This window comes from Dreissena polymorpha, chromosome 1 (assembly GCF_020536995.1).
Source record: "Dreissena polymorpha isolate Duluth1 chromosome 1, UMN_Dpol_1.0, whole genome shotgun sequence".
Classification (NCBI taxonomy): domain Eukaryota; kingdom Metazoa; phylum Mollusca; class Bivalvia; order Myida; family Dreissenidae; genus Dreissena; species Dreissena polymorpha.
The window spans coordinates 157,322,269-157,898,984 of NC_068355.1; the positions used below are offsets into that span (position 1 = coordinate 157,322,269).

At 36.6% G+C, this 576,716-nt stretch overlaps 24 protein-coding genes, 3 long non-coding RNA genes and 1 pseudogene across 47 annotated transcripts in view; 10 read left to right on the plus strand and 18 right to left on the minus strand.

The window, feature by feature from the left end:
- Positions 1-3,288: 3,288 nt before the first annotated feature.
- On the minus strand, positions 3,289-117,684 carry LOC127857646 (mRNA-decapping enzyme 1B-like). Of its 2 annotated transcripts, none has more exons than XM_052394229.1 (11): positions 117,545-117,684; positions 107,211-107,251; positions 47,633-47,760; positions 43,687-43,750; positions 33,515-33,674; positions 21,355-21,478; positions 16,713-16,845; positions 15,553-16,333; positions 11,503-11,605; positions 8,315-8,418; positions 3,289-7,624 (listed from the first exon to the last, which is right to left on the minus strand). In XM_052394229.1, exons 1-11 carry the CDS (start codon positions 117,662-117,664, stop codon positions 7,547-7,549), a joined length of 1,836 nt encoding a protein of 611 aa, XP_052250189.1. In that variant the 5' UTR covers positions 117,665-117,684; the 3' UTR covers positions 3,289-7,546. The 2 variants fall into 2 exon arrangements, with proteins under 2 accessions (XP_052250189.1, XP_052250184.1); XM_052394224.1 differs by having other exon boundaries at positions 8,315-8,424.
- Positions 117,685-117,884: 200 nt separating this feature from the next.
- On the plus strand, positions 117,885-293,627 carry LOC127857582 (muscle calcium channel subunit alpha-1-like). The gene is made up of 44 exons (XM_052394059.1): positions 117,885-118,164; positions 165,275-165,623; positions 176,938-177,043; positions 194,578-194,717; positions 196,715-196,824; positions 202,819-202,971; positions 204,123-204,313; positions 205,890-205,993; positions 207,747-207,862; positions 210,397-210,453; positions 211,084-211,174; positions 216,371-216,531; positions 216,907-217,132; positions 217,722-217,926; positions 218,762-218,882; positions 219,351-219,505; positions 221,074-221,183; positions 223,578-223,669; positions 227,654-227,840; positions 228,779-228,908; positions 231,950-232,009; positions 232,748-232,854; positions 238,492-238,579; positions 239,910-240,070; positions 242,167-242,313; positions 244,770-244,971; positions 247,004-247,162; positions 247,419-247,529; positions 248,034-248,117; positions 257,063-257,185; positions 258,944-259,101; positions 266,719-266,881; positions 269,417-269,544; positions 269,806-269,902; positions 270,932-271,133; positions 271,393-271,523; positions 272,185-272,295; positions 272,693-273,072; positions 274,957-275,115; positions 279,181-279,355; positions 280,465-280,573; positions 282,718-282,911; positions 285,453-285,728; positions 290,599-293,627. Exons 1-44 carry the CDS (start codon positions 118,146-118,148, stop codon positions 290,641-290,643), a joined length of 6,393 nt encoding a protein of 2,130 aa, XP_052250019.1. The 5' UTR covers positions 117,885-118,145; the 3' UTR covers positions 290,644-293,627.
- A 10,166-nt stretch (positions 293,628-303,793) lies between these two features.
- On the minus strand, positions 303,794-304,873 carry LOC127860555 (caveolin-1-like). Its single transcript, XM_052398716.1, has 2 exons — positions 304,811-304,873; positions 303,794-304,117 (listed from the first exon to the last, which is right to left on the minus strand). Exons 1-2 carry the CDS (start codon positions 304,871-304,873, stop codon positions 303,794-303,796), a joined length of 387 nt encoding a protein of 128 aa, XP_052254676.1.
- Positions 304,874-313,272: 8,399 nt separating this feature from the next.
- LOC127857906 (caveolin-3-like) lies at positions 313,273-316,222 on the minus strand. Its single transcript, XM_052394646.1, has 2 exons — positions 315,870-316,222; positions 313,273-314,541 (listed from the first exon to the last, which is right to left on the minus strand). Exons 1-2 carry the CDS (start codon positions 315,924-315,926, stop codon positions 314,218-314,220), a joined length of 381 nt encoding a protein of 126 aa, XP_052250606.1. The 5' UTR covers positions 315,927-316,222; the 3' UTR covers positions 313,273-314,217.
- Positions 316,223-318,742: 2,520 nt separating this feature from the next.
- On the minus strand, positions 318,743-320,583 carry LOC127857876 (caveolin-3-like). Its single transcript, XM_052394595.1, has 2 exons — positions 320,429-320,583; positions 318,743-319,251 (listed from the first exon to the last, which is right to left on the minus strand). The coding sequence occupies exons 1-2, from the start codon at positions 320,486-320,488 to the stop codon at positions 318,928-318,930; spliced, it is 384 nt and encodes a 127-aa protein (XP_052250555.1). The 5' UTR covers positions 320,489-320,583; the 3' UTR covers positions 318,743-318,927.
- Positions 320,584-323,440: 2,857 nt separating this feature from the next.
- LOC127857884 (caveolin-3-like) lies at positions 323,441-324,257 on the minus strand. Its single transcript, XM_052394605.1, has 2 exons — positions 324,171-324,257; positions 323,441-323,865 (listed from the first exon to the last, which is right to left on the minus strand). The coding sequence occupies exons 1-2, from the start codon at positions 324,228-324,230 to the stop codon at positions 323,542-323,544; spliced, it is 384 nt and encodes a 127-aa protein (XP_052250565.1). The 5' UTR covers positions 324,231-324,257; the 3' UTR covers positions 323,441-323,541.
- Positions 324,258-326,973: 2,716 nt separating this feature from the next.
- On the minus strand, positions 326,974-328,530 carry LOC127857865 (caveolin-1-like). Its single transcript, XM_052394569.1, has 2 exons — positions 328,471-328,530; positions 326,974-327,428 (listed from the first exon to the last, which is right to left on the minus strand). Exons 1-2 carry the CDS (start codon positions 328,528-328,530, stop codon positions 327,105-327,107), a joined length of 384 nt encoding a protein of 127 aa, XP_052250529.1. The 3' UTR covers positions 326,974-327,104.
- Positions 328,531-333,378: 4,848 nt separating this feature from the next.
- LOC127857856 (caveolin-3-like) lies at positions 333,379-335,747 on the minus strand. Its single transcript, XM_052394557.1, has 2 exons — positions 335,401-335,747; positions 333,379-335,251 (listed from the first exon to the last, which is right to left on the minus strand). The coding sequence occupies exons 1-2, from the start codon at positions 335,458-335,460 to the stop codon at positions 334,928-334,930; spliced, it is 384 nt and encodes a 127-aa protein (XP_052250517.1). The 5' UTR covers positions 335,461-335,747; the 3' UTR covers positions 333,379-334,927.
- A 3,872-nt stretch (positions 335,748-339,619) lies between these two features.
- On the minus strand, positions 339,620-347,010 carry LOC127857891 (caveolin-3-like). Of its 3 annotated transcripts, none has more exons than XM_052394632.1 (2): positions 346,824-347,007; positions 339,620-340,191 (listed from the first exon to the last, which is right to left on the minus strand). In XM_052394632.1, the coding sequence occupies exons 1-2, from the start codon at positions 346,878-346,880 to the stop codon at positions 339,868-339,870; spliced, it is 381 nt and encodes a 126-aa protein (XP_052250592.1). In that variant the 5' UTR covers positions 346,881-347,007; the 3' UTR covers positions 339,620-339,867. The 3 variants fall into 3 exon arrangements, with proteins under 3 accessions (XP_052250592.1, XP_052250578.1, XP_052250585.1); XM_052394618.1 differs by lacking the exon at positions 346,824-347,007 and adding an exon at positions 340,574-340,722 and having other exon boundaries at positions 339,620-340,197; XM_052394625.1 differs by lacking the exon at positions 339,620-340,191 and adding an exon at positions 345,863-346,486 and having other exon boundaries at positions 346,824-347,010.
- LOC127857917 (caveolin-3-like) lies at positions 344,270-345,532 on the minus strand. The gene is made up of 2 exons (XM_052394672.1): positions 345,220-345,532; positions 344,270-344,856 (listed from the first exon to the last, which is right to left on the minus strand). The coding sequence occupies exons 1-2, from the start codon at positions 345,268-345,270 to the stop codon at positions 344,533-344,535; spliced, it is 375 nt and encodes a 124-aa protein (XP_052250632.1). The 5' UTR covers positions 345,271-345,532; the 3' UTR covers positions 344,270-344,532.
- Positions 347,011-349,580: 2,570 nt separating the features above from the next.
- On the minus strand, positions 349,581-350,373 carry LOC127857913 (caveolin-1-like). Its single transcript, XM_052394658.1, has 2 exons — positions 350,263-350,373; positions 349,581-349,904 (listed from the first exon to the last, which is right to left on the minus strand). Exons 1-2 carry the CDS (start codon positions 350,317-350,319, stop codon positions 349,581-349,583), a joined length of 381 nt encoding a protein of 126 aa, XP_052250618.1. The 5' UTR covers positions 350,320-350,373.
- Positions 350,374-353,642: 3,269 nt separating this feature from the next.
- On the plus strand, positions 353,643-355,266 carry LOC127857921 (caveolin-1-like). Its single transcript, XM_052394685.1, has 2 exons — positions 353,643-353,800; positions 354,611-355,266. The coding sequence occupies exons 1-2, from the start codon at positions 353,750-353,752 to the stop codon at positions 354,932-354,934; spliced, it is 375 nt and encodes a 124-aa protein (XP_052250645.1). The 5' UTR covers positions 353,643-353,749; the 3' UTR covers positions 354,935-355,266.
- A 969-nt stretch (positions 355,267-356,235) lies between these two features.
- On the plus strand, positions 356,236-357,597 carry LOC127857851 (caveolin-3-like). Its single transcript, XM_052394545.1, has 2 exons — positions 356,236-356,610; positions 356,891-357,597. Exons 1-2 carry the CDS (start codon positions 356,548-356,550, stop codon positions 357,212-357,214), a joined length of 387 nt encoding a protein of 128 aa, XP_052250505.1. The 5' UTR covers positions 356,236-356,547; the 3' UTR covers positions 357,215-357,597.
- A 7,892-nt stretch (positions 357,598-365,489) lies between these two features.
- On the minus strand, positions 365,490-366,622 carry LOC127857870 (caveolin-1-like). The gene is made up of 2 exons (XM_052394583.1): positions 366,505-366,622; positions 365,490-365,910 (listed from the first exon to the last, which is right to left on the minus strand). The coding sequence occupies exons 1-2, from the start codon at positions 366,562-366,564 to the stop codon at positions 365,587-365,589; spliced, it is 384 nt and encodes a 127-aa protein (XP_052250543.1). The 5' UTR covers positions 366,565-366,622; the 3' UTR covers positions 365,490-365,586.
- A 2,353-nt stretch (positions 366,623-368,975) lies between these two features.
- Positions 368,976-370,156, plus strand: LOC127857928 (caveolin-1-like). The gene is made up of 2 exons (XM_052394697.1): positions 368,976-369,389; positions 369,640-370,156. Exons 1-2 carry the CDS (start codon positions 369,330-369,332, stop codon positions 369,961-369,963), a joined length of 384 nt encoding a protein of 127 aa, XP_052250657.1. The 5' UTR covers positions 368,976-369,329; the 3' UTR covers positions 369,964-370,156.
- A 2,366-nt stretch (positions 370,157-372,522) lies between these two features.
- On the plus strand, positions 372,523-374,044 carry LOC127857790 (caveolin-3-like). Its single transcript, XM_052394459.1, has 2 exons — positions 372,523-373,292; positions 373,683-374,044. The coding sequence occupies exons 1-2, from the start codon at positions 373,125-373,127 to the stop codon at positions 374,019-374,021; spliced, it is 507 nt and encodes a 168-aa protein (XP_052250419.1). The 5' UTR covers positions 372,523-373,124; the 3' UTR covers positions 374,022-374,044.
- Positions 374,045-375,426: 1,382 nt separating this feature from the next.
- LOC127857842 (caveolin-1-like) lies at positions 375,427-379,566 on the minus strand. Its single transcript, XM_052394532.1, is given in 3 exon segments — positions 375,427-376,074; positions 376,076-376,252; positions 379,314-379,566. Coding segments are annotated over 3 exon segments (393 nt in total). The 5' UTR covers positions 379,374-379,566; the 3' UTR covers positions 375,427-375,918.
- Positions 379,567-379,985: 419 nt separating this feature from the next.
- On the minus strand, positions 379,986-381,398 carry LOC127857825 (caveolin-1-like). Its single transcript, XM_052394511.1, is given in 3 exon segments — positions 379,986-380,431; positions 380,433-380,699; positions 381,239-381,398. Coding segments are annotated over 3 exon segments (393 nt in total). The 5' UTR covers positions 381,299-381,398; the 3' UTR covers positions 379,986-380,365.
- A 573-nt stretch (positions 381,399-381,971) lies between these two features.
- Positions 381,972-382,749, minus strand: LOC127857836 (caveolin-1-like). The gene is made up of 2 exons (XM_052394522.1): positions 382,595-382,749; positions 381,972-382,461 (listed from the first exon to the last, which is right to left on the minus strand). Exons 1-2 carry the CDS (start codon positions 382,652-382,654, stop codon positions 382,129-382,131), a joined length of 393 nt encoding a protein of 130 aa, XP_052250482.1. The 5' UTR covers positions 382,655-382,749; the 3' UTR covers positions 381,972-382,128.
- A 4,596-nt stretch (positions 382,750-387,345) lies between these two features.
- Positions 387,346-388,442, plus strand: LOC127857818 (caveolin-1-like; annotated as a pseudogene).
- Positions 388,443-391,649: 3,207 nt separating this feature from the next.
- Positions 391,650-448,944, minus strand: LOC127857669 (ankyrin repeat, SAM and basic leucine zipper domain-containing protein 1-like). Of its 9 annotated transcripts, none has more exons than XR_008038561.1 (13): positions 448,774-448,944; positions 439,826-440,018; positions 438,778-438,900; positions 436,022-436,136; positions 434,414-434,525; positions 433,191-433,325; positions 432,508-432,614; positions 419,410-419,551; positions 417,897-418,012; positions 416,303-416,423; positions 414,236-414,340; positions 412,388-412,784; positions 408,919-412,002 (listed from the first exon to the last, which is right to left on the minus strand). XR_008038561.1 is itself a non-coding variant. In XM_052394261.1 (12 exons), exons 1-12 carry the CDS (start codon positions 448,903-448,905, stop codon positions 391,893-391,895), a joined length of 1,734 nt encoding a protein of 577 aa, XP_052250221.1. In that variant the 5' UTR covers positions 448,906-448,944; the 3' UTR covers positions 391,650-391,892. The 9 variants fall into 9 exon arrangements, 1 of the variants encoding a protein (XP_052250221.1); XR_008038559.1 differs by having other exon boundaries at positions 408,919-412,040; XR_008038557.1 differs by having other exon boundaries at positions 408,919-412,078.
- Positions 396,629-400,894, minus strand: LOC127857808 (caveolin-1-like). Of its 2 annotated transcripts, none has more exons than XM_052394486.1 (2): positions 400,829-400,894; positions 396,629-397,159 (listed from the first exon to the last, which is right to left on the minus strand). In XM_052394486.1, the coding sequence occupies exons 1-2, from the start codon at positions 400,877-400,879 to the stop codon at positions 396,824-396,826; spliced, it is 387 nt and encodes a 128-aa protein (XP_052250446.1). In that variant the 5' UTR covers positions 400,880-400,894; the 3' UTR covers positions 396,629-396,823. The 2 variants fall into 2 exon arrangements, with proteins under 2 accessions (XP_052250446.1, XP_052250439.1); XM_052394479.1 differs by lacking the exon at positions 400,829-400,894 and adding an exon at positions 397,534-397,665.
- Positions 421,581-429,219, plus strand: LOC127857951 (uncharacterized). Its single transcript, XR_008038694.1, has 2 exons — positions 421,581-421,813; positions 428,480-429,219. It is a non-coding gene; the product is annotated as an uncharacterized LOC127857951 (long non-coding RNA).
- Positions 448,945-449,061: 117 nt separating the features above from the next.
- Positions 449,062-458,398, plus strand: LOC127857798 (probable NADH dehydrogenase [ubiquinone] 1 alpha subcomplex subunit 12). Its single transcript, XM_052394471.1, has 4 exons — positions 449,062-449,198; positions 453,913-453,995; positions 454,185-454,257; positions 457,798-458,398. The coding sequence occupies exons 1-4, from the start codon at positions 449,110-449,112 to the stop codon at positions 457,964-457,966; spliced, it is 414 nt and encodes a 137-aa protein (XP_052250431.1). The 5' UTR covers positions 449,062-449,109; the 3' UTR covers positions 457,967-458,398.
- Positions 458,399-471,585: 13,187 nt separating this feature from the next.
- Positions 471,586-538,536, minus strand: LOC127857622 (orphan steroid hormone receptor 2-like). 7 transcript variants are annotated; one of them, XR_008038531.1, is made up of 16 exons: positions 538,385-538,530; positions 518,074-518,225; positions 508,000-508,106; positions 505,073-505,207; positions 503,865-503,900; positions 503,329-503,467; positions 501,666-501,845; positions 495,716-495,903; positions 492,253-492,361; positions 491,432-491,595; positions 490,098-490,161; positions 481,820-481,976; positions 479,900-480,039; positions 478,511-478,648; positions 473,126-473,887; positions 471,586-472,976 (listed from the first exon to the last, which is right to left on the minus strand). XR_008038531.1 is itself a non-coding variant. In XM_052394181.1 (16 exons), the coding sequence occupies exons 3-16, from the start codon at positions 518,201-518,203 to the stop codon at positions 473,466-473,468; spliced, it is 2,109 nt and encodes a 702-aa protein (XP_052250141.1). In that variant the 5' UTR covers positions 518,204-518,225; positions 537,919-537,961; positions 538,385-538,484; the 3' UTR covers positions 471,586-473,465. The 7 variants fall into 7 exon arrangements, 6 of the variants coding, with proteins under 6 accessions (XP_052250141.1, XP_052250122.1, XP_052250163.1 ...); XM_052394181.1 differs by adding an exon at positions 537,919-537,961 and having other exon boundaries at positions 471,586-473,887; positions 538,385-538,484; XM_052394162.1 differs by having other exon boundaries at positions 471,586-473,887.
- On the minus strand, positions 509,003-509,397 carry LOC127857949 (uncharacterized). Its single transcript, XR_008038692.1, has 2 exons — positions 509,344-509,397; positions 509,003-509,186 (listed from the first exon to the last, which is right to left on the minus strand). It is a non-coding gene; the product is annotated as an uncharacterized LOC127857949 (long non-coding RNA).
- The window catches only part of LOC127857686 (EGF domain-specific O-linked N-acetylglucosamine transferase-like), an 88,096-nt gene continuing 49,844 nt past the window's right edge, over positions 538,465-576,716 (plus strand). Inside the window, exons 1-8 of one of the 3 annotated variants that reach the window (XM_052394320.1) lie at positions 538,510-538,621; positions 569,843-569,963; positions 571,430-571,613; positions 571,981-572,078; positions 572,682-572,790; positions 575,291-575,388; positions 575,891-575,995; positions 576,571-576,677. In XM_052394320.1, the coding sequence (XP_052250280.1) occupies positions 571,431-571,613; positions 571,981-572,078; positions 572,682-572,790; positions 575,291-575,388; positions 575,891-575,995; positions 576,571-576,677 (700 nt within the window). In that variant the 5' untranslated portion in view covers positions 538,510-538,621; positions 569,843-569,963; position 571,430. Of the gene's footprint in view, positions 538,622-552,743; positions 552,876-569,842; positions 569,964-571,429; positions 571,614-571,980; positions 572,079-572,681; positions 572,791-575,290; positions 575,389-575,890; positions 575,996-576,570; positions 576,678-576,716 lie in introns of those variants that run through there. The other 2 variants (XM_052394315.1, XM_052394307.1) reach the window with 2 other exon arrangements.
- LOC127857939 (uncharacterized) lies at positions 563,315-564,784 on the plus strand. Its single transcript, XR_008038690.1, has 3 exons — positions 563,315-563,718; positions 563,864-563,914; positions 564,495-564,784. It is a non-coding gene; the product is annotated as an uncharacterized LOC127857939 (long non-coding RNA).

Consider the following 576,716-nt stretch of genomic DNA (forward strand, 5'->3'; position numbering starts at 1 on the left):
CTTACTTAAGGCCCATGTGTTGAATTACCATTGCGTTGACTTTAACTAAAGGCCCATGTATTGAGTTAAACTGAAGGCTCGTGTGTTGACTTAAAATGAAAGCCTGTGTGTTGATTTTAACTGAAGATCCACATGTGACTTATAAACTAAAGGCCTACCTGTTGACTTTAACTGAAGTGCCATGCATTGACTTTAACTGAAGGCCCATGTATTGACTTCAACTGAAGGCCCATGTATTGACTTAAACTGAAAGCCCATGTAATTACTTGAACTGAAGGCCCACATGTTTACTTAACTGAAAACCCATGTGTTGACTTTAACTGAAGGCCCACCTGTTGACTTTAACTGAAGACCCACGTGTTTACTTAAACTTTAGGCCTACGTGTTGACTTAACCCTTTCCCACTCAGCGGCAAAGTGAAAATGGCTATGTGCAAACAGCATTAAACCAGAACAGCCTGCGAGTAAACAGCTTGCGAGTAACTCGCAGTCTGTTCAGGTATTATGCTGTTTGCTGCTCAGTATCTAAGGGTTAGAATTGAAGGCTTTAAAACTTGAAAGTGGTAAGAAAGGTCTTCAATTAAATATAACTTTCTAAAAGACGACAAACATGTTAAAATACGTATCTAAGTGGGAAAAGGTTAAAGGCTCACTTTGACTTTAACTGAACGCCAATGTGTTGACTTTAACTAGAGGCCCATGTGTCGACTTTAACTTAAGGCCCATATAATGTTCTAAACTGAAGGCCCACATATTGACTTAAACTGAAGGCCCATGTGTTGACTTATACTAAAGGCCCACATGTTGACTTTACCTGAAGGCCCACGTGTTCACTTAAACTTAACGCCCATGTGTTGACTTAAAGGCCCACATGTTGACTTTAACTAGAGGCCTATGTGTTGATTTTAACTGAAGGTCCATGTGTTCATTAAAACTTAAGGCCCATGTGTTTACTTAAGGGCCCACATGTTGACTTAAACTTCAGGCCCATGTGTTGACTTTAACTTCAGGCCCATGTATTGACTTTAAAGCGGGTATATACGATTTTGTCAAATATTTATGAATTTATATAAACTGTGTAAAAAACTTATTATATATATATTTCAATATAAATTAAAATAAAAGTTAAGAAGAACATGTGTCGAAAAATGCGAAATAAGCCAGATATTTAATTCTGAAATTGAAAACGGCTGTACAGCCGAATTCGCCAGCATGTATACCATACATGTACGATGTGCATCTAAACTTAGTTTAACGGTTTATTTGAATTCCTGCAACGATATCTATTCATACGACACACGAACACTATCTCCGATCCTACTGCAAAGACGAATGCTTCGGTTATTGTAGGAAAATATGTACGTCACTATCGGCTCGGGGCGCTAATTTGCCATTGCTGCATTTTATGAAATTCGGCTTTAATGTATAATTTTTCTTGCCTATTTTGTGTTATTGTAACATATTTTATCAATATATTACAATTTAACACATGTAAAAAAATCGTATATACCCGCTTTAACTAGAGGCCCATGTGTTGACTTCACCTGAAGGCCCATATATTGCTCCTAAACTGAAGGCCCACATGTTGACTTAAACTGAAGGCCCATTTATTGACTTAAACTCAAGGCCCATGCATTTACTTAAACTGAAAGCCTGTGTGTTGACCCAAACTGAAGGCCCATCTACTGACTTAAACTGAAGGCCCATGTATTGACTTAAAATGATGACCCAGGCGTTGACTCCAACTTGAATGCCCAAGTGTTGGCTATAAAAGAAAGCCTGTGTGTTGCCTAACTGTGTTGACTTTTACTAAAGACCCAACTATTGACAATAAAGTTGACTTAAAGGCCCACATGTTGACTTTAACTAGAGGCGTATGTGTTGATTTTTTACTGAAGGTCCATGTGTTCATTAAAACTTAAGGCCCATGTGCTTACTTAAGGGCCCACATGTTGACTTTAACTTCAGGCCCATGTGTTGACTTTAACTTCAGGCCCATGTATTCACTTTAACTAAAGGCCCATGTGTTGACTTCAACTGAAGGCCCATATATTGACCTAAACTGAAGGCCCACATGTTGACTTAAACTGAAGGCCCATTTATTGACTTAAACTAAAGGCCCATGCATTTACTTAAACTGAAAGCCTGTGTGTTGACCCAAACTGAAGGCCCATGTCATGAATTAAACTGAAGACCCATCTACTGACTTCAACTGAAGGCCCATGTATTGACTTAAAATGATGGCCCAGGTGTTGACTTTAACTTGAAGGCCCAAGTGTTGACTATAAAAGAAAGCCTGTGTGTTGCCTAACTGTGTTGACTTTAACTGAAGGCCCAATTATTGACTTTTATAGAAGGCCTATGTATTCATTGACTTACTTAAAGGTCCATGTATTAACTTAAAATTAAGGCCCATGCATTTACTTAAAATATAGGCCCATATGTTGAATATTATTGAAGTCCCTGTATTGACTTTTCCTGAAGGCCCATGTGTTGACTTTTACTGAAGGCCAATGTGTTGAATTTTACTGAAGGTCAATATATTGAATCTTATCAAGGCCTGTGTTTTATCTTTAACTTAAGGCCTATGTATTGACTTTAACTGAAGGCCAATGTATAGACTTAAAATGAAGGCCCATTCGTTGACTTTTACTGACGGCCCTTGTGTTGAATTTACATCAAGGCTCTATTGTTGACTTTAATTGAAGGCCAATGTATCAATTTAAACTGAAGGCCCCTGTATTGACCTTAACCTAAGACAAATGTGTTGACTTAAAACAAAGGCCAATGTTTTGACTTCAAATAAAGGCCTTTGTACTGACTTAAAATGAAGGCCCATTTGTAGACTTTTACTGAAGGCCCATTTTTTTTACTTCAATCTAATGATTTAAAATGAAGGTCCATGTGTTGACTTTTACTGAAGGCCCCATTAACTGAATGCCAATCTAATGACTTAAAATGAAGGCATATGTGTTAACTTTTACCAAAGGTCCATCTATTGACTTAAAATGAAGGCCCATGTGTTGACTTTTACTTAAAGCCAATGTTTTGACTTAAACTGAAGGCCCACATGTTGACTTTAATTGAAGGTCCATCTATTGACTCAAAATGAAAACACATGCATTAACTTTTACCACAGGCCCATCTTTTGACTTAAAATGAAGGCCCAAATGTTCACTTTTACCGCAGGCCCATCTGTTGACTTAAAATGAAGGCCTATGTGTTGACTTTTACCGCAGGCTCATCTATTGACTTAATATAAAGGCCCACATATTAACTTTTACCAAAGGCCAATTTATTGACTTAAAATGAATGCCCATGTTTTGACTTTTACCGAAGCCCCATGTATTGACTTAAACAGAAGTCCCATGTTTTGACTTTCACTGAAGGCATTTGTACTCTAACTGAAGACTTAACATACTCTTTATATACCCCCATGGCTTTATTTGAAGGGTCGGTTATACATGTATTTGTGTATACCTCTTACAAAAGCCTTTATTAAATTGCTCTTACTAAAGGCCATGGTGCTGGATCTGAACTTTTTACATATGAAGTTCAAAGTTTACTGTCATTTATGTAACAATTATACTAGCAGCATTATAAATAATACAAGAAATGAAAAACATGCAAAAGGTTCTAAAGCGCATTTTGTATGATATGTCACATATGATTTATGCACCAACAAAATTACAATTCTGACCAACCATGCATTCTGATAAAGTTAATCCTTATAACACTAGACAAACTAAGGATCAGACATTGGCAATACTCACACTAAACTCACAGAATTTAAAATCCTTCCATGAAAGATCCCAATGTAATCTCACACTGATGAATATGAGATCACATAAAAAATACAAGACTAAATAATAAAACACAGCTACAAGATTATGCAAAATTTCATAAATAAAATATAAAAGGGAAGTAACTTTTAAAATGCATGTAAATCAATAATTTAAGAGAAAGCCACTTCCCTTGACTTTTCTGCAAACAGTAATTTCTGTTCATTTAACAATTATTATGTGAGTTTAATAAAAACAATATAAACATAGCAAAAACATAGCACTGTCTATTTCAAAACAATAAATCTTTCACGAGTTTAACATATTTAATTAAGACAAGCATAATACTAAAACATTTGAGGGAATCATGAATAGAACAATGACTTTTTACAGTAAAACATCAATATAATTAAACTCAAACACAAATATTCATCGTAGAAATGTTTCCGAAGAAACATATGGCCCGGCTCTATGTTACTGGACGCAACTGTGACAAGTGTCGTGTAACAAATATGTATACTTTGAACCCAGCATGTATGCACCAGTGCTTTTAAACTGATACTGCACCTAAAGCCTATTTCACAATTGTGACCTTGAGGTTCAAATGAGGAACATGTCTTCTTAAAAGGATGACTTTTTTTGCAAATGCACTATACAGAAATATAAATGACAGTCACATGAGTATCTACTATCACTATGACCATATAATTACAATCAAGAAACTTAAAGCATCCAAAGTGACCTTGACCTTCAAGCAAGCGCCATGGTTTCTGCACACAACAAGTCCTCTTTTAACTATTAACAAGCAACATGGTTTTGCACACAACATGTTGTCTTGATAAGCTGATTATTTGTGACAATTTAATTTGAAACCCCATAATTTTGGCCAAAGTTATGAGAAGGGCACGAAATGTCCTACACAAAATACTAACACATACACAGCAACAGTGTTTACACTATATGCCCAATAGCCAATGCATCATTATCATGGCATGGACATAATAAGACACAATATTTACGGTCAACAAAACTAAAACCACGACAAATACCAGTGTTAATCTTACCAATATAACTATGACATTGACACATAAAATTACATCAACTGTACAAAAATTTAACCAGAGATATTTGCAAAACATGTATGCCCCCTAGCTTGTAGCACAGTTGTCCGTGTGACCTTGACCTTAGATGTCTTGATTTCAAACTCATTAGGGGTTATCCTTCTTCAAGACCAACCAGCTCACCAATTTATTTGATCATTTAAATTCCTTATATATTGTGGGGCACCAATTGCATTTTACAAGACCCATTGACCTTGACATTTGACCTGGAATCTGGTTCTTCCCTTTTTAAAAGTAACCAATTTTCGTATCATCCGGTCAAAGCATTTTAAAGAAATCTTGCAGACACAAATTTACTGTGACAAGATCTTATGACATTACCCTTTGACCTGTTTACCTCTTCCTTTTCTCCCCAGTAACCATCATGCCAATGTCCATGTATCTACAGAAGATCTTTGTATGTCAAAGTGTTCTCTAGAGTAGACATTACTTACAAACAAAAGGTCTACGGACAACCAGACCTGACGAAAGACCAACTGACTGACCATTGCACGTTCACAATCTTAACAATTCCTATAAAGTACTGAAGCAAACCTACATCACTTGCGACAGCAGTATATATAATTTATAAGCACAATTACTTGGCATATCTACCTACTGTGTAAACATCTGGTAACAAATGCTCTGCGTTGCAATAGAGCTGTAACGATTCACTCATCATTCGATTCGATTTCGATACCAAATGGTCCGATTTGATTATTTTCGATTCTATTCAAATTAAACTATTTGCAGCTTATTTTGCAAATTATTTCATGTTTGGTTTGTCTAGGGCATGAATTAATATTTTTGGTATTTGTTATTAACTTATTAAGTTATTATGTTGTACATTTAAAGTGTTTCATTTTTGAAATACAATTAAAAAGGGAACATTGTTTTATAAGTTACACATTTATTGAACAAAACTTCCTGTTGAGTTATTCTTAAATTACATAGAATGCACAATGTATCACATGTGTTTAACAGAAAAACACAACACAAACAAACATGTAAGTATATATTGAAACAACTTCCAGTTGACTTCTTAACAGAATGCGCACAGTTAAGTAAACAAACAAACTGACTGATTTCAACTTACGTCAACAAAACACGTTTTGCAAGTTGCCTTTGCATCACAACCATCGCGAAACCCAAGATGTTCTCATACCATAACTTTTGATTTTAATTTTGACGGTGCGTCTTTCAGCGTGGTTTAAGAAGCCATTTTATGGGTGATGTAATGCTCAGCATGTTATTCATTCATTCATTGGATGCCATATTGGCTACTGACCAATCACAAGACGTATTACAAATAACAAGACAGTTTAGACGACGGATTTGGAAAGTAAGGTTTTAAAATACAGATCAATCGGAATTGCATTGAATCGAATCGATATTGGCCGTATTGGTATCGAAATAGAATCGGCGGCGTTGAACAGGTTTTTCGATGCATCGAACCAAATCGTTACAGCTCTACGTTGCAACATAATTGTTTGCATTCATTTTGATCTGTTCTCTGATTAACATGGTGTTCACTGATATGAAATAGACGGCCCTTTCTACATGCATTGCCATACTTATTGTTTTGCATTATGCAAGAAATACTTTATAACCATAAAAAAAAAAACATGGGTACCCAAGTTATTTATTGTTTTAAAAATACATTTTGTAGCATCTGTATTTAATAACTATGCATTAAAATGCATAAACATTTTGTTATGCATAATCCAATGGCTTGAAAACTCTACAGCAAGATATTGACAAAGGAAATGAATAAACATGGCATGCAAACTGTGTACAATATGATATAGATCAGAATGAAGAATTGCACATAAATTAAGCATTGTGTTCATAGCAAATAATTTAAACACAATAGCAAAAATATGATTGGAAACTGACTTTGAACGACATTGTTCCAATGTCGATGCAATTGTTCATGGCACATAACTCTTTATGCATCTTCTGTCAGTAAACTCCATGGTATATAGACCAGTGAAATGTGAAAAAAATGGGTCTAATGCAATATGATGTGAGTATAGCTCCAGCCCAGCCTACACAATCTCACATTCTGGCCAGGTCTTACGCTGTCCACAATAAAGTCCGCACAAATTCATGGTCTCATTAGTGGACAGGGTAGCTCCTTACCAGACTTCATGGACATGCAGACAGGTCTGGAGCTACTCTGGCCCCATATGGCATTAAACCCTTTTTTGCATAATGCAGTTCCTATGGCAGTTATTGATTCACCAAACCTAACCATATACTGTTGATGTCTTTGTGTTATGATAAATGCATTGATTTCCCTCAATGAACATGCCATGTACAGAACTATGTCATTACAGCATCACTAGCTGATACACGTGACAGACCCCAAAATAAAGGGGAGAATACTGTTGGAAGATTGTCACAGAGATACAATAAAATCAAAGGAAGTTTACATTTTAAATAAAACCCAAAACTAGAAAATGTATGTTAACATCATCGATGCCCATTACTTTATTTATTCTTTATGCTGGACAAAATCATGCATTGAACATGTCAGATGATTTAATTCTTAACATTACAAAAGACAAGGCCAACACTTCGTGCAACACCATCTCTTCCCTAAGTTGTTGGTAGGAGCACACAAATAAACACAATAATCCGAAAACTGACGTATAGTAAGGTGCTAAGTTTTCCCGCCCGACAGTTCTCTCAAACTCTTCAAGTACGCTTCGTGTATAGTGGTGATAAAACTACTGTCATTCTGAAACAAGCAAAAGTAAAGTTATGTTCTCTGTGATTAGATCATTATGATCTGTGAAAAACGTTTGAAACACTTATGCCATTTATACAAAGAAGCAACACAAATGAATTAATACCAAATTATACTAAGAAGAAGTCAAACACTTTATTTAAACTGGACTGGGTAAAAATTTCAATTGGCATTGATACCAACAACCAACTTTTCGGTGCACCATAATCCTAATTGATAGGACTATTTATTTTGTATTTGATAAGAATAAAGAAAATTGTAATATTGAAAATCTCAGCAGTATAAAGGGCATACAAGCCCTGTCATGCAAAAATGGGTCTTATGCCATATGCATGAATGGTAGCTCCAGACCAGTGTGGACTGAAGCCAACCTGATTCCTAATGAGACCCTGAAACCTTTTCTGACATACAAACACATAATGTAGGTCCTGCAAATATTGCACGCTTGCATAATCTGGAGCTACGCTGGCCACCTATGGCATAAGACCCATTTTCGCATGATGCCAATCATTTGTAAGTTTTATGTTGAGTCAGCGTCTGGCATGTTCACAAGTTTCGCCATGATTAACCTAGATATCTTGTGTTTGAACTTGCATGTTCCAGTTTTAAACTTGACCCTGATAGTCGAGACTTTTGAACTAAAAACAAGCAAGCCCCATAAATGTACCAACTAAAACTTGCCTTTAATAAATACAAAAGAGCTTGTTGTAGTTGTTCCTTGGTGAGAGCTGCCACTGGAAGGATATCAGAGTCCTTGCTTCTGTACTGTGAGTCGACACTGGCACCTGAAACTTGAAGTGGTAACACAAGGGTGAGATCAGCCTTAAGCCTTAAAATGAGCCCTGCTCTAGGAATATGTAGCTTAAAGCACTTGCATACATTGTCATCCAATATTAGCCTTTTCAAACTGGAACAACACTTCAGAATAAACTGGATTTTTGCTAACCTAACACAAGACTTCCTCATACATGCCATAAATTTTCAGACCGATTCCGGGACATTGTGCTAAATTTTACGGGACATTTGCCGATTTTCCGGGACATGTATACAAATAGCGATATATGAAGTCATACATGTATTTTTGGTACGCATTTTTCTCGCGATATCCAATTAGTTAAATTACTGATGTAACTTACCTGGAATAAACACATTTAAGATCAATGCACAAAAAAAACGTTATTTAAACAAGAAGAATAAATTATAATTAACATCGTAAATTGCTTAAACAATTGACAAATTAAACATTTCTACATCCGTTACTAGATACAAGCCACGTGTTTTGCGTGTTTGAAAAGAGCACATGTATATACAGTCCAACCCCTCTTAAGCAGCCAGTCAAGGGAAACAGCCATATTGGCTGCTTAAGCGGGGTGGCCTCTTATGAGGGGGTTGGGTCATAGGGAGTCTGGAGTTGATGAGTGCATGGTCAACTGTTCAATTTTTGTATAAACAAAATGGTAAATATGTGTACATGTACTAAACAATGTATAGACTTAAAATAATTTTATTTCTTCCTTTCTGAAATCAGCTATAAGACAACATTTTCATTCAAAAAATATTCTATTCATCTTTCTAATCATCATCAATATCATCATCATCAGAATCAAGTCAATGAAAAGGAATCATTCTCAGGATTCATTGTTTACACAATGCGCGTTGTATGGCCCCAATGCACTTAAGATGGGAACAGTTGTGAATCAGTTATGCGTAAATAACTCCCGTGTCACTATAAATCGATAATTTAATCGGTTTATTGGAGTCTTATGGCTTTGAATACCTACCGCACGAATTGATCCCGACAGTGATCTCCTTCACGATAAAATCGTGGCCAGTGACTTAAGAGACTTATAATAGCAACCGGGTGTAATCCTCCTGGTAATCGTGCGTTTCATGCATAATATTATAAAAACATTTTTTCGCCGCGTAAAGGGTTTTATCAAAATTAATATTGAAATCATTGTAAATATAAAACAAATATAAATGTTTTGTTTTATTCCCAAATGAGAATAATAATTTGTAATCCGAAACACACTCCCGATTGTTTAATGTTTACGAGAAGTTTACAAATTCGAGCATCGTGTATTTCCTTTGTCCCGACAAAAGCGCGCGAAAATTATGCACCAATGTACAATGTCAAGCCATACCCATTGTTCGAAAGCATGCGTGTATTAATTTTTGGATAAAAACTTTGTAGCACAGAGAACATGTAGATCAGTTGATTTCGGTTAAAAGTTTTGTTGTTCTTTTTAACTTTTAATTAGCCGATAATTGTCATAAATGTGTGCTTGAAATAGTATGAGCTACAAATAATAAATTTTAAATTAAGAATCTCCTTTCCAGTAATAATAGGTGATATTCGCACGTGCGGAAACAAAAAGATCAAACGGTCGCATATTGCTTTAAACCCGATAACCCGATAATCCGCCGCTAATAAATTGCAATTTGCAAACTGGCTGTCAAAATGTTTATCACACATCATGCTTCATTACTACAGAGCCTAAACCGCAGACTTGAAGTACGTATCGATTTTTTCGCCGTTGCGTCTGTGTAATTTTTCCAATGAACATGACTGACTTACTTGCGCGTGACCACTCATATGGGGGGAATTTAACATTTGGGATGCAAAATTGCTGGCCACTGGCCGGAGAAACGGGGTTACCGCTTAAGAGGGGTTCATTATATAGTGTTTATCGACGGTCGCGGCACAGACTGGCCGCCTACACGGGGTGACCGGCGATGAGGGGTGACCGGAAGTAGGGGTTGGACTGTAAACATGAGATAGTTCAGTGCTTATTTAATTTTCAGTCACTGTATACACTTAAAACGTGGACTGCGTGTAACACGGTGATGAATTCAGACGTTGTCATGGGTGGCGCGCGCGGTGTTAGCTATGACGTCAAACTATTACAACTTACATTGTATGCGCTGAGCGTAAAGGCGTGTTGTTTGTCGCAATATGAGTGTGAATGAATCTGACGCGAACATCCGGGTGAAACTGGATTCATTCATGAATGTGCATCGCGTAATCCGTTAAAACTACACAGCCATCAAATTTGAGCAAGCCAATTCACAACGATTTAACCCCTTTTGTTTGACTGTGATTACGAGACAATGGACAAGATTATAGGACCCCCCGTTAATTGATCGATTTTGACACGTAGCGTTTTTGCCTTATCGGACAGGCATTGCTTTGGAGATGACGCAGTATCAGTGGCAAGGACAGATTTGCATGCTAAGATAAGGGACATACAGGTTTTACTGAAATCCGGGAAATTTGACAAATTTCCGGGACTGCGGGACAGGGTATGCATTTCCGGGACTGTCCTGGACGATCCGGGACGTATGGCATGTATGACTTCCTTGTTAAGAAAAAAAACACCATAAAAGCGGAAAGTGTCGTCTCTGATAAGCCTTTGCAGAAAGCACAGGCTAACATTGGATGACACTTTGCGAATATGCATTAAGGCCCATTTTCCTAGAGCTTGGCTTAAATTATTCTTGTTTTAAAGCATTTTTGTCCAAGTATGAACTCGAGCTTGTCCAAGTATGTACTAAAGCTTGTCCAAGTATGAACTAGAGCTTGTCCAAGTATTACTAGAGCTTGTCAAAGTATGAACTAGATGAATTGACAATAAGATGGAGATTTGACATTCATGTAAATTTCACATTGACTTGATTTTAAGATGGTAAAACGATTCACATAAAACCACATTGTTTAGAAAGTAGCCTCTGAAAAACTGGTGCAAGATGAGGATTAATCCCAACCCGAGTAATTCAGTAGTGTAGCCTCTGAGAGACTGGTTCAAGAGTAGGATGAATCCCAACCACAATTATATTAGTAGATGGTAGCCTGAGAGAAACTGGCTCACCTTGTCTGACTGTGACTGGAGAAGCCTTCTGTGTGGAGGAAAGGAAAGCCATCGGGGAGAGGAGCTCTGTAGTCAGTGAGGCAGCTGCCAGGGAAAGTGGGTACTGGAAACAGAAATAATGCACTTTCAATATAGGACTCATATATATAATATTCTTGTAAATTTCATAGATACATGAACTGTCTGGAAAATAACGCTTTATATGCAATAACAAATAAAATAAAAATGCAACAGCAGGTTTTGGGATATCAATGACTGGTCAAACAGAACATTTTTTGAATCCGAATACAGCACTATTAGAAAATACACATAGACATTTTTGCTTTTCAGTTTATTTAGATTTTTTGCCATATTTAACAGTATTTTTGTCAGTAATTATGGTCAGTTAAACTACACACACTTTTTCGGATCAGCTGGTTTACAAACTAACTGAAAACTGCCCTACTTAAACCAAAGGGAGAACACACAAGGTCACAGAAATAACAGAAACAAGGGACAAAATTGTCACAAAACCAGGTTTTCATTGTGAAAAAAAATCTGATAAAGGGAGAAAACTCAAACTGAACTTTTGAAATGAACAAACAAAATTAACCCCCTTTGTAAGTTTGTTTTTTTTAAAAAATCTATTTTTAGTCGTGGCGACCTTGACATTGGAGATATTGATGTGATTCTTTCGTGCGACACACCGTCCAATGATGGTGAACAAATGTGGCAAATGATTTTAAAATCTCACAATGAATGACATAGTTATGGCCAGGACAAGCTCATTTATGGCCATTTTTGACCTTTGAACTCAAAGAGTGACCTTGACCTTGGAGATATCGACGTAATTATTTCGCGCGACACACCGTCCAATGATGGTGAACAAATGTGCCAAATGATTTTAAATCTGACAATGAACGACATAGTTATGGCCCGGACAAGCTTGTTCCGCCCGCCCGCCAGCCAGCCCGCCCGCATTCGCCAATCTAATAACCAGTTTTTTCCTTCAGAAAACCTGGTTAATAAAATGACAAATCCCCACATAAGGGGAGCAAAGCTGGCCTCATATGACATAAGATCCATTTTGCACATGATGAGGGTTATTTAAGAATCATGAGCTACATGTCTTTTTACTAGCCCCTAAATGTGTGAAGTTATGCAAGTTATGCAAGAGCACAATTTATTTCTGCATAAAATAACCCATCATATAAATAATTAAACAAGAGGGCCATGATGGCCCTGAATCGCTCACCTGACTAACCAAATACAATCCCAACCCAGATTTCATCAAGATAAACATTCTCACCAAATTTCATAAAGATTGGATGAAAACTGTGACCTCTATTGTCTATACAAGGTTTTTCTATTATTTGACCTAGTGACCTAGTTTTTGACCTAGTGACCTAGTTTTTGACCCCAGATGTCCCAAATTTCATGAAGATTGGATGCAAACTGTGACCTCTACTGTCTACACAAACAAATTGTTGACGGTTTTTCTATTATTTGACCTAGTGACCTAGTTTTTGACCTCAGATGACCCGAATACAATCCCAACCCAGATTTCATCAAGATAAACATTCTGACCAAATTTCATAAAGATTGGATGAAAACTGCGACCTCTATTGTCTACACAAGGTTTTTCTATTATTTGACCAAGTTTTTGACCTAGTGACCTAGTTTTTGACCCCAAATGACCCAAATATAATCCCAACCCAGCTTTTATCAAGATAAACATTCTGACCAAATTTCATAAAGATTGGATGAAAACTGTGACCTCTACTGTCTACAAAAGGTTTTTCTAATTTTTGACCTAGTTTTTGACCTAGTGACCTAGTTTTTGACCCCAGATGACCCAAATACAATCCCAACCCAGATTTTATCAAGATAAACATTCTGACCAAATTTCATAAAGATTGGATGAAAACTGTGACCTCTACTGTCTACACAAGGTTTTTCTATTATTTGACCTAGTTTTTGACCTAGTGACCTAGTTTTTGACCCCAGATAACCCAAATACAATCCAAACCCAGATTTTATCAAGATAAACATTCTGACCAAATTTCATAAAGATTGGATGAAAACTGTGACCTCTATTGTCTATACAAGGTTTTTCTATTATTTGACCTAGTGACCTAGTTTTTGACCTAGTGACCTAGTTTTTGACCCCGAATGTCCCAAATACAATCCCAACCCAGATTTTATCAAGATAAACATTCTGACCAAATTTCATCAAGATTGGATGAAAACTGTGACCTCTACTGTCTACACAAATAAAATTGTTGACGGACGCACACACACACGCACACACACACAACGGACGCCGGACATCACACGGTCACATAAGCTCACCATGTCACTTCGTGACAGGTGAGCTAAAAATTACTGGACAATTACTACAACATTACAACAAAATAAGTTTAAATAATTTCCAAATACAGTATGATTGGTTACTGAATGGCAGGTCACAAGAGAGGATTACCATATGGGAATGAAATGCTTAATCTCCGGGTCTACCAGAGAAAAACATAAAACATAAAACTATTTTAATTAAAACAAGATGTGTTTGTGAAACACTATGTCCCCGTATATGACGTTTGACCTTGAAGAATGACCTTGACCCTTCACCACTCAAAATGTGCAGCTCCATAAGATACACATGCATGTCAAATATAAAATTGCTAGCTTCAATATTGCAGAAAAGACATTACATGAGCAATTTTGACCAATATATTTGACCTTGAAGGATGACCTTGACCTTTCACCACTAAAAATGTGCAGCACCATGAGATACACATGCATGCCAAATATCAAGTTGCTATCTTCAATATTGCAAAAGTACTCATCAAATGAGCGATTTTGTCCACATATATTTGACCTCTGACCTTGAAGGATGACCTTGACCTTTCACCACTCAAAATGTGCAGCTCCATGAGATACACATGCATGCCAAATATCAAGTTGCTATCTTGAATATTGAAATATTGCAAAAGTGTACATTAAATGAGTGATTTTGACCCATATATTTGACCTTTGACCTTGAAGGATGACCTTGACCTTTCACCACTCAAAATGTGCAGCTCCATGAGATATATATGCATGCCAAATATCAAGTTGCTATCTTCAATATTGCAAAAGTTATTGCAAATGTTAAAGTTGGCGTAAACCAACAGACCAACAAACAGTGCCCCAGATAAGCTGCGTATGCGCGTCTTTCACCCTATTAAAATGTTTTAAAAACGCAAAGAAATACAATATCATGCGTATTGAAAACGCAACCAATTTGACTTTTACGCACATTCCTAAAATTCAATGCGTACGATACAATAGCTTCAATAAAAAATTCTTTGCTCATTTTCGGTATATCCTCTTTGCAATTATTATCTTACTGCGACGTCGCTTTAATTCAGCAAGCGTCTGGATGAAGGAGCAGAAAAACAATCAAAGTTATTCAAACTCTCTGCGGACTAGATTTCATTGTTAATTACAGCATCTGACCAAATTATTTACGACAAACATGCGTTTTCAATCTGATTTAATATGCCGCTCTTTGTGCATGTATTTTGTAAAGCGTCTGTTCTTTCAGTTTCTACAACGATGCGAAATAAAAATGTCGAAGAGGTCGAAAGACGTCCGCGATTGTTGCGCCAAAATATCAATCCATCGCAAACTTATTGAACCAAGAAAGCAAGAGCCATTAAGTGACAAATAATTCGTGTTATTGATTTTTTAAGTTTGATGTTTATATTATGCACAGTTTCAAGAACTAAAGATGTTATGAAACATCAGTTTATGACAGTTATTAAAACAGTTTAAAGTTGTATTGACCTGGAAGATTGGCCTTTATTCAACGGGGAAAGCAGCAAAGATTTTAAGGTACGAATTCTTATGACTCATTTCACCCTATTTCAAGACTGAAATCACCCTATTTTTTTAAATCAATGGGTGAAAACCCTATTTCCCAAATAATTATCTGGGGCACTGCCAACAAACCAACAGACAAGGCAAAAACAATATGTCCCCCACTACTATAGTGGGGGACATAACAATTGTGACGATAAAGAGACTCACATTTTCCTGTGACACAGAAGTGCTGTATGTGGTTGTTGTAAGAAATGCTGCCAATGTTGATGATGCTAGCGATGATGACGATGAATTCAGAAGTTCCCCTGGGGTCAGAAGAGGAGCAGATTTCAAAACCGGCGAGGGATCCACTGTATCCCTGTAGGACATATCAGCGTCCCCGCGGGGGTTCATATTAGGTCTTACAGCACTGGAAGATACCCCACGCACCGGATGAGTGACCAAGGATGATGACAGTGCCTTGGAGGTGGTGGTGGATGGCTGGGAAGTGTTGGCAAGACTAGAGAACACAGGCAAGAGATTGCTGGACAGGATGTGAGGCGCAACGTCAGGCACCCCCGGATTTGAGGTCACATCAGGGGGAGAGGATCTAGACTTTGACATCTCACTTCTAATCTGCTGCCCTTGAACACTGGTGGGTGATTTCTTGGAAGGGTTGGGTGGGGCCTGGGGTGAGGTTCCCCTGTAGGCCGGGTGGTTCGGCGGGGGCTGACTGAGGTCAGGCAAGCTGGGCACCAGGCTGTCACGGGGAGCGTAATCACCAGAGGGGCCGAGCAGGGCCAGGCCCGGTTTCCCCGTGGGACCAACACGCCCCACCCCCTGTTGTTGGCGCTCTATTTCCTCCACCATGGACCCCGTGGACATGATATGTTTGAGTAGGGGAGGCAGGCTATCAGTGTCATCCCCCGCTGTGTTGTCCGCTCCAACCAACGTGCTGGTGGTTGAAGTCATGGAGATAGAGCGGTGCATGCGTTGATCCGAGAAAAACCTTAAACAGAAATACAATAACAGAACATGCATACCGGCACAAAGCATTTAAATAGATGAGCCATGCTCTGAGAAAACGCATGCACGTAAAGTATTGCCCCAGATAAGCCTGTGCAGTCCACAAGTCTAATCAGGGACAAAACTTTCCACTTTTAAGTCATTTCTCATTTAAAGGTAATCTTTTCTTAGCAAAAGTCAAGTTAAGGTGGAAATAGTTATCCTTGATCATACTGTGCAGACAGCACAAGCTCATCTGGGTTGACACTTAACACACATGCATTTAAGAATGTTTTATCAGAGCAATGCTCAAATACATTTTAACCTCTTATACAGTACACACTGCAAGGGACGTATTTTGCAAGAGGGTGCTGGGTACCAACCCTTCACTGTGTTTCTGTGGCTGACCGGTGCCCGGCTGTTTTTGTGAGCTGGTTCCCTGTTGGAGACTGGCTGTGCGGAAAAGTGCATCCAGACTGATCACCCCGGTACCTGGCGTCACTGGATCACAATCCTCTACAACACAGCAATCACAAATATTTTTCATATGCATTTTTTTCTTGAATCTTACAATGATGGCAAAATAATAGAAATACTGTTAGCAGCTTACAAGCTAACAAACAAAAATCATAGGCAGTATGCAGAAAAGAACTCTTAAAAATGAATAAAAGACTTTTGCTGTTTTCTCTGTTGGATCAGTGAAGTCTCCTGAGAAAATATGGGTTAAAGCAGGAGCTTAAAACATTGTCCCAGATTAGCCTGTGAAGTCTGCACAAGCTTATCAGGGACGACACTTTCCACTTTTATGGAATTTTTCATTTAAAGGAAATCTCTTCTAAATGAAAATCCACTGTTGGCAGAAAGTGTCATTTTTGATAAGCTAGTGAAGACTGCACTTACTAATCATTGATGACACTTTACACACAGTAAGCCCATTTTTTCACAGAACACGTCTCATTTATCCCACTTTTACAGCGAAATCGGTTGATTAAAGCCCAGTTGATTAAATTTCATCTATAATCAACGGCAAGGCTATAATCAATGGCACGAAATGACGTCATCAACTGCCGAACCGGGACTACTTTTTCCCACGCACCTCGTCACCTGTATTTGCCAAGTGCATCAATAATAAAAACAATCTCAAATGTGTGTCAATCTTAATGACTTTAAAACAAGGAAAGTAGCAAAAAACGAGTTTTTTGGCATTTATTGTCATTAAAACCTAGTATTAGGTAAATTTAACACTATGCAAATAGGTTCTGTTGTTGTTGCTCCCCTTTGAAGAAGTCAGTTCGAGTTGCTCCCCTTTGACCGTAGAAAACAATCGTCTGGACCAAGAAATCCTGTGTTCATTTACAAGCTGTACTCGGATATGCGTCCATCTGATTTTTCTTCAAAGCATCTTTTCTACCTGGCAATACGCACAAATGACACTGCATCCCGGTGATTCTTGCGTCAACAATTGGGTGTCAACAAGTTAGGTCAGATGCTGAAGGCCATGGCAAAAGACGCCGGCTTTCTCAAGCACAAGAGAATAACGAACCACTCAGTTCGCAAATTACTGGTCCAAAAACTTCGAAATGCAAACATTCCAGCCACTGAAACCATGGCCATAACAGGGCACAAAAATGTCCAGTCCATAACCAATTATTCCAACATATCTGTTGAACAGCAGCAACAGTGATCATTCTTGCTCAGTCCAGTAAATGTAACAATCCAACAGATTCCTCTTGTTCACCTTCATGCACCGAAACTATAGCCGAAATGCAGCCTAGACAACCACTGTCTATCGTCGAACAAGTTGATCTTGATGTTCGCCCCACCCAGTCACTTCACCAGCAAATGTCTTTCTCTAGTTCGAACAACTTTGCCTCACAATTCTTTGGTGCCACTTTCAACATTCAAAATGTTAATGTATATAATTAGCTTAAATCCAAGTAATCTTTGTTATTTCGTCACGAATAACCACATATTATAACAAAGAAGCAAATATTGTGCACCTCGTGATCGACTCGATAGTTGGATATCGAAAGTGAATTGTGTGTGGTGTTAGGCTACGTTGTAAACAAATGTAGTTCCTTGTATATAACAACTTAATGTCATATTGATATCATAAAACTTAAAGATTTGCAATTCAATATGATTAAAATTGTAATTAATAACGCTCGACACTTTGTTACAGAACGATATTCTGATTAAAAAAAAATGATTATTTGATCAGCGGTTATTTTTGGAACGCGGAGTAATACACTGACCTTGGTTACACTACAGTCATTATCAAAGTACGACAAACACTCATGAAAACTTATTTTGTTTAAATAAAAAAAGTTTACTGAATAAAAAGTGGGATAAATAGAATAATAGGTTAGTGTTGATTATAGATCAGGTATATCATGCTCGGCACGAAAACGAAAAAGCACTCGCCAAGGCTCGTGCTTTTTGTTTTCTAAGCCTCGCATGATAAACCTGATCTATAATCAACACTAACCTATTATTCTCTATTTACATAACATGTGTGTCTTTTCTAGAGCAAGGTCATACTGATTCTGATCTTAAATTGATACTTCAAAGAGTCACTTCAACGTTTCACTAATTTTACAGAACATGAATTAAGTTGCTTTCACACATATTCTATAAAACTCACACCCATAAAGTGGTTTTAAAAACAGGAAAGTTGACAAAACGTTTCATATAACGCCATTTTTAAGAGTTAATAAACAAGAGCTGTCAGAGGACAGCGCGCTCAACTATTCGAGTGCTTGACAGTATAACGTAAGCCATCATGGAAATTGTTCATATTCAATAAGGTAAAGGTAATATAGTCATATTCTAAGTGGAAGAGGACCATAATTGAAACATACTGATCGCTTATGTTTTAAAGAAGTTGTACTTTATAGACGATTCTGAGTTCAGGTATATTTTCCACAATCTATTGAACATTTGTGAAGACATAAAGCAAAGTAATAAGATTTTATTTCAGTTTGATAGCAATAGCTTGGTTGGGATGGTTAGAAGGTCCTTCAAAAATAAAATAAATATATTTTTGTTTTTTAACCATGTTTCAAAGAAAAAAATCTTTTTGGGTTGGGGGGGGGGGGGGGTGGGGGTGGAGAGGAGGGTATAATGTGAGGGTGTGGTCATTTATTAGATGATCTTTCAAAAATAAAAAAAAAGGGAATTTTTTTTTTATTAAATTTTTTTTTGGGGGGGGGGGCGGGATTCTGGGTTGGGGGGTGGGGTATGGTTTGGGTGGAGTCCATTGTGGTATGTCAGGTAAGTGTTGTTTTGTCAAAGTAAGAATAAAATCTGATCATAAATAAAGAAGTTATGGCAATTTAATTAAAATTTATTAATTTGACCTTGAGAGTCAAGATCATTCAAAGGTCAAGGTCAAAGTCAACTTGCCAGGTACAGTACCCTCATGATAGTAAGACAATATTTGAAGTTTCAAAGCAATAGCCTTGATACTTTGGAAGTAAAGTGGATCTAAACACATAATTTAACAAAATATTCAAAGTAACTAAGACAAAAAAAGGCCATAATTCTTAAAAAATGCTTGATACAGTTGTCTGCTCTTGCTTATAGATTGGGGTCATGTTGGTAAAGAAGTATGCAAAATATGAAAGCAATATGTCAAGGGACATTGAAAATATTTGAGGTGGTACGCAAACTTTAACATAGATTTATCAAGAATATGCATATTCTAAATGGAAAAGGGGCCATAATTCTTACAAAATGCTTGATACAGTTGTCTGCTCTTGTTTATAGGTTAGGGTCATGTTGGTAAAGAAGTATGCAAAATATAAAAGCAATATGTCAAGGGACTTTGAAAATATTTGAGGTGGTACGCAAACTTTAACATAGATTTATCAATAATATGCATATTCTAAGTGAAAAAAGGGCCATAATTCTTATAAAATGCTTGATACAGTTATCTGCTCTTGTTTATAGGTTGGGGTCATGTTGGTAAAGATGTATGCAAAATATAAAAGCAATGAAGTATGCAAAATATAAAAGCAATATGTCAAGGGACATAGAAAATATTTGAGGTAGTATGCAAACTTTAACATTCCAACGCTCACACCGACTCTGGGGTGAGTAGGATAGCTCCACTATATATATATATATATAATATATATATAGTCGAGCTAAAAATTGTTTTTCATAACAGACCATGCACTTGAGAATTTGTTTCAGCTGAAGGAAGAAGCATAAATGTCCATGTAAGTAAGGTTCTGGGAGAACTGGGCTTAATGCATGTGGGTTGTCCTCCCAAATCAGCTTGTGCAGTCCTTACAGGCGTATCAGGTATGGCACCTTCTGCGTAGACTAAATTTTCGTTTAGAAGAGACTCTTCAAGTGAAAATTTCCATAAAAGCCAAAAGGGGTGACCATGATTTGCCTGGTCTGCACAGGCTAATCTGAAACAACTCTTTACCCATATTCATTTAGCCCAGTTTTCGCAGGATGCAACCTCATATAAAATAATGACAGACTTATGCAATTCCCCTGAGGGCCTATATTAACAAACAAATTCTTAGAAATATTATTTAAGTATACTCTTCTTAGAACAGCTCTCTAAATAGTAGCAATTTAATATTACCTGGTATAATCCATAACAAGTTAATGCATTCTTGTTTTTTTAAACTATTATGTCATGACATAAGCAATGTTTTACCCAATTCAAGTATTACTTCTCAAGTTGAACAATATTCTTACTTCTTATGTCTTAGACATTTTTCAAGTATATGGCCATGAACTGCCTAATTGATATGAACAGGGCCAATTGCATAAGCCTACAGTGTCATCCCAGATTAGCCTGCGCAGTTCTCCAAGACTAATCAGGGATTAAACTTTCTGCTTATATTGTATTTTTTGCGTAAAAGAATTATCTTCTCATGAAAAAACAAGTTTAGGTGGAAAGTGTCGTTCCTTATTAACCTGTGAGGACTTATCAGGGTCAACACTTTACATATTTGCATTAAACCTTATTTTCCCAGAGCAAGACTCATATCCCTGACTCACCAGCCTCGTTTTGTTCACTGTCAGGCATCTTCAATGGTCGCGGTCTGATCAGGCCACTAGAGGTCTTGGTGGCAGATGCATTCGGGTTGTCAATCATGGGCTTGGGCTCACTCTTCTTACTACCCTGGAACAAGCGTATGAAAAACATGTAACACAGTAGGATCAAACATGGGCGTGGGCTCACTCATCTTACTACCCTGGAACAAGCATATTTAAAACATGTAACACAGTATGGTCAATCATGGGATTGGGCTCACTTTTCTTTCTACCCTGGAACAAGTGTATGGAAAACATATTACACAGAAGGGTCAATCATGGGATTGGGCTCACTTTTCTTTCTACCCTGGAACAAGCGTATGGAAAACATGTAACACAGAAGGGTCAATCATGGGATTGGGCTCACTTTTCTTTCTACCCTGGAACAAGCGTATGGAAAACATATTACACAGAAGGGTCAATCATGGGATTGGGCTCACTTTTCTTTCTACCCTGGAACAAGTGTATGGAAAACATATTACACAGTAGGGTCAATCATGGGATTTGGCTCACTTTTCTTTCTACCCTGGAACAAGTGTATGGAAAACATGTAACCACAGTAGGGTCAATCATGGGATTTGGCTCACTTTTCTTTCTACCCTAGAACAAGTGTACGGAAAACATGTAACACAGTAGGGTCAATCATGGGCTCAGGCTTGCTCTTCTCACTGCTAAGAACAAGCATATAAAACAAGTAGACATGATCGAGTTGGGAATATTAAAATCATGTCATCATTTTAAAGTGAGAGTTATTGAGAACATGTAAACTGGGAAGCCTATGACGACCTGACTTGAAGCATCTCAATACTATTACACACTAAATCAAATTCTCCATAAAAAATTTGGTTGAGATAATTCAGGTCATAAAATATTCAAAAGGCATGATGGTTTTAAACCAATAAAAGCTTTCATCCCATGACACATGGACTGCACAACTAATGAATTAAGTAACTAAGTTCCTGAGATGTTATTCTGAACGCTATACATCAAATATTAAAACTTGTATAAACTGATGAAAAATCTATTTCTAAGTAAAAAAGAAACAAATTGGTAATTTTAGAGGGTTTCCATTCTTTAGTTTCGCACTTAAGTCTGACAGTTTAATAATTGCTACCAAATGTTTTACACCCAGAGACTGCACATTTTAAACAGCAAAACAACAGTTCATATAAATCATGCTTGAGTTGTAACAAAAAACTAACAGGTTCTAAATTATTACAAAATTCTTCAATATTTTGGCAAACTCAAGTAACCTCACATACCATTGCAGCAATTGCAGTGAAATTGGCGCATATGAATTTATAATCCTTTACATCTATTTAATATCATTGCCAGCCAATTGTTAACACTAAATACATGCCATAGGACTGAGGTATCAATGTCATTCTCATCAGAACAAGAATAACATAACTGTGATTTGTTTTTCATTACTTTGAATCCCTTTAACGCTGACTGGACTTGAGACATGCCATCAGTTCATCTACAGAAATATCTTTGGCGCTTAAATACAATATAAATCTATAAAATTGGCAAAAAGATGCCAAATAAAATGAAACACTAATTCCCAGATGCAATAGAAATTATTTGTGTAATTAAGAAGAGATGCACAATTTTAAAGCCATTCACAATTACAAATTGTTAACCAAGTACAACTGAAGTCCATTGACATATCCTGCCAAGACAGTTGACTATATTCCAGGTAAGAATTCACATACATTTTGAATATTTTTGATAAATTGCAATAACCATTTTATTTCTTATGTCATTGTCCTCTTCTGTATGTATCATAAATTATTGAGTTTCACAGAAGTACATTTCCAGATATATGTGTCTTGTTCTGACAAAACTGGGCATAATGCATGTACGTAAAGTGCCGTCCCAGATTAGCCTGTGCAGTCTGCACAGGCTTATCAGGGACGACACTATCCGCTTTAACTTGATTTTCGGTAAGAAGGGACTTCCCTCAAACTAAACATACCATAAAAGCGGAAAGTGTCGTCCCTGATAAGCCTGTGCGGACTGCACAGGCTAATCTGGGACGTCACTTTACGCACAAGCATTAAGCCCAGTTTTCTCAGAACAAGACACATATGATCACCATAAAAATGTCTTAACATTATTTGTGAAAAACTGGCTATCATTCATTGGGGTATGCTAGTGCAATTTAGGTAAGAATTATGAGATTGTCTAAACTATTATATGGTTTGTGAAAAGGTGAGCTAATATAATAGCTTAACCCTTTGCATGCTGGGAAATTTGTTGTCTGCTAAAATGTCGTCTGCTGAATTTCTAAAATTAACATTTACTTTCATTTTTTCAAAGAATAATATCAGAATAGCAAACAGTTTGGATCCTGATGAGACGCCACGATTTGTGGCGTCTCATCTGGATCCAAACTGTTTGCAAAGGCCTTCAAAATTCGGTTACGCACTGAGAGAGTTAATTTCACCAGGCAAAAGCATGTGTATTTTTAGGCTAAACAATACTAGTGAAATTGAGCAACTTTTTTTTCAAAGTTGCATGCTCAAATTGTTTTTGAACATTAATGCATGAGCGTAAAGTGTCATCACAGCTGTGCAGTCTGCACAGGCTAATGCCAGCTTTTTTGATATCTTGGTTTAAAAGAAGTCTCTTCTAAATGAAAATCCGAACTTAGAGGAAAGTGTTGTTCGTGATAAGCCTGTGAACACTGCACTTGCTTATCTTGGATAACACTTTACATACAGGAATTACTGGTAATTTAAGTGCCATTTTCCAAGAGCTAAAGACCATCATTAGCATTGCAGGATTGAGTATCTATCCATCAGGAACATAAAATTAAATTGTCTTGCACAATGTTAAAAATATCATTTTTACATGTTAAAAGGGCATTAATAAGCACATATTCAGGGTTAAGAGTAAATTGTATCTAGGTGAATATTGTTATAGAAAATATAAATGAGTGCTGCTTTAACGTTACATAACACAGGTATACAAAAAGACTGACTCAATTGTTTGGTGGTTAACCCTTAATTTTGTTACCATTTAATTAATAATACTTAAAACACTCTAAGGGACTGCAATATTGTTCAGATTCATTTTCTGTGAGTTGTCAACATTGAACCAGAGGGCCATGGATCCTAAGGTGCTTACCAGAGACCCTAGCAACTAGAATATTCTGACAAGGTATAGATCAAAATAATGAAAGCACTTTATCAAACATCAATGTTAAATTGCAATGCACATTTTTATTTTTGAACTCCTGATATCTTTAGAAGAAATGTTCTTACTGTGGTTCATAAGATTAGGCGAAGAAAATGTTTTTTTTAATTTAACCTGGTGATTGTTTTTTTAAACTCACAAGACCCAGTTACAAACGCAGCCCAGTTTTGATTAAAACAAATGCTCTGACCAAGTTTCATGTAGATTGGCCAATCAATGTCGTAATTAGTTAGTGCGTTAACAAATGTTTCACTATAGCCATATACAAAAAACTGCCCCCCCCCCCCCATGTGAAATTCAGCTGAGATATCATTTGCACAAATAACCTGAACAAGTTTCGTGATGATTGGATTTCAAATATGATTTCTAGAGTGTTAACAAGAAATTACTAACTAGCCATATAAGGAAAACTGTCACACACCCTGGGGGCAATGGTTCTCAACGGACTTGAACCACTTCTTAACTCGGTCCAGATATCACTAAAAAATATGTTCTGTTTTAATATAGCAATAATAGGAAAACTGCCCCACCCCTAGCTTCCATGGTTTTGAACAGACCAGGACCATTTTTACCAAATAGCCAAAATAGCATTTAAACATGCAAATTCGTTGAATTGATATCCCCCACCAATATGCTTCTGGACAATCGTACCAAGTTTCAATGAAATCCGCCAAAGCACTTCGAAGATATGGCTCTGGATGGACGGACAGACGGACGGACGGAAAGACAGACTGGCAGTTCAACAGCTATATGCCACCTTATCGGGGGCATAAAAATATATTCTGACCAACTTTCAGGGAAATAGGACTAAAAATGCAACTTCTATAGTGATACTATACTATACTATAGTTTTACATAATAGGAAAACTGCCCTGCACTTGGGCCACCATGTTTTCCTTGGAACTGACACCATTTTCGAACACAGACAAAATATGAGAAAACAAGAAACTGTCGGAAACGAGTGATGCTCCCCAAAGTGTTTTTTTTGTCACAATATTGCACCATATATTCAGATAAAAGGAAACGTCTTGAGGGCACAGTAGTTGGGGGGACAAAAATTAAAATCACGACTGGTATATTACATTACTTGAAAAAAAGTTGTTAAGTTTTCACATTTTCAGTATATTCGGTAATACATTTTACTGGGTATGTCTACTAGGTAACTACCAGTTAACTATAAATAACGCCAGTAGATTGATCATCATCGTCACGTGGTAAACCCAGGAATGCAAATTTTGCATGCGTAAATTTTTGTAATTTTTGATTGACCCTACTGTGTAACATGTTTTTGTAATAATTGTAAAAAAATAAGGTATTTTAGAACTTTTCTTTTTTTGTCATTGGTGGTTGACAGTCCCTTAAACTCTTTCAGTGCTGGAACCGAATTTTGAAGGCTTTTGCAAACAGTTTGGATCCAGATGAGACGCCACAGAACATGGCGTCTCATCAGGATCCAAACTGTTTGCTTTTCTGATAGTATTCTTTGAAAAAATTCGAAGAAAATGCTAATTTTAGAACTTCAGCAGACAACATTTTAGCAGACGACAAATTACCCAGCATGCAAAGGGATAACAACAACAAAATCAGCTTCTAAATCCAACAACATTTATTACAAAACATGTGCAGACGACAAATTTCCCAGCATGCAAAAGGTTAATAGAAATCACAAGGCTTCATTTTTTTATTGAGATAATGCAAGCATGACATGCATTGGCCATGCTGGTTTTAAAGCAACTAAGTTTGAATCTCACTCATTTATCAAATGTCACCTAACTAAGAATGTTGAAGTAAGATCCTCTACACTTTTTGATTCAATTACAAAGTTCTAAAGTAGATACTAGATATGGCATACTAAATGCTATACATCAAAATCACAAAACTTGTTTAAACTTTGAGGGAAAAATTACTATAAAGGTAAAAAAAAAATTGGTAATTTTAGAGAACTTTCTATTCTTTAGTATAACAGTTAAATCTGTCAGTTTTATAATTGCTAGGAAATGTTTTACATCCAGAGAACTCACATTTTAAACTGCAAAACCCGAGTTCATATAAATCATGCTCTGAATATAACCCTTTCAGTGCGGGAACCGAATTTTGAAGGCCTTTGCAAACAGTTTGGATCCTGATGAGACGCCACAGAACGTGGCGTCTCATCAGGATCCAAACTGTTTGCTATTCTGATAGTATTCTTTGAAAAAAATCGAAGAAAATGCTAATTTTAGAAATTCAGCAGACGACATTTAAGCAGAAGACAAATTACCCAGCATGCAAAGGGATAACAACAACAAAATCAGCTTCTAAATCCAACAACATTTATTACAAAACATGTGCTCCTTCAATGTCTTGGAAAACTCCAGTAGCCTAACTTACCATGGTAGCAATTGTAGTTAAATTGGCTCTTACAATGTTCAAATCCTTTATATCTATTTAATATCATTGCCAGCCGATTGTTAACACTAAGTACATGCCATAGGACTTATGTATCAATGTCATTCTCTTCAGAGCAAGAAGGATTTATCTGTTATCTGTTTTATACTACTTTGAAATCTTTTTACGCTGACTGTATTCAAGCAGTGCCATCAGTGCATCAACAGAAATATCTTTGGCACTTAAAATTAAAGGCTCATTCCAAGATGCAAACAAAATAATGTTTGTAATTAAGAAGAGCCGCAAAATTCTCCAAACACTTAACATTACAAATTGTTTATTAAGTACATAAGTGGTGCATTGACGTATCCTACATTTGACTCAATTCCAGGTACTAAGCTGGGAACATAGTTCTTGCATCTTCTAATGTCTTTTTGTGTACATGTAAATGATAATGTTAGATATCATTACAACAAAATGTGTGCAAAATACACCAAGTATGTCTCTCTTAATGTGTTCTTGAAAAAAAAACATCACTTAGTCCAGCATGAAAATGATGCTAACTGTTATTGGCACAGATTTAATTGCCGGATCCTTGTTTTTTATTTATGTTATAAATGCTACACTATACATAGTGATCACATCAAAAAATGCATTTCATAATGACATATCAAACTGATTTACAGATTATTTTTTAAGCAATCATACACTGTGCTGTAGGTGGGGTCCACCTTGAATCAAAGGCCCAGTATTGGAGGTAGTATCTCATGTCAGAATCAGGGACTCCTTTTTAACATATACCATTTGACCTGTGCCATTCGAAAATGGGTCTACGTTGTATGCAGACAGCATAGTTCAATACCAGCCTGCGCATCCAGCCAGTTTGGTGAGGACAGGCTGTCAAGTGACCTTTTTTCAAAAAGTAGGAAAAAATAGGAACTACTTTTGCAAGAAAAGTAGGAAAAAAGTAGGAAAAAGTAGGAACTTTTCCCTCAAAAGTAGGAACACAAAATACTTATTTTTTAGACACAGGTCCAGGAAACATAGCTTGAATCAGAGCAGGAGTGCAATCACATGTTCTGTATGGATACCCACTTGAAGCTACCTTAAGGGCCCAGAAGATTTCAGCCTTTTGTACCTGTTCCTTGTGTGATGGATGTACTTGCATACAGATAGATTTATCCCCACAACCCTGCGAGCTGCTTGGCTTTTGGGCACTTCCAAACAAACGCTTTTGTGAATTATCATGCATGTATTTCATGTTTTCCTTGTGTTTTTATCCATCTGCATGACTTATAAGTTGATTAGCACCAGAATTACTACAAGATGGACTTCATTCAGACAGTACAATATCTTGCAAACTCATTGCCGGTATCTCTCTTGCACCATGATCCCAGTGTTTTTCCACTGTTGTCCAACTTCTCCATCCATGAAGGGTTAAACTTTGTTTTCCCACTAGGAATTTTAGCACTTATAGTGTATCTATGATAATTAAGTTTCAAGCAAAGCTACCCTGATAAAGAAGTACACATGTAATTAGATGCTGTTCATTTTGGTGTATCATCAAATAAGTGGTTAGAGGTCTTCTGTGTATCGATATAAAAATGGTAATTATATTATGCATGTTATATCCTTAAGCAGAAGACCAAATTTATTTAGTGATACACCAACTTGTTGTACAAGATTAATACAAGTATATAAAGCAGTGTAAATGCTCTGCTACAGCTACATTGTGAAACCTTTAAATTGACAATAGGGTGCAGTTATAATGACTTAAGTTACATTCAAAATGACTGGTCATTGCAGAGCAGATTATGCAACTGGAGATAGGACCTTATCACCTGACATCTTTTATGACAGCATTGATTGGGCAATGAAACAGTTGCACTACATTGTTTATTCCAGTTTCAAATAATGGCTTTTACATTATTGATGACTTTGCGGGAGTGTAATAATGCCGTTTAATAATTTTAATACTTCGCTTTAACACCTTGAAGTTACCACACTAGCAATGGCATCATTAGACAAGAATTGTGTTTGTCCGAAACACAATGCCCACTATTGCGCAGCTTTGAAATAAAATTTCAATATATCATTTGGCAGGTTTAGAAATTATCTCCCTTTTAAAGCTTATTACTTCCCTTGGATTGTATTTTTTAACTTTTGACCTTGAAGGATGACCTTCACCTTTCACCACTCAAAATGTGCATCTTCATGAGATACACATGCATGCCAAATATCAAGTTGCTATCTTCAATATTGCAAAAGTTATGGCCCATATTAAAGTTTTCGGACGGACACACACACACAGACAGACAGACAAACGGACTGACAGTACAACTGCAATATGCCACCCTACCGGGAGCATAAAAATGTATCAGGGCATTTAGGCTCTGTGCATTTATCTTTAATTACTAAACATGATGTACCTATGATATCAATAGAACATCATATCCGTTGTCATGTAATACAGAATTTATTACATTATATTTGTAAATGATGAAAACTCGGCAAAGCATCAGTTTTATCTTTTTTCCAATAACTTGTGTAATAAATTCCATATTACATAACCACTCATACAATACATGTTTCTCTATATCTCTACATTCCAAACAGCAATATCATGTAAACATGCATAAGGTTTGGTCAAATTGTTGTCAATGGAAACAAAATAAAACTGGAATAAACAATGAGTTCCCTCAGCTCTTGCATCACTGGGAACTGTGTAAGGTAGTGAAGTCTGCAGTGTACAAATGCTAAGGAAGTAAACAAGGCACTATTGTTACTTCAAAAAAAAACTTGTCAATAATTTTAAAAGTTACATAAGAAATAAATATTTATGCTCCTAGAGAGGTGCTAGCAGACAGTCAGCATGGGTTGTCAGGTCTCATCTAGATGAATGCACATTAACAGGGATACAGTCATGCCATAGATTCATTCATCCTGCAAGTTTACTAAATTAACTCTTTAAAAAAAAATAATTCTCCATTGAAAATGAAAAAGTAGGAATAGTAGGAAGATTTGGTAAAAAAATAGGAAAAAGTAGGATCCTGATGAAAAAGTAGGAAATAGTAGGAAAAAGTAGGAAAAAGTATGACCGCTTGACAGCCTGTGAGGAGCTACACTGTTTGCTGTAAAGTCATGCAAGGTTTAACTGTCTCATTAGTTGAAAGGGTAGCTCCTGACAAGACTCAAGTGTTATTAATCACCTTTTTGAGAATGGGGCCCGGTCCCTTTGTATTTTAAAAAATCACTTCCATTTGACTAAAATTGGGAAATAAGTTTTGTTGTTGATTTGCGCAAATCCTTTAAAGGGATCTTTTCACGCTTTGGTAAATTGACAAAATTGAAAAAAGTTGTTTCAGATTCGCACATTTTCGTTTTAGTTATGATATTTGTGAGGAAACAGTAATACTGAACATTTACCATGGTCTAATATAGCCATTATATGCATCTTTTGACGATTTTAAAACCTAAAAATTATAAAGCGTTGCAACGCGAAACGATGGAATAATTTGGAGAGTTTTGTTTTTGTCGTTAAATTTTGTGAAACTACGAAGATTGCTTATATAAGGTATAAAATACGTCAAGTATGTGTTCTCGGCGGAATAGCTCAGTAGGCTAAAGCGTTTTTACTTCAGGACTCTGGCAGGACTCCAGGGGTCACTGGTTCGAAACCTGCTCCGGGCAATGTTCTTTTCCTTTTTTTAATTTTATTCTTGATTTTTTACTGGAGCTTCTACGATCCAATGTTTACATTTATCAATATAAAGCATTTAATGAATAAGTTAAAAAAAGCCAAAATCTGTGAAAAGGCCCCTTTAAAATTGAGACTAAAAGTGCTTCCAATATTATGCTTACTAAGGTTCAACTTATAGAGCTGGAGTGGAGATGAACTTAATGTTAATTTCTAAAAAAAAAGAAAACCTTTAATTGGGAATTTTTTCGGTCCCATTTGGGTAAAAATTATAGTTTTTTTCATTGGGAATTGGGCCTTACACCGGCCCAGAATTTGAACGAAAAAAACCCAATGGACTGCAGATGCACAGGCTGGACTGGAGATACGCTGGATGCATACAACAAGACCCATTTTTGTATGGCGCTGCTTCTGCCATTTAATACCTTGTATCTGCTAACCAAGTGCACACTTTTATATGTGATTGAATATTATATCGCAATAACCATTTCATGTTATATGTCATTTTGCTCTCCTTTATGTATAATAAATTATGGAATTATACAGATATGGATATTTCCAGATACAAGTTCAGGATAAAAATATCTTAATATCATTTGTGAATCTTTCCAAGAACTGACAATCATACGCTGCTGTGGGCTTTAACAATGAACCATTCTTCAGTAGTGATTTCGAAAAGTGGTATTACAAAAGCCTATTTGCGTTGAAAATAGGCTAATAAAAACGAGAGCTTTGTCACAGAAGCGACGTATACCCCCACCTGCCGCATTGACACAGACTATTTTGCATGCTGTCTTCACAAAACAAGAAAATCTAATTTATGGCCATTTTTAAGAATTATTATGCCATTATTATTTAAGGCCATTTTGACCTTTGCACTCTTGAAATATTTCGCAAGACATGCCGTCCAATGACTGTTAACAAAATTATTGTACAGAGTCAATTTAAAATCTCACAATGAATGACATAGTTATGGCCCGGACAAGCTCATTTATGGCCATTTTTCACTTTTGAACTCCAAGTGCGACCTTTACCTTGGAGATATCGATGTAATTCTTTCGCGCGACACACCGTCCAATGATGGTGAACAAATGTTTCAAATGATTTTAAATCTCACATTGAATGACATAGTTATGGCCCGGACAAGCTCATTTATGGCCTTTTTTACCTTTGAACTCAAAGTGTGACCTTGACCTTGGAGATATTGACGTAATTCTTTCGTGCGACACACCGGTCAATGATGGTGAACAAATGTGCCAAATAATTTTAAAATCTCACAATGAACAACATAGTTTTGGCCCAGACAAGCTCATTTATGGCCATTTTTTTCCTTTGAACTTAAAGAGTGTCTACAGTCTACAGCCTTGAAATAAGAAATTACACAATGTGAAAAGCGTACTGCCTTGAAATACTAAGTTACACAGTATGAAGTGTACTGCCTTGAAATATGAAGTTACACAATAAGAAGTGTACTGCCTTAATATGAAGTTACACAATATGAAAAGCCTACTGCCTTGAAACATGAAGTTACACAATATGAAGTGTAATGCTTTGAAATATGAAGTTACACAATGTGAAAAGCATACTGCCTTGAAGTATGAAGTTACACAATATGAAGTGTACTGTCTTGATATATGAAGTTACACACTGGATAAAGTGTACTGCCTTGACATATAAAGTTACACACTGTAAAAAGTGAACTACCTTGACATATGAAGTTATATCTTGTGTAAAGTGTACTGCTTTGAAATATGAAGTTGCACACTGTGTCAAGTGTACTGTCTTGACATATGAAGTTACACATTGTGTTAAGTGTACTGCCTTGACATATGAAGTTACACACTGGATAAAGTGTACTGCCTTGACATATGAAGTTACAGACTGTGTTAAGTGTACTGCCTTGACATATGAAGTTACACACTGTATAAAGTGTACTGTCTTGACATATGAAGTTACACACCATGTCAAGTGTACTGCTTTGAAATACGAAGTTACACACTGTGTCAAGTGTACTGTCTTGACATATGAAGTTACACATTGTGTTAAGTGTACTGCCTTGACATATGAAGTTACACACTGTGTAAAGTGTACTGCCTTGACATATGAAGTTACAGACTGTGTTAAGTGTACTGCCTTGACATGTGAAGTTAAACACTGTGTAAAGTGTACTGTCTTGACATATGAAGTTACAGACTGTGTTAAGTGTACTGCCTTGACATATGAAGTTACACACTGTATAAAGTGTACTGTCTTGACATATGAAGTTACACACCATGTCAAGTGTACTGCTTTGAAATACGAAGTTACACACTGTGTCAAGTGTACTGTCTTGACATATGAAGTTACACACTGTGTAAAGTGTACTGCATTGAAACATGAAGTTACATACTGTGAAATGTGATCTGTCTTGATATATAAACGTACACACTGTGTTAAGTGTACTGCCTTGAAATATGAAGTTGCACACTGTGTAAAGTGAACTACCTTGACATATGAAGTTACACACTGAGTATTAAGTGTACTACCTTGACATATGAAGTTACACACTGCGTAAAGTGTACCACCTTGACATATGAAGTTACACACTGCGTAAAGTGTACTGTCTTGACATATGAAGTTAACCACTGTGTCAAGTGTACTGTCTTGACATATGAAGTTATACACTGTGTAAAGTGTACTTCCTTGACACATAATGTTGCACACTGTGTCAAGTGTACTGTCTTGACATATGAATTTACACACTGTGTCAAGTGTTCTACCTTGACTTATGAATTTACACACTGTGTTAAGTGTACTGCCTTGACATATGAAGTTACACGCGATGTTAAGTGTACTTCCTTGACATATGAAGTTACACACCGTGTCATACTCCTGCTGGGCCTTGGACAGCATCTGCATTATGTCCACCTGGGATGTGGCACCTGGGGCAGACAACTTCTTGCTGACCTCCGCTGATGCACCAACCACTGCAGGGGACGTCTGTTTTCTACGCATCTCGTCATGTATTGCTTGCACGTAACTGAATACCAATGAATATTGTCACATATTGCTAGCACATAATATAAGAGTGAATATGGTCATGAAGATCGCACATTTACCTATAAACAAGGGAATATAATTGCTGCCTAGTCAGGATTTTGGCTTTAAAGAGACACACACAAAAATCCATATAAGCAGGGAGTGTCTTCTACACAGACTAACCTGGGATGACACAATAAGCAAAGGCATTAAGTTCTGTGTTCCAAGAGTGAAGCTTATTTACATGAAAAATTGACTAAGAATAATAATAAGGCACATTTTCCATAGATGTTATTTCAATACTATTCATATTGCAATGGTATCTGTTTTGATGATGTGCCTGTTCATTAATCTGTTTCTAAAATGCATGGACAAAATATGAGATCCAGTTGTGGTTGTGTGTTTTTTTTTCAATACAAAATGTAAATTATTCAACCTTCTGTATTAATATTTTGAGACTGTGTGGATTCTACATATTTCAAGAATGCCCTTGTATGGGGATCAAAATATTGTAAATAAGCCCCGCTCTGGTAAAACAGTGCCTTATGCATGTGAATAATGGTGTCCTAGATTTGCAAGTGCAGTCTGCACAGGCTTATCAGGGATGACCACATCTTAACTGGATTTTTGCAAAACCATTTGCTATAGCTCATAACAATATTTGTCATGAGAAGCACTCATTAATTACAAAATTAAACACTGTAAAGACAAACTCAGATTTAATGTTGCATTAAAAAGATATGCCATATTAGGGACATGCAAGCCAGTAATATCAAACGGAGAAAAAATATTTTAATACACTGCTACATCCTCTTCAAACTTTCACAGAACAAAAACACAATATATCAAAAGTTGTTAGCCAAAATAAATAAAAAAGCATACAAAATGTGAACACCATTTCTTGGACATTACATGCTAAATAAACCCATAAAAAAGATTGGTCACAATAGGTGACACTAGGTCACAAACTTAACCCATACACTGATCTTAAACAAAACATGTTCCATATGTGATGTACTCAACTAAGAACATTATGAAGGTCATCTCTGCACTGACAGCAAGTCTGGCCTGCTAACTCAGTAAGTAGAGCACTGGACTATGACTATCAGTATCAGTGTCATCTCTGCACTGACAGCAAGTCTGGCCTGCTAACTTGGTGAGGAGAGCACTGGACTATGACTATCAGTATCAGTGTTATCTCTGCACTGACAGCATGTCTGGCCTGCTAACTCAGTAAGTAGAGCACTGGACTATGACTATCAGTATCAGTGTCATCTCTGCACTAACAGCAAGTCTGGCCTGCTAACTTGGTGAGGAGAGCACTGGACTATAACTATCAGTATCAGTGTCATCTCTGCACTGACAGCATGTCTGGCCTGCTAACTCAGTAAGTAGAGCACTGGACTATAACTATCAGTATCAGTGTCATCTCTGCAATGACAGCAAGTCTGGCCTGCTAACTCAGTAAGTAGAGCACTGGACTATGACTATCAGTATCAGTGTTATCTCTGCACTGACAGCAAGTCTGGCCTGCTAACTCAGTAAGGAGAGCACTGGACTGTGACTATCAGTATCAGTGTTATCTCTGCACTGACAGCAAGTCTGGCCTGCTAACTCAGTAAGTAGAGCACTGGACTATGACTATCAGTATCAGTGTCATCTCTGCACTAACAGCAAGTCTGGTCTGCTAACTTGGTGAGGAGAGCACTGGACTATAACTATCAGTATCAGTGTCATCTCTGCACTGACAGCATGTCTGGCCTGCTAACTCAGTAAGTAGAGCACTGGACTATAACTATCAGTATCAGTGTCATCTCTGCACTGACAGCAAGTCTGGCCTGCTAACTCAGTAAGTAGAGCACTGGACTATGACTATCAGTATCAGTGTTATCTCTGCACTGACAGCAAGTCTGGCCTGCTAACTCAGTAAGGAGAGCACTGGACTGTGACTATCAGTATCAGTGTTATCTCTGCACTGACAGCAAGTCTGGCCTGCTAACTCAGTAAGTAGAGCACTGGACTATGACTATCAGTATCAGTGTCATCTCTGCACTAACAGCAAGTCTGGCCTGCTAACTTGGTGAGGAGAGCACTGGACTATAACTATCAGTATCAGTGTCATCTCTGCACTGACAGCATGTCTGGCCTGCTAACTCAGTAAGTAGAGCACTGGACTATAACTATCAGTATCAGTGTCATCTCTGCACTGACAGCAAGTCTGGCCTGCTAACTCAGTAAGTAGAGCACTGGACTATGACTATCAGTATCAGTGTCATCTCTGCACTGACAGCAAGTCTGGCCTGCTTACTTGGTGAGGAGAGCACTGGACTATGACTATCAGTATCAGTGTCATCTCTGCACTGAAAGCAAGTCTAGCCTGCTAACTCAGTAAGTAGAGCACTGGACTATGACTATCAGTATCAGTGTCATCTCTGCACTGACAGCAAGTCTGGCCTGCTAACTCAGTAAGTAGAGCACTGGACTATGACTATCAGTATCAGTGTCATCTCGGCACTGACAGCAAGTCTGGCCTGCTAACTCAGTAAGTAGAGCACTGGACTATGACTATCAGTATCAGTGTCATCTCTGCACTGACAGCAAGTCTGGCCTGCTAACTCAGTAAGTAGAGCACTGGACTATGACTATCAGTATCAGTGTCATCTCTGCACTGAAAGCCAGTCTGGCCTGCTAACTCAGTAAGTAGAGCACTGGACTATGACTATCAGTATCAGTGTCATCTCTGCACTGACAGCAAGTCTGGCCTGCTAACTTGGTGAGGAGAGCACTGGACTATGACTATCAGTATCAGTGCCATCTCTGCACTGAAAGCAAGTCTGGCCTGCTAACTCAGTAAGTAGAGCACTGGACTATGACTATCAGTATCAGTGTCATCTCTGCACTGACAGCATGTCTGGCCTGCTAACTCAGTAAGTAGAGCACTGGACTATAACTATCAGTATCAGTGTCATCTCTGCACTGACAGCAAGTCTGGCCTGCTAACTCAGTAAGTAGAGCACTGGACTATGACTATCAGTATTAGTGTCATCTCTGCACTGACAGCATGTCTGGCCTGCTAACTCAGTAAGTAGAGCACTGGACTATAACTATCAGTATCAGTGTCATCTCTGCACTGACAGCAAGTCTGGCCTGCTAACTCAGTAAGTAGAGCACTGGACTATGACTATCAGTATAAGTGTCATCTCTGCACTGACAGCAAGTCTGGCCTGCTAACTCAGTAAGTAGAGCACTGGACTATGACTATCAGTATCAGTGTCATCTCTGCACTGACAGCAAGTCTGGCCTGCTAACTCAGTAAGTAGAGCACTGGACTATGACTATCAGTATCAGTGTCATCTCTGCACTGACAGCAAGTCTGGCCTGCTAACTCAGTAAGTAGAGCACTGGACTATGACTATCAGTATCAGTGTCATCTCTGCACTGACAGCAAGTCTGGCCTGCTAACTCAGTAAGTAGAGCACTGGACTATGACTATCAGTATCAGTGTCATCTCTGCACTGACAGCATGTCTGGCCTGCTAACTTGGTGAGGAGAGCATTGACCTATACATCCCATGATCATGGACTCAATTTCCAGCCCAGCCACATAACATTTGTGGGAACAGGTCATGAAATTTGTCCAAGACTTACCTACCCCCACATGTCTGATTCAAGACGTGCAGTAACTGGTCAGTAACTGGCAAAAGTATGTGCATTTAGAACTGGTAAACCCTTTACCATGTAAGAGGGTCATGGGTTCAATAATCACATTGATTTGACTGAAATAGCGTTATAAATCAAAATAAACACAGAAACAAAGCATTCACTGCAAAGTACAAAACAGCTTCAATAAGACATAAATACTTAACATCGAACAAAATGTTTGTCAGAATCTTGCAATTAGCAATAAGCAACTCACAAATTCTGGAGTATCTTTTACTGTTTTCCTCCACAAACATACCACATCAACCCCCTAATCCGTTACTGCACCAATATTTCTTGCACTACCCACAATAATGTAATTTCTTGCATACTTACCACAGTATTAATTTGGAGTTGAAACAAAGGACCCAAAGGCCCTGGGTTGCTCTCCTGAGACCAGAAGACAATTGTTGTGATGTTTCATAAACCATTTGAGAATGCGGCTGAGATATCATCAAAACAAATGTTACAAGCTAGTTTCATAAAGACTAGATTAAACTTGTCACTTCTAGAGTATTAACTGAATTCAGAATAGCTATATGATAATAAGAGTTCTGCTGTTGGAGACATATGCCCCACCCCAAACAGCGCTTTGAACTACTGACACTAATGTCAATGAGGTCATCTACTCTCCAAGGCCAATGCACATGTGAAGTCTCAATCAAGCCAAGCAGTAAATTGGTTGACGAGTTATTGTTTGAAAACAATTTTCACACTTATTATGGGCATCTATTCTCCAAGACTAAGGAATGTAAAGTATCAAGCCAAAATGTCATTTTGTTGACAAGTTATTAATCCGAAAGGATTTTCACACTTATTGTGACAGTAAACTTGACCTTTGACCTAGTGACCCCAATTTTGATAGGGGTCATCTACTGTCCAAGGCCACTGCACAAGTGAAGTATCAAGCCAAAATGTCAAGTCGTTGCAAGTAATTGATCTGAAACGATTTTCACACTTATTGTGACAGTGACCTTGACCTTTGATATAGTGACACCAATTTCAATAGGGGTCATCTACTGGCCAAAGCCAATGCACATGGGAAGTATCAAGCCAATGTTTGAATTAGTTGACTAGTTATTGATGGGAAACAATTTTCACGCTTATTGGGACAGTGATCTTGACCTTTGACCTAATGACCCCAATTTATGTAGCGGTCATCTATTGGCAAAGGCCAATGCACCTGAGAAGCATCGAGCCAATCAGTCAATTTGTTGACAAGTTATTGATCAGCAACTAACTGGTCTACCGACAGACCGACCGAACAACACACAGACAGACCAACAGACAGAAGGACAAACCAACCAACATCCAGCAAAACAATATAACCCCTCTTCTTCAAAGGGGGGCATAAACAATGTACCAGCTCACTGGCTGCCTTGTGTAACAATTGACTGGAATGATTTTCAAACTTGGCCGAGATGTACTAGAAACAATTTCTGGGCCATTTAAGGTAAAATGCCATGTCATTTAACTGAAATTATTTTGACTGGAACAATTTTTATCTGGTCTGAAATCAGTAGAACAAATGTTCTGAGAAAGATTCATGAAGACGGGACTAAAAATGTGACCTTAAGAATTTCCAATAAGTTTCACTATAGCCATTGAAGACAAACTTTCCCAAAAAGTGGCTGACATGTTTCATAATTGCCCTTTATAACTCAAACCAAATATCATTAAAACAAAATATTCTGGGAAAATTTCATAATGACTGGATAATGTGACATCTCAAGAGTGCCAACAAAGTTTCACTGTGGGCATATAATGAAAACTGACTGTATACTTGCAACACTATATTTTAATGGACAAACATGCATTAAACCCTGTTTTCCAAGAACAAGACTCACATCTTTTTGGTCTTAAAATTATGTGAATACCTGAAGGCAATTTCTTTTCAGACAATATGCAAAGTACAATTTATGCTAGTCCCATATAACAAATATCAAACTTATTATTAATGACATCATGAATACATCATCAGGAGAAGTTTCAACATTCCAGACCAAATTTACCTGAACAACTGATAGAAACAATGTGTGAATTGGCATAAATAACAGCATGATAACATCTTATAAGATGTATCAGACACTGGGAGATGTATGCTTAAAGTGACTGCATGCATGAGGTTTTCAAATCATCGGTCTGGAAAACCATAAACAATGTGCAGCCAGTACCTAGCGAACCAGTACCTTGCGGACTGCACAGGCTAATCTAGGATGACATTTTACGCACATGAATTTAGCCCCGTTTTCTCAGAACGCATCTCATACATGCATAAAGCCCAGAGGTTAGACTTTTTCCTTTTACACAGACTAATTTTTTCCTTTTACACAGACTAATCCAGAGGTTAGTTTTCGCTTGGACATACCATACTTTGACATATCCTGGACTTTTCCTAAGCAAATCTAAGAGGTTTACAATTATAAAGTGCACCTACTTACGCCAGGAACTGACAACTGCCATACTCAGAGTGCACCTACTTATGCCAGGAACAGACAACTGTTTAGAGTGCACCTACTTATGCCAGGAACTGACAACTGCCATTCTCAGAACGCACCTACTTATGTCAGGAACTGACAACTGTTCAGAGTGCACCTACTTATGTCAGGAACTGACAACTGTCATTCTCAGAGTGCATCTACTTATGCCAGGATCTGACAACTGTTCAGAGTGCACCTACTTATGCCAGGAACTGACAACTGCTCAGAGTGCATCTACTTATGCCAGGAACTGATAACTGTCATGCTCAGAGTGCATCTACTTATGCCAGGAACTGACAACTGTTCAGAGTGCACCTACTTATGTCAGGAACTGAAAACTGTCATGCTCAGAGTGCATCTACTTATGCCAGGAACCGACAACTGTTCAAAGTGCACCTACTTATACCAGAAACTGACAACTGCCATACTCAGAGTGCACCTACTTATGCCAGGAACTGACAACTGCCAAGCTCAGAGTGCACCTACTTATGCCAGGAACTGACAATTGCCAAGTTCAGAGTGCACCTACTTATGTCAGGAACTGACAACTGTTCAGAGTGCACCTACTTATGTCAGGAACTGACAACTGTCATGCTCAGAGTGCATCTACTTATGCCAGGAACTGACAACTGTTCAGTGTGCACCTACTTATACCAGAAACTGACAACTGCTCAGAGTGCACCTACTTATGCCAGGAACTGACAACTGTTCAAAGTGCACCTACTTATGCCAGGAACTGACAACTGCCATACTCAAGAGTGCAGCTACTTATGCCAAGAACTGACAACTGTTCAGAGTGCACCTTCTTATGCCAGAAACTGACAACTGCCATACTCAGAGTGCACCTACTTATGTCAGCAACTGACAACTGTTCAGAGTGCAACTACTTATGTCAGGAACTGACAACTGTCATGCTCAGAGTGCCCCAACTTATGCCAGGAACTGACAATTGCCATACTCAGAGTGCACCTACTTATGCCAGGAACTGACAACTGTTCAGAGTGCACCTACTTATGCCAAAAACTGACAACTGCCATACTCAGAGTGCACCTACTTATGCCAGAAACTGTCAACTGTTCAGAGTGCACCTACTTATGCCAGAAACTGACAACTGCCATACTCAGAGTGCACATACTAATGCCAGGAACTGACAACTGCCATACTCAGGGTGCACCTTCTTATGCAAGGAACTGACAACTGCTCAGAATGCACCTACTTATGCCAGAAACTGACAACTGCCATACTCAGAGTGCACCTACTTATGTCAGGAACTGACAACTGTTCAGAGTGCACCTACTTATTTCAGGAACTGACAACTGTCATGCTCATAGTGCATCTACTTATGCCAGGAACTGACAACTGTTCAGAGTGCACCTACTTATGCCAGGAACTGACAACTGCCATACTCAGAGTGCACCTACTTATGCCAGAAACTGACAACTGTCATACTCAGAGTGCACTTACTAATGCCAGGAACTGACAACTGCCATACTCAGAGTGCACCTACTTATGCCAGGAACTGACATCTGCCATACTCAGAGTGTACCTACTTATGCCAGGAACTGACAACTGTTCAGAGTGCACCTTCTTATGCCAGGAACTGACAACTGCTAAGAGTGCACCTACCCATGCTAGGAACTGACAACTGTCATGCTCAGAGTGCATCTACTTATGCCAGGAACTGACAACTGTTCAGAGTGCACCTACTTATGTCAGGAACTGACAACTGTCATGCTCAGAGTGCATCTTCTTATGCCAGGAACTGACAACTGTTCAGAGTGCACCTACTTATACGAGAAACTGACAACTGCCATACTCAGAGTGCACATACTTATGCCAGGAACTGACAACTGCCAAGTTCAGAGTGCACCTACTTATGCCAGGAACTGACAACTGCCGAGTTTAGAGTGCACCTACTTATGCCAGGAACTGACAACTGTTCAGAGTGCACCTACTTTTATCAGGAACTGACAACTGTCATGCTCAGAGTGCATCTACTTATGCCAGGAACTGACAACTGTTCAGAGTGCACCTACTTATACCAGAAACTGACAACTGCTAAGAGTGCACCTACTTATGTCAGGAACTGACAACTGTTCAGAGTGCACCTACTTATGCCAGGAACTGACAACTGCCATACTCAGAGTGCATCTACTTATGCCAGGAACTGACAACTGTTCAGAGTGCACCTACTTATGCCAGAAACTGACAACTGCCATACTCAGAGTGCACCTACTTATGTCAGGAACTGACAACTGTTCAGAGTGCACCTACTTCTGCCAGGAACTGACAACTGTCATGCTCATAGTGCATCTACTTATGCCAGGAACTGACAACTGTTCAGAGTGCACCTACTTATGCCAGGAACTGACAACTGCCATTCTCAGAGTGCACCTACTTATGCCAGGAACTGACAACTGTTCAGAGTGCACCTTCTTATGCCAGAAACTGACAACTGCCATACTCAGAGTGTACCTACTTATGTCAGGAACTGCCAACTGTTCAGAGTGCACCTACTTATGCCAGGAACTGACAACTGCCATTCTCAGAGTGCACCTACTTATGCCAGGAACTGACAACTGTTCAGAGTGCACCTACTTATGCCAGAAACTGACAACTGCCATACTCAGAGTGCACCTACTTATGCCAGGAACTGACAACTGCCATACTCAGGGTGCACCTACTTATGCCAGGAACTGACAACTGTCATACTCAGAGTGCACCTACTTATGCAAGGAACTGACAAGTGCAAAGAGGGCACCTACTTATGCCAGAAACTGACAACTGCCATACTCAGAGTGCACCTACTTTTGCCAGGAACTGACAACTACCATACTCAGAGTGCACCTACTTATGCCAGGAACTGACAACTGCCAAGTTCAGAGTGCATCTACTTATGCCAGGAACTGACAGCTGTCATGCTCAGAGTGCACCTACTTATGCCAGGAACTGACAACTGCCATACTCAGAGTGCACCTACTTATGCCAGAAATTGACAACTGTGATACTCAGAGAGCACCTACTTATGCCAGGAACTGACAACTGCCATACTCAGAGTGCACCTACTTATGCCAGGTACTGACAACTGCCATACTCAGAGTGTACCTACTTATGCCAGGAACTGACAACTGTTCAGAGTGCACCTACTTATGCCAGAAACTGACAACTGCCAAGCTCAGAATGCACCTACTTATGTCAGGAACTGACAACTGCCATACTCAGAACACAGTGAGTAGTAATAAAAAAGACACAGAACCTATTCCTTAAACCTGAACCTCTTAGGTATGCACTTAGAAAGTTAAGTTTAATTAAAGACCTTTCTTACTTGATTCAAATTTTAAAGTCTTCATTTACAACCCTTTGATACTGATGAGCAGCAAACAGCATAAAACATGAACAGACTGCCATTTATTCGCAGGCTGTTCTAGATTTATGCTGTTTGCACATAGCAATTTCCACTTTGCTTCTAAGTGGGAAAGGGAAACCCAATCCCCATACAAAGTTATGAAGTTCAGATTGGCTCCATTTTAGAACCCCACAACCAAAGAGCAGCACTCATGAGTTGACCAACAGAGCTAGCATTAATCATAGCGGACTGAAGCCTTTCCCACTTGGAAGCAAAAAGAAAATGGCTATATGCAACCAGCATAAAACCAGAACAGCCTGTGATTAACTGTTTGCTGCTCCTAAATATCTTAGGCTTCGAAATGAAGTTATTAAACTAGACTCTATTACGAAAAAGGTATTAAATTGAATTTGATTTTGTACGCGAATACAAAATCAAAATGCGTATATTGGAGGGAAAGGGTTCAACTGAACCAGGTTTGTGACGTACCTATTGAGTTTCTGTCCCAGCCTCTTACATTCCTCCTTGTCATAAAACCACACTCCATAGATACCTGCAAGCACAGAAACCAAGTCTTGAAAACATGAATATCGATACCGTGATTTTACTGTTAACTAACTATCTAGCCAAGTTGAACAGTACATAAAAAAATTCCTTGGAAACTATGTGGGCCTCCCCTCTGGGAAAATGGATTTAAAGGCATGTGCGTAAAGTGTCCGTCCCAGATAAGCTTTTCTAGTCTGTAATCTGGGACAACACATTCTGCCATATTGAATTTTTGTTAATAACGGTCTTCATTCAAATGACAATTCCATACATGCGCAAGGTAAGCCTGTACAATCTGCTCCTACCAATCTGGGTAGACACTTTACAAACATGGGCAAGGTAAGCCTGTACAATCTGCTCCTACCAATCTGGGTAGACACTTTACAAACATGGGCAAGGTAAGCCTGTACAATCTGCTCCTACCAATTTGGGTAGACACTTTACAAACATGGGCAAGGTAAGCCTGTACAATCTGCTCCTACCAATCTGGGTAAACACTTTACAAACATGGGCAAGGTAAGCCTGTACAATCTGCTCCTACCAATCTGGGTAAACACTTTACAAACATGGGCAAGGTAAGCCTGTACAATCTGCCCCTACCAATCTGGGTAAACACTTTACAAACATGGGCAAGGTAAGCCTGTACAATCTGCTCCTACCAATCTGGGTAGACACATTACAAACATGGGCAAGGTAAGCCTGTACAATCTGCTCCTACCAATCTGGGTAGACACTTTACAAACATGGGCAAGGTAAGCCTGTACAATCTGCTCCTACCAATCTGGGTAAACACTTTACAAACATGGGCAAGGTAAGCCTGTACAATCTGCTCCTACCAATCTGGGTAAACACTTTACAAACATGCATGAAGCCTAATTTGTCCAGAGCTTGGCTCATATTGACCTGGATATTATGCAAGTACTTAATCCATAGCAAAGTTCATTATATTGAAATTTATTGTTGGAAACTATTTATGAACTATTTATGAACCATTATGCATAGTGCTAAATCGTTGCAGCCTTTTTTTAGCACTTCCACAAAGTGACAATAGCAGCTATAAAATGTGTTGAACAATGACTGAAGGATTCTACAATAGATTACTGTGGGTAATAATGGCACATTTAAAAAAAGTGATGATGATTTTCAAACCAGTATTCTCTGCCTTACAATACCACATGTTTTCAAGGGTCTGCGCGCCTTTGGTTTCCAAACATTGCAAATCTATAGAAGTATACAATAAACTTAATTACCAAAATTACCAATTTGCAGACAATTAAAAATAATATTTTGTTTGTGTCAGATAATTTAGATACAAAAAAAAATCCAAAAATACTGGTGTCAAAAAAATTAGAGACACAAAATAAGGTGACCGAAAAATGTGAAGACTTAAAAATATTGCGTTGAGGACCAGATAATATGATGCAATATTCATAGAATCAACAACTTATAGAACATGCTTGTAAAATACCACGCCAAAGCTTTGCTACCTTTACCTAAAATAATATAGAACAAAAAAGTTAAAAACATACTGCTTTCTTCATACGATATCATTTCAAATGCTGATGGGTGAAACCATTGTGAATTACAGGTAAACATGGTTATTTTCCAAATCACGCAACAGGTATGGTCCATTGCCCTCAGGCATTCATCTGCCATGTTTTATGACCTTAATCCGATTCCTATTGTAAAACCTATGATCGAAGTGTCACTAGATAGACCAAAACAGGGCAAAAATATACCAAAATGCAAAATAGAGCTCTTATATATACTGTCTAAAATTAGGAGACATTAATTTGTATGGACGAAAACCCATATGTCCCAATATTAAGTAACGAAAAATAATTACTTTCGCTAAAAAAAGATTGTTGAAATTTTTTGAAGTGTCTTTAAACTTAGAGTAATAATGGCAAATCTAGTTTATTCCAGATTTTAGTGCCTTTTTTGTGAGTTCTATCTTACCATAAGCATTCAAGAAGAACAGAATGAGTTCTATCCTACCAAAAGCATTCCAAAAGAACAGAAAGAGTTCCATCTTACCATAAGCATTACAAAATAACAGGAAGAGTTATATCATACCAAAAGCATAACAGAAGAACAGAAAGAGTTCTATCTTACACACAGGAAGAGTTCTATCTTACCATAAGCATAACAGAAGAACAGAAAAAGTTCTATCTTACACACAGGCAGATTTCTATCTTACCAGAAGCATAACAGAAGAACAGAAAGAGTTCTATCTTACACACAGGAAGAGTTCTATCTTACCAGAAGCATAACAGACGAACAGAAAGAGTTCTATCTTACACACAGGAAGAGTTCTATCTTACCATAAGCATAGCAGAAGAACAGAAAGAAATCTATCTTACACACAGGAAGAGTTCTATCTTACCAGAAGCATAACAGAAGAACAGAAAGAGTTCTATCTTACACACAGGAAGAGTTCTATCTTACCAGAAGCATAACAGAAGAACAGAAAGAGTTCCAGCTTACACACAGGAAGAGTTCTATCTTACCAGAAGCATAACAGAAGAACAGAAAGAGTTCTATCTTACACACAGGAAGAGTTCTATCTTACCAGAAGCATAACAGAAGAACAGAAAGAGTTCCAGCTTACACACAGGAAGAGTTCTATCTTACCAGAAGCATAACAGAGGAACAGAAAGAGTACAATGCAACCATGAGCATTACACAATAACAGGAAGTGTTCTATCTTATCATATGATTTTCAGAAGAACAGAAAGAGTTATATCTAACCATGCATTCTAGAAGAGCAGAAAGAGTTCTATCTTACCATAAGCATTCCAGATGAACACAAAAGGGTCTATCTTACCATTAGCATTCCAGCGCAACAGGAATGGGTTCTATCTTTTCAGAAGAGCACAAAGTGTTCCCTTTAGCAGCCCTTTTGAGGAAATAGTTGGTCTATATTACTTTTAGCATTCTTGTAAAAAAATATGGTGTCTTTCTTACTTTAAGCATACCAGTTGAGCAAGAAGGGGGGTCTATCTTACCTTTAGCATACCATTAGAACAGGACGGTTGTCTATCATACTTTTAGCATTCCGGTACAGCAGGAAGGGGGTCTATCTTATTTTTAGCATTCCAGTAGAGTAGAATGGGTTTCTACCTTACTTATAGCATTTCAGTAGAGCAGGAAGGGGGTCTTGAATACTTTAAGCATTCCGGTAGAGCAGTAATTGGGTCTATCTTACCTTTAGCATTCCAGTAGAGCAAGAAGGGGTCTATTTTACTTTAAGCATTCCAGTAGAGCAGGAAGGGGGTCTAGCTTACTTTTAGCATTCTGGTAGAGCAGGAAGGGGGTCTAGCTTGATTTAGTATTCCAGTAGAGCAGGAAGGGAGTATATCTTACTTTTAGCATTCCAGTAGAGCAAGAATTGGGTCTATCTTACTTTTAGCATTCCAATAGAGCAGGAAGGGAGTTTTTATATATCTTACTTTTAGCATTCCAGTAGAGCAGAATGGGTTTTATCTTACTTATAGCATTCCAGTAGAGCAGGAAGGGGGTCTATATTACTTTTAGCTTTCCGGTAGAGCAGGAAATGGGTCTATCTTTCCTTTAGCATTCCGGTAAAGCAGGAAGGGGGTTTATCTTACTTTTAGCATCCAGTAGAGCAGGAATGGGGTATATATATCTTTTAGCATTCCGATAGAGCAGGAAGGGTGTTTATTTTTCTTTTAGCATTCTGGTACAGCAGGAATGGGGTCTTTCTTACTTTTAGCGTTCCGATAGAGCAGGAATTGGGTCTATCTTACCTTAGCATTCTGGTAGAGCAAGAAGGGTGTTTATCTTACTTTAAGCATTCCGGTAGAGCAAGAAGGGGGTCTTTCTTACTTATTGCATTCCAGTAGATCAGGAAGGGGGTCTATCTTACTTTTAGCATTCCGGTAGAGCAGGAAAGGAGGCTGCTGTTGAAACTCCAGGTCCTTTGTTATGGGCTCTATCAGGTTGTTAAGACCGAGTCGGTTGAGAATCATGAAGCCTTTCAAAGGGGCTGCAGTCCTGAAACCATTACAAAGAAAAAATGGGAATCTGTAGGGTAGAGAAAGCCTTCACACTAATTCTTTTTGCCACAGGCTCTCTGAGCTTTTGAGCAGGACTTTGTTAATGGCCTGACTTACATTTCAACAGCCCCTAGATAACTATACGCATGATTGTTTCTTTTCGTGAAAAGCACCAAATAAGTCATGAATCCAATGAAAACCATGGTTGCATATCACTTTGACATTTGTTTCTGAGGACTAATTAAGATTTATTAACTTTATTTACCAATGACTACACATGCATTTGTACAAGTCTGTCAATAACAAAATTTACCAATTACCATTTTAACAAGGGTTTACTATTGCCAACTAAGTAAAATACACCGCCCCCTCTGGCAGCTATATTTTAAATGGAAACATGAACATTTTCCAACTCAGCCAAGCTATGACTTTAACACATGCTTTATACAAGTGTCATAAAGATTGGACCATAAAGGTGGCTTCTAGAGATTTAACAAGGTTTTAACACAGCCATATGATGTAATTTTGATATATTATTTTTAATAAGGCTTCTGAAATTTTAATCGAATTTGGACTTCTTTTAACCTTCCTATCATTTTCAATTGCAAGCGACAACAAGCATATTCGTTGAATTTATATCCCCTGCAAATATACCTCTGGACACAAAAGTGTTATATTTGACACTCAAAAAAGCCTTTTTTCAAGATACAAAGGGCCATAACTCTTTTATTGACAGATGGTGTATAATGCCATTTGGCGTGCATCATCCTCTTATCCATATATATACTCATACTAAGTTTCAATGAAATCTGCCAAAGCACTTCCAAGATATGGCTTCGGATGGATGGAAAGATGGACGGACAAGAAGACGGACGGACAACGCCAAAACAATATTCCTCGGCCTATGGCAGGGGATAACAAAAGTGCAATCAATAAACCATTCTTAACAGCTGAAAGGATCTCCTCCAGTGTGTACTTTTCTACAATGACTGTTTCGCCCTGTTATGTTTTTTAAGACCACAACATTAATATTCTAAATGTGTTTCTCTCATTATGTTTTCAATGCAGATGAGCAGTGCTGCCACCTTACAATCTGTTTTCAATGTTTGTTGCATACAGAGCTAGGCAGTGACATTGTAGAGCTGTAAGAGCTGGAGCAAAGTTACAGGTATTTCATACATTTTTTTCTCCTATGGGTCGCGGCAAAACAAAATAATGACGTCAACACCATGTTTTGTAATTGGCAGCAGTTGGTGCGCTGGCACCTTATGTCGATTGCATTACGCAAATCAGCTCTGAATTGTTCATTACAACAATAATTGTGTATAAGATCAAATAGGTAAAAAATGAGATAACAAAACAATTTTATGAAGCAACAATTATGCAACAAAAACATGGATAAAATATTGTTCTGCTTTATACCCAATGGAGATTACTATGAACTGACATTGCTGATTTTAAATGCCCCATGTGTGGGGTAAAACGATCTGAGGTGGCAGAGAATTGAAAGGAAACATTTGAACTGAAGACACATGAGCAACATCTAGCAAAAATGGGTCTTATGTCATATGAGACCTGTGTAGGTCCAGACCAGCCTGCACATTAGTGCAGTGCAGGCAAGAGGTATCATGTTTGATATACAAGAACAACTGGTTTGGTAGTCTCATAACTGATACCATAGCTCCTGACCAGATGGCGCTTATGGCCAGGCTGGTCTGGAGGTACCCTGGTCACATATGACATTATGGCCAGGCTGGTTTGGAGCTACCCTGGTCGCATATGGCATTATGACCAGGCTGGTCTGGAGCTACCCTTGTCACATATGGCATTATGGCCAGGCTGGTTTGGAGCTAAACTGGTCACATATGGCATTATGGCCAGGCTGGTCTGGAGTTACCCTGGTCACATATGGCATTATGGCCAGGCTGGTCTGGAGCTAACCTGGTCACATATGGCATTATGGCCAGGCTGGTCTGGAGCTAACCTGGTCACATATGGCATTATGGCAAGGCTGGTTTGGAGCTACCCTGGTCACATATGACATTATGGCCAGGCTGGTCTGGAGCTATCCTGGTCACATATGGCATTATGGCCAGGCTGGTTTGGAGCTACCCTGGTCAAACATGGCATTATACACAGGCTGGTCTGGAGCTACCCTGGTCACATATGGCATTATGGCCAGGCTGGTCTGGAGCTACCCTGGTCACATATGGCATTATGGCCAGGCTGGTCTGGAGTTACCCTGGTCACATATGGCATTATGGCCAGGCTGGTCTGGAGCTACCCTGGTCACATATGGCATTATGGGCAGGCTGGTCTGGAGATACCCTGGTCAAATATGGCATTATGACCAGGCTGGTTTTGAGCTACCCTGGTCACATATGACATTATGGACAGGCTGGTCTGGAGCTACCCTGGTCACATATGGCATTATGGCCAGGCTGGTCTGGAGATACCCTGGTCACGTCACATATGGCGCTTATGGCCAGGCTGGTCTGGAGATACCCTGGTCAAATATGGCCTTATGGCCAGGCTGGTCTGGAGCTACCCTGGTCACATATGGCATTATGGCCAAGCTCGTCTGGAGTTACCCTGGTCACATATGGCATTATGGCCAGGCTGGTCTGGAGATACCCTGGTCACATATGGCATTATGGCCAGGCTAGTTTGGAGCTACCCTGGTCACATATGACATTATGGCCAGGCTGGTCTGGAGATACCCTGGTCAAATATGGCATTATGACCAGGCTGGATTGGAGCTACCCTGGTCACATATGGCGTTAAGGCCAGGCTGGTCTGGAGTTACCCTGGTCAAATATGGCATTATGGACTGGCTGGTCTGGAGCTACCCTGGTCACATATGACATTATGGACAGGCTGGTCTGGAGCTACCCTGGTCACATATGACATTATGGCCAGGCTGGTCTGGAGATACCCTGGTCAAATATGGCATTATGACCAGGCTGGTATGGAGCTACCCTGTTCACATATGGCATTATGGCCAGGCTGGTCTGGAGTTTCCCTCGTCAAATATGGCATTATGGACAGGCTGGTCTGGAGCTACCCTGGTCACATATGACATTATGGACAGGCTGGTCTGGAGCTACCCTGGTCACATATGACATAATGGCCAGGCTGGTCTGGAGATACCCTGGTCAAATATGGCCTTATGACCAGGCTGGTTTGGAGCTACCCTGGTCACATATGGCATTATGGCCAGGCTGGTCTGGAGTTACCCTGGTCAAATATGGCATTATGGACAGGCTGGTCTAGAGCTACCCTGGTCACATATGACATTAAGGACAGGCTGGTCTGGAGATACCCTGGTCACATATGACATTATGGACAGGCTAGTCTGGAGCTACCCTGGTCACATGACATTATGGACAGACTGGTCTGGAGATACCCTGGTCAAATATGACATTATTGACAGGCTGGTCTGGAGCTACCCTGGTCACATATGGCATTATGGACAGGCTGGTCTGGAGATACCCTGGTCACATATGGCATTATGGCCAGGCTGGTTTCGAGCTACTCTGGTCACATATGGCATTATGGCCAGGCTGGTCTGGAGCTACCCTGGTCACATATGGCATTATGGCCAGGCTGGTTTGGAGCTACCCTGGTCACAAAAGGCATTAAGAGTCCCTTTAATCACAATAAGGCTCATTTGCATAAGTAATCAATGTTTTTGAAAATTATCTATACTTTTTTCAATTGGTATGTTTTACAAATGTGATTGTATAAATTTATCTAAAGACATATCTCAACACAAACAAAAGCAACCATAAATTTGCTAATCTAAACAGAATTTTTGTAGAGTTTTAAATTGTACTTTATTGGATCGTTAAGCTGAACTTTTGACTAAAGGTACATTTGTCTATGTTTGCATGCTAGTCTAAACAGATTTTTTGTAGTTTTGAATTGTACTTTATTGGATCGTTTAGCTGAACTTATGACTAAAGGTACATTTGTCTATGTTTGCATGTTCATACAACATCTGCAGGTGGAACCCAAATCAGCAATGACGTCAACAGACAGTAACTCTACAAAAGATAAGATTTATACATGATAGTAGCACAGAATTACATTGCACCTAGAAAAGTCTGTTTGCATTTCTTTATGACAAAATACACACTAAAACAGCTGCAAAACCAATTTGCTAATTGCAATGTTACGATGCAGATGGAATCTAGTTCTCCCAAAAGGACAGAGGAAATGCTGGTAATGTCACTGTACTGATTGAACAATCTATTAGTGGAAAGATTAACATTTAAAGGTACCTGTTCAAGGATTTTAATAAAATAAGCTAAATTTAATAAAAAGTCATAGTATCAATTTGCTTGTTTCTTAGTCAGATGTATCACATTACTTGTTTCTTAGTCAAGAGTATCACTTTGCTTGTTTCTTAGTCAGAAGTATGACTTTGCTTGTTTCTAAGTTAGAGTATCCCTTTGGGTGTTTCTTAGTCAGGGGTATCACTTTGCTTGTTTCTTAGTCAAGAGTATTACATTGCTTGTTTCTTAGTCAGGAGTATCACTTTGCTTGTTTCTTAGTGAGGAGTATCACTTTGCTTGTTTCTTAGTCAGGAGTATCACTTTGCTTGTTTCTTAGTCAGGAGTATCACTTTGCTTGTTTCTTAGTCAGGAGTATCACTTTGCTTGTTTCTTAGTCAGGAGTATCACTTTGCTTGTTTCTTAGTCAGGAGTATCAATTTGCTTGTTTCTTAGCCAGGTGTATCACATTGCTTGTTTCTTGGTCAAGAGTATCACTCTGCTTGTTTCTTAGTCAGTATTATGACTTTGCTTGTTGCTAAGTTAGGAGTATCCCTTTGCTTGTTTCTAAGTCAGGGGTATCACTTTGCTTGTTTCTTAGTCAAGAGTATTACATTGCTTGTTTCTAAGTCAGTAGTATCACTGTGCTTGTTTCTTAGTCAGGAGTATCACTTTGCTTGTTTCTTAGTCAGGAGTATCACTTTGCTTGTTTCTTAGTCAGGAGTATCACTTTGATTGTTTCTTAGTCAGGAGTATCAAGTTGCTTGTTTCTTAGTCAGATGTATCACATTACTTGTTTCTTAGTCAAGAGTATGACTTTGCTTGTTTCTTAGTCAGAAGTATGACTTTGCTTGTTTCTAAGTTAGGAGTATCCCTTTGCGTGTTTCTTAGTCAGGGGTATCACTTTGCTTGTTTCTTAGTCAAGAGTATTACATTGCTTGTTTCTTAGTCAGGAGTATCACTTTGCTTGTTTCTTAGTCAGGAGTATCACTTTGCTTGTTTCTTAGTCAGGAGTATCACTTTGCTTGTTTCTTAGTCAGGAGTATCACTTTGCCTGTTTCTTAGTCAGGAGTATCACTTTGCTTGTTACTTAGTCAGGAGTATCAATTTGCTTGTTTCTTAGTCAGATGTATCACATAACTTGTTTCTTAGTCAGGAGTATCACTTTGCTTGTTACTTAGTCAGGAGTATCAATTTGCTTGTTTCTTAGTCAGATGTATCACATAACTTGTTTCTTAGTCAAGAGTATCACTTTGCTTGTTTCTTAGTCAGAAGTATGACTTTGCTTGTTTCTTAGTTAGGAGTATCCCTTTGGGTGTTTCTTAGTCAGGGGTATCACTTTGCTTGTTTCTTAGTCAAGAGTATTACATTGCTTGTTTCTTAGTCAGGAGTATTACTTTGCTTGTTTCTTAGTCAAGAGTATCACTTTGCTTGTTTCTTAGTCAGGAGTATCACTTTGCTTGTTTCTTAGTCAGGAGTATCACTTTGCTTGTTTCTTAGTCAGGAGTATCACTTTGCTTGTTTCTTAGTCAGGAGTATCACTTTGCTTGTTTCTTAGTCAGGAGTATCACTTTGCTTGTTTCTTAGTCAGGAGTACCAATTTGCTTGTTTCTTAGCCAGGTGTATCACATTGCTTGTTCCTTGGTCAAGAGTATCACTCTGCTTGTTTCTTAGTCAGTATTATGACTTTGCTTGTTGCTAAGTTAGGAGTATCCCTTTGCTTGTTTCTAAGTCAGGGGTATCACTTTGCTTGTTTCTTAGTCAAGAGTATTACATTGCTTGTTTCTAAGTCAGTAGTATCACTGTGCTTGTTTCTATGTCAGGAGTATTACTTTGCTTGTTTCTTAGTCAGGAGTATCACTTTGCTTGTTTCTTAGTCTGTAGCATTACTTTGCTTGTTTCTTAGTCAGGAGTATCACTTTGCTTATTTGTTAGTCAAGAGTATCAATCTGCTTGTTTCTTAGTCAGGAGTATTACTTTCCGTGATTCTTAGTCAGGAACATCACTTAGCTTGTTTCTTAGTCAAGAGTATTACTTTGCTTGTTTCTTAGTCAGGAGTATCACTTTGCTTGTTTCTTAGTCAGGAGTATCACTTTGCTTGTTTCTTAGTCAGGAGTATCACTTTGCTTGTTTCTTAGTCAGGAGTATCACTTTGCTTGTTTCTTAGTCAGGAGTATCACTTTGCTTGTTTCTTAGTCAGGAGTATCACTTTGCTTGTTTCTTAGTCAAGAGTATCACTTTGCTTGTTTCTTAGTCAGAAGTATGACTTTGCTTGTTTCTAAGTTAGGAGTATCCCTTTGCTTGTTTCTTGTTCAGGGGTATCACTTTGCTTGTTTCTTAGTCAGGAGTATCAATTTGCTTGTTTCTTAGCCTGGTGTATCACATTGCTTGTTTCTTAGTCAAGAGTATCACTCTGCTTGTTTCTTAGTCAGTAGTATGACTTTGCTTGTTGCTAAGTGAGGAGTATCCCTTTGCTTGTTTCTTAGTCAGGGATATCACTTTGCTTGTTTCTTAGTCAAGAGTATTACATTGCTTGTTTCTTAGTCAGGAGTATTACTTTGCTTGTTTCTTAGTCAGGAGTATCACTTTGCTTGTTTCTTAGTCAGGAGTATCATTTTGCTTGTTTCTTAGTCAGGAGTATCACTTTGCTTGTTTCTTAGTCAGGAGTATCACTTTGCTTGTCTCTTTGTCTGGAGTATTACTTTGCTTGTTTCTTAGTCAGGAATATCAATTTGCTTATTGGGTATTATTTATGTGTTTGCTTCTTTCTTAGTCAGGAGGGCCAATTTGCTTGTTTCTTAGTCAGGAGTTTTGCTTTGCCTTCTAAAATAATGCTTACATTATTTCTTGAATCTATGACAATTTTTGAAAAATTGTCAGCATGATAAAATGTGAACTAGTCACATTGATCGTATATAGGCAATTATTATAGATGGCTAACAAGAACCAGTTCACTAAAAGGCATATTTAAAATTATGTTTTGTTACAGACTAAAAAGTGAAAAAAAAGGATTACAAATAACAAGGAATAAATGATATGCAGTCTGTAGGTTTGCAAGACCAATATTTACAGGTACAACATGCTAGCAAGCTTTTCCAAGAAACTCTATGACAAAAAGTGATAATTATTGATAATTCATCAATTTTCAAATGAAGTACATAATTAAATAAAAGGAGCAATATTTCAGTGAAAAACGTGCAATATTTAAATGAAAATTGCCTGTTAATTTGATGGTGATCTGTTTATTTACGAAAACGATGCCAGCAATCCCTTCAATTGAGACAGGTATAAATGCCAGTTCAATGGAGATTTAGCACCTTACAAAAGTTCATGATAAAAAATGTAAGCATTACCAGAATCTTGAATGGAAAAAAGTATAAACAAGCTAAACTGTGGCATTCCAATCAGATGTGTCAGCTGCAATGATCTAGAAATTGCTTTTCCTTGGCAACAAAAACAATGAGATTTTTGGGAGATTATAGATGGTTAAGTGCAGTTACAGATCAGCTGTTTTCCCAACATTTCTTTGAAGATGAATCTCAAATTCAGTATAGTGTATCCTTTACCACCAGCAGTTTGATGTTGTTTGATAATAGGCTGCGTATCTGCGCAACGCATTAAACAAATGTGTAAAAAATCAGTGCATCAGCATGTGCAGGACTGCAGATTAAGTATCTGAGTTTCTAGGGAGGGATAATTCAATATAACATTTTGTACTTTAATTTAAATTACCTAAGTTTCCACAAGTGAAAGAAATAAGGTTTTACAGACTTCGTGAAAACTGCGAGTCAGATGGACAAAAACTACACATTTTTAGTTGGTCGGATATGTATTTACAAAGAATCAGTCCCACCTTCCAGTGACCTTTGGCAGAGAAAATCATATATGCAACTCAATGAACAATGTAATAAAGTAAATATGAATGGCTTTACTTATTTTTGGACTTGAAACTTCAAAATAAAAAAATCAAGTCATTGAGCACAAATCTTATTTTAAATCTTCAATACATCTCATGCTTGGTCTGCATATACAGTAACAAACCTACACACACAATTTCAGTGCAATTACTGTATCTAAACACAAGTTATTGACCGAAAGCCATTTTCCTTTTTTTAGACCCTTCAACTTACTGGCCCCAAATTAAATCCGTAGCTAGGTGTGTGTGTGACCAATACCAGACATGTTCCAAGTTTAATCTCAGCCTAGTTCTCATTGTAAGCTTGCTACATCCTAATTGTGTTCATCGTGACTGGTCTATCCAATCTTGAGTTATTGACCAAAAACCATATGTTTACCATTTTACTACTTTTAGTTACAGTTTCCTTTACCAACTGGCCTAAAATACAAATCCAAGCTAAATCTTCATGAAAGCTTGTAACATACATACATCTAAAAACAAATCTCCATCCAATCTAAAGTTATTGAGTAGAAACTGTCTATCTATTTTTTAGCAAACAGTGACCTTGACCTTAACCTAGAACTCCCAACATACAATCCCAAGCTAGATCTCCATGCAAGCTTCCTATATCCAAATTTTTATCAACATTGGTGGAGGCAAACTATTATGTTCTTGACTAGAAGGCCCATGTTTGCGGTCTCTCTAATTTTAGTAATAGTGACATTGAATTTAACCGATCTAGTTCAAAATGCCATCAAAACGCTATGTCTTTATGGTAGCTATATACACAAATAACTTCAGTGCTATAACTCCATCCAAACTTAAGTCATTGAGTGTTTTTCTATTTTTGGTAATAGTGACCTTGACCAGACATGCCCCAAATACAGTCCTATGATTAGTCTCCATGCAGCTATATAAGCGTGCTATATCTTAAGATTGTCATTAAAAATTTAGGTTATCAACCAGAATCCACCTATTTTAAACTTTGTTAAAAACGTAGTCAATAATTGGAGTTCACACTTTAAGTTTTCTGTTATTTTTCCCTTGCATACATATTAAGTTGAATCCCTTATCTAACTGTCCCTGCTTAAAAATCATATACAAGTCAGATATTCGGGAGACATCTGGGGCACTCGACCTGCTTGCATGTTAGGTGTCTGAATACAACCACAGATTGTCTTTTAAGTCCTTTCAACACATCTTGGGTTGTTTACTTTGCAAGGGGGTTTATTTTTGCCTTTTATTTCCTTTCCATGTATTACCTCACATGCTCTAAACCACACTTTAGGGTGCAAAAATGCCAATGGACTGGGACAGCAAGAAAGATGTGATCGCACATACAGAAGCTAATTAATTCATTAAAATATTATTACTATTGGCATGGTTGATCTTGCTAGATAGCTATAGCAACACTAATTTTCTGCAACACTAATACCCACAGCCATGCATGAGAGTCTGCTGCTTGTACTCATGCCAGCACATTTCCACGCTGGTGTTGGCAAATAATTTACACCTCTTTGAAGAGGTAATTAGAAAGATGTATGTTTATTTTTATAAGGTTTACCTTTGTTGTACAGGTACATTATCAAGAACACTTAGTCTGAGGCACTGTATTTTGCTAAGGTAACACCAAGGACACCACAATGGGGCAGCAAGGGTGGCAGTCTACAAGTTTGGGAATTATTGAACTTACCAAAATATACTGCCCATTAGCTTAAATTTGATTATAGTGTGCCTATCTTGTTAATTAAATTGGTCACCAATCTGCACTATCAATGAATTTATGATCCAACACTCAGGTCCATAATCCACAACAAAAAGCCCAATTTGTCTCAATTACAACTATGATAATGATTAGCCACACTGATTAGCGCATGTGTGTCTTTACTGATTAGGGAAGGAGGCATTATAAATGCTATAAACAAAAATTGTATAATGTCTTTGATTGCAAGGTTAAACAAGATATGTGTTTGTCAAAAACACTATGTCCCCTACTGCGCCGCTTTGAAGCTATATATTGGACCTTTGACCTTGAAGGATGACCTTGACCTTTCACCACTCAAAATGTGCAGCTCCATGAGATACACATGCATGCCAAATATGAAGTTGCTATCTTCAATATAGCAAAAGTTATGGCAAAATGTTAAAGTTGGAGCAAACAAACACACAAACCAACCAACCAACAGACAGGGCAAAAACAATATGTCCCCCACTATAGTGGTGGGGGAACCCCCACTGTAGTGGTGGGGGACATAAAAAGAAATTACCAAGCTGGTTTTTGGACTTTAAAGACTATAATAAGTAATACTCAAATCTTATATTACTTCAAAATAACTTCATGGCAAAATATTTATGACCCATTATGTTCTGGTCTTTCAAAATGAATATAACATTGTGGACATCATTTTCAATTCGAATTATGCATATACAAAATTTCAACTAGAATGACTGTGATGTGTAAATTTTGAATACATTGTTAAATGAAATATTTTTTGTACAATCCCATTAAACTTTTTACTGGGAAACCCATAATAATATAAGGCTATCTAATAGCATTGCTTACAATATCGCGCTATATTTAGACTAACAAAACTGACATTCCATATTAGATGTTACGATTCAAGTACAAGTAAGTCAGCTGTGTGTGTGTCAACATATTTCTCAGTATTGTGAACAAGGCTGTCAAATAATCTTTGTATTACATTGAGGATACTAGGGCTGTCACGATACGCCGTGAGCGTACCGCGGTATATCGTGGTACAGCAACACTGTATCGCGGTACGTACCGCGATATTTTACAGAATATGTATCTGTAAAGAAAACAGTTTACAAACTTTATTAAACACAATAATCAGAAAACACGGGTATCATAGTATGACTAGAAACTGTAAAAGAAACTGTAATAAACTTGATAGAAGTAGTCATTGTTATTGTTATTGTTATTCGCGTCTTTTTCTAAAATGTACGCCATGTTGTTTACAATAGCTGTGACTACGACCTGTGTAAATCGAACGCTTCAAGGGCATGTTTAAAATGCGGAGTCAGCAGGCCCAGTATTGAAAATCCGTAGCGTTCTGATTCTTCCTCGACTTATTCATAATCTTAAGATAACATGATTTGGAAGTGCCATGCTTTGAACGATCGATATTCTAAAGAAAGAAAATAAGAAATAGAGTAAACATCTTTTGGATAATTATGAACTTATTTGCAAAGGAAATCTAACCCAAATTCAAAAAAAGGTACGGACCCATACATTGCCGTATTTTAAACGTGAAAGTTAAACATCTACCAGTGGAAGCGCTTGCTTGACCTGGATATTAACGGATTATTTATTTAGCCCTTTTGAATCGCTTCTACAGTTTTCAAAACGATATCTATATCAAAATAATTATGTAATGTATTTATATATGTGCTAATATAATAATATTTAAAAAAAACGGTGCGGCAACGCCGTACCGCGGTGCGATTTTTTTCACGACATGCACCGCGATATACCAGTATACCGGTGAATCGTGACAGCCCTAGAGGATACTATGCTGTTTGTTGACTAAGTTTAAACTTATTTATTTTAGCTGGATTGCATAGAAAACCAAAGGCTTATTTGAAACGCTCTTGAATCCTTTTCCTGAGACTAAAACCAGTACTTGGTGTTTATGGGGGAGATCTAAAGAACGCTCACATGGTGGGAATAGAAGCCGTGACCTCGAGTTTGATAGGCAGACACCATATCCATTAAGCCACATGGACCTCTAAAGCTCTGACTATTTGCATTTATAATGTTCAATATTGATTAAGACATTAATTCCGTAAAAGAGCACAAGACCTTATGTAATTACATGACATTATGAGAAGTAAGCTGTAATAAGTGTGTTCCTCAAGAAATAAGCCCATGAACAATATTTGGAAAGATATTTTAAGCATTTCTCAAATGTGGTGTTAACGTTTTTGCTGATCCATAATAAGCAGAATTTCAACAGCATGTATCGATTTTTTTCATTAAAGATATTTTGGGAGCACACTGAGAAATGTTTGGTTAAACACAGACTATCCAATAAAGACCTCATGTCCAAAACAACAACAAAATAGACAGTCACATGGTACAAATGGTTTAAGTCGATTGGATGGAATAAACAGGTATTAAATATCATTGTAAATGTATGCTGTAGTGGGTAGTATATTTCTTGGAATTATTTTAACTGATCTGTGATCCTGTAAACAAACATTACAAATGGTGATTTTGTTTTCACTTCTATCAATCAAGCCAAATCAAAATGGATATTCAAAAAAACACAGTATGTAAATATTGGGTGATTTTTTTTCAGACAAAAAGTGGGCAAAATTTAACCTTTGTGTCTGCCGTCAGTTGTAAAATCAAACATTTTTATGATCAATAGATTTTATTGTTGCAACATCTTGCAGACCATATGTGACAGCTGTCATCTATTTCATCTAATCTATGAAAAAACAGCCTTAGCACAGCAAATAGACTGTGAAACCATGTCAACAGCTTCCATGTTTGTCACACAGTTAATATGTGCAATTAGCATATTTCAACTAAAAAATGTGTAGCCCTTTTGGTAAATGCTAAATACAGAATAAACTATTAACAAGTAAGCAATAAAGTCAGAAACCATATTTTCCCAACTGTTTTGGAACCATTAGACATAACAATTAGAGATATTCTTCAAACTTCACAAGAGGATTTTTTAATGTCAATATTATTTGAAATAAAATCAGACACCATATTGACCAACCTGGCTAAAACAAGACAAAATACTAAAAGTCTTAGAAATAAAAAATAACAATACTGTACTTTACTTTGTATTACAAGCGGTTTAATGCCCCTAAATTTCAATTTAACAAGAGATGTGTTTCTCAGAAACACAATGCTCCCTGCATGCAAAATATCAAGTTGCTATCTTCAATATTCAAAAATCAATAGGGGTCATGTGCCAGTCATGATCAATGTTCCTATGAAGTTTCATGATCCTAGGTGTAAGCAATCTTGAGTTATCATCCGGAAACCATTTTACTGTTTCGAGTCACTGTGACCTTTGACCTAGTGACCTGAAAATCAATAGGGGTCATCTGCCAGTCATGATCAATGTACCTATGAAGTTTCATGATCCTAGGCGTAAGCATTCTTGAGTTATAATCCGGAAACCATTTTACTGCTTCGAGTCACTGTGACTTTGACCTTTGACTTAGTGACCTGAAAATCAATAGGGGTCATTTGCCAGTCATGATCAATGTACCTATGAAGTTTCATGATCCTAGGCCAAAGCATTCTTAAGTTATCATCTGGAAACCATTTTACTATTTTAAGTCACTGTGACCTTGACCTTTGACCTAGTGACCTGAAAATCAATAGGGGTCATCTGCCAGTCATGATCAATGTACCTATGAAGTTTCATGATCATAGACCTAAGCGTTCTTGAGTTATCATCCGGAAACCATCTGGTGTACGGACTGACAGACCGACCGACTGACCGACCGACATGTGCAAAACAATGTAACCCCTCTTCTTCGAAGGGGGGCATAAAAAGTCATGACCAAAATTTAACAAAGGTTAAAGTTTTAGGAACGAAAAATACAATGGTATTTGACCTTTGACCTTGAAGGATGACCTTGACCTTGACTTTTCACCACTCAAAATGTGCAGCTCCATGAGATACACATGCATGCCAAATATGAAGTTGCTATCTTCAATATTGCAAAAGTTATAAAAGTTTAACCAAGGTTAAAGTTTTGTGACACACACATACAAAGACTGACTGACACAATGACAGACAGACCAAAAACAATATACCCCCGATCTTTCGATCCGGGGGCATAAAAACATTGGTGCACTTTATCAATCCAACCATATTCTCACTGCTAATTGGCAAGAAATTCATTCTGCTATCTTAAATATACATAATAGAAGCCATGCTTGTGATACATGGTTGTGCGTTATACACTATACACGGTAAAGTATGCTATTCTTTAAACTTTACTCTTTCACAAATAAGACATTTAACATTGACATGTCTTGTTGGTTTCTAATATATAAGAAACAGCAGTCTATAGCATATTTTGAGAAATCACAAGCACTTGTATGTGACTACCATAACATTAAATAAAATTCTAAGGCTAAGACTAGGTCGGTACAAAATATTTGGGAAAAGTGATATTGCAACTATTTGTTGTTGATCAGTGTTGTGTCTAGCGGTAACACACTGGCTTAAAATCCTTGTATCACATGTGTGATTCCACAGCACACCTAGCATATACATCATCCTCTGAATGAGACATCAAAACTGTGGTGCAGTGTACATGGTGTTTCGCACTGGGAACCCAAAATCCTAAAGTCCCATCTTGTACAGAATGCCTAAAGTATCTTGACATCCCTCCAGAACACAAGTAACCAGTTTCCTGATGACAATGGCATATTTACATCCCTCCAATTAACACCAGTAACCAGTCTCCTGATAGCAATGGCATCTTGACATCCCTCCATAACACAAGTAACCAGTCTCCTGATGGCAATGACATCTTGACATCCCTCCATAACACAAGTAACCAGTCTCCTGATGGCAATGGCATGTTGACATCCCTCCATAACACAAGTAACCAGTCTCCTGATGGCAATGGATTCTTGACATCCCTCCGTTACACAAGTAACCAGTCTCCTGATGGCAATGGCATCTTGACATCCCTCCGTAACACAAGTAACATGTCTCCTGATGGCAATGGCATCTTAACATCCCTCCGTAACACAAGTAACCAGTCTCCTAATGGCAATGGAGTCTTGACATCCCTCCATAACACAAGTAACCAGTCTGCTGATGGCAATGGCATCTTGACATCCTTCTATAACACAGGAAACCCGCCTCCTGATGGCAATGGAGTCTTGAAACCCCTCTGTAACACAAGTAACCAGTTTCCTGATGGCAATGGCATCTTGACATCGCTCCATAACACAAGTAACCTGTCTCCTAATGGCAATGGCATCTTGACAACCCTCCATAACACAAGTAACCAGTCTCCTGATGGCAATGGCATCTTGACATCCTTCTATAACACAGGTAACCCGTCTCCTGATGGCAATGGAGTCTTGACACCCCTCTGTAACAGAAGTAACCAGATTCCTGATGGCAATGGCATCTTGACATCACTACATTACACAAGTAACCTGTCTCCTGATGGCAATGGCATCTTGACATCCCTCTGTAACACAAGTAACCAGTCTCCTGATGGCAATGGCATCTTGACATCCCTCCGTAACACAAGTAACCAGTCTCCTGATGGCAATGGAATATTGACTTTCCTCCATAACACAATTAACCAGTATCCTGATGGCAATGGCATCTTGACATCCCTCTGTAACCCAAGTAAACAGTCTCCTGATGGCAATGGCATCTTGGCATCCCTCCATAACACAAGTAACCAGTCTCCTGATGGCAATGGCATCTTCACTTCCCTCCATAACACAAGTAACCAGTCTCCTGATGGCAATGGCATCTTGACATCTTTCTTTCACACAGGTAACCCGTCTCCTGATAGCAATGGAGTCTTGACACCCCTCTGTAACACAAGTAACCAGTTTCCTGATGGCAATGGAGGCTTGACATCCCTCCAGAACACAAGTAACCAGTTTCCTGATGGCAATGGCATCTTGACATACCTCCATAACACAAGTTACCTGTCTCCTGATGGCAATGGCATCTTGGCATCCCTCCACAACTCAAGTTACCAGTCTCCTTATGGAAATGGCATCTTGACATCCCTCCGTAACACAAGTTACCTGTCTACTGATGGCAATGGCATCTTGATATCCCTCCATAACACAAGTAACCAGTCTCCTGATGGCTATGGCATCTTGACATCCCTCTATAACACAAGTAACAAGTCTCCTGATGACAATGGCATCTTGACATCCCTCTGTAACACAAGTAACCTGTCTCCTGATGGCAATGGCATCTTGACATCACTCCACAACACAAGTAACCAGTGTCCTGATGACAATGGCATCTTGACATCCCTCCGTAACACAAGTAACCAGTCTCTTGATGGCAATGGCATCTTGACATCCCTCCATAACACAAGTAACCAGTCTCCTGATGGCAATGGCCATATGGTAAGGATCGCAGTGCACTGATAGCAAAAAATACCACACACATTTTGCAGCAGCTATAAATGTCATAGTAGCTTTGACATAATGGTCATGTTATAAATTTTTAAGTTACCTGCGTCAAAGCAATCATCTTCATATGCTCTTAATTAGCAATTGTATGATCTTTCAGCGAACATCTGACAGAACCTTAACAATTAATGGGATATGTTTGTTACCAACTAGCTAATAAATGTTTCTACACATAGCCAAAGATTGGTTAATATTGGTTAATAGTTTTTTTGGCTTATCAAATTATTGAGAACTTATCAAATTTGCCCAATAAGTATGAATAGCAAGATGTAAGGCTATTTTATCATGTCAATTTTGTGGTTTGACTTCCAGGTATTTGGAAATAGAGTTGTTAGGTACTGAAATAAAGAGTTTTAAGTTTTAATATCCGTTTAAGTGATATCTTTATGTTAAGTATTTTCCGTATTAATTTGAGTTTTATCAATAGTTATTCAAAACTTAATACACTTCAAGCTTTAATATATCTTCCAAAAAAGTAAATTGACATTTAAGTTCCTAATTTCACTGTTATAGGCAATATTCCCAAAATGGCAGAGAAAATGCACAGAGATGCAATAACTGTGGTGATATATGAAACTTCTTTTCTCTTAATTGTAAATAGAAAGTCAACTCCATTAAACTATTAAAATGTGGTACATTGTCAAATAACAGGTCAGCAGGCAAGAAGGGTGAACAGACTTAAGAAAAGGTAATCTGTATTTATATAGAGTTCTTCCTATTGATAGGTATGACTAAAGACACTTGGATATCTACTTTATCTGAATTCCTGAAGGTTTTATCAAAACGCCTTTGTACTGATCTGCTATTAGCATGTTTTCAGCTCTTCATATATCTAACATTGTTATGATTGTGTATATGATATCCTGTACTTATGAGAGCATTTCTTATCAAATAGAGAGGACGTTGCCTGAACTGACAGACTGACATCCCCTATCAGTAAATCAATGCTCCATTACCTGCCTTCAGCAAAACATTGGCAATAATATTCCACACACATACTTCTTCCCTTACGGACATCTGATATAACAAAAGGACACAAAAGTATTATTGTGTACTTATAAAACGATCTGAGCCTGGTATATTTAATCCTCTAAAATGGCTTTCCAAGAAGTTTGTTATATACTGCATAAGTAACCATCGTATTGTTTGCTGTTTATTAACTCTTTCAGTGCTGGAACCGAATTTTGAAGGCATTTGCAAACAGTTTGGATCCAGATGAGACGCCACAGAACGTGGCATCTCATCTGGATCCAAACTGTTTGCTTTTCTGATAGTATTCTTAGGTAAAAATTCGAAGAAAATTATAATTTTATAAATTCAGCAGACAGCATTTTAGCAGACGACTAATTTCCCAATATGCAAAGTAACAGAGACCACAGCCACATATTCAAACTGTCTAGTAGGTAAAGTTTTCAAACCATACTGCTGTGTATTTTAACCCTTTGTATGCTGGGAAATTTGTCGTCTGCTAAAATGTCGTCTGCTGAATTTGTAAAATTAGCATTTTCTTCGATTTTTCTCAAGGAATACTATCAGAATAGAAAACAGTTTGGACCCAAACTGTTTGTAAAGGCCTTCAAAATTTGGTTCCAGCACTGAAAGAGTTAAATCATTATTACTGACAGATACACTGTAACTCCAATATAAAGCGCCCCGTTATAACGCTGAATCCAATATAACGCAGAGGGTGCTTGGATCCCATTTTTTCTCCAACCTTCCATTTCTGATACAAATCCGTGATATGCAACTTCGTGTATTTTCAGAAAATTCAAAGATGGCGGCGTTCATAGATTGCATGCTTGATTCAAAAAGTCCGCTAAAACGATTATAATCGATTAGCGGTTAGTATAATCGATTAGCGGTTAGACACTAGGTTGCTTATTGGTGATAATATGTTGTTCAATGTGAATAAAGGTGTGAAAAACTTTCGTGGCAGGGTTTATTGTTCCTTAATAGGGGTTGAATGCCTTAAGCTCATTAAGGTAAGTGCACGTGGATTAATTATAAAATTAAAGTTAATTGAGACATTCTTACTTTGATATTATTGCAGTTTGTCTACATTAAAAGACCGGCCGTGAAATATACTGCGGACAGTAAGTATAAAACAGGGTAAGTTTTCTGACGTTTCATAAAATCTTTAGCATTGATACATCATGGAATCAAGAAAACGAAAGGCGTACAGTATTGCGGAGAAGTTGAATGTTGTTGATCGGTTACGTAGCGGAGAAGCGCAGGTCTCAGTCTCCAGAGACCTCAACATCGCAGAATCAACCCTACGAGGATGGTTGAAGGACGAGGCGAAACTGCGGTCCAGTCTAGCAGGCATGGACTGTGAAAGCTCAAAGCGGAAACGCCAGCGTACCGCTAAAGATACCCAGCTGGAAAAAGCCGTGATTGACTGGTTCAACCAGGAGCGGAGCGAGGGCACCACTCTATCGGGGCCAATCGTTCAAGGTCAAGCTAAGGCTTTCCACCAGATGATCCACGGGGATGGAGCTGGGGGTTTCGAGGGTAGCAACGGTTGGCTACGGAACTTCAAAAGCCGGCACGACATCCATGAAGTCCGTATCCGAGGGGAGCAGCGATCTGCCGACGAAACGGCAGCAGCCGAGTACCCGCCGATTCTAAAGAAAATTATCGATGAAGGCCAGTACACTCCGAAGCAGATATACAACGCCGACGAGACGGGTCTATACTTCAAGATGCTGCCGGATCGAACACTAGCAAAGCGAAGTGATGAACAGAAAATGCTTGGATTCAAGCAGGCCAAGAACAGTCTGACTATATTACTGTGCACCAACAGTACAGGCACGCATAAGCTCCCGCCTCTGGTCATTGGCAAGTTCGCTAAGCCCAGATGTTTTCACCATCTCAACATGGAGACGCTACCAGTGGTGTACGCCAACAGCGCTAACGCATGGATGACGTCAGCGATCTTCGAGGATTGGTTTCACCGGCACTTCGTTACAGCCGTCTGCCGTCACCTGCGCCAACAGCGGCTCCCTACAAAGGCGCTACTACTCCTGGACAACTGTGGGGCCCACCCCAAGACATTGGCATCTAAGGATAAGAAGATCGTCATATCCTTCGTGCTGAAAAACACGACGTTAAAGATACAGCCGATGGATATGGGAATCATTGCGAATTCCAAACGCATGTACCGTAGCCATCTCGTGAAGTCGATCACCGCAAGGGGCGACCTCAGTCTCCCAGAATTTCTGAAGAGGCTAACGATCAAGGAGGCCATATACATGTTTGCCAGCGCCTGGGAAGAGGTGTCCAGACAGAGCATTCATGGCTGCTGGCGCAGGGCCTTAGGAGAGGCGATCGTCACCTCCGATGACGCCGACGACAGTGATGAGGAGTTTGAGGGTTTTAGCGCGGCTGACGTAAGCAGAGCGGAGAAAAACATGGCGGACTGCAACGCGTTCTCGAACGTCGATGTCCTTGACACTCGGGTGGCGTTTGGGGTCTCTGACACTGACATTGAAGAGTGGCTGAACGTCGACGAAGACCTTCCAACCACAGCCCATTTGACTGACAACGAGATCGTGGCAAACGCGACAAGTCAGTGTACGGAGGCAGAGGAGAGCGCCGACGAAGACGAGGATCAGGAAATGGAACCGGTACCTGCCTTGTCGTCAGTCGTGCAAGGCCTCGAGCTAGGTCTACGATGGCTCGAGACTAGCTCAAACGGAACGGCAGCGCAGACTTGTCATCTGCGGAACATAATAGCCATGGCACGAGCAGCAGCCCGAGACTCGTGCAAACAGAGAAAATTGACTGACTTCTTCCACAGCCACAGTGATTAAATGACACTAAATGTACTTGCTGCTGTGATGTTTTGCATCTCTTATTGTATTGTATTTTATGCGTATTAAAATGTATCCGTGTTATCGTTTATTATATGCAGTATTCTGAACATTCATGACTAATAAACAAGTCCTCTTAGTTACTTGTGTTGAATATCTTACAATTCCCATAAAAATTTGTTTTAACATCGCACGATTTTCAGAAAATCATGTATACATGTAGCATTTGAGAAAGTCTAATTTTAAATTCGCTGTCCATTGGTCAGAACCGTACCTACTGAATGCTCTATCCCATAATGCACTGTACTCTTTACACTTCTGAAATAACGCATAGGCATATGCTTGGTTAACGGATTTATTTAAGCACATGTATCGTCATAACATGTCAGGATTACTTATGGTAATTATTTTGGATTATCGTATATGCACACTATAAAAGCGGTATGTATACAGTTATCGATACAATTCGGTTCATATGCATGTATTGGAGAATGACAACACAGCATGGCAATACCATACCTGTACCAATAATGAGCTCAAAACGTATAACGCGGATCCGTTATAACGCTGTTGCGTGGCTTGGACCCCGTCATCCGCGTTATATTGGAGTTACAGTGTATTACATTATTCTTGTTGGTTATATGGAGGATATTTGTTGGATATGGTAGAATATTAATTTTTATTCATGAGTGATCAAAAAGATATATAATTTTTCTATCATCACTACTGAATTAAAATCAATAAAAAACCAAATCCAACAAATTTTTCTTTTTTCTTTCATGCTTACTAATGATTTTTTTGCTAAAATAATGACGTTGTAATGTCATTAAAACAAGCAAATTCGTTGAATTTATATACCCCGCCAAATAAATTTTGTTTATGGATGGGTGTAGACATTGACCTCAATGTGTGACCTTGACCTTAGCCCCTAGGATTATGGGTGTTGAATGTGAAGCACCCCCAGATGATTGAGAACAACTATGGCAAGTTTGATGGCATAGTAATGGAATGACTAAATAATGAATAATTCATCAAATTTGTGACCTTTGACCTCAATGTGTGACCTTTACCTTAGCCCTTAGGATTTTATTGGTGTTGAATGTGAAGCACCCCCAGATGATTGAGAACAACTATAGCAAGTTTCATGGCTCAGGCTCATGTGTTATTTGAGATAAAGCTCAAAGCTAATATTAACAAACAAGAGGCCCATGTGGGCCTGAATCACTCTGTTGGCTGGAATCAATAGGGCTCAAGCCCTTGATAGTATGAACAATCTGAGTAAGTTTTAAACAAACAGACCCAAAATGGGAAATTCATCGCATAAACAAGAAGAAACGTAAAATTTAAACTTCAAATGGCTCCTTTTCAACAATAAGTTGGACACATTTTCTTCACTCTCAATGGGGTTCTGGCCCTTGATGATATAAAATATCCATTGAAGTTTCAAAAGGATAGAACTTTATATGCAGGTTTTTTTCAGCACTGTCTGCGCCTCTGGAAAATGGAGGCACTCCCAAAGCAAACGGAACCGATCCCAAACCGAAATTATAAAAACAATTCCCAATTTCCAAAAAAAAAAAATGAAGTGTCTTATAACTTGTGTGAATAACCAGTGTTTGTTTTGGTAAAAAATATCTGCTATAAGGTTTTGACTGCAAAGTTCTCAGAGTGTAACTGTAACTCAAAAACAAAACTGCATTACTTGAATAAACCTTGAACATGCCCAATATTGCATCTGTTAATTAATATAAAGAAGACAAAATAACAACTAAAAACAAATTTATTTGTTAAACCACTGAATTATTTAAGCATGATGAATTCACAATTTTTTCCCAACTGAGCCGTTTCATCGAAGCAAAAATTCCCAAAATGGCCAATTTTGGCGATAAAAATTCCCAATTTGGTCAGACTCCTTTTCCCAAAATAGGCAGAAAAAACCCTGATATGTAAACAAACAAGAAATGTGTTTGTCGGAAAGATTATGTACCCTTCTGCGCCGCTTTGATTTATTTTTTTTTACCTTTGACCTTGAAGGATGACCTTGACCTTTCACCACTCAAAATGTGCAGCTCCATGAGATACACATGCATGCCAAATATGAAGTTGCTATCTTCAATATTGCACAAGTTATGGCAAAATGTTAAAGACTTTCATTTTTTTTCTCAAATTCAAGGAGATAATTCTGGACTTAAAACTTCAATATTGCTCATTTTCAATAGGGTTTGACTCATCATTCAGATAAAGACACTGTGCAAGTCGGGAAATGATTGAATGAAAACTGTGGACTTTATTGCGTAAACAAGCCTTATTTCACAATTTTCTCAAATTCAAGGGGAGATAATTCTGGAATTTTTACTCTGATGTAACCCATTTTCAATAGGGTTCGAGTCCTCATTAATATCAACGCACTGAACAAGTTTGAAAAGAATCGGATGAAAAATGTGGACTTCATCGGATAAACAAGAGAAAGTCTAGCACACACACACAGACAGACAGACAGACACCATGCCATCCCATAAGCTCTTCTGGCCTATGGCCAGTAGAGCTTAAAATACGTTTGTCAGAAACACTTATGTCCCCTTCTGCGCCGCTTTGATTTATTTTATTTTATCATTTGGCAGTTCAGATAATCATCTCCCTTTAATGCTTATTACTTCCCTTGGATTCGTTTTTTTATACCTTTGACCTTGAAGGATGACCTTGACCTTTCACCACTCAAAATGTGCAGCTCCATGAGATACACATGCATGCCAAATATGAAGTTGCTATCTTCAATATTGCAAAAGTTATGGCAAAATGTTAAAGTTTGGGCAAACCAACCAACCAACCAACAGACAGGGCAAGAACAATATGTCCCCCACTATGTAAGGATGGTTGGACACAATATAATGACAAATGCACCCAATATAATGACAGATTGACTTAATATAAGGATGGTTTTACATATAATTGACAAAAGCACCCAATATAATGACAGATTGACTTAATATATGGATGGTTTGACACAATATATTAACAAATGCACCCAATATAATTACATATTTGGCTCAATGTAAGGGTGGCTTGACATAATATATTGACAAATGCACCGCATATATTGATGTATTGACAAAATATACGGTCACATCGACATGATATATGGGTTTGTTGACTCAATATAAGGGTGGCTTGACATAATATATTGACACAAGCACCCAATATAATGACATATTGACTTAATATATTGACAAAGTGACTAAATATATTTCTATTTCGACACAACCATGTTCATTTTGTACGTATAAGACAGGCAAGGCTTTCCATATGATTCTGCACCCTGTTATTGTATTATTGACATGTAATGTATTTTCATAGATTGTAACAAAACTCTTACTCTGCAGAGAAATCATTAGATAAAATGTTCTCAGCAACTTGTGACCTAGTTTTGTCCCCCAAATGACCCAGTTTCAAACAAGATCAACATATCATTTGCACAAATTTTATGAGTAAGTTTCATGAAGATTGGGAAATATATGAGGTGAATACAGTGTTCACACGACAAATGTTGCTAACAGAAAACAAGAATATCAGTGAAACTGATGGATGCTCCCCGATGATGCGCTAAATTGTCAATGTTTGTGTTAATAAACACCTAAAAAATCTATTATTAGCCTCGATGACCTTGACCTTGACCCCAGTGACCTCAAACCTCATCAAAAGGTAGACGTCCATGCAAGGTACTTACATGCCAAATATGAAAGCGATTGGTAAAGTATTGAAAGGGCTATGAGAAACAGTAGCAAAAGTGTGACGGAAGGAAGTCTATTATTAGCCTCGGTGACCTTGACCCCAGTGACCTCAAACCTCATCAAAAGGTAGAGGTCCATGCAAGGTACCTATATGCTAAGTATGAAAGCGATTGGTAAAGTATTAAAGGCGCTATGAGAAACGGTTGCAAAAGTGTGACGGAAGGAAGTCTATTATTAGCATCAGTGACCTTGACCTTGACCCCAGTGACCTCAAACCTCCTCAAATGGTAGAGGTCCATGCAAGGTACCTACATGCCAAATATGAAAGCGATTGGTTAAGTATTGAATGCGCTATGAGAAACGGTAGCAAAAGTGTGACGGAAGTAAGGAAGTAAGTAAGTAAGTAAGGAAGGACAAACTGGCAACTATATGCTTCGCCGAAATTTATTTTGGGAAGCATAAAAATGTCACAAAAGCCCACCATATACTCACGTGAGCTAAACATGGACCAATTTTAAAGAAATAACTACTTTGCAAAAATCCTGTTGTCCTAAAATTCCCAGTTCATGGATTGACTTTAAGATGTTTGGAAATAGAGCTTCTATGTGTAAAAGCAAAGCATTTTGAAGATGTTAATATCTATTTTACTAATATGTTTATGACTAACATTTTCTGTTTTATATAAGTTTTATCAATAAATGTTACAAATACAAGAATATCAGTGAAACAGATGGATGCTCCCCGATGATGCGCTTAGTCAATCTATGTGATAATAACCACCTGAAAAATTCTATTATTAGCCTTGATGACCTTGACCTTGACCCCAGTGACCTCAAACCTCATCAAAAGGTAGAGGTCCATGTAAGGTACCTACATGGCAAATATGAAAGAGATCGGTAAAGTATTAAAGGTGCTATGAGAAACTGTTACAAAAGTGTGACGGAAAAAAATATATTATTAGCCTCGTTGACCTTGAACTTGACCCCAGTGACCTCAAACCTCATTAAAAGGTAAAGGTCCATGCAAGGTACCTACATGGCAAATATGAAAGAGATCGGTAAAGAATTGAAGGTGCTATGAGAAACTGTAGCAAAAGTGTGACGGAAAAATCTATTATTAACCTCGGTGACCTTGACCCCAGTGACCTCAAACCTCATCAAAAGGTAGAGGTCCATGCAAGGTACCTTTAAGGCAAATATGAAAGAGATCGGTAAAGAATTGAAGGTACTATGAGAAACTGTAACAAAAGTGTGACAGAAAAAATCTATTATTAGCCTCGGTGACATTGACCTTGACTCCAATGACCTCAAACCTCATCAAAAGGTAGAGGTCCATGCAAGGTACCTACATGCCAAATATGTAAGGGATCAGTAAAGAATTGAAGGTGCTATGAGAAACTAACAAAGGTGTGACGGAAAAATCTATTATTAGCCTCGGTGACCTTGACCCCAGCGACCTTAAACCTCATCAAAAGGTAGAGGTCCATGCAAGGTACCTACATGCCATATACGAAAGAGATCGGTAAAGTATTGAAGGTGCTATGAGAAACTGTAACAAAAGTGTGACGGAAGGAAGGAAGGAACTACAAACTGGCAACTATAAATTATGCTCCACTGAAAATATTTCCAGGAGCATAAAAACAATAGAAAAAGTGGATTTTCCATACTTTGAGTAAATTGACACTAAAATTGCAATGTGAGGGGTTTAGGTCATATTTGCAAAATGGTCAAAAAAGGCCCTGAAATTCCACTCAATGTTTAATTGTCCACATCATTTTCCACATTCAGAAAATTGTATCTATCAAATAAAAAGAACTTCATACATAATATTTTTATTAACATAAATTAATAATGTATGAACAGAAAGTACTCTGGAATTGGAAAACACAACAGCCAGCATTGCAAATCCAGTACAAATCCACATATCAACATTCATGGATTGAAATTTATTTAAAACAGGCCAGTATTGATGAATATAGAGTGTGCCAGTCCCAGTCCAAACATAACAAAGGCCGCTATTTTCAAATCAATCCAGATTCCTTACCATGTTTGTCAAACCTATGTAGCACCAGTGTCATTAGCCAATAGTTATCCATTAACTGCCTGAAACTCCATTTTCAAAGCTTTAGAATCAAATTCACTTCTGATAAGATCTCCACTGTGACTAGTTTGAAATACTATTCATTGGAAGATAACTGTAACAAAACACAATAAATTGTGCTGCTGACTTGAAAAATTCTCCAATATATTGTTCGGCATTTGTTATCATCAGAACAAATAAAATGTCCCAGAATGCATGATATATGGAGAAAAGAATGCTCTGATACCTTGTTTCATTATAACTCAAGCCACCAGCTGGACCCCAGTGATGGATTTGTATAATTCTGTTTTCAACAGGATTTAATTATTGGATTATTAATGGATATTTGCTGCAATTTTCCGCTGCCATCAAAATTGGAGCACTAGTATCCCTCTCAAGGCTGAAAAGTGGGAAGTGAGAGGAAGAAATTGGTGAACACAATAGCACCCAGCTCACTGTTCCGTCTTTTCTGCCACTTACAGGAAAGCTGAGAATACGGCAATTTATTCCCCAAGGAGTTAGTTTCACCATTTATCGGCTAGAATGTTCATCACTATATGATTCTATGTTGTATCTTGAATGTACCAAAACAACAGAGAACCAACAGTGGAGATTACGCCAGACGGCATTACTATGTTTTACTAGCTTGAAAATGTTTTGCTAAGTGATTAGGAATATGCAGAAACAATACAGAAATGTATGTACCTATACCTACATTAAAATGACTATTAAGTGTTTTTTATCTATAGGAAATCTGCATTGTTTTATATACCCTTGTAGATTTATTTGGATATAAGCAGTATCAATATACAAGTGGATTACCGTTTCATTGTGCTATGGATTAATCTGATTTCCAGGAAAGCAGTAAGACAAAAGTGAAATATATTAGGATTATCTGACAGCCATTACATAGTAAATTAAGACATTATATATGTGAGTGTGCGTTGGTTTACTTAGTGGAATATCGGCTTGAAACCCTCAATATGAGGTAAGTGAAAAAGAACCACACTTAATTTGTCGTCAATTGTGCTATGCAAAGGGAAAGTGGGGCTTAATGCTTGGGCATAAAATATCATCCCAGATTAGCCTGTGTGGACTGCACCAGGGACCAAACCTTCCCATTTTATGGAATTATTCATTTAAAGAAAGTCCCTTCCAAACAAAAACTTAGTTTTTTCTAAAAGCTTCATCCAAGATTTGCTTGTGCGGACTGCACTTTTTGCACATGCATCAAGCCCCGTTTTCAAAGAGCTGAGCTCCATTATTGGCTCAATTATTAACCAATAACATTATATCTGTACATGTTTTAACAAGTCTCCATTGCTCTTCAAGGAAAACTTTCTAGAAATCATAGAATTCTTTAAATCTATAGCGGAGTCATATATAGATCTTTTCTCAAGGGGAAATATCATTCTATTGTGAAGATTTAAAAGAAAAATGCCATAAAAGTGGAGAATGTAATCCATTTTTAGCCTGTGCACACTGCACAGGCTAATCTGGGACAATACTTTTCGTCCATGCATTATGCCCAGTTTTTCCCAAGCAAGGCTAAAATGTTTACTCAACCCGGAACAGATCAACTTTCTGTACATTACAAAGTCCCATCTAAAGCAATGCAAATTCCAACACTTAAACATTAATTTTGCAAAACAATATCAGAATTGCATTATATGGCATTTTCCATCCAACATGATCAAGTTTGAGTCCATGGGGAAACAAACAAGGGGAAATATCATTCAATTGTTCAGATGGTACATTGTCTGTCAATATTTATCATTTGATATGCCAGCCATGCATTCCAATATAGGACTTATGTATATTTAATCCACATCCTTTGGTTGCTAACTGGTATTTTGTTATTAACTTATCATCTTTATTATAAGGTAAAGTCCATGAAGACATGCACAGTTGGGAAAACTTAAATTATACAAATTATTATCAGCCAATCTCTACAAACTTGGCTCAATGTATGTTTGTTTACTATTTCCAAGATAAGCCTGTGCAGAGTACACAGGATTGACGGCACAGGCTGATCTTGGACAATTCTTTCACATATTCATTGAGCTACGTTTTTCTAAGAGCGTGGGACATTTTCAATATAAAAACCAACCGATATAAATACTCTCATCTTTATGTGGCCCTGCTCTGAAAATGAGCATTAACATAGCAATTTTCCACCACCATTAAAGAAGTAACTATTTAGTAAACAGTATTTTGTTCATGTAACAAATTTCTATCCAAAGCCATGACTGTTACAATAACCTCTGAATAATTAACAAGTGTGCCAGATTCCTGCAATATGATAACAATGTACTGAGGCCAATGCTTGGAAATCTATTATCATGGAACTCAATTCATACTTAACTTGGAACACTGACTAAACGTTTTCATAAAGAGGAACATATAACATAACTCAATTAGTCATTGTTTTATGGTTGCAAGTCATACTGTACTTTTATGGTTACAAGTCATACTGAACAATGTGTTTATCAAATACATATACATTTAATTGGGGCTCAATTTAAGGGTTCAAAAATTTTACTGGGGTTGTGTCACAAATTTACTAGAAATGTGTCACAGACACTGATGCCCAAAAGACATGTTTTGACGCAGCCAAATCCACAATTTAATCTTCAGTAGACAAAAAGACTCAGGTAAAACTGATTGCAGCCACTATTCCTTTCTTAGTGGTAATCTACACTTAAATGATGGTTGAAGGTCATTCAACCGTAACAGTTTTAGAAAACTTTAACCTGTAATTAAAGAGGAGAAAAAACACAAACAAAGGGCCATAATTCCGCTAAAAGATGTCACAGCCCACATTAATTACTTTGCGATCTTCTACAATTGTTGAATTATGTGAATTCGGAATAAGACATCATACTTGTAATGGACATCATGTTTATGATTTTTTTTTTAATGTTCATTTCATATTCTGTATGAAATTTTTTTAAAGATTGTTTAATGCGGACTGCACAAGCTCATCTGGGCCAACACTTTACATATATGAATTAACTCCCGTTTTCCAGGAGAGCTGCTCTTATTATCTATCAATAATATTTGTCAAGATAACTCATGTGACTTAATGTACTGTTATATAAGCAGTATAGTACAATTATTATAAAGAACATGCTGATCATTCGTTTGGTTTGGTAAAATTGTAGTAAACAAAGAACATCCAAGTTGGAAAATTTTTGAAGTAAATGGAGGAAATGGAAGAAACTATAATATTTAGATAAATTGGAAGATGATGCCATAGTTCTGTCTTTTAAATAGATTGAACTCAACATATAATGTAAATAATGGGGAGATTATTGTCCTCAGCTATTTATTGACAGACATGATTTCCAGAAATATAATTCCAAAATCTAAAGAGCTTTGGCCCAAGTCTGTGAAGATATGAATATGAGACCTATAAACCAGCTGGTTATCAAAGGTTAATTCTAAATTTCAAAGTCAAAAACCTATTCACCTATCGAACCTATGGTACAAGTTCAGTCCATTTGCAATTGGCAGCAAATCCAGTCTGAATCTGTAACATTGAGTCATTTCCTGCTCGCTGAAGACAAATATAGTATCCTAAATATATCAAAATATTCTTGGAAATAAAACAATTCAAGAAAGCAGAATATCTTAAATGTCCCTACAATATCCCTACAATCTTGAGAACATGCTCAAGTTATCAACCTTCTACGTAACCCGAATTTTAATGTACAAAAAGATGCCCAAACAAGAGATGTGTTTGTCAGAAACACAATGCCCCCTATTGCGCCGCTTTGAAGCCATATATTTGACCTTTGACCTTGAAGGATGACCTTGACCTTGAACTTTCACCACTCAAAATGTGCAGCTGCATGAAATACACATGCATGCCACATATCAAGTTGCTGTCTTCAATAATGCAAAAGTTATTGCAAAACTTTAACCAAGGTTTAAGTTTTGGGACACACACAATGAATGAATGAATGACAGACAGACAGACAGGCCAAAACAATATACCCCTGATCTTTCGATCCAGGGGCATAAAAATAAATATAGCATGAACCCCCAATATCAATGTACAAAAGGTACCCATAATATCACCTATAGAATATACCACAAATATCAACTTAGGAGGTTTCAACAATATCAATGTAGGAAGTTCCAACAATATCAATGTAGGTGGTTCCAACAATATCAATGTAGGAGGTTCCAACAATATCAATGTAGGAGGTTCCGACAATATCAATGTAGGAGGTTCAAACAATATCAATGTAGGAGGTTAACAATATCAATGTAGGAGGTTCAAACAATTTCAATGAAGGAGGTTCCAACAATGTCAATGTAGGAGGTTCCAACAATATCAATGTAGGAGGTTCAAACAATATCAATTTAGGAGAGTCCAACAATATCAATTTAGCAGATTCCAACAATATCTATGTAGGAGGTTCCAACAATATCAATGTAGGAGGTTCCAACAATATCAATGTAGGAGATTCCAAAAGTATAAATGTAATAGGTTCCAACAATATTAATGTAGAAGATTCCAACGATATCAATTTTGGATGTTCAAAAAGTGTAAATGTAAAAGGCTCCAACAATATTTATGTAAAAGATTCAAACAATATCACTTTAGGAGATTCCAACAAAATCAATCTTAAAGATTCCAGTAATATTTAAGAAGGAGATTCCATCAATATTAATGTAGGAGATTCCAAAAATATTAATGAACAAGATTCAAACATAATCAATGCAGGAGATTCCAACAATATTTATATAAGAGGTTGAAACAACATCAATGCAGGAGAATCAAACAATATCAATGTAGGAGATTCTAACAATGTTAATGTAGAAGAATCAAACAATATTACGGTAATGTAAGAGATTCCAACAATATTGTTGAAGGAGACTCCAATAATATTAATGTAGGAGATTTCAACAATATAAATGTAGGAGACTCCAACAATATTAATGTAGGAGACTCAATCAATATAAATGTAGGAGACTTCAACAATATTAATGTAGGAGACTCAATCAATAAAAATGTAGGAGACTCAATCAATATAAATGTAGGAGACTCCAACAATATTAATGTAGGAGACTCCAACAATATTAATGTAGGAGACTTCAACAAAATTAATGTAGGAGACTCCAACAATATTAATGTAGGAGACTTCAACAATAACAATGTTGGAGACTTCAACAATATTAATGTAGGAGACTCAATCAATATAAATGTAGGAGACTCCAACAATATTAATGTAGGAGACTCCAACAATATTAATGTAGGAGACTCCAACAATATAAATGTAGGAGACTCCAACAATATAAATGTAGGAGATTCCAACAATATTAATGTAGGAGACTCAATCAATATTAATGTAGGAGACTTCAACAATAATAATGTTGGAGACTTCAACAATATTAATGTAGAAGACTCAATCAATATAAATGTAGGAGACTCCAACAATATTAATGTAGAAGACTCCAACAATATTAATGTAGGAGACTCCAACAATATTAATGTAGGAGACTTCAACAATATTAATGTAGGAGACTTCAACAATAATAATGTTGGAGACTTCAACAATATTAATGTAGGAGACTTCAACAAAATTAATGTAGGAGACTCCAACAAAATTAATGTAGGAGTCTCCAACAATATCAATGTTGGAGACCCCAACAATATAAATGTAGGATAGATAGATAGATAGACTTTTTTTTTCCTCCATTCATGAAGAGCATAACATATAATACAGATTATGAATAGTTACATACAATCGATTATATACACATACAAGAGATCAAAGTGAAGCAACTCAATACATTATTTACAAAGATAAGTAACATAATAGAGTATATATATATATATATATATATATATATATATATATATATATATATATATATATATATATATATATATATATATATATATATATATATAATTATTTGGTCAATGACATAATTAAGTCAATGATAATGATTTTAGTTCATTAATTCAATAATACACACGCATGCACGCGCACGCACCCGCACACACATACAGGCACCATACAACACATACAACCATAACAAGAGAAAACAGATAAGGACAACATATAAACATAACAATTTAAATATACACTAATGATATAAGAATACCTAGAATAATGCCGCATGATTAAACACCAATGCGCACGTTTATAGACCGAGTTTTAGTTTAAATACTATGATACTATGTATTCGCCTAGAATATGTCTTAACGCGAAAACGAAAATAAAGACAAAATTAGCGAACATATGTGAATAGCAAATATATGGAATTTTGACACACGACCAACTAAACACAAATCACAAGTGTTGCCTTCCATAGAAGACTGTTATAGTGAAACGTTTACAGTCAAAGAAGTTCCTCACGGGAATATCATATGTGTCATACACTACATATATACAATCAAATACGCATACAGATATTTGCTATATTTGCAATATAGTAAAAAGATCACATTTAAAAAGAAGAACAACATAAAACATGTAGAAGATTAAAAATATAAATGTAGGGGACTCCAGCATCATGATGTATGAGGTTGCAAGTTCCAACAAAATCAATGTCAGAGATTCTGTGTACATAATCCAGTCAAGGGTTATGGTCAAAGTGGCTGCTGTAGACAGGTGGCTGCTATTATCAGCTGACCACTTTTTAGATGGCTGGTCAACTGATTTGTCTCATTCAAGAAACAAACACCGAAATGCTATTCTGTGCAAACAAACTTCACACAAACATTATTTTTACTAAATGTACAAGGTATCCACAATATCAATACACAAGGGACCCAAAATATCACGTCTGGCATGTACCAACAATGTAAATATATACAGTACCAACAATATAAAAATGGAATGTGCACACAATATTAAGGCATATAAACCTAGTGGCTACCCACAAAAGTGAATGTATAACAATTTGGAGGGTACCTACTATATCAATGTTTATGAATGTGTTGGATAATTACAATACTTATGTCTGCACAGTCTGCACAGGCTAATCAGGGACGACACTTTCCACCTTAACTGGATTTTCGTGTAAAAGAGACTTCATTTAAACGAAAAATGTCATAAAACAAAGTGTTGTCCCTGATAAGCCTGTGCGGACTGCACAGGCTAATCTGGGACGACACTTTACGCACATGCATTATGCCCAGTTTTCTCAGAACACAACTCAAATCTTTTGAATATTTCATCCACATAATGCACACAAAGAAACTGTCTGGGAATCCATTTCAATGTACTGTTACATATTATTTACTCTGCACAGCTACCAACAACAAGAAAGACCTTAAATTTTATGGTAAATTATAACAAGGGCTGTTTGTAAAACATGCATGCCCCCGATATGGGCTGTCAGTTGTAGTGGCAGCCATTGTGTGAATACGTTTTTTGTCCCTGTGACCTTGACCTTTGACTTAGTGACCTGAAAATCAATAGGGCTCATCTGCCAGTCATGATCAATGTACCTATGAAGTTTCATGATCCTAGGTGTAAGCGTTCTTGATTTATCATCCGGAAACCATTTTTCTGTGTCGAGTCACCGTGACCTTGACCTTTGACCTAGTGACCTGAAAATCAAAAGGGGTCATCTGCAAGTCATGATCAATGTACCTATGAAGTTTCATGATCCTAGGCGTAAGCGTTCTTGAGTTATCATCGGGAAACCATTCGGTGGACGGACCGATGGACGGACCGACATGTGCAAAACAATATACCCCCTCTTCTTCGAAGGGGGGCATAAATAATGCTAAAAGGTCGGAGTGTGAGTTTTGTAAGGCATTATAACATTATCGAATGGTAAACAAAACATGCAGATTTGGGTTCTTTTGAGTGTGTCAAATCAGAGAAATAAGTAACATTTCTAAACATACCAAATGGTTAGAAAAAAACTATTTTGATTACTATGTATAAAATTTAACACATTCAATTTCAATTATCAACCTAAACAAATCCTGCTAGGACCAACTCTGAACCCATTTTGCCAGATGCATTTCTGTGTCTCTGGCAAGAGTAATGACTTTATTCCATTAAGTAAACATATCCAAATGAACTATTTGAGCTGGTCCACAGATGTTCTTAATAAACTGGTACACTTCAGAGTCTTTGGGTGGAAATTGAATTATTTATGAGAAGTCTCGTCTTTTAAGAAAATAAATTTTAAAGGTGATTGCCTCAAGAAAAAGATCCTTTCTCATTGAAAATATCGTACATTTTCTAATTAACGGCATAAGCTTATAGAAGATCCTCGGTCTCATTCTTTAAATACTACTGTCAAAAACTTCTATATGTCCAATTATTTCTTGTTTTTAAAAATCAATCTCAATGATTATACATGCATTATACAGATTAAATAATAAATGCCATTACTTTGAATCACATATAACAAAAACCAAAAATATAAGGTGCCAAGATATATTAGAGAGTATAAGATCAACACAAAAGCACCGCATAACAGGTGCCACGCTCGGCTGCGGATGCAGTTTTGAATAGATGAAAGCTTGTCAAAAAAAAATTTTTTTTAGGTCACAGTGACCTTGACCTTTGACCTAGTGACCCAAAAATGGGTGTGGCATCTAGAACTCATCAAGGTGCAGCTACATATGAAGTTTCAAAGTTGTAGGTTGAAGCACTTTGATTTTAGAACCAATGCTCAAAACCTTGACAAAATGTTAAGGTTTTAGCACGACGCGGACGACGACGGACACGACACGATGAGCTGGCTATGACAAAAAACAACTGTTATTGAAATTGGTGGGATATTAGCTGTACAACCAAGATATTTTCAGACTGTTCACAGTGCTTGTGCAAGTATATTTACTTTTAATACTCCAAAGACTCAAGTCTCATTAATGAAATTTTCTTGAAACCCTGGATGAAAATCTAGTATAAGATGAGAACAATGTACAGGTGCTGATTGCTCTAATCTTACAGGCACTAGGTGTTAAGGAAGGTGTGCAGATTTACAAGCAATGTGATAATCTAATGAATCATAAACACTGTTACAGCCAGGAGCGACATGAACGATTTCACAGACTGACTATAATCTTCTATAAGAATGAGTCATTAAAACAGAGCATTCACTTATTTATTTGACAAGCAATTTAATTTGTGGGATATTTCATGATGATGATTTTATGATCATTTCTTTTTTGAAACACCATAGTGTATGCTTTAAAATAACAATCTTGCCAGGAGTTACCACTTTATTATTTCATCACTGGCTGCCATGTATTAACAAAAGAGAGACTATATAGCTTTATATTTTGGTAAAATACCTAGAACATAGTGCATCAAATTATAACCACCTTGCTTATTGAGCAAAATCACTGTAGCAAACACATTCCACAATTTTTGTGATCAAATTTGTAAACAAGAGATGTGTTTGTCAGAAACACAATGCCCCCTTCTGCGCCGCTTTGATTAAAAACAATAAATATATCATTTGGCAGGTTCAGATAATTATCTCCTTTTGAAGCTTATTACTTCCCTTTGATTTGTTTTTTTTTACCATTGACCTTGCAGGATGACCTTGACCTTTCACCATTCAATATGTGCAGCTCCATAAGATACACATGCATACCAAATATCAAGTTGCTATCTGAAGTGACATAGAAGTTATGAGCAAATTTTTTAGAAACCTAAACGCAAAACCTAAACGCAAAGTGTGACGGAAAGACAGACAGACAGACAGTCCGATCACTATTTGCCCTCCTTCGGGGGTATACAAAAATAAATTAGAAAATTGGGCAAACAACTATTGACAAGATTGACAGCTGCATCATGGTGAGCAAGAAAGGGTATAAAAGCATCTGCTTTAGTTTCAGGCCAGCCTGTGCACTCACACAGGCTGGTCAGGGGCTTCATAAACAGGAAAGATTTCGTGGTCTCATTACCTCACTTTAATTGTATTCAGATGCAGAGGCTTAACAGGAGCTGCACTGATATGTCCTAAGGCCCAGTTTCGCACGACGCTGCAATGTTGTTTTCAAAGAACAGCTAATACTGCCACAATAAATAGATTTTTCTCAAACCATAAAATGTGCAACTGGGTATTTATCTAAAGCCACACATCTGTCAACCAACATCAATAGTGAATAGAACTCGGTTTATTTGAAATTTCAAATATTTACACAATCCTTTGCAACATTGAAATTCCATGTCACATATGGATTTCCCCTTACTTCCGATCAATGCTACAGCTTGTGATATGCAGCTACGTGATGACTTCTCAAAAGTCTTTGAAAATCTCCACATTTCTTTTAATAGGACGGGTTTTTTTATGTTTTAATTACACTATTGGACACGGAATGAGCAGCAATACAGGCTGGCAGCTGTTGCTGAAAGATTTTATCACCACCTTGTATAATGCAGCCCCATGCACAATAATCATTACTTTAAATCAAATTCAACCATTATGTTAAGCAGAGAATATACTTACATCTTGTATATACTAGTATTATTTTAATTTAGTTGTTATTTTATAGATGTAACCAATGTTAATTACTTTAGTTACAAAATATTCAATAATAAATTCAGTATACTTTTCTTATGCTAAAAGTAAAACACATTTTTTTTTAACAACTAAACACGAATTGAGAAGCATTGCATGTTATTTAAACAAATATGCTTTTGTCTTGCTCTTCAAAACTATGAGCCAGCAAATGTAAATGTTGTGAAGAAACAATAAACAGGTCCTCTTTCTCCTTATGTTCATTCCCCCCCCCCCCGGCACCTCTTGTATATTCAAGCGGACATTGTCAAGGTCTGACAGTTATGAGCCCAGATTTATATAACCCTGTAAATGTGTTAGTCCTCACTATGCAATGGCCTTCATAATTGGATAAATATATCAACATATAAGCATAGTAATTTCCTGGTATTGCCTGCAATTCTCCAAAACAAACCTATCAACAGCTTTGCTATCACAAATCAATCGAATAATAAGACAGTAGCTGTGAGATGAAATCATATTTATCCCTTAATTATCTTTGCGTCAAAACATAGATATAAATCTGGTCCGAGCACTGACAATGGCTATACGATATTGATGGACCACAAATCTAGTAGCTGAAAGAAATCATGAAACTGATGACAATTCAAATGGTGTAACCTTTAGAAAATATTTCAGATTAATTTGATAGTCTACATCAAGCCTTTCTCAGGATTGTGTTAATGCACATAGGCAGAGACCTGTAGTAAGCAAGGAGTTTTTAATTTTTTATAAGTGTATGAGTTGTGTTCTGAGAAAACTGGGCATAATGCATGTGCGTAAAGTGTCGTCCCAGATTAGCCTGTGCAGTCCGCACAAGCTAATCAGGGACGACTCTTTCCGCCTAAGTTGGATTTTTGCTAAGAAGAGACTAATCATGTAAAGTAAAAATGTCATAAAAGCGGAAAGTGTCACGAGGCTAATCTGGGACGACACTTTACACACATGCATTATGCCCAGTTTTTCAGAACACGACTCGTTTAATTATGTAAATCTCTATATTACTTCAAAGCAAAAGTAATGCTATGTGCTAGGTGACTATTGATAATATTGTGTTGAAGTGTGTGGTTCTCTGCACATACATTTGAATCCAACTGGATCCATGTATTAAAAGAAAATTTGCATTTTTATCCTTTATGAATATCAATACATTAACTGCAATTAATACAAGAATGAGAAACGTGAAAAGTGAATTGTGTTTTTATTTCAGGGATAAACGATCCATATGCCCATTACAGCAGAAATTAAGTTTTTAAGTTTTTTAGTCAGAAGCATGTTCCGTGTACACTATTTAAGACAAAACAACATTATATTCACTACCGGACCTCTTTTATAAACAGTTTTGGGCTAATTGCATGTACATAAAGTATTTCACAGATTAGCCTGTGCAGTCTGCACCAGCTTATCTTGGACAACACTTTTCTCCCATGCAGTAAGGTCTGGTTTGATTGCTAGGCCTTCTCAGAATCATCTATTAATAAACTGACTTGGAGAACTTGCTGGATTGAGCAGAAAATGTTCACGCGACTATATTGATAAATAATATCTATTTATAAGTTTCTTACCACAGAAAGAAAGAATTGAGATTGGTGTTAGTTATGTAATATACATGGCCACCATCTAATATCCATCCAGCCAAATGTTTCCATCTCAGAGGAATTAAGGACTGAATGCCAAGGCTATTTCCATTACAGAATCATGTTCAGGAAAGTATTACACTTGTGTTAAATGGCTCAAATGGATTATCCACCACGTTTTCCTACAGTCCCATTCCGATTGCATACCACTTTATGTGCATTTTGAGCAATAAGCATAATTATGCGGTTATTGACAAAGAGATGTACAATAATGCAGATTTAAGTAGCCCTTATACTGTTACCTCAGTGAAGACCACTTATGATGCCTGCTTGATCAGACAACCCAGCCTAGATGGTGTGTGTCGTCCCTTTTAAGCCTGTGTGGCATACATGCCATAATTTTTCAGACCAATTCCGGGACATTGAGTTAAATTGTCCGGGACTTTTGCCGATTTTCCGGGACATGTATAAAATGTAGCGATATTTATAGACTTATGCATTTTTGGTACGTTTTTTTTTTGTTTCGCATCGTTAATTGCAAAAGTTCGAAAGCCTATCCGAAATACACTTGATCTATTAACGTCAAATTAAACATTACTACTTCCGTTACTAGATACAAGCCACGTGTTTTCAGTGTAAGCGTTCTAAACATAGATGGTAACGTCACTGCGTGATTGTTATTAAGACTGGTGTGTAACTCGTAGTTGTTGATACGCCTTTATTCATTTATAACATTTATATAATAAAAAATACAACAATACAGTACCGTTAGATCGTCAACTCAAATCAATTCACAATACATACAACCAATCACAATAAAACAGAGTCTGCTTTTAATTTTTTACTCAGCGATGTTGGACTTCAGATGTGTGAACAACTATCCTTTGCCCTTACGCAGCGGGAAATAATGACGTAGTAGATTAAAGTCAATTAACAACCACATCAAACAATGCCGCCTTTTCGGTTTGACCGCGAACGCGAGACAATCGATATGATAACAGGACCCCTGTTAATTGATCGATTTTGACACGTAGCGTAGTCTGCCTATTCGGATAGGCATTGTCATGGAGACGCTGCAGATATACACAGATTCGAGGTGCAGTTAAGCCTAAGATAAGGTACATGTATATATGGATTTTGTAAATTCCGGGACATTTGACAGATTTCCGGGACAGCGGGACAAGTTCTTCATTTCCGGGACTGTCCCGGACAATCCGGGACGTATGGCATGTATGCTGTGTGGACTGCAAGGGCTATACTGGGACAACTCTATGCGTACATGCATTTATCATGGATACATTTTGGAATTTGTCATTTAAAGGAGGTCTTTTCTTAGTGAAAACCTTGTCTAGGGTGAAAGTGTCATCCCTGGTAAGTCTTCACACACTGCACAGGCTAATCTGGAATGAAACTTTACGCACATGCTTAAAGCCCCGTTTTCCCAGAACACCTCTCATATTCCAGTCAGGAATCAGCAGACTGCTTAGTAAACCCATGAACAGAAAACAAAATGTGAATGAACTGTATAATTACCCATTAATTGTGGACCATAAAGATAGGCAGATCATAATGTTTGATTCTTTTCAGTGGTTTGTTTATACTATCTCAGCCTGAAAGTGATTTATAACCTTGTTACCCTCCATTCTACCTTTCAGGCCACTGTTCTGTCTTCCCTCTTGTAAGGCATACCCATTGTTACCATACACCACACAGACATCTACATAACAATCAAGTGAACAAGCTAGAAGCCAATGGATTTTAACTGTTCTCTGGGAAAATAGGGCTTAATGCATGCATGTAAAGTGTCAAACCATATTAGCCTGTGCAATTGGCAAAGGCTTATCAGGAACGATACTTTCCGCTTTAATGAAATTGTTCATATTAAGAAATTTTCTTATATACAAAATCCAGTCTTGCCAAAAAATGTTCTATCTGATTAGCCTGTACAGACTGCACAGGCTAATATGAGATGACACTTTATGCATATGCATTAAATCCCATTTACCCAGAGCTAGGCTCATTCCAAATGTGGCATTAACCCTTTGCATGCTGGGAAATTTGTTGTCTGCTAAAATGTCATCTGCAGAATTTCTAAAATTAGCATTTTCTTCATTTTTTTTCAAAGAATACTATCAGAATATTTGCAAAGGCCTTCAAAATTCGGTTCCAGCACGGAAAGAGTTAAAGCTGAAAAAGTGGTACATGATTTTAGTTGATTGTTTGCATTACATACAATCTAGCATCTTATATCTGAATGTGTACCATTTATAAAAAACATAATGTATTACATACATCATAGATTGCAGCGTATCACTGTATCTCTTGAAAAGTATAAAACAACATGTGGGCATGTCATTGATCACTTTGATATAAATGCCGTATTCTTAAAGCTAAACTGCTTTGTCTTACAAACATAATGCATGTACTTCCAGTTTTAAATTCCAGTTAGTTCTATCAGAGGATTATTATGGACCCAAAGTGCTCACCTGATTTCAAGGTGCACCAATTTTCAAACTGACATGTTCCATATTCAAATATGACCTTCATATTCAAATATGACCTTGATAATGTCAAGATAAACATAATGACCAAGTTTAATTAAGATTAGTAATAAAAACTGATTAATGAGTGATAAATAGGTTTGTCCAAGACCTGACATAGTGATCTATTTTTTAGATGCACTTGACCCACATTTTAACTTGGACTAGATATTAAATAAACAATCTGACAAGTTCCATCAAGATTGAACTAGAGCTTTGTCACAGATGTGACGTATACCCCCACCTGCCGCATAGACACAGACTAATTTGCATGCTGTCTTCACAAAACAAGAGAATCTCATTTTTGGGGATTTTGAAGAATTATTATGCCATTATTATTTATGGCCATTTTGACCTTTGCACTCTTGAATTCTTTCGCATGACATGCCGTCCAATGAATGTGAACAAAATTAATGTACAGAGTCATTTTAAAATCTCACAATGAATGACATAGTTATAGCCCGGACAAGCTAATTTATGGCAATTTTTCACTTTTGAACTCCAAGTGTTACCCTGACCTTGGAGATATTGACAAAATTGTTTCGCATGACACATTGTCCAATGATTGTAAACAAATGTACCAAGTAATTTTAAAATCTCACAATGAATGACATAGTTATGGCCCCGACAAGATCATTTATGGCCATTTTTGACCTTTGAACTCACAGTGTGACTTTGACCTTGGTGATATCGATGTAATTCTTTCGCACGACACACCCTCCAATGATGGTGAACAAATCTGCCAAATGATTTTAAATCACACAATGAATGACATAGTTATGGCCCGGACAAGCTCATTTATGGCCATTTTTGACCTTTGAACCCAAAGTGTGACCTTGACCATGGGGATATCGCATAATTCTTTCGCGCAACACACCGTCCAATGATGGTGAACAAATGTGCCAAATGATTTTAAAGTCTCGCAAATAACGACCTAATGATTGCCTGGACAAGCTCATTTATGGCCATTTTTTATCTTTGAACTCAAAGTGTGACCTTGACCTTGGAGGTATTAACGTAATTCTTTCGCGCGACACACCGTCCAATGATGGTGAACAAATGTGCCAAATGTTTTTAAAATCTCACAATGAACGACATAGTTATTGCCCGTACAAGCCAATTTATGGCCATTTTTGATCTTTGAACTCAAAGTGTGACCTTGACCTAGGAGATATCGACGTAATTCTTTCCCGCCACGCACTGACCAATGATGGTTGACATATTTGCCAAATGATTTTAAAATCTCACAATAAATGATAAAGTTATGGCCCGGACAAGAATTTGACCTTTGAACTCCAAGTGTGACCTTGACCTTGGAGATATTGATGTAGTTTTTTCACACAATACACCGTCCCATGATGGTGAACAAATGTACCAAGTTATTTTAAAATCTAACGATAAATGACATAGGTCCCGACAAACTTTCGGTTTAAAACACACTAAGTGACACCGTGACCTAGTTTTTGACCCGGCATGACCTGTATTCAAACTTGACCTATACATCATCTAGATACAACTTGTGACCAAGTTTTGTGAAGATCGGCTGAAATTTCGGGACAGACCGACAGACCGACCGACCGACAGACAAAGTGACTCCTATATAGCCCCTTTACCAATGGTAATGGGGGTATCATTGTGACCTCATGAGTCATAAATAAGATTCTAGAGTGGTAACAAGTTTTGACCTTTTGACCTGATTTTGAGACGCACATGACACAGATTCTGTCTCTGCCTAGATATTGTCAAAATAATTCTGACCAGGTTTCATGGTCTAGGGTTTTCTCCGAGTTAAAAATGAGGCCTCAATAAAGTAGAGTTTTAAGTTGGCATTAGCACGATGCACGCTACTGTACATAAACTGGCCACAATAGCTCACCATGAGTCATAAATGCTGAGGTCGGCTAAAACGTGTCAAGACAATAAGGTGACAAAAACCCTTATTGTGCTCTATAAGCAATAGCAACCAATGACAAATGTCTCAAAGCAGTCTTGTCTCCATATGACAGTCTATTATCAACAGAACAAACAGTCAAATTTTGACTTTGTAAATAACATAAATTGCAGAAAACCTCATTCTAAATATTCATGAAAATTTTAGTAGGCACATCCAGCCCTCATTCCTCAGTCCACCACTTCCAAACAATAACATCATATATTATTCATCATGACCACTTCAGATTGATGTAAAGTTGTCAGTCCACAGGGAGCAAACAAATGCCCCACTCAACCAATTATTCATTCAATTAACACACTCTTCCAAGCAGGCCCTGCATTAGTGTTTACCACTGGAGCAGAGCACTTATGTCCAAAAACTAGTATACAGTCGAAACCCCGATGACTCGATCTCGCTGCCGGGATCAACAAGAAAAGTTTGTGCCATCCGGAATTCTAGCCAACCGATTGTTAGCACATGTATACTTATGTTTACTAACATGAATCTGAAATAGATTAACATCTCCAGTTAAAGAGTATTCATTCTGCCTAATCTCCATACTACTTTCTGCTTTTAAATTAGTAAGGACCAAGTTCATACTTTATATTTGTATTCATCAGTATTTTAAAACGGTCACACATACAATCAAACAAATATCATATAATAAATGTATATTGCATCCGAACTCTTTTATGTAGCACATTTACAGGTATATGTAAGAAACAGCACTAAGAAACAAATCATGCATAAGCACTACATACATATTGTTGAAATATTCAACAGAACTACGTGTACATGTATGTATTTATTAGCTTGTTTGTTTTTATCCCCACGCTTTTTGAAAAAAAGGTGGGGATATTGTGGTGATCTCCGCCGTCCGTCCGTCTGTCCGTCCGTCTGTCCGTCCGTCTGTCCGTCCGTCCTGGCCACTATCTCCTCCTACACTAAAAGCACTAGAACCTTGAAATTTACACACATGGTAGCTATGAGCATATGTGCGACCCTGCACTATTTGGAATTTTGATCTGACCCCTGGGTCAAAAGTTATAGGGGTTGGGGTGGGGCCGCGTCAGAAATTATCACTCATTTTTTTAGGTTATTTTACATTTACTTCTTTATTTCTACACCGATTCACTTCAAATTGATACTGGACCTCACCTATGACAATACGGTCAATCTCAACCATGCATGGCCCCATTCCCAACCCTGGGGCGCCCCGCCCACATAGGCCACACCCACCAAAAATTTCCATTTACTATAATTTTTTCATTTCTACACGGATTCACTTCAAATTGATACTGAACTTTTGTTATGACATTAGGGTCAATCTCAACTATGCATGGCCCCAATCCCAACCCTGGGGCGCCCGCCCACATAGGCCACACCCACCAAAAAATTCCATTTACTATAATTTTTTCATTTCTACACGGATTCACTTCAAATTGATACTGAACTTCTCTTATGACATTAGGGTCAATCTCAACTATGCATGGCCCCATAACCAACCCTGGGGCCCCGCCCACATAGACCACACCCACCCAAAATTGCCTTTACTATAATTTCTTCATTTCTACACCGATTCACTTCAAATTGATATTGAACTTCTCTTATGACAATACAGTCAATCTCAACTATGCATGGCCCCATTACCAACCCTGGGGCGCCCCGCCCACATAGACCACACCCACCCAAAATTGCCTTTTACTATAATTTCTTCATTTCTACACCGATTCACTTCAAATTGATACTGAACCTCTCTTATGACAATACGGTCAATCTCAACTATGCATGGCCCCATTACGAACCCTGGGGCGCCCTGCCCACATATGTCACACCCACCCAAAATTGCCTTTTACTATAACTTCTTCATTTCTACACCAATTCACTTCTAATTGATGATGAACTTCTCTTATGACAATACGGTCAATCTCAGCTATGCATGGCCCCATTACCAACCCTGGGGCACACCTAGGTCAAACATTCGGCGTGGGGATACGCGTCGGCCTCTGCCGCGCCATTTCTAGTTTAAGAACTACATGATGTCAGTATGTGTTTTTGTTCATGGGTTGTTGTTTAGATACAAACTTTTCTATTCCAGCAACATGTTTTGATGCAGCCGTTCTAGCCGTAATAGTACTGCATCTAAAAAACATTGCACGCACAGTGTCATCTTTTACTCAAATCAATTAATGATTGAGGGGATGACAAGTTTCAAATCATGGCGTGTCTTTAATCCTAATTGTTATCCCCACGCTTTTTGAAAAAAAGGTGGGGATATTGTGGTTATCTCCGCCGTCCGTCCGTCCGTCTGTCTGTCCGTCCGTCCTGGCCACTATCTCCTCCTACACTAAAAGCACTAGAACCTTGAAACTTACACACATGGTAGCTATGAGCATATGTGCGACCCTGCACTATTTGGAATTTTGATCTGACCCCTGGGTCAAAAGTTATAGCGGTTGGGGTGGGGCCGCGTCAGAAATTATCACTCATTTTTTTAGGTTATTTTACATTTACTTCTTTATTTCTACACCGATTCACTTCAAATTGATACTGGACCTCTCTTATGACAATATGGTCAATCTCAACCATTCATGGCCCCATTTCCAACCCTGGGGCGCCCCGCCCACATAGGCCACACCCACCAAAAATTTCCATTTACTATAATTTTTTCATTTCTACACGGATTCACTTCAAATTGATACTGAACTTTTGTTATGACATTAGGGTCAATCTCAACTATGCATGGCCCCAATCCCAACCCTGGGGTGCCCGCCCACATAGGCCACACCCACCAAAAAATTCCATTTACTTTATTTTTTTCATTTCTACACGGATTCACTTCAAATTGATACTGAACTTCTCTTATGACATTAGGGTCAATCTCAACTATGCATGGCCCCATAACCAACCCTGGGGCCCCGCCCACATAGACCACACCCACCCAAAATTGCCTTTACTATAATTTCTTCATTTCTACACCGATTCACTTCAAATTGATATTGAACTTCTCTTATGACAATACAGTCAATCTCAACTATGCATGGCCCCATTACCAACCCTGGGGCGCCCCGCCCACATAGACCACACCCACCCAAAATTGCCTTTTACTATAATTTCTTCATTTCTACACCGATTCACTTCAAATTGATACTGAACCTCTCTTATGACAATACGGTCAATCTCAACTATGCATGGCCCCATTACCAACCTTGGGGCCCCGCCCACATAGACTACACCCGCCCAAAATTGCCTTTTACTATAATTTCTTCATTTCTACACCGATTCACTTCAAATTGATACTGAACTTCTCTTATGACAATACGGTCAATCTCAACTATGCATGGCACAATTACCAACCCTGGGGCGCCCTGCCCACATATGTCACACCCACCCAAAATTGCCTTTTACTATAACTTCTTCATTTCTACACCAATTCACTTCTAATTGATGATGAACTTCTCTTATGACAATACGGTCAATCTCAGCTATGCATGGCCCCATTACCAACCCTGGGGCACACCTAGGTCAAACATTCGGCGTGGGGATACGCGTCGGCCTCTGCCGCGCCATTTCTAGTTTAATAGCTTCATGCAACCCAAAGTGTGCAAACTGCACAGGCTAATTTGGCACTACACTTTATCCAAATGCATTTTGCCAGAACAAAATTTATTTAACACCATTGTTGTCAAATAAGGTGGTCAAAGAGTAGTTTGACCAATTTTCAACCAATTTTAATTACAGTTAAGGGATATAGGGATAGGGGTAAACATTGCTGGCCAGAACTGTCTTAAAATGCACCAGTGTTGCCAGTCACATGTAAATCTGCCAATCAATCATAAAATAATAGTTCATGCATTTAAGCTTGCCCTTTTATGTACATGCATTCATGAAATATCTGGCAGTGCAGAAGACGTTAGTCTAGAATCCAGAAATCCACATTTTAATTTTAGTTGATTCAGCCAGAATACAATATTTAAGTAGCTTTATAACATGCATTAAATATTAGCCCATTTACAGTCTGGTATTAACAGCCTAATAATTAACTTCCTCAAAAATGTTATAGCACAATTTGTCAGCATTTAGCTTTTTATTGAGTTATTCGACACAAATGTATCAACAAAGTGCATGCCTTTCCAGAAAATAAAACAACTTTGCATGAACTTTTATGCAGGCTAATCTTTATAAAGGTAAAAATAGTGTGATTTATGTGAAATCCAATACAACTTGGTAAAATAGAATACAACTTGCTTGACTTCCAACTTTTAGAAGTGACACTTATGAATGAATTCTGTTGGTAAGATATAGTTAAAACATAATTTTTAACTGTTTTGTATGAAAACTATTATTTACAACTAACTCAATTTTTAACTTAAATGAACGCTTCTTTTTTAAAATATACGTAAACATTGCTGAATGAACACATTTCAAGTATGAGTGATATTTCTAAGCAGTGCATAATAAAAATAATTTACTTATTTTTACTTGTAACCCCCTGTAGACCTTCACCATTTAAAAGTAGGGGGTACAAGCGCCCTAAAATGAAATGGGTGCCATCAAAATCATTAAACAAACATTGACAGAGCTGCAATTTCTATTTTTTTTAAATTCATTAAAATCTATAAGCATTATGCACTCCAATTAAGAGAGGAAAATACCAGAACAACAAAACATCCACTTGATGGAGGAAAAAAATCACAAAAAATAGGAAGATGATGACTCAAAAAAATAATACCAGCACAAACAACAAGCATGTTTTCCAGGAAGAAAACATTATTCCAACAATTCTGCGAGGATTACAAATCATTACAGATGAGTGGCACACTGCCATGTGGTTAGATTTTCACAGATGTATGCTGTCTTACGCCAAATGCTTGTTAATTACAGCAACTTGATTCACCTTTAAATGTCCTGATGTCATAACGTAGTACAAACATTTGTGTCCAAAGCGGGCTGGGACAACACTTTACGTGCATTCATTAAGCCCCATTTTCACAGAGCTCAGCTCATATGTATTGGTTTAACAGCAATCATTAAATTGTGAACTAGTTAAAAAACATTCACAAACCATGGACAAAAACTGATGATATAATGCTTTTATAAGGTAGTGCGATAGTTTTACTAGATTGTAGCAATATTTAAGTTAAGTACAAAGTCAAACCTCTTTCAAAGTTGTTATACAAGAGAATAAAACTCTGTTGGGACTTTATCTTACACTTCTGGCATGAAAGAGTTCTGCATGAAGTCTTGATACCAGATAATATAGATTCTCATTATTAACCTAAGAACCTGATATTTTTATGTATGAAGTCCATGTAAATTTCACATTGCAAATATGAGCTTATTTCTCCCTATTAACCAAATTATATGTGAAATGCAATATGTAGATAGATCCAATACATAATTGCCAGACTGTAAACCAAGAAAAATCTGCTGATTTATGCCTCACTTAAACATTATATAATTACATAATTTATATTAGTAAATATATCTGTTTTTGGTAAATGATAAAGTAAAATCAAGTGTTTTTTCACAAAATCATTCAAACAAACTTAAATTGCATAATGAAACTTGAACAATACAAGCTTGATATTGTACCAAAGACTAGTCAATAGTTTGGTTTGAGTTTTGTTTTTTTTTATTGTAGTTGTACTGGGTATGATTTTTGAAGAAAGTTTAAAAGCAATTACCAATTTCATTTAAACCTTTACCCTCAAAATATGACCTTGACCTTAGGTTAAGAATGTACAACTTTTTTTTTCACAAACACTCAATATGACCAGCACTTCTGCCAAGATATCTTAGAATTAAAGAGATGCAACAGGTAAACCATTTAGCACCCCCTTAAGAAATGGCTGCAAGTCATAATGCAGGGATGCACTAATAACAGAGCTCAAATATATATTTCGAAACATAGCCCTGAACTCTGACCTCAACCTTTGACCTGGAGACCTGGAGACATGGTTCTAGTGAGCAATATGCCTTCTCACTATGCTTATCATGTCTGCTTACTCGTGACAATCAATCAATGCTGTATAAAGAAACACTGCTAATAAAGTGCTTAGGATCATTTTCTTATGACTGAATTGTCACCTTGACCTTGAACATCAGGACCAGGTTCATTTAATGACACAAAGTCTGCCAAGTCACTAGACAAAGTTATGCTTAAGAAATATTCTGTGCCACTTTAAAAGCCTGCATACAATTTGCACTTTAAATGAGATTGATACCATTATTTAACCATAATCATGAAGTATTTGATGCCAATCCCTTTTATAACCCAATCAGCCTGCACCTGACTATAACAGCCTATGTGTATCATTAAAGACCATCAAAGCAGTCTCCCTGACACTGCACCAGCTGTAAGCTTACAACTATATACCTCATTTATGTTATAATGTCAGCTCAATTAACAAACATGTGGATGATAAAGGCCTGATGTTCCAGTCTGTCTGAGGAGTTCACTGCACTCGAAACTTGCTTTGAAGAAAAAAAACAGGCTTAAATGCATGTGCGTAAAGTGTCATCCCATATAAGCCTGTGCAGTCCACACAGGCTCATCACATACGACACTTTCTGCTTTTAAGTTATTTTTTTATTAAAGGAAGTCTCCTTTAAGCAAAAATCCAGTTAAGGTAGAAGTGTAGTCCCCGGCTAATCTGGGAAAACACTTTCTACACATGCATTAAGCCCCATTTTTCCATAGCAAGGCTCATATATTTGTGATAATGTCAGCTCAATCAACACATATGTGGACATAAAGGCCTGGTTTTCCTGTTTGGGAGAGTTAACTGTACTCTCTGAAGTAAATGTGGATTTACTACAAGAATTAGCATCTACAGTGTGTGTATTTTGTTATTTGCAGTGACTTCAATCACTTTCCACCACTTTCCACGCCACTTTCCGCCACGAATGGATTTTCATTTCAAAGAGACTTTATGAAAATAGAGCCACTTTTTATCCAAACACAGGATAATTTATAATAAAACACAAGTTTTACAAAACACATATATATATATATATAGGAAGTCCTGATTTCTGTCATGCCCTATTTTCTGTATCCCCCTTTGTGTGTCAGAATTACAACATCATCCAATGACTCTAAATAAGCAAACATACTTGTCAGAAATCTACTGATACAATAATCCTGATTGGGGCAAATCAGTCAAAGGCAGACAATTTAGGCAGACAATTTGACAAGGACTTGAAATGTCAGGATGTTGTGCCAGTACTAAACCTCTGTATAATGATGATACAATCAGAAATCCCTGTCCTCCTCAGATGTTATCATTGATTTCATAGTGCAACCTTTAACGGCAAATACACATGCATCACATATGAGGCAAACCAAAATTGTTAAAATTCAAAAATTGCAGGTAATATTCCGACAGTACTGAGTTTTGCTATTCAAATTACATAAATTCAAACTTTGGACACCTTTTCATTTTGAAATCTGAAAGCCCTGACAGTATGGTTGCTCCCAAGATGCGTAATTTACAAATTGAAATTTATTGTGTCACGCGCTATTTTTAGACACATAATTCACCCAAACAAACTCTTCTACAATAAGGTAAAATTAGTACAAATAACTTGAAAAACATCATGAAAATGAAGCTACAAACTACTTTATCCAAGTTTACCCAATGTCAGACTTTTTATGGATTCACCCTACTCTTAATGTTCTGGTCAATATGACACATGAAAAACAGGAATAAATGATATTTTAATTCCATTCGTAGAGAAAAATATAGTAATTCCTGCAATTGAAATTAAATGATTTCTTTTGGAGTTTCACGTTATTTGGTCATTAGACATAACCCTATCAATTTCACTCTGACATTACACTTAGTACAACCATTCAAAGATTCTGAATTATCAGACTCATTAACCCATTTGTGCCTAGTGGACTCTCCCATCCTTCTAAATTGATCAATTTATTTCCAAAATTAGGGATGTCTGGTATATTTATTTCTATATTTAGAATATTTCTTACAGAAATTCCTTTAAGCAAACAGCGCAGACCCTGATGAGACGCCGCGTCTCATCTGGGTCTACGCTGTTTGCCAAAGCCTTTTTTGTAGACGCTAGGCATAAATGCGTTAAGAATAAATACAGACCATGGAGAATGGGTTTAACTTTCAATTCTATCTAAAAGAATATAGATGGTCTTTGGGAAAACTGGGCTTAATTCATGTGTGTAAAGTATCAATCCAGATTAGACTGCGCAGTTCAGTTTTTGGAGAGCGCAGATTGTATATAAATCTTGCCCAAACCCTGATGTGGAATATAAGGAGCCAATTACAGCAAGCTTTCTGTTTCCTAAATGTGACAGATGACAAGTTTTGGTCACTGAAAGAACAACAATGTTCTGGAGAGAAATACCTCCTTCTTTATGGTGAATGTGACATGTGACTCAATTTATGCATTATGGTATAAAAACTTACACCTCAGAAATATGTATGGACTCTTTATTATCTCTTTAATTTAACAACAAGGCAAAACAATTATACAGTAATAATAACCTTTCATGTAAGTATTTGTGTACTTATTAAATTGACATTTATAAAATGTATAATTATACGAAAATGGCGAAACCTGTATAAGTGATCACTATGGTGGTATAACCCGTCACCACTTAGATACGTATTTTTACGCATTTGTAGTCCCTTAGAAAGTTATATTTAATTTTAAACCTTTTTTACTAGATTCAGGTTTTAAAGGCTTAATTTCCAACCCTAATTTACTGATGAGCAGCAAACATTATAAAAGTTACTCACAGACTGTTCTGGTTTTATGCTGCTTGCAAAAGCTAAGTTCACTTTGCTTGTTATGGTGGAAAGGGATAATTGCAATCCAAATATTCTAGTATAATTTCGTCTTGTTTTCATTTTCCTTTATGAAGGGGTAAAACAACATGTATACCCGGTAATCATGCCATGGAATCAAAAGTAACAAGAGAAACAAGAACTCAAATCTGTTACAAATGTAATATCCCCACCCACTGTATCTCTTTGTCAGATATGATTGAGTGCAAATAACTCAAAAATATGTGTTTTGCACATGAAAACTTCATAGTGTTCATATAATTTAAGATTCAGTAATATCATGTGTAAGGGCAAATACTATATAATCAATTAATTAACACGAAAGTAGTCTGCTTCAATGACATTCAGCCGTGTTGTAAGAAAATGGGTCTTATGCCATAAGCATGCAGCATAGCTCCAGACTTAACACACTGTCTATCATCACCACCGGAAATAGATAACCAGCGAAGCGAAAGTGAACATCACGCAAGAGGTAGTGCTCGTGAAAAGAATAATTTTTACCATTTTTATCGTGAACCTTCTCAAAAAACTGTTTGACAAATTAATAGTGGACATATCAAACTTCTATCGTAAGTAGTTGGAGTTCTTTATAAAGACATTCGAGTGTTGAAATAGATCAATCATCAGCCACCTGGTACCGAAAATTAAGTTCATTGGGACATCTTTTTTCCTTTTGTACGAGGAAAATAAAATAATTTTGCCGAATTTTTCAATGGTGTGCACAATTCATAGAATTATAGAAACTATCGGTTTTGCAAGCTTCTGCCCACAAATGAAGTTAGTATGCAAATGTTTGGCTAAAATATAAACTTCGTTGTGTACGGCGAATAGAACCCGACGTGTACGGCGAATAGAACCCGACGTGTACAGCGTATAGCAAAATAAAATTTAATTGTGTACGGCAAAAAAAATTTGAGTTTGTAAGGGAAAATAAATGAAAATTTCGCAAATACGTGACCATCTTGGTATAAAACAAATAAATACAATTATATTCTTTATGATGAGACTTTGTTGTGTATTCTTTATGATGAGACCGTTTATGGCTAAAGAATACGTCTGATGCATTGTTGATATTTAAACAAATGTTTTGTATTACGGGCACCTGCTACATACAGAATAACAGGTTACTGCCTGATCTTTTTGCTTTTTATCAGGCAAGGCCGAGCCTGATATACTACCATATATTACAACAAGAGTGCCAAACTGTCCCAAGATACGCCCGTTCGAAGGTTTTGGACACTATGCTCAATGCTTGAAATGCACTAAGTGACCTCGAGACCTAGTAATTGACCCGGCATGACCCATATATGAACTTGACCTAGATATTACGAACAAGTGGATTCCAATCAGGATTTGATATACAACTCGTGTAATAATTGCAACTCGACTGACTTTCTGTTCACAGCGTTGTAGCGTTCAACCGCAAATGCACATGGCGTCGTCATTGTTTTAATTTCAGCATATGTGCTGTGTTTGCGTATTAATTCGGGGGGCAAAAACAAAGTTTAAAATTAAGATTTATACATCATTAAAAAGGGCAAAAGTCCGACTTTAAGAATATATATATGTACATTGAAAAAATATTTTCTTAAAATCATTTTAATTTGCGACAACTTTGGCCAATACGCTGCAACTATTCGCCGTACATGACTTTAACTATTCACCGTACACGACTTTTGCCATAAACAACTATTCGCCGTACACTACAGTTATTTTAATTTAACAGATTTCCAAGAACAATAAGCAAACCAAGACAAGAAATAGCGTTAATATGGTATATATTGCCTATAAGAATAGGAAATCAACTCCATACCCGATAGCAAACCATGTAATCATGAAAGAAAAGCTGTTTTTTCGAGAAGTTCCAATTTCAAACCGGTACCAAGCAGTCATAAATTTGTGTAAATAACGCTTCGTCAATACGAATTGCAAGATATATACACATTTTTAAACATATTAATCTTTCTGTAAGAGGCCAAACACCCACTGGTTATCCAGGAGCGAGTTATTATTAGATATTTTAGGTAAATACTGACTGCTCTCCATGGTTGGTTTGTTTACTTTCGCTTCGCTGGTAATCTATTTCCTGTGGTGATGATAGACAGTGTAACAGCACAATCTACACTGGCAACATATGGCATATGGCACATTTTGCATGATGTGGCTTATTTATGTTACTGAAATGCCCATGGAAAAGTCCAAAGGCACACAACAAAAAGCAAAATACCCTATTTTGTCATGTATAGCACGCAGTTTTTTACCTCCTTATTTCAAATTTAAAAAACTTTGTGCGCGCTATACATTAAAACAACGCTATACTGGCTGCTTAATTGCAAAAAATTCATTTTGTAATAATAAATATTCATAATAGCAACCATTTCTTTACTCCAGAAAACTAGACCCTATAAGCGTACAGACTGAAGGGGCTGTTGTTGAAACAACAAAAAGTCAGTTACAGCAGATATGAACGGGGTAGCAACAGTTTTTTACAAAAATTAAAATGTTTGAATAAAATATGCAAACATTTATTTGTCTGCATTGGCAGCTTACATTGGGCTGGTAAAAGGTAGGTATCAACAAGGTCTATATCACGGGTAACAGTAGGTGTGAACAAGGACTTCTAAGTTTTAACCAGTTTGGTCCAGGAGAAGTGTGACAAAAAAGACCCCACTTGTCCAACATAATAGATGAACAGTTTTACGTCAATACTGACATATATCTCAACAACTGTAGCCCTGTCTCCCATGCGCCACGAAGTTTTTATTCAGCATTCAAATTTAAAGCCCATGCTTTCCCCGGAGAAGACATGTACATGAATTCTTTTTTTCACATGATTTACACAAAATGCCACAGTGGACTGTTAATCTATAAAATTACAAAATTGTCAGAAAAATATAGTGCTTAGCAACCCATGCTCCTTATCATAATGATGCTTCCTCTTTTGAGTGCATAATTAAGCTTTCCAATGACCCGCATTATTTGATGGTGAAATAGTAAAATGGCAGCCATTTTTGGTCCAATTGTTTTCTTCATTTTGCAATCTAAAAAACAAGGTGCACATAATACATGGGGGCACGCTTTACATGAAAAAATACATTAACTTAATAAAAAAGGTTCATTCAAAATGTGAACCATTTAAGAACTGACCAGACAATACAACACATCTATACAATCATGACTAAAATACAACAGAAGCTTCCATGATTTACCCACAGCATTCGTTGGAAATAACAGACTGGCTTTTTTTTTTTTCCTTTGAAGATTACCATTCTCCACCCATTCTATAACCAGAAATATGCATGTCTGTACATCAGACAGGTCATAAAGCAAGGTAACACAAAAACTTGAACAACATTTTAGGAAAACTGGGCTTAAAGCTCGTTTTCAAGAAAGAGGAATAGTTGATAGAGCATGGTTTCTGAGTTCAATATTTCCACATTATGGTCTACATTGTGTGCAAACCATGCTAGCTGGATGTATATTTGTAGAGCATGAGATTTTGTTTTGTTCAAATATGGCCTGTTACAGAGTGAGATTATTCATTTTTCATTGACTTCAAGGTAATGAAAAATGCCAAATATTTTTTGGCAGTTTACAGACCTTATTTTCCACATCAGCAATTAAATTATTTTGAGGTCAATCAGTTATGCAAAACCCTAGACAGGGAGGTTCTCAAAAACCAGAAAAATTGAATGCATTAGGCTATCAAATTCAAACTATCGATTGTATAACTCATTCAGTGTCAGTCATAAGTTAGTTGCCTCGTTAATATAGGCTTAGCACCTTGTGAGTTTTGCAGTTTTTATATACATGTATATAGGCCGTTACACCAAGGTGGTACGTAACAATGTGACAGGCTATAACACCAAGGTGGTACGTAACAATGTGACAGGCTGTAACACCAAGGTGGTACGTAACAATGTGACAGGCTGTAACACCAAGGTGGTACGTAACAATGTGACACCATGTGGGATTCGCAGAGTCAAAAAGAAAAATGTTTCTGTATTATTTACTTTGCTAAGCAGAAAGGAAACATCATGGCATGGTCTACCATACATCACTGAAAAAACAAATAAATAGACTAATTAAAATAATGGGATAATCAAGACAGTTTTATGCAGGATGGACCTGGGTTCCATTATAAATGCATAAAGATAATGGTCTTGGTCAGGTTGTGAGGACCTTCACTATGAGAGGAACATTTCACACTAATGTCTCATTATGAGCAATTAGTTAGGTACTAAATCACCCATCTTCCTTCCATTGTAATAACGTTTTCAAAAACAGATCCAGGCAGGCAGAAAGCATAATCTGCATTAGGGCTGTAACGAATACACAGGGTGACGAGTACGATACAAGTACGATACGTATCACGAATTCAGGGTGGCGAATACGAATATTTATTCGCCAATATGAATTTCAATGAACAAAAGTAATACTGACAATTTGACACGACATTAAATAGTATGAAACAATGAGTATTTGTCAATTTGATTAATTCAGTATCATTGCATACTGAAAATATGAAATTTAAGACTTTGAAATAACAAAACACTGACTAGAACTAGTGAAACTTTGAACACAGTTTTGAAAACATGACTAGTACCAATAAAATCCTTGAGTAGAACAATTATGCAACTTCAGGCTCCATGTTTGTTGATAAGTTGCACAATGATTGTCATAAAGATAAACAAAAAAGAAATTCCATCTGCTAATCCTTTGTGTGTATGTTTGAGCATCAAATCACTCGTATTTACCTAAATAAACATTAAACAACCATCGAAAGATTTTTTAATTCAATGTTGTAAATATTCAACCAGTGCCTGCCATTTTTGTTGATTATCTCACTGTGTAACATAGTGGGTGGGGTAAACATGGTGGAAAACACTGGAATAAGGAGAACATTTAAATATAGGGGTTTAAGATGATAAAACTTTTAAACTCGAAACCACGTTGTTTGTATTCGTCAAATATTCGGTTCGGGAGGTGTTGAATAACGAATACGATTCGTCCACAGCCGTATTCAAGTAATTCGAATATTCGAATGAATCGTAACAGCCCTAATGTGCATACTTTGATTATCAGATATTGAAGGCAAACTCAGTAAGCTTAATATAACCAATGTCAACATATTTGCACAAAGACACAAAGATTTGACTTTTTTTTTTGTCTTTTCTTTTTAACACTTTAATCAGAATGAGGAGTTCATTGAGAGATTATATAGTGAACAGACTTTTTTACACAATAATACGATGACTTATTTCAGACAGCCGTTACTAAAACCTTAAAGTCACATTTATACCTGGGTTCCATGTTCCCTACTCAGAGCTTCAACAAATAAACATCATATCGAATGCTGCCAATATTTTGACCAACTTTTTGAGGAATTCTTACTGATGATAATTAATGTAAATACCTGAGGAACTTTTTTGTTTAAGATTAGCTTGCTGATAAGAGAACAAATTGACATGACTGTAAGCAAAACACTTCCAATAAATGACTCACGCATTTAGCATGATAAGTGCCAATCAAGTTATGAATTAGCCACACTCTAGATTAATAGGTATTAATGATCTTTATTATAGGATATATATAAGTGTTTTCTACCTAACTGATCACTGTATGAGGAACAGTAACCCCCATATCCTTTGAACTCCATATGGTAAAATACTTGACAGTATGCAGTAGTCCATTCATCTATAAGAGATGTGTGCATGAAAAGAAAGTGAACAAATACTCATAACCATGTAAACAGCTAAAGAACAAAAGGTATTACCAGTATTGATGTTATTTTTCAATGTCAGTTAAAGTCTTATGGTTTTCCACACTTAATATGTTGTTTTGAACATGGACCATGACTATAAGAAACCTGGTTTATTGTTAAACAAATGATAGAATGAGTTCTGGCAGACAATAAGTCTTTCTTGCTTATTTCATATCATATGCATGGTTTAAACCAATACAATATTGTTCTAAACAAAATCAAATACTCAATAATCTCATTATATAGTCTTATGCATAATTCAATACATAAGCTGGAATTGATTTTAATGCCACTGGATAATGTACACACATATTTTCAGGAAATATGCATACGAAACAAGAACAGTGAACGTGCCTTGAAATAACTAATGATTTTTTTCTGAATATCAAATTTTTCCCATTAACATATACATAAATTAATATATTTTCAGCACACAGATTATAATAGTGTAAACAATTGGCAAATTTATCAATTGTAATTAGCAAAATCAAACAGCAAAATAATATTTACAGAAAGTGCATGATAATTTAAACCAAAACACAGTACAATTGCCATCTGCAAAAGTAATGAAAGAACTGAAATGTTTGGAATGGGGAAGTGCCCAATCGTTAAGGCCAATACTAATACAATTGTTTGGTGCAGGCACCAGTCCCAATTAATACCCGATTTGTTTGAGACTGAGGTATGCAACATTGTATGAAAATGAGGTTTACTTCACTTGTTAAGGACTGGGGTAAACCTCATACCTTGAGGTTGAGTTGAACATAATTTGTTTGAGACGAAGGAATAACACGCATGTTTGAGACCCTTGCATACCGCATTTGTTTGAGACTGAGTATATCTCATTTGCCTTCGACTAAGGTATACCTCAAGTGTCTGAGACTAAGGCAAAGCCAAGACTATAAACTTAACATTTTGACCTCAATTGCATACATAAAAAAATCGTTCTAGCAATACTCCTGGTATAGAGAACAAATGTGATTTCTCTGAAAATCTTTCTTTCCACCACAAAACGTGTGGCTTAAGGGCTTGTATTCTCCTTTGATTAATCAGTATTATTGCCAATACTGCTCAACAAGATATTTTATGATTATGTACCCCCAAGTAATATTCAGCATCATTTTGACAAAAATTAAATATTTCCTTTTAAACTGACTGACTCAGATTTCATACAAAATTATGGTCTCTAAACACTTAAAGCAGGATTGTGTATAAGAAGATAATGTTTGGTTGCCGGAAACATAGAATTTTCTGGTCCAAGTTCAAGGTATTTATAAGACATTACTCTATTTTCTGGCACAACATAAATACTTTTCTCTCATTGAGAAACTAGGTACAGTAAAGTTCTTCTTGGTTCATTTAACGGCTAACTTACATACACAATAGACATTTGCATGCATTCTTTAAGAAATTTTGGAAGAACTTGACCTATGGTAAATCACTCACAGTAATGACTAGCCTATGATTAATGCACCATTGTGGGTAGAAAAGTTTCACACATTGTGCTCACGTTTAAAATGAGTCGTGTTCTGAGAAAACTGGGCATAATGCATGTGCGTAACTTGTCGTCCTAGATTAGCCTGTGCAGTCTGCACAACACTGTGCAGTCCGCACAACACTTTCCGCTTTTATGACATTTTTCGTTTAAATGAAGTCTCTTCTTAGCAATAATCCAATTTGGGCGGTAAGTGTCGTCCCTGATTAGCCTGTGCGGACTGAACAGGCTAATCTGGGATGACACTTTACGCACATTCATTATGCCCAGTTTTCTAAGTACACGACTCAATTGTTAATGCATGTCCATAAAATGTCGTCCCAGATTAGCCTGTTCAGTCTGCATGTGTATTTCTGCGCAGGCTGATCTGGGACGACACTTAAGTCTTTACTCACATGCAATAACCGCCATGTTCCCAGAGCATGGCTTATTATACATTTATATTTTGGCACAGACAACTTCTAGTGCAGAAGTTTTGTGCACATAATAAACTGTAATGTTAGTAAGGAAAACATCAGAAAGACTGACATTATGATTTGCATTAAAAACTCAGAAAGTTTGAATCCTATCTTAAATTGTTAACTGTCAATCTGATTTATAAAACCTAGAAATTGTTTTTGCGCAAGTAACAAAAGGAAACCAACTGAGGCTTTCACAGGTATCTGTACTAAACCAAAAGATATCAATAAATCCCATTGAAGTTACTAATATAACTTGATCATTGATATCAAAAACAATGAATATACACTTATTTAGTTTCAACCCTTTTTAAGACTATCTTTGTAATATTATATTGCAAATGATCCCTTTCCATATTTTTCATAAACATACATATTGAACTTACCTCTCATAGATGAACAATGAACCCTCAATAGAGGTCTTCTCCTGAAAAAAAGAAATCAGTTAAAGAATGATAACTCTGCAAATACCTCACACTAATAGCATAATGACTTTCTTCCCTTAGATGATTGTCTTACATGATTTGTAGACTGCTGTAATTATCAAATATGTATAATGGAAAACTGCTCCAGACGACAAGTTAGTTAATACAAACTTGGAAGGATCCGTCTAAGCAGCCAAATGATTTTCCAGTTTTCCAAGCTTTCACTGTGTCATAACTGCATTCCAATTGTATAATTATTATAATTGTATAAATGTTTAACCAGTCAATCAACTATAGTTCAATCAGAACTAATCAGTCTCTATATACTTGTGTGTTACAGAATACTGGCACTCAAATAACAAATAATCAATATGTACATGTATCCTTATTCTGAATATGAAGCAATGCTAAATATGTTGTTTACATTTAGAATTATCAGAGAATCAATGTCACTGCTTATTTTGATTCACGGCCCTTTCAGATATATGGTACAAACAAATTAATAACACATTCATTGTCAACCACTGTCCAATTTTTTTTGGTAAAAATCAATTAAACTCTACAAATTCAAATATTGTTAGATTCCCTTTGAACATGCGTTAATGATAAATCGATTAAAGAGCATAGAGCACTGTTCATATTAAGTAATAATCGAGAATCAACGACGGAATTTTAAGTTACATCATCATGTAACTCCTTTCAGAAAAGTTTGCAAAAAAGTGAAAGCGAATTTTTTGAGAATAAAAACGCGTCTTTCTTTAAATTTTACAGAGTACACTTCATTCCAGATCGCACTATAACTTGTCAGGTTTTTCATGCATGTAGACCTATATGTATGCAGTTTGGCAATCTCAAAACACATTATTTACCTACTTATTGCATTATGTGTTTTGACCATTGGTAAAACAAAATGCATTATTCATTTTAAGTTTTTTTAAATGCGTATAATTAAACGTGTTAGCCGAAAATCATTTCCAGATTTCATTATTCACGGAAAGTAAAGAATATTCCAGCAACAAAGAAACATTTCTCATGTATTTTGTGTACAGATGAAAATCATGTACATTGTAAAAATTAGACTTCATGTACAACATGACATCATTCTTCCTCTGGGAAAGCGTGGACTTTAATATTTGATTGCTGAATAAAAACTTCGTAGCACAGAGATCGCTAATATTTTTACTTTTGGTAAAAAATCGTATAGGAAACTTTTTCTCTAACTAACAAGATGTGTTTGTGAAACACTATGTCCCCCTATATGACGTTTGACCTTGAAAGATGACCTTGACCCTTCACCACTCAAAATGTGCAGCTCCATGAGATACACATGCATTTCAAATATAAAATTGCTAGCTTCAATATTGCAGAAGTGACATTACATGAGCTATTTTGACCCATATATTTGACCATGAAGGATGACCTTGACCTTTCACCACTCAAAATGTGCAGCTCCATGAGATACACATGCATGCCAAATATCAAGTTGCTATCTTCAATATTGCAAAAGTACTCATAAAATGAGCGATTTTGTCCACATAATTTTGACCTCTGACCTTGAAGGATGACCTTGACCTTGACCTTTCACCACTCAATATGTGCAGCTCCATGAGATACACATGCATGCCAAATATCAAGTTGCTATCTTGAATATTGAAATACTGCAAAAGTGTACATTAAATGAGCGATTTTGACCCATATATTTGACCTCTGACCTTGAAGGATGACCTTGACCTTTCACCACTCAAAATGTGCAGCTCCATGAGATACATATGCATGCCAAATATCAAGTTGCTATCTTCAATATTGCAAAAGTTATTGCAAATGTTAAAGTTGGCGCAAACCAACCAACAGACCAACAGACAGGGCAAAAACAATATGTCCCCCACTACTATAGTGGGGGACATAAAAAAAGTAGTTATTTACGCTGTATCTAAAGAGCTACATTCGTTGAGATAGGTCAGTAATGATCTGTGAAATGTACAGGTATTGTATACAGCTTCACGTGGGGTTGGCTGGTGTGTATTTGGCTGCCTGAGCACTGATTGGCTGATGCTCTTACCAAGAAATTCTCATTTGATTGACAGCTGAAAAAATCAATATTGGCCACTCGCTGAAAAATTCATTGAAAACAGTTACTGTAGCTCTAAGGCGGAGTTAACGGACTGAATAACCCGATTTATTGTTGACATGTGTATGGGTTGTGTATTAGAAAATAGCCCATATGCAGATTATCGGACGTCTAAGAGACTTCCACCATTTGTATAATGGATGTACGACTGCCGTCTTGGGGTGTAATTTACGCCCTGATGTCCACTAATGGAAGCCCTGTGATTTACTCCATAGACCCGCACGTCTAATCGAGCATTCTAATTTACCGTATTTTACCATGCATAGCGCGCATTTTTTTACCTTCAAATTTCAAAATAAAAATTCAGTGCGCGTAATACATTGACACAACGCTTTCCTGGTTGCTAAATTGCAAAAAATCCATTTCATAATGGTAAATCTTCACAATTGCCGCCATTTTTTTTGTGAAGAAAACTACACCCTATAATGTTATAGACTGAAGGGGCCGTTGTCGAAACAACAAATAGCGGGAAAGGTTAAGAATGAACAGGGTAGTAACAGTTTTGACAAAAATTAAAAGAGGAAATAAATGTCTTTGTTGGTGTTTTCACACTTCTTCATTGATTGTTCATTAAAAAAAATCGAGGTATATCGATCCCCGTGCGTCGCGGTAGTGTTTGTTAAAGTTTTTGTTGTCATGAAAACTTGTTGATTTACAACGCAAAACGTCTTATTTGAACTGAGGCTAATTATTTCATTCATATTTCTCAACTTCGCTTTTGCTTTATTTTGATAATTTAATCCAAAGTTTAATGTTAGCAATTCCGAAAATTTGCACTCTATTTGAATTAACAGTTTGACGTCATCAAAGGAAAGCCGCTTCCTGTCTGCAGCAATAAAGCGACAAGTTTCTCGACGACAAAATTGGCTTCCTTTGTCTAGCAATCAACATGCCGAACCAATCGTGTTTTTGTTTCTCAATGGCAATCGTTCAATTAAATAATAGCACGTGCAAAGCTCCGCCTTCGAACCTTTTGCAGAGAACGGAGGTGGAGTTCAACGGTTAATTGAGCAAGTGTTTTACGTAGGTTGAGTTCCGATTTGCCGAAATTACTCGGCCCTAGGCATTGAAACGACGAATACGTTTATCAATGATTTTCCGATCTCTGCATTAATATGCTACTGTGCGGGTATACTACGTAGGTTACAAACCAACAATAGAGATATAGACTAGTTTTATTTTCTTTCAATATAGACAAACAAATGATATTTGTCAAATGGCTTTACGCCGATAACACCAACTGTATGGAATTGAGCGTTCGGGTGTATTGTTTGTCTCACTATAAATACTATAAATACTTATTAACTAGACGCAGTGAAGGCGCGAAATACTGGGTCAAACTGGAATTAATGGGGAGCATCTCTTAATGGGGAAATATTAAAGGCGATGAAAAATAAAATGGGATCCACGGACGATTTGTGTAAAATTGGACATTGCAATGTTGCGGGTCTGCAGAAGAAGATGTCGTTCGATGTTGTGAGCGGCAGGTAATGAAAATGTTACACTGTTAAAATATGAGGAATAGGTAATAGTGGTTCGAATTTAATGCGCAGGGGTCTTGAAAAAACACGTGCAGTGGGCGGCAATAAGGACATATCAGTGTTCTCGAGAGAATAATCTTAAAAATTGTCGAAAATATAGTGCTATGCAACCAACCCTCCTGATCGTATAAACGCTCCCTACTTTAAAACAAAAAAATAAGCCCCCGAAAAACTCAGATTAAATGATTGCGCAATATAAGAATGGCGGCCATTTTCGGCCAAATTTTCAGGTTTTGGTCTTGAATTCTTTTTTTTCCTCCATTTTGGCTTTAAAAAATCACATGCGCGTTATACATGGTAGCGCGCTATACATGGTAAAATACGGTACTTTATTCAGTTGTGTCTGGATTTTCTGTTAAATCATCATACAATACAACTAGAAATGGCGCGGCAGAGGCCAACGCGTATCCCCACGCCGCATGTTTGACCCAGGGGCGCCCCAGGGTTGGTAATGGGACCATGCATAGTTGAGATTGATCGTATTGTCATAAGAGAGGTTCAGTATCAATTTGAAGTGAATCGGTGTAGAAATGAAGAAGTTATAGTACAGTACACTCCACGCGTTTTCCCCAATTTCCCTCCATACTCCGCGGGGATTGACCTGCAGGGAGATTAAGAAAATCCCGCTTTACGCGGCGTTTGCATGATTTTGAACGCGGCGGCCCTCGGCGTTGGCAACGCGGGGGAAACTCCGCATTTTACGTGATAACGATCAATTAAATTTTGTTTGACTTCCTGATTTTCAAATAAAATTACATTTATTACAAGTACATACATGTACATGTATTATAATATTTACAATTAAAAAAAAACAACCAAGATAGATCAATCCCGACGTGGTTGTAGAAGTAGTTGTTGTTGTATAGAAAACTCGTTGATTTACAACACACAAAACGTCGTCTTTTAACAAATTACCACCAATTAATATAAACACAGTTTGCAACATTGTTTTTATTTTGATAATTTAATCCAAAGTTTTCATGTTAGCAGGTGATTTTCTATACTGAACATGTAAACAAATGACCAAGGACCCTAAAAATCTCGCAAATCTGTGTGATTTGACAGTTTTACGTAATCAAAGAAAAGCCGCTTCCTGTCTAAAAGCATAACTTACTCAAGTAAACACGTTCAACGAATGCATAAGGAATGGTTTTAATTGTCGGAACAAAGTCAATTCTCTGCTGGCTAATGCATTTATTTTCTCTTTGTAGGTAGGTAATTCCATTGATTGCTAAAAAGGTGGTAACTATTGAGTTGATAGTTGCATTTAATATTCACAGTTGTATTCTTGTTGCGTCGACATTCAAAACAATGTTTACCAGTAATTATGGACCAAATCGGCAGAGTGACATTCACACATGTTAATCCCTTTTGTCAAAACACCGCAGACAGCAGTCTACACAATAGGTCAGTAGACAAGCTTTGCGTGTGTTCATAATGTCAAACACTTAAAATCCAGTTCCGCCCAGATGTCTTCTTTAATCAGTTTACAGTACAATTACTGTTAAAATAATTACTCTACTAAAATACCGTAACGATAAAGATTCGGCGTGTTCGATTTGAAATTATATTAGAGGAAATATCAACTTATTCGCGATATAATTTCGTTAAAAAATACCAAAGAAACTTTTAACCGAAATCAACAAAATTCAATGTTCTCTGCGCTACAAAGTTTGTATCAAAAAATCAATACACGCACGCTTTGCAGGAGTATACATTGTACCTTGACCTTGTACATTGCAGCATAATTTTTGCGCGCTTTTGTTGGGAAATATACATGATGACTGTATATTGGAAGCATTTGTAAACGTCGTGTTAACAATTAAAAATCGTAGTGTGTTTCGGATTACTAATTATTATTCTCATTTGGAAATTTTACGGAACATTTATTCTTGTGTTATATGTGTTATGATTTAAATATTAATTTGTCAAATGTATTATATTCATTCATATTGTAGACGTACCTGTGAATTAAAAAACATAATTTTTATATGTATTAATTTTCTATACAATCATCTTTTTTATACATGTACTACAGTATTTAAACAATTTATTATAACAATGTTTTTATTTTTTGGCATGCCCAGTAGCACACTGCTAACGCGGCGTTGCGCGGCGGTCACTGATAAGAACGGAAAGTGTCTGCATTTACCGACTAGCCTAAAGTAATACACGCCGCGGGAATTAGCGAACGCGGCGTAACGCCGAGCGTTTTATCGAGTTCACCTCGCTCTTCCAACGCCGCGTGAACACTCGCTAGCAGAAAAAACCCCGCGGAGGGAGGGCGTTTTTTGGGGAAAATGCGTGGAGTGTACTGTAAAAGGCAATTTTGGGTGGGCGTGGCCTATGTGGGCAGGGCGCCCCAGGGTTGGTAATGGGGCCATGCATAGTTGAGATTGACTGTATTGTCATAAGAGAGGTTCAGTATCAATTTAAAGTGAATCGGCGTAGAAATAAGGAAATTATAGTAAAAGGCAATTTTGGGTGGGCGTGGCCTATGTGGGCGGGGCTTTACATCTTAAAATAAATGTTTTTATGATATTATGCATCAAATGCACAATTTCCATAAGGATTACCTCCCATGACCATCATCAGTATTCTGATAAACTGGCCATTATCAGGGCCATAACACCCTTTTTGGGGAAGGGGCCTCAGCCTTTTTTTAGGGGAAAAAAAGCACGTTTTTTTTCTAAATTGGGGAAAATAAGGAATTTGTATTTCATTTGGATAATGGAGTTGATACATGAAATAAATTATATTGGGTAGCCACAAACATTTTTTTTTTTTTTTCGTATTTACTTGGTCATAAAGCGTCTGTATGAAACATGTTTGTCGTAAAATTAAAGCAAGCTGAAAAAAAAGAGCAAATAAAACGCATGAAAATAGACGCCGTAAACGCACTAAAAGGAATCACTTACCCGGTATTGCTTAGTTGATACAATAATATTCCAAAAATATCCACATGACTGAAAATATTTTAAGTCGTAATAGACTTTTAATGTAATCTATTTATAGCTTTTGAATTCGGCTTGTTTCGTAATTCGCTGATTGGTCACGAATGACAAAATTACGTCATGCTTCGCGAGGTAAGCACAACTTATTCGATCAATACACATACCACTCTAGGAGAATAATACAGGAGGCAATGAAAGGCATATTCAACCAATACGCATACCCCCCCCCCCCCAGGAGACTTTTTACGGCTCTGGGTTTTTCCAGCCTAATAGAAGGCTCAACAAGTAAACAATTTTTACTTTTATTTTTGGTGGGGGATTTTTCCAGTATTGGGGAAAATTTGGGGTCAAATTAATTTGGGGGGAAAAAAGTGGATACTTCGGTTGGGGAAGCGGCCGATATTCGGCTTCTTCAAAGAAAGGTTTTTTGGCCCTGATGATTTTATGAGTAGAGTGGAAGTGGAAGAGTAAACTGTAGGGACCAAAAAATGAAGTAGGTATAACATAGCCCGCAAAGTGCCACAACAATTATTGACTGGTAGCAACAAAGGTTATTCGTGCATGAATGATTCACATCTGTTTTAGTGCCTTGGCAACCATGTGCAGGGGTTCTGAAATATTTAATGAGTCTACTTGTCCACGGACAAGTTGGACCCACAAATTCACCTGTCCGTACCAAAGAATTACTTGTCCGTACTTTTAAGATAAATAAAGGAAAACATCATTACTAATTAAGCAAATAATACAAACATACACTTTTGTTAAGTTCTATTTAAATTTATACATAAATTGTGGTTAACTAGAAAATACAAGCAAGATATGTAAACAATAAGAACACGTTTAAGTCACACATGATACCATCTCGGATATTTAATAATCTCAACATGACTAGAAAATTCACTTGAAATAAAATAATCTCCGCTAAATAAAAGTATATAATTATCCGCTTATAAAGGAAACTCCTTTCAAAGTTTACATTTACACACACCGGTAACATTTTCAATCCAAGGAAATTCAATTAGCCAAGACTCAACAAATTCTCGTTTCCGCTTGGCGTCGTATGCTTTATCATATTCATACTTGGCTTTTCTCTTCTTTTCCGAAGCCGAACTGATTTTATCATTGGTCTGATTAGCGTCATGGCTTGACGTTAAAGTGGTTTTATTTAAAAAAAATCAAATGCAGGTCCGTAAAACATGATTGCGGCCATTTGCAATTTACAAAAAATGTTATCTAATGCGTGATTTGCTGTTGCTGTACACGTGCGCTGGTTTCTCTACTATAAATGTTACCTTATGCATGATTGGCTTTTGCTATATACGCGTGGACTTGTTTACAACATTAAATAATTATTATCGGAAAATAACCTACCTCCAGTTAAAAAAGTGTGCTAGTTCGTTTTTTATTTTCAGAAAATATTGAAGTTTCGTTCTCAAAACAAAATTTACCACGGAAATTGTACTTGTCCCCGGACAAGCCAGCTTTCAAAAGCTGCTTGCCCGGAAGGGGAAATTGACAACTCGGACAACTCGGACAGCATATTTCAGAAACCCTGATGTGTTGAGAAACTTTAACAGTTAAATCGTAAAATAAAAATATGAAGACAATTATTTTCTTGAAATGTTTTAATTAATGTTATGTTAAATTTACAAGTATAATAAGTTGCAGTACATTGTACCTAGTCTTATACTATTCGTTTACTAGTCACTGTGCACCTGTTACCAGTTTCAGTGCAAGATAACACTGTTTAATGAAAACAGCCAGGGTTCGCCAAAACTGTCGGTCTGTCGGTCCTGACCGGCAAATTTTACTCAGGACTAACAATAAATTCAAGTAATCGGTCAGACGGAAGACAAAAATAGCCGATCACAATATTTTAATTCGTAAAAAACGCGCTCGGAAGTAACGTAAATATCAAAAATTTCAGCCCATTTTCATTACAGTCAAGTTACAACACCGGTTTAGGGAGCATAAATAATACCTTATTAAAGTAACATATAGGTTTGGATCACATTAAAATACGATAAATCATTTTGAAAGTCCATATTATTAAACATTAATTATAATAATAATAAATCACAAATAATCCAAGCTCGGCTGAACAAAAAGAGATTTTATCAGATTTTCTTCGAATAGATAGTAGACCGATATGAAATGAACCATTTTAGTTTGGGAAGTGACTCCTGCATTTAACATCCTCTTTAACCAATCGTATACGAGGATTGTCACAGCAACAAGTTTTCGCGAGATGACTCCACTTCAAAGAAAACAAGTGACAGAATTCTGGTGATTTAGATAACGGACTCAGATGATGATATTGACAACACAAATGACGACATTAAATTTGATAAACAAAGCGAAAAAGAAAACGAAAATAAGCTCCAATGCTACTCGCAAGAGTCTGACACTTGTGAAATGTAGAGCGAAATAGACTCTTTCAAGTAGAATTGGGGCATATTTTCGTTTTCATTTCAAAGAAAGCTGCACACGGCTCCTTTTCCGTTCCCCTGCTTCCCCTTTGGATTAATTGTGGTTGATTACTTTTTATAACAAGTGTTACAAATAATATCGACTTTCGAGATGTTTTATTGTATGTTAATGTGATCCATACCAATACACATCTAAAAGGTACTCTCTTGTGTTGTGTTTTGCTGTTATAGTTTAGTCGGACAGTGGGACTGACAGAAACTGATTCGGAGTGATAAAAATTTCAAGTCTGTCAGTCCAAATGACTGACAGATTTTTCAAGTTTTGGCGAACCCTGAACAGCCAACAAATTACCTGTACTTATTATCACTTGTGCATTCATGCAATTCTGACTTATAAAAAAAAATGAAATTGGTACTTTATTTTTATCATTTTGTCCATATATTAGACGCATTGGAATATAACACACTGACAACTTCTTCGTGGTAAAAAGTTGTGTCTTTTACTCTGAAAATAAGGCATCTTTGTTATGTGGTACAGTTTATTTTTTAAACATTCATTATAACATCATAGAACTGAAATGGAAGATATAAAAAGGTAAACATATTAATATTAATTAAATACACCATTAACAATTGTGTGTTTGTTAATGTTGTAAATATTTTCCCCTAAACTTAAATCCCCACCCAAAATCAGTTTTGTGCACTACTTTTTGCTCTTTTTTTTGCATAACTGCATCTTAAAATACTTAACTGCGCCATGCTCCTATGCGCTCCTGAGAAAAAACATTATATAGGTCAATCATGGAAGTAGTGAATGCTACTTCAGTGTGTATGAAACTTAGGTAAATAAATAAATTTGATATGGATTTCAAGGGGAATTAAATAATTCTTTACAGGTAACTTGTTTCTTGTTGCATTGCTTGCATTCGTTCAAAAATTATTTTACTAGTTTTCTGTATACACTGGTATTAGGTAACTGGAGGATATATTAATTGTGATACATTTCTGCATTGTGTTTGCCAATTATGTCAAGTTCAAGAAAATGCTAAAAAACACCACCACATTATTCTGTATTGCAAACAACAAAACAGAGTTATTGGCTTTCCCTTACAGTATGGCAATATTGCATCAAATGCCTGTGTAATATGTTCATTTCATTTTCAATAAAAACACAAAATAATAGTGGAATAATGGTGATTTTACACACTGACATTGATAGAAAACAACATATTAAGTTACATACCCATTCATTCGACTTAGCATTAAACGAATAAAGCGCAACTTGTGACGCAGTATCCAGTATTTCAGTAATATATGGATCTCTCTGCTGCAGAGCAGCAAGATTCATTCGTCCCTCCGCCATGTTTAAAAGAAACAATAGTCACGCGGTAAATCATGAAATGTTTACAAGACATAAACACTCGTTTTAAATAAAATATAATCCACAAAATTGTGTCATTTTAGGTAAAAACTAACATTATGATAAAGAAACCTACGTCATATTTATTTGCCATAAGACATTTACTATATTTACTGCATCGATATGGATGACTGACAAGTGAATCACTCAAGCGTGAAAGCAGCCTAAGCAGTGAATTATCGATTCAATAGTGGTAGTAATTATCAGGCCAAAATACACGAACAAAGTCTTTTATTGATTTATTTTTCTGTTTTGTGTGTTTGATGTTTTGTGTTTGTAATAAAGAAGTTATGGTATGTAAACACTTGTGTTTAAAAAGTGATGCTGGATGCTGATAGAAAGTCAGATGCTGCATAAGTCTAAGAATGTGGAATTTATGTGTACTCGATTTTTAGTGAAAAATTGAGTAATTTCCAGGAAAATAATGGCAACTGCTATTCACGGTAAGATGTTGTTTATGTATGTTACAGAGCATACATCAGTTCAGAATTGTAAGAAGTCTGATAAATCATGTAAAAAGCATAATTGAATTTTAATTGGGAAAGTATCGAATTACAGATTCATATTTTTATTACACGAGATACGTCTTTCATTATGATTATATTGTTATGTATACAAATCAAGAAAATGTCCATTTTCTTAAGCTTCCTAATTGCAAGCCAGTGTTTTTTTATGGCAATTTCGGGGCCGATATTCGGCGCCATTCCCCTCCTAAAATAGCATATATTTTCCCCCATTTTTTTAAAAAAAATCCCCTCCAAAAGTAAAAAAAAATAATTTTTTTTTTTTTTTGAACTGCCTCATGATAGATATATCTCAAATTCATTTTATAAACAACTAACAATATATATTACTATAATTAATATGATTTTTTATTATTATAAAGAGTTATATTAAATTAGGTTTTCCCAAATCAGTGGACTTCATGAATTAATTTTTTTTCCAAAATGGCCAAGAAAAGGTCTGATCTATCTATATTGTGTCAATATTTGTTGATAAAAGCATTCCAATTTGGCCCATTTTATTGATAAAAAATGCTCACATTTGCCATTTCATTGATTAAAAAAATCCCAATTAGACTCTAATTGGCTTGGAAAACTGATACTGTGCATGACGGCTGAACTGACTGAAACTAATGTTGAACAAATCATTGATATATATTTAAGAAAAAGAACAGAGACATTCAGCTGTGAATATTACATTCATACATACATGTGTATTCATATAATTTTTATCATTGCATATAAAAGAATGACTTCTTAATTTTCCCCTTTTCCTAAAAAACGACGCGTTTTTCCCCTTTGGACGGGCCCCGCCACCATTCCCCAATAGGTGAAAAAAACCACTGCAAGCTGCAATATATACCATGTAATAAACTAATATTAATGAATAAATTAAACAGACATGTAATCATAATAATATTATTTAATAATAATAATAACATTGATTATAAAATATTAATAATATGCATCTTTGGTTTGTGTTGTTAACAGGAGTCAGTCGACTCAGTGTAAAAATTAATGAATGGTAACCATTTTTATCAAAATATTTTGTAAAATAACAATTTTATAATAAATTATTTAATATTGATCAGTGTATAGGAACAACATGTTTGAACTATTTTTACTACAACTCACAAGACAAACCCATATTTCTATCATGTTGCTGTAGTAACTATTACATGCGATTGTTTGTCACATAACCCTGGCGTGAAACTATACTCTGGGTCCTCACATTATGCTTCCTCAGGTGTGGAAGGACCTCATAACTTCAAAGTACATTTTTAAATCTTTCCCCCATAAGAAGCAAGGTGAAATTGGCTTTTGCAACCAGCATAAAACCAAAACAGCCTGCGAGTAACTCGCAGTCTGTTCAGGTGTTATGCTGTTTGCTACTCATCAGTATCTTGACTTAGGGTTGGAAATGAAGCCTTTCAAACTTTAATATATAAAGAAAGGACTTAAATGTAATTTGATTTTCTAAAGGACTTCAAATGCGTCAAAATACATGTCTAAGTGGTAAAGGGATAATCATACTTGAAGTCATGAGAACCTAGTTCAACCTACCCCGAACAAGAGAGTCAGACTGGGTGTTGTTTAACTCTAAAAATGAAGCTCTGTCTTTAAAGACAAAATAATTTTTATACGCCCGTATAAAATACGGGACGTATTATGTGAAACCCCTTGGCGGGCGGGCGGGCGGCGGGCGGAAGGCATTACTTTGTCCGGACTCTAATTCAAATTGTATTCATCCGATCTTCACCAAACTTGGTCAGCAGTTGCATCTAGTTGATATCTAGGCCAAGTTCGAATATGGGTCATGCCGGGTCAAAAACTAGGTCATAGGGTCAATAAGTGCATTTTCAAAGGGGCCACTTTGTCCGGACTCTATTTCAAATTGTATTCATCCGATCTTCACCAAACTTGGTCAGCAGTTGCATCTAGTTGATATATAGGCCAAGTTCGAATATGGGTCATGCCGGGTCAAAAACTAGGTCATAGGGTCAATTAGTGCATTTTCAACGGCGCCACTTTGTCCGGACTCTAATTCAAATTGTATTCATCCGATCTTCACCAAACTTGGTCAGTAGTTGCATCTAGTTGATATCTAGGTCAAGTCCGAATATGGGTCATGATTATCAATTTAATACACCTCATTTACATTTATCATCCGCTGAACACTTATCGAACTTGATAGCAATAAAAACCGCTATAAGCATCTTATAAAGGTGAATTACAGACAGCCTTGGTATTCATGCTGATATAAAATGTAAAAGCAAACAGTATTTAAACATTCAAACCAAATATTTATTTCAGTTTTTAGGGAACTAATTTCAAGATAAGTAATATCAGTACAGGAAATACTGCCATTCTATACCTATGTAGGTCTAAACAATTATGATTTAAATATTGTGTTTTAGAGAACAAATGAGACTAAGTGTACACTTATTGATATCAATGCATATATATGAATATATCAGTTATATAAGTTGTTGTTGTTTTTTTTGCTTATTTCCAAAACAAATACATCAATCATCAGTGTATCATCTCCAATCGCACACGAATCGGGCGTATATTGCTCCGTCATGCGGCGCTCTTGTTAAACTTTTGTGAGCAATTTTATGTACTGGTTAATGCAATATTTGGCTAAATTCATGTAAAAAGATGCTCACAATGCTTAGAACTTCATTTAGATTTATTCTTTTGGTTACATTAAAGACATTCAAGGCTATTATTTTCTGAAGGCCAGTGTGAGTAATGTAGAGGATACAAACAGGACCCCAATACGGGAGGCCCTAGCTGTAAAGAACAACTCTCAATCAACTTTACTGCTTTCTGAACTCCTCTTCTGAACTCTTTTTTGTTATCCGGCGTCAATGGCGGAGGAATATAGAATTTGTGTTGTCCATCATTCCGTCCGTCTGTCATTCCATCCATCGATCCGTCTGTCACAAACTTTTCAGCGCTATATCTGAGAAACTATTTAAGATTTGGAATGATTTCCCTTGATTGAAAGTCTGTTTATTTTTTGCGGAGAGAAAAAGTGATTTAAACTGTGAATTGCGAATTATAGACGGATGATTTAAGTTGTGAAATATATGAAAGGATATATCGTACTGATTTCTTCAATCTGGAGGTGAAAGACTTATTTTGAGAAACTTAATTCTCGATAACTTATTTACCTGTGGTATAGATGATCTATTTTTAGTAACACTACCTCTACTTTACTTTTTATCGTTTACCTGGTCAATCAGGTCCTGTGTAAAACCTCCGTTTTTCTCGTTTTTCGTCACGCTTGGATTGAGCGCAACTTAGTCAAGCTCGCTATGGGTGTTTGTATTGAAATTTGGTGTGCCAAAATAGGTTGTTTCACGCATCCTATTAAATGTAAAACAACACTACAAGTGTTGATTGTTAGTGGTTCCAGTGTATCTCTGTGCATTCGTGTGACGTTATTTTTGCTTCTAGCCGTGCATGGCGTTGAGTCGAACCCTGGACCTGGTTCTAGGGGTGGTAACCCACGCGGGGCTGGAGGACGTAGTTCAAGAGTCAAAGGTCAGGGAAGAGGCCCAGATACTTATATAAATGAATTAGACCTATTTTCCCTACCGTCCCAAGCGTCCGAGAGGCCCCAAACGAGAAGAACTTTACGATTAGTCTCCAACCAGCCAACTATGAATTCTTGGCTAACAAATTCTCAGAACGAGCGAGATCTCTCAGCCGGACATATTTTCGATAATCCATCTAATAATCCATCCATTGCTAGTAGTATTGACTCGTTTTCCGATTCTATGGAGCCCGTTGATACTCATAATACAACTGTTACACCTAGTGAACATGAAAATCCTACAATGACCATATTGATTGATATAAAAAGGAATTGTAAAGAACTTAACAGAAAATTTGATAAGTTGGAGAAATCTGTTGATGATTTAAAAAAGGAAAACAAAAAACTACAAGAACAAAACCGCAAGCTTACGGAAACAGTAAATTTGATTGCTACAAATGTGTCGGAGCTTGAATTAACATCAAAACAGTCTTCATATAAATTGGATCAGCTCGAGGGTCAATCAAGACGTCAAAATCTGAACTTTGTTAATATTAAGGAATCAAGAAATGAAACATGGGAAGAATCGGAGGCAAAAGTACGAGACTATATAAAAAGTGAGCTAAAACTAGATGAATCTGCAATAAGTATTGAACGCGCCCACCGTCTTCCAGGGAAAAATTATCCACGTCCCGTATTCGTTAAATTCTCCTTCTTTAAGGATAAGGAACGCGTTATCAAACAATATCGAGAGCAAAGGAAATCAGATCGGGAGAACAAAACCAGTGATGCTCCTTCCAATGAGGCATCTACGACGGATACCGGAAGTAGAAAACGTGTTCGTGTGAGTGAGGACTTTCCCGAGCGGGTTCGGAAGGCTAGATCTTCCCTTATTCCACTCTTAAAAGAATCACTTGAAGCTGGAAAGAATGCCTATCTGCGTTTTGATAAACTTATCTTAAATGGAAACAGCTACATGTATGTGTACGACAAAAATAAAAAAACGTCCAGTCCCATCATTTAAATAGGTTGCCGGCCGACGCTCTTGTGATAACATTATTGTAAGCAATGACTTATATTCAAATGAAAATAACACTGACTTAACTGCGAACAATTTTGATTTTCAGCGTAATTCATTGACGAGTTTGAATGACAACATGATAATAATTAATGATAACAAAAATGATTCAACTAATTGTCTTCATAACAACATTTCTTCTGTGAAATCTTATCTTAACATTTGTGCGTGGAACATTGGGGGTCTTTTAAAATACCAAGATGATGTAGAATTTCTTAATTATATCTCAACATTTGATATTTTTGGATTTATCGAGACGTGGTCTGTCAAAGATAATACGTTTAATATTTATGGTTATACTCAATTCTGTTATTCTCGACCGAAAAGACAGTGTGCTTACAGAAGTTTAAGTAAAAGATATTCTTATTGGGCTTATTGAACGTATTTGTCATGATGTTAGTGAATGTGTTGTCTTATTGTTTAAAGGCTCATTAATTGTTTACAAATTTAGATGACATTATTTTTGTTTTTGCCTATGTTTCACCTGAATACTCAACTTTTTATGATGTAAACGATAACAATGGTATTGATATTCTAAGTACCAAAATAAATAATATTATTGCTGATTTTCCTAATACCGAATTATTCTTGGCTGGCGATCTAAACTCGAGGATCAAAGACTTTAACGATTTTATTCCAGAAGATGATCTGTCATTTATATTTGGAAATGATATTGATTAGCCATCTGATAACTTTGCAATTCGAAGAAATTCTAAAGATGAACCGTATAATAGTTTTGGTTTATCACTTATAGAATTATGTTGTACATTTGATATCCATATTTTAAATGATCGTCTCTTTGGTGATAAAGACGGTAGATTTTACATGTTTTGCTAATAATGGTGCAAGTGTCCTTGATTATATGATTGCGTCATCAAGTTTATTTAGATATATTTCTGACTTTAAAATCAGTGATAAAGATAACTCTGATCATTTTCCACTTATTTTCCAATTATGTTTTGAATCAACACAAACAAATTATTCAACAAGCAATATGTGTCATTCCAATGGGCGTTTATGGCAGAAGTTTATTTGGAAAGATGATTTGAAAGACGATTTTTATAATAAATTTTGTATTAATTTCCAGTTTTTTAAAGAAAAAATAAGAAATAGTAACGATCGTCTTGTAAGTTCGTATATCTCCGATTTTATAAATGTTTTTCAAACTGCTGGGGAAAATATGAAGTCAAATTCTAAATATTTTACTTCTTCACAGCCTGAATGGTGGGATCATGAATGTAATATTGCTAAAATTGAAAAGTCACCAGCTTTACGATATTTTAGAATTACAAATGATAGACACGATCTTATGACATATAAGGCTAAAAAAAGTATTTTTAAATCTATATGTTTAAATAAAAAAGACATATTATCTGAGAAAAAACGAAATGACTTAGTTAGTTCCCGGAAAAATTCTAAAATGCTTTGGAAAACTTAAAAAGGAAACCGTAAACATCAAGAAAATAGTATAGACCTAATGCAATGGCATCATTATTTCAAAAACTTATTTATAAATAAGAAAGCAATTCCCAAGAGCAAGATGACATCAGTTTTGAAAATATTCAATACGATTGTAGTAGTTTAAACACACCCATTTGTAACCAAGAAATCATTGATAGCATACGTCACCTGAAATCAAATCGTTCAGGGCGACCTGACAGAATTTGTATTGAAATGTATAAATTTACTATTAATGATATATTGCCTTTTTTAAATCCACTTTTTAATGAAATTTTTGACTCTGGTATTTTTCCTAATAATTGGAGCGAGAGTATAATTACTCCACTACGCAAAAAAAGGATTTATTAACGACCCTTATAATTACCGTGGTATCTCACTTATAGACACTATATGTAAAATATTTTGCCATATACTAAGTAATAGATTTACCATATGGTGTGATACTTTTGGTGTTATAGATGAGTCACAGGCAGGGTTTAGAAAACAATATACAACATCAGATAACATTTTTACATTAATGGCGCTCTGTCAAAAATATTTATCCAAGAAAAAAGGTCGTTTTTATTGTATTTTTGTAGATTTTGCAAAAGCATTCGATAGCATACAACATCAAAAATTGTGGAATGCTTTTGCAAGAAAATATGTTAATGGAAAAATTTTTGGTTATTCTTCAATCAATGTATAGCAAGTTAAAATCATGTGTTAAGGTTAATAACAGATTGACGGAATTTTTCTCGTGTTATATTGGAACGAGGCAGGGCTGTGTTTTCATAGGGATTTGTCCCTTTGCCCCTCAGGTTGTTACTAATATTGAAACTTTCTAATTTTATCAATAATGATTATAAAAGCTTATTGCATATTTCCAATTTTCTCAATAATGCTTATAAAGCTTATTGCATAACTTTACAGTTTCACAGCTGATTGTGGATCCATGTACAAAGACATTTGTAATAAGCAGTTACTTGAACTAAGAAACCTGTTATAATGCATTCTTACTGATATAAGATTACTGGTTGTTATTAACAAGTTTGTCTCGTAGCCTTTGTCATTGTATTGGTACAACATTCCATGCAAATCAACAAACATTTTCATGATGCAATATGTATTACTTATTTATCAAGGTTTCTTTATAATAGTGTTGTTTATTGTGGATTTGATTTGACAACAAATGTTTTCTGTATTGGTTTTCTATAACCACCTGGTAACGCCAATTATGCAACAAATTCCTAGGTTACACCAAACTAGTATAAAAAGGAAATGCAGACCTTCATCTGTACTGCATTCCTTCTTTGTAAATAAATGGTGTTTTTCTATTTTGCGTTGCAGGTAAGAAACTGATTTTACTACATTATATTTGATTCAATTTGTTTTACTTCAAGTTTCAAATACTTAACTGTTTTATGGTAATATAATTATTTATTCAGAATTTTTGTCAGTTTCAATGATAAGTCAGTTATGAATTTAAATGCAATAGAATTAAGTCTGTTAATTTATATCAGTTTAATAATTATGTTTGTTACAGTTTAAGTCAATTCATATTTACTTTCAAAGCGAGTGGCTCTATAGACTTAAGTTCCCTATGTAATCGTGTATTAGTGATTTTAAGTAATTTGTGTATTGTATTTGTATATTTGACTGCATTCCTTCTTTGTAAATAAATGGTGTTTTTCTATTTGGCGTTGCAGTCCGGCTTCCTCCTAAACCTCTCACAGAAAAAGTTAAACTACATCAAGGAGTCGTTACATCAAAATTATTCGAGTTCAATATTCAATTTTCAAAAGACAATTCAATGAACAAATCGTATTCCAAATAACTGAATAATATATAAACAAAACGCTTATAAACAAAACACTTCTTAACAACTTATCTTGACAACAAACTTACATCAAAAGTTGTCAAAACTGGTGGGAATACTACAAGATCCCTGAATTCTTCATGCTGAGGAGGCCGACTGCTCCAGGACCCTACTTGCTGAGATCGACCCCAATCCAGGACAGTTCAGGGGAGACCACCCCAAACCAGGACCGGTCAGAGGAAACGAACCAGACCCAGGACCCATCACAGGAAACAACCCCAACCCAGGACCAATCAGAGGATACCACCCCCACCGTTGACCCGTCAGAGGAGTCTACCACCACCCAGGGCTCAACCAGCCTCAGAAGACAGTGCCCACTGCAGAAGTCAACCCAAGCTTCTCCTGACATCAGACGTGCAGGACCCATGGAATTCGCAGGTAGGCCCTTTTCTGTTGATAGTGTTGGTAGATTTGACCCCAAGAAGGATGACGCAAGGGCTTGGTTAGAAAGATATATTTACATTGGTGGTATTTCAAAAACTTCCCCAAGCCAATTGGCACAATGTTTTGGGTTATTTTTAACATTGGGGTCTGCATTTGATTGGTTCATTAGTCTCCCTGAGGACATTAAAGAAGATTTTGAATTGTTAAAAACTCAGTTTTTAAGGAGATTTTCTCAAAAAGTTGATTTAATACATACAACTTCTGAAATTTTTCAAATGAAACAGAGCCAAAATCAAAAAGTTAAGGATTTTGTTTATGAAGTTGAGAACAAGGCACTTAAGGCAGGTATTGCCCAAGACACTATTTTTAGTGCAATTCATTGTGGGTTACTCCCGCATATTAGGGCTGATTTAATAAGAAATCCTCCAAGCAATTTAGATGAGCTTTTAAAAACCTCTGAGCAGTCTGAAAGTGCACATGAGTTAAACCCCCCTCAGGCAAATTTATCAGCTACTTTAATTACTGGTATTGTGCGGAATGCACTAGGCAATGTTAATTTACTGGACCTACACAACAAAGTTGAAAATTTAATGTTCACACAAAATTCTGTAAATGCTGTTGAAGCAACACCTTCTAATATACAAAATTATGTTGAACAAAGGTCTAATACTAGGAGTACTTTTAAAAGCATCAATTCAAAATGTACAGCTTGCGGTGATAGCAAACTTCATCAAATTTCAAAATGTTGGGCAAAATCTAAAACTTGCTATTTCTGTAACAAACAAGGTCACATTCAAAAGGCATGTTTTCATTGGTTGAAAGCTAATAACAGATGACAATTTCCACCTGCCAGTGGTTACAGAGGGAACCATCTGGAAAGGTCCAAATCTGACAAATATTCTGTGCAACAAAATAAGCATTCAATCGATAAAACTAATGCTAAAACTTCAATAAAACAATCAAACATTGAAAACAAAAAGTCTAGTCTGAAAAGTAATTCCAATCAAGGCAAAAATAATAAATCAGTTCCATCAATTTCAAATGTTTCAACAGAAACAAACCTACTAAACAACTTCATCCAAATAACAATAGGTACTAGACAGCTTAAAGCATTAGTTGACTCAGGTGTGAATTTGTCATGCATTAGCAAATCCCTCTTGAAAAAAATCAAACCGGATATCAAACACCTCAATGCAAGTGACCATTTATGGGTTGTAGGTGTCAGTGGCAAAATGATCAAAGTTAAGGGCACAATTATATTAGACATTAAAATAGGAGAAGATTCATTTTCACATAAATTCTATGTCTTTGACCACATTCATCAGGCTTTCATACTTGGAATGGATTTTCTAACAAAAAATAAGTGTGTTCTGGACTTTGAGAGTTTACAGTTCAGAGCAAATCAAACCAAAAGATCAATAAACATGATTTCCACTCCTAAGGTTGGGTTAGCAAGGCTACAGAATAGTTTGACCATAGAGGCATGCTCTCAGGTGTGTGTGCCAATTAAATGTTCAAAGTTTAAAACTGGTCAGGTTGTTTTGGTCGAAGCTGTTAATTCCCTAATGTCAAAAAGCATTGCTTTAGGTAGGGTTGTTGTAAAGCCGACTAATGGCAAGAGTTCATGTTTGCTAATGAATCCCTTACCTTGTGATGTGCATCTTAAAGCAAATACTGTGATTGGAAAACTCATTCCTGTCCATGAGGACTCAATTAGAAAATTAAATGATGATGATGATGACGATGATGATGATGATCTGTGCGAACCTGGTGTTCATGTCTTGACAGAAGTTGAGGTGAATACCATTCTCAATGACTTGGGTATTGATGTTGATGGCCAATTTCTTACTATTGAACAGAAACAAAAATTGAAACGGTTTATTGCTTCAAACAGGGATATGTTTGCTAAAGATACATCAGAACTAGGGTGTACTGATTTACATCATCATAGGATTGAAACTGGTGATGCTGTTCCACAGCGTCAACCTCCTTATAGAGCGTCCCCTCAGGCTAAGGCAGAAATAGAGTCACAAGTCAAGGATATGTTAGACAATGACATTATTGAACCATCAGATTCCATGTGGGCAGCCCCAGTCATTTTGTGCAGAAAGAGAGATAACACTTTCAGATTTGCAATTGATTATAGGCGTCTCAATGCTGTAACTCAACCAATCAATTTCCCTTTGCCGAGGTTCGAAGATGTTGTTGATTCTGTTTCTGAGCAAAATTCTAAAATTTTCACTGTGTTGGACTTGAAGAGTGGTTTTCACCAAATTCCATTAGACCCTGAGACAAAGCATAAAACAACATTTGTTACACATGAAGGTAGTTATAGTTTCAAACGCCTTCCATATGGTCTTCGAAATGCACCTGTAGCTTTTCAAATGGTAATGGCTCAGGTCTTAAGAGGTATCAATTTCAAATTTGCACTTGTTTATGTTGATGATATCATGATCCACTCTTCTAACTTTGACCAACATTTAGAACATTTAGAGCTAGTTTTCAATAGACTAAGGCAAGCTAATTTAAAATTACAACCCAAAAAGTGCAATTTTGCAGCAAGCCGCGTTGAATATCTTGGACATTTATTCACAAGCACCGGCATTGAGGTCAATCCAAAGAAAATAGAATGTGTTAAAACTTTTCCAAGACCAAAAACCCAACGTAATGTCCGTGAATTTCTTGGTTTATGTAACTACTACAGAAAATTCATAGCAGGCTTTGCAGCAATAGCTAGTCCTCTTAATGAACTCCTTAAGAAAGAAATTCCTTTTAAGTGGACTGACAAATGTGAACTAGCTTTTCAAACATTAAAGGAAAAACTAATTTCAACTCCAATTTTAGTGTTCCCTGACATGTCAAAACCTTTCATTCTCTCTACTGACGCATCTGACTCAGCCATAGGCTTTGTGTTAGGTCAGTTAGATGATGAAAAGAAAGAAAGAGTGATTTCTTATGGAGGTCGCTCACTTAGGGGTAACGAACTAAAATGGAGCATTTATGAAAAAGAATGTTTAGCACTTATTGAGGCCATAAGTCAATTTCATCCATACTTAGCAAATTCTAAATTTACTGTTTATACTGACAATATGGGAATGAAATTTATTCAAAATCTCAAAGACTTGACTGGCAGGAAAGGTCGATGGTCTCTTAAGCTGCAAAGTTATGACTTTGACATCATTCACAAACCAGGGCTTAAAAATGCCAATGCTGATGCATTAAGCAGACGATCATATGACATTGATCCAACCAGTGTTTCTGTTAATGCAGTTGACTTGAGCAGCAAAAAGCATGAATCTATACAAGTAGAGTTCAGCTATTCTGCTCAAAATTCTGTATTGCATGAGGTGCCCTTGCTGGCGGCGTTGGACATTGTTGATGATGTTGATGATCTGCAGTCTGTTGATTTGCATGATTTTTCATCAGATCTTTCAAAAGAACAATGGGCTTGTTCTGAGTTAAAGGAAATTTTAGATTACCTTGTTCACAAGAAACTGCCAGATGAAACCAAAAATCATCGCTCAATTGTTATAAAGTCTGAGCAGTACTTTCTAAAGGACAATGTCTTGTATCACATCTGTGACCCCAAACACAAGAAAAAGAAACGGGACTCCGAACCTTTTTCACAGGTAGCTGTTCCTAAACACTTAAGGGAAGATGTCATGAAATCCTATCATGAAAAACATGCTCATTTGGGTTTTGATAAAACCTATTTTGCAATTAGAAGCAAGTATTACTGGCCAGGTATGTATGTAGACATTGAAAACCATGTTAATACTTGCATTGTTTGTCAAAAGTCTAAGAGGAATTATGCTAACCATAAAGCCCCTCTCTGTCCTCTGCCAGTTGCATCTCATAGTTTTTCCAGAATTCATGTTGACATTCTTGGACCCCTTCCTGTCACAAAAGACAATCACAAGTACATTTTAGTTGTGGTAGACTCTTTCTCTGGTTGGTGTGAGGCATTTCCACTTCGAACACAGGAAGCGTCAGAAGTAGCGAAACTTTTATTTGAAGAAATTTTCTGTCGGTATGGCGCTCCAGACATTCTAGTCAGTGACCGTGGCTCAAACTTTCTCTCTAAACTTGTAGCAGCAGTTTGTGAGAAGTTTCAAGTGACTAGACATCACACATCCTCATTTCACCCTCAAACAAATAGTGTAGTTGAGCGTGTAAATGGTAGCCTTGGTCAAGCACTTAGATCTCTATGCAATGATAACCAAGATAATTGGTCAGACTTCATTCCTACAATAATGATGGCTTTCAGGAATTCAGTCTCATCTTCCACTGGCTACACACCCTACCAAGTCCTTTTTGGTAGACAGATGAGACTGCCTATAGACACTTCTCTTGTGCCAAAAGAAAATTTGCCTGTTAATGTTAAGCAACATGTTCAACGTTTAAATGAGCACCTCAAATTAACAGATGCAATTGTAAAAGCCAATCGCCTTGGACAACAAGTAAAGCAAAAACTCTACCATGACAAAACATCTAAGGAACCAAACTTTAATATAGGTGACAAAGTCTTAATGACTAAAGAAAATGTTAAGATTGGCCTATCAAAGAAACTCACACCTAAATTCCAAGGTCCATATGAGATCATTGACATAGGTCCAAATTATACATACCAATTAAAATCAATTGCAGATGGAAAAATAAGCAAATCATTAATAAATGCTAACAGACTAAAGAAATATTTTGATGGAGAATCAATAACAAAAGATGATACTTCAAATGAGGAGCCTGAGCCAGATCTTGCAAATAATGACGAAAATGTCTTGCAACAAGAGCCAGATAAAATACTGCAGTATCGATATCAAAATGGCAAAAAGTACTACAAAGTCAGATACACAGGCATTGATGGAAGTTATAACATATGGGTGTATGAACATATGGTGCCTCAAAATCTTAAAACCGAGTATCATAACATGTACACCAATAGAAATCGAAAACGAAAAAAATTGCAAGTTTATAAAAGACAGTAAACTGTCTGTATACTAATGTTAACTTATGAAAATCTGTACAAATATAAATGTGTGTATACCATTAAAAATATGTACACTATTGGGATATTTTCCAAAATTAAAACATTCAGTTCTTCCAAAAACTATTTAAAGCTTAAGTGTAGGTTTACTACCCTAAATGATTAAATGTCTTTCACACAGATTACTTTTAAAAGTAATGAGTCTCACTCATGAAAAAGTGCTAATCGGAATTCCATTAATCTGTCTTGAGGATTTTTATTCAAACTTGGGTACTTTGTCTACAGTCAGGACACTTCCTGTATCTTATGCTTATAGCTTGGAGATTCCTGTTTGTCTTTGGAACAAAAGTCTGCATTGAAATAGGCATTATGTTTAATATAATATAGCCTTGGCAATCTGTTATATTTGTTAGGCATATGGGTTGCATATATAACTGATTTCGAACCATTAAAGAGCAGCCCAATTTTAGACGACTTTTTTTGTAATTCTAAGAAGCCAGGCAAAGTCCTTCAAATGGTCAAATCTAGTATACATGTATATCAACGTTGGGCCTACCAATTGATGGACAGAAGACAATGACTGTCATGTGTATATATGTGTCCATAATTGTGTTTGTTACAAATTTAATTTGTTTATATTTTCATATTGTTTGTATGCTTAATATGTTGTATAATTTTGAGTTTCATTACTTCATATGTATGATGACCTCTTTTGATTTATTACTTCTATTCCCTTACAATGCAGGAGCATTGTTTTGCGGGAGGGGGGAAGTTTTCATAGGGATTTGTCCCTTTGCCCCTCAGGTTGTTACTAATATTGAAACTTTCTAATTTTATCAATAATGATTATAAAAGCTTATTGCATATTTCCAATTTTCTCAATAATGCTTATAAAGCTTATTGCATAACTTTACAGTTTCACAGCTGATTGTGGATCCATGTACAAAGACATTTGTAATAAGCAGTTACTTGAACTAAGAAACCTGTTATAATGCATTCTTACTGATATAAGATTACTGGTTGTTATTAACAAGTTTGTCTCGTAGCCTTTGTCATTGTATTGGTACAACATTCCATGCAAATCAACAAACATTTTCATGATGCAATATGTATTACTTATTTATCAAGGTTTCTTTATAATAGTGTTGTTTATTGTGGATTTGATTTGACAACAAATGTTTTCTGTATTGGTTTTCTATAACCACCTGGTAACGCCAATTATGCAACAAATTCCTAGGTTACACCAAACTAGTATAAAAAGGAAATGCAGACCTTCATCTGTACTGCATTCCTTCTTTGTAAATAAATGGTGTTTTTCTATTTTGCGTTGCAGGTAAGAAACTGATTTTACTACATTATATTTGATTCAATTTGTTTTACTTCAAGTTTCAAATACTTAACTGTTTTATGGTAATATAATTATTTATTCAGAATTTTTGTCAGTTTCAATGATAAGTCAGTTATGAATTTAAATGCAATAGAATTAAGTCTGTTAATTTATATCAGTTTAATAATTATGTTTGTTACAGTTTAAGTCAATTCATATTTACTTTCAAAGCGAGTGGCTCTATAGACTTAAGTTCCCTATGTAATCGTGTATTAGTGATTTTAAGTAATTTGTGTATTGTATTTGTATATTTGACTGCATTCCTTCTTTGTAAATAAATGGTGTTTTTCTATTTGGCGTTGCAGTCCGGCTTCCTCCTAAACCTCTCACAGAAAAAGTTAAACTACATCAAGGAGTCGTTACATCAAAATTATTCGAGTTCAATATTCAATTTTCAAAAGACAATTCAATGAACAAATCGTATTCCAAATAACTGAATAATATATAAACAAAACGCTTATAAACAAAACACTTCTTAACAACTTATCTTGACAACAAACTTACAACAAAAGTTGTCAAAGTATGGCTAGTCCCATAATTTTTTCCACGTTCATAAATGACTTAGTTACATACATGCACTCGAAATGTGATCATGATGGTATATATGTTTCTGATGATATAAATGAGTTAATTGCTTTAATGTTTGCTGACGATGTTTCCAGTTTCTCTGATACCGTCATACATCTGCAAAGGCAAACTAATTATATTGAACAATTCTGTAAATCAGTTGATATGAAAATTAATCTTGATAAAACAAAAATTATTGTAATTAGAAATGGCGGTGTTGTTAAACAAACTGAAAAATGGACATATTGTGGAGAAAATATTGATATTGTCTCATTTTATAAATATCTTGGTGTTTATTTTACGCCAAAACATCTTTGGTTAAAAACACAAAAAATGCTAGCATTGCAAAGTATAAAATCAATTGCTTGTATATTTCGATATCAACATAAATTTTGTCATTTAAGTTCTGTAGATATTTTTTAAGTTTTTGATGCCATGATTAAACCTATACTTTGTTACGGATCCGAAATATGGGGCTATTCATATGTAGATAAAATTGACAAAGTACAAATAAGATTTTGTAAAAACAATTTTGTAATTTACCACAAGACACACCTGGCCCCGTGTTCACAAACATTTTTTGCAATTGAAAATCGATTTTGCTTGTCATTGAAAATGGATTTCCATTGTAGTTGATAGGCAAACATGAAAATCGATGTCAGTTAAAATCGATTTTCGATTGCAAAATCGTTTTGTGAACACGGGGCCTGATATCTTAGCTTTAGGAGAATGTGGTAGACTTCCTTTATGTATAACATATATCCCAAATTGCATCAAGTTCTGGTTGAAAATCACCCGTATGGAAAATTCTAGATATCCTAAACAGTGTTATAAAATGTTAAAAGAGTTAGATGATGTAGGTAGAAGGACATGGGCTAGTTATATCAGAGAATTACTATTTAGTTATGGATTTGGTTATGTTTGGCTTGCTCAAGGAGTTGGGCATGAAGACAATTTTATACATCTGTTCAAAACACGAATAAAAGATTGTTATCTTCAAGTATGGAAATCAAAAATTGATAATTCTCCTAAAGCATTGCATTATAGATTTTTTAAACCGATTTGTACTGTGAACCATATCTAAATATTAATTTGTCTGTTGTTTTAAGGAGAACATTGTCAAGTTTTTGTTGCTCAGCTTAGATCTCATGATTGAGGTCGCCACTTATCGATAGATAGACATTTAAGATTCTATCCATTATGTGTAAAAAATAATATAAGCGTAGTTGAAGATGAATATCATTTCTTTTTTTAATGTAATGAATACGAAACATTTAGGCAAACATTCTTCAAATCTGACTGGTTAAGAAACCGATCTCATCAAGTTTTTTTTACTATATTATGCTTACAAGATGAACATAATATTATAAATATCGCTAAGTTTTTGTATAACTCGCTTGTAAGGCCAGAGTTTTTTTATCTTCTGTTTAACGGGAGCGCCGTATCCAATTTTCCGAAAAGTGAAATAAAAATAAAATGAAAAAAAAATAAAATATTTTTATTTTTTCCTCCGCATCCAACACGATTCTGGTAATTTTGTTGTTAATAAGACATACCGCCATCAGCTATTGTAAAAGCCTTTAGAATACTTCATCACAACAGCATGGTTTGTTAATGAGTTATTATAAAGGATCAAGTATAAATAATTATCTGTAGGCATTAAATGAATGGAAAGCAAAAAGAATCCTCTGCAATCGTGATGATTCAATTTGGCAAGGAACACTTTGGCAGGCTTGCTTGTGTTGTGTTCTCCACCTAAGATATACAACACAACATCAATCCAATTATCTTGTGGGACATTATTGTCAGCCTGGGATTGTATGAGTCTTGCTTTGGAAAACTTAAGGCTTTATGCATGTGAGTAAAGTGCTGTCCCAGATTAGCTGGTGCAGTCTGCACAGGCTAATCTGGGACGACACTTTCCGCTTTTATGACTTCGTTTATTAGAGGTCCTTTCTAAATGCAAATAAAGTATGGATAAAAAGTGCCATATTAGCTAAGCCTGTGTGGAATGCACAGGCTAATCTGAGAACTGCACAGGCTAATCTGAGACAACACTTTGGGCTTATGAATTGCCGGGAGGAGAATCATATTGTCAGCTGGTATATTGAGACACATAATATGTACACTGACATGTAAATTGCACGTTATGGCATCTTTCAGGCCTGCACTCACATTTTTAATGGCATGTTGTCTGCAAAGCCATTTGGCTGGAATTGTAATACCATAAATCAGTAGAAAGGAAAGAGTGGATACTACAACAAATCTGCAAGATTACTCCCACCATTTCAGCAGCAAATGTTCTGCAGAGAGCAATGATCATTTTTTGTCTGTTGTTCAATTTGTATGACTTGAGCTTTGTCTGTCTTACTTACTTTATAGAACAGTGCTCCAGCTAGGATTTGATTAGGGCAGGGGGGGCTTTTTGTCAAAAGGGCACTTTTGACGCGCAGTATTTTGTCAAAAGGGCACTTTCGAGCGCGCGGGCATTTCTGGAATGCTTATGCGTTATTAATAATTGTTAAAATATATTATTCCTCTTATTATGAAACCATTATTAAACCATTCAAACATAATGTCTACAATGAATGATAATTTAAATACAATGTAATAAGAGATTTTTTTATTATCGTATGTAAAAAAAAAAATAAAAAAAAAAAAAAAAATTTTAAGGGCAGAGGGGGCCTGGGGGAGGGGGCATGGCGAAGTTTGGGAGGGCAGGGCGGGGCGCCCTTCAATTTAGGCCTAGCTGGAGCACTGCCTTAGAGTTTTACTGTGAGGGACTTGTTCACAGTAAGGCACAATGACTTTAAAAAAAAATTGTTTCAGATTCAAAATCGTATTTGTGTCCATGTTATTAAATCAAGCTGAATGAAAAGCTCTCAGGACTGAAACAATAAAAAAAACATATGCACATTTATTTATAATAGGAACGCAAGAGGTCATAAAAACTTTAACTGGTTTACCTTTAACTATAACAGGTTTTTGACCGGTTCACTGAAAAATCTTAAAAAGTACAAATGTTAACGTATAGTTTAAAAAAATAATATTGCTTGTACATGTTCTCTCAAAAGAAAACAACGTAATTTTAGATCGCTTAAAAAAACATAGGCACATTTATTTATAATAGGAACGCAAGAGGTCATAAAAACTTTAACTGGTTTAATACCTTTAACTATAACAGGTTTTTGACCAGTTCACTGAAAAATCTTTAAAAGTACAAATGTTAACGTATAGTGTAAAAAAATAATATTGCATGTACATGTTCTCTCAAAAGAAAACAACGTAAGTTTAGATCGCTTAAGTTGATTACCATATTTTCCCATGTATAGGGTGCCCCTATGTATAATGCACAGGCTGTTTTTAAAATGAAAAATTGGAGAAAAAAATATTTCAAGCCATTAAAACTGCCAAATATGACCAAAAATGGCCGCCATTTTTCTATTGCACAATCCAATAACCCGGGTCATTGGAAAGCTTAATTAAGCATTCAAAAGAGGAAGCATCATCATGATAAGGAGGATGGATTGCTTAGCACTATGCTTTTCTGACAATTCTGTAATTTTCTAGCAACAGATTAACAGTCCACATGCATTTCGTGTAAAGCATGCCAAAATAAGAATTTATGAGCATGCACATCATTTCATTTTTCCTCGGGGGAGGGGGGGGGGGGGGGTAACACTATGAAGTCCCTGTTCACACCTACCATTACCCGCGAAAAGACCCCTTTGACACCTACCTTTACCAGCCCAACATAAGCTGCTTATGTGGAAGTGCACAAACACAGACAAAAAAATGTTTGCATATTTTATTTAAACATTTTAATTTTGGTAAAAAACTGTCGCTACCCCTTTCATACCTGCTGTTACCGAGGTTTTTGTTGTTTCAACAACGATACCTTCAGTCTGTAAGATTATGGGGTGTAGTTTCCTGGAGTAAAAAAAATGGCGGCTATTATGAATATTCAAGATAACGAAATGAATTTTTGCAATTTAGCAGCCAGGATTGCATTTTATCAATGTATAACCCGCACAAACTTTTTTTTTGAAATTTGGAGGTAAAAAACTATTTATAAAAATCCCGAGTAAAACAAAACAATACTGCCAATAATCAAAACGTATTCCCCATTTGTAACCACTAAGTTACTGATTTATTACTTTATTACTGTGTTTGTTGACTTGCTATTTCTTGCTTTATTACTGTGTTTGTTGACTTGCTATTTCTTGCTTTATTACTGTGTTTGTTGACTTGCTATTTCTTGCTTTATTACTGTGTTTGTTGACTTGCTATTTCTTGCTTTATTACTGTGTTTGTTGACTTGCTATTTCTTGCTTTATTACTGTGTTTGTTGACTTGCTATTTCTTGCTTTATTACTGTGTTTGTTGACTTGCTATTTCTTGCCGTTGGTGTGGCATGTTGTTTTACGGTAAATAGAGGCCAGCGTAAGTTGGAAGAATGCCGTGCGCAAAAATTAAAATAGTGTGATTTATCCCATGAAAAAAACATATTTAAAAAAAAATCATGTTAAGATTTTCAAAAACATGCAACCAGTTTATTGATCGTTTAGGTAGGTTAAGCTGTAAACATCTTGCATCCCTAATTTATAATCGGCAATCAACTCTGAAAACAGTATGATTAATTTAGCAAAAACGTGCAAAACGGACATGCTTAAACTACCATCAAAAGTCAAAACTTTCGAATGTGGTGTTGTGGTACACAAGTTCAAGTTGTCTTTTGCTTCTAGAGGTCTAGACGCTTAAAGGGACTGTCAACCACGACTACAAGGAAAAAAAAAGTTGTAAAATACCGTGTTTTTTTTTCAATTACTAGTTTATATTCATTAAAATATCACGACTGGTATATTACATTACTTGAAAAACGTTGTTAACTTTTCATATTTTCAGTATATTTGGTAATAAATTTTACTGGGTATGTCTACCAGGTAACTACCAGTTAACTATAAATAACGACAGTAGATTGATCATCATCGTCACTTGGTAAACCCAGGAATGCAAATTGTGCATGCTAGTGAATTGTATATATATTATATATAAAATGATCAATGAGTTATTTATTGTGTATATATCGTTATGTCACCTATTTTCGCGATGTACTTTCGATTTCACATCGCAAAATTTTATTACCGAATATACTAAAAATATGAACTTTTTCACGTAATGTAAAATACCAGTCATGATATTTTTATCAATGTTAACTAATAATTTTAAACAAAATGCGGTATTTTAGAAGTTTTTTTTTCCTCATTCGTGGTTGACAGTCCCTTTAAAACTTACATTAGGCAGATGTATCTTTTTATTATTCAAAACTATTCTACATGGTATGTGTAACAGTTTTCATGAAATTATATTTTCCAAAATGGCCAAAGTCCGTACAAGAGTCCCTTCAAATGTATTATTTATAATGAGGAGTTGGTCACTGCAGATTTGGACCAATGTTTGTCTTTGTTTGACAGTGTAACTCAAGAGTTCAGCTGTTTTTTCTTTATAGAATTCACACCAGAAAGAGAAACAAATCAGTTTGTGTTGATGAAATTTGTTTTATATCTTTGCCAATATACTGTCAGACGAAGTGCTGTGCAAATGTGGTCCCTATTGCTAGCATATAAAACTATTTAATCAAGGACTTCATGGCATAGAATGAATTGACTGTGAACATTTTATGAGCAACTTGAATGGCTTATGTGATTATATGTGTCTGGTGTAAAATGCAATACCCTTTACTATCCCCAAGGCTCTCTTAACATTGGCTTTATATTTTGTGCAATGAGGACTTGCTTATCAATGGTAAATTTATAGTTACTAAGACTAATATTGAGCAAACACGTTTGTTATGTTAGAACTGTTATACTCGCGAGTCAAATGTTCGATTCTTAAAAATGATGCACTGCAGAAAAATGGTCGGGTCAAAATCAAGTAATTTTCAATTTGCTTGCGTCAAAACACAGTATTCTGCGTCTATTGAAATCACTTACGACATTTTGATTTTCTGTTCTTTCTTCATATCTGCACTATTGTCATTGTATTCCAAAATCAAAGTTATAGAAAATTTATTAACAATCAAACTTTATAGAAAATTTATAAACAATTAAAGATTCTCTGATATTCCAAGTTTCAAAGCCTCAATCCACCCCCATTTTTTTGTCACCATGTATTTAAGAATTTGACACTAAGTAACATAAATATTGATCAAGCAAGCCTTATCTGGGATATAATTTTGTATAAATGCATCATAAACGCATTTATGATAGTAAATAAAGAAAGTATAAGCACACAAGTGTTGTTTTCTCCCCCTCTGAAAAAACAGAAAAATTCCAATTTCATGAAATCAGTCATTTTACAAAATAATTTTTCAAAAAATGAAGAAAATTTTGAACATTTTTTCTGATTCTCTGTTGTTTTTTTATATATCCGTGCATGAAAAAATATAATTATTTTAGTTAACCAGGCAAAATATTGAGTTCCAGATTCACCTCTAAGGGTACCCATGTTTACCACAAGTCAGACAGTATGCCATACCCATGTTGCCTTTGAGAATTGTTTACAGTATGTTGCATAAACTCATAAAACATATCTCATTTCATATACAACTGCCCTTAACTGCTCACAAATATGAATAGCATGTACATGAAGAACATTATTTGTCAAGGAAAGCATTTTGGCCAGAAATAGTTAAGATTGCGCACCTAAGGAATGATATTCAAAATTGCCAGGTTTTCTAATACATTATACATTGTAGCTTTTTTGTGCAATCATATAATTGCATATGTGCAAATGACAGAATGAATTTTGAGTTCAATCAACTAACAGTATGTTTACATCTTACCTATACAGATCAGAAATGAATTACTTGCCAAAATAATGGATTTCAATATGCATTGTCCATAATGTGAAAGATGGAACATTTCGACTGGGGAAATAAAGAAACTTGTACATACTTTTTAATTTTGGTAAAATATCATTGAATATGTTTCATTAGAAAACATAAACAATTTTAATTCTCATGGTTCAATAAGTGGGCACACATGATCAAACTAATTCATCCATAAACAATGTTAATAATATTTGTGCTTGTATCAATTGTGCCATCAGCAGTTATGATCATGTCTGAAGATGATATCTGTTTGATGTAGTTGCATGCAACATGCATTTAATCTACACTTGGGATGGTGGTGGTATTGACTTTTTTACTGTTTCCTGATGTCATCTCTGATTATCAGCCTGCTGGGCCTATCAGCAGTGAGAGAGGCTCAATTTGTCTGCTTTGTTACAGGGGTGGTATGAAGGAGGAGTTGCAATGTTAATGTTTGGTGGTCATTGTTTATTTATGACTAATGTGTGGTTTGTGGAGGATGGAAGGTGTTGTACATGCAAAGAATACATAAAGTTGTCAACATTGGGAAAGTCTTGAATGAATTATGACAATATTTTTATATGTTTATTATAATTAGTTTCTTGTGTCTTCCCACGCGTACATCTTTAAAGCATGATTGTTTATTCAATAAGATTTTTTTCAAAATTAAGGTATTTGCTATAAGGATTTAATAAAAAAATTAGCATTCAAAGAAAGTCAAATTTCTTAAACCTTGTTTATAATCAAATTATAATCTTTAAGTAAACAAATATCAATGACTGTAATATAATTTTACATGTATGCAAATCGGATAAGTAATATTTTAAGTTCATTGTGTTTAAATTTTGGACACATACGTGTTATTGAGAAAATAGTGATTTCATATAGTAAGCGGCAGTGTTACTATGGATTTATGTGACCTGTGTCAAGTGAAAATGGGTCTTATGGCCATACGGATGTTAAGTGAAAATGGGTCTTATGGCCATATGGGTGTCAAGTGAAAATGGGTCTTATGGCCATATGGGTGTCAAGTGAAAATGGGTCTTATAGCCATATGGGTGTCAAGTGAAAATGGGTCTTACGCCATATGGGTGTCAAGTGAAAATGGGTCTTACGCCATACGGGTGTCAAGTGAAAATGGGTCTTACGCCATATGGGTGTCAAGTGAAAATGGGTCTTATGGCCATATGGGTGTCAAGTGAAAATGGGTCTCATGCCATATGGGTGTCAAGTGAAAATGGGTCTTATGCCATATGCGGACAGTGTATTTCCATGCCAGTCTGTGTATCTCCATACCTGTTTGTTCATCTGGTCTACTGAGCTGAGTCCTCCACTGTATACCAGTTTGTTCATCTGGTCTACTGAGCTGAGTCCTCTACACTGTGTACCAGTTTGGTTATCTGGTCTACTGAGCTGAGTCCTCTACACTGTGTACCAGTTTGGTTATCTGGTCTACTGAGCTGAGTTCTCCATTGTAAAGTTAAGAAGTAAAGAAAAGGTTTGTGGTCTCCTTAGTGGACATGGTAGCTCATGCCCAGATGGTGCAGTTATGCAGGCTAGTTTGAAGCAACACTTTCAGCATTTGGCATGAGACTGATTTTTAGCATAGGTGCTTGCACCTATGCTTATGGTATATACCACATTTCAAAAAGCCACATACATCGGTTGTTCATTATGAAGCCTTACCTGATCAAAAATCAGACGAAATATCTATTTAATTTAGCATATGGTAATTCTTACAATTTTTTGGGGGGAAACGTTTTTCTAACGTTTTCTTCCAAGAATATTGCTGATACCGTTTTTAGTGAATTTTTCTAAGACCGTTTTATGTCAAAAAATCTTCTTATAACCTAAAACAAATTTCGTTCGTAAAACAATTCTGTTCTTGTTGATAGTGACCTCACACCTAATTTATATGGGATCCCAATTTCTATTTCCTTCGTTTACTGTTCTGTGAGAGGTCAAATGTTTACATAACTGAATTAATAAGGCCCTGGTTAAAGTATATGTAACATTTCATCGGTTAATTATAAATAGAAATTAAAACATATTCTCAGCAGGAAGTGGGGCATAAAGCACTTTTATTCTTTGAAAATGTGTAAAAAATGGCAGAGTACGATGAATGTTTTCTGATTTATGACATGGATTCTGACGTGCCTTTCTATGGATTTGATGAAGTTAAAAGTAATAGAGATGTGTTAATTGAAGTTAAAATGATTTACTTTGAGCCAGAAATTTACGTTACGAGTAGAGTTAACGGTTTAAATGTGGCATCGGATTTAATGGATTCGCGCGAATTCTGGACGAGTGCTGTGTCTGTAAAATATTAAATGGAAAGCTGTAAATGTATCAAGTCGGAAAAGAAAACGGATGGTTGCATAATGGTATGCGTGAAATAATGTAATTCTACGTATTTATTTTCATAGTTATGTCATTTTGTAACCATTCACATTCGTCACTATTTGGAATTCCCGTTTCTAAAAATAGAGCATTTTGTTAACAAGGGGGGCGACTCGTGATGTCAGCAATCGTTAAGGCTACAATATACTAAATAATCGAGTCATGAAGGGCTGTACTTTCTAAACAAATCATCATATTTTCCTCGAAGGCATGTTATACACTTTGTTCTGGTTTTATCGTTTGGAGATATTGATAGGGTAAGCATAGGTGTTCACTACTTAATCCCTGAAATAGGATAAAGTTGGAGATTAAAGTAAAAAATGGCACTGCAAAAGGTTACAATCCACTAGAAAACGGCCGAAAAAGGCGCAAAAACAGTCGATTTTGATTTGAGTCGAATTTGTTTTTGGTTTGAACATGACAAATCTTTTTTATTGCTTAAATCGATTCAGCTAAGAATGCCCGTCAAGAAAAGGTATGGTTATGGGGGTCTCTATGTGCAAAATGTTGTATTTATTTTCGCTCAAAGTTGTCGCTTTAACATCGAAACATATAAGAAAACTATTTAGTATATTTTGACCTAAACATTTACTTCAGCAGCAACTTCCCTGTATCTTGCAACTATGCTTTCAGCGCCATCGGCGCTCTCGTTGCATAATGCAGCTCATAATGTGTTTCATAGATACATGTACATGTATATGTGAACAATAAAAGGACAGGAATGTTCCAATGAGCACAAGTGTCTTAGGGATTGTGATACCGCCACTAAATAGCTCATGCCTGTTGAGATATGTAAACCATCTGGAGAAGAGCATTCCTGAGCAGCCATTTTCTGGATAATAGTAAATCAGTAACCTTTTTATTGATCCTCCATTATGCCTGGTAAGTTTTACAGATTATTATCTGCAACATTTATATTGCTGGCTGATCTGGTTTTGCAAGGATAAGAAGGTTTTGTAATGCTCAACATTTGTGGAATTTCACTTATGAAAGTGACTAAGTGTATTTTTTGTACAGGGACTTAACTCACATTTTGGCAAAATGACAATTAAAAAAGAAAAGTAATTATAAAAGGAATGTATGCATTATACATGTATTCCAAAAAGCAAAAAATCACCTCTGATTGAGAAAAAAACATAATATTTTCCTTTCATTGAAAATCATGAAATGAAATCCAAAAAATATTGAAGCACTAGTTTAAAGTTGGTTTGGTGGTCCCTTTTCTGACTGCATGTGAGTCCTACAGGAGGGGGGAAATTAAGTTCAGAAATAATAGCCATTTCCTGTTGCACCCTGTCCCAAAATTATGTTTTAATTTCAAGTGTAAAATGAGACCAGAATATTACCTTTCAATAAAACTATGAATGCTGGTAATTGAAATATTGATTATGAACGATTTTCTCAATTTTCAGTCTCTCTTGAAGAATAAATAAGTTAAGGTTGTTTGATTTGACAAAAATAAATATGAATTATATTATTTATGACTACATTAGCAAATACAGATCTATTAAACAGGGGTGTCAATTTTTCGAATTATTCGGAAATCAGGATTTGAGCTGCCAGGGCTATTTTGAGATCAATGTGAATCGGATGAGGTTTTGGTACCTGTAGGACAAGTTTGTTCGAGTGCACGATCATTTGAAAATGAATATTGTTAAAGCTTCCTCAGCATTCCCGAAATTTTTTATTTTTACCAATTTTTCCTGGTATTTTATTCATTGATTTCTGATGATACGGATGGTCTGGTTATTAATACTTCGCATTGTATTCAACAGAAAATGCAACTAGATAGGCTAAACAAGTACAAAAAATAGGGGGTGGGACTCTGGCCCTTTATCTCCGTTGGTGATCTGCAGCCTCAGACCCCTGGCCTAAATTTCAGGATTTCAAAATTGGGACAATTGACACCCCTGATTTAAGCGAGTCCCTGCAATTTCGATGTAAATGCAATAACATTATGACTGAGAAATAATTTTAAAAAAAATATTTTTTTTGTTTATATCAGTAAACTTTGTTAAGACAATTAGTAAGAACACTGTTACTGGCCCATTTACTTGTATTTGTTCTAAAACAAAAGTTGTGTCTACATGTTACTTAACAGGGCTCGACACTAAGGCACGTCTGAACGACATTCACTGCCTGTACCTATGTCTGGGCTAGCCAATGTCCCAGGAATATGGCCGACCGGTTGTGTGTATTTTTGGTGGGATTATGTGTTCTATATCAATAAACTGCATTTTAAATAAGCTTTTCAAAGATGTAAAAATCTTAATACAGTAAGATCAGATGACAATTAAATCCCAGAGTGAAGTCGGAGACAACAAACGCTCTTTAATGGATCATATCTCGAAATAGATTTGGAAGGTATTTTTATCGAGAAAACACGTCAGTACCTATTTTTAAATGGAATTCTGCTAGATACGGTTTTTGATTGGTTTCCTCGAAGTGACGTGTTTTTTTTTATAAAAATATGTTTTAGACTAATACAGGAATCGCCCAGGATCGTCCGGGATCGATGAAGGTATCAAACTTGACATTAACACTAAGTTACATTAAAATTATTAGTTATTTATTAATTTTAAATAGCTTGATTTTGTTTGATCTATTAGAAGTGTTTTGACAATCTTTTTTACGCAATTCAATTAGCAAAACTGATATTAAAGGTCGATCTTGGCTTTTAGTATAAAACTTAAAGGGAGTTAACCCTGTACAATTTTACGACTACCGTAACACGTTATTTTGGGACATTTAAGATTTACTTACGATTTGTTGTTATTAGAATAAGAATAATTGAATCATAATTGCGCATCTCCACGCACAAGAAAATACAAGTTGAATGATAAATATAAATGTTTTGATAATACTTGGGTCAGGGCACATGAAAGATTGGTCAGGGCTAGTAGGTTTTGCATTTACTAGCCCAAATGGGCTAGTTGAAAAAAAAGTTAGTATCGAGGCCTGATGTAGTATGTGTTGTACATGTAAGAATGAATCTGCAAAGACTACATGTATAAAATGGGGATTTCCCAACAGAGTGCATGTCTTGTGTACACTACGCGACCCGTGACTTTTGCCGCGATTCTCGCATCAAGCGACAAGAAAATTTGGGTGATGTCTCGGCGACCGTCGCGCGATGTATCTCGCTGTTACGCAATCAGCGCGAATCACCGTAAATCACCGCGAACCGCCGTGGTTCACCTTTTTAAGAGATTTACATTAAGGGTTACACTACATTACATGTACATGTAACATATATGTATACACTTACATTATACATTGCAATAATAAAGCTTTTGTTGTTGTTGTATGCAATGGGCGTATTAGCTATAATACCCCCGTTCCGACATGAACGTGATGAAGTAATGTAGGAAGCTTTAACGGCTCCAAATTAATATAACAGCGCAGAAGAATGATCATGCAATAATTATCTAACATAACATGTAAACATTATTTAACTAATTGCATTAGCAGAATGTTTATTAAAACTTACAATCAATTATATTCCAGGCCCGAATACACTACCACTGTTCAAATTTCATATTGTTGCAATATTCATGTAGCGTAGCACTGTGTAAATTGAAAGTTGCATAGTGTTTCGTCATTGGGCGGTTATAAATACATTGTTTCTCTACATCGTATTTGATTTCGACGAAACTAATAATTTGGTAATTTACGAGAAATATGATATAAAATTTCCATTTAAACTTTGATCTTACCGTGTGTGTTTATTGATGTTATTAATTATGTTAATACTTATTTTTGCATTTCATTAAGAATTATAACGTGTAGCCCTTTTGTTAACAGTGTTTAGCAAAATATTCGCGCCTTAAGACACGGAAAATTGTTTAAGTAACACTTTCATTTAAAGGTTAAATGTAACCGGTAGATTACATCTAATTATTTGGACTAAAATATGCTATACTTATTTATTTTCTGTTTCAGGCTCCAATGCGGATAACTCGTGTTACTCGCGTTACTTTCCGAGCGTTGTACATACATTCACAATGCTTGATAAGCCGGAAATCGGAAATACATTACTGTTCTATTTTTAAGTACATGTTATTATGACATCGTGGTATATAATTTGTTGTTATGACATCATTGCCTATATATTTAAGCCGTAAAACATTGTGTTTGTTTTGCTGAAAAAAAAAACACAAGTATATCAACGTAGCACTTAGCGTTCGCAGAGTTCAATAAATTTATGATGATGTATAATGTACATGCATTTCTCTGGGTTTTCACGCCAAAAACAAAAAACCCTCAACATTTGATTATTTAGTGTGTACTGTCCAGCGGGTGATAGTGTTTGTTCAAGTGTCTAATTGGCACTCTTTGTACGTGTTCATACTGTGAAAAGATGTAACAATCACAGAAACAACAGGATGGCGCTGCCAATTAAGTGCGATAATGGATCAAAGGGCATTGACAAAAAATAACAGTTTGGATATATTTTTCGGCATTTACTCAGATGGTCTCTCACAACAAAAAAACTATACAAGTCAAGGTATTATGTTTTACTTCTATCAGTAACGATACAGATACGGCGTGTTTGATTTGAATTGACTTTAAAAGAAATATCAAATTGTTGGCGATATAACTGTTTTAAAAATACCAAAGAAACATTTAACCGAAATCAACAGAATTCAATGTTCTCTGCGCTACGCAGTTTGTATAAAAAATCAATACTTGCACACTCGTATACCTTGACCTTGTACATTGCCGCATAATTTTCGCGCTCTTTTGTCGGGAAATATACATGATGACTATATTGAAAGCATTTGTAAATGTCGTGTTAACATTAAAACATAGGAGGTGTGTTTCGGATTATAAATTTTTATTCTCATTTGGGAATTAAACGGAACATTTATACTTATGGTATATTTGTTTTGAATTGTATATTAATTTGTTACATTGTCCTTTACGTGTGAAAAAAATATTATGCATTAATAGCACAATTTCCAGGAGGAAAACGTTTTTTACATGAAGGCGTATGACGCAATAAAACGTTTTTTTGAAAGATCGTATTGTATCAATCTAAATTTAAATACGCTCGTCCAATGAAAGCTGTGTCCCACATAATGCGCTGTACTCTTTACACTTCTGAAAAATGGTGAAGTCATATGGTTGTTTTAATGAAATTCTCAAACATATTTACCGACATAAATGTTCAAGATTATTTTTTTGATGTTGGATTATCGGATAATTGTGAACATTAGAAGCGTTATGTACATGTATAAAGTTATCGATACGATTCGGTTTCTATGCATGAATGGCGAGTCATCGTTGTCACTGCGATCACAGCGAATTGCGACGAATCGCAGCGAATCACCACAACATTGATGCGATTTAGCGCGAAGATTATCTTGCTCTCGCGCAACGTCGGAGTGACGAGTCACGTGAAATCGCGGTGATTTTCCACCCAAAAAGCAAAATGCCCGGCTTGACTTCGCAAATTAGGCAAAAATCACGTGTCGCGTAGTGTACATGAAGAAGTTTTCTGCTTTCAGCATACTATTTGTAAATGAATTGATTTTTTCTTCTGGTTCTACTTTTATTCTAGTTTTTGCTGTGAAACAAAAGTAAGATGATTGTTACATAATATATAATTGCTTTAAAACATAATATATAATTGCTTTAAAACATAATTCCAATGTTACATAATATATAATTGCTTTAAAACATAATTTCAATGTTTTCTGTTCTCTGGCTATGCATTTAAGCCACATAAAACCAAATTAACAAACATACATGTATAATGGCTCTGTTATTTTACAGACAAAATGGCTATTCACATCAGCTCGGGTTGATCTGTTTTGTATGGAGTCCTTTTAACGCATTGCATGCTGGGAAATTTGTCGTCTGCTAAAATGTCGTCTGCTGAATTTTTTAAATTAGCATTTTCTTCGATTTTTTTCAAAGAGTACCATCAGTATAGCAAACAGTTTGGTTCTGATGAGACGCCATGTTCTGTGGCGTCTCATCTGGATCCAAACTGTTTGCAAAGGCCTTCAAAATTCGGTTCCAGCACTGAAAGAGTTAAGAGATGCAAGATTGATTTGCCACAGTTAATGAGAACCTAAATATAATTGTGTGTGACAGGCAAGCAATGCCACGATATGGAGCCTGTGGTTAATGCTGGTCATGCCAGTTTGCTAAAATCAATATTTTATGTTATCCAATATTTCTTAGAGTTAGATGCAGTTTTCCTTCCCCCCTAAGCATTTGCTGATATGTCTATACCGTCACTGAATGCATGCTCTTCAAGCAATGAAATTGTTTTTAATTAAAAAAAGAAAAATATCTTTCAGATGACATTTAAGATGATCACGAAGCTTCCTATAAATAGACAATTTATATTCTAATAAAATAATATCATACTTCGTCTAAAAATGTATAAGATTTCCCTTTATTTTTAATGTGCATATATTTTTATCATTGGGGTTACAAATTGAAGACTTGATAAGAATAATTAAGATTTGCATGCATATGAGCCTTGCGATGGGAATATTGGGCCTTATGCATGCAAGTAAAGTGTTGTTCCTGATTAGCCTGTGCAGTCTGCAAAGGCTTATAAGGGACAACACTCTCGGTTTTTATGGAATTTTGTTTAAATGAAGTCTCTTCATTACAAAAATCCAGTTTCGGTAAAAAGTTTGGTCCCAGAGTAGCCTATTAGACTGCACTGGCAGTCCCATTAAAGCCCCATTTTCCCAGCTCAAGGCTTATATTTGAGTCGTGTTCTGAAATAACTGGGCATAATGCATGTGCGTAAAGTGTCGTCCCAAATCAGTCTGTGCAGTACACACAGGCTAATCAGGGACAACATTTTCCGCCTAAATTGGATTTTTGCTAAGAAGATACTTCATTTAAACGAAAAATATCATAAAGGGGAAAGTGTTGTCCCTGATTAGCCTGTGCAAACTGCACAGGCTAATCTGGGATAACAATTTACGCACAAGCATTATGCCTAGTTTTCTTAGAACACAGGTATTTATTCATAGATTGTGTCATAGATAGTTTCTGAATAAAGAATGTAAGGCTTTTATGTCTCAGACTGACACAGTCTGTCAAAGATAACCGGTCATGTGCAGTTCATTTACCTTGATCTGGGTCTGTTGATTGTTTATGGTACTTTTATCATTGTTTCTTTTTCTGTTGATTGTTTATGGTACATTTATTATCATCATTTCAAGCTTAATGTTCAAGCCATCAAATTGCTGATATTGATTTATCAAGCTTTGCACAGATTTTCTATGGCTTTTATAATTGATTTGAGATATTCTGCCATTGGTGAAGTCCTTTAGTCTGAAGTGATGATTGTTTCTGAAATACCTGACCAAGTCTCAGGGCAATTTAACAGTTGGCCAAGCCTTTGCTAGGTGCTAATCTAACAAATATTTTTTAGAAATTCATTACTTACCCAAAGTGTGTCTGGTATTTTAGGGATACAGAATTATTTTTTTAAAGAGATTTGACTGGCATAATGCCTTGCCATTTTCATTATATTGTAATATATTGCAAAAACGTCATCTTTTTATAAACTTTTATACACCTGCTTTGAACCAATTAAGGTAGTATAAACAAGTTATAAGACATCCCTGTATGAAGTGTACTTTGTGACCTTTCATACCTGAGCTCCATGCTTTCATCTCCCCACCCACCTTGCTGTTCATAGGTACCCTCCTTCTGTTCTGGCCCAATTGCCTCCAATTAGCAGATCCATTAACAGCTAATTATACCCCCATTACCATTGGTAATTGGGGTTATATATAGGAGTCACTTTGTCGGTCTGTCTGTCTGTCCCGAAATTTCATCAGATCTTCACCAAACGTGGTCACAAGTTGTATCTAGATGATGTCTATGTCAAGTTTGAATATGGGTCATGCTGGATCAAAAACTAGGTCATGGGGTCACTTAGTGTGTTTTATACAGAAAGTTTGTCCGGACCATAACTATGTTATTTATTGTTAGATTTTAAAATCACTTGGTACATTTGTTCGCCATCATGGGATGGTGTGTTGCGCGAAAGAATTACGTTGATATCTCCAAGGTCAAGGTTACACTTGGAGTTCAAAGGTCAAATGCTTGTCCGGGCAATAACTTTGTCATTCATTGTGAAATTTTCAAATCATTTGGCACATTTGTTCACCATCATTGGACGGTGTGTTGCGAGAAAGAATTACGTCGATATCTCCAAGGTCAAGGTCACACTTTGAGTTCAATGGTCAAAAATGGCCATAAATGACCTGATCTTGGGTATAACTATGTCGTTCATTGTGAGATGTTTAAATCATTTGGCACATATGTTCACCATTTTTGGAGGGTGTGTCGTGCGAAAGAATTACGTCAATATCTCAAAGGTCAAGGTCACACTTTCAGTTCAAAAGTCAAAAATAGCCATGATAAATGAGCTTGTCCTGGCCATTAATACGTTGTTCATTGTGTGACTTTAAAATCATTCAACACATTTTGTTCACCATCATTGGACGGTGTGTGGCGCGAAAGAATTACATCTATATCTCCAAGGTCAAGGTCACACTTTGAGTTTAAATGTCAAGAATGGCCATAAATTAGCTTGTCTGGGTCATAACTATGTCGTTCATTGTGAGATTGTAAAATTATTTGGCATTTTTGTTCACCATCATTGGACGGTGTGTTGCGCGAAAGAATTACGTCAATATCTCCAAGGTCAAGGTCACACTTTGAGTTTAAATGTCAAAACTGGCAATAAATGAGCTTGTCCCGGCCATAACTATTTCGTTAATTGTGAGATGTTAAAATCATTTGGCACATTTGTTCACCATCATTGGTCGGTGTGTTGCGTGAAAGAATTACGTCGATATCTCCAAGGTCAAGGTCACACTTTGAGTTTGAAGGTAAAAATGGCCATAAATGAGCTTGTCCAGGCCATAACTCTGTCGTTAATTGTGAGATTTTAAAATCATTTGGCACATTTGTTCACCATCATTAGAAGGCGTGTCACACGAAAGAATTACATTGATATCTCCAAGGTCAAGGTCACACTTTGAGTTCAAAGGTAAAAAATGGCCATAAATGATCTTGCCCGGGCCATAACTATGTCATTCATTGTGAGATTTTAAAATGACTCTGTACATTAATTTTGTTCACAGTCATTGGATGGCGTTTCATGCGAGGAATTCAAGAGTTCAAAGGTCAAAATGGCCATAAATGATAATGGAATAATAATTCTTAAAAATGGCCATAAATTAGCTTCTCTTGTTTTGTGAAGGCAGCATGCAAAATAGTCTGTGTCAATGCAGCATGTGGGGGTATACGTCACGTCTGTGACAAAGCTCTAGTTGATTCATTGTGTCTTGTTCTGAGAAAACTGGGCTTAATTCATGTGCATAAAGTGTCGTCCCAGATTAGCCTGTGCAGTCCGCACGGGCTAATCAGGGACGACACTTTCCGCCTAAACTTGATTTTCGGTGAGGAGGGACTTTTTTTAAATTAAAAATACCATAAAAGCGGAAAGTGTCGTCCCTGATTAGCCTGTGCAGACTGCACAGGCTAATCTGGGACGACACTTTACGCACATGCATTAAGCCCAGTTTTCTCAGAACAAGGCTCCATTATACACTTTACCTGTCTGCTGTGACCTAAAGCCTATGCCTGGCTATTCCTGTATATTTCATGTAGTGGTGACGTAAAATGTGCCACATCATGCAAAAAAGGTTTTGTGCTATTAGCAGCAATCATAGCTACAGAGCATGTTTGTTTTCTGAAAAAAGCAAGTTACTTGTCTGCAATGGTATTGAGGAAATATGTGAGTCCATTATTCATTTTTACATGGCAATAACATGATCAATATTTAAAAAAAAGTGGCATATTTCATCAATAACAAAAATTTGCTTGAAAGGTTCCAATCCAGTAATTCATGAAGGTTAAATGATTTCATGCTTATAGTTTGTGTTTGTTAATGAAAGTAGTGGAGTTGTCTGGAGTTAATTGTGTGCTCTATTGAAGCTTATGTTTGTTTCTTAATCATGTTAATGTCTACTTAGTTGAAATCCCAATTTCTCATAAATCTACAAGTACAAATATGATATGCAATAAATGTCAATGCACTAGACTATCATATGAATAACTATAAATCTTTTTCATAAAAAAAACAAAACTTATGCATAATATTTATTTAAAATATCGCAAGAGAACAGCTAGAACTGTCTATTGCATATTTTCTGGGATCGGTCGATTTCATGGTACAGATGTTTTCATCTTTCTTTGTTATCTATTTATGATATATAAGCCTCTGACACACTTTTGTAAGCATTTCTTGTCTTTTTTCGCGCCTTATTTCAACAATAAGTACATCAATGAGTCTGGTAAATATTATTGATTTAGAAGCACAGAGAATAAGTTGCTATTGTGTGTATAATTATACAACATTTCAATGTATTATGTCTAGAAAATGAAAGCATAAAGGGACAAAAAATAGATTTTGTACCATGTTGTCGTAATGGTCAATTTACAGCAGTCTATTTATTGAATCAAATTACTGTGTTTTTTATGTGTGTAAGCTTTTTTGGCAGATCAGTTTCAAATATATCGTAGGCAAGTTTACGTATGAGAAAGCACAGGATGGTTTGACTCTTCGTCTTTCTATAGGCAAGTATTCTATTTTATTGTACACCGTGCACTACTTAGTTCTATTTCCTCAATAAATGTGTAGATTTAACTATTTAGCAATCTAAGTTAAATCAATAATATAATTGTGAAAAAAGAAGAGTTTAATGCACAGAGATAATTGTATTACAGTTACTTTTATTCACTCTCTTGCAATCCCAAAAATATATAGTTGGTTGTGACCAGGAAACTAGGCAAGGAATCCAAAATGGATAAAGATCCACTATTGTTATTTCCTGAAACAATAGCTGAATTCTTCCTCAGAAATAAAGGTGGGATGGCTTACAATAGTATGACAGATTCCTTGGAATTGGTATCTGGAGGACATTTACATATTCCATGTGTAAGCAGTTAAAAACAAACAGGCTAATCAGAAACAACACTTAAAGCTTTTATGGAAGTTTTCGTTTAACTCTTTCAGTGCGGGAACCGAATTTTGAAGGCCTTTGCAAACAGTTTGGATCCAGATGAGACGCCACAGAACGTGGTGTCTCATCTGGACCCAAACTGTTTGCTATTCTGATAGTATTCTTTGAAAAAAAAACAAAGAAAATGCTAATTTTAGAAATTCAGCAGATGACATTTTAGCAGACGACAAATTTCCCAGCATGCAAAGGGTTAAAGGAAGTCAGTTTTAACAAAAATCCAGTGTAGGCGTAAAGTGTAACTTGTCCTTGATTAGCCTTTGCAGTCCATCCATGAAACCCAGTTTTGTCAGTGCCTGGTTCATATTAAAATTATGTTGATGATGATTGAGTTGCATAACTTCAGGTAGTTATCTACAGTTACTTTGACAGTTATAGCTGCTGGTGTTGAGTGCTTCACCAATTACTGTAATCACCCACAAACAATCACCTGGAATCCAAAAGCTCACTGTAGATAGTTCAGCCTATTAAACTATAAAGGTATACCATTTATTTGTATAATTCTTTGAAAAGATCACAGTCATGATGAGTTTAGATTCTACATGTTTGTTTACCAATTTGAGCTCTCTCATTCTGGTGAACATGGGTTTTATACCATATGCAGCCAGCATAGCTGTAGATCAGCTTGTACATTCACACAGTATGGTCAGGGGCTACCTTGTGCCATATAAAGTCTGGCAAGGATTTGTGGTCTGGCATACGTTGACATTATGACTCCCCATCAAAGTATAGGGATGAAGAGACATATCTGGAGCTACTCTGTTCTGTCAGTCTTCAATCAGATTGTTAGTTGATTGAGTCTGGCGGACCTTCCTGGCTGGTATAGAGTCCTGGTCTTGCCAGTGATCCAATGTTATATAACTAAAATTCAGCAAAATATTGCACCATAGATATGATTCGAGATCATGTTGGCATATTCATACATGCCATACGTCACGGATTGTCCGGGACAGTCCCGGAAATGAAGAACTTGTCCCGCTGTCCCGGAAATCTGTCAAATGTCCCGGAATGTACAAAATCCATATATACATGTACCTTATCTTAGGCTTAACTGCACCTCGAATCTGTGTATATCTGCAGCGTCTCCATGACAATGCCTACCCGAATAGGCAGACTACGCTACGTGTCAAAATCGATCAATTAACAGGGGTCCTGTTATCATATCGATTGTCTCACGTTCGCGGTCAAACCGAAAAGGCGGCATTGTTTAATGTGGTTGTTAATTGACTTTAATCTACTACGTCATTATTTCCCGCTGCGTAAGGGCAAAGGATAGTTGTTCACACATCTGAAGTCCAACATCGCTGAGTAAAATATTAAAAGCGGTTTATGTTCGCACGTTTAACCGACAAAGAAGCTGAGTAAAAAAGTAAGCATATACAAACGTCATCCTTTTTATTATATTAATGTTATAGATGAATAAAGGCGCATCAACAACTACGCGTTACACACCGGTCTTGATAACAATAACGCAGTGACGTCACCATCTATGTTTAGAAGGCTTACACTGAAAACACGTGTCTTGTATCTAGTAACGGAAGTAGTAATGTTTAATTTGACGTTCATAGATCAAGTGTATTTCGAATCGGCTTTCGAACTTTTGCAATTAACGGTGCGAAACAAAAAACGTACCAAAAATGCATATGTCTATATATATCGCTACATTTTATACATGTCCCGGAAAATCGGCAAAAGTCCCGGACAATTTAACTCAATGTCCCGAAATTGGACTAAACAATTATGGCATGCATGCATATTGAATACAATCTTACAAGCAGTATTTTTTTTAGTAAAACAGATCATTATAAGAATGACGATCTCTTGCCATATTCATAACAAAATGAATATATTTGCATGAAGTCAGCATTGCCAAATATAATTTATTATGTACAAGATCTTGTTTTGGTGGAGATAAATATATTCCAGTATATTATTATGGGACTTTAAAGTTTTGACATTAAGACAAACATGTAAATGGAATTCACACACTTGAATATCTACAAAGATATCTAGAAAATTGAATTAATGCACGTAAATTATTTACATGCCTGCATGATTCTTTCATATAAGTACCACCTTTTTTGTTTGTCTTGACAAATACAATTTGTCAATAATTGGGCTGGGAATTGCAATAGTGTGTAAAATGTTCAGCAGAAGTTTTGCTAAATATTTTATAGATATTGTTACCTTATTTTATAGTAATTATAATTTCATGGGTCACATCAAAATGCCAGAGTGTTAATGCCTACAGTTTAAGATAGTAAGATAAACGTTTCAAACAATTATTGTGTAAGTTTACTGGGTAATTAGCACACCTTCTTTAGAATCACATATAGTTCAGAACTTTAAGTAACAAAATTGCATACAATTTTATGACAAGTAAAGTGAAGGTACACATGTTGATTTGTGGCCTCTACTATCCAAAGACATTCTAGTCCAGTCAATTACTTAATTATGATCTTGAATTACTTTACTCTTGCCATGCTCAAAACACCTTGTCCTTTACTGTAGCTTCTGTTGCCATGACAACAAAACCCTTTACCCCTTAGATACTTATTTTGACGCATGTGTAGTCCCTTAGAAAGTTAATTTTAATCAAAAGCCTTTCTTACTAGATTTATTTTAAAGGCTTATTTCCAATCCTTTGATACTGATGAGCTGCAAACAGCATAAAACCTGAACAGCCTGCGAGTTACTGTTTGCCATTTTCACTTTGCTTCTGAGGGGGAAAGGGTTAAATAATAGAGTAGATGACAGGACTATATTAGTCAGCAATTTGTACGTTGTTAAGCAGCATTTCGTGTCAACAGACAATGTTTCCTTGAGAGGTCATTAAGAAAGAAATTGGTGTGAAAAAGACCTACGATCTTTTCCAATACATGTTTCTGTGCTGTCCAGTGGATTTGCGTCCTCAAAATATGTTTATTGATTTTAACGGTGAAAATCTCTGTCACAAGCCAGCATCAGAATTCTGTTCCATCATTTCCATCTTACAATGTCACTGTCAGATTTTGGTGTAAGCCTTTTTCTCAAAGTGGTAAAAGCATTTATTATCTGTGATAGTCGGGAATTAGTCTTATTGGAAAAATAACAGATCCTGGCAAACAGTAACTTCCAAGATGAAAGTTGTGTGTTTAGCAAGATAAATGTTAATGTTCATGGGTATTAATTGTATTTGTTTTGCGTGGAAAGGAATTAAATACAGTTAAAGTGGATATCAGTGCTTCATTTGTGTATTCAAAAGTGTTCAATGCCATATTGTGAGGTATATACATCGTATATTAATGGAGTTACTTACTTGGGAAAGGGATGAAAGGAATGTGGGGAACGCAAGCTGGAATCTGCCAAATTTTTAAAGTCAGAATATTAGTCAAACATGACGCAATGTTGCATGGTTTGAATTGTATAAACTGTTGTATGTGGTCTGGAATATAAGGATGGAAATCGTGATACTTGTGTGCCGTGTGTAGTACCAAGCTCCTGCCAACATGGAAATGAGTGTGTTCAAAGGTAGGGTCGGCAGATTGGAATTTTTTTTTGGATGCGTTTTTGTCTAATTATTTCCAGAAATTGTGGAACATCTTCATAACTTTTCACCTAATTTTTGGTTATAAAGTATGAGATAATGTGGGTGTCAGAATGATTGAACATTATGGTTAATTGAAGTTTTGAATTTGCCACTTATTTTGTTTACAAACCCAAATCAATCAGAATTGTTCTTGTCAGTCAAAGGATCTGAAAACTTCTTGTGTACATTAAGTTTTTTATTGATGATAATCTAGACCATACTAGTCAGATGGGAAAAATCTTAATTCGTCCCCTTTAATATTGTTGTTTGATACTGACTGTACCAATAAACATCTTGCATTTTAATATTGTTGTTTGATACTGACTGTACTAATAAACATCTTGCGCAATTGCATTTTGTTTCTAATCTCGTAGACTGGCCCTCTCCTTATGACTTACATTTCTGGCAATATTATACTCCAAAAGATGCCTATGATATTAATTTTATTATACATGCAAAAGGAATCAACGAAAAAAATCCTCAAATCTGTTATTCATAAATTATCCTCATTCAGCATGGAGGGATTTAGCCAAACTTATTGCAATAATATAAATTTTAGCTATTTACCCACCAGGTCGCTGGGAGTTGCAACTCCTCAAGGCTTCTTTTCATTTTAACTCGCCACCTGGAAGCCAGGCATCACTTTCATTGGTAATATGAGGCACATACATTGTTTTCTGGCATAAATAAACACAAACAAATATATATCATCAGTATGTCTCTTGTTTGCAAATAAAAGCATCTTACATTAAGGGTATCACGTTTACAGATTTTTCTAAATGTTTAAACAAAATGAAATAAATGAAAGGTTACCGTTTAAACGGTATTCCTATGTCCGTTTAAAAAGCATCAGTACCATCGCATTTCCAAACTGGAAAATAGTAATTATTTCCGGAAGTAATATTCAGTGCATATCTCATTCGCACAATGATGTCATATTAAAACCATAACATATTATAATCCAGACCATCCGTATCATCACATGTGTATTCATCATTCTATAAAAACAATTTAAAGAACGTCGAAAATAATGTAAAATCGATGAAAAATACTCTATCCGAAAACGACACTCCGAAAAAAATGTACGCATTTTGCACATGAAATACAATGTGCATATCGTTTGACCTCAGAAAATGAAAAACCAGTTAACTAGCAAAATCGTAATCAATACATAATTTGGTTAAAATATTGCTTTTCAACATGCTACCGCAGTGTTTTACTTTGCTAATCAATCACTTAAAATATTTCAAGATGGCGGCATAATTGCACTGTTTCGTTGCCAAGTTGTAAGATTTTCGGAAAGTAGCTAAGATTTTCCAGTAGTTTCCATTCAATTTTGTCTGTGCTATCAGCTAACCAATCAGAAATAAAATACTGCCGAATTTGGTAGCCCGGATTTACCCCAAGTACTTGGATTTTACAGTTCATCATTGATATACTTCGTTCGGCTAGTCGGCTATGTTATTTGCACCCTAATATTTATTACATTGATATTGACTGTCGTTTCAACGTTTCCTGTCTTGGTAAGCGTTTTTTAGCAAAACACAAAACGCGACCGTTTAAACGTGATACCCTTATCTTACATGATTATGATGTGCTTTTAGAATAAATATATTGATCCAATTTTCAAAGACGTCATTGTTTCCAGAAAACATCTATGTTTTTGCAATGGAAAGAAACAGAGAAATTCTGAATTTGAAAATGTGCAAAAAGAATTTATAATTTGAAATATGCTAGTTAAAAGAACATCTTTTAAAAAGGTATGGCATAAACTTTGAATTGGGGCAACATATTTTAAAAGAGGGAGCATGAAAATGGTTCACCCTGCCATTCTGCTTATGCTAAATCCCTAATTATGTATGAACGAAACAACTTAACACATAACAAATCTGTGATCAAGTTTCTTAAAGTTTGTAAAAGTACATATAGTCCTAAGTGCATATGATTTAATGCAGCGCATCAATATATTATAGCATGGTTATAAAATGGCGATGATGTAAGATAATAAAATGTTTCTGATAAACAATAAGTGTTTTTAACCCATATTTTTGGCATTTATGTCCCTAGGGTTCACAAATGGCTTTTCTCTGGATGTGCTTCATGGTGAACATAAACCATCTTCTTTCTCTTCTATAAACCATAGACCGTAAAAATGTTAAATGGTGGCAGTTTATATCGCTGTGTCCATCACATAGAATTGCATATATTGTTTTGGAATAAAATAACATTTTAAATGCTGCTACAACACACTGTATTACTTTTTAGCTCACCTGAGCACAACGTGCTCATGGTGAGCTTTTGTGATCGCCTTTTGTCCGTCGTGCGTCGTCAACATTTTGCCTTGTGAACACTCTAGAGGCCACATTTATTGTCCAATCGTCATGAAATTTGGTCAGAACATTTGTCCCATTGATACCTCGACTAAGTTCGAAACTGGGTCAGGCTAGGTCAAAAACTAGGTCATTAGGTCAAAAAAAAGAAAAACCTTGTGAGAACTGTAAAAGTCACATTTGATCACAGGAGGGAATCCCGTATTTTTTTTTGTATATATGCTATAATAGAAACAAGAGGTGCAACTTCGTTTGCCGAAAAACTACACCATCTTTACTGTAAACCATGTAACTCGAACAATTTTTAACGATTCAACTACACAACGGTTGTTTTCGAAAACTTATAAAATAATTTATCAGAAAATATTAACATCAGTACCATTGATCCAGCAGTATTTCGATACCAGCCCTCAGAAGTTGACACTCTTTCAAAATCGTGTTTGGTCGGACAAAAATGTGTCCACATAAAGATTTTCCATGTCCATCACTTTAAAGAACTAAAACTCAATAACCAAGTCATTAAATGGTAGATAAACAGCACCTGTATGCACATTAAACATTTTTCAATCGGTTACAATACCCAGTGTTATCGAAAAAGTTACATATATAATGGTTAACACCATTTTATCGCGTCTTTCGATCCGCGAGTACAAAATAAACAAAAAAAATCTATTTTGACTCTGGGATACCCTTTAATGACGTCAAAGATTTTGTAAACACAAAATACGATTGGTCGGTATATAATCTTAATATTTTATATTCATTAAGGTATTTGCTGTATTTGTTCATTTTTAACGATGCTTAGATTCTTAAGACTTGGCTTGTACATGTTCTTAATTCTCTGTCATTGTTCTTCATTTTTCTAGTTCTTATAAGAAAAGTTAGTTATTTTCGTTAAAGCTGCTTTGGTTTTCACTTATAGATTAATTCTTTGAGTGTATTCAGGCGTATCTGACTGGACACCTTTAGTTAATTGAATTACAACCAGTCAGTGGTGTTATCCTTACCGGAAATAAGCGTTCTTTAATTAGATTCGATAAATATTTCCGTATTACATAATACTCACAAAGTTACATAACTTGTAACCGTCCCATGACCGGTTCACTTGCGTAAGCGAACAAGACCGCACTACCACAGCTGTTTATAGTGAAACATTGTGAATACTTTTAGTCACATTTTTAGTTCAATCTGAATGACACTTGCTGATCTTCACAAATGGTGACAATCTTTATGAGCATAATATTTTTTGCTCATGGTGAACTTTTGTGATCACCTTTTGTCAATTGTCTGTCTTCCGTTGTGCGTCATGAATATTTGCCTTGTTAACACTGTAGAGGCCACATTTATTGTTGGATCTTCATGAAACTTTGTCAGAAGATTTGTCCCAATATTATCTTTGGACGAGTTCAAAAATGGTTCCAGTCTGTTGAAAAACATGGCTGCCAGGGGGCCATTTGTTGTTCATTCTTCATGAAACTTGGTTAGAACATTTGTTCTATTGTTATCTTGAGCTCCAAGAACAGGTCATTTCTTTTTATCTCAAGTGAGCGACTTTGGGCCTTTCAGGCCCTCTTGTTTAAATAAATGGGCTGTGCTCTGTAAAAAGGGGGTCTAATTATGCATGTGCTTAAAGTGTTATCCCAGATTAGCCTGTGCAGTCCGCACAGGCTAATCAGGGATGACACTTTCCGCCTAAACTTGATTTTTGCGAAGAAGAGATTTTATTAAAACGAAAAATATCATAAAAGCGGAAAGTGTCGTCTCTGATTAGCCTGTGTAGACTGCACAGGCTAATCTGGAAGGGCTCTTTACACACATGCATTTAACCCATTTTTCTTAGAGCATGGTCCATATTTTGTTGTCCCACTAGTAGCACCTGGTGTGTTTATTTGTATGTCAGTTTTGAGAAGTTTGTATACCAGTTATTTACATCTTGTTGTCCAAAATCTGTCCATGGAGTTTTCCTCCTGTCTGACTCCTATTCAATCTGACATTCCTGCCAATGCCGCCAGTGTTGCTTCGGTCTAGCCTCTGCTGCCCATTATAAATTCACACAAGGATTTGTGGTCTGGAGCTTATATAATGCCGGCCCCATATGGCATAAGACCTATTTTGTAATAATACAGCTCATTTGAAATCAACTATATTGTTGATTTTCATGGGCCTTTGTAGAGGATCATTGTGCTGTAAAAAGTATAATGAATTTTACTCACTAATAGTGGACAAATCTGTTTGAACTTTTTCCTAATAATCTTTGATAAGGTGAACAACTCACTAAACAAAGTCCATCGTTAATTATTGCGCACCATAAAAGCCTTACATATACTTAGTTGTCACCAAGACATAAACTTAGTTGGAGTCTGTTGTCAATGTCTCAAAGGTCCATTAAATGATGTATATGCACGAGACGTCTGCTACCGACTGCACAGGGGAACTGGACTATTGATTTCCAGTCCAGTCACAAACATTGACAACAATAGGTGAAAGGAGATTAACTTAAGTAGCATGTTGACAAAAGCAGGCTCCATATTGATCTGTACCTTTTTCTTTGAAGGTCTAGACCACTGTCTCCTTGTATTAAATGTTTAATAAATTGGAAATTATACAAGACCAGCAGACTTTAAAGGGCCTTTTCACAGATTTTGGCATGTTTTGAAGTTTGTCATAAAATGCTTTATATTGATAAATGTAAACATTAGATATAAAAAGCTCCAGTAAAAATTCAATAATAAAATTAAAACAAGAAAAAAAAGGTAACCCTCAGCAGGGCTCGAACCACTGACCCCTGGAGTCTTGGAGTAAAAGTAGTACCCACTTAGACCACTCGGCCATTCTTCCTGCTACAATGACTAATGTATTTTATACTTTATATAAGCAATCCTCATAGTTTCACAGAATATAACGACAAAAACAGAACTCTCCAAATTATTAATTCCTTTCACGTTGCAACGCTTTATAATTTTCGGGTTTTTAAATCGTCACAAGATGCATATAATGGTTATTTTAGAGCATGGTAAATGTTCAGTATTACTGTTTCCTCACAAATATCATAACTGAAATGAAAATTTGCGAATCAGAAACAACTTATTTCAATTTTGTCGATTTACCCAAACGTGAAAAGGCCCTTTTAATTGTCATGTACTTAAAGAATACAAAAATAAACAAACAGGAGGTCATTAAAGTGATATTATACGCATTTTTCACTGTTATATTGAGCTGAAAAGAATAAACAGGTCAAAAGAGTTAGTTAAAATATGGTAACTGACCAATTATCTGCAACTCATCTTGCTACCAGTTGTTTATAAAAAATATATATTATATTCATTATTTTACATGACTGTCCCAGTCCTCTAAGCCGAGCAGAACTGTCTTTTTATTAGGATCGGAGATAGTGTTCGTGTGTCGTATGAACAGATATCGTTGCAGGAAATTAAAATGATCCGTAAAACAAAATTGTGTCTTTGTGTTGTATGAACGAATCTGCACTAAAACTAAATTAAGATTCACATCGTACATTGAATCATTTCTATCCTCAGTTGTCAAAACGAAAGTACAGTTGATATTCAAATGCATTATTTTTATGCCCCCCTTCGAAGAAGAGGGGGTATATTGCTTTGCATATGTCGGTCTGTCGGTATGTCGGTCTGTCGGTTGGTCGGTCCACCAGGTGGTTACCGGATGATAACTCAAGAACGCTTGGGCCTAGGATCATGAAACTTCATAGGTACATTGATCATGACTCGCAGATGACCCCTATTGATTTTGAGGTCACTAGGTCAAAAGTCAAGGTCACTGTGACTGGAAATAGTAAAATGGTTTTTGAATGATAACTCAAGAATGCATACACGGCCAACAGGGCACACTCTGAACAATATTACTGAAGCAACTGGTCTGTAATCCTAAATCAATAATTATAATTCCAATGAAACATCATTCTTTGAGTAAAATACAGTGGATCAGTAAAAATATTATCAGAATCAGAATATGAGATTTTTTGTATATTTTGTATATTAAATATTGTGTTAATGTTTAATTTTGTTGATTAATATAAATATAAGCAGGACAGGGGAGGTAATTGTTACAGCATTTGCCTCCCTTGTAATATATTTAAATTTTACCAAATGTAAGGCTAACTTCATTTTTGTAATGCATACTACTACTACTACTACTACTACTACTGCTGCTGCTGCTACTGCAGCTGCTGCTGCTGCTGCTGCTGCTGCTTCTTCTACTACTACTACTACTACTACTACTACTACTACTACTACTACTACTACTACTACTACTACTACTACTACTACTACTACTACTCTACTACTACTACTACTACTACTACCACTACTACTACTACTACTATTACTACTACTACTACTACTACTTCTACTACTACTACTTCTACTACTACTACTACTAATACTACTACTACTACTACTACTACTACTACTACTACTACTACTACTACTACTTCTCCTCCTCCTCCTCCTCCTCCTCCTCCTCCTCCTCCTCCTCCTCCTCCTCCTCCTCCTCCTCCTCCTCCTCCTCCTCCTCCACCACCACCACCACCACCACCACCACCACCACCACCACCACAAATGTATTCACACAATGGCTGCTACTACAACTTATAGCCCATATAGGGGGGCATGCATGTTTTACAAACAGCCCTTGTTCTCTTTAAATTCCTGTATATTGTTTTAGTATGTTGATGCTGCCTTAACAAATATAAGTGTGTATGAAGTGAAAACACCAAAAATAAACAACGGTTGCGATAGACACCTATAAACATAGCATATACTGTTAGATATGCATAATATCACTTTAAAGTATGATTCAACTTTCTATATTCAGTTTCTTGCATTTCTCGCTTACCCAGTACCATCACAAAATTATCATCATCATCAGAATATATTCATAATTGTCTCCAGAATGGTCAGCAACACCATCATCAGTTTTCAGTTTTGTCATTATTAGAATGTTTGTGGCATCATTTTTGTGCAATTGTTCTAATCACAAATTAAGGTTCATATTAAATATTTATCTTATCATTCATTGGCTTGGTAATTACAAAAATTGGTTTCTCGCTTTTCTCATGTACATGCATGCAAATGATATATGTTGAATTAATTCCATGGGCTAATTTTCAGTCAATCTAAATTTGTGTCCATTCTAAAAGTAGAAAGAACTAGAGAACATATCTGCACATATGATGGTTAGCCCCTAGAGAACATATCTGAACATATGATGGTTAGCCCCTAGAGAACATATCTGAACATATGATGGTTAGCCCCATTTGGTTCTTATCCCTTTCCTGCTCAAAGCAAAGTTAATATGGCTAGATGCAACCAGCATAGATCCAGAACAGCAAGAAACTTACAGGCTGTTCAGGTTTTATGCTGTTTGCTGCTTATCAGTTAAAATGCATGTGTAAGTGGTAAATGGTCATTTTACTCAGTCATTATATTACAACTGATCAAATTTTCTGCTTATTTTAGGGGCAATAACTGTGTTAATATTTAAACTCATCTGATTATCTCCCTACATTTCAGGGGACAGTAATGAGCAGGTTCTCACGCCGGTCAAACCTCCCAGCACCAACAACACACTTGTACGGCCGGCAGACCCAGGGGGGCAGAAGACCGGACCGAACAGTCCCCCTAGACAGTCCCCAGTGCCAAACCAGCCCCTCTCTGTCAGAAGCCAGCCAGATGCCAAACCCCTTAGTCCTGGCTGGAGCGCCGCGATAGCAGCCGCGCAGGCTCAAGGTGCAGCCAGTATGACGCGGAAAAGGAACAATCGTAAACAGCAAAATCAAAATGTGCGCCCGAAAAGGGCGTTGTTCTGTCTTAGCCTTCAAAATCCCTTACGGAAGTTGTGCATACGGGTAGTAGAATGGAAGTATCCTTTGGTATTTGAATGAAGTTGTGTTATGAGAAGTGGTTATACAAATCGAAGTGGTAATAGAAATCATGGATACATGTGCAATAGCATTATATAAGCAATTTCATGCAAAAAGGGCGGGGTCCTACGCCATGAAAGGCCAGTATGGCCCCAGATCATTCTTGCAGTCTGATGAGGAGCTCTGCTGTCTGCTGTGAAGTCACACAAACTCTTTTGGTGGCCTTGGAGGACAGTGTATCTCCTCACCAGACTGTGGTTTGGCGGGCTTGTCTGGAGCTACATTGGTGCATACGACATAAGACCTATTATTGCATGACACTGCTCATAAGGTTGGGATGAATACATTTACAAGTTTGAATTAGCATCATGTTAGGTGAAATTGTTCCTTTTCATGTTGCAGTTGATTTCACATTTTTCATGGAAAATGGACTCATTTAGTTTTAAGTGTCATTTTATGCTTAGGATGTAAAGGTATTTACTTAGCCCTAAATTAAAATTAAGTTTGTTTGCCCTTTACCGACCGACCCACTTTTTACCCCCCAACCCAAAAAAATTTATTGCGATTTCTGAAAACGTATTTTTGTTATTTTCGTTTTTTTCGCCGATCATAAAAGAGCCAACTGCAATATTTATTCGTGCGGGTATTTATATCCCTGTCCATTCTTATCGCCCCTGACAAATCTAGGTCGCTCCGATGGTTGGAATTTCATATATCCCAGAATAGACAGTAATGCAAGCGTCTATAACCAGCATCGCGATCGGCGGTGTTCCGTGAAAATGGCCGAACCACATATAAGTATAATTAACTTTCAACGCGATCATGAGTGTAAAGAAAACGAATTATTTAGAACCTGCCATTTGTAAACGTTGTAGCCACATGGTATATAAACAGCATAATAGCCGTATGACATCTGTAAAACTCGCTTTGTGCGTGCTTTCTCATTTTCCATATTTAATAAACTTTTCAAACTAGAAATTAAAGAGCCACATCAGTGCACATACTATGTTTGATAATTCATTCGTTTGTTGGATATTGTTTGCTGTTTTAAACACATATTAGGTCATATCGCGGAGATTTAGTTAACCTTACCATGTGTTCATGGGCGAACTCACGTATTCAAGTGCTCTTACGACTATGAGCACATACCTACACATGTACTTTCAGGAATCATCATGAAATTATTGCCGTACTTAACGAACAAACATGCCTAAGCTTATTGAATTAGAGAAAAAAAATAATCAAAAGAGTAAAATTATATGTTCATGCACATGGGCATGTGAAATCACGTCTGACACATAGCATCATTAACTTAGGAAAGGAAACAAAGACATATAAAGTTTGGTATTATATGCATGTGAAATTAAAGAGCATGGTGTAATTAAAGAGCATGTAAAGTTTTGAATTTATGTGCTGAAACGTAATGTTATAACCCACAAACGTTTTACTGTAACAGAATGTTTTTTTTTAAGATAAGTGGTACAGAAAATACACGTTGAATTTTTGTATAAAGATATTTCTTGTTACATTTGATCGAGAATGTAACCCGCCTCCCAGTTTCGCTGAATGGATCAAGTTCCCCACGGGTACTACTTCCCCGTACCCCCAATTTCTTTTCCTACCCTACATTTTTCGTACCCAATTTTTTTGGTACCCAATTTTTTTTGTACCCAAATTTTTGCTCGTTCTCAAATTTTTTTCGTACCCAATTTTTTCCTACCTAATTTTTTTATTGTGACCAAATATTTTTTTTTTGGCATAATTTTTGTACCCAAAATTTTCGTACCCAATTTTTTTTTCCTACCTAATTTTTTTTCGTGACCAAATCTTTTTTTTTTGCATAATTTTTGTACCCAAAATTTTCGTACCCATTTTTTTTCGTACCCAAAATTTTCGTACCCACATACACAATTGTGGTGATGTAGATAAACTAAAAAAAAAATGCTTTTATATCAATCCTCTTCAAAAGCATCGTCACACCAGTACTGTCAGTACTTTGATTATGTCCCCCACCACTATAGTGGGGGACATATTGTTTTTGCCCTGTCTTGGTTTGTTGGTTTGTTGGTTTGTGTCAAACTTTAACATTTGCCATAACTTTTGCAATATTGAAGATAACAACTCGATATTTGGCATGCATGTGCATATCATGGAGCTGCACATTTTGAGTGATGAAAGGTGAAGGTGAAGGTCATCCTTCAAGGTCAAATGTGAAATATATGGGTCAAAAACGCTCATTTAATGTTCACTTTTGCAATATTGAAGATAGCAACTTGATATTTGGCATGCATGTGTATCTCATGGAGCGGCACATTTTGAGTGGTGAAAGGTCAAGGTCATCCTTCAAGGTCAGAGGTGAAATATATGGGTCAAAATTGCTCATTTAATGTACACTTTTGAAAAATATTGAAGATAGCAACTTGATATTTGGCATGCATGTGTATCTAATGGAGCTGCACATTTTGAGTGGTAAAAGGTCAAGGTCAATGTCATCCTTCAAGGTCAAAGGTTAAATATATAAGTGGGACATAGTGTTTCACAAACACATCTTGTTTTTTAATGTTGGTGGTTTTTAGAGAGAAGAGGTGTTTCTTGCAAGATGGACAATAACAAATAGATCATAGCTGAAAATATGCACAACTAATCCTTTGTTTATAGTGTACATGTGTGCATTCCCTATACGCAGAATTACATGTACAGTGTATACCCATAATATGATAGGTTGAGTGGTATAAAGCTTGTCTACTGCAATCATGTAAATAATGAACTAGCCAAAAGCATCTGTACTCCAGTTTCCATTTGACAATTAAAACCAAATTGATGTAGTGGTGAATTTCCCCATGGTATTGGTCAAGAGATATCAGACATAATAGAAAGCACTTTAGAAACTTCGTTAATGTTAATGGTAAATGCATTGATGTAAGCCTTATATTCAAAGATGCCTATAATTCTGAGATATCCCATGACCCCAACACACTTCACCCTTTACCTCTCAGAAACGCATTTTCACCCATTTGTAGTCTCTAAAAAATTAAATTAAAAACCTTTCTTACTACATTCAACTTTTAAAGACTTCATATCTAACCCAAAGATACTAATTAGCTGCAAACAGCACAAAATCTGAACAGACTGCAACTCACAGGCTGTTCTGGTTTAATGCTATTTGCAAAAGTAATTTTCACTTAACTTTTGAGAGGGAAAGGGTTAAGTATCCCATTTATCAACAACAATATTGGGCATATTGCAAGAAAAGCTGTCAAAAGAAAATATTTTTGTGTAGGGGTCATGAGCATACAAACTCTGTTTCAAGTCTGTACTTTATAGAAACAGTTTTTAAGTAATACTCATTCATCACTCAGAAATAAAGCAAAAGCAAGTTTTTATGTGTGTTTTTTTGTGGGACATGTATTATTAGCTCCACTGGCCAGAGGTCAGCGGGGCTTATGTCATGGTCCTGTGTCCGTCGTGGGTGCGTGCGTCTGTCCGTGCGTTAACATTTTCTTTAAACATCTTCTGCTAAAGTACTGGTCCAATTCTGATGAAATTTCTCAGGAATGTTCCTTGGGTGAACCTCTTTCAAATTTGTTCAAATTATGCCCCTGGGGTCAAATTTGACCCCGCCCCCGGGTTCACACAATTGAAAATTTGCTTATATAAGGCTTATTTTGTGAAAACTTTCAAATCTTCTCGTCCATAACCATTAGGCCTAGGGTTATCAAATTGGGTATGTAGAGACATCTAATAGTCCTCTACCAAATTTCTTCAAATTATGCTCCTGGGGTCAAATTTGACCCTGCCCCGGGGGTCACAAAATTGAACATAATTATGCTTATATAAAGCCAATTTTGTGCAAACTTTAGAAATCTTCTTGTCCATAACCATAGGGCCTAGGGCTACCAAATTCGGTATGTAGTGACATCTAATTGTTCTCTACTTAGTTTGTTCAAATTATGCCCCTGGGTCAAATTTGACCCTGCCCCGGGGGGTCACAAAAATGAACATATGCTTAATATATCCGCGGCCCGCAAAATCTCTCCGCATTTTTCACTGGTAGATTCTGCCTAAGCATTTAACAAGCGATATAACTGGCTGTCGTTTCCCAATCTTCCAATTAAAATCGGTTTCATAAAATGTGTTTTGTATTTCATATGCAAATGGCGCCGTTGTGAAGCGAAAATTAAGATTATTGAATTGACAAATATCAATCGAATTAACGACTGACATCATATAGTTTGATAGGAATAATGAAATGTGTTTGTCAACGAAAAAGACTACGTTTTAGATACAAGAAACACATGTTTTGTTTAGAAATGTTCACAGTGAATTTGTGTCACGGAAACCAGTGTTTCTGTAATTTGCAAATTGAGAGTTCAGTCTACTCGCGAAGTAAAACAATTAAGAAGAGGATCTTTCGAACTTGGAAATAGACAAACATGATTTGATTTATATGATAGTGGATCTTTGTATAATCAGATTCATATGCATATTCTGCTTTATTATGTTTGTCACGCTGTTCAGTTAAATTGAAATAGCATTGAACTAAAGATGTGAAATGCAAGATATTGAAAGGTAAACAAATTATATATGTTAATTTAACTCAGTTTAATACATCATTAACACAAGAAGAACATTCAAGTGTGTTTGTTTATATTTAGTCCATTAACCTTGTTTGTATATAACATTTTATAAAAAAATTGTATTGTTTTGTTTGTTTTCACCAAATGGTTAGTATTATTCTTTTATGTTAACATTCTCAAAATTCTTGTTTTATTATAGGCCCTATTTATCAAAAAAAAAATTGAATGACATCATTTTATGATTTATGAACAGATTGCAAAAAATATTTGTTCAAGATAAAATTAACAACAAATTGTTACATTGAAATTAAGTGATTTTAATATTCAGTAGCAAAAAAGTAAGGAGAATTCAACTTAAAAAAGATGTATCTATGAAAAGGATATTCTACCAATGCCGTGAACAATCCCCTTGTTTATTACATGACTGCCACTAAGTCTATTACTAGCAACCTATCAGAGAATAGGTCAGATACCTTATTTCAATATATGGCAATCCTAGTATTTTTTAGAGCTGCAACGATTCGATCCGATGCATCGAAAATCTGTTTGAAATGCGTCGATTCGATTACGATACCAAACCTACCAATTTCGATTCGTTTCTTTAACATATAGACATATATATACATAGATACGTAAAGCTCGCTGTATTCTTACTATTTGATACGGAAAGGTGTAGGTTTTATCTTTACCTGTAATTACAACGCGCACGAAGGCTGCTTATTACTTTAGTCATCCAATCAATAAGCGCGTTATGGTCTACTTTCGGAAAAAGCATCAAAATGGCTGAACAAGTTGTGGCCGACAAATTGAAATTATCAGATGCGCCTAAGAAGCTTAAATAAAAAAAGTGGCAGTATTTTGGGTTTCGGGATGGTAGCCCTCCCGATAAATCAAAGTGTTAACTGTGCTTCACGGATGCAAACATAACGTTGATTTAGCAAGACTAAGAGGTAGAACAAGTGCAACTACTCATGTCGCCAGCCAGAAAAGTAGTTCTGTTTCTGTTGGGAATTTGTTAAGTTTTTTAGAGAATGTGCTTTGTCCTACAGGTAACAGGTGATGCTGTCACTGCACAATGGTAGACATGCTTGTAGCGGTTTTGGATATAAGTATAATAGTGATAGTACCATCACTCCACTGATTCCAGATGTTCTTATGATTATTTATTTAATTTTATATTATTGTGTATTCAACACAAGCTTCTAGTCAGAAGTTTTTTAGCTCATCTATTTTTTGAAAAAAAATTATGAGCTATTGTCATCACCTTGGCGTCGGCGTCGGCGTTGACGTTGGCGTCGGCGTCCGGTTAAGTTTTGCGTTTAGGTCCACTTTTCTCAGAAAGTATCAATGCTATTGCATTCAAACTTGGTACACTTACTTACTATCATGAGGGGACTGGGCAGGCAAAGTTAGATAACTCTGGCGTGCATTTTGACAGAATTATGTGCCCTTTTTATACTTAAAAAATTGAAAATTTTGGTTAAGTTTTGCGTTTAGTTCCACTTTTCTCAGTAAGTATCAATGCTATTGCATTCAAACTTGGTACACTTACTTACTATCATGAGGGGACTGGGCAGGCAAAGTTAGATAACTCTGGCATGCATTTTGACAGAATTATGTGCCCTTTTTATACTTAGAAAATTGACAATTTTGGATAAGTTTTGTGTTTAGGGTCCATTTTATTCCTTAAGCATCAAAGCTATTGCTTTCATACTTGCAACACTTACTAACTATCATAAGGGGACTGTGCAGGCAAAGTAATGTAACTCTGACTGGCATTTTGACAGAATTATGTGCCCTTTTTATACTTAGAAAATTGAAAATTTGATTAAGTTTTGTGTTTAGGTCCACTTTATTCCTACAGTATCCAAGCTATTGCTTTCATACTCGCAAGATTTATGAACTATCATAAGGGGACGGTGCAGGCAAAGTTATGTAACTCTGACTGGCATTTGGACGGAATTATGGGCCCTTTATACTTAGAAAATTGAAAATTTGGTTAAGATTTATGTTTTGGTCCACTTTACCCCTAAAGTATCATAGATATTGCTTTCATACTTGGAACACTCACAAACTATCATAAGGGTACAGTAAAAGGACAAGTTGCATAACTCTGGTTGTCATTGTTACGGAATTATGGCCCTTTTTTGACTTAGTAACTTTTAATATATGGTTAAATTTTGTGTTTCGATCCACTCGAAGAATCAAGGCTATTGCTTTCAAACTTCAAATACTTACATGCTATCATGAGGTTACTGTACCTGGCAACTTGAATTTTACTTTGACCTTTGAATGACCTTGACTCTCAAGGTCAAATTATTAAATTTTGCTAAAATTGCCATAACTTCTTTATTTATGATTAGATTTAATTGATACTTTGATGAAACTACTCTTACCTGACATACCACAATAGACTTCACCCAAACCATCCCCCGTGCCCTCCCCCCCCCTCCCCCCCCTCCCCACTCCCCCCCCTAATTTTTTTTTTTTTTTTTTTTTTTTAAATCATCTCACAAATGACCACCACACCCTCACACTATACCCCCACCCCCCCCACCCCACCCCCCCCCCCCCCAATTTTTTTTTTGATTTTTTTTTTTTTTTTTTAAGATCATCTCACAAATTATCACCACACCCTCACACTATACCCCCCCCCATTTTTTTTTAAAACGGTTATGTTTGAAATACCCCCCCCCCCCCCCCCCCCCCCGATTTTTTTTTTTTTTTTTTTTTTCGCTTTTTTGGAAGATAATGTAATAAATGTCCACAACCCCACACTATACACCCCTCTTCACTCCACTCCTCCCTCCTTTGTGATTGAAAATGAGAGTCCCTTCACCTTTAAAAAGAAAATAGATGAGCGGTCTGCACCCGCAAGGCGGTGCTCTTGTTATATTAAAATTGAGTCCTAATTTGCTATTCTTTTTTATGTGTTTTATTGAAATATTGACATAGTTTGAAAGACAATTGGCAGTTTCTTGCAAAATATTTCTTACAAATGTTAATTTAACACACTTATAACAGTTTTTAAAACACTGTTGAACCAACCAAACTATATCAAACAAACACACAATTTGACAAATGCCCAAGATATCTAGGTATGCAGCACTTTTGAACAGAAATGTTTATTTTGTGGCAGAAGAGTGAATATATGTGAAACTAGGTTTGAAGATGAATCGAATCGAAAAAATTGGTATTGGAGTGTCTGAAATCGAAATCGAATCGAATCGAGCTGTTGGTGAATGGTTGCAGCTCTAGTATTTTTCAAAAACAAACATGACAGGTAACCAATGTCAGATGGAAAAAGTAAAGGAAAGTTAGGTCAAGCTAATTGTTTGTCATGATATCTCTTTAAACCTCATGCCATATGCAAGTAGTGTTGCCATTGCAACATCTTGATGAATTATAATTAATTTTTTTGTCTCATAAACATTTACTTTGTTTAACAAACAACCTCTACAAAGTTATCATTCCTACTGCCTTTTGGCACTTCATAAACCTGAAAAACTCGTAACTTAATGATTCCTCAAGCAAATATCTTCTTTGTACAATAAACAATTTCTTCACCACCTTAACAATTCTGCTACACTCACTAATGCCTCAAGTATGAAGTACAGTTCAGGTGATCTACATCATTAGGTATTTTGCATATGTCATGAACTATATAAGTAACAGAAACTTTGAAACCTACAAACACTTTTTGGAATTTTGGAAAAAGATTCATGATTGAATGAAGGAACTTTCATTAATCTTGTAGAACATGCGTAGATTTGATCTTCAGCATCTAAAAATATGTGAAATAGAAAGAATGACAATATCTTTTGGAGAGATAAATGTACCTACGTTATAAGCAAAGGACCTGTGCGACGATTCCCAGACTTTTTAGTCTGTTTAGTTAACACCGTAGTAACGTTTTCCATATATAAAAAATGCTCACCCTTCCAACTTTAAGCGCCCAGTGGGACGAGGGATAGAAAGAGAAAGTCACATGCTTGAGTACATTTCAACCCATGCGCATTGCACGCTTTTTTCGCATAAAAAAAACATTGGAGCGATACAGGGCCACCATGGCCCTCTTGTTTTTATTTCACAGTATAACTGATTCACGAATTTAACATACAAACTCTTTTTCAAGTCTGTATTTTATAGAAACAGTTTGTAAGTAATACAAATTCATCACTCAGAAATAAAGCAAAAGCAAGTTTTTATGTTATTTTTTGTGGGACATGTATTATTTTTATTTCACAGTATAACTGATCCACGAATTTAACATAAAAACATTAGAAAATGACCAATGCAAATTCTTGTTTTTCCAAATAAAAAATCCAAGAATTTATGTGTCCATGAAAAAGTTATGTTTTGAAAACTCACGCAAGTTCTTGTTGACAAATATTCATGATTTTACAGTATGGTTATCTCCGCCGTCTGTCTGTTTGTCCATCTGTCCCTCTGTCTGTCCGAAAACTTAAACATTGGTCATAACTTTTGCATATTGACGATAGCAACTTGATATTTGGCATGCATGTGTATCTCATGGCGCTGCACATTTTGAGTGGTGAAAGGTCAAGGTCATCCTTCATGGTCAAATACATGTATATGGCTTCAAAGCGGCCCAGAAGGGGGCATTGTGTTTCTGACAAACAAATCTCTTGTTTTTTCTTAAATTTTATTTTTGCTTATATTGGAACCTTTTCATTCTAATGTTAAAATAATTTATCAAATTAAAGCATTTAATGACATACTTCAAAACATACCAAATCTGTGAAAATGTCCCTTTAAAACATTTGATAATGATGTAACTGCTTTAACTCCTTTTGTCCCAATTGATCACTTTCTTATTGTTTAAGCTCTTTTAATGCCAACAATATTATTATTTCTCATACTGTGATACCTTATGTAATGCAGTAACATTTCTGTGATTAAAAATTCATAAATCACTGGTTCCAGATATAAACATACCAGCTATTAATATTCTTGGCAAAGCCAGCATGCAACTATATTAGGCCAGCTTGTTTTGGTATCATACAAGATGTTTCTGGGAAAACTGCAGAGGTTGATGCATGTTTGCAAAGTGTCATCCCAGATTAGCCTGTCCAGTCGACACAGGCCTATCAGGGACAACACTTCTGAGCCTGTCCATGCCACACAGGCCTATCAGGGACAACACTTCTGAGCCTGTCCATGCCATACAGGCCTATCAGGGACAACACTTCTGAGCCTGTCCATGCCATACAGGTCTATCAGGGACAACACTTCTGAGCCTGTCCATGCCACACAGGTCTATCAGGGACAACACTTCTGCCACACAGGCCTATCAGGGACAACACTTCTGAGCCTGTCCATGCCACACAGGCCTATCAGGGACAACACTTCTGCTAGCCTGTCCATGCCACACAGGCCTATCAGGGACAACACTTCTGCTAGCCTGTCCATGCCACACAGGCCTATCAGGGACAACACTTCTGCTAGCCTGTCCAGTCGACACAGGCCTATCAGGGACAACACTTCTGCTAGCCTGTCCAGTCGACACAGGCCTATCAGGGACAACACTTCTGCCACACAGGCCTATCAGGGACAACACTTCTGCCACACAGGCCTATCAGGGACAACACTTCTGCCACACAGGCCTATCAGGGACAACACTTCTGCCACACAGGCCTATCAGGGACAACACTTCTGAGCCTGTCCATGCCACACAGGCCTATCAGGGACAACACTTCTGAACCTGTCCATGCCACACAGGCCTATCAGGGACAACACTTCTGCTAGCCTGTCCATGCCACACAGGCCTATCAGGGACAACACTTCTGCTAGCCTGTCCAGTCGACACAAGCCTATCAGGGACAACACTTCTGCTAGCCTGTCCATGCCACACAGGCCTATCAGGGACAACACTTCTGAGCCTGTCCATGCCACACAGGCCTATCAGGGACAACACTTCTGCTAGCCTGTCCATGCCACACAGGCCTATCAGGGACAACACTTCTGAGCCTGTCCATGCCACACAGGCCTATCAGGGACAACACTTCTGCTAGCCTGTCCATGCCACACAGGCCTATCAGGGACAACACTTCTGAGCCTGTCCAGTCGACACAGGCCTATCAGGGACAACACTTCTGCCACACAGGCCTATCAGGGACAACACTTCTGCTAGCCTGTCCATGCCACACAGGCCTATCAGGGACAACACTTCTGCTAGCCTGTCCATGCCACACAGGCCTATCAGGGACAACACTTCTAGCCTGTCCATGCCACACAGGCCTATCAGGGACAACACTTCTGCCTGTCCATGCCACACAGGCCTATCAGGGACAACACTTCTGCCACACAGGTCTATCAGGGACAACACTTCTGCCACACAGGTCTATCAGGGACAACACTTCTGCCACACAGGCCTATCAGGGACAACACTTCTGCCACACAGGCCTATCAGGGACAACACTTCTGCTAGCCTGTCCATGCCACAGGTCTATCAGGGACAACACTTCTGCCACACAGGCCTATCAGGGACAACACTTCTGCCACACAGGTCTATCAGGGACAACACTTCTGCTAAAACTGGATTTTTGTTTAGAAGAGACCTCCTTTTAAAGAAAATTTACATGAAAGCCAAAAGTGTCTTCTCTGAATCTGGTATTACACTTTATGCACATGCATGAAGCCCAGTTTTCCCAGAACTATAAAAGGAGAGCCTGTTTTGTTAAACAGTTTATAAGATTCCTTAACCATTGCTCAGGCCATTCGAGTTCCTTATTTTGTTGACAATATTTGCCAACTGCTTTGCACTGGCGTTGTATGTTCCCTACCCAAACCAAGACACAAATGATGTGAACAAGGCTCTGGTAAGTAACACACAATTCTATATTTAGCTCTCCTGAGCACAATGTGCTCATGGTGAGCTTTTGTGATCGCCTTTTGTCCGGTTTCCGTCGTGCGTCGTGCGCCGTCAACATTTGTCTTGTTAACTCTCCAGAGGCCGCATTTATTGTCCAATCTTCATGAAATTTGGTCAAAAGAATGGTCTCAATGATATCTTGGATCATTTCGAAAATGGTTACCTTTGGTTGGAAAACATTGCTGCCAAGGCGCGGGGCATTTTTCCTTATATGGCTATAGTAAAACCTTGTTAACATGTTAACACTCTAGAGGCCACATTTATTGTCCAATCTTCATGAAACTTGGTAAGAAGATTCATCCCACTAATATGTTGGCCGAGTTCGAAAATGATGCCAGTTGGTTGAAAAACATGGCCGCCAGGGGACGGGGTATTTTTTCCTAATATGGCTATAGTAAAACCTTGTTAACACTCTAGAGGCCACATTTATTGTCATATCTTCATGAAATTTGGTCAGAAGATTGGTCTCAATGATATCTTGGATGAGTTCGAAAATGGTTACGTTTGCTTGAAAAACATGGCTGCCAAGGGGCGGGGCATTTTTTCTTATATGGACTTATGAATCTTCATGAAACTTTGTCAGAATATTTGTTTAAATGATATATTTGATGTGTATGAAAATGGTTCTGGTCTGTTGAAAAACGTGGCTGCCAGGGTGTGTGTGTTCACTAGTCATGAAAGTTGGTAAGAACATTTTTTTCTAATGACATCTTGGGCTGCACATAACAGGTCAGTTCCTTTGAATCTCAGGTGAGCAACTTTGGACCTTTCAGGCCCTCTTGTCTAAATTTATTTTTAAAATTGCTGAATATTTTTTCAGTTCAGGAGTTCTTTAATCCTATGCTGGGCTTGTAGTAAGCTACAGTCCCATATGGGTCACTGGGCTTGTAGTAAGCTACAGTCCCATATGGGTCACTGGGCTTGTAGTAAGCTACAGTCCCATATGGGTCACATGGCTTGTAGTAAGCTACAGTCCCATATGGGTCACATGGCTTGTAGTAAGCTACAGTCCCATATGGGTCACATAAACTGTTTCGACATTTTGAAATTTCTTATCCAGGAACATAATAGAACAATATTTTTAACTAAATGCCAAAATGATGAAAAGTGAATTAATAATCATATTATTTAAATATATATTTAAAGAATAGTGTACATTTACAATAATTAATATAAGGAACAAAAAATATTTTGAATCCAAAAACAAAATCCATAATTTAGCTCTAAAGGTTTTTTATATGTGCATGTTTGTGTTATCCCCTGCCACAATAATGGTAGGGGGAATGTGGGAATGCCATTTGTCTGTCCAATGGTTCATCAATCAATCAGCCTGTCTGTAAAACTTTTTTTTTCTATGCATATCTCGTATACCCTTTGACAGATTCTCATTGAACATGGCTAAATGTAAGTCATTGTGACAGTGTGCAGAAGGCAACAGTAAGTCATGCCAATGCAAGGTCATACTTCAAGGTTGAAAGTTTGACATCCATTTTTGTGTCCTTGTCCATATTTGCGTTAATTTTTTTTAAAGATATTCATGAAATGTGATAAACATAGTCAGGTAATTGAGGTGATGTGCTGAAGGCATCAGTCACTCAAGGTCAAGGTCATTCTTCAAGGTTAAAATTGTGAGCTCCATTTTCGAGTCTGCTCCATAAGCCTTATACCCTTTGATGGGTTTTAATAAAATATACTTAAATGTTTAGGTCATTGAGATGATTCAAAGAAGGCCTAAATCAGTCGCACTTGCTTAAGTTCAAGGGTTTATTAAAGGTAAATCATTTTTAATTGTGATTGTTTTTTGTACCTGCTACATATGACCTATACCCACTGAAGGATTATCATGAAAACTGAATCATGCCATGCAGAAGTTGTCTATATAAGTGAATAAATCACGCTGGTTCAAAGAAATTGTCAATGTAACTTTCATTTAAGAAATAAAAAAGGAATTTTGTAAATCTCCACTCTCACCAAGTTAGTAAAAAGATTATTTTATGTACGCATGTAATTTGACATGATTTTTTATTACAGCAAAGTAGACACTGTTGTATTATTTGTTATGGTATAATGCTATGGATACTCTTCCACACTGTGCATGTACACTATGTGTTCTGTAGACATATATTAACCCCAGATTGTGTTTTTCAGGCTTTAGTTTCCAATTATCATTTCATTCATTTGCTGTTAACAGTTTAGTTTCCATGGCAACAAATATATTCTACTTCCACATGGTTGCTTTATGTATCAGCAATAAAACTAAAGCACACTTATTTGCATAACTAATGACAAACAGGGAATAAATCCCCCTAATTCGTTTTCAGTATGGTCAAATAGCATCTTGCTTAAGATTCCTTATTGATTTGTTTGCCTCTTATTTCCTTATAATGTGTTTGCCTTAACCCATTTATGCCTAGCGTCTAGAAAAAAGGCCATGGCAAACAGCGTAGACCCAGATGAGACGCCGCATAATGCGGCGTCTCATCTGGGTCTGCGCTGTTTGCTGAAAGAAATTTCTGTAAGAAATATTCTAAATATAGAAATTAGTATGCTAGACATCCCTAATTTTGGAAATAAATTGATCCAATTTTGAAGGATGGGAGAGTCCACTGGGCATAAATGGGTTAATTTTCTCAACAGTTATAATAAAGAGCTAATCTGTGCTCCAGATAAGCATAATGTGTTATTGAAAACGATTTACATTTTCTTGAAAATGCTTTGATTATGAAAATGCATCTTCAAAATACTGATTAATTTCTCCGAAAACAAACGGCAAACTCATAACTGTTCTGTTCTATTTGGTAATTGGAGTAATTTTCCCTTTTCAAACTAGCTTAAGCATGGCTTCAAACTTTTAACGATATAATACAAGAAAGAAACCCAACATGCCTGGTTCCTGAATCTTTTTGAATCTTATCAGATGTTTGCATTTTTTTAATGGTTATGTATAAACTAGATTTTACATAAATATTTATAAAGAAATGAAGCTAAATTCTGGAAGTGAAAAACAATGTATACAAGAAAATTGGAAGGAAAAAAACTAATGCACTTAAACAATTATCAGTTTATCTGCAGCCCTTTTGTTTTTGTTTCCAGTTCAAAGAAATATATTGTAATAGTGAAAAACTATCATATGTGAAACAGTAGATGACAAATGGGTAGGTATTATATAACATACAAGTATACATGATGTGAAGTCTATGGTCCATTCTGTAAACAAAGTTCTAAAAAATTGTGTTAGAATAATGTTGGTTGCATACATGCACATTAATATGAATATTATAACAGGTTTTTTGTATTTGTTCTATTGTATTCATTTTTGTTTCAATGATTAAGAAATAATCATTTCATTGAATGCTATGATTTTATCAAGATTTTTTTATATTATCTAGATTTGTGACTTTGTCTGGATTTGTTTAATATCACCTTTCATCTGTCTTGATGTGGGTTTACAAATAAACAAAGCATCCTTTTTGTGGACATTTTCCATCAGTTTTTCCTTAAAAATAATGATAAAGCTTTAGCAGATTTTAAGATTTGTACTTAAAAGTCCATGAAGACAGGGGAAAATATTAAAAATATGGGAAAATATGTTTGTTTTTTGTCTCAGAGCACAGAATATATTTCTAGTGCCTTGAAGAACATCACACCTTAGACTATGTGCAGTAGAAAGCATTTAAAAAATGACCTTACTATTGTTTTATTGCTACTTGAATTACTCCCAAACCATTTCGTATTCGCATTACTGCGATTGTTGCCCTGTTCCATTCAGGTTTTGTTACTCAGTTCCATGAAATTAGCGACTAAGCTAATCAGGGACAACACTATCTGCTTTTATGGTATTTTTCGTTTAAAGAAAGTTTGTTCAAAACAAAAAAAACAAGATTAAGATCAAGAATATCGACATAGTGTTGAACCTGATTAGCCTGCGCAAACTCCATAGGCTAAATTTTATTATTGGACGACACTTTATGCATGTGCATTAAGCCCAGTGTTTCCAGAACAAAGATCATTGGATGAGTGAGTCATATCTACCTGTCTGAATAAATGTTGATTAATCATAGGTTAAAGCACATTTTCATTGGGATTGAACACATTTTGAACTGAGGAAAATCATTGTAATTTATCACCAGTCATTGGGATTTATATGCATTTTCTAGTGCATCTTCAACCCCATATGGGTCATCCCTGTAGTGACTACACCTATGCCAAAAGTCTGGGGAGTAACAGGTGACCTGAATGGAGAGAAAGCTGCCCTCAGAATGAGTGAACTTGTGTCATAAATCAATGGAGATTATCTAGAATATCTATCAGATAATTGTGCTGGGCAGTGAGAAAACTGTAATTGATATACATCTGTCATGATGTGGAGGATATATATAGAGACAGGAGGCCTTTTCTGGTGAAAAATATTAATACTTTCATTGTTAAATGCATTTCTTATTTGTTGATAGTATTTATCAAGCTGTACATTTTGATGATAGGATGAGCATTGTTATCTGTTTAAAAGGTCGACTTACGCTCGATTGGTCATTGTCGGCTTGGGTACTACTTACATGTACCCCGGGTACTCTTAAGTATACTAACATGTACCCCGGGTACGGTAAATATACTTTATCGTACCCGGTTGATATTAGACTGTACCCGAGTTGTATTCCCGCCCAAAATCCGATGTCTTAAAACGCGCTACTGATTACCATAAAACGATATTGTTTTTCTTCTTTTTTAAAAAAAGCATCAACATGCTTTTTGCGTATGACTTTCAATAATATAGAGGCCATTTTACAGAAAATTGACATGAATGTGAATTTAATTAATTGAAAAAAATTAGCCGACAACAACCGATTTAGCGTTAAATTTCCCGGGTATGTTTTAGTTTATTTACATCTAAGTATACTAAAAGAGTACCCGGGGAACATTTAAGTAGTCCCCGAGCCGACAATGACAAATCGAGCTCGAGTTACTTTTGGAAAGAAGGATCATATATTCTATGTACGCTGGTTTCTAGGAAAACATTGTTTGTAAAGACAAAGTATCTCAGTTATTACACTTTCCTCCGTGACATTTAGAAGAGACTTCTTTTTAATGAAAAAAAATCATATAATCTTATAATAGTCATCTCTGATTAGGTTAATATGGGGCGATACATTAAACGCATGAACATGAATTAAGAGAGGTTTTCCAACAGCATGATTAATACATGTATGAATGTTGTTAATTTCTAGTAAATATAATATAAAATGATGATAAAAGCCAATTTTAACTTTATAATCAATATTCAACAAATGCTGATTGATTTAACATTAAACCCAAGTATTTCAAGTTTCTAATTGATGTGACTAACTGGTTTGTTTAGTCTTTACACATTTCTATAAATTATGCAATTGCAATACTTAAAGATCTGTGTAAGTCAGTCGGACCTGAGTCTGGTATGGTGTACGAACTGGTCCCAAACTGTTCTAAACCGTCCGGGACGGTTTATAAAGCGTCCCGGACAGTTTGTAAACCATCCCGGATGGTTTACAAACCGTCCGGGATGGTTTAGAAAAGTTTTGGAACGTTCGTGCGCATAAACTGTCTGAGACGGTTTAAATTGTCCGATACAGTATTATTGCTGGACAGTAGGTTTTTTATGTCCCCCACTATAGTAGTGGGGGACATATTGTTTTTGCCCTGTCTGTTGGTTGGTTGGTTGGTTGGTCTGTTGGTTGGTTGGTCTGTTGGTTGGTTGGTCTGTTTGCGCCAACATTAACATTTTGCATTAACTTTTGCTATATTGAATATAGAAACTTGATATTTGGCATGCATGTGTATCTCATGAAGCTGCACATTTTGAGAGGTGAAAGGTCAGGGTCATCCTTCAAGGTCAGAGGTCAAATATATTTGGCCAAAATCGCTCATTTTATGAATACTTTTGCAAAATTTAAGATAGCAACTTGATATTTGGCATGCATGTGTATCTCATGGAGCTGCACATTTTGAGTAGTGAAAGGTCAAGGTCAAGGTCATCCTTCAAGGTGAGAGGTCAAATATATGTGGCCCAAATCACTTATTTTATGAATACTTTTGCAATATTGAAGATAGCAACTTGATATTTGGCATGCATGTGTATCTCATGGAGCTGCACATTTTGAGTCGTGAAAGGTTAAGGTCATCCTTCAAGGTCAGAGGTCAAATATATGTGGCCCAAATCGCTTATTTTATGAATACCTTTGCAATATTGAAGATAGCAACTTGATATTTGGTATGCATGTGTATCTCATGGAGCTGCACATTTTGAGTGGTGAAAGGTCAAGGTCATCATTCAAGGTCAAATATATGTGGCCCAAATCGCTTATTTTATGAATACTTTTGCAATATTGAAGATAGCAACTTGATATTTGGCATGCATGTGTATCTCATGGAGCTGCACATTTTGAGTGGTGAAAGGTCAAGGTCAAGGTCATCCTTCAAGGTCAAACATCATATAGGGGGACATTGTGTTTCACAAACACATCTTGTTTTTCAAAAGGATAATACTTTTTCAAGTAAGCAATTGACAAAAATACCGCAAGTAAAGCCGGAGATTGAAAATGTTCTGAATTAGTTAAAGAAATACTGTTTGTTTTTTTTATAATTGATTTTAAGCTAATCTATTTTTTGAAAAAAAATTATGAGCTATTGTCATCACCTTGGCGTCGGCGTTATGGCGTCGGCGTCCGGTTAAGTTTTGCGTTTAGGTCCACTTTTCTCAGAAAGTATCAATGCTATTGCATTCAAACTTGGTACACTTACTTACTATCATGAGGGGACTGGGCAGGCAAAGTTAGATAACTCTGGCGTGCATTTAGACAGAATTATGTGCCCTTTTTATACTTAGAAAATTGAAATTTTTGGATAAGTTTTGCGTTTAGGTCCACTTTTCTCAGAAAGTATCAATGCTATTGCATTCAAACTTGGTACACTTACTTACTATCATGAGGGGACTGGGCAGGCAAAGTTAGATAACTCTGGCGTGCATTTTGACAGAATTATGTGCCCTTTTTATACTTAGAAAATTGAAAATTTTGGTTAAGTTTTGTGTTTAGGTCCATCTTATTCCTTAAGTATCAAAGCTATTGCTTTCATACTTGCAACACTTACTAACTATCATAAGGGGACTGTGCAGGCAAAGCAATTTAACTCTGACTGGCATTTTGACAGAATTATGTGCCCTTTTTATACTTAGAAAATTGAAAAATTTGGTTAAGTTTTGTGTTTAGGTCCACTTTATTCCTACAGTATCAAAGCTATTGCTTTCATACTTGCAACACTTATTAACTATCATAAGGGGACCGTGCAGGCAAAGTTATGTAACTCTGACTTGCATTTGGACGGAATTATGGGCCCTTTATACTTAGAAAATTGAAAATTTGTATCATAGATATTGCTTTCATACTTGGAACACTCACAAACTATCATAAGGGTACAGTAAAAGGACAAGTTGCATAACTCTGGTTGTCATTGTTACGGAATTATGGCCTTTTTTTACTTAGTAACTTTGAATATATGGTTAAATTTTGTGTTTCGATCCACTTTACTTCTTAAGTATCAAGGCTATTGCTTTCAAACTTCAAATACTTTCATGCTATCATGAGGTTACTGTACCTGGCAAGTTGAATTTTACCTTGACCTTTGAATGACCTTGACTCTGAAGGTCAAATTATTAAATTTTGCTAAAATTGCCATAACTTCTTTATTTATGATTAGATTTGATTGATACTTTGACAAAACTACTCTTACCTGACATACCACAATAGACTCCACCCCAAACCATCCCCCGTGCCCTCCCCCCCTCCCCCCCTCCCCCCCCGTGCCCTCCCCCCCCTCCCCCACCCTATTTTTTTTTTTTAAGATCATCTCACAAATGACCACCACACCCTCACACTATACCCCCACCCACCCCCCCACCCCCCCATCCCCCCATTTTTGTTTTTTTGAATTTTTTTTTGAATTTTTTTTTAAGATCATCTCACAAATTACCACCACAACCCTCACACTATACCCCCCCCCCATTTTTTTTTTTTTTTAAACGGTCCCCCCCCCCCCCCCCCCCCCCCCCCCCCCCCCCCCCCCGATTTATTTATTTTTTAATTTTTTTTTCGCTTGTTTGGAAGATAATGTAATAAATGTCCACAACCCCACACTATACACCCCTCTTCACTCCACCCCTCCCTCCTTTGTGATTGAAAATGAGAGTCCCTTCACCTTTAAAAAGAAAATAGATGAGCAGTCTGCACCCGCAAGGCGGTGCTCTTGTTTAATTTTGTTATAAAAATATACTGGACCTTACAGAAATTAAATTTCATCATTCTTTTTTGTTTATGTGTTTTGAAATTCTAGCAATGGTAAGAAAGCAATTTATGATTTTTCTTCTGTACTTGTTATTTACTCTTTAAATTGGTTTGAAATAATTTGTTCTTTTAAATGGTATATCAACGAAGTGTTGTAATCCTTAATTATGTCAGATTCTGATTGGTTGATTGACTCCTCGTCAAAAGCTAAGCTGTACTATAATTTATGCCAGGAAACTGTCTGCGCTGTTTGCTTAAAGGAATTTCTGTAAGAAATATTCTAAATATAGAAATAAATATACTAGACATCCCTCATTTTGGAAATAAATTGATCCAATTTGAAAGGATGGGAGAGTCCACTCGGCATAAATGGTTTAATGTGTTCTAATGCTCAGGGCATAGTTCCAATCGGATGTAAAATATTCTCAATAAAACCATCAAAATGACATCTCATAATTTTTACCAATCAAATGCTGGTATAAGCTGGTATACCCCTTACCAAATATGGACACTTAGTGGAACACCATCACCATATTTGGAGACTGCCATAGAACACCATGGGTACACCATAAAACCATATGAAACACATTGTTTCCCTATCAAAATCACAAAAAATGGCTAAGTTTTAGATGTGACATTACAATAAAGATATATGATCTCCCTTTCAACTTATCAAACCAGGATTCTTAACACAAAGAGGTGTGGTCAAGACCCTGTCAACATTCCAAGTCTTGAAAAACAGTAATATCAACGTGCTGCTTGTCTGCAACAATTGTCTGCTAGTCTGCAACACCATCTGTTACTTCACTTAAGATGAATGCACTTCTGTTACTGAAAAATAAAAAAAACAACATTTGTAGCAATATTGGTGAAGAGCAACAAAGATTTTGTAGGTGTAAAGAGTTTGTTCTAAATTACTTGAGCAGTCATAGATATGTTACGCACCCAATGTGTTTTGTGCAAGAGGAAATATTTACATATATATTGCCTGCAATTTATCTGTTAAAATAATCTTGCATCTGAAGGTCTATTAGAACAATACTTGATACTTGCCTCTATTGTGTCGCTGAGCACTTTTAATTAAAGGGACCGTTTCACAGATTTTGGCAATTGTATTGAAGTCTGTCATTAAATGCTTGAATGTGATAAATGTTAACATTTGAGCTAACTAGCTCCAGTGAAAAACTATATACAAAAATAAAGAAAGAAAGTAATCCTCAACTGGGCTCGAACCACAGACCCTTTGAGTAAAAGTCTAACTCTTAAACCACTCGGCCATCTGTGCTCTCAAATCGTGTGGTGTTTTTTATACTAACATAAGTATATTATCCTAGTTGTGTCACAAAATATAATGAAAACAACACAACTCTGCACTTTTTTCAATAGTTTTGCGTTTAAAACACTTTATAATTTTCAGGGTTTTAAATTGTCAAAATATGCATATAATGGATATTTTTGAGCATCGTAAATGTTCAGTATTACTGTTTCCTCACAAATAGCGTAACTAAAAAAAATCTGCCAATTTTATATAATTGTTTTCAATTTTGTCAATTTACTAAATGTGAAAAAGTCCCTTTTACACACAATCATCACCTGACCTCATGTTGACCTACTTACCCCCATTACAGGTAATGGGGGCTATATAGGAGTCACTTTGTTGGTCTGTCTGTCTGTCTGTCTGTCTGTCTGTCGGTATGTCTGTCCCAAAAATGTGATCTGATCTGCACCAAAATTGGTCAGAAGATGTATCTAGATGATGTCTAGGTCAAGTTTTAATATGGGTCATTCCGTGTCAAAAACTAGGTCACGGGGTCACTTAGTGCGTTTTAAACAGAAAGTTTGTCTGGACCATAACTTTTAAAATGACTTGGTACATATGTTCATCATCATGGGACGGTGTGTCGCATGAAAGAAGTACGTCAATATCTCAAAGGTCAAAGTCACACTTTGATTTCAAATGTAAAATGCAGGCCATTATAAAATTAGTTGTTTATTGTGAGATTTTTAAATCATTTGGCACATTTGTTCACCATTATTGGACGGTGTGTCGTGCGAAAGAATTATGGTGATATCTCCAAGGTCAAGGTCACACGTTGAGTTCAAAGGTAAAAAATGGCCATAAATGACCTTGTCCTGGCCATAACTATGTTGTTAATGGTGAGATTTTAAAATCATTTGGCAAATTTGTTCACCATCATTGGACGGTGTGTCATGCGAAAGAATTACGTCGATAACTCAAAGGTCAAGGTCACACTTTGAGTTCAAAGGTCAAAAATGGCAATAAATAAGCTTGTCCGGGCCATAACTATATCGTTTATTGTGAGATTTTAAAATCTTTTGGCACATTTGTTCACCATCATTTGACGGTGTGTCACGCGAAAGAATTACGTCTATATTTCCAAGGTCAAGGTCACACTTTGAGTTCAAAGGTCAAAAATGGCCATAGATGAGCCTGTCCGGGCCATAACTATGTCTTCATTGTGAGATTTTAAAATCATTTGTTCACCATCATTGGACGGTGTGTCACACGAAAAAATTATGTTGATATCTCCAAGGTCAAGGTCACACTTTGAGTTTAAAGGTCAAAAATTGCCATACAAAATTTTGTCCGGGCCATAACTATGTCATTCATTGTGAGATTTTAAAATGACTCTGTACATTTATTTTGTTCACAGTCATTGAATGGCGTGACATGCGAAAGAATTCAAGAGTTCGCGGGTCAAAATGGCCATAAATGATAATGGCACAATAATTCTGAAAAATGGCCATAAATTTGCTTGTCTTGTTTTGTGAAGACAGCATGAAAAATAGTCTATGTCAATACAGCATGAGGGGGTATACGTCACGTCTGTGACAAAGCTCTAGTTCAGAAAGTCTTAATTCTTAGTTATCACAAAATGTGTTTGGTATAACATCAATGTCTCTTTCTACGAAGAATTGATATTTGCTTGGATGATATATGAACACTATTAACACAAACACAACATCTGACCTTAATTTGACCTTGACATTGGTCTACTTTTGTACTAAGACTAATTCAGGAATCCAAATTCTTGGTTAACCCAAATTGACAGTGTGATTCAGATCAATACTTTAAAGCTTGTATACTTCCAATCAGCAAGTTCACATCATCTGACCTCATTTAAAGCTTGTATACTTCCAATCAGCAATCTCACATCATCTCACCTCATTTAAAGCTTGTATACTTCCAATCAGCAATCTCACATCATCTCACCTCATTTAAAGCTTGTATACTTCCAATCAGCAATCTCACATCATCTCACCTCATTTAAAGCTTGTATACTTCCAATCAGCAATCTCACATCATCTCACCTCATTTAAAGCTTGTATACTTCCAATCAGCAATCTCACATCATCTGACCTCATTTTGACTTTTAAATTGACCCTATTTGGACCAGGAGTTACTGAAATGAATTCTGGCAAGGATTATACCTGGGGCATCAGCATTTGTTGAACGCAGCATCTTGTTATTAAATGTAGATAAAAAATTTGTTTTTAACTTTTTTATAAAGTTATATCATTATTTATACTTTTGAAATTTACCTAATTGTTGCTATGTCCTGTTAAATAAAGCATGTATCATACGATTAACATGTGTTCGGCACTGTAATGTATCAGTGCTACCGAAAGTGGATTTGGCTACTTTTGCAAAAGCAAAAAGGTGATAATTTGTTTTCTCAGATTTAGAACCTAGGTACACTGATTATCACTGCAATCTCAGATAATTAGGGGTGAATGTCTTACACAGCATTCCTAGTCCATATGGACTCCACTTTTTCTGAGATAATCTCCCAGTACACTGAAGCCAACAACTTTGCAATAAATTATAACAATTTCCTGGTATTTATTTGTGTATCTGGTGTGATAATCAAAATTGAGCCGTAGGGTTGATGTAAAACGTTTTCTATAATTTTGATGTGTACATATGTGCGTGCGGTGCTATTTTCCATGTGGTATTTCAGTTTGTTCAATTTTATGGTTTTGAGTATGCATGGTATTGTGCATAATTATGTTTAGATCTGCAATCTGCAAAATGCATTACAACTACTTCCATTTTGGTTTGTTACACTATGGGCCATTATAACAGCTAGCAAATTACAAATAATGTACATATCTTTATCATTTTGTTTATGAAAAGGCTTGACAATTCATCTTTTAGCGTTGTGCCCCATATTTTGCAATATATCATATTTGCCCTTGTTATTGTTTAAGAGAGGCAAACATTAAATCTATTTCAAATACCATTTGTAAAATTTTGGGGATACAAAAAATGGTACTTTGACAAAAAAATTGGCAGTGTGATATATATTTCACCATTTAATAGCAGCCTTTTTGCATATTGGACTGCTGCATTAATAGGACAAAAGTCATGCTTGCATGAAAACAGTGCACTACCAGTTTTCTTGAAAAAATGCAGGTTGGCTAAGATACTTAAAATGTCTGTGCCAGCCAGGTGTGGGAGTATGTTATCAATCAGAGGGAAAAATGGTAATGGATTCTAAAAGAATTCTTGAGAAAAATTGATAGTGCTTGTGTTTTACTTGTTGTTTTTTTGCAAAGAAAGATAATTATATAAAAAATTATCAACTCCTCCACATACAAGGATAAAAAGTTAACCCATTTATGCCTAGCGTCCTGAAAAAAGGACTTTGCAAACAGCGTAGACCCAGATGAGACGCCGCATGAGGCGGCGTCTCATCTGGGTCTACAGGGCCCTCATTTGGCCGTTTTTACCGCCGAATATCGGCGGCTTCCCCCATGAAAAAGTATACTTTTTTCCCCTTTTTCAGCTAAAATTCCCCCTCCAATTTTTTTTTTTTTTTTTTTTTTTTTTTTTTCTACCTATGTTGCCAGCTGGTATGGTGCTACTAACCTTTGATTAAATTTTATTTTTTTATTTATGTAAAGCACATTAAAATATAGCAATTTTAGGTGTTGAATGGTTGGTGAAAAGATCTTATAAAATTCCCCTTTTCGCCCAAAATGACGCGAAATTCCCCCTTATGAGGGCTGTGGGTGGCTTACCCTAGCAGCAAGAGAGGGCCCTGGTCTACGCTGTTTTCTTATAGGAATTTCTGTAAGAAATATTCTAAATATAGAAAAAAGTATACTAGACATCCCTAATTTTGGCAATAAATTGATCCAATTTAGAAGGATGGGAGAGTCCACTAGGCATAAATGGTTTAAGAATTTACCTGTGAGATGAAAACATATGGTTTTTTAGTTGAGGATAAAGATTCTTCAAGATTTGAGCCTTGCTCTTAGATAACGAGGATAATAATGAATGTGATTAAAGTAACTTTCCAGATTAACCTCGAAAGTCTTATCAGGTTAATCAGGGACAACACTTACATTTCTGCCTATTACATTTTTTATTTCATGGATGTATCATCTTAAACGAAATCCAGTATAGGCGGAATGAGTTGTCTGTTATTGGTCTGAGCAGTAGGCATAAGCTTATCTAGGACAATACTCCCACATTTAGCCTTGGCATTAACTTATCTAGGACAATACTCCCACATTCAGCCTTGGCATAAACTTATCTAGGACAATACTCCCACATTCAGCCTTGGCATAAGCTTATCTAGGACAATACTCCCACATTCAGCCTTGGCATAAGCTTATCTAGGACAATACTCCCACATTCAGCCTTGGCATAAGCTTATCTAGGACAATACTCCCACATTCAGCCTTGGCATAAACTTATCTAGGACAATACTCCCACATTCAGCCTTGGCATAAGCTTATCTAGGGCATAAGCTTATCTAGGACAATACTCCCACATTCAGCCTTGGCATAAGCTTATCTAGGACAATACTCCCACATTCAGCCTTGGCATAAACTTATCTAGGACAATACTCCCACATTCAGCCTTGTTTTCCATTTGGTTCTTGTGACCACACTTCCAGGTCTGTGGATATCTTGCACTTTCTTAGGATCTCCAGGGATAACCCAAACACAACATTTAGTGAATGTTATCTCAGGGCAGCCCCATCAACAGCCAGTATGCTTATAAAAGTGCATGTTCACTTTTACTCCATATACCTTGCTTTATGTTATTCCATCATGTTTACCTGTTTGAAGGTCTGCCATGAATCTTGTTGTTTGGATCTAAAATACAGTGTTTATACAGAATCTGTTTATAGAGAACAGATTTAGTGTTTCTATGTAGTTTTCACAGTATGCGGGTGTTTCATGGTATATGGTTAAATTCACAGCCATCCTTTTGTCATGGGAAATATCAGAAATGTTTGATTCCAGATAATCGATGGTGTTTGTTTCCTGTCTGAGTTGCTATCTAGGTAATCTTCTAGATTTTCATCATTTGAATATTGTTTCTCATTCAAAAATACAACTCAGAGTTCATGGCATATTCATTGCTGATTAATTCCTCGCAAAACATTCAAGATTTGGACTTCTGTTGTGAGGATAGTTATTTGTTGGCTATTACCTTATACATCAACAGGCATACAATGATAAGTTTTTTAATATCCGCTATTGAGACCTTTGGGGCAAGGCTTCTCTTGAAAAACCCGCATAAATGTTCATCTCATGAAAATAAATTCCTATAATAATACAACAAAAAACAAACAGAGATGCAGAAAATAATTTTATAGATTTTAGAAATGTATAACTTGTCCTCAATATTTAAGTCTTCCTGTTCACAAAATTCTTCTTTAATGTTTTACGATTATAATTTGTGTGTATATGTTAAATTTGGAGAAAAAGCATTATAACCAACAAGTGTCATTTATGTTTTGTATTACTCTTGCAAATTTATTCATCTTGTGTGGTTTATTAAGCAAGAACAAACATGCAATGTTGATCTATTGATATGAGGTCTTCACCATAATCGCATGAATTATAAATACATTATAAAGACATTTAGATGATGATAGTGGCTAGAAAGTTCCTTGGAAATTAATAAATAAGTCTTTTACTAAATAACCTAGTTGCATGGGAACTCATTTCTATGGGATTACCATGGTAACAGAAATCAATTTTGTGTATGTATGGTATCTGCAGGTGGCATTGTGCTTTCACACATAAGATATAGGCTAGTGGTAAGGGTGACAGAGATGTGTGACTATTTTTGGCCCCCTTTGGAAATGTTTTTAATGTAACAATCTGCCCAGCACAATTGTTAGTGACCAATGAGGTGTGGGCTGCTGTTATTAAATATCCCTTATTATACCCTTCATGATGTATTATGGTTATTAAATAGGAATAACACCAACAACAAATCATTTCCAAAAACCCTTTACCCCTTAGATATGTATTTTTACGCATTTGTAGTCACTTAAAAAGTTAAATTTAATGAAAGACCTTTCTTACTAGATTCAAGTTTTAAAGGCTTCATTTCCAACCCTTGGATACTGATGAACAGCAAGCAGCATTAAACCTGAACTGACTGCAAGTTACGCACATGCTGTTCAGGTTTTATGCTGATTGCACATAGCCATTTTCACTTTGCTTCTGAGTGGAAAAGGGTTAAGGTGGACATTTTTTGTCCTGATTAGCCTGTGTGGACTGCACTGGCTAATCAGAGAGGGAGAGGACACTTTACACACATACATCAAGCCCCATTGTATGTAAGCAAGGCTCCTATTATCCACATTAGACCTGACTACTAGAAAATCATTGGTCATTTAGTTTAGTTGGATTTAAAAAAGGTCAGTTAACCCTTTGCATGCTGGGAAATTTGTCGTCTGCTAAAATGTCGTCTGCAGAATTTCTAAAATTAGCATTTTCTTCGATTTTTTTCAAAGAATACTATCAGAATAGCAAACAGTTTGGATCCTGATGAGACGCCACGTCATCTGGATCCAAACTGTTTGCAAAGGCCTTTAAAATTCAGCTCCAGCGCTTTAAGGGTTAATTGCTGAAAAAAGACAAATTTTTACTAGTTTTGTAGTATTTAATTAGTTGTTTGCCCCCTAAATACATTTTCCCATTTCACTTGATTTTGTATTAATCATGAAATCCATTCTAAGAAAATGAGAGTAATTTACACCTGAGGATTTCACATTGTTTACCTTACATGTGAAAAAGGTGCTTGTAACAAATCTTGATAAAAAACAAACAAACTCAGCAGTCAATCGTCTCTAGTTCTTAAGCATTTTATGTGTTTTCCCCCTAAAATAAACTTGCTCATTTAGCTAAATGGGCTAATAATTATGCAATCCATTATATGAAAAAACGCAGTAATTGACCGCGGAGCTGAATATCTTCACTTATTATATAATGCTTACTTATGATGCAAGTGAACGTATCAGATCTTGATGAAATTCATCAGCAATTAAGAAACTTAATGTTTAAATTGATTTCTAATATTAGTTAATAGGTATTATTTACCATGGTAACAATACCAACATAAATTCCAAAGGAAGCTTAATTGGAGACAAAGCATTAGACCTCCAGGATTCTTTGCTTTCCCTGTTCTCGGTTCTAATACCATTATTTTGATTGAATTATCTGGTCAAGGACACTCATTCAAATGAGTTGTCCTTTGAGAAAACGTAACATGGTAATGATGGCATGGCAAAACATGGTAATGATGGCATGGCGGTAATGATGATCCTTTTTTGATGATCCATAAATAGTATAAGTGGACAATGGTAATTCTGGACAATCTACGATACTGGTAATTCCAATAATGGTGATAATGCTGATTGTTTTTGTGTGGTGGTGTTGATGCTGATGGTGTTCTGGAAAAACGGGGCTTAATGCATATGCATAAACTGCTTACCCAAATTTAGCCTGTGCAGTAAGCACAGGATAATCAGGGATGACACTTTCCACCTACACTGGACATTTCTGCCTAGACTTTTTTGCTAAGAAGAGACTGCCTTTAAACGAAAAATTCCATTAAAGCAGAAAGTGCTGTCCCTGATTAGCCTGTGTGGATTGCACAGGCTAATCTGGGACAACACTTTAAGCCAATGCATTAAGCCCACCTTCCCTAGAACGTGATTCTTATGATTGTTATAATGCTGATTACTGTAGTGTTTTGTTGTTGCTAGAGGTGGTGGGGGTGTTGATGCTGTTGATATTCTCTATTTCAGAAGAACATAGAGTACATCTTTCTGGTGATATTCTCTATTTCAGGAGAACATAGACTACATCTTTCTGGTGATATTCTCTATTTCAGGAGAACATAGAGTACATCTTTCTGGTGATATTTGGGGTGGAGGCGGTTATGAAGATTATAGCCTATGGTTTTCTACTACATTCTGGTGCTTACCTAAGAAATGGCTGGAACATTCTAGATTTTATCATTGTAGTTATAGGGTAAGTAAAAATCACAATATGTTGTATATTTTAATGTTTATCCAAATTTTTTGTATGAGCAGGACAATGTTATTTAACAATGTTTCAATGCTAATTAAAGTCTTGCTCCACTAAAATACACAGACTGAGGTACAATTTGTTTCAATGTCAAGACACAGCATATTTATCTAATTCGTACCGATACATATAACAAAGAAGTGCGTTTTGTTGTCTGATCAATGATTATTATTGATATTAAATGAAAATGTCATTGAAAACGGTTTAAGTTTAACAATATCAATTTGAACTTGTGTTGTCCTTTGTATAATTTTAATTGAACCACATGATGCAAAATGGCTTGTCTGCCATATGCGGCTAGAGTAGGTCCAGCCCAGCCTGTTACTTGGTGTCAAACACGGAAGTGATTTCAATCTTTAATGGTAGAGTTTTCCTTCAAGATATCTGCTTTTCTACAATGCGAAATTACTTGGCCTATGGCAGAGAATTTCATAATACTCTTGTAATTACTGCTTCAGAGAATTTGGACAAAATTAGGAAATAACTTCATAAATTGAGTTGTTTATGTTCAGACAGACACATACAAAGTCTATTTTGGGAGTCATTGGGTATGCATTCTAAGTAGCTTTAGTCCAGCAGGTGTAACTTCTCATTCTGGTCAGGAGCTACGCTGTTCCCTATAAAATCTTGCAAGGTTTCATGGTCTCATTAGCGCAAAGGGTAGGTCTTGGTAAGAATACACAGATGCGCAAATTGGGCTGGAACTTCTCTGGCTGCATATGGCATAAGAGCCATTGGGCTGGAACTTCTCTGGCTGCATATGGCATAAGAGCCATTGGGCTGGAACTTCTCTGGCTGCATATGGCATAAGAGCCATTAGGCTGGAACTTCTCTGGCTGCATATGGCATAAGAGCCATTGGGTTGGAACTTCTCTGGCTGCATATGGCATAAGAGCCATTAGGCTGGAACTTCTCTGGCTGCATATGGCATAAGAGCCATTGGGCTGGAACTTCTCTGGCTGCATATGGCATAAGAGCCATTGGGCTGGAACTTCTCTGGCTGCATATGGCATAAGAGCCATTGGGCTGGAACTTCTCTGGCTGCATATGGCATAAGAGCCATTGGGCTGGAACTTCTCTGGCTGCATATGGCATAAGAGCCATTGGGCTGGAACTTCTCTGGCTGCATATGGCATAAGAGCCACTGGGCTGGAACTTCTCTGGCTGCATATGGCATAAGAGCCATTGGGCTGGAACTTCTCTTGCTGCATATGGCATAAGAGCCATGTTTGCCTGATGAGGTTCCTATATATAAGAACTGAAAAAGCTAGCAGGAATTACTATGCAAGGGAGTGATTGGCACATAATATTGTTCTGATCATTGTGATATCTCTCTTCATACAGAAAAGAAATTAGATGCCAGCATTCAATTTCAGAATTTCACCACAGGCAGTTAATATAACAGTTACTGGAAATAAGGAAATTAGCCTGCCTTCTCTCACAACAGTTACAGTTATAGAGGATTTAAAAGCCATTTTAACTAGATTTTAAAGCAGAATTTGTTTTCTTGTACATTCTAACCTCGCTGTGGGATAATAAGGCTTAATGCAAGAGTATAAAGTGTTTTCCCAAATAAGCCTGTGCAGTCTGCTAAGAATAATCAAGGAAAAACTTTGCACCTAGATTGGATTTTTGTTAGAAGCGACTCTTTTTGAACCCAAAAGTTCATAAAGGCGGGAACAGTTGTCCCTAAATTTACCTGTACAGATTTCACAGGCTAATTTGGGACTTCAGACTTTATTTAGGCACCATTTTCCCAGACTGCGGCTCATGTATATAACCATTTAGCAGTCAGGAAAGAGTTATAGCATGTTGACATTATATTTATGTTCTTTTATAAATGAGTTTTATCACAATTTAGAACTATATCAATGAAGGAATTATGAAACATAATGTGTGTTGGTCACTACATTGACACTTTTTCTTCTTTCTCGTTTCAGAATAATTAGTTTAGTATTATCATTAAGCATAGAAGACGATGTATTCGATATCAAGGCTCTGCGAGCATTTAGGGTGTTACGACCCCTTCGTCTTGTATCCAGAGCCCCAAGTAAGTAAATGAGTCTTGTAATGGGAAAACTGGGGTTAACGCATGCGTGTTATGTTAGTTAACCCTTTCCCACTTAGATACATATTTTGACGCATTTGTAGTCGCGTAGAAAGTTTTATTTAATTAAAAACCTTTTTATGCTCCCGGTAGGGTGGCATATAGAAGTTGAACTGTCCGTCAGTCTGTCCGTCTGTCTGTTCATCCGTCCGAAAACTTTAACATCGGCCATAACTTTTGCAATATTGAAGATAGCAACTTGATATTTGGCATGCATATGTATCTCATGAAGCTGCACATTTTGAGTGGTGAAAGGTCAAGGTCATCCTTCAAGGTCAAAATTCAAAAAATACAATCCAAGGGAAGTAATAGGCTTCAAAAGGGAGATAATTTATAAACCTGCCAAATGATATTGACATTTTATTTCAAAGCGATGCAATAGGGGGCATTGTGTTTCCCAGGTCGGACCTCAAAGAGACCTCGTGAAGAGGTCGGTAGGACCTGTAAATAAACTCTGATATACACACGGGCATTGTGTTTCTGACAAACACATCTCTTGTTTTACTAAATTCAAGTTTTAAAGGTTTCAGTTCCAACCATTTGATACTGATGAGCAGCAAGCAGCATAAAACCTGAACAGACTGTGAGTTACTCGCAGGCTGTTCTGGTTTTATGCTGTTTGCACATAGCCATTTTCACTTAGTTTCTAAGTGGGAAAGGGTGAAGTGTGGTCACATATTAGCCGTACGCTAAGGTTTATCAGGGACAACACTTTCTGCCTTCACTGAATTTTCATTAATAAGATACCTCTTTTAAACAAAAAATTCCATAAAAGTTGATAGTGTCATCCCAAATTACCAAATTAGCCTGTGCAGACTACACAGGCTAATCTCGGATTACTCTTAACGCATGCATTAAACCTAGTTTTCTCAGAAAGCTGTGCAAATATTTGGAGTGGTGTTGGTGCTACGTACAGTTTGTATGGGACAGTTCCTCTGTAATAGCTTTATACTATCACACCTACTGTGAAGCCAATGTTATTAATTGGTTACTTATAATTGGTTTTCTTTTCAAAACCACCCTATCAAATGTTCAAGGAATCTTTTAGTCTAAACTCATATATCAGACATTACAAAAAAATCAATAAATTTAAGATCCAACGAAATTTCTCAACTTAATGAATATACAAATTTTAATCTCATCTAAAAGAAATGAAACCGTTATAAGTTATAGTAAAATGACAATGTTATACTGAGAGAGGAACAATAACTGGGTCAAACTGAGAGTTGATTGATTTTTTTACCACTAGTTATTGGCTGTTATGTCTGAAAAATTAATTTGCTGGTAATTACATGTTTATGAATAGGTTTTTATTTCAAATATTAATATACATCTTTAAATTTGGGAAGTTTATAATGTATTTTCTTATGCAATAGCATAGAATTTATGTTGAATGCATTACTTGGTTGTCTGAATTTTTTCTAGAAAGGATGCAATTTTGCAGAGAATGCATTAGCATCATTTGACAGCAATAAACATATCAGACCCACATGCCTAAAAGCTTACTATCTGAGTACGCCCATTTAAAATGCAATACATTCAAAGTGATACTCTTTAAAAGCCAGACCAACATTTTTTCACAAAAAACAAATGTGGCTCCTGCAGTATATTTGTGTCTTGTTCTGAGAAATCTGGGCTTAATTCATGTGCGTAAAGTGTCATCCCAGATTAGCCTGTGCAGTCCGCACAGGCTAATCAGGGACGACACTTTCCGCCTAAACTTGATTTTCGGTAAGGAGGGACTTTCTTTAAACTAAAAATACCATAAAAGCGGAAAGTGTCATCTCTGATTAGACTGTGCGGACTGCACAGGCTAATCTGGGACGACACTTTACGCAAATGAATTAAGCCCAGTTTTCTCAGAACACGACACAATTGATTGAGCCCCACTCTGTGATAACAGTGCTATAAATGCATGTGTGTTACATGTTGTCCCAAAGCAGCACATTGAGTGAGCACAGACTGATTAAGGACTTCAGTTTCTACCCAGAATGGAGTTTCTTTTACAAGTGACTTACTTTAAACAAACAATGAAATGAAAGAGGAAATTAGAGCCATGCCTGATTAGCCTGTGCTGACTGACTTTACAGGATAATTTTGGACATTTTAACACACACAAATACTTCCCAAATACCACCAAGTATGACTCAATTATCAATCTTTCTGTTGAACTGCATGTTTCCATTGCAATAATAGGAAATAATTGAAAACAGACCTAGCAGATTTCCCATGTTTCGCTTGCATCCTATGTTTCATATTTTTTGCCCACCTTAGCACAACGTGTTCATGATGAGATGTTTTGAACTCCTTTTGTCAGTGATCGGCTGTATAACATAGTACACCCTATTGAAATACGTTTGCTTGTTTAAAGTGTACATTTCCTACATGTTGGAAAAGATCAATATTCAGAAATTAATGGGGTATTGATAAAGACTGATTTCCTTAATAATTTATAAGTAGTTCTTTATCAACTCAATTAATGAAAGTTGATAGTTACAAATGTTCTGTATAAATACTTCAAGATTTTGTATTAGAGAGAGTCGAGTTTGGTTAGCCGTCACGACTGGACGGAGGTGCTCGGCTCATAGATGTTTTACAATGCGAACTATACGATCACTATAATAAAGAATGTTTTTACCATGAATTGGGTTGTTATTCTATCGACTATGTGATAGCTGTGCATCATCTGATGCGCATTTTCAGTGGTTTCTCAATTCTCTTTGGTATAGGACTCGTTCTTATTGATTTTGGGATGAAAAATCACTTAAATATCTATATTGGGAAATGTTAGAGAAAGCTGACTAACATTTAGGTTAAAGCTGCATGATTTTAAACCAGTTTTAATTAGGTAGAGCCCTATAACTGGTCTTTGTTATATCAGGTATAACACAAAAATGGTCATCAACATTTACCTTGTGAACACTCTATAGGTTACATTTATTGCATCTCATGAAACTCAGTCAGAACATTTGGCCCAATAATATCTGGGCTGACTTTGAACTTGGTCACATGTGGTTACAAACCAGGTCACATGTATTGAACATAAGTAAATTATGTATTAATTCATGTTTACTGAGATGGGTCTTCAACTATTTCAGCAGACAACTTCTAGAACTGACCCAGACAATTACAAATAATTGAACAATGCTCTGTGAAAAGGGGGTTTAATGCATGTGCATAAAGTGACGTCCCAGATTAACCTCTGCAGTCTGCACACGCTTATCAGGGACGACATTTTCCACCTAAACTGTATTTTCATCAATAACAGTCTTCCTTTAAATGAAAATAACACTAAAAGCGGAAGGCGTCGTCCCTGTTCTTGGACGACACTTAAAGCTCATTCATTAAGCCCCCTTTTGACAAAGAGCGGCTGAATTACTGTTAAAGGTTATTCACCTTTTGTTAAAAGCTTGAGTGGACTCTAAACTAAAATGTGTCTATGTAGACATACAATTTAGATCTTTAGAAATAGAAATGACAAATCCAAGGGGAAATGTTCCATGTTTAAAGTTACTTGATTAATAGCCCTTCTCAATAGTGCCTTTGAGATCCCAAGAGCTTTGGCTTATGATTGGATATTAAGCAGAAAACTGACTGGCAATAGAATCATTTTTCAAGTTTTAATCGCATGAGTTACCGTGTCAGATGTGGGATTATTGATGTGAATGCAACTGGCAAAAATTAATTTGCAACAGTGTCAAGCTCAATTTCAGTGCCCTAATACATATGCTGGCCATAAGGGGTAGTTTTTTGACATGTGTAAGCACATATATTAGAATACTGTGCCTTAGAATTTCTGTCTCATTTGATTGATATTTGTACCATATTTTTGGCGAAAAGGCAGCTTGACTGTGAGATCTGTGAGACATGGCCTGCACCTTAACAAACATCATGTTTGCTATATTTTGCTTTGACTTGCTTATAAGATGGCGTAAAATAACTTCTGTAAAGGAGCTTTCTCCAGATCTCTCCAAAGATATTTAACCTTTAGCATGCTGGGAAATTTGTCGTCTGCTAAAATGTTGTCTGCTGAATTTCTAAAATGAGCATTTTCTTCGATTTTTTTCAAAGAATACTATCAGAATAGCAAACAGTTTGGATCCTGATAAGACACCAAGTTCTGTGGCGTCTCATCTGGATCCAAACTGTTTGCAAAGGCCTTCAAAATTCGTATCCAGCACTGAAAGAGTTAATAACTGGTTCTTTTAAAGAATGGACCTGAGAGCTCTATAAGCCTAAAATTAGATTAAATACATTTTCAATAATTACATGTAAGTTTGCAAGTACAAGTTAAAGTAAAATAATTAGTTTATCAAAAATCACAGTTTTTAATAGATTTGTGGTTAAATTATTGATAATTCAGATGTCCATGTTTTTTTATACCCCCACAAACGAAGTTTAGGGGGGTATATAGGAGTGAGCTTGTCTGTCGGTCTGTCGGTCGGTCCGTATAAAGTGTCCGCTCTCTAATTCAAGTAGTTTTCATCCGATCTTCACCAAACTTGGTCAGAATTTGTATCTAGATGATCTTAAGGCCAAGTTCCAACATGGGCCATGCCGGGTCAAAAACTAGGTCACGTGGTCACTTAGTGCGTTTTAAACATTCAGCATTTTGTCCGCTCTCTAATTCAAGTAGTTTTCATCGGATCTTCACCAAACTTGGTCAGAAGTTGTATCTACATGATGTCTAGGCCAAGTTTGAACATGGGCCTTGCCGGGTCAAAAACTAGGTCACCGGGTCACTTAGTACGTTTTACACATTGAGCATGGTGTCCGCTCTCTATTTCAAGTAATTTAAATCCAATCTTCACCACACTTGGTCAGAAGTTGTAACTAGATGATGTGTAGGTCAAGTTCGAACATGGGCCATGCCGGGTCAAAAACTAGGTCACGGGGTCACTTAGTGTGTTTTAAACCTCACCATGTTGTCTGCTCTCTAATTCAAGTAGTTTTTTATCCAATCTTCACCAAAATTGGTCAGAAGTTGTATCTTGATAATGTCTAGGGCAAGTTTGAATATGGGTCATGCCGAGTCAAAAACAAGGTGAAGGGGTCACTTAGGGCGTTTTAAACATCACAATGTTGTCCGCTCTCTAATTTAAGTAGTTTTCATCCAATCTTCACCAAACTTGGTCATAAGTTGTATCTAGATGATGTCTAGTTCAAGTTTGAATATGGGTCATGCGGGGTCAAAAACTAGGTCACGGGGTCTCTTAGTGTGTTTTAAACCTCACCATGTTGTCCGCTCTCTAATTCAAGTAATTTTCATCCAATCTTCACCAAACTTGGTCAGAAGTTGTATCTAGATGATGTCTAGTTCAAGTGTGAATATGGGTCATGCCGGGTCAAAAACTAGGTCACAGGGTATCTTAGTGCATTTTAAACCTCACCATGTTGTCTGCTCTCTAATTCAAGTAGTTTTCATCCAATCCTCACCAAACTTGGTCACAAGTTTTATCTAAATGATCTCTAGGACAAGTTTTAACATAGGCCATTCCGGGCCTAAAACTAGGTCATGGGGTCACTTATTGCGTTTTTTAACATTCAGCATGGTGTCAGCTCTCTAATTCAAGTAGTTTACATCCGATCTTCACCAAACTTGGTCAGAAGTTTTATGAAGATGATCTTACGGCCAAGTTAGAACATGGACCTTTCTGGGTCAAAAACTAGGTCAAGGGGTCACTTAGTGCGTTTTAAAAATTGAGCATGGTGTCCGCTGTTTTTTTGTGAAGACGACATGCAGAATATTATGTGTCAATGCGGCATGTGGGGGTATTCGTCACGTCTGTGACAAAGCTCTAGTTCTCTCAAATCTAGTCGGTGTGCGGCTTGAATTATAAGTAATTCAGAAATCACCATTTTGTTTTCTCTCATCACTGTTGTTTTTGTCCCTCATCTTGGTTTTACCTCAATCACAGTAATATTCGTCTATTTCAGGTTTGCAGGTGGTCCTCAACTCTATCGTGCGGGCAATGGTGCCTTTATTCCACATTGGTCTCCTTGTCATCTTTGTGATCATCATCTACGCCATTATTGGTCTGGAGCTCTTCTCAGGAAAACTGCATGAAACGTGCTTCATCAATGGAACAAGTAAGAGCAGTCACTGAACTGGGAAAATGGGCCTTAAGTGTCTTGTCAGATTATTCTGTGCAGTATGCATACGGTACTCAGGGACAACACCTTCTGCTTTCATGTACGTTTTTGTTGAAAGGAAGTGTCTTCTAAACAAAAATCCAGTGTTGGTGTAAGTGTTGTCCCTGAAGTGTTGGTGTAAGTGTTGGTGTAAGTGTTGTCCCTGAAGTGTTGGTGTAAGTGTTGTCCCTGATCAGCCTATGGGGACTGCACAGGTTAATCTGGGATGACAATTTCCATAAATGCATTAAGTCCAGTTTTCCCTGAACAAAAATAGGACTGTAAAGCACCGATGCAACACTCTTTCAAAAAGTAAAACTTTGCTTCGTTTGTTTCTTCTAGACAAAATAATGATAGTTTGGTATAAATGAATCATCATTTGCCCAAACGCTTTGAAGCATTATTAAAATGATTTCTTATAAACAAAATACTTTTCTGTGATACTAAGAACTGATATCATTTGAACATGCAGTAAATTAATTATGGTGTTCAGGGGCTTTAAATGTTTAGAATGCTATACATGTATGACTTTCTTTTTAATGAGTGTCTTCCAACTTCGCAATTGAAATGAATTAGTCATGTTGTTAATTTGGTGGTAGGTTGTTGTCATTCCTGAGTTTTATATCAATATTTATTAATTTTTACTTGTGCTCTCTTTAACATGTTAGTACAAAACATACTAATAACAAAAAAGGAAATAAAATAAGCTTACACATTTATAATTATTAAAAGACATGTTTGCTTCAATACTATAAGGTTTAATATGCTTTTAAAGTTTTGAAAGACTGGGTCCTGGATATAATGAGGTCTCTTGATAATAGATATGAGCCTTGCTTTGAGACATTGGGGCTTAATGCATGCTTATAACGTATTAATCTAGATTAGCCTGTTCAGTTTGCACAGGCTATTCGGAGACAATACTTTCAGCTGTAATGGTCTTTTTGTGTGGGCTTAAATGAGGTCTCTTCTTAGCAAAAATTATGTTAAGCTGAAAGTGTCGTCGCTGATTAGCCTGTGCAGACTGCACCGGCTTATCTGGGACGACACTAAACACACATGCATTAAACCCCGTTTTCTCAGAGTATAATATTTAATATATGTCTTTATAGCGGAGTATGCCAGTGAAGATCAAAATCCGTGTGGGAAGGGATACAAGTGCGACGCCACCGCGGGCCACGTGTGTGCAACAGGGTGGGATGGGCCCAACGACGGGATCACTAACTTTGACAACATCGGCCTTGCCATGCTCACCGTGTTCCAGTGCATCACCATGGAGGGATGGACTGACGTGCTTTATGATGTAAGCCAAGGGGGATTACCTTTCACCAGGCAGAGTGCTTTTGTATGTTTTTTAAGGGTATTCCGTGAGGGCTGTTTATTTACCAAATGAAAGATGTGCAAAGCAACAAGACTTTCTACTTTTGTCTGTCTTTTAATGCCCCCTCCCCCCCCAGAATTTTTTTTTCTTCATGTTGAGAAGCATGTAGTGGTTGGCCAAATGATCTTCCTTTTCTCAGAACCTTAGTACTAGGTTAACCCTAAACAACATGTGTTTTATTACATAAATTATGCTTCCTACAAAGATCTAATACATGAATGGATGTTATATTCTAACACTATCCACACTTAAATCACTTAGTCTCATTTTGACCTTGACATTGGCATACTTTTATACTAATATAGATGATCCCAATTCAGATTTAACACTGAGCACTCACTAACACTTTCAACACACACAAATCAACTGAACTCATTTCCACCTTGACATTGACCTTCGTTTGGACTTAACCCTTTGCATGCTGGGAAATTTGTCGTCTGCTAAAATGTCGTCTGTTGAATTTCTAAAATTAGCATTTTCTCCGATTTTTATTCAAAGAATACTATCAGAATAGCAAACAGTTTGGATCCAGATGAGACGCCACGTTCTGTGGCGTCTCATCTGGATCCAAACTGTTTGCAAAGGCCTTCAAAATTCGGTTCCCGCACTGAAAGAGTTAAACTTATTCAGAAGTTCCAAATTCTGGTTTAACCTCAAATGTTGCATTTACTTTAACACCAATAATGCCTTTTACAAAACTTGTATACTTCCATGGATGATACCTATGAACATTCTCAAGAAACTAACAACAACTCTTGACCTTGACATTGATGTACTTTTAGACATTGACAAATTTAGAATGTAAAAATTATTGGTTAAATCAAATGTACTACTTTCTAAAAAGCTCTGATACTTCAATTCAACTCTCAGCACACTCACATAATCTGACCTAATTTTGATATGGTCATTGACCTAATTTTGGACTATGACTTATTTTAATGGACAGATAAATCCATACTTACCATGCTTCCACAGGTGGGCAATAGCTATTATTGAAGGCAACATGTTGTTGTATATATGTTTATTAGTTAGTTATTGTATTCAAAAGGCTATATATGGAGTAGCATGACGTTTTCTTGAAATGCTGGTTTATTTTCAATTATTCATTTTTGAAACAGATCTTTAATTTGTTAGGCAAATATCCTGTTTAAAGTTTTTATCCTTTATTATGGAAATTAATTCAAGCCAGTCTTCATATTCATTTTCAGTCCACTGGCCTGAAGCATTTTGCAATCACTACAAGAAAGTGTAATTTCTTTCAGCCAAACTAAACTATATATTTCTAATGTTCTTTAAGCCAGAGATAAATTTAATTAGCCCCTTGCTTTCAGGCTATTAGTACAAACAATTTGTAACATGCCTTTAAACCACAGATCCATGATCAACCACACACAGTGGTCCAAAAAAACTAATTCACTGCGTACCATATGCCCACTGTTTTGACACGTGCAAATCAGAAGCACAAGATGTAACCTGCCAAATAACCCCCTTGTTTCAGATCAATGATGCAATGGGGAATGAGTGGCCCTGGACGTACTTTGCCAGCCTGATCATCATTGGCTCCTTCTTCGTTCTCAACCTCGTTCTTGGTGTCCTCAGTGGGTAAGTTGGCTGTTTCCAGTACCATACAAGTGCCATTTCTCTGTGATCCATGTTCTGTAGAAATCCATTGGTTTGTGTTAATTGTATCATTAAATTTGCCAGTTACATGCATAGGGACATGCTCTGTGTTTTTTACACAACTTGTTTGCCAGTTTAGTCTGACCCTTTGCTCTGTGTACTTTGTACCACTCATTGGTCAGTACCATGCAAGTGCGCTTGCTCTTTGCTCCCTTTACCTTATACAGTAAATACAGTGTGTTCTTTGTACCACTTTTCTGTATTAATAGTACACACTCATGAAATGTTCATGAACATTGAATGAACCTTTCATGCACAACAAATAGCTGCTTTATTCATGAACTTGTGTTCATGATTGGTTCCTTAACCATAACAAGTCTAAATCATAGATTTTATATTATTTGAAGATGATAACCACTATAAGGCAATGATACTCATAATGGCAATGGTGATCATGTATTAGAAGATGATAACCACTATAAGGCAATGATACTCATAATGGCAATGGTGATCATGTATTAGAAGATGATAACCACTAATTATAAGGCAATGATACTGAGAATCGCAATGGTGATCATGTATTAGAAGATGATAACCATTATATGACAATGAGAATGATTATGGCAAGGGTGATCATTATGATCATGATGATGATAACCACTATAAGACAATGATACTGATAATGACAATTGTGATCATGATGGGCAGACAATTATGGTATTCATGATGAATGATGCAAATAGTGATGATGATGAGAATAAGGATGAGGATGGGAATAATTTTATAAAAACAAGTAAAAAACTTTACTGTATACCTGGTAGTATCGAAAATGTTTGTCAGAAAAATTGCCTTTTTGCCAAAATAACTTATATAATTAATATGCAATTAATCTTATCTTTTTCAATATGGTGAAGGAGTGGTTTATCTGTTACAGCATGATCAACATGTGCATGATTTGTTTTGGAAAACATGATGTTATGTTTGTCTGTCAGACATCTGTACACCATTAAGAAGATTTCAAGCTTATTGTTGTCTGCATATGAGAGATTTGGCAGGGAATAGCACAAGTTCAAGATTTAGAAATGATCTTGCATAGGTCAGGCATTAAATTGCTGTAATCTAATATAGGATAGCTACACAGATAAAACAGTTGTGCAAGTAATGATGGATTTGTGTTTCTACAGTTCTGAAATGCAATTATCATCAATTAATGTTGCAGCCACAAGCAGATTGCATATCATGGCAGACATCAGACATTTTCAAAGAAACCAATCACAATTTTTCCAGAGCACAAAGTAAATGGGAAAACTGTTAGATGAATTTCCCTGTGGCAGGCAATGGCTCCCAAACAAGATTTATGTTTGTCTCAGTCATCTGTTCAAATGGAGCTTTTATTAAAGGGACAGTATTACTGTTTGGGGTTAGGAAAATGTTATCTAAAAGTGGAAGCATATACATGTGTAAAATGCTTTTGAACTCTTCCAATACTGTTAAGTTGTTTGAAAGGCTTTTGATCATACATGTTTTCTTCAACCTCTCTTATTTTATGAAATTCTTTTTTTAAAGAAGACAATATAATCATCAATATGTAAACAACACAGCAGCAAGCTGAAATCTGCCTGTGCTGCTGGGAAGTCTTAGAAAACATTGATTAAAATGCTAACCAGTTTGTTCATTGAAATGCTAACCAGTTTGTTCATTGAAATGCTAACCAGTTTGTTCATAATTATTTCAGAGAGTTTTCTAAGGAGAGAGAGAAGGCAAAGGCCCGGGGCGACTTCCAGAAGTTACGAGAGAAACAACAACTTGAGGAGGACTTGAGGGGATATTTAGACTGGATTACACAAGCTGGTAAGTCAACACTACCCCTACTGGTCCCTTGTTGGGGCTGCTGGTGAGTCATCACTGCCCCTACTGGCCCCTAGTTGGAGCTGCTGGTGAGTCAACACTACCCCTACTGGCCCCTAGTTGGAGCTGCTGGTGAGTCAACACTGCCCCTACTGACCCCTAGTTGGGGCTGCTGGTGAGTCAACACTACCCCTACTGGCCCCTAGTTGGGTCTGCTGGTGAGTGAACACTGCCCCCTAGTTGGGACTGCTGGTGAGTCATCACTACCCCTACTGGCCCCTTGTTGGGGCTGCTTAGAGTCCAGCTGGTGAGTCATCACTACCCCTACTGGCCCCTTGTTGGGGCTGTTTGTGAGTCATCACTACCCCTACTGGCCCCTTGTTGGGGCTGCTTAGAGCCAGCTGGTGAGTTATTACTACCTCTACTGGCCCCTAGTTAAAGCTGCTGGTGAGTTATCACTACCTCTACTGGCCCCTTGTGGGGGCTGCTGGTGAGTCATCACTACCCCTACTGGCCCCTAGTTGGAGCTGCTGGTGAGTCAACACTGCCCCTACTGACCCCTAGTTGGGGCTGCTGGTGAGTCAACACTACCCCTACTGGCCCCTAGTTGGGTCTGCTGGTGTGTGAACACTGCCCCTACTGGCCCCTAGTTGGGACTGCTGGTGAGTCATCACTACCCCTACTGGCCCCTTGTTGGGGCTGCTTAGAGTCCAGCTGGTGAGTCATCACTACCCCTACTGGCCCCTTGTTGGGGCTGTTTGTGAGTCATCACTACCCCTACTGGCCCCTTGTTGGGGCTGCTTAGAGCCAGCTGGTGAGTTATTACTACCTCTACTGGCCCCTAGTTAAAGCTGCTGGTGAGTTATCACTACCTCTACTGGCCCCTTGTGGGGGCTGCTGGTGAGTCATCACTACCCCTACTGGCCCCTTGTTGGGGCTGCTTGTGAGTCATCACTACATCTACTGGCCCCTTGTTGGGGCTGCTTAGAGCCAGCTGGTGAGTTATCACTACCTTTACTGGCTCCTTGTTGGGGCTGCTGGTGAATCCACTACCCCCTACTGGCCCCAAGTTGGGGCTGCTTAGAGCTCTTAATTGAAGGCTCATTATCAGGCTTCTTATGCTACCACTTATTAGACTATAAATGCTCCCAGTTTTGAGGTTCTTTTAACCCCCACTCATTCAAAAACAACACCAACCAATCAAAAGTTCAGGATTGGCCAGTCATCCCAGTGCACCTACACAAAGGCCTTTAGGCTCCAGATCTGAGAGGAGACCACACTTCAATGGAAGCTCTTCTGAGGTTCCTGCAGTGCACGGCTGCCTTTGCGCTGAGAGCTTGCAAGTCCATCTATGCCCAAATATGAAGCTTCAACTTAAACCTTATGAGTACATTGAATCATTGAGTACACAATTATGTTTATCACAAAAATATGGGACTATGTTCAACTGCTATAAAGCTTTTCTGTTGCTATGAAATCCAATCTGCATAGTTTCAAAGTATTTAGAAAGCACCTATGGGTTTTGTTTAGATTCTTATGAAATTATCTCCATTTCAGAAAGGGGCATCAATTTGTCTGGAAATGTTATTTTGATACTCCTATACATTTGTATATTTTGATATGCTTCATCAACATGGGAATTCTGCCATGTTCACAAAATTCAAAAGCAGTATGCAGGGTGAGTTTCACTGTCAAGCTTTACATAGACATTTATGTCTCCAACAAAATGAATGCAAGGTCATGTAGTGATCTTGAGATTTGATTACCTACCTATTCTGAGGAGGCCCTCTATTGTCAGATGCCTCCTATTGTCCTGTTCATGTATTTATGTTTATATCTCGTGTTTCTCAAACGAAGTCTAAAACAAAAACATTATTCATATGATTTAATTGTTTCAGATAAATTATATAAAATTTTAATTATTCTTTCAAACAAAAAAAATATTGATGTGATGCAATTGTTTAATTGCAAATAAATTTCTTTCTTTTTTTTAAACAAAAACAATTATTTTGTTTTTTAAGATAACTTACATAGGTTGTGTTACATTATGTAAGTTCTTTCTTGAAACAAGAAAAACAGCTTTTACTTTTCGATAAGAAGTGTCACACTATTAGACATTATTATTATGTATCTGTTTTTTATGCCCCCGAAGGAGGGCATAAGTGATCGGACTGACCCTCAGTCTGTCTGTCTGTCCGTCTGTCTGTCCGTCACACTTTGCGTTTAGGTTTCGAAAAATGCTCATAACTTCTATGTCGATTCAGATAGCAACTTGATATGCATGTGTATCTCATGGAGCTGCACATTTTGAGTGGTGTAAGGTCATGGTCATCCTTCAAGGTCAAAAGTCAAAAACCAAATCCAAGGGAAGTAACAAGCTTTAAAGGGAGATAATTATCTGTACCTGCCAAATGATAATTATTTTTTTAATAAATCAAAGCGGCGCAGTTGGGGGCATTGTGTTTCTGACAAACACATCTCTTGTTAGAGTGACTTATTGAATTTTGTGATAAATCATTGTTTTATTTGATTTTCAGAAATGATGGATCCTGAAAATGAAGAGGAAGGGGAAGAAAGTGAGAAACAGCGGCATGGTGAGTGACTGGACTCAGCATATGGGACTCAGTCTAGGAGAACTGGGCTTAATGCATGGGCAAAAAATGTTGTCCCAGATTAACCTGTCTAATCCACAAAGGCCAATCAGGGATGACATTTTCCGCCTAAACTTGATTTTCACTAAGTTCAAACAAAAAAATCCCAAAATTAGTGTGCAGTCCACACAGACGAACTTAACCAAAATGCATTTAGGCCAGTTTTCCCAGAAGGAGGCTTACATAATCTACAGATAACTTTGCACTATAAAACAAGTTCTGGTCAAGTTTCATAGTTATTTCATATGATATAATTATTTTCTATTGAATTTTGAAGTTACATGTTTCATGCTTAAATCAAGTATTTTTTTGTTTCCATAGTTTTTCATACAAATCTCTTTAGTTATCTTTTACTTTTTGTGTTTTTTACCTCCAAATAAAGTATAATATTATAAATAATTTAACCATTGAAGAGACCATTATTAAGCTTCAAATTAAAAACTCGCTAAAAATTGTTCAGTTCCTTGGAATTAATGTTGCAGAATATATTTTCAGGGTCATGAATCAACAAAGTTTTTGTAATATCTTCTTTTGTTGTTACACATAAATCATTGCACACTTTGTTTCTTACAGTCAAAATTCCAAATGAAACTGACTCGTCAGATAAAACTGAGGATGGTATCGATGTTGATGAAGTTCAGCAGACATGGTGGCACAGAAAAAGGTTACACATCAAAAGTGTTTTTTTTTTCAACTTGCCTACCTTTTCATACTTGCATATTCTCTACAAAAACTCAATGGAACATTTTTGTAAGATAAAAGCATTGTCTTTGTGAAGTTAATTTGTTACATCACAGCTTGATTTCATAATCTCAATATCACATAGTGTATACAATTTTATAAGTTCAAGTTATCTGAAATTTGGCATATGCACAAACAGTCCTTTTTTTATGCCCTCAGATTGATAGTTGGGGGGTATATTGTTTTTGGCGTGTCTGTCTGTCATTCTGTCCCAAAACTTTAAGGTTACAGTAAATTTTTATGCCCCCCTTCGAAGAAGAGGGGGTATATTGCTTTGCTCATGTCGGTCTGTCGGTCGGTCTGTCGGTCCGTCCACCAGGTGGTTGTCAGATGATAACTCAAGAACGCTTGGGCCTAGGATCATGAAACTTCATAGGTACATTGATCATGACTCGCAGATGACCCCTATTGATTTTGAGGTCACTAGGTCAAAGATCAAGGTCACGGTGACCCGAAATAGTAAAATGGTTTTTGGATGATAACTCAAGAATGCATACGCCGCCAACAGGGCCAACTCTGAACAATATAACTGAAGCAACTGGTCTGTAATCCTAAATCTATAATTATCAGTCCAATGAAACATCATCCTTAGAGTAAAATAAAGTGGATCAGTAAAAATATTATCAGAATATGATTTTTTTTGTATATTTTGTATATTAAATATTGTGTTAATGTTTAATTTTGTTGATAAATATAAATATAAGCAGGACAGGGGAGGTAATACACTATTATATCTTTCTTATATACAGGGGAAACAAATGCAATAAGTTAAAATTTCATGTTTAATGAATAGAGGATATCACCCCCCCCAATTTTTTTTTTAAACATCATGTAATAAATTACCACACCCCACATTAAACCCCCCTCTCACCCCCCCCCCACCCTCCTACCCCCCCCCCCACCCCCCTACCCACACACCCCCCATTTTTTTTTGTTAAACATCTAATAAATAACCCCACCCCACATTATACCACCCTCTCACTCCCCCCTACCCCCCACACCCCCCCCCCATTTTTTAAACATCTAATAAATTACCACACCCCACTATTATACCCCCCTCTCACTCCCCCCTACCCCCCCCCCCCCCAATTTTTTTTTAAACATCTAATAATTACCCCACCCCACATTATTACCCCTCTCACCCCCACCCCACCCCCCACCCCCCCATTTTTTGTTTAAACATCTTTTAAATTACCACACCCCACATTATAACCCCCTCTCACCCCCCACCCCCCCTACACCCCCCTACCCCCCCACCCACCCAACTCAATTTTTTTTTGTAAACATCTAATAAATTACCCCACCCCACATTATTACCCCCTCTCACCCCCCTACCCCACCCCCACCCCCCCCCAATTTTTTTTTTTAAACATCTTATAAATTACCACACCCTACATTATTCCCCCCTCTCACCCCCCCTACCCCCCACCCCCCTACCCCCCCACCCCCACCCCCCCAATATTTTTTTTAAACATCTTATAAATTACCACACCCCACATTATAACCCCCCTCTCACACCCTCTACCCCCCCTTCTACACACCCCCACCCCCCAATTTTTTTTTAACATCTTATAAATTATACCCCACCCCACATTATAACCCCCTCTCATCCCCCACCCCCCCTACCCTCCCCCACCCCCCACCCACCCCAATTTTTTTTTTAAACATCTTATAAATTACCATACCCCACATTATAACCCCCTCTCACCCCCCTACCCCCCATCCCCCTACCCCCCCCCCACCCCGCACCCCCCCAAAAAAATATTTATTTTTAAACATCTTATAAATTACCACACCCCACATTATACCCCCCTCTCACCCCCCTACCCCCCCCACCCCCCCCTACTCCCCCCACCCCCCACCCCCCAATTTTTTTTTTTTAAACATCTTATAAATTACCACAACCCCACATTATACCCCCCTCTCACTCCCCCCTAACCCCCACCCCCCCCCCCCCATTTTATTTAAACATCTAATAAATTACCACAAACCACATTTTACCCCCCTCTCACTCCCCTACCCCCCTACCCCCCCACCCCCCCCGCCCAATTTTTTTTTAACATCTTATAAATTACCACACCCCACATTATACCCCCCTCTCAGCCACCCCCCACCCCCACCCAAAATTTTTTTTTTTTTTTTTTAAACTGATAAATTACCCCACCCCACATTATACCCCCCTCTCACTCCCCCCTTGATCATGATTGGCAGATGACCCCTATTGATTTTCAGGTCACAGGTCACTAGGTCAAAGGTCAAGGTCACAGTGACTCGAAATAGTACAATGGTTTTCCGGATGATAACTTACATTAGGTCAAAGGTCAAGGTCACAGTGACAAAAAACGTATTCACACAATGGCTGCCACTACAACTGACAGCCCATATGGGGGGCATGCATGTTTTACAAACAGCCCTTGTTCCAATAACTTTTGAAATATTGAACATCGCAACTTGATATTTGGCATGCATGTGCATCTCATGGAGCTGCACATTTTGAGTGGTGAAAGGTCAAGGTCATCCTTCAAGGTCAAAAATTTAAAACTTTAATGTATTTAAGTTTTATAATAATTTTTGAAATATTGAACATAGCAACTTGATATTTGGCATGCATGTGTATCTCATGGAGCTGCAGATTTTGAGTGGTGAAAGGTCAAGGTCATCCTTCAAGGTCAAAGGTTGAACATTTAAAACTTTAACTTAGTAAAGTTTTGCAATAACTTTTGAAATATTGAACATAGCAACTTGATATTTGGCATGCATGTGTATTTCATGGAGCTGCACATTTTGAGTGGTGAAAGGTCAAGGTCAAGGTCATCCTTCAATGTCAAAGGTAAAAAAAAAAAGTGGTGCATTAGGGGGCATTGTGTTTCTGACAAACACATCTCTTGTTTAAACTTGTAAAAATGTGTTCTAAATTTCAAAATAACTATGCAATATGTTTTCCATTGCAAACTAGCGTTCAGATATTTAATAAAAGTTCACACATTCTTATGTAGAAATGTGCTCAGGTGTTTTCAGATTAAAATACTTGGCCTTATAGGAAACGTTTTGTCATCATTTCAATACTTCACGAAAAGCAGAGATTAAAATAAGAATGAGATACATATTTGAAAAAATAACAACAGCCTTTCAACAGTACTGAGAATTAAATGAAACTTGGCTGTTTTATAATTTTATAAAAACTAATAAAGAAAAATTATCAGGACCTGTTTCCGACTTCAACGTTATCTGGAACTTTTAAGTGATTTTATGATATCAATGTTCAGCTATATCAGTTTAAATATGAGGCTGGCTGGGTACACATGGCTAAATGCTTGTGCAGGAAGTGATATGAGGCTGGCTGAGTACACATGGCTAAATGCTTGGGCAGGAAGTGTCCACCCAGATTAGCCTGTGAAGTCTGGGAAAGAGGCTGCAGACCTCATTAAGAAATAAAGTTATGTTTCCAATCTACTTCTTTTAAACATAATTTCCATAAAAGTGTTGTCCCTTATTAGCTTACTACGTACTACACAGGCTAATCTGGGACTACACTTTACAGACATGCATTTAGCCCTGCTATCCCAAAGAGTGGCACATATTCCCAAGTATAATTTGTATAAAATGAAATTTAATCCTTTACCACTTGGATACATATTTTCACAAATTTGTAGTCCCTCTGAAAAATATATTTAATTAAAGACCTTTCTTACTAGATTCAAAATTTTAAGGCTTCATTTCCAAACCTTAGATACTGATGAGCAGCAAACAGCATAAAACCTGAACAGACTGGGAGTTACTGGCAGGCTGTTCTGGTTTTATGCTGTTTGCATATAGCCATTTTCACTTTGCTTATGAGTGGGAAAGGGTTAATGTGAGGACCTAAGGCCTTGCTTGCTGTAAACTCTGCTCATTATGAAAATCTCCTATATACCATGTTATATTAACTTTTTGTAAACATTTTAAAACTTTTGGACATTGTGGGGTTTAATATGTTGACAGTAAATATTAAATGTCTGTTCTAAATTCCCTTTGTGCTCTTGATTTTTTGGGCACACTTTGCCAGTTTGACTTGTTTTGTGAAAAGGCATGCTTTATTTATAGGTTGTTAAATGCTTATCTTCCTATTAGTTATTAAATTGAAGTAGCTTTAAAAAAGTCATTTTTCTAACCTGTAATATGGAGAACATTTCACCCCTGTCACCAGAAATGTGCTATTATGTATCTATTTTTATCTATTCTTCAAAGAAAGTAGATTCATATCAAAAGGTGTTGTCAAATGTGTATAATCATCTTTTCGATGAAATTATGATGTGTTAATACAAAGCAACGTACAAACATAGAACGCATTTTGGTCATAAGCTATGCTGTCTACATATGGCATAAGACCCATTATCGCACAATTCAGCTAAAATGATGTTAAGCATATTTTCCCATGATTGTCTTGAGATGTTTACTTTGACAGAAATTACCATGACATTAAATTAGGGTGCAATTGCATGTGTTTGATATAGTTAGATTTTATATGTTAAAGTGGAGAGTTCCTATGAGTGCTTGATTTTCCCTGTATGTACTTTTCTTTGGAACACAATTTGAATTTTTCTGGGGTTTAATAATTACTACAACTGATTTGTTTTATAGACAGAAAATATGCTGTAAACATTGCAAACATTTATGTTCAAATATGAATGTAGCTTTTCAATGTTATATAACATTTAATGAGACTGTTAAGATGCTGTTTATGATTATTATTTAAAAAACTTTTCTAGAAAGTAACAGTTATGGCAAAATGTGTTCTCAGGGATAAATGTAAGTGTTCTTTTATACGGATTTCTTGGGGTGCAATGTAACCGATATTTCATAAGCTTTCTGAAGATTTGTTTGGGGTATGATTAAGAGGTTACTTGTATTAAATTTTCTTAAGAGTTTTTCATAAAGTTTTCTAAGAGTTGTTTTCATAAGGTTTTCCATTGAAAGAGTGTAAAAGTTACTTCATAATGTTTTGTACATCCAAGATGTTTTCATAAAGTGTTCTGAGAGACATTTCGTTTAGGTTTTCCCATAGTACAGAGTAACAGTTACTTCATAATGTTTTCGCTCACCACAGATTTTTTACTTTCAGCCTTATGTTTCCTTTCAGTCGAAGGTTCCAGAAGCTGAACCGTCGATGTCGAAGAGCGTGCAGGTTGTTTGTGAAGAGCAAACCATTCTACTGGACTGTGATAGTCATGGTGTTCCTGAACACATGTGTGCTAACCTCTGAGCATTATCTGCAGCCCCAATGGCTCGATCAATTTCAAGGTGATTTTTACGTGCTATTTCTAAAATGTTAATTTTGAAATCACAAATGGAGCTAAATTCAGAGTAACTGGCCTTACTGAGTCTTTCTCTGGGAGAACTGAGCTTAATGTATGTGCATAAAATGTCGTACCAGGTTAATCAGGGATGACAATTTCCGCTATTATGGTCTCTTTTACACGAAAATCTAGTATAGGTGTAATGTGTCGTAAAATATGAATACATAAATATTAGATTAATCAACAACTCTTATATATATTTTAAATATTAGAATAATAATACTTATATGCAATAAATATATTTCAGCGGAAGTTCTTGGTGTTGACAAATTAAGCCAAAATTCATTTTTTTGATGGACTACTATTTTACTCTTTTCAGAGATTGCCAACATTTTCTTTGTGTCTCTGTTCACGATGGAAATGCTCGTCAAGATGTACAGTCTTGGGCTTCAAGGCTACTTTGTGTCGCTGTTTAACCGCTTCGACAGCTTTGTAGTGCTGTGCAGCATAGCAGAGGTGATATTTATCATGACTGGGGTCTTACCACCGCTTGGTGTCAGCGTGCTGCGATGCGCACGCCTCCTGCGTGTGTTCAAGGCAACCAGGTTAGGGTGATAGTTTATGTGGAAGGGTTTTAAAAAGTAGCCACAAATATTGGAAATGGTTGTACTCCTGAAGTGCAAATTTGTTATGTTTGTACTTGTACAGGAAGAAACTTTACCTGAAAAATGGTTTATATTTTAAGATACTTAGTTTTTAACATTTTAAAAAGACCCAAATGAGAGTTTAGCTAATTGGCAGAGTTTTATTGTCTTGTATTCATTTTCTCTTTTGGAAGTACATTTGCAGTATAAATCTTTCTGTGCTTGGTTTATTGTTGACAAAAGATCATGCAAAATCAATTTCTTAGGTATTACTTTTTTTTTTAAAGAGCACAAAAAGCTTTTACATGGTAACATACTTTGTCATGTTCAATCGTAAGTATGTACTAAAATCATTATTATTAGTTGCACATCACTTTTCGTTTAAGTCGTGGGATAACCAATCCATAAACTGAACAAAATTCGTAAGAAAAATCCGCTTTTTTATCAAAAATCATAAATCCTCAAATAGACATGTCAGCAAAGGCCATTTTTGAGAAACCACACAATTTCATGTCGAAAAATATAAATGATAGTTAATTTTTATTTCTAGATACTGGTCGTCTCTCCGTAACCTGGTGGCCTCGCTCCTCAACAGTTTGCGCTCTATTGCCAGCTTGCTACTGCTGCTCTTCCTGTTCATTGTCATCTTTGCCCTGCTTGGAATGCAGTTGTTTGGAGGGAAGTTCAACTTCAAGACTGACAAACCGCGCAGTAACTTCGACACGTTCTATCAGTCACTCCTGACTGTCTTTCAGGTGAGAGACTTTTTAGTACCATGGCTAAAACGCAACCTTGTGGTAGGTAAACTTATTTTGTATTGCATATATGGAGGAAATACATATATATATATATTTCAAGTCAAGCAAACCAGCGGACACATGTTTACAATTGTGCAAATTGATTCTTTGCGATTGCCATAGTGAGCAGCTTCACTGAATGAATAGCAGATATTTCGTATTTTAAATAAATTTACTTTTAAAACTCTGCACAAAGTATGTTAAAATCTAACAGGATCTACCAAGAATGTTTTATAGTCTTTTAGTTAAAATAATATTGAACTGAAGCACTTAAAGGTCACGGTTGCATAATTGATTGCATGTCTACCTTTGCAAGTCTACCTAGAAATAGTATCAGAGGTCTTTAACCCTTTAACACTTAATATGTAATTTGATGTGTTTGAAGTCGTTAAGAAAGTTAATTAAATTAATGACCTTTCTAACTAGATTCAAGTTTTTTAGGCTTCATTTCCAACCCTTAGAAACTGATGAGCAGCACACAGCATAAAACCTGAATAGACTGCGAGTTACTTGCAGGCTGTTCTGGTTTTATGCTGTTTGCACATAGCCATTTTAACTTTGCTTCATGTAGGAAAGGGTTAATTGGATTCCATTTTGGAGCATTGTGATTAACTCTTCCTAAAACATCAATAATACCATTTGTCAGAAGCAATAGTTTAAATATTAAGCGTTTTTTAAAATTGTTTTTTGCAGTTAATGTCTAAGTTAAATACTCTTTTAGCTCACAAATGCCTGTTTTCCTTTAATAAGAATATTATAAAAGTGTATACAAGTTTGTACATGCTGTTCTCAGATCCTGACCGGTGAGGACTGGAATGCTGCCATGTACGACGGGATCAAGGCATACGGGGGCGTGTCTGAGTTAGGATCCCTCGTGTGCATGTACTTTGTGATATTATTCATCTGTGGTAACTGTATCCTTCCTGTGAAATGTACATTGGGGCTATCAGATTGTGAATTTTAATATGTTTCTCATGAATTATGATGCGTGGAGTGCTTTTGTAAACCTTGGCTTAAATGTTAAGGTCATTAAGAGGATGTGTAGAAGGCATGAGTCACTCATGCTGGGGCAAGATAACATAACAATGTCAAAGTTTGAGCCTCCATTTGATTTTCCATTCAATAGAAGGTCTTTCATGAAACTTGGCTACAATATTTTTGTCATTGAGACGATGCGCATGCAGAAGGCATGAGTAGGTCATATATACTCAACATCAAGGTTATACTTCAAGAGGTAATGTTTATATCTTAGAGAATCCTATTACACTTACAATCGGCGTTTGAAATCAAATAACACTAAAAGAAAGTGTTTCACATAAAGATTTCCACAATATACCAGGATATTTGCCAGTTTTTCTCTCTTCCTTGACATTTGCACTCAGATATCCTTCTGAATGTGTTCTTGGCCATCGCTGTGGACAATCTTGCAGACGCTCAAAGTTTAACAGAAATAGAGGAAGAGAAGGAGGAAGAACGACAAAGGACCCGATCTATACGACGCTCAAAGAGTAAATCTCCCGAGAAAACGGATATTAAGGTTTGATTATACAAAGTCTTATATTATTACTATTAATTAAGTGTTTCAATGAACTTTTTTATGCCCCGGGTAGGGTGGCATATAGCAGTTGAACTGTCTGTCAGTCAGTATGTCAGTATGTGTGTATGTCAGTTAGTCCGTCCGTCAGAAAAAAACTTTAACATCGGCCATAACTTTTTCACTATTGAAGATAGCAACTTGATATTTGGCCTGCATGTGTATCTCATGGAGCTGAACATTTTGAGTGGTGAAAGGTGAAGGTCAAGGTCATTTTTCAAGGTCAAATGTCAAATATATGGCGTCTGTCCGTCCGAAAACTTTAACATTGGCCATAACTTTTTCAATATTGAAGATAGCAACTTGATATTTGGCATGCATGTGTATCTCATGAAGCTGCACATTTTGAGTGGTGGAAATTCAAGGTCAAGGTCATCCTTCAAGGTCAAAGGTCAAAAATAAATAAATAAATAAAAGCGGCGTTATCATGCAGCTGCGCATTTTGAGTGGTGGAAGTTCAAGGTCAAGGTCATCCTTCAAGGTCAAGGTCATCCTACAAGGTCAAAGGTCAAAAAATAATATTTTTAAAGCGGCGTTCTCATGAAGCTGCACATTTTGAGTGGTGGATGTTCAAGGCCAAGGTCATCCTTCAAGGTCAAAGGTCAAACTTTTTCTTTTTTTTCAAAGCGGCGCAATAGGGAGCATTGTGTTTCTGACGAACACATCTCTTGTTTAAAGATGGAGTATATCGGTTGTTAAATGGACATGTTCACAGATTTTTTTATTATTTTTATTTTTATTAATTTTATGTCCCCAGATCGAATGATGGGGGGCACATTGTTTTTGGCCTTTCTGTCTGTCATTATGTCCCAAAACTTTAACCTTGGTTAAAGTTTTGCGATAACTTTTGCAATATTGAAGATAGCAACTTGATATTTGGCATGGATGTGTATCTCATGAAGCTTCACATTTTGAGTGGTGAAAGGTGAAGGTCATCCTTCAAGGTCAAAATTTAAAAAATACAATCCAAAGGAAGTAATAAGCTTTAAAAGAGAGATAATTTCTAAACCTTCCAAATGATATATTGAAATATTATTTCAAAGCGGCGCAATAGGGGGCATTGTGTTTCTGACAAACTCATCTCTTGTTAAATATTAAATTATGATAATTATTAAGTGTAATTTTCACAATAGTTTAAATAATTGCAATAATTACAAAGAAAAAGATAGTTAAAAAAATGTTCATGCTGAAGGGATCAAACCAAGGACCTATAGAAGCAAAAGCAAACTTGCTACTATTACACCACACAGTCTTTCACCATGGCCCATGTAGTTAAAACCTTTGTCAGTATGACACGAATATGCTTAGGTATTGATGAAAATCATTACAAATGCATTTTAATGTTTAATTTCTAGCAAATTTTTATTTTAATGATTTATTTGACTATCTTGGCTTTACTTAAGCTTGATTGAGTATTGATATTTTTCAAATTCATAGACATATTAAACTGAAGAGCCTCGACACCCATCACTTTGCTTCCTTTATACCATGTTGATCTGTATCCTCTACAGGGTGAGGAGGATGAGGGGGTAGGGATGAACGGGGACGAGGGCAGGGCCATGGACGGAGATTATGACGATGAGACACTGAGCCGTCGCCCTAGCAACCGCAGCTCCAGAAGGTCAGTAGGCTGCTCTAAGGTCGTATTATCAAAGCTCTTTTGGTGTATTAAAGTAAACCTCGCATTCAATTTTTGTTGTGATCATTTATGTTTTGTGCCTGCAGCATTCAAGAACAGAAACATATGTGATTCTTTTCCAGAATTACCCATATAAAACAAGATTATCCATTGTTAACTATCTTGCCATAAATGTAGTTGTACATGTATTTATTATACCCCCATAAACGAAGTTTAGGGGATATATAGGAGTGAGCTTGTCTTTCTGTCGCTCCGTATTAATTGTCCGCTCTAATATTCAAGTTGTTTTCATCCTTTCTTCACCAAACTTGGTCAGAAGTTATATCTAGATGATGTCTAGGCAAGTTCGAATATGGATGCCAGGTCAAAAACTAGGTTATGGGGCCACTTAGTGCATTTTAAACATTGAGCATGGTGTCCACTCTCTATTTCAAGTAGTTTTCTTTTGATCTTCACCAAACTTGGTCAGAAGTTGTATCTAGATGATGTCTAGGCCAAGTGCGAACATGGGTCATGGCAGGTCAAAAACTAGGTCACGGGGTCACTTAGTGCGTTTTAAACATTGAGCATGGTGTCCGCTCTCTAATTCAAGTAGTTTTCATCCATTCTTCACCAAACTTGGTCAGAAGTTGTATCTAGATGATGTCTAGGTCAAATTTGAATATGGGTTATGTCGGGTCAAAAACTAGGTCATTGGGTTGCTTAGTGCGTTTAAAACATTCAGCATGGTGTCCGCTCTCTAATTCAAGTAGTTTGTATCAAATATCTTCACCAAACTTGGTCAGAAGTTGTATCTAGATGATCTCTACGCCGAGTTTAAACATGGGCCATGGTGGGCCAAAAACTAGGTCACAGGGTCACTTTGTGCTTTTTTTAACATTCATCATGGTGTCCGCTCTCTAATTCAAGTAGTTTTCATCCGATCTTCACCAAAGTTGGTCAGAAGTTTTATCTAGATGATCTTAAGGCCAAGTTCGAACATGGGCCATGCCAGATCAAAAACTAGGTAAAGGGGTCACTTAATACTTTATACACATACAGCATGGTGTCCACTCTCTAATTCAAGTAGTTTTCATCCGATCTTCACCACGCTTGGTCAGAAGTTGTATCTAGATGATGTGTAGGTCAAGTTTGAACATGGGCCATGCCAGGTCAGCAACTAGGTCACCGGGTCACTTAGTGCGTTTTAAACATTGAGCATGGTGTCCGCTGTTTTTTTGTGAAGACAACATGCAAAATATTCTGCGTCAATGTGGCATGTGGGGGTATTCATCACGTCTGTGACAAAGCTCTATTTTTTTTTTGAGAAAAAATTTATGTTATGCTTTGTGCTGTAGTTGTTATTTTGAACATTCAAAATATGTGTTAGAAATTTAATGGTTTTAAAATGTAACACCGAATTATGTACAGATCTTTCTGTCAACAAAGCGTCAACCTTTTCATATTTCAGAACATTTCCTGTATGTTGTACATGAGCATGGAATAAAGCATGTGATTTTTATGCTCCCCCAAAATTTATTTGGGGGGAGCATATAGTCGTCGCTTTGTCTGTCTGTCCATGTGTCCGTTCGTGTGTCCGTCCGTGCACAATTTTTGTCCGAGGTATTTCTCAGCAACTATTGACCGGAATTCAATGAAACTTTATGGGAAGCTTCACTACCAAGAGGAGATGTGCATATTATCAGCGGGTTCTGGTCGGATGATTTTTCACAGAGTTTTGGCCCTTTGATATTTTCCATTAACTGTACATATAGTGCAATTCTTGTCCGGGCTATTTCTCAGCAACTAATGACAGGCATTCAATGAAACTTTATGGGAAGCTTCACTACCAAGAGGAGATGTGCATATTATCAGCGGGTTCTGGTTGGATGATTTTTCACAGAGTTATAGCCCTTTGAAATTTTCCATTAACTGTACATATATTGCAATTCTTGTCCAGGCTATTTCTAAGCAACTAATGACCGGAATTCAATGAAACTTTATGGGAAGCTTCACTACCAAGAGGAGATGTGCATATTATCAGCGGGTTCTGGTCGGATGATTTTTCACGGAGTTATGGCCCTTTGAAATTTTCCATTAACTGTACATATTGTGCAATTCTTGTCCGGGCTATTTCTCGGCAACTGATGACCGGAATTCAATGAAACTTTATGGGAAGCTTCACTGCCAAGAGGAGATGTGCATATTATCAGCGGGTTCTGGTCGGATGATTTTTCACAGAGTTATGGCCCTTTGAAATTTTCTATAATTTTTTTTTGTCCCCCCAACTACTCTGCCCTCAAGATGTTTCCTTTTATCTGAATATATAGTGCAATATTGTGACAAAAAAAACTTTGGGGAGCATCACCCGTCTCCTACGGTTTCTTGTTATTTCAGCCATCGTTCGCACTCTGACCATCGATTGCATGTAGATGATTCATATGAGGATGAAGGGATGTACCGACATAGCCAGCATATACCAATAGAAGGTAAACTCTAGAATCTACATGACGAATGATATAACCTGCTTTATGCAATAATCGGTCTTATGCTAGAAAAAATCTTATAGGACATGAGGTACAATAACTTTTTTAATTTACCGGACCTCACAAGATTTTACTAGACCTTGTTCTTCTTTAACCAAACAATAGAAATACCTTTTGCAGATTTTTTTTTTTAATCATATTGACGTTCACAATTTTTAACAAATTTAATTCAATAACATAACTCCTATAATTAAACCTGTTCCATTAAAATATATGGCAATACTTTCAATTAAAAGTGAGGCCACAACAAATTGATTAAATGTTCAACGGATTTGCCGCACCTAAAAATCTTAAAACGAAATAAAAATATTTTTTATTTCTATTTTGTGCCTGCAGCAACAAATTTGTTGCCCACCTATTTATAAAATGATTTTGTTTAATTAAGCCTACGTATTTTACGACATAGACTGTTATAACACTTTGCGTTATTACATTGGTTTATGGTATCAAAAATGGCAGCTTTCGTCTGTCTTGTCATGTCGGCCAAAGACACAATTGGGAATGTTAATTTTCCACCGTGGCAATAAGTTATTGCATCACAGATGATTTAAGTAATTTTATATTTCAACAACATCTACATCAGGATGTGAAATGTCACCGGTATGCATACAATTAGTAAAAATCTGCAATAAACTTGTTGGTATTGATTTAAGTAAAAATATAAAAAATTACTATTAACTTCAAATGAGTGTCGCTTTTGAACTGGACAAAAAAATGTTGAGTATAATATAAATTGTATGAGCCACCTATCTACAAGTTCAAACTGTTGATGGCTATAAGTCTAAGGTGTAAATTATGCCCCAAAAACATGAATTTAACATAAGTAAGAAAGTGAAGAAACTTTCTGGACATAAACAACTTTACTTGGATTTGACTGACTTTTTTATTTAAAAAAAACTTTAACTACCCATTTTTTATTTTTCTTACGTGAGGAAGTTATGATTTATTTACTTTACAAAACTTAAACTTTTCATTTCTAACAGTGATAAACTTACAAAAGCAATGCATCGAGTATTGTATAATACAGTAACTTATGATATTTAGAGCTAATACACAATTGAGATAATTTATATCAGGGTTTTTTTTGGCCCTAAATTACAGCTTATTTCAGGCTGTGTCAAAATTGACAAATGAAAAAAAAAGCTGTTTCCAAATATTAAAAAGTAACTCTTTTTTTCAAAAGTCTTGCCAAAATTTTCAACAAAATAAGTCAAACTTTTAAAATAAACTCAATTGCTTTATTGATTTAATCATACAGCAGTTTAATGCCCTAACACTTTTTAGCTCACCTTAGCACAACGTGCTCATGGTGAGCTTTTGTGATCGCTTTTGTCCAACATCCGTTGTGCATTGTGCGGCGTCAACATTTGCCTTGTTAACTCTCTAGAGGCCACATTTATTGTCCAATCTTCATGAAATTTGGTCAGAAGATTGGTTTTAATGATATCTTGGATGAGTTCGAAAATGGTTACGTTTGCTTGAAAAACATGACTGCCAAGGGGCGGGGCATTTTTCCTTATATGGCTATATATGGCTATAGTACAATCTTGTTAACACTCTAGTGGCCACATTTATTGTCCAATCTTATTGACACTTGGTCAGTAGATTCAACCCAATAATATCTTGGATGAGTTCGAAAATGATGCCTGTTGGTTTGAAAAACATGGCCGCCAGGGGGCGGGGCATATTTCCTTATATGGCTATAGTAAAACCTTGTTAACACCCTTGAGGCCACATTTATTGTCCAATCTTGATGAAATATGGTCAGAAGATTTGTCTTGATGATATCTATGATAAGTTCGAAAATGGTTACGTTTGCATGAAAAACATGGCCGCCAAGGGACGGGGCATTTTTCCTTATTTGGCTATATAAGGCTATAGTAAAATCTTGTTAACACTCTAGAGGCCACATTTATAGTCTGATCTTCATGAAACTTTGTCAGAAGATTCATCCTAATAATATCTTGGATGAGTTTAAAAATGATGCTGGTTGGTTGAAAAACATGGCAACCACGGGTGCAGGGCTATTTTCCTTATTTGGCTATAGTAAAACCTTGTTAACACTCTAGAGGTCACATTTATTTTCCGATCATCATGAAACTTGGTCAGAAGATTTGTCCCAATGAAATCTTCGATGAGTTCGAAAATGGTTTGGGTTGCTTTAAAAATATGGCCACAAGGGGCGGGGCATATTTCCTTAAATGGCTATATATGGTTATAGTAAAACCTTGTTAACACATTTAGTGTCCAATCTTCATGAAATTTGGTCAGAAGATTGGTCTCAATGATATCTTGTATGAGTTTGAAAATAATTATGTTTGCTTGAAAAAAATGGCTTCCAAGGGGCGGGGCATTTTTCCTTATATGGCTATTGTAAAATCTTGTTAACACTCTAGAGGCCACATTTACTGTCCGATCTTCATGAAACTTGGTCAGAAGATTCATCCCGATAATATCTTGGACGAGTTCAAAAATGATGCTGGTTGGTTGAAAAACATGGCTGCCAGGGGATGGGGCATTTTTCCTTATATGGCTATAGTAAAACTTTGTTGAACACTCTAGAAGCCACATTTATTTTCCGATCTTTGTGAAACTTGGTCAGAAGATTTGTCCCAATAATATCTTGTTATCTCAGGTGAGCGACTTTGGGCCTTTCAGGCCCTCTTGTTAATATAATTTTTAGAAAGCAGTTAAACATGCACTTATTAACAATTGATAAACTGTTATTTATAATCATAATAATAATGATTAAATTTTCCCAATTTCATGGTTTATCGCACTTTATCCCCATTAAAAAAGGCACAGGCTGTAAAGCATGACGCAAAGGATAATAACTGCTTATGCTTGATATTTATTGTATTATTTACTGTTTCATGTTATTAAACCATCATTGACAGAGAACTGAGCTTCTTATATAACTTTGATAATGAAAACTACAGTGAATCATGTAAAATTTAAGCAATCACTACCTGGTGTCTGTAAGCAGAACAGCTATTGGAGATTTTTATGTCCCCCACCACTATAGTGGTGGACATATTGTTTTTGCCCTGTCTGAAGGTTTGTGTGTTTGTTTGTGTGTTTGTTTGCGTCAAACTTTAACATTTGCCAGAATTTTTGCAATATTGATGATAGCAGCTTGATATTTGGCATGCATGTGTATCTCATGGAACTGCACATTTTGAGTGGTGAAAGGTCAAGGTCATCCTTCAAGGTCAAAGGTCAAATATATCGCTTCAAAGAGGCGCAGTAGGGGACATAGGTTTTCTGACAAACACATCTCTTGTTTTTATTTATTTTTACAAACATTTGATACCCAAATATTACTACTAAATGATCTTGTACTGTAATTGTGCAGATACCATGCATTCATTTGGCAAAATATATCAATTTACATAGACAATATATGAATTTTTTATATTTCGCTTATCGCTCGCCTGTGATTTAACAAAAAATAGAATAACAATAAAAAAAAAAATTATTTCGCTTGCTCGCTCCATTTTTTAAGCAAAAATCCGTAGAACAAATCTTCAATTTGTTGTGGCCTGGAGCACTTTGCGAAACAAGGTGAAATATTTGACTGGTTCTTAGAATAGTACTTGGAGTATGTTACGTCACTAGGAAAGATAACAAGTTGGACTTTTTGGTGAAATCCATTTTACTTTATTGTTTAACAATCTATAAGTAAAATAAACACAAACCAGTTTACTTTCTCATAGTTTCGTTTTCATTTTCAACCAAGATGTACATATTGTTTGTTTTTTGTCAGTCACGAGGACAGACAGTTTCTGGAATAATGCCAGACGAGATCTAATTTCATCAGAAATGCAAGATGTTCAAGGTCCGACATCTTCAGCATGGAATGGTTTATATGGTATTTCATCAATTTTTGCAGGATGATTTGACAATATATGATATTCTCCCTGACAGAGGATGATTATGCAACAGAGGAAGATGATGAAGATGAGGAGGAGGGTGATATGGAGGGTGAGGAGGAGGAGGACAATGAGACTGTCAACACGGCGCGACCTCGACGTATGTCCGAGATACGCATGTCCAACAAGGTGAAGCCGATACCACCTGCCAGCTCTCTCTTCATTCTGTCTCAAACCAACAAGTGAGTGTCATCTAAGATGTTGGACAAACGGTTATACATTTGTAGTTTTTTACAATGTTCAATCAAGTACTTGAATTTTTTTTACATATTTATCTAGGTTTTCTCACCTGAGCACAATCTGGGCATTTTTCCTTATATGGCTACGGTTAACACTCTTAAAATCACATTTATAGTCTAATCTTCATGAAACTTGGTTTAAACATTTGTTCTAATGATGTCTTGGATGAGATCAAAAATGGTTCTGGTCTGTTGAAAAACATAACCACCAGGGGGCGGGGCATTTTTCCTTACCGGTATATGGCTATAGAAAAACCTTGTTAACGCTCTAGAGGCCACATTTATTGTCCAATCATCATGAAACTTGGTCAAAAGATTTTTCCCAATGCTATCTTGAACATGTTCCAAAATGGTTTCAGTTGCTTGAAAAACATGGCTGCCAGGGGTGGGGCATTTTTCCAAATCATAAATGTGGCTATAGTAAATCCTTGTTAACACTCTAGAGGTCACATTTATTGTCAGATCATCATGAAACTGTGTCAGAAGATTTTTCCAATGATATCTTTGATGATTTCTAAAATGGTTCAGAACATTTGGTCTAGTGATATCTTGGATGAGTTCGAAATTGGTTCCAGACTGTTTAAAAACATGGCCGCCAGGTTGCAGGGAATCGATTCAATGGCTTTAGTAAAACCTTGTTATCTGACCACTAGCCTTTGATGCCGTCTTGTTATACTAACATTTGGAGTCTCAAGTGAGTGTAATTTTAGATTTTTGACAAATGGTTATAGTTTGCAACAATAATCAATGAAGTACTATAAAATGTGTGTATTTTTTTCTAAGTTTTTATGTCAAAGTGAGATGGGGAGGTTGAAACTTGGTTCTCTGTAACCCACAAAGTACAAAGGAATTTTACTAATGTAGCGAGTGGACCATTGTAGGTTCCGAGTGATCTGTCACAAGGTGTGCAACCACTCTTACTTCGGGAACATCGTACTTGCATGTATCCTCATCAGCAGTGGTATGTTGGCAGCGGAGGACCCCCTGAACAGCAAGTCTGATAGGAATGAGGTATATTTGGAGCCCGCACCACATAAATACGAGCCGCGTTCTGAGAAAACTGGGCTTAATGCATGTGCGTAAAGTGTTGTCCCAGATTAGCCTGTGCATTCCGCACAGGCTAATCAGGGACTACACTTTCCGCTTTTTAGCTCACCTGAGCACAACGTGCCCATGGTGAGCTTTTGTGATCGCTTTTTTTCCGTCGTGCGTTGTCCGTTGTGCGGCGTCAACATTTGCCTTGATAACTCTCTAGAGGCCACATTTATTGTCTAATCTTCATGAAATTTGGTCAGCAGATTGGTTTCAATGATATCTTGGATGATTTCGAAAATGGTTACGTTTGCTTGAAAAACATGGCTGCCAAGGGGCGGGGCATTTTTCCTTATATGGCTTTATATGGCTATAGTAAAATCTTGTTTACACTCTAGAGGCCACATTTATTGTCTGTTCTTCATAAAACTTGGTCAGAAGATTCATCCCAATAATATCTTGGACGAGTTTGAAAATGATGCCGGTTGGTTAAAAAACATGGCTGCCAGGGGGCGGGGCATTTTTCCTTATATGGCTATAGTAAAACCTTATTAACACTCTAGAGGCCACATTTATTTTCCGATCTTCATGAAACTTGCTCAGAAGATTTGTGCCACTGATATCTTGGATGAGTTAAAAAATGGTAACCTTTGCTTGAAAAACATGGCTACCAAGGGCCGGGGCATTTTTCCTTATATGGCTATATATATGGCTATAGTAAAATCTTGTTAACACTCTAGAGGCCACATTTATTGTCCTATCTTCATGAAACTTGGTCAGAAGATTCATCCCAATAATATCTTGGACGAGTTCAAAAATGATGCCGGTTGGTTGAAAAACATGGCTGCCAGGGGGCGGGGCATTTTTCCTTATATGGCTATAGTAAAACCTTGTTAACACTCTAGAGGCCACATTTATCTTCCGATCTTCATGAAACTTGCTCAGAAGATTTGTCCCACTGATAATTTGGATGAGTTTAAAAACGGTAAACTTTGCTTGAAAAACATGGCTGCCAAGGGGCGGGGCATTTTTCCTTATATGGCTATATATGGCTATAGTAAAATCCTGTTAACACTCTAGAGGCCACATTTATTGTCTTATCTTCATGAAACTTGGTCAGAAGATTCATCCCAATAATATCTTGGACAAGTTTGAAAATGATGCTGGTTGGTTGAAAAACATGGCTGCCAAGGGGCGGGGCATTTTTCCTTATATGGCTATATATGGCTATAGTAAAATCTTGTTAACACTCTAGAGGCCACATTTATTGTCCAATCTTAATGAAACTTGGTCAGAAGATTCATCCCAATAATATCTTGGATGAGTTTGTAAATGATGCCGGTTGGTTGAAAAACATGGCCGCCAGGGGGTGGGGCATTTTCCTTATATGGCTATAGTAAAACCTTGTTAACACTCTAGAGGTCACTTTTATTTTCTGATCTTTGTGAAACTTGGTCAGAAGATTTGTCCCAATAATATCTTGTTATCTCAGGTGAGCGACTTTGGGCCTTTGAGGCCCTCTTGTATGGTATTTTTCGTTAAAGGAAGTTCCTTCTTACCGAAAAATTTGTTTAGGTGGAAAGTGTCTTCCCTGATTAGCCTGTGCGGACTGCACAGGCTAATCTGGGACAACACTTGACGTACATGCATTAAGCCAATTTTTCTCAGAACACGACTAATTTGAGCCTCGGTCTCGGAAAACTGGGCTTAATGCATGTGCGATAAGTGTGTTTGTAGATTAGCCTCTGCAATCTGCACAGGTTATCAGCTGCGACACTTTCCACTTTTATAGAATTTTTGTTGAAAAGAAAGTGTTGTCCCTGATTGGATTGTGGGGACTGCATTAAGCCCAGTTTTGCCAGAATGCAAACTTGGTTAAAGTTTTGCGATAACTTTTGCAATATTGAAGATAGCAACTTGATATTTGGCATGCATGTGTATCTCATGAAGCTGCACACTTTGAGTGGTGATAGGTCAAGGTCATCCTTCAAGGTCAAAAGTCAAAAGATACAATCCAAGGGAAGTAATAAGCTGTAAAAATGAGATAATTTCTAAACCTGCCAAATGATATATTGAAATTTTATTTCAAAGCGGCACAATAGGGGGCATTGTGTTTCTGACAAACACCTCTCTTGTTATCTCAGCTGTTTTCGGAGAAAACCCAAGGTATTGTCATAGCCAGCTCGTCGTGTCATGTCCGCCGTCCGCATCATGCTAAAACCTTGACATTTTGTCAAGGTTTTGAACATTGGCTCTAAAACCAAAGTGCATCAACCTTCAACTTTGAAACTTCATATGTAGCTGCACCTTGATGAGTTCTACATGCAGCACCCATTTATGTGTCACTAGGTCAAATGTCAAGGTCACTGTGACCTCTAAAAAAATAATAATATGACAAGCTTTCATCTATTCAAAACTGCACCTGCAGCCGAGCGTGGCACCCGTTATGCGGTGCTCTTGTTATTGTTTATTTTTGATAAATAAATCAATATTAACAATAAAATAGAAGGACAGTATTCTTAAGTATTGCAAACGTTGCATTAAAAGCTTATGAAGTCAAGATGTTTTAAGGTAATGAGAAAAATACCAGTGTTATAACATGAAGGACATATTTATTAGAATTTTTTTATTTTATTGTGTATAGTTTTTTCATATTACATAGAACTGATAGCATTTTCTCCATCAAATCAAATCAGTTAAATGTTTAATCAATTAAAGAAGTCTTAATATCTGTAAGATAACATGTGAAAGTCGATCCATAAGTTCAGAATATGTGATAAAAAAACTTTCTTTTTCACCTGCATGAGGAGATATCATGTTGTGTGTACAATCCATCTTCATACCTCAAAGGTCAAGGTCAAATGTAGTGGTCAAAAGTGAAACGTTTGCCATAAATCTGCTCTCTATAAGTCGAGTGTTTGTCCTACCAACACTTGTCTTGATCATGTGCTGGTAGTGTATTAACATATGCTTTAAACATACTTTGTAATAACTTACTAAAATGCTTTTATTTTCCTCAGATTCTGAACTACTTTGACATCTTCTTTACCAGCGTGTTTACAGTGGAAATCATTGTCAAAGTAAGTGTATCCTTTATTGGAGTACTTTCTTTTTTTTGCCTTTTGTGCTTGAAGCCAGGGCTGACTGGCTCTGTTATTTGCCTTTTGTGCTTGAAGCCAGGGCTGGCTGGCTCTGTTATTTGCCTTTTGTGCTTGAAGCCAGGGCTGGCTGGCTCTGTTATTTGCCTTTTGTGCTTGAAGCCAGGGCTGGCTGGCTCTGTTATTTGCCTTTTGTGCTTGAAGCCAGGGCTGGCTGGCTCTGTTATTTGCCTTTTGTGCTTGAAGCCAGGGCTGGCTGGCTCTGTTATTTGCCTTTTGTGCTTGAAGCCAGGGCTGGCTGGCTCTGTTATTTGCCTTTTGTGCTTGAAGCCAGGGCTGGCTGGCTCTGTTATTTGAGCGTTAGACTAATAGTCAGATTCTCTGTTCTGCCAAATAACATAATTGTGCTGTTATTGGTCATGTAATTGTTTCTACAGTCATTAAATGCTTTCTATGAAATAAATACTGTTATCATTGTGAAAACAAGCATGCCTTACACTTGAAATACCTGCCATTGTCCATAACCAAAATAAATTTGATGTGTATAAATATTGTAGGGTTTATTCAATCTAAGTGAAGAGCTGTACTGAAAGTTCTTGAAACAAAAGTTAATTTCAAACATTGTTCAACGACTTAATGTCAAGTTTAAGAATATAGAATTGCAGGTTACTGTCAGATTTTGTTTAGACATAACAAGTCATTGATTTGCTTATATTTCAGATTTTAACTTATGGATTGGTGCTTCATAAAGGCTCGTTCTGTCGCAGTTTCTTCAATATACTTGATCTGCTGGTAGTCGGCGTATCTCTCGTATCATTTGTTTTAGAGTAAGTCACTTTAAGCTTATATCTTGCATTATTTTACCTAATTCATCCGAAAATGGGTCTTATGTCAAATTCGGCCAGCTTCCCTGTCCCCTAATGAGACCACAAAACCTTTCATGACTCTATAGCAGACATAGTAGCTCCTGACTAGACTGTGCAGGCTGGTATCTATAGCAGACATAGTAGCTCCTGACTAGACTGTGCAGGCTGGTCTCTATAGCGGACATAGTAGCTCCTGACTAGACTGCGCAGGCTGGTATCTATAGCGGACATAGTAGCTCCTGACTAGACTGCGCAGGCTGGTATCTATAGCAGACATAGTAGCTCCTGACTAGACTGTGCAGGCTGGTCTCTATAGCGGACATAGTAGCTCCTGACTAGACTGTGCAGACTGGTCTCTATAGCAGACATAGTAGCTCCTGACTAGACTGCGCAGGCTGGTCTCTATAGCGGACATAGTAGCTCCTGACTAGACTGTGCAGGCTGGTCTCTATAGCGGACATAGTAGCTCCTGACTAGACTGTGCAGACTGGTCTCTATAGCGGACATAGTAGCTCCTGACTAGACTGTGCAGACTGGTATCTATAGCGGACATAGTAGCTCCTGACTAGACTGTGCAGGCTGGTCTCTATAGCGGACATAGTAGCTCCTGACTAGACTGTGCAGGCTGGTCTCTATAGCGGACATAGTAGCTCCTGACTAGACTGTGCAGACTGGTATCTATAGCAGACATAGTAGCTCCTGACTAGACTGTGCAGACTGGTCTCTATAGCAGACATAGTAGCTCCTGACTAGACTGCGCAGGCTGGTATCTATAGCGGACATAGTAGCTCCTGATTAGACTGCACAGGCTGGTCTCTATAGCGGACATAGTAGCTCCTGACTAGACTGCGCAGGCTGGTCTGGAGCTTCTCTGGCTGCATATGGCATTAGACCCATTTACACATGCTATGGCTGATTTTGTCTAGAGTAAGTCAGTTCCTGTCATTTACCTTGTTGTCATAATAAACTTTTGTTAAACAATTGTATAAATGCTTTTTATGTCCCCCACTATAGTAAAGGGGGACATATTGTTTTTGCCCTGTCTGTTGGTTGGTTGGTCTGTTGGACTGTTGGTTGGTCTGTTTGCGCCAACTTTAACATTTTGCAATAACTTTTGCTATATTGAAGATAGCAACTTCATATTTGGCATGCATGTGTATCTCATGAAGCTGCACATTTTGAGTGGTGAAAGGTCAAGGTCAAGGTCATCCTTCAAGGTCAGAGGTCAAATATAGGTGGCCAAAATCGCTCATTTTATGAATACTTTTGCAATATTGAAGATAGCAACTTGATATTTGGCATGCATGTGTATCTCATGGAGCTGCACATTTTGAGTGGTGAAAGGTCAAGGTCAAGGTCATCCTTCAAGGTCAGAGGTCAAATATATGTGGCCCAAATCGCTTATTTTATGAATACTTTTTCAATATTGAAGATCGCAACTTGATATTTGGCATGCATGTGTATCTCATGGAGCTGAACATTTTGAGTGGTAAAAGGTCAAGGTCAAGGTCATCCTCCAAGGTCAGAGGTCAAATATATGTGGCCCAAATCGCTTATTTTATGAATACTTTTGCAATATTGAAGATAGCAACTTGATATTTGGCATGCATGTGTATCTCATGGAGTTGCACATTTTGAGTGGTGAAAGGTCAAGGTCAAGGTTATTCTTCAAGGTCAAGTATATGGGTCAAAATTGCGCATGTAATGTCACTTCTGCAATATTGAAGCTAGCAATTTTATATTTGAAATGCGTGTGTATCTCAAGGAGCTGCACATTTTGAGTGGTGAAGGGTCAAGGTCAAGGTCATCCTACAAGGTCAAACATCATATAGGGGGACATTGTGTTTCTCAAACACATCTTGTTTATTTTAGTATTGTTAATTTTTATGCCCCTGAAGGAGGGCATATAGTGATCAGACTGTCCGTCCGTCCGTCTGTCCGTCACACTTTGCGTTTAGGTTTCGGAAAATGCTCATAATATCTATGCGGCTTCAGAGAGCAATTTCATATTTGGCATGCATGTGTATATGGACAAGGCTTTTCCATACGCACACAAATTTTGACCCCTGTGACCTTGACCTTGAACTAAGGGTCCGCGTTTAAGTTTCAAAATCTGGGTTTAGGTTTCGAAAAAATCTCATAACTTCTACCAAGCGTTTATAGGGGGCATATGTCATCCTATGGTGACAGCTCTTGTTTTCTTCTTATATACAGTTCTCAGCCCTGGAGTTTGAGTTTTTTCTTCTAATGGAGCCTGTTTATGATTGATTCGTAGAGTCTTGCAGAGAAAGTGACACTCTTTTACTTGTATGGGAACATGCCTACTTGCAAATGGAATAAATAAATGTGGGTAGTTCTTAATAAGATTAGAAAAAATTAACTTCACTCTGCCATTAATCCTCATAAATTGCACCAGTCCAATAACTGTTTTGATCACTTAAATCTTTTTTTAACAAACTTTAAAACTTAAATTGTCGATTGCAATATGCCATAAACATAGCAAACTTGCCATCCATTCTGGTTGTAATTTTATTTCATTGTCATTTTTTGTCACACTTTCAGCTGGCACATTTGTTCAAAGCAAATCAAAATTGTAAAGTTCCTTTCAAATGTGTCTGAACTGTAGACCCATTTTAAGGTGTCAGTCTGGTATTTTGTTTCTGTGCTTAATATATACTCTTTTCCCATCATGGCCTTTGTTTGCAATAAAAGAATTTATAGATCATACAAGATTTACAAGTTTTGTCAACCTGATAAAGCTAAATAATGTTCGCAACATGATTAGTGTAATTGGACATGGGTAAGTCATATGAGGTAAATTATAGCATGTTTTTAATAATGTCTTATGCAACTGGTGGATATTTTAAATATAGTAAAAAAACTTTTTTTATGATAAATGAGTTAATTAATTATTATGATGATAAAATATTAAACTGTTGAACATTTTAGGATTTCAGATTTCAAATGAGGTCAAATATTACCAAAGTCTTAAGTCTTAAAACTGCCATATGCGACTGCTAGCCTTTCCTCAACTATCCTCAACTGCTGTATATTTATGCCCCCCTTCGAAGAAGAGGGGGAATATTGCTTTGCTCATGTCGGTCGGTCGGTCGGTCTGTCTGTCGGTCCGTCCACCAGGTGGTTGTCAGACGATAACTCAAGAACGCTTGGGCCTAGGATCATGAAACTTCATAGGTACATTGATCATGACTCGCAGATGACCCCTATTGATTTTGAGGTCACTAGGTCAAAGGTCAAGGTCACGGTGACCTGAAATAGTAAAATGGTTTTTTAATGATAACTCAAGAACGCATACGCCTAGGATCATGAAACTTCATGGGTAGATTGATCATGACTTGCAGATGACCCCTATTGATTTTGAGGTCACTAGGTCAAAGGTCAAGGTCACGGTGACCCGAAATAGTAAAATGGTTTCTGGATGATAACTCAAGAACGCATACGCTTCGGATCATGAAACTTCATGGGTAGATTGATCATGACTCGCAGATGACCCCTATTGATTTTGAGGTCACTAGGTCAAAGGTCAAGGTCACGGTGATCCAAAATAGTAAAATGGTTTTCGGATGACAACTCAAGAACGCATACGCCTAGGATCATGAAACTTCATAGGAAGATTGATCATGACTTGCAGATGACCCCTATTGATTTTGAGGTCACAAGGTCAAAGGTCAAGGTCACAGTGACACGAAATAGTAAAATGATTTTGGGATGATAACTCAAGAACGCTTTTGCCTAGGATCATGACACTTCATAGGTACATTGACCCGCAGATGACCCCTATTGATTTTCAGGTCACTAGGTCAAAGGTCAAGGTCACAGTGACAAAAATCGTATTCACACAATGGCTGCCCATAAGGGGGGCATGCATGTTTTACAAACAGCCCTTGTTTAAATTATGACTTCGACAAAAGCCAAAGAATGTTTCATATCAGGAAAATGTGCATTTTCAGAGCTTTTATAGCAGCATTGGCCTTTGCACAAACGATATATACTCAGTCTGCAGTCTGGCCTAATGGAACTGTGTCCCAGACTGTGTCTTGTGGCATAATACAACACCTGTTGCCAACCTGTCAGAGGTTTTACATGATAACCATACAGGAATCATACTCAAATGTACCTGTACAAACCGTCACTCACGTCTCCCTGTTTTACATGATAACCATACAGGAACCATACTCAAATGTACTTGTACATACCGTCACTCACGTCTCCCTGTTTTACATGATAACCATACAGGAACCATACTCAAATGTACCTGTATCTACTGTCACTCATGTCTCCCTGTGCATATTGTAATTGCAGTAGTTTTACCAAGGATGTATATGAATTGTTAGGCACATTGTTGGAGTATACTGTGGAATCACTTAAATTCGCTGTGTACAAAAAGCATTAAGGTGTTTGCATGCATACAGTATATTCTGTTAATGTTTACACAACGTATAGCATGGACACATTCATGTAGAAGAAATATAATTTACATGTGAGATATTTGGAGGTAAGGCATATAGAACTTTTTTATGTGATATATTCCAGTATAATGTACTCTCGACTTGTTGTTTAATAGAACTATAATATTAATTTGCTATTAAGGTAATATTAATTTTATTTTGTATTTCTATCAAAAGTGTACAAACTTTCCTATAAACACAAAATCTTTCATTCTGAATTGCCTCTTGCTTTTTATGTCCCCCACTATAGTAGTGGGGGACATATTGTTTTTGCCCTGTCTGTTGGTCTGTTGGTCTGTTGGTCTGTTTGCTCCAACTTTAACATTTTGCAATAACTTTTGCTATATTGAAGATAGCAACTTCATATTTGGCATGCATGTGTATCTCATGGAGCTGCACATTTTGAGTGGTGAAAGGTCAAGGTCAAGGTCATCCTTCAAGGTCAGAGGTCAAATATATGTGGCCCAAATCGCTTATTTTATAAATACTTTTGCAATATTGAAGATATCAACTTGATATTTGGCATGCATGTGTATCTCATGGAGCTGCACATTTTGAGTGGTGAAAGGTCAAGGTCATCCTTCAAGGTCAGAGGTCAAATATATGTGGCCCAAATCGCTTATTTTATAAATACTTTTGCAATATTGATGATAGCAACTTGATATTTGGCATGCATGTGCATCTCATGGAGCTGCACATTTTGAGTGGTATTAGGTCAAGGTCAACGTCATCCTTCAAGGTCAGAGGTCAAATATATGTGGCCCAAATCGCTTATTTTATGAATACTTTTGCAATATTGAAGATAGCAACTTGATATTTGGCATGCATGTGTATCTCATAGAGCTGCACATTTTGAGTGGTGAAAGGTCAAGGTCAAGGTCATCCTTCACAAGGTCAAGGTCATCCTTCACAAGGTCAAGGTCATCCTTCAAGGTCAAACATCATATAGGGGGACATTGTGTTTCACAAACACATCTTGTTATGCAATTCAATTTGAATGATTATGTTGCCCTCTTAAAGATGAAATGTTATGTATAAAAGATGGGAATTGTGCTAAAGCTTGGTTATCAAAATCAAAAGCACACTTACAATTTAGTTTGTTGTAACCGCATTAGAATGTGTTTTTCAGCAATGAAGCTATCTCTGTAGTGAAGATTCTCAGAGTGCTACGTGTGTTGCGACCTCTAAGGGCAATCAACAGGGCCAAAGGACTCAAGGTATTTGTGTTGTTAGGGCCCTCAACAGGGCCAATGGTCTCAAATGCCTTTATGTTGTGACCTCTAAGGGCAATAAACAGTGCTAAGGGGCTCAATGTATTTTTGTTGAGACCTCTAAGGGTCATAAACACAGCCTTGGGGCTCAATGTATATGTGTTGCGACATATGAGGGTAATCAAAAGGGCCAAGGGACTCAAGGTACATGTGTTGCGTTGTCTAAGGGCTATCAAAAGGGCCAAGGGGCTCATGGTATGTGTGATTTGAACTGTAAGGGAAATCAACATTGCAAAGAGTCTCAAGGCATGTGTAATGTTACCTCTAAAGCCCATTATCAGCGCCATCTGACTCAAGGTATATGTGACACAACCTCTAAGGGCTTACAATGGGGCCTTGGGGCTCAAGGTATGTGTGTTGCGACCTATAAGGGCCATCAATAAGGCCTTGGGGCTCAATATATGTATGTTATGACCTCTAAGGGCCATAAACAGGGCCAAGAGACTAAGAGACTTAAATATGTTGCAACCTCTTCGGTAATCAATTGGGTCAAGGGATTTAAAAAGGCTATGGGGCTCCAGGTAGGGTGGATAGGTAGTCTTGTATAAAGGAAAATTGACATCTGCTTAGCAACCACGAGGCCAAAGGCATCATCACCTTCTTTAGCACTCAAAACACCAAATACTGGTTTTCCTAGGAAAAAAAGGCTCACGATTGTTGCTAAAAGCCCAAAGCTTTCTATGCAATCAAGCTGAAATAAATAGATTAACATAGCTTGCAGTCTGAACTATTGGAATTATGATGCCCATATTGCCTAAAATTATAGTAATGCTTACACATAATAGCTGCTTATATCATGATAAACTTTTATTATCTTACTATAATCTACGACAAAACAGTGATCATTTATTGCCCATGCCTGCTAGTAACACATTAAAACATATTCAAAATTGTGTCAAGATCTCGCTGACATTGTTCAGATCTGTAATGGCCTAAGAAATATTACTATATTGTTAATATATTTTTGTCTGAACCGACAAAATCGGCACAAAGTGTCCACACTTTGCTTTAACAGCACGTGGTGCAGTGTGTTATAGTGACAATCTGGACAAAAATGGGGCTTAATGCATGTGTGTAAAGTGTTCACCAGATTAACTTGTGCAGTCCACACATGCTAATCAGGAACCACAATTCTGCCTACACTTGATTTTTGTTTTGAAGAGACATCCTTTTAAACGTAAATTTCCATTATAGCATAAAGTTTCGTCCGAGATTTTCCTCTTTGGATGACACTTAAGGAACAAATGTTACAATGTGCCCCTCTTTTGGTTCACAGCATGTGGTTCAGTGCGTGATTGTGGCCATCAAGACGATCCAGAACATCATGATCATCATGTTGCTGCTGCAGTTCATGTTCGCGGTCATCGGCGTCCAGCTGTTCAAGGGGACATTCTGGCACTGCTCGGACCGCTCAAAGTTAACCAAGGAGGACTGCAGGCGAGTCAAACTGGCAACAATATATGAGCCTCACTCTGTGAAAATGGGACTTAATGCATGTGCGTTTTGGCCCCTTTAAGACTGTGCAGTCTGTGACAATGGGACTTAATGCATGTGCGTTTTGGCCCCTTTAAGACTGTGCAGTCTGCACAAGCTAATCAGGAACAACACTTCACCTTCTCTTGATTTTTGTTTAGAAGAGACATCTTTTTAAACGGAAAATTCCTTAATAGTGTAATGTTATCCCAGATTAGCTTGTTTAGTTGCACAGGCTAATCTAGGTGGACACTTGACGCACATCATTTAATACCAGTTTTTGGAGAGGGTGGCTCATAGGTTATTAGAGGATTGAGCATGGAACTGTTGTATCCCATAGAGTCCAGCAGATACAATAGTTTCTTGCTTACCATTTGGGCATGTTTTAGCTCACCTGTTTCTTGGTTACCATTTGGACATGTTTTAGCTCACCTGTTTCTTGCTTACCATTTGGACATGTTTTAGCTCACCTGTTTCTTGCTTACCATTTGGACATGTTTTAGCTCACCTGTTTCTTGCTTATCATTTGGACATGTTTTAGCTCACCTGTTTCTTGGTTACCATTTGGACATGTTTTAGCTCACCTGTTTCTTGGTTACCATTTGGACATGTTTTAGCTCACCTGTTTCTTGCTTACCATTTGGACATGTTTTAGCTCACCTGTTTCTTGCTCACCATTTGGACATGTTTTAGCTCACCTGTTTCTTGCTTACCATTTGGACATGTTTTAGCTCACCAGTTTCTTGCTTACCATTTGGACATGTTTTAACTCACCTGTTTCTTGCTTACCATTTGGAAATGTTTTAGCTCACCTGTTTCTTGCTTACCATTTGGACATGTTTTAGCTCACCTGTTTCTTGCTTACCATTTGGAAATGTTTTAGCTCACCTGTTTCTTGCTTACCATTTGGACATGTTTTAGCTCACCTGTTCACAACATGCTAATGGGATACTTTTTTTGATCACCTTTTGTCATTGATTTTGTTGTGCGTCATCGATCATCAATATCAACCTTAGGACCACTGTATAGGCCTCATTATATGCTAAACCTTAATGAAACTTGCTTAATTAAAACAGTTGTCCAAATACAATTTATGCTTCCTTTAACACTTAGTCATATAATATCAAAGTCTAAGTAACAAGGTCAAATAAAGGAAAATCTTCTGAACACTCTACACATTTTGTGCCCAATCATCATGAAACTTGCTTAGTTCATTCGATCTAATGATAATACGGCCTTGTAAAAAAAAAATCCAGTTTTCGGAAAAACATTTGCCCTCTTATTCTATTATGGCCAAAGTGAAGCTTTTCCAAAACTCTAGAAGTCTCATTTCATGTGTCATGTAACACCCTCAGATATTTACTATATCAATATCCCAGTCAAGTTTCTGCAAAATGGTTGTGTTCCATTAAAAGGCATGGTCGCCAGGGGGTGGGGCAATTTTTCTGTATATGGCTAGAGTGACAACATGTGAACACTCCAGAAGTCACTTTTTTACCAGTCTTCATGAAACTAAAAACACTTTAATTAATAATATCTTAGACAATTTATAAAATAGTTCTCTAAACATTAAAAGATCCTCGGAAAAGTCCTGTTCCTTTGATGCCTGGTGAGTGACAGAGGACCATAGGCTCTCTTGTTTGTGGGTTTTACAGTTAAAACAAGAAGCTATGAAGTCACCTGACCATTGAAATTATTTGCATTATCCATACAATTGCATCCTTGTAAAAGTGTGTGTATCCAACTTTTCATTTAAACAATGAAATTATCCTAATAAAATCTATGACACATTACTGTGTGTCATGAGTCTGTCTGACTTAAGGAGTTTCAGAGCAAAATTTCCAAATCGAAAATAGTTCATAACTGAGAAAGCAGTGAGGGAGGTTATTATTTCATTTTTGACAAAGCTCTAGATTTTTTTGCAGGGAAAAACCTTACCAACTTCATTTATGTCAATATACAAGAACAGGGTTGTTGTGTTTTAGAGTACCTGATATAAAAAATAGCAATACAATATCACTAGAACATCATTTGAATAATGGCATCCATTGTTTCTCCAGGGGCTATTTTGTGAGTTATCCAGATGGCGAGTTCATCAATCCGGAGCAGAACGAGCGCATATGGGAGAACAACAAGCTCAACTTTGACGACGTGTCGCAGGCAATGATGACTTTGTTCACAGTCTCCACGTTTGAGGGATGGCCTCTGTGAGTCGACTTCAATTTTTAATTCTCCGCCTCCAAGGGGTAACAGGGATAAATTGCATGTCCTTCAGTAGTTACACATTATACCTCCATTACCATTGGTAATGGGGGCTATATAGGAGTCACTTTGTCGGTAGGTCGGTCGTCTGTCTGTCCCGAAAATCTCATCCAATCTTCATCAAAATTGGTCAGCAGTTGTATCTAGATGGTGTCTAGATCAAGTGTGAATATAGGTCATTCCATGTCAAAAACTAGGTCAATGGGTCACTCAGTGCCTTTTAAACTGAAAGTTTGTGGTCTGGACCATAATTATGTCATTTATGTTTAGATTTAAAAATGACTTGGTATTTTTGTTCATGGGACGGTGTATCATGCGAAAGAAGTATGTCGATATCTCCAAGGTCAAGGTCGCACTTGGAGTTACCCATAAATAAACTTGTTCGGGATATAACTTTGTCATTTATTGTGGGACTTTAAAATCATTTTGCACACTTGTTCACCATCATTGGACAGTGTGTCATGCGAAAGAATTTCGTCGATATCTCCAAGGTCAAGGTCACACTTTGAGTGCAAAGGTAAAAAAATGGCCATAAATCAGCTTTTCCGGGCCATAACTATGTGGTTCATAGTGAGATTTTAAAATCATTTGGCATATTTGTTCACCATCATTGGACAGTGAGTCATGCGAAAGAATTACGTCGATATCTTCAAGGTCAAGGTCACACTTTGAGTTCAAAGGTAAAAAAATGGCCATAAATGAGCTTGTTATGTTGTTCATTTTGAGATTTTAAAATCATTTGGCACATTTGTTCACCATCATTGGACGGTGTGTCATGCCAAAGAATTAAGTTGATATTTGCAAGGTCAAGGTCACACTTTAAGTTCAATGGTCAAAAATGGCCATTTATGATCTTGTCCGGCCATAACTATGTCGTTCATTGTGAGATTTTCAGATCATTTGGCACATTTGTTCACCAACATTGAAAGGTGTGTCATGCGAAAGAATTACGTCGATATCTCCAAGGTCAAGGTCACACTTTGAGTTCAAAGGTAAAAAATGGCCATTAACGAGCTTGTCCGGGCCATAAATATGTCATTCATTGTGAGATTTTAAAATTACTCTGTATATTTGCTCACCATCATTGAAGGGTGTGTCATGGGAAAGAATTACGTCGATATCTTCACGGTCACAATTGCAGTTTAAAAGTCAAAAATGGCCATAAATGAGCTTGTCCGGGCCATAACTATGGCATTCATTGTGAGATTTTAAAATGACTTTGTACATTATTTTTGTTCACAGTCATTGGATGGGGTGTCATGGGAAAGAATTCAAGAGTTCCAAGGTCAAAATGGCCATAATAATTCTTTAAAATCCCCATAAATTAATTTCTCTTGTTTTGTGAAGACAGCATGCAAAATATTTTGATTTTCCGGAAACATTCCATAAATATTGATAGAGACGATATGCTGAAAGCATGCATCAAATATGCCAGCTCAAGTTAAAATATTTAAGCCTTCATTTTGTGTCCCCTCCATAAGGTCTAAGAGTATCATGTCATTATTAATAATAAAATTAGCAGGGTTCTGTGAAAACTGGCATAACCAGGACGGCATTTTCTGCTTTTATGGGATTTTTAATGCAAAAGGAAGCATCTTCAAACCAAAATTCCATTCTAGGTGTAAAGTGTGATCCATGATTAGCCTGTGCAGACTGCATATAGGTGTAAAGTGTGATCCATGATTAGCCTGTGCAGCCTGCATATAGGTGTAAAGTGTGATCCATGATTAGCCTGTGCAGACTGCATATAGGTGTAAAGTGTGATCCATGATTAGCCTGTGCAGACTGCATATAGGTGTAAAGTGTGATCCATGATTAGCCTGTGCAGCCTGCATATAGGTGTAAAGTGTGATCCATGATTAGCCTGTGCAGCCTGCATATAGATGTAAAGTGTGATCCATGATTAGCCTGTGCAGCCTGCATATAGATGTAAAGTGTGATCCATGATTAGCCTGTGCAGCCTGCATATAGGTGTAAAGTGTGATCCATGATTAGCCTGTGCAGCCTGCATATAGGTGTAAAGTGTGATCCATGATTAGCCTGTGCAGACTGCATATAGATGTAAAGTGTGATCCATGATTAGCCTGTGCAGACTGCATATAGATGTAAAGTGTGATCCATGATTAGCCTGTGCAGACTGCATATAGGTGTAAAGTGTGATCCATGATTAGCCTGTGCAGACTGCATATAGGTGTAAAGTGTGATCCATGATTAGCCTGTGCAGACTGCATATAGATGTAAAGGGTAATCCATGATTAGCCTGTGCAGACTGCATATAGGTGTAAAGTGTGATCCATGATTAGCCTGTGCAGCCTGCATAGGCTAATCTGGGATGACACTTAATGCAAGTACATGTATGTATTAAGCCGAGATTAAAATGATGCCAACTCTTCCATTACAGACTGCTGTACACCTCCATAGATTCAAACAGCGAAGGTCAGGGTCCCATCTATAACTACAGGCCTGGAGTGGCCATCTTTTACTTCATCTTCATCATTGTCATTGCCTTCTTCATGGTTAACATCTTTGTCGGTTTCGTCATCGTCACGTTTCAGAATGAAGGGGAACAGGAATTCAAGAACTGTGAACTTGATAAAAATCAGGTAAGTGAGAAAACTGGCAAGCGTGTAAGTGGAAAAACTGGCTATGGTCTAAATAGTACTACTTTTCTGGTTGGTGTCTTAGTGGAAGTACTTTTCCAAAATCTACTATGCTTTGTTGATGATACAAATGTAGTGATAACTAAATTTCTTAACATAACAAACTTTCTGAAGTTTGTTTCTAATTTATTCATAAGATGTAATTAACTTCTTTCAAATCAGCATATCTTTCTGTATTGGAAAAACTGGCTATGGTCTTAATAGTACTACTTTTCTAGTTAGTGTCTTAGTGGAAGTACTTTTCCAAAATCTACTATGCTTTGTTGATGATACAAATGTAGTGATAACTAAATTTCTTAACATAACAAACTTTCTGAAGTTTGTTTCTAATTTATTCATAAGTTTCTGAAGTTTGTTTCTAATTTATTCATAAGATGTAATAAACTTCTTTCAAATCAGCATATCTTGCTGTATTAAGTTGAAACTGGTATAATTGTATAAAGTAATGTTTCTGTTCTAAAAAATATCTATGTTATGAAAATAATTTTATATTCTATAGGACATTATTATGAAGTCCTGGGAAAGAGAAAAGCACTGACATAAAGATTATTCCAATTCAACATTTTTTCTTAATAGGAATTATAGCCATGTATATACAATCATAAATTTGTTTGTTACCTCTCAACACAATTTATTGGTAGGGCTGTCATGATACGCTATGAGCGTATTGTGAGATACGCCATGAGCGTATCGTGAGATATGCCATGAGCGTATCATGATGTATTGTGATACGGCAACACCATATCACGATACATATCGCGATATTTTGCAGAATATATATCTGTGAAGAAAACAGCAGAATAACAGGTTTTACAATTTTATTAAACTCAATAATCTGACAACACATGTCTGTAGTGTTCTGACTTTCCCTCAACTTATTCAGCTTCTCAAGATAACATGATTCGGAAGTGCCATGCTTTGAACAAGCGATATACTGAAGAAAGAAAAAAAACAAAAAAAAAAACATGTTTCTGATAATTATGAACTAATTGGCATAGGAAATCGGTCCCAACTACCAAAAAGGTACGGAACCATACAGGCTTGTATAGCTACGTATTTTAAACATGAAAGTTAAACATCTACACATGGAAGCGCTTGTTTGACCTGGATATAAACAGATTATTTATTTAACCCCTTTTTCATCGCTTCTGCAGTTTTCAAAACGATAATTACATCAAAATATGTTATGTATTTATCATCTGTGTTAATAAAAGAATAATTAGATAACAAAAACGGTGCAGCAACGCTGTACCGCTGTGCGATTTTTTTAACAACATACACCGCGATATACCGATTTACCGGATTGTGATAGCCCTAGTGATCGGTAAATTAAAATGTCCAAAAAGGCAATTCATTTCTATAATTTTTTCTTTAATTGTTATTTTTATTATTATTATTATTATTATTATTATTATTATTATTATAGCATAATAAGAAATGTTATGTATTATTATTATTATTATATATAATGAGAATTTCTGTGATAAAGCTCAACTTGATTGCGTAAACTATAGCAAATATAATTATGTATTCATTGATTTTTTTTTTAAGCAATCACTGACACTCTTAAATTTAGTAACAAACTTGTGAAATCTATAGTGGAAAACAACTACTGTTAGCAACAATATATGTACAAATAGACTTTAAACTGGCAGATAAGCACTTTAAATAATCACTGGATAAAAACGTATAAAAACTCGAGATGGAACCAGATTCATTGCTTCGTAATAGCAACAATAAGAAATAGCAGATTTTGAAAATAAACACTATTTCTAATTAATTTTAATTATGTAGGACAAAGTCAGAACCCCAAAAACACTTTGAAATAACGAGGAATATGGTTAAACAATGTTTGAAAATTATGGTAATTGAAGTTCTTTGAATTACACTTTGTAAATGTCAGCACGCTATTTTATTTTATCACATATCACTTTTATAAAATGTTCTCTACAATTTTCTGGATTTCTATTTTCAGAGAAAATGTATAGAGTTTGCATTAAAAGCCAAACCCACACCTCGCTATATACCAAAGTCAAGATGGCAGTACAAACTATGGTGGTTTGTAACCTCCAAGGCATTTGAATACGCGATATTTGCACTCATCCTGGTCAACACTATAGCACTTGCATTAAAGGTACTTGATTTGACTCATTAGTCTCAAACTAATGTCAATTCTAAGCTTAAAGTCAAATAACAGTGATTTTACATTTTTAAGAATGTATATTGCCTAGGTATTTTTTTTAAATACACAAAGCAAGATTAATTGTTGATCTTCAGGAAATACAAAAAATATTTAAAAACCTAGAACTGTATTGAAGTAAATGCTTAAATGTGTTCACTTCTTTTCCTTCACAGGTTAGTCTATTATTACATATTTGTTTTGTTGACAGTATCATGGGCAGTCAGCTGAATACTCGGACGCCCTCGACTACATGAACATGTTCTTCACAGGCGTATTCACTGTTGAGTTCGTTCTCAAACTGACAGCATTTAGATTCAAGGTAAGAAATGTTTACTGTTGAGTTCGTTCGGAAACTTACAGCTTTAAGACTCTAGGTAAGAAATGTTCATAGTAGAGTTTTTCTTGAAACAGCATTTAGATTCAAGGTTAGAAATGTTCAGAGTTGAGCTTGTATTGAAACTGACAGCATTTAGTTTCAATGTAAGAAATGTTGCGGTTGAGTTTGTCCTGAAACTGACAGCATTTAGATTCAAGGTAAATGAACAATATTTTAAGTTCAAATGTCCACCTTTGAGAGTCTTTCGAAACTGACAGAATTTAATTTAATTTAGATTTAAGGAGGGTAACATTCACAGTAAGTTTGTGTTGAAACTTACAGCATTAACAATCAAGATAAGGGGTTAAGCTTGCTTTGAAATAAATAACATGGACATTCATTGGAAGAAATATCCCCAAAACAACCTTAAAAATTGATTGAAAGATATTGTAATGTTTTGTATGTTTATTTGTCTGAAATACATATTTACTTTTCTGTTATTTTCAGTACTACATCATAGATCCTTGGAATATATTTGACTTCATCATAGTGCTTGGCAGTTTTATAGATATCATCTACACAGAGGTCAATGTAAGTAAATGCATTATACATATTATTGCTCCAACATTTTTTTTTCAATCAACCACATTTGTTTTTTTTATATATTTTAAGTTATTTATTTTAGATCTTGGTACCTGCTATTTTCCCTTGCATTTTCCATTTCAACATTGTTTGAGGAACTCTATTTTACATATTGGTGTTTATACACATATTTGATTGAAAGCAAAAATCAACTGTTTGTAAAGATAAACATTGATATCTTACTGTGTAAAAGCATATAGTTTACTGTAGTTCTGATAATTTAATGTTTAGAAAGATAATTATAATGTGGTGCAGCTCTCACAACAGTTTTTATTGGAGTCAAATTGTGGCGCATGTCAAAATTTTTATTCTAACAGTTGATTTAGGCTTGATTTACTTTTGTTATCTGATATCTGTTTTGATGTTACAAATTACATTCTTTATCATTTAAGAAATCTTAGTTCAAACAGTGATATATAATGTAAGGTGTTCACTGCACAGTCTACAAATGTCAGTTTTCACCACTGGCTTTGCTTCTGGGCCGATGCTTGGGTGTTTTTTCTCAATTCCATTTGATAAATGCTTGCCTATTTGCTTTCATAAATGTTTTTAGTTCTGAATGAATGGTTGCCATGGATTTTACATCCTTTAATGTGACAAACAATATATTGTCTTAATCGGGATAAGTGCGACAAGTTGAAGAGCTGGTGTATGCATTTACGATATAAATTATTTACAGAGGAATAAGATAGTACATACAAGCTGTTGTGTCTTTTGATCCACCTTAGTTTTCAGTACATGTTTTTCTGCTAGGTGTTTAAAACATTGTTTGTAAGAACTTCCGAGCATGAATGCATACCGTCAACATAAGCTGTTACGGACATGGCTCCTTAACACTCATCTGCTTTGAGGAAATCTCAAATACATTTATGAAACTCATCATGAAATTCCTTTTTGTCTCTTTGGGTTAAAATGTATGTAATTTTAAGTCAGCATTTCCTTAGGCATCTTGATGAATACCAATTTAGACCATGTTTCTCCTTTTGTGATGAGATGATGTGAAATTTCAATGATGGCACTACCACAGGAAATAGATTACCGTTATAGAGTAACTACCACAGGAAATAGATTACCGTTAAAGAGTAACTATTTAAAAGAGCCACATCATGCTAAAATGTGTGTCATTTGATTATAAAAGTTAAAATCATTGTTGACAAAAGAGATTATCCTTCATATAAATTAAAATTGAGGGTAAGCATTCTTCCAGAATGGAATTTTTTATTTAAAGACCATTTTATTAAGAGACCACTTTTGATTACTCCCTTGAGTGGTCTCTTTATACAAGATTGACTGTACTACCTATTAATTTGGCAAACGATATAAGGCCATTTTGACCATTTTCTATTCTGCACAAATTTTTTATGCCCCCGAAGGAGGGCATATAATGATCACACTGTCCGTCTGTCAGTCCGTCCGTCTGTCAATCACACTTTGCGTTTAGGTTTCTAAAAATGCTCATAACTTCCATGTCTCTTCAGATGTAACATTTATATTTGGTATGCATGTGTATATGGACAAGGCCTTTCTATAGGCACACAAATTTTGACCCTTTTGACCTTGACCTTGAACTTAGGGTTCGCGTTTAGGTTTCGAAAAATGCGTTTAAGTTTTGAAAAATGCTCATAATTTCTATCAAAGCGTTTATTGGGGGCATATGTCATCCTTTGGAGACAGTTCTTGTTTTTAGCTCACCTGAGCTGTGCTCATGGTGAGCTTTTGTGATCGCCTTTTGTCCGTCGTGTGTCGTGCGTCGTGCACCTCAATGTTTGCCTTGTGAATACTACAGAGGCCACATTTATTGTCCGATGAAACTTGGTCAGAACATTTGTCCCATTGATACCTCCACTGAGTTCGAAACTGGGTCATGCTGGGTCAAAAACAAGGTCACTAGGTCAAAAAAAAAGAAAAACCTTGTGAACACTGTAGTCACATTTGATGCCCAATCTTCATGTAACTTTGTCAAAATGTTTGTCTAAATGATATGTTGGTTGAGTTCAAAAATGGTTCCGGTCCGTTGAAAAACATGGCCGCCAGGGGGAGGGGCAGTATTTCTTATATGGCTATAGAAAAACCTTGTGAACAATCTAGAAGTCACAATTTTTGTCCAATCATCATGAAACTTGAAAAAACATGGCCACCAGGGGGGGCAGGGCAGTTTTCTCTAAATGTATAAAGGGAAAACATGTGGACACTCTAGAAGTCACATTTTTGGTCCAATGTTCATGAAATTTGGTCAGAACATGTGTTTTCTGGATATGACGGTTAAGTTTGAAAATGGTTTGGATCGCTAAAAAAGCATGGCCGCCGGGGGAGGGGGTCATTTTCCTTATATTATATAGTCGAAACAGCTTGTGAACACTATAGTTTAGCATGTCCAGGGAAGTAACTGCAAAATGGCTTTTGAAAAATTATGTTGAATTGACAGAGTTGTCTCCCTTTTTAAAATATATTTTTTAAGCACAAGAAGATTAAGTGGAATTAATTATAAATGATAGTTTTACATTCTGGAAGATAGCAAACTTTTGAATATGCTTTTTATTGTTTGATGATACTGTACAATATGGCATTCTTTTGTCAAACGATTAAAGCGAGACTATACGATTTTTATATGTGTTAAACTGATAAATACATGTTCCAATAACACTAAATAGGCAAGACATTGACGACGAATTTCATAAAATGCAGCAAAGACAAATTAGCGCCCTGAGCCGATGTGATGAAGATATTTCGTACATATTTTCCTACAATTACTTAAGAATTCGTCTTTTTATTAGGATCGGAGTTAGTGTTTGTGTGTCTTATGAATAGACATCACTACAGGAATTTAAAAACAACCATTAAACTAAATTAAGATTCACATCGTTCATGCATGATAAACATTCTGGCGAATTGGACTGTACGACATTTTTGATTTCAGAATTAAATATCTGGCTCATTTCGCATTTTTCGACACATGTTTTTCTTAACTTTTATTTTAAATTATATTGAAATGTATGACCTTGTTAACACTCTAGAGGTCACATTTATTTTCCGATCATCATGAAACTTGGTCTGAAGATTTGTCCCAATGATATCTTAGATGAGTTTGAAAATGGTTTTTGTTGCTTTAAAAAAATGGCCACCAGGGGCGGGGCATTTTTCTTTAGATGGCTATATATGGCTTTAGTAAAACCTTGTGAACACTCTAGTTTTCCTGATCTTGATGAAACTTGGTCAGAAGATTTGTCCCTATAATATCTTGTTATCTCAGGTGAGCGACTTTGGGCCTTTCAGGCCCTCTTGGTATATTAGTTGGTTTATTTTGCATTCACTTAAAACACAGTTCCCCACACATTGTATATTTCTGTTTTGCAAATGTCCACAAATCAATGGCATCCTTTGCATCAATATCTATGCCAGGCCCAATCATTTGAGCACCTGGAACATGATGACAGTTATTTTATGTTCTTTATATTTGAGTCGCGTTCTGAGAAAACTGGGCTTAATGCTTGTGCGTAGTGTCGTCCCAGATTAGCCTGTGCAGTCTGCACAGCTTAATCAGGGACGACACGTTCCGCTTTAATGGTATTTTTAGTTTCAAGGAAGTTCCTCCTTACCGAAAATCAAGTATAGGCGGAGAGTGTCCTCCCTGATTAGCCTGTGCGGACTGCACAGGCTAATCTGGGATGACACTTTATACGCACATGCATTATGCCCAGTTTTATCAGAACAAGACATATTTTTACTAACAATTGCTGTGCATTTTATTATGGCAAATCCAGAGATCCCAGGTTTGTTGTTTTGTCTGCATGAGCAATGTACTTTGCATGGCGAATATTTCCCTCCTCCTTCCCTTCAATATTCTTCAAAGCATGTGATTTATTTCAGCTGTCCATGTCCTCCAGTTATCTCCTTGATATTGGTATACATCAGCTATCTACTTTCATATTATCCAATACCTCTCTTTACAGCTGGATCAGTTATTTCCCTTGATATTAACATAGATTAGTTATCTACACATGTACCTTGTTATTTATGTACATCAGTTATCTACCTTAATGTTTATGTTAATAAATTATAAATTATCAATGGGAATCAGTTGTCTCCATTAATATTTATAGGCATCTGTTATCTTTCTTGACATACATGTACTTAGCACAAAAGCAAACATATGTTTTAAAACTCTACTTTGAATATAACAATTTAAAGAATCAATGTTGTTCTTCTTAATTAAATGTATCTGGATAATGATTACTGATAATATATTTCATAATGGTAAAGGAAATAAAAATAACTTACTTCATTTGTTAAATTTTGAGTCCCATATTAGTTGGCATAGAAAGTACAAAAAAGGGTTATTTACAGCTCCATTATTTTTGCTATATTATTGTTGCCATTTTGTAATCATGTGGTAAACCTAATTGTTCTTAAATGATATGTTTTAGTTAGCATATAATTTGCTGGCCAACTTGTATTGCTGGTAAACTACTATGTTATAATTATGTTCATGTTAATTTGTTTATACGCTGAATATAATGCTTTTATAAGCTAATGGATGATTTGCTACATTTCATCAGTTATGGATGATTTGCTACATTTCATTAGTTATGGATGATTTGCTACATTTCATTAGTGTTTTTGTTTTAATCATATTACACAGGGATTGATCATCAAAGCAAGCAAAAACTTCAATGTATTCAAAACTCAAAATCTGTGTTTATTAAAAGACTAATATAACCAGGTTTTAAACAATTATTCGGATAGAACTATTACTCAGTCCAGTTTAAAAAGATTTTTTCAAAATCCACTTCGTTTCAATTGAAATGAGTCCAGCTCTGGGAAAACAGGTTGTAATGCATGTGCATAAAGTGTCGTCCCAGATTATAGGCAGTGAAGTACGCACAGGCTAATGAGGCACTTCACTTTGCTGCTTAACTGTATGTTTTCCAGAAGGGACTTCCTTTTTACGAAAAATAGCATAAAAGCAAGTGAACTGCACCGGCCAAACTGCGACGACAATTTACGCACATGCATACAGCTCCATTTTCTGTGAGCATGGCTCATATGGTAATCACAATAATCAGCGTTAAAACCAGCTACTTCAAGGAAAAAGTTCACACTTATAGAACCATACTGCATATCTTATTGTTAAAATTAAATACTGTTAACTTAAGTTAAAAATGGGTAGTTGTTATGAAATAGATGTAATATCAGTCCTTTTTCCCTTTGTTGCTTTGGTTATGTGTGCCTCATTTTCGATGGTTCAGTAATTATTCATGTTGTCCTTGAAAAGTAGCCAATAAATAATGTGACAATCTTGTGTACGTTGGTCCATCTGTACGTTCAGTTACATGTCCCTTTTAGATATTCCCAACTAATAATGTTGTTAAAACTTTGTATAGTGAGGGAGTTGAGCGCGAACGTTGTTAAAACTTTGTATAGTGAGGGAGTTGAGCGCGAACGTTGTTAAAACTTTGTAGAGTGAGGGATTTGAGTGGGAACGTTGTTAAAACTTTGTATAGTGAGGGAGTTGAGCGGGTACGTTGTTAAAACTTTGTATAGTGAGGGAGTTGAGCGGGAACGTTATTAAAACTTTGTATAGTGAGGGAGTTGAACGGGAACGTTGTTAAAACTTTGTAGAGTGAGGGCGTTGGGCGGGAACGTTGTTAAAGCTTTGTATAGTGAGTGAGTTGAGCCCGAACATTGTTAAAACTTTGTATAGTGAGGGAGTTGAGCGCAAACGTTGTTAAAACTTTGTATAGTGAGGGAGTTGAGCGGGAATGTTGTTAAAACTTTGTATAGTGAGGGAGCTGAGCGCGAAAGTTGCTTATACTTTGTATAGTGAGGGAGTTGAGCGGGAACATTGTTAAAACTATGTATAGTGAGGGAGATGAGCGGGAACGTTGTTTAAACTTTGTATAGTGAGGGAGTTGAGTGGGAATGTTGTTAAAGCTTTGTATAGTGAGTGAGTTGAGCGGGAACATTGTTAATACTTTGTATATTGAGGGAGTTGAGCACAAACATTGTTAAAACTTTGTATAGTGAGGGGGTTGATCGTGAATGTTGTTAAAACTTTGTATAGTGAGGGGGTCGAGCGCGAACATATGAGCCGCCCTCTGGGATAACGGGGCTTAACAAAGTTTTTGTCCAAGATTAGCCTGTGCAGTCCACATAGGCTAATAAGGAATGACACTTTCTGCATATGCTTTATTTTTTTTTAGTAGAGACTTCCATTGAACATTTTTATGCCCCCGGTAGGGTGGCATATAGCAGTTGAACTGTCCGTCAGTCGGTCTGTCTGTCCGTCTGTCAAAAACCTTTAACAATGGCCATAACTTATGCAATATTGAAGATAGCAACTTGATATTTGGCATGCACGTGTATCTCATGAAGCTGCATATTTTGAGTGGTGAAAGGTCAAGGTCATCCTTCAAGGTCAAGAGTCATAAAATACAATCTAAGGGAAGTAATAAGCTTTATAAGGGAGATAATTTTTAAACCATGCCAAATGATATATTGAAATTGTATTTCAAAGTGGCGCAATACGGGCATTGTGTTTCTGACAAACACATCTCTTGTTTTTATATAAGCAGAAATTGTCATCCCTGATTAGCCTATTCAGACTGGCCAGGCTAATCTGGGTCAACTCTCAACTATCCCGGAGCGTGATTCATATTGTATCTGCCACTTTAATTTAAAAAATATTGATTCTGAGGAAACTACAGCATTTAAAAATGGTTTAAAAGGCATTTTATTAAATAATTTCCATTTTTATTATTTAATTGAGGTACATTTCAGTTGTTGTTTATAGTTATACAAAGTCAAATTGTTTTTAGCAATATTTTGATGCTTAGATTTTCATCTTTAAAACCCCATAGATATTGAGTTTTGAATAATTGTGTTTAAAATGAAACATTTCTGCTTAATCTTGAAACACAATTCTGAATGAAAAGTCATTATTTATGTATAGAAAATAAATTACTGGTAATTACTGGTTATGGTACTTTTTTATGCCCCCCTTCGAAGAAGATGGGGTATATTGCTTTGCACATGTCAGTCTGTCGGTCGGTCCGTCCACCAGGTGGATTCCGGATGATAACTCAAGAATGCTTGGACCTAGGATCATGAAACTTCAAAGGTACATTGATCATGACTCGCAGATGACCCCTATTGATTTTGAGGTCACTAGGTCAAAGGTCAAGGTCACAGTGACCCGAAATAGTAAAATGGTTTCCGGATGATAACTCAAGAACACTTAGGCCTAGGATCATGAAACTTGATAGGTAGATTGATCATGACTCGCAGATGACCCCTATTGTTTTTCAGGTCACTAGGTCAAAGGTCAAGGTCACAGTGACCCGAAATAGTAAAATGGTTTCCGGATGATAACTCAAGAACGCTTATGCCTAGGATCATGAAACTTCGTAGGTAGATTGATAATGGCTGGCAGATGACCCCTATTGATTTTCAGGTCACTAGGTCAAAGGTCAAGGTGACCCGAAAAAGTAAAATGGTTTCCAGATGAGAACTGAAGAACGCTTATTCGTAGGATCATGAAACTTAATAGGTAGATTGATCATGACTCGCAGATGACCCCTATTGATTTTGAGGTCACTAGGTCAAAGGTCAAGGTCACGGTGACCCGAAATAGTAAAATGGTTTCCGGATGATAACTCAAGAACGCTTATTGCTAGGATCATGAAACTTCTTCAAAGGTACATTGATCATGACTGGCAGATGACCCCTATTGATTTTCAGGTCACTAGGTCAAAGGTCAAGGTCACAGTGACAAAAAACATATTCACACAATGGCTGTCACTACAACGGAGAGCCCATATGGGGGGCATGCATGTTTTACAAACAGCCCTTGTTTTTCTATTATTAAATGCAAATGTTTAAAGTGAATCACAAATAATGTGGTCTAAAAACTAACAGCAATGAGTTTCATGAAGTGAGCACCAAGAACCGTTAAATTGAATGGAAAATTTGTCTGTTTTGTGGTCGTTTGAGTCTTGGATGAACAATAAATTATTTGCGTTCAAACAAGCTTAATCCAAGCTTCTATCAATATAGTCAATTCTGTAATGTCAGCCCATCCATTCACAACATGTTCTCACAAGTCCTACCCAAATGGTGGATTTACATTCAGTTCTTAACTTTTTGTCAGCCCATCCATTCACAACATGTTCTCACAAGTCCTACCCAAATGGTGGATTTACATTCAGTTCTTAACTTTTTCAGTGCTGGAACCGAATTTTGAAGGCCTTTGCAAACAGTTTGGATCCAGATGAGATGACACAGAACGTGGCGTCTCATCAGGATCCAAACTGTTTTTGCTATTCTGATAGTATTCTTTGAAAAAAAACGAAGAAAATGCTAATTTAAGAAATTCAGCTGGCAACATTTTAGCAGACGACAAATTTTCCAGCATGTAAAGGGTTAACACATTCTTTTTAATTGAGCCTTGCTGGAGGAAAACTCTGTTTAATGCATTTGCGTTAAGCATTGTCCCAGATTATCATGTGCAGTATGCACAGGCTGATTAGAGACAACACTTTGCGCTTTATTTGAATTTTGTATTCAAAGGAACAAAAATGTGCCTTCATAGTGAAAATTCAGATTGGGCTGAAACTGTCATCCCTAATCTTGGGTGACACTTCATGATCATGCATTAAGCCCTGTTTTCCTAAAGGGAGACTAAGTATACACAATAAGATCTGCATTTTTTGCTCATTACTTCAAAACCAAGTCCCAACTTTTACCTTGAATTATACTGAAAAAATCTACTTTATTGTTACTATTTCCCACCCACCCCCTAATTTTCCACTTAAAAAATGACGCCTAAAACACAACCTTTTACTTCAATCCTTTTTTGGATCATGCCAATACCCAGGCTGTTTGGTGTTTGGTTTCAGACGGGATCTCTAATCATCAGCATCAACTTCTTCCGCCTGTTCCGAGTGATGAGGCTCATCAAGTTGTTGAGTCAGGGTGAGGAGATTGGGACGCTGCTCTGGACCTTCATCAAGTCTTTCCAGGTACGGTTGCCATGGCCCTTGTCTGAGCCTATCTCTGGGGAGGGATTAATGCTGGCCCGTAAAGTATTGTCCCAGATTACCTGTGAAGTTCTCACTGCTCAGGATAATCATGGATGAAGCTTTCCGCTCTTAATATAATTTTTCTGTTTAAAAAAGGGGTCTCTTCTAAACAAAAAATACTATCAAGGCAGAAAGTGTGGTCTTTGATTAGCCTGTGCAAACAAGGCCCATACTTGTTCTGATTCATATTGAACGTTTTGAGTTAATATTTGGTACCAAATGTTATTCTGGATTTCAGGCCAAAGACTTTATAAACATCTATTAAATTTGGTGAGTGTTCTAGTATTAACTTTAATCAACATTTCTTACCAAACATTGACAACCTAATACGTACAGAATGTTTAGCTAATTGCAGGGAACGTTGATCCTAGGGGCCAATATCACTTAGCTGTGTATCAAATACTAGGTCGCCGTGGTGTAATGGATATGGTGTCAGCCTAGCGACCAGGAGGTCACGGGTTCGATCCCCACCGTGGGAGCATTCTTTAGATCTCCCCGAAAGACACCAAGTACTGGTTCTAACCCCAGGAAAGGGACTCGAGAGCGTTTATATATGCCTTAGGCTTTCGATGCAATCTAGCTGAAATAAATAGGTTTAAACTAAATACTGCAACAAAATGTATTCGCTAATTCAAGATGTCTATCCTTGGTCTTGAAAACACGTTAAACTTTGTATACAAAAATATTTTATGTTTGTTTAACCCTTTCAGTGCGAAAACTGAATTTTAAAGGCCTTTGCAAACAGTTTGGATCCAGATGAGACGCCACAAAACGTGGCGTCTCATCAGGATCCAAACTGTTTGCTATTCTGATGGTATTCTTTGGAAAAAAAATTAGAAAAAGCTAATTTTAGAAATTCAGCAGACGACATTTTAGCAGACGACAAATTTCCCAGCATGCAAAGGGTTAAAGTGTGTGCTGTTCCATTATGTCACAGCAGACAAATGTATTGTTTTTGCAAAAGGCTATCAGTACTAAGTTTTGGTTGCTGCCTTACTTTATAGGTAGGGGAAAAAGGGATTCAGGCTCTTCAATGTGGCATATCCCTGTTTTGGTTGCTGCCTTACTTTATAGGTAGGGGAAAAAGGGATTCAGGCTCTTCAATGTGGCATATCCCTGTTTTGGTTGCTGCCTTACTTTATAGGTAGGGGAAAAAGGGATTCAGGCTCTTCAATGTGGCATATCCCTGTTTTGGTTGCTGCCTTACTTTATAGGTAGGGGAAAAAGGGATTCAGGCTCTTCAATGTGGCATATCCCTGTTTTGGTTGCTGCCTTACTTTATAGGTAGGGGAAAAAGGGATTCAGGCTCTTCAATGTGGCATATCCCTGTTTTGGTTGCTGCCTTACTTTATAGGTAGGGGAAAAAGGGATTCAGGCTCTTCAATGTGGCATATCCCTGTTTTGGTTGCTGCCTTACTTTATAGGTAGGGGAAAAAGGGATTCAGGCTCTTCAATGTGGCATATCCCTGTTTTGGTTGCTGCCTTACTTTATAGGTAGGGGAAAAAGGGATTCAGGCTATTCAATGTGGCATATCCCTGTTTTGGTTGCTGCCTTTATAGGTAGGGGAAAAAGGGATTCAGGCTATTCAATGTGGTATATCCCTGTTTTGGTTGCTGCCTTTCTTTATAGGTAGGGGAAAAAGGGATTCAGGCTATTCAATGTGTATTTCTTCTAAAAGTGATGTTTTTTTATTGCAGGCTCTTCCATACGTAGGTCTGCTGATAGTGATGCTGTTTTTCATCTATGCAGTCATTGGCATGCAGGTGTTTGGTCGAATCGCCATTGACGACTCAACACAAATTCATAGGAACAATAATTTTCAGACTTTTCCACAAGCCTTGCTGGTTTTGTTCCGGTAAGTTTGGACTACCATGTATTATTTAAGAACCTCTTGTAGATTATTAGTAGACATTACAGAACAATCAGTTTTGGAAAACTTTTGTTTTTAAGTTTAATATCATGTATAATGTGACTAAAGTGTAAATGTTTTTAAATATGACAGTTATTTCATGTGTACTTATTGATAGACTTTTCAATGAATTGTATTGATCATAATCAACTTGCACTTATTATCCCCTGCCAAAGGCAGAGGGATATACTTTGGCAGGGGATATAAAATTGGCGTTGTCAGTCTGTCCATCTGTCACAAAAATATTTTTTTATGGGGAATATCATTTCAACAAAGTGGCTTGTTTTTATTTTATTGTTTGCAATGATTGATATCATTTCAAGTGGAAAAAGCTTCATTGGATATTCTCATTCAAAATTTCAATAGTACCAATTTGTATGAAAGCAAATATACTATGTCAGTAATTGTATGTAATCTCTTAAGTTCACTTTTTCCAGACCAAATATATATTAAGTCTTTCAAAACTTCATATATTGCATACTGAATATGAAACTTCCATACTTGTTTTCCAATCTAAATATGAATTATTGACCACATAGAAATCTGTCTTTAATGGGTTTGGAGATTTATCTTATGTTGGGTCTTTTTGCTTAGATATATTACAGCTCTGTTGTATTGCGGTTCGCAGGATCCACTGATAGTGAACACAATATATCCTGATCACGATATAACTTATCAGGTCCTTTATTCATATAAATATAGTCATAAGCATAGTTTGGCAATCATAAAACATGTTATTGACCTACCTAATTGCATTATTACGATCCTGGTAAGGTGGCATATAGCAGGCTATCTATCTGTCTATCCTTCTCTCCGTCTGGCATTCTGTTTTGCGGATGTTTTGTGCCCAACACTTTAGGATATTGGGCTGATTTTTGGTATGTGAGTCCACCTCAATTACCTACAGATCAAGTGTAAAATTCATTCTGGTCCATTGATTTTGACAAAGGTACATCCTTTAGCTGATGTAAAGGAAAATAATAAGCCTTATAAGGAGATAATTTTTATGCCCCTGGTAGGGTGGCATATAGCAGTTGAACTGTATGTCTTTAATGGCCATAACTTTTTCAATATAGAAGATAGCAACTTGATATTTGGCATGCATGTGCATGTCATGGAGCTGCACATTTTGAGTGGTGAAAGGTGAAGGTCAAGGTCATCCTTCAAGGTCAAATGTCTTATATATGGCGTCTGTCCGTCCGTCCAAAAACTTTAACATTGGCCATAACTTTTTTACAATTGAAGATATCAACTTGATATTTGGCATGCATGTGTATCTCATGGAGCTGAACATTTTGAGTGGCGAAAGGTGAAGGTCAAGGTCATCCTTCAAGGTAAAATGTAAAAATATGGCGTCTGTCTGTCCGAAAACTTTAACATTGGCCATAACTTTTTCAATGTTGAAGATAGCAACTTGATATTTGGCATGCATGTGTATCTTATGAAGCTGCACATTTTGAGTGGTGGAAGTTCAATGTCAAGGTCATCCTTCAAGGTCAAAGGTAAAAAAAAAAAAATTCAAAGTGGCGTTCTCATGAAGCTGCATATTGTGAGTGGTGGAAGTTCAAGGTCATGGTCATCCTTCAAGGTCAAAGGTCAAAAAATAAATATAACAAAAATGTTTAAAAGCGGCGTTCTCATGAAGCTGCACATTTTGAGTGGTGGACGTTCAAGGTCAAGGTCATCCTTCAAGGTCAAAGGTAAAAAAAATATATAATTTTTTTTAATTATTTCAAAGCGGCGCAATAGGGTGCATTGTGTTTCTGACAAGCACATCTCTTGTTTTCCATAATAATAGATTTACGCAGGTTTTTTACATAAGGCTTGCAGATATTAAACTCATTTTTTGCATTTGAGTCTACCTATTGAGCTTCAGACAAAGTGTAAAATTCATTCAGATCCAGTAATTTTGGGGGAAGTTATTGGCCTTGTACTTAGGAATTTTGATTATTATCACTGTTTTCTGGAGTGTTTTTGTTACACAAGTCTCTCAGATATTGAGCTGAATTTTGGGTGAGTCTACCTACATATTAATGGTGATATTCTTTTTGGTCCGTGTATTTTTGGCGAAGTCATGGGCCTTGGACTTAGAATATGTTTCTATAATAACTGTTTTCTGGAGGTTTTTTACACAACGCTTTCAGAGCTCATTTTTGGTTAAAGTACATTTATTGCATACACCCTTGATGTTTGGACAATTTGTATCTGGCTGCCTGAGCGCTGATTGGCTGATACGATTACCGAGAAAAATTTGATTGACAGCTGACATGATAGTGAAAGAATATTCATTAAAAAAAATAGTCAAAGTGGATATGGGCAATATTGTTGATCTTTGAAGTTGGGCAAGTAGGGTTGTTGTTCTTGCACTACACAAGCATGAATGTAATGTACAATGAAGGCTCACAAATCTTGACAAAACTAAATTTATTATACCCCCACAAACGAAGTTTAGGGAGGTATATAGGAGTGAACTTGTCTGTCGGTTGGTCGGTCAGTTGGTCGGTCGGTCTGTTGGTCGGTCTGTCGGTCTGTATTGAGTGTCCGCTCTCTAATTCAAGTAGTTTTCATCCGATCTTCACCAAACTTGGCCATAAGTTGTATCTACATGATGTCTAGGCCAAGTTTGAACATGGGCCTTGCCAGGTCAAAAACTAGGTCATGGGGTCACTTAGTGCGTTTTAAACATTCAGCTTGTGTCCGCTCTCTAATTCAAGTAGTTTTCATCCGATCTTCACCAAACTTGGTCAGAAGTTGTATCTAGATGATCTTTAAAGGCCAAGTTCAAACATGGGCCTTGCCGGGTCAAAAACTAGGTCACGGGGTCACTTAGTGCGTTTTAACATTCAGCATGGTGTCCTCTCTCTTATTAGCTCATCTATTTTTTTTTTTTCATCACCTTGGCGTCGGCGTCCGGTTAAGTTTTGCGTTTAGGTCCACTTTTCTCAGAAAGTATCAATGCTTTTGCATTCAAACTTGGTACACTTACTTACTATCATGAGGGGACTGGGCAGGCAAAGTTAGATAACTCTAGCGTGCATTTTGACAGAATTATGTGCCCTTTTTATACTTAAAAAATTGAAAATTTTGGTTAAGTTTTGCGTTTAGTTCCACTTTTCTCAGTAAGTATCAATGCTATTGCATTCAAACTTGGTACACTTACTTACTATCATGAGGGGACTGGGCAGGCAAAGTTAGATAACTCTGGCATGCATTTTGACAGAATTATGTGCCCTTTTTATACTTAGAAAATTGACAATTTTGGTTAAGTTTTGTGTTTAGGTCCATTTTATTCCTTAAGCATCAAAGCTATTGCTTTCATACTTGAAACACTTACTAACTATCATAAGGGGACTGTGCAGGCAAAGTAATGTAACTCTGACTGGCATTTTGACAGAATTATGTGCCCTTTTTATACTTAGAAAATTGAAAATTTGATTAAGTTTTGTGTTTAGGTCCACTTTATTCCTACAGTATCAAAGCTATTGCTTTCATACTTGCAAGATTTATGAACTATCATAAGGGGACCGTGCAGGCAAAGTTATGTAACTCTGACTGGCATTTGGACGGAATTATGGGCCCTTTATACTTAGAAAATTGAAAATTTGGTTAAGATTTATGTTTTGGTCCACTTTACCCCTAAAGTATCATAGATATTGCTTTCATACTTGGAACACTCACAAACTATCATAAGGGTACAGTAAAAGGACAAGTTGCATAACTCTGGTTGTCATTGTTACGGAATTATGGCCCTTTTTGACTTAGTAACTTTTAATATATGGTTAAATTTTGTGTTTCGATCCACTTTACTTCTTAAGTATCAAGGCTATTGCTTTCAAACTTCAAATACTTACATGCTATCATGAGGTTACTGTACCTGGCAACTTGAATTTTACTTTGACCTTTGAATGACCTTGACTCTCAAGGTCAAATTATTAAATTTTGCTAAAATTGCCATAACTTCTTTATTTATGATTAGATTTGATTGATACTTTGATAAAACTACTCTTACCTGACATACCACAATAGACTCCACCCAAACCATCCCCCGTGCCCTCCCCCCCCCTCCCCCCCCCCTCCCCCCCTCCCCCCTCCCCCCCCCCCCTATTTTTTTTTTTTTTTTTTTTTTTTAAGATCATCTCACAAATGACCACCACACCCTCACACTATACCCCCCACCCCCCCACCCCACCCCACCCCCCCCCCCATTTTTTTTTTTTTTTTTTTTTTTTTTTTTTAAGATCATCTCACAAATTACCACCACACCCTCACACTATACCCCCCCCCCCTCCCATTTTTTTTTTTTAAACTGTTATGTTTCAAATACCGTCCAACCATCGCACCCAAACCCCCCCCCCCCCATCGCCCCCCCAACCCCCCCTCCCCAATTTTTTTTTTTTTTTTTTTTTTTTTTTTTTGTTTCGCTTTTTTGGAAGATAATGTAATAAATGTCCACAACCCCACACTATACACCCCTCTTCACTCCACTCCTCCCTCCTTTGTGATTGAAAATGAGAGTCCCTTCACCTTTAAAAAGAAAATAGATGAGCGGTCTGCACCCGCAAGGCGGTGCTCTTGTTATTATTTTATTTTTGAAATACTGTCCAACCATCGCACCCAAGAATCTCCTCCCCCCCCCCCCCCCCCCCACCCCCGATTTTTTTTTTTTTGGGGGGGCATTTTATTTTCACATTTTTGGAAGATAATGTAATAAATGTCCACACCCCCACACTATACACCCCTCTTCACTCCACCCCTCCCTCCTTTGTGATTGACATTTAGAGTCCCTTCACCTTTAAAAAGAAAATAGATGAGCGGTCTGCACCCGCAAGGCGGTGCTCTTGTTCAAGTAGTTTTCAGCCGATCTTCACCAAACTTGGTCAGAAGTTTTATCTAGATGACCTGAAGGCCAAGTTCGAACATGGGCCATGCCAGATCAAAAACTAGGTCACAGGGTCACTTAGTACGTTTTAAACATTGAGCATGGTGTCTGCTCTCTATTTCAAGTAGTTTAAATCTGATCTTCACCACACTTGGTCAGAAGTTGTAACTAGATGATGTGTAGGTCAAGTTCGAACATGGGCCATGCCGGGTCAAAAACTAGGTCACGGGGTCACTTAGTGTGTTTTAAACCTCACCATGTTGTCAGCTCTCTTATTCAAGTAGTTTTTATCCAATCTTCACCAAAATTGGCCAGAAATTGTATCTTGATAATGTCTATGGCAAGTTTGAATATGGGTCATTCTGGGTCAAAAACAAGGTCACGGGGTCACTAAGTGCGTTTTAAACATCACAATGCTGTCCGCTCTCTAATTCAAGTAGCTTTCATCCAATCTTCACCAAACTTGGTCAGAAGTTGTATCTAGATGATGTCTAGGTCAAGTTTGTATATGGGTCATGCCGGGTCAAAAACTAGGTCACGGGGTATCTTAGTGCGTTTTAAACCTCACCATGTAGTCCGCTCTCTAATTCCAGTAGTTTTCATCCAATCCTCACCAAACTTGGTCACAAGTTTTATCTAAATGATCTCTAGGACAGGTTTGAACATGGGCCATTCCGGGCCCAAAACTAGGTCACGGGATCACTTAGTGCGTTTTTTAACATTCAGCATGGTGTCTGCTCTCTAATTCAAGTAGTTTACATCCGATCTTCACCAAACTTGGTCAGAAGTTTTATGGAGATGATCTTAAGGCCAAGTTAGATCATGGGCCTTTCTGGGTCAAAAACTAGGTCAAGGGGTCACTAAGTGCATTTTAAAAATTGAGCATGGTGTCCGCTGTTTTTTGTGAAGACCACATGCAGAATATTATGTGTCAATGCGGCATGTGGGGGTATTCGTCACGTCTGTGACAAAGCTCTAGTTTATGAATGTTGGATTACAGTCCAACCCCTACTTCCGGTCACCCCTCATCGCCGGTCGCCCTGTGAAGGCGGCCGGTCTGTGCCTCTACCGTCGATAAACACTATATGATGCATCCCTCTTTAGCGCTAACCCTGTTTCTCTGGCCAGCGGCCAGCAATTTTGCATTCCAAATGTTAAATTTCCCCCATATGAGTGGTCACGCGCAAGTAAGTCAGTTTTGTACATTGGCAAAATTACACTGATGCAACGGCGAAAAAATCGATATGTACTTCCAGTCTGCAGTTTAGGTTCTGTAGTACTGAAGCGTGATGTGTGATAAACATTTTGACAGCCAGTTTGCAAATTGCAATTAATTAGCGCCAGATTATCGGGTTATCGGGTTAAAAGCAATATGCAACAATTTGATCGTTTTGTGTCCGCACGTGCGAATATCACCTATTATTACTGGAAAAGATATTCTTAATTTATAATTTATTATTTGTAGCTCTTGAATCATACTATTTCAAGCACACATTTATGACAATAATCGGCTAATTAAAAGTTAAAAAGAACAACAAAACTTTTAGCTGAAATCAACTGATCTACATGTTCTCTGTGCTACAAAGTTTTTATCCAAAAATCAATACACGCACACTTTCCATGGGTATGGCATGACATTGTACATTGGTGCATAATTTTCGTGCGCTTTTGTCGGGACAAAGGAAATACATGAGGACTTTTTTGATGCTAGAATTTGTAAATGTCTTGTTAACATAAAACAATCGGGAGTGTGTTTCGGATAACAAATTATTATTTTCATTTGGGAATTAAACAAAACATTTATATTTGTTTTATATTTACAATGATTTCAATATTAATTTTGACAAAACCCTTTATGTTTTTATAATATTATGCATGAAAAGCACGATTACCAGGAGGATTACACCTGGTTGCTATTATCAGTCTCTTAAGTAACTGGCCACGATTTTATCGTGGAGGAGATCACTGTCGGGACCAATTCGTGCGGTAGGTATTACAAAGCCATAAAACTGCAATAAACCAATTAAATTATCGATTGTTAGTGACACGGGAGTTATTCACGCATAACTTATTCACAATTGTTCCCATCTTAAGTGCAATGGGGCCATACAACTTGCATTGTGTAAACAACGAATCATGAGAATGATTCTTTTTCATTGACTTGATTCTGATGATGATATTGATGATGATTAAAAAGATGAATAGAATATTCTTTTGAATGAAAATGTTGTTTTATAGCTGATATTAGAAAGGAAGAAATAAAATTATTTTCAGTCTATACATTGTTTAGTACATGTACACATATTTACCATTATGTTTATACAAAAATTGAACAGTTGGCCATGCACTCATCAACTCCAGACTCCCTATGACCCAACCCCCTCTTAAGAGGCCACCCCGCTTAAGCAGCCAATTTGGCCGTTTCCCTTGACTGGCTGCTTAAGAGGGGTTGGACTGTAATCAGAAAATTAAAGAATCTGAAATAAATTGAGGTCTATGGCCGACTTGCAATTTATATGACATTGGGAAAAAAGATCATGATATAGTGGATCTGCATTGTAATAACCTTTATGCTATTTATGCTATTCATCAGTTACCACTTTGTTCTCATCATATTTCACACACTTATTTATTCTCATACACGATGACAGCCTGTCCTGCAGTGCCCACATTTGCCATTGCAGATCTGCCACTGGTGAAGCCTGGCAGGAAATCATGCTGTCATGTAGAGCTGACCCCACCGTCAAGTGTGATCCACTGTCAGAAAACAGAAATACAACAGAAACCTGCGGGAACAACTTTGCCTTCCCATACTTCATTTCCTTCTATGTTCTCTGCTCATTTTTGGTGAGTTCAAACAAATTTTCATTGGAGCCGCGTTCTGAGAAAAATGGGCATAATGCTTGTGCGTAAAGTGACACTTTCCGCTTTAATGGTATTTTTAGTTTCAAGGAAGTCCCTCCTTACCGAAAATCAAGTTTCGGCGGAAAGTGTCGTCTGGGACGAAACTCAGCACATGCATTAAGCCCAGTTGTCTCAGAACAAGCCTCATTCCATAGGAGCCTTGCCCCAGTTGTCTCAGAACAAGCCTCATTCCATAGGAGCCTTGCCCCAGTTGTCTCAGAACAAGCCTCACTCCATAGGAGCATTGCCCCAGTTGTCTCAGAACAAGCCTCATTCCATAGGAGCCTTGCCCCAGTTGTCTCAGAACAAGCCTCACTCCATAGGAGCATTACCCCAGTTGTCTCAGAACAAGCCTCATTCCATAGGAGCCTTGCCCCAGTTGTCTCAGAACAAGCCTCATTCCATAGGAGCCTTGCCCCATTTGTCTCAAAACAAGCCTCATTCCATAGGAGCCTTGCCCCAGTTGTCTCAGAACAAGCCTCATTCCATAGGAGCCTTGCCCCAGTTGTCTCAGAACAAGCCTCATTCCATAGAAGCCTTGCCCCAGTTGTCTCAGAACAAGCCGCATTCCATAGGAGCCTTGCCCCAGTTGTCTCAGAACAAGCCTCATTCCATAGGAGCCTTGCCCCAGTTGTCTCAGAACAAGCCTCATTCCATAGGAGTCTTGCTCAGTGAAAGCCGGATGTATGCATGTGCGTAAAGAGTCAATGGGTATGCATGTGAGTAAAGAGTCAATGGGTATGCATGTGCGTAGAGTCAATTTGTATGCATGTGTGTAAAGAGTCAATGGGTATGCATGTGCGTAAAGAGTCAATGGGTATGCATGTGCGTAGAGTCAATGGGTATGCATGTGTGTAAAGAGTCAATGGGTAAATTGTGCATGCTGGCATGTGTGTAAAGAGTCAATGGGTATGCATGTGTGTAAAGTGTCAATGGGTATTCATGTGTGTAAAGAGTCAATGGGTATGCATGTGTGTAAAGTGTCAATGGGTATGCATGTGTGTAAAGTGTCAATGGGTATGCATGTGTGTAAAGTGTCAATAGGTAAATTGTGCAGGCTGGCATGTGTGTAAAGTGTCAATGGGTATGCATGTGTGTAAAGTGTCAATGGGTATGCATGTGTGTAAAGAGTCAATTGGTAAATTGTGCAGGCTGGCATGTGTGTAAAGTGTCAATGGGTATGCATGTGTGTAAAGTGTCAATGGGTATGCATGTGTGTAAATAGTCAATGGGTATGCATGTGTGTAAAGAGTCAATGGGTATGCATGTGTGTAAAGAGTCGATGGGTATGCATGTGCGTAAAGAGTCAATGGGTATGCATGTGCGTAAAGAGTCAATGGGTATGCATGTGCGTAAAGAGTCAATGGGTATGCATGTGTGTAAAGAGTCAATGGGTATGCATGTGTGTAAAGAGTCAATGGGTATGCATGTGCGTAAAGAGTCAATGGGTATGCATGTGCGTAAAGAGTCAATGGGTATGCATGTGTGTAAAGAGTCAATGGGTATGCATGTGCGTAAAGAGTCAATTAGTATGCATGTGTGTAAAGTGTCAATGGGTATGCATGTGCGTAAAGAGTCAATGGGTATGCATGTGTGTAAAGAGTCAATGGGTATGCATGTGCGTAGAGTCAATGGGTATGCATGTGTGTAAAGAGTCAATGGGTATGCATGTGCGTAAAGAGTCAATGGGTATGCATGTGTGTAAAGAGTCAATGGGTATGCATGTGTGTAAAGAGTCAATGGGTATGCATGTGCGTAAAGAGTCAATGGGTATGCATGTGTGTAAAGAGTCAATGGGTATGCATGTGTGTAAAGAGTCAATGGGTATGCATGTGTGTAAAGAGTCAATGGGTATGCATGTGTGTAAAGTGTCAATGGGTAAATTGTGCAGGCTGCACAGGCTTATTAAGGAGGACACTTTCCACTTTTATAAAAAAAAATGTTAAAAGAATCTTTTTACTGAAAATCCAATTTAGGTGAAAAGTGTTGACCCTGACTGCACAAGCTAATCTGGGACAAAAATTTTAGGTTAGTGTATTTTTTGTGACAAAATACCATGGATTTATGTCATATTTTTACTGTGTAAATTAGCGGAAACTATTTTTTCATAATATTTTAAGAAGTGTTCATGTTTATGAAGGATTTTACTCCCATTCATGTAATAGAGAATGACACGGACACTCCACTGATAATTGAGACCCATCATGCAAAAATGGATCTAATGACATGCTGCAAGAGTACCTTCAGACCAACCTGTTCAGTCGGCACAGTCTTGTCAGGAGTTATGCTGTGTGCTGTAAAGTCACACAAGGTTTCCTGGTCTCATAAGCTGATTGGGTAGCTTCTTACCAGACTGCGTGATTTGGCAAATAATGAACAACAAATGACTGAATGAACGTTCTGAATGTTTCAGATCACAATGTGATGAATTGTACCAATTTTAATGACAATTCATGAGCTAGTTTTGTTTGCTTCCAGATCATTAACTTGTTTGTGGCAGTCATCATGGACAACTTTGACTATCTCACTCGTGACTGGTCCATTCTTGGTCCACATCATTTAGATGAGTTTGTGCGGCTTTGGGGAGAATATGACCCAGAAGCAACGTAAGTGTATTTTGGACCAAGATTTGAATAATTTTTTGTTAGTTATTTTGTGAGAAAACTTACTTTTTTTGCTAAAGGTATTTACTTTCTCTTTTTGAACGATGATTGCATTTTAGCATAATATTGCTTTTTAGATTTACAAAAAAAGTACCACCTCAGTAGTTATTGGAATTCATTTATTAAAATTTCATAATAATGTATACTAGAGATATAATTTGGTTTATTTCCATTTGCTGGTAATTTGAACTTATTTGATTTCAGGGGCAGAATAAAACATTTAGATGTTGTCACATTACTTAGAAAAATATCACCACCCCTAGGGTTTGGAAAGTTGTGCCCACATCGAATAGCATGCAAGGTTAGTAACAGGGCTTCTGTATAACATGACAATTACGCAGTTTACCAAAATTGTAATTATGCCATGAACGGCCAGCATGATTCCAGACCAGCCTTTGTAGTAAGACCGGGAACTAGACTGTCTGCTGTTAACCCTTTAACAATTAGATACATATTTTTATGCATTTGTAGTCCCTTACAAAGTTAAATTTTATGAAAGACTTTTTTTACTAGATAAAAGTTTTATAGGCTTCATTTACAACCCTTAAATACCAATGAGCAGCAAACAGCATAAAACATGAACAGAATGCGAGTTACACGCAGGCTGTTCTGGTTTTATGCCCTTTGCACGTAGCAATTTTCACTTTGTTTCTGAGAAGAAAAGTTTTAAGATATGCCAAGATTTCATGGTTTTATTAGCTGACATTATGATTGCTATTCAGAGTATATGGATGCAGACGCACATCTTGTCATATTTTTCTAACACTAAAGCCCATTTTCACATGATGCCACTCATGTGTTTAATGAGCTGATAATGCTGTTGTATTTTATATCAAATTTATTGAGGCTTATGTTTCAAAGTATGTGTTTCTCTTTTGAAAAATATAAATATAATGTTTAGCTATCAAAAAGGTCTGTTGTTATGTTTAAACATCAAAAAGGCAATTTTTATGCCCCCAGATCGAAAGATCGGGGTATATTGTTTTTGGCCTGTCTGTCATCCTTCAAGGTCAAAGGTAAAAAAAAAATCAAAAACTTTAACCAAAACTTTAACCTTCTTCATAACTTTTGCAATATTGAACATAGCAACTTGATATTTGGCATGCATGTGTATCTAATGGAGCTGAAAATTTAGAGTGGTGAAAGGTCAAGGTCATCCTTCAAGGTCAAAGGTCAAAAAAATAGTTCAAAGCGGCACATTAGGGGGCATTTTTTACTGACAAACACATCTCTTGTTTTAAAATTATTCACTTACATACTAGCTTCAAATTATTTAATGTTTCAAATACTAGAATTGTAATATAAATAATTGTATTATATATTTTTGCAGCGTTTAGTGAGTATGAATATGCCATTAAATAGTGATGGAACTGTGATGTTTAATGCTACGTTATTCGCACTGGTGCGAACTTCACTAAAAATCAAAGTAGAGGGTAATATAGACCAGGCGAATGCAGAACTAAGGGAGGTTATCCTGAAAATATGGAAGAGAACAAGTTCAAAGATGTTGGACACAGTTGTTCCCCCTGCTGGTGAGACACCGGATGCTGAATGCAATTCTTAAAATTAATTATTATTTGAAATAAGCAACAAAGTTTAGCTTGTTTTCTTAATATGTTTATAATAACAGTTATGCATTGTTAAGATATATGGGTTATAACTGGAATAAATAATGTGTTAAGGAAATATTTGCATTTAATGTAAATACTTACTAAATATCATTTTTAGAGAAAAATTGTTAAACAATTAAGTTAACAAGCATGTGCCATATAGTATTTTTACTTTCTTAAGGTGACGATGATGTGACGGTGGGGAAATTCTATGCAACATTTCTCATCCAAGACTACTTTAGGCGGTTTAAGAAACGGAAAGAACAGATGCAAAAGATTCAGAAAGGCCAGGAGCACACTAATGCACTCCAGGTAGATATTGCGGAAAAAGCTGTGCTGTTTGAATGTTATTTGTTTAGATGAGCCTTGTTTTGGGAAAACTGGACTTCATGCATGTGGGTAACACAAAAACATTTGTCATGTTCTGAGAAAACTGGGCATAATGCTTGTTCGTAAAGTGTTGTCCCAGATAAGCATGTGCAGTCCGCACAGGCTAATCAGGGACGACACTTTCTGCTTTTATGGTATTTTTTGTTTAAAGGAAGTCTCTTCTTACCAAAAATTGTGTGAAGGGGGAAGGTGTCGTCCCTGATTAGCCTGTGTGGACTGCACAGGCTGTGTGGACTGCACAGGCTAATCTGGGACGACACTTTATGCACAATTATTATGCCCAGTTTTCGCAGTTGCATCATCTTTTCACTTTTTTGGGGGGGGGGGTGAAGGGCAAACCTAGTTGATGTTGATTGTTAACCAGTACCAAGTGCACACAATGTTTTGCAGTACCTGACAAAAAGTGTGAGTCATAACCAATACCAACTCAAGGTATGTGGCTGGGTCTTGTTCTCACTAATTATTCATGATTATTGTGGAATGGACCAACTGAGCTAGCTAGCACTGTGCAAAGATTTGTTAACTATAGTACCAGAATTTAAACACTTCTTGTAGTATACAATCTGGGTGTTTTGTTGTTCAGGCTGGATTGCGTGCAGTACATGACCTGGGTCCAGAAATACGTCGGGCAATCTCCGGGAACCTGGGAGAGGAAGAATTCCCTGACAAGGATGTAGAAGAACCTATGCATAGAGTGAGTACAAACATATGCATACAGTGAATATTTAGTTTACAAAAGGAAAAAAGTTATGGAAATCTTTTGAGGGGGGCATAATGTGTCATTTACTGACACAATACATGGAGCAAGTAGATTTTTTTTATTCATCTCATGAAATCCCTTTATTGCAACAATACCAAACAGAATATACATAGATTTGGTAGATAATGTATATTCACATTTTATTATGGTCATCTCTGTCTTAGCCTTTCTTAGATGGTATAGAATATTATGATATTATCCTCAATTTATTTATTCTTAAGAATGATCCTTGATTTGAAATTCATCATTTGTTTCCAGTTCATGCTCATCACTGAATATTGATATCATGTCAGTTCCTTTAGTACGGTTACATGGTATTTGTTTTCCCCAGAGAAACCACAGTCTGTTTGGCAGCGTGATGAACGCGCTGACGGGCACAGTCAAGACTGGGCTCCCATTTGCCACCAGGACCCAGTCTCTGTTCATAAGCAATGCCAAGGTGCCACCCAAAACCTCGCCCTCAAACTCCTTCCACAGCCAACACAATAAAATGTCACCAAGGAACTCAGTGAACGGGAAACTGTCATCGTCGGATACAAATAATCACATAAGTGGAAGTAGACTTAATGTGGAGTTGAATAATGCTATAAATAGATCACAGTTGCCATTAGCAAAGCAGCTGGGAGCAGATGATGCACAGATAACCAATCAATATTTGTCGTCTGTGCCGCTACGGGTCTCGTCTTCAAGACATTCAAGTCAAACATCAAGGTTGTAGACAAAAGTAGAATTGGTATTGTCTGTGATTTTCAGTTTGTGTGTTTAGTTTGCTTTTTCCTGTTTTCAACTGTATTTCTGTCATAAACCAAGTCACACTTTTCCTGGATTTGCTGGTTTACCAGTACTAAGTGCACATGTAAATGAAAGTAACTGACAACTGTCTGACTTCAATCAGAGTTAAAGGGAGAATGACCGTAGAAAAGATTTCATGACCACTTCACCAAAGAAGTTATGTTGCCAGGCCGGGCATTGAATCCACCATGCTCGGATTTGTAGTCCCGTGCCCAACTGAGCTAGCTGGCCCAACTCTAATTTTCTGTGATTTTGATTGCAATATGTGTACATAATTTATAATCTCTACCAGATCTTTTTTCATGCTCCCCCAAAATTTATTTTGGGGGGCGCATAAAGTTGCCGCTTCGTCTGTCCGTGCATGTGTGCGTCTGTCTGTCCGTCCGTGCACAATTTTTTTCCGGGCTATTTCTCAGCAAATAATGACTGGAATTAAATGAAACTTTATGGGAAGCTTCACTACCAAGAGGAGATGTGCATATTTTCAGCCGGTTCTGGTCGGATGATTTTTCACAGAGTTATGGCCCTTTAAAATTTTCTATAAAAAAAATCTTGTCCTCCCAACTACTGTGCCCTCAAGACGTTTCCTTTTATCTGAATATATAGTGCAATATTGTGACAAAAAAAAACACTTTGGGGAGCATCACCTGTCTCCGACGGTTTCTTTTTTAAAAATATTGTTTAGATGGTAAAATTCAGTGCCAGTTTCAAGATACTATGTTCATTTAAAATAGATAAGTTAAACAAGTCAAAGTTATATTAATTGTGTAGAAATAATGTAATGGTAAAAGGCAGACATGAGCAAACCTGAGGTCAATTGTTTTTCTGCTATTCCCTAATTGATTAATGTTGGTGATGGTAAATTCTATATTATCTTTTATTATCTCTATATCCTCAAGTGTTGGTTACAGTGAAAACTTGTTTCATTAACATTTATCGCAGGTATTGGTAATAATTCAAGATCAATATATGTAATTAGGTTTCAGTGACAGCTCATTCCATATCAGTACCTCTAATTTTGGTTGCAGTGATCAGTATCTCTAATTTTGGTTGCAGTGATCAGTATTTCTAATGTTGGTTGCAGTGATCAGTATCTCTAATTTTGGTTGCAGTGATCAGTATTTCTAATGTTGGTTGCAGTGATCGGTATCTCTAATGCTGGTTGCAGTGATCAGTATCTTTAATGTGGGTTGCACACTGATTGTTTTGTATCTGTTTCTCTAATATAGGTTATTTAGTTCAGTATATTTCATGTAGGTTTTAGTGATCAGTATTTATGTGGGTTGCAGTGATCAGTTTCTTTAATGTGGGTTCTATTTTTTATTGTTTTTAATGTGGGTTGCTCAGTGGTGGATAGTTTTCTATCAGCACCATAATTATACCGGTAGGTCATTTTTATCAGTATCCCTAATATAGCTTGCTGTAACCAGTATCTCAAATGTGGGTAAAATTGATCTATATATATGTGGGTTGCACTAATCATTATCTAAAATGTGGTTTGCACATTGATTGTTTGTTTGTGTATCATTTTCTCTAATGTAGGCTATTTATTTCAGTACCTCTCATGTTGTTTGCAGTATCTATAAGTATCAATAATGGGGTTTGTGCAGTGGTAGTTCATTTTTTTATCAATATCTAATATTGGTCATGTGTATCAGTGTCTCTTATGTGGGTTGTAGTGATCAGTATCGATGTGGGTTGTATGGATCATGAACTATAATGTGGGTTGCACTTTAATAGTGAGTTTTGTAAAATTATCTCTGATGTAGGTAATATAACCCATGTGTCTATTGGGGGTTACAGTGAGGGGTCATTCCATGACGTTGAGGAGGGAAGTGAGGCAGGCTCTATCTCTGAGGTCTCAGAAGACAAGTGGGCGCACATGAACTCTGTGGGTTACCCACCACACTATGCCAACAACGTGCAACAGATACAGAAACAGCCAATCTATGTGTATAGAGAGTATGTGTCATAGGCATACAGCCAATCTATGTGTATAGAGAGTATGTGTCATAGGCATAATAAACCAATTTATGCATATAAAGAGTATGTGTCATAGGCATAATAAACCAATCTATGTGTATAGAGAGTATGTGTCATAGGCATAATAAACCAATCTATGTGTATAGAGAGTATGTGTCATAATCATACAGCCAATCTATGTGTATAGAGAGTATGTGTCATAGGCATACAGCCAATCTATGTGTATAGAGAGTATGTGTCATAGGCATAATAAACCAATCTATGTGTTTAGAGAGAATGAGTCATAGGCATACAGCCAATCTATGTGTATAGAGAGTATGTGTCATAGGCATACAGCCAATCTATGTGTATAGAAAGAATGTGTCATAGGCATAATACACCAATCTATGTGTATAGAGAGTATGTGTCATAGGCATACAGCCAATCTATGTGTATAGAGAGTATGTGTCATAGGCATACAGCCAATCTATGTGTATAGAGAGTATGTGTCATAGGCATACAGCCAATCTATGTGTATAGAGAGTATGTGTCATAGGCATAATAAACCAATCTATGTGTATAGAGAGTATGTGTCATAGGCATAATGAACCAATCTATGTGTATAGAGAGTATGTGTCATAGGCATAATAAACCAATCTATGTGTATAGAGAGTATGTGTCAAAGGCATACAGCCAATCTATGTGTATAGAGAGAATGTGTCATATGCATAATACACCAATCTATGTGTATAGAGATTATATGTCATAGGCATAATACACCAATCTATGTGTATAGAGAGTATGTGCCATAGGCATAATACACCAATCTATGTGTATAGAGAGTATGTGCCATAGGCATAATACACCTATCTATGTGTATAGAGAGTATGTGTCATAGGCATAATACACCAATCTATGTGTATAGAGTGTATGTGTCATAGGCATAATACACCAATCTACGTGTATAGAGAGTATGTGTCATAGGCATACAGCCAATCTATGTGTATAGAGAGTATGTGTCATAGGCATAATACACCAATCTATGTGTATAGAGAGTATGTGTCATAGGCATAATACACCAATCTATGTGTATAGAGAGTATGTATCATAGGCATAATGAACCAATCTATGAGTATAGAGAGTATGTGTCATAGGCATACAGCCAATCTATGTGTATAGAGAGTATGTGTCATAGGCATACAGCCAATCTATGTGTATAGAGAGTATGTGTCATAGGCATACAGCCAATCTATGTGTATAAAGAGTATGTGTCATAGGCATACAGCCAATCTATGTGTATAGAGAGTATGTGTCATAGGCATACAGCCAATCTATGTGTATAGAGAGTATGTGTCATAGGCATACAGCCAATCTATGTGTATAGAGAGTATGTGTCATAGGCATAATAAACCAATCTATGTGTATAGAGAGTATGTGTCATAGGCATGCAGCCAATCTATGTGTATAGAGAGTATGTGGCATAGGCATAATAAACCAATCTATGTGTATAGAGAGTATGTGTCATAGGCATGCAGCCAATCTATGTGTATAGAGAGTATGTGGCATAGGCATAATAAACCAATCTATGTGTATAGAGAGTATGTTTCATAGGCATAATACACCAATCTATGTGTATAGAGAGTATGTGTCATAGGCATACAGCCAATCTATGTGTATAGAGAGTATGTGTCAAAGGCATACAGCTAATCTATGTGTATAAAGAGTATGTGTCATAGGCAAAATAAACCAATCTATGTGTATAGAGAGTATGTGTCATAGGCATAATAAACCAATATATGTGTATAGAGAGTATGTGTCATAGGCATAATTAACCAATCTTTGTGTATATAGATTGTGTCATATGCATACAATCAATCTATGTGTATAGAGAGTATGTGTCATAGGCATCCAATCTGTGTGTATAGAGAGTATATGTCATAGGCATAATAAACCAATCTATGTGTATAGAGAGTATGTGTCATAGGCATAATAAACCAATCTATGTGTATAGAGAGTATGTGTCATAGGCATAATAAACCAATCTATGTGTATAGAGAGTATGTGTCATAGGCATAATACACCAATCTATGTGTATAGAGAGTATGTGTCATAGGCATACAGCCAATCTATGTGTATAGAGAGTATGTGTCATAGGCATAATACACCAATCTATGTGTATAGAGAGTATGTGTCATAGGCATACAGCCAATCTATGTGTATAGAGAGTATGTGTCATAGGCATCCAATCTGTGTGTATAGAGAGTATATGTCATAGGCATAATACACCAATCTATGTGTATAGAGAGTATGTGTCATAGGCATAATAAACCAATCTATGTGTATAGAGAGTATGTGTCATAGGCATACAGCCAATCTATGTGTATAGAGAGTATGTGGCATAGGCATAATAAACCAATCTATGTGTATAAAGAGTATGTTTCATAGGCATAATACACCAATCTATGTGTATAGAGAGTATGTGTCATAGGCATACAGCCAATCTATGTGTTTATAGAGTATGTGTCATAGGCATACAGCCAATCTATGTGTATAGAGAGTATGTGTCATAGGCATAATAAACCAATCTATGTGTATAGAGAGTATGTGTCATAGGCATAATAAATCAATCTATGTGAATAGAGAGTATGTGTCATAGGCATAATAAACCAATCTATGTGTATAGAGAGTATGTGTCAAATGCATACAGCCAATCTATGTGTATAGAGAGTATGTGTCATAGGCATAATAAACCAATCTATGTGTATAGAGAGTATGTGTCATAGGCATACAGCCAATCTATGTGTATAGAGAGTATGTGTCATAGGCATAATACACCAATCTATGTGTATAGAGAGTATGTGTCATAGGCATAATACACCAATCTATGTGTATAGAGAGTATGTGTCATAGGCATACAGCCAATCTATGTGTATAGAGAGTATGTGTCATAGGCATACATCCAATCTATGTGTATAGAGAGTATGTGTCATAGGCATAATACACCAATCTATGTGTATAGAGAGTATGTGTCATAGGCATACAGCCAATCTATGTGTATAGAGAGTATGTGTCATAGGCATACATCCAATCTATGTGTATAGAGAGTATGTGTCATAGGCATAATACACCAATCTATGTGTATAGAGAGTATGTGTCATAGGCATACAGCCAATCTATGTGTATAGAGAGTATGTGTCATAGGCATACATCCAATCTATGTGTATAGAGAGTATGTGTCATAGGCATAATACACCAATCTATGTGTATAGAGAGTATGTGTCATAGGCATACAGCCAATCTATGTGTATAGAGAGTATGTGTCATAGGCATAATACACCAATCTATGTGTATAGAGAGTATGTGTCATAGGCATAATAAACCAATCTATGTGTATAGAGAGTATGTGTCATAGGCATAATACACCAATCTATGTGTATAGAGATTATGTGTCATAGGCATAATACACCAATCTATGTGTATAGAGAGTATGTGCCAAAGGCATAATACACCAATCTATGTGTATAGAGAGTATGTGCCATAGGCATAATACACCAATCTATGTGTATAGAGAGTATGAGTCATAGGCATAATACACCTATCTATGTGTATAGAGAGTATGAGTCATAGGCATAATAAACCAATCTATGTGTATAGAGAGTATGAGTCATAGGCATAATAAACCAATCTATGTGTATAGAGAGAATGTTTCATAGGCATAATAAACCAATCTGTGTGCATAGAGAGAATGTGGCATAGGCATAATAAACTAGTATGAATTTCATAGCATACATACAAAAGTTAGATTTGATAAAATACTTGTTATAATTTTCATGCTGTAATGGACAAGTGTTGGCCATTTTATTATTGTTTTCCATCAATTCGATAAGTGCAAAAATAATATTATAAAATTGGTTATTAAATTCATTGGTTAGCCTTGTTTGAAAGTATCTTCAATACAACTCTCAGGTGTAGGGGATAAAGAAACTGCACCAATATTTGGTATGAACAATTATAATAATAAATTAAAAAAAGAATGCTTCATCACAAAACTGTTGCCCATTTCAGTCTACCACCGGAGGACAGTGATTTTGAGCGAGACCACGCACCACCCACTCCGCCCCCAAGAAAGTTGTCGAGAAAAGGTCTTGCAAACCGGCTTGGCTGCATTGGGAAACAGGGCAGTGATGAAAACCCACTGATGAGAAAGGTTGGGGAGCCTCTGAAGTTGACCCAGTCACAAGTAAGTGACACCACATTTGCTTGATATATATGTCCAGTTTGCACAGGCTAATCAGGGATGACACTTTTGGCTTTTATAATATTTTTCGTTTCAAGAAACTCTTTTCTTAGCAAAAATCAAAATCAACTGCACAGGCTAATCTGGAACGACACTTTACTCACATGCATTCAAACCCCTTTTCAGATAGCGCAGCTCAAATGTGTTTTTGAAATCAATCAATTTAATAGTTTTATAGTCCCCTACTGGTGAAACCGGAGGGGACTTATGGTTTGCACTCCTTCTGTCTGTCAGTCTGTCTGTCAGTCCGTCACACTTTTCTGGATCCTGCGATAACTTTAAACGTTCTTAATATTTTTTTATGAAACTTGAAACATGGATAGATGGCAATATGGAGATTATGCATGTCATTTCATTTTGTTCCTAAGTAAAAAATTCTGGTTGCTATGGCAACAAATTAAAAAAAATATTATTTTTTTTTACCGACAATGGTGGAGTTTCACCGGTAGGGGACCATATTGCTTGGCAATCTCTTGTTTAAATATAATTATTTTTACTTTGTGTTTTAATTAAAGAAGGTTAATATTAGTTTAAAATGTTACAATTGTAAATTTAAGTCTTAATATTGTTACATTGTTAAGATTATTGCTAGAAATATAATTTAGAACTAAATGGTTTATAATTAAGCCCCTTTTAGGGGAAACCAAGCTAAAATGCATATATGTGAATTGTCATCCCTGATAAGCCTGTGCAGTCCAAATAGGCTAATTATATAGGTACAACACTTTCTTTCTGGACTTGATTTTTGTTTAGAAGACTTCAAGTGGCTGCCATTAAACAAAAATTTCCATATAATCTGGAAAGTGTCGTCCCTTATTATAGCTTGTGCACAGGGTAATCTGGGACAACACTTTACATGCATGCATGCAAGCCCGGTTTTTGCAGAACTCAGCTCATTTGAAGTAATTCATGTGAAGCGTGCATCTCGTTGCCACTATTATTCAGTGAAAAGCTTTAAGGAAAGGACAATGTCTGAAGCATAAAAACGCTGTATCTACTTATCAATTGTCAAAAACCTAACCATGCCAATTCTTGTATGCTGGTATTTTCAGGCTATGGCAGTTGCAGGTTTTACCGGGGATGGACAACCAAGATCTGCACAGATTCCTCGGGCACCAGTTGCTACGCCCAACAGAGCACGGGCTTCCTACATTCAACCAGGTTAGCACCTGCCCGTCACCTTGGCCCTGATTGGCAAAGTTTCTTAACCCATTTATACCTAGCGTCTAGAAAAAAGGCCTTGGCAAACGACGTAGACCCAGATGAGAAGCCGCATGATGTGGCGTCTCATCTGGGTCTACGCTGTTTGCTTAAAGGAATTTCTGTAAGAAATATTCTAAATAAAGAAATAAATATACTAGACATCCCTAATTTTGGAAATAAATTGATCCAATTTAGAAGGATGGGAGAGTCCACTAGGCATAAATGGGTTAACAACATATTAACTGTTATACTTTAAAGAAAGACAAATTATGAAATATCATTTTCCTATTCATGTACTTTGTATAAAAAGTTTTATATTTAAACCTGCTTTTCGCCCAAGGCATACTAGTATCTATATTGTAATATGAGGTATCAAGGTGAAATTTTATAGGTATTAAGCATGTATTAATAAACCAGTTCTTAAAAAAAAAACGCTGTCTAAAAAGTGTAAATTCTCTTTGACAAAGGGACATTGGTGGTATTTTAGAAACACTAGTGAAAGTTCTTGTTTAAATGTAGTAAAATAAAAAAATCACTTCATAAAGAGTATGTTAGCTTACCATGATTAAACAAAGATGTTTTACTGCAGTTCATTACTTGAAAGCTGCTTGTGGTATTGGCAGAATTTTGACAAGAAAATGTTAAGTTTGAAATAGTCATGCTTTCATCTATATTATTATGTTCATGACTGATAATCACAAGTTTGGTCACACATTATATGGTATTATTTAGGAGTTTTTGTTTTGTTAGAATGCTTTAATTGTTCAATATGTAAAATTTATTAAATATCTGTTTGTCTAAGGCTATGCTTACTAACATTCAGTGCACATGCCATTTCTCTTTCTGTTTAACAGTACTTTTTCCAAAGATATTTTTCCGTCTGTTTTGTCTTTTAGTTGCATGTACCTTATTCTTGACCAGCATTTCATGACAATTGATGACTTTTTACTGAATTTTTAGAATTATTGGGAAATTGTTCACACATTTTTATGCCTCCACAGTGTGTGTGTGTTTTTTTTTTTTGGGGGGGGGGGGGGCTTTAAGCATTGCAGCTGTTCTTCTGTACCTATGTCTTAATGGCCAGAAGTTTGAATCTTGCTCCTTGATGTGTAGGTGATCTTTGAGGTTTTTCTGTTGTTCAGAATTATTGCCAGGTGCCTGAAGATTCTGTTTTTAATTTTGAACTCCTCAGAACATTTTTTTTAGTGATCAATGCAATAATAATGAGTTGATAAATGATTTTGTTCCATTCAAAAACATGGCCGCCAGGGTGCTGTGCAGTTTTTAATTGTATGACTTAAGTTAACCTTGCAAAAACTCTAGAAGTCACATTTTTAGTAGCATCATCATGAAAATTGTTAAGAACATTATTTTGTTTCAATCAGATCTTGACTGAGTTTTAAAATGATTCTTGATCATTGGAAAAAGCCTCCAGGGGTGGGAGGGACAGCCATTTTCCATGTATGGCTATACAATGTATTTGTGAACACTCTTTAAGTAGTATTTTTTGCCCATCATGAAACTTTGCCCAGAACATTTGTTCTTATGTTATCTCAGAAAACTTGAAAATTTGTTACAGCCTGTTAAAATATATGGGGATGGCGATGGGGTTGGTTTGCCTTATAAGGCTACGGTAAACATTTTTAAGTCACTGTTTTGCCTATTCAGTATGAAATTTCCTCGCAAATGTGTTCCAATAATAATCTTGGCCAAGTTTGTAAATGATTCCAATCCATGAAAAAACATGGCAAGTAAGTTGGAATAGGGGAATTTTTCTTTATTTTTCTATAGTGAAACTGAAACCTTGTGAATGAAACTGTTAAGATCAGTTTTATTCTTTGGTGTCTCAAGTGAGCACCATAAGGACCCTCTTGTTTAAACTTATGTTGTAATTGTGAAACCATTCAAAATATTTTGAATGTTGTGTTTGTCCACCCTATATATTTGGACAAAATATATTATCAAGGAGACTTGGTCATCTTGTTTGAACTTATGTTGTTATTGTGAAACCATTCAAAATATACTGTTTGTCCACCCTATATATTTGCTATTTTTTCTGTTTGTCCTCAAATATGCTTACTAACAGCATGCCTTGCTTTCAGTGCACCAATGCCTTCGTTTCAAACGTTCGCATTCCATTGTTGAAGGTGAAGGTCGTGCCAAGCCTGACCCCATGAGGGTCGCACGCTACAGTGATGCCATGTTGCCCCGGGAGGGCGGCCCCCTTCAGTTGCCTAGCAATGTGATGTCATCCAACCCTAGCGACAACGTCAGCGCTGAGAGCCTTGTTGAACAGGTGGGGAAACTTCCTGGCAGACTATAACAGGAATTTTATTACACATTTTTACCTTTTAAAAGTTTGCATAACACGCTACTTTCATGGTGGCAGAATAATTGATTTGCCTTTGTCTGACCAGACAATCCTGTGGATGTATCATATGGATGTTGGTGTAAAAACATGTGACAGCATAAGTGTTTGAACTCGTATCAATCAATTTGTGAATTTGTGCATATAGGTAAATGTGTAGTCTTTTGCATAATCCTCGTTTATACAGTTTTGTTTATTAAGCATACACAAACTTTTTGATGATATGATGATATTGATGTCCTTATTGTTTATCTCATGCTCATCAGAAGTCAAGATCATTGTTTGCAGAGAACATGAGGAAATACAATGAGAAGATTTCTGATTTCCTATGTATATTAAAGATATGTGCATTTCTGTCATTTCTCTCATTGTTCTTAAAATGTTTGCCATCAGAACTCTAAATCAGTCAAAACATTTTTAGCTCACCTGAGCACAACGTGCTCATGGTGAGCTTTTGTGGTCGCATTTTGTCCGTCGTCCGTTGTCCGTCGTCCGTTTTGCGACGTCAACATTTGCTTTGTTTACTCTCTAGAGGCCACATTTATTGTCCAATCTTCATGAAATTTGGTCAGAAGATCAGATTCAATGATATCTTGGATGAGTTCGAAAATGGTTACGTTTGCTTGAAAAACATGGCTGCCAGGGGGCGGGGCATTTTTCCTTATATGGCTATTTATGGCTATAGAAAAATCTTGTTAACACTCTAGAGGCCACAGTTATTGTCTGATCTTCATAAAACTTAGTCAGAAGATTCATCCCAATAATATCTTGGACGAGTACGAAAATGATGCCGGTTGGTTGAAAAACATGGGCTCCAGGGGGCGGGGCATTTTTCCTTATATGGCTATAGTAAAACCTTGTTAACACTCTAGAGGCAACATTTATTTTCTGATCTTCATGAAACTTGCTCAGAAGATTTGTCCCACTGATATCTTTGATGAGTTCAAAAATGGTAACCTTTGCTTGAAAAACATGGCTGCCAAGGGGCGGGGCATTTTTTCTTATATGGCTATATATTGCTATAGTAAAATCTTGTTAACACTCTAGAGGCCACATTTATTGTCCAATCTTAATGAAACTTGGTTAGAAGATTCATCCCAATAATATCTTGGACGAGTTCGAAAAGATGCCAGTTGGTTGAAAAAATGGCCGCCAGGGGCGGGGCATTTTTCCTTATATGGCTATAGTAAAACCTTGTTAACACTCTAGAGGCCACATTTATTGTCCAATCTTGATGAAATATGGGCAGAAAATTGTCTTAATGATATCTTGGATGAGTTCGAAAATGGTTATGTTTGCTTGAAAAACATGGCCGCCAGGGGGGGGCGGGGCATTTTTCCTTATATGGCTATATAAGGTTATAGTAAAATCTTGTTAACACACTAGAGGCCACATTTATAGTCCGATCTTCATGAAACTCGGTCAGAAGATTCATCCCAATAATATATTGGACGAGTTCAAAAATGATGCCGGTTGGTTGAAAAACATGGCCACAACAGGGGCGGGGCTATTTTCCTTATATGGCTATAGTAAAACCTTGTTAACACTCTAGAGGTCACATTTATTTTCCAATCATCATGAAACTTGGTCAGAAGATTTGTCCCAATGATATCTTGGATGAGTTCGAACATTATTTTCCAATCATCATGAAACTTGGTCAGAAGATTTGTCCCAATGATATCTTGGATGAGTTCGAACATGGTTTTGGTTGCTTTAAAAACATGGCCACCAGGGGCAGGGCATTTTTCCTTATATGGCTATATATGGCTAAATTAAAACATTGTTAACACTCAAGAGGCCACATTTATTTCCAATCGTCATGAAATTTGGTCAGAAGATTGGTCTCAATAATATCTTGGATGAGTTCAAAAATGATGCCGGTTGGTTGAAAAACATGGCTGCCAGGGGGCGGGGAATTTTTCCTTATATGGCTATAGTAAAACCTTGTTAACACTCTAGAGGCCACATTTATTTTCCGATCTTCGTGTCCCAGTGATATCTTGTTATCTCAGGTGAGCGACTTTGGACCTTTCAGGCCCTCTTGTTTAAATAAACACCTCAAAAAGCAAAAGTTTATTTCTTTATTTAATATTCCTCAAAGCCTCCAATTCTCTTTTGATTTCTGCTATTCAGCAAAACTTTCCGTACATGCTTTCTTTTACCTTTTGTTCATTTCTTCCATGCATCAAAATTGCATTATGAATATTTTAGCCTTTTTTGGAAAAACTGGGCTTAATGCATGTGCATAAAGTGTCACCAGAGGCTAATCAGGGAGAACACTTTCTGCTTAATGAAATTTTTCCTTTAAAGAAAATCTGCTTAGGATGGATAGTATTGTGCCTGATGAGACTGTGTGGACTGCACCAGCTTACTAGTATCTGGGACAACACTTAATTTGCATGCATTAAGCCCAATTTTCCGAGAATGGCTCATTTCCTCATTCAATCCGTCCCCTTGTTCTCTCCTCAGGTGATTATCAGTGAGGGTCTGGGTCGCTACGTGGATGTGGGCGCCCTCAAGCGGGAGCTCCAGGAGGCTGGGGACATGACCTCGGAGGAGATGGAGGTTGCGGCGCGGCACATCATACTGGAGCAGCGGCGCAAGAACAGCGGCCTGCAGCCACCCATGTTTGACCACATGGGGGGGTATCATGCCCACGAAATGAAGGACTATAATCAATACTCTGCTCAAGTTGAACTTCGCCATAGAAACGAGGATGAGGAAGAAAGTGAAAATACACAAATGGTATATGTGACGTCTTTATAGCATCTGTGCCCTAAGAGAGCCTGGTGTTCTAGTAATCTTACCTACCCCTGGTTGAGCATTGACGTTTTTTCCTTGCATGTTTTTTCCCGTCTGAATTTTCAACTCCAGCTTGAATATGAATGCGCATTGCACTGGATTGTGTATCGCGCTCAGTTTAGCTTGTGCCTGGAAAATAAATGTGAGTTCATTTATAGTGAGTGAATTTTTTGGATATGATTTGAATTTTGTATACATTATAACAAAAGTAATTCTTAGAAAAACGTGTGTTATTATGGATTGCGTGCATTGGACAAAATTAAAGACATACACCGTACAGGACAGTATTCAAGTGAGCATTGTTTAGTTTTTCAACCTGATGATACCATCAAGAACTAAACTTTCCAAACATGTATCAGCATTACAACTTCTTTCTGATGGACATTGTGAAATTCTTTGGTAGGGACTTTTCAAAGGGGCTTGCCAAATTGAGTAGCAGACAATGCTGTTAAGTCTTTCATGTATGGCAGTTATCACCACTTATGTAAGTTATGAAGTGAGGCATAACTGCATGATGTCACTAGAGTGCATTTTGAAGTTGATTGTGGGATAGTAGTTGCTCTGCATAAAAGTTGTTCATGTATTTACAAACTAGCAAAGATTTTTATTTAACGCAAATGAAGAAAAGTTTTGATGATTGATGGTTGTTATAGAATTTATTTTACATATTTTTGCCTTATTTCAATCATGTTAATTGTGATATGAGTGAGAAAACAAGATTTTGTGTTATCGTAAAACTGCCAAATGTGTTAATGGTGATAAAGTTCCTAGTTAAGGCTTGACAACAAAAAGAGTCACATTTATAAAGCATTAAATGTTTTGATCTCAGTATAGGTACTCTAAAATTCTAACTTAGTTTTGTAGTTTTCTAATAATCCAGAATTCACTAGTCAAGTTTTTGATGCATACATTTGCATGATGTTTTGTTTTACTTGGTATGTACATACATTTATAACATTGTAATCATGATTATTTTACTGAAGTTTGGCCTTTTGATTTAATTATTTGTTCAATATTGATTTATGTTTTGTTGTGGTGAACTGCATATACTCCAATTGCTTTTTTTGTTTCATGTAATCATTTGTGGGATATGATGACATGTATATAATTATTACTAACGTGTTTATATTTTGTCGCCATTATAACCTTGTTATAGTCAACAACTTACCACCTAGACATCCTGCTAAAACTAACAACTTAATTGGACCTTACTTTTGGAAACAGGGCTGAATGCATGGATGTATGAAGTGTCATCCCAGATAAGCCTGTGCAGTCCACCTAGGTAAACTAGGGACAAGACTTTCCACTTTATTAGTATTTTTTGTTTCAAGGAAGTCTCTTCTTTGCAAAACTCCAATTTTGTCGTAGAGTGTTGTCCCTGAATCTGTTACGACACTTAACGCACATGCATTAACCCTTTCAGTGCGGGAACCGAATTTTAAAGGCCTTTGCAAACAGTTTGAATCCAGATGAGACGCCACAGAACGTGGCGTCTCATCAGGATCCAAACTGTTTGCTATTCTGATAGTATTCTTTGAAAAAAATAGAAGAAAATGCTAATTTTAGAAATTCTGCAGACGACATTTTAGCAAAAGACAAATTACCCAGCATGCAAAGGGTTAAGACCGGGTTCCCCTGAGCAAGACTCTATTGAAATATGAAAACATGTCTTATCTTTGAGATAGTATTTTTGTCAGCAGTCAAATTAGAAGTAACTGCTTATTTAGTATTACTATTTTCATATAGCACTATTTTAGTGTTTAAAAAATGTTGTTTTATGAAATTAAAGCTTAAAATGAAACAAGGTTAGGTGCATAACCATGACAACCCCCAGCTGGTCTGGACTTACTCATGTATATAGCTACCATTTTGTACATTTAATTGTTGTTGTTTTAATCTCCTGTATTTACTAGACTGTGTTACTCTTAATCTATCGGTGATACATATTTTTCCATCTTTTCCATTGATCACTTTAATCTTTTGTATGCCCCCAGATGGAATGATCTTTTTTTGTGTGTTTTTGGCCTCAGTCTGTCTGTCTGTCTGTCTGTCTGTCATTATGTCCCAAAACTTTAACCTTGGTCATAACTTTTGCAATATTTATTAAGATAGCAACTTGATATTTGGCATGAATGTGTATCTCATGGAACCGCACATTTTGAGTGGTGAAAAGTCAAGGTCATCCTTCAAGGTCAAATATATGGAGGGGGCATTGTGTTTTCACACAGCTCTTGTTCATTTCATTATGCACGTACATGCATTACTGTAAGTGATTGGATATGTAGCCTAAATTGGATTGCCATTTATTGTAATATACAAAATATATACAGAACATGTGAGTAATTCCTTTTGTATGGATTTGAGCCTGGTATTCAGATTTTTGCTTAACCTTAATTTTTGATACAATTAAGGGAAAAAGAATCAATTAAAAACTAAATTGTTTGTTTTTCATAGCATAAGACCTTGACAACTTATGTACTTAACCATGGTTTTTCTGTTTTGGGAAGACGGGTAATATTGTATTTCAATATATTGTTATTAGCCGGATTTTTTTCGAAAAAATCTCGGCTTATAGATTGATGTTGTCGGGCGGGCGGCGTGCTCGAAAATGTTAAAGTTCTTATTTCATGGTATAACTTTGGTATGCTTGGACCTAGAGTCTTCAAACTTGACATGAAGGTTGGCCAGGATTAACAGATGACCACTGGTCATTTCAAGGTCATTCATTTGAAGGTCAAGGTCACTGTGACCTTCAATAGTAAAAATGTTAAAGTTGTTATAACTTTGGTATGCTTGGACCTAGAGTCTTGAAACTTGACATGAAGGTTGGCCATAACTAGTTAGTAACCACTGGTCATTTCAAGGTCATTCATTTGAAGGTCAAGGTCACTGTGACCTTGAATGTAAAAATGTTAAAGTTCTTATTTCATGGTATAACTTTGGTATGCTTGGACCTAGAGTCTTCAAACTTGACATGAAGGTTGGCCAGGATTAACAGATGACCACTGGTCATTTCAAGGTCATTCATTTGAAGGTGAAGGTCACTGTGACCTTCAATATAAAAATGTTAAAGTTGTTATAACTTTGGTATGCTTGGACCTAGAGTCTTGAAACTTGACATGAAGGTTGGCCAGAACTAGTAAGTAACCACTGGACATTTCAAGGTCATTCATTTGAAGGTCAAGGTCACTGTGACCTTGAATGTAAAAATGTTAAAGTTGTTATAACTTTGGTATGCTTGGACCTAGAGTCTTGAAACTTGACATGAAGGTTGGCCAGAACTAGTAAGTAACCACTGGACATTTCAAGGTCATTCATTTGAAGGTCAAGGTCACTGTGACCTTGAATGTAAAAATGTTAAAGTTCTTATTTCATGTTATAACTTTGGTATGCTTGTACCTAGAGTCTTCAAACTTGAAATAAAGATTGGCCAGTACTAGAAGATGACCACTGGTCATTTCAATGTCATTCATTTGAAGGTCAAGGTCACTGTGACCTTAAATGTTAAAATGTTAAAATTGTTATAACTTTGGTATGCTTGGACATAGAGTCTTCAAACTTGACATGAAGGTTTGCAAGCACACTTAGATGACCACTGGTCATTTCAAGGTCATTCATTCTAAGGTCAAGGTCACTGTGACCTTGAATGTAAAAATGTTAAAGTTCTTATAACTTTGGTAGGTAAAAATGTTAAAGTTCTTATTCCATGTTATAACTTTGGTATGCTTGTACCTAGAGTCTTCAAACTTGACATGAAGGTTGGCCAGTACTAGAAGATCACCACTGCTCATTTCAATGTCATTCATTTGAAGGTCAAGGTCACTGTGACCTTCAATGTTAAAATGTTAAAATTGTTATAACTTTGGTATGCTTGGACCTAGAATCTCAAACTTGACGTAAAGGTTTGCAAGCACACTTAGATGACCACTGGTCATTTCAAGGTCATTCATTTGAAGGTCGAGGTCACTGTGACCTTGGATGTAAATATGTTAAAGTTGTTAATACTTTGGTATGCTTAGACCTAGAGTCTTCAAACTTGATATGAAGGTTGGCCAGAACTAGTAGATGACCACTGGTCATTTTAAGGTCAAGGTCACCGTGACCTTGAATGTAAAAATGTTAAAAAATAAAAAAATTGAGATCAAACTTTCCTAATTGTCAATTCAAGTTCATATTTGTGACCTTAAATGTTATTGTTGTTCATGTATATGCATGCATTCAAAACATAACACAAGGTTTGCTCATGCCTTGAAAAGTACTTACATTTCATTTTGACCTTTGAACAATATTTCAGTAATTTAAGTATTGCATTGACAAAAACACGAAAGGTACTTTCCTGTCATTTAAATCAAAAATCCGGCTTCAATGCGGTCATCTCCGACCGCGGAACTCTTGTATTATATTTTTGTTTGCCCTACTACAAAGCAAAGAGGGGTTAACTGTATTGACAATGGACGGATGTCTATCTGTCCATCCTTTGTATTGACAATGGACGGATGTCTATCTGTCCATCCTTTGTATTGACAATGGACGGATGTCTATCTGTCCATCCTTTGGTCCGTACACACAAATTTGTGCGCAGACTTCCTCCTTATCTATTCAACTTCTGTCATTCAAACCTACAAGCTGTTTCTTATGATTTAAAGTTGCGCATCTGTTTTTTTATGTCCAGTGTAAAAAAACATACAAAAGTTATACCCCTTTTTCAACAAGACATTCATATAAACATCATGCTAGATATAACATGCGGCTTATACTTTGTCTACATCGTATATTGTAACAAATTCTCCTAGTTGTGACTGGTTTGTTGTAGGATCAGGAAAGTTCATATCCCTCGTTCCACCGTGAAAATGTCTGAGGAAAAACAGCGCAGTTCCTTGCAGCCATTCCACATAGACTGGTTCACCTCTCAGTGATGCTGTCCTTAACTTGGGGTGTAAAAATTGGGAACTAGTCAAGTATTATATTCACAGGAAGAGAGTGTGGTCACTGTTCTATGTAGATCATGCAGTGTTACCGAAAGATGGGTGTTAGGGTAGTTTTTGTCTTTGTAGCAGTGTGAAGAACAATGAGCAAAGAATTTATGTATTACAACTCAGAATTAGAAAACAAACTTTCCTTGATAAATGGGTTATACTGTAAGTTTTTCAGGAAAGGTACACAATGGTCAAGTACAATGTACGTTAAACTGTATAGTGACATGATTAGTTGGTTTTCATTATTGTAGCAAACATATGTGTGAGTGGAACATCAGAAGAGTTTCATATGTTCTCATTATGAATCATCCATGCTGTTGTTGTCTATTTTACATCCAGAGCCAAATTCAGTTTGTACATGTTTGTTTTTGTGCTGCTTTAAGCAGGTTGGATTGTTCAGCCCATATTTCTCCATTCATGTTTGTTTAGCAGTCATGTTTGTTTAGCAGTCATGTTTTAAGTTGCATTTTGTTAAATATATTGAAACTTTAGATAGCTTAAGTTATTGTGTATTTGTGCAATTTTAATTATTTGAAGAAATAAATGTTATAATATACATGTGTATGTCATTATTTTTCTCATTAAAAACTTTCTTGATATTCCCATAAGCACTGCAAAATATTTTTATTTTGTGAAAATGCGGGGTTTATTCCTTATATAAGATAACTTCGAAGCATCTTAAATTAACTTGTTAATTAATCTTCATATTAATCTTTTTTATTATTTTTTGAAAGACATTATTGGAACAAATTTGATTAGTGTTTGGTCAAACATGAAACACAACACCTTTTTGTTTTTGATTTGCTTTCATATTGATTCTTTAAGTGAATGTTTCTTCTTTAAGTTAATTTAATTTACTTGTAATAATGTGAACATTGGAAAAATGCCTAAGAAAGGCAACTCTGTAAATGATATAATGTGAATTAATAAGTTTTCCCCTTGTATTGATGAAGAAAAGCCAATGAATCTTGACCTCTATATAGAATTTTAAATAACATTGACTTTGCTGCCAACAATTGTTAAAAATATTGTTTTGCATTGAAGTTGCTTTGTAGTTTAACATTGTAATGATTGTAAGAGAACTTTTACAGATTAATTGTGTATTTTTTTAGTTTTTTATCTGTTTGTAAATTTAACAAGTGTCCAGTTAATATGGTTAATTTATATTTATTTTACTGTGTTTTTTTATGATAGATCTAGTTTTAGAATTAATTGATAAATTTACCTTTGCAATTTGTGTTAGTTGTATTGCAATCGAACATTGTTTTGGTTGGTATTTCTGCTATTGGCGGTCATGTAGCTCTTGGCTTTCATAACTGTAGAAAATTTGGTGAAAAGTTTGAAAATCGAAGATCCAATTTCATTTATTTGAAAACTAACAAACATTATATTGATTCAGTACACAACTATGCAAAGTTTGTGAATGATAAATGCACATAAAGCATTCTATTATTCTGCTCTTCTTATGAACACATTTTGCAGTAACTTACAGTCTATTCAACATATAAGACATCTTAGGAAAACCGAGCTTAATGCATTTGTTAAAAGTATTGTCCCAGATAAGCATGCAGGAACTGTACATGAATAAAGCCCAGTTTTCCCAGAGCTCAGATAATATATTTTAAGTATTCAAACTCAATTTTGTCATTTTCTCTTTCCTAAAACAAACCTCAGATTTATGTAGCTTTCCATTTTGAAATTTGTTTTACAATGATATAAATATGTAGATTTTTCTGAATTTGTTGATTATGTTTCTACATGCACTGAGTTATATGTCAGTAATTGGTTGTCCTTTGACAAGTATTTATTGCCCATGAAATGGTTGTGTTTGGCCGTGTAGCTCAACATTTTCCCATTTGCTGATACAAATGGTTGTGCATACTTACAACAACATATACACTGTTTATGGTCTTAGAGTATTTATACATTTTTGCTTATTTATGTACTAGGCTATGTATTGATACTAACATTGTTTTCCTATTTCCTATAACAACTCATGCGTGTGTCTTTTATTTTGTGGTGAATTGTCTACAGTGAAATGATCCAGTGATCTAGAAATAAGTGACCAATAACATTTCTTGTTACTGTGTAACAGGACTCCTTGATAGTTAACTAATAACATCATAAATGCTTGCATAAACATTCTTCGTGGCATTCAAAACTGTCTGAAATAATTTTTATCAATAAACATTTCTATGTACTCTTTATAATCCCTTGTTGAAAACATACCCTAGAGAGAGAAAATATGTTGACACCACTTTTTAAAAATGATTTATTTTTTTCTGTTGGAATTGATAAATTTTACAACACTTTAAATGAGTTTTATTTAATTATTATACTTTCATTTCTATATTAAAGTGTATTTGAGCTGAGTCGTGCAAATACAGGTCTTATGCCATGTTTGCAAACTGTAGCTCTAGACCAGTCATTGTATTTGTGCAGTCTGGCCAGGGGCTACCCAGAAGTCCATTAAAAAATCATGCAAGCTTTCGTTGTCTCATAAGCGGACTGGAAATTAGCCCCTGACTCAACTGACTGAAAGTGCAGGCTGATGTGGGGATGTGCTTGCTACCTATGGTATAAGACCAATTTATAATTATAATTTTTCTATTTTTTAAGCTGTTTGTTTTGCTTTTGTGCCCTTGTTGTCCATACTTGTGAGTGTAAATAGTGGATTGACATCATTTAGCTTCAGCATCATGGTTAGAATGTTTGTGTTTTTGTGATTATGCCATGATACACTCTATTGAAGAATAGAGAAACAATTTTATTATATTAAACATGAAAACGTCTATGTATACTGTCTATTTCAATAGATTTTAAGGAATGTTAAACTTATGTGCAATAAAACATATTCCCCAGTCAACATGACATTTTTATTTGTACCTTTGACCACCTGAGATTAGAAGATGGTGGCTGACCAAGGAGCAAACAGATTCACATGTGATAGTCACAACAAGTGAACTATGATGAATTGTTTGGTCTAGATTGCTAAAGACATTTCCTAGTGAAGTTTATTTGAAAAGCATGATTTGAACATGGACAAAAACCATGATTATTAAGTGTGGAAAGTTTTTCCATTTCTAGGTTCGTCTTAAAACCTATGTATCATTATAAATTGAAAGGTAGAGTTCTATAAAATAACAATATAAAGTACATTAAAACATTCAAACATGGTTTGTGCAATGCACTTTTAGAGTTCTAAAACATTCTTGTTGATATTTTTTTGTACTTTGTTTATTTGAGTATATATGGATGTTTGTCTTTGAGGGAATGAGCAATATATTTTAGAATCACACTTTTCGAAAGTATCTAGTGGAATATGGGTCAACATTCATTGCTTGTAATTTGTTGAAAGAACAATCAGAGAATACATTAAAATGTTGTTTGGCAACTGTATATGGTTAATTACTACCTATGTTGATAGTTATATAAGAGATTTAAATTTCTATCAATTCTACCATAATATTTAACAGCCATTTATCATCAGCAGTCATTAAATTATTAAAATCCGGGACATTTTAGAAAATTATTGCGTTAGCTGTTGTTCAGTATGTGAGTGTTTAGTTGCCTTCAAATGCAAATGAGGCTATGGCATATCAACTTTAAACCACAACTCAAAAAAGTAAGCAGTTAACAGGTACAACAAAGCTGTAAATCCTTTATCGAAGACTTTCTGGTGTAACTGTGTAGGTTGAATTCACAGAAAAGTCCATAAAGTAAACAATACTGTCATTACAAATAAACCACTGAACGTAATGCTTACCTTACCCAAATGTCATAGGGCAGTTAGCATAAGAGGACCTTAATGACCTTCGCCAAAACATGTGCTATCATAAAAGCATGAGCTATACACAGTACCGGATTAGCATCCTGGAAGAAATGACACTTGGGACCCATGCATCTGGCCCCTATTCAGCCTAGTGCTTACTAAAGCGCTACTGCCCAGTCGATTTCACTCGTTTAAAGAAGCAAAACTATACGTTTTTGCAAATAACAAATGATTGCCACTTGGTTAGAAATTGTCAAGCCCTTATTCAGAGCATAGCAGAAAACAATTGGATTTGTCATATCATTAGATCAGGCTAAGTAAGTACAGAAAATGCTTTCGTAACGGTGACATGGGGACCCTTAAAGGGGCTTTTTTCACAGATTTTGGCATTTTTTTAAATTTGTCATTAAATGCTTTATATTTATAAATGTAAACATTGGATCTAAAGAGCTCCAGTAAAAAATCATGAATATTTTTTTTAAGTAACCCTCAGCAGGGCTCGAACCACTGACTCTGGAGTAAAAACTCTACCAAGTAGACCGCTCGGCCATCCTGCCAAGTATGTATTACAGACGTATTTTATACGTTATATAAGCAATCTTCGAAGTTTCACAAAATATAACGACAACAAAAGAACTCCCCAAATTTTTCATTCGTTTCGCGTTGGAACGCTTTATAATTTTCAGGTTTTTAAATCGTCGAAAGATGCATATAATGACTATATTAGAGCATGGTAAATGTTCAGTATTACTGTTTCCTCACAAATATCATAACTAAAACGAAAATTTGCGAATCTGAAACAACTTTTTTCAATTTTGTCAATTTACAAAAACGTGAAAAGATCCCTTTAAGGGAAAGGATTATGCTTGATTGATAAATGTAAACATTGGATTTATAAATAAAAAGCTCCAGTACAAAAACAAGAATAAAATTAAACAAAGAAAAAAGTAACTCAACTGGGCTTGAACCACTTACCACTGGAGTAAAAGTCTAACTCTTAGATCTCTCGGACCTCTGTGCTCATACCATCAGTGATGTATTTTATACTTTATATGAGAAATCCTTGTAGTGTCAAAAAATATAACGATAACAACAGAGCTCAAAATTATTTATTCGTTTCGCGTTGCAACGCTTTATAATGTTCAGGTTTTTAAAACGTCAAAAGATGCCTATAATGGATATTTTAAAGCATGGTAAATGTTCAGTATTACTTTTTCCTCACAAATATCATTACTGCAATGAAAATTTGCGAATCGTAACCATTTTATTTTGTAAATTTACCAAAACGTGAAATGGTCCTTTTAATTAACGGGAAACAGTGAATTTTAATTACCGGTACTCAACACTGGTTTTCAAAAATAAATTCTGGATCTGGATAGGTGACTTGAAGGCCCTGTCAGAGTCGGAGCAACGATAGAGCGGGTAGTTTAGTGCCACTGTAGGACAGTTGACATGACACTGTCTGTTGCTTCCACGTGCACTACACTTTCTTCAAGCTTGCTCAAATCGATTATAATCTTTGGACGAAAACGAGAGTTTTGCACTTAGTTATCACAAACACTTGGAGTTATTTATGGTATATGTTTCAACAATACTTTCGGTCTTATATTCTAAGAAAATCTTAGGTGGACCCTACTAAGGCAAGATAGGTTGTTTACCGCAGGATTTGGTGAGAGTTTTCAAATAACGTCTAAGGAAGCCAAGAGTGGAGTTTGAATTCTCAATGTAAGAGCTCAATTTAAGTCTTCAGATAATCCAACGCTGAGATAAAGATTTTCTGGTAATTGTTGGAGGATTCGATATTAAAGTTGGTTACATTTTGATAATTTGTTGTTTATGGTCAGGATGAAGCTTTTTGGCGTTGAAGCGCAATCCCCATGTGTTGGTCCAGACTTGGTTTAAGTCTTGCTGTAGAATATCATGGTCTTGGCGACTTTTGATAGTGCGCTACAGGAGGCAATCCTGAGCAAATTGGTGGACATAGGGCTTTATTAAGTATGGTTGATCATCGATTTGGCAGAGGAATGGCAGAGGCATAGAACTGTGCCCTGATGTATAACGGAGTAGCCGGTTCGGATTTTTCTCTCTGCACAACAACTTCCATTCTCCTGTCTGTAGGAAGTCATCGAGCCAGTGGTTGATGATTAAAGTCATGCCATTCTGCTCTAACTCATATGGAATCTTTTTTATGTGGGACAGTATCGAAAGCCTTACTGAAGTCAATGATAACCATGACTATATGAGCCGCGTTTTGAGAAAACATGGCTTAATGCATGTGCGTAAAGTGTCATCCCAGATTAGCCTAATCAGAACAACACACATGTGTGTCCCAGAGTCGTAGTTTGTGACAAAATCGTGAACAGTAGTCAGCAGCTGTGTTTCACAGAAGTATCCAGTTCTGAAACCATGGTTTTAATTAGTAATGATCCTATTATTCTCCAGAAGGGTAATGATGTGTTTGCATATAATGCGCTCTAGTAGCTTACATATCACGCAGGTTAAGGACACGTGCCTGTAATTTTCAGCTAGGAGGATGTTGCCTTTCTTTTAAACGGGGGAAGTCGAATAGTCTTTCCAATCACGAGGAAGTTGATCATAAAATAAATGTTGGTTTATAAAGCAGATGCTAACTGGATGGCACATGTCTTAAGTGCAAAGTGATGGATCATGTTTTGTCCTTGAGCTATAGTAGCCTACTGCAGGGCTGATGTTTTGGAGGACTGTCTCAACGCCCGATGTGGAGATGATGAGTGTCGGTAATGGTATTGGACATAACTTTGTAGTGCAAGGAAGTTGAGTGTCTCCTATGTCATTTGTGAACGCGGATTCGAGCTGGTCAATCAAACAGCGCTTTGATATTACTGTCACTCACCAGTCAACTAATCCTTTTTAGTGGGACCTCAATAATTCCGTCTTGTCTACGAACTTTCACGTATCTTCCGAAGGGTTGGTGTTGTCCTCATCGAGATCTCTCATTATGGTGCAACTGATGTGCTTAAGCTCGGCATTCTTGGATGTTTTCTTTCATTCTCTCTGATTTTTTTTTTTTAATGAGTTTCATTTATTAATTTTGTTGAACCTGATTGTTGATTGAATTTACAATGACAGACGTGAAAGTGTCTCACAGTGACAGGATGATTGAGTCTTGGCTTTTACCTTCATCAATGACTGTAGCTGAGAGATACTGCACATCGTGGTTGATGTTGTCCCAGTTTTCTTTAGAGTAAATGAAAATCTTTATAGTCGTCAGCTTGATAGTCTATGAAACGATGTCTATGTCAGTAACTACCATGGTGAAGTCCCTAATACTAGGGACTGACTATACTGTCAGGGTATTTTAATACACGGTCAAGTATGTTGTTGTTTCTAGTAGGTTGGGCATGTGTTTGGGTGAGACGATGTTCAATGGAGAGGTCTCTAAGAGCTTGTTTGACATCTCTATTGCGTTTTTGACGATGCTGCGAGGCGGCTCGTCTAAGTTATCATACCATGAACAATTCTTCACAATGGCGACCTATGTAAAAGACCGAGCCAGTCCGATTGAGATAGCGCTCGATTTTTCTACCGTACCCGGGAAATGCTAAATCAGTTGTTGTCGGCTATTTCTTTTATTAATTATAATTATGCAAACGATTTGACCCATTTGGCGCTGACGTCATTTCAGAGAAAAACCAGGAAGAAGTTGACGTACTGTTTTTGCGCGATATTTTCTCGCAATTATTTTTCTAATCGGCATACCTCGCTTATTATCATTGATAAAGGTAAAGGAAGCTCAGCTATAAATAGGATAGCATATTCTGTGAAAAAGACTTAAGAATATTTTCAAAACGTTAATTTTAAATCAGTTATATTCAATCCATTATATGTTTATAGATCAATGAAACAACTTTGCATTTTCTGTATTGTATTTGACATTTGCAGTACTTCTGTAATTAAATTGCGAATGAAAACGTGTATAATTCACGTTTAACGCGATCATGAGTGTAAATAAAACGAATTATTTCGAACCTGCCATTGTAAACGCTATAGCGAGTATGGTATATAAACCGCATAATAGCCGTCCGACATCTATGAAACTCGCTCTCATGCGTGATCTCTCATTTTGCAAATTTAATAAACTTTTCAAACAGAAATTACAGAGTCACATCAGTGCACACACTACGTTTGATAATTCATTCGTTTGTTGGATATTGTTTTCTGTTTTAAACACATATCGCGGAGATTTAGTTAACCTTACCATGTGTTCATGGGCGAACTCACGTATTCAAGTCCTTTGTTTCGTACCCCTTGTGTTTTCGTACCCAAATTTTTTTTCGTACCCAAATTTTGTTCGTACTCATTTTTTTGTCGTACCCAATTTTTTTTGCGTAACCAATTTTTTTTCGTACCCAATTTGTTTGGCATAATTTTCGTACCCAAAATTTTCGTACCCATTTTTTTCGTACCCAACATTTTCGTACCCACATACACAATTGTGGTGATGTAGATAAACTTAAATTGATGCTTTTATATCCATTCTCTTCAAAAGCACCGTCACACCAGTACTGTCAGTACTTTGGTTTACTATCAGGTTAGGCCAGTCAATATCTCGGAAATTAATGCCACATAGAAATATAGTGAACATCTATAACATTAAGGTGTCCAAACACATGGACGATCCCCTCCTCCCCCCCCCCCCCCCCCCCCCACACACACAGGTAAACTGTAAAATACTTCGATTAGCAAACCTTGTTCCCATTTTCCAATATATGTAGTTTATTGTTGGTTGTATTCCTGTGGTTGCACTTATTATTTTTTTGGATCCGCTACGATAAATTTATCTGCGTCGGAAACTTATGGAACAATATTCACATTTTGCATCGAGCATTGGTTAATATGGCCTCCAATACGTAAACATATCAGAAAGTCAACTCGCGGTTAGAGAACGTAAGCTATTGGAATGCGATCAGATACCCCGGTCAGATACATTGCATATTGTTTTGCAAATGATGTGTTTGAATAATCGCCTCAGGAAGTAACACACCTGGAACATGGAACCATCGAGGAGTAACCCATTTAAGCCTAGCGTCTAGAAATAATGCTTTGGCAAACAGCGTAGACCCAGATAAGACGCCGCATGATGCGGCGTCTTATCAGAGTCTGCGCTGTTTGCTTAAAGGAATTTATGTAAGAATAATTCTAAAAATAGAAATAAATGTATCAGACATCCCTAATTTTGGAAATCAATTGATCCAATTTAGAAGGATGGGAGAGTCCACAAGACATAAATGGGTTAAAGTTAGCTTCCACTCCTCACTCCTCACCTCCTCACCACCAAGTGTCTGCTGCCAAGTACTTAGACATGCAGTACTTCGCATGGGTTCGTGTAGACAGACAGGTATATCGTGCCTAATAACAGAGTATTTTGTTTACGTTATGACAGCCGCTTCCACACCTGAAGAGGGGAAACAATTTACCGACGGTTTACCCAAAAACGTTGGACTTTCTTAATTCAGAATCTGGCATCGACGGCAAACACATAATCATCAGAAAAACTGCCATATCTGGTTCCATATATGGGCCTTACTCGGGGAAAACGGGATTTATTGCATGTACGTAAAGTGTCGCCCAGATAAGCCTAAGAAGTCCGCACAGCCTTATCAGGGACGACACTTTCCACATCGACTAAAATTTTGCTAAGAAAATACTTCCTATAAAAGAAAAATGCAATAAAAGCCGAAAGTGTTGTCCCTGATTGGCCCGTAAACATTGTAGTCGACCCTTAACGTACATGAATTAAGCCAGAATTACCCTTTCGAGACTCATTTTATAAACATAAGGGTTTTGCCTTCATCATCCTGTTGCATATAGTTAGAAACGACTACACGTTTGTATGGAGTGACCTAGGCGATGAGTTATAGTCTAAGCGTAACTCTACGTTTGTAGTTTCATGTTTAAGGGATAAGAAACATGAATTGATGTTTGCAACGTATAATAACTATAAAATCTGTATGTTTTGGGAATGGTTTGAGTGGAAATGCCAGAATCTATAATCCATCGGCATGACTGGGGTGATGTACTATGGTTCCGTTGGATTTCGATGACGACAGCCATTTCCCAGTTACTCCGTCAACATGTCATTCTTCTTGGTCCCATATCTCTATGAACTTAGAATCCTGACCAGAGAGGAACGCATTCTGAACTTCCGGTTGTCCAGAGTTAAGAGGGTTTAATAAAACGCATTAGGAGATTTGACCAACTGATTCCATGTATCTTTATTTGTATCTTTATTTTGGCAAATCAGGGTTTTATACATAAAAGATGTTCTTTCATGTTAGGATTTTTTTCAATTTTTTTTTTTAGATATCGCAAATACTTCTGACACGAACAACAGGTCAACCGCAGTAAGCCTTATTGTCAAGAAATGCTGCGTTCATCACAATTCGATGAAGATGAAGTACCCGACTATGCGGAATTCACTGGTAAACCTTGAGGGTAAAAGACGTGTCATTGATCATAGAGCATGAGGGGGAATGGCTCCATTCGGAGGATATCAGGATTACAAATATTACCAACTTACATAAAAACATTAGTAACCAGCCCGAAAGAAGAGAAACATATTTATAAAACATTTATTAAAAACAATGACATTCCAGCTAGTAATACTGAATGGAATTCAGAATTTTTAAATATTGAATGGAAAACGGTACATGCACTTGTATTCAATCTAACTAAAGAAACTTATATCAGATGACTCCAGTTCAGAATAGTCCACAGAATATTGGGAACAAAATCCCTAATGTTCAAAATGAAAATAGTTGCAAATAATTTATGTACATTCTGTAATTTGGAAGTTGAAAATATAATGCACTTGTTCTGGTACTGTCCATATACCCAAGAAATTATTAAATTTGTTGTTGATATTGTTCGTAGAAGTAGACCAAACATATCTATTCACATTACATGTCAGGATATAGTACTTGGAATTATTCATCCAAAAATGAATGATTTAAATATAGCATGTCTAGAGCTTAAACGGTATATCTTTTATTGTCAAAGAAAAAACAGAATTCCTTCAAAATACGGACTTGTAAATAGTATGAAACAAACTTTTGAAATTTACAAACATACAATTAAATCAGAAGAAGAATTAAAAATATGGTCTCTGGCCAAAATATTTACTGACATCTCATATAATGACATAACTTATCATAACACATAATATAAATAATGCTTATAACATATTTATTTGTTGTCGTTGTAAAATCTGCATTATCAGTTTTGCGTATACAATGCAATTCAGCACTTACTATTTAATTTTCTTATGTGGAATATTTTATGTTAAAGGATATACATACTTATATTCAACATTAATATAGTTTGTATTGTACAAACTTGTGTTGTGTTTTCCTGTTTTATTTTGCTCCTGTACAATACTTGAACTATAACACAATTATAAGATTATATGAATGTATGTTGATTTTACTACACGTTTAATTATAATATTTATGTACGCATCAAAAAAGCTATAGGAAATACTTTGTTTTTATTATAAAATTCATAATACTGTGTATGAATGTTCACACTATTCTACGTATGTATGTATGTATGAATGTAATATTATACGGAATGAATAAAATTCTGCAAAAAAAAGGATTACAAATCGCCCTATTGGTGCAAAAAGGTACCATGTGACATTGAAATTAGAAGGCACATGGTGCCTATTTGCACCAATAGGGCGAAATAACCCTCAATCTGGGAAACTTGGGTCAAGATGCAAGTGAGTAAACTAGGTGAAGATGCAAGTGAGTAAACTGTTGTTCCAGATTAGCCTGACGGCGTCGATAGTTTCGCTATAAGCCCTATCATTTCGGTGTTATCGAACGAACATGCATAAATTTAAAGTTTCCTCCAAACTATGTGTAAGGACGCCTTAAGGGAAAGGATTACATATAAAGTCTATAGTAATTTTGAACCAATTCTCCACTTTCATTACCTTTTTTATGTTAACAGACAACATACATTGTACTTCTAGTCTAGTTAAAGCAGGATTTTAAAAAGTCCATAATGATAAATATCAGCCAGCTCTAAAACAAAAACATTTCTAAAAAACAGTTGGAGATAGAGTTTTTTTTAAAGACCCAGTTTAAGAGGATATAATTTTAATTGTTGAACGCTCTTTTTTGCTGTGAAAACAATAAAAAAATCCAATCAATATGGAATCCAGTGTCATCTATCAATATGTATTTTTGTTTTAATTCCAATCACAATTTTTCTTAAGGGATGATTTATGGATATTTACGTTGCCTTTAATTCCTTTTAATATCTCATGTTACAAGCCCCTCTGAGATAGTTGACCTGTTGACCTAAAAATATAGGCATCTTCATTTTCCCCTAATTATCCAGCATGCCAATTTTAATTATGGTAGGTTGAAGTGTTCTCAAGATATCGTGCGGCTACGAAATGGTCTACGAACGGTCATTTCAAACAACCCTCCGAAAGACTAACAGACCAACAGACTGACGGACAGGTGCATACCCCGCCTCTTCTAAGTGGGCCATATGTGTACACCTATCGTTTTTTTCTGCTTTAATGCATGAAATATAACACTCAGATGCGTGAACAGTAATCTGTACTAGCGTTTTCTGTTTCCGAATAAAGCCATGTTTTTATAGAGCGTGGATCATATGTAGAGCGGCCCGTATTCACCAACGCATTCTTATACTTAAAAATAAAAAATTGACTTAGAACCAAGAAAAATGCGCCCAGTGTTTGAATATATACATGCCTCCATTGGTGATTATGTCATTAACAAAATATTATACATGAAGAATGATATAGATAGAGGTGTTTAATGCCAAGTCTGACTCAAATTTCAAGCAATTCTTGAATATATCAACTCAAAGAATATTCTTTATTCTTACACTAAGAATTGTTTGGTGAATATGGGCACTGGTTGCTTGAACATGATAACAAATAAAGAAAAACAAATCAAAGGCATCATGTTTATTAAACAATTAAAAGTAAAGTACAATTAACATATATCACAGCATGGGCATTCTCATCACAGTCAAGCGCCCCATGTTCAAAGCTTACAAGATTACAATGTGCTCTTCCTTGTAAAATAAATTGCAATGGTATTTAAAGGTAGTTAGTTTTAGATGTGGTCACTACAACGAACAGATGGATACTCGTTAAAAAATTATTCTGTATGAATCAACAGTTCAACAAACAGCTCAACGTATCTCATTCTTTCTCCCTTGCATGTCGAAACGTTAACTTATTTCTTGAAGTGGTGGAATACAGCTCCGCACGCCTCGCAACACGGCTCGATGCAGCATGAGAGGCACGTGCGCATTACCTTCGTGCAGACGGCGCAGTTCATCTCGCACATCTTCAACATCGGGGTGATGAACCAGACATGGTAGAAGGCGACTTCGGCGAACTCGCAGCCCCACTGCGCGGCGATACAGATTCCGCATAATAAGGTGGAAATCTTGTAACAGAGTCCAAGCCAGCACGAAAAGCACGTGTACGCAAGCTTCCAGACGCAGTCGATCGAGTGTGCGCCTTCAGGTTCACCGAGAACATCTTCGAAAGAGACCTGTAAATAGAAACAACAAATTTGAATCAACGAATTGGGCGTAACACAAACAAAACGGGAAATTAAGTTCGAAATGTACTAGTTATTCACAACGTTTTGAGCTATACGTGTATCTTATAATGCAGCTATTCAGTATGATAAAAAGCAACGTTTTGTTTATTTGCTCATTTCGACTTAAACATTATATACTGACGAAGAACAAAATGCCATTATAAATACATTTCAATGACAAAAAAAGTACAGAGCCTAAACCATCTAAAGAGTAAAGCGAATATGATGTTTGATCGTTTAATAATGAAACACATTTTCGCTTTTCCTTCGAATTACTGAGGAAAAAAACCCGTCGTTCATATTCAGCGTTTTTTTTCTGAAATTGAACACATGTTTTTCAAACCTTAACTCGAGCTCGGGAAACACGCTTTGTGCAAATTCCTCTCAACAGGATGACTTTGTGGGCATGTTATATTTGAATAGTTAAGAGAGCAAGTTATTTTTAAAATAAGCTGCTGAATGATAAAGTAACAGACTTGCATCTGAATGATAAAGTAACAGACTTGCATCTGAATGATAAAGTAACAGACTTGCATTGACTTTTACGTACGATCTTGACGTGATAAAGTAACAGACTTGCATTGACTTTCACGTACGATCTTGACGTGATAAAGTAACAGACTTGCATTGACTTTCACGTACGATCTTGACGTACATTTGAACTAGAGATAAGGTGACATGATATGACGTTGCACTGCACGTCATTAAACGAAATAACATGACATGATATGACATGATATGAGATGATATGAGATGATTATATGATGATTAAAATGGGTGGTAAGTTCTTAAATTGCCTGATGAAATATGATATTACAATTTAGCCATACTACTCATGATGAAGCTCCAATATAGCCGTACTACTCATGATGAAGTTACAGTAAAGCCATACTACTCATGATGAAGTTACAGTAAAGCCATACTACTCATGATGAAGTTACAGTATAGCCAGACTACTCATGATGAAGTTACAGTATAGCAATACTACTCATGATGAAGTTGCAGTAAAGCCAGACTACGCATGCCGAAGTTACAATATAGCCAGACTACTCATGATGAAGTTACAATATAGCCAGACTACTCATGATGGAATTACAATATAGCCAGACTACTCATGATGAAGTTACATTATAGCCAGACTACTCGTGATGAAGTTACAGTGTAGCCAGACTACTCATGATGAAGTGACAGTATAGCCAGACTACTCATGATGAAGTTACAGTATAGCCATACTACTCATGATGAAGTTACAGTATAGCCATACTACTCATGATGAAGTTACATTATAGCCAGACTACTCATGATGAAGTGACAGTATAGCCAGACTACTCATGATGAAGTTACAGTATAGCCATACTACTCATGATGAAGTTACAGTATAGCAATACTACTCATGATGCAGTAACAGTATAGCCATACTACTCATGATGAAGTTACAGTATAGCCAGACTACTCATGATGAAGTTACATTATAGCCAGACTACTCATGATGATGTTACAGTATAGCCAGACTACTCATGCTGAAGTAACAGTATAGCCAGACTACTCATGATGAAGTTACAGTATAGCCAGACTACACATGATGAAGTTACAGTATAGTCAGACTACTCATGATGAAGTTTCAGTATAGCACGACTACTCATGATGAAGTTACAGTATAGCCAGACTAATCATGATGAAGTTAAAGTATAGCCATACTACTCATAATGAAGTTACAGTATAGTCAGACTACGCATGCCGAAGTTACAATATAGCCATACTACTCATGATGAAGTTACAATATAGCCAGACTACTCATGATGAAGTTACATTATAGCCAGACTACTCATGATGAAGTTACAGTATAGCCAGACTACTCATGATGATGTTACAGTATAGCCAGACTGCCCATGCCGAAGTTACAGTATAGCCAGACTACTCATGATGAAGTTACAGTATAGCCAGACTACTCATGATGAAGTTACAGTATAGCCATACTACTCATAATGAAGTTACAGTATAGCCAGACTACGCATTCCGAAGTTACAATATAGCCATACTACTCATGATGGAGTTACAATATAGCCAGACTACTCATGATGAAGTTACATTATAGCCAGACTACTCATGATGAAGTTACAGTATAGCCACACTACGCATGATGAAGTCACAGTATAGCCCGACTACGCGTGCCGATGTTACATTGAAGCCAGACTACTCATGATGAAGTTACAGTATAGCCAGACTACGCATGCCGAAGTTACATTATAGCCAGACTACTCATGATGAAGTTACATTATAGCCAGACTACTCATGATGAAGTTACAGTATAGCCAGACTACTCATGCCGTAATTACAGTATAGCGAGACTAATCATGATGAAGTTACAATATAGCCAGACTACTAATGATGAAGTTACTTTATAGCCTGACTACTAACGATGAAGTTACAGTATAGCCCGACTACTCATGATGAAGTAGAAGTATAGCCAGACTACTCATGATGAAGTTACAGTATAGCCAGACTACTCATGATGAAGTTACAGTATAGCAAGACTACTCATGATGAAGTAACATTATAACCAGACTACTAACAATGAAGTTACAGTATAGCCCGACTACTCATGATGAAGTAACAGTATAGCCAGACTACTCATGATGAAGTAACAGTATAGCCAGACTACTCATGATGATGTTACAGTAAAGACAGACTTCTCATGATGAAGTTTCAGTATAGCCTGACTACTCATGATGAAGTTACAATATAGCTAGACTACTCATGATGAAGTCACAATATAGCCATACCACACATGATGAAGTTACAGTATAGCCATACTACACATGATAAAGTTACAGTATAGCCAGACAACTCATGATGAAGTTACAGTATAGCCAGACTACTCATGATGAAGTTTCAGTATAGCCAGACTACTCATGATGAAGTTACAGTATAGCCATACTACTCATGATGAAGTAACAGTATAGCAATACTACTCATGATGAAGTTACAATATAGCCCGACTACTCATGATGAAGTTACAGTATAGCCAGACTACTCATGATGAAGTTACAGTATAGCCAGACTACTCATGATGATGTTACAGTATAGCCAGACTACTCATGATGAAGTTACAGTATAGCCATACTACTCATGATGAAGCTACAATATAGCCAGACTACTCATGATGAAGTTACAGTATAGCAATACTACTCATGATGAAGTCACAATATAGCCAGACTACTCATGATAAAGTTACAGTATAGCCATACTACTCATGATGAAGTCACAATATAGCCAGACTACTCATGATAAAGTTACAGTATAGCCATACTACTCATGATGAATTTACAGTATAGCCCGACTACTCATGATGTTGTTACAATATAGCCAGGCTACTCATGATAAAGTTACAGTATAGCCATACTACTCATGATGAATTTACAGTATAGCCCGACTACTCATGATGATGTTACAATATAGCCAGACTACTCATGATGAATTTACAGTATAGCCAGACTACTCATGATGAATTTACAGTATAGCCAGACTACTCATGATGATGTTACGGTATAGCCAGACTACTCATGATGAAGTTACAGTATAGCCAGACTGCTCATGATGATGTTACAATATAGCCAGACTACTCATGATGAATTTACAGTATAGCCAGACTACTCATGATGAATTTACAGTATAGCCAGACTACTCATGATGATGTTACGGTATAGCAAGACTACTCATGATGAAGTTACAGTATAGCCAGACTACTCATGATGATGTTACGGTATAGCCAGACTGCTCATGATGAAGTTACAGTATAGCCAGACTACTCATGATGATGTTACGGTATAGCCAGACTACTCATGATGAATTTACAGTATAGCCAGACTACTCATGATGATGTTACGGTATAGCCAGACTACTCATGATGAATTTACAGTATAGCCAGACTACTCATGATGATGTTACGGTATAGCCAGACTACTCATGATGAAGTTACAGTATAGCCAGACTACTCATGATGAAGTTACAGTATAGCCAGACTACTCATGATGAAGTTACGGTATAGCCAGACTACTCATGATGAAGTTACAGTATAGCCAGACTACTCATGATGAAGTTACGGTATAGCCAGACTACTCATGATGAAGTTACAGTATAGCCAGACTACTCATGATGAAGTTACGGTAAAGCAATACTACTCATGATGAAGTTACAGTATAGCCAGACTACTCATGATGAAGTTACAGTAAAGCAATACTACTCATGATGAAGTTACAGTATAGCCAGACTACTCATGATGAAGTTACAGTATAGCCAGACTACTCATGATGAAGTTACGGTATAGCCAGACTACTCATGATGAAGTTACAGTATAGCCAGACTACTCATGATGAAGTTACGGTATAGCCATACTACTCATGATGAAGTTACAGTATAGCCAGACTACTCATGATGAAGTTACAGTATAGCCAGACTACTCATGATGAAGTTACGGTATAGCCATACTACTCATGATGAAGTTACAGTATAGCCAGACTACTCATGATGATGTTACGGTATAGCCAGACTACTCATGATGAAGTTACAGTATAGCCAGATTACTCATGCCTATTATGATGAAGCTGAACTTTGACTTCTTTATTTGACCTTTACCATTATCCTGGGGAACAGGTCTTCTGTACGATACGATATCTGCACATGCTGATCAGTTGTGTTAAGTAATTTTAAAATGACATGATTTATGATTACTTGACTGTCAAGGCAACCTGTGTTATGTAGAAATTTGACCTTTGACAAATAAGCCTTGTTCTGAGAAAATTGGGCTAAATGCATGTGCGTAAAGTATCGTCACATATTAGCCTGTGCAGTCCGCACAGGCTAATCAGGGAAGACACTTATCGCCTAAACTTGATTTTTGGTAAGGAGGGACTTCCTTGAAACTAAAAATACCATAAAAGCGGAAAGTGTCGTCCCTGAATAGCCTGTGCGGACTTCACAGGCTAATCTGTGACGATACTTTACGCACATGCATTTAACCCAGTTTTCTCATAACGCGGCTCAAATACACGTTGCATCGACCTTTCAGCCAAGGACACTTCACAAACCGTCTCATGATGGTTAACATTGGTGATAACTTTAAATTCGCATTATTAATTATGACGATACAGACAAGCTTCATTATCTCCAAATTTTATATGACCTTTATGTATGACCTTGAATTTTTACGCACTGGTTTGAAAAGCCGTATGCTCATTATTAACATTAACGATTGTTTTATTTACTTATGACAGAAGTTGCTTACTAGGAATTTTAGGACAGACAAACACACGCAAGGACAAGCCCACATACCCCAAACCGCCATATAAATGAAGAGTCATCGACACTCTCTATCCCAAAAGTTTATGTTTTCTTCGCTTGATTTCTTGAAATTAAAAAGATTTTGTGCTCAAAGTACATCTGCATATTTGGTTAACAGAAAACGACTGTTATTTGTGACGATAAAAATCCTTTTCGACAAAAATCATGACATTTAATGTCGAGATTCGTATGTTCAAAGTATTTTAAAGCCTATGATACCAAACAAATGTATCGTTAAAACATGCGATGTTTCAATTTACATTAACAAAATGGGTAGGTGAAAAGGATTTCTTTTAATGAATAATAAAGAATTTAAACTGAAACTAAATCAACGCATATCGGAACAATCGTTCGACGATAATTTGAAGCAGATACGATATAATATTATTTTAACAAATATGTTAATTATTTTAAAAAACATACACACACAATCAAAAATATTCATTAAAAAAATATCACACACAACTTAATTACTTATTATAATGACAAAACATGTCAATCGGTGATTGGACAAACATACATTTTACGCGCAATAAGGGAACCAAAAATTGTTGAAAACTGTCGCGCACAATAAAGATATGTATAAAAACAACGACAGCAAACAAAAATGAAAGTTAACAAAAAAGCAAAGAAAACAAACAAATAATAACCTTGACGTGTGCGTTAAGACCGTTTGGGTCACGGTTGATCATATCCAAGTCAGACATGTTTCACTGCTAAATGCGAGATATCCCAAGATATACGTAGAACCTGGACGGTCGATGCGCTGGACTGTAGTGACCGCTACTGGCAACCAGTGGTCAGTTATACGTCGGTCGTTCTGGTTTGCTGGCCGTATCCAAAACATGGTACCATGACCACAAATCCTTTCACAGGCCGATTAAACATTCTATTGTTGCTAAAAATCGATACAAGTAACAGTACAAAATACCAAAGTGTATGTACATTCTTTGCCTATTTAATGTGATTAACAAATCATTTCAACTATCTTAGCGGAAATTCGCAACAAATATGCTTAAAAGAACATGCTCAAAATAAATATAAGTACACATACATGTAGAATATATATAATTTAACATGTCAAGCGAACACATAGTCCTTACAGTAATGAGCTTTATATTAGTTTTAATAAAGGATGTTAATATTTCCCGTTTAAAAAATGATGGAAAGTGTTCTAGCTATTATTTTGTTTTGCAGATTATGCTGTTGATATTGAACATAATGGAAAAAGTCTGTTTTTTATGAGCTTTGAAAAATCTGTAGCATGAATTAGATTTTACATTTGCATAACTGTATTGCAATCTTGAGTTTGAATACAGAATAAAAACAACCAAGGGACTGGATATGTATGCTTTTACGTTAGTTCCTCTCGCGTTCTCGAGCTTATAATCTGCATTTCGAGAGTACGAAATCACTATTCGATAATACGATATTCCATAAGAGGTGGCGAGAATACGATGCGAGATTGTGGGGTTAATCTGGTAAGTCTATTAATTTGGATCGTACTCTAAACAGTTGTATATTAAAGCGCGAAACGCGAAAACACGATGCGATGACACGATTTACAAGTTACAACTAGTTCAGAAAGGGAAATCGCTAAAGGCTCGCTTTATTTTATAACAGTATAAAGTATTCTGATCTAGTTATCCCGCTTTGATTATCGATTGAAATCTTGGTAAAACCGTACACATGAATGACAACAAATTAAATTTTCGTATTGTCTCATATCATAGTCAATACGGACTATTATGACAACTTAATAAGAGCTTTAAACGAAAGGGAGTATTTGTATCGATATATCGACTGGTACCACAGAACCCGCGTCATGCAAAAATAGGTTATATGCCATATATTACCGATGCAAGAATTTCTCCAGGTATGCATGTTTGTGCTTTTAAATTTCGATGACATATTTTTACTGTCGGTAATAAGACGATGAGAAACTTCGGTTAATATTCCAAGATTCCGGGCTCGAAATTATGTCAGGTACATCAGGATTCTTCTAAATAGTGCCTACACTACATGTACCCTATTTGTGTTTCATATTCAGTGTTTCGTAGAGACTGACGATAATAAAATAAAATGTCAAAGACTACTAAAATAATGGCACACATTTTCGAGAAGGCTTTGATAAGTCCCAGATAAAACTTTCACTACACACCATTCTTAATTCGTCATGCGTAATGTTGCGCCAATACATAATTGCGATTTATTTTGCTCTAACAATATCTATTTTGCAGTGACTCGTAAAAACTAACTAGAAAATGGGGGGATTTTGTTGCCTGGATGTTGTCGATATCAAACAAACTCCAAATGATTATTATATGATCTTATTCAATTGTGGTATTAATATTAGAAACCAAAACAGGCTTGCTATAGCTAATTCCCTAGTTGATCGGGAAGTATCTTGAAGTATTGTTTAACGTTTATACGAACTCTACGTAATTTCCCTTCGCATTTCACAGCGCTTAATGCGAGAAATATAACAATGCTGAAAATGCGGGGGGGGGGGGGGACTGTCACGGGATATCGTTGACATAGTTTGGCGCATTAACCAAAATTTAACTGATATGTGTTTATGCATGAAACATTTAGGCATTTGGAGTCGAAATATAAACTATGAAATAAGACTACATTACGAAATACTTGGTGTCCGAGAAATTAATCAATGCGGGCATGATGTAACTATACTTCATAATGCATCAAAAAGATGAATGGTGAAATAAAGTATAGTTTAAATAATATGTTGCGTAATAATGACATGAATAAAAAAAGCAAAACTAAAATATCACACACACTTTTGACATGTTTTGTCACGTCATTGTCAAAGATGCTTTAAACACTAGCGCGTTCAAACAAGTCTTCAGCGTGTATACAGAAGCGACACAATGTATACAAATGCAACAACGACGATGTCAGCAGAAAGGGCGGCGTAGCTGATTGTCGTTAAGCTGATCGAGACCAAAGTTCGCCTATACACATTAATATTATGTGGAAAATATTAAAGGGGCCTTTTCACAGATTTTAGCATATTTTGAAGTTTGTCATTAAGTATTTTATACCTTATATAAGCAATCTTCGTTGTTTCGTAAATTTAAACGACAACAACAGAACTCTCCAAATTATTCAATCGTTTCGCGTTGCAACGCTATATATTTTTTAGGTTTTCAAATCGTCAAAAGATACATATATAAATGGCTATATTGGACTATGGTAAATGTTCAGTAATACTGTTTCCTCACAAATATCATAACTAAAACGAAAATTTTACGAATCTGAAACAACTTTTTTTAATTTTGTCAATTTACCAAACCGTGAAAAGATCCCTTTAAGAACAGTTTATAAAATGACAATTTGCACAAAAGAATCCAACATGCCAACCAATAAGGCTGACCAGACCGATGGGACATAAGGCACACGACAAAGATATAAATTAGTGGTGCTTTTTCAAACCAGAAATGTTGCGAAATATTGCCGATTAATAAATCTTGTTTACAACAAAGGCTTGACATTTAAAAATATATTGAAGCATTAAGCATGTGTGTTAAAAACATTTTCAATAATTATGTGTAGATGAATTCAATAAAAGAGCCATAACGACGGATTAAAATGCTAAATATCGAAAAATAGTTTTTTTTTTCTTCAATATTGAATCAAACTCGCGCGGTGGGTCGCGCGGTGGGCTCGTTCAATATATTGTAAGCTACGTTGGTCACAGTGTAATAAATTATTTAACAACGAAAGGAATGCGTATACTAATAGTATCTTTCCTTACAAACAGTTTATTTGTCAACACTGTAAAAAATACTCGTAAAATAGACAAGTAGATAAACCTATACATAACATTACATAAATGAGCATTAAACATTTGTGAGAAGAGATATATCAACATTATAACACATATCACAGTTATCACAATTCTTGTATAGGTGAATGTCTAGATCAAGATGTACACAGACACAACATGCACACATTCTCTAGTGTTCTTTTATTCTGGTCCATACATGTTAAACAACGTCATGTATAATTGCACATACCAATGTGTTTGCATATTCATATAATGCGAATATATGTCTGAAACATACGTTTGAATCACAAATTATACAAATTTATATAAAAGGTCCTCAGATCTTTTCCATCACGCCAATGCGGACGTTTTTTCAGCGTTTACAGTAGTTTTTCGCTGTTTGTATATTGGTACAAATTTGAATTTCTTTTCGAAAGCGAAATTATTTAAAGGTGACTATATTTTACGTATATAATCTTCGCTAAGCTTGTAATAGATTTTCAATTTATTAACCAAAATATTTTATCAGTGATACTTTGATAATTTGGGTAGAATTATTCAATTTCGTTCTGAATCATTTCACCTATAATTAGACACCCTACAAACTGGACGGTATGATAAGGGTAAAATACAGAATCTCTCCAAAAAAACTGGAAGTGGCTCATTTACACATCACATACAAGTAAGCAGACAGAGTTAAGAATAATAATACAATGAAAGATACACACGTTTTTAACTAACTGGTATATAGTTATAATTTCGATTGTCTTTGCACATTTTTTTTTTCGTATTATCTAAACATTGTCTTAAAATTTCCTCTATTACCAGCAGATGATTTAAAAAGAGTGATCACAAAACAATTTCTGTTTTTTTTAATACCCTTTAAAACTTGTCTAGAAGCAGAAGCGATCATCTTTATTTTCTATTTCTTAAAGTGGTGGAACAATTGTCCACACGCCTCGCAGCACGGTTCGATGCAGCACGAGAGACATGTGCGCATGAGCTTCGTGCAGACGGCGCAGTTAAGCTCGCACATCTTCAACATCGGGGTGATGAACCAGACATGGTAGAAGGCGACTTCGGCGAACTCGCAGCCCCACTCAGCGGCGATGCAGATACCACAGAACAGCGTGGAAAGCTTGTAACAGAGTCCGAGCCAGCACGTGAAACACGTGTATGAGAGCTTCCAGACGCAGTCGATGGAGTGCGCTCCTTGCGGTTCCGCGAGAATATCCTCAAATTGGACCTGATAATAGAAAAAACGTATGTATCTTTTTTTCTGCAAGAAAAAATCCGTTTACTTTCCAGTCGAACTGCTTTTTATCTATGCGTAACACATTTAGAGTGCAAATAGCTTTTCAAGAAGCCTTTCGAGATGTGGACTTTTGCCTAATCTTTACACCACACCCTACGCTGGATACAATTCAGTAACTGTATTTGGTGTGGGTAAAATGGCAAATACACACATGTGACTATATGGAAGTAAAGTGGTGTTTTACATGAATTTTTTCGACCACATTCTGTCTATGTGAATTGTTAGAGATACTCATCATAACTATAAATAGAAATTAAAATACCGACAGTCCGTATTGAGTTGTGTTCAGCTTGTAGAAGACGGTAAGACTTATCAATTACTACTTTTTCTGTTCATTCGTACATATTACTATGTACTTAAATGGTTTCTAAAGGGTAAAGTTAGATATAAAAGCAATGATAACATCAATGGTAATGCAAATTACAATAGTATTGCATTGTAAGTGCGTCTACTTTACTATCACTAAGTATGAAGTTTGTCATGTCACCAATATTATTTTTCACACCTGCGTAAATAATGCTTTGAGCCTTGTTCTGGGAAAACAGGGCATAATGAATGTGCGTTGAATGGTGTCCCAGATTAGTCTGTGAAGTCCGCACAGGCTAATAAGGGACGACACATTCCATCTAAATTGCATTTTCTTTTAAAAGAAAGATCTTTTATGCGAAAACTTCCACAAAAGCGGAAAGTGCCGTCCAGATAAGCCTGTGTGGACTGCAAGGGCTAATCTTGGACGACACTTTACGCAGAAGATTTAAGCCCAGTTTTCACAGAACGAGGCTAATTTTATTCTTATTTTATTTATTTTATTCTAAATTGTGATGAAAAGTATAATCTGATTTTTCAAACGTCATTCTATTTCTCTTATTCGTCACATTTTCGTTAAAGTTACGTGATCCTGAGACGTTTCTGATATGTCATATTTAATACCGTAACCCCTATGTCTTTACCAATCTCATGGGAGAAAGCATATTATTCAAAGATTTTTCAAAAGGGCATCTTTAAGTATGATCTTATATACTTATAGTCAATTCTGATGTGCATAGCATTGGATGAACACATGTAATTATTTTCTGTATTAAAATCTTCTTTTCCCGGTACATGTAACTGAGAGACATTTGTAGAACTGGGATTAAACGAATAAAAATCCATTGAATTGCCTCAATTCAACTAAGGATATATCAACGATTTAACTTAAATTAATCTTTTAAAATATTACAATATATACCTTTTTACAACTTTGAATAAACCATATTTACCTTAATGTGCTCGTTTATACTGTTTGGATCGCGATTCGACATATCCATATCAGCCATCGTGAGTTAAAATGTATGGATTTCTTTCAGCAAATTCACTAAAATCTACACCTGAATCTGTTCCGGTGTCGTTTCCACCAAGTCACGTCCGACTACTAGCTGAACTTGATGTCGACTGATGCGGGGGTTAGGACTCGTGGATAATTTGTTGTACCTTGTTACCATATCAACCCATGCATAATTAATTGTGTTGTTGTTGAATATTGTGGATACCAAAGCTTTTAACTTATTCAGCATCGATACGCGTTGTCTCGTAAATTTCACGGGTGAATAGCTTGTTATTTCCTAGAACACAAATACGACAAAACGCATTGGAGGTAATACAGAATTGGCGTAATTTGACGAACATAAACGATGCAATGCGATTGGTTTGTTTCCAAATACGTATGATATCAATGTTTAATTACCGAATACAAAGGACGTTGATCTAGCCATATCATTGATTTTGTGACTCAATTACCTCGGCAATTATCTGATAACAAAGACTGATAATGAAGTCACCTATTAAACATTTCTCGGTGTTTAGAAACTTCAGCTGGGATACAAAACGTGGCGTCAGGCACGTTGTAATTGATACCTGGAAAGTGTCGTGAGTGCTGCCAGTGCACGACAAGCATACGTAATAAAACATTTAAGGTTGCCCGGGGATTTGCTCGCACTGAAGTGTTCCCCTTTAACGATCTGTTGATTACTAATGAAAGATACCACATAGATATTACGAAAGACTCATAAATATATTTCGTCTACATATTAGAACTTGGATAACATGCCATAGCAAAGAACAAGACTTATTTGTGTTTCAAGTACGTACACAGATACATGCAAAAGAGAATTAGTTTTATAAATACATGTATGACACTTACGTTTTTAAGATATAGGAAGATTTAAGCTTGCTCGACAAAAAATAGTTAAAGAACTTCTTTTATGAGCTGTTGTCTTTCCCACTGGTGTGACAACTCTGAACTTCATGGTTCGTATTTCGGATACACTTTTTAGAAATTTCTCTACGTCCTATGCACTTTGATTTAAATGTATGTGTGTGCGGTAAAATATCGCGAGCTTAATTTTTGTAGAAGATAGGTATTTGTATTTGTTTTTATATGAGTTGCGTTCAGGGCTTACTGGTTGTAATGCATTAGCATAAAGTTACTGATAAGCCTGTGCAGTCCGCTTTACGCACATCAATTAAGCCTGTGCAGTCCGCTTTACGCAAATGAATTAAGCCTGTGCAGTCCGCTTTACGCACATGAATTAAGCCTGTGAAGTACGCTTTACGCACATGAATTAAGCCTGTGCAGTCCGCTTTACGCACATGAATTAAGCCTGTGCAGTCCGCTTTACGCACATGAATTAAGCCTGTGCAGTCCGCTTTACGCACATGAATTAAGCCTGTGCAGTCCGCTTGACGCACATGAATTAAGCCTGTGCAGTCCGCTTGACGCACATGAATTAAGCCTGTGCAGTCCGCTTGACGCACATGAATTAAGCCTGTGCAGTCCGCTTGACGCACATGAATCAAGCCTGTGCAGTCCGCTTTACGCACATGAATTAAGCCTGTGCAGTCCGCTTTACGCACATGAATTCAGCCTGTGCAGTCCGCTTTACGCACATGAATTCAGCCTGTGCAGTCCGCTTTACGCACATGAATTCAGCCTGTGCAGTCCGCTTGACGCACATGAATTAAGCCTGTGCAGTCCGCTTGACGCACATGAATTAAGCCTGTGCAGTCCGCTTGACGCACATGAATTAAGCCTGTTCAGTCCGCTTGACGCACATGAATTAAGCCTGTGCAGTCCGCTTTACGCACATGAGTTAAGCCTGTGCAGTCCGCTTGACGCACATGAATTAAGCATGTGCAGTCCGCTTGACGCACATGAATTGAGCACAGTTGTCCCAGAGTGCGATACATTTGAGCCTCGTTCTGGGAAAACTAGACATAATGCATGTGCGTAAAGTGTCGTTCCAGATTAGCCTGTGAAGTCTTATCAGGGACGACACTTTCCGCTTTTATGCCATTTTTCGTTTAAATGAAGTCTCTTCTTAGCAAAAATCCAATTTAGGCGGAAAGTGTCGTCCAGCGGAAAAAAACATGAATACACACGAATATTGCATAATATTCATTAATACCACAGGTTGGAGTGTTTTCTTGTTGTGAGGTATTCATTAATTGTGATATCAGTTTGGTGAAAGGTGGGTTATGGATAATGTGTAAGCTTACCGCGAAATAAGTTGCGATCGCTCTGTTGCTATTTAGCTGAAATTGATTTGCACGCTACTAATTACGTTGGACTAGTGCGCTGTAAACAGTTCTTGGGTTTTATCCGACTTCGGTGTTCAACACCAAACTAAAATATCAGGTGAAAATAATGACAATAATGACTAAGACGACAACGACAAATTATATGACGACAACGAAATGAAGGTACGAAGACGGTGACGATGGTGATTATGATGATGATGATGATGATGATGATGTAAAATTACTTAGTTATAAAGAACTTTGATTGAGCCCGTGTTACTAATCCTTGTAAGATAAATTCAGTCTGCGATATTTTTCTTTTATTAATTATGCAATAAAAGGTATTATCAGTAAAATGCAGTAACAATGTATTTGAATCTTCAAGATGCCGTTTATTTGCAATGAAATAAATATCATAATTATTATTTTCATATTTAATAAGTCAACATTAAATATTATAAGTCGTAACATCTTTTTACAAAAGTCGGAAACATGAAATAAACAAAACGTTATCACATCAAATATTTAATATTGCAGAAAAAAAACACAAAGACAAATATTAAGCCACATGCCATATGCATGAACGAAAATTGTGTTCTAAAATTTGCCTCATGTGGTGTACAATAAATAAAGTATACACTTAATAAATAATAGCAATTTTTCATAAATCACAATTTACAATTCGTTGTATGTTCAAATGTTCAAAGAGAAAATGTTTGAATAGTTTTCAAAATATGCTCTGCATTGTTCGTTGTTTTTGGTCTATTTCTTGAAGTGGTGGAATAGCTGGCCAAAGGCCTGACAGCACGGCTCCATGCAGCACGAGAGGCAGGTACGTGTCATCTTGGATAAAACGGCGCAGTTCATCTCGCACATCTTCAACATCGGGGTGATGAACCAGACATGGTAGAAGGCGACTGTAGCAAACTCACAGCCCCACTCGGCGGCGATGCAGATACCACACAGCAGCGTTGAGATCTTGTAACAGAGTCCGAGCCAGCACGTGAAGCACGTGTGCGACAGTTTCCAGACGCAGTCGATCGAGTGCGCTCCTTCCGGTTCAGCGAGTACATCCTCGAATGTGACCTAAAAGCACCCAGTTACGATACATAAAACAACTGCACGAAAGTCCATGAAACGGGCAGATACAGTGATGGCAGTAACGGGCAGATACAGTGATGGCAGTAACGGGCAGATACAGTGATGGCAGTAACGGGCGGATACAGTGATGGCAGTAACGGACAGATACAGTGATGGCAGCAACGGGCCGATACAGTGATGGCAGTAACGGGCAGATACAGTGATGGCAGTAACGGACAGATACAGTGATGGCAGTAACGGGCAGATACAGTGATGGCAGTAACGGACAGATACAGTGATGGCAGTAACGGGCAGATACAGTGATGGCAGTAACGGGCATATACAGTGATGGCAGTAACGGGCAGATACAGTGATGGCAGTAACGGGCAGATACAGTGATGGCAGTAACGGGCAGATACAGTGATGGCAGTAACGGGCAGATACAGTGATGGCAGTAACGGGCAGATACAGTGATGGCAGTGTGTCCACTTTAAAGTTTTGTAAATATCCCATTAGGAAGATACATTCAAATTGTTGTTTTTACTTAAAGCGAGATTATACGATTTTGTCAAATATTTATGAATTTATATAAAATGTGTAAAAAAACTTATTATACATATATTTAAATATAAATTAAAATAAAAGTTAAGAAGAACATGTGTCGAAAACATGCGTAATAAGCCAGATATTTAATTCTAAAATCGAAAATGTCTGTACAGTCGAATTGGCCAGCATGTAAATCATGCATGTACGATGTGAATCTAAATTTAACGGTTTATTTCAAATTTCTGCAACGATATATATTCATACGACACACGAACACTAACACCGATTCTAATAAAAAGTCGAATGATTCGGTTATTGTAGGAAAATAAGTACGAAATATCTTCGTCACAATCGGCTCGGGGGCTTATTTGTCTTTGCTGCATTTTATGAAATTCGTCTTCAATTTATAATCTTTCTTGCCTATTGTGTGTTATTGTAACATATTTTTATCAATATATTACAATTTAACACATATAAAAATCTTATTATCTCGCTTTAAGTATAATGGCATATGTTACAGTTAGTTATTATTTAATTATTTAAGTATGTGCTAGTTTTTTTTATTTTAAAACAAGAAAACGCTGTTTATGTTTTCGATGGTATTTTTTTTAATTTTACAATTTCAAACTATCCTTACCTTAATATGGTCGTTGATATTGTTCGGGTCACGGTTGGCGAGATCCAGGTTGGCGGCCATAGTAGAGGCTAAGAACTTCCGGTAGGCAACAGATAGTTGGAAGGAACACGACTTCGGTAGATCAGCAGAACTCAATAGCCCCGACTGTCCATACCCGAGCTTTATACTCGGTATGACGAACAAACGAGCATGTGCAAGTTGGGTTCAGTCTGAGGAACGCGGGTCAGGTGCGATAAACGACGAATTAAAAACAACCATGAACACTTCAAAATTGATCGTGGAGTAATCTGTGTCGACAAATACGCTGACAGTTTGTCATAATACAATAATTGATGACAGATTAAAAGATAAATTAAAATAAGTCTGATTGTTGTTTTAAATATAGTTGAATTTAAAGATTGATCGATTGCTTTTAAAATATCAGCTGGAAACGTTTGACGAATATTTACATACACAGCTCGGCTGTAAACTATATATTTACCATTCGAACGAGATCGCATTTTATTTAAAAACAAAAACAATAACAAAACTTCAAAAGTTCCAACCTCTATTCTGCTGTATTAGTCGATCATTACCATAAAACCCATTTGAGCTTGCCAACATATAACATAAGCGTTACATGTTCATTAGAAATGCAATTTTAGTCAAAGTCCGTGGTAGCTGAAACGCAATATAAATAAAATTTATGAATTATTTAAACAAAAAATTGTTATCAATTACAAATACAGCTATATTGTTTTTCTAAGTTGAACTTTACTTTAAATGTTAAACGAACGATAACTCGGTTATTATCGATTATTGTAGTAGCCCATTTTTGATTAAAAAATATATCATTTACAGATACATTTCTTAACAGTTCGATAGTATCTTAACAATACCTTTAAATACATTAAGAGCTACTGGTATTAATACCTATTACATACAAAGTATAAATATAAAATATATATCGTATAAAACGTATCAAGAAAGTAAAAATGCTATATTACTATTTGTTATACCATATTCTTGAAGGTAAAATGACTATTCTAAACATTGTGGACAGCCTCCATTCAAATAATGAGACCGGATCTGAGTTGATCATGTTTGTTTGCAAATATATTGTCTGACAAAACTTGTAGCTAGCATAAAAGGGTAAATTTGATGGCAAAAAAGACATGAATGAATCGTGTTATCGAATGTTCTTTTTGCAAAATGGATCATATTGTTTTGAACATTGTATGATGCTGTTTTGTTTTGTTCTTATTTGCTTAAGGATGTTTGTCAGACAGTTAATCTAAAATAAATGTATAACAACATTATTTATTTTTTTCAGTTTTGTGGAAACAGGATAAAAACTTAAGCGATTATCGGTGGGCTTAAAGATCGCCCAATTCAGCATACAATTGTAAAAGCATAATGATTGACCTAATTGACACAGTTTCAATAACAACATTATTTATTTTTTTTCAGTTTTGTGGAAACAGGATAAAAACTTAAGCGATTATCGGTGGGCTTAAAGATCGCCCAATTCAGCATACAATTGTAAAAGCATAATGATTGACCTAATTGACACAGTTTCTGTTTATTATCTCTGCTCATTTTATGATTTATCATAATGAAAGTAGACATGACATTCATGAAATTAATTTGAAATAAAAAAAATATTCCATACTTAGGCCACTTAGAAAAATATAAATAGGAATGTTTTGTCAAAAAAAAGTTCAATATGTTATCACTTACCTTAAAGTAAAGTGTATTAAGATTGTTACTGGTAATGAAATCACCCTCACACTTTTTCATTATGACATTATTATGGTTTTTAACAAATTTAAATATAAGCGTTGAACAGGTAGTTTGTGTTAACCAAATTTCTACTTTATAAACCATGCAGTTAATCGTTCGAAAAGTAAATCAAACATCGATCATGTAAGTATCAAATATAGCATTAAGCACAACACACATGTGTTGTTTTTAACATTATTTAGACGATTTGCCCTGATGAAAAAAGTTGTGCATATTACCGTAACATTGCTATTTGTGTTTATATTAAGTTCCATGATGAGTATTTATATGTTTTTCAACAAATTGTAATGCTACGCGTTATTCATTTTAGTAACAGTAGCCTGACACGTGATATCTGCAGAAATAAAGTGTCTTCTCATATATATATTTTTTAAATGAGTTTAATTGTCATATTGTATGCGTTATTTTTTATTTTTGCGGAGAGCATTATCTGAGATATGGACGTATCCAGTTTTGTGATATGTACTGTTCTAGTTTTTTTCAGTTGTTGGTCAAATATGTCTGACAGATGAACAGGGAAAAATTGCCAAACATATAAATTTGTAACATGTGGCTGAATGCGCATATCAAGTTGAATAATAACATCTTATGTAGTTTTTTTTGTAATTGCAATTTATATTTTTATTCTTTTTTAGAACCAGCGATCTGAACGTTGACCTTTACTCTCAGACTGCCTTTTATAAGTATAACAAATTTCATCCAAGACAGACATACCCAAACTTTTCATTTAACTGTTTTTTGTAATGCCACTCCATGTTCACTTCGCAAGTAACACTTCAAGTTGTAATAGCTAATGAAAACAAACGAGAATTTAAGAAAAATAAGAATTGTCTTGAAATCCATGAAGTGAAATTCTAATGACGATATTGTAAATCATTTAATTTGAAATTATTTTGTGAAATTAAGCGGACAAATGGATACTGTTCAACGCGTTCGTGGTGTTTGAAATCGCGTGAGTACTAAGATTATTTCCATCATTAGATTTTTAAGTTTGTGTATTTCAAACGTGCAACTTTTGGTTATGAAGATTTAAATAAACAAATTTTACTTAATAGTTTTTATTATAACAATACAATAGCTGGTTTTATTTGAAATATATCAAATTATATCGCCAGATTTATCACAGAAATAAATGTATATAAATCACATTTAAATAAATCATGCTATTGAAAAGCCATTGACATCACACAGCTTAACAAGTAGTTTAATGTTATTGCATTATAAGATTCACAGATTATTTAAGATTTTCGATAACTGTCAACTCTGTATTTTGAAAGTCTATTTTATCAAATCTCCTCGTGTATATGAAGTTAATGAATGTCTTTGAGCGTTTATTTCTTGAAGTTGTGGAACAGGGCCCCGCACGCCTCGCAGCACGGCTCGATACAGCAAGAGAGGAATGTACGCATCATCTTCGTAAAAACGGCGCAGTTCATCTCGCACATCTTCAACATCGGGGTGATGTACCAGACATGGTAGAAGGCGACTGAGGCGAACTCGCAGCCCCACTCGGCGGCGATGCAGATACCACACAGCAGCGTTGAGATCTTGTAACAGATTCCAAGCCAGCACGTGAAGCACGTGTATGAGAGCTTCCAGACGCAGTCGATAGAGTGAGCGCCTTCCGGTTCAGCGAGAACATCCTCGAATGTGACCTAAAAGCAAGCAGAAACCATGCATATAACAACTGAACAATGCTTCATAAAAAGGGCAGATTTTATTATTGCCGTATGTCAATTTTAAAGTTTTTATTTTCACATTTTAATGATACGTGTACATTAAAATGTGTGTCCAATGGTTAAGTATACTGACAACTGTCATCACGAGACAGTTAATTATTATTTAAGTACTGTTGTAAGTGCTAGTTTTATGTTTATCCCAATATGATAATAGTCAAGCTAAACTTGTTTCAAGTGTTTACTCTTTGGTAAAAAAATGAAGTTTTTTTTTCTCTCCTTACCTTAATATGGTCGTTGATATTGTTCGGGTCACGGTTGGCGAGATCCAGGTTGGCGGCCATTGTATAGACTGGGAACTTCCGAGAGAGATACGGTGAAGGTAAAAGCAACTTCGGTAGAGCAGCAGATCGCAATAGCCTGCGAGTATCCAAACTCCGGGCTTTATACCCTGGCATGACGAACTAACTAGCCTGTGCATGTTGAACTCCGTCCTAGAAACGAGGACAAGGTGTAATAAACGACGACTTACAAACAATTATGAACTATTGAAAACTTATCTGGAGTAATCTGTGTCGACATATTTGCTGACAGTTTGTCACACTTTCAGATAGCTGACAGATTAAATGATAGATTAAAATCAGTCCGATCGTGTTTAAAAAAAAATATAGTTAGGCCTTTATCAAAAGATTAAACACTTTTAAACAAGACATCCGCTGGACACGTTTGGCAAGTATACGCATGCATAATTCGGCTGTTTTATAAATATATTTTCCGTTCTGACGACATAGCAGTATATTAAAAACGAATATAACAACAAAATTGCAATCGTATAAGAGTTCCAACCGATGTTCTGATGGTAACCATGTCTGCTATGCGAAATTGCCCACTTAAACATTGACTTTTCACATTAGTTAATGTTCCGTCAAATTCCGTGGCAAATGAAACGCAATTTGAATTATATGAATTTCAATAATTGATATAAACTGCAGCTATATCGTAGAATGAAGTTGAATTTTACTAATTGTTCTTGATCTTAATTTTGCGTCATTCGTTTAATATTAACGAATTTCGTTAAATATGAGCACATTTATTGTTTTAATTGCCCTTAATAAAATTTGCTAGTAAGATTGGTATTTTATTTGCAAAAGTTGTCAGAGAGTACAGAACAAACTTACGCGGTCATTTGTTTGACGTAAAGATTGATCAATTGATCAAAAGTTGTGATTCCTAAATATTGACTTAATGAAACGTAGTTCACACCTTTTAACGTTATTTTATTGGTCAATATCGCTGTAACCTAACATATAATAATCTCGACTTTTTACTTTTCTTTTAACATTTTCTGTTATTCATCTGGGCATCCTTTTTTATCATTGGTACATGTACAATGAACGGCGATATGACATTCATGAAATAAATTGAAATGTAAAAAAGAAATCCCTACTCAGGCTACTAAGTAAAAGGTTAATATGAATGATTTTAAAAATATTTTTGACATTTTCATCATTAAGCTGTAGGTAGAGTATTGTATTTAGTTTGTTACAGCAAGTAAGATATCCTCTCACGATACGTCATTATACGATTGGGTCGTGGCCTGTAAAAAAGGGTTTAATGCATGTGCGTAAAGTGCCGTCCCAGATTAGCCTGTGCGGACTGCAGGGACGACACTTTCCGCGTTTCTGATATTTTTCGTTTAAATATTTTATCTACTTAGCAAAAATCTAGTTTAGGCGTAAAGTTTCGTCCCTTATTACCCTGTGCGGACTGCACAGGCTAATCTAGGACGACACTTTACGCACATGCATTTCACCCCTTGTTCACAGAGCACGGCCCATTTATTGTTATCTGTTTATACGAATTAAAATCTAAACGTTGAACACGTTTTAGTTTTTGTTAACCAGTGTTCCACTTTGTCAACCATGCAGTTATTCGTTCGGAAAGTAAAAAAGTTTTGCATATTACCGTCACAGTGCTATTTCTGTACATACCTAGTTCCATTATGACGTCTTACGTACTTTTTAAGACATTGTAATACTACGAGTCATACTACGAGTCGCGTTCTGAGAAAACTGGGAATAATGCATGTGCCTAAAGTGTCGTCCCAGATAAGCCTGTGCAGTCCGCACGATATAAACTCTTACCACTTTCATGACTCATATTCCTGGATGTTTGGTATAAAATTTAATCCATTATAGATAAAAAAGCTGATGAAGAATTTAATAGTTTTGTTATAAATTCAATGAAAAATAAGCCATATAAACTTCAAATACCGGCTCGGACAGACAGACGGACAGATGGGTATGCAAGACCGAGGTTTAAACAATAGACCTATCCTGTGAGGGTGGAAGACATATAAGAAACTATTATTAATCGTTATTATTAAAATATTGCAGAATACTTTCAGAGCTAGCATATCGAAATATAATAATTATAGAACGCACATGTTGCACAACGCAAGTTTAAACTGAAAACGAAAATTCAGACCGTCTCCTTTTCCCCATTTCGAAAATTTTGCAACATTTTCGTTCATGAGAGTGTTGCGGTGTTTACGAATGCATGATTGGAATAAACCCACGTGTATCTCGTTCAATTAGAATATACAGACAATATGGAATCGTGTTTACCGTAACATAATCAGCCTCGGCTTTATGAGATGTTACCATCTTCAATCCGTTCAACGGTTATTCGTAAATCAGAACCAATGCAATACATGAGTTATGAAGTTTTCTATTCAACATCGTTTAATTTGAAAAATGCATTTTAATTTGTAAAATTTGGGACATGACTTAAAACAAAATCGTTCGTTGTTCTTGAAATCATGTGAGTACGTGGGTGATTTCAAATCGTTTAGTTCGGGTTATCCAAACTTACAGTGGTTGGTTATGAAGATTTTAACAACGAAATAAATATTTCTGAATATTTTTTATTAAAACCAAACAATACAATATCTAGTATTATGAACAACGATACACTATGAAAAAATATTACCAGATTTATCACAGAAATAAAATTATTAAAATAGAATTTAAATAAATAATACTATTTAATAGTCATAGTACATTATATGGCTAAAACCATGTTAAATGTTATATATTATAGGATTCACAGATTATTTGTGAATCAGATTTTCGAATACTGTTAACTCAGTATTTCGGAAATCTATCTCATCAAATCTCATCTCTATAATGTAATGATGCATATGAAATAGTGAGTGTTTATTTCTTGAAGTGGTGGAACAGGGCTCCGCACGCCTCGCAGCATGGCTCGACGCAGCAAGACAGCCAAGTGCGCATAACCTTCGTGCATACAGCGCAGTTCATCTCGCACATCTTCAACATCGGGGTGATGAACCAGACATGGTAGAAGGCGACTGAGGCGAACTCGCAGCCCCACTCGGCGGCGATGCAGATACCACATAGAAGGGTGGAAATCTTGTAACAGAGTCCAAGCCACAATGAGAAGCACGTGTATGAGAGCTTCCAGACACAGTCGATGGAGTGCGCTCCTTCCGGTTCAGCAAGAACATCCTCGAATTTAACCTGATAACAATAAATAAACGTTTAATTTCGCTGCGAATGGTCAATGTATATTTTATTGTTTCAGATCTTTCAAAATGAATTTTTGCAACATGAGCTACTAAGAGCTCAATAATGCTTGTCTCTATCCAGTTATGTACATGTTTATAAAACAAAATATTAACTACATGTTAAACAACTTTCTCAAGAAAAATACAGACCAGAGCTTGCGATTCGAACACAGAAGTATTATAAAGATGTCAGTTCATTATTTTGTTAAAATGCGCAACTAATTTTATTATTTTGCTAAAGTGATATTATGGGCATCTAACAGTATATAGGTGTCTATCGCAACCGTTGTTTATTTTTGGTGTTTTCACTTCCTATACACTTATATTTGTTAATGCAGCATCAACATACTAAAACAATATCCCGGAAAGAGAAAAATAATCCATTTGATTATCAACCGTACTTTCGTTTTGACAACTGACGACAGAAATGATTCGATGTACGACGTGAGTCTAAATGTAGCTTACATGCAGATTCGTTCATACGACACAAAGACACAATTTTGTTTCACGGAGCATTTCGGCTTAGAGGACTGGGTGAGTCATGTAAAATATCGAACATAATATATATTTTTTTTATAAACAACTAGTAGCAAGATGAGTTGTAGATAATTGGTCAGTTACCACATTTTAACTAATTCTTTTGACCTGTTAATTATATATTCAGCTCAATTCAACAGTGAAAAATGCCCATAATATCACTTTAAAATGCGCAACTAATAACTGTACAATAAAATCCATTTTGCCTAGTTGTTTTAAGTTACGATTTTTGAATGCACATCATACACATCAAGAGAAATAAACATCCATTAAGAATGCCTAAACACAGCTACCAGAACTATTGAACTATGTGAAAATTTCAAGCACTCTTAGATAAAGGTAACGTTATGTAAAACTTGTTTTTTATTCAATGCTTAGAGCTCTATAAATTATTAGAGATCAAGGCATTTCTATGCAAAGCAATACACACACAGATCCGTCCAAAAAACTGTACATACCTTGATATGGTCGTTAAGGTTGTTGGGGTCGCGGTTGGTGAGATCAAGATCGCCGGACATGGTAGAAGTTTCACAAAATCTTCAACAAAGGCAAAAAATCCTTAGATTGCTTGACTGGTTCTCCTTAAAGTTAATGGCTTCTCTGAAAAAAAACTCCGACTTTATACCTGACCCCTGTTCCACGAGTCGAAACAGGTTACCAAGACACTTGGTTGTATCTCCGCGTTGTGACAAACAGTCTATTGTTGTTGGATTGTGTTGCTCCACACCAATAATTAAACAATACACATTATGACACGTTCATAATGCCCTTAAGGCCCAATATTGATTGCATAAATCACTCTTTTTGAACAGGTTTAACCCGATTAGAGATATTTGTTGCACCTTTAATTGCAACAAGTTTTATCAATGCATAGTATGGTATTAAAATGGAAAAAACAACATTTTATGTTTCATGAATATACAATCTTATTTTTATAAAAAGATAAGAGAAAAAGAAATTGATGGTTTGTAATAGAGCGATTTAAAAGAATAAAAAAAACAAATTGTGCTTACCGCACTTCAAATGGCAATAGTTCAGTAAAATGCATCGATTTAATATACATTTGTATTAATATACGGGGTAAGAAGTTCATTAATTCATTTGTTGCTGAAAATTACAACAACAACACCACCATTTATTCAGCAGTAAAGCTTATACAAGCTCAAAGCCTACATTATGCATGCATTATACAATTAATTAATAAGAAATGGTAGAAGATAGCATTTTAGATGACATGCAAAGTATTGAGACATATATGTCTGGATTCATAATTTTATCTTATAGTTTGTCAACTCGAAGATTTTAAAATGATAATTATGTACATTAACAACAGAAGAGAACCTCTATAAGACGTCTATGAACGTGTATAGTTTTAAACGTATACTAGTAATCGGAAACTTATCAAACACATGTGTATGCTGTAACAAGATCGCAACTATATCCCAATAATAGATAATTCCACCCGCCTGATATTCATCAATCTTTTAATCGTACACATTAACAATCCAATAGTAACAATAAACGATTGTTCCTTTAGCACAAAATTAAAATTCATACGTTAATGAAAGTAGTATGCGGCTGATTTTTATTTTGTATTCTACTTTGATATGTAATTTAATAACGCTCTAGAGACACGCTGGTAATACTTGGATAACGGATGGCACTTCGATAACAGAGATAAACAAAAGCCATGTAGATTAATTACTGTGCATAAAAAACTGAAATTTTGATAATGTTCAATAAAATATGAACGAAGAAAGAGCATGTTTTAAAAGGTGGTATGAATGATGTTGTAGATACTTTGATAAAGGACACGTCGGATAATGGCGTCTTTTAACAAATCGGGCACTCTGATATGTTCTAGACCGGCGAGAGTGCCTGTGTAGTACAAAAGAAGCAGACATCGAAAGGACTGTATATAAGCTTCTGCGTTACAATCGATAGAAGAAAAATAAATTGAACCTTCACGCTGTAATGACAGATTTTAACCCTTTGCATGCTGGGAAATTTGTCGTCTGCTAAAATGTCGTCTGCTGAATTTCTAAAATTAGCATTTTCTTCATTTTTTTCTTCAAAGAATACTATCAGAATAGCAAACAGTTTGGATCCTGATGAGACACCACGTTCTTAAGGTCGACTTAAGAAGCTTTTACATGGAAAACGGCGTGCAGCAAATCGTCGCATATTGCCCACATAGAAGAAAACATAGAAACAGTCACGAGTTGATACAGGAAGTTTCTAGACCTATCAATCTGGATTTCGGCCGGGTCATAGCGCCGTCTATCAACTGCTAGAAATGTACGATTCTGTATGTAAAATCTTAATGAAAAGAAGCACACTTGTCTTGTCTTTTGTGATGTTTCAAAAGCATTTGATAGAGTGTGGCATAGAGGTCTTATTCATAAACTGGAAGCCTATGGTTTTAAAATTGAATTGCTATTATGGCTTACAGATTATATCTCAAACAGGTCACAGCACGTTCTTATTAAAGATACCATCTCTGACAGTAAGCCAATTAAAGCAGGTATACCCCAGGGCTCTGTACTTAGTACTCTTTTATTTTTAATCTATATTAATGATATATCTGAAAATCTTGAAAGTCTAACTAGACTTTTGGCTGACGACACTTCTCTTGCGTTTGCTTCTAAAGATATTGCCGAAATAACCGCAATTATTAACTCTGATCTTGACAAGTTTAACTGTTGGTCTAGGAAATGGCTTGTGTCTTAATCCAAATAAAACTGAATTCATTTTTGTGTCGAACACCTTATCTTGAGACGCGTTAGAACTGTAATTTCAAAATACCGTGTTATCCTCATCAAACAACCATAAACATCTTGGAGTTACATTAAGTTCAAATGCGAACAGGTCGGACCATGTAAATAATGTTTTGATTCCTGTTAAAGAAAATTAATGTTCTTCGAAATCTTAAGTATATACTATCGAAAAACAACATACCGGTATTTACAATTTATAGAACCTTTATTAGAGTATGCTAGTGAAGTTTGGGACGGTTGTACTGAATATGAAAGCAATAGGCTTGAAAACTTACAATTGGAAGCTGCTAGAATTGTTTGTGGATTACCCCTCTTCTGTAGAAAAGAGAACTCATATAAATAATCTGGTCTTGAGCCCTTATCATCGAGGAGAAAAAAACTAGTAACATTTTATAAAATTCAATCTCAATTACCACCCTCTTATTTATCTAATTGACTTCCACAAAATGTCGGCAGTATTTTAAATCTTATAAATCGAAAGAATTACTCTATGCCCCAATCTCGATTAACTTCATACAGTGTATCGTATTTCCCATCTACACTAACATTGTGGAATGACCTTAATATAGGCACAAGAGAAAAATCTACAATATCTTCTTTCAAATCAGCGATAACCCCACAGTCATATGTGTCATATGTAAAATATTATAATATATGCAGTAGAAAAGTAAGCATTTCTCACACTAGACTTAGAAATATGTGTAGTAGTTCAAACTACGATCTTATAGATCAAATCTAATCGTTGATCCAGCTTGTTTTTGCGGAGCACCTTGTGAAAATGCGTGGCATTACTTTTTTGAATGTTTAAAATGTGCACACATAAGAAGATTAACTATATGCAATTTGAACCATAACTGTAATCTTATTTTTTTGCTATACGGTGAACCCAACATGTCTTTGGATTTAATGAAATGGTGTTCAGAACGGTACAGGCATTCATAGCAGGCTCATTAGGTTTTAAATTTTAAATGCAATTGTCAATAACATACTTACAACAGTAGATACCTATATTTAATAACTTTACCTACTGCCATGTTTATAAATCTTTGTATATGTTATTCTAACTGATTGTGTTGTTGAATATAAATAATGTATTTTGCAATTTATGAGATATAATTATCTGGGAGAGGATCCAGATAAAAACTTGTAATCCAATCCCATGCATATTTGATGCAATAAATACGTTTAAACAAAACTATCTTGACCCAAGAAGCCGACAAGTGCACGGAGGGTCAAACGATAGTACACTGAGGCTTCACTTTGGGGCAATATCACCATTGGGTGTTCATTGTACATCTTTTCTTATCTTTGTAGTGCCGTAACCAACATTTATCTTCCCGTTTCGGCTAAGCTCTGATCATGTCGCCGAATTACGTGGGTCAAACACAAATACAATAAATCTGTCGCAGAATTGGAGCACTGAAAGTTTACAAAATTATACGAGCATTGCTCTAAGCAAACGGGGCTTAATGAATGCGCGAAAGGGTCGTCCCAGATTAGCCTTTGCAGTCCGCACAGGCCAATCAGAGAGGACATTCCCCGCCTGTTCGTGGTAGAATAAATGTATTTATTATCGGTGTATGATTGAATAAAGTTGTTATACAGGTTTTGAAGGTGCGCATGTTCAATGATGCGGAAATCAAGATTTCCTCGTGCATAGATTTGTAGGTTTGTTCATTCGACAGGCAAGCAGGGTAGAGCTTTGACGTGCTTTAAATCGTTTTATTTGTTAATGCTATGTTTTGTTTAAAGGTTAATATTATGCTTTATGTGTTTCAGTGAGTGTTAAGAGAGTAGAAGGATGACTTGAGATAGAAAGAGGCATTGGTTCCGGACATTAACGAATATACTTGTTATACTCCATTTTTCACAGTTCTATGTATAATGACACTTATTTGCCATTCATACTTTATGGCAATGTTTTTTTTGGAACCAGTGTTTGTGCGTGTGTTTTCAAGAAATAAATTACCCTGCTTGTCATGACACCTAAACAAATGTGTTTGTTTTTATTATACATGGTTAGATGATAAATAATTTATGTTTGACATAAAATGAAATGGAATATAAAACATAAACCTCATTAAAACGAAAAAGGTTAGCAAGGTAATCGAATCGGAGAAGTGTAGAAAGATATCTTGTCGCCTAAGTTGTTGATATACATAATTGTCGCGAGGAAGACACAGGGAGAACAGGTATTATCAATTTGTGTACTTAGGAAAGTTCATATTGAAACACAATTTGCACAATACTGAAAGGTGAAGGTGTCACATGGCGATTTGCACTAGACATCTGGAAAATACAATCATAATGTACAAGAGACACTGTTCACCAAGAAACAGTTAAGTCTCGATTAAATGTAAATGGGCCGTGCTCTGTGAAAAGGGGGTTAAATGCATGTGCGTTAAGTGTCATCCCAGATTACCCCGTGCAGTACGCACAGGCTCGTCGGGGACGACACTTTCCGCCTAAACTAGATTTTTGCTAAGAAGAGACTTCCTTTAAACAGAAAATATAATTAAACCCCCTTTTCACAGAGCACGTCCAAATATATGATCCTCGCTAAAGCTAAAGGGCACTTAATGCATTCACGTAGTCCACATTTTCCGCCTAAATTAGACTTCGCTAAGCGGAAAGTGTCGCCCCTGATTAGCCTATGCGGACTGCTAATCTAAGACGACACCTTACGCACGTGCATTAAACATATTTTCGCAGCAAGAGGCTCATTTCTAAGATCGTTTTGAGTGAATACACACATGTATAAGATAAGTACGCATCATTAAAGGTTTATTTAAACATGCTTATTCTTCCAGGCGTGTGAATTTGACATTTTTCTACTCTACTGTATGTACCACATACAACGCAAGAACAAAGACAAATCTTATTAAAAGAAGTAACGTTAACAGCGCTAAGATGTACAGTAATACATGTATAGTTTCATTAAAAATTCATACGTATGGAAGAAAACTTGGCATTTTATAGACCAACTAAAAATGAAAACATATTAATTATAAATACATTAATAAAACAATACAGATAACCCGACACAATCAATCAAGCCTCGATGTTACAACATTTCTCATGATGTACACTTCATAGCACCTTCATCTCACAAGGTTTAATCATGGACGCATCATAAATTGGTTCGATATATATACACGGTACTTTAAGAACTTAATATAAACACATATATTAGAAGCTGTATAAAAATAAACACGCATTTGTGGTCCATGTTGAAAAGTTGACATCTGTTTTGTTGCAATTCCAAGCTTCGAAGACATTAAATATAATGATTTTTTTTAAATACGTGTGATTTATGAACACACATGTTATTTAGGATACTGGTAATTTATGTTGTTACTAGTGGCGTGCATTTTCTTAATCGTCTTGCACATGTTTTCGCAAATATGAATAAGTCGGGCTATCCATCTGATCTATCTGATATATCACAGTTCACGCTTTAACAAATATAACTTCATGTCCGGACGACCGAAAGAAACAAGTCCAATAGTACAACCGAACAGGAGATCAAATAGTACAACCGAACAGGAGAATCATAAGCCCATCAATACAATATTAACCCATTTATGCCTAGCGTCTAGACCCAGATGAGACGCCGCATGATGCCTCGTCTCATCAGGGTCTGCGCTGTTTGCTTAAAGGAATTTCTGTAAATAATATTCTAAATATAGAAATAAATATACTAGACATCCATAATTTTGGAAATAAATTGATCCAATTTAGAAGGATGGAAGAGTCCACTAGGCATAAATGGGTTAACTGATGGAGGAACACGAGCGCGTCGGGTAATCTATAGGATATCAAAGTTTATGCTTACGAAGTAAAATTCCATGCCCAGAAAGCCAAAGTAGTAAAATATAATAGCACAACCTTACACAGACAATCTTATTAAATTTCTGGACAAACTTGACTAAATGCATGTGATTAAAGTAACTTCCCAGAGCGTGAGCGCACGACACGTTGCGTTGTTATGGGTTTTTTGGTCGAAAGAAATCCCATTTGAACGAAAATCCAGTTTGGGCGGAAAGTGTCGCCCCTGATGGGTAAGGGTTAAACTTACTATAACATGCATTAAGTCCAGTTTTGTTCCGAATGAGTCTCAAATGTTCGGACAGTCTTCCTATTTCTTGAACTGATGGAAGAGCATGCCGCACGCCATACAGCAGGGCTCGATTAGGCAACCGACGCACTGGGAGTAGATCTTCTTCATGCAGCTACAGTTGATATCCAGCATCTTGAAGCAGGGAGTAAAGAACCAGATGTGGGCGAAGGAAACGTAAGCAAACTCGCAGCCCCACTCGGCGGCGATGCAGATGCCACAGAGCACGGTCATGAGCTTGTAGCATATTCCTTTCCAGAGGTTGAAACATGTATAGGAGAGTTTCCAGACACAGTCGATGCTGTGGGTGCCGTCGGGTTCGGCCAAGACATCCTCGAACTGACACTGAAGTAAGAAATAACAACATACATTAAATACAATAAATCTGCCATCAAAAGTAGAACGAGCAAGCGGATCATCATGGAAAACGCTATCAAGACCAGCGTTAACAAAGAGTCGTTTTTAAGTAAATTGATTAATATAAAATCACTTACAGCAAGATGGTTGTTGATATTATTCGGATCTCGGTTCACGAGATCTACCTGGCCCGTCATCTTGTTATTTCCGGGAAGCACGCAATTACCACAAGCTTGCAAACGGCCCGCAAGCTTCACGAGAAATTCGTGACTTTATATAGTTGACCGATTGTTGACAATTGGACTTTCTTGCATGTCTTTGTAAACGTTTGATCAATATTGAAACTTTTTTCAATGTTATTTATGTCAACACACCCGCCTTTGTTTTATGTTTCATGAGTGTATTATTAAGTAATGTAAATTTGTTCAGAGTTGTCAATAAAACCTATCAATCTTGTAAATGGCCCCACGAAATCGTAACTACGTTAAAGCAAATTGATTCGAAGTACAAACATGTCATTTTAAAAATTAAACATAACTAAATCGGAGCAAGATCTCAACTTTGACATACTTCAAACATGTTTTTTTAGTTATGCATACCTATGCAACATGTTCTTTTCTATTTGAATCGTACTGACACATTAACACACTGTATTCGTGTTGACATTCGTATCGTTCCGACGTTCAAGGTATGATCCAATTACAAATCATGTTCGCATTAAAAAAATAAATAATTGAAACACACGTTTTTTTGGGGTGTGCTCTTTTAACCGGAAATTTCTTATTCCTTATGGTATTTTTGAGATAATTTTTTGAGGACTGCATATAACATATTTTTACATATAAAGTGTTTACAATATAAACATTAAACAAAATCAAAAAAAGAAAAACATCCAAAGTCGAATTGTTTAATAATCGTTTAAGTGAAAACGCGTTAGTATTAATTTGGAAAAACTACAATTGTTTTGTTTGTCACAGATTCAAAACATAATGTTTGCATTATATTCTTACAAACAAAATAGCAATTCCGATTAGAAAAATGTAAAAATACCGTTTAATTTATTATAGACAGAAATTCGTTAAAGTATATGCCTCGGGAGTTCGATTACCAGACATCTAATGCGTTGTAGCTCGTCCATATATTAAATAGAAGAAGAAACAAAAAAGGCAAACACGTGCTTTCGGTTTTTTAATCAATAGGCCAAACTGCCATAAATATATAACTGTGTCCATCCAACTGCACTACTTAGGTTACACAACACCAATACAGTATACAACACGGCAACATCTATTTGAGTACTGGTAAGCGAGCATTTCTCAGACAACAGTACTTTCCGGACGGTCTTTTTATTTCGTGTATTGTAATCCTTGAAGTTAACAACAGCAATTCGTACACATGCAAACTTGTTTTGTTTTATTATAGCAATATTTACATATTTTCGTTTCATTGAATTGTAACCTGCGGGTGTAATTATTAATAACAAGCGCATGCACAAAAGAAGTCCTTTAAAAAGGCTAGACATGTGTATGTGAGGTTTGCGTTCATCATGACACGACGAACTGTTTCTATAACCATAGATACGAGTAGGATCGTTAGTAAAGGAGAATAGGCCCTAGATTTCATTTTTTTGTTTATTTTAAATACGCATATTTGTTTTCTTTTTGGGAATTCATACGTTCGAGGTTTAAAGGGGCCGTCCAACAGATAAAGCGTCGTTCGACGCGAAACGATATTTTGGAAAACTACGAAGATTGCTTATATAGTTAAAAAATACATCCGTTCTAAACATGAGAGCGTGGATGGTCGAGTGGTCTCGGCGGGAGACTTTTTACTACAGGAATCCAGGGGTCAGTGGTTCGAGCCCTGTTGAGGGTTTTACTTGTTTTCCTTTTTTTAACTGTATTCTTGTTTTTTTTTAACTGGAGAGTTTTAGTTCAAATGTTAAAATGTATCAATATAAAGCATTTAAAGCATTTAATGACAAGCTTCACAACATGCCAAAATCTGTTGGACGGCCCTTTAAGATTCGTTTCAGTATTTGCATCATGCTTCACGAACACTGATTGTCAAGGGGTCCGTTGTCCCAGAGAGACAGAGGGGGTTGGGGGTGGGCTCTAAACGCTAGCAGAGGTTATATAGACATCGTCACGAAATCGCTTGGAGCAAATGTAAATGTTCAATTTGAAATGATATATTGAAAAATACCTGCTAATACAAGCCGTATTCCTAAGGTATGTGTTTTTTTCTTTCTTAGATAGGGGAACTTCTTTGAGTTGAGTCACTATTTTACTATCGATGCATTCGAGTTTTAATACCGGTTGTGGGATGGGAGGGTGAATGCAAATATTTATCAATATTTTATGTTGAATAATTTCAGTTCCTCTAGATTTAAATGTGAATAATTTGTTCAAATTATCACGAAAAACATACCCGGTAAATGCAAATGTGTATGAAACATTCTAATTATAAGCACTTAAATCTCAATGACACGTAAGTGCTTTCTTATGTCGACCTTCGCGCAGTTTGGATGTTCAAATATTGATATTTGTACTTTGAGCGTCTTGTATAGCAAACACGTTTTTATATAGATATGGCAACATCAATTGGGAATGTACACTATCTTATCACAGCTTAATTTCTGCCACTAAAGAGTAGCGGCTTAAAAGGAATAGATTTTATTTTTACCTCTACAAGTTTAACTCATTTATGCATAGCGTCTAGAGAAAAGGCATTGGCAAACAGCGTTGACCCAGATGAGACGCCGCATGATGCGGGGTCTCATCTGGGTCTGCACTGTTTGCTTAAAGTAATTACTGTAAGAAATATTCTAAATATAGAAATAAATATACTAGACATTCCTAATTTTGGAAATAAATTGATCCAATAAGGTTCATGCCTTATTGCTTATGTTTGATTTCTCTGGAACAAACCAATCGACTAAGTGCACTTTGTTCGTGCAAGGCTAACATGGGCGTTACTTATATAATGCTATTGCAAAAAGATTTTTCGAAAGAAACATAAAACTATGTATTTTTTTATACACGACATACATTGAATAAACGTATTTTGAATTTCATCAAAACTTAAGTCAATTTAGTATAAATTGAATTTTCTTTGGACATGGACTGTAACAAATATATTTAACATCTTAAATGGTACGACCTCAAAGCACAGAAGACAAAAAAGCCTACATTAAGGAAAGGTTTTTCTGTGTATAACACTTTTATATCAGAAACAGCAACCGCAGCAACAAAAATCGGTTCTGTGTAAACATGTACAATTTAAATGTACTGATCAAATTCTAATGCTCGCCGTGATGGAAAATCACATACGTCCAAAATTGTGTAATGATGTACTTTGATCAACAATTGTGTAATGATGTACTTTGATCAACGCTTAATTGTGTAATGATGTACTTTGATCAACAATTGTGTAATGATGTACTTTGATAAACGCTTAATTGTGTAATGATGTACTTTGATCAACGCTTAATTGTGTAATGATGTACTTTGATCAACGCTTAATATATCCGCAGTAGGCGAATCTTTGCCACGCTTTCCATAAGATGCATCAAAAAAGATAACACATGCCTAACAGTTTATAACTATCGAAATCATGATTTGTTTGCCATTATTTCGATCTCTTATATTGAAAAATCTCATTTGGTTAGTGGCAATGATAGAGAGATACATGTATCTCTTAAGGGACGTTCGAGTGGTGAGGTTTCCCTCGAATATATATGTTAAAGGTACATTATGGTGCGTTGTCTTGCCAAACCATAATATTGTTGACGTCTTAATAAATTAAGATTCCGTAAACAAAACATATGACGTACATTAATGCAACACTTACACAAACAGATAGAGTATTTATTAAATATTCATTACTTTACATGCGATGAAATAGTCATTTTCAAACGTAACACGATACTTAAATATCGCGGACTCAAAAAACATATTATTTCAATTGGTATCTAATTAGCTCACAGGTGCAATAGGTTCATAAAATCATCTGACCAATTAAAACGTTTTCATATCGTTCCGTTGTTTAATTAAAAAACGTTTTAACCATTGTGGACACAGAACATAATAGATTATTATTTAATCTGACAGAATTGATTCGTTAGCTATTTTATTCATTCGTACGCTTTACAACACGTATTAATTCAGCTGTTCATAGATCGGGTGAAGAAGTTCCTACAGAAAACTCAGTTGATGAAGAAGATCCTAAGGCAGAGTATAAAGAACCAAATATGCGCGAACAAGATAGGACGAACTCACAGAAGCAGTATCCGGCGATGCAGTTGCCTTAAAAGAGAGTAGTGGGCTTGTAGAACAATTAACAAAACTACATGCATACGCCGTAATTCAAAATTTTATTAAAACAAAGATAACTTTTAAATTTAAAAACGTCAATATACACTAAACAGTTTATCCTCTCGAATAATAATATGCGCAAAGCGAAACAAATCTCCAAAACCATGTCATAATTTCCTTTAACACTCTTGAATGCGATGTTCCGTTATAACAAAGAGAAGACCAATAAAAACCAATCTAACGGTTTCGTTATATTATGCTGATGGAAAAGAATGGCAACACAAAATATTATTTCTTAAAGTGGTGGAACACAGCTCCACATGCAACACAACACGGCTCGATGCAGCAGTTGACGCACTGGGTGTAGACGTTCTTGCAAAGACCGCAGTTGATTTGGAACAGCTTCAGACAGGGTGTGAAGTACCAGACATGCACGAACGCGGTATATGCGAACTGACAGCCCCACTCGCCGGCGATACATATGCCACAAAGCAGGGTCATGAGCTTGTAGCAGAGGCCCTTCCAACAGTTGAAACAGGTATTAGAGAGTTTCCAGACACAGTCGATGCTGTGGGCACCATCGGGCTCGGCCAAAACATCCTCGAACTGGCACTGGAAGTACAATAACACATTAAAGTATAATAAAAAAATTACTTAAGTAAATGTTATAACTTTACCAAGTTGAAATCGTCACAATTGCGTAGCGAACCTTTCGGAGATCTATAATAAAAAAAAATGTGAACACGACCGTTTAAAGTGGCCTTTCCTTGGCTCACGTGGAAAAAAAAACACAAACCAAAAACGGTTACATTTTTGGTGTAGTCAGACTTGTGTGAAAAGAATTCTGTAGTACATTATACCAAATAAAGCGGAACGTTTTCGGATTGAAAAATTATTCTACGAAACTATTAATATGATACTATTCTAAATTCAAATGTAAAAATTAAGAAATACTGACTACAATCGAGTATTTATATAGAAAACTTGCCTGCAGATGAGGATTAATGTTGTTTGGATCCCGGTTAATTAGATCCACCTGAGCCATACTTATTGGTTATGGTAGATACCCGCCGGCCACTGATAAAAGACACAAAGACACAACGCCGTCGGAAAACGGACTGAGATTTTTAAGTCCAAACGTTTTGTGACACTTCGAGTGAAAAACATCTTTATATATAATGGTACAATACCCGTTTCCTTGGACCCTACGATAATCATCGCTTCCGATTGGTAGCGATGAGTTTCAATATTTGATTAGATGAACTAATCATTAAACTAAGGCTTGAAGAAAGTGTATTATGAAAAGTATTTGATTAGGACCCTTAAAAGTGCCATCCATGGATTTTGTTTAACTAGGTAAATCAAACATTCGTGATTCGGTCAATCCCAAGTTAAATTTGATGTTCATTATTTACATTGATCATCTACCCGTGTTTGCACACAATCTTCTCGTTTTGGCTGTCAAATGAAATATACTTATCATTTTTACTTTTTCAGTGCTGGAACCGAATTTTGAAGGCCTTTGCATACAGTTTGGATCCAGATGAGACGCGGCGACGTTCTGTGGCGTCTCATCTGTATCCAAACTGTTTGCTATTCTGATAGTATTCTTTGGAAAAAAAATCAAAGAAAATGCTAATTTTAGAAATTCAGCAGACGACATTTTTGCAGACGACGAATTTCCCAGCATGCAAAGGGCTAATGGTAATGCGTATATGTGTGTTGAGGTGGGGCTAAATATTTTGTAATACTATTAATTAGATACTGTTATCTAATGTTTACTGAAGTACAGTGTACCCGACACCCGTGAACACTTGTCAGTGGTGATCAGCATTTGTATGATACTGGTAGTGATGATGGTGGCAAATAGCAGAATCTTCAAACGAAAGTTACTTTATTAGGTGAGAAAGCTCGTGTTTCCATTCGTTATTCACATTAAACATACACTTGATTGAAGCCGGGGTTACCGCCTTTAAACGATTAATGAAAAACGCTGGTTATCGTGATTGAAAACGGTTACAACTTAATTATTAATGTTATGAAGAATAATGACTATTGCGGTAACCTCACACATAAACCAGAAGTGATCATAAAATAAACGCGCGCCTAAAGCGTTTTCCAGTTTACCAGTTTATTATTACACTCCGCGCATTTACTAATGCGATATGAGGTACAACAAAACAAATACAAATAAAGGATACAGGACAGACTGCGGGTATACACAATTATTATGATGTGCACGAATATTTATAATATACACCAACATCAACATTAAACAAGCTTATGAACATATGAGAAAGTATCTAATGCGATAAGTATGCAAACAAAATATCAACAAAACATAGACAAATACTTGTTGTGTGCCGGATGGCTACTGCATTCTGTTCAAAACTTCATTTAAGAACTTGCCTAGATTCAATAGTATTTGATTGTACAATACATTCATTAAGGCGTCAAAACTTTGGAAATTACTGTTTCTTATATATTTAAGATGTTTAAGTTTTTTTCGTGATTCGTTGAATACAGTACATTTAAAGAGGTAATGATATTCGTCACCAATTTCGCGAGCGTTCCATAAAATTGATTTCAGATTTCAATAAAATATACATATAATACACACAGAAAATGAGGACATAAATTCCAAACGTTACATGGGATTTGCATGCTGCACAATTAATTGTGCTAATGTCGTAAGTATCGGATATCGATTTAATGATGAGGGGATCGGTTGTTTAATCTATAAGGATGCAAAGAAATATGTTCTATCTATAAAAGATTTTAAACAATCAACTAGCGATATATCAACTGAGTATTGTCCATCAAAGAAGATGTAAGAAAGATCGTAAATATGTTTTAATAACTCGAATAGCTGTTCTGCCCATCGATCGCAGAAAAATGAAAAAATTGCAAGTAAGCGGAAGAGTTCTCCTGCATACACATAGCTCAAATCAAACTTTTGTATATCATATAATGGAGCTCCATAAATTTTATCAGGAGAGACATTATGTTGTTATCCACATTTGTTATAACATAACTCCAACGATCAACTTACACTTTTTAAAAATTAGATCAACAATAAAACGGTTTCAATGTATAGGGGTTTTGAACCGGTTTTTAGTGTGATATATCATTGTAGCAGCAGCAACAATGACAACGTAAACACATACAAGTATCCGACAAACTGTCGCAATTGTTGTTTTAGCAGCGGTAAAAGCATCACTATCCGCATTTATGCTTAGAGTAGAAGCATTTTCAAAACGATTGATATCAGGGGTGTAGGCGGCAGTTGATTGCTGTCCGTATGACATTGTGAATTTTTAAGTACGGTTATTAAACTTTGCAAAGAGACGATGATGCCGTGATTCGCCCGCCTTGCGCCCGTATTTTACTTGTTTGGCGTGTAGTTAATCGACTGGATTCTGCAACAATGTTGTGTTGTTTTTTGCAAACAACCAGGATGGACATTAACAACTAGACAATTCAATCTATGATTTGCATTTGGATTCTTTAAACCTTTTTAATAATAGAAATTGTTCGAATATTTGTGAAATTAAGATGTTATAAGACATGGTCACGATATATGTAACGATATTTGTTAGTCTGTGTCATTGAAATCGCAAAGCTGGTGTCTGGAAATCAGATTAGCTCTTGGAGTCATCATGGTCCTCGTTTGTATATATGAGTCGCGTTCTGAGAAAACTGGGCATAATGCATGTGCGTAAAGTGTCGTCCCAGATTAGCCTGTGCAGTCCACACAGGCTAATCAGGGACGACACTTTCCGCTTTTATGGTATTTTTCGTTTAAAGAAAGTATCTTCTTCACGAAAATCCAGTTAAGGCGGAAAGTGTCGTCCCTGATTAGCCTGTGCGGACTGCACAGGCAAATCTGGGACGACACTTTACGCACGTGCATTAAACCCAGTTTTCTGAGAACGCGTCTCCTATAGTGGGATTACCTGTTCAGCATCGCCATAGATTTTTTAGTTTTTCGTGATAAGGCAAATTTATAAGTTTAAAAAACATTAAACATTCTCTACTTCAGTATGTTTATAAAAAAATACAATTCATTTGTGCAAACGTTGGTGCTCCTACAAATCGAAGCTGGATCTTTCAAGTTGTTCTGTGAAAATACATTTCGTATCACAGTTCTAAAATCTTAGAACGGCGTCAGATTCATTGATACAAATAAAATCTACCAAACATATTTATTAAAATTACCTGGGGTACGTATCAAGACCACTGATAGCAATCACAGTTTAATTAAAACAGTTGAAGTTGTATGTAAGTTTGATATAATGTATTTGTTTCAAAATAGATGCATTATTCATACACATGTGCATTTAAATGTAAACCCCATAATTATCGAATAAAAATATGCAGCGCAAAAAAGATAGATTAATTTATAACTAACTCGAGTGCAGTCTTCAGCTACAGAAAAAGTACACGAGTCGAGTCAAACATTAGCATAACGATCATAGTGTTTATGATAACGATTTAAATTAATCAATTTAATTAACGTGTGTTTGGTCCATTCGTTTTCAAGTGTATTAATAAGTGTATTTCAATTATAATGTATTGGATTTATAGAATACGTGTATTGTCTATTTTTGTAATACAATTTTATATTCATTTATAACAGGAAAAGTATATATGCAGTTAAATGTACAGTAATAAATATTATATACACATGTAAACCAAAAGCATATATGTTCTTTATTGTATTGTGGAAAAAAACTAATTGAATACATTATTATCGCCAACAGGTCGAGCAAGAATATGTTCTGTGACGACTTATAGAAAACTAGTCGCGATTAATACAATACAACTATGAAAAAATGACTTAAGCCAGAATAAATGTTTTTGGTAATGTACATGGAAAAGTATTACATGTACTTATTAAAAAAATAATTTTGTTTGCTGTGAAAAGCGTTCGCCGTCAAAAGACTTGCAGTCCTATTTCTTGAAATGATGGAATATGGATCCAATTGCGATGCACAACGGCTCAATGTAGCAGTTGATGCACTGGGTGTATATGTTCTTGCAGAGACCGCAGTTGATTTGGAAAATCTTCAGCATGGGAGTGAAGTACCAGATATGAATGAACGAAAGCAGAGCGAACCGGCAACCAAACTCGGCGGCAATGCAACAGCCACAGAGCAGGGTCATGATCTTGTAGCAGCACCCTTTCCAACAGTTGAAACAGATACTTGAGAGTGTCCAGACACAGTCGATACTGTGGGTGCCATCGGGCTCCGCCAAAACATCCTCGAACTGGCACTAGAAGTCAAACAGCACTTATGTATAATAAAACAATATTTACTGCAAAAGTCAAGTTGAAATCCTCACAACTTTGTAACGAACCGTCTTTTTTTCGGATATCTTAATTTGTGAAATAACTTAATCGAGAACACGTCATTTTTCATTTCAAAACAGAACACGAACGTTAAAAGTGGCGTTTACTGGGCTTAGAAGAACACAAACCAGCAACGGTTACTTTAAATGGTGTACTCAGATTAGCGGTATTAGGATTGTCGAATACTAGTACTTTGCAACAAATTTATTGGAAGGGTTTTCGGGATAACATACCACACATTTTAACAAATACTGTCAGAATAGTATGCATTAAAATGTAAGAATTACCTGCAGATGAGGATTGATGTTGTTCGGATCCCTGTTCACTAAATCAACCATCCTGATATGTTATGAAAGATGTCGCTTGTCACTGATAAAACACACAGCGTCGTCGGAAAATTGACTGAGGTTTGGGGAAGCACAGACAAAACTCGTGGGCTTTATAAACATACTCGAAGATATGGCATGCGATTGTCATGGGTACCCATCTCGCTTGTGATTGGTATTAACTAGGTCACTATTTTATCATGGAAAGGAATCCTTGAAATACCCTTGTACTGTTTTGATTTGACAATTGCTCGATAATAAATTGCAAAAAGTGTTTGTTATCGCATTTGTTTTAAATGCCAATATCACGCTTTTTTGTAGATAGATAATAAATCGATGTTTATGTTTGCATTGGTAACCCAGCAGTATTTAATATCATTTGATATCCCTATTAGCCTTTTTTTAAAAATACATGATTCGCGTAAGAAAAGATTAATGCGATTAATGTTACAACTAATCAATTAAATGAGCGTGAGTTTGTTAAGTTTGAAAAGTATGCAAATATGTGTATTGAAATACATTGCATTGGAGCAATAACTTATAGAATTTAGTGTATTGTGTATTTTGATGATATATTGTTTCTTTTGACAGAAAAAATATAATGTACAGCTTAATTTACATTTATAAGTATTACAAATACATATTAACACATTGCACACATGTTAAACGTTATTATATCACAGACAATAGCTTTAAAATGTAAAGGACCACAATTAAATATATTATCATCACAACAAGCTGATAATTTTTTTGTTCTTTGATATTTATTGCAAATCATACCCTGTAAATATAGAACTATTGTTCAAAGCCAGAATTAATGTATCCGGTAAATACGCCGAGACGATATTATAATCACACGTCGTATTTTGCTGATAGAAACGTCCGCCGTCAAAAGTAGACAGTCCTATTTCTTGAAATGATGGAATAAGGATCCACAAGCGACGCAACATGGCTCAATACAGCAGTTGATACACTGAGTGTAGATGTTTCTGCAAAGACCGCAGTTGATTTGGAAGATCTTCAGACAGGGGGTGAAGTACCAGATATGAAGAAACGAGAGATGGGCAAACTGACAGCCATACTCGGCAGCAATACAACAGCCACACAGGAGGGTCATGAGTTTGTAGCAGAGGCCCTTCCAGCAGTTAAAGCAGGTACTTGACATTTTCCAGACACAGTCGATACTGTGGGTGCCATCAGGCTCGGCCAATACATCCTCGAACTGGCACTAGAAGTCAAACAACACAGTTATGTATATGCTGACGGTAAGAACATTACAAAAACATAAATACACAATTCTCACAATTTCGTAACGAACATGGTCATACATTTTCGAAGATCTAATTGTCGACGTTTACTTTGCTCAGACGAACCAAACAAAACAACGGTTACATTATTGTTCAGATTTGTGGTATTAGCCTTGTTCAGTACATTATGCCAATTTAAATGAAACGTTTTGTATTAACATACAATTATATTCAACTATATATGTACGATATTTTAAAATAAAAAGTAATGTTCAAGACAATGCAAAATACAAACGAGTATTTCTCTGGAAAAACTACCTGCAGATGAGGATTAATGTTGTTTGGATCCCTATTCACTAAATCCACTTGCGCCATCCCGATCTATTATGAAATATATTGCCAGTCAATGATTAAAGACACAACGCATTCGGAAAATCTAATGAGATTTGTGACAGCAGAGACGAAACTCGTGGACTTTATATGAACGTACAAACATATTGACAGACGTTTTCATGGGACGGGCACCGATATCGCTTGTGATAGATAAGTAAAAGGTCATCCGGGCCCTCATCTCGCTTTTGATTGGTAACGAGGTGGTCACCATTTACCATAGAAAGAAATCCTTGCAATATCCCTATACGGTTTTGAGATTTGATAAATTGTTTGATAAGAAATTGAATGAAGTGCTTGTTATCGGTTTGTTTAAAGGAAAAGTGTCAAACTCACGTTCTTTGGATAGATAAATACAAATGGATATTTATGTTTGTATTGGTTACCTTGCAATATGAGATCAGTGATAGATAATAATAGACATAGTAAAATAATAAAAATAAAAATAAATAAATAAATAAAAATAAATAAATAATAATAATAATAATAATAATAATAATAATAATAATAATAATAATAATAATAATAATAATAATAATAATAATAATAATGCTTTGGCTGTCACATAAAATAATAAAGCGCTGTTCATGATGGTGGCATAAAGTTAATCGGCAGTTCAGGTAGTTATTTAATTGGTGGCTCTAAATTGCCAATGACTTCAACTTTTTGTGTAAGAACACTTTTGTTGAAAAAAGATAATAAAGAAGTTAGTATAATACGGGGCTTTCTGAATATATGGATACCTTTACTTTTTTGACATCGTCGCGTTCATTTCTAACGTGTGTTCGTTTAAGAATCCCTTAAACTAAAACCAGACATACCGCTCTGCGGTAATTTAATACTGAGGCAACTTAAGTTGTAGAGATTCCATATGAGTCGTTGGCATTGGAAACTTAATTGCATCACCGACAACTGTTTGAATTAGACACGCACAAAACACGCACAAAAACACGCACACAAAATCCATCTCTTTTTACCCATTCAGTGCTGGAACCGAATTTTGAAGGCCTTTGCAAACAGTTTGGATCACAGAACGTGGCGTCTCATCAGGATCCAAACTGTTTGGTATTCTGATAGTATTCTTTGAAAAAAAATCAAAGAAAATGCTAATTTTAGAAATTCAGCAGACGAAATTTTAGCAGACGACAAATTTCCCAGCATGCAAAGGGTTAACAATTTACGCCAGCAACACACGACATCAAAAACACTACAGAAACATGGCAACAAGATCCATTCATGATTGTTGTTGATGCAAAGTGTACCTTTGCAGTAAAGAAATAAAACATTTATCAACTGTATTTTGTATAAAAAAGCAGTAAAAAACATATTTTGCACTAGTAGCTACACGACATTTTTAGTACAACAATTGCGCCATTTTACCACCTGTTGATGATAATGTAGCGCGGTCTTGAAAATGTATGAATTAATTTGCATTTGTATACTTAGTGTGTTCATATGGGTGCGATAATCACGTCACCTTAGAGGATAACCAATCAACGTGAACGTGAAGATGCAAAACGTTGCAATTTAGGACAAAAGTATTTATTAATATATATTGATGTGTTTGTATGACTTATTGTCGAAATTATTTTTTGATTCTTAGGGGCTTGAAAATATTAAATAAGTCAGATATAGAGTAAATATTTTATGTGCGTTTTAAAATTTAAAATTGTTGGCCGTTTTTGTTTTTATTTTATTTTATTTTTTGCCGTATGTTCTCAATAATCAGAAATATTTAAAACTAAAAGTATAATTAAATACAATATAGAATAAATTTGTTAAAGTTAAATAAAGAAGTTAAAGAGACGCAAATAGAAATTCGAATTAACCAGCATGACAAAATATATCTTATCTTATGTCGCATCGCGTATAATGAAGGGTCATTTCTGTCATGTCGTTTTTGGTTTGTTGACTGAAAAACCAACACGTCTGTACGGCAAATACCTGATTTTTGAGCCGTGCCATGCGAAAATGATTCCGATGCCATATGCGGCCAGCGTAGCTACCCAGTACACTATTTAGTCACGCACGGTTGTTTTATTGTCTTATTAGCGGGGTATGGTAGCTCCTGACCAGACACCGGATGAATAGGTTAATCTGGAGAGATGAAATAAGACTCATTTTTGCGTGACGCGGGTCTTTTTATATCGGCGAGCATATTTATTGTTTAAGCGTGAATGATTAACTATCTCTTTATAGTTGCCCGAATTAAGAGTGTGGATATCGTCATAGTTTTCCGAATTGAGCGTTTGTTCTCCTTCATAAATACCTGTTTTACGTGTGCTTTCGCATGTGATATGAAGAAGTTTTCCTCCTGGCGGTTTTAATGTTTCCTAAACGACAAATTCGCACGCCAATACGTCAATATTTATTTTTGTAGTTTGGTGACCAACAGCAAAATGAGTTGATAAGTTCAAAAGCGTTCTTTAAAATTTGTTATTTTATGAACATGTGCATAGAGTATTAAAATTTATAAGTACGGTTTTAGAATTTATTAATAAATAACTTGAAAATGTACATGTCTTTTACAAAACTGATAAAAACATATTACTTTAAGGAATCATGGAGTCAGATTTGATTTCGGCAAAACATTTCGCCGGTTAAGATCAATCCATTGAAACGGACAATCTTCTGAGACTTTGAAACAGACAAATGCTACTAATCACATCTGATAAACATGTCTATCTATTTCTTGAACTTGTGGAACAAGGATCCACACGCCTCGCAGCACGGTTCGATGCAGCACGATGCACAAGTGCGCATTATTTTCGTGCACACGGCGCAGTTCATCTCGCACATCTTCAGCATCGGGGTGATGAACCAGACATGGTAGAAGGCGACTTCGGCGAACTCGCAGCCCCACTCGGCGGCGATGCAGATACCACACAGCAGCGTGGACAGCTTGTAACAGATTCCAAGCCACATTGAGAAGCACGTGTATGCGAGCTTCCATACGCAGTCAATCGAGTGTGCGCCAGCCGGTTCTGCGAGAACATCCTCGAAAGAAACCTGCGTTATAAAACAGGAAATGTATATAATTCAAATTGGACCTAAGAAAAAAAACGGCTAATTGAAATCGAAAATGAAATTGTTTAATGTATAAATTACTGATCAGCGGAGTTTGAAGCCCTTTCATTATAATCTTCACCAAGAAAATCCCATTTTATTAGAGGTAATAAATAAATACTGGAAATTGAATGAAGCAACAGTTCATGTATCATAGCGTCGGGCTCGAAAATATCTCTATTATTGTGTCATAGTTTGCTGCATTGAATGCGGACTGCACAGGCTAATCTGGGGTGACACTTTCCGCACATGCACTAACCTCCCTTTTCACAGAGCGAGGCTAAAATTAACAACAACGTACCTGAAGGTGATTGTTGATATTGTTAGGATCGCGGTTTGTTAAATCCAGCTCCGGCATGACGTCAAATAGATTCCTCACAATGTACGTGTACAATGTTCACGGTTGGTCCCCTAAGTTACAAGTGCGGCTGAACGAGGTGGTCGCGTGTTTTATACCGAGGACCCGTAGCTGTTGGCAACTTGGGCTGTCATTTGTAACACACCTTTGGTGGTTTGGTGGTTTGTATCTGAGCGGAGAGTAAGTAAATACAGCGGCTGACCATCTTGAAAAGGCTGCAAATAGTTGACCGGAAATGTGCTCTGTATCGATGTTTGTTTCTATTAACTGGACAATAGTGGTCAATATAAGACAGTCAACACAGTTTTGTATTTGTTTTTCAAAGATCATGATTGTGACACGAAAATTGTTTTATAACAGTAACAAAACTACATCGAATAATTTAGTGTCTTAAAAATGCATTAATAAGCCGCGATCTGGGAAAACAGATGCATTATAGTAGAGTGTCGTCCATGGCGTAGATTGTCGTCCATGGCGTAGAGTGTCGTCCATGATGAGTCTGTGCGTAGATTGGCTTTCATGGCGTTGAGTGTCGTCCATGGCGTAGAGTGTCGTCCATGGCGTAGAGTGTCGTCCATGGCGTAGAGTGTCGTCCATGATGAGTATGTGCGTAGAGTGTCGTCCATTGCGTATATTGTGTCGTCCATGATGAGTCTGTGCGTAGAGTGTCGTCCATGATGAGTCTGTACGTAGAGTGTCGTCCATGATGAGTCTGTGCGTAGAGTGTCGTCCATGATGAGTCTGTGCGTAGAGTGTCGTTCATGATGAGTCTGTGCGTAGAGTGTCGTCCATGCTGAGTCTGTGCGTAGAGTGTCGTTCATGATGAGTCTGTGCGTAGAGTGTCGTCCATGATGAGTCTGTGCGTAGAGTGTCGTCCATGATATGTCTGTACGTAGAGTGTCGTCCATGATGAGTCTGTGCGTAGAGTGTCGTCCATGATGAGTCTGTGCGAAGAGTGTCGTTCAGGATGAGTCTGTGCGTAGAGTGTCGTCCATGATGAGTCTGTGCGTAGAGTGTCGTTTATGATGAGTCTGTGCGTATAGTGTCGTCCATGATGAGTCTGTGCGTAGAGTGTCGTCCATGATGAGTCTGTGCGTAGAGTGTCGTCCATGATGAGTCTGAACGTAGAGTGTCGTCCATGATGAGTCTGTGCGTAGAGTGTCGTCCATGATGAGTCTGTACGTAGAGTGTCGTCCATGATGAGTCTGTGCGTAGAGTGTCGTCCATGATGAGTCTGTGCGTAGAGTGTCGTTCATGATGAGTTTGTGCGTAGAGTGTCGTCCATGATGAGTCTGTGCTTAGAGTATCGTTCATGATGAGTCTGTGCGTAGAGTGTCGTTCATGATGAGTCTGTGCGTAGAGTGTCGTTCATGATGAGTCTGTGCGTAGAGTGTCGTTCATGATGAGTCTGTGCGTAGAGTGTCGTTCATGATGAGTCTGTGCGTAGAGTGTCGTTCATGATGAGTCTGTGCGTAGAGTGTCGTCCATGATGAGTCTGTGCGTAGAGTGTCATCCATGATGAGTCTGTGCGTAGAGTGTCGTTCATGATGAGTCTGTGCGTAGAGTGTCATTCATGATGAGTCTGTGCGTAGAGTGTCGTTCATGATGAGTCTGTGCGAAGAGTGTCATTCATGATGAGTCTGTGCGTAGAGTGTCGTCCATGATGAGTCTGTGCGTAGAGTGTCGTCCATGATGAGTTTGTGCGTAGAGTGTCGTACATGATGAGTCTGTGCGTAGAGTGTCGTCCATGATGAGTCTGTGCGTAGAGTGTCGTCCATGATGAGTCTGTACGTAGAGTGTCGTCCATGATGAGTCTGTGCGTAGAGTGTCGTCCATGATGAGTCTGTGCGTAGAGTGTCGCCCATGATGAGTCTGTGCGTAGAGTGTCGTCTATGGCGTAGAGTGTCGTGCATGATGAGTCTGTGCGTAGAGTGTCGTCCATGATGAGTCTGTGCGTAAAGTGTCGTCCATGATGAGTCTGTGCGTAGAGTGTCGTCCATGATGAGTCTGTGAAATCCGCAAAGACTTATCAGGAACGACACTTTCTGCTTTGTGGTGAGACCGCTTACACGAAAAATTAAATGCAATCGACAAGCGTCGTCTCTGATTAGGTTGACCAGACACAGGCTAATCTGGGTCGACACTTTACGCACATGCATTACGTCCGTTTTTCCTAGAGCGCGTGTTATACATGTTTCAATCCTGTCAGTTTGAAGTATCCTACAGGCTAACATGTTTAACCCATTTATGCCTAGTGGATACTCCCATCCTTCTAAATTGGATCAATTTATTTCCAAAATAAGGGATGTCTAGCATATTTATTTTTATATTTAGAATATTTCTTGAAAAAATTCCTTTAAGCAAACAGCGTAGACCCAGATGAGACGCCGCATGTTGTCAAGGCCTTTTTCTAGACACTAGGCATACTGGGTTTAGAGGATTACCTTCACCTTTTCTATGTATACAGTTTTAGAACAATCCGAGAAATGTGTTTACATGTGATTTATTGCTAAATGTGTATAAGTCTATGTCTTTGTTTGAGTGCAGGGGATTTGTTCAGTATTATAGACGAAATTATACACAATTAAACAACATTGTAACATATTGAAGTTTTTCGGTATTCTGTATTGTGGCAACGAATAATTCATTTTTTAATTTCCTATTATTAGATATGCACACTTTACCATTCCTTCATCAAAGTTGGGCCTAATGTCCGGTAACATAATCTATCGCTTATCCACGAACGTTGAATATTGTTAACATACTTCTATTACAACAACTAAAACTTTACTACCACTTCTTATTCCTTATTATTTTAGCACTATCCATTCCGCTAATACTACATAACCACAACAATAACAACAACTACTTCTACTATCACTCTTTCTACTACTTCTACATTAACTTCTTCTTCTACAACACATAAATGAAACATTAACACAAAACAAAGAAACACAAATATATTGGAGTTCTTTCTTAACGTAAAGATGAAAGATAACATAATTTATTATACCTTTACTTATACTTACCTTTATTGCTCCACAATTGAAGTGAGCAATAAACATGATACGCTTTAAAAGGGTCGTTTCCAAATGCGCAATTATACATTTCTTCCAAAACCTGTGTTTTTATTGTTTTAATATTGTTTTTGTTTTACCAACAGTAATATGGGAATAATAAAGAATAATATGCTAAAATGACAAACGTAACCCACCCATGTAACCTATTTGTTGCTTTATACAATTAGAGAATATTTTATTTACATAGCATTTGTAAAGTACGGAATGATTGGTCGACCCTCCTTTAGTACTCGGCGCATTTTGGCGGTAAGTGTATTATATAAAAAGGGACATCAAGTTAAAAGTGTTTAACCTCAACGTCACTGAACAATTGTTTCTGCGTGCAAGTGAAGACATATCGTAACACTAGAATGGTGGACTTGGTGAACAGAGATCCCAACCAGATAAACACCCATCTGCAGGTATGTGTGGGCTTGTAGAGTGGCTGATGAATTAAAAAAAAATTGCTGTGATGTAGGTCTTGCTTTTAATTTTCGGTAACAATCGTTTGTGATGATAAATTTTCAATAAAATGTCAACTGCATAAATATGCGAACCGTTGTTCCATGTCTGTTTTACTGATAATAACAATATCACCACTTGAGGTATGCATCATGTCGGGCATATGTGTTAGCCTAAATCTTAACACTTTTTAATTAAAAAAAATTGTGTCAGTAATAATTATATGTATTATACAAATGGAATTTGAATCATAAATATATGTAATTTTTAACGATTGTTTGTGAACACAAGTCTGTTATGTGTTTACTACACGAGTGCATAAAAAATCACATGTATAAGATTGACGCAATTGACGTAGACCACCAGGATGAATTCGCTAATTTGAGCTCGAATACCAAAAAAAATCATACATGTTACAGTAAGTACAACCCTCCATATGTATCTATGAGAATTAATCTGAGAAAACTGGACTTGACGCATGTCCGTAAAATATCGCCTCAGTGAAGCCTGCAAAGTCCGCACATGCTTATCGGGAACGACACGTTCAGCTTTCGAGGAAAGTTTCGAAACGGCGGAAGGTGTGTTCCCAAATAAGCCTTTCGGACTTAAAAGGGTAATCTGTGATGACACTTAACGCTTATGCATTAAGCCCAGTTTTCCCAGAACGAGGCTCATATCTTAAGATATATTTTGCAATCGAACAGTAGTATACCAGTTCCTAAGAACGTTTAAAGACTAAATATTTCTTTGTTTTATCCCGGGTGTATTAGTGCCAGTTTGAGGATGTCTTGGCGGAGCCCGATGGAACGCACAGCATCGACTGTGTCTGGAAACTGTCGTACCTCTGTTTCAATTGTTGGAAGGGCCTCTGCTACAATCTCTTGACCCTGCTATGTGGCATCTGCATCGCCTCCGAGTACGGCATCTCGTTCGCTTACATCTCGTTCCTGCATATCTGGTTCTACACCCCGTGCTTCAAGGTCCTGGACATCAACTGCGGCTGTTTGAAGAAGATGTATTCGATGTGCGTATCCTGCTGCCTCGATCCCCTCTGCCAGTCGTGTGGACTCATCTTCAGTGCATTCAAAAAATAACGCATACGATTTTTATTCATCGAACTAATTGGAAGAAATCGTGCCGTTAGAGACAATCATATGTAATCGTATGCTATAATATAGGATATGCATGGAATAAATAAACATCGTCGATATGAAAAATCGGAAATTGTTCTACAGTGATAAAAAAAAAACTTTGTATCGCTATTGTTGCATGAAATGAGGATGTGAATGTTTGATTAAATAATGCCCGCGAAGCCCGTCCAAACTGTGTAACTACAAAATGGGTAATATTTTCCTTTTTACTTGGTTTTCTAGTTTTAAATGTAGACGGTATGCTGTAATTGCTAAATAACACATAATTGCCTCAACTAATATTTTCCTTCTTTCCAACATACATAACATATTTACACACGTTATTAGTCTTACAGTTAAGAACGTTTGTTATTAAAATGAGCAGCGTTCTAACAAAATGGTTCTGATGAAACCTGAGGCCAGTGTACTTTCATCTGCGACCAGTATACGTCCAGACTAGATTGCCCATTAGTGCAGCCTGGTCAGGAGGTACCCTAGCCGCTTATGACCCCATGAAACCTTACTAAGTAGCTCGGGACCAGACTGTGCGAATTCGCAGGTTGGTGTGGAGCTTCGCTGACCACATTTTCACATGCCGTGGCTCAAATATGTCTTAATTAGTCTTGTTCTGAGAAAACTGGGCATAATACATGTGTGTTAAGTGTCATCCCAGATTAGCCTGTGCAGTCCGCACAGGCTAATCAGGGACTACACTTTCCTTTTTATGACATGTTTCGTTTAAATGAAGTCTCTTCTTAGCAAAAATCCAATTTAGGCGGAAAGTGTCGTCCCTGATTAGCCTAAGGGACTGCACAGGCTAATTTGGGACGACACTTTACGCACATGCATTATACCCAGTTTTCTCAGAACACGACTCTAATTACCTATAAATAAACTTCACATTTTAAATGAGAGATTTGCGTGATGAAATCAAAACAAGAAACCAAACGCATCTATAACGTTTTATTATTGCAGACGATACAAAAATAACCGGTATAAAGCCTAAATAATTATAACTACAACTTCTTTAACAAGAACAAACATAACAGCAACAAAGTATAACAACAAACGTTACACAGCAACTAGTTAAACTACAGGTTAACACATCAAATGATACAACAAAATTAAGTATCCCAATTACTGAAATTGTACCGATGCAAGGGTCACTTGATCAAACGTGGATAAAATAAGGATTTATAAAAAAAAAATAGTAATAAAATTCCAAAACTTGTAAAGCCTTATATACAATTCGCAGTCATGTAATGAACCGGAAATTGATCTGAATCAGTTTGGTATGTTTCCGATATTAAGGTACCCATGCGTATATATAACGATGATTGGTTTCATTATATTTGCATATATGTTATAACAAACAGTTCAGTATATAATACCTAATATTTCCGGCCGGTCTAATCCCTACGCCTAACATGCGGCCGGTAATTAGACCTATTACTGCCTTTTAAGCCAATAAGGGTCCCTATATAACTATCTTCCTCGCTCGCATATCTCACAAACCTGGCCCGAATTCGCGTCCTGTGTGTCAACGTGGTCTCTTAGAGTCAAGCAACATTATCGTCATGGCTGCAGCAGAGTTGGATTTAGTGAACCGCGACCCGAACAGCATCAACGATCATTTGCAGGTACAATGTGATTTCATTTTAATGTCAATCATTTAATTGTATACATGCAAATTATATATAAACAAATGCAGCGACCCCTTAAGGAAATACATAAAACAAAATATTTTCTACCTTTTAATATAGGACATCATTGTTGCTCGTTTGATAAATATATGGAAGTTCATGAATAAAATCAGGAATAACATGATAGAATCAGAAATTAAATGGCAGTTTATTAATAAAACCAGATATGAATTGGAAGTTTATAAACTTAAACAGATGTTCTTTTTCATATTAACAGTGCAAATTTGAAGATGTTTTCGCCGAGCCCGATGGCACCCATAGCATCGACTGTGTCTGGAAGCTCGCCTATACTTGCTTCAACTGTTGGAAGGGGCTCTGCTACAGGATCTCGACCCTGCTCTGTGGCATGTGTATCGCCGCCGAGTGGGGCTGCGAATTCGCCTATATCTCCTTCTTCCACATCTGGTTCTTTACTCCCTGCTTCAAGATGCTGGACATCAACTGCGGGGCGCTCAAGCGTCTGTACGGCCAGTGTGTCAACTGCTGCATCGAGCCGTGCTGTATGGCGTGCGGGCTGGTCTTCCATCAGTTCAAGAAATAATTGAACTTTCCGAACATTTGAGGCCCGTTCTTGGAAAAATGGACTATTGCATGTGCCCCACGTGTTGTTCCAGATTAGCCTGTGCAATCTGCGACGACACTTTCTGCCCTAAACTGGATTTTCGTTTAGAAAAGATTTCCCTTAAACGAAAAATAAGTGTCGCCCCTGATAAGCATTTGCGAACTGCACATGATATTATGGGAGGACACTTCGTGCACGTGTATTAAGCCCAGTTTTTCCTGAACGCGGCCCATTTGCTCTTTCATAAATTCATAAATTAAAAAAAATAGCTTTGCAAAAATCTAAATGCTTTTTTGCCTTGGGTTATACTCTCTTGGCATGCAAATATATATGTGTGATTTAACACTAGATTGCTTATTTTAACGCAGAATGACAATTGTTGCGATTAATTCAAACACTGTCAAATGTTACAATTAAACTGATTTTTTTTCTGCGATAAGATTGTATTGTTGGCATATGAAATAAATGTAAAATAAGTGTATACATCGGATTTATATATATTTATAGACTAGTATATCATCTGTTTTATTTTATGTGTATGATTTCGCCGAAGTCGCTGTTCTAAGTAGCTTAATCTACCACATACGACCTGCATAAAAGTCATTTTGTGGGTAAAGTGTGATAGTTAGCATATGCTATCAGCATGCATGCAGTCGGACATTCATCTTCGAATATCTTAAAATAGCTGGCAAGAAAAGCAAACGATCATGAGCTCTTTGGGGCGATATGTACCTTGTTCGACTCTTTGACAATATGGCCAAAATGTAGATATTGATGTATTTATTTAACATAACACGTATACAAGGAATCGTGTACGAATCTACGAAATAAAACGCTTACACTTAAGAATGATGTCGCCCGATGAATACCCAAGTAACTCACTACTCGACGGTCTCAGCCTATAAAACGCTTACACTTAAGAATGATGTCGCCCGATGAATACCCAAGTAACTCACTACTCGACGGTCTCAGCCTAAAATACACCGTAATCGTCTTAAGGCTATGAAATAATTCTTTAATAACTTTACGAATGGATCAAGCTTTATTACAGAGATTAAGCTGCAATAGAATTATATGAAGCTAATGAAATATACATGAAGGACCTCTTGGCTGAAGAGAACAACTCTCTATGGCACTATACAGCTGATGGATCATCTTAAATTCACGAACTTTGTGTCAGGATGGCGCCTCGGGTAATTCTAGACTACGAGGAGCCCTTCATGACATAAACTATATAGCTATGAGCTGTAACTGAGCTATATAGACTTTAGTGTAGGAAAATATTGCAAACGGAAAATATGCTTGTATGTCAAACTGAACCTAAGTGTCCTAACCCAAACACATTTGCAGTAATTACAGAGAAGAAATGTGTCGGTAACAAAATATCCGAAATCATTCACTATGGAAAGAGTTCTCTTACGAATGAAAAGATTGGAGATAATAAGACTTATAATGAAAAGTTAACAACAATGAATAAGTTCCTAAAATACATAAAAGCTTATTATTAGAAATATGCATATAGAAGTATCTTGTATCTTGTATCTATGCGAAATGAAATCGCTTCATTTTGAACATGAACACATAAATCACTTTAAACCGAGTCTATTGCCTACCCTACCAAATACAGTAACTTACGCCAAACCCTGGGTTTCACTGATTGCCTACCATACAATATACAGTATCTTACCGCCGAACTTTATATGTTGACTTACGCCCGTACAGTATATATAGTAACGTTTAAGGTCAACAATGGGATATAGCGTTTGCCCATATTACACTATGTAGTAACTTTCGACCAAACGTGGGGTAAGCTTATTTCCTACCAAGCCATATATAGTAACTTTCACCCAAACAATTTATATGGCTTACGCCCGTTCTATATTATAGAAACGAATACCGTGCTCTGTGGTATACGGATTGCCTACCATAACTTTATGGTAACTTATGCTAAACCACGGGGCACGCTTATTGCCTACGGTGTCATATACAGCAATTTAATTAAAAGGATAACTTTTTTTATAATAGGCCGTACCTTCGTTAGTTGACCACAGAATGTCCATCCTAAAACAATTGCCTGCTTGAATCAACTGTTTTCAAATGTAATAGGAGAATGGCGGAGCACAAATGTATTGTGTTTCAGATTTCAACTTATTATAAAAGCAAACACAACTAGAAGAAAATAAACACGGTGATGTTAATCCATACAAACCCGTTAGTAAGTGGATCATACGCCAGAAGATGTTTGACAAATGCCAGTGAGTAAAAAGTGTGGCAAAATAAGAGTTGAAATAGAGAGTTGTAGATTGACTCAAATTCGCCGACGATAAATACTGCGTCATGCTTGTTCTTCTTGAGTTTGTAAAATGTGGAATGCTGATACAATTTTACCGCAAGAAGCGATATTTTGTCTTGATACTCTGCTTTTGCATTGAATGTTTGAGGACTGTTTCGTGTGGCGTAGCCGGGAATGATCTCACTAAATAATAACATACCTTCACAAGATTCGATAAACATAATTTGATCTTTTTGGCTATTGCTTTTAACAATCAAACGCTCATATGTATCTCGTCTCTGAACATATTTTTTATAATAAAAGTAAAATAACAAAATAAAATCATCGCTGTGTACACCTTTCTTCAACACGTCGGATAAATTCAAAAAAAGACATTAACCTAGCTATGTCGGACCGTATTTGGTACAAAAACGAATATGGTACATTTGTACCATATTCGGCCGAATATGGTACAAATGTACCATACTCGGACCGAAGATGGTACAATTTTCGACCGAATATGGTACAAACATTGTACCATATTCGGTTGGAATAAGTTTTTCTATGCTCGCCAAAACGTATTTGGTACATACCAAAAAAACTCATAAAAATGAAAATGGCCTACGTATATGGTACATAAATTATGTATTTCTTAATAAATGAAATAGTCTGCCGATGTGTAAACTTTTTTTCAAACTCAAATACATTGTATTAACCTAATATTGGAAGTGACAAAAGTATCATCATCATCATCATCATCATCATCATCATCATCATCATCATCATCATCATCATCATCATCATCATCATCATCATCATCGTCGTCGTCGTCGTCGTCGTCGTAACTAGCAGTAACAGAAACAGCTAACCTAACCACACTTTACATGGATTTTGCTGGTTGTATAACTGTTTCGCCGGCTAGCTCAGTCGGTTGCGCGTCAGATTGGCACGCAGGCGGCCTGGGTTCGATTCCCGGGCGGGCCAGATACTTTCGTGGAGATCATTAATAGCAATTTTCAAATTTTTAAAACTTTTTTTTTCGAAAGTGTATTTTCACCAAAATCCGATTTAAGAGATTTTGAGCTCTTTTAAATGAATATATCTCTCCAAAAATAAGGATGTTTGACTGGCTGCTTTAGACAGGCGTGACTGTATTCCTAAACATTACTTTGTAAAGTTGATTTGTTGTTCCGACGTCATATTGCTGAGAAGCCGACAAAGCTTTGAAGTTTCCGATTTTTTCTTTTTATTCAATACAAGCTCTATTAACTAATGAAGTATAAATGTATAATAACTTATTATATTATTTCAGATGAAGGAAGCAATTAGGAGAAAAAGGAAGCAATTAGGGTGCTTGCCCAGGTCGAAGTACGACATTATTGTCAGATGTTTAAACGGATCGTTCGATGTCCCTGTGAAGAAACGGACACCTGAAGAGAATAATTGTTTGGCCATGATTAGAAAACGTAAGGACTTCGAGCTTGGTGACCGGGGTTCTTTATTGTGTGGCGGAAAGCAAGTCCTTGTGAAAGAAGATCTTCCTAGATTTGTTGAGAAGATGTTCATGGAAAACAAAGGATGTGGAGCAAGGGTTATTTACAACAAACTGAAAGTAAATTACACGGGGTTCTCGGAACAAGCTATCCTTGAAATACTGTACAATAGCAAGTATTACCATGAGAAGTATCCGAGATTTACAAACAAGCCAAAGCCAAAGACAATTACAGAAGAGGAACCAGGCAAAAGATGGCAGATTGACATAATTAACATGAAAAATCAAAGTGTTAGCTACAAGGGGTCCACATACAGTTATATTCTACAAGTCGTGGACGTTTATTCTAGGTACGTTATGCCAAAACCCCTGAAAACGAAGAGTTCGCGTGAAGTTGCAAAGGCATTAGAGGACGTGTTGATGGTTAACCTTGCCCCTGACATCATCCAATGTGACAACGGACTGGAATTTAAAGGCCCTAGTATGAAACTTTTGTTGAACAAGTACAACATCAAAATGATCAATAGTAGGCCGTATCATCCTCAATCACAGGGCAAGTGTGAAAGGTCAAACAGTGTTATAAAGGCCAAGATTCTATTTGCAACAAAAAGTAAACGTGGATTTAACTGGGTCGAAGGGCTTCAAGATTTAGCCTATGCCATAAACACAAGTTTCAAACGAGTTCTTGGGGGTCTCACGCCCTTTGAAGCCTACTACGGAAGAAGTCATGTTTTTACCAAAGAACGTCATAGTTCTCGTGAAATAAAGAAAACCATACGGCGAGCAAATAAAAAGGCTTACAGGTCGCTGTTGAAAAACGCAACTTCCCCAAGCAAGTACAAAGTAGGAGAGACAGTATTAATTCGCTATCCCTTTCGAAAATCCAGGGTGCCAACCAAAAGATATGTTATCGAAGGCAAGGTAGAAAAAGTAAAACGAAATGGTGTTTATATCGTGTCATTTCAAGTACCGAACAAACCCGAACTTGGATTCGTAAGCAATTCGGTTGGGGTCGAAAACATGACTAGCCTAACTGTTGCGTTAGAGAAACAACGAAAAATTAAAAAAACATTCATTAAAACAGAACCGCTCAGAGAAACAAAATCACAGAACTAAGTACTATCATGTTTTAACACACCATGAAAATCTGCAGTTGTTGGATGGGGTGAATATTGCCATGGACCCAAATCCGGATGGAAATTGTCAATTTGCTGCTATATCGCATCAACTTGGTAAAATTGGTTTATACAAAGACGTAGATGCTTTACGTAAGGAAGCAGTCCATCACATTGTAGAAAACAGATATTTCTATGAAACTTTTGTCTATGATGAAACATTTGATGAATACGTTAAGAATATGTCTAAGAATGGGACATACGGCGACAACCTCACGCTCATTGCACTTATGAGAGAATATAATTTGCAGTGCCTGGTAGTTTCTACCCGAGGACTAGAACACTCATCAATTGTGTCAGCAGATGGAAAGTTCGATGGTGATGTTGGAACAATTGCATTGGGGTATTTCCCAGAAGGATTTGGCATGCATTACGTTAGTATCCGTATCAATCAACGCGTGTACAAGGACATAATATCACGCTTAGAACAGTCGTATGACAACGGTGACTCTGGCGACAGCGCTGCGTCTGGCGACAACGCTGCGTCAGGCGACAACGCTGCGTCTGGCGACAACGGTGACTCTGGCGACAACGGTGACTCCGGCGACACCGCTGCGTCTGGCGACAACACTGCATCTGGCGACAACGCTGCGTCTGGCGACAACGGTGACTCTTGCGACAACGGTGACTCCGGCGACAACGGTGACTCCAGCGACAACGGTGACTCCGGCGACAACGGTGACTCCGGCGACAACGCTGCGTCTGGCGACAACGGTGACTCCGGCGACAACGCTGCGTCTGGCGACAACACTGCATCTGGCGACAACGCTGCGTCTGGCGACAACGGTGACTCTTGCGACAACGGTGACTCCGGCGACAACGGTGACTCCAGCGACAACGGTGACTCCGGCGACAACGGTGACTCCGGCGACAACGCTGCGTCTGGCGACAACGGTGACTCCGGCGACAACGGTGACTCTGGCGACAACGGTGACGTCTCTGTGTGTTCAGCCCTGAAAGAGCTTCAAGATATGATAAACAATAGGAGGGCACAGAAGCGAACGACTTTTCCATTTCTGATGTTACCACTTCACATTCAAGTTGAAATTTTTAAGTTCTGCATACAATCAAACCCGTCAATCCAGTTTGTGTTGGCGAAGGTCGGCAAACCCTTTAGAGATTTAATAAGGTCAATGAGTTTGCAAACACCTAGAATTTACATTCGGCCGGATATTGGACTAGATACTAGTAACAGAAATCCTGTTAGCGTTCGTTTCCTATTAACAAGAGCGGGCAGAAACAGCGGTCTTATTTCGGCAATAAAAGAAATCATCAAGGGGCCAAAATGGGCAAACGCATGGCTGCGTTTGCGTGTTAGTGGAATCGGTTGGTATGATATCATAGATGTCATGTACAGACATTACAGGTGAAATATACATGTATATCGGTGTTTGGAAACCTGTTATGTTATTTTTGTGATTGATGATTATGTTCTTCTACCGGAAATTTGTTGTCATTTGCTCATTTACTGGTAACTTTTTACGAAGCACATTTGGGATATTTTGGCTGCTACTAAAATGAATGTATATATGTATATTATGTCTTGTCAAAATGCTACAGTTGGATTAAAATTTAAATGCTGTTCTATGTTCTTCAATATTACTTTGAAAAATCCTGTCAGTATACCAATAAATGAAAAAAGTACAAGTTTGTTGAATCTCTTGAATGAAACAAATTATAAAATACAAAATGTAAAATGAATATGTGATGATGATGATGACAAAACATTTGTGATGATGATGATGGTAAAAAAATTGTGATGATGATGGTGGTGGTGATGATGATGACAGTGGTTATGATGATTGGGGTTTGATAATTGTGGTGATGATGATGATGATGATGATAATGATGATGATGATGATGATAACAAACGTTTTGGGATGATGATGACAGCGATGTTTATCGGACGATGATGATGGTTATAATGATGATGATAAGTTTTTAGATGATGATGACGGCGATGTTTATCGGCCGACGATGATGATAATGATGATGATGATAACAAAATATTTGTGATGATGATGATGGCGATGTTTATTGGCCGATGATGATGATGATATTCTCATCGTCGTCATCATCATCACAACATCCTCATTATCGACCGAAAACATCGCTGTCATTATCATCACAAAAAAAACTTTTGTGATCACCATTACGATCATGATAATGGATATGATGATGTTGGTTTTGATGGTGATGATGATGGTGGTGTTGGTAAAGATAACAACGATGATGATCATTGGGGTGTTGATAATTGATGTGATGATGATGATGATGATGATGATGATGATGATGATGATGATGATGATGATGATGATGATGATGATGAGATAACGATGATGATGATGATGATGATGATGATGATGAGATAACGATGATGATGATGATGATGATTACGATGATGAGTGTGTATCATATTCGGAACGAATGTGGTACATTTTTCATCCGAATATGGTACAAGTTTGTACCATATTCGGTCAGGCATTTTACCCCAAAACTGCAGATACGTATATGGTACAATTAGACAGTTGTACCATATTCGGCCGAATATGGTACAAACTTGTACATATTCGTTTTTGTACCAAATACGGTCCGACATAGCTATGTCTATTTGTGAGCGTAGACTGGGACAGTAATGCAATGACGATGAGTGTCCAAAGTCCAGCCATTTTATTCACAATACTTTGTATATAAATATGATTTTATTAAATAAATTTGCAGTTGAAACTTTATTGTACTTAGGGAATGCCATCAACATTTGTTTCAAATATATTTTGCAATGTAAATAATGTTGTCGTGTAATATTAGCCATCTCTTTCTCTTTGTCATCTTCCAAAATAATAAAATATTTTTTTGCAATAAACAAATATACTTTATGAGAGAAGCGTTTTGTTGCACCTTATAATCTGTATTAAACTTAACAGAAACAAGTATCAAATCTTAAATATGTGTTCATAGTTGTCCGTTTTAAGTGTGTTTACGCTTAAGCTTCCTTACGGGTTTGATCGCAGGCAAATGAACACACGCCAGTAAAACAAATAAGCTTGCCAATACATTACTTTCGTTATATGGTTGTGCGACATTTTAAACATGCGTTAATATGTTAAGACGGTTTTTTTAAATGTTGTTTTTATTAACATTTCAATGGATAAACAAAATATATAAACACAATCTTTCTCTTTTTTAATAATTAACAACTTGCAAACATGTCTATTACAAAAAGCAAAATAAATAGTACTTTCTGAGTATTTGTAGTCAGTTAAGGTTTTCTTCAACGTCAAAGCATTTCGCCGTTGAAGATCTTTTCATAGAAACGGGAAATCTTCTTAGACTTCGAAACAAACAAATGTAACTAGCAATTCTATTATTGAAGAAAAGTACAGTATAAGTCACATGTGATAAACGTATATATTTATTTCTTGAACTTGTGGAACAGGGCTCCGCACGCTTCGCAGCACGGCTCGACGCAGCAAGACAGGCACGTGCGCATGAGCTTCGTGCAGACGGCGCAGTTCATCTCGCACATCTTCAACATCGGGGTGATGAACCAGACATGGTAGAAGGCGACTTCGGCGAACTCGCAGCCCCACTCGGCGGCGATACAGATTCCGCATAATAAGGTGGAAATCTTGTAACAGAGTCCAAGCCAGCACGAAAAGCACGTGTACGCCAGCTTCCAGACGCAGTCGATCGAGTGTGCGCCTTCAGGTTCTCCGAGAACATCCTCGAATTTGACCTGTGAATTGAAACAAGAAATTTGAACAAACGAATATGGCGTAACACAAACAAAACTGGAAATTAAGTTCGAAATGTAATTGTTATTCACAATGTTTTACGCTAAATCTTATAATGCAGCGATTCAGTATGATAAAAGCAACGTTTTGTTTATTTGCTCATTTCGACTTAGAACAAAAGGCCATTATTATTACATTTCAATAAAAAATATTACAGAGCCTAAAAGATCTAAAGAGGAAAGCAAATATGATGTATGATCGTTAATAATGAAACACATTATCCTGCGAATTACTGAGGAAAAAACAATCGTTCATATTCGAGGATTAAAGACACATTGAGCTGACGTCTTATAATTCCAGCATAAAATACCTCGAATTCGTGTTGTTTCGTGTAATTAATTTAAAATCAAAGAGATATTTCTTTATTATTCTCGCTACCGGATAAAGCAGACTAGGAACAAAAACAAACATTTACTCCACGTGAAATTGAAACGTAATTTAAAATCAAGTGAGTGAAAAAAAACGCCATCAAGAAATTTCATACATTATTTATAATTCCAGTAATATCATATACAATTTATAAACACATAATATACCTTTATGTGGTCATTGAGGTTGTTGGGGTCTCTGTTAACCATATCCAAGCTGTCAGCCATTTTGAAAAGTGTGTGCGCTATTCAGTACACGAAAAAAACTGTATTCCCAAACGGCCGACTAGTAACTGTGCCCAGCCTTAGTGCAGCGGTCATTTTATAGCGGGGCCGATTATGTTTTTGCGAGGGCTTATAATGTATTAGAGTGGTTGCTACCGAAAGCTGTAACAATCAATTGCAACAAAGCATTAACAGGTATACAATAAAACTTAATAATCTGTTCTGACGTGAATTAGTAAAACACGGATTATGGGCATTATTCGTCCATGTTGACTTTATCACTAAGACTTCGTTCAAAATAAATAAAAATTTAGCGTCCATGAAATTAAGCATTTTGACAATAAAGAAGGATATATTTATTAAATAAAGTATATTATAGGACTGTATTTAATTATAAAAATAAAAACTGTTTCAATAGGTTATTCACCCTTCTAATTTCGTCGCATTAGAAAATGACGGCATCAAAGTTAATGACGACTCGAAATACAATGTATGCTCACAAGATAATAATGTAAGCTAAAAAGATAATACAACTCGCGTAGGGCGAAAATAGGTCTTATGCCAATCGCGTCGTATATGTAGCTGCGCAATGTTTAGTGGTCTCATGATCGGTCATGAAAGCTTATGTGGAAATCATTGTTTGATAACTTATGTTGGCTAATAGGATAATATAAATTACAAATAGACAAGTGGTAAGTTGTATGGCAGGTTTTATTACATTTTACATTTATTACATCTGAGGTATGGTATGCAATTAGTATATCCCATGGTTGGGCGAAAGTTACCATATGTGGCATGATAGACAATCAGTTTACCTCCGGATTGGACGTAAGTTACTATATAAGATACGACGGTAACTTACTTTGCATGGTATGTTAGGCCATCAGTTTAAGCCAGGGTTGGGCGTAAGTTACTATGTATGGTACGGGATTAACAATTAAAAGATTAAGCACCTTTAAAGCACAGACATTTTTCTCGAACCGTAAATTGTTCAACAAAAACACTTAATTTTAAACATCGTCTTATTCGAGAACATTATACACTATTAAAGAAATCTGCAATGCATTTCAACGATTTTATTCGAGCAACATATACAAACAATCTTGTTCCCATATCATTTTTCAAAATGCACAGACACTTGCGTCATTGAACTGAATGAATGATGCAATGCAATGAAGCGATCAAAGGATGCAATCGCGTGCCGTTTGATGATTTTTTTTTTGCAGTCAGTTACACAATCAATAGAAACGATGTATTGTATTAACTGAAGACTATTATTCTTATACGGTACATCGATACGAAATGAATTCATGCAATTCATGTATACATGTATATTGAAATTAAAGAACAAATGTGAATGATTATGTTGATATCTTTTAACGAGTTAAATCGTCTTCATGTCTTAACATTTTTTAACTTTAACCTGAAGCGGAAGGCCAAAGAAGTATTCCGTGCTGTTCATAGCCCTGCCATAAGTTAAATAATGAAGATTTGTCTTCTGTAAATTGAATAGTTTCTCAACGCGTGACAGCGTGTGATGCTCCTTTGGAGTATTTCGAGTAGGTACACAGCGTTTGCTCTGCGAAAATCGGGCTTTATTAAATTTCGAATGTGTCTTGTCACAAATTAACATGTGCAATCCCCACAGGCTTATCAGGGACGACACTTTTCGCTTGTATAGAATTTATTGTTTAATGACACTTACTTTTGAAAGAAAATCGAATCTATACGGAAAGAGTCCTACTTAATTAGTCTAATTAGCCTGTGCGGACTGTACATGCTTCTATGGCACGCTATTTTACGCATGCGCATTCTAGCCCGGCTTTTCCACAAAGCGCCTCTTATACCGCCTCGAACCGCCTCGAACACAAAGACATAACCATGATGAAATTTATTTCTGACGAACGAATGAAAGTAGTTTTTACATAAATACATTATATTATTTCCTGTGTGCTGAAACTTAGACGATGGTGTTGACGTACAGTTAGTTACACATTGGCTGAACCACAATGTAATGGAATGACTGGCACTCATAGTTATCTGTATCAAACTAAGCTAAAATTTAGCCTCGTGCTTTGAAAACGGGGGTTTGTTTAGTTAAAACCTATTTATTTAGGTCGATTGCATAGAAAGCCTTAGGCTTATTTGAAACGTTCTCGAGTCCGTTTCCTGGGACTAGAACCAGTACTTGGTGTCTATGTGGGGAAATCTAAACAACGCTCCGACAGTGTGGATCGAACCCGTGATCGCTATGCGGACACCATATCCACTACGACACGGGGAGCTCACCTGGTCTTTATTCATGAACGTAAAGTTTCGTTCCATATTTTATTTTACTATTGGCATAACCTGTTTTTATATTTTCATTTTTATCGAATACTGTATTAATATAAATAATAACTTAACAACCTGATAATACGTCAATACAGAGTACAAAGCAATCTTAACATTCGTTTTGTCAATATTCGTCTTCTTTCAATCACTTTTGAATAGCCGTTTCTTTTTTACTGCCCACAATCAATATTCGTATTTAACAATTATACCATTTATACAAGATTAATTTACTGTTAATCCTGACTGGACACATTTTCCCTAACAACGGTTAACAATACACCTAAATCAAAACAACATACAGTAGCTGACCATAAAGGATGACCATATATAAATAAATTACACAGGTCACAGATCGAGTAGATTTGCAGGACCATCGACGGGCATTGAACAACAGTGATTCTTAGTTTCGCAAGTGGGGACATATTTCGGTTGAAATGGCTGGCGATCTTGATTTGACTAACAGGGACCCTAACTCACTGAACAGCCATGTCAAGGTGAGGCTGAGCTTATTCATCTGACAGGAAGTTTACATGGTGCATTTTATCATTTGCTATTACTAGCATACGATAAGATTTTAAACAAGACTATATTTAAAGCACAATTCACTCACTTAATAAACACTGTACGTTACAAACAACAATGTACACTGGTTTAAATTTAGAGCGAATTCAATGCAATATGTTTATATGTTAACCATGGTATATTGTGTATATGTGAATAAATTCTCATTTTCTTTTATAAAAGGTCAGCTTCGAGGATGTTCTTGGTGAACCGGAAGGAGCGCACTCGATCGACTGCGTCTGGAAGCTCTCTTACACGTGCTTCACGTGCTGGCTTGGACTCTGTTACAAGCTTTCCACGCTGCTGTGTGGTATCTGCATCGCCGCCGAGTGGGGCTGCGAGTTCGCCGAAGTCGCCTTCTACCATGTCTGGTTCATCACCCCGATGTTGAAGATGTGCGAGATGAACTGCGCCGTCTGCACGAAGCTCATGCGCACATGCCTTTCATGCTGCGTCGAGCCGTGCTGCGAATCGTGCGGAGCCGTGTTCCACTACTTCAAGAAATAAATATTAACGTGTATTAGTTATCCGAATTGAAATGCTTCTCGAAAAAAAATAATTGTACATATTTTTGGGTTGATTGAAACGGATAATAGATTTAGATCTTACCGCTTTCGTTGTCACGAACCTTACTTACAAATAACATTGTGTTTTAACAACATATCCCGGATTTACTATTTATATTTTAAGTTTTTCTATTCTGAATTGATATTGTGTTGTGATATTTATTTTTAGATGAAAGAGGTATTACATAAAATACAGGCATTTATTTATTTTGCGCGTTTATTTATTTATTTATTTTTTTTTTTGAGAAAACCGCACGTTGTGGAAGTGATTGAAGCATTATGAAGCATGATGACAGGAATCGCTCTCTGAAACCTAGTATGATAGTCAATACCTTAACTCTTTTATGCCTAGACTAGAAAAAATTCCTGGGCAAACAGCGTAGACCCAGATGAGACGCCGCATGATGCGGCGTCTCATAAGGGTCTGCGCTGTTTGCTTACAGGAATTTCTGTAAGAAATATTCTAAATAAAGAAATACATATACTAGACATCCCTACTTTTGGAAATAAATTCATCCAATTTAGAAGGATGGGACAGTCCACTAGGCATAAATGGGTTAAAACATAAGATATAAAAAGGTTCACTTCAGTAGATAACGTGTATTTCATTTTGATAAACTGCATATTTAGATTCAGAAATAAACATTTTGGAAACAACAAATATGGTTGATCCAAATGCAAAGCACGTCTGCGATTACATGGGTCAATTAATTGCTGAATGGGCAAATAATTTGATGCACGGATATGAACGTAGAAAGTTAACTACAATTTCACAATATAAAGTATTAAATGAAATTAATTATGACACATTTATTCTAAACTCTTTGTCGTTACCGACAAATGATGAACTATTTGTTGCCATAACAATCAAAGCGCTATTGGGACTTCCGGTGTGTTCTTGCTGCTAGTACACGCAAGGCCCAGTAAAGTTCTTTGAACAATTAAAAGAGCTGCAAATACAAATTAAACGTCTTGAACGTTAAGAGGTGTGACAATATTACTTAGAATAAACGGAAATCCATTTGCAGCGTTGAATCAGTACCATATTGTTATTTATAGCATCCAACCCGTTATCGCTTATATATATCTGAGGAAATCGCATAAATGATGAAGTGTTTGTTGCAATGTATTGAATATATATATTGAGATATCGTATCATTCAAAGCTTGAGTTAATGAAACGTTGACATTTTAATTGTCGATACCCGCTTCCAGAAAAGTGCTGTTGAGTTTGCAAATATTAAGTCAAATGAAAGTAAATTATTCGTTTCTTGAGGTCTTATATAAACAGCTTCCATTCGTTCCATCTATTCCTAATAGTATTATATCACGACATATGTCCAATTATAAAGAATATTTTTTATATACAACATTTCCGTGGCATGATGGTGTCTGATAAGCCCTTCAGAGGATCGATTAACCAGCCGCCACAAACCTTTGATTCAAGTTATCTGGTGGAACCTTGTGACGATAAACCAACTAATCCAGAAAAAATGATCAGGTTAAACTAACCGCTAGGATACACCGGTACCCCACTGTTAAAAACGGTAAAAAATACTATCGAGCGGGATGTTGGCATTTTGAGTCTCGCACGGCACTTTTTCTGAAATACCGGTAGCCTGATTCCTGCTCAACAGCTGTTTTAAAAATAGGCTCCGTTTGTCAATGCGAATGTAGAATAAAGGATTTGGGTCGCTGAAGCAGATTTTAATCAATTCCTATGTATCAACAGTCAGAAATTGGTTGTTTCGACTCTTGTGTATAATAAATAAAATGTTGTTGTGTGTTCTCATTCATTCTCTGACATTATTAATAAGGGTGTTAAACCTCCGGACGTTTGATTTTTTTGGCAAGCGTGGAATGAAATTTAAGTTAACGTCATATATGATTGATATAAATGACAATGACATGCATGTAAATGGTTATTTCTTGCGTAAAGATTACATTTAAATTTAAACTTACAAAGCCAAATCATGTTACCTACAGACGTTAACGTATATATTCATATTGTAATCGCAATACTGCCATGTGGATGTATCAGTGTTTTCACAACAGTTTATATTCTTGTAAGTATATTGCAAAATGCATTTATGATCATTATAAATTACTTTGAACATTTTAATCACATGACTGACGGATGAATTTTACCAACTTTGTTAATGCTCGATTACATTCGGGTATCAACGATTATCAAAATGCTTGCTCGCAAATGGTACTGTACACTCTGCTTTTGTATTTTTAAATACTCGTAATTTTTATTATATTAAATTCGCGGTAAGCCCGGAACAAAATGAATCGAATTTACTCTTTAAACTCGTCAATAGCCAATAACACGTGTTGCGTCTGTCTGTATTAACGAGAACAGTGACAAAAAACAACAACAACAACGTTGGGGACATCTTTGAATAAGATGGGGCATGAAGAAGGTTGCATCATAATAAAAAACTGTGAAAAATTGACTACCTCCATCTGACATTTCGCTTTTCCTAACTCCATACACATGTCTACATGACATGTCTTGTACATGAGATACACTTAAAACATTAACTATAGCGCCCGATTTCTGTCCATTAATGTAATTAAGTTTTCGTTATATTACTATTTTGCAATTGCCAGAGCACCATGCGTTCCCACGGGAGCTCTCTACATCCACTGTACGGAGCCATGCACCTTATTTTTTTACATTAACAGAATGAAGTTAGCGAACTGTATGGGCATACCAGAAATCAATCAGCGGGAAGTATCCCAAAACATTTGGTCGCAGCGTGTGATTTTGAATCAGAAACGATGTCAGAGGGACGGATTAATGTTGTTGGAATCTCGGATGTAGGCTCCGTTGAAATACCTCTGGAAGATAGAGGCTTGCAATTCCAACGGTTCCAGTCGAAAATCTTCGACGTCAACCTCGTCATTCGAAGACGTCAACGCAGCGTCAAAATTACCTGACGTCGGTACGCCGCGTAATTCAAGCCGTCGTTCGTCGGTCGCCAGTATTGTAAGCAGCAAAAGTGCGTTAAGTCGGAAAAGTGCTACAGCGAAGGACGCGACGACGGCAGGCGTTGACGAAACACCGGACGTTTACATCGTTTCAGTGTCCGCGTCAATGGCTTCTGTAACCCCTAAAGGCGCTTTATCATTCAAAACGACGTCAGTGGACGACCCGCATTTTTACGCTCAGTCCAAGACTTCCACCAAACATCAGGCGCCCTCCAAGCCGTACAGGGCGGCTAACGAGGACAGGGACCCGGAACATGTCAACGACGTCGTAAAGGTACGATATGCTTTTATTCCATATACATTTATAAAAACACAAGCCTGTAGTGTATTTAGAAGGGTTAAACTGTTATATAATATACAAGTGTACTTGCGATGACAAGTAGCTTCGTTCGCTTTCTAACTTCATTCAGTTATCTTTAAACACTTTAAGCAATTTTAATTTATTTATTGTTTTGCTTACCTTGTAAAGATAGGTAAAGATAGGTCGTTAATGATTTTTTTAACAGGAGAACGCTCATCTGCTACCATGACATCTTTTTCCTTTTTAAGATAGTCTGTGCAAGATAGAGGCAAAGTCGAAGTTATAGAAATGTAAATAACAAACAATGCATTTCGCAAATATATATTTTTTGCCGATACACACATCTTTTAAATTGCCTTATAGATACGATTCGAGGACATATTTGCAGAACCGGAAGGCACGTACAGTTTCGGGACCATCTGGGGAGCCTCCTTCAAACTGTTTACCGACTCCAAGGTCTGGTGTTACAAGTTTCTGTCGGCACTGTGCGGCGTCCCCTGTGGCATTTTCTGGGGCTGCCATTTTGCGTGCCTCTCGTTCTGCCAGATCTGGTGGTGCGAACCCTCTCTGCGCAGTATTAGCATCCTAATGCGTCCGTGCGCGCGTCTGTGCGGCATCTTCCTTAAGTCCTTCGTGGAACCCCTGCATTACGCCGTCGGCAAGGTCTTCAGCAGTATACGTTTGACTATGACCAAGGAATGATCAAGGATTTAGAAATTGGAGATATGTGTTCATGACAGCCGCACAATAAAGGCGGCACTTTTTAACGTACTGAGGTGAAATTCTCAACTGCAAAATAATCAAGTGAAAACAAAATGCACCGAGGAAGAGGCAGTCTTTTAACATTTTACATGAATCTTTGGATTCCACTTTATTCTAAACATGTTGCAGTAATGTAGTAGATATGTGATCGGGAATTAAAGAATTCTAACATTTACTGTAAAGTGTTTTTTTCAAACGAAGTCATAGGGTACTGGCTATTGTTTTTCAAGAAACGGAATCGATTGTACGGCTTTCTTCATAGGACATGAAGTCCAATCTGGCTTAGTCATGCAGCAATAACTTAATGTCTAATTTATAACTTTTGTTCGTTTTCAACTCATGCACAAAACCTAGTATCATATGCTAAATTATTGCATACGTGCTTGCCAACGGAAATCTTGGTAATAGAGCTCTTAATTTAATCTGTTTAATTCTCGTGTTGTCAATGTGCTGTGTCTTGTGTTAATTGATTTTCATTTTCTACGGTACGTATATACGTTTTATTTTCAAAATACATAGGATATTTAAAAGTACGGCTTCACTTGCACCTAAAGGACGCGATTGTTATCAGATTTTTTTTCTTTAAAAACACACACAACAAAGCATTTTGTATGATTTCCTTCGTTTAATTATTTAAAAAGATTAGCTCGACTTGTTTTATTATTTTTGGAAAGATCTTATTTAAGTAGTAAAATAAGTAAAGTCGAAGGTTTTAAATATGTCTTGTTCTGAGAACATTGGGCTTAATGCATGTGCGCAAAGTGTCGTCCCAGATTAGCCTGTGCAGTCCGCACAGGCTAATCAATGACGACACTTTCCGCTTTTATTACATTTTTCGTTTAAATGAAGTCTCTTCTTAGCAAAAATCCAATTTAGGCGGAAAGTGTCGTCCCTGATTAGCCTGTGCGGACTGCACGGGCTAATCTGGGACGATACTTTACGCACATGCATTATGCCCAGTTTTCATCAGAACACGACTCAAATAAGCCTCGCTTTGGTAAACCGGGCTTAATGCATGTGTGTAAATGGTCGTCCAAGATTAGCCAACAGCGGACTAAATAGTTATCCCAGGGCGAGGATCTAATCGATGCTTCAAAATGGCAGACCTAGGATAGTTTGATTATATATCTGTTGCAGAAAACTGGCATGTGTCTCTTACTTACTATTACATTGAACGTATTTCACACACATACCGTCCACAAATATACCAGTAGTTCATTTCTGTAGAACACATATTAATAATTAATTTGAACACTCTGGTCATTAAGAATCCGTCAGCGAATAGGAATAGTACATGTATCTAATAACAAAGATTGATATCGCAAGATCATAATAGCAAGCTAATGTGTTTTTAGTCTGTATCGTATTGTATTTGTTACCACAGTAATGCAATACCCTGATATCAAAAAGAAAAGTATACTAATAAACAATACATATGATTTTCTGAACAAATATCACAGCTGTTATACGATTGACAACAACAAAGATCATGCGAATTACTGATTGCGAGTGAGAGATATGTACATTCAAATAATCACATTCATGTCAGATCAATATTATTATAAGCTACGTTCTAGGAAAACTGGGCCTAATGCATGTGCGTAAAGTGCCATCCCAGATTAACATGTGCTGTACGAACAAGCTAATAGAGGATGGCACTGTCCGCCTAAACTGGATTTTTGTTAAGAAGAGACTTCCCGTGAACGAAAAATTCCCTAAAATCTGAAAGTTTCGTCTCTGATTAGCCTGTGCGGACAGTCAATTCTTGAATAACGTTTTACGAGGATGCGTTAAGCCCTGTTTTCCCAGAACAAGACTCTAATGCTCTCTTCGCACACTACGCCTTAGAGATCTTAATCTTGGAGAGGCAGCCACCACAGGCTTCGCAGACCGGGCTGCAGCAGCAATCGACTATGATGTGGAACACCTTCCGGAAGCAGCCAACGCAGATACTGAAGTCTCGCATGCAGGGCGTGTAGATCCAGACGTGCAGTGAAGGCGATCATCGCGAAGTCGCAACCCCAGCCGAGCGCGATGCAGATGCCACAGAATGTGGTGAGGAGTTTGTAGCAGAGCCCCTTGCCGCACTCAAAGCAGGTGTATGCCATCTTCCAGATGCAGTTGATGGAGTGTGCGCCTTCTGGTTCACCGAGAACATCCTCGAACGCCACCTATTATTATTCCGAACAAAGTTTTTAAGTTTCTGAATAAAGTACAGAGCCGCGATTCATCTATAATAAAGTACATGTACAATGTATATGTACAAACGTTGTGCTTCGTATGGTCGATATTCGATAAACAAATACAAAAAGTCATGTCCTCTACATTTAACACTTGTTTAAAAATTATTGCAATTTTAATATAATTCGTTATTATGGCAAAATTGTAATTGTGACCTTTATGTGTGACTTTGACCTTTGAGTTATGGAAACAGGTATAACACGCGACACACCGTCTCCTCATGGTTGTTATTTGTGGTCGCGTTCTGAGAAAACTGGGCATAATGCATGTGCGTAAGGTGTCGTCCCAGATTAGCCTGTGCAGTCCGCACAGGCTAATCAGGGAGGACACATTCCGCTTTTATGGTATTTTTAGTTTCAATGAAGTCTCTCCTTACCTTAAATCAAGTTTAGGCGGAAAGTGTCGTCCCTGATTAGCATGTGCGGACTGCACAGGCTAATATGGGATGACATTTTACGCACATGCATAAGCCCAGTATTCTGAGAATAAGGCTCAAACTTTAAAATTGCACGATGAATGATAAAGTTACAGTCAGAAAAAATGTTTTATTGCCTACTTTGACCTTTGTGCTCCATGTTTGAAATTGACCCTATTGTAGCAAGGAGCCGAGTGTTACACGCGGCATTACGTCTAATAAAAGCGAATGTTTGTGCCAATTTATTTTAAAAGGCCCTTTTCACGTTTTGATCAATTGTCACAATTGAAAAAAATTGTTTCCGATTGGCAAAATTTCGTTGTAGTTATGATATTTGTGAAGAAACACGAAACAGTAATACTGAACGACCATGCTCTAAAATATACATTATATGCATCTTTTGACGATTTAAAACCCTGAACATTATAAAGCATTGCAACGCGAAACGATTGAATGATTTTGAGTGTTCTGTGGTTGTCGTTATATTTTGTGACACTTTGAGGATTGCTTATATAAAGTATAAAAACATCATTGTATGAGCATGGATGGCCGAGTGGTCTAAGCGTTAGATTTTTACGTCAGGGGTTCGAACCCAGTTGAGGGTTACTTTTGCTCTCTTTCTTTAATTGTGTTCTTATTTTTCACTGGAGCATTTTAGATCCAATGTTTACATTTATCAATATAACACATTTAATGACAAATATCAGTACATGCCAAAATCTGTGAAAAGGTCCTTTTAAACTCCATAAATGGCAATATTGCAGCTGTGACAGGAATTTTCTTTATGGGTAACTCCAAAAAAATGCATTTTGGGCTTTGGACACTTTTTAACTTGATCTTCGTATTATACTATTGAATATTTTCAGAAATTCGGTGACGATAAAATGACAACTGATTGAGTTAGAGACAAAAATGTGCGGACAGACTGACTGAGAGACAGACAGTGCTGAAACAATGTTTCGCCCTCTGGGGTATTACAAATGGATTCGAACCGACAAAAAAGAATTGTCACATTTCTTTTGCTGCAAGTTTCAGTTTAGGACAGCTAGTGATGACTGTGGTGTTATCCGTTATGGACATTTTATGTACCTATTGTTTTCGAACACTAAACTTCTTTAAACGACACGAGCATCAATGACTTACCTGATAATAGAAATCTGTCTTTGCGACCTTTGTACTAAATAATCTTTGATTAAAATCACGATGTATTTCATAACTGATTTTTTTTATTTGAAATTAACATGTTTAAAGATGTGCCGCGATCGGTTTCATGGGTTTTAATACATGTGAGTAAAACGTCGTTCCAGATTAGCCTGTGCAGTCTGCACAGGCTAATCATCGACGATACTTTCTGCTTTTATGGAATTTTCGACTCTGCTTGACGAATATCCAGTTTAGACGCAAAGTGGCGTCCCTGATAAGCCTGTGCAGTCAACACTTTACGAACATGCATTTATCCCCCGTTTATCAGAGCGCGGCTCATTTATAAAAAAAAAAGAATCGACTCTTGAAAAGTTGATCAGATTCACTATAGTGAAACGGTTATGACTTCTATTGAAATCATATAAGTGTCCGTCGTTCGTTAACGTATTCATGTTACGCGACCAGCGTAACTCCAGATCAGCATGTGCAACCGCGCGATCTGGCCAGGAGCTACGCAGTCTTGTGTAAAGTCACACAAGGTTTTGTTGTCTGTTGAGCGGACAGGGTTGCTCCTGATCAGACTGCACAGTTGAATATGGCTTAAGACACATTTATGCATGAGGCTGGGAATATGATAATGCAAACAAAGCGTGCTATTATGCAAACAAATATGTGATAACCCAAATTAAGAATTTCTGTGCCAACCATTGTGTGTGAACGAAAAAATATCCTCATCGTGCAATTTAACAAAGTATGTCTTTGCGAGTAAAAAGCAATTTTTAAGTATAGCAAATACAAATAAAAGGGCTTTGTGACCTTAATTTGAATTGTACGTGTAATAACGCGATTCTGACAATCGCGTCAACATAGAAAGTTTCATAAACACGCTTATGCGCTTTAACGGCGTTCTTACGCTTTATGATTCATATTAACATTGTTTAAATCGTTACAAATATTTAAGAGTGTCAATCCCCGCGTACACATTCCTTACATTCTTTGTATTAATCCGTCATTTGTAGTACACCGCGTTTTGCGGGCAATTATGAAATTCTTATTAGCCGTTCTACGCTTACTTATGCACGAATTATACTTATAGTTATACGGATATATAAATTTAATACTTATTGCCTTTACATAAAACACCATCATTATATGTAAAGTATATGTTAATATACTCAATATGATCCATATAGGATCTCGTAATTACTTGACCGTCCATATATACCATTGTGTGAAGTAGTTTTTGGTGTAATGGAATTAACAACTGCTAAGAAGTTCACTATTAAAAATAAATAAAGTTGATAAACTTTTGTAAATAAAACCTTTTTCATAGTATGAAGATAACGTGCTCGAAACTTAAAAAGAAATACATAATCTGTCAAAATATTATTGAAATACCGGTATGTAAAATGAATATATATATATATATATACCTTCAAATGATCGTTTATATCATTTGGATCCCTATTTTCCATGTCTAAATTTTGTGCCATTTTTCGTCCTAAGTCAAGAAATCAAGAAAATCAAGTCAACGGTGCTACTTTTGCACAACTATGTTTCGTCCCGCCAGGATGCTGTGCGTCTTTTATACCATTTGTCCGTTGCTATGTGCGATGTTCCATTGTCTGTTCACACTTCGACGTTCGTTATTAATAATTTTTCTTTCATTTAATAAAATACAATATTTGATATGCTCAAAGAAAGCCATGAGTGAATAGTTTCACAGCTTCCGTTTTCCAGAATTCAATGGGGATGAACAGCTATTAGGTGTTGTACACAAAGGAGAGGTCGATATTAAGTTGATACAACCAGAGAAGCGGCGCGATTGAAAGCAGTGTACTGGCCGGTAACATTTGTAAAACTTAATTCAATTGTGTTTCATTGTTATTGCAATATTGAAAAAAATATGAATACATATTAAATCGTAAAATTCAAGAGCAAGACTACATTATTTCAGATTATGTGTGATTAGTGTTCAATTGAAAGAACACTTTGTACATTTTCAAGAGTTTCATGGCGGCACATTGTGCCGAGTTTTAACGACCGGCATCAGGGATAAAAGACGTACATTTAAATTAATATCACTGCAAAGAGAAAACACACCCTAAGCTGATTCATCTTTTTAATCAAAATACATTTATTGAAACGAAATGAAGAATAAAATTAAGACGTATGAAATAATTAAAAGGATACGTTTCATGTTATGTAAAAGATACAGGAAAATAAATAGTACAGAGTTTTATCAAGAATATCACATTCATGGTTTTGCAGAGTATAATATCACAGTATTTAACAAAAAAAAAACGTTTCGCATCTGAAGCAAGTTAAACTAGAATATATGGACAACCGTTGATCTCTCAGAATCAACAGTTACTATGATGTTCATTGACCGACGTAATAGTTGTTTGTTATATTGGTCCCTTGTTCCCTTCCGTATCTAGATGCACAGATTTTCCTGCCCATCATACCGCTAGCGTTATCCTTGTTACGACTTCTGAACCTTGATTTTGCTGAACATCATGCCACATGCCTCGCAAACAGGGCCAGCAGCAGCACATGATAATGGTTCCGTACACCTTCTGGAAGCACCCGACGCAGATTGAGAAGTCCCTGATACATGGCGTGTAACACCAGACGTGGTCGAATGCCACCAAGGCAAAGTTGCAGCCCCAGGCGAGCGCGATGCAGATGCCACATAGGATGGTGAGGAGTTTGTAGCAGAGACCTTTGCCGCATTCGAAGCAGGTGAAGGCAAGCTTCCAGACGCAGTCGATCGAGTGGGCGCCATCGGGCTCACCGAGGACGTCCTCAAAACGAACCTACGGGCGGTTGTAATAGCATTATATATTTGAAATAGAGAGCATCCGATATCATTTTTCATAGTTTAAATTAACTCAAGTGGAAATTCAGCTTCATCTTTAGAAGAAATATTCTTGTAATACGAAGTATTATTAATCTTATTTATTTGAACTCGATTACATCGAGAGGCTATGCTTATGGTTAAGCTCTCGAGTCCGTTTCCTTCGAAGAACCAGTGCAGGGTGGCTTTAGAATTGTGCAAGCCTTTTGCACGGTCAATTGTATTTGAACTGTATTATTAAGATTTATGTCTGCATTCATCTAGATTTAATAATTGATTATTTGACTAAAAATATCAAAACAATATACTAAGTTTCTACGCTAAAATACAATTGTTTGTGTGTATATTTTCATTTTTTTACAAGCATAAAAAATAGTCATATTTAAACTCTGTTAAACGAACATCTGAATCAGATAAATAAATATCATGTAATAAGAAAATATATGCCTATTTTTTTAACTCAAAGCACACAAATGGCGAAAAATCATAGTTTACTACCTTTATGTGACTGTTGAGATCATTGGGATCTCTTTGCACCATATCCAACTGGTCGGCCATGGCTATAGTTTAATCCTGTACCTCTCCAACTCACACGGAAATAGGATCGCCAGAACGAAACGTGGCTTTTTATACGAGCCCCTATCCGGTAACCAAGTCAGTGTAACCAGGCACACGAACGAATACAATTTCATCTTTTGAATAAGATATGATTTTTATTGTATTCACAATATCTGTATTCTTCTTTAGACGGTTGAGACATCAAGTGTTCCTTTTGTCGGAACACCAAATTAACCTACAGAATGGACCATTCATTGCATGAATACGGTTTGGCAATTGATAAACCCATTTAATAAAAAGCATTTCCCTAAATAATGACGTTTATTGAGCGATTTACCAAACTACAATGTGAGTAAAATGACATAAATAAAGTTAAAGCCATCGCATACAAAACACCGAACTGTTTTAATTTTAAGTTTTATTAACACGTTTAAGTTTAATGTGATTTTAACTAAAACATTGAGGTAAAAAACAATGTATTCTTTGTCTGATAAAGTTGACAAATATAACAGATAATATAGCAAACAACCTCCGATTGCATTTAAATAAAAAGACTTTAAACACCGAATCTATATCAAATCACTCGCTTGCAAGTATAATTGCATGCATTTGTAGAATGTCAAGTTTGTTATTTTGTAAAAATGCTATCAGCTTGGGTAAGATGGTAAACATAACACGATTTGTTTCTATATTTTTAACACAAACATACGGCGTTCAATAATAAATAAAGAACGAATCAAATCAAGAACTTAATAAATATCCACATCACAGTCTATCGCAGTCACAATGCTTTCGGGAGGCCGATTGTTCACCCAACTCATCCGAGCACCTTAAGACTTCTGGATCTTGATCTTGCTGAAGACCATTCCGCAAGCCTCGCACACAGGGCCGCAGCAGCACATGACCACGGTACCGTACACCTTCTGCCAGCAGCCAATGCAGATGGAGAAGTCTCGGATACACGGGGTCCAGCACCAGACGTGGTCGAAGGCTACCATAGCAAAGTTACAGCCCCATCCGAGCGCTATGCAGATGCCACAAAGCAGGGTCATGAGTTTGTAGCATAAACCTTTGCCGCACTCGAAGCAGGTGAAGGCGCATTTCCAGATGCAATCGATAGAGTGGACTCCGTCCGGCTCGGCCAAGACATCTTCGAAAGCGACCTAAATTAAACGACACACAACCGTTTAAAAATTCGGTCTACTTACATTGTACGACAATTGAATTCTTCCGAATATAACGATTTCACTTATATGATATTTTAATAAATAATTCCAATTTTAAGAATAACGTTACCTTAATGTGTCCGTTAATCTCATTAGGATCCCGGTTAGCCATATCGAGTTGTTGAGCCATGGTGTTGGCAGGTGATGTAGCACTGACCCAAGCAGTACTGAATATGAGTAGATTTCAAAGGCGGACGTCTTTTAAATGTGATACAGGTTGCCAATGACGCTGAATAAATCCTCTTTTGGTGATGATGCTTCAAGCACCATAAACACATTTCTTGGTGTAGTTGGTCGTGGTACATAGGATGGTATTGCACGATATGTTGCGGTTAATGGTAGGTAAAATGCATGAAACGCTTCAATAGTCATTGCAATACATTTGATCTCTATAGCTCGATAATGAACATAAAATTGAATGCTAATTTATGCAAAAACTAATGAAATATCTTCTTTAAATGGATTTTCTTTTCAAAGCGTGAATTCTGCACTCAGGGTACTTGTTGCAACTCATCATATGTATCCGTGAACTTTCTGGAGTTGGTATGAAGTAACACAATCACATTATGTATCCATACATATTATATGTGCAGCATAGTATATAAATAAATACATATATGAGATGTGTGAATATTATGAATATGTGTGTTGTTCTAAACGTTAAAATGATTAAAAGTCTATGTGATTCATTTTGATTTTTTAAATGAAATGTTAAGAAAGATATGATACGTGTATATTCATGGTCATTATCTTGTTTAATGTTTCAATGTCAAATGTTAAACACAGAGCACTCAATGGCTTGAACGTGCTATAACGTGTACACGTATTGAAAGAAAAAAACTGGCTATATATGCTAATTATAAAAGAAAATATGTAAAACACAGCATCGTGATATATGTTTATCAGTAACTCGAATTTCGACATTAATTATTTACGAGCTAAATTAGGGTTTGTTCGAGCGATATATTCCTCATATCTTCCTTGACTTCAACATTAATTGGCACAAATGTTACCCTGACGTGTAACATAAAAAAGAAAAATATTATTCAAGTTTAATGTTATACTGGTTACTTTTATACTGCATGGTTAAACGTCAAATAACGGAATACTAATGACCTGTAATGCTAACTAGTGCTTATTTGTTTTTATATTTCCATCATTTATCTAAATATATTTCAAATCTACTTGCCACAAATGTAACCACATGTCGGAGAGTGTGTTACACAAACAAAAAGATACATATGTATTATGTGTCTATCTGTTTATGTTCCCCGTTCAAAGCCAGATAGCTGTCTTCAAGGTCAGTGGTATACTTCAAGTTTATGATGGCTCACTTTAAGACAATGTCATACTTTAAGATCAAGGTCAAACTAGAGCATTTTATAAGTGAGATTATATTCCGCCGGATTATTGACTTTTACCAAACACACTTGCCTATATGATGTTACCTATATGTGACTGGGTTTCATACAATAACCATATGGGTATATTTAAGGTCAATGTCATAATCTGCAGTTGCAAAAACGAATTTCCTTGTACAAATAGTATATTGTGTGTCATCGAATCTCTTACTTCTCATATCAGTGCTGGATTTTGAAACAACATGGCAACAATGAAAACCTATTCTGGTCCCAGAGTAAAATCAGATGGCTATCATGTGGTCTTAATGGATAGGTCGTAATGTCAGATCAGAGATCGAACATGAGCATCTTCATTGCCAAAGGACTAGTTAGATTTTCAAATAGTTTGGAACAATAACTTGACAATAATATGTCAGGTGTTGAGCATAAGAATCCGACGGCAAACACATATTTCAAGGCAAAAGTCAAAGTCGTTGTGTTATGTAATTCATTTATGATCTTAAACATATGCATTCCACAAACGATAGTGTTCACATTATATGCGAATGAGACAGTTTGTAGTAAACAAGTTTAATCGAAATCATTCAACCGTAGTATACGTCAAATTCAATCTCAATGGTATGACATATACTTTTTTATTTTTTCAATGCTTGGTTTATTATGCAGTAAATTACAAATTCATATATTGGTTCTGTTTCAAAGCAGAGTGAGTGTTATTGATAAGTATCAAACAAGCCAAACCATAACACACACATATAGTTATATTATATATGTAGTAAAAAACATTATATTTAAACATATGAATGTCCCTTCAAATAACAAATTGCACCGAATGACTGGAACACATCAAATTTCATAATACAGTTTACCCATTTATGCCTAGCGTCTAGAAAAAGGCCTTGGCAAACAGCGTAGACCCTGATTAAACGTCGCATGATGATGCGGCGTCTCATCAGGGTCTACGCTGTTTGCTTGAAGGAATTTCTGTAAGAAATATTATAATATAATATTATAATATTAAATAATATAAAAATTAATATACTAGACATCCATATTTATGGAAATAAATTGATCCACTTTAGAAGGATGGGAAAGTCCACTAGGCATAAATGGGTTAATTTAGCCATAGTTATCCTTCATGGCCCATTGTTGCATATTTACAAGCTCGAGCCCTTGAAGCCTCTCTGATCACAGATTTAAAGCAAAATGAAAAAATACCACAAAGTCAGAGCAACGGGTTTAAGTGTCGGGTATCGAGGCGTTGGTTATGAAGTGGTTAAGCATGAAATTATCACAGCCGTTATTCACTTAAAGGGCTTTAATAGAGATAACATCAGATTAGAGTATCAAATGTAATCGTATCGGAAGACACATTATTGTAAAAAACCGATTATTATTTAAAACTGTATAAGCTATCACTTGTATTATGAGCTGGCTCGAGGTTTCTTGAAGACGAGAAACAAGGCAAATGTTCATAATGTACACAAATGACAATAATCAAACGTTTCACAATTAAACTCTTAAATTCAACATCTTTGACACCTTTACAAATCATAGATTTGTTGTTTTCAAGTGTTTAATATACACGCATCAATAAAATGCTGTTTATGTACATACACACACGTATTGGTTTAAACAAGTTATACACTTAACATATGTACGAAGATTAAAACATGTTATTGTAAACAAACGTGAAACAAATAGGCGTGCATAGACAATATGATACATATACTATAGGGATCGAGCCTGCGATCCCATATAACAGTTATTGAAAATTAAACTAGACGATTTGAGTAGTGTTCTGAGAAAACTGGTCTTAATTCATGTGCGCAAAGTTTCATCCCAGATTAGACTTTTACACTTTTCGCACATGCATTAAGACCAGTTTTCTCAGAACGCGACTCATTATTCAAAATTGCGCATACGCGTTCAAAGATCCCGACTAAACAAAAATGCATAAATTAAAAATATACTTTTTAATCACAAATATTTAACATTTTACAGCAATATTTTTATAACGGTTTAACCATTGCGTGAAGTTTAAATCTGGTAAATATTCTATGTACGTTTATTACTACTTGAAGACTGACAATAATTTTCACTGAATACTAATTATGAATAAAATCCCAAAACAACCGACCTATTGTTAAATGGATTGATCTGAAGTGTAGTTGTTTAAGTTAGCCTGTCTTGAGTCGACCAAGACAGTCTCCGATCAACTCCACCACGGGTTCAAACAAGCACCCACTGCACATGGCGCAGCATCTTTGACAGTTTGCACATTCTATGGTGCACCATCTGAGGAACGGAGTGTGAAGCCACACGTGTCGGAACGAAACGAAGACGAAGGCGTAAGCCCACTCGATGGCGATATACCAGGCGCACAAAAACGTACATATGTTGTAACAAACATTGAGTATACACGCGTAACATGTTGCCGTTATGTCCCAAAGACAGTCCAGGGAGTGTATCCCTTTCGGTTCGCCGAATACATCTTCAAATCGAACCTAGAACACACAAATATCCATGGAAGATTTCAAATGTCTGTCACAGAGCGCTATGTGTAAAAAAAACACTTGCAAATATGTGATAAAAAATAACATCGGGCTGGTTAATTTGCGGCCTGGCGATTTACCTGAAAAATAACTCGGAATATGTAAACGAATAATAGTTCATTACTTTATTTATTTTTAAATTATGTTACATTTGTACGAATAGTGAAAACTTTACACTTCTTTTATAACATCATGAACACATAAATATAAATCACTTTGCACATTTATTAAGCACACAATGAAAACGAAAATAATCATAATGTTAATTTCATTAATTTACAAATACGCATATAATTCGATATATATAACTACCTTGATATGGTTGTTCAAATCATTTGGATTATGAGAGGTGGACTTAAAATCCATTGTAATGAAAACATGAACATATGTGTCGTTGACTACTGTCAAAATAAAAAAGTTCGTCTTGTGTTCGCAAATAAGTGATCTTTATTTTGACTCCTATTTAAAATGCTTCGTTTTTGACTCTTTTTTTACGAGGCCCACCAATAGGGGTGCATTAAGGGCTTAAATTTATGTATCATTCCTTCTAACGTGATGGCCAAAAGACAAGCTTATAATTAAGTTGCATTACAGTTAAGGGTCCAAATGGCTAAAAAACGTTAAACAGCACGTCTTTCACAAACAATAACAATACAATAGAAATATCATAAACCGCAACAAGTAGAAATCCTCCCCCAAATACGGGCTGGTTTCGGATCTAATTTCTCGCCGACCCTGAGAGCATTGACTTTCGGATAATTAATGAACTTATCTGATGAAACTGTATAGGCGTTTGAAATTGGCAACAATTTTAGCTCATTACGTATTGAAATCAAAGTTTTTAAATTACTTAGCAACCTGAAACGGTTATAATAAAAATTCGAAATTGAGAATACTCATTTCAGTTCTGATTTCGCTCCCGAAAGGTTGAAAACTTTAGTTGAAACTTTAAGCCGTCATCATGGCCACAGGCGCAGGTTCAGTTGACTTGATTAACAGAGATCCGAATGGTATCAACGGGCATCTGCAGGTCAGTTGTCGACAGCGTTTTTTAGGTCATAATTTCATTAAACAAAGCTATATAAATATACGTTGTACTTTTTTCCACTTTGTCTTGTAATAAATATAGAACTTTCTCCAGGGCAAATTAAAACCTTTTTGTTTCATACATACTAGTGATTGCATAGATAAACGAGTTGTCCTTTACTATATTTTATAATTTTATTTATTCAATTTTCTTGTTTACGGTTCCTTGGTTTGATTTTTTTTAATATTTCATACAGGATCGGGTGTTCATAAGACACTGTTTTAGCTTGTAAACTCTGTATATTGCATACGCATGTTACGTTAATCAAAACTACTTGCATAACCATGTTTATTAAATACACATGAAACTTACTTACTTTTTTACTCACCTACTTACTTGACTTCAGCGAATTCAGTGAAGAAAAACAAACTATACATTTGTATTGTAAAACATTTTTCGAACAAAAGTTGCGAATCTCTTTATTAAAATTCACATCATCTTGTGTAGGTTGCATTCGAAGATGTCCTCGGCGAGCCGGAAGGAATTCGCTCCATCGACTGCGTGTGGAAAATGGCGTTCACCTGTTTTGAATGCTGGAAGGGTCTTTGCTACAAGCTCGCCACCCTCTTGTGTGGTTGCTGTATCGCTGCTTGCTGGGGCGTAGATTTCGCCACGATCAGTTTTGTCCCATATCTGGTACTACACACCATGCCTTCGCTGGTGCAGCATCGAGTGCGGGATGTGCCAGAAGTTCTATGCCGTGTGCATCAACTGCTGCTGCGAACCCATGTGCGCCCTCTTGGGCAAATGCGTCGGCAGAGTCAAGACCGGTTAATATGTGGACCTTACTTCTCCTGGAATATTTTCCAATTATCCAATCGCATTTAAACTGTGATAATTGTAAGGTATATTTTGTTTTGTTTTAACATCCCGTATGCCGAATGGTTATGTTTTGACATAGTACTATTTGCGTTAAAAAAACTAAGTACTATTTGCGTAAACTATAAAAAATATGTTGGATAATTCGTTCATAACAGCAAATGCATGTTTTCTTTCTGATATTTATTTTTATAAAAAAATATGTTTATTTCGTGTTGTTATATTGTTTTTTTTTCGTATGTGTATTAGATGCGATATTATTATCTAGATCTAAATAAATTAATATTCGTTCCGTGTGCAACTTGTTCCCTCTTAAATACCTTGAGCACAAATCGGATAGTAATTGGATTTCGCAAGGCACAATCATATATATATATATATGATGGAAGGTTGTGTCGAATTTTTATGTACGCAGAGATTCGTAGACCACTCGTTCATTGGTTGTTGTATAATTCAAACCAAGTTAACAATCGGCTCACAATAAAAACACATAGATGAATGTACAATTTGTAGCACACTTTGATCGAAAAAAAAATGTTAGTAATGTAAGAAGCCCGCATGTGGACATAGTTCTGTGAGAACAGGACTTGATGCAGTTACGTAAATTGTGGCTCCATATTAACCTGTGTTGTCAACATAGGATCATCAGGGGCAATTCTTTCAGCATAAATGGGAGTTTTGGGAAAAAACATACTTCTTGTAAGCGAAACATTTCAGAAAAGCGGAAAGTGACGTCACTGATTAGCCTGTTAGGAATTGACCGGCTACTCTATGACGAAACTTTCCGCACATGCATTAGGCCCAATTTTCACAAAACGCGGCCAATAAAATGCTTCAAATGTGTGCATACTCAACAAATAACACCTTAAATTTCTGCGCGAAAATCCGAATGGAGGTGGTTTAGCTACGTGTAGGCTTTTTAGGCTCGGGTCTACAACCTTTTCTTAAAGACAAAAATGTGTCCCAATATTCAAAGAAAACCGCGTGATTTGTGGCTGGAGCGATATCATTTAAACAATTACTCTTTTTTTAAATTCGATGCATTATAAAAACGCAGAAATATCCTCATCTCAATGGAATTGCTCGAGTTGCTGTAATTGAATGCTGCAAAACAACGATAGTTCGGAGATATCGTACAACGAACTACGACTTTCAACTGTTGATTCAATGTCTCGTAATAAATGAGAGGGTCAAAATTTTGCTAATTATTTAAACTAAACAATACCGATAAAACTATGATCGTAAAGTCAGCGGCCCATAGCCTAGGTACTTCTTGCGGCGTGATTTCAGCGGCCCCGCAGTCTAGCAGCCCCTGTCGGTGTGAGTTCATCGGCCTAGCAGTCAGCAGTCTGACGGCGTGAATGCGTGGGCTTAGCAGCCTAGCAGTCAGTTTTCTCTGAATGCGGCTTAAGCATTCTTTAATTAAAGCAAATTAAATGTGTTGATGAACAAATTGACAGAAACACATGGATACATACTGAGCGGCACCTTTGAATGTAATTTCTCGTTTTGTTTGTTGTATTTTGTCGTATCTGTCGTCCGATGTACATTTACAAATAACCGCTCAGTGCGATACTTCCAATAATAAAGAATATGGAGAACATTTTAGAAATCAAATTTTGTTAAAAATCACTTGAAACTAGCCATATAAGGAAGACTTTAAGCATAAGGGTGACGTTGTACGCTGCTATGCAAAAATAAAAGAAAATCAAATTACGAAATTACATTTATTTTTGCGCATATTACCGATTCAGCTGTGTTTAGGTTAAAATTTTCAAACAAACACAATTTTAATAAAATCTAAAACATTTACTTTAACTGTGAGCCAAACCCACAGCTGAATCAGGGACGACACTTTCCGCTGTGATGATATGTTTTTTTTTTATCCTTTCCGCTTTTATGACAGTTTTCGTTTAAATGAAGTCCCTTCTTAGCAAAAAATCCAATTTAGGTGTAAAGTTTTCGTGCCTGATTAGCCTGTGCGGACTGCACAGGCTAATCTGGCACGACACTTTAGCGCACATGCATTATGCCCAGTTTTCTTAGAACGCGACTCAAATAATGAGCATCGCTCTGGTAAATCGGGCTTCAAGCATGTGTGTAAAGTGGCGTCCAAAGTTGTCCTTGTAGTCCACACAGGCTTATCAGGGAAGACACTTTCCACCAAAACAAGATTTTAGCTAAGAATAGGTCTCCTTAAAACAAGTTCTATTCGGACTTTGATATACAAATAACCCAAATTGCGAATTTTTTTTTCAGAAATCCCTAACAGAAAGCATTTGCTAATTTTTTCGGTGAAATTTGCTATTCTGCGATAAACGGACAGCAATTTTCATCAACTTACAAACATTCACTTGAAAAATGTAATTTAATTTTATTATATGCGCGGCTGACATCAGTTAAATATTAATATGCATCTCTGAAATCAAAAGCGTCATTTAAATACATCGCATTATACATGTATTTACATTTGATACAACAGCTTTTGAAAAATAGCCTTGAAAATGTATATGTATATTAAAACAGGGTGGAGGATCACGTGACTTTATGGGAACCGGTACGAGGTGCTTTTTTCGAATAACTTTTTAAAACTATTAATCTTAGGAATTTCAACTAGTACATAAAGACAAATTGTTATGCTGCTTATGGCAGTGTTTAATACATCAGAATTACTTTATTTAATAGCATGTGTTCTTGTTCAACAATTCTATGTGTACTGCATTCATTTATTCTTTATGATTCACGCAGCGTGAAATTTTGTCACCGATTTCAGAGATTTTCAAGGATTTATTCTTATAACTTATGATATCGGCACAAACTGCAAAAAAACTTTCTTGTATGCATAAAAGATTTTTAAAATTAATAGCAATAACTTGAGATATTTGCAAAAATAAAGTTCTTAACGGTGTGTTACATTTTGTCCAGCCCGTGTGGAAACCTCTTAAAACTTGATTCTGCAGCCTGACACAGGCGCGTCCATGGAAGCGAAGCAATGCATGACAAGATGATGAAAATTTGACAGCAAATGCGTTTTAATAGAATCAGACAGTCGGAATGATTTGTTCCTCATTCACATATTCGGTTGCGTTTGTTTTATTATCTATGCACACTGACTTCATGTTTGGATATGTCTTTTTAAGAACTAATCTAACGAGTTTAATGCAGTTTAATACATGAAGTAACTCTCGAATATTATCACATCCAGTGTATAAATCCACAATCACTCACAGATATATGTGTTACTTTAAATGTATCGAAAATATCTGTTGACAAAAATATCTGCAAACAAATAATAAACAGACAAACGCTAAATGGCTTTATTAAAAATAATTCACGTGAGCATAATTTTATTGTTATGTTTAGTATTTAATATTTGATAAGTTTGGATTTTCATTAGCTCTATTAGTCACTGCGATGTATATGTAAAAAAAGTATGGTCTCAATTAAATATGGCTTTATCAAATAACAATAGAACAGAAAATAATCAAAACAAAGATTGCAATCAAAGTCTGAGGTTCATGCCAAGAATGATAGTTGACCGCAATGTTAGGCTTTCGAAATCTTGATCTTGCTCAGCATTAGACCACACGATTCGCAGATCGGCCCGAGGCAGCAGTCGACGCAGATGTACAAGCACTTCCTCAGGGGGACACACTCAATCTCGCAGATCTTCATGCAGGGCGTGATGAGCCAGACGTGTTGGTAGGCGACGCATGCCATTACATGGCCCAGATGAATGGCCATGCAGATGCCGGTGAAGAGGGTGGCCAGCTTGTAGCAGATATCGCGGCACAAGTTGAAGCACTTGAAGGAGAGAGACCACACGCAGCCGATGGAGCGGACGCCTTCCGGTTCTCCCAGAATGTCCTCGAATTCAGCCTGGATAAACAATGAGATATGAGGTCAAGGGCACGTTCAACAGAACCCATCTGAGAACAAATAATGATGCGGTAGCAATTATTGGGAGCAATCGGCTGTTTTAAAAAGCTTAGTTGAGCCCCCCTCAAGATAAAACTGTAAATAATAGGCTTAATTGTTGTTTATAAAAATAGTTAGAAGGCTAGTCAGTACAATAATGCACATCCGTCCTTAGAAGGCTAGTCAGTACAACAATGCACATCCGTTCTTAGAGGGCTAGTAAGTACAACAAAGCACCTCCGTCCTTAGAGGGCTAGTCAGTACAACAATGCACCTCCGTCCTTAGAGGGCTAGTCAGTACATCAATGCACCTCCGTCCTTAGAGGGCTAGTCAGTTCATCTATGCACCTCCGTCCTTAGAGGGCTAGTCAGTACATCAATGCACCTCCGTCCTTAGATGGCTAGTCAGTACAACAATGCACCTCCGTCCATAGAGGGCTAGTCAGTACAACAATGCTCCTCCGTCCATAGAGGGCTAGTCAGTTCATCTATGCACCTCCGTCCTTAGAGGGCTAGTCAGTACATCAATGCCCCTCCGTCCTTAGAGGGCTAGTCAGTTCATCTATGCACCTCCGTCCTTAGAGGGCTAGTCAGTACATCAATGCCCCTCCGTCCTAAGAGGGCTAGTCAGTACAGCAATGCACATCCGTCCTTAGAAGGCTAGTCAGTACATCTATGCACATCCGTTCTTAGAGGGCTAGTCAGTACAACAAAGCACCTCCGTCCTTAGATGGCTAGTCGGTACATCAATGCACATCCGTCCTTAGAGGGCTAGTCAGTACAACAATACACATCCGTCCTTAGAGGTCTAGTCAGTACATCAATGCACCTCCGTCCTTAGAGGTCTAGTCAGTACATCTATGCATCTCCGTCCTTAGAACCCATCTGAGAACAAATAATGATGCGGTAGCAATTATTGGGAGCAATCGGCTGTTTTAAAAAGCTTAGTTGAGCCCCCCCCCCCCCCCCCCTCAAGATAAAACTGTAAATAATAGGCGTAATTGTTGTTTATAAAAATAGTTAGAAGGCTAGTCAGTACAATAATGCACATCCGTCCTTAGAAGGCTAGTCAGTACAACAATGCACATCCGTTCTTAGAGGGCTAGTAAGTACAACAAAGCACCTCCGTCCTTAGAGGGCTAGTCAGTACAACAATGCACCTCCGTCCTTAGAGGGCTAGTCAGTACATCAATGCACCTCCGTCCTTAGAGGGCTAGTCAGTTCATCTATGCACCTCCGTCCTAAGAGGGCTAGTCAGTACATCAATGCACCTCCGTCCTTAGATGGCTAGTCAGTACAACAATGCACCTCCGTCCATAGAGGGCTAGTCAGTACAACAATGCTCCTCCGTCCATAGAGGGCTAGTCAGTTCATCTATGCACCTCCGTCCTTAGAGGGCTAGTCAGTACATCAATGCCCCTCCGTCCTTAGAGGGCTAGTCAGTTCATCTATGCACCTCCGTCCTTAGAGGGCTAGTCAGTACATCAATGCCCCTCCGTCCTAAGAGGGCTAGTCAGTACAGCAATGCACCTCCGTCCTTAGAAGGCTAGTCAGTACATCTATGCACATCCGTTCTTAGAGGGCTAGTCAGTACAACAAAGCACCTCCGTCCTTAGATGGCTAGTCGGTACATCAATGCACATCCGTCCTTAGAGGGCTAGTCAGTACAACAATGCACATCCGTCCTTAGAGGTCTAGTCAGTACATCAATGCACCTCCGTCCTTAGAGGTCTAGTCAGTACAACAATGCACCTCCGTCCTTAGAAGGCTAGTCAGTACATCTATGCATCTCCGTCCTTAGAAGGCTAGTCAGTACATCAATGCACCTCCGTCCTTAGAGGGCTAGTCAGTAAAACAATGCACCTCCGTCCTTAGAAGGCTAGTCAGTAGAACAATGCACATCCGTCCTTAGAAGGCTAGTTAGTACATCAATGCACCTCCGTCTTTATAGAGCTAGTCAGTACAATAATGCACCTCCGTCCTAAGAGGGCTAGTCAGTACAACAATGCACATCCGTCCTTAGAAGGATAGTCAGTACAACAATGCACATCCGTCCTTAGAGGGCTAGTCAGTACAATAATGCACCTCCGTCCTTAGAAGGATAGTCAGTACAACAATGCACCTCCGTCCTTAGAAGTCTAGTCAGTACAACAATGCATCTCCGTCCTTAGAAGGCTAGTCAGTACAACAATGCACCTGCGTCCTAAGAGGGCTAGTCAGTACAATAATGCACCTCCGTCCTTAGAAGGATAGTCAGTACAACAATGCACCTCCGTCCTTAGAAGGCTAGTCAGTACAACAATGCACCTCCGTCCTAAGAGGGCTAGTCAGTACAACAATGCACCTCCGTCCTTAGAAGGATAGTCAGTACAACAATGCACCTCCGTCCTTAGAAGGCTAGTCAGTACAACAATGCACCTGCGTCCTAAGAGGGCTAGTAAGTACAATAATGCACCTCCGTCCTTAGAAGGCTAGTCAGTACAACAATGCACCTCCGTCCTTAGAGGGCTAGTCAGTACAACAATGCACCTGCGTCCTAAGAGGGCTAGTCAGTACAACAATGCACCTCCGTCCTTAGAAGGCTAGTCAGTACAACAATGCACTTCCTTCCAACTAAAGCATCTAGTTGAGTCACTGTGCATGTTTACATTCCATCCATGTTAAATACTCTGCTGCCTTGCGTTCGGAAAATCGTGTCTTATGCTTTAAATGGTGTGTGTTCATAAGTTGGATTGAAAACATTTATATTTACGTAAAAAAATCACACCCGACATTCAATGTGAAATTATAATAATCAAGACATGTCCGATAAATATACAAAATCGTCAATATATAATCGTTTAAAATATTATTATTATTGAATTTCCATGTGACCTTGACCTGTGATGTTTAGATTTCAAAATGATACATTCAACCCAACCTAAAGTCAAAACATCATTAAAATCTAAACGCTTGTGACGTTAACCGTATATTGCGTTGAAAGATTTGTTACACCCCCCTGTGATATTGACCTCTGATGTTTATCTCCACACGCCCCTGTGATATTGACCTCTGATATTTATCTCCACACCCCCTGTGATATTGACCTCTGATGTTTATCACCACACCCCCCTGTGATATTGACCTCTGATGTTTATCTCCAGTTGGAAAGGCTTCTTCCTTTGTAGCAGAATAACAAACACATGGGGGGGGGGCGTTGCTCTGTCAAAGAGGGTTTAATGTATATGCGTAAAGTGTCGTCCCAGATAAGCGTGTGCAGTCCGCAAATGCTGATCAGGGACGACACTTTGCGCTGGTATGATATTTTTCGTATTAAGAAAGTCCATTCTTAGCAAAACAATCATTTAGGGCGGAAAGTGTAGTCCCTGATTAGCATGTGCAGACCTGCATAGGCTAATCTTGGACGACACTTTACGCACATGCATTAAACCCCATTTTCACAGAGCTCGGCTCAAATTACTGAGGATCAGCCAAGTTCAAAGAGATTTCTAGATATCATGCGGAAACCAATTAGTCGATGGGAAATGTGTTTTCGTCATTATTCTGTAGATAACCTGCACAAGGAAAATGTTATTTGGCGATTTTTTCCTCAAATATCGCCCATGGGTGCAAACAGGTACCATGTCACCAATTGGGCGATATACAAGCTCTCATGACATCGGGCACCTGTGATCACTTATAGGTGAATGCAATTCTCGTTTGTTTCGCTTAACCAGCATTTTGTTTCGCTTAGCCAGCATATACATTTAGATTCATGTGGTTTAAGCGTTCTCCGTGTATTGATCGGATACGAATCCCTGTGACCTTCACTGTTGAGGGGTGACATCGAAGTCAATAGTCAGCTTTCTTTCATCCTAATTAGCCAGATGAGTGTAAGTCACAGTGTTTTTATGCAAGAGCGCGGGAAAAAATGTCTTGATACAAGTCCCTGTGAAATTTAACTTTGACCTGTTGATCGACCGACCGACCGACGGACAAAAAGTATTAAATATTTCTCGATCGTTTACAAATAAAAACATCAATATCTTGTGTTGAGCATTTTAACAAATGTTGAGTGCACGTGCAAATGTGTTGGTGCCCAAACAGATAAATGATAAGACGATATAACAATGAAACCGAGGATTATTGCAACAAGAGGCACGGTTTACGAATTCTGAGCATGTTTTTGGAAAATTAATCGAGGTTGCAGCCACAAAATAGTCAGCGACTTTCTACAAGGACTTCCACTCGCAACTGCATAGCCAAGAAAACAGAAAGAACTCGTAAATAAATATACTGTATAACACATATATGCAAGTCACAGATAAAGACATAGTAAATGTATTTAAATTCAATACCTTATACGTGTATTGGAAACAACAATGTCCAGTTCATACATTTATTATATTTCGATTGTTAAAATTATCAGCAAGAAGATTGCAGCTTTCTCTTAAGATGGAGTTCACAATATCAAACAAGCACTTCTCTAACAACGTAAGTCTCTACATTCATGAAATCATTACAAGAACAAACTAAGCCGTTCAAGGCTAACAATTCGTCCATTCCATAAAACCAAATGGTTACTTAATATGATTGATTTTAATGTTGTTCCAGTACATTCCGCAAGCGTCACAGAGCGGCGCGAGGCAGCATTGGAGGAAGATGGTCCAGCATTTCTGGGAGGGCGAGCACTGTATGGCGCACAGGCGGAGGCAAGGGGTGTCATACCAGACCTGCCTAAAAACTTCGAAGGCAAACACGATTCCCCAATTGCAAGCGATAAAACAGCCGCAGAAGAGGGTGATGAGCTTGTACCAGAATCCCTGACAGCCGCTGAAGCAGTTGTAGGCGAGTGCCCAGACACAGTCGATGGAGTGGGTGCCATCAGGTTCCGCAAATACATCATCGAAAGCGGACTGCGTGAAAATAAATACATAAATATTAGTTCGCATGTTTTGCTTACATTATATAATGAAAAATGCAACCGTGTTATTTATTATTGGCATATGAAATAATATATATCAATATGAGAAATTCCGTTTTTGTAGTGAAATTAAATCGACGCACTCGATACTCTAAAATGTACGATAAAACAATCATATACAACATAAAATAAACTTTAAATAATAGCTTGGATTGATGGTCTCTTAATTACATGCATTTTTTTGTATTTTATGATTACTTGATATTTGTATTGTTCTTAAAAAAATAGAATAGAAAGCTCCAGCAACGTTACTAAGTTCATACAAATGAAATGCATCAAAATAAAGGAAGAAATGCTCTGATATACCTTTAGATGGTTGTTGATGTTGTTCGGATCTCGGTTTACCATATCAAGTGTATGCGCCATGGCTGCTGCTGAGACGATGCAACCACACAGTCGAGTTCAAAATGCGACGTAAAACCTAAGACGATTCGTTGTTTTATACATAATAAATATACAACAGGGCTGATGGGATATTAATTATTGTGTTAATTAACAATGGCTTAGCTGATTGCTTTGAAGACACGCATCGTCTTTTGAATTGGTCAAACAAAGAAGACAGCGAACCATCGAACAATGTCCTGGGTAAGGATATCAGATAAATTTGATCTAAGATAGCTGTATTGAATTGTTATATGCAACATACTTTATAATATACAAAATAAGCAAAATTCAATTCAAAATAAACGAACAAGCGAATACGCATAGATTCGCGTGTTCGTTTATTTAGAATTCCCTTTGCTTATTTATTTATCGGGTTTCGAAATATGTGATACCTTATGTCATAGTAATGCTAAGAGCAGATATTTGCGTGAGGTGAACAAAACAGACAAAAACAAAACTGAACTGAACCTAATAGAAACGAGTCCAACGTTACGCGAACAACTAACCCAACGAGCATAACTCATTGGCCTTACAATGCGAAACATCCAAAATGTAGAACAAAAGATTCAAATATGAATCCGAATAAAAGAACATCATATTTTTAAAAGATAAGGAATTTACGCTAATATATGGATTGTTATGTTAGTTTAGCAATCCAATACTCCAACACTATAATTGCATACTCAAGAGTAATAATTTTAATGCATTTTAGCACAAAACGTAATAGATTATCTAATTGCTTTATTATTTAATAGGACATAAATTAGGTAAACGGTATACTCGATGGAATATGACGTTTAAAATGTATATAAAGAGGGGTTTTCTGTATACATGAATTATGGTACTTTTAAATGCTATTATCAATATAGAAAGGTTTTTACGAAAATTGTGATGCACTTGTGATGCGTAAAATGTTTTATAAAAAAAATCATATTTATAATGTTTACATTTACGATCGATGGTTTGAATTTCACTCATGAAAGAATATGAGAATAATGATTTAGCAAATAACTTAAGGGGAACTTGTCGAGTGTAAAAAATACTGATATTGAATTTCTGACAAGGTTGGATTCTTCAATTTATGACATTCCTTTAAATCCGGTGTTAATTGTATTGTAGACATTGCTGGAGTTTAATGCAAACACTATAATCAATAACTACCGACAATGTACGGAGCGGATCAATGTATGAAGCCTTTAAACAAGTTAAATCGGGCGAAACGGCCATGAAAGGCAGCGGTAAATATTTGCACAGTCGCCATGAAACGAATGGTTATTGACCCACATTAAGTCAATATCTGCTCCAACATGTACAAACCAATTGTACATATCTATAAATGTTGAAATATCTGTTGAAGAGATGATCGATACCGTTTGCTATAAACAAATTTTATAAAGTTTAAAGGAATATTTAGGGACAATGTCCTTCGCTAATTCAAATTTTAGGGCTCTCATCCATCTTTATGCAAACGTCCATTTTTCCACATAGCTCGCTGGGCATCTACAAACACGGAACTTTAGAACGAACTTGAATCATGACAAGGGGGCTTTGCAACACCAAATTACTCTGGGTTCCGAGGAAATATTGTTTGGTTTGTTTAGACCATCAGTTTCGCGCGGTGATTGATCGCAAACTCAAGGATTTAGAAAAAATATTGTACCTATAACATAAGACCCAAAATCGATAAATTTCCAAAAATTCCCATGAGTGATACCGCCGCCCCACCTGAAGGAGAAAATGTGCATTTATTTTACCACGATTGTAATGTGTGCTTATATTAAAACCAATGAGCTTTTAAAAAAATGTCTTTGACATGTGTGTCTAATGCCAAAGTTATTAAACGACATGTAGAACTTCCATAGACATTTTAATATAAAATGCACCCTCCCGTAAGGTTTTCTTTTCGTACAAACAGTTGAAGGTCCGAAAATGTCGGTTTGAATCGTCAAATTCACGACTGATGTAGTCTGGCCTGAGTGCTTGATTAGGGCTTTGTTGAATCGTTCGGTAGATCAATATTGATGTATAACAGCCTATGTATAAACATGTATATTAACATGAAACGAATACGTTAATGTAGGCAAAAATTCCAACGTGAGAAGGTATTGATTGTGACGGGCTTTGCTGTGGATACGGGTGGGTATGTGTATTAGCAACGCCCTCACCTGGTCTGGTTTTATGACAATTAGCGTATTTATAGACTGGTTTACAATGAGTTGCGGTATTGGTTTCATTGATCTATCCTTCAATAATTTAATCCGTTAAAGCAGCTTTCTCAATTCTTGTGCAATAGTTGTCGACTCTCAAGACTCTAAATTATGAAATATTTTGTGACGCAATATTGTATTGGCTTTTAACTAATCCGCATAAACTTGACCAAAGCAGGGAACTGACCAAAGACGGGAAATAGTAGCTATAACAGTTGCGGTCGTCTCGAGATTGCCATTTAATTTTCCATGATACTAATACATAATACCGGTAACCAATGGTCGCTAAGATTAAATTATTATCCAAAATTACAAAACATGTGCATGATTTGTTTCCTAGATTGGACTGAAGCGAGAAGGCCACGTGTGAACCGCGCCATGCAAAATGGATCTTATGTCATATGCGACCAGCGTTGCTCCAGACCAGCCTGCGCATCTGCACAGTCTGGTCAGAAGCTACGCATTCCGCAATATTGCCATGCAAATGAGTCTTGTTCTGAGAAAACTGGGCATAATGCATTGATGAATTGATGTTGAAAATTTGCGAAAGATATGTGTTTAAAAGTCCCATAATCGGTCAATGTATCAGAACGATTGTTTATCTACTTCTCTACTGGTATGCCACATGCAAATGTGCATTCCAGTTAAGCTAAACATCCGATGTCTTATCTAAGTACTTTTACCATGATGCATTCTTAATATATGCGTTTTATTTACCCGAAATCGTTTCGATATTAGACACGTACTCCCACAAAAATCTGTCCTTATCGACCTTTGTCTCTTATTCAGTACCTAATGTGCGCTATTATATATTTTAATTGCATGAAATTTCAACGGAATGTATTCGTTGCTGATGTTTGTGGGAAAACAACGTGCATCATCAGTGCTAAGTATTGCCGCTGTAATAAATGAGTGCATCAGAGGTTAGTATGGCAGCGCGATTATCCAATATGGTCAAACGTTGGTGCGGTATGTGCGGCTGCTGGAACAGTCAGTGTGCGCCACATTACCTTTACGTGGCTGTTGAGGTCATTAGGGTCGCGCTGATCCAAGTTGGCCATCTTGTAGATTTCAAATAGTCCAACGACTTAAACGCAGTCAAAAAATAAACGTCTTCAACACTGGAAGCCGAATTCCGAAATGCCAAATTTATAAATTCTGATTGAAAGGAATTCTTTATTGGTTTGTTTTGCCTAGGAACAATTGTATTGTTTGTTTGTTTATTATGCGTAGACTAAAGAGGTCTGCTCAAGTGAAACGGCATTCATTTTTAGAAACAAAGGGCCCGACAATGTAGTTATATGGTATTTGTAATTAGAACACGCATGGTCAGGTAATAACACACATTTAATTGTTGGTGTCAATGATTTTCATTTTGTTATGTTATTTTAAATCGTATATATACGAGTTTGGCTAAAACCTGGATAATAAAAAGAATCAAACAATGTGCCGTCTTTATTATAATATTACATTAAACACGCATGATGTGCACTTGTCTCTATATTGTATGGCGGACACGTTATGTTTAATCACAGGTCCGACCGATGTTGCTAAATTAGCAAAGAGGCTTTATAAGGACATTTGCGGTATTGGGTCTGTTGCTGAAAATTGTTTCAGGTTCGATTCCCTGGTGTATCACACAATCGGAAGTCTCCTGGATCGGAGAACGTGTGCACATAGATGTGTTATAATTAATTCATGATTCAACCACGATCAAACGCGTGTTATTGTCAGCGATAAGTTTCCAAGCATTCTGAGAGAATGACAACAAAAGCCTCGTCATTATTTTGAAATCTATTATAAATGCATGTGCGTCATGTGTCGCCTCAAAGTAGCCTGTGAAGTCCGTACATTCCACTCAGGGACGATACTTTATTCTTTATGGAATTTCGCTTAAAGAAAGTCTCCTCTAACCGAAAAAAATAAATGTACCGGTATGCGGAAATATTCGTCCCTGGTAAGCAAATCTGGTTCGACACTTTACGTACATGCATCTAGACCAGATTTCCCACAACGAGGCTCACATATAAACATTCTTAAGTTCAATATACTCTAACTCTATTGTACAATGCAATGAATGTTGCGTTTTAAACTATCGTTATCAATCAGTAGTTTATATTAATATTTCATTCCAGTTTTCAAGCTCAGATGTCAGCTGGGCTGTTGAACTTGAGTAAACCCATTTTGCCTAGCGTCTAGAAAAGGGGCCATGGCAAACAGCGGAGACCAAGATGAGACGCCGCATGATGCGGCGTCTCATCAGGGTCTGCGCTGTTTGCTTAAATGAATTTCTGTAATAAATATTCTTAATATAGAAATAAATATACTAGACATCCCTTATTTTGGAAATAAATTGATCCATTTAGAAGAATGGGAGAGTCCACTAAGCATAAATGGGTTAAGTCTAATGCAAAGCTTGACGTTAGTCAGTAATTTTCTAACATGAGCTGTAGCTCTTAATTTGAAACAGGTTCGAATGTAACAACGATTGTTTTCACTTATTTTAAAGACACCTAATAGTGCAATCTACGACCGTAAAAATTGGGCAATAACAAGAAATACACGTAAGAAGTCCATAAATAGAAATAAAACACGTAACATCCCGGACCGGGTGATTTAAAATAATAATTAACAACTATTTAATGTCTGTTATTGGCTTCTTACATCGCACGATTTGTTCGTTGTATAGCAACATGCAAAACAAAAATTAAAACATGCCAATGTTATTCTATCAATGCGGTTATGTTTATACAAACAAAACGTTCCGTTTCTTGGTTAACAACATACCCAGTTTAGCGTGCTTTGAGAACATCGCGGATCAAACAGAATAGAGTATGATGTCGAGAATACTGTCTGTAATAGTTCAGCTTCGTTCTGGAAAAAAACTGAGCTTAACCCGTTCAGTGCTGGAACCGAATTTTAAAGGCCTTTGCAAACAGTTTGGATCCAGATGAGACGCCACAGAACGTGGCGTCTCATCTGGATCCAAACTGTGATATTCTAAAAGTATCATTTGAAAAAAAATCAAAGAAAATGCTAATTTTAGAAATTCAGCAGACGACATTTTTGCAGACGACAAATTTCCCAGCATGCAAAGGGTTAATGCGTGTGAATAGTGTTTCCCAGATTAGCCTTCTCATGGAGGACACTTTCCACCTAACCTGCATTTTCAATGAGAAGAAAACTATTACGCGTCTTATTGCATACATACCCTCTGCGTCAGCGCCTGGGAAACGAACCATGATAACCAAGATTGTTTCTTAAAAATATCTACAAATTTAACGTAAATATTTTGGTTACATTTGCGATGTCAGGGTACTTTGAATAAGCTCTGCTATGGAACGCATGGATTTTGACAGATCGAACGACGTGTGCATATACTTGGTTTACAGGAGAAAATAATGCCTACTTAAACCATTTTGTTTGTATTTAACTTTATCACACATTCGCCGTTCAAGCATGTTTAAAGGCATAAAGAGTATACTTTGGAGATACCTATTATTAAAGAGAATTGGTTCACCAGTTTGGCAAAAATACAATTAAAAAACACGAAAAATAACTCTCCTTATACAAATATATAAATTACAAAATCGTTTACTGATAATATGACATCGAAATCGGAAAAAATAATAATAAACAATAATGCGTTTGTAACGCTTATCTTGGATTATTTAGCAAAAACATACATCAGAGACGTAGTGCTATAACGACTCTGCGTTTAAAATTGACTCTCTTTCGGTTTAGGAGGTCCTTGGGTCGACCCCCCGTGACAAACTTATCTTTTTATTATATATTTTTCCTTTGCTATAATTATCACCAATGCGAAAACCTCAGAGCAGCTCCCTTTAAAGGGGCCCGTTCACGTTTGATAAATTGACAAAATTAAAAAAAGGTGTTTCAGATTCGCAAATTTTCGTTTTAGTTATGATATGTGTGGGGAAATAGTAGTACTGAACATTAACCATGCTCTAAAATAGCCATTATATGCATCTTTTGACGATTTGAAAACCTGAAAATTATAAAACGTTGCGAGGCGAAGCGATTGAATAATTTGGAAAGTTCTGTTGTTGTTGTTATATTTTGGGAAACTACGAGGATTGCTTATATATAGGTAAAAAAATACATCCGCTCATAGCATTAGTACGTATGGTCGAGTGGTCGAGCGGGAGACTTTTAACTCCAGGACTCCAGGGGTCAGTGGTTCGAGCCCTGTTGCGGTTTACCTTATTTTCCTTTATTAAATTGTATTGTATTTATCGATATAAAGCATTTAATGAAAAGCTTCATTACATGCCAAATTCTGTGAAAAGGCCCCTTTAAACTATAAGTTGACCAACTAAGCGGACCAAGTTCAATAATATTCAACAGTGACGGTGTTTGTTTGCCGTTACCAATCGATCTAGATCTGTTATGGTTGCAGTCGTCAAAACAGATCTGCTTAATCCAAACAGCAACTATTTCGCTTACATTCCGGTCTATAATAGCGCGTAACCTATTACAAAGAAACATGGTCGTAAATATTGAGCGACTCCAATAAAAATGATCGATATTTTGCTAATTTAAATATCATGCCACTATGACTTTTGTCCACTTTTCAAAATTTAAATTGAAGCATTCAGTAGGTGAATAAAATTTCCATAAACCAGAAATTTGACTAGAGATCGATACTTTGACCAACACGTTATTTAATTAAACAATATTTTAACATAAAGTCCCCATTTTTGCTCTGATATGTTTCTCATAAATGGTTTGTTATGCATTTAAAACATATTTTATACAAGTGAAAAGTAGCACGTAAGCACGGTAATGTACTTAACAAGTACGTTGTCGCATGACTACGCGTTTTCTACAGAGCGATAAAATATTGGCAGCAGTGGACCAAAGTGTCTTGCGATGGAAAAACGGCTTCCCAATGACCCCATAACCATGTACAGTGCGACCTTTAGAAATTGTTCCTCCACGGAAAATGCAACCTTGAAACGGACCCCGTTGACACCAAGGCGCTTCAAGCGGATATGGAAAAGAAATTAGACATGGAACTCTTTGAGTCCCGTCATTCCAAAATGGGTCCCACGCAATATTCGCCATAATTCGGTTAGCGTACCTCAAGAACGGCCAGCAAATCGGCAAAGTCTGGTAAGGACCTACTCTGTTCGCTGATGAGACCATGAAACAGTTTCATTCTGACGTTTAACTTCGCACAAATCTATCAAAATGTGTAGTTTGTAATGTTATGAAAATGAGGCGTTATGATGCTAAGTACATTTATACAGAGATGCTTAGGACACTTTTTAGGTCGTTCTAGAATTAATATTGCAAGTTTGTGTAATCAAAATGCAGCGAGATAAAATATATACATGTACATTCAGAAGAAACGCTCTAATATTAAGTAAATTAAACTATGCATTAACTCAATCTATAAGTATGCAAAATAAACGGATCTTTGTCGTTAAATTACTTGACTAAGCTTTCTTCTGAATACCCTCTATGAATACTAAATACTATTACGGTTTTAAGAATGTTCATTCTGTGCAATTTAAAAGGCATATGTTTAACCGTGGGGGATAATGGGTTTGAGATAGACTTCACTCCCTATAATATTTAAGCCTATATCCATTACTACGTCAGTGACGAACACAAAGTACTTCAACAATCTTAGATCTATATAAGCATTGTTTGATGAATGAAATAAGTGTCCAATAATCAATACCATAGATTAAAAAGACTCCACTGTTATTGACATAAATAACGATCTACTATGGCTACAGCATAAACATTCAATAAACAATGAAATTTGAACGGCTGAACTTGAACATAATTGGGGCATTACTTACTGTAAAGTCATAATTATATGCGAGATATTAATGTTCAATGAGTTCGTGGATTCATTAATCCACCAATTGAGTCGTATTCTGAGAAAACTGGGCATAATGCATGTGCATAATTAGCCTGTGCAGTCCGCACAGGTTAATCAGGGACTAAATTTTCCACTTTTATATTTTCTGTTTAAAGAAAGTCTCTTTTTAGCAATAATCTAGTTTCGGCGGAAAGTGTCGTCCCTGATTAGCCTGTGCGGACTGCACAGGCTAATCTGGGACAATACTCTACGCAAATGCATTAAACCCCTTTTTCACAGAGCATGGCTCAATTTAATAAAAACACATTGGAACATGACCAACCCACAATTCTCATTTTTCCAAGATCAGAAATCAACAAATTTAAGTGTCCACAAGAAACTTTTTTGAAAAACCTTAAATTTTCATGCAGACAAATACCAAGAATTTTACAGTTAACAGAATTTTAGAATATCAAATATTAATTTCAGGTACTGTAAACTTGTAGTTGTTTGAAAGACAACAAGTTCAGTAAAACCTTTTTGCTATTCATAAGTCAAGAAAAACATTTGTTCAATACAATAAAAAGGTGTTTCATTTTCTCTGAGTGTATGCAGTAGATCTGACAATAAGTAAACGTTGTCAAATTAGTGGAATTATCACTAATGTTTGATCAGTAAATTGATTCTGTTGTATCACTCATATATTGTTTTTAACAGAAATCAAAATCTAAAGAATCAAACAATTATTAAAAAAACAACCACAACAACGAAGTTTCGATTCTTTTTGATCCTATAAAGGTACATCTGCCTTTATTTAGAACATTCATCTTCTTGTGGGACTTAAGTTTTATTTAACACAAAATGTGAAGTGTGGTGAAAACAGCTCAGAAAAATCATTTGTGTTTTTATAAAATTGTGTTCCATTGAGTTATATATGAAGATAATACATTATAATGCAACGTTTTTATATGATTATTTCTTAAATTGTACACTTGCCTTAAATTAATAAACTCATTCAAATGTTCATTGCCCCACTATTATTTTTTTCAAGATAAACATTTTAAAGTATTTATCATTTTACTCCTTTATTTTCAAAGTTGTTTTAGTTAATGATCATGAAAATTTGTATCACACAAAAATAACATGTATACAGTATTGGATTCAAAACATGACAAAGGCCATGACAGAACATTAAACAACTTTTGTGGTGCATTGGTAAAGCAATTAAAGAACTTTAATATTTCATACTAAATATGGTGCCATGAAATAATTCATTTCTTTTCATTAGATTCCATAAAGAGCGAGCCATTGTGGTTAAATTTGAAATGGTCAATCTCTGGAAAATGACACCCACACAGAGGTTCATAGAATACGTCCCCATATTTAAATTATCAAAAATATACATATGTATTACTGAAAATATATCTTATGCTATATGCATATCTGCAAAGTCAAGTCAGGACATACAAGACCACTTGTCAGTCACAGAGGGTTTTATTATTTCAATAGCCCACGGCGTAGCTCAAGACCAGACCATGAAGATGCAGACCCAGTATGGCAGGACACATCTCATATTAAGACACTGTGGCAATAAATGTGGTCCACCAAGTGCTCAGGCAGTCACATGTTGATCAATGCTATTGAAGCCCTCTCAAGATTCACCTTTCAAACAACAAGGAAAGCTTTTACCAAGAAAATGCATGTATCTATAAGTTAATGGCTTTTGATGTACTAAGTACTTGATCTTAAACGGATTTTAACTCAATAAATATGAATTACTTATAAAGAACTGTTTGCTAAGTCTTCTTACGACTTAATGTACTGACAGTAATAGGAGCTCTACCATAGATCTCAAATTGAGCCTCACTACTGACAGTTATAGAAGCTTAACCATAGATCTCAAATTGAGACTCACTACTGACAGTAATAGAAGCTCTACCATAGATCTCAAATTGAGCCTCACTACTGACAGTAATAGAAGCTCTACCATAGATCTCAAATTGAGACTCACTACTGACAGTAATAGAAGCTCTACCATAGATCTCAAATTGAGCCTCACTACTGACAGTTATAGATGCTCTACCATAGATCTCAAATTGAGCCTCACTACTGACAGTTATAGAAGCTCTACCATAGATCTCAAATTGAGACTCACTACTGACAGTAATAGAAGCTCTCCTATAGATCTCAAATTAAGCCTCACTACTGACAGTAATAGAACCTCTACCATAGATCTCAAATTGAGCCTCACTACTGACAGTAATAGGAGCTCTACCATAGATCTCAAATTGAGCCTCACTACTGACAGTTATAGAAGCTCTACCATTGATCTCAAATTGAGACTCACTACTGACAGTAATAGAAGCTCTACCATAGATCTCAAATTGAGCCTCACTACTGACAGTTATAGAACCTCTACCATAGATCTCAAGTTAAGCCTCACTACTGACAGTAATAGAAGCTCTACCATAGATCTCAAATTGAGCCTCACTACTGACAGTAATAGAAGCTCTCCCATATATCTCAAATTGAGCCTCACTACTGACAGTAATAGCTCTCCTATAGCTCTCAAATTAAGCCTCACTACTAACAGTTATAGAAGCTCTACCATAGATCTAAAATTGAGCCTCACTACTGACAGTAATAGAAGCTCTACCATAGATCAGGTACTGACAGTTATAGAAGCTCTACCATAGATCATGTACTAACAGTTATAGAAGCTCTACCATAGATCTCAAATTGAGCCTCACTACTCAAGTGACACTACTATGTGAGTCACTCGCAGGCTGTTCTGGTTTTATGCTGTTTGCACATAGCCATTTTAACTTTATTTCTGAGTGGGAAAGGGTTAAAGTGCAGTCCCAGAATAGGCGGTGAAGTCTGTATGTAATTTTTCCTGTAAATGATACAAAATTTCAGTGAAGGCGTTAAGTATTGTCCTTGATCATTTTGTGCGGACTGCACAGGCTTATTTGGGACAGCAATTGATGCAAAGATTAAGCCTAGTTTTTCCAGAACAAGGTACAATTAAATTATCACATTACATGTACATAAGATTTTTCCTTAAGTAACATTGAAAACAACTAATGAAGACACAGCCATTTAATGTTTTATTGAATGCCTTCTTGAGCAAGGATTAACTCTTTCAGTGCGGGAACCGAATTTTGAAGGCCTTTGCAAACAGTTTGGATCCAGATGAGACGCCACAGAACGTGGCGTCTCATCTGGATCCAAACTGTTTGCTATTCTGATAGTATTCTTTGGAAAAAAATCGAAGAAAATGCTATTTTTAGAAATTCAGCAGACGACATTTTAGCAGACGACAAATTTCCCAGCATGCAAAGGGTTATAAGGAAGATTACAAGCAAGGGCTTTCATTTTTATATGTATATACATTAATGTAGAAACCAAAAATCAACATTTTCCTTTGTATTAACAAGATTTTACATGTTCAAACAAGTAAACACAAAAGTTAAGATGTGCACAAATATGTTGCATACAAATATAATATAAACAAAATTTGTTGATTCTACTCAACACATTTGAGAAAATGGTATTCAAGGTCATTATTGGATAAAATAACTTAAACATCTTACAGTGAAGTAATTTAATGCTGATAATTGTAAAATTTATAAAATAGAGTTAATAGAAGGGAGGCAACCAAATCAAATGTGAATGTACATGTACTTGTAAGACTAATAATAAAATCAAAAGTTTTAAACATACATAATTTAATAAGAATGACACATTGTTTCTCAGTATCTGAATAAAAAATGTTAAAAAGGGTCCATGTGCTTTTTCAGACACACAAGTAAAAAAATATAAAATGTTGATGAATGACAAACTAAAATAGAATTCAGAAGAAATTGTACCAAAAGATCTACAAAATTAAACTTGAAAAATTGAAAATACATTTTGTTTCTACAGTCAAAAACTTATTCATGTATCAAAGACATTTACATAGATGGAAAACCCCCTCCATCCCTATTCTGTACAGATTTTTTCAAACTAGACCTAGCAAACAATTTTTCACTTATTTTTGGATAAAAAATATGACTCAACATGTCCCTAACACCTTAGCTCTAAAATAACTTGGTCGTTATAAATTTCACTAAGGTACTTGTAAAGCCAGAAATAATTTCAGAAAAAAGCACTGTCAAGGTCAGACATAATACAAAGCAATAAACTAATGGCAACATCATCAGTAAGATAAACAAGAAGTCTAATAAAAAATCCCTACTGTTCACTGTGAAGGAAAAAATCATATACATGAAAGAAATCAATGCTTTAAAGAATTGCTTAAAATTACCAATGTGTTGATAATGAGCTTCAATATTGAAGCTTAACATTTAAGAAACACACCTATGATTTCACAAGGTTGTAAAGAAGACTATACATATAATTGTTACAATACAATGGTGATAACATCAGCTTAAACAATAATCAATCAGAAATTGAGGATGTGAATTTTGTTTGTGATTTTGAGAAAAGCACAATCATGATAATGTAAGGTGAATGATTTTGGTCGAAAAAACAATATTCATGCAAAAACAGCTTGATGGAGTTTACACATTTTAAGCTTATATATAAATTTTTATGGAATGAACAAACCAAAACAGCAAACAAAACAGTGTTTTGTAATAAAAATTTCTTGTGGCCCATCTTTTCTCTTAAAGGTGGCATTTATTCCAGCCCTGCATCATTTTGTGTATCAACATCTTTTAGAAAAATATTTTTTGTAGTTTTCGACTTGCCAAATTTAAAACTGGAAATACCTCATCATATTAGCTTTTGCACTTAGGCCTGGTGTATGTACCAAATATGAATAATGAATAATTTGACAGATAGTTCAGGGGAGACAACCACAATATAGAGTTGATATTGTTCACCTATACAAGTTGTGGTAAGATATGACAAAACAAGACTGGAGACTGGTGTATGGGAGGTAACTAAAACATTACTTCTATTGCTAATAAGTATACTATGACATATAGATGCAAGTTTAATATTTCAATATTTTTTTGCACAAAGCAGAATATATATGACTCATAAATAAATGAGAACTCAATAATACACAAACAAAATTGCAAGCTGCTTATTATTTTTAATTATATGCACTGATAAAAGCTAAACATGTTTCAAATGATAAATTCAGAGAGTCATCAACATACACTGGGTATGAAAGATATTTTAAGTTCTACAAAGTTTCAAGTTTCTTATGTCTAACATACAACCCATGACATGGAATGCAGCGGGTATTGTATCAAAACATGATTAAACTTCAAATTACAAAAGTATTTCTGTATTTGAAATAGAAATGGACCCCATTTTATCATATGGCTTTGATATTTTGAAAAATTGAATTAGTAATTGTGTAGGCGAGTTAGTTACAGCTCCAAAATACGTGCAATTGGATAACCATCTAACATTTTAGAAAAGTTGTGTATTTCATTTTATGACATTCATTTCATGATAAGAAATATATTAATAGAATATGGAGTCGCAACACAAAAAAAGGATGTTTAAACTTAGATCCGACGAATGGGGCTCAATCAAATCTGAGTGGGACGCCATAATGTTGAGAGCACCAAGTTCCAGAGACTCTGTGCCATTGACCAATTGGCCACTTACAAGACCACAAAACCTTGCATGACCTTACAGCAGACAGGATAGCTATCTTGAGATAGCTGCATATGGCATAAGACATATTGTTACATGATACTGCTTATAAAACGTTTTTTTCTGTTACTCTGAGAGTCTTTGTTTATCAGGTTATGTAACTGCAATATACGTTATCTGATTGGTTGATCTGTTAGTTGCTTCAAGTACAAATGTATTGATAATGAGCCTATTGAGAGGTCCTGTCCAGGTAAATGCAAACACTTACTAGGGTTCAAAGTTCTGAATTTTGGCTCTACAATAATAAGTATTTGTTTTTTAATGGCCATCTACAGTACTAAAATTGGTATTCGTACTACTGGCTGTGGAAAATACCTCTCATTCTTGTAATAATATGCCAAAACATAGCATTATCCCAATTGAACAAATGATAAACATTGTTTTGCTAACAAAAATATGAGCTTTTGTTTGGGTTAACAGGTTTAAATTCTTTTGTGTAAAGTGTTGATGCAGATTAGCCTGTGCAGCCCGAGAGGCTAATCAAGGACATCACTGAGAGGCTTATCACTGACATCACTTAGCCTGTGCAGCCCGAGAGGCTAATCAAGGACATCACTAGCCTGTGCAGCCCGAGAGGCTAATCAAGGACATCACTAGCCTGTGCAGCCCGAGAGGCTAATCAAGGACATCACTAGCCTGTGCAGCCCGAGAGGCTAATCAAGGACATCACTAGCCTGTGCAGCCCGAGAGGCTAATCAAGGACATCACTAGCCTGTGCAGCCCGAGAGGCTAATCAAGGACATCACTAGCCTGTGCAGCCCGAGAGGCTAATCAAGGACATCACTAGCCTGTGCAGCCCGAGAGGCTTATCACTGACAGGCAAATCACTGACATCACTAGCCTGTGCAGCCCGAGAGGCTAATCAAGGACATCACTAGCCTGTGCAGCCCGAGAGGCTTATCACTGACATCACTTAGCCTGTGCAGCCCGAGAGGCTTATCACTGACATCACTTAGCCTGTGCAGCCCGAGAGGCTTATCACTGACATCACTTAGCCTGTGCAGCCCGAGAGGCTAATCAAGGACATCACTGAGAGGCTTATCACTGACATCACTTAGCCTGTGCAGCCCGAGAGGCTAATCAAGGACATCACAAGCCTGTGCAGCCTGAGAGGCTAATCAAGGACATCACTTTCCTGTTGAAGGGTATTTTCCTTTTAAAAGAAGTCTATTTATAGTGAAAATCCATTTTAGGCATCACTGGAGCTTGTATAACTCTCAGCAAATACTTCACTTAAAGCAACACAACACTGATGACCAATATTACGTCCGATTTCCAGTAATTCCATGAAGTATATTCCCATATCTCCACAACACAAGAGTTCTCCACACAACAACTCCTGACACTACCACACCAACCAGTACAGAGATTGACGACCAACGTCGGGTCTTCTGAGGTGGCGTGGGATCATGAAGAACATCAGGAGGGTCGTAGTTCCCGCGCTCTATCATCTATGATAAGGAAACATAGTAAACATGAGCTTTGTTACAAATATGGCTTATACCTCCACGTGAGCTAGGTACAAGAGGTATTGCAGGAATCTGTTTGGGGAGGACAAAACATCTTGCATATCTACACTTCATGGTGATAACATATTTGACCTTTCAATGTTATTGCTAAAAAAGTAGGCTCCACAAATATTTGAGCCACTTTCTGGGAAAACTGGGCTTAATACGTGAGGGAAAAGCATCATGGGAAAACTGGGCTTAATACGTGAGGGAAAAGCATTATGGGAAAACTGGGCTTAATACGTGAGGGAAAAGCATCATCCTTGATGAGCTTATAAGGTCTGCACAGGCTAATCAGGGACGACACTTTCTGCTTTTATGGAATTTATGGCTTAAAGGAAGTCCCTTCTTAATGAAAATCCAGTTAGTTTAGGTTGAAAGTGTTGTCCCAGATCAGCCTGTTCCAATAGCACAAACTAAAAACTACCTGGGATGACACTTTACGCACATGCATTTCATGCAGACTGACTAAGAACTTTTATGATATTATATAACACAAAAGAGGGCATGATGGCCCTTAAGTGTTCTGCTGAGTTTCAGGCAGACCAAGTGTTTAAGACTTGCCTTGGTTACCTAGGTTATGGTGCCACTTGACCTAGATTTATACAAGGCCTTGATAATGTTAAGATTAACATTGTGACCAATTTAGATCAAGATTGAGTCTTAATGTGGCAGCTTAAGTGGTAACCTAGTTTTTGGACGTACATAACTAAGTTTAAGTGGTAACCTAGTTTTTGGACGTACATAACTAAGTTAAAGTGGTAACCTAGTTTTTGGACGTACATAACTAAGTTTAAGTGGTAACCTAGTTTTTTGACATACATAACTAAGTTTACGTGGTAACCTAGTTTTCTCAACGTACATAACTCTGCTACAAGTTCATTCATTGAGTAATAAATTAGGCCTTTATTGTGGTAACAAGGTATTCTTAATATTTGACCTGGAAACCTAGTTTATGTACGCACATAACCCAGATTAAAACCACTACATATCGTGACGATAAACATTCTGATCAAATAACTGGACCTTTGCATCTCATACAATTTAATCTAGCCTATAGAATGGTAACACAATTTTCTAAGATTTAACCTAGTTAACCTATTTTTTTATGCATGTGACCCAGATAAAAATGTTTATGATACACGGCACATCACACATGACACGAATTGAACACAATAGCTAATCATGAGCACTTTGTGTTGATGTGTGGAAAAGACGGGGTGGGGGGGGGGGGGGGTGAGGTGTCCTCTGCTAATTTGGGGGTGGGGGTGGACAAAATTGTTAGTCTAAATGTCTACATTTTCTTACTATCTGTTTTATGTTGTAAGTTCGCCATCAATATGTATGAGGGTGTGAGTGGTAAGAGGAAGGCAGATATTAGCTGTCATGCTTACGTTTGTTAACTTCGTCTTCAGTGAGTCCAGAGTGTGTTGTAAGGCGGTCACATTGGTTAGAGTGTCCACCGTGTGCTGCTGAAGCTGCTTGGGTCCTGTACCGTCCTGAAGGTCAATTAATGTTGGACATCATTATTGACATGATCCTTGCTATGGGAATATTGAGTTTAATGCATGTGCTTAAAGTGTTGTCCCAGATTAGTCTTTGAAGTCTTCTTTTTAAACAATCCGGCTAAGGCAAAAAGTGTTGTCCCTGATTAGCCTAAGGGTCAACACTTAACCATTTCCCACTCAGAAGCAAAGTGGAAATGGCTATGTGCAAACAGCATAAAACCAGAACAGCCTGCGAGTAACTAGCAGTCTGATCAGGTTTTATGCTGTTTGCTGCTCATCAGTATCTTAGGTATGGAAAATGAAACATTTAAAATTTTAATGTAGAAAGAAAAGTATTTAATTAAATTTTCCTTTGTAAACGATTACAAATGTGTAACAAGGGCTGTTTGTAAAACATGCATGCCCCCCATATGGGCTGTCCGTTGTAGTGGCAGCCATTGTGTGAATACATTTTTTGTCACTGTGACCTTGATCTTTGACCTAGTGACCTGAAAATCAATAGGGGTCATCTGCGAGTCACGATCAATGTACCTATGAAGTGTCATGATCCTAGGCAAAAGCGTTTTTGAGTTATCATCCGAAAATCATTTTACTATTTCGGGTCACCGTGACCTTGACCTTTGACCTTGTGACCTCAAAATCAATTGGGGTCATCTGCGAGTCATGATCAATCTACCTGCGAAGTTTCATGATCCTAGGCATATGCGTTCTTGAGTTATCATCCGAAAACCATTTTACTATTTCGGGTCACAGTGACCTTGACCTTTGACCTAGTGACCTCAAAATCAATAGCGGTCATCTGCGAGTCATGATCAATCTACCCATGAAGTTTCATGATCCTAGGCGTATGCATTCTTGAGTTATCATCCGGAAACCATTTTACTATTTCGGGTCACCGTGACCATGACCTTTGACCTAGTGACCTCAAAATCAATAGGGGTCATCTGCGAGTCATGATCCATCTACCCATGAAGTTTCATGATCCTAGGCGTATGCATTCTTGAGTTATCATTCAAAAACCATTTTACTATTTCGGGTCACCGTGACCTTGACCTTTGACCTAGTGACCTCAAAATCGATAGGGGTCATCTGCGAGTCATGATCAATGTACCTATAAAGTTTCATGATCCTAGGCCCAAGCGTTCTTGAGTTATCGTCTGACAACCACCTGGTGGACGGACCGACAGACCGACCAACAGACCGACATGAGCAAAGCAATATACCCCCTCTTCTTCGAAGGGGGGCATAAAAGTATGTATCTAAGTTGTAAAGTTACCCATGCATTAAACCACATTTTGTCAGAATGTGGCTCAAATATATTGCCTTATGGAGGTTAAAGCACTCAATATTGCCTAATTGAGGTTAAAGCACTCAATATTGCCTAATGAAGGTTAAAGCACTCATCAAAATAATCATTTCCTCTTTTGTAAAAGAACCCAAATTAAACACATAATACTCTAATATTTTTTTGTAAACAAAAAAGTGCTTGTATATTAAGCTTATACATGGCTGATAATTAGTCTTCACTTCCCATGATAACAGGCATTGACTATTGTTTATAAACTTGACTTCCAGTTTTCTCTTAAAGTTTATATGCTTTACGCATTCCCTGTAAAATTGTTGAATAATTGAAGAACATTTATTTTGAAACAACTGCTAAACATAGCAGTCAAAGCTTATTTAGGAAACTTACTTTAGATATGGGCCGCGTCATGTGATAATGAGTCCTAGGCCACATGGGATCAGTGTGGCTCATGTGTGCAGCCTGGTCAGGAGCTACCCTATCAGCTACATGTGATGCCAGGTTTCATGGTCTCATTAGTGAACAGGTTAGCTCCTGGCCAGACTGATAAAATGCACAGGTTGGTCTTGGCTCCAAATGGAATTAGATCCATCTTCGCATGATGTGGATAATATGTAAACAAACTGCAGAGTGGGTGATTACTACTTCACCTGTAACTGTTCCAGTATCTTGGGATTTTTGGAGATCTGGCTCTTGAGGTAGTCCATCGTGGTGGTAATGTACTTTGTGTGCTTTGATATGTTAGCTACAATAGCCAGGGCTTCTCCGCAACTAGAATAGATTGAGCAATATTTGTGATTAAGGATTAATGCCTTGTAAGGAAAAGGTGTTCATTCTCATGTAATTGTATTATTTATTAAACTTTCCCTTTACAATTGAGTGGGAACTAATATGAACATGTTAAGCAAAACAATTACAGTAGACTCTCTGTAAACCGGACGGTCTCGGGACCGGCCTGATCGTCCGGTTTTCAGAGTTCCGGTTTACCAAGAGTTTGCATATTGCCCAAATATACATGGTATGCATTGTGTACAGAATCACATAAAATAAATCAAACCATATACATTTACATGTACCATGTGATAACTGTACGCAGGTACTGATGATGTTAATTGCATTCTTAAAAAATGTGTTTTTAATCGATTAAAAGCAAAAAAATTTCCATACCGACTTGTTTTGATTAATCCCAAAGTGAGCGTGGAGCTTTATACATGTACGTACGTGGCATTTGTCATATAGGCGAGTGACGACACAAATAAGATTGTTGTAGATACACGATTTATTATCATTAAACATACACACAAGCAAACAACAGCGTCATAATTAATTTTTAAGATATTTTTTAAGATATTCATAATCTCAAAACCTACTAATTCTTGAAGTTTACGATTTCTCGAAAAAGTCCAAGATCACACTTTGCTTGAAAGCACATTTCTCCTTTATGTTAAAAACATGGCTATAAGATCTTTTAAAATAACCGAGAAGATCACAAGAAAGTGATCGTCGCAACGGCATGCATTAATTTTTTAATTAAATTGTTCATTATAGGCGATAATAAATAATTAATAAAACGATCGGGTCAATCACTTTTTGGTGCTACCGCACGTCTATTATAGACATTCACAGTTTGTTTTACATTACTTAATCGGACTCCCATAGCGCGGTAACGACTTGACACCTTTATGGTATGTTTAATCCGATTATCGATAATTGCGCTAGCAAAATGTGTGACACAGCACTCGCTGTGCTGACTAGGTATTGTTGTTTTCACACCTCGGGCATCTTGAGAATTTAGACCGTCCGATATACTCAATGAATTTTACGTTGAAAATGACCAAATTTACGGAGATACCCGTCCGGTTTCCGGTTTTCAGAGAGTTCGGTTTATTCAACATTTTTTAACAAAGAAATAGAAGGAGAAAATACGGGACTGGCCCGACCGTCCGGAACCGGGAGAGTTCCGGTATTCAGAGATTCCGGTATTGGCAGTCTACTGTATATGTTGATCCATTACCCTCAGGCAAAATGCATGTGCATAAAGTGTTGTCCCCAATAAGCCTGTGAAGTGCACATATGCTTATCAGGAACAACACTTTTCGCCTGAATTGTATTTCCATTAGGAAGAAACATTCTTTGAACAAAATTACTGCATAGTCTAATCTGGAACAGCAATTAAAGCACATGCCTTAAGACCAATTTTCCATGAGCATGTCTCATTTTATTCTATGCTTGTCAGGGACTCACCTCACCTGCTTGTTGTACTGCAGGGTAGGCAGGCTGGACTTCTCCCACTCCCTCTTGTGAACGCTGTGTATACCGTCCATTATCTTCTTACGTACACCCAGCTGGGAGATGCCAATCTGCAAACATGGGCGAAGTAATGTGGAAAGTAGGATAAACCAAATTGCAGCATTGATTTGGAAACAATTATATCTGATCCATCAAGGTAAAACAGATGCATTTATATACTTAATCCTTGTAATGTATTTGAAATGAAGTGAAATGTAACATTTAAAAGAGGGCCAAGATGGATCTGAAGCACTTATCTGATTTCAAGGTACATGGCTGCCAAACCTGCCCGGCACATACCGGTAGGATTCTGGAAGGGTTAGGTCTTGGGATCGGGTAATCCCCCCTACATTTAATTTTTAAGTTGATGCCAAATGACTAACTGTAGATTCACTTGATTTTGTTGACAATTTATTTTGTGGATGTGGATTAATTTCTTTAAGTCCGCTTTACAACAATGTGTATAAATATTCATTGAAAATTGTTAGTTGAGGCTGTGAGCATGTCACGAAGACCATGTGGCTTTTGAAAAAGGTGATATGTTGTTGCTCAGATCTAAGTGCTTATTGTCAGAATTGTATGCAAAGCTACCATTGCTTTGATCATATAAGCCGTATTTTGTGAAAACTAGGCTTAAAGCATGTGTAAAAAGTGTTTTTGTCACAAAGATCAATTTTAAGTGGTAAGTGCTATCCCTGATTAGCCTGTGAAGACTATACAGGTGCTATCCCTGATTAGCCTGTGAAGACTATACAGGTGCTATCCCTGATTAGCCTGTGAAGACTATACAGGTGCTATCCCTGATTAGCCTGTGAAGACTATACAGGTGCTATCCCTGATTAGCCTGTGAAGACTATACAGGTGCTATCCCTGATTAGCCTGTGAAGACTATACAGGTGCTATCCCTGATTAGCCTGTGAAGACTATACAGGTGCTATCCCTGATTAGCCTGTGAAGACTATACAGGTGCTATCCCTGATTAGCCTGTGAAGACTATACAGGCTAATCAGGGAACATACATGGCACACATGCATTAACCCAATTTTTCAAGAATGAGGCTGATATGTACACCACATTTAGGTGGATGGTTATTGTTGTCTCCAGTCCAAAGCCATCATGGCAGAAGAGAAGAGCTTTCACAGCATTATTGTATCCTTTTTACAATAATTGCAGCTGCCATACTGAAAAATAATGATGCTTTATATTCTCAAGAACAGAACATCAAAAAACCTTAAGATAAAACTCATTTGCGCGTCACTCTGGGAAAATGCTTGATGGATTTTCATTTAGAAAAGACCTTTAAACAACAGAAATTTATTAAAGCGCTATGTGCTGTCCAAGATTTGCTTGTGCAGAATGCACAAAGCACATGTTTATCTAGGATGACACTTTACACACAGTCCTTATGCCCCATTCTCCCAGAGCAACACTAATTTTTATTTCATACATCGCCATGCCAACCACATACCTTGATCAGATCCTCCTCACTCATTTTCAGGAAGGTGTTGAAGTCGATGTGCTGATCTCGAATCATGTCAATGAGACCGCTCAGGTCTAGTCCACATAAGAACAGCTCCAGCTCCCCATAGGTTGTACCACAACTGTCCTTCCTACAGCATATATAAGAAAGTAGCTTGAGTTACAAATCAATTCTAATTAAGCCTTGGCACAGGCTCATCAGAGACAACACTTCCTGCTTGTATGGTATTCTAGTTTAAATAAGTCTCTTCTCACCAAAAATCCAGTTAAAGCAGAAAGTGTTGTCCCTGATAAGTCTGTGCGCACTGCACAGGCTAATCTGGGACAACAGTTACGCATATGCATTAAGCCCTGTTTTCTCATGAGACCACTCAGGTCAAGCCCACATAGGAACAGCTCGAGCTCCCCATATGTTGTACCACAACTGTTCTTCCTACAGCAGGAATAGAAGAGTAGCTTATGATATGATTAAGTCCCTTAGAAAATTTAATTATATTTAAGATTTTGTTCACAACATTAAAGTTTTAAAGGCTTTATTTTCAAGCCTTAGCTACTTATGAGCAGAAAACAGCATTAAACCTGTGCAGTGAAAGAATGATACCATTGATTCAGGCTTAAAAACCTTTAAACCTATATCAAAAGCTGAAAATGAATGTATATCCACCCAACAAGGATGTTGCATATTAAGTGTCAGATCATTAGTGTCTGCAAAGGAATTGTTATGAACAAGAGGGCCAATATGGTCCTGGATCACTCACCTGCGTTATGGGGAATTATTTAGTAAATTGTACCTAGGGCAATGATTTGAACAATCTTTGTGAGTAAATTTTTTATAATCTGATTAAAACATGCAATCCTCACACACCCAGGCAGGGTGAATTCTGACCCCAAGGGCATGATTTTAAAAACAATGTAATGGTGGAGCACTGTATGCAGATACAACCCAATTTTTACACCTCATGCCCTTTTGTTTCATTTTTTTTAAATGTTACTATATAAGTTTATAAAAATGTTGTGATCTAGTAGTGTGGCCACTTTGTATTACAGGGATGTGATTTGAACAATCTTACTGTTGTGCAATGACCCATAGAAAATGCTAAACATCAGATAACAAACCCTAACACTGATTGTTTCAGACATTGTACAAAATAAATTATTTTATTAATCAGGTGAGCCCTTTAGCATTGCGAGTTTTAACCCCAGAGAAATGATTTCAACAAAATGTATAGACGACCACAAAACTGTGTTAAAAAACAACTATTTTGCCACTGACCCTTGCTGTTTAAGAAATGAGCTTTGTCAGACTTACCATAGCCATCCATGATGTGAGACCATGGTCCACCATTGTTGATCATAGTAGAAATGAGCATTGTCAGACTTATCATTGCCTACCATGATGTGAGACCATGGTCTACCATTATTGATCATAGTAGAAATGAGCATTACCAGACTTATCATTGCCTACCATGATGTGAGACCATGGTCCACCATGGTTGATCATAGTAGAAATGAGCATTACCAGACTTATCATTGCCTACCATGATGTGAGACCATGGTCCACCATGGTTGACCATAGTAGAAATGAGCATTACCAGACTTATCATTGCCTACAATGATGTGAGACCATGGTCCACCATGGTTGATCATGACTTGCTTATCAGACTATGATTTTCAAAGTTTTGCTTATGTTTGTTTTAAATACAAAAACATTTATAATATGATAGGTCTTACTATTTATTCTAAATTATACAAAATTTTAGAGTTATTTAAATTTGACTTCACAAACAGTAGCTGTGATAACTATATAACTACAGCAACCTAAATTTTACACTGTGGTATGTTTATGTTACAATTAACTATCGCGTCATGAAAATATTATCTTACCATAGCCAATGTTTATCAGTTTAAAATGTTCAAAGTTAATTGTAATCTTATTAACTGGAGGCTTCAAATTAGTACAACACATGTATAATTAATTTGAAACTTTCAAGAAACACATCAACAAATTAACAATATAACTTGATAACTATTTCATGTGAAAAGGTGTATAATCACATTTAGATTACAGTCCTGTCAGTTCAGTTCATAAAAGTTCAAATTTGGTAAAGGACTATTGTTGTGATACCTGTTGAAAGTTAAAGTATTAAAAAAAACCAGCAGAGATGTACTGTGAAACATGTCTGTAGTGTTATTGTGGAAATTGTATGTATCATCATCGTCAATTATTTGCTAACCATACCACTTATGGGAGAGGAGACATGAGCAAATGGCCTCTCAATAAGAAAATGGACAACTTTATTCAAACATGCGAGGCCCACAAAGACACGAAACTGGAAATGTTTTGTGAGGACCAGTCGACTGTGCTGCAGCATCTGTGCTTTCCTGAATCACAGGTATTAGAAACATTGATTTGTTTGAATTTATGTTGAGGTATCATGAACTTTAAAAAAAGTGCTTTGACAAGCATTATTCAAATGATTTGAACAAACACCAATGAACAGCTATTTTCATCAGGGTAAATAAGTCAAGAAATATAAGAAGAAGTAGGACTGGAACGCCTCCTAAAATCAATAGATCCTTTTATGAGGCAAGTTAACAAGTATTCATAACACAAAACAGAATTGACACATCTGGGGAGATTGCAACAAAAGTTAAAACTACCAAGTTATTATTAGAGGATTAATGTACATTCATCCAAAATCACAAACATCTTCTATTGGTCACTAATTTTGTGACTGCATTGTGAATGTTATAATGAAAAACAATAACAGTTGTTAATTGTGCTACTGTATTGTATATCATCAAATTTTCAGTGAGACATATCCTAAATGTGTGGTGAAAATAGTAGTAATATCAGGGATCATCATAGCCCAAAATTTTAGGGAGAAGTGACTTCTCCTTCCAATTGTATTAGGGAGAAGTGAGCGAACCTTTGATCAAACGCGTAAAGGTACTTTAGTATTAATGTTTCACAATTCATAACCATACATATATCTGAAATAAAATATGCTGAAACACTAACTAAAACTAAACATTTTATTTTAAACTGCCATGTTGTTAAAGTGATAATGCTCTCATAAGAACTGTAAAACATGTGTTTTATTTGGCCAGAATACACATTTCAATCATATGTAATTTCTACTTAAGCCAAGAGCCTGAGGATGTAGGATAAATGGAATATAGGGCAGAGCCCTAGCATATTGTTCTTTTTTTAGTCTTTCTAGGTGCAATGTCTGGTTAGTACATTGCAAAATATTGTCAACCAGACCATCCGTAACACTGCATGTTTATTCGTCATTCTATGAAAATGTTATAAAGAACGTAAAAAGTAACAAGGGCTGTTTGTAAAACATGCATGCCCCCCCATATGGGCTCTACGTTGTAGTGACAGCCATTGTGTGAATATGTTTTTTGTCAATGTGACCTTGACCTTTGACCTAGTGACCTGAAAATGAATAGGGGTCATCTGCGAGTCCTGATCAATCTACCTATCAAGTTTCATGATCCTAGGCATAAGCGTTCTTCAGTTATCATCCGGAAACCATGTTACTATTTCGGGTCACCGTGACCTTGACCTTTGACCTAGTGACCTGAAAATCAATAGGGGTCATCTGCGAGTCATGATCAATGTACCTATGAAGTTTCATGATCCTAGGCATAAGCGTTCTTGAGTTATCATCCGGAAACCATTTTACTATTTCGGGTCACCATGACCTTGACCTTTGACCTAGTGACCTCAAAATCAATAGGGGTCATCTGCGAGTCATGATCAATGTACCTATGAAGTTTCATGATCCTAGGCATAAGCGTTCTTGAGTTATCATCCGGAAACCATTTTACTATTTCGGGTCACCATGACCTTGACCTTTGACCTAGTGACCTCAAAATCAATAGGGGTCATCTGCGAGTCATGATCAATGTACCTATGAAGTTTCATGATCCTAAGCATAAGCGTTATTGAGTTATCATCTGGAAACCATTTTACTATTTCGGGTCACCATGACCTTGACCTTTGACCTAGTGACCTGAAAATCAATAGGGGTCATCTGCGAGTCATTATCAATCTACCTATCAAGTTTTATGATCCTTGGCATAAGCGTTCTTGAGTTATCATCCGGAAACCATTTTACTATTTCGGGTCACCGTGACCTTGACCTTTGACCTAGTGACCTGAAAATCAATAGGGGTCATCTGCCAGTCATTACCAATCTACCTATGAAGTTTCATGATTTTAGGCATAAGCGTTCTTGAGTTATCATCCGGAAACCATTTTACTATTTCGAATCACCGTGACCTTGACCTTTGACCTAGTGACCTGAAAATCAATAGGGGTCATCTGCCAGTCATTATCAATCTACCCGTGAAGTTTCATGATTCTAGGCATAAGCGTTCTTGAGTTATCATCCAGAAACCATTTTACTATTTCGGGTCACCGTGACCTTGACCTTTGACCTAGTGACCTGAAAATCAATAGGGGTCATCTGTGAGTCATGATCAATCTAACTATCAAGTTTCATGATTCTAGGCATAAGCGATCTTGAGTTATCATCCGGAAACCATTTTACTATATGGGTCACCGTGACCTTGACCTTTGACCTAGTGACCTCAAAATCAATAGGGGTCATCTGCGAGTCATGATCAATGTTCCTATGAAGTTTCATGATCCTAGGCCCAAGCGTTCTTGAGTTATCATCCGGAAACCACCTGGTGGACCGACAGACAGACCGACATGAGCAAAGCAATATACCCCCTCTTCTTCGAAGGGGGCATAATTAAAATCCACGAACCATTCGTATCCGAAAACGACTGTCCAAAAACATGTTGATATACGTCTTTTGCACATGCATATCGTTTGACGGTAGAAAATTAAAACCAGTAGCCTGTAACCCAGCAAATACGCAATCAATATATTATTTGGTTGACATATTGCTTTAAAATACAATATTGCAATGCTTTACTTTGCTAATAGATAGTTTAAAATAGCAAGATTACGGACATTAGCAACGTCCATAGATTGTACGGTTTTCGGACAGTACCGAAGAGGTTTCATCAGTTACTGCTCATGTCAGTACCAATCAGAGATCAATAATTAAAAGACCGGACAATGTCTCATGGCGATATAATAAACGCAAAACAATAACAATGCAATACTATATATTCTTAATGCTATATTTTATCCCCTTTGCGCACAATAAGTCACTGTTTAGCAGTTGGTTTTTTTTCTTCGATTTCTATTGCATATGCACATTTTAAACTGAATTTAAATTGGCAATTTATCCCAATTAATTCCGCATTATGCAGCAGTCTCAATTTGCAATTTGACTAACGACAGAGAGTAACGTGTACTCTTAAAAACCTCCCAAACATTTCGTGGGAGATTCTTCAACAATACATGTTTATGTTCTATGCCGGCCATAGCTTAATTATTTCAAGATTTGTTTGTTTTATTTGATTATACATAAATTGATGTAACACACACCTAACATTCTGAAATACCCTAAATTGTAATTCTCCCAACTGAGTGTCTCATGCCGGTAATTCTTATGTTTGAATGGCGTCATTGACTTTTAATGCAATGTTCCCACGTGCTTGTTACTGTGTTTTTGGATTAAACTTTTAATTTGTAAGTCTGTTTGTGATATTTGTTAGGCTCAGCAAATATATTATGACTGAAATTTAGCAGTGAGATTCGGACTGTTTTAAGTTGTACAAATCGTCAAGCATAACAATAAATGACCATCATGTGAACAATGGCTGTATTGGTTCCCTGCAGCCTTGACAAATAACAAGAGCCGATTGAAAAACTGTTAACAAGGTCGGGAGCCTGGCATTCTATACATAGATGGTTACGTCAATACACTATTGTCGGTAAGATCGGCGTGTACACAATGCCTCAACTGGAATAAGCCAAGGCGACTTGCATCAGCGGTCAGTGATGCATAGCAAGTCCTCTCGCTTTCAGATCAGATAACCGACGATTGCACACAGCAAACAATGGTAGTATTAGTGACGGCATTGCGCACACATGCGGCAGATTATCAAAGGAGAAAAAGTAAATGTTGGCGATTTTGTTTTCGCTTTGATTTTCAGAAAGCGATATCAAGCATCGTAAGGCGACAAAGTCGCCTTCGTCGCCCTCTAGGATGATCCCTGAGTAATACTCAGTACTGAAAGTGATCTAGTGTCCTTGACCTTTGACCTAGATTTTACATGGAAACAATGGGATGACACTTTATGAACATGCATTTAACCCCTTTTTCACAGAGTACGGCCCATATATTTTTCCAATATGATCAAATATTGTATTGATTTGTATGTTTCAGACAATGCAAAGAGGTGACTCTTACATCTGAGAAAGAACAAGATGTGTTTGTGAAACACAATGTCCCCCTATATGATGTTTGACCTTGTAGGATGGCCTTGACCTTGACTCTTCACCACTCAAAATGTGCAGCTCCATGAGATACACATGCATTTCAAATATAAAATTGCTAGCTTTAATATTGCAGAAGTGACATTACATGAGCAATTTTGACCCATATATTTGACCTTGAAGGATGACCTTGACCTTTCACCACTAAAAATGTGCTCCATGAGATACACATGCATGCCAAATATCAAGTTGCTATCTTCAATATTGCAAAAGTATTCATAAAATTTGCGATTTGGGCCACATATATTTGACCTCTGACCTTGAAGGATGACCTTGACCTTTCACCACTCAAAATGTGCAGCTCCATGAGATACACATGCATGCCAAATATCAAGTTGCTATCTTCAATATTGCAAAAGTACTCATAAAATGAGCGATTTGGGCCACATATATTTGACATCTGACCTTGAAGGATGACCTTGACCTTGACCTTTCACCACTCAAATTGTGCAGCTCCATGAGATACACATGCATGCCAAATATCAAGTTGCTATCTTGAATATTGAAATACTTCAAAAGTGTACATTAAATTAGCGATTTTGACCCATATATTTGACCTTTGACCTTGAAGGATGACCTTGACCTTTCACCACTCAAAATGTGCAGCTCCATGAGATACATATGCATGCCAAATATCAAGTTCCTATCTTCAATATTGCAAAAGTTATTGCAAATGTTAAAGTTGGCGCAAACCAACCAACCAACAGACCAACAGACAGGGCAAAAACAATATGTCCCCCACTACTATAGTGGGGACATAAAAAAGCCACTCAACTGATCTAAACAGTCTGACAGACAAAATTGAAAGTATTCTTTACAAACTGAAGCAATTTCATAGTAAACGAGAGGCCACCATTCAGTCTGTGGAGAGTTCATACAAACAACTACTACAAGATGTCAGCAATGTGCGTCATAAATTAAATGCTGCTTTAGACCAGCTTGAAAAGACCACTCTTAAAGAACTTGATGATATGAGGACTGCACTGCAAGTCTCCCTCAAGATTGATGTAGATAACTGCAACAGACTGAAGGATGAACTGAAACAACTCAGGGATGCTGTACTAGAACTTGCTGACAGGGGCAAGGTACAGCCCTCATTTATAATTGCACTGCAAGCCTCCCTCAAGATTGATGTAGATAACTGCAACAAACTGAAGGGTTCATTGAAACAACTCAGTGATGCTGTACAAGCACTTGCTTACAGAGGCAAGGCAGAACTCTCATTTAAAGTTGAAAGGAAAGGTCTGGACAAGATTCTGGAGTCAGAAGTCTTCCTGAAGGAAAACACTGTACAAGTTGACAGTACAATATCATTCCTAGCCAACACAGAAATTGAGCAGTTCTTGACCAAGCAATTAAGTCTTGGTAAATTTTTAAAGAGAACCCAGTCATTGGCAGTGCTGCAGGACCCAGAGCATGTATTCACAGTAAAACAGAAGAGAGAGTATGATGTGAGAATACCAAGTGATAAATCAAGATCAAGCTTTATCACAGGTATCTGTGTAATTTCTGATGATAAAATCCTTGTGGCCGACCACTTCCAAGCAAGATTGAAACTTCTAGCCCTTTCAGTGCGGGAACCGAATTTTAAAGGCCTTTGCAAACAGTTTGGATCCAGATGAGACGCCACAGAACGTGGCGTCTCATCAGGATCCAAACTGTTTGCTATTCTGATAGTATTCTTTGAAAAAAAATGAAGAAAACGCTAATTTTAGAAATTTAGCAGACGACATTTTAGCAGACGACAAATTTCCCAGCATGCAAAGGGCTAGACCAGAAGTACAATGTGATCAGCAACTGTGATGTGCCTGTTACTGAAGGGGACATGTGTCAGATTAGTGAATGTGAGGTGGCTGTAATGGTGAATGATGGGGTGCAGTTCATCTCTGTGAATAATGTTGAGCTTGTGAAAGTCAGGAAACTTCAGTTTCAACATCGGTTGTATGGCATTGCCCATCATGAAGGCAACCTGTATGTCACCTCCGATACTGCTCTGTACCAGTACACTCTGACTGGAGAATTTGTGAAAATGATTTATGAAGATACAACTATTGCCATCTTTGTATATACAACTGCTGTATTCGAGCGCACAGGTGAACATACGCATTATGATATTTTTTTTACAATCATGCAATATGATGTGATAATATCAAAGAAAATCAGGACCTTTTTATTTTGTAAGAATCTTCACCATTTTTTTAAATTTAATTATACATTCAAATCTCTTAATTTTGAACTTGACCTTATTGTTAGTAAAAATTGGTGTGAAATTAGACTTCAAACTCGCAGATTCCCACTTGAAACTCTTAACTGATCGATAAAGCAGCACAAATACTCAAGACATGACCAGTTTAATCAGTTTTAGGTAGCCATAATTCCAAAAAGCCAATTGCAAATTTAACACAAAATATCTTATTTTATTAAAGAAAGAAAAAATATCAGAACAACAAAAAAAAATTAAGTTACCAGGAGTTTGAATCAGTCTTTATTATTTTTTTAAGTGGTAAACTGTATGTCATTTTAATGAAAACAATCAACTTCTTGCACAACAAAGTGAACTCTATATTTTCATACTTAAATTTTATAGAATTGATCCATAAAATGCATGTTCACGTTTTTCATTCAGTGTTCAAATGTGCTGCGAGTCCAACTGGAGACAGGATCTATGTCATCAACAGCTCCCAAAAGAAGCTCCTCACACTGTCCACAGATGGGACCCTGATATCCACATTCACTGATTTTGCACTACAAAATCCATTTGGAGTGCATGTAACACCAGCAGGTCAGGTCCTTGTCTGTGGGTTCAACTCCCACATTGTCATAGTATGCTAACTCCATTTTTCTTAAATGGATGAATAATTATGAAATTAATACAAAACAAGGGACAAAATTGTCACAAAACCAGTATTTCAACTCAAATTGTGACCTTGACCTTGGAGATATTGACGTAATTCTTTCGTGCAACACACCGTCCAATGATGGTGAACAAATGTGCCAAATGATTATAAAATCTCACAATGATTGACAGTTAAGGCCCGGACAAGCTCGTTCATGGCCACTTATGACCTTTGAACTCAAAGTGTGACCTTGACCTTGAAGGTAACGACGTAATTCTTTCGCGCGACACACCGTCTAATGATGGTGAACAAATGAGCCAAATGATTTCAAAATCTCACAATGAACGACATAGTTATAGTCTGGACAAGCTTGTTCTGCGCGCCCGCCGACATTTGCCAATCTAATAACCAGTTTTTTCCTTCGGAAAACCTGGTTAAAAATACTAATTTAATACAAGAAATGGCATGAATAATTTCACTACTCTTTCTTCAAAAGGATGACATTTAAAATAAACAAAATAAAAACATTGACTTGCATAAACATATAACAAGAGGCCCATGGACTCTAAGGCACTCACCTGAGACTTGTAGGAATTTAATTATTTTGAGGAGGTGGAGTTGAAAACAATTGAAGTAATTTATGGAACACAAATGTTTCCTTTCCGGGCAAATTTTATTTTTGAACTTAGCTGAAATATTATTAATTAACTTTATGATATTAGATGAGAATGTGTTCAATTTGTTCGCCCCATACAAGTTGAGCCACTCCAATAAAGCTCGACAACTGCTTTATACGAGAAAAAGGCTGTATATATGAAACAAGAAACCGTCAGAGACGGGTGATGCTCCTCAAAGGTTTTATTTGCCACAATATTGCACTATATATTCTGATAAAAGGAAACGTCTTGAGGGCACAGTAGTTGGGGGGACCAGAATTTTTTTATAGAAAATTTCAAAGGGCCACAATTCTGTGAAAAATCATCCGACCAGAACCCACTGATGATATGCACATCTCCTCTTGGTAGTGAAGCTTTCCATAAAGTTTCATTGAATTCCGGTCATTAGTTGCTGAGAAATAGCCGGGACAAGAATTGCACTATATGTACAGTTAATGGAAAATTTCAAAGGGCCATAACTCTGTGAAAAATCATATGACCAGAACGCGCTGATAATATGCACATCTCCTCTAGGTAGTGAAGCTTCCTAAAAGTTTCAATGAATTCTGGTCATTAGTTCCTGAGAAATAGCCCGGACAAAAATTGTGCACTGACGGATGGACGGACACACGGACAGGCGACTATATGCTCCTCCCAAATATTTTGGGGTAGCATAAAAACACGGCCAATACGGAAAAAGGTCAGCCAATACGAGATTCAGCCAATCAGATACCAGGTAAAACTCAGCCTTATATGAGAATCTTAAATTTCGACAATTTTGAAGTTGTATGCTTAGTTTTGGGTGCAAAAGTTTAAATCTTTAAAAATATAATATTGCAGTTTACTTAAAGCACTCAGTCCCTAATATATTCAGCTCCCTTTTTCGACAATAACAAAGGTGCAGTGTAACCACAAGAGTAACGTTCAATATTTGAGCATATGTACATAAATAAAAACTTTGAATATTTTCAAGCTACAATGAGCGCCGAAAGCAAAACTAATTTGAAATCATGGAGAATTTACACATTACAAATGCAATTCTTATGGCAATAAGTAAGTTTTCAATCCTTATTGTCTTTCTGAGTTTCATTAAAAACAACGGTAGTGGATCCAGTGTGGCTGGAATGTTATTCAGGTAAATTTTGCATAATTTCGCTACCTGTCAAATTGTGTTCCTGCATCATGTATTGTCTTGAAAGCATCTTTCATCATATACTAAGTTTAAATGCTATTGTTCCTATGCTTTATCAGTAATATCGCCTTCATATTACAATATTAATGAAATAATAATTATTCTTCTGAAATGAAATGCATGGAACATTTGTTTCTACTTGCGACAATATTCAATTTTCATTTTAAATTAACAAGATATCTCTTAAAAAGTATTTTGGTGTACATTACATTTTCAAAGCATTTGCATGGGAATATAAACAGGGAAAAAGTTGTATAAAACAGAAATGTTGCTATTTTTCAAAACTTCATACTTCATTTAATAGCAACAACCTGTAATTTGAAAGTGAAATTCAAGCTTTTCTTGCTGAATTATATTATAAAGTTAATAAATAAAATTGTCATTAATTAGCTGAATTCATATTGGCTTTGTTATTGAGCTTTAGACAGCCATATTGTCCTTTGACCTCAGGCCAATTTGGTTGTCTTCAGCTCAATAACAAAGCCAATATGAATTCAACTAATTAATAACATTATACTATCAAAACAATATTATGACAGAGGTTCATGAAGATAGGAAAAAAAGAAGACTCCTACAGTGCTCACTAGCTTTTTTTCTAATTTGAAGTAATGACCTAGTTGTTCAGTTCACATGACCAAGTATCAAACCCAGCTGAGATTTCTTGGGACATGTGTTTCACTCAGTTTCATCAAGATTGACCAATGAATGTAGCCATTAGAGCATTTACAAGGTTTCACTAAAGCCACATAATGAAAACAGCCCCATCCTCTGGCTGCCCATGTTTTCCAACAGACCATAACCATTTTTCAACTTTGCCAAGATAACATTAAAATGAATGCTCTTACCAAGTTTCATAAAGATTGAACTAAAAATGTTACTTCTAGCGTGCTAACAGGATTTCACTATAGCCATATAATGAAAACTGCCCCCTTCTGGTGGCCATGTTTGCTGACCAACTTCAATCATTTTTTAAACTTGGCTAACCTTTTGTTAAATTTAACCTTAATAAGTGAACTAGTTTTCGATGTGACCCATTTTAAACTGCTAAGTGATCAATAGAATAAATCTTCTGACTGAGTTTGATGAAGATCAGACAATTAGCGTGGCCTCAAGAGTGTTTAAAGTCTGTTAAAGTTGACAACATACAAAACACACGAAAGGCAATCATAAAAATCACCATAAGAAGGATGTCATGAGTTAAAAATGCATCAATAAATAATTGTAGCTGGCATTCTCAATACTACAGGAAAATGTTAAGGGGTTTAAGAATATAACAAATTATGATAAGTACACAAAAACATTATTATAGTTGATGAATATTTACCTTCCATGCTGTTTAGTAACAGTGATTACTGGACTATTACAACTATGCTGTTTTAAGGTAATACATTATTTTGATCAATTTCAAAATTAAGGGTGGGTATACAATTTAATACTGAAATCTTACTTAAAAAATCATTTGAAAAATTCTTGTACATGTTCGTTGCGTCATTTCATGAGTTTATACTCTTTGACTGAAACAAATATCTGGAACTCTTCTCTTAGTGTGTCCTTGACCTTTAAGGTAAGGAAAATGGTGTCACAGTCTAGACAAGCTTGCACACATGAACATACAAAGCTTACATGCTTGCAAACACATACGCTCGAACATAAGACTGCTGTATCAAACTTTCCATCAGTGGGCTCGACAAAAGCACAGTCTTCACTTTCAGATCAGTTTTAATTTAAATCTAAAAGTATAATATTCTTTTTAACCCAAAATGCATCTTGTGCCATATGCGGTACAGTCAGGTCAGGAGCTACTCTCTCTGCACCATAGTCAAGCAGTGTTTTATGGTTTCATGAGTGGACAGGGTAGCTTCTGACCTGTCTGCCCGCATGCGCAGGCTGGGCTGGAGATAAGGTGGTCACATATGGTATATGACCTGCAATAAACAAGAAGTTTCTGTACTGTTCTACATCAACATACAGACTGTTACTGCTCCTCGATGAGACTGGTTTTGGCCGAGCTGCAGGTATAGTTGGCGCGGAGACAAGAGTTGAGTCCCTTTTCTTGCCCTCGAGGATCTCCAACATCTGAAAACAGGCAGCGGAACAAACTATAAACATAACAAGACTATTGCCAAGCAATACATGTACCCTACCAGCTCCACCATTGTCAGAACTTTTTTTTTTTATGTTTGTTGCCATAGCAACCAGAATTTTTGACGAAGGACGTGCATAATGTTCATATTGCCATCTATCCATGTTTCAAGTTTCATGAAAAAATATTAAGAACTTTTAAAGTTATCGCAGGATCCAGAAAAGTGTGACTTACAGACGCACAAAGCGAAAACCGGTAGGCGACAATAAATCAGATTTTTTAACTGTCCTAAAATGACTACAACAATTTTTAACATCATTTTGTTAAGCTTGAAAGTCTGTCCAAATTTAATAAATATTCTAACATACTGATTGATCATGTTACAAATGAAAACTAGGACAAATTAAGGCTTGCACAATATTTTTCAATATATATTGGAAAAGATTTTAGTAAACTATTCATCTACAAAGAAAGTTTGATTGTCAATTAATAGGAATACTCTTTTACCAGATTTTTTTTTCTTTGAGACAAACCATTAAAACATATACATTCAATAATAGACAACACACCTCTAAATCATCATTCAGTTCTGCAAGGTCAATGACTGTCTGTCCGTCTCCATGTTTCTTTAAGGGATCTGCTTTCAGCTGCATCAACGCTCGGGCTGCCGCCTTGTGTCCCTTGGTTACAGCCCATGTCAGACCCTAAGAAAAGACCCAAGGTTCTGATCAAAACGGTAAAAGGTAATAAACAAACATAACAGTTAAATGACAAGGGTCATGTGAAAAGATGCACAGGCTGGTCTGGGGCGACGCTGGTCACATATAGCAGAAGACCAATTTTTGTATGACAACGTTATATTTAAGTTGATTTTTAGGACCACATGCATATAAATAAAGACAAAATGTTCTTTAAAAAGACCATCAATGGGTAGACAGTAATTATCATTGATTTCTATAAGAAGACATTAACACCAGAGAAGTAAACAAATGTTACAAGGACCGAGCGGACTGGCCACTCACGCTGCGTTGAGGTTGCTAACCTTGATAGGTTATATTTGCATTAATTGCTTCTGTTAAGGGGAGTTTTTTTAAAAGCTTATTTCCATTAACTATTCCAGAGACCTTAAGAATAACGTGAGTATTTCAACATGCATTGCAATTTCAAATGCCATGATCATGCAACTAAAACCATGTGAATAGGCCAGATCATGCAACTAAAACCATGTGAATAGGCCAGATCATGCAACTAAAACCATGTGAATAGGCCAGATCATGCAACTAAAACCATGTGAATAGGCCAGATCATGCAACTTAAACCATGTGAATAGGCCAGATCATGCAACTAAAACCATGTGAATAGGCCGGATCATGCAACTAAAACCATGTGAATAGGCAAGAGTTTTGTACAGGACACATATCAACTAAAACCATGTGAATGGGCCAGATCATGCAACTAAAACCATGTGAATAGGCCAGATCATGCAACTAAAACCATGTGAATAGGCCAGATCATGCAACTAAAACCATGTGAATAGGCCAGATCATGCAACTAAAACCATGTGAATAGGCTAGATCATGCAACTAAAACCATGTAAATAGGCCAGATCATGCAACTAAACCATGTGAATAGGCCAGATCATGCAACTAAAACCATGTGAATAGGCCATGTGAGTTTTGTACAGGACACATACGAGCCTCACTCTGGCAATGGCCTTTAATGCATAAAGTGTCCTTTCTGATTAGCCTGTGCATTCAGACAGGCTTCCAGAAATTAGACCGTGCCTACTCACAGTGAGGCCTCTTCTATCCTGCCTGTTCACATCGGCCCCTGCTTGCACGAGTCTCTCGATCACAAGTGGTCTCCCCTCTCTGGCAGCGTACATCAGCGGAGTCGTGTGGTACCTGAAGTGGCATGACTATGATGAAATCCGATGTACAATCTTATATATGATAACATTTGTTCAAAATTTTAAAGAAACAAGAAATGTGCCCATCCTGCATGCATTGCACCGCTAAATGCCAATGAACACTTATATGAGTGACAACAGGACAACCATTAATAAATATTTCTGGGGCAATAGGCTATCAAAAGGGACAACTCAATTTTTTTATACCACAGCCTAAGATTTTTAAAACACAGCCTAAGATTTTTAAAACTATGCTGCACCACCCACAATAAAAATTAACCCTCTCTAAAGGGGGTAACTATCGTTTCCAAACAACATCCAGCAAAGTAAGCACAGCAAAGACCTAAGAAATTGTTTATTTGATACATGATGCTGCATTCAATGAACTTCTTTAATGCCCTCAGAGGATGCCTTATCTGAATTCAATCCAAAATTGGGTCAATGGAAGTTTCAAAGCTTTTTAGTAAGTAATACTAATGTAAATTGAATGGTTGATGTTGGTTAAACATGACTTTTGATCTATTGATTTAGTTGTCATAGTAAAATGTATGTCAAGATAATGGTCAAAACAAGGTCAGGTTGAGAGTGTTCGTAAATAACATCCATGCAAGAGTGAGCCCAAACGTAGGTAAATCTCAAGGTCAAATGAGATAAGGACCATGAGGGTGCAGTGTTTTTTTTCCACCATTTTGGGAATGGGACCGGGTCCCATTGAATTGGGAAAATGTGCGCCGTTTTGACTAAAATTGGGAAATTAGTGTTGTTGTTTTTTTCACTAGAAATGCTTCAAAATTGAGAAAACAAGTGTTTTTAGTATTATATTTACTAAGGTTGAACTAATATGGGTGGGAGATGAACACAATATTGAGATCTAAAAAAACACTTCCATTGGGAAATTTTAGCTCCCATTTGGGAAAAATATATACTTTTTTCCATTGGGAACAGGGCTGATTTCCGGACCCGATTTTGAATGCAAAAAAAAACACTGGGGTGTGTTGATAGAAGTCAAAAACAACATCACAGTATACAAGCTTTGTACATAGCATTATTTATATAAATCAAAATGTGTTATTTTGTTTGGTTAACATCACATGGATGGATGGATACCAGAACTGACACTCCAATCGTTTATGCCTTATGCATCAGTAGGTGCCAAGGCATAAAAGAGTGAGGATATTGTTTGAAATACTGCACACAGCTATTATGCAACCAGTGATATGAAAAGAAGTCCTACTGAGCCATGCTTTGGGAAAACCGGGCAATATGCACTTGAATTAAATGTCATCCCTGATAAGACTGTGCAGTTGGTGCAGGCTAATCAGGGATGACACTACCCACCTAAACTGAATGTTGATTTAGGAAATACTTCATTGAAACAAATAAAAGCGGAAGGTGCCATCCTGGATAATCCTGTGTGGACTGCGCGGGCTAATCTGGGATCACACTTTATGCACCTGCAGTAAGTCCAGTTATACCAGAACACAGCTCTACCTATCAAATGCTGAAGCTTCTGCCCCCCTGTCTAGCAGCAGGTTCACCACTGCCAGTACGTCTGCCTCACTGTATCCCCCTGCACCACAGGCTGCCATCAGCACTGTGTACATATCTGCAAGACAATACAAACCAGGGGTGTGAAAGTATCATATCTCAATCAGCACTGTGTACATATCTGCTAGATAATACAAACCAGGGGTGTGAAAGTATCATATCTCAATCAGCACTGTGTACATATCTGCAAGACAATACAAACCAGGGGTGTGAAAGTATCATATCTCAATCAGCACTGTGTACATATCTGCTAGACAATACAAACCAGGGGTGTGAAAGTATCATATCTCAATCAGCACTGTGTACATATCTGCAAGACAATACAAACCAGGGGTGTGAAAGTATCATATCTCAATCAGCACTGTGTACATATCTGCTAGACAATACAAACCAGGGGTGTGAAAGTATCATATCTCAATCAGCACTGTGTACATATCTGCTAGACAATACAAACCAGGGGTGTGAAAGTATCATATCTCAATCAGCACTGTGTACATATCTGCTAGACAATACAAACCAGGGGTGTGAAAGTATCATATCTCAATCAGCACTGTGTACATATCTGCAAGACAATACAAACCAGGGGTGTAAAAGTATCATATCTCAATCAGCAGTGTACATATCTGCAAGACAATACAAACCAGGGGTGTGAAAGTATCATATCTCAATCAGCACTGTGTACATATCTGCTAGACAATACAAACCAGGGGTGTGAAAGTATCATATCTCAATCAGCACTGTGTACATATCTGCTAGACAATACAAACCAGGGGTGTGAAAGTATCATATCTCAATCAGCACTGTGTACATATCTGCTAGACAATACAAACCAGAGGTGTGAAAGTATCATATCTCAATCAGCACTGTGTACATATCTGCTAGACAATACAAACCAGGGGTGTGAAAGTATCATATCTCAATCAGCACTGTGTACATATCTGCAAGACAATACAAACCAGGGGTGTGAAAGTATCATATCTCAATCAGCACTGTGTACATATCTGCAAGACAATACAAACCAGGGGTGTGAAAGTATCATATCTCAATCAGCACTGTGTACATATCTGCTAGACAATACAAACCAGGGGTGTGAAAGTATCATATCTCAATCAGCACTGTGTACATATCTGCTAGACAATACAAACCAGGGGTGTGAAAGTATCATATCTCAATCAGCACTGTGTACATATCTGCTAGACAATACAAACCAGGGGTGTGAAAGTATCATATCTCAATCAGTACTGTGTACATATCTGCAAGACAATACAAACCAGGGGTGTGAAAGTATCATATCTCAATCAGCACTGTGTACATATCTGCAAGACAATACAAACCAGGGGTGTAAAAGTATCATATCTCAATCAGCACTGTGTACATATCTGCTAGACAATACAAACCAGGGGTGTGAACGTATCGTATCTCAATCAGTACTGTGTACATATCTGCAAGACAATACAAACCAGGGGTGTGAAAGTATCATATCTCAATCAGCACTGTGTACATATCTGCTAGACTATACAAACCAGGGGTGTGAAAGTATCATATCTCAATCAGCACTGTGTACATATCTGCAAGACAATACAAACCAGGGGTGTGAAAGTATCATATCTCAATCAGCACTGTGTACATATCTGCAAGACAATACAAACCAGGGGTGTGAAAGTATCATATCTCAATCAGCACTGTGTACATATCTGCTAGACAATACAAACCAGGGGTGTGAAAGTATCATATCTCAATCAGCACTGTGTACATATCTGCAAGACAATACAAACCAGGGGTGTGAAAGTATCATATCTCAATCAGCACTGTGTACATATCTGCAAGACAATACAAACCAGGGGTGTGAAAGTATCATATCTCAATCAGCACTGTGTACATATCTGCAAGACAATACAAACCAGGGGTGTGAAAGTATCATATCTCAATCAGCACTGTGTACATATCTGCAAGACAATACAAACCAGGGGTGTGAAAGTATCATATCTCAATCAGCACTGTGTACATATCTGCTAGACAATACAAACCAGGGGTGTGAAAGTATCATATCTCAATCAGCACTGTGTACATATCTGCTAGACAATACAAACCAGGGGTGTGAAAGTATCATATCTCAATCAGTACTGTGTACATATCTGCAAGACAATACAAACCAGGGGTGTGAAAGTATCATATCTCAATCAGTACTGTGTACACATCTGCCAAAAAGTATCATTAGTATTCACTTGTCCACAAACAAAATTCACTGGACAGGGATTTCTATATTCTATTTATTGTTGAAAAGTTTTATTTTGGGTATTAATTATTTCATTTGTCAACAACAAGAAACATGGTTGTGTCATAAAACCCAGTTTTCCACATTTCATTAATATATTTACTGTATTTGAAATAATTTAGCAATCTCAAGGTCATTATCTTAGCTACTTCAACTAAAAATGTCAGCGCCAAACCTTGACCTTTAATCAAAGAGCACAGGACTAATACACCACAAATTATCTGGTCATGAGCATGTACTTTTCTTAGCAGTATCAAAATCCTCCCATGCATTCAAAATTTACAGAAAGGGACATAAACTGGAGTTACATGAATTGCATCTACACCAACCCATCAACAAGACAATACCCATTTCAGATATTAACATGCCTTTATCATTCCATTTTTATAAGAATTTGAATAAAGCATTGCACATGTCACTTCACCTTTATGAGAGTTTGGATCCGCCCCTTTGTCAAGCAACAGAGATGTGATTTCCAAATTTGCATTGCTGGCTGCATACATAAGTCCCGTCCAACCACTTTTCAGTACTTCATCCACCCCGAACCCTGAATGGAAAGACACATTAATTTTGTTTTATTAGTAAAATGAATCTCTCTAACAAAATCATATGTCTTCAACAACAAATGTTCATAACAGAGGGGGTTATCACGTGCTAGTCAAGATGGGGACATCCATGCTGAGACAGTTATTCTTCCCCGTTTTATACCCTTTATTACTTTTGTTTACTATTTAAATGACGCTCATTTTTCAGCCATATTAGTAAAAAGATGATAAGAATTTATTTCGTATTAAAATTCGCTTCATATCACAACCTTCCTCCCCGTGAATTTTCTAGGTGGAGCTGTAATTAGGTCACCCCGCTAAGAAATTTTGCAGCGAGTAAAGTCGAGATAAAGAGCGAATATCAACACGAAATAAACGCTAGTAACTTTCTTGCTGATATGGCTGAAAAGTGAGCGGCATTTAAACAATAAATATAATAAATAAAGGTATTAAAACAATAAATACAAGTAATAAAGGGTATAAAATTGCGAAAAATACCTGCATCGGCATAGACGTCGCCATCTTGACTATCATGTTGATTACCCCCTCTAATTAACAGATACATGATGGAAGTGTTTGCTTAACAGAAAGTTTGCAAGTTTTTAGTACTGTATGTGTATTAATGATAGTATTGCTGCTTGTAAAGACAAAATGTCAATGACTTATACATGAGTCGCGTTCTGAGAAAACTAGGCACAATGCATGTGCGTAAAGTGTTGTCCCAGATTAGCCTGTGCAGTCCGCACATGCTTATCAGGGATGACACTTTCTGCTTTTGACATTTTTTGTTTAAATGAAGTCTCTCCTTGGCAGAAAGTGTTGTCCCTGATTAGCCTGTGCGGACTGTACAGGCCAATCTGGGACGACACTTTACGCACATGCATTATGCCCAGTTTTCTTAGAACACGACTCAAATAATCTACTTACCGTTGCTCAAATACTGCTGGACGACATGTCCATGGCCCCTAACAATAGCCATTTGGAAGTCACCAACATTGAGAGGTAATGTTTCAGCCTCATTTTTCAGGTCACTAGCATATCGGAACTTCCTCTCTGGTTCTTGAGGTGTCTGTTTTTTACTTGGTTGTCCGAAGCCACCTCTTGGGGCAGCACTCGATGGCTAAAATGAGAATCAAGATATAAGTACAGCAAGTATAATGCAGCATTTTAAAAATTCAGGAAAGAGTTCACAGGGGTTTTCAGCTTTATATAATGGGGGCCTATTAAAGGCCCCTTCCAAATTGAAAATTTCTTTAAAATCATGCAGTTTTCCCAAAAATCCTAACTTCCACCAGCTTTTTCATTTCCCAAAGCAGTAATTTTAGCGAGAATTCTTCCCAAAATCCATAGGCTAGGGCCTCTTCCCAATGAAGGGAGGAAAACCCCTGGTTCATGCTTTAAAAAATTATAGCTTCCTCCAATCTTATAATTCTTATTTTAGGACATGAATTTTTTACAAGTACTCTATCTTAAATCAGTATTATTCATGAACATAAATGTACCAAAACGCAGACCAAACAAAAAACTACCTTTGAGTATTTAAATTCCTATTTTTTAAACCATTGCACTGTAAAATTCATCTGTAAGAGATTAAAACTGAAAGGTGCTGAAACTTGCATGCTTTATCAGAGGGGGTAATCACGTGATAGTCAAGATGGTGACGTCCATGCAGAGACAGTTACTTTTCGCCGTTTTAAACCCTTTATTTCTTATCATTATTTTTTAAATGACGCTCACTTTCCAGCCATATAAGTAAACATTTTTTTTATATTTTTTTTTATTCAATATCATACATACAATGTAAACATGTATATGAGCATACAACACAGTGATTGTACAAAGCAATAAAGTTCAGACATGTTATACAAGATATGCTAATATATATATATATTTTTTAGAGAGAAAAGAAAAGAACAACAGAGAAATAGTTATGAACAATGATGAGTTGTATAAAGTCTGAAGAAAGCATACTGGACATGTGTGTTTTGTTGTATATTCACAATGATCTTGTCCGATTGAAAAAAAAATAAAATAAACAAAACTATTTTAGAGGGATAAACTAACATTAGAGTGAAATGTATATTAGTGGACAAAACATTATGAGAATTTAATCCGATTCCATTTTTGTTCAAAGATTTGTAATGTGTCATTACTGAGGGCTATTTCTTTCTCAATCTGGATTTTTAGTTTAAGACTATGGACAAAACAATTAAAATTTGGTACTTGTTTTTTGTACTTCATGTTTAAGATAAGATATTTCATCAATATAACCATAAAATTCACAATATTATTACAGTCTATTGATTTCAATGAGTTAATTCCGAAACTTACATCTAAGAAAGATAGTTTAATGTTTAGTTGATGTTGTTCAAGAAAAGATATTAATTGATTCCAAATAGGCTGGATTTTGCACTCCCAAAAAAGATGTTCTATAGTTTCAATGTTTTCACTGCAGAAGTCACACAGATTTGAGTTTGATAATTTGCATTTATAGAGATATTTATTTGTAGCTATAATTCTATGGATGTATTTATATTGAAAATTTCTCAGTGTGCTTTCAATTGTTGCTTTATATGGCATGGTAAATATGTGTTTCCAATTTAGTTCATTTTCTCCAAAAAGGACTTGCCATTTATTTTTGATTTTGGAGTTTTCTGTAGGGTTTTTAATTTGTAGTGTGTAAAATATTTTATTTGTTTTGTTTTTTCTTCCAAGTATGTTTTCTACAAATGTTGTTTGAGTACATGGTGTATTATTTGTATTGATTTCAGATTTAATATGTATCGGTATGCTTTTGATTAGTGTGTAGTATTTCAGAAAATTATTTGAAGGTATTCCGTATATGTAGCATATATTATCAAAAGAGTAGAAATCCTTAATTCTGTAGTCATATAATTGGTCGACATATTTAATGCTTCGTTCAAACCAGTCTTTATAGAAAAACGTCTTATTGTTTGACGTTATGTCTTTATTATTCCATATTATTGTTTTACTGCTGGTTTGGGTTTCTAAATTATGAGTGACATCACTCCACGCTGATAGAACATCAGACAGAAATATGTTTTCGTTTGCAATTTCATGTAAGATAGTATTGCTGATGTTACATTCAAAGAGTAAGGAGTCACCATATTTTTTTAGGATTTTCTGGTAGAATAATTTCCATTTACTCGTATTGGTACTATCTAGGTATCTTTTAACCCAGCTGCATTTGATTGCATTCAAGAATGAGTCAATGTTCGTTAATTGGATACCTCCATTTTCTACAGATTGAATTAGCTGAGTTCTTTTTATTTTATCAGGCTTACCGTCCCATATGAAATTAAATATTGCTGATTTTATATCGTTAATAACATCAATTGGTGGATTTGGGAGAACTGTAAATACATATATTAACTTAGGAAGTGCAAACGTTTTCAATACTGTGTTTTTTCCAATAAGTGTAAGTTTACGATGATGCCATGATTTTAAGCAGTTTTTAAAATTCTGTAATTTAGGTAGTATGTTTTTTAGAACTGTATCCTTTTCATTATTTGTGAAAGTAATTCCTAACGTTGTGGCTTCATCGGATGTCCAATTAAATTTCATTTCTTTATTATATTGAACATTACTTTGTTTTAATTTACCTACTCGTAGCACAGTACATTTACTTTTGTTTAGTTTAAGACCCGATGTCATTCCGTAAAGGGTTAGCGACTCTATAAGGTTATGGAAAGAATCGTAATTGTCATTTAAAAAATAAGTTGCATCGTCAGCAAATAGGGATTGTTTGATTTCTTCGTCAGGTTCTAGTGATATGCCTTTTATGTGTTTATTTGATTGGATGTGATGTGATAGATACTCGATGCAAATAATAAATAGGGATGATGAGAGTGGACATCCTTGTCGAACCCCTCGTTCGATGTTAAAACTGTTTGAAAAGAAGCCATTGTTAATGATTATACTGTTAATATCGGTATAGAATAGTTTGACCCATTGAATGAGACTTTCACCAAAGTTCATATTTTCTAAGCAAGAGAACATAAATGAATGATCAAGCGAATCGAATGCCTTTTCAAAGTCTGCAAAGAATATTAGACCAGGATTATTTGAATTGTTGAAATAGTTTATGCATTCTTGGTTAAGACGAACGTTTTCACCAATGTAACGTCCTTTTATGAAACCAGATTGAGATTTTGAAATGATTGATGGTAATATTTTTTTAATTCTGTTTGCTATACTTTTAGTTGCAATTTTATAATCATTGTTAAGTAAACTTATCGGGCGCCAGTTTGATAATGATTCTAAGTTTTTTCCAGGTTTTGGAATAAGTGATATAATACCTTGTTTTTGTAGCGTAGTTAAGTTTTCGTTGTTAAATGAATAGTTAAGTGAATTAATTAGATGTGTTTTTATATCATTCCAGAATATTTTATAAAATTCGATTGTGATGCCATCAGATCCTGGGCTTTTGTTATTTTGCATTTCTTTTAGGGCTAATCCACATTCATATTCATTAAGCAATCCGTCGCACAGTTGTTTTTCCTCCTGGTTTAAAGCGTGATGTGTATTTTTAAAAAGGGTGTTATTTTCAACATTTTTTCTTTTATAGAGGGTTTCGAAAAATAAACGTTGTTCTTCTAGTATTTGAGTTCTGTTTGTTATATCTTTGCCATTGACTACTAATTTGTGTACAGTTTTTTGTTCACTTCTACGTTTTTCAATGTTTGCGAAATATTTTGTATTTTTTTCATTGTGTTCAACATGCTGTGCACGCGCTCTTAGTATTATTCCATTGAGATGTGTATGATAGATTCCATCTAATATTTGTTTTTTTAATGTTATTTCATTTTCAATGTCGGTGGTATCATTTGTGTTTGTTTGATGCAATTGTTTTTCAAGTGTTTCAATGGTTTTGATGGTGTCAGTTTCAAGTTTGTGTGTTTCTTTTTGTTTAAATGATGTGTATCTAATTGTTGTGTTACGTATATTTCCTTTAATTACTTCCCATAAGGTGTTTGGGTTTGCATCTTTATTATTTTGAACTGTATTTAATATTTCCTGTTTTATTTGTGTTTGATATTGTGTATCTAATAAAATGCTGTTGTTAATTTTAAAGTATCCTGGGCCTCTTTCAGGTTGTATATTGTGGAGTTTAAGTTCAACTAGAGAGTGGTCAGTCATAAATCCTGGTTTTATGTTACATGTGTCAATAATGTTGCAAAGAGATTCAGATATTAAAAAATAGTCTAATCTACAAAATATTGTTGGTTTTGTGTTTGAGTGCCAGGTGAATTTGCTTTCGTTTGGGTATACTGTACGCCAGATATCTATCATATTGTAGGTTACAATTATGTTATTTAAAATGTTTCTATTTTTAGTATGAGTATAAAGGTTTCCATTCTTTTTATCCAATAATGGGTTCAGGACAGTATTGAAATCACCACCGATTATAATATTTTTATCTTGGTTATTAATTATAAAGGATTGTAATGTTTCGTAAAATGTGGAATCGTCTATGTTAGGGCCGTAGACGTTGATTAGTGTTATTTGTGTTTCGTGTATTTTGATATCTATACTTGCTTGTCTACCAATTATTATTTCCTTAAAGTTATCGACTGTGACCCCTATATTATTTTTTATCAGAAAGGCAATGCCTTGTTTATTAGTATGTTCTCCACTGAGATAGATTTCTCCGTCCCATTCATCTTTTAAGGTTTGTGCTAAAGTAGGTGTCCAATGACATTCTTGTAAAAGGCATATACTATATTTTTTTTCGTCTAACCATTTGAAGATTTTTATTCGTTTGTCTTTATTGTTTAATCCTTTAACATTTAAAGTACATAATTTAATCATTTAAGTGGGTGGAGGGTGATGTGAATGATAATTTGTATGTGCTTGTCCAGTTAGTTTCTATCTTAAAACATGTCCAGTTTGTTTCTATTATAAGACATAGGATGTCCATACATACAAACAAAAATAGAAAACAAAAATTATGGATACAGAAAGATGAATATTCCTTAGATATGAAGAAGTGAAAAGAAATAATCACAAAAGTGAGAAAAAAACACAATGAACCACTGGTCCCAACTAGGAAACAAACATAATAGACAGAGAAAAACATAAAATTGAAAATGACAATGAGTGTAATGGTAGCTTGGCTAAACATTACAAAGATAAAGAGAATAAAAGAGCATATGCAATCAGTGGATATAAGTAAACATGTGATCAGCGTTTATTTCGTATTAAAATTCTCTTTATGTCTTGACTTTACTTCCCGCAAATTTTCTTAATGAAGCTTTAATTAGGTCATCCCGCTTAAAAATTTCGCAACGAGTAAAGTCGAGATAAAGAGCATATATAAACACGAAATAAACGTTAGTAACTTTTTGCTGATTTGGCTGGAAAGTGAGCGGCATTTAAACGTTTAATGCAAGTAATAAAAGGTATAAAACAGCGAAAAATACCTGCCTCTGCATGGATGTCGCCATCTTGACTATCACGTGATAACACCCTCTGTTTATGTGCTGTTGTTGATTTTGTTGTTTTTTGCTTCACTACAGGAAAATGACAATGGCATACAAGTTGTTTTTTATATCCAACACGAACAAAACCATCTAACTCAATTACACTTACTGTAAAATTATTTGCCATCCATAATCTTTAAAGTGTCAACTAAACAATAGCTTAAATCAAAGACTTGATCATATAAGCTAATAATGAACCAAGAATCAATAAGTCAAGATTAAAAAAAAATCACTAGTTTACAAAAACACTGCAAAAAAAGCAGTGAAGAAAGCTCAAATAGAACATATAAATAAGACCATCCCATACATGCCATAATTTTTCAGACCAATTCCGGGACATTGTGTTAAATTGTCCGGGACTTTTGCCGATTTTCCGGGACATGTATAAAATGTAGCGATATTTATAGACATATGCATTTTTGGTACGTTTTGTTTTGTTTCGCATCGTTAATTGCAAAAGTTCGAAAGCCTATCCGAAATATACTTGATCTATTAACGTCAAATTAAACATTACTAGTTCCTTTACTAGATACAGGCCATGTGTTTTCAGTGTAAGCGTTCTAAACATAGATGGTGACGTCACTGCGTTATTGTTATTAAGACCGGTGTGTAACGCGTAGTTGTTGATACGCCTTTATTCATTTATAACATTTATATAATAAAAAATACAACAATACAGTACGGTTAGATTGTCAACTCAAATCAATTCACAATACATACAACCAATCACATAAAACAAATACAACAAAACAGTACCGGTAGATCGTCAACTTAAAATCCGTACAGTCACACATTAGTTACACTCTTGTTTCGATGTAGATATAAGTCAATACACAACCAAAACAATGCCGCCTTTTCGGTTTGACAGCGAACATGAGACAATCAATATGATAACAGGACCCGTGTTAATTGATCGATTTTGACACGTAGCGTAGTCTGCCTATTCGGGTAGGCATTGTTATGGAGACGCTGCATATATACACAGATTCGAGGTGCAGTTAAGCCTAAGATAAGGTACATGTATATATGGATTTTGTAAATTCAGGGACATTTGACAGATTTCCGGGACAGCGGGACAAGTTCTTCATTTCCGGGACTGTCGCGGAAAATCCGGGACGTATGGCATGTATGCCATCCTAAGGGGACTAATAACTAAAATAACACAAAGCCCTTCTGGAGATATGCTATATACAATATACCGAGTATAAACAATCGCTCATCACATTTTTTTCAACTTGTCAAACAGGTCTAAGAAAATCTATACTGAGGTGTTACCATTTCACTAACTGGGACACCCACATCACCAAAATACTGAAGAAAGCCAATTGTACACTTGGATTTATAAGACAAAACCTTAATCACTGTCTAATTACTTGCAGGAAAACAGCATACTAAGCCTTAGTATGATCCACCCTTGAATAAGGCTATGTACAGTCAGTCAACCAGTGTAGAATCACGCGGCAAAAAAAAGTTAATTCTTTTGACCACAATAATTTCTTTCGGAATTTTGTGTCAATGTGCAAAGATGTAAAAATAAAGGGTAAAAGTTATTTTGTATGATAACAGGTTAGACCAGACAGCGATGTTTTTTTCCTATAGGGAAAAGCACCCGTACCGGTCCAATTGGGAAAAATTGAGTTGTGAAATCCTCAAAATTGGGAAATATTGAGTCGTGAAAACCTAGAAATTGGGAAAAATGCCAGGGGTGGCGAAATCTCAAAAAACTTTTAACTTGTCCGTTGCTGAACTACATTTGTCTGTTAATGTTAAATAAATTATAAACGCATTTATTGATTAATGTAAAATAATGTGGAATAAATCAAAATGAGTATAATTTGCTTGTTTTAGTTATAGTTGTACTTCCATGGTATATTCATTATAGCAGTATATTATAAAACAATATAAAGACTTTCTAAAATGTTTAATCTTGCAAATCCATGATTTGATTACACATGTAGTTCGATACTTGTATTACCGTCTGATTGTTAAAATAAAGAAACCAGTCTGTACACGTTCTAACAGTCGGGCCGAATGTTGAAAATGCGGCATGGTCCCGGTCTCTTATAGAATAAGGGAGATCACTGTGCAGGAGAGTGTTCATATTTTAGCTTGATTGCTCAGCAAATAGCACTTACAATGTTATTGTGTGTATCATCCGGTTTTGTAAAACTTATTTACAGCTTTAATGCAATTTTTTTTTTCATTCCTCGACCGACTGGTTGTCCACGGAAAACTTAATTGAAAAAAATCAGTTGCCCATACTAGCAAATGTACGACTCGGGCAACTCGGACATTTGATTTCGCCACCCCTGAATGCGTTGTGAAATCTTCAAATTGGGAAATTAGTGTATTTGATTTTTTGCAAACAAATACCTTAAAATTGAGAATAACTGATGTCAAGTTGTTAATATTATATTTACTATATTTACTAAGGTTCTAGCCATAGAGCTGCATAAGTAAATTAATTAAAGTTCATTAAAAAATAAATAAACCTTCATTTGGGAAATATGTAATTTTTCCCAGATTGGGAAAGTGCCGTTTTCCGGTACTTTACAAAGAAGGAAAAAAATCGCTGGCATATGCAGTTTTTTGGCAAAAATAGCAAATTAAAGATCACCCTTCATAAAATTATTAAAAATCATTCAAATTACAGAATAAGAATTTCAAAACATTGTCATAGCAATTGTTTTCAATCAGCAAAAAGTTTATTTGAAAATAATAAAGCCTTCTATATCCATATGCACATTTCAAAACATAACTCATTCAATCAGTTCGGGTTTACTTTTTGCCGCATTTATCCCCCTGTAAGCATAATAAAAAAGCTCTCTTGCTAAAACTTTGTTACTCTATTCCTTTACCTAATGTATACCTTAGACACTTATCATTTTGTGTTTATTCGGGCATTATTGAAAATTAAATACAAATTAATCGGAACTGCTGATTATCCGGAACTGGTTGACAAACTGTACTATGGGACCTACATCTTACAAAGCATATCAACAAAATTGAGCGTATCCAGACACAAGCAGCCACATTTATAACAGGATATTACCGCTCAGGGGATGAAGGCTGTGTCAATGCTAAACACACTGGAACTCCAAGGCCTACAGACAGACACTAGATGAGTCGACTTACCTTCCTGTACAAAGTAATAAGGGGGAAAGTGCCAGCCTTACCTTGTCATGACAAATAAGTTATTTAACAGACGAAAATAATTTAATGGAATTTCAAACCTTAACAATTAATTGACGTTGATTCTTCAAACATTTTAAATATATGTTTAAAATTAGAAACATGTTTGGTATTAAAAATACCCGGTGCGAACCATATCAACAAAGTAAAACTCGAGAAGATGACTTTGTCATTGCTTACGTTTGTTTTGACCGGATCACTTTGGGTGGGTTTAAACGCTTGGCCATAATCGTTATCCAAAACAAATCCATCATAGTCATCTTCGTCCTCTTCAAGTTCAAAGCCACCAGGTCCAAAATGAAAGTTGGCCATGTCATTTACCTCGGTACTATCATGAAGTTCTATATACTAAAGAATAATAAAAAAATGCTCCACAATAGATTGAAAGTTAAAAAAGATCTTATTTATTACACTGTTTATAAAATATATTGTGAAAACGTATTTTTTTTCTAAATGTTGACTTGTTGTTGTTGTTGTTCACCTTGAAGTGCGGAACTTCTTTCAATCTTTGTCAAAATGTCAATCTATTTACAAAAGCTACGGGAGGTTCAGCAACTAGTTAAACACCATGGCGGACTCAAGGCAGCGTTCCTCACACTATACAAGTGTGCTATTTACTTTATTTACTATTTTAAATCTTTAATCATTCTTTTAACGACTGGAGTGGGTAATGTTATATGTTTCCGCGAGTATTTTGGTTTTTATTTTATTTTCATCAAGTCAAGTAATATTTATTTATAAAGTCGGGTATATAAACATATAAACACAAGCTCTGAAGAGCTTTTAAAACCGACTTATAAACTCAACATATACATGATAACACAATAGCACATATAGTATACAAAAAAAAAATTAAAACTGTTTAACATGACAAAATGAGCAATACGTGGCAGCACAACATTGGATAACGAAATCGATTATTTATCAATCCAGTCAGTCAATTAATTATTTAGATAATTAGACAAACAAAACAATCAACAGAGCAAACTGCTAAAATTTAACCTACTCAAGGCAAGCATAGATGCCTGTAGATACAGATTTTGAAACAGCATAGTTATTTTATAGCATTAAAATATAATGAAATAATCTGACTAGAATCATTAATCATGAATATTTACATAGGTTTAGTACAAGAAGGTTAAAATACCAAATTTTAGTGTGTATTCTATAACATGAATATAAAGCATTTGGACACATAGTATTTTATCATCCTCTGGAGAAGGAGGAGGCTAAAATATAAAAAGTTACATACATGCATATCACATTATAGCATAAGTTTGAAAGAACTTTGTTAGAAATAAATTAAAATAAATAAAACAGAATACAGGGGTTATTCAGCACTGTCTGCGCCTCCGGAAAACTGAGGCACTCTCAAAGCAAAAATTATTAAAAAAATCCCAATTTCCAAAAAAAAAATAAAAAAATGAAGTGTCTTATAACTTGTGTGACTAACCAGTGTTTTTTTTGGTCAAAAATATCTGCTTAAAGGTTTTGACTGTTCAGTTCTTATCTCAGAGTGTAACTGTAACTGAAAAACAAAACTGCAGTACCGTTAAACGTTGTGTATAACGCGCATTTATGTATAACGCGCATCTACCTTTTAAGCTAAAAAATCGGGAAAAAAAGTTTTTGAAGCAAAAAAATAGGGGGAAAAATTCCGTACCGCAGGATAACTGAAAATCGTTATATTTACATTGCCGATCTTGCGTGTTCTTTTATTGCTTCAATTATTAATTATTTTAAAGACGATAACGATACAACTAGTTTTGTTTTTTTTAAATCATATTATGCGTAAAAAAAGGTTTGGATTTAAATGAATTATGCATGAAATGCACACTTTCCACGAGGATACCATCATGGTTTTCATCATATGTCTCCGAAGTAACTGTCCACGATTTTATCGTGGAATACACATAACGGATGGATTAGTTATAACTAAGAAACTGACATTATTGATTGGTATTGTCACGTGGTTATTCATGCATGACTAATTCACAACGGCGCGTTTTATTTACAATGCCGATATCATGCGTTCTTTTCAAGTGTCTGTAATTGACAGGAGACTTTAACGACTCAAACTTCTCAACACCATTACAGCATTACGGGCGATAAACAAACAATGGAGCTGTGAAGCCGTTTTGCCGGTTCGCATGTTTTGATAATAGCCCAGCTACACAAAACTTGACAGGTGACGCAAATTGCTCGATAATCACATCCTCAATCTTGACAAGACGTATGAAAATGTGTAAACAAACACAACATCAATTGTATTAACACATTTGAAAAGCAAGAAAAATAATCATAAATATATCTGGAAAGACCTTGCCGACATACTATTGTAAATCGACAAGTGCCCCCAAATAAATTGTGTAACCCTAGTACAGTAGGGTATAATATTGTGGGAAAACAATAACATTTAAATAAAAGTGGCTTCCTTGTTTTGCATTCTCTTCTTCAAATTTATTTGATTTCAAAGCTCTGTACGTACCTGAAAAAGATAGAAAATATTTATGTTAACTTTATAATGTTTGTCCATCTTATTCAGATCGTAAATATAACACTATTATTTACACAGTTACAGTTAAAACACCGGAAAACAGAATGATGCGAATTGCCGCAACTGGGTAACTGACAGGGAAAAAATGTCTTGGCATGGCTGTAGTTGTGCATAACGCGCATCAAGTTTTTAAAATGAAATTTTGGGGTAAAAAAGTGCGCCTTATACACAACTTTTATCGGTACTTGAATAAACGTTGAACATGCCCAATACTGCATCTGTTTATATAAAGAAGACAAAATAACAAATAAAAACAAATTTATTTGTTAAACTACTGAATTATTTAAGCATGATATATTCACAATTTTTCCCAAATGAGCCGTTTCATCAAAGCAAAAATTCCCAAAATGGCCAATGTTGTCGATAAAAAATTCCCAATTTGGTCAGACTCCTTTTCCCAAAATAGGCAGGTAAACCCCTGGAATATAGAACTAAACTTAACACTTGAATATATGGTACTACAGCAAAGGATTGAGCAGAAACATTCTCTACATACATAATGCCAGACATGCATAATAGTCCCGCTGGGGAAAACTAACTAGAGGGAAACTAGACTCATAGATACAAGCAAGCAAAAAGTAGCAAAACTAAAGGCAAAACATATTGATACAGGCACGCAAAATAGTAGCAGACTAAAGGCAAAACATATAGATACAAACAAGCAAATGATAGCAAACTAAAAGCAAAACATATAGATACTGCTAGCAAATAATAGTAGAATACTAAAGACAAAACATATGGATACCAGCAAGCAAATACAGCAACTAATAGCAAGCTAATGAAAAAAAAAGGCACAAGGTAAAATGAACATTACAGAGTACAGGGTAACATAATGCTTTGTAGTATTGTATCTGGCCAGCCAGCATGTCAGCGCTCCCTACCGGGCACACGCAGAACAGTTGCAATCTGGTCCATTCCATTGGTTGATCAGGGACCTGAACTGGTTGTAGGATGAGCACTGTCTGAATATGTCCGGCAGAGAGTTCCACATACTGGCTGCAGAGTAGCGGAAAGAGTTCCTGCCAAACCTTTCGGTTCTAGGTCTTGGAAGTTCCGCACAGTTAGTATACCTAAAATTATATTTAGAGTCTTTAAATTTAACAAGATCATGTAGATAACTGGGTCCTTCTTTGTTTAATATTTTAAAGGTCTCTAGAGCCACACTTCTCATTCTTCTAACTTTAAGAGATAGGAGCCCAGATAAAAGCAATAAATCATGATATGACATTGAATAATCATCATAAATGAAGCGTAATGCTCTTTCCTGCAATTTTTCAATTTTCTTGGTATTAGTTTCCCCTGTAAAATGCCATGTTAATGGGCAATACTTTAGATTTGACATAATAAAAGAATAGTACATAGTAAGCCTTCCAAGTTTGTTCCTACCTATCCTTTTCATGACATTTAATTGCCTGGCAGCTTTCTTGCATATATTTGTTATATGGGTATTGAAATTTAACATAAAATCAAAGGTTACTCCAAGTAGTTTGACTTCCTCATCCCACTTTATATTTACACCATCAAGATTAAATGATATTTGTAGATTGTGTGTCTTTTTCCCAAAAGCAATGGCTTGAAATTTTTCAGGATTGCTTTCATGTGGTTTTCGTTGAACCATTTGATAAGTTTCAAACTGTCATTTTCTAGAGTTTTAACCAAAGTGTCAGGATTTTTACTTTTGAAAGATAAAGTATTGTCATCTGCGTAATTATATAAATAACTTTGATTCACAAATTCAAAAATGTCATTGATAAAGATATTAAAGAAAAGCGGTCCGAGAATGGAGCCCTGGGGTACACCTTTAATAATTGATTCGAAAGTACTAAAGTTATCACCTATTTTAACACATTGTTTTCTGTTTGACAGATAACTATTTACCAAATCAAGAGCAGGGTCAGCTAGACCATAATGTTTACATTTTAATATAAGTAAATTGTGAGGTAAACAGTCGAAGGCCTTCGAGAGGTCCATGAGCACAGCTGCCAGATAGTTATCCTCATCTAGAGCCTGTTTCCAGTCTTCTGCAATTTTGAGAAGTGTTGTATTGCACCCTTGGCCTGGTCTAAAGGCACTTAACATAGGGTTAAAGATATTTTCTAGATGATCCAGCAGCTGTGTGTACATGGCTCTCTCAAAGATCTTTGACGTTATAGGGAGTAAACTAACAGGGCGATAATTTCCCTTATCTAGAGTACTATTTTTCTTATGTATTGGGACTCCTGAGCTATTTTCATACACTCTGGAAAAACACATTCACTGAATGACCTATCTCTTTTTGGTCTGTAATAAGTTTTTCATTTTCTAATAAGACTGTGTTTTTTCATCTTTTAATTCCCATTAACTTAGTCCTGTGGAGCATCGACGCTATTTAGCCATAAAAAGTCCTGGGTAGAATCATTAAACATGATTAAACATGCTTTTACTATACTCATTCTTAACAGATTTAATTTCACAATTTAAACAGGTTGGCGTCTCGTTTTTTTCACAATTTTTAGAAGATTACAACTATTTTTTCACAATTATGATTTTTTTTACAAAGTCATGGTGCTAGGGCCGTTACACAAAATCAGGAAAAAAACCTGAGCAAGTCAGGAAATAGAAATTTGGTAATGGTATGGTTTTCCTGTACCAACTTAGTATACATGTACAGGACAAATGTTATGGAGCTACAGTTTTGATTTGTTCTTGGATTTTGGTGACTTCAATTTAACAGCCAGATTACAAACATAAAATGTGCAACAAGTTTTTATTGCTTATTTTAGGACAGATGGTTTGAAAATGGGTGAACACAAAGGGACAGATCAGTTTGGAAATAGATACTATGAAAATAAAAAGTTTTTTATAGGTAAGTTCATTATTTCACGAATTCTTAGACACATTTGAGTGTAATAGATCTATATTTGCAATTCTTTTACATACTAGATTTATATACTAAATACAAACAGTTACTGTTTCTGTTTTCATGAGCTGTAACAGTAGATTTGTATTTAATTCAGTCTTAATCTTACTCAATATCATTCTGTCCTTGTTCCAGGTCGCAGTAGATGGGTTGAGTTCACAGATGGTGTTGGAGTTGACTATGATGCAAGCATGATCCCCCCTGAATGGTGCAGTATGCTTACATAAGAGCGGGTCTCTTGGAAAACTGAGCTTAATTCATGTGTGGAATCTGTCGTCCCAGTTTAGCCTGTGCAGTCAATGCAATCTAATCAGGGACGACTTTTGACAAAAAAACTGGTTTTTGTTTAAGAAAAGACGTCCTTTAAACACAATACTCAATAAAAGTAGAAACTTTTAGATTAGACTGTGATAACTGCACAGGCTGATCTGAGACATTACTTTACGCGCATGCATTAAGCACTGTTTAACCAGAGTTAATCTTAATTGGAAAATGAAGAAAGAAAATGATGCATTAAAAAAAGTATGGGACAAATCATGATGAATAGTTTTTAGCTCGGCTGTTTTCGGAGAAAACCCAAGGTATTGTCATAGCCAGCTCGTCGTGTCCGTCGTCGTGTCTGCCGTCCACGTCATGCTAAAACCTTAACATTTTGTCAAGGTTTTGAACATTGGCTCATTAATCAAAGTGCTTCAACCTACAACTTTGAAACTTCATATATAGGTGCACCTTGATGAGTTATACATGCCACACCCATTTTTTGGTCACTAGGTCAAAGGTCAAGGTCACTGTGACCTTTAAAAAAATAAATATCTGACAATCTTTCATTTATTAAAAACTGCACCGCAGCCGAGCGTGGCAACCATTATGCAGTGCTCTTGTTTAAGCCCAAAACTGTTATTGTAATTACTCTAAGTTTTTGGACAAATGCCAAAATAATGGGATAAAAAGAATACAGGGTACCTGTACATAATGAAGACAAGTAAGTTTATTTGCTCAGTACAAAAAACTAAACCAATCTTCAGGGCTTATGATTTAGGTTTCTAAGCTTATTCAAAGAAACTTCTCATACTCTACACTAACATAGTATCCACTACGCAACTTCATATAGCTGTTTTAATCATGCCCTTAGGGTAAAATTAGCCCTGCTTGTGGGGTGCAGTGCTTTATTAACCAGATTTGCAATGGAGGTTATTATATTGAGGTATGGCTGACAGGTGGTGTCAAACAGGTGGGTTCAAGTCAATCATTTTAGTCTCCACTGACCAATCTTGATAATAGTATGCATATAGTAAAATTGTATGGAGAGCTTGTTATCCCCACGCTATTTGAAAAGGGTGGGGATATTGTGGTTATCTCCGCCCTCCGTCTGTCTGTCCATCCTGGCCACTATCTCCTCCTACACTATAAGCACTGGAACCTTGAAACTTACACACATGGTAGCTATGAGCATATGTGTGACCCTGCACTATTCGGAATTTTGATCTGACCCCTGGGTCAAAAGTTATGGGAGAGTGGGTGGGGCCAGGTCAGAGATTTTCGCTTATTTTTATGTCCCCGGTATGTCGCATTGGCCATAACTTTTGCAATATTGAAGATAGCAACTTGATATTTGGCATGCATGTGTATCTCATAGAGCTGCACATTTTGAGTGGCTAAAGGTTAAGGTCAATGTCATCCTTCAAGGTAAAAGGTAAAAAAAACGAATCCAAGGGAAGTAATAAGCTTTAAAGGGAGATAAGTAAATAACCTGCCAAATGATATAAAAAAAAAAAAAATCAAAGCGGTGCATAGAGTTACACAGTAGTGGCGCAGAGATGTATTTAGTATTCAATTGTTTGTGTTAACTCATCTGTGAAATGGTTTAGCTCATCCATCTAATGTTTATACAAGGGATTATAAAATATTGGTGCAAAGGAACGCCTGTATATGAGAGAAGAGATAGAATGCAGTCAAGCATAAAAAGCATAAGAAACTGATGGAAAAGAGCCTCAAGAATCTATAACAGGGCTGAAACTTTCATTTTGTGCAATTACAATTTTAGACTCATTACTGAAAATCTGTCAAAATGTTCAAGTGGGGAAAAATGTGAGAAACAATTTAAAGCAAGATGGACTTTGAACAGGCACATCAAAAACAGACATGAAATTCAACATATTCATTGTTGTGTACAAGATTGGGATAGAAAATTTCTGAGACACTACTATTTAGTCAACCATTTAACCTCAAAACATAACTTTTCAAAAACAGAAGCAAGAAGATTGGCTATAAGAGAGCATGTTCAGCCATCTCATAAGTCATTCCAATTAGGATGACATGTACAAAATTGACTACAGTGAAGTTATTTCATTATTAGATTTGTTAGGAGAGCAGGATGAGGAGGAGAAATTAGGGTATAGATTTTCACTCATTTTTTAGGTTATTTTACATTAACTTCTTCAATTCTACACCGAATTACTTCAAATTTATACTGAACATCTCTTATGACAATACGGTCAATCTCAACTATGCATGGCCCCATTACCAAACCTTGGGCGCCCCTGAGTCAAACATGCGGCGTGGGGATACGCGTCGGCCTCTGCCACACCATTTCTATTTTGTGATTGTATTTGGGGCATGTAGGGTCGAGGCCACAGTTCCTAATAAAGAAAAACAGTTTCTGTTTCATGACTTGACTTTGGATTGAGATATTGTACTGCAATTGTGATTGTAGGTCTTCTTCTTTGGATGAAGTACAAACACTTTCCAGTATATACTGATAGATGTAGTTTACATAAAGGCCTAGGATGGGATTGATTAGGGGCCAGTGGGTCAAGGTCACTGTTATTTAAATTAGAGCAACATATAACAGGTTGCTTTTAGTTATTAACTTAAGTTTGTATTGATCAATCTTGATGAAGCTTAGGATATAGCAAGCTTGCTTAAATTCTAGTTTGGGATTTTTTATGAGGAATGTAGGGTAAAGGTCAAGGTCACTTTCCCTAAATATAGAAAATTGGTTTCCTGTGTATTACTTGAGTGGAGGTATTGCATTCAAATTTTGGTATGGTTACTAATATACAGACCACACATGAGACTTAATTGGAGTCCAGTCGTATTTAAGTCAAAGTCACTGTTTCTAAAAGTAAAAAAAAGATTTCCTCATAATTACTTTGCTTTGGTAAATAACAGGTATACCTTATCTTGTGATTCAATTTTTGACTTGTGGATCAGTTTGCAAAAACTTTCCTCTCAGCATTTTTTTAATAGGGGTATTATTTTTAAATTGTGTGTGTTGGTAGCTTACATGCAGACCTTATTTAGGATTGCTTAATTTTAATTAGATAATTTACTAAAATGAAAACCTGGTTTTGTGTTGTTGGCCATTTGTTTTTAATTCAAAAGATATAGCAAAATAACCTTATCATCTAAAACAAAAAGATTCCAATCATATCCCTGTTTATGAAACGGGCCCAACCCCATCACACAGGTGAGCAATCTATGGTCGTCTGGGCCCAACCCCATCACACAGGTGAGCAATCTATGGTCGTCTGGGCCCAACCCCATCACACAGGTGAGCAATCTATGGGCGTCTGGGCCCTCTTGGTAATAATCTTAATCTTTGTTTAAAATGTGTGGCTTTGAAATGAAACACAATTTATTGTGCAACAGGTATTTTTTTCTCAGTAAGTTAAGTTGGGCCTATGAGACAAATTTGTAGGTTAAAAGATCTTTAATGAGTGTGAAGGCGTGTGTTTCTCTGCTGCAGGCGGTCTTGGCTCCAATATTCCAGGGATGAGACACCTGTTGATAAGACTGTTGCCCCTAAGAAGTGGCATGGGCCCCATATAGACAACCGATCCGGAATGGCTGACCAGTACGTCCCTTACAGCACAACTCGACCCAAAATACAGGCCTGGACACCGCCTAGGCAGTGACATTGGGGCTTGGATGACAGATAAACCCTTTCCCACTTAGATACATATTTTCACGCATTTGTAGTCCCTTAGCAAGTTATATTAAATTTAAGACTTTTTTTTACTAGATTCAAGTTTTTAAAGCTTCATTTCCAAACCTTAGATACTGATGAGCAGCAAACAGCATTAAACCTGAACAGACTGCGAGTTACTTCTAAGTGGGAAAGGATTAAGATTGCTTTTGATTTGAAGATTGACTTTGGAAGAGTTTCAATTATTATTTTTATTTAGATGTTAATTAAGCCTTAACAGGGATTGCTTTCAAAAGTCATATATGCGTGGGTTTGCATTTGGTAATTTCATTTGTAACAGAAACGGTTTTGACTAAAAACAATTCATGCAACAATAATATTTGTATGAAATGCAGGTCTGTAAATAAATGTGTTTATTGTTTCTGGTCTAATTAATTTCTGAACTTTATCTGGTTTTGATTATTGATTCTGCTATATATTGGTTTCCTGATGTCAGCCTGTAATTGGATCACTTATTTCTGCTCCTAGACTCAAATAGTTTTCATCCAAACTTTACCAGGAATGACAACGCTTATAGGCATAATAAGTAGTAGTATGTTTATCAAGTTACAAGATCTTTTATATAACCTCAATAATTTTTCAGTTTTCATATTCCCTCAAGTGAGATATTTGGGAGTCATCATGTTAGTTGGTGTGTCTGTTTGCATCATTTGTCTTTAAGAAGACAATTGGTTTAGTTACACGCTTCTTATGCAGCATATACCAAAGGCTTTGAAATTCTCAGCGCTTTTCTTCAATAACATTCATTTCAGTCTCTGCATGTAATGATGTATTTTATATATCAGCTGAGCTCTGTAAAAATCGGATTTTATGCATGTGCGTAAAGTGTCATCGCAGATTAGCCTGTGCAGTCCCCACAGGCTTATCAGGGACGACACTTTCCCCCTAAACTAGATTTTCTAAGAAGAGACTTTCTTTGAACGAAAAGTATCATAAAAGCAGAAAGCGTTGTCCCTGATAAGCCTGTGTGGACTGCACAGGCTAATCTGGGACGACACTTTACACACATGCTGTTCCCCCTTTTTACAGAGTGAGGCTCATATAAAAACTGGGCTTAAAGGAATAAGAACAAACTATGTTGACTGTGACCTTGTCCTTACAACAACAACATGATAAATGCTTGGGACACATAGTATTCATGTGGTGATAATTTGTGCTTTTTATTCCAAAATCCCATCATTCACAACAATGTGTTAGGCTGGAAGCAAATGTTTTTTCAGGATACCCATATGAGGAGTATGCACATACTCCAAGCATTAACTGTAACTTGTAGGCGAGCAAAATGAGATTTTGTGGGAAAGATGTTGTCTTCATGTAAATATAACACACATACGCCCATGGGTAGAACTATTATGTCCTGGCAGTTCATGGTGGTGGCATAGTCAACTGGTTGCCATCTTGGGTTTAATTTGGCCGACATGTGGCCTTTTGTTGATCATTTTACTTCATTTTCATCAAACTAACTGGTTCATTTAGATGAGGAATGCTTCAATGTCTTTTTTTTTTAAAGAAAGACATCTTGGATAAAATACTTTCAAATGTCGACATACATAGAAGGATTTTGCAACAACTTGACACAAATGTTATCCTATACTTTCTGTTGCGAATGCAAGAACAAGATGGCTGCCGTTTAAGACATTCTTTGGACATCAGAGTTTAAAATACAATACTTAATGTTTGACAGCACATCTGTATCAAAGTTTTTGTTTGTGGGTTTCATTACCTTCAGTGATAACTCTTAATTCTTTTTGAATTACTTTAATATGTTATGTCGTAATGTTAATTGTCCTTTGGAACCATGTCTTTTCTATTTGTCTCAGAAGTTTTCAAAACAAGAGGGCCAAGATGGCCCTAGTTCGCTCACCTGAGAGGAGTCGGTTCATTCAATCTTTACCAAATGTCAAACTTTACCTAGAAATTGTCCAGACAAACATCCTGGTCAAGTTTCATCATTATTGAACCAAAACTCTGGCGTATCTTTCAGCAACTTTGATAAAGAATGCTTGAGAAATGTGAATGCTAGTGTTTACAAACCAAATGTGGACGGACGGACGGCTGACAAAGACCAATCCTAAAACCTCACTTGAGCAATCCGGTGAGCTAAAAAGTGTGTTTCACTGATCTGAGCCATTTTCCAACTTGTTCGAGAAATCAATAAAACCAATGTATTGACTAAGTTTCACGATGATTAGGCAAAAAATGTGACTTCTAAAGTGTTCAATCACAAGGTTTCCCTCGAGTAACATAAGGAAAACTACCCCCTGGCGGCCATGTTTTTGTACCGATCGGGATCATTTGCAAACTCATCTGAGATACATATAAAACCAATCTTTTCACCAAGTTTCATGATGATTGGGCAAATAATGTGACTTCTAGAAAGTTCACAAGGTTTTTTTTACTATATAAATATAAGAAAACTGCCCCCCCCCCGGCAGCCATGTTATTCAAATGACCGGAACCATTTTCGAACTCAACTCTCGTATCAAAGAAACAATTGTTATGACCAAATTTCAAGAACATTGGGCCAAAGATGTGACTTCTAGAGTGTTCACATATTTTCACTATTTACCAGGGGTGTGATTTTTCTGCGGATTTCGGCGGATCGGGTTGTCCCAGGGGTCACTTCTGAGATTCGTATAAATTCGTTAAAAAAATGAGTGGGGGGAGGGGGACCACGGATTCCGCGGACGTATTTCATAAGCGGCCTGAAATATCCGCGGGCCGCAAAATCTCTCTGCATTTTACACTGGTAGATTCTACCTAAGCATTTTTAAAACGAGCGATATAATTGGCTGTCGTTTCCCAATCTTCCAATTAAAGTCGGTTTCTTAAAATGTGTTTGGTATTTCCAAGCTGATTCGCTCGATTTTCAGGTCACTAGGTAAAAGGTCAAGGTCACAGTGTTTCAACTTAGAAAAATGGTTTCCAGATGATAACTCAAGAAGGCCTATGCCTAGGATCATGAAACTTCATAGGTACATTGATCATGACTTGCAGATGACCCGTATTGACTTTCAGGTCACTAGGTCAAGGTCACGGTTACTTGACACAGTAAAATGGTTTTTGGATGATAACTCAAGAAAGCTTACGCCTAGGATCATGAAACAATATAATGGTCAAGTTGATAGAATTTTCTATTAAATCAATCAAAAATAGAATTTATCATGTAGATGTTTTGAACATCTTATAACTTTGTATTCCATCTGACATGTGTGCATTATAATCATTGCATCTTTTTTTAAGATGTTTGTGGTTTAATTTTTTTGTTTGTTTTGGTAATTAAACACAAAGCACTAAATTGACAATTTCCAGACAGACTAACAGTGGGCTGACCTTGAAACGATGCAAGATGGAATGTAATTCATTTGTTTGTTTTGTAATTTTAAATCTTAACATGTATACTATGAAAACACTATGCAATTATTATTGTGTTATCAGACTAGGACACTACAGTTCATATGTGCTCTAAAATCTACAAGTACACAAGAACAAACACACACAACTCAATTTGATATTAACCCATTGATGCCTAACATTGATTATGAGAGAGAGGAGAGAATGTGTCATGCTGAAGGATACACACATTGATTGTTTATGAAGTTAATGTATGGGATCAGGAATAACATTTTGCTGTAATTTGTTGGTGTGTGAGCTCTGGTCAACAGGCTGTGTTTAAAGAAGACATTAACAACGGATATATGCTACTGCTGATAAAGGGCTCTAAAATATACAGCTACATGTACCAAATTTAGTTTTGGAATGTAAATTGCTAACTGTTGGCTACATTGATCATGACTCACCAATGACCCCTATTGATCTTCTCGTCACTAGGTCAAAGGTGACAGTCACAGTGATTGAAAATACAAAAATTGGTTTTCAAATGATAACTCAAAAACACTTTCACCAAGGATAAAGACTTCATAGCTACATTGATCATGATTATAAAAATACCCCTTTTGAATTTCAAATCACTACATCAAAGATCAACATCACAGTGACTCAAAACAATAAAATTGTTTCTTGATATTTACTGACAATGCTTACGCCTAGATTCATGATCTTTATAGTTACATTGATCATGATTGGCAGATGACCAACATAACGTTCAAGTCACTTGGTTAAACGTATTAATAACAATGACTCAACACTGTAAAATGGTTACAAACAGCCCAATACATTTGGTAAAAATTCAATGAACACACTCTTCTCAGGTAAGCGAACTAGGGCCATCTTGGCCCTCTTGTTGTCCGTAGCATAACTCTAAATCTACTGAAGGGATTTACTTGAAACTTGGAGAAGTGCAGTGACCAAGAACCACAACTCTATCTACCTTAGTTTTTGAATTATCTCACCTTTTATATAATTTTAAAGTAAATTTTTGTCCGGAGCATAACTCTAAATCTACTGAGGGGATTTACAAATGTACTTGAAACTTGAAATCTAAACAGAAGGCAAGTAGGAAAAGTGCAGTGACTAAGAACCATAACTCTATCTACCTTAGTTTTTGAATTATCTCCCCTTTTATATAACTTTAAAGTAAATTTTGTCCGGAGCATAACTCTAAATCTACCAAAGGGATTTACTTGAAACTTAAAATATAAACATATGGCAACTAGGAGAAGTGCAGTGACCAAGAACCATAACTCTATCTACCTTAGTTTTTTAATTATCTCCCATTTTATATATTTTTAAAGTAAATTTTTGTCCGGAGCATAACTCTAAATCTACTGAAGGGATTTACTTGAAACTTAAAATATAAACATATGGCAACTAGGAGAAGTGCAGTGACCAAGAACCATAACTCTATCTACCTTAGTTTTTTAATTATCTCCCCTTTTATATAATTTTAAAGTAAATTTTTGTCCGGAGCATAACTCTAAATCTACTGAAGGGATTTACTTGAAACTTAAACAGATGGCAAGTAGAAGAAGTGCAGTGACTAAGAACCATAACTCTATCTACCTTAGTGTTTGAATTATATCCCTTTATTTAATTTCAAAGTAAATTTTTGTCCGGAGCATAATGAATTATCTCCCTTTATTTGTTTTTACAAATATTCTACTCTCTAAAACAAATGTTGTCATACAAGCAAACACATTTCGGCGGGGATTTGGCACTACTGTGACAAGCTCTTGTCTTGCTTTATAATTGAAGGGTCAAAACAGCATCTGGCAAGTTCAGTAAGGGATTATAAAAACATTTTCATTATGCTAGGTGGATAGAAAATGAAATGAGTTGTTTTCCTCATGTTTCTTTGAGTAACAGGCTATAAATCCTTTGTGGAATAGGCTATATATCATTTATTTTTTAATTGGGCTACAAATCTTTTTTTAGCTCACCTGAGCACAACGTGCTCATGGTGAGCTTTTGGGATCGCCTTTTGTCCGTCTTCCGTCATGCGTCGTCAACATTTTGCCTTGTGAACACTCCAGAGGCCACATTTATTATCCGATCTTCATGAAACTTGGTCAGAACATTTGTCCCATTGATACCTCGACTGTGTTCGAAACTGGGTCAAAAACTAGGTCACTGGGTCAAAAAAAAGAAAAACCTTGTGAACACTGTAGAAGTCACATTTGATGCCCAATCTTCATGTAACTTTGTCAAAATGTTTGTCTAAATGATATGTAGGTCAAGTTCAAAAATGGTTCCGGTCCATTGAAAAACATTGCTGTCAGGGGGCGGGGCACTATTCCTTATATGGCTATAGAGAAACCTTGTGAACACTTTAGAAGTCACAATTTTTGCCCAATCATCATGAAACTTGGTCAAAACATTGGTTTCATTGATATCTCGGACAAGTTCGAAAATGGTCCATTTCGGTGAAAAAACATGGCCGCCAGGGGGCGGGGCAGTTTTCTCTATATGTATATAGTGAAAACATGTGAACAGTCTAATGTTAAAGAAAGATAACCTGTACATGTACATACTTTCTTTCACGGTAGTTAACTCCCTTGTTAAAACCAAGCAACCGGCATCATTTTTGAACTCGTCCAAGATATTATTGGGATGAATCTTCTGACCAAGTTTCATGAAGATCGGACAAAAAATGTGGCCTCTAGAGTGTTAACAAGATTTTACTATAGCCATATATATCGTAACCATTTTCGAACTCATCCAAGATATCCTTGAGAGCAATCTTCTGACCAAATTTCATGAAGATTGGACAATAAATGTGGCCTCTAGAGTGTTAACAAGGTTTTACTAAAGTCATATTCAGCCATAAAAGGAAACATGCCCCGCCCCTTGGCAACCATGTTTTTCAAACAAATGTAACCATTTTCGAACTCATCCAAGATATCATTGAGACCAATCTTCTGACCAAATTTCATGAAGATTGGACAATAAATGTGGCCTCTAGAGTGTTAACAAGGTTATACTAAAGCAGTATAAAGCCATATAAGGAAAAATGCCCCGCCCCTGGTGGCCATGTTTTTAAAGCAACAAAAAACCATTTTTGAACTCATCCAAGATATCATTGGGACAAATCTTCAGCCCAAGTTTCATGATGATCGAAAATAAATGTGACCTCTAGAGTGTTAACAAGGTCATTTTCAATATAATTTGAAATAAGAGTTAAGAAGAACATGTCTCGAAAAATGCGAAATATGCCAGACATTTAATTCTGAAATCAAAAATGTCTGTAAAGTCGAATTTGCCAGAATGTATATCATGCATGTACGATGTGAATCTTAATTTAGTTTAATGGTTGTTTTTAAATTCCTGCAGCAATGTCTATTCATACGACACACAAACACTAACTGCGATCCTAAAAAAAAGACTAATTCTTCGATTATTGTAGGAAAATATGGACGAAATATCTTCGTCACCATCGGCTCGGGGCGCTAATTTGTTTTTGCTGCATTTTATGAAATTCGTCTTTAATGTCTTGCCTATTTTGTGTTATTGTAATATGTATTTATCCATATATTACAATTAAATCATATAAAAATCGTATAGTCTCGCTTTAATTGTTTGACAAAAGAATGCCATATTGTAGAGAATCATCAAACAATAAAAAACATATTCAAAAGTTTGCAGAATGTAAAACTATCATTTATAATGAATTCCACTTAATCTGCTTGTGCGTAAAATTTTTTTTTTAAAAAGGGAGACAAATCTGTCAATTCAACATAATTTTTCAAAAGCCATTTTGCAGTTACTTCCCTTGACATGCTAAACTAGAGTGTTCACAAGCTGCTTTGCTATATAAATATAAGGAAAATGACCCCCCCCCCAGCAGCCATGTTTTTTGCCGATCCAAACCATTTTCGAACTCAACAGTCATATCCAGAAAACATATGTTCTGACCAAATTTCATGAACATTGGACCAAAAATGTGACTTCTACAGGGTTCACATGTTTTCACTATATAAATATAGAGAAAACTGCCTTGCCCCCTGGCGGCCATGTTTTTTCACAAGGTTATAGCCATATAAGGAATACTGCCCTGCCCCTTGGCGGCCATGTTTTTCAACGGACCAGAACCATTTTTGAACTCAACCAACATATCATTTAGACAAACACTTTGACAAAGTTACATGAAGATTGGGCATCAAATGTGACTTCTACAGTGTTCACAAGGTTTTCCTTTTTTTTTGACCTAGTGACCTAGTTTTTGATCCAGCATGACCCAGTTTCGAACTCAGTCGAGGTGTCAATGGGACAAATGTTCTGACCAAGTTTCATGAAGATCAGACAATAAATGTGGCCTCTAGTGTTCACAAAGCAAAATGTTGACGCACGACAGATGACGGACAAAAGGCGATCACAACAGCTCACCATGAGCACGTTGTGCTCAGGTGAGCTAAAAACTAAGGTTGATAGAGTTATGGTTCTTGGTCACTGCACTTCTCCTAGTTGCGATCTGTTTATATTCTAAGTTTAAAGTAAATCCATTGAATAGATTTGGAGTTATGCTCCTGACAAAGTTTCAGCCGGACGGACAGACAGGCGGACAGGACCAATTACTATATCCCCTCTGAAAAAATATTTGGCTGGGATAATAACACAAAGTAACATGTAAATGTTTCAAATGATTTTATTATTCCTCCTTTAAGATGTCATGCAAGAAAAACAGTGATAGAATCAGCAAAGCAGTAACAATAATACTTAAAAATACATTGCATTTAAAATACATTATTGTTATAATTTCTTCAACAAACTTTAACAAAAACAGCTAGTTAAGAATTAAAATCAAAATAAATAATCCATTTTTTCAAAGAATTGATTTTATATATAAACAAGAGCACCGCATAACAGGTGCCACGCTCGGCTGCGAAAGCTTGTCAGAATGTTTTTTTAGGTCACAGTGACCTTGACCTTTGACCTAGTGACAATAAGAGATGTGTTTGTCAGAAACACAATGCCCCTACTGCGCCGCATTGAAATAAAATTTCTATTTATCATTTGGCAGGTAGAGAAATCATCTCCCTTTAAAGGTTTTTACTTTCCTTGATTTTTGTCTTGCTAAAAAAATGAAGAACTATGAAATGAATTTCATTAAACATTAAACTAATTAAAAATCAAATACTAACACAAACGGTTTTCTTTTCTTAATTTGTTTAGATGGAATGAAAACCTTGAAATTTCTGTTATATGCTAACACCAGCCAAAATGATTGCTAAACATTCGAAAATAGTGAAAGTTTGATACATATTGTGAAAAGGTGACTAAATCAAATGTATTATACAATTTACAACAAAAAAGGCATGATTAACCAAAAAGCGATACAGATTTAGCACATGACAACAAATGATTTTGTTCGTGTAACAAGTTGTAAGGATCTTTGATCCAACAAATGAATAACTGTACATATATACAATCTGAAAATATTATTTGAGAACCTCTTAATGGCTCTAAATATCTAAAATAATGACAACCGATTGCAAATTGTAAGCAAATGTTGCAAACTGTACATAGCAAACATATCTCTACAAATGAAAGCAAAACAGCAAGAAAGGTTTGTTTAACATGTATGACTCCCAACTTGCAGCACTCCTCCCAATGCCCTAAGATCTCATACTTCGAAAATCTGAACCCTTTATTTTGATACCTTTTTTACACATTTGTAGTCCCTTAGAAAGTTATATTTAATTTAACAACTTTCGTACTAGATTCAAGTTTTTAAGGCTTCATTTCCAACCCTTTGATACTAATAAGCAGCAAACAGCTTAAAACCTGAACAGACTGCAAGTTAATGGCAGGCTGTTTTGGTTTTTATTTTGATGAAAATAGCCATTTTCATTTAGCTTCTAAGTGGGAAAGGGTTAAGGGGCAGCCTTCTTCAAGACTAACGAGCATACATATTAATATGATCCTAACCCTTCTCTAGATATTCTTACCTAGACCTTTAACCTCAAAATCAATATACATGTACACCATTATTTCATCCCATATAACCAGCATAAGAATTGAGATAATAGGAGGTCAAAGCATTTTCTAGATCATATCATTTAAAAAAGCACTTTCTAGATAAAGCTCAAGTTATCTTGACCTGCTGAAACAAATTTCCTGCTAAAAGACTCAGTGACATTGACGTCTGATAAATAGTGACCTAAAAAATAATAGGCATACACCAAAGCATTCTCAGCAAATTCTTGCAACAGGCACCTGTGACAGTGACCTAATGACCTCAATATCTACGGACTTGTTCTTTTCCTCACAAGTTACCATCATACAAATTTGCATGGCTGTAGGTCAAAGCGTTCTCTAGATATTACAAGGAAAGGAAAGGTCTAATGACCGACCATCAGACAAATGCAAAGCAATATTCCTTCAATTCTTTGGAGGGGGGCATAATGAAACCCAAATCAAAAATATAAAGCAATTGTTTGACTTGTTACACAAGTTTGGTCATGTTTGAAAGCAATGATATTCATAACAAGCTAAGAAATATTAACAACATACAAATTCATACATCATGAGAAATATTGTTTATACAAAACACCCACAACAATTTGTACCTGAAGTCCCCTTCCCTGTCTCTAGCACTCCATACATGTACATTTATAATGTAATGAGATAAAATCCTGATCTGATACATAGTAAATGACAGATTTCTTCTTACATAGTCATCCAATTTCTCAGTAAATGCACACATCATATTTTTCTTTATTGAAGAATTGTTTTGGAAAAACTGGGCTTAATGTATGTGCTTACATGTAGGTGGTGGCATTAAAATGTTACAACTGTTTGATTTATAGAACATGAAGAATAAGAAGTTTGAGAATATGAAGAAAAACGGATCTGTATTGAATTGATTTTTCAGGAAGTTTGCTCACAGAACAAAGTTTCCTACATTTCACTATTAAAGCACATTGTTAAACACATGTCAAATATCAATACAGCTCGATCAAATTTTTGCACTATGTAGCAAAATTGAAGAAAAGGAATTGAATCATGAACACGAAATTGTGTGGAGAACAAAATGATGATCTTTGAACTTAAGCTAGCAACAAATAAATCATTCCTATTGAACAAGAGAAAAACATCAGGAGAAGTACATTCTCGAGGTATTCCTCTAATAAAACAAGACACATGGAGAACGTGTAGTTGAATCAGTCTTGGGGAAAACAGGGCTACATTCAAGTGCCTAGTGTCATCCAACATAAGCCTGTGTAATCTACACAGGCTAATGAGGGACAACACTTTCTGCTTCAACTGGGTTTTGCTAAGAAAATACTTTCTTTAAATGAACAAATACCATAACAGCAGAAAGTGTTGTCGCTGATTAGCAAGTGCAGATTACACAGGCTAAATTCCAACCACACTTTACGCACATGCATTGTTTTTGATGCAAGTCCCTTTCTTCACTGTCCCTGCCCCCCCCCCCCCTCTCAAGGGTACAAAAGCTTTATACTTCATCAAGGGCATTCATTAAATCCTTACTTATGCATTTAAACACAAGCATAACAAAAAAATTCTTCCTGCACAAATTTGATTTGATCCCAGGCACTTCTTGTTTTTAAATAAATTGTATGAAAACTTAAAATATACAAATAATGTACAATTAAGAGACGCATTAATTAATTTTTATATGGTCAACATAACCATAATTAAACACACATGTTTTTTAGCAAGATTCTATTCAATTATTGAACCACTAAAACAGTTCAATGCCTAAAAAGGCATACAAAAAAACTATATATTTCAATTTGTCAAATAAACAATAGCAAAGAAAGACAGGAAAGAAGTAATGTTAACAAGGAATATATTTAAATGACAACAGCAGTCACTGTAAGCACAGAACACCCCAAAGTATTTTTTTATTTAAAAAAGGGTGATCTTGACCTTCAAAGTACGAAAAAACTGACAAACTTAACCCTTTACCACTAAGCTACGTATTTTGACGCATTTGTAGTCCCATAGAAAGTAAAATTTAATTAAATACCTTTCTTACTAGATTCAAGTTTTAAATGCTCCATTTCAAAACCATTGATACTAATGAGCAGCAAACAGCATAAAACCTAAACAGACTGCGAGTTACTCGCAGGCTGTTCTGGTTTTATGCTGGTTGCAAAAGCCATTTTCACTTTGCTTCTTACGGGGGAAAGGGTTAATTCATTGATTGAAAAATTTAACATTACATACAACGATAACTCTTCAAAACTTGATTGTTGTTTTTATGTTTGGTAAGATATTACAGTATTTCAGTCATATAACTGTACCAACTCACACTTTTCTAAGGAGATATGAGTTACCAGTACTAGGTGCACATCCTCATATTTCCATGGAGATATGAGTTATCAGTACTAGGTGCACATCCTCATATTTCCATGGAGAAATGAGTTACCAGTACTAGGTGCACATCCTCATATTTCCATGGAGATATGAGTTATCAGTACTAGATGCACATCCTCATATTTCCATGGAGAAATGAGTTACCAGTACTAGGTGCACATCCTCATATTTCCATGGAGATATGAGTTACCAATACTAAATGCACATCCTCATCATTCCAAGGAGATTTGAGAACCAGTACTAGGTGCACATCCTCATCATTCCATGGAGAGATGAGTTACCAATACTAAATGCACATCCTCATATTTCCATGGAGAATGAGTTACAAGTACTAAGTGCACATCCTCATATATCCATGGAGAGATGAGTTACAAGTACTAGGTGCACATCCTCATATTTCCATGGAGATATGAGTTACCAGTACTAAGTGCACATCCTCATATTTCCATGGAGAGATGAGTTACCAGTACTAAGTGCACATCCTCATATTTCCATGGAGATATGAGTTACCAGTACTAAGTGCACATCCTCATATTTCCATGGAGAGATGAGTTACCAGTACTAGGTGCACATCCTCATCATTCCAAGGAGATTTGAGAACCAGTACTAAGTGCACATCCTCATCATTCCATGGAGAGATGAGTTACCAGTACTAAATGCACATCCTCATATTTCCATGGAGAGATGAGTTACAAGTACTAAGTGCACATCCTCATATTTCCATGGAGAGATGAGTTACAAGTACTAAGTGCACATCCTCATATTTCCATGGAGAGATGAGTTACCAGTACTAAGTGCACATCCTCATATTTCCATGGACAGATGAGTTACCAGTACTAGATGCACATCCTCATATTTCCATGGAGAAATGAGTTACAAGTACTAAGTGCACATCCTCATCATTCCAAGGAGAGATGAGTTACCAATACTAAATGCACATCCTCATATTTCCATGGAGAAATGAGTTACAAGTACTAAGTGCACATCCTCATATTTCCATGGAGAGATGAGTTACCAGTACTAAGTGCACATCCTCATATTTCCATGGAGAGATGAGTTACAAGTACTAAGTGCACATCCTCATATTTCCATGGAGAGATGAGTTACCAATACTAAATGCACATCCTCATCATTCCATGGAGAGATGAGTTACCAATACTAAATGCACATCCTCATATTTCCATGGAGAGATGAGTTACCAGTACTAGGTGCACATCCTCATCATTCCAAGGAGAGATGAGTTACAAGTACTAAGTGCACATCCTCATATTTCCATGGAGAAATGAGTTACAAGTACTAAGTGCACATCCTCATATTTCCATGGAGAGATGAGTTACCAGTACTAAGTGCACATCCTCATATTTCCATGGAGATATGAGTTACCAGTACTAAGTGCACATCCTCATATTTCCATGGACAGATGAGTTACCAGTACTAGGTGCACATCCTCATCATTCCAAGGAGAGATGAGTTACAAGTACTAAGTGCACATCCTCATATTTCCATGGAGAAATGAGTTACAAGTACTAAGTGCACATCCTCATATTTCCATGGAGAGATGAGTTACCAGTACTAAGTGCACATCCTCATATTTCCATGGAGATATGAGTTACCAGTACTAAGTGCACATCCTCATATTTCCATGGAGAGATGAGTTACCAGTACTAGGTGCACATCCTCATATTTCCATGGAGAGATGAGTTACCAATACTAAATGCACATCCTCATATTTCCATGGAGAGATGAGTTACCAGTACTAAATGCACATCCTCATATTTCCATGGAGATATGAGTTACCAGTACTAGGTGCACATCCTCATATTTCCATGGAGAGATGAGTTACCAGTACTAAGTGCACATCCTCATATTTCCATGGAGATATGAGTTACCAGTACTAAGTGCACATCCTCATATTTCCATGGAGAGATGAGTTACCAGTACTAGGTGCACATCCTCATCATTCCAAGGAGATTTGAGAACCAGTACTAGGTGCACATCCTCATGATTCCATGTACAAGCAGGAGAGACAGACTGCATTGAAGGACAGAGGGACAATTACATTATAAGAAAATGTAGATAAAATATAAGATTGACAATAGCCAACGACTTAATTGAAATGTTGTACTTTGCTTAATACTGTTCCATAATATATTTTTCAGAGAAAAATTGAGCATAACTGAATTCTTACCAATCTGGATACAAAGTACATGCACAAAAACAACAACAAACTTGCATTGCACAAAAACACAAAACTTGAACAACATAATACAGCGTTTTTATATCATCTGCTGAGGAGTTTGTGTGTTTATATCAAGTGAACTACAGCTAAAAATACTGAGATGAGATCAGTTGTGCTGTTTAGAAAATCAAAAGGCTAAAATATTATCTTCTGTCAAAAAATGTTTATAACAGCAACAATGATGCTTGAGTGAGCAATGAGTAATACAATCATAAATTGAAGGCAACTTTCAGCTTATTTTTTTGAAAATGATTTTAACAAATACAAATGAGCCAGTGTCTGGGAAAAAGGGACTGCATGAGCATTAAGTATTGTCCCAAATAAGCCACATTTTCCGCATAGACTGTAAATTTGTTTAAAACAGACTTCCATGAAACAAAAAATTCATAAAACCAGAAATTTTCTTCCCTGATCAGCCTAACTTTACATAATGATACTTTCAACACATGCAATTAACCCGGATTCCACAGAGACGGATTCATGAATATTTTTACATTAAGCAATTAATGGTTTTAGATTTTGCTTATCACACCGTTGAACATTTGTTAAATCATGCTTACTTTTTATTGCAATCACAATTTCTCAAAAGGATAAACATATCAGGCTCTTGACAATAATTTAAAAACAAGAGGGCCATGATGGCCCTGAATCGCTCACCTGACTAACCAAATACAATCCCAACCCAGATTTTATCAAGATAAACATTCTGACCAAATTTCATAAAGATTGGATGAAAACTGTGACATCTACTGTCTACACAAACAAATTGTTGACGGTTTTTCTATTATTTGACCTAGTGACATAGTTTTAGACCTCAGATGACCCAAATATAATCCCAACGCAGATTTCATCAAGATAAACAATCTCACCAAATTTCATAAAGATTGGATGAAAACTGCAACCTCTTTTGTCTGCACAAGGCTTTTCTATTATTTGACCTAGTTTTTGACCTAGTGACCTAGTTTTTGACCCCAGATGACCCAAATACAATCCCAACCCAGATTTCATCAAGATAAAGATTCTGACCAAATTTCATAAAGATTGGATGAAAACTGCGACCTCTATTGTCTACACAAAGTTTTTCTATTATTTGACCTAGTTTTTGACCTAGTTTTTGACCCCAGATGACCTAAATACAATCCCAACTCAGATTTCATCAAGATAAACATTCTGACCAAATTTCATAAAGATTGGATGAAAACTGTGACCTCTACTGTCTACACAAGCAAATTGTTGAGGGACACACACACGCACGCACGCACATACGGACGCCGGACATCACACGGTCAAATAAGCTCACCATGTCACTTTGTGACAGGTGAGCTAAAAATGTCACTTTTATTTCTGTAAAATGTAGTAAATCAGCTGATTTGATTATTATCTACACAGTGTGTGACACCTGTGTTCAAGGACACAGAAAACAATGAAGTGACTGTTTTCAAAGAAATCAGCTGTTCATTATTTCCGTACTCAAGTTTGCTTGTGTCACAATTATCTGTGGATTGAGAAGAAAGGAACTTTCGGATGTTTTTTCTGCTTGAGAACTCAAAACTTCAGCGTCAGATGTCACTGGAAAACCAAGTGTCGTCTGCAAACCATGACCAGCCATCTGCGTATTGTACTCCGCAGTCTCCATACGTAAAATGTATGGAATAATACTGTCGATCTGCACATTGCCTATCAGTCCAGCAAAGAATAGCTCCTCCATTATGTTGGCTTGAAGAGCCTGCAGGGGAGGTAATCGCAGGAGAAGTTTAGACAGTCGGTCTGCGTTATCAGGCAGGGACTCCTGCAGATATTGCTGGAACTCTTCCTGTATTCGCTCCTGAAACCTCTCTATCTGGCCAACGTTGGGTAGTGCCGGGTTGTCTGAAACACACCAGGGATTCTTTGTTTAACCCATTTATGCCTAGTGGTCTCTCCCATCCTTCTAAATTGGATCAATTTATTTCCAAAATTAGGGATGTCTAGTATATTTATTTCTATATTTAGAATATTTCTTTCAGAAATTCCTTTAAACAAACAGCGTAGACCCTGATGAGACGCTGCATCATGTGGCGTCTCATCTGGGTCTACACTGTTTGCCAAGGCCTTATTTCTAGACGCTAGGCATAAATGGGTTAACCTTTTATCCCTCAGAACACACTTTGATGCGTTTGTGGTCCTTTACAAAATTAAATTAAGTTAAACACATTTCTTATAGATTCAATTTTAAAAGGCATCATTTCCAACCCTAAGATACTGATGAACATCATTAAACATGAGCAGACTGTGAATTACTCACGGGCTTTTCTGGCTTTATGCTTGTTGCATATAGCCATTTTCACTAAGAGTCTGAGCGGGAAAGGGTTTATAGAGAAGACACTATGACCTTGAAACAACATATTTCATACTTATGTACAACTTATGTACATAGTCTCTTAACTGACTCACTTTTTTCAAGGTGGATCCCTCTTACACAACATATTAATAATTCTAAACAAGGAGTTTTCTTCTTGCACTTACCCAGTAAATACAAATCCTGTAATAGCATCTTTGTATTTATTACTAAAGATTTTGTTTTGAAAAGGCCCAATGCACACAACATTTCTCAATCTCAAACATACTCGCACAAACTGTATACTCAAATATTTAACAATTAAAATGCTATTAACATTCAAGCTTTGACATTTCCTTTGTTTAATTGTTTCCGGCTAAGATAAAGCTTAAGAATATTTTCAGCTTTGGAGGCCATTCTTTGGGTACATGCATAACATACAAAGTATTTTTTTAGCTTAACACAAATTACAAATATTGCAACTGTCATACTTTTTTTTTCAACAAAGAATGGTGATGTTCAATTCAACTATATTACCTTCCCCAACTATGTCCAGTTGGTCTGCTTTAAAAATGGAGATTATTAACAGAATACAATTGTTTTATAGTGATAGTCACATGTGTTAATGGGAAGCAGATACCAAACATCAATCTTTGCCACTTCACCCTTACCTCACACTTCCATACTCAATCGACACCACTTCATACACCCTTACTTCACACTTCTCACACTCAATCTAAGACACTTCATACACCCTTACCTCACACTCAATCTTGGACACTTCATACACCATAACCTCACATTTCTCACACTCAATCTTGGACACTTCAAACACCCTTAATTCACACTTCTCACACTCAATCTTGGACACTTCATACACCCTTAACTCACACTCAATCTTGGACACTTCATACACCCTTACCTCCAATTCTCAGACTCAATCTTCAGCACTTCATATAACACTACCTCACACTTCTCACACTCAATCTTGGACACTTCATACACCTTACCTCACACTTCTTACACTCAATCTTCAACACTTCATTCAACCTTACCTCACACTTCTCACACTCAATCTGGGACACTTCATACACCATTACCTCACACTTGTTACACTCAGTCTTGGACACTTTATACACCCTTACCTCACACTTCTCACACTCAATCTTGGACACTTCATACACCCTTAACTCACACTTCTCAGACTCAATCTTCAACACTTCATACAACCTTACGTCACACTTCTCAAACTCAATCTTTGACACTTAATACACCATTACCTCACTCTTCTCACACTCAGTCTTGGATACTTCATACACCCTTACCTCACACTTTTCATACTCAATCTTGGACACTTCATACACCCTTACCCTACACTTCTCACACTCAATTTTGGACACTTCAAACACCCTTACCCAGGCCTTGAAGAATCCACTCGAACGCTCGAATTTGCGAGTGAAGTTGACGGTCGGGCGAGTAACAATTGTAAAATACTTGCCAACAGGGCGAGTGCTATTTTTCCGGTTGAGAAATATAAATTCAGTTCCAGAACTCCTGCCCAATTGATACAAGTTGCAAACTATTTTTCGAACGAACACAAAATAGGTTTAGTACACAAACTGCACTTTTGTTTTGACAATTTAAATGACAGCACAGGCACAGTAAAAACCAGTGACCTAGTTTTTGACCCGGCATGACCCATATTCGAACTTGACCTAGACATCATCTAGATACAACTTCTGACTAAGTTTGGTGAAGATCAGATGAAAACTACTTGAATTAGAGAGCAGACACCATGCTCAATGTTTAAAACACACTAAGTGACCCCGTGACCTAGTTTTTGACCTGCCATGACCCATGTTCGAACTTGGCCTTGACATCATCTAGATAAAACTTCTGACCAAGTTTGGTGAAGCTCTGATGAAAACTACTTGAATAAGAGAGCGAACAACATGCTGAATGTTTAAAATGCGCTAAGTGACCCCGTGACCTAGTTTTTGATCCGACAAGGCCCATGATCGAACTTGGCCTAGTCATCATCTAGATACAACTTCTGACCAAGTTTGGTGAAGATCGGATGAAAACTACTTGAATTAGAGAGCGGACATGGACTGACCGACAGACAAGCTCACTCCTATATACCCCCCTAAACTTTGTTTAGTGGGGGGTATAATAATTCTCGCAATCAGTTGCGCTCGTTTCGTAGATGTCAGGAAGTTTTTAATTGGAACAAATCGGTATTTCTCAGAAAATCCTAGATCAATGTATTTGTCATTTCAATGCTTAGACCGAGTAATTACGGCAAATTGGGACTCAACTTGCGTAAAACACTTGCTCAATTAACCGTTTAACTCCACCTCTGTTCTCTGCAAATTTTTTGAAAGGTGGAGCTATGCACGTTCTGTTACTGAATTGGATGATTGAAATTAATTGATTGCTAGACACAGGAAACCAATTTTGTAGGTGACAAAGATGTTGCTTTATGTCTTCAGACAGGAAGCTTTATTCCTTTGATGATGTCAAACTGCCGATTCACGCAGGGTGCAAATTTTAGCAAGACTTGACTGATGCCATTGACTCTTTGTTTACAATTTCAGTAAATAAAACACAAGCTTACATTAAACTTTGGACTTAATTATCAAAATAAAGCAAAAGTGAAGTTGAAAATGTGATTATATTAATTTATGTCATTTTAAATACATTTTGCGTCGTTTTCATGACAACAACAACTTTTACAACCATTTCCGCGACGACGCGGGGATCGATCTACCTCGATTAATCATAAAAAACAAGAGCTGTGTTTGTGAAACATAATGCCCCTTACTGAACTTTGAAGCCATGTATTTGACTTTTGACCTTGAAGGATGACCTTCACTTTTTACCAAAAAAATTTGCAGCTCCATGAGATACACATGCATGCCAAATATCAAGTTGCTATCTTCAATATTGCAAAAGTTATGACCAAGGTTAAAGTTTTGGGACACACACATACAATGACGGACACACACATACAATGAAAGACAGACAGGCCAAAAACAATATTCCCCCATTCATTCGATCTGGGGCATAAAAATGCATGAACTATCTCATAAGTTGAGACTCTAGTTTTAATCAATTTTTCTAAGCAAAAAATCTCAACTTATGACTGCATTTATAGTATTGACTTCAAGATGTTTGTTTATTACAATGAGACAAAGTCAGATGATAGTTTGAGTTTAGAAAAAGGTTCTGGTTGATCATTACTATAAATATAGATTTTTTTTTTAATGCAAGGCGAGAAGATTAAAGAGAAGGGCAAGTGGATTGTCAGGCCTACTCGCCCTGCAGGGAGAGTGGCTCTGGATATATTGTTCACGGCCTGCCCTTACCTCACACTCAATCTTGGACACTTCATACACCCTTACCTCACACTTCTCACAGTCAATCTTGTGCACTTCATAAACCCTTACCTCACACTTCTCACACTCAATCTTGGACACTTCATACACCCTTACGTCACACTTCTCACAGTCAATCTAGGACACTTCATATACCCTTACCTCACACTCAATCTTGGACACTTCATCCTTACCTCACACTTCTCAGTCAATCTTGGACACTTCATACACCCTTACCTCACACTCAATCTTGGACACTTCATACACCATTACCTCACACTTCTCACACTCAATCTTGGACACTTCATGCACCCTTACCTCACACTTCTCACACTGTATCTTGGACACTTCATACACCCTTACCTCACACTTATCACACTCAATCTTGGACACTTCATACACCCTTAACTCACACCCAATCTTGAACACTCATGCACCCTTACCTCACACTATATCTTGGACACTTCATACACCCTTACCTCACACTTCTCACAGTCAATCTTGGACACTTCATATACCCTTACCTCACACTTCTCACACTCAATCTTGGACACTTCATACACCCTTACCTCACACTTCTCACAGTCAATCTTGGACACTTCATACACACTTACCTCACACTTCTCACACTCTATCTTGGACACTTCATACACCCTTACCTCACACTCAATCTTGGACACTTCATACACCATTATATCACACTCTAACCTTACAACGCCATTGAAAACTTTGCAGTGATGAGTACTATGTATATGAATAGCAGGTTCAACAATCCCTAAAGCCCATCCCAATCCTTACCGGGTGAGAAGAGCAGAAGAGCCTTGAGGTAGGCGTACTCCTGATTGTCTACCTGTAGGACCTGCATCTTCTGTATGTAGGATTGCAACTTCAGGATGTGATCTATCACCGTCTTGGCCTTCTCGCCACCTGTCTTGTCTGTACAGAGCACACAGGAGTGTTGGGTATCAAACATGGGACATGTTACAATAGGTAACAAACAGCTGCATGATACTTAGTTGTAATTCAGTCAAAACTGAGAACAGCTGTCAGTCAAGGGAAACCCCAAAAGTGGCAGTTGTCTACAGGTAACCGCTGTTCTCAGATCACCACTTTGCCAAGTTCAATTGTCTGACAAAATTATCGTTAGAAAATGGGAAAAACAAACATGATTTCATTTATATGTTAGTGGATCTGTATATAATCATTTTCATAATCAGATTCATATGCATATATTGCTTTATTTTGTTTGTCATGCTGTACAGTTTACTGAAACAGCATGGGGCTTAAATGGAAGAGATTCCTAGGTAAATATATTAATGTAAGAAAAAGTAGCTTTAATATCAATTAACATTAAGTCTGCTTGTTTATATGTTTTCCCCACAACTGCCTCTGATGAGATCAAATGATCCTTGCCGAACCAGGTTTTCACAGAACTTTTTGCCCTCTCTTGAATAAACTGTGTTAAAATGCCCTTTTTGAATGTACTGCTCCATGCCCCTTTGCCCTCCAGTGAAAAACACTACATTGAACTATTTCCCATCCACTACCACTATTTCCATAAACTCACACTATTTCCCATACATCTATCCCATCAGTCCCACTATTTCCCACCCCCCATTATGTCCAATACAACCCCACTATTTCCCATACATCCCTACTATTTCCCACACATCCCCACTTTTTCCCACACATCCCCACTATTTCCCACACATCTCCACTATTTCCCATACATCCCCACTATTTCCCACACATCCCCACTATTTCCCACACATCCCACTATTTCCCATACATCCCACTATTTCCCATACATCCCCACTACTTCCCATACATCCCCACTATTTCCCATACATCCCCACTATTTCCCATACATCCCCACTATTTCCCATACATCCCACTATTTCCCATACATCCCCACTATTTCCCACACATCCCCACTATTTCCCATACATCCCCACTATTTTCCATACATCCCCACTATTTCCCATACATCCCCACTATTTCCCATACATCCCACTATTTCCCATACATCCCCACTATTTCCCCAATACATCTTAACTATTTCCCACACATCCCCACTATTTCCCATACATCCCCACTATTTCCCCACACATCCCACTATTTCCCATACATCCCACTATTTCCCATACATCCCCACTGTTTCCCATACATCCCCACTATTTCCCATACCAGCCTCCATGGATGATTGGAGATGATTCAGGATGGCCATAAGCATGGTGGAGAGGGCCATGGTCTCGGCATGCTGTGCCAGGCCAAGCGTGAACAATCCACTCCAGCAGCTACGCACCAGACAAGTCTGAACATCCGACCTGAAAAAGACAACAAAACAGCTTTGCTACCTGTTGCCAGTATGAGCAAAAAGGTAAAATTTAAATTAAAACATTTAACCGGCGTAAGCGTTCAGTCTAGATGCCCCCAACAAAGTCGGTCATATTACAATTGTGTTAATTGGTCACCATCTGAATGCGCCTTCCATCCTGTATATGGCATAACAGAAGCCGTTTGTTCACATGTGTTGAGCAATTACAGGGCGGTAATTTAAGACGTTTGAAAATAAATGCGTTTCTACTGTGTGGGTGAAGAATCTGCTGGCAATAATGGCTTTGATAAAATAAATGTGACCAATAGTAAGAAAACAAATACCAGGGAGTTGAGGTTGTTAATTGCAGGAAAAATATTAAATATGGCAGAGTATGTAATACGATATAAATAATTATCCAAAAATTAAAAGATCTCTTATTAGCACTTCAAAACGTCACCATATTACAACTAGAGCTTTGTCACAGACATGACTTATGCCCCCACATGCTGCATTGAAACATAATATTTTGCATGCTGTCTTCACAAAACAAGAGAAGCTAATTTATGGCCACTTTTAAGAATTATTATGCCATTTTCATTTATGGCCATTTTGAACTTTGAACTCTTGATTTCTTTTGCATGACACGCCAGCCAATGACTGTGAACAAAATTAATGTACAGAGTCATTTTAAAATCTCACAATAAATGACATAGTTATGACCTGGACAAGTTTATTTATGGCCATTTTTTACCTTTGAACTTAAAGTGTGACCTTGACCTTGAAGATATCGACGTAATTCTTTCGCAGGACACACTGTCCAATGATGGTGAACAAATGTGCCAAATGATTTTAAAGTCTCACAATAAATGACAAAGTTATGGCCCGAGCAAGCTCATTTATGGGCAACTCCATGTGTGACCTTGACCTTGGAGAAATCGACCTACTTCTTTGCATGACACACCATCCTATAATGGTGAACAAATGTACTAAGTCATTTGTTTTAATCTAACGATAAATGACATAGTTACATGAATGGTCCGGACAAACTTTTGGTTTAAAACGCACAAAATGGCCCTGTGACCTAGTTTTTGACCTGGCATGACCCATATTCAAACTTGACCGAGACATCATCTAGATACAACTTCTGACCAAGTTTGGTAAAGATCGGATAACATTTTCTGGACAGACCGACCGACAAAGTGACTCCTGTATAGCCCCCATTACCAATGGTAATGGGGGTATAATTAATTACAGAGTTAAATGTAGATATGAAAAGAGCATTTTCTCATTTTTCTTTTACTGAGTGTACTAGCATCAGAAGAAGATCAGTGAGTCTTAGAGCATGATGCCTTAAGAGGCCACTTTGACCACTTTCCTTGACTGGCTGTTTTCTGATGCAATTCTGGCTCTAGCCTTTTGAAGAATTTTTAAAGCAAGTATAAAAAGATAAAAAATAACTTAAATTTCTTAATAGACATTCTAGAAGTATGACATAATAACTTTATCTTACTGTGTTGGAAGCCATACTCCATTGGCATATCTGCAAAACAACCTGATAGCCACATCTAGCCTTCATGGGACACTGTTTGAATTGTTTTTTGGGATTGAAAAACCTATCTTAAATACATTTATGTCGTATTTAAAATTGTAGCAATTATGAGAGATACAACACCAATTTCAGATGGACTAATGGAAGTATGTTAAATTCAGCTATTTAGAGAGATATGACACCAACTTCAAATTGACTCACAGCAGAATATTAAATGCAGCTATTGAAGGAAACTTACGGCAGTATGTTGAACGCAGCTATTGAGCGAGTCCAGTGCATGGACAGGAACAGGAGTCTTGAGGCGCTCTCACAGATGTAGTGGACGTTCAGGTAGGCGGGCATGGGAGAGGGGGTGGTCAGTGTGAACACAAAATTCTGCCGCGTCAGAAGTGGACCTGAAAATCAGAAAAATGCCAGAATCTGAATTCTGTTCTGTGGGAAATTATAATATAACAAGGCTATTGTCAAGCAATATGGTCCCCTACCGGCTCCACCATTGTCAGAAATTCCACCATTTTCAGATTTTTTATAATTTTTTTTACATAGGAACAAAATGAAATGACGTGCATAATGTCCATATTGCCATCTATCCATGTTGCAAGTTTCATGAAACAAGAGGGCCAAGATGGCCCTAGTTTGCTCACCTGAAAGGAGTCGGTTCATTCAATCTTTACCTGAGGTCAAACATGACCTAGATATTGACCAGACAAACATCCTGGTCAAGTTTCATCATTATTGAACCAAAACTCTGGCGTAGGGAGTGTTTTTGTTTTTGTAAGATTTGAAATGGTGACCTATATTTTGAGTTGACCCCCCAAACATCAAACTTTGCTTACAAGGATTTTGTATAATATAATGAAAATTTGGACAATCTAAGGGCAATAATTATGGCATTAAATATGTGATTTTGCTCATCATCAAACTTGACTGAGATCTTTCAGCAACTTTGATAAAGAATGCTTGAGAAATGTGAATGCTAGAGTGTTTACAAACCAAATGTGGACGGACAGCAAACAAAGACCAATCCTAAAACCTCACCTGAGCAATCAGGTGAGCTCAAAAGTGTATTTCACCGATCTGAGCCATTTTCCAACTTGTCCAAGAAATCAATAAAACCAATGTATTGACTAAGTTTCACAATGATTAGGCAAAAAATGTGACTTCTATAGTGTTCGATCACAAGGTTTCTCTCTATATAGTCACATAAGGAAAACTGCCCCACCCCCCTGGCAGCCATGTTTATTGACCCATCAGGACCATTTGCAAACTCATCTGAGATATATATTAAACAAATCTATTCACAAAGTTTCATGATGATTGGGCAAAAAATGTGACTTCTAGAGTGTTCGCAAACTTTTTTTTTACTATATAAATATAAGAAAACTGCGGACAATAAATGTGGCTTCTAGAGTGTTTACGAACAAATGTGGACGGACGGACGACGGAAAAAGACCAGTCACAAAAGCTCACCTGGGCAATCAGGTGGGCTAAAAACAAGAGCTGTCACCATAGGATGACATATGCCCCCTATAAACTCTTTGTTAGAAGTTATAGCATTTTTCGAAACCTAAACGCAGATTTCGAAACCTAAACGCGGACTTTTAGTTCAAGGTCAAGGTCACAGGCGTCAAAATTTGTATGCGTATGGAAAGGCCTTGTCCATATAAACATGCATACCAAATATGAAGGTTATATCTCAAGGGACATAGAAGTTATGAACATTTTTCGAAACCTAAACACAGATTTAGAAACCTAAACACGGACCTTAACTTCAAGGTAAAGGTCACAGGGGTAAAAAATTGTGTGCGTATGGAAAGGCCTTGTCCATATACACATGCATACCAAATATGAAGGTTATATCTCAAGGGACATAGAAGTTATGAGCATTTTTCAAAACCTAAACGCAGATTTCGAAACCTAAACGCGGACCCTAAGTTCAAGGTCAAGGTCACTGGGGAAAGAAACAAGAGGGCCATAATGGCCCTGTTTGCTCCACTGTTTTTTCTTTGCGAAAAAAACGTGCAATGTGCATGGGTTGAAATGTACTCAAGCATGTGACTTTCTCTTTCTATCCCTTGTCCCACTGGGCGCTTAAAGTTGGAAGGGTGAGCATTTTTATATATGGAAAAAGTTACTACCGTGTTAACTAAACAGACTAAAAAGCCCAGGAATTGTTTCACAGGTCCTTTGCTAATAACGTAGGTACATTTATCTCTCCAAAAGATATTGTCGTTCTTTCTATTTCACATATTTTTAGATGCTGAAGATCAAATCTACGCATTTGATTTAAAACAGATTCACAAGACCCGTAGGAATCAAAATGCCTTAACCCTTTACCAAACGACACATTTTGGACTTTTCCAATTTGAAAGAGGTTGCAGACGTCAATTAAATTAAAATGGAATATGAAGGAAATGATCAGGTAGGGTAGAAATAATTGTGATAAATGGAGAAATTGCTCATCAACCTACACATCCCTAAGACCAACAGGCCTGAGAATATTATGATAATCTAAAGAATATTTCTTTATATTTATAAATGTATTTAATTAAGTAATACATTTGACTTCTAAGATCAATTCATAACTTATATTAAGAAAATTATAAAATGGTCAGAAATATATATGGATTGTTGAGCAATTGACAATCATATCCACAATTCATGAGTCAAGATTCACAAATGGAACAATGAATCATTAGTTATTAAAAAGCAGCATATACGATAGTTAAGAACATTGCACTTCATTAATTTTAACACCTTCTCTTGGATACAAAGTTTGAGTTTATCGTGCAGTATCATATATTGACTTTTCTTGAAATAATTATGTTCATGGAAGATGTGTTTTAAAAATCAATAATATATTATTAAACTGGTTTAAACACTACAAAAAAGACATGAAATTAACATGTCATCCAAAATATTTTCATCCAGATATATGGTCACTTTCGACATATTTAAATAAAACCCCGACTTTTTTCAGTTTATAAGAAAAACATTCATAACACATGTTCTTACTTCAATGCCTTTCTAAGCAGTCACCATCTGACCTAAAATGGCACTAAATGACAGGGTTTCATTTCATGTTTACAAGATGTTGATGTTGTTGTTGGTCACAGCCACACGGCCGAGGACTATAAGACATCACTACATACCAAATTTAGTAGCCCTAGGCTCTATGATTAAGAACAAGAAGATTTTTAAAGTTTGCACAAAATAGGCCTTATTTAAGCATATGTTCATTTTTTGACCCCTGGGGCAAGGTCAAATTTGTTCCCAGGGGCATAATTTGAGCAAACTAAGTAGAGAACTATTAGATGTCACTACCTACCGAATTTGGTAGAAATAGGCCCAATGGTTATGGACAAGCAGATTTGTATAGTTTGCACAAAATGGGCCCAATATAGGCATATGTTCAATTTTGTGACCCCTGGGGAACGGTCAAATTTGATCCCAGGGGCTTAATTTGAACAAACTTGGTAGAGGACTATAAGATGTCACTACATAGCAAATTTGGTAGCCCTAGGCCCAATGGTTATGGACAAGAATATTTTTAAGTTTGCACAAAATAAGCCTTATATCAGCAAATTTTCGATGTTTTGACCCCCCGGGGCAGGGTCAAATTTGACCCCAGGGGCATAATTTGAACAAACTTGGTAGAGGACTATTAGATGTCACTACATACCATATTTGGTAGCCCTAGGCCCGATGGTTATGGACAAGAAGATTTTTAAAGTTTGCACAAAATAGGCCTTATATAAGCAAATTTTCAATTTTTTAACCCCCCGGGGCAGAGTCAGATTTGACCCCAGGTGCATTACTTGAACAAACTTGGTAGAGGACTATAAGATGTCACTACATAGCAAATTTGGTAGCCCTAGGCCCAATGGTTATGGACAAGAAGATTTTTAAAGTTTGCACAAAATAGGCCTTATATAAGCAAATTTTCAATTTTTTAACCTCCAGGGGCAGGGTAAAATTTGACCCCAGGGGCATAATTTGAATAAATTTAGTAGAGGACAATAAGATGTCACTACATACCAAATTTGGTAGCCCTACGCCATACGGTTATGGACAGAAAGATTTTTAAAGTTTGCACAAATAGGGTATAAGCAAATTTTCAATGTTTTGACCCCCCGGGGCAGGGTAAAATTTAACCCCAGGGGCATAATTTGAACAAACTTGGTAGAGGACTATAAGATGTCACTACATAGCAAATTTGGTAGCCCTAGGCCTAATGGTTACGGACAAGAAGATTTTAAAAGTTTGCACAAAAAAGGCCTTATATAAGCAAATTTTCGATGTTTTGACCCCCCCGGGGCAGGGTCAAATTTGACCCCATGGGCATAGTTTGAACAAACTTTGTAGAGGACTATAAGATGTCACTACATAGCAAATTTGGTAGCCCTAGGCCCAATGGTTATGGACAGGAAGATTTTTAAAGTTTGCACAAAATAGGCCTTATATCAGCAAATTTTCAATTTTTTAACCCCTGGGGCAGGGTCAAATTTGACCCCAGGGGCATAATTTGAACAAACTTGGTAGAGGACTATAAGATGTCACTACATACCAAATTTGGTAGCCCTAAGCCATACGGTTATGGACAAGAAGATTTTTAAAGTTTGCACAAAATAAGCCTTATATAAGCAAATTTTCAATGTTTTGACCCCCCGGGGCAAGGACAAATTTGATCCCAGGGGCATAATTTGAACAAACTTGGTAGAGGACTATAAGATGTCACTACATAGCAAATTTGGTAGCCCTAGGCCCAATGGTTATGGACAAGAAGATTTTTAAAGTTTGCACAAAATAGGCCTTATATAAGCAAATTTTCAATTTTTTGACCCCCCGGGGCAGGGTAAAATTTGACCCCAGGGACATAATTTGAACAAACTTGGTAGAGGACTATAAGATGTCACTACACGGCAAATTTGGTAGCCCTAGGCCCAATGCTTATGGACAAGAAGATTTATAAAGTTTGCACAAAATAGGCCTTATATAAGCAAATTTTCAATTTTTTGACCCCCCGGGGCAGGGTCAAATTTGACCCCAGGGGCATAATTTGAACAAATTTGAAAGAGGTTCACCACAGGAACATTCCTGAGAAATTTCATCAGAATTGGACCAGTAGTTTAGGAGAAGATGTTTAAAGAAAAAGTTAACGCACGCACGCACGCAGGCACGGACGCACACACGACGGACACAGGACCATGACATAAGCCCCGCTGGCCTTTGGCCAGTGGAGCTAAAAATGTGCGTATGAAAAGGCCTTGTTCATATACACATGCATACCAATTATGAAGGTTATATCTCAAGGGACATAGAAGTTATGAGCATTTTTCAAAACCTAAACGCAGATTTTGAAACCTAAACATGGACCCTATTTCAAGGTCAAGGTCACAGGGGTAAAAAAATTTGTGCGTATGGAAAGGCCTCGTCCATAAACACATGCATACAAAATATGAAGGTTATATCTCAAGGGACATAGAAGTTATGAGCATTTTTCGAAACCTAAACGCAGATTTAGATGGAAAGGCCTTGTCCATATACACATGCATACCAAATATGAAGGTTATATCTCAAGGGACATCGAAGTTATGAGCATTTTTCGAAACCTAAACACAGATTTCGAAACCTAAACGCGGACCCTTATTTCAAGGTCAAGGTCACAGGGGTAAACATTGTGTGCGTATGGAAAGGCCTTGTCCATATACACATGCATACCAAATATGAAGGCTATATCTCAAGGAACATAGAAGTTATGAGCATTTTTCGAAGCCTAAACGCAGATTTCGAAACCTAAACGCGGACCCTCAGTTCAAGGTCAAGGTCACAGGGGTAAACAATGTGTGCGTAAGGAAAGGCCTTGTCCATATACACATGCATAATAAATATGAAGGTTATATCTCAAGGGACATAGAAGTTATGAGCATTTTTGGAAACCTAAACACAGATTTCGAAACCTTAACGCGGACCCTAAGTTCAAGGTCAAGATCACTGGGGAAAAAAAAATTGTGCGTATGGAAAGGCCTTGTTCATATACACATGCATACCAATTATGAAGGTTATATCTCAAGGGACATAGAAGTTATGAGCATTTTTCAAAACCTAAACGCAGATTTTGAAACCTAAACGTGGACCCTATTTCAAGGTCAAGGTCACAGGGGTAAAAAAAATCGTGCATATGGAAAGGCCTTGTCCATAAACACATGCATACAAAATATGAAGGTTATATCTCAAGGGACATAGAAGTTATGAGCATTTTTCAAAACCTAAACGCAGATTTAGATGGAAAGGCCTTATCCATTAACACATGCATACCAAATATGAAGGTTATATCTCAAGGGACATAGAAGTTATGAGCATTTTTCGAAACCTAAACGCAGATTTCGAAACCTAAACGCGGACCCTAAGTTCAAGGTAAAGGTCACAGGGGTTAAAAATTGTGTGCGTATGGAAAGGCCTTGTCCATATACACATGCATACCAAATATGAAGGCTATATCTCAAGGGACATAGAAGTTATGAGCATTTTTCGAAACCTAAACGCAGATTTCGAAACCTAAACGCGGACCCTTATTTCAAGGTCAAGGTCACAGGGGTAAACAATGTGTGCGTAAGGAAAGGCCTTGTCCATATACAAATGCATACCAAATATGAAGGTTATATCTCAAGGGACATAGAAGTTATGAGCATTTTTGGAAACCTAAATGCAAAGTGTGACGGAAAGACGGACAGACAGACAGACGGACGGACGGACAGTCCGATCACTATATGCCCCCTTTTCTTTGAAAGGGGGCATAAAAACATCCAACCTCGAATAACAATTAACACATAAATGAAACACAACTACACTGTATTATTATGAAAACATTAATAATCAACATGTTACATGACCTTAATTCATGATTTTTTGCAAGCCTTCTTACTATATAAATATAAGGAAAACTGCCACGTCCCCCTGGCAACCATGTTTTTCAACAGACCGGAACCATTTTCAAACTTAACTCACGTATCTAGGAAACAAAAGTTCTGACAAAATTTCATGAAAATTGGGCCAAAAATGTGACTTCTAGAGTGTTGACATGTTTTCACTATATACATATAGAGAAAAATGCCCCACCCACTGGCGACCATGTTTTTTCACTGATCTGGACCATTTTTGAACTCGTCAGAGAAATCAATAAAACCAATGTTTTGACCAACTTTCATGATGATTGGGTAGAAATTGTGACTTCCAGAGTGTTTATAAGGTTTCTCTATAGCCAAATAAGGAAAACTGGCCCGCCCACTGGCGGCCATGTTTTTAAACGGACCAGAACAACTTTTGAACTCAACCAACATATCATTAAGACAAACATTTTGACAAAGTTACATGAAGATTGGGCATGAAATGTGACTTCTAGTGTTTACAAGTTTTTCTTTTTTTTGACCTAGTGACCTAGTTTTTGACCCGGCACAACTCAGTTTCAAACTCGACCGAGATTTCTTTGGGACGAAGCTTCTGACCAAGTTTCATGAAGATCGGACAATAAATGTGGCCTCTAGAGTGTTTACGAACAAATGTTAACGGACGGACGTACGACGAGCAAATACCGGTCACAAAAGCTCACCTGAGCAATCAGGTGAGCTAAAAATATTAAGAACTTTTTAAAGTTATCGCAGGATCCAGAAAAGTGTGACGGACAGACAGACTGACAGACAGACAGCCAGAGCGCAAACTATAAGTCCCCTTCGGTGAAACCGGTAGGGGACAATAACCAATAAGCACCCATGCCAATATAAATGGTCTCCATAAACTGGAAGATATGAGCAGAAAATTAAGAAAATGGGCCTTTGGACATATCATGACAGTGTTGGTCCTAATATGCCTCAGCATCTGTATACTTCCTTAACCATTTACCACTTATATACATTTACCACTTATATACATTTACCACTTATATACATTTACCACTTATATACATTTACCACTTATATACATTTACCACTTATATACATATTTTTACGCATTTGAAGTCCCTTAGAAAGTTAAATGTAATAAAGACCTTTTTTACCAGATTCAATTTTTATAGGCTTCATTTCCAACCTTTAGATACTGCTGAGCATCAAACAGCATAAAACCTTAACAGACTGCGAGTTGCTCGTAAGCTGATCTGGTTTTATGCTGTTTGCACATATCCATTTTCACTTTGAATCTGAGTGGGAAAGGGTTTATAGCGGAAAGGATTGATAAGGAATAGACTGCCCAAATACATATGGCATGATAATATTATAGAGATCATTTAAAATTATCTTTTTTTTATAGTAAACTCATCAACATGACAGCTGCAATCCGCAAAGGCTAATCAGGGATGGCACTTTTGCTTTTATGTTTTTTGTCATTTCAAGGAAGTTTCTTAGAGAACTCCAGTTATGCCCGAAAGTGTTGTCCCTGGTTAACCCGTGCCGACTGCAGGCTCATGCATTAAGCCCCGTTTTCCCTGAGAATGGCTCAATTAAATTGTGTATTATACATACCATCAATGTCAATACTTGACTCATCATGGAATTTCTCGTACTCTGAATCAGTCATACTGTCATCCTGCAGCAAGATGGGAAATAAAATCATTTTGTGATGTTTAAGACATCTACTATACCAGCAAGGTAAATCAAAAGGCTTTTAATATCTGACCTCAGAAAAACATAACAAGAAACATGGCTATGCCACATAATAAGGTTTTCAACATTTTGTTAGAAATTTAATTTCAATTATTCTTCAATCCCAAACTAGCTCTGCATTTAAGCTACCTACACACAATTTCATCTCTATACCTCAATCCAAACTCAAGCTACTGAGCACACTTTTTTTTTCTTTTAAATAACAGTGACCTTGACCTTGATTCAACTTGTCTCAATTGCAATACAAAATAGGTCTGCATGTTAGCAATCAACACACACAATTTATAATGCCTAATATATAAACATCGCAATGCCACAAAACCACATTTCAATGTTTAAGACATGAATATAAATTATTGTGCAATCCAGAGCTAATTCTGCATGTAAGCTTACTATAAACAACATTTCAGCACAATGCCTTCATCCGAACTCAGGTTTATTTTAAGATACAGTGACCTTGTCCTTAATCACACTGGTCCAAAATGGAAAAACTATTTGCATGTAATCTACCAACACAAACATTTTAAACAAGAAACCGTCGGAGACGGGTGATGCTCCCCAAAGTGTTTTTTTGTCATAATATTGCACTATATATTCAGATAAAAGGAAACGTTTTGAGGGCACAGTAGTCGGGGGGACAATATTTTTTTTATAGAAAATTTCAAAGGGCCATAACTATGTGAAAAATCATCCGACCAGAATCCGCTGATAATATGCACATCTCCTCTTGGTAGTGAAGCTTCCCATAAAGTTTCATTGAATTCCTGTCATTAGTTGCTGAGAAATAGCCCGGACAAAAATTGTGAACAGATGGACGGACAGACAGACAGATGCACACACGGACAGACGAAGCGGCGACTATATGCTCCACCCAAAATAAATGTTGGGGGAGCATAAAAATAACATCGAAACTAAAGCCATTGTAGGGAAATGTTTTTTCTATTTTAAGCAACAGTGACCTTGATCTTGACCCTATTAGTCCCTACTGGAATCCCAATCTAGGTATAGATTTTAGCTTCCTCAAATTATTGAGCTAAAACTCAAATTTTAAAGTCTTTAATTTGAATCCTATGATACCGATAATAAGCAAATAGCATTAAACCCAAACTATAAAGTAACTCGCAGGCTGTACTGGGTTTATACTGGTTTCAAATTTTATATTACTCCTAAGAAGGAAAGAGTTCATTCTGTACCTGACTGGAATTTGTCTGCGGCTGTATAGCTTTAGCGAGTGTGTCGAAGGCCTTTGCCACTGACTGATTGACGTCCGAAGGGTCGCCATTAGAGACCGGCTGGTCGCCATCTTGTTTGCCCATCAATGCCAGGGTTGTAACCACGTTGGCCAGAGTACTCAGATCTGAATAGCATGTTACCTTTATTTCTGCAAATTATGCAAGCTATTGACCTAACAATATTGAATCTATAACAAATCCATCTGAGGTCTATCTCAGAGACTGTACCTTCCTTATATCTAGTGTTCACCAGCTTTACAAGAAACAAGGCTATTGTCAAGCAATATGGTCCCCTACCGGCTCCACCATTGTCAGAAATTCCACCATTTTCAGAATTTCTTATTTTATCTTTTTTGGTTGCCATAGCAACCATAATTTTTGATGTAGGAACAAAATGAAATGATGTGCATAATGTCCATATTGCAATCTATCCATGTTGCAAGTTTCATGAAAAAATATTAAGAACTTTTAAAGTTATCGCAGGATCCAGAAAAGTGTGACAGACAGACAGACAGACAGACTCAAAGGCAGACTCAAAGACAGACTCACAGATGCACAAAGCGCAAACCATAAGTCCCCTCCGATGAAACAGGTAGGGGACAATTAGGCAAGCAGTATTTGTTATAGACAAGTAAGCAGAAATGTATGTAAAATTTCCCGGGTCGCCAATTCAGGTATTGGATTTCCACAGCCCTGCAGTATATTTGCTTTTTTACACAGCTATTTGTCCCCCAATTCTTGTAATAATTTTCATAATCCTAATATATTAATTGTTATCGTACCTGTATTGGATGATGTGGGGGCTGACAACATCACGGGTCCATGGTCAGTCTGCACCAAACGCTCTTGAAGATTGGCCAGCAGGTTGCCCTGGGAACTCAACTCACCACCCTGGTATAGACAAGAAATGAAATAGCATCATCAATAACATGCATGCCTCCACTTGCAGCCAAGTTGACAATATATAGCATTACACCACTGGGGTGTGGCTACTTTTGACACAAGGGGTACAATTTGAACAAGAGGGCCATGATGGCCCTGAATCGCTCACCTGACTCATTAAGATCAGATGAAAACTATGACCTCTATTGTCTACACAATGTTTTTCTATGATTTGACCTAGTGACCTAGTTCCTGACTCTAGATGACCCAAATACAATCCCAATCCAGATTTCATCAAGATAAACATTCTGACCACAGTTCATAAATATTGGATAAAAACTGTGACCTCTATTGTCAACACCAGGTTTTTCTATTTATTTGACCTAGATTTTTACCCCAGATGACCCAAATACAATCCCACCCAGATTTCATCAAGAATTCTGACCAAATTTCATAAAGGTTGGATGAAAACTGTGATCGCTAATGTCTACACAAGGTTTTTCTATTATTTGACCTAGTGACATAGTTTTTGACCCCAGATGACCCAAATAAAATCCCAACCCAGATTTCATCAAGATAAACATTCTGACCAAATTTCATAAAGATTGTATGAAAAGTGTGACCTCTATTGTCTACAGAAGGTTGTTCTATTATTTGACCTAGTGACCTTGTTTTTGACCCCAGATGACCCAAATACAATCCCAAACCGGATTTCATCAAGATAAACATTTTGACCAAATTTCATCAAGATTGGATGCCAACTGTGACCTCTACTGTCTACACAAACAAATTGTTGACGGACGGACGCAAAGACACAAGCAGGCATGCACAACGGACGCCTGACATCACACGATCACATAAGCTCACTGTGTCACTTCATGACAGGTGACCTAAAAATATGTGTCGGAGATAAACATGAACAGTTGTGGTTAAAATCCCATAGAAACAAGGGCTGTTTGTAAAACATGCATGCCCCCCTATATGGGCTATAAGTTGTAGTAGCAGCCATTGTGTGAATACGTTTTTTGTCACTGTGAATGGTGGTGGTGGTGGTGGTGGAGTAGGTGGTGGTTTTGGTGTAGTAGTAGTAGTAGTAGTAGTAGTAGTAGTAGTAGTAGTAGTAGTTGTAGTAGTAATAGTAGTAGTAGTAGTAGTAGTAGTAGTAGTAGTAGTAGTAGTAGTAGTAGTAGAAGTAGTAGTAGTAGTAGTAGTAGAAGTAGTAGTAGTAGTAGAAGTAGTAGTAGAAGTAGTAGTAGTAGTAGTAGTAGAAGTAGTAGTAGTGGTAGTAGTAGTAGTAGTAGTAGTAGTAGTAGTAGTAGTAGTGGTAAAAGTAGTAGTAGTAGTGGCAGTAGTAGTAGAAGTAGTAATGGTGGTGGTGGTGGTGGTGGTGGTGGTGGTGGTGGTGGTGGTGGTAGTAGTAGTAGTAGTAGTAGTACTAGCAGTAGTAGTACTACTAGTAGTAGTAGAAGTAGTAGTAGTAGTAGTAGTAGGAGGAGTAGTAGTAGTAGTAGTAGTAGTAGTAGTAGTAGTAGTAGTAGTAGTAGTAGTAGTAGTAGTAGTAGTAGTAGTAGAAGTAGTAGTAGTAGTGGTAGTAGTAGTAGAAGTAGTAGTAGAAGTAGTAGTAGTAGAAGTAGTAGTAGTAGTAGTAGTAGTAGTAGTAGTAGTAGTAGTAGTAGTAGTTGTAGTAGTAGTAGTAGCAGTAGCAGTAGCAGAAGCAGTAGCAGCATTACAAGACCAATACTTAAGAATGATCAAATGGGAAAAGGTAACCTAGCACTGGCAGTAAATATGGGGCTCATTTACAGGTCAGATTTGGAATCTCTGCTGTAAAATGAGATTTTGAATGAATTAAAGGGAGGCAAATCTGTAATAAAAAGAACATGCATAAACCGTAGTTGTTTCCCTTGTTTGAACCATGCTAAATCCTTACAAGTTTGGAAAGAATGGGATGAAAAATTTGGACTATTGCATCAACACCATTTTCTCAATTCAAGGGGAGGTAATTCTGTACTTCATGGACCAATAATGCTCATTTTTTGTAGGGTTCGTGTCCTCATTGATATAAAGACACTGTGCAAATTTGGAAAGGATCGGACAAAAAATGTGGAAGATTTTTGAAAGTTTTCACAAAATAGGCAAAAACGAATAAACATGCAAAGTTCAACGAGCTCCTGACAAATCAAATTTCTTTGAACAACTTTTTCAGGGGAGCCTTCAAAGGTCATCCCTGTGAAATTTTTTGAAAATCTGATGAGCGGTTTCTGACAAGAAGATTTTTTAAGGTTTTTACCATATATGGTCATGGCGGCCATCTTGATTATGTGACCGGACGGTGAGTGATCACAATAGCTCACCCTGAGCTATCGCTCAGGTGAGCTAACAATCATTGAAAAGGATCGCAAGATTATGTTTCACACTAAAAATTAAACTTCTGAGCTTTTACTGTTTCAGAGAAGACTTTTAGAGTTATTTACTAAACAAGTCTCTATAAATGAGATGACTCTGGTAACATAGCCATTTAATGACTCCAGGGGCATGATTTGAACAATCCTTGTGTAACATAGCCATTTTATGACTCCAGGGGCATGATTTGAACAATCCTTGTGTAAGACCACTACTCAATGAAACACACCAATGGGCCTGTAATTTACTGAGGAGATTTGTTTCAGCCTAACTTTTTAAAACTTATCTTTGTGAATCTGACTTGCGTTTTAGAAGATGAAGAGTTTGAAACCACATGTTGATACCAGACGAATAATGACAGACAACAATCAACATGGGACAATAGGCAATGAAGCGCCACCTTCCATGCTGATATTTCACAAAATAAAAGGCATCTTTTTATCTGTTGGACAAAAAAGTCTGGAATCATCATCATTGTGGCCTAAAAAACATAGTCTAAGTTCTATGTACAAATAAGCTATCTGATTGTGGACATTAAACTGGTAAATTAACCTGTCTCGCCACATTTTTCCATACATTAGACATCTTAAACTTAATATACCTTTAATAAGCCTATCATAAGTACCATGTGAATGTACACTATATCAGTATAACACTGTATTTAACTTAAATTTAAAGCCTATTATAAGTACCATGTGAATGTAAACTTCATCAGTATAACACTGTATTTAACTTAAATTTAAAGCCTATTATAAGTACCATGTGAATGTACACTTCATCAGTATAACACTGTATTTAACTTAAATTTAAAGCCTATTATAAGTACCATGTGAATGTACACTTCATCAGTATAACACTGTATTTAACTTAAATTTAAAGCCTATTATAAGTACCATGTGAATGTACACTTCATCAGTATAACACTGTATTTAACTTAAATTTAAAGCCTATTATAAGTACCATGTGAATGTACACTTCATCAGTATAACACTGTAAGGCCCCTACCACATCATCATGGTTCCCAAACATTGGCACTGCTGTTGAGGGGCTTTGCAGATCTTTACGGATGTATATTTTTTCAGAGGCTGTTGAGACCATTGTGGTGGACATTTTCTCCTTTTCTGTGGGTTTCCTTTCTTGCTGCACGGCTGTGGAATGACAGACTGTATTAGTGATTAAGCCAGTGAAATGGGACAAGTTACAAATTTGAATATGTCCCAATACTTTTGTTTCCTCTCCTTCAGCTGCATATAAAACTTTAACACTCAACCCAAGCTTCAGGACAGCTAAATCTTGTCAATTTTAGAAAAAAACAACGGATGTGTTTGTCAGAAACACAATGCCTCATATTGCGTCGCTTTGAAATAAAATTTCAAAATATCATTTGGCAGGTTTAGACATTATCTCCCTTTTAAAGCTTATTACTTCCCTTGGATTGTATTTTTTTACCTTTGACCTTGAAGGATGGCCTTCATCTTTCACCACTCAAAATGTGCAGCTTCATGAGATACACATGCATGCCAAATATCAAGTTGCTATCTTCAATATTGCAAAAAGTTATCGCAAAACTTTAAACAAGGTTAAAGTTTTGGGACAGAATGACAGACAGGCCAAAAACAATATGCCCCCGGTCATTCGATCCGGGGGCATAAAAATCAAAATGAACAAGTGATATAGTGTTGGTTTCCAATGGCAACATGGAATTCCAATGATAAACCTAATCTGTGTTTCAATGCAGCAAACTTGCATCATATTTTATGCTTCTATTTTTAGTAAAGTTTAGCTTGACCCCGAGTCTACATGCAATTGTTGGAAAAGCCTCAATGTTAGTATGCAGGTCCATTGCAATAGCTCAATAAATTAGCGCTTATTGAAGCATTTAAACAACTTTTTTTATCTTATACATGGACATTTGTTGAAATATCTCAAATCTGTGCTCATATTACTGAACGGAAAGGTGTTTCTGTTAAGTTACTTTGACCCACCCATCACATATGCAATCCTAAGAAATCTCTCTATGTAAGATATCTAGACGGTATTATGTATTGTACTTATTTTACATCCTTATTTGTATTGATTAATTTCTGCTCTGATCTTATCTGACAAATATTTAGAAAATAATTTGTCCCATTGGTGCAAAAAGGTACCACTGGACATTGAAGTTAGAAGGTGCAAGGTACCACTGGACATTGAAGTTAGAAGGTGCATGGTACCACTGGACATTGAAGTTAGAAGGTGCATGGTACCACTGGACACTGAAGTTAGAAGGTGCATGGTACCTTTTTGCACCAATGGGGCGAATTATATTCTTAATTGTTTAAAACCGTAAAAAATTATGAGTGCAGTTTAGTGGCTCATTCATATAGAGCATTGGACATTAATATTTTGTTCATTAAATGCAACACTATTGTAAAATATTTCTTGTCAGCAGCAGACAATACTATGGTCGATAAGACTTGAATCATCAACTTTAACAATGCAGTCAATAACACTTTGTCCATCAAATACTAGTATGTCCATCTTATATAAATAGCCATTTGGTCATTGATCTTTTTTTCTTCCCACGTAGCCTTTTTATATTGACAGTTATACGATTCTAAGGCCATCCTTAACAATTCTTTTGTTTGGCATACCCCGACCGACCCACTAAAATCGGCCCGACTGAATTTTTTTTTTTGTCACTTTCCAAAAAAAAATTGTTTTTTTTCGCCAAAAAAAATTATTTCCGCAAAATTTTGCCTTTCCGTTTTAATTGAATGCTCTTTAAAGGATATCTAGAATAGCAATCAACAAAACGCGTACCGGTGTTTATTTGAGTCGCCTATTTATTTGACATGTGCATATGCGATTAATTAGACTTTCAATACAATTAAACCGCTTCTGTTTTTCTTGTATCCCTTTAATTAAAATACTTTGCTGTCGTTCAGGATAGTTTGGGAGTAAAAAACAAATTGATTAATTATCACCGTTCAATTTAATTCGGCAATTGGCAGAGATGTTTAATATTATCGCCATATTATAACTAATTATTTAATTATTACTCTAATTGAGATTGGTAAATATTCGGAAGAAAGACGAAAAGTGGTCAGCTTAGAAATATTTATTGACGGGTATTGTCACATTTTTGTTTCATTTGTTTATCTCTAGCGACAGACCGCTATTTTGAAGGCAAAATGTGTATTTAAATTATACAACATCTGCGCATAAATGACCCAAAATTATCCGATTGCTCGACCCTTTCTCACGTTTCATTTGACAACGTCATGTCATGTGAAAGCGAGCTCAGTGTTGATTGGCCCGCTACCATTTTCACTTCAATAAAAATAAGGTCAGATCAAGCAATGTCTACAGACCAGGTTTTGTTAATTGTTCCAATTGCCAACACTTTCATTGAAACAAAGAGACAAATATAGAAAACCAGTCCAGATTAAAATGGCGGATGTTTTCAACGAAATTTTACTAGATTTTCGAATTTTGGCAATTTAGATTTTTTGTTGAGCCAAATTCTCAATATTTTTCCAAATGGCGCATATGGCTCAAATGGCAAACTACATCACGATCATTGCAAACGTGTTATTATTGGAATAAATGCTCACTATTACAAGGCTCGCGCTGTTGTTCGCCATTTGCGAAAATATAGCGAATGTGGCTCAAGAAAAATATAATTTGCGAATATTCTAAAATCTCGTTAAATTTCATTGTTGTTTTTTAAACTATTTTTTTCTCTTTGTTTCCATGAACGTTTTGAAGCGAATATGGTAGCTGGCCAATCAACATTGAGTTGGCTATGGGGTAATATTGGGTAATTCATGCGCAGATAATGGAATACACAGTTGAAATTGTCGTCTGCCTGCAATATAATGGCCGATGGCAAAAGTCGTATAAAAAATAAGAAAACGAAAATAAGTGTTACACTCAATAAATCATTTTTAAGCTGATCACTTTACAACTTTCTACCGTCTAGCGATCTGAATTAAAGGATGATAATTAAATAATTAGTTACATGTCGAAGATGTTACACCTTTCTGTTCTTGATTGAAATTAAAATGTTATAATTACTTTGTTGTTTTTTTACTCACAAACTATGCTATTGTAAAGTAATATGTCAACCAAATAGTATATTAATTACGTATTTGCTAGGTTACTTGTTTTCATTTTCTGTAGTCAATCGATATGCACATTTTCATGTGAAAATGCGTACAATTTTTCAGACACTCATTTTCGGATAAAGTATTTTTTGTTGATTATATTATATTTTCGATGTTCTTTATACAAAAATAGACTTACGAATACACATGCGGTGATACGGACAGTGCAGACAAATATTTACCAATTTCCTTTCATGAGGCAGAAGACTTGGAGCTTTATTTGATAATTACCTTTCAGTTTGGTATATGTCGGAGTTCAATTTCAGAAAAAAAATACAAAAAAAATAATTAAATCCCTACCTACCTACCCACCCAAATTTACCTGGGTCGGGTTATGCCAAACAAACCCATTTTTAAAGGATGGCCTAAAGTTTGTTTTGTTACAAAACTGTTGGTGGTTAACAAACTTATGGTGTTTTGTTAAAAAACTGTTGGAAGTAAAAAAACTTATGAATGATCCATTCACAAACCGATTGTTAAATATCCTTACAAAAATCCTGAAACAAATTCAAATTTAATCACTACAATTTTCTTTGTTGGGGCTTTATCGATGATTTAAAAGCGACTAAAACACTGCATAACTAGATAATTATATGCCTTCAGACTTGTAAATGTTGACCCAAAATTATCGGATCTTGACTTTTTGACACTACCTTGATTGCAGTGCTTACCTTGCAACACTATTAGATATGATCTTAACCTGGAGTCGATGCACTTGAAAAGGTGCGTACAATAAACAAGAATACACTAAAATCATAATTGGGAAAAAAAAGTTACATAGCTCTGGGTAAACAACCTTTCTTGGAATAAATTGGGCATTCAAAATGGTTGTCTGATACCTATGGGTCATATAAACATGTAATACGAATCCTTTTTACAAGTATATCATTTTGGCAATGCTTGTTTTTATAATGATATCATCAATTTCATTAAAATGACACCTACTCTTCTTAATTGGGCATCAATGCTGGGAACAGACAAGATGTAGAACAAAGCAGGGAGTAAACACACTCACAGGTGTAAACACAATCAGAGATGTACACACACTCACAGGTGTAAATATGTTTTAAAAGCCAATCAATCTGCAGGGCTACCAGCTGATAAAAGCAGGTCACAAAGTACAGATGATTATTTTCAAATGATCAAAGGTTTAGGGCTTATGGATTCTCTATTCACAATTTAGAATAACACATTTACCAGAAACCTGCTTAAAGACTCATGAGTTAGGTACTTATACAGACTGGATCTGTATGGGTACGTACAATCAGACTGGATCTGTATGGGTACGTACAATCAGACTGGGTCTGTATGGGTACGTACAATCAGACTGGGTCTGTATGGGTACGTACAATCAGACTGGATCTGTATGGGTACGTACAATCAGACTGGGTCTGTATGGGTACGTACAATCAGACTGGATCTGTATGGGTACGTACAATCAGACTGGATCTGTATGGGTACGTACAATCGGACTGGGTCTGTATGGGTACGTACAATCAGACTGGGTCTGTATGGGTACGTACAATCAGACTGGATATGTATGGGTACGTACAATCAGACTGGATATGTATGGGTACGTACAATCAGACTGGATATGTATGGGTACGTACAATCAGACTGGATATGTATGGGTACGTACAATCAGACTGGATCTGTATGGGTACGTACAATCAGACTGGATCTGTATGGGTACGTACAATCAGACTGGATATGTATGGGTACGTACAATCAGACTGGGTCTGTATGGGTACATACAATCAGACTGGATCTGTATGGGTACGTACAATCAGACTGGATCTGTATGGGTACGTACAATCAGACTGGATATGTATGGGTACGTACAATCAGACTGGGTCTGTATGGGTACGTACAATGCGACTGGATATGTATGGGTACATACAATCAGACTGGGTCTGTATGGGTACGTACAATCAGACTGGGTCTGTATGGGTACGTACAATCAGACTGGGTCTGTATGGGTACGTACAATCAGACTGGATATGTATGGGTACGTACAATCAGACTGGATATGTATGGGTACGTACAATCAGACTGGGTCTGTATGGGTACGTACAATCAGACTGGGTCTGTATGGGTACGTACAATCAGACTGGGTCTGTATCAATACTCAATGTATGGGTACGTACAATCAGACTGGGTCTGTATCAATACTCAATGTATAGGTACGTACAATCAGACTGGGTCTGTACCAATACTCAATGTATAGGTACGTACAATCAGACTGGGTCTGTATCAATACTCTATGTATGGGTACGTACAATCAGACTGGGTCTGTATCAATACTCAATGTATAGGTACGTACAATCAGACTGGGTCTGTACCAATACTCAATGTATAGGTACGTACAATCAGACTGGGTCTGTACCAATACTCAATGTATAGGTACGTACAATCAGACTGGGTCTGTATCAATACTCAATGTATGGGTACGTACAATCAGACTGGGTCTGTATCAATACTCAATGTATGGGTACGTACAATCAGACTGGGTCTGTACCAATACTCAATGTATAGGTACGTACAATCAGACTGGGTCTGTATCAATACTCAATGTATGGGTACGTACAATCAGACTGGGTCTGTATGGGTACGTACAATCAGACTGGGTCTGTATCAATACTCAATGTATGGGTACGTACAATCAGACTGGGTCTGTACCAATACTCAATGTATAGGTACGTACAATCAGACTGGGTCTGTACCAATACTCAAAGTCAAATTGTGAAGGTGTGGATACTCACATTCAGACCTCATTCCTATACTCAGACACTTCTGAAGACGGCAGTACTGACATCGGTTTCTGTTTGGCTTGGTCACTGAGCAGTCCTTGTTCCCACGACAGGCATACCCCAGCTGCTTTCGAATACTTCGCTTGAAGAAACCCTTACATCCTTCGCAACTTATTACCCCATAATGACGACCTGAAGAAAAAGATTGAAGCATTTTTGTTTATAAAGTTTTAATATATTGTAAAAATTTTCTCAATGTTCACATATATTTGAGCCATGCACTGTGAAAAGAGGGTTTAATGCATGTGCGGAAAGTGTTGTCCCAGATTAGCCTAAACATGATTTTTGCTGAGGGGAAACTTTCTTGAAACTAAAAATATCATTAAAGCGGAAAGTGTCGTCCCTGACTAGCTTGTGCACACATGCATTAAACCTGTTTTTCACAGAGCAAGCCTATTTGTCACAGAAGGCGACATACATTTGTCCACTGAAGCCAATCAGACTTATGTACAATGAACTCTGTCTAAAAAAAAATCTAGTTTTTAAATACATATAAGCTAATTTGAGATTCGATGTCTTTCATGAGGTCCATTTATATAAGTTCAGAGGGATATAACTCGGCTATTGTTATTGTTATTGTATATCATGATTTTGCTTATTTTCAGAGTTTGTTAAAAATGTAAGGCAATAAATTAACTGTGAAGATTTGCTCTAGTTTGGAGTTAACTGTAGAAAAGGCAGTTTTTGATGTTTATTAAGAATTTCTGGATGCTTTCTGGGTAATGTGATTTATTAGATAAACTCCTGTAATTCTTCGGCTCCCTTAAAGCCAAACAACTTATTTGGCATAGTAAATTTAAGTATAAATAAGAAACATATTTTATCTATGCCAATTAAAATATATCTGGTGGTTACAAGGTAGAAATCCGTCTTTTTTGCACTTTAAAGCTTAAAAATAATCACATTTGTCGAAATGGACGTATACGTCTAGAAATCCTACTTTCAGTTTTAAAAGCAGTACCGTTTGAAAAATAATACGTTACTTGTTAACCAGGCTATAGATTTAATTTTATCTATGCCAATTAGATTATATCTGGTAGTTACAAGGTAGAAATCCGTCTTTTTTGCGCTTTCAAACTTAATCATGTTTGTCGAAATGGATGCATACATATAGAAATCCTACTTTAGGTTTTAAAAGCTGCACTGTTTGAAAAATAATAAATTACTTGCTAACTAGGCTATAGATTTAATGAAAATGTTTGCACACTTTGGAATTGCAACTATATGTATTTATTTACATGTATTTCATTTCAAGGTCAGAGGCTTTAATCTTTGCTTATCAAGAATGTGTCTGCTAATGACTAAGACATTCCAGGCCTGAAATTCTACATTTCAAAATGAATGCCTCCTAAATAAGCATACACAGACAATTGAGAGTCTGAAAGCTTGATATCTGCGCTAGTCCTGAAAACAGCACACCTTATTTGAGCCTTATGCTTAGAAAATTAGGCTTACACTTTCCGCCTTTTTGCGGAGAAGAGCCTACCTTTAAACAAACAATTCCATTAAAGTGAAACTGGACGACACTTTACCCACATGCATTAAGCCCAGTTTTCCCACAGAGAGACTCATAAAATCATCCCTGCAGTGTTATCTGATCAGTCCAGTAGATTACCAGAAGCCCTGTCCCCGCATACAAGGCAAGGCTCAAACTTGATCTCAAACTGCTGTTTCTGAGTGCCCGCCATAATCTTCTCCCTCTCCTCCCTCAGTCTCTCTAGTCTGTTGGCGTGTTGGTCTGCCATCGCAAGGTCCTGCAAACATGGGGGAGCAGTGTGAAACAACATATGAGCTCTGCTCTGTGAAAATGGGGTTTAACACCTGTGTATAAAGTGTCGTCCCAGATTGTCCTAGGCAATCTGCACAGGCAGATCAGGAATGACACTTTCCGCCTAAACTTGATTTTTGCTAAGAAGAGACTTCCATGAATCGACAAATATCATAAATGCGGAAAGTGTCGTCCCAGATTAGCCTGTGCAGACTGCATAGGCTAATATGGGACCCCACTTTATGCTCATGCATTAAACCCCCTTTTCACAGAGCACAGCTCATATCAAAGTGCTTCAGATGATCTGACAGCAAAGTGGCTGGTTATCAAATTTGGCAAAAATATTATGCCTAACTTTAAATTATTGAATGTTTAACGCTTACCTTTGGAAGAACTAAAGTCTGATGTTGTTGTAATTCCTGAAACAGAAATCACTGGTAATGCCATATTGTACATGCAATGAATGCTATTATTAGTTTGTTAATAAATCATGCCATCAAGCTTTGATTGCTTTAAGCTCAAATTTGTATACATTTTTTTTTATCTAAGTTCATTTATATTGATGCCTTAACATTGAATTCAACTTGATAAAATAGACCTTTCCCAAAACTAGTTTACCTCCCTTGGAAACTACCACCCTTTATTAAGAATACATAATAACCCACAGTCCACATACATAAAATTCCAGTGACTCACAGTTCTTCATTGTAAGTATATAACTATTGATGATGTAAAACACATTAAATTTAACTTTAAATAATCAAAATTCAAATATTAAAAAAAAATTATATATATACATTTATTATGTTTATAAATAAGCAGAACAAATACAATCCATTTCAGACCAAGTTTGTGCAAATATTAACATGTTTATGAAAGAAAGGGACGCTTACGTCTTAGTCTCACTAGTCCAATTGCTTAATTGACAATTTTATTCACAAAAGTTTATTGATTATGTGTCTGAAGTTAAGGGTCATACAAATTCCTAAGTCACAAAACCCAAGGGTATTTTAAAGATGCATTCAGAACAATACTGCAAACAAATGCAACTGCAAAACGCAGATAACAATAATGATCTGAATGGCATGACAACTAACATGTCACACATTGTCTCCAATATTTCTGTCTCAAACTAAAGTACACCCATATCCAACTAACTATTATTGTTAACTTTTGTGCAACTTGCTGTTTCACCACCTACAACTAAATTGACTGCTAAATAAAAGAAGAACAAGCTATGTGTTTGTGAAACACTATGTCCCCATATATTTGACCTTTGACCTTGAAGGATGACTTTGACCTTGATTTTTCACCACTCAAAATGTGCAGCTCCACGAGATACACATGCATGCCAAATATGAAGTTGCTTTCTTCAACAATGCAAAAGTTATGGCTAATGTTAAAGTTGGAGCAAACAAACAAACACACAAACCAACCAACCAACCAACTAACCAACAGACAGGGCAAAAACAATACGTCCCCCCACTATAGTGGTGGGGGACATAAAAATCTGTTATACTGCAACATCGGTAGAAAATGTCATGGTTTAAAAAAAAGTCAATTTCATGGAATTCGGATTCTGGAAAAAAACCTTCAATTTGGCGGCCCAGTCAATGCTCCCCGCTGGCACCTGTATGATCTGGGTGCCTGCAAGGTCATGTTTCAGCTTATTGGCCAGTTCCTGTGTCACCACTATGGAGCCCCCATTGGACCCACCGGACGAGACCTGCAGGAGACAATCAGAAAGTGGATAGATACGTTTGTTAGTTAACATGTCACAATATACCCTGATACCATACTATTGGAAAGTTGATAACATGTCAGCCTATATATCCATATATCCATACACATTCATAATCAGAAAGATTTCTACAATCAAGGCATATGACTAAGGAATGCTTTTTTTACTATTTTCAAAGGAAAATAACTCAGAAAGGCTTTTTCAGCTTTGTTCAAGGGCAAATAACTCAGGAATGCTTTTTCAGCTATGTTCAAGGGCAAATAACTCAGGAATGCTTTTTCAGCTATGTTCAAGGGCAAATAACTCAGGAATGCTTTTTCAGCTATGTTCAAGGGCAAATAACTCAGGAATGCTTTTTCAGCTATGTTCAAGGGCAAATAACTCAGGAATATGATGATCACTAATGAAGAACAAGAGCGCCGCATGACGGAGCAATATACGCCCGATTCGTGTGCCATTGGAGATGATACACTGATGATTGATGTATTTGTTTTGGAAATAAGCAAAAAAAACAACAACAACTTATATAACTGATATATTCATATATATGCATTGATATCAATAAGTGTACACTTAGTCTCATTTGTTCTCTAAAACACAATATTTAAATCATAATTGTTTAGACCTACATAGGTATAGAATGGCAGTATTTCCTGTACTGATATTACTTATCTTGAAATTAGTTCCCTAAAAACTGAAATAAATATTTGGTTTGAATGTTTAAATACTGTTTGCTTTTACATTTTATATCAGCATGTCACTGAATGTGACTTATACCCCCATACCACTTTGACGCAGGATAAAAAGTTGTTTAAAAGTTTCGGATGAATACAATTTGAATTAGAGTCCGGACAAAGTGGCGCCGTTGAAAATGCACTAATTGACCCTATGACCTAGTTCTTGACCCGACATGACCCATATTCGAACTTGACCTAGATATCAACTAGATGCAACTACTGACCAAGTTTGGTAAAGATCGGATGAATACAATTTGAATAAGAGTCCGGACAAAGTGGCGCTGTTGAAAATGGACTAATTGACCCTATGACCTAGTTTTTTACCTGGCATGACCCATATTCGAACTTGGCCTAGATATCAACTAGATGCAACTACTGACCAAGTTTGGTGAAGATAAGATTTATACAATTTGAATTAGAGTCCGGACAAAGTAAAATGCACTAATTGACCCTTTGACCTAGTTTTTGACCCAGCATGACCCATATTCAAACTTGACCTAGATATCAACTAGATGCAACTACTGACCAAGTTTGGTGAAGATCGGATGAATACAATTTGAATTAGAGTCCGGACAAAGTGGCGCCGTTGAAAATGCACTAATTGACCCTATGACCTAGTTTTTGACCCGGCATGACCCATATTCGAACTTGGCCTATATATCAACTAGATGCAACTGCTGACCAAGTTTGGTGAAGATCGGATGAATACAATTTGAAATAGAGTCCGGACAAAGTGGCCCCTTTGAAAATGCACTTATTGACCCTATGACCTAGTTTTTGACCCGGCATGACCCATATTCGAACTTGGCCTAGATATCAACTAGATGCAACTGCTGACCAAGTTTGGTGAAGATCGGATGAATACAATTTGAATTAGAGTCCGGACAAAGTGATGCCTTCCGCCGGCCGCCCGCCCGCCGCCCGCCCGCCCGCCAAGGGGTTTCACATAATACGTCCCGTATTTTATTAGAGTCCGGACAAAGTGGCGCCGTTGAAAATGCACTAATTGACCCTATGACCTAGTTCTTGACCCGACATGACCCATATTCGAACTTGACCTAGATATCAACTAGATGCAACTACTGACCAAGTTTGGTAAAGATCGGATGAATACAATTTGAATAAGAGTCCGGACAAAGTGGCGCTGTTGAAAATGGACTAATTGACCCTATGACCTAGTTTTTTACCTGGCATGACCCATATTCGAACTTGGCCTAGATATCAACTAGATGCAACTACTGACCAAGTTTGGTGAAGATAAGATTTATACAATTTGAATTAGAGTCCGGACAAAGTAAAATGCACTAATTGACCCTTTGACCTAGTTTTTGACCCAGCATGACCCATATTCGGACTTGACCTAGATATCAACTAGATGCAACTACTGACCAAGTTTGGTGAAGATCGGATGAATACAATTTGAATTAGAGTCCGGACAAAGTGGCGCCGTTGAAAATGCACTAATTGACCATATGACCTAGTTTTTGACCCGGCATGACCCATATTCGAACTTGGCCTATATATCAACTAGATGCAACTGCTGACCAAGTTTGGTGAAGATCGGATGAATACAATTTGAAATAGAGTCCGGACAAAGTGGCCCCTTTGAAAATGCACTTATTGACCCTATGACCTAGTTTTTGACCCGGCATGACCCATATTCGAACTTGGCCTAGATATCAACTAGATGCAACTGCTGACCAAGTTTGGTGAAGATCGGATGAATACAATTTGAATTAGAGTCCGGACAAAGTGATGCCTTCCGCCCGCCCGCCGCCCGCCCGCCCGCCCGCCAAGGGGTTTCACATAATACGTCCCGTATTTTATACGGGCGTATAAAAATGTCGTTCACATTTGCATTTCATGGTCATGATATAATATTACAAGTTAACATTTAATTTCTGAGAAATATGGAAGAAGTTTGCTTCATAAAGCGCTCAGAATATTTTAACTAGCTGACTCCAATGAATCCCTTCTTTTAGGGGATATTTACATCAATTAAATCATAAATGGCTGCACTGCGGACAGCCCTATACTTACAGCTAATGAGACAGGCAGGGCAAAGCTTCCTGGGGCCAGGGTGAGGGCCTGAATTGTCTGCCCCAACGTGCCACTTGTTGTTGAACCTGCCACCATCGGTATCCCCACTGAAATGTGGCAAAACAACAGTTACAATGCAGATTATATTTCTCTTATTATCTAAATCTCAATACATAAGAAGTGTATTTTAATTCTCCAAAATGCTTCTCTTGCTGTAAGACAAGTGATAGCAAATCATAACTGTACCTTCAGATATATACTCCCATTTAAAACTAGAGCTTTGTCACAGACGTGACGAATACCCCCACATGCCGCATTGACACATAATATTTTGCATGTCGTCTTCACAAAAAACAGCGGACAACATGCTCAATTTTTAAAACGCACTGAGTGACCCCTTGATCCAGTTTTTGACCCAGAAAGGCCCATGTTCTAACTTGGCCTTAAGATCATCTCCATAAAACTTCTGACCAAGTTTGGTGAAGATCGGATGTAAACTACTTGAATTAGAGAGCGGACACCATGCTGAATTTTAAAAAACGCACTAAGTGACCCCGTGAACTAGTTTTAGGCCTGGCATGGCCCATGTTCAAACTTGTCCTAGAGATCATTTAGATAAAATTTGTGACCAAGTTTGGTGAGGATTGGATGAAAACTACTTGAATTCGAGAGCGGACAACATTGTGATGTTTAAAACGCACTAAGTGACCCCGTGACCTTGTTTTGACCCGGCATGACCCATATTCAAACTTGCCCTAGACATTATCAAGATACAACTTCTGACCAATTTTGGTGAAGATTGGATAAAAACTACTTGAATTAGAGAGCGGGCAACATGGTGAGGTTTAAAACACGCTTAGTGACCCCGTGACCTAGTTTTTGACCCCCTATGGCCCATGTTCGAACTTGACCTACACATCATCTAGTTACAACTTCTGACCAAGTGTGGTGGAGATCGGATTTAAACTACTTGAAATAGAGAGCGGACACCATGCTCAATGTGTAAAACGTACTAAGTGACCCTGTGACCTAGTTTTTGATCTGGCATGGCCCATGTTCGAACTTGGCCTTCAGATCATCTAGATAAAACTTCTGACCAAGTTTGGTGAAGATCGGATGAAAACTACTTGAATAAGAGAGAGGACACCATGCTGAATGTTAAAAAACGCACTAAGTGACCCCGTGACCTAGTTTTCGATCCGGCAAGACCCATGTTCGAACATGGCCTTAAGATCATCTAGATGCAACTTCTGACCAAGTTTGGTGAAGATTGGCTGAAAAATACTTGAATTAGAGAGCGGACAACATGCTGAATGTTTGAAACGCACCAAGTGACCCCGTGACCTAGTTTTTGACCCGGCAAGGCCCATGTTGGAACTTGGCCTAGACATCATGTAGATACAACTTCTGTCTAAGTTTGGTGAAGATCGGATAAAAACCATTTGAATTAGAGAGCGGACAACATGCTGAATGTTTAAAACCCACTGAGTGACCCCGTGACCAAGTTTTTGACCCGGCAAGGCCCATGTTCGAACTTGGCCTAGACATCATCTAGATACAACTTCTGACCAAGTTTGGTGAAGATCAGATGAAAACTACTTGAATTAGAGACCGGACAACATGCTGAATGTTTAAAACGCACCAAGTTACCCCGTGACCTAGTTTTTGACCCAGCAAGGCCCATGTTCGAACTTGGCCTAGACATCATCTAAATACAACTTCTGAATAAGTTTAGTGAAGATCGGATGAAATCTTCTTGAAATAGAGAGCGGACTCTTAATACGGACCGACCGACAGACAGACAAGCTCACTCCTATATACCCCCTAAACTTCGTTTGTGGGGGTATAACAAAGATAGAAAATCAAAATTAAACCATTTGTTATTTGCCTTCAAGTACATCAATTTATAACAGGGCAAGTATGCCTTCTCATTCCCTTAAACTCTGCTTAAGTAAAAAAATATATTTATCGCCCACTTTGATGTTGACGGTCAAGTGTTATCTTGACCTTTAACACCCTAGAGACTCAGTCTCCCCTAATAACAATATTAGTAATGTGTGGCACTTTATTTAACAAGAGGGCCTGAAAGGCCCAAAGTCGCTCACCTGAGATAAAAAGAAATGACCTGTTCTTTGCAGCCCAAGATATCAATGGAACAAATGTTCTTACCAAGTATCATGAAGAATGTACAACAAATGGCCCCTTCGCGGCCATGTTTTTTTTAACAGACCTGAAACATTTTTTAACTCTTCCAAGATATGTCCAAATTTCATGAAGATTGGGAAAAAAATTTGTCTTCTAGACTGTTCACATGTTGTCACTATATACATATAAAGAAAACTGCCCCACTCCCTGGTGGCCATGTTTTTTCACTGATCACGACCATTTCAAACTTGTCCGAGACATCCACATAACTAATGTTTTGACAAAATTTCATTATGATTAGGCAAAACATGTGACTTCTAGAGTGCTCACAAGCTTTTTTACTATATAAATATAAGGAAAAAGACCCCCCCCCTGGCGGCCATGTTTTTTACGGATCCAAACCATTATCGAACTCAACTGTCCTATCCAGGTGTGGTAGTGCGGTCTCCTTCGCTTACACTAATGAACCAGTCACAGGACGGTTACAAGTTATGTAACTTTGTAAGCACTTATGTAATGCGGAAATATTTATCTGACAAACTCTTATTTCCGGTCAGGATGAATATACTGACTGGTTGTAATTCAATTAACTAAAGGCGTTCAGTCAGGGACGCCTAAATACACTCAAAGAATTTATTTATAAGTGAAAACCAAGGCAGCTTTAACAAAAATAACTAATTTTTATTCCAAGAACTCGGAAAATGAAGAACAATGACAGAAAATTAAGAACAGGTACAAGCCAAGTCTAAAGAATTTAAGTATTGTTACAAAAATGAACAACATACAGCAAATACCTTAATGAATGTAAAAAGAAGTTCAAAATCTGTAAAAAAAAAAACTGATATAAATATAAGTTACTGTTAGTCTAGAAAGTGCTTCAAAAATCTAGTTTACAAAATAGGTCTAATTTAATCTAAAGAACAATATTTATGGAGATTAGGAAACTTCAGTGAATCAAATGTAAAAATAAGAAAAATTTACTACAGCAGGGTTGTCATTATTAACCGATTGCCAATCGAATTCATAAGTTAAAATCGCCAGAAAATCTGTTGTTTTTCCTGAATCTTTAAAATTGCGATCGGAAGTTTTGTTCACGCAAACCACCAAAAAATGACGAGGAATAACCGTACTATAGTAGAGCGACGCCCGGTCATTCAGTGAGTCCATTAACTCCGCCTAAGAGCTACTGCTTTCAATGAATTTCTCAGGAGTGGCCAATATTGATTTTTCCAGCTGTCAATCAAATTCTTCTTGGTAAGCACATCAACCAATCAGCGCTCAGGCACCCGAATACACGTTGACCCCATGTGAAACTGTATCAAATAGCTGTACATTTCACAGATTATTACTGGCCGTATCTCAACGAATGTAGCACTGTAGAGACTTTAGAGAAAAGGTTTCCACATACTAAAACATGCTCTTCGATTTTCTACCAAAATAATAAATATTAGCGACCCCTGCGCTACGAAGTTGTTATTCAGCATCTAAATATAAGTCCACGCTTTCCCCGAGGAAGAATGACGTGATGTTATACATGAAGTCTAATTTTGTCATGATTTTCATTAGTACATGAAAACACGAGAAATGTGTCTCTGTTGCTAGAATTTTCTTAATTTCTTAATTTGTAAATAACGTGTTTTGAGATTGCCAAACTATGCATACATATAGGTCTACATGCACGAATGCCTGACAAGTTATATCAGGATCCGGTGTGAAAAGTACTCGGTAAAATTAAAAGAAAGACGCGTTTTTATTCTCAGAAATTAACTTTTACTTTTGCAAGCTTTTCTGAAAGGAGGTACATGTAACAGTTTAGATTGAGTCGTTGATTTGTCGTAATTATTAAATATAAACGGTTCTCAATGCTCTCAAATCGTGTCACGTGATTCTCGCATGTTCATTGGAAATTGCCCAAACCCACAATTCAATTTGTATATGCACGTGCGTTAAATGACATTCATCGTCAATATTGGCCATTATTTGGTTTTGAAAAAAAAGAAATCGTAATAATACTGAATAATGGTAGTGGATAGAATTGGAACATGGAAGATCTAATTTAATTTTATTTTTTTTATGCTCTGAGAAAAGCAGTATTTTGTCCCTAAAATGTCTAGAATTCGTTTTCGGTCGGGGGGGGGGGGGGGTGGGGGGGGGGTGGGCCTTGACCCTCGGCCGAATCGGTTACTATTCCAAAATAATCCTTTGTTTAAAATCATAATGACAACCCTGTACAGTTATTTAATTAGAATAGTCTTTCTAATTCATAAAATGCCAAATAAAAGTAATCTAAATAATATGAATAATTTAAAAAATAATGTCAAAATGTCTTGATGCTGGTGTTAAAAATTATTTAGAGTTTAATTATTTCAAAATTCCAACCTTTTTCAAGAGCTGTTAACTTTTCAAGAAAGCATCAAGAGGTGTTTAAATCAGCCAAAACAGCTTATTTTATACAGTTGAGAAGAGATCAATGGCAGAGTAGTCAATTTTCCCTCAGAACAGTGCATTTATCAATGATCAATATCTTCCCAAATTCCAGAGCAGAACTAAAAATAGATTACTGAACAAGGTTAAACAAGGGAGATAAATACTGCATAAATACTGCAAAATCATGTACATGTTGTCTTTCTTTCAGTTATCTCTTAGTTGAAAGGCTTATCATAAGTTTTAAATGACTACAGTACAGGCACCGTGTACTTAAACAAACGCCACTCGCCGCGGTGTTCATTTCACTGTGTTCTCTTACCAAATGAACCTGCGATGGGTGTCCAGATCAAATGTTCGTGGGGCCGTTTTCAATAAGGTGAACACCGCGAATCACTGCGGACGCATAATATCTGCCGCAGTGTTCATAGTGTCTGCTAAAAAAATAATAATTGAACATAAAAGTATTGTATCGATTCCTTTCATGTAAAACTGATAATAAATAATGTTTTTCACACCCATGCTCATGACAGTGTTTTCTGTCTTTTTAAACGCCTGGTATAAAAGAAAACCGTGTTCGCACATAGCGTGTTTGATTATGCAATTAACAGTTTGAAGCCATGGAGAACTCATAACTGATTGTAGTAATTGTATTATCTTGAGTCTCTTGATTCCCCGATGCATACCTGTCAACTGTCTCAATCGCATACATGCAACTTCTTCCAATCTTTATCCATTACTCGATAATCCCATATATGCCCGATTTCCATTTTTAAAAGCAAATTATGGGTGTGTAATATAGACGATAATATTGACAAAAATGTCAATTACACAAACGATTTTTTTTTCGAAAGTATCAAATGAATTTTGGCATATGATTCTATTTAAAGATTTTATGAAATAAGTGTCCAATCAGGACAAGGGTATTCCAAGGCATCGTGTACAGTTCATGTTCTGAAACAAATTGTAGCCGCAAATAAATACATGTATATGCCCCTGATATTTTCGTGTCCAGTTTTTATCTACAAAAAGCGCGCGAAAATAGCAGGGAACATTGTAAAAGCTTCGTTGTGAATTTCAATTTAAGTATCGGGGTACATGTATCTCGCAAATGACTTGGAATTGGCATTGCACATTAAGTGCCATGTACATTTCATGAATATTCTTTTACAACAACCAATGAACAGCGTCATCTATATTTAGATTTCATTCAACATGTAAAAGTCATTTTATGGAAATCGGGAGAAAGTGAAAGCGATTTTTCGAAAATAAACCAATGTTTTGTTTATTTAATTTGTCATTGTTTATATAAACAAAACATTGGTTTATTTTCGAAAAATCGCAACATTATAATTAATAGTGCACGTGCTTAGTTAACATTTAGGGGTAATAAACACGGGTTCTAGACACGTTGGAAGAAAGTCATCACGGTGATCACGGGTGTTCCCGTTATCGATAGCGTGAAATCGCGGCGATTTCGGGTGTTCGCTGAACACCGCGGTCAGTAGTGTGTCCGCCCCCCCGCGAAATGTCACCCATCGCGAAAAGTGAACACCGCGGACAGGCGTTTTTGTTTAAGTACACCATGCCTGTACTGTAAAACAGTTATGTTAACTATAAAAATTCTGTGTTATGAAAAATTACATAATACAGTTAATGTCATATAATATTGACATAATAAAACCAAACTTAACTACACAGGAAACAAATGTTCTGACCAAATTTAATGAATATTGAGCAAACTAGAAAGTTAACAAGATTTTACTATAGCCATATAAGGAAAAATGCCCCGCCCCTTGGAAGCCATGTTTTTCAAGCCAAGGTTACCATTTTTGAACTCATCCAAGATATCATTAGGACAAATCATCTGAGCAAGTTTCATGAAGATCGGAAAATAAATGTGGCCTCTAGAGTGTTAACAAGGTTTTACTATAGCCATATTAGGAACAAGAGCTGTCTCCATCGGAAGACATATGCCCCCAAATAACGCTTTTTCGAAACCTAAATGCAGATTTTGAAACCTAAACGCGGACCCTAAGTTCAAGGTCAAGGTCAAAGGGGTCAAAATTTGTGTGCGTAATGAAAGGCCTTGTCCATATACACATGCATACCAAATATGAAAGTTACATCTGAAGCGACATAGAAGCTATAAGCATTTTTCGAGCAGAAACACAATTTTTTGATGATTCAAGAGCCATAACTCAGAAGTGCCTGGGTAAATTTTGCTGATTATCGAACTTAACCTAGATTGTATTGCCTTACACATTTATATGAAGTTTGGTGAAGATCCGATGACAATTGCTCGAGTTATTGAGGGAAAACGAAAACAAACTCAATTTTTCGATGATTCAAGGGCTGTAACTCAGGAGTGTTTTGGTCAATTTGGTCGATTATCGAACTTAACCTAGATTTTATTGCCTTACTAATTTTTATGAAGTTTGAAGAAGATCCGATGACAATTGCTTGAGTCATTGAGCGGAAACGAGAAAAAAACTCAATTTTTCGATGATTCAAGGGCCGTAACTCAAGTGTGTCATGGTCAATTTAGCTGATTATCGCGCTTGACCTACATGTTATGACCTTACACATTTTTATGAAGTTTGGTGAAGATCCTATGACATTTGCTCGAGTTATTGAGCGGAAACGAGAAAAAAACCATTTTATGATAATTCAAGGGCTGTAACTCACGAGTATCTAGGTTAATTTGGCCGATTATCAAACTTGACCAAGATGTTAAAGCCTAACACATTTTCATGAAGTTTGGTGAAGATCCTATGACATTTGCTCGCGTTATTGAGCGGAAACGAGAAAAATCCCAATTTTACGATAATTCAAGGGCCGTAACTAAGGAGTGTCTGGGTCAATTTGGCCGATTATTGAACTTGACCTAGATGTTATAGCCTAACACATATTCATGAAGTTTGGTGAAGATCTGATGACAATTGCTTGACTTATTGAGTGGAAACTAATCCGGACGGACTGACTGACTAACTAGAGAGTGAACAAGGCAAATGTTGATGTCGCACAACACACGACGGACAACGGACGACGGACAAAAGGCGATCACAAAAGTTCACCATGAGCACATTGTGCTCAGGTGAGCTAAAAATTGCATGATGAATGACAAAGTTACAGATATGGACAAGCTGTTTAATGGCAAAATTTAACCTATGACCTCTTATGTGACCATGATCTATGGGCAGGCAGAGGTTTTACACATGAAATGCTGTCTTTTCATGGTGGTCATTTGTGTTAAATTATTTTTGAACACCATGGTGAATGTAAAAGTCAGAGTACAGGTAAGCAGTTTTATGGCAAAAATTGACCTTTGAACTCTTAAGTGTGACATTGACCTTCAAGGAAGCGAAGCAAGTTTACAATAGTCTATTTTCTCTGGAAAAGAGTTTACAACAACATGACAGGGCCCTCAATCTGTCAAATCCACGGCCGAAATTCGGCCGCATTCCCCCCTGAAAAGTATACTTTTTTCCCCTTTATGGGGGAAAAATACCCCCTAAAAAAAATTTAAAAAAAAATATTTTTTTTTTATAGATAGATGTGTCTCATGATTATTATATCTCAATTCTATTTTAATTTAATCTTGTCAAACATACTAAATTATGAAAAAAGCAATAAATATAGTGCAAACATGTACAAATGTTATAATTAGAGAGTAAGTAAAAAATCCCCCCAAAAGGGAAACGCCGCGAAAATTCCCCCTGCTAGCGACCCGCTTCCCCTAAAATGGATTGAGGGCCCTGCATGATGAATTAACAATTTACAGTCAAGGCAAGCAGTCTGATGGCCAAATGTGACCTTTGAACTCTAAGTGTGACTTTGAACTTTCAGGTAGCGTTCACATGCAACCAATCATTTTATGATGGATTGCGTTTGTGATAATTTAGTTTAAATGCGTCAACATATGGCAGTAATTACTGAGACAGTAAAGTTCAAGCTGTATTATTGCAAAATTTGGCAGTTATTACTGAGACAGGAATTTTGCAGCTGACTTATGGCCAAATTTGACCTATGACCTTTGAGTTTGGGATACACACATCATATGCTACACATGAGCTTAATATTGTGACATTTGTGCCAAGTTAATTAAAAATCCATCAATATTTAAAAGTTTTGGCCGAGATAGGAAAATTAGCACTGATATACAGACATACACAGAGAAAGTGAAGTGTCTGCTGTATGCCACCTTTGAGGGCATACAAATCATGGAGTAAGACAAGAGACCTAAAGTCAAATCCTAAATTGTTTGAGAACTAGACGGTAAGTCTACATCTTGCCTTTTTACTAAAAATGACCCTTAAAGAATTTGAATTGCAAAAAAAGTCAAACTGGACATAAAATGCACAAGCAAATCTTGTTACAAATATTAATTTCCATTACTTTGTAGATACATGTCCATCAATTCAATTTGTGAAATAGGACATTTAAGATCAGGAATTTAGAGGTTGAAAACCAGGATCATGTGCTTAAAATGTGCCTGGGTCAAGTGAAATGTTCAGGGGTTAATATACTTAAGTCTCGAGTTATTTTGTTTCTGCATGTTTATTAGATGATCAGCAAAAGAGTACACACACACACACCTACAGTTCAGCCAACGCAGAACAAACTTTATCCTTGGTTACGCCATGGCCAGAACATTAGTACGTAGAATTAATTACGCACAACTGTAAAGTTTCGTTCGATTCTCAAATGAGCATTATTCAATTTGTAATCCGAAACACTCTTCCGAATTTTAATGCTAATGTGACATTAGTAACAAATAAATTCTAGCGTCGAATAAACAGTGCTTTATCCTTTGTCTCAACAAAAAGCGGCTGCGCGCGAAAATTATGCAGACATGTAGAACGTTGCATGGAAAGTGTGGGTGTATTTTGTGTTGTATAAGAACATGAACATCACGTCAGGCGATTTACGCGTGTTCAGTGGAAAAAACTTGCCCCTATTGGACATTATTTCATCACATCTTTAAATAGAAACAAATGCCAACATTTATTTGACACTTAAGAAAAATGGCAAATGTTTGTATTTCTTGAAATTAATGAGAACTTTTATCGTAAATATTTACCAGAATTTGCTTTTAAACTGGAATATACAGGATTATCGGGCAATGAGTAGCAACGGGAAAAATATTAAGTATGCAGTAATAGATACATTAAATTAATTATGATTTTAAATATTATTATATTGTTCTTTTGAAATTTATTAACTAACATATCATTTTAAAAAGATTTTTATTTTATGATGCGCATCGACTCAGCGTCATGTCATGGATCGCGGCTTGCCTCGGCGGACAGATGCCGCTTCAATGGCCGACTTGTTGCGCCTTTACGCCGCGGATCGCGAAATATGCTTGTTCTGCGTTGGCTGTACTGTATATTATACTAACATTGTGTGATATTAAAGTAATCAGTTACAGAGACTTTCAAGATGAATAAATACACACTAAAACTCATAACTAGAGGAAAATATGTGTAAAGGAGTATTTACTCTGAGGGGATAGCACGTGGATATAGTTCTCTGGAAGGGAGGCGTCCATGACCAACAGTTGCTGACCAGTGGTCACCACCGCTTGACCCAGGCTCCCTGTGGTCAGTCCAACCTCACTTTCTGAACTCATTAAACATCAAGTGGTCTGTAACCTGCAGGGTAAATAAGACATATCTTAAACAAGAGGGCCTGAAAGGCCCAAAGTCGCTCACCTGAGATAACAAGATATTATTGGGACAAATCTTCTGACCAAGTTTCACGAAGATTGGAAAATAAATGTGGCTTCTAGAGTGTTAACAAGGTTTTGCTTTAGCCATATAAGGAAAAATGCCCCGCCCCTTGGCAGCCACGTTTTTCAACCAACTGGCATCATTTTTGAACTCTTCCAAGATATTATCGGGATGAATCTTCTGATCAAGTTTCATGAAGATCAGACAGTAAATGTGGCCTCTAGAGTGTTAACAAGATTTTACTAAAGCCATATAAGGAAAAATGCCCCGCCCCTTGGAAGCCATTTTTTTCAAGCAAACATAATTATTTTCAAACTCATCCAAGATATCATTGAGACCAATCTTCTGACCAAATTTCATGAAGATTGGACAATAAATGTGGCCTCTAGACTGTTAACAAGGTTTTACTATAGCCATATATAGCCATATAAGGAAAAATGCCCCGCCACTGGTGGCCATGTTTTTAAAGCAACCAAAACCATTTTCGAATTCATCAAAGATATCGTTGGAAAAAAATCTTCTGACCAAGTTTCATGATGACAGGAAAATATATGTGAACTCTAGAGTGTTAACAAGGTTTTACTATAGCCATATAAGGAAAATAGCCCCGCCCCCGTGGTGGCCATGTTTTTCAACCAACCGGCATCATTTTTGAAGTCGTCCAAGATATTATTGGGATGAATCTTCTGACCAAGTTTCATGAAGATCTGACTATAAATGTGGCCTCTAGAATGTACACAAGATTTTACTATAGCCTTATATAGTCATATAAGCAAATGCCCCGGCCCTTGGCGGCCATGTTTTTCAAGCAAACGTAACCATTTTCGAACTCATCCAAGATATCATTTATACAAATCTTCTGACCATATTTCATCAAGATTGGACAATAAATGTGGCCTCTAGAGTGTAAACAAGGTTTTACTATAGCCATACATGTATAAGGAAAAATGCCCCGCCCCCCATGGCGGCAATGTTTTTCAACCAACCGGCATCATTTTCGAACTCGTCCACGATATTATTGGGATGAATCTTCTGACCAAGTTTTATGAAGATTGGACAATAAATGTGGCCTCTAGAGTGTTAACAAGATTTTACTATAGCCATATAAGGAAAAATGCCCCGCCCCTTGGCATCCATGTTTTTCAAGCAAAGGTTACCATTTTTGAACTCATCCAAGATATCAGTGGGACAAATCTTCTGAGCAAGTTTCATGAAGATTGGAAAATAAATGTGGCCTCTAGAGTGTTAACAAGGTTTTACTATAGCCAAACAGTACAGCCAAAGCGGAACAAACGTATTTCGCGATCCGCGGCGGCAAGGCGAAACGAGTCGATGCCGCGTCAGTCGTTGAAGCCGCGTCAGTATGCGGCGGCAAGTCGCATTTCGCCGCGAAACTTCCCATCTGTCCGCCGAGGCATGCCGCGGTCCGCGACATGATGCCAAGTCGATGCGATCATGAAATATTTTTTTTTTTAATTATTAGTTACATGTAGTTAACAAATTTTGAAAGAACAATTATAATAATAATTAAAATCATATTAATAAATTTATATTAGCATATACATGTAAGCATAGTTAACGTGTCTGGCCAATTATTAAGTTTGTTTCCCGCCCGTAGCGTATGTATTTCACACATAAACAAGGTCACGTAATTATGTTTTCGCACATACAAGTGGTCAAGGCTCCAGCATATGGTGGATTTATAAATTAATTGCATGTTGATTCCGCTATTATATTTTAGCTGAGAAAATTAGCAGTTTGAAGCCACATCAATAATCAAGACGGTGACGACGTATTTGTAGTTTTGTTAATTATCAGCTTATTATAACTATTGTTTGAATATGCGTATATAAACACGTTTTATTTTGTTCATATTATACAGTTAATATCGCTACTTATTACCCGATAATCCCGTATATTCCAGTTTTAAAGCAAATGCTGGTAAATATTTACGATACACAAACATTCTCGATATTTCCTTAAGTATCAAATACATTTTTGGCATTTGTTACTATTTATAGAATTGATGAAATAACGTCTAATCGGGGCGTTTTTTTTCTCCACTGAACACACGATTTACGCCTGACGTGATGTTCATGTATTTATACAACACAAAATACACCCAAACTTTCCAAACGACGTTCTACATGTCTGCATAATTTTCGCACGCTTTTTATGAAACAAAGGATATTTTAGCAATGTTTATTTGACGCTAGAATTTGCCAAAGGACGCGTAATCATTAAAATTCGGAAGTGTGTTTCGGATTACAAATTTAATAATGATAATCGAACGAAACATAAACAGTTGCGCGTAATTAATTCTACGCTACATATACATGTATGTACATGTAGGTGGATATCTTTTCACTCGATCCGCCGCGTACGTATGCGGTGGATTTACTCCGCGAAAGTACGCCAGGTTAATACAGACTCGGCGTCGTTGCGCGGATCGATGCCGAGTGCCACGGCGATACGCCGCGTGAACACACGATTCGGCCGCCGCGGACTAATAATCAGGCCGTGGCGTAGCCGCGGATTATGTTTGTGCCGCTTTGGCTGTACTGTATAAGGAAAAATGCCCCGCCCCCTGGTGGCCATGTTTTTCAACCAACCTGCATAATTTTCGAACTCGTCCACGATATTATTGGGATGAATCTTCTGACCAAGCAGTGTTTTTTTATGGCAATTTCGGGGCCGATATTCGGCCCCATTCCCCTCAAAATAGAGTTATTATATATTTTTCCCCCATTTTGTAAAAAAAATCCCTTTTTTTAGAAAGAACTGTCTCATAGTCATGATAAATATATCTCAAATTTATTTCATAAACAACTAACAAAGTATATAGCTATAATTTATATTATTTTGAATTATTATAACGAGTTGTATCAAATAGTTTTTCCCAAATCAGTGGACTTTTCACATTAATTGCATTTTTCTCCCAAAATGGCAAAGTAAAGGCCTGATGTATCTATATTGTGTAAATATTTGTTAATAAAATCATTCCAATTTGGTCCATTTATTGATAAAAATGCTCAAATTTGCCATTTTATCGATTTAAAAGATCCCAATTAGACTCAAAATGGCTAAGAAAACTGTGACTGTGCATGAAAGCTGTCTGAAACTTAAATGTTGAAAAAATCATTGATATTTATTTTAATTTAAGAAAAAGGACAAAAAAATTCAGCTGTGAATATTATATTCATACAAACATGTGTAATAATATAATAAATATCATTACATATAAACAAGTGAATTTTTTATTTTCCCCTTTTCCTAAAAAACGACGCATTTTTTCCCCTTTGGACGGGCCCCGCCACCATTCCCCTATAAGTGAAAAAAAACACTGCCAAGTTTCGTGAAGATTGGCCTCTAGAGTGTTAACAAGATTTTACAATAGCCATATATAGCCATATAAGGAAAAATGCCCTGTCCCTTGGCAGCCATGTTTTTCAAGCAAACATAACCATTTTCGAACTCATCCAAGATATCATTGAAACCAATCTTCCGACCAAATTTCATGAAGATTGTACAATAAATGCGGCCTCTAGAGAGTTAACAAGGCAAATGTTGACACCGCACAACGCACAACGGACGACGGACAAAAAGCGATCACAAAAGCTCACCATGAGCACGTTGTGCTCAGGTGAGCTAAAAATACATCTTGTACACATGCTCCATTAAAACAAAATCTTTGTGTACCAGGAAATCATTTAACAAATATGCCTTGCTATCAGAAAACTGGGCGACACTTTTAGCCTACACACAGGGCTTCTGCTGTTGTTTGCCTAATTTTGCCAATGACAAAATTTAGTTCAAAGGTCAAAAATGACCATGAATGAGCTTGTCTGGTCGATCACTATTTTGTTCATTGTGAGATTTTAAAATCATTTGGCACATTTGTTCAACATCATTGGACGGTGTGTCATGCAAAAGAATTACGTCGATATCTCCAAGGTCAATGTCACACTTTAAGGTCAAAGGTAAAAAATGGCCATAAAAGAGCTTATCCGGGCCATAAGTATGTCGTTCATTGTGAGATTTTAAAGGGGCCTTTTCACAGATTTTGGCATTTTTTAACTTATTCATTAAATGCTTTATATCGATAAATGTAAACATTGGATCGTAAAAGCTCCAGTAAAATATCAAGAATAAAATTTAAAAAAGGAAAAGAACATTGCCCGGACCAGGTTTCGAACCAGTGACCCCTGGAGTCCTGCCAGAGTCCTGAAGTAAAAACGCTTTAGCCTACTGAGCTATTCCGCCGAGTACACATGCTGAACGTATTTTATACCTTATATAAGCAATCTTCGTAGTTTCACAAAATTTAACGACAAAAACAGAACTCTCCAAATTATTCAATCGTTTCGCGTTGCAACGCTTTATAATTTTTAGGTTTTAAAATCGTCAAAAGATGCATATAATGGCTCTATTAGACCATGGTAAATGTTCAGTATTACTGTTTCCTCACAAATATCATAACTAAAACGAAAATTTGCGAATCTGAAACAACTTTTTTCAATTTTGTCAATTTACCAAAGCGTGAAAAGATCCCTTTAAAATCATATGGCACATTTGTTCTCCATAATTGGACGGTGTGTCATGTGAAAATATTACGTTGATATCTGCAATGTCAAGGTCACACTTTGAGTTGAAAGGTCATAAATGATCTTGTCCCGGCCATACATGTACTATGTAATTCATTGTGAGACTTTAAAATTACTCAGTACATTTGTTCACAATCATTGGACGGTGTGTCATGCGAAAGAATAATGTCGATATCTCCAAGGTAAAGTTCACACTTTGAGTTCAAAGGTAAAAAATGGCCATAAATGATCTTGTCCAGGCCATAACTATATGTCATTCATTGTGAGATTTAAAATTCAGTGTTTTTTTCCTTCTTTAGGCGGGTCCGGTAAACGGACCCATTCCCAATGACCTACGGACCCGTTCCCAAAATGAACTGGACCCGTCCCAAATTCCGGAAAAAAAATTAATTTAATCCTCCATTGGGAATTTTTTAGTCCCATTTGGGAAAAATATATACTTTTTTCCATTGTGAATGGGGCCAGATACCTGCCCTGATTTTTAACGAAAAAAACGCTGTATTATTTTCTAAAGGCCAGTGTGAGCATTGAAAATGCCCCTAAGGAAGTGTAAAATTAGTTACAAGGCTTCTTTCTGACTAATTAGTGTGATATTGAGGGTAGTACATTAATATTGAAGGAGGTCACAGTTAAGCCCAATACAACATTTCTTTCCTATATCATGCCAATCAGTATAAAGCTTTATAAAGATCTAACTAAGTACACTACTTTTTCATCAAAGTAGTAACAGGAACAAAGTTAGCTATACTGTTTTTATTGAAGTCATCTTGTTTAATTCCATGCCATTTATCTTTACTGTTCTTATTAAAAGTCTACTGACCCTGCATGACTAGAGTTAGCCATTGAAAAACCAGTATTATTTACACTACAGGGTATGACAAAAAATAAGTCTCTATTCCAATTAAAAACAAATAACTTAAAAAATTGGAATTTAAGAATTACACAAACTCAACAACATCAATATTTACCTCAAAACATTTATTCATCCTGATTATTTTCCAATTATACTATTTCATCAACATCCAAGAATCAGCCACTATAAAACCTGGCATGGAGCTTACAGAGACCTTTAAGCACCAATTGACCACTACCAACTGACCATATCCCTCTTATTGTTCATAAATAATGAACAAGACCATTACATTCACCTCAACTACCTGACCACTGACCTTTCATCAACCTCTGACCACTGCATGTTATAGCTGACCAATTAATATATCCAAAATTTGCCAATATCATCAGAATTAAACTGGCTTGACCTCACTGACCAAAGTTTGAAGGACTCCAGCTGAGAAAAATAGCTGAATGGTGATAATGATTCAGGGAATCAAGTAGAAAACATACTGAGTACACACAGACTTAGGCCAGCATTTTTTTATTATCTGTTTTACGGGAGCGACAGACCCTATTTTTCGACAAATACAAATAAAAATAAAAGTCACTTTCGTTTTTTTTATTTACATTTCACCCGCCGACCTAGTATCTTATCCAAAACGAGAAAAAAATTGCGCATATTGCCGAAAGTGTTGTTCAAAATATGTTTATAATACGGGTTGTTTCGTTGTGCCAATTCGACTTGTAAAGCGTCAGTGATTTTCATTGGCTATTGCAGCCAATACCACATGCTATTAGCCAATCGGTGAGTATTTAACAAAGGATTTTCATATTGCATTTCCGAAATGGCGGCATTAACATCAACGAGACAAATATAGCATATTTTAAAATCAAATTAATTTAAAACGGAGCAGAAACAATTTCAATTAGAAAGATAATCTTCAGAACACCATTGTTGACATCATGCCCATATTATGTGATATGAAATTCAAAATAATAAAGATTTTTCGCAGATGATGCAGAGGTGTCACCATCGATAACTTTCGATGTGTCAAAAAGTTTTGGGTAGGTTTAATAAATATGCGTATTTATTATATGCATATCCTGTCTTTATTTAGAAAAAAAGTATGCAACACAGCTTCTGAAGAAAATAACATTGGGTTCCGATGTTCGTATGTCCGTCAAAGTCACAAGAAAGTTTTATTTATTTTTCTTGACATTATTTTTCAAAAATTAGTTATTATTTAGCCGAAATATGATGTTCTATAAACTGTAAATAATGTTTTCATACTGCAATAATTGTACTGCAAGGAATGCAAATAAATTTATCACACCTCAGGCTCTGTTGATAAATGTGCTCAGGGCCCTTGGGGCCGACCATATCCACCTTAAAATAGTGTACTTTTTCCCCCTATTTCACCTAAAAATTCCCCCCTCCAAAACAAAAAAAAATATTTTTTTACTTTTATACCTATGTTGCCAGCTGGTATCTTGCTTATAAACCTTTGATTAAATGTATATTTATGTAGATTACATTAAAATAGAGCAATATTAAGTGCTGAATGATTGGTGAAAAGATCTTGTAAAATTCCCCTTTTCGCCGAAAACGACGTGAAATTCCCCCCTTTAAGGGCCTCGGCACCAATCCCCCAAAGTGTAGCAAGTGCCCTGGTGCTCAATCAGCTCTATGTATTTGTTCCAAGGGTTATTATTATCTTCACATTTATATAGCTCTCTCTGTTTATTATATATCCAAAACATGTTATTGCTGTTTCTCCTTAAAATAATACAGACAACACATTCCATAGAAATTTTCATTTGAACTTAAACTGTGGTGAATAAGTGAGGAACAAAATAATATGTGCAAAAGTTTACACCATTTTATTTTGACAATACTGTGAGTCTTTTACGAAATTTTTGAAATAAAATACTATTTTAAAATATACAATTACATAGTTCAAAAGTTGTGTTCTATATATAATTAATCTTGCGAGTAAGTTATATACAGTCAGCAGAGTAATTCTACTAGTACAATTTAAATCCTTGCTACATGTGCTATTTAATTCTTTATACGGCTTTCACTTAAGAAAATGTTCAATGAAATAAATCTAGGTTTCTAGGTATATTGTGTCATTAACCTCAATATTTTGTTGGGGCTAATGTGAAGCCAATGGACATGATACAAAACCTACAAAGATTACCGCCATACAATGTCACATACAAAATAATTATCACCTAACCAGCGATTTTCCTCCTTCTTTATTAAGTACCGGTAAATGGTACTTTCCCAATCGAGCGAAAATTCCCAAATTCCCAATCGTCTTCTGAAAAAATCCCAATCGGCGTCCGAATTTTTTCTCAAAACCATCAAAAGTTTTGTAACAAAACCCAACTTTCGGTGAGCGAACAAAGAAAATCGTATAGCTGTGTGTAACCACGCGCTCGATTAATATCGGGTTTTATTATTCAGCGCGTTCAATCAATAGAGTCGTTACTGTTTGCGGTTCTTTTGTCAGGCAGCCAGCGTACTGTTTGACGTCGGTTTGAAACCTTATCGTAGTTTGAAATGCCCTCCAGCACTTCCTCTGTGGAAAGGTTGTTCAGTCTAATGAACAATCTTTGCACGACCGATCGGAACCGTCTATCACAGGACACATTGACAGCTCTAATGATGCTGTGCAGAGAGGGATGCCAGCAACTGAGTGATGATCAAACATCAAAGATTGTTGAAATTTTCAAAAAAATGAAAGAGAGAGACATTGCTTTATAAGAGATTAAAACAACTAGTAATTGATTTTGTGTCTTCTATATAATATTTTTTTATTTATATCAACTTTATTACTTTAAGTAATGGTCATTAAGGCATGCCTGCAAATGATTATTTAAATGGATATGTTCAATTAAGTTTGAACTGTATGATGTATTCAATAAGACCCAAACTTCACGACGCGATTTTCCTGATTTAAGGATTTCACGACTCGATTTTTCCCAATTTTGAGGTTTTCACGACTCAATTTTTCCCAATTGGACCGGTACGGGTACTTTTCCCAATTGGACAAGGAAAATCGCTGCCTAACCCATGCGTTTTGAGAGAATAATATTGTTTAACTCTTATATAAGTAAATATTAAGCATGTGAAACAAGGACGGGTAATTTTTAACTCCAAATGTATGATTTGATCACACCTAGAAGAAGAAAACACTAACATGTTACACACCAAACATTGAACCCCTGACCCTTGCGGTGTCTGTGTTGTTAGGGATTTTCAACGACATTAATCTATATAAATAAGTTTACCCCATAAGAGCAAACAGTTTTGTCCACGGAGACATGCTTTGATGAAACTTAGCAGAGAACCACTATATGGTTGGCATGCAACACAACAAACCAACGGTTTCAGAGAATGATTATATTATTTATATTTATAAGCAAAACTGTAACCCCTAGCGAGGACAAATTTTCTGCATGATTTGAACAAACTTCAAAGAGAACCTCATAACGATGTTACACACCAAATATTGTAGTCATGCCTCTTGTGTTCACTTAACATATATAAACACTAAAACTCTCTCTGAATATAAAATGAAATGCAGCACATGTTTTTATAAGTCTATAACTCACGGTTTCTTAAATGAAATATTCACATTTTATGTACTAGAACTTTCACTACACAAAGTTTGGATCAAGATCAATTCAAGCACAGTCTGATGAGGATCCAAAGTGTTCGCTTAACATCTTTAGAAGTACTGACTGAATGACAATTATGTTGAGCAGTTTGGATCCTGATCAGACTGCTCTTTTAGAGCCAAAATGGTCGCAATCGCCCTAAGGTCCAAATTCCTGTTATGTGGCTCATTTTTTCTCATGATTGATACAAATTATCATGATATAAAGCAAATCTGTTGTATATTTAATAGTATTTTAAGTGTGCATATTCCACCCATGGATCATGAAAGTTACAAAGTTGGTTGTTATTTAAAGCTATTAAACAATTTAAAAAGTTTTCAATTCTTTTTTATTTAAGTCAAATGCATGCTATATTTGTTATAAACATACATATGATTAACACTCAACAAAAGTTTAACGATCACTATAATACACTACACACCTGGCGTGGTTAATGGTCTCTATTGAAGCAACATAGTATAAAACATGCGAATGGTGCTTTTACATATAAATATATATAAAAATATGTTTACTTTTATTATAAAAAGCTTCTACAACAGTGTAATACATATAAGATATATAAAACACTTAAAGGTTAATGCAAGTATACATAAGGTTAAATTCCCTTAATTTTAAATTTTCAACAAAAAAAAAAATCATCAGTTTAGACAGTTTTATTTTTATTTTTTGGTAGACTGATCACTTTTCATGATTTTATTTTTATTCATCCCCCCCCGACTCAATTTTTTTGAAAAATTTCCCGTAAAACAAATAAAAAAAATGCTGGCCTTATCACTTTGAAATCAACACCAACGTGGTGTCATATCTGGCAAATGTATCATGTTATTTAAAGAAATAATTGAATCTGAGATTATTTTTCAGGCATAGAAGTTTCAAGTTCGTGCATGATACTTAAACTCATTTGTGTGTAATTAAAAATGAGCTATGGCCTATGACTTGCTTTTTTTTATTACTTTTATTTGAACAAATTTAAAGTAACATTACTACTCAAAATCAACGAAAATTTCGTACAATATTTAGTAAAATAAAGCTAAACAATTAAAAATCATTGTTCCTAAGTAATATGGCCATTGTCGTCGAAATTTCAACGCCAGATGTGGTCTGGTAAAATAGATGTTTGTGGATACAAAATGCTCGTTTTTATTATGGTTTTAACATGGAACCATTTTAGTGTTTGTGTGTCGTATCAATAGATATATTCGCAGGAAATTAACATGGAATTTATTGTAGTCACAAATAAATAAAAACGAGCATTTTGTATCTACAAAAATCGATGTAATCATACCACTTCTAGCGTTGAAATGTGGCTATTGCTATTAGGAACACTGATTGTTTAGGTGTTAACTTTATTTTACGAAATACTTCACAAAATTTCCGTTATTTTGAGCATTATATAGACTTTTAACACTCAGCAAAAATTTGTTGTTGTTTTTTTTTTCATTAAAAAGGTGATCTTTAGATATTTGTAATATTTTGTTTCCCTTAATTTCATTGATAACTGCAGTTCATGGACAAATGAAGCATGAATTTAACAGCACTTGCACAAATTATTCTGAACTGTACTTATTATTACCAGTATGAAAGCCGCAATAATTACATCAACATAAGGCCGCCAGCTGACCCCAAACTGCCCTGTAAACCTTCTCCTCGTTTATGCACTATGTAAATATCGAGAGTTCACCTGATAACTGCTGTAACTGGCAGACATTTATTGATCAGCTACAACAGTCTCCCTCTCAACACTTGACAGATTGATCAGAGTGACCTGGTCTCAACCTCTGCTCTGTCAATGACATATTACCCCACAATATACCCAGATTTGTCAATACCAACAATACCAATGAGGCCTCTCAACTGACCGCTAGTGCCAGTTGGGTAGCTACATGTAACATCAAGAATCAATATCCTTGAAGGGCCATTTCGTTAAAGCTTGCATTGATAATCAAAAGAACTTAATAAATGTACTTTAAAATAAGCATTTGGTTTTCCAATGTTTATTATAATGATCAAGTCTATTTATTTCAAAGAACAGAACAAGATTTATAAACAAGAAGGCCTGAAAGGCCCAAAGTCACTCACCTGAGATATAAAGGAACTGGCCTGCTCTGTGCAGATCCAAGATATCATTAGAGCAAATGTTCTGGCTAAGTTTCATGAAGAGTGAACTATTAATTTAACTTTTAGAGTGCTAACAAGGTTTTACTTTATACAAACCAGGGCTTGCACTAAGCGGCGTACGGCCGTATATTACGCCCGATAATTGTTTCCATACGCCGATAAAAAAAACCATGACGTCCAATGTTCTTCCTTAAAATTGGTCATACGCCGAAAATAGCAACCCGTGACGTAAGCTGTCCATTAAAATAACTCTTCAATCAACACTGCTTTCTGCCGACTCAATGTGTTTTGCACAAGTCTCTATCAGTCTAAACTCCGCCTCCTTATATTTGCTACCGCCCGCAGGTGATAAGCAAGTTTATTGTGTGTTGTTTATCTAACGGTTACACAATTTACCCCTCGCGCGGATCGCAAATTGACCGTGACAAAGCAGTCGCTTACAATTGGTTACTTTAACAACACACTCGTGCCTCTGCGCGTGCCATATGTTGTCTAATGATTAGGAGATAATTGCTGGTTTTGGGCAGACGGCACGGTAAAAGAAAGACGAAAAATATCATTAAAGAAAAACAAAACTGATCAAAGTTTAATTAATTACGTAGATTCACTACCGTATTAGGTCCCGCGAGTTTTCTCAGTTTGTTAATCCACCGATAATTACGAGTAATTACCATCTTATTCAAACTGGAATCACAGTTCGTTTTCTATACTAACAAGTCATTTTACTAGTCAGAAACATTCAGAAAACACATTTCCTGGATTAGATATAAATTATCCGAGTAGAATTAAATTGCTACGTCATGACCTTCGAAATTGCAAATTGCTGACCTATTGTAACATTCAACCCGCGTTCAGTTCAAAGCTGGCGATTCAAATTACAAGTAATGTTGGTTCAATAATGGAGAAAACATTAAATGGATTTAACAAATATTTGATAAGGTTTGTTAAACCAGATAACAACAAGGAAAGTTTAGATTATTAAAGTTAAACTGGTAAGGCATTTATTAAGTGTACGTATTTCGGACATATATAGTATTCGGATAAACAGTAATTGATATACTACTAGATGCTCCATCATGGCCATTCATTAAGATTGTGTTTTGTTGCAAATGCAGTCATAGTGATGAGGATAATAAAATGACAATAAATATGTGATGAAAATGTGCAACCGCACATATCTCAAATTACTTAAATGTGTTGAATGGCTTAAAAGTGTTATGATTACGTAGATTTTAATGAGAATTTATTGTTTTTTTCAAATGAACATAGTAAAATGATAGAAATAATACAAGTTTTGAAATTAACATGTTTTGTTTTTTAAGTCGATATTGTTTGCACAAACTTATACCCTGATTTTCCAAACTTCTCCCTATTTTTAAAGCCTAGGGTAGTCTCCGCCTTGTTGTAAGATATATCTAGTTACTTTCACAGATGTACAGTGACCCAAAATGGATGGGAAGAGTTTGTGATCATTTACGCAGTATACATTCCGTTAACATCAACATTAAAGTTGTTTGGACTTCCAACATTTTTGAGTGGGACTTCCATAAGTAAAGGGCAGGAAGTCAGGACTTCCAAAATTTACTTCTTAGTGCAAGCCCTGATACAAACATGTATAAGGATAAATTCCCCGACCCCTGGCGGCCATTATTTTCAAGCAACTGGATCCATTTTCGAACTCGTCCAAGATATAGTTGGGACAAATCTTCTGACCAAGTTTCATGATGATTGAACAATAAATGTGGCCTTTGGAGTGTTAACAAGGTTTAACTAGAGCCATATAAGGAAAAATGCCCTGACCCATGGCAGCCATGAAGTGTCTCAAAGTGAGGAAAATGTTTTCATTTAGTAAAAAAAAAGTATATTTAACTCTTAAGTGGCTGAAAAAAACTGTCCACTTGTGGCTGAATTGACATCACGCAAACTGTCGATCAGATTCTTATCTAAATAACGATCTACCAATCAGCAATCCATAAACTGTGCACGCTGGTTGTTAACGACCTGTCAGCCATTTTCTAGACAAGCCAAATGCCTAGTTCTCATTTATTCAACGAGTTTCTTTTATTTTGTTCGAAAAAATAGGAAATGAAATATAAAGAAATGTTGTACATGTAAATACACTACGCGACCCGTGATTGTTGCCTAATTCTCGGAGTCAAGGCGGACAGTTTGCTTTTTGAGTGGAAAATCACCGCGATTTCACGTGATTCGTCACTCCGCCGTCACGCAAGAGCACGATAATCTTCGCGCTGATTCCCCTCAATTTTGCGGTGCTTCGCCGTGATTCACCGTGATAGCAGTGGATATCGGTGACATCGATGATTCGCCAATTCATGCATATAAACGGAATCGTATCGATGACTGTATACATAACGCTTTTCTTATGTTCACAATTATCAAATAATCCAACATAAGTACATCACTTACGAAAAAATAATCTTAAACATTTATGTCGGTAAATACACTACGCGACCCGTGATTTTTGCCTAATTTGCGAAGTCAAGGCGGGCATTTTGCTTTTTGGGTGGAAAATCACCGCGATTTCACGTGACTCGTCACTCCGACGTCGCGCGAGAGCAAGATAATCTTCGCGCTATATCCCCTCAATGTTGTGGTGATTCGCCGCGATTCGCCGTGATCGCAGTGACAATCGATGACTCGCCAATTCATGCATAGAAACCGAATCGTATCCATAACTTTATACATGTACATAACGCTTCTAATTATCACAATTATCCGATAATCCAACATCAAAAAAATAATCTTGAACATTTATGTCGGTAAATATGTTTGAGAATTTCATTAAAACAACCATATGACTACGCCATTTTTCATAAGTGTAAAGAGTACAGCGCATAATGTGGGACACAGCTTTCATTGGACGAGCGTATTTAAATTTAGATTGATACAATACGATCTTACAAAAAACGTTTTATTGCGTCATACGCCTTCATGTAAAAAACGTTTTCCTTCTGGAAATTGTGCTATTAATGCATAATATTATCAAAACATTTTTTTCACTCGTAAAGCGTTGTAACAAATTAATATACAATTCAAAACAAATATACCATAAGTATAAATGTTCCGTTAAATTCCCAAATGAGAATAAAAATTTATAATCCGAAACACAGTCACACTTCCGATGTTTTAATGTTAACACGACTTTTACAAATGCTTTCAATATAGTCATCATGTATATTTCCCGACAAAAGAGCGCGAAAATTATGCGGCAATGTACAAGGTCAAGGTATACAAGTGTGCAAGTATTGATTTTTTATACAAACTGCGTAGCGCAGAGAACATTGAATTCTGTTGATTTCGGTTAAATGTTTCTTTGGTATTTTTAAAACAGTTATATCGCCAACAATTTGATATTTCTTTTAAAGTCAATTCAAATCAAACACGCCGTATCCGTATCGTTACTGATAGAAGTAAAACATAATACCTTGACTTGTATACAGTGCCTTCCCCAGGAATTTGTTCAGGCGCCCCGGGGTTGGGTTCGGGAGGGGAGTCCCCTCCCGACCTTGATTTTTTTTAATTTAACGTGTCAATTCACGTTCTGTGGTGCGTTATAACTCAAAGAAAAACAGCGTCAAAAGACGTCATTTGGTGCGTTATGACTCTTCAAAAAAAAAACCAGTCATTTAAAAATATATTTTGTTATATTGTTTAATTGTTTTAAAACTTTTCCGCACAGATAGTAAAATCCCGTCTCGAACGATTCCCCAATACATCCGTTTCAACCCGACTCTATTACTGTATACTTACTATTTTTCAAGTTTCTATTTATTACCCGATAATCCCGTTTATTCCGTTTTTATCAATCTCTTTCTGTTAAATATTTACGATAAAAGCTTTCAGTTATTTCTTTAACACAAACCTTGCCATTTTTTAAGTGACTATTTAAAGATTTGATGAAATATTGCCTCTGAATATGCGTCAATCCCCTGACCTGTTGTGTGCTTGTTAAAACGCTCAATACACACCATTTGTATGCAATAGACGCGACGTTGTACATGCTGCATAATTTTCGCGCTCTTTTTAATTGAGAAAAAGATTCGACACAAAATAAATTTGCACTGCTAATTTGAAGCAAAAATATTTAACGTTGCGGTAACATTTACATTCGGAAGTGTGTTTCGGATTAAAAACGCGTTAACATCGACTTACGGTAATGGGTTTCGGATTACAAATTTAATTATTCATATTTGAGATTTCAACAAATATTAACCGTTGCGTTATAAATTCAACGATAATTTGTTTACACACTTTACGAGTCGAATAAATGTTTTGACGGAATTATGCATGAAATTCACGTTGTCCACGAGGATCACGGCCGGTTGCCATCATCAGTCTTCTAACTATCGATTATCGGACGAAACATTTACGAGTGTGCGTAATTAATTCAACGAAAATTTGTTAAAGCGCATTACGTGTCGAATAAATGTCAGAAAAACGAGGTGAATCAGTTCTATAAATGGACATGTTGAAATATACATATACTGGAATTAAATAAATAGTGTTATCACATAATTGTAACCGGGAGTCAGTTGAACAACTTACTCGCTATAATAATTAATTGTTTACCACTTGAAATTAATTTCTCATATTAATTATGAGTCATAGGTAACACTTGTTTACAGTAAAAAGGTGTGATGATGATGCCCGAAACCGTCTTTAATGTTCTGTACTGTACTAATTACAGGTTTTATATTACTCAAATGGTACAACTTATTGCTAATCAAGCTGCGATAAACTCCTGCTTCATGCCCGACGTCAATTAAAAATCAGGGTCGATAGTTAACCCCGCCCTCATAAGCATTCGCGTAACCGATTGGACGATGAACTTCACAGTTTGACGACTGGAAAGTTACCAGATACATCCTTGTCAGCATTTAAATGACCGTGTAATGTGGCTAGAATAATCGATACGCGCGTCATGCTATTCTCTTATCAGTGGATTATCCATTACCCCATGTGGTGTTTATGGCGATTACTTGTGAAAGTAGGTACCGAGTGCTCTTTTAAAACAGGGAATATTGATACACTGATAGGGAAACCTTGATTTTTTTGGACAATCTCCACTTTCTTTTACTGAAGAATACACTGATCGGAAAATTTCAAGCGCCCCGGGGACTCTGATTTCGAAATTCAAGCGCCCCGGCAAGGGGCGCTTAAATGACCTGGGGAAGACCCTGGTATAGTTTTTTTGTTGTGAGAGACCATCTGAGTAAACGCCGAAAAATATATCCAAACTGTTATTTTTTGTCAATGCCCTTTGATCCATTATCGCACTTAATTGGCAGCGTCATCCTGTTGTTTCTGTGATTGTCACAACTTTTCACAGTTTGAACACGTACAAAGAGTGCCAATTAAACACTTGAACAAACACTATCACCCGCTGGACAGTACACACTAAGTAATCAAATGTAGAGGGTTTTTTGTTTTTGGCGTGAAAACCCAGAGAAATGCATGTACATTATACATCATCATAAATTTATTGAACTCTGCGAACGCTAAGTGCTACGTTGATATACTCGTGTTTTTTTTTCAGCAAAACAAACACAATGTTTAACGGCTTTAATATATAGGCAATGATGTAATAACAAAACATTATTTACCACGATGTCATAATAACATGTACTTAAAAATAGAACAGTGATGTATTTCCGATTTCCGGCTTATCAAGCATTGTGAATGTATGTACAACGCTCGGAAAGTAACGCGAGTAACACGAGTTATCCGCATTGGAGCCTGAAACAGAAAATAAATGAGTATAGTATATTTTTGTCCAAATAATTAGATGTAATCTACCGATTACATTTAACCTTTAAATGAAAGTGTTACTTAAACAATTTCCCGTGTCGTAAGGCGCGAATATTTTGCTAAACACTGTTAACAAAAGGGCTACACGTTATAATTCTTAATGAAATGTAAAAATAAGTATTAACATAATTAATAACATCAATTAACACACACGGCAAGATCAAAGTTTAAATGAAAAACTTATATCATATGTCTCGTAAATTACCAAATTATTAGTTTCGCCGAAATCAAATACCATGTATAGAGAAACAAGGTATTTATAACGGACCAATGACGAAACACTATGCAACTTTCAATTTACACAGTGCTACGCTACATGTATATTGCAACAATATGGAATTTGAACAGTGGTAGTGTATTCGGGCCTGGAATATAATTGATTGTAAGTTTTAATAAACATTCTGCTAATGCAATAAGTTAAACAATGTTTACATGTTATGTTAAATAATTATTGCATGATCATTCTTCTGCGCTGTTATATTAATCTGGAGCCGTTAAAGCTTCCGACATTACTTCATCACGTTCATGTCGGAACGGGAGTATTTTAGCTATTACGCCCATTGCATACAACAACAACAAAAGCTTTATTATTGCAATGTATAATGTAAGTGTATACATATATGTTTTTTTTTACATGTACATGTAATGTAGTGTAACCCTTAATGTAAATCCCTTAAAAAGGTGAACCACGGCGGTTCGCGATGATTTGCGGTGATTCGCGCTGATTGCATAACAGCGAGATACATCGCGCGACGGTCGCCGAGACATCACCCAAATTTTCTTGTCGCTCGGAATCACCGCAATTTGTCACGTTGCTTTGATTGCGGTGATGCAAGAATCGCGGCAAAAATCACAGGTCGCGTAGTGTATGTTTGAGAATTTCATTAACACAACCATATGACTACGCCATTTTTCAGAAGTGTAAAGAGTACAGTGCATAATGTGGGACACAGCTTTCATTGGACGAGCTTATTTAAATTTAGATTGAATGCAATACGATCTTACAAAAAACGTTTTATTGCATCATACGCCTTCATGTAAAAAAACGTTTTCCTCCTGGAAATTGTGCTATTAATGCATAATATTATCAAAACATTTTTTCGACACGTAAAGCGTTGTAACAGATTAATAATCAATTCAAAACAAATATACCATAAGTATAAATGTTCTGTTAAATTCCCAAATGAGAATACTAGTTTATAATCCGAAACACACGTCCATTGTTTTAATGTTAACACGACGTTTACAAATGCTTCCAATATAGTCATCATGTATATTTCCCAACAAAAGAGCGCGAAAATTACGCAGCAATGTACAAGGTCAAGATATACGAGTGTGCAAGTATTGATTTTTTTTTTAATACTAACTGTGTAGCGCAAAGCATTGAATTCTGTTGATTTCGGTTAAATGTTTCTTTGGTATTTTTAAAACAATTATATCGCCAACAATTTGATATTTCTTTTAAAGGTCATTTCAAATCAAACACGCCATATCCGTATTGTTACTGATAGAAGTAAAACATAATACCTTGACTTGTATAGTTTTTTTGTTGTGAGAGACCATCTGAGTAAACGCCGAAAAATATATGCAAACTGTTATTTTTTGTCAGTGCCCTTTGATCCATTCTCGCACTTAATTGGCAGCGCCATCCTGTTGTTTCTGTGATTGTCACATCTTTTCACAGTTTGAACATGTACAAAGAGTGCCAATTAGACACTAGAACAAACACTATCACCCGCTGGACAGTACACAATAAATAATCAAATGTTGATTTTTTTTTGTTTTGGGCGTGAAAATCTAGAGAAATGCATGTTCATTATACATGTACATCATCATCAAATTTATTGAACTATGCGAACGCTAAGTGCTACGTTGATATACTCGTTTGTTTCCAGCAAAACAAACTTAACCTGGATGCAGATGCTTAACAGATGGGCCAAAAATAGGGGCAGCTGGTGAGACTCGCCTAGAACCGAGACGCCTGTGATGACCGGCATGCAAGGGCAAACACAAGACAATCACAAAACTTTGCTAAGATGACCTAAAATAATATCTTTTTACGTACTGAGTTACAAAAGGATTTTGTTAAAAAATTCAGACAAAATCAGACACGCAGATTTTATGATACATACCTATTCATTCTAAGCACATAATTCTAACTACATGTATTTTTGGGCAACTGAAAATATTTCAGTCGAACCTTTCCAGCACAGAACCATGTATATGTATATTATTAATCCTCATCTCAATTGTCAAATGAACCTTCCATATTATGACTTCGGCACAAATTTGTAGTCTCACTGAAAGTGATATTTTTATAGCTGAGAGCTTGGACTTTAGTTTCGGCACAAACTGTATTTGCAAAATGAAAATATGTTTCAGGTTTGGCAAGTAGGGCAAGACCAACACGACCTCATACTGGTAAGTTCACACTGACCTTGTTATTCTGCATTTCTATGGATCAGACAGACATAATTAGCATAAATTATTCATAGTGCACTATTTCAATCTTGTTTGTTTTTTATTAAACGAAGTCAAATTACCAAAGTAATGTAAAAATAACTTAACACAACAGCACAGCTTCACCTACAACAAACAGGAAGCAGAGTTCATGTAAAACAATTTTCTTTAAAACGAAAGTGCAATTTTGACACGGTCAAAGGAATAACTACACAAAGGTCACGATTACCCGTGTCAACATGATCCAGACGGGTTTTACAATCACACGATCAGTTGTGAACAACCAAAGCTAACTGATCATACGCCACGATTATAAGTGACACTGTAGCATTTTACATGAATAAAACGGCAAAATCAACCTGACGTCGATTTTGACTTGGCAAAAATGTGAAGGAAAGAAATGGCGCTCGTTCATCTTCAAAATTGACAAAAATGTCTAAATTTGCCATAAACTTGGGTGTCGCACCAAACATTGTGTGGGGGACTAGTGGATATGTGTAGACTCAAATACTAAGTGAGCATTTTTCACAAGAACAATCCAAAACTTACCCAATATAGGCAGAATATCCTGAAAATATGATCAAATTCACTAACAGTATAAAGGTCAGAGGTTGTGACCCACTCGCCCAGACAGCCTTTTGAGATATGATTTGATTGGTCGAAAATTCTGTCCATGTGCGTACCCACACGCACAAAGTTGTGCGCATAACAAGGAAGTGCCAACAACTCGGGTTTGGATCAACATAATTGTTTTATCTTTGGCATTGTCTCGCATGAATTTCACAGGTACGATATTGCTATATTAAAACAAATTCATATACTTTTAATTGACACCAATGCCAAAGCATGACAATATACGTTCCCTTTGCGTTATGGCTTCAAACAGAATCTTTGTTGCGGCGGTGCTTGTATAAATATATGCCCGAAAGTAATATCCGATGCGATTACACACCAATCTTTAATACATATTATTTTCAATACAAGCATCAATTATTGAATATATGTATTAAATAAAATAACAAAATTGAATATTTAATAACACTTTAAAGGGAGCTGTTACTCCGACAAAATATTTGTAATTTTGCAATAGATATCCTCGATCCACGGACTCTTTCAAGTCTTTGTCACAAGTTTCTCTTGGTATACATTAGTCTCTTGGTATATATTCCCCACCGGTAATTTTCTCTCATGTATTTTATTGGACTTAGTTGTGGATGTCTGATCGGGGTTGGTAGCTGGCTGGCTGTTTTATCATTAATCTGCCTGTGGTTTTGATGTACTTAGACAGTTCAGATCTAATAGTTTCTCTCCAGCCTGGTATGTAGGGGTGCTCGTCTGTGTTAAGAAGTGTTTTGATATCAAGGGCCGTAACTCCACATAGTTTGTTTAGTGCTTTCAGGAGCTCGTCCCGGTGTTTTTCATGGATGTAGCATTCCAGGAGAAAATGCTCTGTAGTCTCCAGGGTTCCACATGTGCACAGTGGTGAGACATTGATGCCAACCCTGTTGCGATGTGCATTTAGGATTGAGTACCCTGTCTGTAGCTGCAGGATCACGCCATATGTTGCCTTATCTGGGTGGTCAAGTTGTCGCTTTTGCTTGACTGATGGAAAGAACTCATAGCATGTCCTACCGGTAGATGAGTTCTCCCAACGTTTTTGCCACTTGCTCATGCAGGACTTATGACTTTCTGCTTTCACTTCTTGGATTGTGGTTGTCCTGGAGTCCTCTGGCATTGCCTCGGCTTTTTTGACTCCTTCTTTTGCTAGGCCGTCTGCAACTTCATTGCCCTGTTGGCCTGCATGACCGGGTGTCCATAGGAGTTGCACTGTTGTGGTCGTAGATAGTGTCCTAAGTGCCTTCTTGATTTCTTCAATCACACTCCTATGGCCGTTGTTTTTCCAGCCCATGGTTAGGATGCCAACCACTTTCTGGCTGTCACTGAAGATTTGAATTGTGTTGCCGGGTGTTAGGTGGGGAATGTTGAAGTATCTCTTCTAGAACCATCAGGACTGCGACCAGCTCAGCTAGCAGGATTGTACCATGTTTTGTGACTGCTCTTTTTAGCCTGATTGCGTCACATCCTGGAGGGTTCAGGACTGCTCCTGCACTGGTCCGGCCTGGATAAGTGAAGCAGGATCCGTCTGTGAATGCAAATGTGCATTCTTGGGGGGCCTCCATCATGATATCCATGATGGTCTCTTTTCCAAGGTTCTCCTGTTCATGAGTTCTGTTCTGAGATGAACCTAGACGGCTGCAGTATTCTGGTTTAGTTCTAGACATGCGAATACATCCCACATCTTAGTCCATCTCTGGTTCTATTGTGCTGATTGAGACTCCTGTGTTTTTTTCCATGTCATTAGCCTGGCTAAGTGCTAGTGCTAGTGGGCTAATATGGGCTGGAGGTGTCATTCTGGAGCAGTTCTTCTAGCTTTTGTTTCATAGGGTGTGTTATCCTTTTTGCCTTGATCTTTGCGACTTCACGAATAGCTATCTCTTCTAATCTAAGATCGATTGGTAGGATTCCTGTGGCTTCCTCTATTGCCTCTCTTCCTGCATTTTGTGGTAAGTTGAGACATAGAGATAGACCTTTTCTTTGTACTGCGTCTAGCGCTGTCTTGTTTTTTGCTCCCTGCCAAACGATTGCCCCATATTCAACAATGGATCTCACCATAGACTGGTAGATGGTTGTCAACTTCTTTGTTGAAACCAGAGAGGCTATACCTTTGTCTTCTCTGATGATCTTGAGTGCTCCGTTAGCTTTCCGTTCTACTAGCTGAATGTGTCTATCGAAGCTCATCCTTTCATCTAGTGTAATACCCAAGATATAGGAAGCTGCTTTACTGGTTTACAGTTTACTACTGTATTGGCTGCATTTAACTACATTTGTAGATATCATATGTTCATTTATTTTAATTGACTCTTTATATTGCCAAACTGCAGTTATGGGTAAGTTATGACTGTCAGGTTGGGAAAGTGGTTATTACAGGCGCTTCTCATGAAGAGGACAAGGGTTAATTTCCCATTCTTGGAAGCATGTGCGTTCAGTTATTGGTCCCCAATCTGGGGCTCGATTGATCATTGTCGGCCGAGGTACTTTTAAGAATACTTAATATCTGAGGTACGGAAAATATACTTAAACGTACCCTGCCAATTTAGACTGTACCAGAGTTTTATAATCCAGCCAAAAATCTAAAAGTTGTAAAATGCCCAATGGAATACAAAACAAAATTCTCTTTGAACAAAGCCTGCCTCAATATGCTTTTTATGTCCCCCACTATAGTAGTGGGGGACATATTGTTTTTGCCCTGTCTGTTGGTCTGTCTGTCTGTCTGTCTGTCTGCGCCAACTTTAACATTTTGCAATAACTTTTGCAATATTGAAGATAGCAACTTGATATTTGGCATGCATATGTATCTCATGGAGCTGCACATTTTGAGTGGTGAAAGGTCAAGGTCATCCTTCAAGGTCAGAGGTCAAATATATGTGGCCAAAATCGCTTATTTATGAATACTTTTGCAATATTGAAGATAGCAACTTGATATTTGGCATGCATGTGTATCTCATGGAGCTGCACATTTTGAGTGGTGAAAGGTCAAGGTCATCCTTCAAGGTCAGAGGTCAAATATATGTGGCCCAAATCGCTTATTTTATGAATACTTTTGCAATATGGAAGATAGCAACTTGATATTTGGCATGCATGTGTATCTCATGGAGCTGCACATTTTGAGTGGAGAAAGGTCAAGGTCATCCTTCAAGGTCAAGTATATGGGTCAAAATTGCGCATGTAATGTCACTTCTGCAATATTGAAGCTAGCAATTTTATATTTGAAATGCATGTGTATCTCAAGCAGCTGCACATTTTGAGTGGTGAAGGGTCAAGGTCAAGGTCGTCCTACGAGGTCAACATCATATACGGAGACATTGTGTTTCTCAAACACATCTTGTTTGAGAATGAGTTTGGATAACATAGAGGCCATTTTACAAAAAAAATGATATAAATATTAACATAATGAATTTGACAAAATAGCCGACAACGACCAATTTAGCGTTATAATTCCTGGGTACGTTAAATAATTATTTTCTGTATCTGGGATACATTTAAGTATACAAGTAGTACACAGGGTACATTTAAGTATTACCCGAGCCGACAATGACCAATGGAGCATATTGGGCTGGTGGGGTTTCCTCAGGTTCTTCAGCTCTCCCCACATCACAAGACCACTCTAATGTTATAAAGCTTTCCGTAACAACTAAATAGTTGGAGATTACTGGTTTACATAATTCAAAATATGTCCCAACTTTTGTGCGCCTTGTTAGCTAATTAGGATATAGAGCTGGAACTCACTCCAGTTCCACTCATAATACAGTTTAACCCTTTGCATGCTGGGAAATTTGTCGTCTGCTAAAATGTTGTCTGCTGAATTTGTAAAATAAGCATTTTCTTAATTTTTTTTCAAAGAATACTATCAGAATAGCAAACAGTTTGGATCCAGATGAGATGCCACGTTCTGTGGCGTCTCATCTGGATCCAAACTGTTTGCAAAGGCCTTCAAAATCCGGTTCCGGCACTGAAAGGGTTAAAGCACAGAAGGACCTCATGGACTTCGAAAAACACTCACACACCGGTAAGTTAAAAGATAATGAAGGCAAAGCATGACAAAGGGGGTAACTATGTTTACCCCATTATATGATGTTCAGCAAAATTATTGAACAATGCCTGATAATTGAAGTAACTTGGAAACAAGGTAAAAAAGTTGAATACATTAAACTAATTACCATTACTATTTTTAAAATGATATATTTCAATGTAAAAATTCTAATACCTAATAAAAAAGTAATGTAAATAAAACTTTTAAAAATGTATGGTCTACAACTGGTATTCAAACATTGGGGAAAAAAGACAAAATGCCAGTAAATGTTTAGAAAGCATTGTCAAAATTTAAAAGTACTTTTAAGGCAGATTTTTCTCATCTTTACTCCTGCTTCAAAGGTCAGTAAATGGTTTTGAATTTTAGTTGACGTTTTATAACATTTACATGGTAGAAAGATTTAACATACCTTTCGATTATCATTCCCAATAACAATGTGTCAATAACAGAGGGGAAATCTTAAGGTCAAATATAAGTTCAAAAGTCATCCATTTTATTTTCTGCTCTATAACTGGAGGAAAATTAATTTGCTTTACCAGGAATGTGTAGAATGCAAATGCCATGGGCTGCTCAGTGTAAGGACATTAAGGAAACAATGCAAGTTCAAAGTGAGAAGTGATTGTTTCGTCTCTATCTATGAGGATTTTTATTCTTCTGTCATAAATAAGATCCTTTAAAACAACATTTTTTTCTGCCTTTATGATTGAACATTTCTTTTAACCAAACTTGAGTTTTGGGATTTGGATATTAAAATCCATAAATTTAAAGTTTTAAATGGCGAAACTTGAGAAAAAACAAAATATTTAATAATTCATTATTTTATTGTAATATTTTTCTTTGTTTTATATTTAATAATAACCAATGGTTGTTCGAGCCCAGTTGAGGGTCACTTTTTTCTCTTTCTTTAAATTTTATTCTTGCTTTTAATGCCCCCTTTCGAAGAAAAGGGGGTATATAGTTTTCGCACTGTCCGTTTGTCAGTCTGTCTGTCAGTCTGTCACACATTTCGTGTCCGCTCTCTTATTCAAAAAGTTTTCATCCGATCTTTACGGAACTTGGTCAGAAGTTGTATCTAGACAATATCTAGGTCAAGTTCGAATATGGGTCAAAAACTAGGTCACAAGGTCGAAAAAACAAATCCAAGGGAAGTAATAAGCTTTAAATGGACATAATTATCTGACCTGCCAAATTATATATTTTTGTTAAATAAATCAAAGCGGCGCATTAGGCGGCATTGTGTTTCTGAAAAACACATCGTGGTAAAAGGTCAAGGTCATCCTTCAAGGTCTCAGGTCAAAATACAAATCCAAGGGAAGTAATAAGCTTTAAAGGGGTATAATTATTCAATATTGAACATAGCAACTTGATATTTGGCATGCATGTGTATCTCATGGAGCTGCACATTTTGAGTGGTGAATCTACAGTCACGGTAGTGGCTTTTAATTATTTGCTACTAAAAATAGAGATTTGTTAGAGACAACTATTTTCAAGGGAAGTAATTTATATAATTATAAATCTCAGATTTATATTTCCTTACCAAGTATTTAAGTTCTTTTCACAGTTACTGTACAGATTTTTTATTTTGATTAGTTATAACTCAAATGATAGATTTGTCAAAGGTTTTTGTTAATTGATATAATTATAATTTCTTTCCTGTACTAATTTGTGAATGGTAGTGTTCATTACATACCTGTGGACTTATGTCCATAGATACATGATGAACTCTGGCTATGATCTCTTTGATAAACCACAGGCCTTGGTTGTCAGTGATGTCTGATTTGGTCATTTTTGACTGTCTACAGACCCCCCCCCCCTGGTTGGATTTGACAAAATCCAAGGGAAGTAATGAGCTTTAAAGGTAGATGATTTCTATACCTGCCAAATGATAAATAGAAATTTTATTCAAAGCGGCGCAGTAGGGGGCATTGTGTTTCTGATGAACTCATCTCTTGTTTACTGGAGCTTTTAGATCCATTATGTTTACATTTATCAATATAAAGCATTTAATGACAAACTTCAATACTTGCCAAAATCTGTGAAAAGGGTCAGAGATTCAATATATGGTGTGTAGTATTATGTAGCTTTCCTCTACTAAATTTAACTAGAAATGACGAGGCAGAGGTCGACGCATATCCCCACGCCGCCTGTTTGACACAGGGGCGCTCCAGGGTTGGTAATGGGGCCATGCATAGTTGAGATTAATCGTATTGTCATAAGAGATGTTCAGTATAAATTTGAAGTAATTCAATGTAGAAATGAAGAAGTTAATGTAAAATAACCTAAAAATGAGTGAAAATCTATACCCTAGTTTCTCCTCCTCATCCTGCTCTCCTAACAAATCTAATAATGAATCAACTTCACTGTAGTCAATTATGTACATGTCATCCTAATTGGGATGACTTATGAGATGACTGAACATGCTCTCTTATAGCCAATCTTCTTGCTTCTGTTTTGGAAAAGTTATGTTTTGAGGTTAAATGGTTGACTAAATAGTAACGTCTCAGAAATTTTCTATCGCAATCTTGTACACAACCATGAATATGTTGAATTTCATGTCTGTCTTTGATGTGCCTGTTCAAAATCCATCTTGCTTTAAATTGTTTCTCACATTTTTCCCACTTGAACATTTTGACAGATTTTCAGTAATGAGTCTAAAATTGTAATTGCACAAATTGAAAGTTTCAGCCCTTTTATAGATTCTTGAGGCTATATTCCATGAGTTTCTCATGCTTTTTATGCTTGACTGCATTCTATCTCTTCTCTCATATACAGGCGTCCCTTTGCGCCAATATTTTATAATCCCTTGTACAGTTAATCTTGTGCTTGCGACCACTTGCATTAAGCGACTTTTGTCTTATGCGACCACTTTGAATTCCCCCCGAGAGTTTTCACCAATTTTTCATACTGTATTAAGCGACTTTTGTCTTACGCGACCAACGACCGCTGATTTTCGTGTATTTTGATGTCCAAATCTTTAATTAAGCGACCACTTTGAGGTTAAAGTGGTAAATCTGTTGACCGTTCAGGTACAAATCCGTGTTTATCTAAGCCGATAAGATGTAAGATTGCACCTTTGTTTTGTGTTCACACCAGCCATTTTCCTTTGTATCGATGACCGGTTCTGACCGGTGTTGATGCAGACTGCATATCATTTTTTGTGTTGAATAGTACAGTGAGGTATTGACGCATAGTCTACGGTTTAAAGAGTTTACAATCTGGGACGTTAAGTGACAAACTTAATCGCCGATTTTATTGCAGAAACAATGGGCCGATGCGACAAACGTTTTCACAGTGTTCCCAAGGTTTAAAATATAAACTATTAATCTGGAACATGTGTTGATATCCGTTCTCTAAAAAAATTATTGTAATTATGCTAATTAGTTTGTGTTAGCAAATTTTTCAAATCAGGCCTGTTTATTTAGTTTTCAATTGACGTGTTTTATTTATTTCCCTATGCACCATAATCGAGTCAGATTTCCAATAGCTTACATGCAGAAATTAAAATGTCAAAACAGAAAGTGTTAACGTTTAATGAGAATATTCGGGTATTGGAATTGTCTAAGAGTAAAAGTGCACGTAACATCGCGAATGAGTTTGGAGTCAGAAAAACCCAATTTAATTAATTTTAGAATAAGAGAAAACAAATAAAACACATTTTATAAAACATTTTTAATTTATTTTATTAACCAGGTTTTCCGAAGGAAAAAACTGGTTATTAGATTGGCGAATGAGGGCGGGCTGGCTGGCGGGCGGGCGGAACAAGCTTGTCCGGGCCATAACTATGTCGTTCATTGTCATATTTTAAAATCATTTGGCACATTTGTTCACCATCATTGGACGGTGTGTCGCGCGAAATAATTACGTTGATATCTCCAAGGTCAAGGTCACACTTTGAGTTCAAAGGTCAAAATTGGCAATAAATGAGCTTGTCTGGGCCATAACTATGTCATTCATTGTGAGATTTTACAATTATTTGGCACATTTGTTCACCATCATGGGACGGTGTGTAGCACGAAAGAATCACGTCAATATCTCCAATGTCAAGGTCACCACAACTTAAAATAGATTTATTTTGAAACAAACTTACAAAGGGGGTTAATTTTGTTTGTTCATTTCAAAAGTTCAGTTTGAGTTGTCTCCCTTAATCAGATTTTTTTTCACAATGAAAACCTGGTTTTGTGACAATTTTGTCCCTTGTTTTTATTTAGATTTATTTGATTACAAAAGTGGAAATAATTGTGTCAAAAGGTGATAATCCTACATCTGGATTTAAAATGGAAGGTCGGCATATTCTTCCCAAATGACCTTTTTTTATTTAAAGACCATTTTATTAAGGGACCACTTTTGGTTACTCCCTTAAGTGGTCTCTAAATACAAGATTGACTGTATAAACATTGGATTGAGCTAAACCATTTCACAGATGAGTTAACACAAATAATTGAAACTAAATACTGTGTGACATACATGACAGAATTTTTTAGGTCCAAAGCGGGACATTCCATAAAAAATTGTCAGGACATTTGACCAAAAAGCAGGACACCTAAAACGATCTATCATTCCACCTCTACTGTAGTCAGTATGGTACTAACAAAAACTCTTGATACTTTTATTCAAGACATAAAACATCTGATATGAAGCATGAAATCTAAAACATAACAATAACAGTTTTATTAAATAAGAAAATAGCAAACAACGAAGATAATATTCATCTTTTTAGAGTACACAATCTAGGACATTACGACAACAATACTCATTATATTAATTTCAATGGCAAACATTAACGCAGGGGAGGCTATCCAGTACACTGAAAGTACGGGTTACAGTAAACTATCTACCGAACAGTTACATCAGTTTGAGACGGATTGCGCGGCCGTACACATTTCCGAGGTAGGTTTTTGTTGGAAGCAAACCATCTTTGTGTTCATTTTAACTCTCAACAACGCCTCAACCGTTTTATGGCCCAGATTGTCTCTTTCTTCTTTCTGATTTTTTTTCAGTGCGCTGAAACAACGTTCTGGATCGGCGTTTGAATGCGGAATTGACAGCGCTGCAAAAGCAAGTGAAGAGAGTTGCGGGAACCGAGCCTTTTGTAGGGGTGTTTTCATGCTGGCAATGCACGACCAGAAGGGGTCCAGTGCCATTCCCTCAACGTAAGGGGGTAACGCGCTTTCCGAAAGCAGCTGGAAATCGATGAATTCATCATGAATACGATCTGGATTTCCCACACCTAGCTGCACGGACAGCTTGACTACTAAAAACAAAAATGACATTTGTCAATATGGTATTAACTTCACAATGATGCTTAACGTAATTATTTCTTGTTTGTTTATTTATGGTGTGTCTTTAACTTGTTAAAATGACAATTAATCTGTATCATATCTAAATAAAAAATGTATATATTTATGTATACACCTACCAGACTCTGTCGATGTTTTCTGTCTGTTCTCTGGACGCAGGAAACTTAGGGCCTTCAATACCTCATCGTTGACCGGAAACTTTGTGAGCATTTCGTTGTCAACTCTACGTAGAACGCCCTCACCTTCCTGTGAACAGTGATTCAAATTTACACAGGTGTTCCGTGTATTACACGTTCACGACTTTAATGTGATTATTTACTTATTTTAAGACACATTAATATGCCCATGTTTGATATTCATTAATTAAAGAAAGAATATTATTTGTGTGCACCATTTCAATAAAAAAAAATGGTTGTGTTAAGTTGTTTTTGTACCTGAAAAAGGATTCTTGGACCTCCGGGGGAGCCTAGTCAAGGTAGGTACGTGTGGCGTGGCCTATTGCGATCGTGTCATTATCGTGCTGGTTGTCGCGGATCTCAAAGTCAACCTTTGTTACGTCTGCTGCCGCCGAGATTACTGACATCTTGACGAACTTTGCCATTGTGGAGCGGATCAGACGATTGATCTCGCTGTGCAGGTATCCCACCACGGCGCTGGCGTGCTGGAAGTCTGTGTTGAAGGTGTTCAGCGACTGCAGAATGAACGACAGGAACCTGAACACCAGCGCTACCACTGGATCACGCAGATTCTCAGAAGCACGGGCGACTCTGTTTCCTTTCTTCTCGACATCCTCGTGGCTTGCGAAGTATGCTTCAAGGGCTGGCCATTGTTGTAAGAAGCGGTCAACACAGGTCTGGAGAGACAGCCAGCCGGTTGAACAGAACCTAACCAGCTTGTATGTCTCGGTGTCTGTAAATTCCCGGAATTCCTGGAGTGCTTGGCGTCGCTTGGAGCTGTGTTGAAAGTGCGTAAACACGTCGTGAAGAAGCTCATCGATGGGTACACCTAGCTTCTCTACGCCGTACTGCGTGCACGTACTCATAATGTGGCACGGGCAGCCAATATTCACAACAATTGGTACCTTCCCTCGAATGCGTGACAGGACCGAGTTATTATTTCCTATCATTACGGCAGCGTTGTCTGAGGAATACCCGACCACATTCTGCCACGGGATGTTATTCGCCGTGAACACTTCTTGCAGACACATGAACACATTCTCACCATTCCCCACATTACATATTGGCATGTGAGGAAGAACGTGTTCACCTGGAGCACTTCCGTGTCATATGTCTGGACCAGTATGGCCACGCACTTGCTGTCCCCGCGGTCGTTTGATTCGTCCATGAGGATGGAAAACTTCTGCGAGCGACACAGCTGGGTAACCTTCTTCTCTGCCTCTGTAGCCAACACCTTGGTAACTATGTTCGTCGCCTTTGTTCGCTTGCACCGGAATTTCTTGGCCACCTCGCTGTCCGGGAACATCACTTTCACCAGGTCTGTTAAATGGTCAGTGACCGCGAAGGGAAGGTTGTGCTCTGCTATAAAGGCACAGAACAGCACCTCTGCCCTGGCAACTGGATCGATAATCATAGTTACAGGTCTGATCATGGTGTCGATCTTCGTCGCTGTCTTTACTGTCGCGACTTTTTCTACGTGGGTTGTTCTTTGGACATGCTTAGTGACATTATTACGTCCACCGCTGGCAACTGACACGTCCATGTTACACAGGCGACAGTACATATACTCCTCGCCCTTGCTGCTCTTTGCAACAAACTCAAACTGTGTCTTCCACGTTTCCTGGAACTTACAGGTTCTCTTTGCCTTCTTAGCAAAAGCACCAGCTTGCGGCTCTGCGGGTCGCTTGGACATTTCAAGCAGTTTTTTGTTACACCAACAAAAACAAAAGGACAAAAGAAGTCTATGGATGCTTTACTCGAATTATTTTTCTCTAATGGTAATAATCATATTTTGTTTTCTTCTTATATACACAGATTAAACTGAATTGTGAATTGTCAGGCGCTGTATTGGGGTAGTGTCAAACTGTCATGAATAACAACTCGTTATTTTTATTACAATAACTAAAGACAAGATGGGTACCACTTTTACTGTTTGTTGCGATGTTTTTTTAAGCATGTATCCATGCACAGTTTGTTACTTGTCAATTGTCACGGCTTAATTGGAGTAGGGTCAAACTGTCATGCATAGCACCTCGTTGTTTTTAGCTTAATTGGAGTAGGGTCAAACTGTCATGCATAGCACCTCGTTGTTTTTATTACAATTACACCCAATTACACTAGACAGGATGGGTTTCACTTATTGGACTGTTTGTTGCGATTTTGGTATATTGCACATTCGGATTATCCCGCTATTTTGGAACTAAACATTGAATGTAAAAGACTCATTAATGACATAGATTTAATTTTACAAAACAATTGTTTTGTAAACCGTTTCAAACAAATACAAAAATAAACACATTTTCAACATTTATTTCATTATAATACAACTATCGATAGCAATAAGCGACCACTATCTTGAAGACCACCATGGTGTGAATGCCTGATGAAATCAATAATTAGCCGATAAATCGCTGATAAGGTGTCATAAACAACACTGGTACACACGATAAGTAGAATCGATTGTTAATTGGGGGCAATAAAGGGATTAGCGGTGGTAAGTGTTAGCGAAACAGAGCTTGAATAGCGAATTTTATTGGGAACCTATAGACCTTACATCGTTTTTTACGAATGTCGGGACAAATCGTCTCATATCGGGACGGCGGGACAAAGGGCCCAAAAGCGGGACTGTCCCGCCGAGATCGGGACGTATGGCATGTATGTAAATACATCTCTGCGCCACTACTGTGAAACATTATGCGCCACTTTGATTATTTTTTTTTATATCATTTGGCAGGTTATTTACTTACCTCCCTTTAAAGCTTATTACTTCCTTTGGATTTGTTTTTTTGACCTTTGACATTGAAGGATGACCTTGACCTTAACCTTTAACCACTCAAAATGTGCAGCTCCATGAGAAACATATGCATGCCAAATATCAAGTTGCTATCATCAATATTGCAAAAGTTATGGCCAATGCACCATACCGGGGGCATAAAAATAAGTGAAAATCTCTGACCCGGCCCTGCCCCAACCCCCATAACTTTTGACCCAGGGTTCAGATCAAAATTCCGTCACTGTCACCGTCGTACATATGCACATAGCTACCATGTTTGTAAGTTTCAAGGTTCTAATGCTAATAGTGTAGGAGGAGCAGGTGGCCAGGACAGACGGACGGACGGACGGACAGACAGACGCACATCAATACAATATCCCCACTTTTTCTCTGAAAAGTGTGGGGATAATCAAACTGTTCCGCTGGAGTTTAAACTAACTACGCCCCAAAGGTCACATGATTTATATATACTTATATAGTTAGTAGCTTTCAAAATCTTATTCTCTGAAAACCGCAAGGGAAAGTTGTTTACTATTTGGCATTTGACATGGTATTGTGGTCCTCTAGCTTGTTCATATCCAGCTCATGGGGTCAAAATCAGCCCCATAAACATCCCAAAATCTGCACATTATTATGCCCCTCTTCGAAGAAGAAGGGGTATATTGTTTTGCTGTCTGTCTGTCTGTCGGTAGACCAGTTCGTTTCCAATCAATAACTCGTCAACTAATTGACTGATGGGCTTGATACTTCACATGTGCATTGGCCTTGGACAGTAGATGACCCCTATTGAAATTGGGGTCACTAGGTCAAAGGTCAAGGTCACTATCACACTTACTGTGAAAATCGTTTCCAATCAACAACTCGTCAACAAATTGACCGATTGGCTTGATACTTCACATGTGTATTGGCCTTGGTTAGTAGATGACCCCTATTGAAATTGAGGTCACTAGATCAAAGGTCAAGGTCACTAGCACACTAAGTGTGAAAATCGTTACAGATCAATAACTTTTCAATGAATTGACCGATTGGCTTGATACTTCACATGTACATTGGCCTTGGACAGAAGGTTACCCCTAAATAAATTGGGGTCACTAGGTCAAAGGTCAAGGTCACTGTTACACATTAATAGTAAAATCATTTGTGATCAATAACTTGTCAACTGATTCAACGATTGGCTTGATACTTCCCATGTGAATCAGCCTTGGACAGTAGATGATCCCTATTGAAATTGGGGTCACTAGGTCAAAGGTCTAGATCACTGTTACACACTAAGTGTGGAATTGTTTCCCATCAATAACTCGTCAACTGATTCACTGATTGGCTTGATACTTCTCATGTGCAATGGCCTTGGACAGTATTGAAATTGGGGTCACTAGGTCAAAGGTCATGGTCACTGGCACAATAAGTGGGAAAAGAGTTTCTGATCAATAACTCGTCAACGAATCGACCGATTGGCTTGATACTTTCCATGATCATTGGCCTTGGACAGTAGATGACCACTATTGAAATTGGTGTCACTAGGTCAAATGTCAAGGTCACTGTCACAATAAGTGTGAAAATTGTTTCCGATCAATAACTCTTCGAAGAATTGACCGATTGGCTTGATACTTCACATGCGCATTGGCCTTGGACAGTAGATGACCCCTATTGAAATTGGGATCACTAGTTCGAAGCCCTGTTTGGGGGGCATATGTCTCCTACCGCTGAACACTTGTTGCTATTCGTATCAGCAACTGGCATAAATTTGATTTAAACTTTGAATAAAGATCAGGTTGGCGGGTAAATATTAATAAAATTCACAAAATTAAACTTTATTTGTATTCCATGAAATTTTGGATCGGAGCTCCCATAAAGCAAAAGATGAAAAATAATGGCCTTATGTATCAAATTAACCCTGTAAATTCATTTATTTAAACAGCCGATCAGTGATAAGCTTTGTGGCAAAATCAGTTTTTGTGGATAGTGGTCCTGTAAGTTTCATTATCTTCAAATTATTTATGATCAATATATTGTAGCCATTACACAGAGTTAACGGTAAAGTCTTGTTAATAAAATAAGGTGACATTAATTTGCTTATTTATGGAATTATTAATTATGTCTTTCACACTAAATCACACTGAATTGGTGAGCCATTGAAAATGAGGTTAGTGAACACTATTTTTATAAGTTGCCTGCTATTAATCAGATTTTTTGTTTAAATTTAATATTTTTATCAACAATTGGAAAATTACGAACATAACATTAAAGGAACATTTTTTTTTAAGTTAATAGACTGAATGATTTTGTCAGACTCTTAGCAAGAAAGATTTTGCTCCCAAAGTTTTCTGGTTGGAATACTGGTAAAAGCAATTTTTTATGCAACTTGTTTGCTCCAGCAATTTGACAATTTTCAAAACAATTGTATATAATACAAAATAGGGATATACAGATTATAAATACAAAAGGCAGAATGACTCTTGTGACCCATAACAATATTGAAAATATCAGTCTGTTTTATGCCTAATTTTCAATCAAAATCTTTTATCATCATAACGCATTTTGTATATGCTTTTAACCAATAATTTGGAAAATATTTGTATTTCTTACATAGAATAAAATATGCACTGTTAAGTTCTAAAGTCTTTTGGCTCAGTAGTGTCGGTAAGCTTTTGCTACCAAAGGTCCTGGTTTATATCCCTGGCGAAGGAATACTATTTTTTATGTCCCCCAGTATATACTTGGGGACATAATTCAGGTTTTTTTCAGCACTGTCTGCGCCTCTGGAAAACGGAGGCATTCCTAAAGCAAACGGACCCAATCCCAAACCGAAATTATAAAAAAAATCCCAATTTCCAAAAAAAAAAAATTTAATTTGTTAAACCACTGACTTATTTAAGCATGATCATTCACAATGTTTTCCCAAAATGAGCCGTTTTATTGAAGCAAAAATTCCCAAAATGGACAATTTTGTCCATAACAAATTCCTAATTTGGTCAGACTCTTTTTCCCAAAATAGGCAGAAAAAACCCTGTTTTTGCCCTGTCGGTTGGTTGGTTGTTGGTTTGCGTCAAACTTTAACATTTGCCATAACTTTTGCAATATTGAAGATAGCAACTTCATATTTAGCATGCATGTGTATCTCATGGAGCTGCACATTTTGAGTGGTGAAAGGTCAAGGTCATCCTTCAAGGTCAAAGGTCAAATATATGGGTCTCAATCGTCAAACTTTAACATTTGCCATAACTTTTGCAATATTGAAGATAGCAACTTCATATTTAGCATGCATGTGTATCTCATGGAGCTGCACATTTTGAGTGGTGAAAGGTCAAGGTCATCCTTCAAGGTCAAAGGTCAAATATATGGGTCTCAATCGTCAAACTTTAACATTTGCCATAACTTTTGCAATATTGAAGATAGCAACTTCATATTTGGCATGCATGTGTATCTCACGGAGCTGCACATTTTGAGTGGTGAAAGGTCAAGGTCATCCTTCAAGGTCAGAGGTCAAATATATGTAGGGGACATAGTGTTTCACAAACACATCTTTTTAATTTTAGTTCTTGACTTTATAAATTTTATTATATAAATGTGTTAGTTTTTTGGTAAATACATTAGATGACAGAAATATAACATTTGTGAACAAGACTCTTAACAGTGACAAATTATTAAGCACCTGTCATTTATAAAAGCATTTCGAGAGCTGAGTGTGACATTGTTGCAACAGATCAACAGTTCTGTACAAGATAGAATAGTTTAACATGCAACACATAATGCTCACCTTTAAGGGGCTTTTCTGCCTCTTTGATGATGGGTTAAATTAAATGGCTTATATAAAACTGGTGTTAAAAGTCATGGTTATCCTTAGGCTTGTGTGAAATGAAGCAGGTACAGTGTCATACCATATATACTATAATAAACAACACTGGAATATTTAATGCACAGATAGACATCAACTTAGATAGGACATGATGTGGGAGCTTTTGTAAAATAACTGTTCAATGTGTATGTACTTTTGTTATATTCTACCTTTAGTTTTGGTATAAGAAGGTCTTTTGCATGACTATTTCATTTAGTGAGTTTTTATGCCCCTGGATCGAAAGAACGGGGGTATATTGTTTTTGGTCTGTCTGTCTGTCTGTCACTGTGTCAGTCAGTCAGTCAGTCAGTCAGTCAGTCAGTCAGTCAGTCAGTCAGTCAGTCAGTCAGTCAGTCAGTCAGTCAGTCAGTCAGTCAGTCAGTCAGTCAGTCAGTCAGTCAGTGTGTGTGTCCCAAAACTGTAACCTTGATCATAACTTTTGCAATATTGAAGATAGCAACTTGATATTTGGCATGAATGTGTATCTCATGGAGCTGCACATTTTGAGTGGTGAAAGGTCAAGGTCATCCTTCAAGGTTAAAGGTCAAATATATGGCTTCAAAGCGGCACAATAGGGGGCATTGTGTTTCTGACAAACACATCTCTTGTTTGATGATTTTACTGTATTGAAGAACTATTTGTGTGCATGCATGGATGCAATTTATGCTGAATTCATGTATTGAGTGTAGACGTTTATGCTGAAGTCAAGGCTTGACTAAAGCAATTTACGCTGGCTTAATTTGAATAAGTTCCTGATTTTGTTCGGGTTTTAAAGAATGTCATTTTAGAACCTATATAATAAATTGAATATTACAGTTGTATGGTGTTCTGAAAGGCATCAGTCTGCGTCAAGTAGCAGACAATACAGCAAAATTTTATTAGAGCTTCTGTGGTACAGCCTCACTTGAGTGACCAGCCACATAGGGAGTTGGCTTTCAGACTTTAAATGGATAAATTACTCAGTGTGTATAAAATCTTTTTTATGGTGGACCTACAGGTCGGACTTTTGAAGGTTTTATTTGTTAAACCAATCAATGATTGCCCAGTTGTTAAAACTTGTAGGCTGAATGATTCAATCCTCAGGACAGATTACAAGACAACCAGTGTTTGAGATCATTGTTGGATTATTAATTGGCATTGTTTGTTACTGATACCATGATTGCAAGCGTATGGTTTACTGCATGAAGTTGTGACTGACACAGGATATCTGACATGTTTCTGTGAGCTTAGTAGAAGTAGAAATGTGTGAATAATTATGGACTTCAGGAAGAAATATTTTCAAAACTGGTAAAAATTGAGTTTGTTACTAATTTGTTATGCCCCTGGATCGATAGATCGGGGGTATATTGTTTTTGTCCTGTCTGTCTGTCAATCTGTCCAAAACTTTAACCTTGGTTAAAGTTTGATAACTTTTGCAATATTGAACATATCAACTTGATATTTACCATGCATGTGTATCTCATGGAGCTGCTCATTTTGAGTGGTGAAAAGTCAAGTTCAAGGTCATCCTTCAAGATCAAAGGTCAAATATCATTGTATTTTCCTTTCCTAAAACTTAAACCTTCGTTAAAGTTTTATCATAACTCTTAATATTGAACACAGCAACTTCATATTTGGCATGCATGTGTATCTCGTTGAGCTGCACATTTTGCGTGGTAAAAGGTCAAGGTCATCCTTCAAGGTCAAAGGTAATTTTTTTTAAACAATAATCATTTTCATTTCTCCATACAATACTTACTTCTCTTGGAGCTGCAAATTTTGAGTGGTGAAAGGTCAAGGTCAACCTTTAAGGTCAAAGGTCAAAATATAAAAAACATAAATTTTCATAACTTGTTTAATATTGAACACAGCAACTTCATATTTGGCATGCATGTGTATTTCATGGAGCTGCACATTTTGAGTGGTGAAAGGTCAAGGTCATCCTTCAAGGTCAAAGGTCAATCAAAAAAAGCTGCGCAGAAGGGGGCATTGTGTTTCTGACAAACACATCTCTTGTTTTTTTGTTGTTGTTTTTTTTCATAAGAAATATTTAATGTTATTAGATTTTGAATATCCAGTTGTTCTGATTGCATGTGAAGAAAGAAATGGTGTTCCTACTTTTGTCACTTTGTTTCAAAACATAACTGTTTAATTGGGTTAAAATTTCACACAGCATGGTAGTCACTTAAATGTGTATGTTTAACTTTTTGCCATGAGCTTGTGCGTTTGAGCCTTAAGGGACATGATGAGGTTATGGCAGTGATTTTTTTTGCCCAATTGAGAATGGGTCCGGTACCCATGCCATTGGGAATTTTTCGCTTGGTGAAATCACCAAATTGGGAAAAAATTGAGTCGCGAAATCTTCCAATTGGGAAAAATCAAGTTGTGAATTGTACCAATTAAAGAATGGTATTTTAATGACTTTGTTTAACTTTCAGCTTTAAATGACACAGAAAAGAAACTAAAAATTGTATTCACAGTCTTGCACAAACAACAACATTCTATCGAAACACAGATTGTTATAGAGATCTCTGTTTGTGTCTGCTTTAAATATATCAAGAATGGCGTCTTTCTGGGCTGATGAGAGTCCAGACACCCCCAGGCTGCATAGCCTTAGGGGGCAGGGGATATATTTTTGACCAAATTTCGAGTTCCGAAAGGCCGCAAACAGTCAAATCCATTGCATCAAAACAGAAAGTGACACAAGAAAGCCTTTTTGTGTCAGTGTCATAACATAGGCAATATACATTGAAAATACAACCAAAGACAAGGCTGGCTTCTTCACTTGTGAAACTATGGCCCTTGATCTTTCCCCCCACCCACCTCATTTTTAATGAAAAATTGAGAAATTTGACCCATTTCATGGCATGCACAGAACATTCAAACAGAATGCAATCCTAGTTTTGGCTACATTACTCATTAATTTCATCCCTGTGCTTTGTTTATTTACCTAGAAAAGTGTCTCCCATATGTTTAGATTTTTCACAATTTACCTTTAAAGTTTTGTTCTGTTTCTGCAGCGTGAAATATTTACTTCCGACAAAAGTGAAAACCTCCTTTTTGAAGATTCAAAATTTCCTTGCTAGGGAGCTGTGGCTAGTTTTAATGTTTTTTTTTCCAAAATGTGGAGACATTCTTTCTACAACCTCACACCAGAAATACATCTTATAAATACCTAATTGATTTTTAAAGACCATAGGTAACACCTACCCTAAAGATATGTAATTTTCATGGACCCCCCTTTCACTGATATATCCCCTGCCACCTTAAGTTTTTTAATATATGCTTAATAAAACAAAAAAGCTTTTGTTATATTGAAATATAATGTTTAATGAATTAAATGCAACATTTCTGAACTGTATCCTGTGTTTTGTTTTTATTTTATAGTAATTCCAAAATTTCACACAATTCAAGGGGAACAACCAGAACAGAAATAATCCAAAAAATAGTATTCCTATTCATAACATTTGACTCTAATTAGTAGAGAAGCACACAAGTTATATGTCAAATGTTTAAAATGATTATTGACAATATCAATCAGTCTTACAGATGTATATTCCCATATGATTACATAATACATGCACCAAATATTGATATTCATTCATTAAAATACCATTCAAAATGAGATCACTCCATAAGAAATCACAGCACAGTTATAAAAACAATCACGCTAGGAAAAACAAAGGTGTACTTTTCAAAAAAGGAGTATTTCCAAACTATTAAGTTTCTGCAGGCATGTGCCCTGTGTAGAGAAACAAGTTCAAGATTCTATTCCGTTGAATTCAGACCCTGACCTGGAAAGTGTCGTGCAATTGGGTGATTCTGTGGCTAACGATGTCTTGAATGCGTGTAACCGTTCTCAGGGTCCACTCGTTCTCCCTTTTGAACTGCGACCACGTCAAACAGTACCACAGTCTGAAAATCAAAGTGCTACAATTGGAAACAGTGGGCAAATATATCTGACTATGAGAACATCATTGTAAACAAGACACAGCATGGAAACATTTCCAAGGGCATAGTGAACCTTCATGAGCACATATTTTCCTTTTGTTAATGCTTTGAGGCCCATAACTTAAGTGCTTGATGTTGACACAAAGTTTACTGTGGCATAAATGTGACACATGCTTTTTTGATGACATGGCATGTTTATTTTCAAGATAATGAAGTGCATGGTGAGCTTTAAGCCTTAGCCTTTTGCCGTGGAAACTACACCGCAGAACACCATAGACGCTTGGAGTGTACACCCCCTTCCAAATGTGGACATTCAGTTATTATTTCGTATTCATTATCAAATAAATGCTGCAATCTTAGTCTTTCTTCATCTGTTAGGTGTCACATGAAGAAGTATGTTGCCATCATGACTTCAAATAAGAAGAGAAAATTTTTTATGTTTGTGGCATGTTACAAACCACTATTTTGCATAATTTTCCTATTTTTACCAACTTTTTCTACAAAACTGCAGACTTATCTTGCTTATTTTGGTATTCAAGCTCAGAAAATGTGCAAATGTAGATGCTAGTACACAAATATGAGTTTAAACATTGTTTTCCAGTGCGAAACCAGCACACGTGAAATTTTCCTAAAATTAGCAATGGTTTTAACATTATTACCTCCCTTTGTTTTCCATAATCTAAACCATAGCGGTTAAAAGATATATGCAAAATTATGTTCGATTTGTTACCGCAACACATTCGTGGAATACATGTATCAATTTTCGTATGATATACACAATTTTAAAATTTCGCGTTTTGCTATTAAGGGGGCAGGGGATATATTTTTGACCAAATTTCGAGTTCCGAAAGGCCGCAAACAGTCAAATCCATTGCATCAAAACAGAAAGGGACACATAAAAGCCTTTTTGTGTCAGTGTCATAGCATAGGCAATATACATTGAAAATACAACCAAAGACAAGGCTGGCTTCTTCACTTGTGAAACTATGGCCCTTGATCTTTCCCCCCACCCACCTCATTTTTAATGAAAAATTGAGAAATTTGACCCATTTCATGGCATGCACAGAACATTCAAACAGAATGCAATCCTAGTTTTGGCTACATTACTCATTAATTTCATCCCTGTGCTTTGTTTATTTACCAAGAAAAGTGTCTCCCATACATTTAGATTTTTCACAATTTACCTTCAAAGTTTTGTTCTGTTTCTGCAGCGTGAAAAATATTGACTTCCGACAAAAGTGAATACCTCCTTTTTGAAGATTCAAAATTTCCTTGCTAGGGAGCTGTGGCTAGTTTTAATGTTTTTTTCCAAAATGTTGAGACATTCTTTCTACAACCTAACACAAGAAATACATCTTATAAATACCTAATTGATTTTTAAAGACCATAGGTAACACCTACCCTAAAGATATGTGATTTTCATGGACCCCCCCTTTCACTGATATATCCCCTGCCACCTTATCAGAGCACTAAGTGTGCCTTGTCCGAGTCTGTTTTGTTTGTCTGTGCAGACTGATGAACTTTTTACGAAGCCAAAATTGCTTAAGGATTTGCTTTTGACTTCACTAAGCTTTCATTTCTTTCTGTAATACTTACTATTGTGACTCATTGCGAATATTGCCAGAAGCGTTAGAAAATTCAGACTGGTTTATATTTTGCAATAACATACACGTATTTAATGTACGAATGTAACATTAAATGTTTAAACCAGTCAATGATTGAGAAGTCAAATCGGCCGCAATTTAAAACCGTCTCGAAATATGTCAAGTTTGCGTTTTCAGGGATTGTTTACTCAATTTTGATTGGGATTTTTTGTATTTTTTCGGAAATTGGGACGGGCCTTGTTCATTTTGGGAACGGGTCAGTAGGTCATTGGGAACGGGTCGGTTTACCCGTCCAAAGAAGGAAAAAAATCACTGGTTATGGAAAATATTGTCTATATACCTCTTTAAAGCCGGCCTAGTGGATGTTGGTATATTTTCCAATTTTTAGCTCATCTATTTTTTGAAAAAAAATTATGAGCTATTGTCATCACCTTGACGTCGGCGACTGCGTCAGAGTCAGCGTCGGCGTCCGGTTAAGTAGTGTGTTTAGGTCCACTTTTCTCAGAAAGTATCAACGCTATTGCATTCAAACTTGGTACACTTACTTACTATCATGAGGGAACTGGGCAGGCAAAGTTAGATAACTCTGGCGTGCATTTTGACAGAATTATGTGCCCTTTTTATACTTTGAAAATTGAAAATTTGGTTAAGTTTTGTGTTTAGGTCCATTTTATTCCTTAAGTATCAAAGCTATTGCTTTCATACTTGCAACACTTACTAACTATCATAAGGGGACTGTGCAGGCAAAGTTATGTAACTCTGACTGGCATTTTGACAGAATTATGTGCCCTTTTTATACTTAGAAAATTGAAAATTTGGTTAAGGTTTGTGTTTAGGTACACTTTATTCCTAAAGTATCAAAGCTATTGCTTTCATACTTGCAACACTTAATAACTATCTTAAGGAGACTGTGCAGGCAATGTTATGTAACTCTGACTAGCATTTTGACAGAATTATGGGCCCTTTATACTTAGAAATTGAAAATTTTATTAAGTTTTGTGTTTTGGTCCACATTACCCCTAAAGTATCATAGATATTGCTTTCATACTTGGAACACTTGCAAACTATCATTAGGGGACAGTATAGGACAAGTTGCATAACTCTGGGTGTCATTTTTATGGAATTATGGCCCTTGTTTACTTAGTAACTTTGAATATATGGTTAAATTTTGTGTTTAGATCCACTTTACTTCTAAAGTATCAAGGCTATTGCTTAAAAACTTCAAATACCTTCATGCTAACATGAGGGTACTGTACCTGGCAAGTTGAATTTTACCTTGACCTTTGAATGACCTTGACTAATTAGGTCAAATTATTAAATATTGCTAAAATTGCCATAACTTCTTTATTTATGATTAGATTTGATTGATACTTTGACATAACAACTCTTACCTGACATACCACATAAGACTCCACCCAAACCATCCCCCACGCCCCCCCCCCACCCCAGCATCCCCCCCAAATTATTTTTTTTCCCCATCGCCCCCCCCCCCCTCCCCCCCCCCCTAAAAAAAAAAATTTGTTATGGGAAACATGGCTAAAATTAATTTATTTTTGAAATACCGTCTAACCATCCCACCCAATAATACACCCCCCCCCCCCAAAAAAAAAAAAATATTTTTTTTTTGCATTTTATTTGCATTTTTTAAAGATAATGTAATAAATGACCTCACACCCACACTATACACCCCTCTCCACCCCACCCCCTCCCTCCTTTGTGATTGAAGTATTGAGATAGGTCCCTTCACCTTTAAAATAAAAAAAAGATGAGCGGTCTGCACCCGCAAGGCGGTGCTCTTGTTGTTATTTGTCGCAAAAAAGTGATTAAGAGTCAAAATGTGATGTTATTTATGTCAGATGTGCAAAAAAAATTGGTCAAAATCGGTCAAGAAATGCCCAATTCAGTACAAAGATAGGGCTTTTTAATTTCTGTCCAGAGACAGAAATGATCTAAATTTAAACACGTGAGGGTAACATGTGAAACCACGTGACCATTGCATTATTGTTTACAACGCCATTTGCATGAATGATGAATAATACTATCAGGTTAAATATATGCTGTCTTACACACGCAAATTTCCTTTAAATCATGTTCACAATATGTTGTTTTATAGTGCCGATTTAATTCGTAAATACACTCTGTCTGCTTTCAGTGATTTTTTAGCTCACCTGATTGCTCAGGTGAGCTTTTGTGACCGGTCTTTGTCCGTCGTATGTCCGTCTGCCGTCCGTTAATATTTGCTTGTAAACACTCTAACGGCCACATTTCTTGTTCCATCTTCATGAAACTTGGTCAGAAGCTTTGTCCCAATGAAATCTCGGCCGAGTTCGAAACTGGGTTGTGCCGGGTCAAAAACTAGGTCACTAGGTTAAAAAAAGAAAAACCTTGTAAACACTGTAGAAGTCACATTTCATGCCCAATCTTCATGTAACTTTGTCAAAATGTTTGTCTTAATAATATCTTGGTTGAGTTCAAAAGTGGTTCCGATCCGTTGAAAAACATGGCCGCCAGTGGGCGGGGCAGTTTTCCTTATTTGGCTATAGAAAAACCTTGTAAACTCTCTAGAAGTCACAATTTTTGCCCAATCATCATGAAAGTTGGTCAAAATATTGGTTCAATTGATGTCTCGGACGAGTTCGAAAATGGTCGAGATCAGTGAAAAAACATGGCCACCAGTGGGCGGGGCATTTTTCTCTATGTATATAGTGGCAGTTTTCCCTATTTGGCTAAAGAGAAACCTTGTAAACACTCTATAAGTCACAATTTTCCCCCAATCGTCATGAAAGTTGGTCAAAACATTGGTTTTATTGATAACTCGGACGAGTTTGAAAATAAACCAGATCGGTGAAAAAACATGCATGGTCGCCAGTGGGCGGGGCATTTTTCTCTATATGTATATTGTGAAAACATGTGAACACAGTAGAAGTCACATTTTTGGCCCAATTTTCATGAAATTTGCTCAGAACATTTGTTTCCTTGATACGAGAGTTGAGTTCAAAAATGGTTCCGGTCAGTTGAATAACATGGCTGCTGGGAGGGGGGCAGTTTTTTCATTATGCCCTCCCCCCCCTTTCAAAGAAGAGGGGGTATATTGTTTTGCTCATGTCGGTCCGTGCGTCCACCAGATGGTTTCCGGATAATAACTCAAGAGCGCTTCTGCCAAGGATCATGAAACTTCATATGTACATTGATAATGACTCACAGATGACCCCTATTGATTTTCAGGTCACTAGGTCAAAGGTCAAGGTCACAATAACCCGAAATATTAAAATGGTTTCTGGATGATAACTCAAGAACACTTATGCCTAGGATCATGAAGCTTCATAGATACATTGATCATGACTCGCAGATGACCCCTATTGATTTTCAGGTCACTAGGTCAAAGGTCAAGGTCACGGTGACCCAAAGCAGTAAAATGGTTTCCGGATGATAACTCAAGAACACTTATGCCTAGGATCATGAAACTTCATAGATACATTGATCATGACTCGCAGATAACCCCTATTGATTTTCAGGTCACTAGGTCAAAGGTCAAGGTCACGATGACCCGAAATAGTAAAATGGTTTCCGGATGATAACTCAAGAACGCTTAGGCCTAGGATCATGAAACTTCATAGGTACATTGATCATAACTCGTAGATGACCCCTATTGATTTTCAGGTCACTATGTCAAAGGTCCAGTTAACGATGACCCGAAATAGTAAAATGGTTTCCGGATGATAACTCAGGAAGGCTTTGGCCTAGGATCATGAAACTTCATAGGTACATTGATCATGACTCGTAGATGACCCCTATTGATTTTCAGGTCACTAGGTCAAAGGTCAAGGTCATGGTGACCCGAAATAGTAAAATGGTTTCCAGATGATAACTCAATAACGCTTATGCCTAGGATCATGAAACTTCATAGGTACATTGATAATGACTCGAAGATGACCCCTGTTGATTTTCAGGTCACTAGGTCAAAGGTCAAGGTCACTGTGACCTGAAATTGTAAAATGGTTTCTGGATGATAACTCAAGAACGCTTATGCCTAGGATCATGAAACTTCATAGGAACAATGATCATGACTCGCAGATAACCCCTATTGATTTTCAGGTCACTAGGTCAAAGGTCAAGGTTACGATGACCCGAAATAGTAAAATGGTTTCCGGATGATAACTCAAGAACGCTTAGGCCTAGGATCATGAAACTTCATAGGTACATTGATCATAACTCGTAGATGACCCCTATTGATTTTCAGGTCACTATGTCAGAGGTCAAGGTAACGATGACCCGAAATAGTAAAATGGTTTCCGGATGATAACTCAAGAACGCTTTGGCCTAGGATCATGAAACTTAATAGGTACATTGATCATGACTCGTAGATGACCCCTATTGATTTTCGGATCACTAGGTCAAAGGTCAAGGTCATGGTGACCCGAAATAGTAAAATGGTTTCCAGATGATAACTCAAGAACGCTTATGCCTAGGATCATGAAACTTCATAGGTACATTGATCATGACTCGAAGATGACCCCTGTTGATTTTCAGGTCACTAGGTCAAAGGTCAAGGTCACGGTGACCTGAAATAGTAAAATGGTTTCTGGATGATAACTCAAGAACGCTTATGCCTAGGATCATGAAACTTTATAGGTATATTGATCATGACTCGCAGCTGACCCCTATTGATTATCAGGTCACTAGGTCAAACGTCAAGGTCATAGTGCCAAAAACGTATTCACACAATGGCTGTCAAGGTCACAGTGACTCAACTTAAAAAAATGGTTTCTGGATGATAACTCAAGAATGCTTATGCCTAGGATCATGAAACTTCATAGGTACATTGATCATGACTCGCAGATGAAATAATGATGAAACTTGACCAGGATGTTTGTCTGGACAATATCTAGGTCAAGTTTGACATTTGGTAAAGATTGAATGAACCGACTCCTCTCAGGTGAGCGAACTAGGGCCATCTTGGCCCTCTTGTTTTGCTTTTATTTGTTACAGCCTGTACCATTTGAATTGGGAAGATTAGCGCGATAAACCATGAAATTGGGAAAAATTGCACTATAAACCATGAAATTGGGGAAAAAAATTTGGTACAATTTTTGCGAAAATCAGTATGGAAGAGTTAAGCTTTAGAATGTCTCTGACGAATACTGATCAATTTTGGTCAGTTGAGATTACTGAATTGTTGTGAGAAATATCAAGTCGGGCGGCTTTAAAACATATGCTAAAAGTACAATAGGTTTTTTGCACTTAAATAAAAAAAATTATCAGATCTTTTTGTCAATTTAATTTTAATGTATATGGGTGTGTTTTTAGACCTCCGGGTTAACTGTTGATAAAGTGGTTGATACACAAAGGTAATTATTTGCGATTAAATGTAACGTTTAACATTAAAATGAAGTCAGCAAGATATAGGCATTTGTTTTCATGCTGATGCTGCAGTATGTTGTGATTGTGAAACAAATGCATAACTGGTATGTGTTTAATATGATGTGTATAATACTGCACAGAACTGCGGTTTTATTATTGCTTTTAATTTTTAATTGTGTCTTTGGCTATTTTAAAGTATGATTAAGTGTAAAATATTTTATTTAATATGGAAAAGGTAAATTGTAAATTAAATGAAGAATATTAAATAAATTGAAGCATAAGCAAATATCAAGTAAAAGGAATTGATTTGAGATGTTTAATCCATGTCTGATTAATTTTAATCAATATGTGTGTATATCTAGCATGAGAACTTCTTGTTTGATTTTAGAGTGTGTGTTTTTTTGTCACCATTTTGGGAAGGGGCCGGATCCCTTTTGAATTGGAAAAAATCGTGTTGTTTTGATAAGAATTGGAAAATTTTGTTGTTATTTCTATGCTAACAAAAACTTACAAAATTGAGAATAAAAAATATTTCAATATGATATTTACCAATAGTTAACTTATAGAGCTGAATGTGAGAGAACAACATGTGGAAACATATTATAAGATTTTTTTTAAACCTGTATTTGGGAATTTTCAGGTCCTATATATGGAAAAAAAACTTTCCTTTGGAAAAGGATCCCAGTCTACTGGACCAACATTTGTACAAAAAACAATGCACAGTTCTGAATAAGTGTAGAATACCAGTGAATGATAACATGATCCATTCACTCTTGGATGTATATTGACCTGCTATTTTATTTTTATGTTCGAAAGTAGATGAAAAACCCAATTGTCAGTGTAAAATTCAACATGTTAAATTTTAATATCAAATATGTCTTCGCACTCAACGTTTCACCTAATGAACACTATCAAAGCTGTAGAATAGTCGAATGCTTGTCTTGCAAAAGCTGTTGTTTAATTTTATCATCAAAAGGCATGTAATGATCAAAAGTGTCGATTTCAACTAAAGATCATTTTTAGCTCGGCTGTTTTCGGAAAAAACACGAGGTATTGTCATAGCCAGCTCGTCGTGTCGTCTGCCGTCCGCGTCATGCTAAAACCTTAACATTTTGTTTAGGTTATAAACATTGGCTATAAAATCAAAGTGCTTCCACCTACAACTTTGAAACTTCATATGTAGCTGCACCTTGATGAGTTCTACACGCCTCACTCATATTTGGGTAATTAGATCAAAGGAAAAGGTCACTGTGATCTCTAAAAAAAAAAAAATTGACAAGATTTCATTTATTAAAATAATGCACCAGCAGCCAAGCGTTGGCAACCATTATGCGTTGCTCTTGTTTCATTACATTGTAGGTCATATTAAACTAGCAGTTTTGCTTGTGGCTCTAATTTTATATGAGCTATAAGAGAATGATAACTCTTGGAAAACATTTAATTACATTCCATACCCTGTTTCCCATGTAATATAACCATTACGAATATTTTTATTTTACACATGTGTAATATACTTTCTTTTTAAGCGTTTTCGTCGGCTTAGTTTTTGTTCGATTGACCAATCGCATTTTGTTACTTTGCTGAAATGACGCTGCAACGTCAAATGATGTCACGAAATGTAAACAATATTTGGGATTTATCATTATGCGTAAATATTTATTTAATTTGCTCATTTAAAAGCATGTGATAAAAAAGATCTGACACTCGTTGTAATTTCATATCATATGTTATTTAAAATTCACGAACTCGTTTTAATAAAATATGGTATGATATGACAACTAGTGCCAGATCCTATATATATGTTGTTTGTTTTCAGTAACTTAATACAAAAAACTTTTTTAATGATACAAAATATTTTCCTTGTTGAATACGGATGTGCAATGACCTGCATAACTCTTCTAAATCTCTATTTATGCCCCCTTCGAAGAAGAGGAGGTATATTGTTTTGCACATGTCGGTCGGCCCGTCTGTCGGTCCGTCCACGAAATGGTTTCCGGATGATTACTCAAGAACTCTTAGGCCAAGGATCATGAAACTTCATAGGAACATTGATCATGACTGGCAGATGACCCCTATCGGTTTTCAGGTCACTTGGTCAAAGGTAAAGGTCACAGTGACTTGAAACAGTAAAATGGTTTCTGGATAAGTCAAGAACACTTAGGCCCAGGATCATGAAACTTCATAGGTACATTGATCATGACTGGCAGATGATCCCTATTTATTTTCAGGTCACTATGTCAAAGGTCAAGGTCACAGTGACTCAAAACAGTAAAATTGATCATGACTGGCAGATGACCCCTATTGATTTTCAGGTCGCTAGGTCAAAGATCAAGGTCACAGTGACCTGAAGCAGTAAAATGGTTTCTAATGTATTCACACAATGGCTGCCACTACAACTGACAGCCCATTCTGGGGTCATGTGTGTTTCACAAACAGCCCATATTACTTTTTTAAGTTTATTTAAACTCAATTTTGAGACTTAGATAGATAGATTTATTTCGGCATAGGAAGCATATACACAGTTCACAACATAACATAGAATAAAATAATAAGCAATTACTAAAAACTATATCATGTACAATAAACTATGACATGCTCACCAAACCAAGGATAACACAAAAAAGAGCAAGCCCTTATTTCTATTGTGGTCCTTATTATTGGTGGCATGACAAAAAGAGGCAGACCTTAAACATAACTATGTTGACCTTAAACATAACTATGTTCATAGTAAAATAATTATTTAATGAAATAAAAAATATATATCACCGTTCAAAAGAGATCAAACTAATTATCACAGTAGTGCTCAGAAAATATGACAGGAGCTGGAAACTAAGATCAATTGATAATGTTTATTGCAACACATAGATATTTTGACAGTTGTAATTTGATGATATGAGGTATCATGAATTATCTAAATTAAATATATTGTTAAAATGTATGTTATGAAGTATGAACTAATAATTATTAACAATAAAAACCTAAGCCGAAGTTAATATCTGCTTATTAAAAGTGAAAAGATACACATATATAAAAAATTAAATATTATTCATTAAATGACTTTTAATGGCAACCTTAAAGCCTTCTAACCTGTTGACCTGTGTGAGTGACTCAGGTAAAGAGTTCCAGAGTTTAATGTTGTTAAAAGAAAAGGATTTGGAACCATGACATTTGACCTTGGGTAAACAATACCCACCCTTTTTACTAAGCCTAGTGCTGTAATTATGCATAGAATCTTGGGAAACAAAGTGTTCACTCAAGTAATCTGGAAAAAGGCCATTTCTTATTTTGAAGACATGACATAACATTATTTGATTTACTCTCATGTGAACTGGCAACCAGTTGAGGGACTTAAAGTTAGATTGGTCAATATGAACTCTAGAATCAAGGTCAAGAACAAACCTAATTAACTTATTTTTGCAGGTTTGTTACTTATTTCTTAAAGACTGAGTTATACTATTATACCAAACAGAACAAGCATAATCATAATGACACTGAATTAGTGACATTACAAGAAGTTTTTTCGTATGCAAAGTAAGGAAATCTTTCTTACGATAAAGGAATTTTAACCTAGAATTGACCTTTTTCAAAAGAGACTCAGCCATTGAGCAGAAAGAAAGGTTTTGGTCAAGGGTAATTCCAAGATACTTAACGGATGATGTCGAAGCAATGGGTGTACCATTACAAGATATATCAATGCTAGATTGTGACCTAAGTTTTTGCTTGGACCCAAACACAATTGACTCAGTTTTACCTAAGTGCAATGACAACTTATTGTCGATCAACGATTGGCTAACTAAGTTCATATCATCTGTTAGTGCCTTTTCAACATCAAGTACACTTTTACCAGAAACAAGGATTCCAGAATCATCAGCATATAATAACAATTTATTTTTAACCACAGCTGACATATCATTCACGTAAATTAAAAAAGAAGGGGTCCAAGGATTGAGCCTTGGGGTACACCACAGGTTATACTGGCCTTAGAAGAAAAGGTACCGGAGACATCAACAAGCTGGTTTCTATCTGACAAGTATGATATGAACCAGTTTAAAACGCCATCACTAAGACCGGATGCCCGAAGCTTCATGAGAAGAATTGAGTGGTCGACTGTATCAAACGCCTTCTGTAAATCTAACATAACCATGCCAACAATATTACCTTTATCATTTTCATACCTTATAAAATCTGTTAGGTGAATTAAACAAGTATCCATGGAAAAGCCACTTCTAAAACCTGACTGAAATTTATACAATAATTTATTATCTTTAAAATAAGATTCAACCTGGTCATAAACTACCTTTTCAAGGATTTAAGAAATAACATTTAAAATGGACACAGGCCGGTAATTACCTACAGACAATTTGTCATCCTTTTTTATAGAGGGGAACAACTCTTGCCGTCTTAAGATCATCGGGGACTTGACCTTGTATGAGGGACAAATTAATGATGTGAGTTAAGGGACTAACAATAACAGAGGACCCGTCTTTGACAAAACGCAAAGGTATGCCATCTAAGCCAGTAGCTTTCTTTGTACCAAGTGAAGTTAAATATTTAAGAACTTTACTCTCAGTTACAATGGAAAAAGAATAACTATTAGCATAAACACCCTTATTTGCATAAAAAGAATTAACAAAATTAACACCAAATTTGTGTCCACTTTCAGGTAATTTTGCAAAAAGTTTACATGCAATAGTTGTATAGAATTCATTAAATGTTTCAGCAATAAGTTTCTTTTCAAAACAAATATTATTATCAATGTTTAAACACATGTTGGAGCCAGATGTTGCTGAACACTGTTTGACTTATAGAATTGATATAAAATCATCAATAGTTTATTTATCATATATGATCAAATGTAGCAAATATTATTAAAAACTCGAGCTGGAATATTGAAGAAATGTTAAGGGTTGGACAACAAAATAAGAGTTCGTCAGATAAGTGGAAACAAAAAACTTTGTTTAACACCTATTATCCTCTTAAAAGGAAATAAACAAATATCCTCTCAATGATTCTTTTCGTCTTGTAACATAACACACACAAAACGCACATTTGGGGCATTGTTGGATTTTTATAATGATCAAAATTTGTACCAAATTTCGTACAATCTTAAATAGGCAGCCACCTGGATCAACAAATCAATAGCCTCGGGTTATTAGTACCGGGCAGGAATATTTGCTTACCTTTTGTGTCAATTTTCGGTCATTTCCTTATGTATTCGTTATGTGTCCGTTGCATTCGTCATAGACATGTGACTTTACACAGCCAATCAGAATTGTTCACATAACAATCATCAAAGCTTTAGTTGTTTATATCTATATTTATAGAGAGTCTCGATTGGGAAGTCGAAGATAGCAGTCGTATTATTGCTTGCTGTCGCGGGCGGGGCTTGTTGTGGGCTTCGCATGTATCTTGTATTTGACAAACATTTTTGGAAACGTTGTGTTGTGTTAATAAGCAGAAATAAAACGTAAAGAAATCAGAATTGGACTCTGTTAACGTTTATTGTGTCACAATGAACTATGCGACAGTCTTTTAAAAAGTTCCTGTAAAAGGTACTTTCCCAATTGAGAAAAACTTTTTAAAAATTCCATCTGCCATCTGAAAAATTCCTCAAAACGTAGGAAAATGGCTTCAATTTGGATCCAAAACTGTATTATCTGCAAGTGAACAAACAAATTGAGCACTGTATCTAAACATTTCCATCCAAAATGCATGTAAATGAATATTTGCATTGGTTTGTACAATTAATACCTTGAGCAAATTAAAAGAGCCATATTTCCCTATCTGAAGATTTTTCAAAGCAAATTTTTCCGAAACCAGGGTTTTTGGTGATTATTTTTCCCAATTATTTGTCACCGATACTTTTCCCAATGAAGCAAAAAATAATTGCTGCCTCTATTTGTCTACTTGGATGTTCAAAATCTTAAATTATTCAATTTATTCCTCATTCATTTATTGCATTTACAGCATGCGATGGCCGTTCTGGTGGCTGTACCATTCCCTGACCCTTACCCTGCTGCTGTTCACTAACGGTTACCATAGTTATGACTGGGCCTCGATCAACCTGCCCGTCCTTCATGTGCCGTACTATTTCACCAACAATCCACACGTCGCAGATCTGTGCAGAACAGATGAGTCTTGCCCATACAAGGTAACTTTCATTTGTGCTGATCCAGATTTCAATAATCCATTTTATCCCTGAGCACAATGTATTTAAGAATTGAGATTAGACTGTATATAAATTGTTCAATTTCCATTGTGTTATTTTGCTCTTTTATTATTTAACTTTCTTATAATTGTCTTTGGAATATTTTACAATGGAATTTTTTACCAACCATTACAAGTTATAAACTTGTAAATCTGTGAACTCTCTCTTTAACCTTCAATTAGCTGTTTCTCTTAAAAGCTGAGTGCTGTAATTCTCTTAACAAATACTGGAGAACTAAATGCCACATTTTAATTCATTACAAGTTGGCCCTTAATAATTGCCTTATTTGTCACCGTTCATCAATTTCCAGTCAGCCCTTTCCGAGGACAGATGTTGGGGATACGAGCAGGACTGCCCCGTCACAAACCGTCTGTCGCAGCCGACCTGTCCTGACCCTAGTAGGGGCTGGTAAGCAATTTTTATATGTCATCAACTTTTGGCTTGTTACCCTCTAGAGGCCAATTTTTCTTTTTAAAACTTGGTCAGAATGTTGATCCTGAAAATTATATTGTTTGCCTTCAAATCTGTGTTACGTGAGTCTAAAAACTAGGTCACCTCGTCAAGTCTTAGAAAAACCTTGTGCACATTCTAGAGATCTTATTTATGACTCCATCTCTATGAAACTTGGTCAGAATTTTAATTGCTATAATGTTTAGACAGAGTTTGAATCTGGTTTACATTTTTCCAAATAGTAGGTCACTAGATCAAATCTATGAAAACCCAAATTATGACTCTAGAAGCCAAGTTTAAAGACTAAATATTCTTGAAACTTGCTCAGAATGTTTGTCTTGAGAATATTGAAGACATGTTTGAGTTTAGGTCAAATGCTTAAAGTTTCTCTTTAAAATAAATTCACCAACTGCAAATAAGAAAATGACATGTTCACAAATCTTTGTATTACGTTTTGTCATGTTTCCCTCTATAATTGTTTTGTCATGTTTCCCTCTCCAATGTTTTTGTCATGTTTCCCTCTACAATATTTCCAATGCTAACATTCAGAAGCAATTTTAGGGCTCAAGCAAAGGAGGATCAGCTTGCCCAGTTTTGGAAAGGGGCTGATTTTGGATACGTGCTGGAGAGGAGGAATGAGATGACTGTCTACTGTGCCCCTGAAACTGAGGTATGAACAATTATATATGAGCTGTGCTCAGGAAAAAACAGGACCTTATGCTCCTGGGTGAAGTAACATCCCAGATTATCTTTAATGGAATTTTTCGTTGAAAAAAATTCTTTTTTAAGCAAATAGCCAGTCAAGGCCAAGGCGAAAAGTGTCGTCCCAGATGAGCATGTGAAGACTACACAGGCTAATGTGGGAGACGATACTATACCCCCAGTCATAAAGTATCGTTTTCCAAGAGCAAGCGATTTACATGTAACGGACTGCGATATATCGGAGTTGCTGTGTATATAAATAAATAAATCTATATAAATACCCGCTTCTCCTGCAGTACAGAGGTGGTATACTGGAATCACCATAGTTGTCTGTACATCTGTCTGATGGCCTTGACTTAGTGCATAAAGTAAGGGAGAGTTTTCGGCATTATAATACTGTCTCTGATTTCTCAAAAATGCTGGATGGCTGTTTTACAGCTCTTCATGTATGCTAACTAAGTTACTTTTTTCATATGACAATCAAGTTTGTATTTATAATGGTTTATTTACAAATGATTAATTAAATAATAAACTATCTGGTAAATAATCATACTATACAATAAATTGTGTTGAACTAATAATTTTAGGTAAAATATTGATTGGTTAAAGAACAGACTCGAAACAGTTTTCTCTAAGAAATGGTAAGAAATTAGTTACCCCTAATGTCATATTAATGCCATCATCTATTAAAAGCCTATAAACACCAGAAATAAACGAATATTTTGTACATTATTTCAAAAAAATAAAGTTAACACATAAAAAAAAGTGTTCCTCATAGCAATAGCCCAATTGTCTACGCTAGATGTGGGCTGGAAACATAGATTTAATGCTATACAAAATGCTTGTTTTTGTTTTTTTATCACAATCAATATGTTCCATGTGAATTTCTGGCTTTGATATCCAACATATACGAGCAAACGTTAGATTGGCTTTGGGCAGCTTCAGAAGCACGATGTAGTTCTCATGAATTTTGTTTGTTTGTGGAGAAGGGAGGAATGACATGACAATAACTGTGTAACATGTTTGTGGAGAAGGGGGGAATGACATGACAAAGACTGTGTTACATGTTAATACATTCAAGTTATGTTGTAGCTAACCTGAATACACCGTTTTTACTAGAGAAATATGTTAAATGAATTAATAGTGTTTTTGCATTATTAAAGTCATACATGTACGCGAGACATCTTATAGATGTGATTTTGCATGCATTAATAACAAGATCAATTGCCATAATCCACATAATTTCATAGATGCATGTATTACCTGATCCATTGCCATTATCCTCATGATTTCAGAGATGCATTTATTGCCTGATCCATTGTCACTATCCTCATGCTTTCAGAGACGCATGTATTGCCTGATCCATTGCCATTATCCACATGCTTTCAGAGATGCATGTATTGCCTGATCCATTGCCAGTATCAACATTATTTCAGAGATGCATGTATTGACTGATCCATTGCCATTATTCACATAATTTCAGAAATGCATGTTTTGCCTGACCCATTGCCATGATTCACATAATTTCAGAGGCATGTATTGCTTGATCCATTGCCATGATTCACATAATTTCAGAAATGCATCTATTGCCTGATCAATTGCCATTATCAACATGGTTTCAGAAATGCATGTATTGCCTGATCCATTGCCATTATCAACATGCTTTCAGAGATGCATGTATTGCCTGATCCATTGCCATTATCAACATGATTTCAGAGATGCATGTATTGCCTGATCCATTGACATTATCAACTTGATTTCAGAGATGCATGTATTACCTGATCCATTGCCATAATCAACATTATTTCAGAGATGCATGTATTGCCTGATCCATTGTCATTACCCACATGATATCAGAGATGCATGTATTGCCTGATCCATTGCCAATATCCACATGATTTCAGAGATGCATGTATTGCCAGATCCATTGTCATTATCCACATGATTTCAGAGATGCATGTATTGCCTGATCCATTGCCAATATCCACATGATTTCAGAGATGCATGTATTGCTTGATCCATTGCCATTATCCACATGATTTCAGAGATGCATGTATTGCCTGATCCATTGCCATTATCCACATGATTTCAGAGATGCATGTATTGCTGGATCCATTGTCATTATCCAGATGATTTCAGAGATGCATGTATTGCCTGATCCATTGCCATTATCCACATGATTTCAGAGATGCATGTTTTGCCTGATCCATTGCCATTATCCACATGATTTTAGAGATGCATGTATTGCCTGATCCATTGCCAGTATCAACATAATTTCAGAGATGCATTTATTGCCTGATCCATTGCCATTATCCACATGATTTCAGACATGCATGTATTGCCTGATCCATTGCCAGTATCCACATGATTTCAGACATGCATGCATTGCCTGATCCATTGCCAGTATCCACATGATTTCAGACATGCATGCATTGCCTGATCCATTGCCATTATCCACATGATTTCAGGAGGATTCTCTACTTGAATGTGCCAAATATGCCAGATACTGTCGTGCCAAAAATATTTACTTGGATTTCCGAAAAGCTGACTTTAGTGGTACTGAGAAGTAAGTTTGCAGAAGTTATTCTGTTAGATGTATATTTGTTTGATTATAAAAATTCCATATATGTAGTAATATAGTTCATGTAATATTTTGGAAATGACTTTTCCATTTAATCATAAATTACAGATGTTTCTTTAGGTCAAGATTTTCTATAACTCACTTGCCCAACAGTATGTGTGAAAAATAAAAGTGATAAGTCTGGTGATAACAATGAAATGGCTATGTTGAATCCTAAAATATATTTTGAATAAAGAGTTGAACATAAAAATAGGGGTAAAAAAGTCAACATTTTTTTAAAGATAGTGTTAACAATATGACCTTGTTATTCTTTATCTGAATACTATTACTGTGTACATTGGCTTATATGAAAATACATGTTAACTTTTGTATTGATTGAAAAGTAAGTTTTCTAAGTGAAAAATAACAAATCGATACCAAGAATAAGTATGCTAATGCATTGTTAGAGGGTCACTTTAAATGGTCCCATTTCTCATTTTTGTTTCAGTTTTAAAGATGACTTTCTTAAATCTGGAGAAATAGGTGGACATTGTCGCCTTGATTCCAGTGGGTTAAAGTCTCAGAGTGAGCACAAATATGCTTTACAGTCTTGGTATGTATCTGTAGACATGATTTTACTATATCAGCTTAGCTCTGATAAAACCGGGCTTAGTGCATGTGCGTATAGTGTCGTCCCACATTAGCCATAGCAGTCTGATCCAGCTAATCAGGGACAACACTTTCTGCCTTAACTGGATTTTTGCAAAGAAGACAATTTCTTACAATAAAAATTTAATAAAAACGGACTGTTTCTTCACAGATAAGCCTGTGCATTCTTATATGGCAGCACACTCTATGCACATGCATTAAGCCTTGGATTACTTAGAAGGAGGTTCATTTGGAATAAATAAACTTTAAGACTGATATAAACCTTGTTCAGGAAAGTCAGCTTAATGCATGTGCGTAAAGTGTCAACCCAGATAAGCTTGTGCAGTCCACTTAAGCTAATCAGGGTCGGCACATTCCACTTTTAAGGTATTTTTCATTGTTAAAAAGTCCCTTCCCAGCACAAATGTAGTTTAAGCGGAAAGTGTCTTCCAAGATTTGCCAGTGCAAACTGCAGAGGCTAATCTGGAATGACACTTTAAGTACAAGCATTAGGCCCATTTTTCCGATATAAACCAACAGGTATTCAGAAGTGGAGCACTTCACGTCCCTTCCATTCCGTCCCCTTGACAGCAAGAACTGTGACGTCATCATCGACAAGCCTGTCATGTTCATGAAGCTTGATGCAGGTACGGCTTGTTAATTTTAGCTTGAAATTTCGGAAAAAA

Excerpts from the sequence above, each read along its gene's own strand:
- LOC127857646 (XM_052394224.1), bottom strand. The coding sequence starts at position 117,664 with ATGGCGGAGGGACGAATGAATCTTGCTGCTCTGCAGCAGAGAGATCCA. Across the intron at positions 11,606-15,552 it reads CTTCTGTGTCACAGGAAAAT|TACCCACTTTCCCTGGCAGC; the intron begins GTGAGTCTCTTT and ends TTCTGTTTCCAG. Across the intron at positions 7,625-8,314 it reads CTCTTTTGTATTTATTAAAG|AATGACAGTAGTTTTATCAC; the intron begins GCAAGTTTTAGT and ends TGCTTGTTTCAG.
- LOC127857582 (XM_052394059.1), top strand. Across the intron at positions 269,903-270,931 it reads CACATCGAATAGCATGCAAG|CGTTTAGTGAGTATGAATAT; the intron begins GTTAGTAACAGG and ends ATATTTTTGCAG. Across the intron at positions 271,524-272,184 it reads AGCACACTAATGCACTCCAG|GCTGGATTGCGTGCAGTACA; the intron begins GTAGATATTGCG and ends TTTGTTGTTCAG.
- LOC127860555 (XM_052398716.1), bottom strand. The coding sequence starts at position 304,873 with ATGACGTGCAGTGCAACGTCATATCATGTCACCTTATCTCTAGTTCAA. Across the intron at positions 304,118-304,810 it reads TTCAAATGTACGTCAAGATC|GTCTCTTTCGAAGATGTTCT; the intron begins GTACGTGAAAGT and ends TTCTATTTACAG.
- LOC127857906 (XM_052394646.1), bottom strand. The coding sequence starts at position 315,926 with ATGGCTGATATGGATATGTCGAATCGCGATCCAAACAGTATAAACGAG. Across the intron at positions 314,542-315,869 it reads GTATAAACGAGCACATTAAG|GTCCAATTTGAGGATATTCT; the intron begins GTAAATATGGTT and ends TTCTATTATCAG.
- LOC127857876 (XM_052394595.1), bottom strand. The coding sequence starts at position 320,488 with ATGGCCGCCAACCTGGATCTCGCCAACCGTGACCCGAACAATATCAAC. Across the intron at positions 319,252-320,428 it reads ATATCAACGACCATATTAAG|GTCACATTCGAGGATGTACT; the intron begins GTAAGGATAGTT and ends GGGTGCTTTTAG.
- LOC127857884 (XM_052394605.1), bottom strand. The coding sequence starts at position 324,230 with ATGGCCGCCAACCTGGATCTCGCCAACCGTGACCCGAACAATATCAAC. Across the intron at positions 323,866-324,170 it reads ATATCAACGACCATATTAAG|GTCACATTCGAGGATGTTCT; the intron begins GTAAGGAGAGAA and ends GCTTGCTTTTAG.
- LOC127857865 (XM_052394569.1), bottom strand. The coding sequence starts at position 328,530 with ATGTCCGGCGATCTTGATCTCACCAACCGCGACCCCAACAACCTTAAC. Across the intron at positions 327,429-328,470 it reads ACCTTAACGACCATATCAAG|GTTAAATTCGAGGATGTTCT; the intron begins GTATGTACAGTT and ends TATTGTTATCAG.
- LOC127857856 (XM_052394557.1), bottom strand. The coding sequence starts at position 335,460 with ATGACGGGCCAGGTAGATCTCGTGAACCGAGATCCGAATAATATCAAC. Across the intron at positions 335,252-335,400 it reads ATATCAACAACCATCTTGCT|TGTCAGTTCGAGGATGTCTT; the intron begins GTAAGTGATTTT and ends TTCTTACTTCAG.
- LOC127857917 (XM_052394672.1), bottom strand. The coding sequence starts at position 345,270 with ATGGTTGATTTAGTGAACAGGGATCCGAACAACATCAATCCTCATCTG. Across the intron at positions 344,857-345,219 it reads ACATCAATCCTCATCTGCAG|TGCCAGTTCGAGGATGTTTT; the intron begins GTAATTCTTACA and ends TTTGACTTCTAG.
- LOC127857891 (XM_052394632.1), bottom strand. The coding sequence starts at position 346,880 with ATGGCGCAAGTGGATTTAGTGAATAGGGATCCAAACAACATTAATCCT. Across the intron at positions 340,192-346,823 it reads ACATTAATCCTCATCTGCAG|TGCCAGTTCGAGGATGTTTT; the intron begins GTAGTTTTTCCA and ends TTGTACTTCCAG.
- LOC127857913 (XM_052394658.1), bottom strand. The coding sequence starts at position 350,319 with ATGCCGGAGCTGGATTTAACAAACCGCGATCCTAACAATATCAACAAT. Across the intron at positions 349,905-350,262 it reads ATATCAACAATCACCTTCAG|GTTTCTTTCGAGGATGTTCT; the intron begins GTACGTTGTTGT and ends TTTATAACGCAG.
- LOC127857921 (XM_052394685.1), top strand. The coding sequence starts at position 353,750 with ATGGTGGACTTGGTGAACAGAGATCCCAACCAGATAAACACCCATCTG. Across the intron at positions 353,801-354,610 it reads AGATAAACACCCATCTGCAG|TGCCAGTTTGAGGATGTCTT; the intron begins GTATGTGTGGGC and ends CGGGTGTATTAG.
- LOC127857851 (XM_052394545.1), top strand. The coding sequence starts at position 356,548 with ATGGCTGCAGCAGAGTTGGATTTAGTGAACCGCGACCCGAACAGCATC. Across the intron at positions 356,611-356,890 it reads GCATCAACGATCATTTGCAG|TGCAAATTTGAAGATGTTTT; the intron begins GTACAATGTGAT and ends TCATATTAACAG.
- LOC127857870 (XM_052394583.1), bottom strand. The coding sequence starts at position 366,564 with ATGGCTGACAGCTTGGATATGGTTAACAGAGACCCCAACAACCTCAAT. Across the intron at positions 365,911-366,504 it reads ACCTCAATGACCACATAAAG|GTCAAATTCGAGGATGTTCT; the intron begins GTATATTATGTG and ends TTCAATTCACAG.
- LOC127857928 (XM_052394697.1), top strand. The coding sequence starts at position 369,330 with ATGGCTGGCGATCTTGATTTGACTAACAGGGACCCTAACTCACTGAAC. Across the intron at positions 369,390-369,639 it reads CACTGAACAGCCATGTCAAG|GTCAGCTTCGAGGATGTTCT; the intron begins GTGAGGCTGAGC and ends CTTTTATAAAAG.
- LOC127857790 (XM_052394459.1), top strand. The coding sequence starts at position 373,125 with ATGGCTTCTGTAACCCCTAAAGGCGCTTTATCATTCAAAACGACGTCA. Across the intron at positions 373,293-373,682 it reads ATGTCAACGACGTCGTAAAG|ATACGATTCGAGGACATATT; the intron begins GTACGATATGCT and ends ATTGCCTTATAG.
- LOC127857836 (XM_052394522.1), bottom strand. The coding sequence starts at position 382,654 with ATGGCTCAACAACTCGATATGGCTAACCGGGATCCTAATGAGATTAAC. Across the intron at positions 382,462-382,594 it reads AGATTAACGGACACATTAAG|GTCGCTTTCGAAGATGTCTT; the intron begins GTAACGTTATTC and ends CGTTTAATTTAG.
- LOC127857808 (XM_052394479.1), bottom strand. The coding sequence starts at position 397,593 with ATGGCGCATACACTTGATATGGTAAACCGAGATCCGAACAACATCAAC. Across the intron at positions 397,160-397,533 it reads ACATCAACAACCATCTAAAG|TCCGCTTTCGATGATGTATT; the intron begins GTATATCAGAGC and ends ATTTTCACGCAG.
- LOC127857669 (XM_052394261.1), bottom strand. The coding sequence starts at position 448,905 with ATGGCCAACTTTCATTTTGGACCTGGTGGCTTTGAACTTGAAGAGGAC. Across the intron at positions 433,326-434,413 it reads AGGATAGAAGAGGCCTCACT|GGTCTGACATGGGCTGTAAC; the intron begins GTGAGTAGGCAC and ends GTCTTTTCTTAG. Across the intron at positions 416,424-417,896 it reads CAGTACAACAAGCAGGTGAG|TTGCGGAGAAGCCCTGGCTA; the intron begins GTGAGTCCCTGA and ends AATCTATTCTAG.
- LOC127857798 (XM_052394471.1), top strand. The coding sequence starts at position 449,110 with ATGTCAATCTATTTACAAAAGCTACGGGAGGTTCAGCAACTAGTTAAA. Across the intron at positions 449,199-453,912 it reads GCGTTCCTCACACTATACAA|GACAGATGGTTTGAAAATGG; the intron begins GTGTGCTATTTA and ends TGCTTATTTTAG. Across the intron at positions 453,996-454,184 it reads AAATAAAAAGTTTTTTATAG|GTCGCAGTAGATGGGTTGAG; the intron begins GTAAGTTCATTA and ends TCCTTGTTCCAG.
- LOC127857622 (XM_052394162.1), bottom strand. The coding sequence starts at position 518,203 with ATGAGTTCAGAAAGTGAGGTTGGACTGACCACAGGGAGCCTGGGTCAA. Across the intron at positions 503,468-503,864 it reads AGACTTTAGTTCTTCCAAAG|GACCTTGCGATGGCAGACCA; the intron begins GTAAGCGTTAAA and ends CCATGTTTGCAG. Across the intron at positions 490,162-491,431 it reads CGCAGACAAATTCCAGTCAG|GATGACAGTATGACTGATTC; the intron begins GTACAGAATGAA and ends ATCTTGCTGCAG.